The sequence below is a fragment of the Camelus ferus genome, chromosome 10, assembly GCF_009834535.1.
Source record: "Camelus ferus isolate YT-003-E chromosome 10, BCGSAC_Cfer_1.0, whole genome shotgun sequence".
In the NCBI taxonomy this organism is placed as follows: domain Eukaryota; kingdom Metazoa; phylum Chordata; class Mammalia; order Artiodactyla; family Camelidae; genus Camelus; species Camelus ferus.
The window spans coordinates 53,927,055-54,463,221 of record NC_045705.1 but is presented as its reverse complement, the minus strand read 5'-3'; the positions used below and the strand labels follow the sequence as shown (position 1 = coordinate 54,463,221).

The following is a 536,167-nucleotide window of genomic DNA, read 5'->3' as shown; positions in this document are numbered from 1 at the left end:
TGTTTATATCACATTTTTCTTTTTTTCATACAATAAAACTTGGTACCTACATATTCTCTTTATTTCACAAGATACATAAAACTGCTTCAGAATTACAATACTAATATTACTACGAAAAATAGAGTATTATAAATAGCTCAGGATTTCTTTGCAGTTTAATCTTTTCCTTAGAATAGGTGCTACTAGAGATGGAAAGCCACAGTGCTGTATTCAAAAATCATTTGAAAAAATTCTATTTTCCTGTGTTATATTATCAATTTAATATACACTTAGTTTTTTCCTTATCTTTATATTCAGTTGCAGGTGTTTTCTTTTTAGATCTTTGTTATTTAATTTTATTTTCTGAATATATAAAGCATTCACATTATTCAAAAATCAAAACTATATGAAAATGTATACTCAGATAAAGTGAAAAGGTACATTTAGATAAAAATATACTTAGATACTGACTCCTAACCTTCTCTCCTCCACTCTGCTCTCACACGCTACGTGACCGTATGAGACAGCCACTCAGTTTAAGTAATGACTGTCATTAGTTGGTAATTTCTCCTTATGTTTCTTTTTATAAAAGTGGGCATATATTTATATCCTAATTCTCACCCTCTTTCTTACACAAAAGGAAGCATTCTCTGTATACATTATTTTGCACCTTTTTTCCTACTTAATTGTGGAAACTAAAATGAAAATTGTTCCATATCAATTTATAGAAATCTTTCTAATTATTTTTGTAGCTGCATGGTAGTCCATTAGGTAGTTACAGTTTAACTATGCTCCTACTAACCGGAATTTGTATTCTCTTACATTTTAATAGGTTTTACTATTTTAAAAATGCTTCAGTGAGTAGCCTTGTGCATATGTTGTCTTATATTTGTGGAGATGTATCTGGAGGGTAGTTCTAGAACTGGGACTGCTCAGTCAAAGGGTAAATGCATAAATACTTCTCCAGTCTTCTCCGCAGGGAGCTAATCAACTTTAAAAAGCATCTAAGCTTATTATATCACTACCTTTATTTAATTTTAATGTCTGTTTATAAATAATAATTTAAAAAAATCTTTGCATATACCCTTCATAAATATTAACTGATGATGAATCACAGACCTAAAAGTAAAACACAAAGCCATAAAACTCCTAGAAGATGGCATAGGAGCAAACCTAGATAATCTTGGATATGGAGATGACTTTTTAGATACAACAGCAAGTGTACAATCTATGAAAGAAATAATTGATTAGCTGGACTTCAGTAAAATTAAAAGCTTTTGCTCTGCAAAAGATAATGTCAAGAGAATGCAAAGACAGGCCACCAACTGGGAGTAATACCTGCAAAGGACACATGATAAAGGACTGTTACCCAGAATATACAAAGAACTCTTAAAATTCAGTAGGAAGACAAACGACCTGATTAAAAATGTGCCAAAGACCTTAATAGATGCCTCATCAGAAAAGATAGACAAATGGAAAATAAGCATGTGAAAAGATGCTCCACATCATATGTCATCAGGGAAATGCAAAATAAAACAGTGAGATATGACTACACACCTATTAGAATAGCCAAAATCTGGAGCACTGACAAAACCAGATGTTGGCAAATATGTGAGCAACAGGCACTCTTATTCATTGCTGGTGGGAATGCAAAATGGTGCATACACTTTGGAAGACAGTTTGGTGATTTCTTACAAAACTAAACATACTTTTATCACATGATCCAAAAATTGCACTCCTTGATATTTACCCAAAGGACTGAATAGGTATATCCACACAAAAACCTGCACAACGGATGTTGTGCCAAAACTTGGAAGCAACTAAGATGTTCTTCAGTAGGTGAATGGATAAATAAACTGTGGAACATCCCGACAATGGAATATTATTCATTGCTAAAAAGAAATGAGTTATCAAGCCATGAAAAGACATGGAGGAACCTTAAATGTATACTGCTAAGTGAAAGAAACCAGTCTGAAAAGACTTTATACTGTGTGATTCCAGCTACATGACGTTCTGGAAAAGGCAAGACTGTGGAGGCAGTAAAAAGATCAGTGGTTGGTAGGGGTTGGAGGGATAAATAGGCAGAACATGGAGTATTTTTTAGGGCAGTGAATATACTCTGTATGAGCCTACAATGATGGATACATGTCATTATACATTTGTCCAAACCCACAGAATGTACACCACCAAGAGGGGACTATTATGTGAAGTATGGACTTTGGGTGATTAGGATGTGTCAGTGTGGGTTCATCAGTTGTAACAAATGTACCATTCTGTTGAGGGGGGTATTGATAATGGGAGGTGGGGTGCATACTGCATATGTGGGAGCAGAGGACATACGAGAAATCTCTGTCGTTTCCCCTCAGTTTTTCTGTGAAACTTACATTTTTAAAAATATATAGTCTTAACTTTTAAAAAAATCTTTGCATGACCTTCTAGAGAACTAGAGTTTTGCTTTATTTTGTTTTACTGTTTAGCCCCTTTTCCTTTACTGCACTGAGACCCACCTGCACCTAACCTTCCTTGTAATTTCCCAATAATCTTAAAACCTTTTAACCGCATTTCTGAGGCCCCATAGTTATCAAAGCATATTTTGTACTTCACAGTTGTCTCTGATCCATGTTAAGATGTTGGCCACTTGTCCTTTCAGTCTGTAGCTCTCTGTAAAACCAGTTCAGTGAATCATTATAGTATTCACTAAAGGCAGGGAATTTTCTATTATTGTGGCTTGGGAAATGTTTTCTTTCTTCCTTCAAAGAGAACAGCAACTTAGCAAAATAATTGATCTGTAGTGAGAAAACATATCCCCTAAGTGTTCTCTAAGTATTTCCCCAGTCTCTTTAGTCCTCTAATCTTTGAGTTATGAAAGTAAAGATTTTCTTTTCTTCCCACCTTTGAATGTTAGGTCTCCTCTTACCCCGGGTGCATGTACTTCAAGTTCTTTAAATTTGTAATCTGAAAAATCAACATATTGGTAACTCTCGGTCTTCCTTTATGTTGATGGAAGAATGTTAAATCTCAAACTCTGGGACACATGCTTTTTATCAGTTCAAGAAAATTATTTTAGGTTGATGTCTTAGTTTCATAATTACGGTTTATTTTAATTGTTCCTCACATCTTGTTTGGCACCACAATTGTGCACAGGTTAGATTTATATTTGTGACACTCTTCAGGTCTTATTTTCAGTTGTGTGTGGTTAATGCTCATTCTCGTGATGACATTTATTCTCACTGGTTAGTACCCATTTCATACAGTTGTCAGGTTTTTTTAACACTCCCTAGTGTGATATCCTTACACTAGTCGGTGGACCAGTGCCAGTCCCTGATGAAGTTTCCTTTTATCTCTGGCTAATTTAGAAATAGAAGGACAAATAAAATTAGTTCGCAATAAAGATGACTGTTTTCAATTTACAAAACTAGTCTTTATTCATAGCCTGTGCCAGTCCTAAATTTTTGGTTACAAATGTTTTTTCTTTTATAAAGAAATGGTGATGTTGTGTTTCTTTTTTAACATTCTTACTTGGCTTAATAGAAAGATGACACTATGTCAGTCCTCAAAATTTTTTAAAGGAGGAAGAAAATACCAATTTGTGAACTTCAAAAGTCTGGGAACTCTAACCTTTGTCATTGTTTTCTCAGTGCCTAGACCTGGTGGTGTTTAATTTGTCTGTGGCATTTCTCTAGGATTGAGATTTGAGATTTAACTTTATTCTTTGAGTTACTGACTCTTCTTGCCTTCTTCTCTGCTATTTCCAGGAATTTTTATAATTCCTTTTTAATTTTCATTGCAGCTGTTCAACTCTTTCATAGTTGATGTTGTCTACTTCATATTCCTCTAGTCTCAAAGGCCAAGGGGCATATCAGAAATAATAATCAGGATCTGGTAAGAAACCAGATTTTTCTGGCTTCGGTTTACATGTTTCCCACACTACAGATTCTCCTTCTGTTGTTTCTGGAAGTCTCCAGTGAGCATCTCACACGTGTGCCTTGAGTCTCTCTGGTCTGCTGAGTGGATGTACCTCTGTAGGCTACATCACTAATGAAGGTGCTTTGTCATCACCAGTGGCACTGATGCCCATTCTTATGAATGTGATGTCTGGCCAGTGATGCTGTGTTCTCTTACTCCTCTAGATGAGGGCAATAAATCCTGGAAAGAATGAAAATATTTTATTATCTGTAGATAATAACTGTATAGCTAGAACATTTCCAAGAATTGGTAAAAACTAATAGCATTAATTTTTGTAATGGACTAAGACATGTCAGTTTCAAGGCAAAAAAAAATCAGTAATATTTTAAAGTATTAAAAATAAATGGAGACACTAAACAGGAAAGGGCCCTACCTTAATATAACACACACAGACACACACATGCACACATACACAATATACATACAAACACACACACAAAGACATTGGGATAAAATAACAATACATAGCTTCATAATGAAAATAATAAAACTTCGATAAATATAAATAAAAGTTTTGAGCAAGAATAGCAAGGCACATTAATACATAGGAGAATAAACATCTGCTAACTCTGGCTGGAGTTCTAGGATCTAGAGCTGGAAGAGGAAAACAGGAGAGACTAGCAGATAGTCTAAGATAGCAGAATCAAAGCAGTAGGGGAAAGACATAGCACCTAGTGGGGAACACAGGCTGGAATCCAAGGAAACTGTCAAAAGGAAGTGAACAATAATAAAAAGAGAAGTAAAGGAAAAAGAATAAAGTTCAAGGCCACAGGTCTACATTAAAGCATATTCAAAAAAGCAAGAGAATGAACTAGGGGGAGGAGGGATGGCTTGCATGGGGCAGCGGCGGTGGAGGGGCGGGTAGGGGGGAGGTGGTCCAGCAGAACCTGAAGAGTTTTCCATCAATACTGACTCAAATCCTCTTTCAGATGTAGGCAAGGTCATATCCACAGGTGTTATGAATGACAAATAGTAATTTTTCAATGGTTTATTTAGAAGTTACACATAATTCAGATTGATACTCCAACAAGATTTTTATCTTAGAAAGCAGCAAAATGCTTCTATATTTCATGAGAAATGAACAGGTCACACAATTCCAGAACTTACAAAGGAGCAATGAAGTATTAGAACATGGTAGAGACCGAAGTGCTTGGCTTCCAATTCTGCCATAGAATGTAAGAGATCACTGGAGCAGAATAGAACTCTAAAAACTGTATAATCCAACCAACAGTATCACAAAAGAACTGACAGAGAGCATTTATTAAATGACAAGTAGATAGCTAGATAATAATTTAAGAAACCAGTCATTTAAATCCAACACACACTCAATGTGTATCTCTCACCAAAATGAATTCTGGAAGAATGAGTGAGTAAACATTTAGTGAAGTCAAATTATAGACTGGCCAGATAAAGATTGTTCAAATATTTGCACGTACAAGATTCTTTTAAGAATTTAAGTCATAAAACAAAACAGGCTCAAGATATGACCTTCTGTGTGGACCCTCGCCTGACTGCTCTGCCTCTGGCCCCACTTTTCCTCCTCCCTGTGATGCTTACATGTCTACCCCTCGTACAGGATTCTGAGCCTCTAGGAGAACTAATATAAAAATACCAAACGTATATAAAAAGAAATATACAATTAGTAGAACATTGAAAATCAGCTATAGAGCATATATATATATATATATATATATATGTACATATGTGTGTGTGTGTGTGTAAATATGCTTTTTGCTGTTATATGCTTAGGGAAAAAAAGGGAGATACCTAAGAAATCACAGATATATTTGTCTCTGGAAAGTGGGATTACTCTATGATAGTGGTTTTCAACAATTTTTTTTTGTCTTGGGACTCCTTTAGACCTTAGAAATTGTTGAGGACCCCAAGGAGCTGTTTATGTCAGTTATATCTATAGTTACTGTATCAGAAGTAAAAACTGAGAACTTAAAAATATATTTAATCTGTTTTTCAGTTTAAATTACAACAAGCCCATTGCATATTAACAGAAATAACATGTTTATATATTAAAAAAAAAAAGGCCACACTTTCCAAAATTAAAAAAATAGTGAGAAGGTAACATAGTTTTACCTTTTGTAATTTTCTTTAATGTCTGGCTGAATAGAGACAGCTGGATTTTATTCTACTTCTGAATTCAATCTGGTGTATTCAGAACTCCTAAGAGAATTAGAATAAAAAAGGAAAATAAAAATCTTAGTATTAATATGATAATAGTATTGACCCAGATCACCAGACAATACTTTGAGAACTGCTTCTCAAGAAGAGGAGAGGAAGAGTTTTGTTTTCACCATAGTTTGTATTTTAGAGTTCTCTAAGCCTTATCTGTTAAATAGGAAAAATAATACTGCTTTGTAGACTCTTTGTGAGAAATATGTGTAATGAGCTAAGAAGAGAAATAAGCACATCTTGGGCAATTAATAAATAATAGATGTTATTATAATAATCATTTATTATGCTGATGGTTAAATTTGAAGTGACGATGAAAACTTCTGAATTTAAATCCAGTGCTCTTTTCACTGAAGCTGCAGTATAGCTTAGAGGCTGCAGACAGGAATTCTAGGGCTTAATATACCCTTTTGGAAAACTATAGGTTTTGAGGCAGCAAAGCCCCATTTGCTGGTGGGAGAAATGCTGAAGCCATCCTTGGACACTGACAGGCCTGAGGGTACTGATATTTGCAGACAAAATGGAGGAGAAGACTGCCCAGACTGCTAAAGAGAAAGGAGGCCAGAGAAAGCATGAGTAGTGAGTGAAGCCAGGGAGTCAATTAATCAACTCAGGGCCCTGGTCTATGAAGGGCACACAAGACTTTACACCCAGGGCTGGATTGGGCATAACCCAAAGCAGGTATTAGAGCTGGTAGCCTAAGAAGTGAAGATTGACAGGTGATGTTGAAAAGTGAAGTGGACTGGTCAGAGCACAGACATGCACTGGGGCCATGACAGGGGCAAGGGTGCTCTCCCCAGATTTCACCTGCTCCTCCACATTCTCAACACTCATGGTTAAGTGGGGTCAACATGATTGGACAATAGACACAGTAAGAAGGGATAAAGAATTTAATATGTACATTGTGAAATGACAGTTAAGAGGCATGAAGGATATTTATTTGATCAGAGTCCAAAAGAATCTAATGGAGGAACTGAAAGATAAATATCATAGGAGATAAAAATTGAGAATTTCAGAGCCAAATAAATATGCGTCCTTAGACTGAAAGTATACGCCTAAAAGCAAACAGGATACATATAATGCACCACACGTAAACATTTCACAGTGAACCTGCAGAACATCAAAGATAAAAGAAAATCTTTAATACTATTAGAGAGAAAATGCAGATTACACATAGAGCAACAATTATCTTGGTAGCAGACTTCTCCATAACAATAGATGGCAGATCAAAGAATAATATTAAATGATAAATTTTTAATCAAGACTAAGAGAAAAAAAAATATTTTCAGCTTTTCTTTAGCAAGACAAAAGGTTAGAGGGAAAGAATAGGAAGTAATTTTGACAATAATGAATGTTACCTGAGGCTTTACTTCCAGATGCTGTAGGCATAGAAAGCCAGGAAACTTGGAACATAGCTAAGCTACCAGGGATTCTATAACCAAAGCTGCCAGTATCACAGTGAAGCATTAAATCATTAAAAGGCCATATACCAGGGGGCAAGGGTATAGCTCAGTGGTAGAGTGTGTGCTTAGCATGCATGAGGTCTTGGGTTCAATCCCCAGTACCTCTGTTAACAACAACAACCAAAAGCCATATACCAGACCAGAGAATTGGGGTAACACATCTACAAAACCACCAAATAAGAAAAAGTAACCATAGAGGGGAAGGGAGAAAATAAAAAGAATGAAAAAAATCCTTAAGATTCAAAGTTGAGCTCACAAACCAAAATTAAAATATATGAAGAGACTTAATGTTAAGAAAACAGTCTACAAAATCAACAAGTGAAAAATTAATTTATTGTGATAATATTACATAAACTACATAACATCATACAACTGTGTGGTACTGGCATAGGGTAAACATATACATCAATAGAATAGAATTAAAAGTCCAAAAATAAAGCCATACATGTATGGTCAATTGATGTTCAACAAGGGTAGCAAGGCCATTCAGTAGTGAAAAAAATAGTTCTTTCAACAAATGGGGCTTAGACAACCAGATTGCCACACACCAAAGAATGAATTTGGATTCCATCTATACCATATATTAAAAATAAGCTCAAAATCAAAGTTCTACATGTAAGAACTAAACTGTAAAACTCTTACAGGAAAACATAGCAGTAAATCTCTGTCACCTTGGGTTAGGCAGTGTTTTCTTAGATATGACACCTAAAGCACAAGCAACCAAAGGCCAAATTAATAAATTGGATTTTATCAGAATAAAAAACTTGTGTGTTTCAAAAGGTACTATGAGAAAGTGAAAAGACAAACCAAAGAATGGGAGAAAATATTTGCAGATTGTGTCTAATGAGGGTCTAGTGTCTCGGTCGTATGCAAGTAAATGAGAATAATATTGACACTGGGTTTTTCATCAGCCTCACCAAATGCAGAAGCCATCATCCTAACTGGGAATATGTCAGAAGCATTCCCTTTTAGAACAGGAACAGAAGAAATGCTTTGTGTTCTCATAAAGAGGAAAATTCATTTCAAATTAATTTATTGATTCAGTGAAATTTCAATTAAAATAATTACAGAGCACTTTTATAGTACTTACTAAACTAATTAAGGACCAAAAATAAAAAAGCCATTTTGCAGAAAAAGACCAGGGGAAAGATATGACTTATCATTGTGAAATTATGTCCAAATGATGTCTGTGCAGAAAGAGAAATAAACACTATTATTTATAGTTTATTTTCTGATTTATTAATCATATGAATCTAGAATTCATTTAATATTAATAACATTCCACTGAATATTTACACAGCATGTATATAAACTGATAAATCCAATGTAGGCATTAAACAGATTAAATTCCCCAAAACATTTAAGTGTTAATTGCAAACTTAATCAAACACTTCTAAACCTTTAATTAGAATCCCTTTGAATATATGAGTCTCTCAACTGCTCTAAAATTTCAAAAAGCTGTCAAAATGCACGTGCAGCATAATTATTATACAACTGATCAGATAAACCCCAGAAAACCTGAGTATAAAGTGTCTAAACCAGGGTTTTAAAATTATTTCTTTGTTACCTTCATTATTATACCTGTTTCTTACTGGAGTTGACATCAAGTTGAAGTTTTGGAATGTTACTTTCACACTTTCCTAAATTTTCATTAATTTTCAGACTCTAAAGAGAAAGAGGTATTATGTGAGAACAACTAGGGTTTCAGGATCTGGATATGGGCTAGAACACGTGAAGTTGAGTCCTTCCTTTTTAGTAAAGCTTTCCATGTTACATCGTGACATTTTTCCATTCTCCATCAATCATGTTGATACTAATTTTTGACACTTGGCATCTTTGCCAGAATGATGTATTCTGTATGTTTCAGATGACCAACAGCATTGCCCTATTATCATGATATATAATATGGATCTGGTCTAAGATTTTCAATTGTATTTACCATGAGAAATCTAGGGCATGAGACATTGTGGTGTTGACCAATGAATCAGAATAGAAAACCCACAAATAAACCCAAGCAGATGTGGAAACTTAATTTAGTACAGAAGTGGCATCAATCAGTGTGGGAAATGATGGGCGACTAAATATATGAAGCTGGGATAACTGGTTATCCATATTTAAAAATAAGATTTTATCTCCCAGTATACATACAATAAATGAAATTCTGCTGCATTAAAATGTAAATGTTAAAAACAAAACTTTAAAAATTTGAAGAGAAAATATAGGAGAACATCTTTATAACACTGGGATAGGAAAGAACTTCTTAAGACACCACATGAGTACATGTATGATAAATATTATTGGCGTATTTTACTCTATTAAATTTAAAAATTCTCCACAACATAGGCAAACTTAAGTTTTACTGAATTAGCTGGACTCAATAGAGAAATAGAAAGCAACCTTATTACACCCCTATACCTTCAAATCTGCATTTCAACTTGAACTTTCATGTCCCTCAATGAAATTCCAGTGAATTCTACTAGTGTTTGGTCACTATCTGGAAGTAAATAAATCTTTTCTTATTCTTGGCATTTAAAATTCCAGTTCTCTATACTATAAAACTCTATACTCCTATTAAATGTAATTTTTCCCATTCCCAAACTGAGCGTTGTTTCAGACTTGGAACCTGATTAGGGAGGTGCATGCTTGCTTCCTCTCTGGCTCTGAGGAAGCCCTGACAGAGTGCTCAGCTCCCCTCTTCTAGTGCCCGGCCAGCCTGGCCCCTCGTGTCCAGGGCCAGTGACCCCAGTGCCCAGCAGGGGCAGGAGAGAGGCTGGGCAGGGAGAGGGTTTACTTATGTTTTCTTTCAAACAAGAAACACAACTTTATTTTTCTTTACAAAAGTGAAAAAAAGAAACCAAAAAGATACCAACATTTGAACTATTTTTAAAAAGTTAACATAATTAAAATTCTACGTTAACTGAGCGACCATCTTGCTTCTGGCCCTGACAGATTCTCCTGTCCGGGTCACTGGGACGCTGAGCCCGCCGTGCGGACTACCTGACAATGCTGTCCCGGGTGGTACTTTCTGCCGCCGCCGCAGCAGCCCCCTCTCTGAAGAACGCAGCCCTCCTCGGTCCAGGGGTTTTGCAGGCAACAAGGATCTTTCACACAGGGCAGCCAAGTCTTGCCCCTGTGCCACCTCTTCCTGAGTATGGAGGAAAAGTTCCTTTTGGGGTGATCCCTGAAGAATTCTTCCAGTTCCTTTATCCTAAAACTGGTGTAACAGGACCCTACATGCTTGGAACTGGGCTTATCTTATATTTACTGTCCAAAGAAATATATGTGATAACTCCAGAGACCTTCTCTGCCATGTCGACAATAGGGGTGCTTGTCTATGTAGTTAAAAAATATGGTGCCTCTATTGGAAAATTTGCTGATAAACTCAACGAGGAAAAAATTGCCCAACTAGAAGAGGTGAAACAGGATTCCATCCAAAACATTCAGGATGCAATTGACCTGGAGAAGTCACAGCAGGCACTGGTTCAGAAACGCCATTACCTTTTTGATGTCCAGAGGAATAACATTGCAATGGCTTTGGGGCTTACTTACCGGGAACGGCTGCATAGAGTATACAGGTAGGTAAAGAATCGCCTGGACTATCACATCGCTGTGCAGAATATGATGCGTCAAAAGGAACAAGAGCACATGATAAACTAGGTGGAGAAGCACGTGGTACGGAGCATCTCTACACAGCAGGAAAAGGAGACAATTGCCAAGCACATTGCAGATCTAAAGGTCCTTGCAAAGAAGGCTCAAGCACAGCCAGTTCTGTAAATGCGTCTATCCCAATTGAGACAGCTAGAAATAATTGACTAAATGGAAACTAGTCTGTGTGACAGAATCCTTCTGTATTGCTGTCTACTGAAGTTACAATTTACCTTTCCTAAAAACGAAAGGTTTGAGTTTCATATAATGAGAGAATTAAAACAATCTATTGGCCAGTAGGATGTTTCTCTTATCCTTCTTGCTCTGCATTTTGAGTTATCCATGATCACTTTTGAATAAGCAATTTACTTTTAATAAAAATTTGACTAAATCGGAAAAAATATACGTTAACTGGTACAAAAACAGAAAGAATAATGGAAAAAAATACAATTCCAGTCTTAGAACTAAGTGTGTATGGGGAGTTTATCTTTGATAATAGTAGCTTTTTAAATTAATAGGGAAAACAAAGATTAGTAAATGAATATACAACAATTTGCTAACCATTAGAAAAAGGTCTGATTCCTACCTCACTTACCATATGAGAAGAAATTCTTTTTTGGGGGTTGGGGGGAGGTAATTAGGTTTATTTATTTATTTTAATGGAAGTACTGGGGATTGAACCCAGGACCTCATGCATGCTAAACACATGCTCTAACACTGAGCTATATCCTCCCCACTCATGCCAAAATAAATTCTTGCTGAAACCATAAATACTAGACCAGTAGAGAATATTTTTATAACCTTGGGTTGGGGAAGACCTTCTAAGTTTGCCTCAGCATCAGAAAACATAATAGGAAAGATTGGTAAACTTGACTACTTAAAAAAATGACACTTCTGTCTAAAAATAAACACCATAAAAGGTTGAAAGGTAGAAAAGCAAATTGGAAAATTGTTTGCAAAATGTTGGACAAAGAATCAATATCTCAGATAAATAGAGAGCTCTTAAAAATCAGTAAGGAAAATACTTAATATTTTAATGGAAAAGTGGGCAAAATACTCTGAGGCAAGTTACCAAAGAAATACAAAGACATATGAAAAATGTTTAGCTTCATGAACAATCAAAGAAATGTTAGTAAAATGTGAATAGTCTTTTTCCCTTATCAAACTGGCAAAAATTAAAATTATTGACAAACTCAAATTTTCAGTTGTGAGGGGCAGCAAGTCTCCCGCAATACTGTGGAGAGTGTAAAACAGTCATATCACCTTAGGAAGGGAGTGCGGAGGTATGTATTGCAATGTAAAATATTTCCTTCTGCAACACACTTCTGGGAATTCACCCAAAGGACATGAATGCATATTACTGCTCCACTGACATTACTGAAAATGTGAAACAACCTTAATGGCCATCAGTAATGGACTGGTCAAGTAAATTATGATATAGGAATTTCATCCAGCTCTTAAAAGTGGGCTGTATATATTTACTGACTGAAAAGACTTTATTGAATGAAAAATGAAGGTATCAACAAAACGAAAAGGCTGCCTACTGAATGGGAGAAGATTTTTGCAAATGACATATCTGGTAAGGGGTTAATATCCAAAATATGCAAAGAACTCATACAATTCAACATCTAAACAAGCAACTCCATTTAAAAATGATAGTTTCAGAACATAGGCTATGTAAAATTATAATAATAGATTTGGATCTAGATACTTGAAAAGATGCTCACCCCTCCAAGAAAAGTAATAAAAAGTAATGCATGTTTCATATTTTTAAAAGATCCAATGCTACAGAAATGTCAAAAGGAAAAGGTGAACGTGCTTTTCTCACTTCTCTCCTGGACTCCCCGTAACACCAGCCTATAGATACGCAGAGTTAAATTGAGTTCTAACCTTAAAATCTTAAAATCCATATCTACCCTTATGCTAGCATGGATGGATATAGAGATATATTGACAGGATATAGAGATAGGTGGCTATTTAGAATTATATGTTGCCCTGCTACTTTAAAAATATTTAATGGAAATATTGTTTGCACTCATAAAAGCGCACAGATCAAAATTGTACATCTGTTTTCACAAACTGAATACACCTGGGTAACCAACTCCAAGCTAAAACAACAGCAACAACAAATGTTACCAGAATGTTACCAGCACCCTAGAAGACCTCCTTGTGCCCCTTTTCCAATCACTCCTCTGACTATGCTGACTTCTAACAGTAGAGATTAGTTTGGCTAGTTTTGTATTTTCAATAAATGTAACAACAACAATAAAGTGTGTGCTTTTGAGTCTGGCTTGTTTTGCTCAGTGTTGTATATCAGAGATAGATCCACATTGCTACATGTAGCAGTATATCATTTCTTCTCATTGTGTCCGGCATTCCATCGTGTGACTGTACTGCAAAATATTTATCCATTGCACTTTTGATGGGCTTTTGGGTAGTGTCCAGCTTGGAGTTGTTATGAATAGCGCTACCATGAACATTCTTGTACATGTCTTTTGGGATTCATGCAGGTGCATTTCTGTTGACTATAAACCAGAGGGTAGAATTACTGGGTCAGAGAATATGATAATATTCAACTTCGGTGTACACTTCTAAGACATTTTCCAAGCCCATTTACACCCTTTGTGATGGTTAAATTTAGGTGGCAACTTCACTAGGGCACAGTATCCAGATCTTTAGTCAAATGTTATTCTAGATGTTTCTGTGAAGGTGTATTTTAAATGAGACTAACATTTAAATCAGCTGGCTGAGTGAACAGATTACCCTCCATAATATGGGCCTCATCTGATAGCTGAATGCCTGACCTCCTTGGGGGAAGGAAGAACTCTGCTAGTGGATGGCCTTTGGACTCAAACTGCGGCTCTTCCCTGGGTCTCCAGCCTGCTGACCCACCCTGCAGATTTTGGACTTTCCAGCCTCCCCAACTGCATGAGACACTTCCTTAAAATAAATCTCTCTCTATGTATACACATCTGATTGGTTCCATTTTTCTGGAGGACCCTGACTAATACACCTCCACCAGAATTATTTTCCCCCTTCCCCATCCTCCCTAAAGTTTGTATTTAATGTCTTTGATTTTAGCAGTCTGGTAGATGTAGTGCCACTTGCTTTAGGAACATATTGTGTGCAACATTTTACATCAAGATATTTGGCCTTCATTTGGCTTTAAAGATTATAGATCTTCCTATACACACACACACACACACACACACACACACACACACACACACACGTATATATAATATGTATATATATAATATAAATAATTATATATAATATATATAGCATCTTCTATTTAACAGCCTCCTAATAATGGACATTTACATTATTTCTAGTTTTTTGTTATTATAAATAATACTGCTATGAAAAAATTACACAGAAATCTTAAAATATTTTTGTGAGTGTTTCTCTAGGCTACATTCCTAGAACTGAAAATTTGGGCCATACATACATATATTTATAATGATGGTCAGTGTTTCCAAAGTGTTCTCCAATTATATACGAGTGGCAAATAAGAGCACCTAATTGTCCACACCATTACTAAGTAAGATGTATTTTTAAGGCCTATCTGATTTTCATTTTTTATTTCATTTACATTTCATTGGTTATTTGCTAGGTTGACTTTTTAAAATATGTATTAGTCATGTATATTTCTTTGATGATTTTTCTGTTTATATCTTTTACCCTTTTTTTCTGTTGAATAAGTTTGGCTTTCTAAATGATATATAAGAGTTCCAAAGGTAGTATAGATATTATTGCATTGACTCTTTTGTGATGCAAATATTTTTCCCTTTTTTTTGTATTAAGGAGGCAATGTAGTATACTTGTTAAGCAAAGTTTTTTTTTTCCACTGAAGAAGACATACAGATGGCCAACAGGCACATGTAAAGATGCTCAGTATCACTAATTATTATAAAAATGCAAATCAAAACTGCAGTGAATGAGCACCTCACACTGGTCAGAATGGCCATCATTAAAATGTCTACACATAATAAATCCTGGAGAAGGTGTGGAGAAAAAGAACCCTCCTACATATTTTGTGGGAATGTAGATTAGTTCAGCCACTATGGAGAACAGTATGGAAATTCCTTTAAAAACTAAAAAAATTCCCACTCCTGGGCATATGTCCAGAGAAAACTATAATTTGAAAAGACACATGAAACCCAATGTTCATAGCAGCACTATTTATGATAGTCAAGACATGGAAGCAACCTAAATGCCCACTGACAGATGAATGGATAAAGAAAATATAGCATATATATACAGTGGAATATTACTCAGCCATAAAAAAGAATGAAATAATGCCATTTGCAGCAGCATAGATGGCCCTAGAGATTATCACACTAAGTAAAGTAAGTAAGAAACAGAAAGATGATATAACTTTTATGTGGAATCTAAAAAAGATGATACAAATTAACCTATTTACAAACTAGAAGTAGACTCACAGACAGAGAAAACAAACTATGGTTACTGAAGGGGAAATGAGTGGCAGGGAGGGATAAATTTGGAGTTTGGGATTAATATATACATACTACTATATATATAATAGATAAATAACAAGGTCCTACAGTATAGCACACGAAACTATATTCAATAGTTTGTAATAACCTATAATGGAAAAGAATCTGAAAAAGAATACATATGTTTAAAAAAAGCAAATTGGTTTTGGAATCAAAGCTTATTTATAAATCTCAGCTTTGTCACTTAGTGACACTTAGATAAACTTAGTGAAGCTATTTAGCAATCTTCCCAAACCCTCAGTTTTCACAACTGTAAAGGACAGGAAATAATAATTTTCCTCATAGTGGAATGAATGTAAGAATTAAATGTTGCATGTAAAAATGTAAATACCTAGCCATTATCTTTCATTCAGAAAATGCTTCTTCTTACTATAATTATTTGTCTTATAACTTTGTATATGATTTCTTAAGCAGTTGGGAAGGTTTTAATTTTTATGTTAAACCAGTCCATCTTCTTCATGACTTCCAGATCTTATCCTTTCTTAGATAATAAAATGCTGCTCTTTGGGTTTCTTCTAATGTTTACATAACTTAATGTTCTCCTTTTAGATTATCAAGCCATATGGAAATTATTTTCATGTGTTGTAGAGATTTACCTTCATCTTCTCCCAATAGCGAGCCAAATACCCAAATGCCATTTTTCCAATAATAAGTCATTTTCATAGAAATGTCTTTAAATGTCTCTGTTTTAATATGAAAATAATATTTTTACTTGAATGTGTTTCTGGACTCTCTTTTTTGTTCCCACTGATCTATTTCCTCATTTTTTACACTGATACCATGTTATTTAATTTTGTTAGTTGTCTGACAGTTTTCTTGTGTCTGCCACTCAAGCCAGCATTTCTTTTTTCTTCTTTACAACAGGTTCTCAATGGTTATTGAAGATTTGTGCTTTCAAATAAAATGTAGACTCAACTAGCTAAATCAGACTGTTACAGCATGACTGCACTCCTCCTCATCTTTTTTTGTAGTATTTTACTGATCATTTAATCTCTTCATTGATTCAAAGAATATGTCCTCTTTAATTTCTTTGAGAATTTAAAAGTTTTGATTTCAAGTTTTTTTATTTGTTTCCATGTGCATGTCTCACATTATCTCGTATCTGCTAATCATTTATCTGAACTGGGGGAGGAGGTCTGCCACCTATAGCTGTGTGGTTATGCACTCCAGGAGGCATCCTTCATAGAGAGGCAGTGCAGGCTGTCGGCTGAAAAAATATACACAACCAAAAAGTTGAGAGTTAATGTTTTATTCAGGGACCTTACTGAGAACTATAGCCTGGGAAACAGCGTCTCAGATAGCTCTGAAGAACACTTCCAAAGAGGTAAGGGAAGAGTCAGGATATATAGGAGGTTTGCTAAAAATGAAACAAAGCAAAACATGTAATCAAACATCAAAAGTTATTGATAATCACAAAAAACAGACATCTCAAGTTAATGATTTTATTTTTATTTATTTAGATTTTTTGTGTGTGTTGAGGGGGTAGGTTTCATTTATTTATTTGTTTAATGGACGTGCTAGGGATTGAACCCAGGACCTCATGCATGGTAAGCATGCGCTCTACCACTGAGCTATATCTTCCCTCATTCCAGTTAATGATTTTAGTACTTTTCTATGTATAGGAAGACACAAGAGTCTGGGCTCACTGAAATGATTCCTTTGATGAGCATCTTAAGTATCTAGGGCTAGTATCCTCTTTTTCTCTATCCTGAATTCCCCTCAGGGAACACCACCAAAGGTGGCTGCGGTGGGTGATGGCTTGATGGCAGGCAACATTCATTGTTTACTGAAGTGGCAGGCAGTATTCTTTATCCACAAGATCTCACAAAATTGATACACAGCAGACATAGGGATCATTTGTATGGGTTCTTCTATTTACTCAAGAACAGCAGGCATTCATTCTCCTCCCTAGTAACCTGGACACTATTTAAAATGTGCTGCTATCGAGCTAGAGAATCATTTGTGTCACAGTTTGTAATCACTGTACAGTATTTCAGTTATTGTCAGGGGTCAGGGAGCAAGGATTGGAACAACCAGTATACTGAGGCCACCTTAGCTGAGAAGGACTGTGTCACAGCGCTGTGGCAAAGACATTGACCTGAGCACACACCTGCCCTGTCCTGCCCAGCTCCCATTGCCATTAGTTGTCACCCTGTGACAAGCTGTCACCAAGGGTGAGCTCCAGTCATGGGTTTCACTGCCCAGATAAAGTGTTACGAGGCAGACAAGTCTTCTCCACTGTAGTGTAATGAAGTGTGTGTGTAGCTTTTGGCCTGGATTCCTGGCCCAGATTCCTGAAACCTCAGGCTCTCTTGAGGTCTGAGTGTCTTCTGTATGCTGCTGAGTGGTTCCTGGCCAAAGGGGTGGGGAAGCTGACAGCTTCAGGAAGGGGGCTTTGGCCCATAATCTTCAGAGGTCACAAGTACACATGTAATTCTAAACTGGATCCTTTTGCTATTGGGACAATTGGGAAAACTTAAATGGGATCTGAGGCTTAGATGATATTAAAGTACCACAGTAGTTTCCTGACTTTCATGTTCATATTATGATTATTAAGGCCAGGTCATTGCTTGTAGAAAATACACGAAAGTTTTCAGGGAAGATTGGGGCATCAAGTTGGCAATTCACTCTCAAAAGTTTTGTTTTGTTTTGTTTTTTTTTGCACTATACATGCTACTTTTCTGTAAGTTTGAGATTATTTCAAAATAGAAAATATATGCCAAAGAAAGAATAAAATGGTTTGTGGTTTGTCTATTATCATAAAATCTGTTACAGAACTTCCATATCCAGTCTCAGATGTGTTGCCCGCAGTGCATGCTCACCTCCACAGCCGGGAGCAGCTTCCTTTCTCAAACGGCTCAACAGGGCAGTGCTCACACTTGGCACATCTGCCCCCTCTTCAGTACTGTTCACGGGACCGTTTCTGGACTTCGGGTGTACTCATTTTTAGAACGTGGATTTCAACCATCAGAAGAGAGAGGTGTAAAAATTAATAAACAGAAATCTCAATTAAAATAGTCAGGAGGCCAGAAGGGAGAGCTCTCATGACCTCTGACCATAGCAGAGCCCAACAGGAAGAAGAAGGTTTTCCCCTTCTTGCTGGGCAAGAGCTTAGCCAATAAGAGACTCTCATAACTCAGCCAATGAAAAGCCACTGTACTTCGAACTCTAAATTCCTCCAATGGACTCTTTATCTGCTATAGCCCTCTGTACCCCTCCCAGCTTCCGTTTCCCGCTATGAAAGAGCTCTCTTCTTGTTGGGTAGGACTTGCATGTGGCTTAACCATGGTTATAGATCTCAAGTTGCAATTCTTTGCTGCTCTCAAGTAAGCCCATTTTTAGTGGAGAAGTAACTGGCAGTCTGTCTGTTTAAGGTCAGTAGGTGTAAATGCTTCAGACACATTTCAGAACATCCTGTGTTCTTGTGGACAGAAATATGAGGCCAGGATGTCACAGCTCTTAGCAGATATGATGTTATAATTTGTATTTTTTATCCCATTGCATTATATTTGATTCTCATGGAAATTTCTGTTTATTTTGTATGTTATAAATACTAAATGATGTTTCACTATGTATTTTATCACAAATATTCAGCCTATAAAGTTTATATATATATAAATATCTTATTTTGATAATGAAAACATTTGAAAATTATCAATAATTTCTTTCAAGTTTGCAAATATATTTACCCTTAAGAAGTGAAAGATAAATATTGCAACGTATTGCTGTAAACATAGTATATTCTGTGTGTAGGAAACAAAATTATCTGTCAAGGAAAACACAATATGTTTATTGCCATCTGCCTAGATAAGTAAAATATACATACATATCAAGTAACGGAAGGGAAAATGAAAAAGCCAAAGATATTTCCCCAGATGTATTGAGGAAAGAATATGATTGCCCAACTATTTGAGTACTTCCTTTGAAATGGAGGGGCTTATTAATTGAAGGATACACCTTGTAACTTGAACTAAATGTAATATGATTAGCACTATATGGTTGTTTAATGTAAAAGCTGGAAATATACCTCACTAGATCATAAAATAGGAAACCCATGCGACTACCTTTTTTGTCAGTATGATGGTCTACCATGTGTCAACCTGTTTACACCATGACATCCCAGTTGACACCAAGGCAGCCCAATATGTTTGCCTACATGTACCATAATGGCCCCATATATGCCATATCAGCCCACATTCCCGTCAGTGCATGTGTACCATGCCAGTCCATTACACACTGCGACGGCCCCATACATCAATCTGCGTGCACCATGACAACCAAGTATCTATGACAGCACAGTGTATGTTAGCTTGTATGCACCCTGATTGAGACCATTTACACTGTGAAGGACCAACATGAGTCAGTCTCATGAGAGTCTTTTGTGACACTCTCATTTTTGCTGTCACAGCCCAGAGTATGTCAGGATGTATGTATCATGACAGCCAACATAAACTGTGATAGTTCAGGATCTGTCAGCTGGCATGCACAGTGACAGCCTTCTGCCTGGAGAGCTCAGTATCTACCATGACAGCTTCACAAGAACCACAGTAGCCATTTTACGTGAGGGGGCAGGCATTTTGTGTCAGTCTGTGTGTATTGTGACTGCCCAGGAGATGTTATATCTTAGCAGACCAGTATGCAACTTGACAGCCCAGCAGGTTTCAGCCTGCCTGTGTTCTAACAGTCCATATACCCTGTGACAGCGCAGGACTTGTCAGCCTGAACGCTTGATCGCAGGCACTGCACAGCATAACAGCCCAACACAAGCTATTCTGCATATGCAGTGACAAATACAGACTGTGACCATCTTGTGTACCAAAGCCCACGTGGACCAGGACGATCAGTACCTACTGTGACAGCTCACGATATGCCTTTCATTCCATGCAGGTTGGCGTGGTGTCCACATGTGTGTATGCTTGGGCATATGCTTAATTTACCTAGGCTGGTTCCACCTGCATTTCTTTCCATTGCATTGGTTATGTTTTAGATTACTTGCTTCCTACTCCCATTTCCTTCAAGTCGCTGTCTCCTTTTCTGTAACATCTCTCAGCATTTGCCTTTCCCATTCTAAAATGCTGCAACAGCCTATTAACCATCTTAGATTCTTTCTTTGAACTAAGGTGCAGTATAAATAAGTTAGTAAATAAGGTCTTTTTGGGAGCTGACAAATTTTACAGACTTACCTCCTTTCCTCTCCTTTGGTTGTCTACAGCTACAGTATCATCATTCTCATCATCCTCCTCCTCCTCGTCATCACACATACACCCATGTATGCAACTGCACATCTTCAAGAACACTCAATGTTTCCCAGTGCTAAAGAAATGACTAGCATCACTGCCATCACCTCCCATGTTTTCCTTCAACTTTTCATTGAAACACACTTTGTATTCCACTTTGCGCCATGCTGTGAACGGCACTCTTCACTTTCCCGCCTCTGGACCTTAGTTTGCCCTATGTCCTCTCGGTACAATGTGTACATCTCTGAACATCTCCTTAAAAGTTTGAGATCCTTCACTCTTTCTGCCCAATTTTCCCCTTTAATTGACTCAGATATTTGGATATCTGATGGGAATAGTATTTCACTAAAAGAATAGAGCTCACATTAAGCATTTAGTTCTAATTGCAAGGGATTTTAGAGCTATATTGATCCAGCACAATTTCGTCTAATAAGTGGCACTCCTCTCTTCTCCATTTTCAATTTCAAAAAGGAAGATTTCTCTATTTGAATATACCTATAAGCCAGGCAGTATTCTAGGAGGCATGCATGATTTACTAAGGCGATTTTCATTAACTTGTAATAGGACAAAAGTGAGTGGTTATACCTACTCCAAATCATTGGAATCAGTTTTTAAAACCTCCCTACCCTTTGGGAGAAATCATTATTATTCACAAGTCTTGTGTATAACCAATATTTTATTCGGGTAATTAAAAAATCTGTCTGCTGTAATAGTTCGTAATTTAGTGAATCTCAGACCCTACTAATAATTTTTAGTGTTCTATTCAGTACACTAATAAATTTGAACTTCAACTCTACCACTTACTTAACAGCTCTTTGAATGTGGGCCAGATAGAATCCCTAAGCCTCAGGTTTTTCATTTGTAATGTAAGAAAGTTGATAATACCTCTCTTATAGTATTGTGAGAGTTAAATGAGAACGTTTATTCACTCAACAAATATGATTGAATACCTGCTACATGCCAGTAACCGTTCTTAGAGCTGGAGGTATATTGATAAACAAAATAAGAAAAAAATTCCCTGCCCTAAAGAAAGTTGCATTTCTAGTAAACAGTAAGAATTACAATATATTAGAAGTCTTATAGAGACACAGAGCAAGTTAAGAGACTGTGAGTTCTGGGGTGAAGGTGAGGGAAGTTATCACCAAGAAAGTAACATTTCAACAAAGTTTGGAAAAAATGCAATGGACTAAACCAGACAAACACCTGTAAGGAGTGTGCTGCAGGTCTGGGGACCGGCCTTTACAATGCCCTCAAGGTCAAGGAACCTTAAGCATGCTCGAGGAATGGCAAGGAGACCAGTGTGGCTGGAAAAGAGTGAGTAGGAGGGAAGGAAGGCGATGACATCAGGCAGGTAACAGAGGCCTCGATCTGGGTGTGTTATTAGTCATTGTAAGAATCTTGGCTTTAGTCTGAATGAGATGAAAGGCCAGTGGAGATTTTCCAGCAGAGGGTGACATGATCTCATCTAAATTTGAATAGAAATACATTGGCTCCGTGTTGAGAATGAATAATAGAGGAGCAAGGGACCATTTAGGAAGCAGGAGACCAGTTAGAAGGCTCATCCTTATGAGAAGTTTAATAAAAGAGAATGTGGAGAGGTGTGGTCAGAGCCTAGATGTGTCTGTAACACAGATCTGAAAGGATTTACTGACGAAAGATGTGAAATAGGAGGGATAGAGGAAAATAAGTGATGGCTGCCAGGTTTTGGCTTAAGCAGTGAGAAGGATGCCATTAGCTGCGACGGTCTAGAGTACAGTGAAGCAGAATGAGCCAGGCAAGAGCAGAAGCTCAGTTCTAGCCGTGATAAATCAAGGTGCCCATTCGACATTCAAGTGTGGATGCTGAGAAAGCAATTGGATATATGAGTCTAGGGTTCAGGGGAGAGACATCAATTTAGGAGTTGTCCTTTTATAGATGATATTTAAAGCCATGAGACAAGTCCCCAGTGGAGGAGTGTAAATAGAGAAAAGCCATGACTGAGCCCTGAGCTACTCCAGCATTGAGAAATCAAGACTGAAAGAGGAACCAACACAGGATGCTAAGCAGTGGTCAGGACGGGTGGAGAGAAACCAGGAGACCGAAGTGATATTGGAAGCCAATTGTTCAATACTGCTGATTAGTCAAGTAACATGAGGCTGTGGAATTAAATTCAGATCAAATGGATTTTATATATGGAATTAAACTTTGAATTATTGGATTTGGCAACAATGAGGTCATTATTGATCTTGAAGAGAGTAATTTTGGTGGAGTGGTAGAGGCAGAGTCTGAGCGAATGAGTTTAAGAAAGAGTAGAAAGAAGAACTGTATGCAGTAAGTGTACACAGCTCCTTAATTGTTTTTTTTCCCCTGTAAGCGGAGCGGAAAAAGGGCATAGTAGCTGGAAACAGAAGTAGGCTTAAGAGAGTGGGGTTTTTTTTTTCCTTTAATAAGGTAAATAATAGTATGTTTATAAGCTGATAAGGAAGTTCCAGAAGAGAGGGAAATTATTTTAGGAGTAAAAGAGAGTCACAAGAGTGATGGCGTTGAGTGACAAGAAAGGATGCAATCTTCCACGTCTAGCGGTGTTCTTGAGCCCTGCTCATACAGGCTCCCAAGAGCAGATCATGAGCATCTCTTCCCAACTCCAGTTCAGTAACTTCACATTGGTAGCTTGAAATAGGCCATAGTGGAACTATTTACACCACCGAAACCAGTGGATGCTACAAATCTGGGCATTTTCCCCCAGGAGAGTAGGCTGTTAAACATTTATGAGCGTACTATTGAGTCCATCAGTGGAGCAGATGGCCTTAGATAAGCACAGGAAGTATTCATCTATACAAGAGAATGAAGAGAATGAGTAAAGGTGCAGATTCTGGTAGATGGAGAGACGTTTGGAACAGCTGGTGCCAGTGACTAGCATGCGCTGATTAGTATGTTTATCACTTCATTCAGTTATACCACATTGCCTCTAGCTTCAACAGTGCTCCCAGGGATGTAGCACAGCACTGTGCCTTTGAAAGGAGGAAGATAAAATATTCAGTCTCTGCGGACTAAAGCTTTAAGTTCATTTAGTCACTAATTTATTCATTCAATAAACATTTATTGAGTATCTATTCAGTGCTCCAAATTAGGCCTTAGATTTAATTAAATAAATCCGATAAATATTTAATAAGAAATGACAATAGGCAAAATATTTTAGTGGGTACAGTAAAAGACCAAAGATGAATCCTATTTAAAAAAAGATTAAATTTATACATAAGTTCTAAAACCAGTAAGTGTATGCTGTTTGGTGTAAACATATAAAACACATCAGTGGCCAAAATGCTTATAGCAGAAATAAGTCTATAATACATAATTTTTTGAATTTTAGGCATAGGATAAGCATCACTTATAAATATGCATTTTATTTTTTAATAATTTACTGAGAATCTAATTCTAGCCCATTTGGAAACAGAAACTGCTGAAGGAATCGAAACGCCAGGAGAAGGTTTAAACCAGTTGTTTTTTTAATCCTTATCCTACTAGACTTGTCTGTAGCTTACTGCCTTTTTAGGAAATATTTTTATTCCATTTTTGAAGCTCTCTCCACTTGGTTTCTGTAATCACATCATATTTTGGCTCTTCTATATCACTGACCTCTATTTTGAAGGAAAGAGGTCTTCTTCCTCTGCCCTCTCATATTATTTTTTTGTATCCCAAGAGTACGGCCTTTCTTGACCTCTTTTCTTTGCATGATGTTCCTTGGCAATCGTATCCATGCAATTTCAACTTCAAGTATTACCTACATGCAGACAAATAATAGGTGTGTCTTCCACTTTGTAAATATCCTGTGCTCCAGAGCTGTGCATCCCAACTAGCCACTTGAAATCCCCCTCATGATGTGTCTTAGACACCTTAAACTCAATTCATTCACCTCCTAGAAACCAAGGAATTACCCGAATTCCTCCTCTCTCTCCCTACTACATCTGCTCAGACATCCTGTTCTGTTACTTCTCCCTTTAGTATTCATTGTCCCTGCTAATTCCTTAGTTCAGAATAATTAATATTATTATTTTTACCTAGGTTATTGTTAATAGTTCCTATTTTGTTTACCTGTTTCCAATTCTTTTCCCCTTTTATCAGAATTATATTTCCAAGGTATTGATCTGACCAGATCACATTCCTTCTTAAAATTCTGCAACTATATCTATCCTAAGGATATAATGTAATTTTAAAACAAATGCAAATACATTATGCATATGTTAATCATAGTACAATATTAGTGAAGAATGGAAATAACGTAAATTTTTCAACAGTAAGGGAATGGATAAGTTGACTATAATGTATCCATTGAATGGACTATCCAGCCACCGACAGTAATAATTTTCCAGAAAACTAGAGCAGACTGAATCTAAAGGATGCGTATTAGAACTAGTGCAAACGTATGTTCTCATTTTTCCTACAGCCCAGAAAGACGTATTCTGACTTAATACCACAAGAAAATCACTTCATGCTCATGGAGGGTGCATGCAGTTTCAGTAAGAGCTCAGAAACTCTGCAGATTTTATCCTAGTTCCATTTTAAAATTCCATAAAGTCATCACTGAACTTTTGTACCTCTTGCTCTTGCTTTTTTTATCACTGATTTTTATCTCCTGAACCCATACCCCAAATTTAATATCCAATTCTAGTCCCATTGGATTTTAACAAGTTAAGGACAGGTCCTTCTGGCCCTCTTCAGGGTTCATGTTCCCAGGTGGGCTTTATGTATGCTTTTGTTTTTGGTGCCCTCTGCACCTATTTTTTTTTTAGTAAAGATTTCCTTGCTCTAGTCCCTAGTTGTATATAGTACAGTACATCTTTGGAATTCATACATAAAACTCTGAATTCTGAGTCTTCCATTACTCACTCACGCAAGGTAATGGATGAGAAATGGTCCCTGTACTACCCCTGCAAAAGGAAATGCAGCACCATTACATGAGAATGTGAAGTGACGCAGACAGGAAACTGCGATCTATCACTACATAATTGACAACTATGAAGTTTAAATTCCTGGTAGAGGATTTACAAGGACTGCAGGAAAAGGTATTCCTGACCCTTCCTCAGTCTCCTTCCTAAGATTGGTTTGAGGTGGATGAGGTGGAGGGAAGGGAAGGGATGTCCATAAGAAATGCCCAGACTTTCTCCTATATAAATGACCTAGAGTTTGTAGGGAGCCCTGAAAGAGAGACTTTTCTTGCTGGCAGCATATCTAAGGAGAATGAATAATAAGTGGGCGGTCTGCAACTCCAGTAAAGGGAAGTTCCTTTTAATGGGATGCACAGGATTCTGAAACTCAAAGTGTAATATAGTTGACATCCTATATATCTTATATGAATCCTATATTCTAAATATCTTATATTCGGGAAATACTGAATGCTAAAAGAAATAAACATTTCTCTCTGGCAACATAAAGAAAGAAGTTGGAGCCTTCTTATATGGAGCCAGCATTTATCTTGCTGATTTAGCATCTAGAGAGAAACCTCTCTGTCTCATGGATTGAGCAAAGACTTCTTTTTTTTTCATGGCTGTAGACTATCATACCACTTAGGGGAAGGGAAGGTGTGACCTTATTTTTTTAACTGAAGTATAATTGATTTACAGTATTATATTAGTTTCAGGTGTGTAGCACAGTTGTTCAGTATTTTTGTATATTATACTCCATTATAAGTTATTACAAGGTAATGGCTATAATTCCCTGTGCTATATATATAATATGTCCTTATTGCTTATCTATTTTATACAAAGTAGTTTGTATCTGTTAATCTCATACCCCTAATTTGTCACTCCCCCGTTAACTCTCCCCTTTGGTAACCACAAGTTTGGTTTCTATATCTGTGAGTCTGTTTCTGTTTTGCATATACATTCATTTGTATTATTTTTTAGATTCCACATATAAGTGATATCATATAGTATTTGTTTTTCCCTGTCTGGCTTATTTCACTAAGCATAATATTCTCTAGGTCCATCCACGTTGTTGCAAATGGCAGAATTTCATTCTTTTAGTGACTGAGCATTATTCCATTGTATATATGTATGTATTACATCTTCTTTATCTATTCATCTGTTGATAGGCTCTTAGGTTGCTTCTGTGTCTTGGCTATCATAAATAGTATTGTTATGAACATTGGGATCTTACATCTTTTTGAATTAGAGTTTTCATTTTTTTTCTGGATATATACCCAGGAGTAGAATTGCTGGATCATATGGTAGTTCTGTTTTTTGTTTTTTAAGGAATCTCAGACTATTTCCCTTTGTGGCTGCACCAGTTTACATTCCCACCAGCAGTATATAAGAGTTCCCTTTGGAAAGATGTGTTCTGTTCACCACTGGATCCCTAGAGGCCAGCACAGCATCTGGCACATAGGTGGTCAAGAATATTTGTTGAATGAATGACGTGATGACTGTCTCTGCCCTGGGGCCTGTGTCCTATTCCTAGGATGTCATTACATGTGTGAAGGTTTCTATCTCTGCACAGAGACAGGTATATTCTTGCCTGATTATAGCCTTTCCCAGGTAATGTTATTAGGTCTAGCCATCTGATTGTCCACGCTGCTGGGGTCCCACAGTGGACCTCTTCAGTCTCCTGTTGTAGAGCTTGTTTTCACCAGGTTACCAGTGATCTCCTAGTGGCCAGACCAAACTAATTTATCAGATCTTTCAATACACGTGACCCTAATCTTCCTTCTTGAAATCCTCTCATGCTTTAACTATATCTCTGAATTTTATTTTCAAAAATATATGCCCCAATCCAGATTTCTCTCTTAAATTGAATCCCAAATATCCCAATTAACTGTCCAAGAATCTCAAATTCATGGTGTCCAAAATTTGGCTTATAATCATCCCCTCAGACAAGTTCCTTGTCCTGTATTTGTCATCTTGGTTACTTAGCTGAATTAATTATATTGTGTTTGTTTCCCTTTTCTCATTTGATTTCGAAGTTCTATAACCTATTTCAAGTTTTCTACTGGTTTCCTTAATTTAAATAAGCATTTGAACCTTTGTTTTTCCCTGCTTCTGTTAATAATGAACTAGCAACTATGTTTCTGCCCTCTCAATGATATAATAACAGCAATGCTGATGGCAGATTATATTTACTAAGTACCTACTATGTGCCAAATACTCTTCTAAGCCTTTTATGTACTAATTTATTTATTTTTCTCAGTAACCCTATGAAGCAGATGCCATTATCAATCCTATCACACTGAGGAGGAAATCAAGGCACAAGAGGTTAAAATACTTTGCTCTTGATTATAATAGCTAGAAAGTGATGAAGCAGCAGTTAAGCTTGAGAATCTGCACTTGAATTTGTCCCTACACTGTTAATTCATTTCTTCTTACATTATGTCCTTTCTATTTCAAGAATTCTTAACAATTCTCACATATTTCAGGACCATAGTACCAACTGTTATTTAAATTAGATTACCACTAGTCTCATTGATTGCTACCATTTCTCATACACTAAATTTTCAACATCTTGAGATCTTTATGCTAATGCAATTTTCATTTGGCTAGAGTACTTTTATAAGAATCTTTTTATTTTCAGAAAGGAAATATGGATGCAGTGCTTTCTAAGTGTGTGCATGTCTAAAAATTCCTTGCCATCACGAATGAACAGAATTTGGTTGGATACGATAATACAAAATTAACATCTCTTTGTCTTAAAAATCCACAGAAACTGCTCCATTGATACTGTATAGCTGGTATTTAATATGAAGTTATTGGTGCCAATCTGATTATTTTTCTTTTTAAGTAACTACTGTTTTTCACGTGGAAGCTTTTAGAACTTCATGTTTTGATTTCAGAATGTTACCAGGGTATGTAAAGTGTATGTAGATATTTTTTCAATAATCTTGGCCAGTATTTGGTTTTTCAACTGAGAGAATGTTTACTTCAGCTCAGTTTATATTGCCATTTCTTCTTCATCAGCAGTTTTCTCTCCTTTCAATCCTCTCATTGTTCAAATTGGAGCACCTTGTTGTATCCTCCGTGAGTGTTCTTATAATTTCTATCTCTTTGTCTTTCTGCTCTCCATTGTGGGGGTATTATTTCAATAATTAAACTCTTTAGTGTTTGGTAGCATACATTCGTTGTTCATTGTGTCTACTAAATTTTTTATTTTGGCAAATATGATTTTTATATTGAAAAATACTTTGTTATCATCAAATTGCTCTTTAGTATGGCAGCCTGTTGTGTTTTATCAATATTATGTCCCATTAACAGAAAATAGGATTTAGAATTCTTCAAAGTTTTCTCCTGTTTTCTTACATTAACTCTTTTTTTTAAATGTTGGCCAATTTTCCCTAGTTATTCAGTTTAATATTCTGTTTGGAAGTACTGATTTGTTTTACGTGCTTCTTGATTTCCCCCCTGAAGCGTTACATAGTTTCCACCCCCATCCCCCACTGGAGTGAGTTCCTTCAAATCCTATATAATTCTGATATCTGTTGACCTAAAGAAGCAGTTACTTCCTAAAAGATCACAGATAAGATGTAGGCAGGCCTCCCCTTGCAAGGCAGATAGATGCATAGGTATTCACCTTAGGTGGGTCTCTTTTAAGAGGTGACTGATGGTAATATGCCTCAGGTGATGTAAGTGACTGTAGAAATTCTATCCAATGGGCATGTTAATTCCTTGTGTTAAAAACAAAAGAGTAAATTTTAAGAACTGATTGGCTTTATCCATCAATTCATGAATCGGACAGCATCCCACCTAGCAACTAGGAGGGCATTCTGAGGGTTGTATGAAATGGAAGGTTTTTATAGGAAGAAGGGTAGGGCAAGGGAACCTGTTAGCAAAAAAACAGAAAGGATTATTTCTAGGCAGGATGTCTTTTGCAGGGGGTGGGTGGGGAGGGAATGGCAAGGATTTTATCATGCACGTTGCCTCTTCTCCCTCCGAGAGGATGGAGAGGGCCTCTGTGACAGATGACCTCATGGGTGCTGGCCAGAAAATTCCGGATGGTTGATTAAAATTGCATTTTTGGTGAAGGTTGAGATTGCACTTAGGCTAGGTACTAAACCTAGGCTTGGTATCACGTGTTTTGGCACAAGTGACACTGCTTTGGGCCTGTGGTTTTTCTCTTTAACACCTGGAAGTTTGTAAAAGAGGGAGGTACCAGAAATATTACTGCCAAGCAGGACCCTTGGACCTAGGCAGGCGGCTATGGGTAGTTTTGGCTCATAGCTTTGTCTATTTCCAGGAAAGCGGGGTTGCCACACTTAGGCAGCACGGGCTGGAGAAAGCCAAGAGAACTGCCACCCGGCCGGCTTCTACTTGCATGTAGTGACTAATGGTGGACAGTGGGCATGTCGTTGCCCTTTAATCCATCCTCTTGTGAACATCTTTTTATGAACCTGAAATTGCTAGTATGTTGATTTGGTCTCACTCTGTTTTCCAATGATATTTTCACTTCATTTGTTGCATTGGGTCAGTAGCAAATTGAATTTTGGTTCCTGTCTTCTCAAAGTTGTAATATCCTTTATACTTTTTCCTAACTTCAGTTTTGAAGTGATGGTGGTACATTTCTGTATCTCTAGGAATTGACCATGGTCTCCATTCATCTCTACCCCTCCAATCATATATGCCATGGAATGCCCAGGTAAAACTTAACAACTGGCCCTCACCCCTGTAGTTCTTTTCGTTGGACAGTGTGGTCAGATGAGAAATGCTACAAAAACCTAACTCATTTCTGATAAAGTTTCCATATGTAAGAAAAGACGTTCCAGCTGGATCAGCAGAAGCAAGATGTGGTGGTATGAGAAATGTGATAGATTCTGGAAATTACAAAAGGCCTGGCATGTCTGCAGTGGAGTGTGGAAGAGATAAGGCCAGGGAGCTGGGTAAGGGCCAGATCATGAGGTTTTCTTAAATGCCATGATGAAGAGTTTGAACATTATCCAGAAGGCAATTGGAAGTTGAAAGCTTTTAAGGAAGGGAGCAATAAGATTAGATGTGTGTTTTAAGCAGCTCATTCTGGTGGCAGTGTGGGAAATGAATTGGATGAGGGGAGAATGGAGTGAGGAAACCCATTAAGAAGCTATTTAGTAGGTTTAGGTGAGAATTTATGAGGCTTCTACTAGGGCCAGTAGCAATGTGGAGAGTAGTGGAGAGATTCAAAAGCTGCTTAGCAAACAGAATAAACAGACTTGGTGTTTGATTAGACATGGACTGAGAAGAGAATTCAGAGCCTAGAATGGCTTGGTGATGGGCGTGGGTCATGATACCATTACTTGAGGCAGGGAATATAGAAGAATTGGGTTCAGCGAAAAAGAGGACATACTGTGTATAACTTGCCTCAGATAATTGAATTTAAATGTCCAGACAGGTCCAGTATGTACACTCACACATCACACAGAATTGTTCACTAAGGATATATGAGCCAGATGTAAAGATATGGACATCAACAGCATATGGTTAGAGGGGAGAGTACAGCTCAGTAGTAGAGTGTGTGCTTAGCATGCACAAGGTCCTGGGTTCAGTCCCCAGTACTTCTGTTATAAACAAACAAACAAACAAACCTACCCCCCCAAAAAAAACCCAGTATATGGTTGATGTGTAAAGAAAGAATAATACTGGCAAATACAATTTGGGGGTTATTACTATAGTCTAGATACTATTCTGGTGCTTTAGGGATAGACAGAAGAGAGGAATCTAGAATCTCAGAGATAAGATTAGGTAAATAGAGTATGAAGAGAATGTGAGGTCCAAAAACTGTGGGGGAAGGAGAGAAGGGAGTTTCAAAGTGTAACACAAAGGCATATTCTAGAGATGTCAAATTGAGGACAAAGGTGTCCTTTGACTTTGCCCATTAGAAGTTACTGAGATTCTAATTAAAGGGATGGGTAGACAAAGGGTATGGAAGCTGCTTTCCTTAGAGTTGCATTGACTTTGATTAGTCACCTTTCGAACAGGTTTTGGAGAAAGTCCCTGAGATTGGAGGAAGTCTCTGAGAAGAAAAAGTTTAGTTGTGGTTGCTTATTGTTGGAAGTGAATAGAGCCCGATTCCTGGAGAGGAGAAAAGGGATGAAACAAATCCTGCTGCCCACCCCCTACCCTAGAGCAGGTTTAGGCTGATGAACTAAGTCACCTCAGTGTTGTGAGACGTCCACCAGACCCGTGCATCAGAAAGGATGGACAAGGCTGAGTGACCTGAATAGGCTTGAGTAGGGTGACTTGGAGGGAGGAAGGTGGATGCACTAGATGCTAAAGCCTGCTTTCTGAGACCCTCTTCCAGTTGTCAGGAAGGTTGACTGCTGTCTGCTCGTGGCCAAGTCCCTCTGCAGAAATTGTCCTTTTCGAAGTTTATACTCCTTCCCCAGAGAAACCAGCATTCAGTGGCTGATTGATGCAAAGATATCAGAATCCAGTCCCCTTGCCCCAATTCAGGACATCTCTGAAGGGCCATCCCAGCTTCAGAGCTCTGATGATATTGGCTGTAACCTCAGTGCAGCCACATACCACTTCAACCTCCTTCTTAGCAAAGTCCAGTTTCTCTTACTTGTTTCTAGGTATTGTTCTCAAGAACAGTCTTTAATAAACCTGCTACATCAAATCTTGGTGGCAGAGTCTGTTTCTGGGGAACCTAACTTAAGAGAGTGAGTATATATGTTTTAATCAGCTTTATGTCTCCCAGATTTGGATCTAACTAGCAGGAACAGGGTTTTGGTTTCATCTGGAGGACTGATCAAAACACTCAACAATGAGAAGTTAACATGACATAATTCTACAACAGTAGTTCTCATCTGGGAGCAGAAGTTAGAGATAAGGACAGCGTATCCTGTGCCTGTCCGTGACCTTGATATCGTTCTTCCCAAAATTCTGACAGCCCACGCTGACCCCAACACCTCCTTGAGAAGCACTGTACCATGTAATACCATGTAACTGTCTGCGTATTGGGTGGATTTGTTCCTGTAGGGTCACTGAAGTTAGAAAACCTATCTGTGAGACAAGGAAGTTGCTAGAGGAGAGGGGAAGGTCAGAGGAGAGCTGTTTTAGTTTTGCTTTTTTAAGGGAGGTGCTTTAGTATGTTTCCATTCTGGGTGGAAAAGACCAGTTGAGAGAGAGAGAAGTGAATACAGGAGAAAGAAGAAATAATTAACAGAAGGACCACTTTGCCTGAAAAGACCCTATATACCAACCAAGACCTGTAAGATTTTCTGCAGTAGTCTCATCTCCACACTCATAATGCTGAACTCTTTTTCCACATCTTTAAAATTATTAGCGTTCCCATTTTCAAACCCCTAAACTGCATACATAGGATTGGAGGTTGGTGATATTTGATAGAGACTGCCGATGTTGTTGTTATTCTTTTTTTAAATAACAAAGAGAAAAATAGCCTTAGGTATTGCTACGTTTTATGGATTTTTAAATTGAGGTATAATTAATGTATAACATACTCATTTCAGTTGTACAACATAATGATTTAATATTTATATGCAATGCAAAGTGATCACCACAATAAGTCTAGTTAATATCTGTCACTACACAGTTACAAAAATTTTTTCTTGTGATAGGGACTTTTAAGAGCTGCTCTCTTAGCAATTTTCAAATATGCAGTATTATTAACTATGCTGTATATTACATCCCCATGACTTTTTTATTTTATAACTGGAATTTTGTACCCTTTGATCCCTTCACCCATTTGACCCACCCATTGTTTTTCTGACCCATTTCTAGATGACCTAGTCGCCCTGGCTCTCAACTGATGGAGGTCATCATGAGACCAGCGGTTTCAATCTCTTTGGGAGATCTATTTATGACTGTCTTGCTTACAGCTCTTGGGGTGGCCTGGGTAGTTTTGCAGTGGCTGTCCTTACCCTTGAATCAAAACCCAAAGGTTAGTAAGTCCCTTCATATCTAACAGCTGTTATAAGCTGTAATTATGATGAAACAGAACTGGGAGTCCTGGTAAATGTTCTTACTACGGAAGGAAGTGTGTGTTCAGGAGTGGGCATGCGATAAGGCCTCAGTGCAATTAGAAATCACTCCTGGATGTTGACACCTCCCTCTGAGTTTCAGTGGGAGAATAAATTGGATGAGAATAAAGGGATAGGAGATGTAAAAGGAGGGAAAAAAATTTTAAAGATGTCTGACAAATCAGATCTTGAAGGCTGATTTTTTTTTTTTTTTTAACTGCTTTGGGGGCTGAAAGTGAATTTCCCCGGTAAGAAATGATTGCCTTATAGGATCGGCTTGGGGTCTATTAGCAAGTTATGACCTGAGTGCAACCCTCCCCACAGGTCACAAAGATGACTATATGCAGGAACTGATGATTAGAAAAATGATTAAAGCTATTATTAACCCATTACTCAATTACTTATTAATTACTTTAAAATGTGGCTAGAAATGAGGCAATTAGGAGTTCACAATTTTAATTGGTATTTGAAATCACAGAGGGTGAACTGATGAGCACCAGCTGCTGTGACATTTTGCCTGGTGATGAGCTACCGAGGAAGAGGCTGTAGAGGGATGCTCTGTAATCTCTCTTTTCACAGCATGGCCGTACTCAGGGAGGGCAGATGTTCCCCCTGGGAGAATAAAAGAGCACTCACGCTTCCATTTGACTCGAGAGCCATGAAGTCAGGATCAGGCCAAAGCATGAGCCCTGGTAGAAAGTATGAGGAAAGCCTTGGTCCTTCCCATCGTGAATACTGGATCTAAAGCTGCAGCCAGGAAACATGGGATGATCATGGTTATGACTGAGTTGAAAACTAAACTTCTGGGACAAGTGGATTCTGAGCCAGCCAGGCACAGTGTCCATACCAATGATCCAGCCTTTTCAGTCCTCCTGCTGGTTGAGAGTAGGTGGGCTAACCACTGAAGACACTTTCCATTCCTCATTCACATCTTCAGAGGCATTTTGGTCTTTTGATCATGTGTGGAAAGGGCCTTAAGATCTCTGTCCTAAAAGACTGTGCCATTGTCAAAACTTTTAGCAATCTGGAAAAACACAGAATGACAAATACCAATTCTCCCACAACTCAGAATTAATGATGGTTAATTGCTTATAGACATAGATTATATATGGTTCAAAAATTTTATTCACTGTAGAGTATTTCACAACATGATTATAAACATAAGTTTTATTTGTCTATTCACTTTATAATAGACGTTTATGTTGTCAGCTTTATAGTATCACAAACAATGGACTACACTTTCATATATTCTGTGGTACATACATGTGAGAATATTTTCTAGTTTGTGCTACTGGAAGTGGACTGCTGGATCATAAAGTTTGCATAGTTTTAATTTTTCTAGCTGCTAACAATTGTTTTCTGAAATTGTTTATGCCAATTTACATTTTTACCAGTGATGTATGAGAATTCCATTTTCCCAACATTGTTGCAAATAATTGATATTGTCAGACTTGTTAGTGTCTGCCTATTTGATGAGAGAAAATGACATTATGTTGTTGCTTTACTTTGCATTTTGCAGAATCCAAATGAGATTGAACATCTTTTTGCCTGTTTATTGCCAATTCAGATTTCTTCTTCGGTGGTTATAACCTGTGAGGATTTTTCGTCTTTCTCTTCTTGATTTGTAGGAGTTCTTTATGTATTCTGCATAGGAACCCTTTGTTTGGGTGGTGGTTGTCGAATATAGACTTTGATCCAATCTGCCTCTTTGAATTCTGGTTTGTCACTCACCCAGTAAATTACCTCTTTACTCTGTGCTTCAGTTTTCTTATCTGTAAACTAGAGATGATGATAGTTTCTTATTCATGGTGTTGTCATGAAGATTTATTGGATTAATACCTATAAAAGGGATTTAGAATAGTGCTTGATAACTTCTCAGAATGTGGAGGAGTGAAAACAATGAGAAAAACAGAGAAAGCTAACATTCTTTCCAATTGCTTTGCAGCAGCAGAAGCAAGACAACCTTTAGGTCAGTCAGTTACCCTAGTAAACACTTTATGGTATTCTTGTTGGGTTCCTTTTTTTTAACATTTTTTTATTGAGTTATAGTCATTTTACAATGTTGTGTCAAATTCCAGTGTACAGCACAATTTTTCAGTTATACATGAACATACATATATTCATTGTCACATTTTTTTCGCTGTGAGCTTCTCGCTGGGTTCCTTAACTTGTCAGGTGCCCCTTCTTTGCCTGTGCCTGTTTTGTGTACCATTCAAACTTCTGTACATCTTTGCAAAGTTAACATGAACACTATCTGTTTAAGAGAATTTATGAGCTGATCTCTCCTTTGGCTCCCAAAGCTTCTTGAACAAACCTTGGACATAACCCTTAGCTCCCAGCATTGTAATATTCTCTACACTCTGTTCAACCCTGTTAGGGAGATAAGGGTAAAGACTGCCTCATTCATCTCAGTATCCCCAGTGGCTAGGATCATTACTGCCACTTAGAAGGGATTTAATAAATGATGACTGCCTGCCTGACAAAAGCTGTTTTCAACTGGAGGGAAAAATATACTTTAAAATTCTTGCCCAGCTAATCAGTAATTAAGGGCAGTAGCATTAGTGAAGGTTAATTTTGGAATCACTTAGTATACTTTCCATAAATTCTGAAGTTTTGTTTAGGAAATCTAGTATACCTAATCCACATTGAGCATTGATGTACTAGTGTATTGTGTACGCACACTATATTGTAGAAATAACAGCAAAATCTTAGGGGGAAATGTGGCTTACTGTAGCTCTTCCAAGAGCTCATCTTAGAGCTTATTTAAAGGAAACAATTCATTCCTTTAGGGACCTCAGCACAGAACTCTGCTAAACTGAGCTCCCGGGCTGATAACACATCAGAGAGAAAGGAAGGTGTCATTTGGCAATTTGGCTGCTGCTGATGACACAGTCATCTTTCAGAAAAAAAGTTAGCTCCAAGGGTGGGCTGCCTAAGAGAGCAAAAGGATAGGAAGTTAAGAGAATTGGTTGCTAGGTTTTCTTTGCAGGAAAGCAAGCTTTTTTTTTTTTTTTTTTTTTTTGGTTGCTGAGTATGAGAAGACTGCAACCTATTTATTCTGACTGAGGTAATGCTAGAAAAGGAAAGGCTGAAAACCAGAAATACAAATCTTGAGAGGCACAGGAACTGCAAGGTCTTTGCAGGAATCATTCCTATTTTGTTCATCCTTTGTATACTGAGGACCTGACACAGTGTCTGACACTAACTAGTAAGACACTTGGTAAATATTTGTTTAGTTGAGTATATGAATCCATGTCTCCTCAATTTTAGAATTATCCCTTTATCCTTTGTTTCAAAATTAAATTATAAAAATGTAATATTGGATGAAGGTAGCCAAAGGGGAAAACTTCCAGTTGTGATGTAAGTGAGTACTAGGGATGTAATGTACAACATGGTAAGTATAATTAATAGTGCTGGATGATATATATGAATATTGTCAAGAGAGTAAATCCTGAGAATTCTCTTCACAAGGAAAAAATGTTTTTTTCTTTTTCTTTTATTTTGTGTCTATATGAGATGACCAGTAGTCACTACACTTATGATAATCATTTTGTGATACATATAAGTCAAGTTATTATGCTGCACACAAACTTATTCAGTGCTGTATATCAATTATATCTCAGAAAACCGGAAGGAAAAAATATATAAAATTCTCAGTATTTAAAAAATTATAAAAAATAAAGATAATAAAAGAAAACACATTCATAACCCACCCATAAAGATAAGATTAGATTTTGATTATTTTCCTGTGCTTATTTTTACATATACACAAATTTATGATTATGGTATGTAAGCAACTTTTCATTCTAATTTTTCATTTCCATTGTGAATATTTTTCAATGTTAATAAATAATTCCTTTGAGAATATGATTTCTAATTGCTGAAAAAATATACTATTATTGATCTATTTAATGATTCTCTGTTGTTAGATAATCAAACTGTTTTTAAATTGCTTCTATTTTAAAAATATATGTTCCAATTATTGAGAAATAATTTCAGAAAATTATACCAAAATAGTTAAATATTAATGTCCTTTGACTAAGTAATTATTTTCTGAATAGGATCATACCTAATGCTACTATAACCCTGTAATACTGAGTGTTATGTTTTTTATTTTTTAATTTAAAAAAATTTTTAATTTAAATTTGTTTCTATTTTTATTTTGGGGGGAGAGGTAATTTGATTGATTGATTTAAATGGAGGCAGTAAAGATTGAACCCAGGACCTCATGCATGCTAAGCACTCACTCTACCACTGAGCTATACCCTCCCCACTTTGAATATTACAGGTTTTTTTTAATGTTTTTAAAATTTAGAGTCAGGAGAACTTCCTTTCCATGGTATTTGAACCCATGCTTCTTTCATAGCTAAAAAGATCAAGCTTTTTTTTCATATTTTTTGGCTTCTTATGCTTCCTTGGTTAATTATCTGTCCATGTCCTTTATCCATTATTATCTATTGAGGTAACAGTATATTTCATCTTGATTTAAAAGTAATTTAAAAATATATTTTAAGAAGACTAAGTCTTTGTCTACAGATAATTTCCCAGGTTGTCAAATTTCTTTTAATTTTATTTTATGGTAACTTATGAGAAACAAATTTTAGACTTTTAAGTAATTAAATCCACTATTTTGGGGTTTTTTTTACTTTGTGATTTCTTCTGTGTCTTTCATTCTTAGAAAAATTTCCCCTTCCTGGGATTTACAAAATGCTCATTTATAGTTTATTCTAGCTTAGTTTAGTTCACTTTGGCTTAGTTTTATTTTGTCTTAATTTTAAGCACATCAGTAAGTCATTTAATCTAGCTTTATTTTTCCCCCAAGACCTAACCAATTGTTCCAGCATCATTTATTGAATACTCACTCTTCCTTTTACATACTGATTTATGATGGAAATTTAGCTATATATTAAATTCTTACATATAAAAGTATTGGTTTCTGAAATGTTTATATTGCTCCATTGATCAAACTGTTGATTCTTGCCCTAGATCCACAGCATCTTGATAACTGAAGGTTTACTGTAGGCTTTATTATCTTGTAAGACAAATCTCTCTTTATTATTCTTTCCATCACATTTTGTTTTTTCTTTTTGGAACTTTTTTTTTACTATTCAGAACTATATATATATTTTTAAAAATGAACTGTATTATCACTTTGTCAAGTAAAAATTAGAAATCGCATTAAACCTTTAAATTATTTGAGAAGATTTAAATAATTACCTTTATAAAATTCAGTATTCTCATTCAGGAGCATGGTATATCGCTCCATTTATTCTCCTATTATATCTCTCCATATATTTTCTAATTCTCCTCATATAGATAACACACAATTCTCTAAATTGTTTTTCATTGATTTGTGTTTTTTTAACAGTTTTTATTGATTTATAATCATTTTACAATGTTGTGTCAAATTCCAGTGTTCAGCACAATTTTTCAGTCATACATGGACATATACACACTCATTGTCACATTTTTTTCTCTGTGAGCTACCATAAGATCTTGTATATATTTCCCTGTGCTATACAGTATAATCTTGTTTATTCTATGATTCTGAATTATTTATCAATTTGCCTAATTAGTTTTGATGACACAGAATAAAATAATTTCACCATCATAATTTTGACTAGATTACTGCTGGTGGTAAGCAGCAACTATTCCCATTTTATGTTTATGTTTGCATCTGGACATTTTCCTAACTTCTCTAGTTAGTTTGAATGATTTTTGTTAAAATTTCTGAGGTCTTCTAGATCAACAAATCAAGAATTCGTAAAATATTTTTCTCCTTACTTTAGTAGCTATAGCTTATTTCTCTTTAATTTTATTATTATTTTGCAAATTAACTAGGTAATATTAAATAATAATGAAGACATTAAGGATAATTTTTTTGTCCCTGAATTAAAAATATATATTTCTGGTGTTTCAGTCTTCAGAACATTTTGTTACTCATTTAACGTTAGGGAAATTTCCTCCCTTGCTCATTTTCTAAGACTTTTCTGAAGAATAGAAGTTAAATTTTGTGGGATGATTTTATAGCATCTGCAGGAGTGATTATGTTACTTTTCTCCTCTGACCTTTTACTGATGGACAGACAGTATATTCACTATAAAAAGTGAATCTTACATTCTAAAAATAAAATTTGCATACTATTCTGGGAACATTATTTTTTTAATATACAACTATATTATTTTCATTGGTTTATTTAAGGTTTTTACATCTATCTCTGAAATGTCATTGTGGGAATAGTAACCTGTCCCCCCCTTTCCCATACTCTGGATGCCTCTTACCAGGAATCGCTTTTTTTTTTTTTTCTTTTTATGGAACCAGCTTGCATATTATGTAATGAAAATGAAAGTTCTGTAAGAGCAGATGTCTTTGTTTTATTTGCTGATGATGCATTTAACATCTTAGCAATATGCCTGACCCACAATTGGCATTCAATAATTTTTTGTTGAATGGATTAATGAATTATTTTACTGATGTTTGTATTCTTCTTCAATCATTTTATACTTGAATTAAAAATTCTTTGATTCTTTATTTTGATTCTTTATTTTGATTCTTTACCTGAGCAGCTGGAATATAACATAGAAGTACGCATATCACGCACACATGTATTTTTTCCATATGAACATGAATGTGGTGTACTTGCTGAGCCTTTGAGTATCAGAGGATGTCTTTCTGTTACCATCAGGAATGGAAAAACATCTGGAGACAAAATTCTTCTGCACTTTTTTCCCATCAAAACTATAATGTATTGTTTGATTATTTTCTGGTACTTAGCATTGCTGAGGAGTATTATGAAGCTGGTATGTGTTTCTTTGTCTACAACTTTTTTTTCTTTAATGCCAGGATGCTTTACTTCTAAATTTTAAATACAATGAAAAAAATAATACATTTGATTTCTTTTAAACATGCATACTTATGTACTATATAAAGTAAAAAATCTCTCTTACTACTTAGTCCTTCCATTCCCCCTCCCACAGAACGCCTTTAAAATAATCTCACTTCTCAGATGTCTCAGATGTAACTACTCTAACAGTTGGTTGTGTTTTTCTTCCAGGCTTGTTTTATATATTTATATAAATATAGATTTTCTTCTTTCTGAAATGAGGTTACACTCTTGTCATAGGATGCCTGGAAGGGAACTTTTAAAATATTTTAGAATAGAGGCTGCCAAATGCTTCTTTGTCTAGATGGACACAGAAATTTACATCGAAACAAATTTTCTTACCTACTGCTTGAATGGCCCTTCCTGATTGTGTAAATATTAGATGAGTAAACACCTGTCTCCCAGAGGAAAAGGCACAGTAGGAACTTTTGTGTCTTTGCCAAAGCTACCTTTTCTCAGTGACCCTAAACATGTAGATATATCTGGTCTTTGAGTAGGAAGTGGATAATTTTACATATGGAACCCATGAAGCCCCCACACAAGACAGATGGAAGCTTCAGCCCCTTCTCATTCAAGTGTCAACATTACTAAAATCTCAGAGATGAATCAGGATGGTCCCACCTAGCACAAACATCACAAAGTAAACAAATGAAGAAGAAATTCTCAGTTTCAGGAAGATTAGGAAGAAAGAGGAGATGTATTACAAAGCTGGAGAGGGAGAAGAGCCTCAGCAATATGTCAGGAGGTTAAGGTAGTACAGAGGTTCCTGGACAATGAGAAATCCCCAATGATGCAGAGTGGCCGATATATTTCCAGGAATAATGATGTCTTCTATTAAGTTTGAGAGTGTTTTCTTTATGGACTATAATTACCTCCTATTGTCTCTAAAACTTAAGTAGAAATCTGTTATATAAAATAACCTAGTGTTAGTGTTACTTTGTTGGTGTGAAAGAAGAGTAAAAGAGGCCACTGTAAGACCCCAAAGCAAAGAAAACCCCTCAGGAGCAGGCTGTGATCAGGAAGTAGGATTCAGGATGGGTTTATCTAGACATAAGGCCTCCCTGGAAATTAAGGGGCTATACCACTGGCAGAGGTAAAAGTACCTTGTGCAGTATCAGGATGGCTGCTTGAATCATCTTATTTTGATATTATGAAAAGGGTAAGACTCAAAAGATGGAGAATTTGGGGAGTACTAGATTACAAATGCTTGAATATAATTAATTCTCACAGTTGGAATGACCCTGTCCTATTGGGTATGATGAGCAGCCTCTAAGAGAGCCCCGTTGACCCCCACCTCCTGATAGTCATGCCTTTGTGTAAATCCCTCTCCTTGATTGTGGGCTAGATTTAGTGATTCACTTCTAGCAAATAAAACACAGCCGGAGTGATGGAATGCTGCATCCTAGATTAGGCTACAAAAGGACTGTGGATTTCACCTTAACCTTCTCTCTTACTCACCTACTCTGAGGAAAGCAGGCTGCCATGCTGTGAGCTGCCCAGTGGAGAGGTCCACAAAGGAAGGAATTGAGGGAGGTCTCCAGCTAACAGCCAACAAGAAACTGAGGCTTTCAGTTCTACAGCCTGCAAGGAACTGAAGTATGAAAACAACCTCAAGAGTGAGCTTGGAAGAGCATTCTCCCCCAGTCAAGCCTTTGTATGAGAACACAGCCCCTCTCTACAGCTTGACTACAATCACATGAGAAACCTTGAGCTAGAACGCAACTAAGTCACACCTGGATTCCTGACCCACAGAAACTGTGAGACAAGAAATTTTTGTTGCTTTAAGTTGCTGAGTTTTAGGGTAATTTGTTATGCAACAGCAGATAATTAATCAGTTGGAGAAATAATCAAGTGTATGTCACAGGTAGTTGTGAATTTGGGTGGAGACTCTGATTTCGGATTCTACGTGGAATCAAATGTTTAATCAAATAAATCAGAGTGTAGGAAATACAATGGTATGTTCAAGAATGCATCATCCAATAAAGCAGCATGCCATGGTATATTATACCAAACCATCCTTTATCATGATTCTACTGGCTTCTTAAGATATGTATGTAAATCTGGTTTGGAAGAGAGAAAGGCTCAGGTGGAACCTGGTAAGACAACCCTGACTTATCTTCCCTCCTTCCCCAATGACATCCCAAGAAAACACAAAGTTACACAGGAATATTGGTCAAAAATCTAGTAGATCCCAAGTAAAGCCATTAACCAGAGTATAGAGGGGCCCTTAAGTGAGAATGCCTAGCAGTCCAGGGCTTCCACCTACCAACAGCTGCAGAAGAGCCACTGTCCTCGTACCCTGCCCCCTCCAACCACACACAACAGTCTCCTCATTAATTAGTCTCTTTGTGTATACTTTTGGGGAATTCAGTGCCCAGGATTCAACACAGCTGAGGGCATATGTGGACAGATGGTGGAGCAATGTATCCAGCAACAAGAAGTTGATAGTATAAAAAAGTAGAGGCAGAGAAAGCACTGAAGCCTCCTTGCTCTGGTGAGTACATTTTTTTAAATTATAACCAGGGGCTATTACAACAAATTCTCAATGTTTTTCATCTTTATATTTGCCTTGTTATAATCCTAAAAGTTAATCAATCTTCAAACACACAATTGGAAAATTCTATTCTATTTTAAACAGTAAGTTTATATCATATTCACATTACAAGTCTGTTTCTAGAACCTGCCTACCACAGGGGCTGGCCAGTCAGATGATGAGGGATTGCAATTAATAAAACAACCTCTGTGCCGACTGCCTGGGTTTGAAGCCTAGCTCTCCTACTTACAGGCTGTGTCACCTTGGGCAGGTGACAATCTCTCCAGGCTTCAGCTTCCATACTTTTAAGATGGAGATAATAATGGCACTTACCTGATAGCATTATTTTGAGAATTCAGTGAGTTATTGCTTGCAAAGTACTTACAACAGCAACAGCTCCACAAATGGGCCTGCTCTATGTTAGCCATTAGTTTCGTCACAGACTAGCAAATGCCGGGGGAGCGTAGGGGTGTTGGTGGACAAGAAAAGAAACCTTGAACTTCCCCAGTACAGAGAAGTTCCTTTGCCTCAGGAGTCAGCCTGACCCAGAAACAGTGTTAGTGGTTTGACACAAAGCTGTTTTGCAGTCCCTGAAAATCCTAGATTAATATTAATACTCATGAAGTAGTCTCTGGAGGCCCAGACTTGGACCCGCTTACACCTTAGCCCTGTTGGGCCTTAATTCATACATATTCACTCAGGCAAGTATGGTTTAAGCTAGGGGTAAAAAAAAAAAATTCAGTTTCTTGGGCCTTTGTTTTTTATGGTTCTGTCTCTTCTTCTGGAAAACAAATGATTTATTCTCATGCCCCTTCGGGAGCAGAGCAGGTCATAAACTGAAAACAACTGTCTGTGGAAAAAAATTTTCCAGACAACCGTTCTTCTAACAGAACATCATCTATTCAGTAGAGAAAACCAAGCTTGCTTGCTTACTATTTTTTTTTTAATATTCTAGGAACAAACAAACAAAAACCCTGAGACTAGAAGCATTTCCATGATCATCTTTATCTCGAGCTTCACAGTGACTAGAATCCTCCTGCCAGGAGTAGGGGTGGAGGCCCGTGCATTGACAGGCAAGAGACATGAGAGTCTCCGCCCTATCCTCCACCCCGGGCTTGTTATCTGGCATGAACTCTGTTGACTTGGAGGAAGGCCTCTGGTTTGAGGTTGAGCTGGAAATTCTGCAGGACATAAGGAACTCCCTTCCTCTCACTGGACTAACCAACACACAGAAGCCCACACTCAGAGCGTCTCTCTCATGCATCTTGCACACGCACGCCACTACATTTCACATTTACTCTCTTACATTTTGGTGTGCACATACACTCTGCTCTCCTATAAATACATCTTCAGGACACATTCACGCATATAGGCACATGGTGGTCATGGTCCAAGGTGTTAAGAGTCAAAGAGAATCATAGAGGGATGAGGGGCTTACATCAGTTGAGAAGAGGGAGCCTTCAGATAGAGTACTATGAAAGTAAAACTGAGACCCAGGCCTTCTCAAGCCCTTTGGCAGGATTCATGAGGGTATGGTGCTACTCCAGGAATAGCTCCCTGCAGGTATGTAAAATTTATCTTTAAATTCAGTTGTTTGAGATCTTGTCAATTTGAGGCAAGGAATTCTGCCTGATTCTGAGCTATAAGGATAGTAGAGGAAGATGAAGTTCAGTCATCAACCAATCAACATGCATTTGACTGATGCCTGCTACGGCCCAGGCAGTGCCCTGGGCACTGGGAAAGAGAGACGACTGAGACATAGTTCCTACCCCCTCAAGATCAAGTTTATACTGTCAGTCCCCAAAAGGACCTTGTCTTGTCCAACATGTTCATTTTGGCGGTGGGTCGCTGATACCCACATGCTCCTTTTCTTATGGCCACACAACCAGATAATAGACAAATGCTTCTTGGTAGAGTTACTCTCTCCATCCTTCTGCATTGTTTTGTGATTCTCTGAAAAATTTTAACATGCCCCTGTGGCTTTTTTTTTAATTGAAGTATAGTTGACTTACAATGTTGTTAGTTTCTGGTGTACAGCATAGTGATTCAGTTATACATACATATATATGTATTCTTTTTCATTACAGGTTATTACAAGCTATTAAATAATAGTTCCCTATGCTGTACAGTAAGACCTTGTTGTTCATCTGTTTTGTATATATTAGTTTGTATTTGCTCATCCCAAACTCCTGATGTATCCCTCCCCCTGTGCTTTAACTAGGTACCACCTGTCTGTCCCTACTCTGGGATTGTGAGGTCCCACAAGGTAGGAACCTGATCTTACACATTTTCAAAGCTCATAGTGACTGACACAGTTATAATTAACCAAGAAATGCCCAATTCATCAGCCTAAAATGATCTGAAATAGTCTGGGTGATTTTGCTCTTAGCTGAGGGCTCCATTCATTACAAAAGGAAGCAGTACAGGTAGTAAAGAATGAAATCCTAGATACAAAGTCAAGGTAAAATATTTCAACCTTGTCATAAAAATTACAGACATGTTTCCAAGCCCTTCTGTTTTCTTACCATTTTGACCTCAGCTCTTGTATGATTTTACAGACAAAGGTAATGCATTTTCATTCCAGCCAGCAGGAAAAGGTCAGGCTCCTCAGGTGCTTTTGACTCTTCCTATTCACAGACAAAATCATTGAAAGGTTTTGATATATTTCTCCTAAGGGTTTTTTGAAATTATACCAGGTCACCCAATCATCAAACATTTATTTCAACAAGAATTTTTTTTAATCACCTGCTCTGTGCCAAATACTGGGCAAAGAGTTGGCTAAAAACTTCCCTGGCTGAATTATTAAACACTTACTTTATGCCCAGAAAAAAAGAAAGCAGTTGTATTATTTTCCTTGGATGGCTATAACAAATTACTACAACCTTGCTGACTTAAAACAACAGAAATTTATTCTGTCACATTTCTGGAGGCTGGACGTCCCAAATCAAATTGTCATCAGGGTCCCACTCTTTCTGGAAGCCATAGGAAGAATCCTTCCTGCCTTTTCCTAATTTCTGGTGGCTCCTGGCAATTCCTGGGCATTCCCTGCCTTATGGGTGTAGCACTCCAGTCTCTGCCTCTGTCTTCTCTGTATATGTCTCTGTTTCTTCCTTTTCTTAGAAGGAGCCTGCCCTATATCCAGGATGGTTTCATCTCTAGGTCTTAACTAATTACATCTTCAAAGCGCTTGTCTTGAAGAAGACCACGTTCTTGTGGTTCCAGGTAGATGTGAATTTCAGGTGTTGCTGTTCAACATCTGTCATTGCACGTTGCTGGCTGGAGTCTGCACTGATGAGACTGACAGTAAATGAGATGACAGTGAGAGGGGAAGCTTAACTTTGTTTTTGTGAACCAGCTCCTCCCCTCTTGCTTCTGGTCTCCACAGTCTTACTCCCTGTCCTGTAGATACCCAGATCCAGACGGCTTACTTGGATTCTGAGCTCCTGATTCACATGATTCTTTTACATAAGACACTCATTCTTATGTGTTTGCCAAGCTGCTGACCTGTGTTCTCAGGAGTACCCTGACCCACCTGGAACTGACTATTGCCCTTTGTTATCTACCTTCTTTCATTCAACAAGTATTCACAGGACACTTCCAAGAGTCAGGCACTGTCTTGGATGCTGGATGACAGACAGGGTCCCTACTCCCATGGGGGATGGGAGATAAGAATAAGCAAAAAACAAACAGGCAGATACTTGGCACCCAGAACAGTATCTGGCACATAGTAGGTGTTCAGTAAATATCTGAGATTTGACAGAATGAGCAAAACAGTTTCTGATAGTGATAGTGATATGAAGAAGACAGATTAATATGAAATAGAATATTTAAATAGGGCCATTATGGACAGCTTCTCTAAGAAGATACTGTTTACACTATAGAGCAGACAGAGGAGTTTGGGTTTAATTTCCAGGGCAACTGGAAGCCATTTGAGCTTGAAACACTGAATCAGTGTGATTTAACTCATGGATTACAAGATCGCTATAACCACTCTGAGGAGAAAGGATTGTAGGAGGCAAGATTTGGAGGAGGAAGACTGCTTAGGAAGTGCCTCAGTTAGGATGTTTTCACGCAAACGCAGGTCATAGGTGTAAAAGATATCAATTGCTTTAGTCCAGAGGAGAACAGGCCTGGCCAAAGCCACAGGGTTTGTCTGTCTACAAATAGATGCATCTGTTAACCTGAATAAACAACATCATTTTCCATGTCTGCCACAATGTGAACAAGATTGGAAGGCACTGCTCTAAAGAACAGTTTTCATGCTTTCTGGCCATCAGGCTCCTTTTACACACTCTTTCTATGTTTGGAGAACTTCCTGCTGTGGTAACCGGCCTCAGAGATGTCCTCCAGTGATCCCCACTTCCTAGTATTCACACCCGTGTGTAGTCCCCTCCCACCTGCTACCAGGGTTTAGTTTGTGTGATGAACAGCGTGACAGAAGTCACTTCTAAGCTTAGGTTGTAAAAGAATGTGGCTCACGCCATGGTCTCTACCTCTCTTGGATCACTCACTCTGGGGTAGCCAGCTGCCATGTCTTGAGACTACCCAGATATCCCTGTGGAAAGGCACACATGGTGAGGGACTGAGATATCCAGCCAATAAGCCTTCTTGAAAGTGGCCCCAGTAAACCTTCACATGATACAGCCCTGGCCAACAACTTGACTGCAATCTCATAAGAGACCTTAAACCACAACCACCTAGGTAAGCTGCCCTCAGATTCCTGAGCTCAGAAACTGTGAAATAATAGCTGCTTGTTGTTTTAAGTTACTGAGTTTTGGGCTGATTTGTTACACAGCAATAGATAACTAATGCATCCCCCTTCTGGGCCCTGTCACCCTGAAGTGTAAGCCAGAAACGCTCTTTATTAGCTTCCCTTGCAGCTAGGGTGAAGGCAGGTGGCCTGAGCTTTTCCAGTCTGACCCATCTGACCAAGACTTCAATTCAGGAAATGACGACATGAAGAAGGGGCTGCTGCAGAGAACTGATTCTGGGAAAGGTGGTGGAGGGAGATTCAGCTTTCAGAGGAGGGAGAAGTAAAGTTGCTAGTGGTGGATCTTGCGCCCAGCCTCCATCACTGCAGACTGCTCTGCCGGAGCCCAGTGCTGGTGGGGATGGGAAGGCCTCCACTGGGGCTGTCTGCTGACGTAACATGGGTTTGTTCCTGGATTCCACCTGATTCACTCCAGAATATTCTTTTGTTCATACATTCATACATTTTGTTTAATGGACTCCCTTGTTGGCAATTAGGAACTCAGACTGACACAGAAGCGTTTGAAATTAAGAAAATGCTGCCTCAGAGTGGCTTAAATATGGAAATGAAGTCCCTCCTGTAACAGGAAGTACAGAGAAAGGAGGCTGTAGACTTTTTGTAGTCCAATGCCATCAGGACTCTGGCTCCGCTTTACTAGAGCTCTCAAGGCTGTGCCCTCCTCTGTGAGTGTGTCCCATCCTCTCCCTCTGGCTGCAGTTTGGCGGTGGCAGTTCTGAGGTAGAAGGAGGCTCTATATTCCCTGTATCCCTTTGTAAGAGCGAGGTCCCTTCCTTACTCAAGAGTCCTCCACAGACTTCCCTTCATGTCTCGTTGGGCTGTAATTCAAGCAGGTGCTCCTTCCTATAGCAATCACTGGTAAGAAGGGTATTACCACTATTGTCTCCCCCAGGGATCTGGGGTTGGAGCCAGACTCCCTTGAAGCACCTGGCCAGGAGGAAGAAGGTGGCTACATGAAAAATGTTAGGGCTCTCCTAGAGGCTCATAGATTCTGGGTCAACAACCAATACTGCCTGCTACAGTAGGTTATTACAGTGTCCAGGCAGAAGATAACAGTGGTTTATATTAGGATAATGGGCTGGGAACAGAGAGAAGAAAACCAATTGGGGTATATTACAGATCTAAAAGCAACAAGATTTGCTGGTGGATTGAATTAGGAGGGTGAGCAATGGAAAGAGATAAAGGGAACGATGCATTAGTTTAGACCTGAGCATTTAAGTGAATAATTTACTTAAATGTGCAAGGTTGGGAAAAAACAGGTGAGCATGAAGTTACACATTTAAATGGTTATCAAGTAGACAGTTTAATGTATGATTTTGGAGCTAATAGGGAAATCTTGGATGGAGATCTGAAGTTGAGAGTCACTAGTATACAGAGGGAATTTAAAACCCTAGGACCAAATGAAACACCTTGGGGGAAGGTAGAGCAAGAGAGAAGAGGTCCAAGAACCAAGGTCAGGGCATCCAGCAGCTAGAGAGCAGGTAGGAGAGGAGGTGTCAGTAAAGAAGAATGAAACTGGGGAGCCTATGGGAAAGAAAAGCAAGATAGACCTCAGAGGACAGGAGATGGTTCAAGTCGTCCTCCAGCCTCTCCTGTCCTGATTTCTCCCCACCCTCCCCCACTCCCTCCCCGGGTGTCTTTGTCTGAAGGTAACAACCATCATCTGCATTTTAACTTGCATGTATGTTTGCAATTTCATATAACAGATTTAAGTGAGTCTTTGAGCCAATTGAGGCTAAAACTCACTGGAGATTGAAGGAAAATTGGAACATAATTGAGGAGGCAAATAATACGGGAAAATTTATCTACTTTTCCCTTTTTGAATAATATATGCAAGACGTTTTCCTCACACACGGCATAAAAGCCTAAAAAGTAAACCTACAAAACAAGGTTTGGTATCTTTTAATACCCCAAGCATTTTAAAATTTTAAAACTGAGCAAAGCCACTCCTTATTTTATTGAGGCAGTATTCTTAAAGCAGTTCACAAATAACGTCATGTTCCTTTAAATAGAACTATTTCAGATAGGACAACTGATACATAATCTTTTTTTTTTTAAGATCTGAAATAAAATCAAGGCACTAGTTTTTATTTTAATCAATGGAATTAAAGTTATAGTTTAAAAGTTACCCCTCCTCTTATAATTAAACCCGCAAAGTCAGGCAGTCATCTACTGTTCATTATGGTTCAGCTTTTCTGTGAAGCCTTCATTATCTGAACTGGGTGGATTTCCCTTGCTTCAGTTCACTACACTCTCTCAGGACAGGTCTGAACTCAAATGACCCTTCAAGGAATGAGAAAGAAGCCCTCACCCCAGCTCACTGCTGTCCCTGACGAACTTGAAGAACTCTAACCGTCCTTGGAAATAAATATTCTTCCACAGGGAATAAAATGATTCAAAGGGAAGAAAGTAGCTTATTTGCTCCATGCACATGCATTCAGGGAAGTTTTGTGTTGCACCACTTCCTATACTGGCCAAGCCCTGAGAAGAGTTAATCTTTTGCCGACAAGAAGGCAGAAATTATTTAAAACACACACACCCAGCACATATTTTAAAGACCTATATGAAAATGAGAGAAAAGAGATAAACTTAGTAAAGTACTGTCCAGGCACCGGGAGAGAGAAGATATTTGTGTGGTAAAAGACGGCAGCTATTTTGCAGTTATTGAATGGGAGGAAAATGTCTGGCCAGTTAGTGGAAACTCTTTCTGCCAAATGCCAAATCTGGTGAGTTGCAGATAGAGAAGCTGAGGTCTCTGTGTTGGAGGAAGGCAATCCTAATGCCCACACAAAAGGCTGAGTGCAGATGAGAAATACCAAAAGAATGCAAACCAGGAGAAAACCAGTGGAGAGGATCCAGACCACAGTGGGAGCTCCAATTTGGGGCAGGTGGGATTGGGTTAGCAGAATATTAGGGGCACAGAGTATTTTGCTTGTAGTTTATCATATAATCACCTGGGCTTTAAGCAATTCTTTAGTAAGCTTATAGAATTCATTTGAGAATATGGACTGATTTTCCTGTGATTGTGCAGGGGGTGTCATAAGAGCCTCCACGAATGTACATAAAACTTGAAAAATCCTGCCAAGCAATTCTGATATGAACTTCATAGGGAGGCATATTGTGTGATACTTAAATTTCAGTCCTTGGCATCTCCCCAGTGTGGGTTTGAATCTTGGTTCCATCTCTTGAGAGCTGTGTGACCTTGGGCAGGTGACTTAGGCCTCCAAGTTTCAGTGTTCTAATCTAAAAGTCAAGATGATGGGGTAGGGTATAGTTCAGTGATAGAGTGTGTGCTTAGCATGCACGAGGTCCTCGGTTCAATCCCCAGTACCTCCATTTCAAAAAAGAGTAAATAAATAAACCTAATTGCCTCCTCACTTCAAAAAATAAATAAATAAAAATAAAAATAAAGAAATCTATTGAAAAATAGGAGTTGGGGATTAACAGACACATATTACTATATATAAAACAGATAAACATCAAGGACCTACCGTATATAGCACAGGGAGCTATATTCAATTTCTTTTAATAACTTATAATGGAAAAGAAATACATATATATGTATATGTATATGTATAAGTAAATCACTTTGCTGTACACCTGAAACTAACATTGTAAATCAACTACACTTCAATAAAAATATTTTTTTAAAAAAGGAAAAATAAGATGGTAATAATATCTATTTCAAATGGTTGATTCAGTTAAACCAAACCTGTAAGCACGGCAGACACTATGTAGTGCAGAACAGTTGCTCAGTGGTGTTGGCTCTAAACAGCTGGTCTGGAAAGACCACATGGGACATAGTGTACATTGGTCAGACCCTGCCCGTCCTCATATGCAGGAAACAAAATCTGATTGTATCCACCACAGTTGATGAAAGCAAAGTGCCAGAGCTGCTCTTTTGGCCATTTGGGCCATTCAACTTCAGCACGTGGGCTCTGGACTCTCACCTGGACCTGCTGTACCCACCTGTGGAGGAGGGCATGTTAAGGGCAGGCCTCAGGAGTCGCACAGCTACCACTTATTAGCTGTGTGACCTAGGAAGGCTACTTAATTTTGGTGCTTATGCTACCTCAGTGGGGACAGTTAATAGCAATACCCTCCTTATAGGGTTGTTATGGGGATTATATGAGCTAATCTATTTCGAGCATTTTTAGAGTGTCTGGCTCATAGCATAAGCTCAAAAAACTATAGTAAAAATAATAGGAATATGATCATTATAATAATAACTTTGAAATAGACCTTAAGAATTCCAAAGTCTACCTTGCTTCCTGACAAAAGCTTTGCAGAATGGATTTATAGAAAGAAAATGAGAAGAAAAAAAAATAGCAGCCGCGTTAGAAGTGGAAAAGAAAAGTCAAGAAAATTTGCAATGGGGATAACTCAAAGTGTAAGCAATACTAAAAGGATGAAGTTTTGAATAATGAATGCAAAATAGAAGAAGAAAGCTTAAATGTGGAAATTTCACATTCAACCCAGAAGTTGTGTTAAAAAACCCTTGTATTAAGTGAACCCTCGATAGACATTTGATGAATTGATTGGGTAATTAAATGTGATTAAGTACTAAACTCTTAAGCTGATAACCTGAAGCCTGGTTCTTGGACAGAATGACGGCTGAGAAAAAAAAACATGGTCTTCTTATGATCTTCTGAATAAGGCTGGAGAGACAATAAAATGGATACTTCCTATCTCTGTCTCTGTATCTCTGTGTGTGTGTATAGATTTTTGTTGAAGGCATTTGTTGCTAAGGCAAAGATCAAGAAAAGGATTGCTTATCTCAGAAATCAACATGTTGTAACTGACTATACTTAGAAAAAAAACCCATAAATTAAAAAGGGGATTGTTGAAACTTCTTTAAACGCTTAAAACCTTAATATACTCACCCCAAAACATGCACATCGACCTCTTTTAATAAACAGGCCCCTGAGTGTAGGTCAGCCTGCTCTGGGTCCATTTTCGGCATTGAGGTGGGGAGGGAAGCCAGCTGTGGAAGGTAAGGAAAGGTGTGGGCTATTTGGAATCTTCTTCCTGAACTTCTTTAACTAGTGGGACATTCCATGACCGCTGTGACACGTCCAGCCAATTTTGAACTTCATCGTCTTCTCTCTTTCCAGCATCCGGAGTGGCCCTAGCTGTTTCCCAGACCTGTCCAGGGTGAATGACATCAGCCGCTTCGAAAGGCAGCCCCAGGGAGGAGAAAGGTATGTTTTTAAAGCATTATTTGGTGAGGAAGGGTACTGCGGTCCAAGTTCTCTCAGTCAGCAGAAATCTGACCTCTGCTCTCCTCTGGCCTCATTCTGAAAAGCTGAACAAATGGAGAACCATGAGTATCTACTAAGAAGGGACAGCGGAGAAGTGCCAGGTCTTTGACCCGAAACATCACCTTCTGTTCCGTTCAGTATATCCTTTTATGGGGTGTCTGTTAAGTAGTAAAGCTAATAAATCTCTTCTTTCTTCAAAGTCAAAGAAATTGGAATTACAGCTTAGTAATTGGCAACCGTAAAACTAGGATGGAACCCACACAGCCCAGGAAGGAAGGAAAAAGATAAAGCAGAACAACCTGTTTCTTGGTGCCATGATAACCCACACATGGGCAGAGTGGAGCTACCCAATCCAAAATGTGCTTTCGTTTCCTCTCTCAAGAAAAATTTACTAGAATCAAGGAAGGACCAAGCTCACAGAAAACTGATGGCCAAGAGGAGAGGGCTGTTGTCACAGAACACAAACCCAGTTCTAGTGTCGTGGTCCGGGTGAATTATACTTCAGGCTCTAGAGCAAGTGTGAGGACGAATCCTTGTTCAGGATGATGAAGCAGCAGTTTGTACTTCATGGGATGCCAGTTGCTGGGAGGTAGCATGGGCTCACTAAGAACAAGTCCTGCCAGTTGAATCTTATTTTCTTTTGCTTAAGGCAGTTATCTGGCAAGGAACTGAATCCAAGAAAATGCCAATTAATAGGAAGTTCTGCCATTAGGAATCTCAAACCACTTGCCAAGTATAGAAGCAAGGTCTTGGGAGTAGGAGTGAGGATGTGGTCTAAGGGCAGCATGAGACTTATGAGACTTCTTTTTTTATTATTTTTTCCAGCGTTCTTGAGGAATACATGACAGATAAAATGTGAAGTGTACATGATGATTTGATATACATATGCATTTTGAAATGATTACCAAGATCAAGTTAACACATCCATCACCTTTTAACTTTTTATTAAACTTTTTTTGTGTGTGATGAGAATGCTTAAGAGCTACTCTCAGTAAATTTCAAGTGCACCATACTGTTTTATTAACTACAGTCACCATGTGTACATTGTATCCTTATAAATGAAAATTTGTACCTTTGACCTACATCTCCCAATTTTACCCACCCCTAACCTCTGGCAGCCATCATTCTACTCTGTTTCTATGAGGATCATTTTTTTTTAGGATCCACATGTAAGTGATAACCATACAGTGTTTGTCTTTCTCTGTCTGGATTATTTCATTTACCAGAATGTCCTCCAGGTTTATCCCTGTTGTTGCAAATGACAGGATTCCCTTCTTCTTGAGGTTAAATAATATTCCATTGTGAATGAGAGTGTGTGTGTGTGTGTGTGTGTGTGTGTGTGTGTGTGTACATATATACATACCACATTTTCTCTATCCACTTACCCAGTTCATGGACACCTAGGTTGTTCCCATGTCTTGGCTATTGTGAATATGCTGCAGTGAACAAGGGGGTGCAGATATCTCTTCAAGACAGTGATTTCATTTCCTCAGATAAATACCCAGAAGTAGGATAGCTGGATCATATGGTAGTTCTGTTTCTAATTTTTTGAGGAATCTCCATAATGTTTTCCATAGCAGCTGCAGCAATTTAACATTGCCACCAACAGTGCACCTGGGTTCCTTTCCTCCATATCCCCCCAACCACCATTCTGATACTAGAATAACACTTCCGCACATTTTGTTGGTTAAAGTAAATCACAGGCCAGCCCAGATTCAAAGGGAAGGGGAATACACTCATTTCTTGGTGGAAGAAGTGGTAAAATCACACTCCAAGGGGATGGGTAGAATGGGAGGGATGGCACGGCTGTGCTGTATCTGGAAACAATCTGCAGGTTTGTCCTTGGGAAAATTATTGAAACACCTGATTTCACTTTCTTTACCTGTAAAATAAGACATAACAACACCTACCGCTTAGGGATGTTGTGAGTAATAAATTAAGGAAGTGTGTTTAGCACCCAGCACATTGTTTTAGACACACAACAGCAACAACAAAGTTATATACTAATTGAGCCTGTACTGTAGGGTGGCACTATTCCAAGGATTTTATGTAATCTTTATAACAACCCAATGATGCACATATTAATATTATCTGATGAGAAACTCTAGGCACAAAAATGTAAGTAACTTCCACAAGTTGGTTTCACAGTAACTGGTCTCTCTAAATCATGACTGCCTTACTGCCTGCTACATCCAAAGGACACGTCTTAGTTTTTTCCCTTCAGATTCTTTTGACACTTGATGTTGTTGATTGTTCGTTCTCCTTTGGCCTCATAATTCCAGTCTTGCCGATTTTCCTCTTCTCTGCTACTTTCAATCTCTGCTGCTTAAACCACATTTTGAATGACAAAGCTTTTTCTTAATTTTCCAGCTCTTCTTTCCTAGAGGAACCCAACCAAGGTGGCAGCTCAGTTTCTACCTTTCAGTGGATGATGGCCAGTATCCCCTCTCTCCTAAAACTCTGGGCTTGCAATTCTAAGTGTCATCAGGGACTTACCATGTATGGCCCAGGTCAGTTTTTGGAACATCTGTGGCTTTTACTCTTCCTCATTCCTTTGGTTGCCATCTTGTCAATTTATATTTGACATGTTTTTCCAATTTGGATGTTTCTGGCAATCAGCCAGTGCCTTTGGCCTGTATGGACCCATGATATCTTGCCTGGCTTATCAAAGTAATTTCTTAACTGAACTTACTTTTTTCAGTTCCTCTCTGACAAAGTCACATTTGTGTTACATTTCTACATGCTTTAACACACACTCCACTCCTCCCCACCATTACTGCACCAGCCCTGGCATCCACACACTCTGGTGGCACCTCCACCACATGGTTTTTCCCTGCTTCTCCAAGATTTCCCTCCTTTCAATGACCAGCTTCTGCTCTGCCTCCTCTGAAGGCTGTCTCTCAGTGCATTTATTTTCCCTCCTAATTTTCTTAAGGCAGAGTCTACTTGTCTTTTCACAACTCTCTGAAGTTACCTTTGCATTTACAACTTTGTTTTCTCTACTATGCTAATATAAGGTCCTTGAGGCCCCAGCACCACTTACAGCAGTATTCCAAAGCTTGTCTGTCAGGTTAACACTCTATGGCCCAGAATTACCTTTCTGCACAATATGATTTGCAATGAGATGTCTCTAGCAACAGCACAACCTTATGGCTCAAAGTGTCAGTTGTAGAGATTCTACTCCAGGTGCTACCTTTTCTGAGTCTCACGTTTGTCATTGGTAATATGAGGATAACAGTTATACAGACCCTGTTAGGCTATCAAGGGAATTAAACGAGATTATATAGCTAAAAGACTTGTGGCACAGTGCTTGGCGCGCTTGCGCTTGCGCTTGCGCGCGCGCACACACACACACACACACACACACACACACACACACGCTCAGTATTCCCTAGTTATTTCTTGGCTGATTGCCTGAATGGCTGAAGTCGTGGGTGTACAAGAGGTGCCCTGTGTTCCCTTCCAAACATCCCAGATTCTATGATACTCTTCCTTGGTGGATCCTGGAGATTCGTTAGCAATCCTCAGATTTCCAATCGGTTGCTTAGCAAATCTAGGAAGCTCCAGGTAATTCCCAGCTTCTTCCTCAGGAGCCATTTATTTCACCTTAGTTCCGATCTGAGAGTCTCCACCTTCTCCAAATCACCACAGTGGTCTAAAAGGTCCTGAACTTGAGATACCGCTCCTTTGTTGGCGAATACTGACCCCAGGCGCCGCATCCTTAGGCCCACGGTTTATACCCAGACGGCGCTTCTCAAGTTCGAAGTCGGGACTTGGTTCTCCGGATCTGGAGGGCGTGGTTCAGACTGCACCTTTCCCGCAACGCACCCAAGAGCGTGCTTTGGACTCCCGCAGCGAAGGGCGGTGGGAGAGGGTGTGGGTTTGCATCAGGACAGAGCGCGCACCCGCTCACACTCTCCAAACCTGGGCGCGGCCGCTGTGAGCGCTAGGTCCCGAGCCCAGTCCGGCGCTCGTCTAGGAGCCCGCGGGCGCCCAGGCAGGGGCCGCCGGGATCCTACCCCGCGGCGCGCACCCCTGACCCGCCCCGCCCCCCCCCGGCGGCCGCAAGTGGCGGGCGGAGCGCGAGGAGAGAGGCGCGCTGAGCTGTGCGGCACCGCCTCTCCTCCGTGCCGGGGGAGGGACGGAGGGGCCGGGCGGGAGAGAGAGAAAGCCCGACCGAACCGGCTGGCCAAGAGCTACATGCAACCGGTGGGAGGCCGGACCGGCTGGGGCTGGCGCTCGGGCGGTTTCTTGGCGGGTCCCTGGCGGCGAGGGCGGACGGCCCGGAGGCGGCGGCTCTGAGCTGGCAGGCGGAGGGTTGTCTCTCGCGCCTGCCTGCCCGGCGCGGTCCGAGGATGCGGGGGGGCGATGCCCGGGGCCAGGGACGCGCTCTGTCACCAGGCGCTGCAGCTGCTGGCCGAGCTCTGTGCCCGCGGGGCCCTGGAGCACGACAGCTGCCAGGATTTCATCTACCACCTGCGGGACCGCGCCAGACCTCGGCTCCGCGACCCAGGTGAGTGCCGTTGCCACCGCTGCCGGGCGCGACCGGAGGGCCCTGGGATGGGAGTTGGGGCCGCACCGGGGCCTGAGGCAGGAGACAAACGCGGGCTGGAGGGTGGAGAGCGGGTGACCACCGAGCTAGGGGAGGGGGTCAGGAACCGGCGCACCGGGGCCTGAGGCTGGAACCGCGCGGGGACCCCGGCGGAGGCTGCTGCGCGGAGGCCGAGTCCGGGTGGCTGGCGCAGGGTTGGAGGGACCACGCCCGCCACCTGCGCTCCGGTTGCTGGGGCTCCTGGGGGCGGCTCCCGAGCTCCGCGCTCCACTTCCCGGGCATTGCGCTCCCGGCCAGGGGAGGCCGCGGCGGCCTCGCGAGCCCTGAGAAGGGGGACGAGGCCAGGGGTAACTCCTGGAAGTTGGGAGTTGGGGACGGCTCCGGGCTGCGGCTGAATCCCACCGGGCGCTCCTCATCCTCTCCCCAGAGCGCCCCTTTCCTTTCCTTGGCCTGGGGTGAGAAGGGCCGGGCGGGATCCGGCGTTGGGCCAGGGATCCGGAGCTCCGGGTCCTGGGCAGCCGGGCCTGAAACGGTTCCCTGCGGGTCTCTTGGCGTGGAGACGGTCTGGGCCTGGGCGCGCCGCTCGACCAGCTCCCGCCGCCGGGCACACCGAGGTCGAGGGGCTCACCGGTCCTGGCTTGTGCACTTGCAGTTATTCCGAGTGAAAGTTTCGAAGCTCCTAACTTTGGAAAGTTCATTTATTTTGGCCATTGACCAATTAAGATTGAAGAAGGGAGTTTCAGTGGAGCCATTTGCTCTTCTCAGGGGTCCTGCATCTCCCATGTCTTCTCTTCTGCTGCGGGTTACTGGAAGACACCTTCCTTCCAGATGTTTACTTGAGATTATTCTCACCTTGAGGAATCATTTTCTTGAATAGCCTCTCAATCTAAGTACTTAAAAAAAAAAAAGCCGTATTGGGTTTGGATTGTTAAAGATGGGGTAAGAAAATGGCCTTTCCTCTAATATTCCTGTGTATAAATATTGGAAATGAGCTATTGCTGTGCAGATTATCCAGTACGAATTTACCTAATTTTAAGCCAGTCCATTACATAAAAGTCTATTTACCCAAAGGATAAATAGAGAATTATTTGGTTCATGAAGAGGTATGCACTAAGCCTGACTTCCATAGCATTTCCTTGATGGTATATTTAAAAGAGGTTTGTGAGGTGAAGAGAAGTCATCTATTAAAAGTTTAAATCAGATTTTCCCTACTCAAAGCCTTTTTTTTAATTGAAAAAAGATTATTGTTTCCCATTGCCTGTGGTTACATTAATTAAGTTTATGGAATGATCACTAATGTGTTACTTTAAAGTAGAGAATTAAGTCAAAAAATACTGTTGATTTCAAATGATTTCCCCAGAGGTTTAATGCCCAGCCTTCTTAGGGCTCCTTGCTGGACATGATGTGCTGCACGGACTGCAGACATGAATGAGAACACTTCATTTCATGAACTGGGGGCGCAGGATGATGTCCTCAGTGGGGAAAGTTCTGTCCTTAAGTAAGCAGGAACAAGAAAATTATTTAGCTTGCTTCACCCAAAGCAAGCATTCCTGTTCAAACGTGCCACTTCATTGCCTGTGACAGTGCCAGGAATTGTCACTTTTATCCTGAATAAGTAGTCATCTTTGGCTTTCTAAGGGAAGATGGATAAGACCTCGCACTGAGTTGCACGTTTAACACTCCATATCTTTATGGCTGATTTTATGCCTCTGCTTTTAATCCATGAGCTAGATTCCATGTTTTTAGGTTTTCCTCAGCCCCTTCACTGGGAAGCCCCTGAGGAAGAATCACAGAGAAGACTCCTCACAAAAGACACCTCTGATTCCTTGGTCGAGAAGTAGCCACAGATAAAGAATATGCTGTGCTAGTCTCTGAGCTCCTGAAAGCACTGCTCTGCTTTCTTAACTGGGGCACAGTGATTTTGAGGTAGCCCCCAGGACCCTCTAGATCTTTGGTCTGGGTCAGGAAGTAGCCTGTTCATGAGGCAAGAGAGGGGCGGGGGACTGTGAGTGCCAGGTGAGAGCAACTGAGGCTGAAGCCCATGTCCAGAGTGCCCTGTCTCTTCTGTTCAGGAGAAATCTCTTCACTTCCCTCCTTCCTCTCCTTGCCCACATTAATCCTTACATCAGATGCATTTATCTCCATCCCTCTGAAGCTGTTTGCTTGTCCAAACCAAGAGTGCCTTTAATTTCAGAGCCCTAGGAGCTGAGTGGCTGGAGTAGCACCGTGAATGGTACCCCTACTGCTGTGTAGTGCGAACCAGAACAACCACACACAGCAGCAGCCCTGGGATGCAAATCTCTGTAAATGGGTGACTTCCTATTCTGTAAAGGAACCCACCCACCTGAATGCCATGTTTCAGCTTTCTCTGTCCATTGACTACCGAGTGGTAGCTCCATTTTCTCAAGCTCAGCTGAGGGACTTTAGTTTTAAAAGGAGAAAACAGACATAATTCCCTGTGGACAGCAGAGTGACGCTGCATCTGGGATGTTTGTTCATTTTTTCAGAGGTGGGGTAAGCCTGGGTCACGATGAGTAGACCATCAGAAAGGTGGTTCTTTGCACATGCACAGGTAGCTGCAGTACTGTGATGCAGGAGTACAGCACCTTGTCTTCCCTAACTTGGTATTAAGAGAGAATTTGATGAAAGTGTCATCTTTTTAAAATGAAGCTAAGTCATAAAGTGGAACTGGAATGCCTCACCAGTCCTTCATCTGTACCAGCTATGGAAAGTAAAGTGCTGATCTTTAAGCTGAGTGTAAGCATGTTTCCATAGAGAGCAGTTAGAATCCTTCTGTGTGATATTATGTTGTTTCATATATTGGCAATGTCAGGCATAAACTTGTGAGTCTAGAGAATGGCCTTCACAGCAGCAGGGAAAAGCATGTGCAAAGGTCCTAAGATAGGAATGTCTTTAATGTGACTCAAGAAATAGCTGAGTTCAAGAGTGGCTAGTGCAGAGTGAAAAAGATAGAGAATGACAAGAAATATGGGTAAGAGTTGGAGGGGGAAGATCATGTGGGCCTTCTAAACTGTTTTAAGGATCTTGGTTTTTACTCTGAATGAGGAGGAGTTGAGAGGGAGGGGCTATAGCTCAGTGGTAGAGTGCATGCTTAGCACACACGAGGTCCTGGGTTCAATCCCCAGTACCTCCATTAAAACAAAACAAACAAAACATATAAAAAAAAAAAAGAAGAGAAGGAATTGAATAGAGAAGTGGCAACATTCTGGCTGCTGTGTTAAGAAAATACTGTTGAAGATCAAGGGAAAAGACAGAGAAACCTGCTAACAGGCTATTGTAGTAATCCAGACAGAGGGGACAGTGGACTCAGTTTGAAGAGGCAGTACTAGGATTTGTTGATGGACTGGAAGTGAGTGGTGAGAGGAGTTAAAGATGACCCAAGGCTTTTTGATCTAAGTGCCTCCATTTACTGCATACGGCAAGACTTCAGGAGGAGCAGAGTTGGAGTGGGGAGGAAAATAAGGAGGCTTTTGTTTTATTAAACTTTTTTGTGTATGTGAGGTGCATGATGTCTCTTAGTTCAACAGTGACCTCAAGCATGGAAGTCTCCTGTAACGTTATCAATTCGTCTATGCTCATATTTTGTAACTGGGGACTTCACTCTCCTTGAGAGGGCCAGTTGCTTGTAGGACAGCAGTTATTATTGTTACCGGGAAAAGAAAAGTAAGTATTACCTTGGTTCTTAGTCACCCAAAGAGAGATTTTTGACGAGAGACAGAAAGTTTGATGTAAGTAAGATTTTTTATTAGTGAAATAAAAAAAGTAAAAGACGTAGTGCACTCCTGAGAACTGGGAGCGGGCCAATCCAAGAGAGGAAAAATGGCGCCATTCCTTTGTTTTTCCTGTTTTTATATCCTGGTTTCGTGATTGATTGATTGATTGATTGATTGACGACTCAGGTTCCCTGCGCTCTGGCTGATTGACAGCTCAGGTTCCTTGTGTTTTGGATTGTTCCTTTCCCCTTCCTCTCCCCCTGCCCAGTGCTCATTTCTATCTAAACTACCTGATATTATTAAAAGGTTTGTCCCTGCATGGAATGAAAAGCTCTGTTTAACTTCTGCTGTTGATCTTGAATTTACTTACGAGTCAACAAAGAATTAGTCTCTTCTCCGTTTGACTCTTAGCGGGTAGCGCTTGTAACTTTTCTCATCCTGTTTCCACATCTGGAAAAGGAAAGAGGATTGAATCATGTGATTTCTAGGTTTTAAGCATGTTTTACTGTTTTCCTTGTCTTTTCTTCTGACAGGTGCCAAGCACTTATGTAGGTCACTTCATTTAATCCTCATAATGTCTTCTAAGACCTTGCTGCTCAACATGTTCAGTTGTACACCAGTAGCACCTGGGAATTTCTTAGAAATGCAGATTTTCGGTCCCCACCCCAGACCTACTGATGTGAATCTGTGTTTTACAAGATCCTTAAGTGATTCATAGGCACATTAAGGTTTGAGAAGCATTGCTAAAAGAGATTGGTATCTATGAATGAATTGAAATGCAGAAAGCTAAACTAGCGCAAGGCCACGGATTCCATTTACAGAAAGAGTTGAGTCTAAGTCAAAGTAGGTTCTAAGTAAACACATCGCATATACTAAGCATCTAGGAGTTACCATCAATGAAAATTCCCTAGGTTTTTCTCGTAAGCTCTATCTTTAGACATCCTTTCTCTATTCTTTATTTCTGTAATGGATTTAATCTCTAAGCGTAGGTTAAATTCTCTTGCAGTTGTAAAGATTCCACTCAGTATTTGGTTATAAATTCTTCTATTTAGGATAAGAGTTTTCCATTGACATTCTAGCTTTGTGTTTCTAGAGATTTTTTCCTTCATTTTTCTAGTGAGCTGGAGAAGGTTCACCTGGTCAGGGTGTGAAGTAGAGCTTTATGACACATCACTGATGACTTTTCTTTCCAGGTGGACATTAACCCTATTCAGGGGAAGCTTTTTCTAGATCATTGGTTTTCAGACTTGGCTGCACGTTAGAAACACTTAGGGAGCTCTCACAAACAAACAGACAAAAAAAGAAAACAAGAAGCTGCCAGTGACTGAGCTCTACCCTATACCAGTTAAATCAGAATCTCTGTGGGTGGGGCCTGATAGTATATTTTTATATAAATTCCTCGGTTGGTTCTAATGTGCACCCAGGTGGAAGACAACTGTTGAGGCCATTAAGAAAAGGATGAACCCACCTAATTCTTATCAGCTCAGCTCAGATTTCTTTTTTGCAAAATTAGGAAAGATGGTATCAAAAGTCAGGGGGTCTCTACTGTTACTTTGTATGGTTACCACCCAGATCAACTGATTCTTAACTTTTGACCATATTATCCCTAATTTTTATTTTGAGAACTCTTTAAAACTATCATGAGAAACTATATATCCACTCAATTTGGGGGGGAAAAATAACAAATTGAGAAAATCATGTCCAGAGTATTCCATTAAAGGCCAGAATGTGGAACCCTCACTATTGATTCAGAGTGAAATAACTTATTGAAAGATGTACATGGAAAATAATAATTAGTTATAGTTTCTAAGGAAAAATTTCCAAAATAATCATTGAGATTAAACATTAGTCTTAATTCAAATTTTCAAAGGTAGTCAAGAAAAATTAACCTTAAAACACTGGATTTTTATGAATAGACATTGGGTGATTATGCACAATGGGATTAATTTTTTAAAATTAATGTTAATTGCAATCAGGAGCTAGAGAGTCTTCAAAGGAATGAGTGGCATATTGGATGCACGATATGTGAAGATCTAATTTGCATTTACTTCAGTGACATTTTAGGGCTTCTTCATAAATATTTTATTTAAACAAGTGTGTTTTCATCTCTGTAGGATTCCTCTACATGGACCAGTGAGTGGTTTAGTCAGGAGGTAATTACCAAGAGGGAAAAACAAAAGCAAATTGTGGTGAAGGCATCACAGGCAGCCCTGTGGCCAGCTGCTTCTCTCCGAATAAACAGTTAAAAGCACAAACTTTCTGATGTGGGCTAAACTCTCAAGGAAAACTTAAGCTGACACCTAAGGGAAATTATCCTAAAATTCTCTATTGTGTGTAGAACCTAGGCGTAGCTTTCCCTCTAAAGGCATACTGGCACGTGTGCTCTCCGTTGTGGTTGGCTGAAAAAATTCATAAACTCTTCCTAAGTGACTCACTGGAGGAAACTAACAAGTTCATGTGCTCAAGTGTATAGTGAAAGGGGGGGAGCTTAGAGAGCAGCGTCAGTGGAAGAGCAGCCTCACTTTCAAAAGCATAAGAATGAAGTATGTATTTCTACTTTCTAAATTAAATTACAGTTGGAGCCATAAATGTTCACCACGACTTCTTTCAAGCATTTCATTGGGTTGGCTCTAAGTAGGGCTTTAAACCAAGGCAAACTCCAACAACTAGGTTTTGCAAATCTCCTTGCAATATTCCTCTGCCCTCATGCATGAGTTTTCTCACACAAAAACTTCTATCCCAGTGCTACTAGAACTGCACTTGAAAGGAAAACACTCAAGTCAGAATCTGATCTTGCCTTTACTAGCTTTATGACCTTGAGTTAAAAAATACTTGTCTTCACTTTATTCACCTGTGAAATGGCCTCAGAAGGCTGTTGCAGCACAGAGCCCAGAGTGAGTACTCAAGTAATTGCTCAGTAAGTGGATTTTGTGGTGCAGTATCACCTGTCCATGTTTCCCCTCCACCATGATCCACAGGCATGCACATGTTTTACCTATTTATACAGCACACCTTGGACATGCTGCGGGTTGGGTTCCAGACCACCACAGTAAAGTGAGACATGTGAATTTTTTGGTTTCCCACTGCATATAAAAGATAGGTTTACACTATATTGTGGTCTCTTAAGTGTACAATAGCATGATGTCTAAAAATAGTACATAACTTAATTTAAAAATCCTTTATTGCTAAAAAATTGCTAACCATCATCTGACCCTTCAGTGAGTCATAATTTTGTTGCAGTAGTGACCTTAGAGATCACAGATCACAGATCACTATAACAAATATAATAATAGTAAAAAAGTTTGAGAGATTGCAAGGGTTAGCAAAGTATGGCATAGAGACATGAAGTGAGCAGGTGGTGGTGGAAAAACAGCCCAATAGATTTGCTCAATGAAGGGTTGCAACAAACCTCCAATTTCTAAAAAAAAAAAAGAACAGTGCAATAAAATGAAGCACAGTAAAACAAGGTCTGCCTGTAATCATCCACAGACAAAATTTACTATTCTACTTTTTTGTAAACTTAAACCTTGTAAAATTTGTTTTATCACTGTTTATTAACTGTATGACCCTGGGTAAGTTATTTAATCTCTGTGTATTAGTTTTGTCATGAATCAAATGGAGTGCTTTTACCCAAATAAAATATAGAATGCCCAGTTTAATGTGAATTTCAGGTAAACAAAGGATATCTGTTGTTTATCTGAAAGTCAAATTGAACTGGGCGGCTTATGTTTTTATTTGCTAAATCTTGGAACCCTGCATAAGTACGTATCTCACAATGTATAGGAAGTGCCATACTGCCGGCACTTAGTAAATGCTCAATACATATTAGCCGTTAGTACTATTGTTGTTATAATTTATCCATGATGAGCAATCATTATTGTGCAATATTGTGATGACTGTATATATTCCAAAGGGTAGATAAATCTTTTTTACTTAACCTTTCTTTGGGAATATTTCAAGCTTCTGATTTTTTATTACTATAAATAATACTGTAAATAATAAATAAATAAATAATACTCTATAGTATCCCACTCTCCTTTGGGAATATTTCTTCATAATTAATTATTACCAGTGGGTTCCAGTTGCTTTCCAACATATCTCTGCCAGTTTGCCCCTCCATGTTGTTGCTACATGTCAGCAGTCAGTCCTCTACCATTAGGTGATAAAATATGAACAAAAGGTTGCTAATTTAATAAGTTCTAAGTGACTACCTGGTTGTTGTTTCAACTTGTATTTTTTTTATTGGTAGGATTAACTATTTTTAATATTTTAAACTTATTTACATTTCCTGTTATGTGAATTTTTTTGTGTTTATTCTCTACCGTGTACCAATTTAGTTTTGGAGAATCTTAATGTTTTTCTTATCAATTTGCATTAGCTGGAACATAAATATTCTGTCAAATTAGCTTATAGAAGGAGCACTCTGTAGTCAGTGGACTCAGGTTGACTGTAATTGACCCATTATGCTAGACTGCCTTTTAAAATGTTAGGAGTGCATTCTTTCCATTGCTAAGTACTGCCTTTATTTATGTGAAATAGAAAAAAAAGTATTGTTATATAACTTGAATCTCATTTTCTTTCCCTCTTTCCAACTCCCCTCCCATCCTAACACTTCTGTAGCCTTTACTGTGGCCACACGGATCTGATCACTTTTCTAATTATAATTAAATTCAAAAAACATCCACTCAGTGCCCCTTAAGTGCCAGGTACTAGGTTAGGCATCACTAATTCGAAGATACATTGGCTATGGTTACTACCCCAACGAAACTGAGATAAAACAATAATAGCAGTTAATAAAGACCAGAAGGGAGTTACGTACTGGATACAGTGCAGAAAAAGAGAAGTAATTAGCTGACTTGAGTAGCTCTATAGAGGATTCCTGGAGAAGTTGATTCTTGGGTGGGGCACTTTGCCTGGAATGTGTGGGTGGGAAGGACATTCTGGAATTTACAAACTTTCTAAGACAGGAGAGGATGGATCTTTGGTAACAGTAAGTGGAGCACACACGGGAATGTTGAGCAGTGAGTCTGTTCTAGTAAACACTGGTCATCAGATCATGGAAGTCCTTGTATGCCGTCATCAAAGTCCCATGGAGGACTTGGGCTAGAGGATTTTGAAGCAGAAATCTTGAAGGAAGTGCAATTTACTATGATGAGCCCAAAGGACTCATTCTCAGTGAAGTAGTCCAGGAGATTTAAGGATGGGAAAAGTTATGTGAGTGCCCTTCTCGAGTCTCCCCCGTTCGTCATGGGAAAAAGCTCAAACTAGTTGTGATATGCTTCCTGACTGCGGTAGGGTCCTGCCAGATTGGAAGCGCTGTGTGGGAGATTACCTCTTCAGATCCCCAGTCATGTCACCCTGAAACTCAAGTGTAATTACCTCATATAGTTGTAAAAACTGCCTTCAGCAAGTTTAGTCATCTGGCTCAAACATCTGGGTTCCAGATATAATTTCAGACTATGCCAACAATGACATCTTGCTTCCTTGCCTGTTTATTTAATAATGAACAAGCAATGTGTTCAGTTGCGTTGCAGCCACTTGGTTTGAGGAGATGCACAGTCTGTTTTCTCTGATGTTACAAGGCTCAGGAGGGAGTCGATGTGGCAGGCCTGCCTGGTGCCTACCAAGCCATGCTGTGGAGATGGTGATTTATTCGGTATACGGGGGCTGCAAAGTGGCCGGCTTAGTTCTGTAAAATAATTGAATGCCCTTAGGCAGGTGCTACAGTTTCTACTTTTCCTATTTGCCCCACCTCCCGCCCCACACACATAAACTTCACTTACCACATTTAAGGAATAGGCCTGGCTATAAATGTTTGCACCAGCTATATAGCACTGCAGACCCATTGAAGGGTTTTAAGCTGAAAACTGAGGTGAGCAGATTTATCTCCTAATTAGATGACTCTGAAGGCAGGATGAAGGCTGACTGGAGAGATTATAATTAGAGATGCCGTTTACTCACTCATCAACGCTTATTGACCCTCTCCCACATGCAAGACTGTTCTAGGTATCGTAGGTGCCTGGATACCTGGATACAGTATTGTACATACATGAGGGGACCAGACAGAACATAAAAGTCTTGCCCTTATGGAACTTACATGTTGGCAAGAGGAAAGTGATGGCACATAAATAAACTAATCACATAGTACGTTAGATGGTGATAAGTGCTAAGGAGAAAAATAAAGCATGGAAAGGAATAGGTATGGGAACTAAAATGGCATCACTGAGAAACTGATGTAGGAGGGAAGGTCAGAGATGTGGCAGCAAGATGTGCACGTATCAGGGGGAAGAGCGTTCCAGAAGGAGAACAGCAGGTATAAAGGTCCTGAGGCAGACACATGCTTGGTATATTTAAGTGTCAGCCAGGGGCAGTGGGACCATGGTGGAGTTGGCAAGGAAGAGAGAAGTAGTAGATGAGGTCAGAAAGATGATGGCAGGCTGACTGTAAGGCCCTATAAGCCATTGTAACTTTTACTCAGAGAAAGATGGGAAGCTGTTAGAAAGTTTTAAGCAGAGAAGTAATAATATCTGACAGGGATAGAAAGGATCACTCTGCCTGACATTTAGAAAGTGGACTGTGGAAGGGAGAGCAGTGACGTGACTGCTGTGAGAGGTGATGGTGGCTTGGACCAGAGTGATGGCCATGGAGGTGGCGAGAAATGGTCAGATTCTGGGTAGCTTGAAGGTAGAGCTGACAGGATTTACTGATGGATGGATGTAGGGTGTGAAAGGCAGAGAGAAATCAAGAGTGAGTCCAAGATTTTGGCCTGAGCAAGAGAAGAGAGGAGAAATTTGAGGAGAATAATGAGGAGCTTAGTTTGGATGTGTTAAGTTGGAACTGCTTATTAGTGAGCCAGGTGGGGAACAGACTAGGAAGCCAGACACATGAGCCTGGAGTTAGGAAAGATGGCTGGACTGGAGATTCAGATGTGAGCATTGTAGGCTTAGAGGTGATGTTTAAAATAAGTCTGGCTGAAATCTTCTAGGCAGATGGTGTTGGAGAGAAGAGGGCCAGGACTGAGTTCTGGAACTCTCCAGCCCTAGGAGGATGGAGAGAAAATGAGGAACCAGCAAAAGAACTCTAATGAAGAGGGACCAGAAAATCCAAGCAAGAGTGTTGACCTGAAAGCGGAGATGATGAAGAAGGTGTGTGAGAAAGGAGGGGAAAAACAACTGCATCAGATGCCATCAGATCAGGCAGAATGAGCACTGGTCACAGCGGTTAGGTAACATTGGATCATTGGAAGTGATGTTAATTAGATGTTTTGGTAGACAGGTGAGGACAAGAGCCTAACTGGCACAACCTTAAGAGAAATTGATGGGAGAGGAATTAGGGGCAGTGAATATAGACTACTCTTTCAAGTTTTTCTGCACACAGGAACAGAGAGAAATGAGTTAGTAGTCAGTCACCAGTGAAGGAAGTAGATCAAGGGGGGTTGTTTTTATTTAAAGTTGTAGGAGATAACGGCACTTAGGTGATGGCGATGATCTGGTAGAGAACAAAAATTCGTTATGTAGGATAATGAGGGGAGGGTTGCTGGAGGGCTGTCCTTGAGTGGGCATTTGGATGTGCATCCTAGAGCTCAAAGACAAAGTCTAGCCTGCAGATAACACATTTAGGAGCCATCAGCATCGGGAGGATATTTGAAGTCAATAAACTAGATGAGCTTACTAAGGGGTGAATGAAGATAAGAAGTCAAACGACTCATCAGAGGTTTGAGAGCTGAGAAGGAACCAACAAGGGAGACTGAAAGGGATTTGCAGGTACAGTGGGGGGAAAATCAGGAGTGTGGCAGAAAATATTCCTGGGAGGAAGGCGTGAGCCCTTGTGTGAAATGAGGCTGATGGGTCAAATATGATGAGGAGTGAGAACTGCCCATTGTAGTTAGCAACATGGAGGTGCACTGGTGACCGTGAACTGGGTGATTTTGGAGTGGAAGTGGGCGAATGGAATTGGTGAAAATCTGATTGCAGTCTCTTCAAGAGATGAGGAGAGGAGAGAAGTTGAAGAAAGAGAATATATGCTACTTTTTTAGTTTCATTGTGAAGGAAAAGGGGGGAGAAAATGATTCAGAAGATGGTTTTTAAAGAAAGGAGAAAATAACTGCATGTTTGTATGCTGGAGAGAAGTTTAAAATGATGCAGAGGATTGAACTGCCTGAGTGATGTACCTGAGTTGGTGGGTTTTTCAGCAGTTCTTTTGTTGTCAATGAACCGGGGCAGAGTATCTGAGCCCAGGTAGGTAGATAGGATTTGAGGATCTTATAGAGGTTTGTTTTCTGATCGCTCTTCCATTATCATAAGAAAGGAAGCAGCAAGGTTACCAGCTGAGAGTGAGAATGGGGTACAAAATGTGCAGGTTTGAATACAATAAGGTAGAAATGACAGTCCAAGAGGTGGGAGATTGGATGGATTAGGGAAGTCAGCCTGCCAGCAACGTTGTCCGCCCACTTGAAATTGGTGCTCGTGAATTTAAAGTGATATCCACTAGCATAGATGTGAGGTTTTCTCCCACCACATGCACCTGTGTTTGCACAGGCATGAAGAGACAGGAGTTTGTGTTTGAGCGGGGTTGTGTTTATGGATGACAATGAAATAGTGACAAAAGAGGGTATATAGGCAATCTACTGAATGGGAGAAAATATTTGCAAACTGTATGGCCAATAAGGGGTTAATACCAAAATGTAGAAACAGTTCATACAACTCAACATCAAAAAAAGAAACAGCCCTATTAAAAAATAGGCAGAAGACCTAACAGGCATTTTTCCAAAGAGGACATGCAGGTGGACAACAGGCACGTGAAAAGGCACTCAGCATGCTAATCATCAGAGAAATGCAAATCAAAACCACAGTGAGATAACACCTCACACCTGTCAGAACGGCTACCATCAAAAAGAACACAAATAACAAACGTTGGCGAGGGTATGGAGAAACGGGAACCCTCATACACTGTTGGTGGGAATGTAAGTTGGTGCAGCCACTGTGGAAAACAGTATGAAGGTTTCTCAGTAAGATTAATTTTAAATGCATTAAGTTCAAGGATGTTTATGGAATCTGATGCAGATGTCCAGGGCAGTTGACTGGTGGATCACAGGGAATAAGTTACTGGAAGTCGAAGAAGGTGAGAAAAGGGTGAATTCTAAGGCTCCTGAGAAACTTGAAGAGTTTTAGAAAGTAATTCTCAGTTGCAGCTACACATCAGAATCAATCAAGGAACTTTTGAAGACAGCTGCCCTATCCCCATACTGACTAAATCAGAATCTTCCATGGTGACACCTAAAATATCTCTGCGTGTAGTCTGGTGTGCAGCCAGGGTGGCAAATGACATGCATTTATAGCCTTTATGGATTGAAATTACTTTTTACAGCCCCATTGTCAAAGTAAATGCTCCAACCATCTGTCTAAAACCATTGTAAAATATTATGCAAGGAAATCTAAGCATGAAAATGCATTTACTGTTATCATTGATCCTTCTTTATTCTTACCACAGTGGGAGTTATCTCAAATTATTAGGAAGTACAGCTGCTGTTGGTGCAGCTAATAATAAATTCTGTTGAAAATTTAGCTGTAGGATGTAACTGTAGCATCCTGGTGCTAACTAAAATCATGGTCCTCTTTTTAGCTGGGCATGTACTATTATCATTTATTTTTAATTTAGGATAACCATACTGTAAATAAATTCTGTAAAAACTCTACCCAGGCTCTGAGCTTAGAGAATATGGTTGTTTGATTCCTGTAGGATAAAGTCCTTTTTACCAATATGTTCACTTCCCATCAGAAAAACCTGGGAAACAAAGAAAGAGACATGGATGAAGGGACACATTAGAACCACTTTGGACATTTTACTCAGAAAATCTCAGGTTAAACATATTTTCAACTTTGATGTTTTCTAATAATGTGGGTGTTAATTGATGGCATAGCTGAGCTAGCCCTAAAGTCTTCTCAAATTATTTCAGAGGGAAAGAGAAAACTGTTGTTTGCTCTTCTTTAATCTGTTCCACTGTGACTGCTACTTAAGATTTAATGTCACTGTAATATTCTGAATTTATAGGGCATCCATCTTCTGGGGCTTTGGAAGTGTTTGGTGTGTATTACCTTAATTTTGAGGGAACTAAAATTCATCATGTTACGGGATCTATTTCAGAGAGTCTACAAAGAGAACTAGAAAATCTCCCAAATGTTTCTTTTTTCTTCCAAATGCTGTTGGTAGAAGCATCCGTTGATTCTAACTCCATGCTGCTGTAGAGGCCGTTTATGTATGGATTACTGAAGGCTTCTCTGGGGGGAATCTAATCTCTGTAGGTTCAGTTTGAGAGGATCCACTCTGCAGGCTGATAAAGATTAAAATTGCAGCTCTTTTCCATTACATTGGTTTTTTGATTTGTTAATTTTTATATTGTCTTAACGCTTCAGCAACTCAATCACAACTGTCTTCCCAGGACCTCAGCATGTGGGAACTGGGAAGTTAAATTGGACAGATTCACAAAACAAGGGCTCCATAGCACACGTCTTTAAGTAAAAGGTGATGTTTTAGGGCTACGGGCGGTCATCAGGTTTGATCCAGGCAAACACGTGGGGAAAAGTGGGCATTAAATAGTGCCCTTAATAATTTAGCTTAGGACGTGGGGAAATGTCAGAGGAGGATCACAGTTGGCCGTACACCACTTGATTCCTAAATGTTGAGGAAATAGTTTCATTGAATATGTTAAAATAACAAGTGCAAAATATCTATGGATTTTATAATGTCTTTATCTGCTCTTTTTCCAAAGCCTCATGCTAATTAAACTAACATTCCTATAATAAACATCCTGGATGTGACATAAAAGTCATTAAATATGACTTATCTTAGGCTGATAAATAGTATAATAAATAGTGAAGAGTAGCAGGCATAAGCTTTTACTTTTAATGAATGAAGCAGTATTTAAATCTATAGGACCAAGTTTGTTAAAACTTCAGAGGTTAGAAAAATCAGAATTATAGTAGGTGACTACCATACTTGACTAATAATATATGACACATCAAATAGACAAAGTAAGTTAATAAATAGAGGATAGAAAAATGTAATTAAAAGTTTGATTTACATGAAATACAGAATTTTCTACTCACCAAGAGAAAAAGAGTGTTCTTGGAACATTTCAAAAAATTTATCAGTACATGATCAGACCATAAAAAAGGGACATTAATTCCAAAAGATCAAAGTTTTATGGGTTAAATTCACTGACAGTAATGCAATAAAACCATCAATGAATGAATAACAAGTAACAACATCAAAACCCTAAACGTCTGAAAACTACTCTTCAAGAGGTCCTGAGTTAAAAAAAAAAAAATGGAAACTAAAATTAATAGACATTGAAAATACAATGGAAATGAAAGCACCTGTATCAGAACTGCAGAGTCCAACCAAAGCTATATTTAGATGAAAATTCATAACTTTAACTTGTTATAGTAAATAAATAGAGAAATAGAAAATAAATAAACCAGCTTTAAATGTAAGAACCTAGAAATAGAAAAGTGAAGTAAACCAAAAAAAAGTAGGAGCAAAGCATTAGTAAAACGCCCCCCCAAAAAATTAATAATTAGAAAGTGAAAAATAAAAAACAAAATCAAAGAAAAAGTGGTATTAATAAGCAAAACGAAGATGTGTTTCTTTGAATTATAAATAAGTAAATAATTTGCTATTTTGACCAACAAAAAATTATGAGAAAACATGAATATAAAGCAAGAGGAATGAGAAAGGGGATTTAATAATAGATGTAGAAGGGATAGAAAAACATAATAGAATGCCAGATATGCCAGTGATATGGAAATATGGGTTGAGAAGAAGGTATAAACATCTCAGAGCAGCTATAAAAATATTTAGAGGAAACTGAAAAATAATCCAAGAATTATTCCCCACAAACGTTAGAGGCCCAGATGTGTATAGGTCATGTCTATCAAAATATCAAGTAATGCATCATTCTCTCATTTGTTGAAACCATGATAGTCATTGAAGATTTGTTTTAATTTCTCATTGCAAAAAACATTTTTTAAAATGAGCACAAAAATTAAGGTCACCAACTCTTCTACTATGCAGAAATAATCATTGCTACTATTTTTTCCCTAGAAGTAGAATTGCCAGATCCAGGCTTACGCACATTAAATATTTGGGTACAAAATTATTAAATTGTCCTCTGGAGAGGTTTAACAATTCATATACTTATAAAACTACTCCAAAAATTGTGCTCTACACTGGAATTTGACACAACATTGTAAAATGACTACAACTCAGTAAAAAAATGTTAAAACAAAAACAAAAAAAACTACTTCGTAACAAAGAAACAATATAGAAAGCATTCCAGTTCAGTTTATGAAGCTAGTATCATACTGATATAAAATCTGACAAAGACAATAGGAAAAAAATCTTAATGCTGATCTCAGTTAAGCACATAAATGCACAAATTCTATGTTAAATAACAGTAACATACGTACACAGCTTTGTATTAAAAGAATGATCTACTGCAGCCCAGCAGGGTTTATCTCAGTATAAGAATGGTAAAGCTATTATTGCACTAAGAGATTTTTTGCTGTTGTTGTTATATATATAATTTTTGACCATGTTTACACAAAATAAGTAACATAAGCTTCACACATTTTCCTCAGCTTATCTCGTTATTCCCTCATTTAAAAAAATAGCTTTATGAGGTTTATTTTATACACTCTATAATTCACCCACTTTAAGAGATGATTATTTAGTAAATTTATGAAGTTGTGCAAGCATCACTATAAATCAGTTTTAGAACATTTCCATCACCCCAGTAAGATCCCCCATGTCCATTCCCAGTTCCAGGAGGCCACTAATCTGCTTTCTGTCTCTATAGATTTGCCTTTTCAGGACATTTTATATAGATGGAATCATATAATATGCAATCTCTTCTGTAATTGGATCCTTTCACTTAGCATACTGTTGCGTTTGAGGTCCAGCCGTATTTGTAGCACGTGTTATTAGTTCCTTCCTTTTCATTACTGATTAGTATTCCATTACGTGGATATTCCACATTTTATTTATCTGTACATCAGTTTGTGGATATTTGGATTGTTTTCAGTTTGGGGCTATTATGAATGAATAATGCTGCTGAGAACATTTGGGTGCAAGTTTTTGCATAGGTATACATTTTGATTTCTCTCAGGTGTATAGCCACAAATGGAATTGCTGGGTCATGTGATAACCGTTGAAGATTTTGAGGAACTGCCAAACTATTTTCCAAAATCGCTGCACTACTTTACATTCCCATCAGTATTGTTTGAGGGTCCTTGTTTCTCTGTGCCCTGGCTAACATTTGTCATTGTCTGTCTTTTTTATGATAGCCATTTTGGTGAGTATGAAATTGTGTCTCATTCGCAATACCTTTTTTTGAGAAACGAACAAATACAATCATCTCAAGTGATGCCAAAAAAGCATCTGGTTCAGTACAACATTATTCTCGATAATATCTTAGGAAACCAAAAAAGCCACTGTCTTAGTATGTTAAGAATGCTGCTGATGATAGGAACAGTTACGTTATAACCAGTAATATCATTAATAAATAGTAATAATGATAATACATAATAGAACTTAATGCCAGATATTGTTCTACGCTTTTCCTATAATAGCTCATTTAACACAGCAACCTTGAGGCATGTTCTGGTATTATCTCCATTTTACAGAGGAGGAGTCCAAAGCATAGACAGACTTAGTGATTGACTCCACGCAGCTAGTAAGTCATGGTGCTGGAATTTGAACCAAGCATTCTGGATGCAAAGTCCACCCCATTGATCCTAGTGCTGTAATCTGGAGAATCTCATCTCAACTGGGCCCTCGGTGCTGCCTGATGCTTCTTCCCTGTCATGTGGCCTCTTCCTTGCCCTTCTCCCACTCCTCTGAAGCTCTGCCTCTACTCCCAACTTTCTACAGATAGCTGTACTTCCTGCTTCTCAGAGAAAATCAAGATCATACAAAAAAGTGAATGGAACAAAAACTAGGTAGCTTGGCGATATAGTATCTAGTAAAGGTGGCAGTTCAAATCAGTGGGGGAGAAAATGGATTATTCGGTAAATGGTGTTGGAATAATTGGCTCACTATCTGATAAAAACACTATGTTCCTGCTCCACTCCCAAACACTTCTCTGTGGTTTAAATTTTACAAAAAAATAAAACTAAAAATCTAAAGGAGATGACAAGATAGGCATTTTATCATCAGGATACTCTGCATATAACAGAAAAACAGAGTAACAGTGGCTTAAACATAGATGGTAAATTTAAGAATTCTCTTACGCAGAGAGAGCTAAAGACAGGCTGCCCTGGGAGGCTGCAGGTAGTCATAAGACCCAGATTCCTTCTGTCTTTTTATTTTGCCTTGTTTAGTGAATGGCTTCTAACTCAAAGTCACTTCATGGACTAAAATGGCTGCTGAAATTCCAGCACTCACATTTGCATTCCTGGAAAAGACAAAAGACCCTACCTCCAACCTGAGCTTGTCGTTTTTAAATAACCCTTCTGGAAATGCCACTCTTCACTTGTGCTCTCATCTCATTGATCACAATGTAGTCAATGTGGTCTTGCTACAAGGAAAGTTGGGAAATGTAGTCTTTTGACTTATATTGTCATTCCAATACACGTTAAGTTTTGTGTTTTTCTTGGAAGAAGGAAAAATAGATATTGGTGGCATCTACCAGTTTCTGTCATATTTTCGGTAGATGAAGTTTCCTTAGTACAACCCCAAGGTCAGCAGCTGTATAAGACAAGGTTGATGGATTTTGACAAACACAACAGCTACAGTTTTTTTTTCTTTTGCAAAAGGCATGATAAACAAAATGAAAACAAACCACAAGGTGGGACCAAATAATTGCAATGAATGACTATCAGTGAGAAACTTCATTGTGCCTTTTGGAAAGTATTAATTCTTTGGTTATTTTCTAACCAAATGTTAGAAAATACAGTAATGCATTATAGGCAGTGTTTAATCTTATGTATACTTTTTTAAAAGTCCATATTGACCTTTTAGCAAGAGGGAGCATTATTTGTTTTGCATATGTTCATTTTAATTCTTTGCCCCTCAAAGGTACATTCTAGGCTCATCTGTTAGATGCTACCCTGTATTAATACATGTAAAGTGATGGGTTATTTGATTTAGGACAGATTCATCTAGATTACCTGAATAGTCAATTAACTGCCATGGTGAAAATCATCTGCTTTCAGATTGTTAAGAACATCAAATCAGTAGCCATTCTCAGTTCTTTGCTTCATCAGGAAGTGAATTAAAGTGAAACCATTAGCGGTCATTTTCCTAAATACTAATCGCTGAATTTCAAACCCCAGGAAAAGCTTCGCATGTTTTTAGTGGTTATTATAGACTGGAATGTTTTTAACTGAGTTCAGGACTTCAGGACATTGGGAGGGGGTCATTGTTTCTGGCCGATTACTTAGATAACCATAATCCTTCATAACTTTCTGTTACTATCTCTTGATTAACAAGCAGGTTGGAGCCAAGTGATTTTGGCTATTTGGTATCCTTGGTAACCACTGTTAGATGATAAGTTGAATCAGTTTAAATTGATTTCTTATAAAAATCTGCTTCCATGAGAAAGCATTGGTTTTGATGTTTATATGCACAAGACATATATTTATATCATCAGATGTGGAGAATATTTGTAGATTAAAATCTACAAAGTCTAAGAAATTCAAAAAATGGGGAAGATGAGGGAAGGCTGCAAGGGCCCTGCTGTTAAGGACTCTGCTTCTACCTGGGGATGGAAAACTTATGTAAAAGAAGGAACCTGAGGCAAAATAGCCACTATGTGAGTTTTATTCAGTGGAGGAATAGCCTTCCTTCCCTTGCATCTGGGAGTGTTGTCATGACAAAGCTATTTTGTTGTTATAGAAGTTTGGGAAAAGATAGAGGACACCTTTTTTACAATAAAAAGTAACACAATATATATTTTAGCTCCAAGCACATTTTTAATGTCAATGTAGGAGGCATTTTCCTTTGGTCCTGATAGGTGCCTTAACTGAGGCTGGTATCTACTGCACACCATGTGTTTCCAGAAATTACTACACACCATGCGTTTCCAGAAATTACCTTTTTAGGGGTATTACTAGAATGTGGAAAAGCCAGTGCTAGGCTGTAGCATGGGCCAGGACTGCTGATTGGTGGAATAAGCACTCCCATCCCCACATTTGGAGCCTATAGCAAAGGGTGGGCTAGAACCACCACTGTACAGATGTGCCCTCGGCCCCTGCAAGCCACACATTTCCCCAGGGGAGCTCTGGGAAGGAATGGATAGTCCTGATTTCAGTTCTACATAGGATTTTGGCTGCTGCTGACTTCAGATACTCTGCTTGCTCTCAGAGGAACTGCAAGATAGAGATTTAAAGGAAAAAAGGCAGGAGCTGAGCTATAACAACATAAGTCACAGCTTCATTTATAAGATTAGATGCTTAGAGCCCTTTTTACCGTCAAATCTACCTGTTCTACAGTTAAATGCTTCCTACATGAACACTTCCAGAACAAAGCATATATCCTGGGCAGTCCATGTAAACTGAGTTGAAAGACTGCTTCACCACTTACTAGCTTTAAAACATAGGGATAGACACCTCAGCTCTTGGTGTCTCAGTTTTCCCATTTGCAAAATGAGATAATGATGTTTATAAGGGAACTTTAAGGTACAAATGAGATCATGGATTAGGGACAGGGTCTGGCACTTAGTCAATGCTGGATCCCTTATTATTCCTCTTGGGGAAGATTTTTCTGAGTTTCACAAAAATCTGCTCAAGTCACTCCTACCCCATCCTTTATTTTTGCTTTCTTTTGCTTCTTCCATTAAGCTCTCTTCCTGTTTTCCACCCATCTTCTGGAGCCGTACTCCATCATTGTTTTCTATCTTCTTCCTTCATCTTATCCCCTTTGGATTCATTTTATCCTCCAAACTTGTTATTGACTCTTTTCTGCTGCTCTTTATAAGTGAGAAGGTAATGTAATCTAGCTACTACATTATTAAACAATCATGTGCTGAACGCTATGCTTGCTGCTGGAGCTATTGTGAGGGAGAAAGACATGGTCCCTATCCTCAAGAAGGTTACCTTGTAGTGGAGGACATAGACAAGTCCAGTGGCCCCTCGGTATCTGCAGGTTCTGCATCCATGGATTCAACCAACTGAGCATGGAAATTTTTTCTTTTTAATTCCAGGAAGTTCCAAAACATGAAACTTGAATTTGTATGAGCCAGTAACTATTTACATAGCATTTACATTGTGTTAGGCATCATAAGTGACCTACAGATGATTTGAAGTGTATAGAAGGATGTGCATAGGTTAAATGCAAATACTGAACCCATTTTATATAAAGGACTTGAACATCCATGGATTTTGGTATCTGGTGGGGGGGTCATAGAACCAGCCCCTTTTGGATACCCAGGGATGATTGTAAACAGGCATTTACAATTCAGTGCATTAAGGGATGGTGTAGTATGTTATGGAAGCACATAGGAGGACACCTAACTCAAACCTGGCACGAGTGGTCTCAAAACTGGCTTCCCCGGAGAAGAAATAAACAAACTCTGACATGTTATGGAAGTGAGAGTTCAAGCAGAGCATTCAGAGGAAGAGTTTTTAGTAAAGAAAGCATATCCAGAGGCTCTAATACTTGAAGGGGTGCCTGACCTTGGGGAGCCTGAATGAGTTTAGGATTGGTGGAGTTGAATTTGGGGGTTAGAGTGGTGATGAGAGGTAAAGTCAGAGGGAGAAGTAGGGGTCTTCTTAAGACTTTGAACTTTATCCTAATAGTAATAGTCATCTGTTTTAAGATAGAATCCTCAGGGCATGGAGTACAATAGGAGGGAAGTATAAAGGAAATCCGAGGTTTCTGACTTAAGCAACTAGGTCATACAGAATACGGAAGAAGGAGCAGGTTGAAGGAATGATAGAGACTGAGTTGGGTTTTAGATATGTGTGTTTGAGATATGTAGTAGTTGTGAATATGGGTCTAAAATGAAAAAGCAATTTCAAATCTTAGTTGGAAATTGTGATAGTGATTGCCTTTGTTATTCCCAACCGTTTTCTTGTATGTGCATGTTTTGTTTTTGTCTTTGTTTTCTGTTTTTGGCATGATTATGGTCCTTCTGCCTGTCCTTACATTTTGGTGTGCATAGTGGGGTAATGATGGGTCAATTATATGTATCCCAAGAGGGATCGAAGTGTAAGAAGAACAAAATTGAGGTGGAGGAGACAGCCCAGCATGCATTTCCTGTGAAGGAAATTAGAATAAAATAGAGAGTGTTCAGCCTCTGGTATCATAGAAATTGTTTACAGGCACTTGGGGGTTGGCGTCTTTCCAAGAAGCAGAAGTGCCATTTTGAGAGTCCCCTGGCCAGAAACATGGGCTGATGGTGGTCCCAAGGGAAGTATATGAATGAGGGTTTGGGGATGAGTGGTAAGTAAAGTCTTATCCTGCCTAAATTCAATCTCCAAGATGAGAGATGTCTCTAACTCAGCTAATTTCATTTGAAAAACAATCATGGTTTTGTTATTGCTGAATTTATCTAAAAATGTTTGGAATCTATCTTTATTTCTGGCTTGTATGCCCTTTGAGATAAAGTCCTCTGATAAGTTTATTACGTGCTGGGCTATGCAGAGCTGCCTTTGATTACTCAAAGCCTGACCTCTCTTTTTCTTCCCATGCTCTCTAACCTGGTATTTCAGGATTTGTTGACCAATTCTGTGCTTCTGTGATTTACACCAGTCATGATTGTGTAATCTTTGATCATACCTTCATATTTTCATGATGTTAGTTTGGTAAGTTTTTCCCTACACAGCTGGGCTCTTGTCTCCATCACTACTTGGGCTTTCCCTTTCTTCACCACTCACGTCCCACCTGATGCACAGGACTGGACCTGGCTTTGAACTTCCGGGGCAGATGCCCTATGGTATACATGTAAGAATGAGGAGTTTTCCCTACAGGAGGCAGCAGCCACACATGAGGCCACCTTCTCAGGACAGCTGGCAGAGGCTTCCTGACCCCTTCTTCATGGCCAGGACCCTCAACTCACAAACATCATTTATTTGCTTACAGTGTCTTCCGACACACCTGATCCCTCACACAGATTTGGGAGAGCTTCCTAAATGTTCTTCTCATCCACTGGAGTGAGGAATGCTTGGTGATCTAACAGCTCCATCCTTGCCCTGTGAAGTACAGGTCACTGGCTGGAATTCGTTCTTAGAAGGCAGGGCTGCACAAAACCAGCTGGCAAAGGGTGTCTGGCCCTCGCTCCAGTTCAGGGCACCCCCGCCCCTGCTGCCAGCTTTGCCCCGGCTGACTTCTCCTAACGCTTCAGCTGCTGGGCTTGGCCAGCGTGGATGTTCTCCCGAACGCCCGTCTCCGAATGATCTCACTCTCTTCACAGCCTCACTTCTCATAAGATGTCTTATACTTGCTGGGTTTCCTCCTCATCTTCTTCAGACCGCTTTCATCCAATTCCCACACCTACCACTCCTCTGAGGCTGCTTTAACGACAGTCATCAGTGTCCTGCTGATTGCTACTCCCAGCGGGCCACGTTTCAGCTATTGGAGTGCCGCTCCTTTTGAAGCGATGATCACTGCTTCTTTTTCTCTTGAATTTTGCAACATGGAATCTCATTCTTCATCTTCTCCTTCCTGGGTTTCTATTCTTCTGTGTGTCCCTTAAATGTTGATGTGTCTTAATTAACTAGCTTGGCCACTGCTTTCTCACTTTTGCACTTTTGCACCCCAAGTCTTCCCCTCCAGCCTCCGGTATGCTGATGGTTCCAAACCCACCTTCCAGCCCAGCCTCTGCTGAGCTTCAGACCTGTATATTTAACTGCTTCCTGAATGTCTCCATCTGGTTAGACCAAAGTCACCTCAAATTCAACATACCGCAAACTGGAGTCATCCTTCTGGCTGTTACTCTAGATGGTCTTCTGCCTGAAATCTTCCTCCCGAAGTCCCACAAGGCTCACCACTCTCTCCACTGAGTCTCTCTGCTCCATCAGACCTTCTCAGAAAGGCCCCATATGTACTTATTTTTCCCCTGGGTTTATTTTTCTTCGGAGGACACACATCTGAACTTATATGATAGATTTTTTTCTTACTTGTTTAATGTTTGCCTTCCTCCATTAGAATGCAAGCTCTATTTCTCTGTCTGGTTCACTATGATCTTTATAGTACATTGGCCAATTTCTGGAACATAATAGGTGCCCAAATATTAAGTGAATGAATAAATCATCCCCTCAACCCCAGACTGATTTCTGTCTTTTTTAATCTTTTTTTTTAACATTTCTTATTGATTTATAATCATTTTACAATGTTGTGTCAAATTCCAGTGTTCAGCACAATTTTTCAGTCATACATGGACATATACACTCATTGTCACATTTTTTTCTCTGTGAGCTACCATAACGTTTTGTGTATATTTCCCTGTGCTATACAGTATAATCTTGTTTATCTATTCTACAATTTTGAAATCTCAATCTATCCCTTCCCACCCTCCGCCCCCCTGGCAACCACAAGTCTGTATTCTCTGTCTATGAGTCTATTTCTGTCCTGTATTTACGCTTTGTTTTTGTTTGTTTGTTTGTTTGTTTTTTAGATTCCACATATGAGCGATCTCATACGGTATTTTTCTTTCTCTTTCTGGCTTAATTCACTGAGAATGACATTCTCCAGGAGCATCTGTGTTGCTGCAAATGGCATTATGTTGTCGGTTTTTATGGCTGAGTAGTATTCCATTGTATAAATATACCACATCTTCTTTATCCAGTCACCTGTTGATGGACATTTAGGCTGTTTCCATGTATTGGCTATTGTAAATAGTGCTGCTATGAACATTGGGGTGCAGGTGTCATCCTGAAGTAGGGTTCCTTCTGGATACAAGTCCAGGAGTGGGATTCCTGGGTCATACAGTAAGTCTATTCCTAGTCTTTTGAGGAATCTCCATAGTTTTCCATAGTGGCTGCACCAAACTGCATTCCCACCAGCAGTGTAGGAGGGTTCCCCTTTCTCCACAGCCTCTCCAGCATTTGTCATTTGTGGATTTTTGAATGACGGCCATTCTGACTGGTGTGAGGTGATACCTCATCGTAGTTTTGATTTGCATTTCTCTGATAATTAGTGATATTGAGCATTTTTTCATGTGCCTTTTGATCATTTGTATGTCTTCCTTGGAGAATTGCTTGTTTAGGTCTTCTGCCCATTTTTGGATTGGGTTTATTTTTTTCTTATTGAGTCATATGAGCTGCTTATATATTCTGGAGATCAAGCCTTTGTCGGTTTCACTTGCAAAAATTTTCTCCCATTCCATAGGTTGCCTTCTTATTTTACTTATGGTTTCCTTTGCTGTGCAAAAGCTTGTAAGTTTCATTAGGTCCCATTTGTTTATTCTTGCTTTTATTTCTACTAGGAGAAAATTTTTGAAATGTATGTCAGATAATGTTTTGCCTATGTTTTCCTCTAGGAGGTTTATTGTATCTTGTCTTATGTTTAAGTCTTTGATCCATTTTGAGTTGATTTTTGTATATGGTGTAAGGGAGTGTTCTAGCTTCATTGTTTTACATGCTGCTGTCCAGTTTTCCCAACACCATTTGCTGAAGAGACTGTCTTTATTCCATTGTATATTCTTGGCTCCTTTGTCGAAGATTAGTTTACCAAATGTTTGTGGGTTCATTTCTGGGCTCTCTATTCTGTTCCATTGCTCTATATGTCTGTTTTTGTACCAATACCATGCTGTCTTGATGACTGTAGCAAATAGAATCCAACAACACATAAAAAAGATTATACATCATGACCAAGTGGAATTCATCCCAGGGACACAAGGGTGGTTCAACATACGCAAATCAATCAATGTAATACATCACATCAACAAGAGAAAGGACAAAAACCACATGATTATCTCAATCGATGCAGAAAAAGCGTTTGATAAAATTCAACACCCATTTATGATAAAAACTCTCGCCAAAGTGGGTATAGAGGGGATATATCTCAACATAATAAAAGCTATATATGACAAACCTACAGCCAGCATAGTACTCAACGGTGAAAAACTGTCTTTTTTATCTTGATGGGAGATACTACCTTCAACCCCAGTCACTTACATCAGCAACTTGAGTGTAATTCCAGAAACATCTTACTATTACCATATCTCTGCCCTGCTTCATCCAACAGTCATCAGTTCCAGCCAGTTTTCTCTTATAACTGTTTCTCAGATCTGTCTCCCAGCTCCATTCTTATGATTACCACCTCATTTCAGGCCCCCAAACCTCTTTCTGGGAAAAGGAAATCACTGTACACTATTGGTGGGAATGTTAATTGGTGCAGCCATTATGGAAAACAATATGGAGGTTCCTCAAAATCTAAAAATAGAAATACCATATAACCCAGCAATTCCACTCCTGGGTATATATCTGGAGGAAACAAAAATACTAATTTGAAAAGATACATGCACCTCAATGTTCATAGCAGCATTATTTACAACAGCAGAGATATAGAAGATACCTCAGTGTTCATCAACAGATGAATGGATAAAGATGTGGTGTACAGTGGAGTACTACTCAGCCATAAAAAGGAATGAAATGTTGCCATATGCAACAACACTGTAGACCTAGAGGGTATTCTGCTTAGTGACATTAGTCAGACAGACAAAGACAGATACTCTATGTTATCACTTACATGGAATCTAAAAAACCAAAAAAAGATGAATGTATATAACAAAACAGAACAGACTTACAGATATAGAGAACAAACTGGTGGTTACAAGTGGGGAGAGGGAAGGGAGAAGGGGCAGGAGAGGGGTATGGGATTAAGAGGCACAAACTAGTATGCATAAAGTAGATAAGCAACAAGGACGCATAGTGCAGCCCAGGGAACTATAGCCATTATTTTGTAGGAACTTGAAATGGAGTATAATCTAGAAAAATGTTGAGTCATTTTGTTGTGTACCTAAAACTAATATAATATTGTAAATCAACTATACTTCAATTTTTAAAAAATCTCTCTTCAGTATTATTGGAGCTCCTAATGTGCTTCCTGCCCTCTGTTCTTAACCACCCAAACTGAGCCTCTGCAGAAGCCAGAGTGGTCTTCCTAGCAGATCTGATCCTGCTACTTTTTTTTGTAAAACTCTTCAGCATCCCAGTCAGCCAAAGGATCCAGTCCCAGCTCCTCAGCCACATATGAGAGAGCAGTGCAGTCACATGCTGTGCCCTCTCTTGGTTTACACGAGCAGTGGGCTGTGCTGTGCACACTGGCCTCTGTACTTAAGCTGTCCTCCAGCCTCGAATGGCTCTCCTTGTCCTCCTGTTACCTCTCTTCCAGTGGATTCTTCCTTATCATGCTTTTAATACTCGCCTCGGAGTTTCTTTCACCTGGATTCTCTGTGCTATTTTCCCTATCACTGGACCTGCACTTAACACATTCTCTGTTCCTGCATCTGCCTCCTTCGTTTGATTGTCAATGCTTTGATGGAAGGAACTGTGTTTTATTCATCTTTCTATTCCCCTCATCTGACCCAGTGACTGAAGCGTAATGAGTACTTGATAAATGTTTAAATAGATGAAAAAAATGAATGACTCACCTGTCTAGAAGGATGTTTCTGGCCGAAGTCTGGCCATTGTCATCAAGTTATGGCACAGAATAGCATTTTCAAAACCTGGATGATATTAGTGCAAAAAGGGAGTTCCTTGTGTGCTCTGTACTACAGAACATTCTGCTTACACTTGTCAGAAAGTGCCCATGTCTTGCCTTCCCTGTGGTCCCATTAAAACCAAAGATCAACTTAACAATAAGTGGAAAGAAAAAAGAAAAGAAAGACCAGTAGAAGACTATATCCATTGGCTTCTAGGTCTTACGAATCTGAAGGGTTTTCTCCAACAAGAGTGGAAGGACTTTTTTTTCTATAGTAAAATAATTGTGTTGTTATTATAATATGTATTGTTTCAGGTACATGGACAGTATGGCTTAGTGGATAATTTCTTAATGACTTAGTGTATGCTTTGTTGAAAGTCACTACTCTTCCCCCTAGAGTACATACTCGGTTTGAGTTTTCAATGTGAAAACAAATATTTCTGTTGCAGAACTTTATCACTACTGTTGAAATTCACGCCCAGACTGTTTTGAGTTGAACATTTCTGTCTCAGTGGCATGTAAAGATTCACTAAGAAAGGCATTGTGCCAATGATGCTGTAAACTCATTCAAAGCTAGGAATGCTGCACATTACTTAAATGGCAGAGAAAAGCCAGACCCAAGCTGAGGTAAGTGCTTGAATCTGCACAGTGGTTTCACTGTGTTTTACTGAGCTCCAAGAATCTGCAACATCATCCTGGCTACGCTCATTCCCAAGGGTTGGAACTGAAACTGCCCCTCACTCCCCCAGGAACCAGAGCAACAACACTAGCATCCGGTTTATAGAGGGTGATTCTTTCTCATATAATTTCACTTGATGTTACATTTGACTTGACTTCACTGAATATGGCTGGACCTGTGTCCTCTAATATAGGAACATTTTTAAAAGAATAAAACAAAGTGTAATTTCATATAATCAGATTCCAGAGAGCAGAACAGGAATGACAAACATAAGGGATCTTTTAGATCTCTTAAATCTTTTAGATTCTCACATTCTAACTCTTAAAAGTGGAGAAGAGGAGGAGGACAGCACCATCTTGGAAACTAGTGCTGATGAGCACAAGTTTAAAGGGTGATGGGCACACAAACGAGGGGGCCGGGCAGATGCACATCTAGGAACTTTCAAGGGCACGTGCCATGAAGACGGTTTCGGGAATGCCAATGGCAGGAATTGGTTCTTTGGAAACATCCAAATAATGAGAAATATATTATTTTAATTTCTGATCAAACCAAGAAGGAAGACATCTCCCTGCCTGATGAAAGCGAGTGATAACAGATGCCAGGAGACATCCAGTAGAGGTGGGAGCAATGCCAGCAGCTAGAGTTGGGCACGTGGCCCAGTCCTCACAGCAGAGGATATGTGGAATCTAGAAATTCAAGGCTTGTAGCTTGGTGTCCATCCCTGGCAAAGTCCTAAGCCAAGTTAGCAGATGGTTTGTGAGCATCTAAAAAAGAAAAGGTGCCCCAGAGTTGGCTTTTTTAAACCAAGTCATAGTAAATTTTTTGTGCTTCCATTATTGGCAGAGGCACTCTCAACTTCAAGATTTTTCATGAGGCTGCTTATGATAATCAACATGAGTCCTTTTTCTCACGGGGCACAAGGAAACTGAGTTGGTGAAAGGGTCGGTGAGGTGAGGTTCATGTCAGTTGAACAGAAAAGCCAGCGAGACAGAAAGCTTCCTCCTTGGGGCCAGCTTGATGAAGATGGTAGTGTCTGCTTAAGAAAGGAGTGGGGAATCAATGTGATACATGACATCAACAAGAGAAAGGACAAAAACCACATGCTCATCTCAATAGATGCAGAAAAAGCTTTTGATAAAATTCAATACCCATTTATAATAAAAACTCTCACCAAAATGGGTATAGAGGGAACATACCTCAACATAATAAAAGCTATATACGACAAACCTACAGCCAGCATAGTACTCAACGGTGAAAAACTCAAAAGCTTCCCACTAAGATCTGGGACAAGACAAGGCTGCCCACTATCACCACTCCTATTCAGCATAGTCTTGGAAGTCCTAGCCACAGCAATCAGGCAAGAGAGAGAAATAAAAGGGATCCAAATTGGAAAAGAAGAGGTAAAAGTGTCATTAATATGCAGATGACATGATACTATATATAGAAAACCCTAAAAGGTCCACACAAAAACTACTAGAGCCGATCAAAGAATTCAGCAAGGTAGCAGGTTACAAGATTAACGTTCAAAAATCAGTTGTATTTCTTTACACTAATGAAGAAAGGAGTGGGGGGCTTAGACAAGCTACTATGTTCATTTTTGAAGTGTCTCATAATACTGCATTTCTCAAATTGACCCATGAGCCACCTGCCTTCAGAGATACTTGGGGATGTTTACTTAAAATGTAGATCCCTAGGTCTTACCCAAAAGTAGGATCTCTGGAGGCATAGCCTAGGAATCTACAAGCTTCCCTGGTAATTATCAAGCACACATAAATTTCAGAATGATTGCTTTAAAGGTAAGAGCATCTGCTGTGAAGAAAGTTACCCAGTTAGAGGAATATAGGAACTCTTCTGTTGTTTTATAAGCAGTTTAATGGTTTTTATACGATCGTGACCCAGAAATTTCTGATCTTCCTCAATAACTAATTGCCCCAGGTCAGGCCTAATTCTGTTGCCATCTGGTGACAGCCACTTATGCTATAAAAGCAGGACTCAGGAGGCAAATCTTTTGAGCACTAAGATGGTAATTCTGTATCAGGACAAGACCTTATGTAAAGAGCAGTGGGGCATATTGGAAGAAACTTAATTCTGTGCGGTTTCTCAAGAAGGTTAGTCTCCATGCTGACTGAATTGAAGGCAGCAGTGTACTGCTACCTATGTAACAAGCAATTCTCAAGAGTTAAAAATACATGCATAAATATACACACAAACTAATTATAAATTTTACTGATAATGTGCACTATATAATTCATAATGAAATACACACTACAGTTTATTGAATGCATTACAGTTGATTCTTATAGAATGCCTTGATTTTTGTCAACCTTCTGTATCCATAGCAACCTCTGGTTGCAGTTGACAAATGAGCGTAGGGCCAACGTGCATGGTTGTTGGTGGCTTCGTTTACGTGAACAAGTAAGATGAAAGTGAAGCGACCGTGACACATGTCGTAACTTCACCCATTCATCAATAATGTGAGCAGCTTCTTTGTTGAAACAGATAATAGTTTTTAGAATACCAGGAGAATTTATCTTCAGTCTTTTCTGCTATTCACAATGTAATGGCTACAGACATGACACACTTTTAATCTGTGTTATTGACATTTTCTCCATCACTTTCTTAAGACGAGTCCGTCAACAGAAAAACAGATCAAGCCCTGATTTATGGTGTTTGTAATATCCATGGTATAAATGCTCCCAACATGGCTCCTCTCAGTCTACCGACAAGATAACACTGAATGCTGAGTTGGGAAGATGTGCAGTAACACATCATTATATAGTTATTTCTATCATGCAGATATAATATAGGTAAATCACCCTGAGAACTTAGATAATAGTAAAATATAGTAAAATGAGTAGGGCATGGTGACTTTTGAATGTTTATTACCTTTGTTTCCAGTATCATTTATATAACTAAGTTTATATAATTTCATTTTAAAGTAATGGCTATGTTTAATACCTAGCTCTCAAAATACCTGAAAATTTAACAGTTGGCTCTTTGAAGGTGCTGTGAGCTGCCCGCTGCTGAACAGGGGCAAGTTTTCTGGGCTTGCAGATATGTGATTGGGTACGTCTCTGCTTATACACAAGAGCGCAGATGTAATACTCAGGCACATTTTCATATTTTCATAAAATGTGGCTCTTCTAAACCAGAGCATAGCAGGAACATGCCTGACAAACGTGTCCTACCCCTGGGCATCAGAGTGAAGAGGAATTCCTAAATGGATGAGGTCAGATCCAGTAGAACAGGTTTCCCCTGTCATGTCTGGGAAACTATTTACGACTCATGCTCTTTGCCAGCTTTGTGTTTTGCATCAGTAGATATTCTGACATGTAAAGGTACCTCTCTTGTGTTGCATCCTACTGATTTCAGCAAGACAGTTTTTGATACTTTGACACCCTCCACCCAAGAAGCCCTTCTGAATACAATTATGTTATGATATTGTTTCTTACTTTTGCATTTTCTTTTATACCCGTTCTGTAAAAGGACAGTTTGTCATTAAAATCTGATAGCAGCCTGGCTGTGGCCACTAGAGTAGATTTTTGGACTCATTTACCAAAAGCCAGGTACAGAATTTATGTGCAGTTTCCAAGTTCTTCAAGCTGGGAGTTTGAGACTGTCTGCCATATTCAAAGATACTAGGATTTAAGCCACACTTTTCTGTAAATTCTTATTAAAACCGATAATGCTGTGGAGCATTGTATCTTTGACAGAATTTTTGGATAGCCAGGGAGTAACTGATATGCCTGCAATGCATAATCATGGTCTTTCTTCCTGTTAGGCTTACAGGCAAATTGTTCCTTTCATTCTGAGCTCTAAGAGCATTTTCTGAAGTGTATTTGAACTTCCCATTGTCGGGACCTAGGCTCTATCAATATTGTCTGTACTGACCCTTGTAATTATGGCACAGGGACCTACTTAAGCAGAACTTTGCTTACTTAATGAATATAAACACAAAATTGCTTCAAGTGGTTAATTGTTCTTTCCTGCTGGGGATATAGGTTGTGTAATCCAGCAACTCAACTGCTATTTCAGTCATAAGAAATCTTCTCCAGACTCTCAAATACTTCCTTGAATTAGAATTCTTAGGATGTCCACCAATTCTTAACTGGAGTAAGAAAGCTTCTCTCCTAATACTGTAATAAAATATATATTTATAAAATGAAAAAAGCAACATTTTTTTTCATATTATCAAAAACGTAAAGTGAAACCAACCAATCTCTTGGCTGGAGGGAGACCCCAAACCCATTTCACAGCATTGATGCCATCTTTTCGTTTATCTTTTCAAGCCAAGTCCAGATGTAGAGAAGCTCTCTTAGTGTACGTGGAGCTGATTCCATGGTTCAGGTTCAGGGCAAAAATGGAATCATGATGGAGGGCTTTCATAAAATACACTTTGGCTGGGTAGGTATCGGAGTGTGAGTTCATAGAGGCAGGCAGGTAGACAGATGGCAGGCTAGGCACCCTGGGCTTCACGTGCCCGATGACAGGCAGTGCCTAATTACAGCTGCTCCCTGCGCGCTCCTGGGGGCCCTGTGCGCAGGCGCCGACCTGGGGCGCGTGGGCGGCCATCTGGGCCCCCCACCCCAGGGTAGTTTAGAGGCCGCACTGTGGGAGGTTTCTGAATGCAGAAACCTTCCCGGGTGCTTTCGGTGTTTTTTGGCATCTGTTTCAGTTCGGACAGAGCCCCTTCTGGGCCTTTAAATGATCCTCTTTAGTCAGAACTGGGTATGTTTCAGCTTCCTAATTTAAAGAATGTTTTCTTTATTTTGTATTTCATTTTACGTCTCCACATTTTATTTGTAATTTTAATTATAATTATCCAGTTTATATATACACAATGTTAGAAAAAGATTAACAATACTGAAAAAAAGAGAAAGAAAAGCGTTCATTCTTACCTGTGGGTCCACTCTCAGAGGCAACCATTTTCATTTAATATTTTCTAGTTTTAGGTTCCTGGTAATTACTTCCATACTGTAAATAATACACTTGTGCTTCAGTTTTTTATTAGCCAACTTTAGAATATATGTAAACAAGATGAGGAATTTTCTCATCTCCATCTTTATTATGTTATTTTGAGTTCTTCTGTTGATTATGTTGTAGACTCTAATAAGAGTATTTTTAAAATTCCCATTTCCTGTTCTATCAACCTTAGGCATTATCTCTGGATCTTCTCCTTTGTAAAATGAGGATATTGGTTTGCTTTTATGCTGTTATTTCCCTGTGATGGTAAAATTTCTACATTTTGTATTTAATTATAAAATCATCCATGTTTGTCTATATGTTGAGTCTAAACATTACATACAGGGAGGGAGGGTATAGCTCAGTGGTAGAGCTCATACCTAGCATGCACGAGGTCCTGGGTTCAATCCCCAGTACTTCCATTAAAAAAATGATAAAATGAAAAGTAAAACAGACATTTTGTACCAACAGACTGTTTTATGTACAACTGAAGCTTTCTTAACCAACTTTCAGTTATCCAACTGGCCATAATTATTTGAGCTTTCATTTCTTCTAGAAGATATTTCAATAAATGCATGACAGGCTGAGTGCTCACAGATAGCACTGCTGTTCCCATTTATTCCTGCTCTCATAAATTAAGCTCAATGGTTACTAAGAAGCAGTAATTTTTGTTCCAAAACTTGTTTATTCTGGTTGTACTTATTATTGGAATTATGTAATTTAATTAAATATTACATATACTGGTAAAATATGAATGCTAAAGGAGACTTGCTTCTATGAAAACTGAATTGAATGCTTTCTAAGACTCAGTAAAGGCAACCTATTTTTTAAAAAGGTGCTAAATTAGGAGTGGGGGAGCAACTGTAAAAGACTGCAAACAATGTAAAAATCTGGAAGGATTCTCTTCCCAGATCACTTCACAAATGTCTTTAACTTCTTATTCTACTTTAAAAAAACTCAAGTTGAAGAAAACTGCATTTGTGGGTGTTTTTGATGTAAGAAAAACAACACAAAACTATGCTCAAAGAACTATATTCAAAGAAAAGAACTTTATATCAAATGATTAGTGAATTAATATTTTAGGTTAAAATAAAATGTTTACATTAGAATAAAATATTTAAGGTATAAGGGAGGGTGGTTTTTTCCTTAAAGAGACTTTTTCGATCAACTGGTACCAGCCATACTAGCTAAGAGTATTGTTAGCTTTTACTGTTAGATCACGGTGATTAAAAGTAGCCATCAACAACTTACTTCCCCTTTCTGTACCTCGGTTTCCTCACCTGCTAATTTCTGGTAATCATGGGGTCTTATGGATTAGCACATAAATGATGCTTATAGCAGTGGCACTTGTTAAGTACTCAAAGGTGGAGCTATTGTTATTGCTATTACAATATTGTGATTGTGTAAATATTAGTAACTACTGAGCCCTAAAGTGTGACTGGACCCTCAGAAAAGGAAGCGCAGTTTTATATTGTTAATCCTGTGCCACTTGAAGGATTCAGTTCCTGTTTTCAGAGTCTTCAGTTATATACCATCAATTGTTCAAAATCTGATCGTGTTTTAATTAACTTGACATTTGACAGTTTCTTTTATGGCATTTTTTGTTTCTTAGACTATTTTATAATATTTTCTATCATAAAATATTGGGGATATTTTATAAACAAAGAGAAGCATATTTCTGTGTTATTAAATATACCCAGTCTCTTGATCACACATTTGGTACAGAGAACCCACTTTCTTCTTGTTGGTATTCTTCCCAGAAATTCTGCTTCCATCTAGAAATATTTTCTCACCTACCCAGAGCTGATGACTTAACCCCGTATCACTGGGACTTGAGGGTTAGGTACACTTTTATCAGTTTCTCTACTTTCTCTTTCTTTAGTGTCCCCCCCCCCCTTTTTTTCCCATTTAGCTGGAGTACATCCTCAAGGAAGATTTTCAGAAGATGGACGTAGGATATAAATATCTAGTCCTTGCATTTCTAAAAATGCTTTTATTCTGCCCTCATTTTTATGGGTGATTTGGCTCTGCATACATTCTACAATGAAAATAATTTTCCCTCGGAATTTTAAAGGTACTCTTCTATGGTCTTCTTGCATTTATAAGAGTTGCTTAAAACAAGTCCAAAGGCAGCCAGCATCCAGATCTCTATGGTGTTCTCTCTGGCCTTGGGATTTTGAAATTTCACAACAGTGTGTCTGGGTTTATGTGCCCTGTTTCATTTATCTTGCCCAGCATTTCCTGGGACATTTAGTCGAAAACCTTAAATCTTTCTTTCACTCCAGGAAATGTTATTTTACTTTTATGAGAACTTCCTCCCCTCTGTTTTCTCAGTTTTATCTCTTGGGGGGCCTCCTAGATGAATCCTCTGTGTTTTCTACTTCCTCCACTGCTTCTTGTCTCTGCCCAAAATCCAACTTTGTCTTAGAAGGCAAACATTGGCCACAGAATACTTATGTATGGGTGAATCTTTTGTTCCCTTCTCCCATTTCTCATACTTTTTCCCCTGTGCGTGAGCCTTTCACCATCTTTTTCCACATCTTCCCCCTCATCTGACTGTGGAGTTTGAACATTAAGAAACAAAAAGACAACAGAGTATGAGTTTCCTTAGGCCAGTGGGTTATATTTCTACCTCCCCAAGGGACCAAGCTGTCTTAGTCCATTTAGGCTTCTATAAACAAGCCACTATAGACTGAATGGCTTAACAAACAGCAGAAATTTATTTCTTACAGTTCTGGAGGCTGGGAAGTTCAAGATCAATGTGCAGACAGATTCAGTGTGTGACAGTGGCCTGCTTCCTCATAGAAGGTGCCTCCTCTCTGTGTTCTCATGTGAATCAAGGGTTGAGGAACATTGTGGGCCTCTTTTATAAGGAAGCTAATCCCATTCTTGAGGGCTTTACCTCCTAATACCATCACACTGGGTGCTGATAGAATTTAACATAGGAATTTGGCGCGGGGAGAGGGGAACACAGACACTCAGTCTATAGCACAAGCTACTTCTAGACCCTATTTTAGGAGAATTTTGAAGCTAAAGATCAGGTGAGTTTCTGTCTCCTTTCAATGCCCATATTAATTTAATGGTTCTTTTTGTAAGTTCATGAGTGGAAGCTTCAGAATTCTCTGACCAACACTAGTCAGAAGGGGTTTTCACCAGAGTCCACTTAGTTCTTCTCAAGATAGCGTTAAGTAATAACTGGATATAATTATGCACATTGGCTTCTCAGTTCACTGGTGGTGTGGTCTTTATCCTTAATTGTTCAAAGGTGTGAGAAGAAATCAAGTCATTCATTCCCTCTCTTAGAAAGGGGTCAAGCTTCTCGCTCATAACCTTCTTCATCTTGAGATACCCTGCATCTTTATTTTATACCCTACTTGCTTAACAGTGATAATCTAATTGCAACTTTTTCTTTCTCATTTTGGGACATTGAGAACGGGCTCCCTTCTGGTTTCTAACATAGTATAAAGCAAAAAACATCCAGAAATTCCCAAGTTAGTATGCAAGTTATAAGGACAGTCAAACACTTTATGTTTTCATCCCATTTCCTTGTACATTTTTACAAGTTATTTATGGAAGTGGAATTGTTTAAGGGCTGATGTACCAAGTCTTCCAAGTGACACGTAGCATCCATGTGATGGCAGCAGAAAGCAGCAGCATGATAGGCATGGCAGACGACTGAGCTTCTCCCTAGACCTAATTCTGCAGGACTTTCAGGGGCCTTTTGACACAGACTCCCAGAGTCACAGCAGTAGAAGTCCACATGTGACTGTTAGGGCCCTGGGAAACCCTGAGGAGGACCTCAGGTTCTGTGGTGGTGATTCTCCATCTGAAGTACTTTGGCAGAAGAGTTGAGAGGGACTGTGACCTGCCTAGTGTTGGTGTTCAGTAAAGCTATGGAATCACTTCCTAAAAACCTAACTCTTCATCAGTCTTCCCTTTGCTTAGTAATTCTCTTGTATTTTTATGATAATAATGTCTCATCCTATCTGCAAGTTTCAAAACTTCTTATTTCTGTTTCATTTATTATTACCCCAAATATCTCCCTGATATCACCAACTCCATATGCCTAGATGGATATACTTTAGCATTTTTGGATGTAGGTTTGTTGTATCATCAGCCTTTCCCTGCCAGAGGATAGGAAGGACCCTTGTCATTCCACTTCTTGTGTTTCCTGTGAGTCTCCTGTGGGGGATATGGTGGAGAATAACATCCCACCTAAATTGAGCCACTTCCTTTGGCTCTGTTATCTTTCAGCTGAGTCTACTGCTTTTGTCATCCCTCTAGTCCTTAATTGCTGTTCTTGCTGTTTCTCTCCTCCAGTGCTGTCCCCGTTCTCCTTGCCTTGGCTTCCTGCTAATCTTTGCTCTGTCCCTAGGCTCCTGCCTGGTCTCCTGCTAGTGATCTAGCCTCAATTTCTTCCACCCCTTTAAGTGTGGAAACCTTGCCCTCTCTACTGTTGCTGTTCGGAGTCTTCATTAATCCTGTATCCAGTGCTCACATTTTTGGTCTTTTGGGAAACACTTTCCCTGTCTCAAGCCCACCTGGTATAGAGTGTCTCGTGGCAATGCCACTGAGACCCCTAGTGGTACAGGATGCTGCTGAGCACCCAGAAAAGTAGGTGAAGTTCTGTGCATCCTTAGGAGAGCGCACTGACATCCAGAATCAGAGGACCTGGAGGTCGTTAGTAGAAAACCTGTGTGTAGCCTCTTTTCCTACTTCAGTCTCCAAAGCATCATTTGCGAAGTGCTGGACTCTCCTCTTTTCCCAGTGTCTGCATAGCAGCCTGCCTGTGCTCTCTGGCTGTGATCATCTCCACTTCTTTTCTGCGTACTTTTAGGAGGTGAAGGGCCTAGCTGGAGACCAACTTTCATTAAAATGAACAAACTACTTGGCTTATCATGGAGATAGAACAGAAGAGTGGTTCCCAGGAGCAGAGGGCAGGGGAAGAAGAGAATGGGAGGTTATTGTGTATAGGGATAGCATTTCAGTACAGGATGATGACAAAGTCCTCCAGATGGACAGTGACAACGGCGCACAACAGTATGATTGTACTGACGGCACTGAACTGTACACTCAAAAACAGCTAAAATGGTCACTTTTATGTTATGTGGATTTTTACCCAGATTAAAAAACAGTGAAAAGAGAAACCTACCTGGTTTAAAGAGAAGTGAAGATTGCAGGAATGTTTTAGGAAAAACCATCAGTGCCTAATCATTGCTGTGGCTTTGTCCATGGCCAAGAGGCAGAACTTCTGTGACTCGTGGAGAGGGCAGGCCTAAAGAGAACACTTCTGAGAAGAGTTGGTGTTCCTTTTATCTTCCAGTTAGAGTTAAGAGTAATTTGTTTTGAAATCTAAGGGGTTTTTTTCTTCTTTATTGTCAATGCTCTTTAGTACACTTACTGTTTCTTGGTCATAGACCAGTATTTTAATCATTCTGATGATGAATTAATGCCAGTTTTCTATGCATGACTACTGATGACAATTAGCTATTGAAAAGAAACCATCTTCATTTCAGTAGCGTGGAATATTTACAGAAAGGAAACTGACTTAAAAACATACTTTTTAGAAAATTGATGGTTAAGTACAGAGACACAAAAGCCTGTGCTTTTAATCAGTTACCGATAATCTGAGCCTGATCATCCTTGTAGCATAGGCAGATCCATGACCAGGGGGGACGTTAGGATTTTAAGTACAGAAGTCCAAGCTAGCAAGAGGTTACATGTTGAAAGAGAGTGTGTGTCTCTGGTCATGGACCAAGGTTCAAGCCAGACAGAAGAGAAAAAGAATAGGGAAGAGTTTGAACCAGGAGTCCACTTTCTGTTCTGACTTGAACCAGCCTTGTGGCTTAGAACTGTTTCTCAGGAGCGGTATTTCTAGGGTTAATACTGGCCATAGAAGCAAGACTATGGAGAGAGCCTCTAACTGTAAGAGCGTCTCCTGAAAATTTAGTTTCTCTGGCACACTCTGAATAGATAGGTCTACTCCCAATTACATGATATCTTCATAAAGGCAGCTCAAGATGATGTGTTGTAAAGTTAATTTAATAAACAAAGCCTGTCTGCAGCGCCTATGGTCCTTCCACCCACTGCGCTGCCTCCATGGAGTCTTAAATGTTCAGAGAAGCATCAAATATTGTATTATTTTCAATCACAGTGAAAAGGTAATCATAACGCTCACTCTCTATGTACTTAAACATACAGCTTCTTTGGCATTTTCTTTTCCTGAAGCACATTTTTTAGCGGATATAAATAGGGAAAGATACATAGCTTTAGACTTTATCATTCATTAAATGTTGAGCGCCTCCTGTGTGCTAGATATCATGCTTGCTTATAGAATATACTTTGGATATAAAATTTCTCTCATTTCAAGAACATGAGATCTGGAAAGATCCTTCCATCTCAAAGCATCTCATTTTGTATGTTACGAAACTCAGGCCCAGATATGAGTTCAGGTTTCCCAAGGTTACACAGGTAGGTTACACAGGTAGGGACTAGAGGATACAGAATCGAAAATGAAGCATTCTGTAGAGAATCAGCCTGGGTCCCAGTGGAAACATGCAGCATGGTCGAATTAGGTAATTTGAGAAAGGCTCACTCCAGGGGCTCTTTACAAAGGCATGATTATCAGGATTCGGGGCAACCAACGAGGGGTAGTGCAGTCCTCCAGGGCTCATAAACGTGGGAGCCATTGCCACCCAGAGGCCTAAAAGAGCCCGGAAAAGAGCTGTGGCTTTCAACAGGGGGACACACGCAACATGGCGACCCAGCAGGAGGAAAACTGGAGGAATAAATACTGTAACTTCATTCTCCTCCCACTCTTTAATTTCCCATTAGGGCTCCTATTGGCCAAAGGCAAGGGAACCCCTTGATATATATTCCCCTATAGGTGAGTCTCCATGGCCCAAAGCAGGGTGCAGAGGGAAGGAGGGCAGATTTGGAGTGGTAAGTGGAAGATGCACAACACATAGTTGCCTGCTAGATGACAGTATGCATCGGGCGTCCAAATGTTAGGACAGAAATTCATCAGATTTTGGAAGAAAGTCTGACTCTGATACAAAGGTCGTCACATCCAAATGCTACATAATTTGAATATAAGATTTTTAAATGTTTTAATTTGAAAGAGAAAATACTATTCTAATCACTGAAACACTTAGAACTCAACAGCCTGAAGATACACAAAACGCACTGGCCCATTGCCTCTGGCAGCTAACCAGGGCTCACCAGAACCTGTGGTCCTTCTTCCAAGAATTATTGGAAGACTCTAGGGAGAGTCTTACATGTGTTTAAAGACAAGTCTCCAGCCAGACTCCGGGTCATTTCCTCATATATCCTGTCTCTTGCCGAACTCTTGTGCTATGAAAAAAATATCCCCTGTGTAACTCTCTTTGTGCTGATAGGAGCCTGGCAGCTCTCTGCCCTTACCTATACTGACACAGCTAGCAGAGGGCATGCGCACAGGACTGCTGTCCACCAGGCCGCGTGTGTACGGGTCGAGGCCCTGTCTTGCAGGTGTCCAGCTGTGCCTGAGAAAGAGTCAGGAGAGAGAATCTGTTTAATTCCAGGGTCCAGAGCAGTAACAGACTTCCCAGTGCTGCAGTATGTCCCATGCAGGAGGACGGATAGCAGATAGAAAGGAAAAGTAGGGCTGCCCTGAGCTGTCTAGTTGAGTGACCCACTTCCCCTCTAAGTGGAGCAGGAAGAGGTAGGAGAAATGACCAGGAACATTTCAGGAAAATAGGGAAGAATTCCCACCCTGACATTACATGTTGCTTTATGAGATTTGTTTCTAAATAGTGGTTCACAAAACTGGTTGTCAGCAACCTTATGATCTTGTCCCATGGGTTAGAGGTTAGGTTGAAACACTAACTGGATCAAAGCAAGACCAGATCTAACATGGGAAAAGACTCTGATTGACAGAGCTTGCAAAGGAGTCCTGTGGGAGGTGTGAATTCTTAGGCCAGTGCAGCAGCACTAGGCCTAAAAAGAATTTTAAGCAACAGTACTTGAAAGCACTATGACACGGTTTTATACATATGCAAGTGCACTTAATTTCCAAAAGAACTAGGCAGGGAGGAACTTTTCCCCCCAGTTTAGAGGTGAGAAATGGCCTCTAAAGAGAAGAGGTTGCAGGGAGCCCAGAGTGTCTTCACAGGTAACAGAGCTGGAATTCCACTGCTGGGTCCATACCTCAGAACTGAAAGCACGGTCTCAGATATTTGTCCACCCATATTCACAGCAGCACTAGTCATTATACTCAAAGGTGGAAGCAACCCAGATGTCCATCTGTGGATGAATGGGTGAAGAAAATGTAGTATATACTACAGAGAAGTATTATTCAGCCTTAAAAAGGAAAGGGATTCTGATACATACTGCAACGTGGATACAACCTTGAAGACATTATGCTAAGTGAAACAGGCCAGTCACAGTAAGATAAATGCTGTGTGATTTCATTCGTATGAGGTACTTAGAGAAGTCAAATTGATGGATAAAGTAGAATGGTAGTCCGTGTGGGGCTGGGGGCAGGGTAGCCAGAGGGGAATTGTTTAATGGGTATAGAATGTCATTTCTGCAAAATGAGAAAGTTCTGGAGACTGGCTGCACCACCACATAAATGAGCACTACTGAACTATACACTCAAAAAATGCTTAAAATGGTAAATTTTATCTTATGTGTATTTTACCACAAATAATTTTTTTTGGAAAAAAAAAGTCATAGAGTTGGGCTCCAGGTCTCTAGGTGCCCACTCCCATCCCCCTCCACTGGTGGGTGGCCCGGGGCTCCCATTCCTCCCACAGACACAGCAGGGAAGGTTGCTGACCTCTTTGGCCTGTACCCGGTCCCCGCATGTTCTGGAGATTTGTTTCATGATGTTCTTTTCAGGCAAAAAGTCCCCATTGTGTGAAACCTTCCATGTCAGATTTTCCATTATTTCGCACACCTGAGTCCCACGCAAGCCAGAGTCCCATGATACAGAAAACACTGTAGATTTCTCAGGCACTTCCAATGAAGCTCAGTTGGCGGTAAAATATTTTCTTAAGTAGATTTTTTTTTCCAATTCAGTAATTTCTATAGAGAATAAAAAGAGAATGGAAACCCAGTAGGTAAACCTGATGATCGTTCCCGAGCCTTCCTGTTATGCAAACAGCAGGGGCCCAGGTGCAACAGGATCGGGAGGTCAGGGATTATGGTCACAGGAGCCAACACACAGCTCTTAGTGTTTGCAGCTTTAGCCGCTGCGCAGCCTCAGCCACCCCTGCCCTGTGTGGCCCAGGTGGAGCAGGTAATGGCAGTGTCAAAAGGAGCTGGTGACACTGATGAGGCTGCACTTTGCAAATAGAAGGTGCCACAGAAAGTGTTCTCTCATTGCTAATTTTAGGCCAGCTGCTGTGTTAACACAGGCAGAATCTTCTGGGCAGCCTTCTGAGGCAAAGATCTGAGGGCTTGTGTGGTCAGGCCACTCAAGATGGCTGTTCTCTTGCTCACTCTTGTACACTCCCTGCTCGGCCAGTGCCTGCTTCACCTACATCTACTCACATAACTGCCCTTCCTATCTGCTTGCCCCAAGCCCCAGCTGATGATTATTCCCATTAGCTTATCAAAGGAGTGATGAGGGGCGTGCCCCTTTGCTGGTTTCCCTGGTAACCGATGAGCCAACCTGATGTCAGTTCCCCCTATAACGAGTAACCTCCCCCTGCTCCCAGAAGTGAAGACTGCAGCCACGTCCTGCCTGCCCTCCACCTCATGCAGTGGGGAGTCGCTCCAGGTCCTTGCTTCAGACATGTAAGTTCCCCTTGTCCATTAAACCCTTGATGTCTCTGTTGCTGACTCCGGGCTCTTCCTTCCGTCTTGAAGCTGGGCAAGTACAGGCTTAGCATGCCTGCGTCCAGGGTGCAGCCCCACAGGGCCAGAGATACAGTATGCTACCAAATATGCTCCTCTCTTTATGTCAATTGCAGGAAAATGCAGTTGATATCATTTGCCAATTACCATGCCCTACCAGTCCACGGGCTTCTTAGAATTAAGGCAGGAGAGTGCTCTGTTTACCTGGCTCAGTACCTTAATAACGGTATGGCCCCCGTGGGCCCAAGCTGATGCTCCTTAATCCTTGCAGTTTGCACTGTGAGCCAGTATTTTTCCATGAGCTAAGAGAACCTCATGTCTGCTGCAAGAATGAAAAGCAGGAATGACCCTAAAACGTAGCCTCCTGTTGGATGGCACCCATTGGCTTCTGGTCACTAATAGGAATGACTGCAGTGGCTTTAGCCCTAGATAGACATTGCTGTGAACTTAAGGTCATTTGGCAAGTTCAGAAACACCACAGAAGGTGAGAGCCACGTCTAGGCCCTTTATGACAGATGAGGAAGACCATAGAGGGGCAGTGATTTATCCAAGGTCACAATATATGAATGGTGGCAAAGCTCGTCCTAGAGTCCTTGGAACATGCCAGGTCTTTCCTGGGGCCTCCAGGTGCAGTTGAGCAGGTGGTGCCCTGTGCAACACAGAGGCCGTACACAGAAGCCCTGGCCTTCCTTTCTCCTGGTGAAGTCTTTTGACCACATGCCCAAGTGACCTGGATTTGGCCTTCATGTAAGAGAAGTGTTTGTAAGTAGGATTTGGCTCACTTCTGTTTTGTGGGAAGCCTTCTCTGAACCCCAGATTGGGTTACTTATCCCTCACTTCTGGCTTTTAGTAGCACTCTGCAAATTGTAAGTAGCATTACTGAAAGGTCAGTGGTTCCTTGAGGGCAAGATCTAGTTTTGTTAATTTTGTACGCCTGGTTTGGCCCTTAGCAAATACCAGGTACTCAATAGGAGCACGTTCTCTTGTACTCAGTAATTCAGCTCAGTAACGTCACTTGGTGCCTAATGTCTGCTTGTCAGCCCGTTTCATAAAGCTGCAAGAAGCCTCACTGTTTATTAACCACAGTGACCACTTCTTGGCAGTAAGAACAAGTCTGGATATGGAGTGGCTGAATCCTGAGACACCTCATGAAAAAATACAAACAAAAAAAAACCCCAATAACTTACATTTATTGAGTGCCAGTACCTTTCTGAGTACTCAGTGCAACTCCAAGTGGTTAATAGTAGTAGTATCGTGACGTCGCTGTGAGGAAACAGGATACTGAGAGATTTATCATCTGTTGCACAAACTGATGTTAGGCTGCAGACCTTGACTGTGATTTCTAGAACCTGTGTCCCTAACTACTATGCTGTGGTGCCCACAGTGTAATTAAAGAAAGGTCTCTGCAAGGTCACACTTTCCAAACAACTAAAGTTCAATCATTTTAACACCATAGCATCTAGTTTCAGCGTAAAGTCTCTTATATGCTTCTTATCCAAGATAAGGGTCACCATTCAGAACCCTCTGGGTTGCTGGGTGTGTGTGGGGCTAAGTTCCCTTTACTAGATAACTCCAGAATTCTGTGATTTTTTTCAATGCAATTTTATTGTAGTTATTATTACCTTTTAAAATTGCAAAGTAATACATGCTCATTGTATTACATTTTAAAAATACAGAAAATAAAGTATTCAAATGAAAGCGTCATAGTCACATGGAAGGGGTTGTTGATGAGGGAATTCTGACATAGCCTGTTCTAGATGGTCCCTGAGGTTTCTTATACAGTGTTTCCACCTTGGTTCAGTTCCCTGAAACACCTAACATCATCAGGGCTGTCTGGTCTTGCCTGTTTCCTCTGTCTAATTACATTACCCCTTTCCCTACAAGGCACCCTGTTCTCCATGGCCTGATTGTCTAACTAAATTTCCCGGTGTTGTCTTTATTAAGCCCCCAAGACACAATTGCTTTAGGATTAGGAAAGTGTCTTGTGTTCTGAACCACTGTATGTGTATATTAATGTTAACTCGGCCTAATTTACTCAGTGTTATCTGTAGACCATGAGCATCAGATTAATCTGTGATGCTTGTTAAAAATGGAGATTAAGGGACTCTCACCGAAGACCTATTAAGTAAGAATGTCTGAGATTGAAGTCAGAAATCAACACTTTTCCCCAACTAAACATGTTTTGGGTTTTTTTTGTTGTTGTTGTTAGGAAATTGTCAAACATATTCAAAAGTAGAGAAAAAAATGTAATAAACTCCATGAACTCATTTTTCAGTCTCAACAATTATTAATCCAGGGTCAATCTTGTTTCATCTAGAATTTGAAGCAAATTCCAGACATCATGTCATTTGAATGTTTCCATACATATCTATACAACATAACCACAGTACAATGATCATATCAAAAGGTAATTAACAGTAATCTCTAATATCATTACATTTCTAGTCCAGATTTTCTCTGTCTCCTAAATATTTCTTAATTGTGTGGTGTTTCAGATGCTGAATCACGTAATTGGTGATGTTGCTTTTTTTTCTCTGTTAAGTGGGGTATTGGGAACCAGTTCCATAGCCACCTCTGGCAACTTTACGAAACCTCATACATGCATTTTGGCTATTTACTTTACCCCTGACTTCATTTTCATTTTACTTTTATTCTTCTTTGGCCCTGATTTCCTCACAAAGTTTCTCCTTTTGTGCTGTGTGTATTTTTAAAGCTGCCTGAAATTCTTTTGCAAAAAGGTAAGTCATATGTTAATGGACACGGCAGTGAAGATCTTGAGCCACTTGCCTTTCTTCATTTTGCACCTTTCTTTTAAACTGGTTGTTTCATCCCCATTTCTGACCATGAATTTCCTCTCCTTTTTTATGTCCCAGCCACCTCAGTCTCAGTGCTCAGCACCACTCTTCCAGCTTTGTTTTTTGTTTTTTGTTTTTGGTTTTTTGTTTTTTGTTTTTTGTTTTTGCTTCCCTCCTCAATTGTGATTCCGAGTTTCCTTTGCCTGCCCTGGAAACATCATGATTCATTCTGAGCATGCGCCCTGTCTCTTCTGTGTCGTCATCGTAAGTTTCCTTTGGCTGTGAGAGGACTAGCCACAGACACCAAATCTTTAGGTTTCAACATAATCCCTGTGAAAATTCCAGTCCTCTGGGACAACACAAGGTTGGGAGAGCAGTTGAAAGGAGAGCTCAGGATAGGAAGACTGGAGTGGGAATCAAAAATATCATCTATTTTCCGGTTTTGCCCTGAGCTATATTTGTTTCTGTAAGAAATAGAGATGGGGCAGGACTGACATTCCAAGGACTAGGACAGTGGTTCCCAATCTCTGGTGCCTTATTTATCCACGACAAAGTTCTCACAACTCTAAAGCGAATTGACAAAATAAGGAGAGTATAATGGTTTTATTCATAAAGCTCACTATAGTATTTTAAAGAAATGGCATTTGTTTCTGGTGCTAAAATATCCTTTCTTGTATGAAATAAGCATGATAGTAAAGCACTGTATATTTTAAAATCAGTATTAGCAAAGTAGAAAGTTGATAGCCTGGGCCAGTCTCCTGATATTTTGTTCATGAGTCTAAAAGTCTGAACACAGATGAGTAGACAAGGATGGATGTCTTTTATAGGTTTGTCTTGGAAGGAAAACCATGCTAGGGAACAGAGATGATCATTATTGTAGTGACTGTCATGGTTTTCATTCCTTCAGTCCTCGCAACCCAAGGAGCAGGGTTAAACAAGGACTGTTTTCAGAAATGTTTGGGGATTTCAGAGCCAAGTTCACCTGAATGTGCTAACCCACATATGCTTCATATACTACAGCAGCTTAAAAATGTTTTTCATTTTTTCCTCAGTAATACTTGCTCTTTGTAAAAGTTATTATAGAAGTGAAAATCCCTTCTAATTTCATCCCAGCAGAAATGGCTTGCTTTATCTTTACATGGTTTTCAATGTAAAAATAATTTTAGCATAAAAACGTCAATATATATAGTACAGTGTATAAAAATATTGAATCACTGTGCTGTAATCTGAAACTAGTGTAAATATTGTAAATCAACTATACTTCAATTTAAAAAACCCATCCATGTATACACATCTATCAACTATAGACAACATCTCTTGTTCCCTCATGTTGGAAGGCAACCTGTAACCTTTCCTTCAGCTTTTTTCTTCCTACCTCTTAATTTTTGACATCTTTTCTATCAATTTTAAATTGTCAAAGTTGAAAACATTTCCATTCTATTCTATAACCAAGCTTATGTCCTCCATGCTTTGTCTATGGCTTGGTTCTAAGAGTTGAGAATCAATAAATGCTGTCTATGTTATTATGAACATAAAATTTTTTTTAGTGCAGAGTCAAGAGGTATATAAGAAAAATAATACTAAGGTTATTTTTTCCTTTTCTAAAAAAATTTCCTCATGGAATACCTAATTTCTCTCTCTTTGTTTTCTTTAAAACACTCTTTGAAGACAATTAATGATATTATTAAGAAATAAACTCTTTATCTTGTCATTTATGTTTTATCAAATCCTCTTTATCTGAGGAGAACACCTTTCCAGAACCCAGGCTTCTGCTCCAGGCTGGACTGGCTCCCCTCCAGGCCTGCAACTCAGCTCTCTGGTTGGGGTTTTCTTCCACTGACCTTCTGAGGGGAGTGCAGTCTTTCCTGTGCACTTTGTCTTCTTCTGACCTCATACATTCATCCTCAAGTAACTTCCTTTGATAGATGCCTGGAAAGTAATCTTTCTGACTTACTGTAAGTCTGAAAATGGCTTTCTGAGCCTTCACACTTCCTTGATAGTGTGTTTGGGTACAGAATTCTAACTTGATCATAATTTTTCCTCAGAAGTTTGCAAGCATTGTTCCATTATTTAGTGTTTTTTAAATTAAGTCCAATGTCAGTATAGTTCTGATTGCTTTGTGTTCATATTATGTTTGTCTCTTAAGCTTTTGTGATTTTCTCTGATTTCCATGTTAGGAAACTTCACAATAATGTGCATAAGGTAGAGTTATTTTATTGTAGGTATTCAGTGGACTCCTAACAATATGTCCTTCAATTCTAGGGAATCAAAAATTTTTGATGATCCTTACCTTCATTTTCTCTGTCATAACCTTCTGAAAAACTTAGATAATAGACCTCCTGAATACATACTCTGTATCTCATAACTTTTGCTTTAATTTCCTGAATCTCTGGTTCATACTCAGGTAGATGTTCCTTTACTTTTACCCTTTCTTGAATTTTTTACTCATTTTAGCCATCAGGTTTTTTTTTTTTCTTAGAAGATTATCTTCTCCATTCTAGTAGTTTACTCTTGTATGGAGGGAATACATGAAAATTCCCTTCATAATTTCCAATGTGGAAATTTCCTGTGAATGAAATGTTTTAAAAGTTCCTATTTCCTCCCTGATTTTTCTCTGTTTTCTCTGGGAACATCTTTGTTGTTGTTGTTGCTTCTATAGGTTGATGTTGCTCTAAGATTTCTGTATATGGCTGGTGATTCTTTGTAGCTTAGTCCTACTTAAGAATGAGGCAGTAGAAAAGCTGACCACAGGGATGTATCTGTGAGTGACATTTTAACACTCAAGATTTACTTTAGGGGGATTACGAGAGCTTCCATTTTTTGCAAGAACATGGAGAATTCTGCTCTTGGGCACTAATTCTCCTACTAGTCACCTTGGTTTCTCCCTAGACAGTTTGGACAATATTTGGTGAAGATTTTCAGTCACCGCCCATGTTTTCAGCTCAACATATTAGTCTTAGCTGCCACCATATTGGAAATATCTGAGTCCTGAGCCTGTTTTGAGTTTAATGGGCCAGGTTGCCTGCCCCTTAAGTCTACCCCACTCTGCATTTTTGGGGGGTCTATGGCATCCTCTACCACACCTCCATTCACATACTGTCTTCCAAGAAAAAAAAAAATTAAAACCTTTTTGCTGATTATCTAATGCTGTTTTCTTTGTGATTGTGAGTTTATACTTTATATTTGTTTCAGATTATTTATGGGGGGGTCTCAGGAAGGAGAGGATATATATACATAAATATATATGCATATGCACCATTATGAATCACAGTCTTCCTTAATTATTTTATATATGTATTTGCACCTATATTCCTTACCAACAGCAAGTTGAAGTATCTGTCATCTCTCCCTGCTAACAATGTAGGACATTTAATTTGGTTTTACTTCCTTCCTCCTTTCATTTCCCATGTTTTGTTGAAATTGTTGGAATTTAAGTGTATGTATTTATCATTACTTTGCTCTTTTAAGTGTTTTTTTCCTTATAGTTTCGTTAAACTTTATAACCTCAAAACCAGCAATTATTCAGATTTAATATACTTTTTCCTGTTTTCTTTGCTTATCACCAGTTCTTGTGATCCATGGGATGTAAGTATATATCTTATCTAGAAAGCCCTTGGGTTCTCTATTCTGACGTAAATTTTTATTTGTTGGTTTGAAGAATTTCTGCAGGTTTATGCAGGAGAGGCTACATGAATGGTGTATTTTCTGAGTCATTGGTGACTGAAAATGCTTTTCCTCTCCTCTGATGATAATGTGGCTGGCTGTGGAATTCTCAGGCTACAAGCTCCTCTTCTTAGTGAGATCAGGTGACATCTTTCAGGGGTGTCTAATTCTGGTTACTGCCCAGCCATGCTTCTCCTTCTTCACCACTATTTTAAACATCTCACTGAGTAAATGAATTAATTTACCTCTCGCAAGTGTCATTTATTCTGATGGTCCAGCTCGGCTAGCTTCTTTCAAGTTGCTGAGTTGGCCCATTGGTCCCATGATTTTGTTGTCGTCGTCATTCGTTTATATGTTCTTCCTGTCCCTTCACGGTTCAACAGGGCAACTACCATTCCTCTGTCCATATGCAGTATAGGTGCTGAAGCTTTGTGCTCAATGGGCAATAATATTCGCCATTCCAGAACAGTCTTCAGGCTTGCAGGGATCCCTTGGAGTCATAGGTATCCAGCTGGGATGTCTGCCGGATCTAAGGGTATCATGGTGTCTTGTCTGGTGTCTAGGGATGTTGCTGCAGTACATCACGTCCTGTGGCGAGGGCTGGTGGCCAGCAGAAGAGGGTTCTGATGATCAGGCCTGATTGCAGGGCACCCTGCTCTAATCTTCCCTGGAAGGATGGCCTCCATGGCAGCTGTGGGTAGAGTTTCATGCAGTCACCCTCAACCAGCAATACCTCCGGGGATCTGGATCAGAACTGAGTTACCATTTGCCTCCTTTTCATCCCCAAATCACCACCTGGTGATTCTCTTCGCTCTTGGACAGAAGGACCAGTTTATACTTTTCCTATTCTTCAGAAAAATTATCTTTAGAATTATAATCTTTGATGTCACTATTTACTATTTTTAAATTTTATTATAAAATATACCATAATTGCCAAAGAATATATATATCGAATACTTGTAGTTTAAAGATCAACCATAAAACAAGTGGCCATGTACCTACCACCTAACTTAAGCAATAATTCCTTTTCTTAGTAAAGCTATTTTGTGATTCTAAGTGGATTCTCCCTCTCCCTTTCCTGAGGCCGTGGTATGAGGTAGGTGGTATGTATGGACTTCATGATTCTGCCCCAGCTTTCTAGCACTTCTCTCTGGAAAAGGAGAGGAAAGTTCAAATGGAGTGTCTCAGGGGGCACCCTGAGCTGTCTGCAAACAGAAGTCCTGATGATTATGCTTAGTGGATGGCGTGGCTGTGTGGGTAACTGTTGGCTTCTCCTGCCAGGTGCTCCCTGGCCTCCTCCTACCAACATGGCACCTTTGTGTGAATGAAAGAAAAGCCCCTCTTGCCATTTGCCAGACATTTTCAGTCGTAACTCTATACACAAAAATCTTTTGTGACTATGAATGTGACCAGCAGCTCCTGGAGTTTACAGGGCACACCCTTGACTCACAGTAAACATAGGGTGGTAACAGGGCTCTCGGGTGGGCTTCATCAGACATACACTGAATGCCTGCTATGTGCCAGGCACTCTTTTAGATGCTTGGGATTCAATGCTGAGCAACAGACAAGACCCCTGCTCTCCTGGATCCCCCAGGATGGGACTTGGGAGCAAGGTGTTTTTTGAGTGTGAGAGCTGGGAGTCAGCTAACAAGCTAGAGTCATTCTTGAGCTGTGTCAGGGCCTTGTGGTTACTAGAAGAAGTCGGCCCAGGATTTACTTTATTTAGGGTGTTATCTCTACCAAGTAAATCCTGCGGGGCTGTGTTGTACCAAGCCAGTGAGTTCAGAGTTCAGGTGAGATTCTAAGTGCAGGGTGACCATACATCCTTGGTTTGCTCTGGACAGTCCTGGGTACAATCTCTCACTGATAGGATTATTGATACCCCCTCTTTTCCCTCTTAGAACTGTCCTAGCCTTGGACAATAAATTATATGGTCACATGTATTAGTCAACTTTTTGCGATGGTAACAAACACCTTTGAAATCTTGGTGGCTTAAATGAAACACTAACTGTTTAGTGTTTTGGGGGGGTGGGGGCAGGTAATTAGGTTTGTTTGTTTAATGTAGGTGCTGGAGATTGAACCCAGGACCTCATGCATGCTAAGCACATGCTCTACCACTGAGCTCTACCCACAGCCCCCACCCCAAACTTTTTGGGTTTTGCTTATGGATCTGTGGATCAGTGATTGCCCTGCCTCAGCCTGTGTGTCAGATTTAAGTTTGCTCCTCACTCTGGGCTTTGGGCCTATGCCACAAGTCTTCCTTTATGGCACCCAGGCTAGAATATCAAGACCTTATTTAAGACCTCTTCTTTTCACAGCAGAAGGTGGGAGCCTAAGAGTCCTGTGGTCCAAGGTGGCATGGGCCATGTCCACTCATATTTCATTGACCAGAGCAAGTCAGGTGGCCAAGGCCAACATCAGGGGATTGGGATTTAAGCTTCTCCCATAATTACCACGTCACACTTCTAAAACATTCTGCCTTCCGGTGTACTTCTCCCGCCTTTGTCAGTGGTCTCCCAGTGGTGTCTGTGTCAAAACCGTCCTGAAGTGATTAACAGGATATAGGGAAGGGGTTTTACCTCTGGACTAAAGAGTGTGTAACGGGATTGCACTGTGTTGTGGAGCTTGTTTTGTTTTTAGATTTCATTGGAGGGGGTAGGGATTGATGTTTGCCATGGCAGCCTGATTAACTGGGTTGGGGTCTCCTCCTTCCCTGAGCCCTCAGGACTACTATCTATTATAGAAGTTTTTATCAATAAATTTTCCATCCTGCTGTGTGAGCTGTGGTCAAACCATCCATCCTCTCCCTTCTTCTTACTGGGGCTCCATGAGGTATGATGTTCAGTGCGCTTTACTCTGCCCTCGCTGACTCTGCTCCCTGTCCGCCATCCCCGCCCTTTTTTACTCTGCACTTGGGATTTTTAATTTTTACTTTTCCCTTAGTGTCCCTTCATTTGCCTATGTTAAATGTTCGGCACCAATTGGCTTTTCCTTTCAAACAATTTCAGAAATGCCTCACTGTTACTGGATCACTGATGGATTGAAATTACCTGTCCTTGCTTTCCATAGTTATATAGTTTGCTTCTCCCATTTCAGTGATACTTGAGGAGAGAAATGGGATAAGCCAAGATTTTGAGCTCAGTTACCCATGTTGAAACTGGAACCCCCCATGATTTCAAACAGAGACATAAATTGTTTTGCCACAAGGGCAAAGATTCGTTGGGAAGCATAGAGGAGATACATTAGATCCATCAGCAGGCCTGGTAGCTGGCTTTCTGTCAAGAGTAATCTTTTCATGAAAAATTGTTTGATCATTTCATAAGAATGATAAGTACCTTCAGAGTCACGTTGAAAAGCACATGGACACTAGGTGGTCAGCTTGACTCAGGAGGTAAGTGACTTGCAGGAGGGCTTCATGTGCACACTGAGCAGAGATGAAGGCTGTCTCATGTTGTGGATTGTTGTCATGCTGCAGATAGTTGAAGCTGTGACTGTTAAGTATGATTCCTCATTTTCCCCGTCACTAGAATATGAGTCTGTGAAGGTGTAGAGTGTGTCTATCACATTCCCCATTGCATCTCCAAAGCCTGGCACAGCCCCTGGCATGTAATGGGCATTCAGAAAACTTTGGCTGAAGCAATGCAAATATTAATGATAGATAGTGAAAACAGATCCTGGGAGAGAATCCTTGAGGCTCCTGCGTGTAGTGGAGCCCAGTAAAGCAGGTAGGGGTGTCTTTTAAAGAGAGGAGTTGATAGCACCACAGTTGATGCTATCAACTGAGGTTGATGCCTTAGCCTCCCTGGCTCTCCTGTAGGGTGGGGCGGAAGCCTGGAGGGGTTTGGCCATTGTTCTGAGAGTTAGGAACACAGCCACTAGACACTGCATGCACAGCCATGGACCCTCACTGAGGTCGTGGGGCTGTGGTCCATGTAGCAGATGCTATCGTTGCCCCCAGATTCCTTCTCCCTCACCATTTGAACACGTGCCTGCTGACCTCCAAGGCCAGCCCCTGCATTTATTTGAAATGTGGGAATTTTCTGGCCACAGAAGCTAACTTTGCCACGCGTGCTATAGGTTGGAAATGCCCCTCAAGAACTACCCTCAAATCAAGGTGTAGAGTGTGGAGCCTCCCCAGCAGCTTAACCTCTGGTCCCCCACTGTGGTAACTGACTTGATAAAACCGCCTTTACTGACTGCTTCCATACTCCCCTGGGTCACTTCCCTATTCTCCCTACTCTTTTCTACTCTCCTACCTGGGTGACTTCCCTTCTCCTCTGCCTGGATCACTTCCCTTCTCCCCTACCTGGATCACATCCCTGTTCCCCTACCTGGATCACTTCCCTACTCCTATACCTGGATTTTAATTTCTCTTATTTTAAAAAGGTGTTACTTAAATAATTCCCAAATTATATCATACAGCTCTCTGAGATGACAGGGGAATTTTTAAGGGTAGTTGAAACCGCCCTGCTCCCAGAATGTCATTGATTTATATTGCAGAGGACTAGGGTCTCGGTTGACATGCAGGGCATTCCTGGTCCCCTAAATACTCCCTGTCTCTTGCTGTTGCAGGCTGTTTATTATTTCTAAACATGCTTGCATGTTACCTCATCTGCACTTGTGTCTGAGTCCTCACTGTCCCTGCCACAGAGTCGGGTGACCCAGCAGCATCTCCAGCCTGGCCTTCCACTGTCACTCCTGAGGGACAGATGGATGAGAGAGTATTCTGCCCGCACCGTGCAGTGGGTGGGCACGGGAGGAGCAATCACACTGACCTTTGATCTTTGCTTCTTTGCAGATATCTCAGTGAGCCTGCTGACCCTCGTGGTCACTGCCTGTGGCCTCGCTCTCTTTGGCGTTTCTCTCTTCGTGTCTTGGAAACTCTGCTGGGTTCCATGGCGAGAACGAGGCCTGTTCTCTGGTAGCAAAGAAAACAACCAGGAGCCTCTTAACTACACGGACACAGAGACCAATGAGCAGGAGAACAGTGAGGGCTTCCTAGACCCTCCCACTCCTTGTGCAGACGCCTCCATGAAGATCAGCCACACCTCCCCTGACCTTCCCCTCTCTACCCAGTCTGGGGACCAGGAGAACTGTGCTCATGGCGTCCGCATCCAGCGCCAAGTCACAGAGCCAACCTCATCGGCTCGGTCAGTAACGCCCCTTTCCTCTCTAAATACAAGGCAAGCAATGCCCCGTCCCCTTCTCTTGGTGGCAGTGGCATTGATCAGCCAAGGAGCCTGTGACCTTGCTAATGTCCATTCAGTATCAGAGACGCAAAATGGAAAATTTGATACTTCCTATACTCCTGTTAGGTTCCTGAGCGCTGCATAGTCTCTGCTTAGTTCATGATAATAATAGTTAACATTGCTAAGACTTACCGTATCAAGTGTTATCTAAGAACTTTATATTTTATTATGGTTCACAACTTTGTGTGAGACAGATCCTATTCTCATTTTCATCTTGTAGAAGAAGCAACTTGAGCCAAGGAGATTTAGAAATAAAGTCATATATGGGTAATCACCCAGGTCCAGATTTGAGCTCTGGGTCAACCAACACCAGAGCCTGAGTTTTTACTCCCTCTTCGTGCTGCCCTCCTAGTGTTACCAAGTTTATTCCCGGTGCCTCTGACCTAGCCTGGCTGTCACACACAGGCTCTCTTTAGACTCCACACAGTGGCTGGAGGTCTTTTTCCATCTCCAGCCTTTGCATGGTCTACAGAGTGCCCAGGCCTAGGGTCACTCTCTTTCCATGGGCTGGATGCTTTGTGCTCTCGTGCAGTAGAAGAATGATATAGTGCAGTGATAGAAAGCAAGGGCTCTGGGCTCCAGCGAACTAGCTCTAGCTACATGTGTATGTTGGACACGTTATTTAACCTTCATCTGTTTCTTTTCTCCTCTTGTGTGAGAGAGGAATGGCGATGGGTGGTTTTAAGAGTGAAGTGATAACGTGTGCGTCATGTGCTCTGCACAGGTCTGCGCCTGGTATGTTCCCCACCACGTGGGCTGCCATTTTGCCTTCAGTACTGTGGTTCTTATCCTCGTTATCAAGACATGCCCCCCCCGCCAAGGCCCAGATGCATAAAGGTGGCTTTGAGGTTAAATAGCCAGTTCTGAATCACTGGATATAAAAATTCTCTCTCAGTAAGAGACTTCAGGAAGAGAGACTCAGAAAGCAGCTTTCATTAAAATGGAAATATTTGCTTGAGTGATAGCTAGAGGACTAGCGTGTGCTGTTATTTGGAAAGTACAAGTACAGTGTGTGGTTATATTTTTTAATCTTTTTAAAATTTGTTCCCTAGAAATAGAAATAAGATTTTACCCTTTTTTATGTTAATCAAGTTTATCCTAGAGGCTTTGCTCATTCACGTTAAGTGGGATGGAATATGACAGTTTATAATTTAATTTTTTCAGAAACCTATTTTAGCATCATTTCCAAGTCTGAATCAAAGAGCTTTACTTAAAATATTCCTCTGTGAGGAAATGGATGGTTGTTTGCCATTTGATTTAGAAGAAATCCTCAGATTTTATCATTAGGATTTCTCTTTAGAATTAAGACTTAAATATAACTGGAGCTCTGTTGGATGCTGCCGTGGAGTTTGTGCAGTGGTGCAGACTCATAATAAAATCCTTTCAGTGCTTGAGAAACTAGGCCCTTCAGATGGAATCTCCATTGGGATTGTCTTCCACTTGGTCTTATTCTGTGTGTTAATTTTTCTGATCTGGGTTCCATCAGTACAGAGTGATAGTACTGTGTTTTTATTAGATTCTAGAACGAGACTGCCATAATTCTAATGAATTGGCAGCAGTCATATCACTATAATTGTTAGTCTTATTCTAGAAAAGTTTATAAGTAACCTGCATATCAAGAAATAGATGTCATTTGAAAATAAAGACTGTAGATATCTTCACCACTAATTTGTGGAAACTGGGTAGAAGGAAAAAAAATTAAAAGAGAGAGTGAAGGAATTGTCCCTGTAAAAATGCATTTTACATTTAGATGTATTTTGGTTTTGAAGTCATGCAACTAAGTGATCTCTTCTGATGGCCAAAATCAAGTGTAGTAATATTTGACTACTATAAGAAAACTAAACTCTTTCCAGCTGCATTTGACCTAATACTGATGATTTGCATCGTTATGCATTTCAAACATTCTTATCCAAATTACTGCTGACCTAGTTTTATGGGTTGTGTCTGGAAATACGTATCTTTGACTCATGGTCTTATAATAGGAAGGGTGTGGTCTTCCAATTCTTTAGAGTTGTGTTCTATTATAAACACACACACATGCACACATAAAACCTTTTTTTACTGACAAAATTGGGAAAATCAATGAAATTTCCTTGATGCTCCAGAACATTTTTAACATTCTTTTCTTAGTAACATTTTTGGGTACTATATCTGGGGATGGGGGAAAGTATTCTTTGCTGAGTTGGCTCTAAGCAGTCTGCTCTGCTAGTCCTTATTTCTTCTTTACTTTCTCACTGCTGTCACTTTCTTTCTCCCTGCTTCCATCCTGCGGCTGTTATCCCTTGTCCTAAAGTTCCCAGGACACCTTCTTGGCCCCAACCATACCAAGCTTAGCCTCCCAGTTGAGGGCCTCTCCACTGTCATTGTGATTGGCACAGCTTCTGCTGCGGCGTTTGCATTGGAAATCCCGCCCTCCCCTGGCCTCTGCAGCGTGGATCCATGGGGCTCCTACCCCTGCCTTTTGGAATGTCCGGGAGATGAGCTTTGCTTCATCTTCGAAGATTGTTTCTGGTCAGGACAACTTTCTGTTCTTCCAAGATCGAGCACATTAGCATTCTGTTTCTAGTGAGCCTAGTTACTGTTGGAATCCTCCAAAATTCCTGTTAATTCCTTTTGATTTGGATGAAGTCCCTATTTGGGGGGGGGGTAATTAGGTTTATTAATTTATTTTAATGGAGGTACTGGGAATTGAACTCAGGACCGCACACATGATAGGCAGGCACTCTACCGCTGAGCTATACCCTCCCCACTGGATGAAATCTCTTTTATATAATGACCTGGGCACATGGATTTTTTTTCCAAAATTTTTCAATTCCAGAACATTTTAAAGGTTTTTACTCCAAATATATGAAAATCCCTGGATCCTCAAAATAGAAGGAACCTTGAAAGACCATCTCATCCATTTCCTGATTCATGTCCCAAGATGAACGTTCTATCTGTGCTTATAAGTCTTCTCAGGTTTTCTTTGTAACACTTTGGTTTTATAAAAATTTCAATTATCACACCACAGACTCCTGATCAGGTCTGTGAAGGCCCTGTGTAGTGCTGCCACAGTCTGCTTCTGTCACCTGTCGGCCACCTGTTGGCCTCACCTCCCAGCCAGTTCCGCCATGTAGCACAGCCCAGGGGACACCAGTAATGTGGACTCAGTTAAGAGGCTTCACCTGAAAAAGCTCATCACTCCGGCTCCACTATCCTCTCTCTTGGTTGCTTCAGGATCCCCGCCTCTTCCTGCCCTCACACATGCTGTTCCCTCAGCCTGGAATGCTTTTCCTTTCCCTTTGTTGTGTCTGACTCCTTTCAGCCTTAATGGCCCAGCTAAAATGTCCCCTCCTCATAGGCCTTCCTGACCGCCTGTATGCAGTATGTATTCTTTCCTCTGTTCCCTCCTGCTCTTTACTATCTCACATGTAGCCTTCTTTCACTCTTGGTAGGATTAAAATCTATTTCTGACTCTATGATTGTATGTTTATTGTCTCTGCCCCTTCTAGGCTATGAGTTCTGTGAGCTCAAAGACCACATCTGCTTTATTTCTCCCTAAATATCTAACCCCTAGTGCAGCCTTGGGCACATAGTGGAATTTTTCCATGAATGACTGACAGGGTACATGCGTCAATATCAGGCCACTTTTCTCGTGTTCTGCTGACGAAAGTGGCAAAGCACCAAAAGTTTAAACTGAGCCGTGCCTATAATGGTGTGAAGCTGGTGGAAGGTCCCTTGTCCCAGGTCTCACATTCACTAAAAGCCTTATGTTTAGACTTTTGAACTTACCTCTGTACTGAACAATCTGTAGAGTCACAGAAATACTCTGACAGAATTGAAGATCATTTGAGTCTTCTAAATTTGAGGCCAATTACTGGCCACACCTCCACTAAGTGGTGCACTAGGATTAAATGTTGTAATTACTCGATGGATATCACAGTTTTATTAAGCTATATGTGTTGTGTGTGGGGAGCATTGGTTAAGTGTAAACACTTAAAACGTACTTTTTTGAATTACTCATTTAGTTATTTCTTGAGATTTAATAAACTGACAGCTTCAAAAATGGAAGTTGCCTAGACCTCTCTTAACTTCCATGAAACCCTGAAACCAGATGTAAATGTATGTTTTCTCTACGGGATTTAATTATCAGAAACTTTTATGTCCATGGCATTCATGTATTTACTCTAGACACATGTATTAAACATTTGCTCTGTGCAAAGCTCGATATTATGTGCTAGTAATAAAGATAGAGGAAAGATATAGCCCTGGGTCTTGAAAGGCCCACAATCTAGTTGGGGAAATATACAAGAAAAGCACCAATTACACACATCAAAGTGCTCAAATTGTTTTTAGACAATTAATCTGGCAAGAGTGTGTAAGAAGTGTGGGATGGGGTGGGGACCCATTAGAGGCAGCCAGTTCAGGCCTGTGATGATGAGGACCTGAAGTCAGTTGAAAGCAGTGGGAATGGAAATTGAGGCATGAGATGTGAGCTGTTTTAGAGAAAATGTTGGTCGACATAGGGTTATTTTAGTAATGGGGGATAAACTATTTGAATATGTCACCAAGGTGTCCTGTCTTGTCTGTTTAACTTGGGAGGGAATGGGAGAAACAGGGCGTGCTTTGCATTTGACCACACCTCTCCACTGGCCAAGGCCTGAAGCCCACATCTCCATTATATCACTCACCCTAGAAGCCTCTGAATCCCAGAACGAGAATTCCTCAGATTTCCATTTCCTCCTGCCCTTGTAGTCAGTTAACTGCACTTGTCTGTCTGCAACTGCCCCTTCTTCTGTGTCTGCTTATAGTTAGGAACAACCCTCTTTCCTCTCCGTCACCAGGGAAGATTCCAAGAAGGGAAACAGAGTCCCACTTCTTCCAAACTTCCCACTGTTTCTGGACTTCCCCGTCTTGACTTGAACTTCGTAAAGAGACTCGTGATGATTCTGAAATCACCATTTGCTTCTCTTTCCTCTCTATGGACCTCGAAGCCTTATCAACACTGGTGCCCCAAACCAGGGAAGGGATAGGCCAAGTTTCACCTCTGAGGTGGGGTCCCTGAGATGAGGGAGGGCAGAAGAGTGTACATTTGTCCATGGTTGCAGAGGAAACCCAGCTGTGAGAGGCATGCCAGAGATTCTGGGCTCGGATTCTTATACAGAACCTGGACTGGAAGATGTGGGCATTTGTGAGGTGAGAGTTGCTGGGGCAGAAGGGCTGAAGATCCCATCCTGCTCAAGAGCTGGGAGCCGAGAGGAAAACTTTGTTAATTTCCCTGTTGAGGTCTAGAGCGTCAGCTGGGAGGCTGAGAAGTACGAGACCAGGTTAAGTAGGCAGGCTCAACTCAAGTACCATCTCATCTGTGACAGTCTCCCTCTCTCTGACCTCTGGTCAGTTCCTGTCCCTCTCTGCCCTGATTTACACTTAGTGTATGACTGTCTTATCACCCCTGGCCAAGCATTCCCTTGAAGGCGGTGACTAGGCTCTGCCTCTCTGTGCCTTTCACCCTACCTGACCCCTTGCTGTACACATTCAAATTTGTTGAGTTACAGTAATGTCCTCTTTCTGAAGATCCAGTGGAGGTAACTGGCTTTTTGGGTAACAAGATTTTGTTCAGGTAGCAAGATGGTTCAGGTAACAAGACTTTGTTGGGACTCAAATTAGGACACTGGAAGGGATTAAATCAAATTTGAGGAGAAGTGAGGAGGAAAGCCTTCTGCACATGAGCACCTGACTCTCCTAACCCTTGGCTGCAACTCAGCACGGCTCAGATACCTTCAGGCATGAAAGTGTGTTTTTGAATTTGATGTAGGAAATCTGCTTTATTTGGTTGGTCATCTTTGAAATTTGGCTTTCTCCAGGCTCTGGTCTCCCGGCTCTGGTCTGGGATGGCCAGCTCCAGCTATGACATTTTCATTCCTGCCTGTTTCACGACCAGGAAAATGGCCTCCTCCTGCCCTGAGCAGGGATGGGAGGTGGAGGAAGCTGCGAGCTCCAGCCCCAAGGCCAGCTTCTCTAAGACAGTGTTGGAGTAGTACTTGCTTACCGAGGACACCCTCTCTCAATGTTCCTTCTCAGCCCCCATCCTTGGGGCCCCCCTCTCCATCCATTCATTGTGCCCATTAAGTCCTGAAAATACCCAGATACAGAAGCTCCCCAGACCTACTCAGGGGACTGTCTGCTTCAGACACAGACCCTTCCTTGCCACACTCACTCAGTGGCATTAAAATTCTAGACCCTTACCCTGGAGAGCTATAGTTTACAGCACTCAGGTTCACCTCCACTGACCATTTCCAAACCCCTCATCTGGGGGAGGGGAGCTCAGGTCACCATGTTCTGCTTTGTATCTTTCCTCTCTCCTACTTTGGATTTGCTGTTTCTTCCCGCCTCTATTTAAGTAGCCTAGGGGAGCCATGGGATATTGATTTTTCCATTTCCTCTACCTCATCTTCTCCTTCATGTCCCTGGGGCAGCCTCCCTGCTCTCCTTTCTCATTTCTCAGCCCAGAGAGCTGCAGAGGTGATGCGGGGGTGGGGGATGCTGGGGGGCTATAAGTTCCCCTGGTTCTCGGGCTGCTCTGAGCTTCTCTGCTCTCTGCCCCCAGCTCCAGTCATCGCCTACTCTCTCCTGGAATGAGAACCGTCATGGGCTGTTACAGTCTTTGCCATCTGCTTTAAGCCACTACCTTACAGTTGGTTTCAACTGGTTTCCCAGTAGTAAGTGCGATTTTGAATGAGGTGAACAGGGTTGGGAATGAAACTGGTCGTGTAAAAACATTTGTGTAGATGATATATTCATGTCTGTACTTGATTTTTAAAAAGAATCTTCAGCTCTGTTGGAATTTTGAATGGAGGCCTCCTGTGCCTCTGGGTTCTGAGGGACTGGGATCTTGCTTTGGTCTTTGAAGTACAAATCTCTCCGTAATGCCCTCCCCAGCCCACCCCCTCTACCCTCTGGCAATCCATTGTGGTTAGAAGAGCAGAGCAAGCAGGACTTATTTCTCTCCAGATTTCATGTCTAAGAAAATGTACAAGTAAAACAGAATATGTTCCATTGCCCAGCAGCCAAGTTCATATCTTTCAAATTAAAATTTACATGGCAGGCTTAGTCCTACAGATAAGGGATGAGACAAAATGTTGCTGGGATGAATTTAAAGCCAGGACTCAAATACGTCAAAGTTAGGTTCTTATGCGCAGAGAGTCTGCTCAGCAGCCACCTTAGGGGAAAGTGAGAGCAGAGTGGCAGGGGTTGGTGCTGGTGTAGACACAGGTCCAGTGTTCTGTCGTGGACATTGGTGCTGAGAAGCTGTATCTAGTGGGTCTTAAAGGTGCCTTTTCAGTGTTTAAACTGCACTACTAATTAGATAGTGCCCAGAATGACCCATCATAGGTGGGAGCTGAGTCCAGACTCAAGTAGGGCCCTTGTTTGAATCCAGCCTGGAAAGAAAAATCAACAACAGAGGAAGGAGGAGCTGCTATCAGCTGCTTATGGCCTCTGCACAGGGCTGGCTCCGTGCTGCTGCCTGCCAGACTTTTCTGCCCAGAGATCCTAATAGAGCAAGATTAAAGCTCTATTCTGGCATCACAAAGGTTCAACATGTAGATGAGGGACTGACCTGGCTGTACTAGCACAGAAAGCCAGTTTTAGGTGCCTAACAGTATCCCCTAACTACTCCTCTCCCCCTGAAAAATCACAAGATACAGAGAGAACTTCAGGTGGTGGGTTTCTCTGTTAAAAGTTAACATCTCACAGCAGACACTTTCAGACCACATCGTTTCTGCACGTATGGGAATGTGTGTACCTGGGTGTGTTTGCGGTGGACTGTGTTGGCTGTGACAGATGCGAATGACAGCTCTGTGATTGTGCTCTCATTGTACCACGTGGATGATTAGCAGTCAGGAGGGAATTTTAGGATGATAAGGATTGTTCAGCCTAACAACATCTATATGACAAAGGAGAATAATTTCAAACATGTTTTGAAGTCTGTTAATCCCATTTTTACATCTTTATTTCATAAAGTAGTCTTAAGAAAGGAAAAGAAGACAAACTCAAATGTTCACTCTGCCTCTCCAACTATTTACCAATCCCTTAGTGACAGCTTGACTGTTCCCTTTTGCCTCTTGGTGTAGAGAGGCTGTATTAATTAAGTTATTAAGAGATTGCAGGAAATACAGTATAACAGCTCTGAACTCTGAGCCAAAAACAAACAAAACTAACCTTAAAGACAACTTCGTATGTAATGATGACTTCTCTCAGCTGGTGAAGATCCACACAAAATAAGGCAGGTTTCTGAGACAATTTCAGGGAAACTTTTAACCCAAACCAATAAGCTTACTGGCTGAAGAGTAGAGTCTGTTAGCAAATACTTAATTTGCAAATATCAGCGTCCATCCTTATCTAACTGAATCTCCATATACCTTTATAGTAGCTTACCTTTAATTTTTATGCCCTCAGTGTTTATTATAGAAATCAAACCTTTCCTCCTCATCCCTGATCACCCACGTGGTACAGCAGAAGCATAGTCACCGAGCTGGTCCTTGCATCTGTCAGAGTCAACGTAGTCTACTACAAGCAGACCCATCCTGCCACGTACATTTCCAAAGGAGCGAAAACCATTTTCCTGTGATGAAATGATTTGATTTGAACCAGTAAGAATGTGCATCCTTATAAGGCTAAAAGCCAGTGACAGGGGATTCTATATAATTTAGAGAAAGATCCATTCTTCTTAAGAGAACACAGAGCTGATGGTTTTAATTTCAGGATATTAGATACCTAGGTGAGTAATTTTATTTTTAAACCAGTTTGTACAAATCTTTACCTCCTACCAGCTGAATAAGCTTCTTTAATGGCACATGAGACGGTTTAGAAAGTGCATTAAACCTTTAAAGCTCCAAGGTCACATGCTAGTAAGTTCATTTCCTGCTGCCAGGCCTCAGTTTTGGGCTTCAGGCCTTGGGGTGCAGCTTACTCCATTGATGAGCGTTTTGAATTTAGGCCAAAAAAAAAAAAAAAAGGCCCACAGATCTAAGCTTTTAACAGTGCGTAACAGTCTACCTACATCCCAGGCACACGTTTCTGAAAGACCCGGAACTAATGAGGTTATAACTTTGTTCTCTCTCGTTCTTCACTCAAGGCATAATTCTGTCCGAAGACAACTCAACCTGTCAAACCCAGACTTCAATATCCAACAGCTTCAAAAACAGGAACAGTTGACTGGAATTGGGCGAATTAAACCGGAGTTATATAAGCAGAGGTCGCTGGATAATGATGATGGAAGAAGGAGTAACAGCAAAGCCTGTGGGAAACTGAACTTCATTTTAAAATATGACTGTGACTTGGAGCAACTCATAGTGAAGATTCACAAAGCTGTCAATTTGCCTGCCAAGGACTTTTCTGGGACTTCAGATCCTTATGTCAAGATTTATTTGCTTCCCGATCGGAAAACAAAACACCAGACTAAAGTGCACAGAAAGACGCTGAACCCTGTGTTTGACGAAGTGTTTTTGTTTCCGGTTCCCTACAATGACCTTGCTGCCCGAAAGCTTCACTTCTCTGTCTATGACTTTGACAGGTTCTCTCGTCATGACTTAATCGGCCAAGTGGTGGTGGATCACTTCTTAGACTTGGCTGATTTCCCCAGGGAGTGCATCCTTTGGAAGGACATCGAATACGTCACCAATGTGAGTCTAACATTTCTTCATTTTGGGGGGCTTACTGGTCAGCATACAGACAGATTGCTTACACCTTATTTTATTTGCGGGAGGAGGCAGAGTACCAAATTCATGTTAGTGGCCATAGAGCTCTTGCTTCGAACCTCCTTGTACCTTTCCATAAACAAATCTTTCATAATATTCATTTTGCAGTTTCCAAGAATTACTCATGAAAGCAATATTAAAGAATATTGTCTCTCTTCTGTTTTCTAATTCTTAGCTATTCCCTAATAGACACTAGATATTTTCTGCCCTCTTTACCACATGTTCTTTAGAGCTCTCTAGATTGGCTGTGCTAAGTGGGTCCTGGCATCCTTTAACTATAATCTGCGGCTAAGAGACCACTGCCTGACTCTCTGAGAGCATTAAGCCCTTGCCATGTTCTCAGGTCAGCTCAGCAGCATTTCCCATGATCAGATCTTCAGCTTTAATCCCAGAACTGAGAATGATTGAGAAGAGTAGGCACCACTTTATAAAATACAGAATCAGAGTTACAAGGAGGTCAGTCTGATCTATAGATATTGGCAAAACTAATCTATACAAGGTCAAATCCTATTTGGAGCTCAGGAGAAAGGGTGGAAGTGCTATGGAGTGATGCTATATATCTATGTTTACATTTAACACCAGAGTGCAGTGGAGATATTTTTCCTCCGTTTACATCCCTCTCACTATCCTGCAGAGGTGTATTGATGGTCCTGAAACAGAAAGGAAAATTGGACTTTCTTAGGTGACTCTAATATTTTAAGGCCACTTGTTTCTTATCTCTGTCCAGATTCACTCAGGCAACTTTGTTAGCTCATCTGCTGAGGGCAACATAGTTCTCTGCCCAGTCATCCAAGACACTAAGCACCATAATCCTTACTCAGCTTAGATCGGCTTAGATGACCCAGCTTGAGTTTGGATCCCATTCATGAAAGGCTCTCACTCTGTTCAGGAAGAGAAGAGAACACACAGAATCTCTGCCCAGTGACCAGATACCCACACTGATACTCTCTCATCTCAGCCCCTTTTGTGAACAGGGACTCACCCACACTTTGGCTCTTCCAAGGGACACCTTCTCTTCACAGCTTTGTGATGCCAGAGCCAGCTTTGTCCTGCTCCTCAGATAAGCAGAGTGTAGCATAGAGTTTTAATGGCCTTTATCATAATGATGAGGAAAGAAAAGGAGCTGGAGAAGGTGCAGAGAACACCAGGTGATGAAACTAAGGTGATTTGGGTGATTGGGTAAAGCACAGACATCTTCAAACCTGAAAGGCTGTAGTATCTGTAAACCCCAAAACAGATGCTATGGGAGGCAAGGATTGTATCCCAAATCCCCACTGCCAAACTCAGGAGGCAGCATTATAAACTTTAAAGAAACAAGGCGAGCAGGCTGCTGATACTAAAAGACGAATGGCTCAAGAAGGAACCATCTCACTAGAGTATTTACCAAGTCCCCTTGGATATCAGCTGAGACTCTGCCGGCATCAGTGATGAGCCTTGGTAGAGAGAGGTTGGTCATGTCATCTAGTGTGACATCATTTTGTATTTTGTGACTAATGCATTTCATAAAAGAGCTGGAGTGGTTATTAGAAATCTCAACAGGGATCCTGCTGTGAGTTGCCTCCTGGAAACTTTGTGGAAAGAGTAACACAAGTGCACGGTGGCTGATAGAAATGTAAGTAAGGCCGATCCCTGGTGGGGAGGTCTCCTAGAGCAGTTTCCCATGGGATGGGAGCATAGAAGGGCAGCTTGCAGAGGCCTTATAGCCCTGGGATCACTGCCATTTAGCGCTCTCCTGTGACTAGTTTTCCATCCACTGATGGAGAATCCTGGATTTCCATAGAGTTGAGTAGAATGTGAACTTATCAAGAAGGAAAACTGATAAGGCCTCAAAATTCTCAGTTGTTTCCTAGGCAAACAATAAATATTCTGAGCTTTGATCTAGGTCTTTGGGTAGCCAGCAGGAGAGAGGAGGTCCTGAGAATGGAATTACAGATGGTTTCATAATCTGGTGTTTTTTTTAAATTGCATTTAAAATTTATTATATTTTGCTGTTTTGACTGTACTTTTTTGAATGGGACTTTGTACAGAGACTGAGAATGAAAGTCTGAGATTTACCAAGGTTTCATTTTTATAATACAACATGTATGTAACAGCGTCTGTAATGTACACATACAGATTAATGAGGGAATAATGAAATGAACAGACATGGCCCACCCCTCAGCTGAAGGGGAGAATACCACCAGGTACTCTGGTGATGGCCCAGGGGTCGCCCTCCCCCGTCGTATTCTCTCAGCCCGTCCCTGCCAAAAGGAAATCACTATCCTGAATTTTATTTGTAAAGCAATATATTGTTCAGTTTTGTCTGTTTCTGCTTTTCAGAGCTCTTTTTTGACTTTTTTTCAGTCCACGGTGATTTTGACATTTAACAATAGAGATGAATGGAGCTGTGGTTCGTGTATTTTTGTTACTGTATAAAATTCTGCTGTGTTATGTATACAAATTAGCTTTCTTGTGTTGATGATATTTGGGTTGTTAATTAGTTTTTTTCTGATTCTGAATAATACTGCAGAACTTTTTGGTGCACGTCTCCTGTCACATGTGCAATAATTTCTCTAGGGTGTATCCCTGATAAATGTAAGGTACCCATGCTTTCAAATTTTCTAGGCAATGCCTTTCTACCATGGCTATACAGGTTGACCCTCCCATTGTGAGGGATGACCCTAACCCTAACCCCAAACCTAGCCCTAACCCAGTTGCTAATGCTCTATATTCTCACCCACTCCTGCAGTTACCACACTGTTTAGTATGTGTGCGTGCATGCACATAAAATGGTTTATGATTTGTATATTCTTGGCTGCCAAGGTTGACCGTCTTTTGATAAGTTCATTGGTTACTCATATTACCTTTCTTGCTAAAGTTTGTTCACCACTTTTTTCTGTTTTTTGTTTGTTTACTCTCTTCTCCTTGTTGATCCATATATGTTCTTTATACAGTCTGGATGTGACTCCTTTGTTGGTTGTGTGTATTACGAACATTATCTATGGCTGTCTTTATACTCACTTGGTGTCTTTTGATCAATAGAGGTTCTTGTATTTAATGTAGTAAAATATATCAGCATTTTCTATGATAAGTTAGCACTTTTGTGTTTTGTTTAAGAAATCCTTTCCTACTCTAGGTCGTAAAGATATTTTTCCTATATTTTCTCTTAGACATTTTAAAGTTTTGCCTTTCCTAATTTTGATTTTAATCCATGAGAATGAAATGTGAAATGTAATATCGACATCCTGTATTAGCTCAAGCTACGATAACAAAATACATAGGCTAGATAGCTAAAACAGGAATTTATTTCTCCCAGTTTTGGAGGCTGAGAAGTGCAAGATCAAGGTGCAAGCAGATCTGGTTCCCAGTGAGAGCCCTCTTCCTGGCTTGCAGATAGCTGTCTTCTTAATGTGTCCTCACGTGGTGAAGAGAGCAACCTCTGGTCTCCCTTCCTCTTGTAAGGACGATAATCTCATCATGGGGGCCTCACTCTCCTGACCTCATTTAAACCGAATTACCTCCCAGAAGACCCACCTCCAAGTAGCATCACACTATGGGTTAGGGCTTCAACATAGGAATTTTGGAAAGACACAAACATTCAGTCTATAAGACATCCATACTTCTTTTTCTTTATGGATAACTAGTTTTCCAGCGTATTTTCACAGTAATCTGCAGTGAATTGCTGTATAGGTTGCTATATCTGAGGAATCTGTTTCTGGATTCTCTTTTCTGTTGTTCTATTTGACTATTTCTACCAATAGCGCAATTTGCAAATTACTATCCTTTATAATTACCTTTAACATTTGGAAGAGCAGACCATCTAGCCTGCTTTTTCTTCAGTTCAGTCTTGGCTGATACTTGACCTTTCTCATAAGTGTTAGAATCAGATTGTCAAATTAAAATTTCTTTCCAGGATTTGTTTGGATTTCTATGAAGTCTATAGATAAATTTAGGGAAATTTTACATCTTTTGTGATATTAAGTCTTCTATTCATGATCATAGTGTATCTATTTAGTTCTCCTTTAAAGTCTTTCACTCAACGCTTATAATTTTCTACATGAGGATGTCTTGCATATCTTTTGTTAGTTTTATTGATAAGTACCTTATTTTTGTTATTTTAAATAGTATCTTTTCTAAAATTGCATTTTCTAACTATTGGTGCTATATAGCGATACAGTAAAAATTTCGTGTATTTATCTTCTATTTGGCAATTTTGTAAAAAATTCTTACTTCTCTTATAATTTGTAGACTCTTCTGAATTTTCTTTGTCAATAATCAGTCATGTGAATTATGATAGTTGTATTTGTTTCTTTCTAATCTGTATGCCTTTTATTTTTAATTTGTGCACAGATTAGGATTTCCCATATAATGCTGAACAATACTTATGGTACTTGTCATCTTGATTTGTTCCTTCTTTTAAATGGAATGTCTCTAACGTTTCCATTGAGTATGATTTTGCTATAGATGTAGTGTGGATGTCTTTATTATATTAAAAATATATCCCTGTATTCCTAGTTGACTAAGCCTTTTTTTAAATTGAAGTATAATTGACATACAATATTGTGTTAGTTTCAGGTGTACAGCATAGCAATTCAGTTCTTTTTTTCTCATTATATTCCATTATAGGTTATTATAAGATACTGAATATAATTCCCTGTGCTATACTATGCTATTGCTGTTTGTCTATTTGATGTATAGTGTTTGTATCTATTAAGCCCATAATCCTAATTTGTCCCTACCCCCCCCCCTTGGTAACCATAATTTATTTTCTGTCTGTGAGTATGTTTCTGTTGTGTATATAGATTGATTTGTATTACTTTTTAGATTTCACATATAAGTGATATCATATAGTATTTGAAGTATATGACTTACTTCACTAAGTATAATATTCTCTAGGTCCATCCTGGTTGCTGCAAATGGCAATATTTCATTCTTTTTTCTGTTTGAATAGTAATAACGTATCTTCTTAAGCCAGTTTTCTGTTGATGGGCACTTAGATTGTTTCCGTATCTTAGCTATTGTAGATAGTGCTGCTCTGAACATCAGGATATATGTATCTTTTCAAATTAGAGTTTTCCTTTTTGTGTCCAGATATATATCCAGGAATGAGATTGCTGGATCATATGATAGCTCTATTTTTAGTTTTTTAAAGGACGCTCCATACTGTCTTCTATAGTGGCTGCACCAATTTACCTTCCCACCATCGGTGTCTAAGGGTTCCCTTTGACTAAGCCTTTTTATCACAAAGGTCAGAACAGGTCAGAAAAGTGACGAAGATCATTCATTTTATCAAATACTATGATCTTGTGGGATCTTTTTCACTTTAATCTGCTACTTTGGTCAATAACATTGATTTTTTTAAAAAATTTTAGCCAATCTTATATTCTTAGTATGGTCCAGACTGGCCTTAGTATATCGCCTGCTTTATGCATTGCTGATACTTTACATCTATGCTCATGCGTGGTACACGTAATTTACCTTCTTGGATGGCCGTTATCTGGGTTGGAATCAAGGTAATTTTTGATTTATAAAATTAGTCGGGAGAATTATTTTGGATGCCTTCCATTTGTTCCTACTCCATGCTCCTGGAGGCTTTGGGATTTTTGTTTTTCTTCAAACTGAAAAGAGCTCCCTTAGTCTCTGGCTTCTGATTCGTTTCACAAAATAAGGAAGAGGGGGAGAGTGAGGTTGGGATATTTATTCCCCAAGATGCTTTCCTTGGAGTATAGCCTGGCAGTAACCTTCACCTGAAAGCCATAGTCCCAAATATATCTTTATTTTGCTTCTGTTCTTAGAAGATCATTTTTCTGGGTATAAAAATGGGAGGGCGGACATAAAACTCTCAGTTACTCTGATTTTGGCATTGTAAAGTTATCATTCCATAGTTTTCTGACCTTCAGATGCTTTAGAGAAGTCAACATTTAGTCTAATATTAATTCCTTTCAATGTAATTTTTTCTTTCTTTCTTATTCCTCTCAAGATCTTGCTTTCCTGGTTAGTGTCCTGTAGTTTAACATTGCTAAGTGAGCGTTTCTTTTTTTATATATCCTGACTGAGATTTATTGGGTTTCTTGAATCTGAGATTGTTTCCTTTCATGAGTTCTGGAAAATTTTCAGCCATTTACTTCTTTCCGTTTGTAGAGCATTATTTGCTGCATTTTCAGTTTGGCCTAATATACTTGATAATCTTTTTTTAACATAATTTCAATTTTCTCTTTTTATTTCTTTTACCATTTTCTACATAGTTATTTTTATATTCTGTTGCTCATAATTCCAATAGCTATAATCTTTACATAAATTAATGCAAAGATTATTAAGAAAAATAATGCAGATTATTAAGAATAAATCTGATTCTTTTGTTTGGCATTTCCATTAACTCGTCATGCCCTGTTGTCTCTTGGGTTTAGCTATTTGTGATGGTGAGCTCATCTAGCTTAGAGCTTTATCAGTAGAAACTTGCAAGTTTGGGTTTAAAGTGCATTCCTTCAGAGATCATTTGTGGTTGCTTTTACCAGGTAACTAGGTGAACTACCAACATGGAATCACTTTAAACTAAATTTTGAGCTTGAGGGTTTTGGACGACAGAGGTAGGGTGAATATAGACTCCAGCTGTGTAAATACAGGCTTGTATTAATGGTTAGAAACTGGCCGGGTAGTTTTTGCTTTACCTAAATTAAGTCCAAGACAGGATGTATTTCCAATGTCTACTTCTTTAAGGCAGAACTTCTGTTTTGTTTATCCTTTAAGGATGTAATCCTCAGTCTTTAAGACGCCAGCATTATTCTGGATTCTCCCACAGTCCTCGAAAACGCAGGCACTAAGCTGCCAGAGATTCACATTTACCTCCTTTCATGCTCCAACTGCACGGCTTACTTCCCTCTGCAGATTCACACTTTTTCATTGTTTCTGGCACTAAAAAATTCCATTTCTGTCCTATCAGCTCTGCTCTGCGTTAAAAAGGATTTTGTAATCTAGTATTTTTACTTGGAGGAGTTTCTGTGAACATCCACCCTGTATTGGAAACAGCGTGTGCCAAATTGCTCAAAGCCTGTTCAAAAAGAGCAGTTTTTACTTGTACTAACTAAATAATGATCTATGTGTATAGATAACTATTAGTTATTCACATAAATAATAATATATGTTAAATGCCTTGCAGTCAAATAGCCAGAAAGAGCCCTAAGAGGTGCTGTAATCTAAAATCCTCATTTAACACATACAGCTAAGGTGGCAGGCCATTCAGAGATTCAGCCAGGGTCACACAGCTGAACGGTGGTCAAATAGGACGTAGAAGAAAAGTTTTTCATAGCCGTTTCAGTCTGTTCATGAAAAGGTGTCTCAGAATTATCGTGTATGCTGGTTTACTTTTCTTTCCCCTCTGTCCCTGGTTAACTTTTACTAAGCTTTTAGATCCCAGGCTAAATGCCACTTCCTTGGAGAACTCTTACATGAACCCTGGGCTCGGATAGGTTTTTCTGGTTTATGCGTCTATGGTACTCTTTACTTCTATCCCTACTCGTCATGTCTTTTTTGTCATATATCTAAGACTTTGAAAATGCAAGTTTATTTATTCTTATGTTATTGTTATTACATGAATGATGTATATGTTTTATTTAAATTTTTTCTAATTGAAATATAATTGACAAACGACATCTCAGTTTCAGGTGCACAACATCATGATTCAATATTTGTATATATGTCAAAATGATCAGCAGAATAGGTCTAGTTGGCATCCGTCACCATACATAGTTACAAATTTTTTTTTTCTTGTCACTGTACTTTCTTTTATGTATTTGTTGAATTTTCTTTCTTTTCTGTTAGACAATTCTGTGAGTGCAAAGACCTTACCAGCTTGTTCACTACTGTGTGCCTAGCCTGTAGAATTGTGTCTAGAAGTGATAATGAATAAGCCCTTGCTTAATGAAATGAAGTTCCTCACTAGGAGCTAATTTGGCGAGGCTCTGGGGGCTGGATTGGTCAGGAGATGTTATATGGAGCTGAATCCATTGACTAATTTTTTTTTTATTGCTGTTGTATTTTATTTCTCTAAGGAGATTATAAGTTTTATAAATGTTAGCAGTCAAATAAAAATTAATCCTCACACCTTCCTGAGAAGGAATAAAAAGTCAGTTATTGAGTGTAAAAATGATAGTTTAATTAAACCACTCAACTGTTGAAGCCAGATCAGTCAGTAATAGTATAGTGTATTTTTTGTGGGATAGACTCTCTTTTAATCTTATGGATTTTAAACCTTACATTTCCACCAAAATTGAACTTTGTGAATGGTTGCAAAGTCCAATATATTGCAGTGGCTGATTTAGGAATTTCCCTGTTCTGTCTGCCGGGACCCTGGGACCATTTCTAGACCTGATAAATGTGGATCCCTGGAACCACTCAGGGGAAGGAAAAAGTATTCAGGGAAGCCCAGGATGCTTGCTCCTCACAGTTGAATGCAAATGGGTCAGGCATTCTCTGGGACTGAGGAAGTTTGTTAATTTAATCCTGTTTCATTCCATTACACCATGAGGCCCAAGTTGTTATCATATGATTCTATGGCTTTGTCACATCCAGCGGTTTCCTGGTAGATGTGTTAACAACTGACTGGGAGTGGAGAATAAGAAGGAGACCTGATTTGTAGCATTTGCGTGTTTCTGTGGTGTAAATAATCCCAGCAGGGCTGATTTCAAGCTACCAATGTGACATCACTTAAGATGGAGTTGGTGAAAGATGCTTACATTGGCTCTGGCAAACTGGTGCCAGCTAGTAGGAGCCTCCTCCAGTACCACTACACGCAGTGCTGAAAGCACTGGGGCTGCTTGGCTAACTGATCCTAAGGGACCAACAATTTGAAAAACCCATGGAAAAGCACTGGTTTCCAGGTGACAACAGAGAAGCCAGGTTCCTTTTATAATGTGGATGTGGGTGGAGTTCGGCCATCACTGGGATCTAATAAGCTGTGTCTTCATGAGTGCCCACTGAATCCCACCCTACCATTTTTCTTATTCGTGATCCCTCAGACATGGTATCCTCTCAACATCTAGATTATTCAGGAATGAAAAGCAGTATTGCTGCAGAACAGAAATCTGATGGAAGGGATTAATAAAGCTACAGGTCTCTGACAAATTGGCTTTGATAGCTTCTATCATAGTATAGGTGCCAGAACAAAGCATTTGCTTTTTTTAATGAAATATATGACACATACAAAAGTATGTATAATGTGTATGTGTTACCAAACCAAAGTTGCATCCACTTGCCTGATGTGCAGTGAAGCCAATCTACTGACACCAGGTTGTGGTGAAGGAAAGTACAGCGTTTATTGCAAGGCACCCACCAACATGTGGGGCCAACCAAGGAGAACTGGCAGCTCAAAAAGTCAGAAATCCCTTATGGCTTTTAGGGAAGTGTTTTTATTTTTTTAATACTTTATTTATTACTGTATTATTTTATTATTTTCTTGGTGGGAAGGTAATTAGGTTTATTTATTTTTAATAGAGGTACTGGGGATTGAACCCAAGACCTTGAGTGTGCTAAGCATGTGCTTTACCACTTGAGCTGTACCCTCCCCTAATAGGGGAAGTGTTTTTAAAGGCAGCATTAAGAATGATGGTTGTAGGGTATCCGATCAGCTCATGAACATTCTTCTGATTGGTTGGTGGTAGGGTATCAGGGTGGTGTTTCAGGAGTTAACATCATCAACCTTCTGTTTCCAAACTGTCTGGGGTCTGTGTACTTGTGGTCATCATACAGATAACTTCTTTTACCTGGCGGGGGTTTTAGTATCTGTAAAAAAAAACACTCAAAGATACGGCTTATAATATTATCTATAGCCCTTAAGAAGGAACTGAAGGTCCTTAACTTTGTTTTATGGCTTAAGTATTATTTTCTCTTGTTTGACTGTTTTTCTCTGTTTCTCCATTTTCTCACTTCTCTGATTAAATTCGCTCTTTGAAACTCAGGGAAGACCTAGAAAGCTGAAGCTTTTCTACAAGCAAGAGGCAGGGGACATGGTGGGGTAGGGAGTCTATCCCTAGGGAGATACCACAGGGTCCTTTTTGATTTCATATGTATAATTTAAAAAAATAATAAAACACATATCAGTCAATCCAGAACTTAGCTGAAGAAAGAGAAAGTTATCATTCTCTTCAAAGCTCCATGTGACCCTCCTCTGTCTCTAAACTCCCTCCTCCACATAATCAATATATTGAATTTCATATCTATAATTCCTTTGCTTTTAAATCATCTTGCCACATAAGCATAGGTTATTCAGTTTTGCCTACTTGTGAAACTTATGTGAATAAATTATGTTTTGTTTTCAGCAAACTGTTATGTTCAGTATTATGTGTATTGAATCACTTATGTTTACCTACATACTGCAGTTCTTTTTGTGTGTGTGTGTGGCGGTGTGTTTTAGCATTTCATTGTGTGCTGTACCATGATTTATCTAGTCCCTAGTCAATGGTTATTTGAATTAATTTAAGTTTTTTCCATTTTAGAAAATGCTGCTATATGTCTGCTCTTTGTATATGTCTCCCGGTTATTATGTGCAAGAATTTCTCTAAGATATATACCTTGGAATGGAGTTGCAAGATCAAAACACCTATATCTTAAGGTGGTCTGACCAGTTTACAATCCCAGCAACTGTACATGAGCCCATCATAGTCTGTGTCTCGCCAACACTTGGTATTGCTACGTACTGTAAGTCTAATAAGGTGCCCATGATTCTTTTGGGTTTTGTACATTGACAGTTATACCATGCATGAATAAGTACAGTTTTGTTCTTCCCTTCTTCCCTTTTTGAGTCTTTTGACTTCTCCCCACATCCTCTTTGCTTGCTTTATTACATTTATCAGGACTGCCAGAACAAAGGCCATTAGAGTAATCCTTGGCTTGCTCCTGATCTTGAAAGGAATGCTTTGAATGTTCACCAGTAAATAGGACATTGCCTGTAGACTTTTAAAACCCGAATGGATATTGAACTTTTTCAGAAGATTTTTGTTTATCAAGATGATCATATCATTTTGGTATGGGAAGAATATTAACAAAAGGTCACCCTCTTGGCAAGTTTTAAGTATAAGACAGTGTTATTAGCTCTAAGCACAATGCTGTATAGTAGATCTCCAGAAAGTATTCATCTTGTATAACTGAAACCTTAAATATGCATTTCAGGCTATAAATTGCCCTTGAAGTACTGCTTTAGCTGTATGTCAGCAAATTTTGATACTTATTTTTGTCATATCATTCTGATCTAAGTGTTTTCTTATATCAAATATAATCTTTTCTTTGATTTATTTATTACTTAAAGTGTATTTTTAATTTTCATGTTATATATTTTTAAGATGTTACTGCTCTAATTTAATTGGAATGTGATCAGATAATATGAGCTATATTTTACAGGTTATTTAATATGTATTCAGAGTTGTATTATGTTCTCTTCCACTTCAGTTTTTATAAATGTGCTATATGTGTTTGAAAAGATCTTGCATTACTGACAATCATATCTTGATTGATATTTTTATCAGTCTGAAATACAGTTATGGAGAAAACATGTTCAGAATCTACTATGATAGTAGATTTTTAATTTTTTCTTGTAGTTATGTTAGCTTCATACATATAGTTATGATATTACCACATTTTATATCTTTCTGGATGTTTAAACCTTCTATCATTATTTAGTGTCCATCTTGATGTAGAGAAATGGTTTTTGCCTCAGGTGTAATTTGTCTGGTATTTGTAGAATGATACAGTCTTCCTTTTAGTTGGTTTTGTCTTACATATTTTCCTTTGTTCTTTTACTTGAAACTTTCCTATATCCTTATATTTTAAGTATAAACACCATAAGCAAGGTATGGCTGGATTTTTTTTAAAAATCCATTCTGTCAATTATTGACATTTAACAAGTAAGATTAATCTATTTAGGTCATTGTAATTATCGATGTTTTTGGATTATTTCTACCTTTTATATTGTGCTTACTTTAGTCCTGATATTTTTTTCCTGTTTTGCATCTTTTTGAGTTGTGTTTTTCTTCCCATTTCACTTTCTCCCTTTCACTAATATATAAGCTATACCCTCTATTTCTGTTTGTTTAGTAGTTTCCTAAAAGTTGTAACATGCATGGTTAGTTTAATAAAGTAAAAAGTTAATCAGTATATTAAGCCTCCTCCAAAACTCTACATATATCTTGGAACCTTCGACTCCAGTCACTGTCATTTCAGAAAACATGCTATTATTTGCCAGTGTTTTACTTCTGTCTTGCCTTGCCTTTTTGCATCCCTCAATTACACATTATAATTAATATTTTATATAGTTAATGATTGTTTAAATTTGCCACGTACTTACCACTTTTCTTAGTTTATCATTTCCTTAGGCTTTCTTTATAGATTATTTTTCACATTTAGTACATCCTTAAGAAATTCCTTCAGTAAAGAGTCTGTTGATGTTAATGCTCTCAGTTTTTATTTGTCTGAAAATATCATTATTTCACATTACAATTTAAAAGATATGAGTATACAGGTCTTATATAGATCATTTTTATTAACAATTAGTCTATTAGATGCTTGCCCCTAAACTCTTGGTTTTGAGAAAACAGCTGCAGTCTAATTATAACATGCTTTTCTTTTCTCTATGTCATATTTAAGATTTCTCTCTTTGTTTGCAACTTGGGGATGATATGAATGGTGTGGATTTTTTTTTAAGTATTGTTTATCTTGCTTAAGATTCAAAAGATGCCCTGAGTCTGAGGATGAATTATATCGATTCTGAAAATTCCCAGCCACAATCTTTTTGAATCTTGTCTTTTCCTGACACTTTTTAGCTTTTCCTCCTGGAAATCCCTTATTTTTAGACCTACTTATTCTATCTTCCGTGTTTGTTGTTTGTTTACTCTTTTTTTCTATTAATGATGCATCCCAGGTAATTTCTTTGGCTCTTTCTGTTCAGTAACTCCTTCTTTAGCAGTTTCTAATTAGCTATTTAGTAAGTCCATTGAGTTTCCCATTTATTAATGTAATTTTCGTAACTAGCAGCTTTATTTGATTCCCCAAACTTTAGTCATTTGTTTAATCACTTGATCCTTTTACAGACTTTTTTGATGTGTTTTCAATTTCTTAAACCCTGTTGATTTACTTATATAATTTTTTTAATCAGATAATCGTGAAGTATATGATTCTAGACATCACTTCTGTGTTTGAGATGAAAGTAAAGTGGCAAGGAAAAATGTCAGTGTTTTCTACCTCTAAAACTCCTTTCCTAACAATCACACTGATGTCTTCAACCTATTCTGTTTCTTATTGGCTGAAGCTGTGACACCTAACTAGCCTCACATTCAAGGAAGGTATTGAAAGCATATTTTTCAATTTTTCAACCTGTATGCTGGAATGTGGTCAGATGAAGGGGCTAGAAATGGATATTAAATTAGCTAGTCTACAGTGTCTGCCCCAGTGGCATAGAAGGAGATGCTCAGGAATATAACTGAACTGTTTTCTATTGTATTTATGGTGGTGGGTACCTGACTCTTCGCATTGGTCAGAACTCATACGACTGTAACAAAACAGTGCATTTTACTCTATGTTAATTAAATATAAATTAATATAAATTGAAAAATCACTTTTGAAGGGGAAAATAAAGACAATTTAAAAAAATCTAATGATAAGAGTCAGTAAAGGTAGAGTTTGAAGATATGAGTACAAAGGGTATGATAATCAATAGTGAAAGTTCCCTGAAAAGGTAGGAGACAAGATCTGAAATTCCAGTAGATGGGTTGGCTCTAGATAAACAAAGAGACAACGTCTTCTTTGTTATAGGAATTAATGTGGGAGGAGTTGTGTGGGAGCAGATGCAGGTAAGGTTGTAGATTTGGAGATGTGTAGTTGAAGATAAAGCATAAAAACCCATGTACCAAAGGGATGGCAAAGGGTTTTAATCCTGAGGACCAACTCTAATCAGCTAGTGGTAGCTGACTAGGGGGCTGAGTTAAGAAGGGTCAAGAAGGCAGAATCAAGGCTCAGCAAGCGAGAAGACTAAGATCCAACAGCAATGTCTGCCATTAGTTTTGGACAAGCAACTTCCCTCTGTTATTCCAGCTAGTTCCTTCTAATTGCTCAGTCGTTTATTTGTTCTGAGCACACACTATTCTCTTATCTGCAGTGACCTTTTCCCACTCCTCTTCTCCCTGTTCAACTAAATGTTATTCATCTTCGAAGTCCTCCTACGCTTAATCATCACCTCATTAGGCAAGCCCTCCTTAGATCCACCCAGAACAGATTAGGTATCCCTTGTGTGTGTACGTCTTCACACACACATCACGTTGAATTGTATCTGTGTATCCTTGCCTATCCCAGTAGACTAGGTGCTCCTTCAGGGCAGTCTGTGACTCTGTCTTCAGCACTTAAGAGGCGATGCTAAATGTATTTTAAGTGAGAAGGAAGGAAGGAAGGAAGGAAGGAAGGAAGGAAGGAAGGAAGGAAGGAGGAAGGGAGGAAGGGAGGGAGGGAGGGAGGGAGGAAGGAAGGAAGGAAGGAAATAGCTCCAATATAGTGTGTGTCTTAAGAAGGATTCTCTCAAAGCAGAGGCTGAGAGGATTCTTGTGCTGTGATTTGTTGAGGGACTTCTCTCAAGTGAAATCCTTAAGGAAGTAAGGAGAGAAAAAGATGGGGGTTCAGCTAAAGCCTGTCCTGAGCCTGATCCCACAAGGAGCCATGGCGCATGAAAGGCAGCACCTAGATACCCCACCCTGAGACAGTGGGGGCTGCCTTTTAACGCTGTATTAGTTTGTCAATGGCTGCTGGCCACCCCTGGGGAGAGGGTATAACTTGCCAGTCATTTGTAAGGTAGCTCCCATCAGTCGACAGAAATCCTCTCAAGAAGGATGCAGCCTTGAGCTGTGGGCAGCCAACACTCAACAGCAGCTAAGGCGTAGGTACATTGGCCTGGTAAAGGGGGCCTAGGCGGGGTCTACTGAAGTATGATAGAACAGAGCAATGGGAAAGGGGTTTGGGGGACCCAGGAGAGACTCTGACTCACATGACCTCTGACATATAGGGAAATGATGAAGGAGAGAAGGGACCCTCTTCCTCCCCCACCACCCCCACCCTATGCACTCCTTTCCCAGCCAAGAGTCTGCTTGCTGCCTTGGCATGGGTACCAAAGGCAGGTGTCCACGTAGCCAGCTGGGTGCTTCTGAGAGGCTGGCTTTGCAGCGAGCTAGGGTGGGTTCCACTTGGTCCCCCCTTACACAGTCAGATATCTTGACGGCTGAATACACTGGGACAACCCAGTTCAATGAAAAAAATAATCTGCAAACCTGGAGCATCTGAAGGAGAACTTCATAGAGTTGTCAAGGACGGCAATTTCATCTCTGAAGAAAGGTGAGACTGGTCAGGTAGAATGGCCCCCGGGGACCACTGTTAATGATCTTGTACCTGTGGAAGCATTATTGTCCCAGATAGTGAGCCAGTTTGCTGACAGAAAGCCTTGTCCCATGGATTGGCATTTGCTTGCTTGGAAAATGAGTTTTGAGCCTTTGGAGAATCGAAGTAGTCCGTGGTATTTACAATCCAGCCTTACTGTCCAGTAGCTAAGTGGAGTCTAATTCTGACAGATGGCTCTCAAGGGAAATTTTCTTTCAGATTGGATTATGCTTCCATGCTGAAATGCTCTAATTAAGGGGAGTCTATAAACATCGCAGGGAGGGAAAGGGAGGGGAAGGTAGGCTGTTTCTTAGGAAGCTGTTTTGGAAAATAGCCATGTTTGTAATCTTTATCCTCCCAACCCCATATGCACAGCTACACTGAAAATCTAGGCCACTGCTTTGCTAAAAGCATGGTAGTGTTGGATCAGTCGTCAACTTTCTCACCTTTCTTTCCTGAAGCGAGGAGCCTTGACTTAATTTCCTACGAGGTCCTGCCTCTCCAGTCTTGTCTCCATCTGGTTTCATCCTTTGATAACTTCCATGTTAATTAACTTTGGAACTGTTTGGGGGTGTAATTTCCAGAATAATTGTATCATTGAAATGAACATGACTGATCTTTTAAAAACCCTGATTGATCTCTCAATTTAGTGGTGCTAAACATCACTAACCGTTCTTTTATAAGTCTAATACTTTGGTTTTAATATATTTAATACTGAGGATTCCACTCTCTTACCTCTCTTAATTCTTACCAGTTTGAGACCTAAGTAGCTATAGGAAAAGTCTACTTGGCTGTCAGTTATAGGATGGATTTTGCATGAGCAGGGTGAGAAAAATCTAATCTGGAAGTCAAGGAATGAGTTCTGGGTTAGGAAGTGAGTTCCAATTCTGTCTATCATTTATTCCACAAATGATTTTGAATACCTACTATGTGCCAGGCAACATACTAGGAATTAAGTACATATGGTCCCTGCTCTCTTGGAGCTTATAGTCCTGGGAGATGGAAATGTGTAAAGAAGGGACAGAGAGTAAACAAAAATTTGCACAGATAATGATTTACATGTGTGGTTGATGCTATGAAGGAGACATAGGTGAGTGCTGCTTTCAAGACCTAACCTTAAAAAAAAAAACCAAAAACCTAACCTAGCTTGATGCCTCAAAGAAGGATGCTTGGAAAAGAGAAGATAACATTGAATCTGAAGCTAAAGAAAGGTTAGGAGTTCACCCAGAGAAGGACAAATTCCCAGCCAAAAGGAATTGGCATGTGCAAAAGCCCTGAGACAGACAGGAATAGTTTTGGCAAGTTCCAGGAGCAGAAAGCACAGAATGGTTAAAAAGGGCGAAACAAGATGGAACTCGGGCAGAAACAAGAATAAGTAGAGCTTTGTAGGTAAGACTAAGTCTTTGGGTCCTGATTTTATGAGTAATTTTTGAAGGATTTTGAGCAGCGACACAAGTAGATTTATGTTCTTAAAAGATCACTCTGGCTGCAGTTCAGAGAATGGACAAGAGTGGACAGCAAGGAAAGTGTCAGGTTATTGTAGAAGGCCAGGAGGGAAGTGTTGATTTTTCTCACCAGAATGGTGATAATAAACAAGGAGGAAAGTAGCAGATTCCAGAGTTCTTTTTTTTCTTTTAAGTTTTATTGAGGAATAACTGGTATACTATAAATCGCATATGTTTAAGGTATACAATTTGAAAGTACCTGACATATGTATACATTTGTGAAAAAGTCACCACAGTCAAAATAGTGACCATATTTATCATCCCCCAAAACTTGTCTTATGTTCCCTTTGGGTCCCCCTCCTCTCTCCTCTCCCTGCCATCCATCCTCCAAACCTCAGGGATCTGGATTCTGTCAGTGTAGATTAGTTGGGATTTTTCTAGAATTTTCTATACGTAAGAACCATACTGTATGTTGTTTGTTATGTTTAGCTTTTTTCAATCAGAATAATTATTTTGAGATTCATCCACGTTATTGTGTGTATTCATAGTTCAATCCTTTTATGGCCGAGTACTATTCAGTTGCATATACATACCACTATTTGTTTCTCTTGCTCATTTGGATGATGATTACTGGATTATTTGGGTTATTTTCAGTTTGAGACTATTACAGATAAAGCTCCTGTCAACATTCACGTGCTTTGTATGGGAATATGCTTTCATTTTTCTCGCATAATTAATTAGAAGTAGACTGGATGGATCCTGTGGTAGATGTATGTTTACCTTAAGAAACTGCCAAACTGTTGACCAAAATGGTTATACCGTTTTACATCCACACCAACAGTGATGAAAGTTCTCGTTGCTCTAAATTCTCACCAGCACTTGGCAAGGTCTTTGATTTTAGACATTCTAAGAGGTGTAAAATGGAACCTCATTGTGGTTTAATTTGTGTTTCCCTGATGACTTATGATATAGAGCATCTTTTCATGTGCTTGTCTACCATCTGTTTATGTTCTTTGTTGAAGTGTCTGTTCAAATCTTTTGTCCATTTTTAAATCAAGTTGCTTGCTTGCTTATTATTGAGTTGTGAGTGTTCTTTATATATTTTAGATGCCAATCTTTTATCCAAATATATGGTGTGAAAATATTTCTACCAAGCTATGGTGTGTAGTTCCATTCTCTCAACATTGTCTTTTGAAAGGAAGAATTTCTGAATTTTGCTCAAGTCCATTTTCATCAATTTAGTCCTTTCCAGAGTGTGCATTGAGTGGCATATCAAAGAAATCTTTGCCTCATTGAAATTTATATAGTGTGATTTTCTCCTATTTTCTTTTAGAAGTTTTGTACTTTTAGCTCTTACATTTGTGACTATTATCTGCTTTAATTTTAATATGTAGTGAGAGGTATGAATTGGAGTTTGGGGTGGGTTTTTTTTTTTTTTTTGTAAGGTATCCAGTTGTTCTAGTACCATTGTTGAAAAGACTATAGTTTGTCTGTGTAACAGCCTTTTGCACTTTTGAAGAAAATCTGTTGATCATATATATAAGTCTATTTCTGGACTCTGTACTTTTCCATTGCTCTATTCATTTGTCTTCACTCCAATACCATAGTGTCTTGATTTTTGTAGATTTATAATAAGTCCTGAAAGCAGGTAATGTAAGTAGTTTTGGTTATTTTAGGTCCTTCAAATTTCCACATGAATTTTATAGCCAGGTTATCTGTTTACACACACACACACACACACACACACACTGTTGGAATTTTGATTAGGGTTGCATTGACTGTAAGATCGATTTAGAAAGAATACACATCTGAAAAATACTGTCTTCCCAGTTACAATATATATCTCTCCTTTGAATACATCATTTTAATTTCTTTCAGTAACGTTTTGTAGTATAGATCTCTGTAGCTTTCTCAGTGTTCATCTTTCTCCTCTCTGGTACTCTGCCCTGTATTCTAGATGGAGTGGACTTTCCAGACTCCCAAGTCTGTTTCCTCAAGTCAGGGTCCTACCTGGGCTCTGTCTTGAAAACTCTTTCCAGGTAGTGAGCTGGGGCAGTCATAAGACACCTTGTTTGTTTCCTGTCATTCAGGTACCACTTACCTTCATTGCCTGATGTCCAGTGTCTTGTAAACCATTGTCTGATATGCTTTGTCCAGATTTTTAGTTGTTTAAGATATGAGGGTAAATTCATTTCCTATTTCTCTGTTGTCAGAAATGATTACTTTTTTGTGAGACTGGAAGATTAGAAAGAGTAAAAGATGATTTTTTGGTTTCCAGCGTAGGCAGCCTCAAGGAATGTGTTGGTATTTACTGAGATAAGAAGCATTCGATGAAGAATAGAGGTTGTTTTTTTTTTTTTTTTGGTGTAGATAAGATCATACGTTACATTTTTAACATATTGAGTTTGGACTTCCTGTGAAACATTCAAATATGAAAAATAAAAATGCAGTTGGATATCCCTGGCTGGAGCTTGGAAGCAGGATCTGAGTTGGAAATATGAATTTGTGAATTGTCAGCATATACTGTTTATAGTATTTGAATCATTGGGGTTTATGAAGTTACTTAATAGAGAATCTATTATGAAGAAGGAAAGAACATGGGATGGGATCAGATCCTGAGACCTTAAGGTAACCTAAAGTGGGACAGCCAAAGAGGCAAAAGTTAAATTGATGTTATATCACAGAAGTCCCTAAGGCATGTTTCAAGAAACCCTGATTGGGCAGGTAGGTCAAAAGCTGCACTGTTATCAATTAAGAAAGGACTGAAATAACCCATTGGATTGTAGACATGAAAGTCATCGGTGACTCTAGTAACGGAAGTTAGTGGTAAGGGTAGAAGCCAGAGTGGAGTAGACTGAACAGCAAACAAGAGGAAATGGGGAAGGCAAAGTGTTTAAAGGGCTCTGTGACACCTTTGGCTGCAAAGAGGAGAAAAGGGATTGGAATTGAAGAGGATTCTGTCAAGATGGGAGGGCCCAGACATTTTAGATGCTGACAGGTAAGAGCCAATAAAAGAGGATGAGCAATAGAGGGCGCCCTGTGCCAGGAGCCCTTTGGAAGGTGAGAGAGGGTGGGACCCAGGCAGAGTTGGTGAGGCAGCTTTGGATCAGACACTTCCTCCCATGTCACGGGAGGGAAGGAGAGGCCCCATACAGGCAGGAAGTTACATTCATTCCCATCTGGTGGCTCTGTCTCTATGACGTGAGACAGAGCTGTGTGCTGAGAGTGGGGCGGAAGTAGTCCCTTCCCTCAGGGAGTTAGTGGTCCTTTGGGATGGACTGGTCTGGTGATTACTTTTATAGTGACCACAAAATGCAGCTTGTTAAACCCAGTCTCACTTTAGCTTTGGTCTATTTTAAACTTTAAGAGGTATTTTACTTTTTAAAAATAATTTGTTGGCTTTTCCCTTTGTTAGGTCATATGCTCCGTAGAGAAAACTTGAACAAAAACAGAAGGGTAGGTAATCCCGAACACCAAGTCACCCATACGTGAGGCAGTCCCCTCTGCCCGGAGACAGGCACTATTAGTGTCTGGATGTATCTTTCTTGTTTAGTCTATATCCGTGCCTCTTTATTTGCAATTTGTACATGGTTCTGACATGATTTGACTTGCTTGTTTGCTTTCTTTTGTTTAAAGGAAGCAGCAGGGCACACAGTTGTGTCCCTCAGGGGACCCTCTCCATAGGTGCTGGGGCCCCTGTCCCTCAACAGCTGGACAGGGCTTGGCCCACTTCGTCCCAGTTTCCTGCAGTCAGGAAACACAGCCAGTGCGTAACCTTCAGAGTAAGCTTGTCTGGCTTCTTCTCTCTTCGGAGTCATTGTGTCCAACAGGGAAACCAGCACTGATCAGGTACCCGATCCTACTTTCACAGAGTCTTGTGAAAACATTCCAATCAAAGCAGGGTAACGCTTGGAGAGCCAGGTGCTGGGGGAGTCCCGTGGGTGGCTTCAGGGACCTTAGGGCCGGCATCTCTGCAGGAGGGGATGCTGCTGGCACCGGGGAGTAGTAAGGATTTTTGCCGGGCTGTAGTGCTTCCCCCAAGGCCTGGAGGGAAGGGTCTCACTGTTCTTTCACAGCAGGATGTAGACAGCAGCCTATTGAGGGGATGGGAAGCCAAATGGAGGAAATTTTGGAGTTTTGCCATGTTGAGACAGAGATCAGCAACTCAGTGAGAGCAGGGCATGAGGGGATGGTCGCAGCACAGTGAAGATTGGTTCTTTCAACAGACATTGCAAGTTGGGCCTGACACTAGGCACTGGGATGCCCGCAGAAATGGAAGGGGGAAACCACAAGCTGGCGGAGGCTACGTCTGTGCCATCAGAGCAGGAAGCTAGCTCCGAAATCGTCTCTAGCTGTGTCTATTCCCTTCTCACCCTGAAAGAGGGTAAGGGAAAACATCTCCTGATAAGGGGTGTTCCTTAGTACCTGGGTTTCATATTCATAGACGCTTTCAGAATGAAAAGGAACACTGTCAGTGTAGGCGGAATCCCCCATCAGGTCATGCAGTGTTTAATAACATATAATTTGACCATACTCTTACAGAAAAAAACAGGGGGTTCCCCCCTTCAATGTCATACATGGACTCCAGGAAGCCACCCGAGAGTCTTGTGTTGGCCTCTGCACCAACCCCGTCACCCTCCCCGGTGCCTCTTCATCTGTTCCCAAAAAGAAATGTCACCAGATGGCCCTGCAAATGTCACCTGGCCGTCAGCATGGCTTAACGCAAAACAGGGAGGCATCAGAGAATCTGATCCATAGTTCATTTCCTTCATTTTAGGTCAGTTTTGGACCCTTTACTAGGCATTTAGTGTTTTCTTAACACACTGGGCAGGACAGTAAGGTCACAACCAAGCTGTTAGGAAAGAAGCTCACTTTTACATTTAATGGGGAGGGTCCAGGGACTCACAGATCGCGAACATTTTGTAGGAACCCCTCTTTTACTAGCATTTAACGCCAGATTTTACTGTCCTCTGCTTCATGAACTGCAGGCTCCCTCAGCACTCTCAATACCTTGAGCTATTTTTAGCATTTAATCCCTTCTAGGTAGCAGAGCCATCAGACCTTCTTCTTCTCCTTCTCCTTCTCCTTCTCCTCCTCCTCCATCTCCTCCCTCCTCCTCCCTCCCCCTCTCTCCTTCCCTTCCCTCTCCCCTTACCCTCCCCTCCCCTGCCCCCCTCTTTTCCAGATCTGGATTTCCAGATTTTAGGAATGGCGTCCCTCTTTTTGAAAAATGGCCTTTTCTTTTGCCGTCTCTTAGAGTTCACACCCAACCAAAGACATCGGGTCTGGTCCTGGCTCTGGTCTGTGTATTTTTTAACAGTAGCACTTGAAGAAAAGTAGCGGAATTCGGTTTGGCTGATCCTGGAGAAAGAAAGAGAAGCTAAATCCAAGCTGAGGAGGTTACAGGGCCACAGCTGGTGGTGGGGTGGGGAGGGGTAGTTCTGGCCGTTCTGGCAGAGGGACCAGACACCCTGATGTGGTTTGAGCCCCCTGCAGCTTTGGGGGAGTGACCTCCAAAGTGGTCATAAAATTCAGACGTGTGTTTGGGATAGGAAATTTCAAGTGGGTCCCTGCCCACTGTCACCACCATTTGCCTCATGGGGTAGGGGGTTTAAAAACTTCTAGCAGGTGGTAACGGCTGAGGGAGGGGGAAAGGGGGAGTTATTGATAAAAGGATAGTGTCTGAGATGATGCAGAAACTCTAGGAATGGGATGTGGTGATGGTTGCACAACATGGTGAATATACTTAATGCTACTGAATTGTACACTTACAAATGGTTAGAATGGCAAATTTTATGTAATGGATATTTTACCACAATTTGAATAATATACAAAAAAATAAAACACCCTCTACTAGGATATAAAGAAGACGTGGAGCCAGCAGCAGAGAGCCCAGGCCAGAGTGCTGAGAGCTGTCCCCTGCTGGGCACGGGACAATATCCAGGAGGAGGATGGTGCCTCCTGGTTTCAGAAGAGGCCCAGGTGGTGAGGGTGGGGCTTCCCTCAGCTCCCGGAGACCTGGGCCATCACCCCACCAACACCTGTGCTAGCAGTTCACCCATTCTGTTTCACTCTCTTCCCCTATTGCTCACTTCCCTCACTATCCCTGTGCAAGGTTCTCTCCTGGGTACTGAGTACACCTATTGGAAATACAAAATAGGACAAGAATCCAAGTTTAAAAAGAATTTTCTTTCTCATAAATCATCAGTGTAGTCAAGGAGCAGCTGCATGTGGTAGTGCCCTCAGACTCTGGCCACCGGGGCTGGATTCCCAGTTTCTGCCAGAGGAAGAAGGGGACTTAGGAGTAATGCACACTCCTCGGTGCCAGACCCTGGTCTTACTGCTTTTATATGTTTCCCGATTAATCTTCACAATAGAGAGATAGGTATTATGCCCATTTTACAGAAGAGGAAATTGAGGTATAGAGGGATTCATTAATTTCCTAAGGTCACACAAGTAATAAGGGCTGAAACAAAGTTTGAACATCAGCCTATTTAAAGCCTCTGTTCTAAAACCTGTGCTTTTTTCATTATACCACCCTTCGGCATATGTGCCCTAGTATAAAAATATGCTTTGAACAATGCCTTCATTAACTCTGGAATAAAAATGAGTTTGTATCATGATTTGTGTCTAGCACGCTTCTGAGAGCTGCTAGTGTTTCATCATAGATCCCCTCCACCGTGTGAGTCACTCATGCCCCTGGGACCTACCCATCACGCTGTGTCCCCCCAGTGTAGTTTCTGATGACTGGATGATACATCAGAGCCTGAATAAGGGATGGGCTGGCCAGACAGTGGTCCAAAGAACTAATCAATAAAGGATGCTAAAACACTGAAACTATTCATCAATATTTCTCTCCAAGAGAATATTACATATGGTTGGAAATAATACTTTCATAAGCCCCTGAGGGAGAGCAGTGACATTCCCGAATAGCTCAGATTGTAATGAACACTCCTAACCTGTCTTCTGAAGATGTAGTTCCAGTTAAATGCAAGCTTCAGCCTTGCATGTTCAGATGATCGAGGGAAAACCAGCATTGCCTCCAACAACCTTCTTTCTCTACCCATCAGAATAGCCACCTTCTCTTCCAATAAACTCTGAATAGATCTTTACATGATTACCAGTTTGAAGGACGGCCAAAGTCAGTTCCTGCCTGAGCTGCCTGCGTACATTGGTCTGTCCTGCAGGCTACAGGCCGCCTCCCTGTCTCAGCCCACTTCTGCCTTGTAGACGCGCACCCCTACACGCAGCCCTGAGGCCGGGGCTGACTTCCTTCATCTTCCTTATCCAACTTCCAACCTGAGAGCATGACTTTTCCAGAAGACAAGAGGGCGGGGCAAGAGGGAGGAAATACGTGCTGTGAGCCTTTTGACACTGCGCCAAAAACAAGCAGATAAACTTCCATCTTCTACAGACTTTTCTAAATAATGTATTGATTAACCGTTGGTAGCAGATTCCCCACCCTGACCCCATCGCTAACCTTCCTCCTATTTGGGAGTGGCGGTCTCTTATGCAGTGGGCTCGGGGATGGGGTCGGCATCAGCTTGGGAATGAAAACAGTGATTTCAACGGTCTGATGCTCTCGCTGCACACACATCCAGATCCAAGTGGCCACCTTAAAAAGTTCTGCTTCCACCTGAACAGCCAGAGTTTAAAAAATAATTTTTAATGTTTTCTTTGTTTTGCACATTGAGCCAAGTGGTCTATAGTGCCTATTTCTTAACAGTCGACTCTCCTGAACTTTAGTGGGGAAAGGAACTAATAATAGCTCGGTAGTCCCTAAGATCTTTAGGACAAGTGAAGTATTAACCGTGTGTCATTTGGGGCAGTGGTTACATTTTCAAGAGGCTGCCATCTGCACTAATTGGCCAGGGATGTTGCTGGCCAGGGTCAAGTTCCCGCAGTCAGTGCCAGGGGGCCCTGAGGCTTTGGGCGGCCTTTGTGACAGCGGTCACCTATTGCATGATGCAGTGGTGATGCTGGCCTACTTTTGGGAGCAGCCCCTGAGTTGTGGGCTCCCCACGAGGGAGTGTGTGTCGGCCTGAAGCTCCAGACTGCTCGTTCCCTGCCCGGAGCCTTAGCCTGTCATCATTGATTTTATGGGGAAAGAAAGCATTTCTTTTTGTAAACACCACACCAGGGCCTTCAATAAGATGATGTAATGGGATTAATGATGCTCTTTCCAGAATCCACATCGATTCTGAAGATGGAAGTAGAAACTTGAGATGAGGCTAAGCTCTGTTTTGTCAACATTTGGCCACTCTATTAAGCAAAGTCTCCTCGGAGAAACAGTGGGCTTACTTGCAAGATAGGCTGGTATTTGCATACCTAGGGCTGGGAAGATTCTGTGTTACAAACATCACCAGGAGTGTGACAGGCCTGAGGATGGGGAGAAGGGGATTAAAAAATAATGATTAACCAACCACTCTCTGCCAGAGCCTGCTGGATGGGTGAGCTGGTAGTGATTGGCTTGTGAACGTGTCTTCCAGGAAATAAGCCCCGCAGGAGTGGTACGGACAGGGTGGGGTGAAGGGAGCAGAGGGACCACCAGACCTCTCTTTTCTTTGCAGGTCAGGTCTGCCATCCACCAGAGGCAGGTCCAGATGGTGAGCATTTGTGTTGTTAGTTGGCCAAATCCCAACTGGCTAGACGGGCCATCCTGGAAGGGTTTGGGAAATATGCATATTTGTGAAATACCATGAGATTTTACAGAGTAGAACAATCTCTACACTTCTGATATAAATTATTTTAAAGGAAGTGGGCTTTTTCCTTCCCAAAGAAGCATAAACACAATCTTAGGATCTCAAGAGTTTCTCTGCAGCTGGTGTCTAAGACCATCAGAGATGGAGAAGAGGTAAATGTCTCTCTCCAGCGAGGCAGCTGGGTTTGCATAGCGGTGCCCTGAATGTCTGCAGTGGGATTGAGAGAGGGTTTGCATAGTCAAGATAGTTGTACAACAGACATGCAAACTGACATCAGTGAAGGTGTGCAATTCAATGCTCACTTTCCTTGTATCCCTGGATGAGGTGAGTTAAACAGTAAGACCCAGCCATCTATAGTTTAAAGTTTGGAAACATGCCAGAATGAAAAAACAAAATGAAGTTTGGTAAATACTGGTATTATTTAAGAAGAGTTGGTGATGATGGATATGTTTATGACATAGATTGTGTGGTGGTTTCACAGGTATATGCTTATCTTCAAACTTGTCAAGATGTATACATACATATGTATAACTTTCATATGTCAACTACTCCATTTAAGTTTTTTTTAAAAGAACAGTCAGTGAATTAACCATTGGCAAGTCTGTGTTGACTGTATAGTTGTTGCCTAGTCTTCTGGAGACTCGTATAGAATAACATGCCCCTATAGCTGTCAGGGAAGATGGGATACACCTATGAAACACTGAAGCACCAATACAGAGCAGGATTCCTGCAAATGCCTGAAACACACAGAGATTCCTGTGAGCTAGGAAGATGGCATCGTAAGGTAAGTAGTTTGGCTATAGGTCCTGACTGGGTAGACTGATCTCCAAAGCGAGATTGGGAAGAGCATACACTGAGGTGTAAGGACAAAATATTAGAACTTCTATTTACATTATCTCATCTTTGTTGTTCTCTTTTTTGGCATATGTATATTTATATATAATTAGAATTTTCTACAGGTATATAAGTTATAAGTACATATGTTATAAGTAAGTACATACATATGTTGGGGCTGTATGCCTCCCAACTTTTTATATTACATGTACCAGTTATAAATATGTTTCAGCTCCAAATTCAGCCTTTATTGTCTGCCCTGGAAAAATAGAGTTGGGACCTTTAAATATTTTTCATTTCCACCTGGCACAGTGCTAAGCTCTGTCACTAGAGGGCGCTGAAGAGACAAGAGGAAGGGCTCTTCTGGCGTCCTCCTGTCCTCAGGCCCCGGCAGCAAGCCCAGCTTCTCCAGCACATGCAGTTTCCCTGGAGCCCTGCCCCTGCAGCATGGGCAGCTGCTCCACTACACAGGTGGCCTCTCCGGCACTTGACCTCTGCAGTACACAGAGCAGTCAGCAGCACGCAGTGGCTGGCAGCATCCCCTGACATCCCTTAGGTGGTTTTGTAGCAGGTCAGATGCCTTCCCATGAACAGCTCTTCCTGGCATCTAGATAGATGGCAGATTTCTGGCAAGTTCCAGAGGGTAGATTTCCAGTAAGTTCTGCTAGGGCAATACCATGGCAACTTCTCTGTCACTCAGTGAGTGATAGCTGTGCCCTCTCCAGCAGTGTCTGGGACTCAGCCTCAAGGGCAGGGAGCTTGTCCTTGGGTGCTCTAGCTCAGCCCAAGGGGAAGTGGTTGCTCTTTACATCTGCTATTCCTATATTCTTTAGAGTTCTGTTTACTTCTTTGTTTGTTTGGGGTTTTTGTGGGGAGATTAGGTTCATTTATTTATTTATGAATTGAGGTACTGGGGTTTTGAACCCAGAACCTTGTGAATGCTAAGCACGTACTCTACCACTGAGCTATACCCCTGCCCCCGAGTTCTGTTTACTTCTTGATAGCTAATATCTTATTACTCAATCCTCTATTACAGTAAATGATTCTTCATGTTACACTCGCCCTGTCTGAATTACTGGATGGTTTCTCTTTTTCGTTTGAACCCAAGCAGATACAGTGTATTTCTATTAATAAAAACAAAAAACAAGTTGAGCTTACATTGCCAACATATGTACATTTTCTTATTTGTCAAGTATATCCATACACTATTTTACCAATTTTCATGAACATGTTAAAACATACACAAAAAACTTAATAAGATGAAGATGAAATATTGTATATTTGAAATGTTCTATTTTAACTACCTTATTGATGATAATGGTTACTGTCATTAGCAAATATCTCAAATAACAATATGGACCAAGTATGGTTAATCATTAATAATAGTAGATAAATATCTACATTTCAAATAATATTTTTTATTGGGATTGAATAGTGAGGCTGCCCATATCCATCTTTATATTAAATATGTATAGATTTTTTGACAGTATGGTATTTATTTATTGTTTTAATGGAGGTACCAGGGTTTGAACCCAGGACCTCATGCACGCTAAGCATGCACTCTACCACTGAGTTTTACCCTCACCCAGATTTTATTTTTGAAATAACAAAGATAAAGAGAAGTTATTTTATTTCCTTACCCTACGCAAGGATAGTGTACCATATTGTACATCTCTGAGACATATGTACCCTCTTTAGAAACCTCTGATCTCAGTTACCTCCTTGTCCCCTGTCTGGTTCATTACTTATCCTGCAGCCGTATGATCTTCGTAAGAAGCATGTCAGTCCATGCTTTAAACCCTTTGTGAGCTCCCCATTGCTCTTACGATAAATAAGGAAGCATCTGTAGACCATTTGGGACAGGCCACCAGTTTGCAAACATGCATGTCCTCAGACTATGGTGAATCGATGGCCCAAACTCTGGCAGAACCAACATGTGTCTTCTTCCCCAGTTTTGTCACCTACCCCTACTCACCCCACAGACTTGAGTTGAGGAACATACACAGCACAAGGGCTTTCCTTTTAGATCCCAAGTCCTAAGACTTGGACTTCCTTCCTCTGATCAGACGTAAGAGCCCTTCCTTAGTTCTGCAAAGCTTCTGAGTAATTTAAGTAATTCAACATCCTGCTTCCCCATGCTCTCAACTGGTGTATCACCTAGTCTACTTTTTTCAGTTTAAATGCTCTGCTTCTTGGCGAGAAGCTGCTCATGTGCCAGGCCCACCATGTGCTTTACAGTTTGTTCTCAGAGGTGGAGGTGCCGGCCTTTCATCATCTTACTTGGCACTGTCATCTCCCCACCCACAGTGACAACGTTGCCACTTGGGAACGCCCTCCCAGGCTGCTCCTCCATAAATCCGATGACCAGCGTTTCTCTCTAAGCCTCAGTTTTCTCATATGAAAGAGATACTAGTACTTGCATCTAACCTAAGCAGTTGTTGTGAAGAACAGATGAGTCAGTGTTTGGACTAGTACCTGTAAGAGAACAGACATTTCAATAAATGCTATGATTTTTTTTCAAGTACCACATCAAGGTGAAAATACATTTTCATAGGTTTTCTCCCTGCTCCTCCTCTTCTACACTTCCACATCTGACTGCCTGAAACCTGAAAAAGGCAATTTGCTCTTTCCTGCCACCAAACTCCTAACTCTGAGCTTCCCAACTGGCAAGGTGCAGGACACAGGTGTGCCACAGACAGGTGTGTGCTGAGGAACTGATTTTTCCCCTTGGCTTTCTGGGAGGCCAGGTGGGCTCCCCTTGCCTCCAGCCTTACCTCCCTTCCTAGCTGGTTTTCCCCAGTGTGCACTGTGGAGAGAGCTTTCTATGTTTGCCACCATATAAAATATTAGGGAGGTGCTGTGTTAGAGTTCTACCTTTTTTTTAATTGAAGTATAGTCAGTTTACAATGTTGTGTCAATTTCTGGTGTACAGCATAATGTTTCAGTCATACATATACATATATTTGTTTTCATATTCTTTTTCATTATAGATAACTAGAAGATATTGAATATAGTTCCCTGTGCTATAGAGAAGAAACTTGTTTATTGTTTATATAAGTAGATAATACCTGCAAATCTCCCCAGTTTATCCCTTCCCACTCCCTTTCCCTTCTTGTTTGTTTTTTGGGGAAGTAATTTGGTTTATTTATTTATTTATTTATTTATTTATCTATTTATTTTTAATGGAGGTACTGGGGATTGAACCCAGGACCTCATGCTAAGCACACACTCTACCACTTCCCCCTTATATTGTCTAGTATTAAATCATTCTTGAATGCTGGTGATAAACCCTACTTTGTTATGGTGTTGTTACTTTTTATATGTTGTTTTATTTTGCTTTCTTTTGATTTCTTTAGCAGTTTTGCAGCTGTGTTCCTAAAGCCAGTTGGCCTAAAATTTTCTTGTCTTGTATTCTCCATGTTTAGTTATATCAAGGTTATACTAGCTTCATAAAACAAATGAGAGAAAATTCCTTTAAAAAAATCTACTTTCTAGAATAATTGGTATAAAATAGAGAATATTTGGTTCTTTGAAGAGTTGGTAGAGTTTACCTGTCAAATTATCTGTTTTAGAGGGCTTTTTGAGGCAGGTTTTAAATAATTTATTTGATTTAATGGTTACAATTTTTTCAAGTTATCTATTCTTGATGTGAACATTGGTAATTATATTTTTCTACATAATCCTCTATTTTAAGTTTTAAAATTTTTTGGCATAATATTGGTTATGATATTCTCTAACATTTCTGGAAGTTTCTAATATAGGCATAATTACGGCTTCTTTGTCTTTATAACTTTGTTTATTTGTGCTTTCTCTCCTCGATCACTTTGTCAGGGGTTTAATTAATGTGTTAAAGCCTTTCAGAGAATCAGCTTTTGTATTGTTAATACTTTTGTCTTTATTCCTGATATTTCCCCCCTTTTCTTCTTTTTCTGTTTGTTTTTGTTTTGGGGTGTGGTTAGCCTGTTACGCTTTTTCTAACTTTTTGATGTAATGTTTTGTTGCATCCTATGAGTCATTCAGTTCTAAGTAGCTTCTCGTTCCCATTATAATCCCTGTTTTGACTAGTGAATTATTTAGAAGTATGCTTTTCAATTTCCAAATTTGTGAGCTTGTTTGGCTTTTTATCATTGATTTATAATCTTACTGCATTTTGCCCAGAGAACATGATCTGAAGACTATCATTGTTTTGGATTTACTGAGACTTCTTTTGCAGCCTTATATATGGCCAGCTTTTATAACTGTTCCATGGTTCCTTAATAAGAACATGTTTTCAGCTTCTGGTTTCCAATTCTTCATGTGAGGAGCTTGGACCTGCCACTCCATCCTAACAAACAAGTAAAAAGCTGAGCAGATGGAAAAATCACCATTTCTTTTAGACTCTCAAAGAGACTTGAGGACACAGAGCAAACCCCCAAGAGTGGAGAGACCTACAGGTGAATACAGAGAGCAGCAGCTCCCTGGAGCAGAGACTCATGAGTGGAAACCCTCACTCGAACCAGTGCCAGGGCAGGGAAACCTGATGAGTTGCTGGAGGCGTGGGGTAGACAACGCAGAGGATTACAGACTCCCGGAAGCCCAGTCATAGTGGAGCCCCACAGTTTTGTGAGACTTACCTCAGCAGCTCAACCAGGTTTCTACAGTAAACACAGAGAAAAGTCCTCTCCTGCTTCCAGCAGGCGGAGCGGGGAAGAACCACTCTGAAATGCACCAGAGCACTCTGTTCTTAACAAGGGCTGCCTGTAGGAGAGACTATTTAATCAGAGCCTAACCTGATGTAGCGCTGGTCAGCTTTAGCTATCTTCTCCCACCTAAAGAGGGGAGAAAAAACTTTAGAAATCATGTGTGAAGTTCACAGTCCAGAGGCACAGGCGCCCTAGAAGACTGAGACCTAATTAAGGGACTGTAGGACACTTCCCCTCCACCACAGCTCACCACCACATGACTGAAGCTCTGTTTACAGCAGTTCCTCTTACCTAGTGCATCATGCCCAGCCATCAAGAAAAAAAAAATTGGAAGGCATACTAAAAGGCAAAAAAACACAATTTGAGGAGACGGAGCAAGCCTGAGACCCAGACATGGCGGGGATGTTGGAGTTACCAGATCAGGAATTTAAAACAACAGTGATTAACACTCTGTGGGCTCTGTGGATAAGACAGTAGGCAAGCACAGACAGGCCGTGTCTGCTGAGTAGAGCTCTGGGGCGCCAGCCAGGTAGAAGTGGGTTGAGGAGTCAGTGGGAGATAAGAAATTGGAGTTGTCTTGCTTCAACAACCCTATGGAGAAGCTTGGCCAGTCAAGGAAGTAGCTGGAGAAGACCATGTTTTCAAGGGAGATGTTTCTTTAAAAAATAAGAGAAAATGTTTAAACACCAATAAGTAGAATCCATTGGAGAAGATAATCCACTCAGTTTCTGAGAGGCCTCCCTGGGGTGGAATATTCACCCCACTGCTAGGATGCAGGAGCGGGATAAAGACAGACATTTGTAAGGATGTCCAACCAGCAAGTTATGGTAGCTCCTGTTTCCTCCAGGAAGTAAGAAGCAAACTTACTTGCTGATACTGACATAAGGGTAAAGGTCAGAGGTTTGAGGAAGAACAGGAGGCCTGGTTGGCCAGTATAGAATAGCTGTGTTTTGTTGAATTTCTAGTGTCAGGGGCATATATCATTTCTTTTTTTGCTTTTTAATTGAAGTATAGTCAGTTACAATGTGTCGATTTCTGGTGTGCAGCATAATGTTTCAGTCATACATACACATACATGTATTTGTTTTCATATTCTTTTCCATTATAGGTTATTACAAGATGTTGAATATAGTTCCCTGTGCTGTATTATTTCTAATAATCACAACCTAGTCAGTCCTGCTACCCTCACTCTACAGAGTGGAAACAAGTGTTAAATAATTTGCCCAAACTCATACAGCAGTGGCTGGCAGAGCTGGGACTGAACCGCAGATCTGTTTGACTTTAAACTGACACTTTAATCTGAAACATTAAAAGAGTGTGGCAAAGACGCAAATGCTCTCCTCCAGTTTTTCACTGGCTTGTTGGAAGTTCTCTGTCGTCCCTTCACTGGCTTCTCCACTGTTCATCGGATATTTAAGGTCCTCTGTGACCCACTTGAAAACTCTAACCTGCATGAGCAGAGTGAGTTGTCTTTGGTGGTTACATTTATTTCTGTTAAATGTAAGGCATCACTAAGACTAAAATAGAATTTGGGGTCAGATTCCTTCATGGCTGGGGAACTCTGCAGCTGTGACAGATGGATGAGGGAGCGAATGCTAGAGGGAGAAAGAAGAGAAAAAAGAATCTGTCCTAAACTGAACCTTCAGTCCAGTGAAGACTGGCCTCCCAGAACAGGTTTTCTGGATTGCTGGGCGTCTCTTGTTTTGTGTCCTGGGGTGATTGAATGAATGTGTTCTTCCAGCATCCAGGGTCTCCCGCCCTCAGGCTGGTCTCACCCTTATCCTACCCTCACCCCCGTGGGCAGTGAAACCCATAACCTTTCAGTTCCCAATGAAATGGAAAACTATGATAATGGAGTTTAAGTGTTTATGTCTTCATCACAGTGAAGAGGCAAAAAAAAGAAGAAGAAATAACTTAGAAACCCTCAAGATGAGGATGAGAGAATGGAAACAGATGACTTGTCAGGAAAATAGACACTCCAGCCTAAAAAGGACATCTTTTATTCTCCTCTGAATTTATTCAGAAAAGCACGTTTCGTATTTTTTCTCAGCCAAGAGTGAAAAAATTTTTTTTACATTTCTGTTTTCCCATCTTTGCAAACCTAAAAATATTTTTGAAACTTTCTAAAGTGTGCTGTGTTACGGTAATGTTGGCATGATGTTTAATGGTAGGTTGTATTTTTGGGGAGGGAGGGTAATTAGGTTTATATGTATATTATTTAATTTTTTAAATTTGCATACTTTTTTATTGAAGTATAGTCAGTTTACAATGTTGTGCCAATTTCTGGTGTACAGCATAATGTTTCGGTCATACATATACATATATTCCTTTTCATATTCTTTTTCATTATAGGTTAATATGTGATACTGACTAGAGTTCCCTGTGCTGTACAGTAGAAACTTGTTGTTTATCTATTTTATGTATAGTAGTTAGTATTTGCAACTCTTGAACTCCCAATTTATCCCTTCCCACCCCCTTCACGCCCTGGTAACCACAAGTTTGTTCTTTATGTCTGTGAATATTTCTGTTTTGTAAATATTTGTGGGGTTTTTTTCGATTCCACGTATAAGCTATATTGTATGGTAGTTTTCTTTCTCTTTCTGGCTTCACTTAGAATGACAATCTCCAGGTCCATCCATGTTGCTCAAATGGCATTATTTTATTTTTTATGGCTGAGTAGTATTCCATTGTATATATATACCACATCTTCTTTATCCAGTCATCTGCCAATGGACATTTAGGTTTTTTCCCTGTCTTAGCTATTGTAAATAGTGCTGCTGTGAACATTGGGGTGCATATGTCTTTTAGAATTAGAGTTTTCTCTGTTTAAAAAAATGTTAAATTTTGTGTGGAAACACAAAAGTCCCTGAATAGCTGAAACAGTCTTAAAAAAGAAGAACAGAGCTGGAGGAATCATGCTCCCTGACTTCAGATTATACTACAAAGCTACAGTAATCAAAACAATATGGCACTAGTACAAAAACAGACACAGATCAATGGAACAGGATAGAAAGTCCAGAAGTAAACCCACGCACTTATGGTCAATTAATCTACAACAAAAGAGGCAAGAATACCCAATGGAGAAAAGACAATCTCTCAATAAGTGGTGCTGGGAAAACTGGACAACTAACTACCTGTAAAAGAATGAAATTAGAACATTCTCTAACACCATATACAAATATAAACTCAAAATAGATTAAAGACCTAAATGTAAGACCAGATACTTTAAAACTCTTAAATGAAAACATAGGCAGAACACTCTTGGACATAAATCGCAGCAATGTTTTTTTTCCAACCAACTCCTAAAGTAATGGAAATAAAAGTAAAAATAAACAAATGGGGCAAAATTAAACTTGAATGCTTTTGCACAGCTAAGAATACCATCAACAAAATGAAAAAACCTACAGAATGGGAGAAAATATTTGCAAATGATGCGACCGACAAGGGACTAATTTCCAAAATAAACAAACAGCTCATACAATTATTAGAGAAATGCAAATCAAAACTACAATGAGGTTTCACCTCACACCAGTCAAAATGGCCATCATTTAAAGTCTACAAATAATAAATACTGCAGAGGGAGTGGAGAAAAAGGAATCCTCCCTCTTCACTGTTGGTGGGAATGTAAGTTGGTGCAGCCACTATGGAGGACAGTATGGAGGCTCCTTAAAAACTAAAAATAGACTTAGCATATGATCCAGCAGTCCCACTCCTGGGCATATATCCAGAGAAAAATATAATTCAAAAAGACATATTTATTTTTTTAGTGGAGGTATTGGGACCTAAGACCTCGTGCCTGCTAAGCACATGCTATTCCACTAAGCTATACCCTCCCCCACTGTAGGTTGCATTTTCTTTAAGCTTCTGAGCAGACTGGATTGGAACTCCACAGAGTAAGGGGGCCCTCGCTCACCTTGGCTCACCCCAAACTCTAGCACCTTGTTTCATGCCTGCTGTCTTGTGGGTGACAACTTTTTTTTCAATAAGTGAATGAATGAGCTCATTAAACTTTCCTTGCAGAGTATTCTTTCTCACCAGTACTCATTGCCTTCTGGTTCTCATTGCTTTCTCTTTACTGACATTTTCAGGGTAACCTCTCATCTGTGTTAATTTTTGCTTTTTCTAGTTGTTAGAATTATTGCTTTAGTTAGTGTAGATTTCACAGATTTTTTTCTGTTACCATGAGGTTGTTTTCTAATCTAACAGGCAAAATGTGGCCTATGATTTGCATTTCTTACAATATTAGTGAAGATGAACATATTTTTATATATGTATTGACCATTTGTTTTTCTTCTTTTGTGACTTGTCTCTTTCTTTTACTGATTTTTATGTTGGGGTTTTCTTTTGTTTTTTCTTAGTAATTTTTAAGATCTCTTTGAGATAAAAGGTGTCAGCCCTTGTTTGCTTTTTGAGATTGTTGCATGTGTATGTCTTCACATACGTCATGTTCTTCCATTTAAAGTTCTGCGTTTAGAATGATGCTTAGAAAGTCCCTTCCACCTCCACCCTCTCTTGAGATGACAGAAACCATCTACATTAACAGCAACATTAATAGGACTCATACCTGCTGAGAACGTAACTATTTGCCAGACTGTATTCTAAGAACTTTGTGTATGCTAGCTTCACTCGTCACAAAAACCTCGTGAGGCATGTGATCTTGTAACTCATTTCACAAGTGAAGAAACTGAGACACAAAAAGCTGAAATTACTTGCTCAAGGTCATGTAGTGAGTGGCAGAGACTGGAATCCAATCCAGATAATCCGAACCCAGAGGCCACCGTCTAAACTGTAATCTCTACATTAAAACTTGAATCCATTTGGAATGAATTTGGTGTACATATATGCCAGTGATCTTAACTAATTTTTTCCCAAATAATCATTTATCCCATCCTCATCTGAATAAACCAACACTTCCTAAACCACCAATATTGTTATGTAACAAATGCTCGTATTTTTAACTTTTGTGCAGTCTGCACATTTGAACCTTATACAGTGACATCCCTAAACCATCTTTTATGACCCGAATTTGACATTTGATGCATCAGCTGGTAAAGCTCTTGAAAACTGTTTTGAGTAGGATTGCCGAAACAAATCAGTCTCAGCAGTATTTTCACCTTCATTTGATTAGTGGTATTTATATTATTGTTTAAAAATTGTATCTCATCTTGCTCTTATTTTGAAGCCAGACACAATAGAACACATATTGTATGATTCCATTAATATGGAATGTCCAGAAAAGGCAAATCTGTAGAGATTCAAAGTAGATTAGTGCTTGGGGGTGGGAATGGTGAGTGATCATAAATAGGGATGAGGTTTCTTTTTAGGGTGATGGAAATGCCCTAAAATTAGATGATGATGATGGTTGTAAAATTCTGAAAATGTACTAAAATTCATTCAATTTTGCACTCAAAACAGGTATATTTTATGTGATGAGAATTATGTCTCAGCAAAGCAATTTTTAAAAAAAGCAAAAACCTATACCCAGCTCAAACACACACACACACACACACACACACACAGAAGACAGGAAATTCAAAAATGCTAATGTTAATCATAAGGTATAAGCCTCAAAAAATGTAATAACGTTGGGATAAATATGGAAATAATTAGAATTCGAAAGCAATTCACTGTTATCCTCAAACAGATGCTCTCTTATACTTAGCCTGTTGATTCTGGGACCTACCGTGAATGGAAGAAAATGTTGGGAACATATTGTTAAAAATTGCACTACCAAAGTAATATGTGATTAGGGTTTTAATAGAATTTTTAGTTCTTAGAAGTTAGAAACTCTTTTATAATATCTAAGTATGTTTTTCTTTTTGTGCATTTGTATTCTGTATGTTTTTATGAGATAATTATGTACTAAAAGTAGGGAACTACCAATTTTTTGTACTTTTATTTTTTTATTCATCTTCAGTTTTCTAGTAGCAATATTCTGATATTACAGTTGGAGCCTCTTAATAATACATTTTAGTGTCTAGTAAGATAAATCTGCCATCTCATTTTTATAAATGGTAAAAAGATTGATTGTTTACATCCATTTAATCTTGCAAGTAAACCTTTGTATCATTTAGGAATGATGTTTAAAAGTGAGTTGTGACATTGCTCTGGGATTTACTTATATTTATATACAATTTTGGTATGAATGAACATCTTCACAATATTAAATCTTCCCATCTGGGAACATAGACTACCTCTATGTACTCCAGCCTTTTAAAAAAAGTCAATTAATAACATTTTGTAAAATGTCTTTATCTAGGTTCATTATGCTTCTTTTTAAGACTTCCTGAGTACTGTTGAAACTAGGATATTTTTCATTCTTAAAATCTGTTTTACTCACTGGTATATATAGAAAAGACTTTTAAAATTATGGTATTTACATTTGATAAAATGCAGAGATCTTAAGTGCTCAACTCAGTTTGATGAGTTTTGACATTTGTGTTCACCATGTAATCACCATCCAAAACAAGGTGTGGAACATTTCCATCATCCCAGAAAGTTTCACCGTATTTCATCATGTTTCATCATGCCCTTTTCCAGTAAACCCCTCCACCCTACTAACAGCAGCCAGTTTCTGACTTCTCTTACCATGAGTTCCTGGTCTTGTACGTTATACCTGTGTGTGTGTGTGTGTGTGTGTGTGTGTAGGGGGTGGCATCCTTTTGCTCAGCGTAATGTTTTGATATTGAGCAATGTTGTGGAGCATATCAGTAGTTCTTTTTTTTTTTTAACTGAGTAATATTACACTGTGTAAGTACACCAGAATTTGTTTATCCATTTTTCTGCTTTTGGACATTTGGGTTGTTTCTAGTTTGGATTTTTTTTCTTTGCTTTTGGTTTTGGCTAATATGAATACAGCTGTTATGAACATTCTTATGCAAGTCTGTGTGTGGACATATGTTTTTATTTCTCTTGGGTAAATACCTAGGAGTAAAGTTCCTTGGTCATAGGGTAGATATATATTTATAAGAAGTGGGAATACTTTTTCAAAGTGATTGTACTATTTTGCCTTCCCAGTAGCACTGCCTGTGAGTTCCAGTGGCTTCATACCACTGCCAGTGTTTAGCATCATCATCTTTCTATTTTAGCTATTCTAGGGTTGGCATTTCATTGTGGTTTTCATTTTTGACTCCTGATGCCGAGTATTTTTTCTTGCATTTTACTTATCTTCTTCTATAAAATTTATGTTTTAGCTTTTGCCCATTTCTACTGGATTCTTTTGAATTGTGATTTGTAAGAGTTCTTTATTTTTACATACTTATTAGACACCTGTTTCATTAGTTTCAGTAGTTGTTCATTTGTTTATCTTTGATTTCCAACTGAGCAATTATATCTTCTGTTAAGGGTCATATTTTTCCTCCTTTTTTGTGATAACTTTACCTTTTCTATATCTCCTTATTTTATGGCCTTGGCTAGAACTTCCCAAATGGAGAATAATAGGAGTGATAGCAGAAATTCTTGTCCTGGTCTTGAATTTAATGATAGTGCTGTTAGTGTTACATTATTTTATTAGGAATAGATGTTGAATTTTATCTGATGTCTTTTCTGTTGACATATTTGTAAGATTTTTCTTCTTTAATCCACTAGTGTGATTTACTAATTTTGGAACATCCATGCATCTTGGAATAAACCCTACTCGATCAAAGTGTGTTATTAACACTGGTAGATTTTAATGTATTACATAGGATTTTCTTCAACTATATTCATACAAGAATTGGCCTATAGTTTTTGATTGTTATTGTTTTGATGGTGATCCTTGCTTCTTTTGTGCATCTTGCCAGGTACTGTTTTCAGGGTTGTACTAAACTCAGTAGAGGAGTTACTATAATTTTCTCCTCTGGAGTACATTTTCCAGTAAATCAGTTACATGTATTACCTTTCCTTCCCATTCCCCTATCCATTTCCCCCTTGAGTGAGTTCCTTCATCTCACACCTCCCCTTCCCTTGTTGTTACTGGCCAGTGCTGAGCTCCAGAGGACCCCACGCCCCCTGCTCACCTGCTCTCAGTCCCACTGCTGCAGGTATATACAGGGTATGTCGGCGTCCTTGGCTGCCCTGAGTTTTGAGGTCTGCATTTCATTCTACAGTGAATTCCCATGTAATAAGTCAGAGCGCATTTCATGAGAACATCTGGGGCCGCAGTAAGGGCAGCCCACCCTGACCTGAGCCGTGAAGCGGGCTGAGCTGTACGAAATCGCTGACAGCCCTGCAGTCTGGCCTGTAGAAGAGGCAGCTTCACAGAGTTCAACCTTATGCTTGGACTCTTTCCTTCCAGACATCTGGAAGCACCTGGAGGCTGGGACGCCTTTTTCTCTCTTGGAAGCTCTGGAGAGAAGATACCTACATCAGGTGTGATTGGGGCCCTTGGCGCCGGGGACAGGCTTCCTGCTGGACATTTTTAATGTTCTGTTTACATTTCTCTTGACTGTCCTAGAGGATTTTGCTTTGATATCCCAGAATATTCAGTTAGCCCCTCTTGTGAACCTTCCTGAACAAAAGGAACACCCGCATGTGTTACAGGACGTGACTGGACGAGCAGAGGAGTGTCTACAGTAGAAGCGACGGCTACTGCAGTCACCAATCAAAGTACCGCATGATTAAGGAGACCTTAGAAAGTCCAAGACAATCTTCAAAAATTAGCGAAAAACAAAGGACGCTTGAACAGCATAGGTAGCGGGTTTATTCACCATGGTCTCCTGCTCGGTTATGCTGATCCTCCTGTGCCTCCCTCCTCAGTCTGTTCTCTACACCAAAGCTAGACTGATCCCTTTAACTTTTAGGTTGATTCTTGTTATTTTTTTGCCCCCAGTCCTCTGATTCCCCGTTTCATCACGATTAAAGCCAAAGTCCTTCAGGATTTAGACCGCTCCCCCCCATTATCTCTGACCTCATCTGCCACTAATGTCCCCAACATTGTCTCTACTCCAGCTACACTGAAGCCTCCTTTCTGATGTCCCAACACATTCCTGCCTCCACACCATTTTCTCTGCCTGATCCACTTCCCCCAGGTAACCATGTGCCTTGCTTCCTCCCTTCCTTTAGGTCGTCTTTAAATGTCATCATCTCTGAGGTCTCTCCAATCCTCCAATTCAAAATTGCGTTTCCTTCCATCACCTCATATCTCCCAGTAGTCTGGAGGGACGTTTTTTACCACTTAACATACAATATAGTGTACTTAATTTGTTTATTGTCTGAGTTCTAGAATGTGAACTACAGTAGAAACTCTATTACAGCAAGGATTCCTACCCTTTTTTCTCCCTTATATTCCAGGACCTCATATAGTGCCGGTTACATGGTAGGTGTTCAGCAAATACTTGTTGAATAAGTGAGTGCGTATATTTAAAAGGAAGACTTTTTTTTTTTTTTTGGAGACATGCCTCCCGCATGGCTGCCTTTGTTCTCATCCTAGGTGAATGAGAACTATACCTTTGCTGAGAGAAGAGAGAAATACTACAGAGCAGAAAGTCGTTACTCGGGAGTCAGGGAGCTAGTCCGATGATCAAGGCACCCTCCATGCCCAGGTTTGTCACCTAAACCATCCCAGCACTGGAAGGGCCTTAGGCCGTTACCAAGAAACAGACTCTCTGTAGCACTTGACTTACTCTTCCTAGAAATTCCTGAGAATCTCAAATGGAGCACCGGGTAGAGAACACTAGCCCCTCTGAGAAGTCCTGGGAGTTGGAGTGGGAGATTGGTTCTCACCTTCTAGCCGGGTTGTTTGACATATTCTAAGAATCGCCACCTTCGAATGAAGACTTAGGGCCAGAGAAAGAAAGCACGTGGAGGTAGAAAGACTCAGTTTTGACACTGGGGAACTTCGTGACAGCGGACAAGTTTTTCGGCCTCTCTGATAATATCTGACCACTTCCTGTAGCAGTGCGGGCCATACCATTTAAGAAGGATAGCTCATTTGTCTTATTTCCTGTATAATTCTCTCCATAGGTTAGGATATTCCCGTAGCATCTGTGCTTCTCCTTTATCTGGCTTATAGATCAGAATGTAAGAGTGTCTTCAGAGGTAGGTTGAGCTGATGGAGAGGAGTCCTTGCTCTGTGTCCTCCCTGATCAATCTATCTTTCCCTTCCTGGAGAGGCTACAGCTATTCATTCATTGATGCTTTGCATAATAATTACGGACCTACCTCGTGCCGGGCACTGCTCTAAGTGGAGTGGGAGCAACACAGATAATGAGTTAACGCATATATTTCTGACACTGCTAAATGCTCTACGTGTATTTTTAGTTCGTTTAATTTTTGAGAGAAAGAGGAGGAGACTTACTACTGTCTTTATTGGAAGAGCATCTGAGCTGCCCCCTGATTACACCTACACTACCCTTCATTGCAGTAAAATCTCTTATTTCCCTAAAGAGTATTAGAGAATTTTAGTGGCCATGGAGGGAAACGGTCTAATGCTTGTGTGTGGAAGAAAGGCAGATCCTCTTTTGCTAAAGCCCCATTTGCCCTAGTTCTCAGATAGGATTCAGCCAAGGTAGCTCTCTTTTTTTCTTTCCCCTCTAGCTGCAAAGGCAAAAGTTCCAGGTGACAAAAGGTGTGAGAAGGTCAGCCCTGAGGGTGGAAAGATTGTGTGGCAGGGGAAAGATCTGGAGGCTTGTAGCTTCCAGTTCAGCAACTCCAGCCTTCCTGAAGTCTTCACCACACAAAAAAGAAGAATGTGGTCACCTTCCCCTTTGCCATCTCCTAAGATTCTCTTGGGCTATGTGAGGGCTCCCCGCTTGGGGGCGCTGTAGGCTCGGTAGTCAAGCTGCTGGCTTGGGACATGGCTCCATCACTGGCTGTGTGACCTTGGGAAGGTTACTTAACCTCTCTGAGCCAAGGTTCTCTCCTGTAAAATGGCCAAGGCCCCAAATAAAAGTGCCAATAGAAAGAAAATAGAGCTCTTGCCTTTAGCATCTCACAGTCTAAAACAGTCTAAAACAAATATCTCCTATTTCATGCGGTACTAGAAATATGGAGAAAGGGCTGCCAGTGCAGAGAACACAGGGCTGGAGAAACATTAAGGTTGCACCAAAGGCATAATTTGTAAGCCGAGTCTTCTAAGACCACCCCCCTCCAAAAACAAACAAACCAAAAACATTTTGCCAGCAGAGAAGTGAGCAGAGTTGTTCAGGAAGAAGAAACAGCACACAAAGGAGCGAGAGGTAGAGTGTGTGCAGGGAGCGAAGAACAGTTCAGACTGACTGGACAACTGGGCAGGTTAGGTAGAAGAAATAACAGGACGATGGCTGGAAAAGTTGGCTGATAGGATATGCTAAGAGGGTCACATTTGAACCTAAGAGCATCTGGGATCTTTTGAAGGATTTAAGCAAGGAAATGAAATGACCAGATCTGTGTTTAAGCAAGGAAGGATGGGAGGATGAATTGAAAGAGGTAGAATTACCGTCAAGTAATCTTTCAGAGAACACCGGAAAGGGAATAGAGAGGAAGAGTTGTAATCAAGACGCATTTTGGAGGTCAGCTGAAATGACTTGGTGCCATGTACCAAGCTCTAGGAATGGTAACAGCAATGGAGGAACAGTTCATGCGGACAGAAGAGAGGTGGGGTGCCTAGTGCTTGTCTCCGATAGAAGGTTAAAAACACGCAGTGTCCTGTGGTTCTCTGTGAAGCAGGTCTCTATCCATGGGTTCAAATCCTGATCCTTAGACTCCTGCTCCAACTCCACTCCGCCAACCAAACCTTCCTGTTTACATAAATCAGTGACCCAGGATGTGTTTACAAAACGTGCTCAATTGCCCCTGGCAAAACCCACCCACCGTCAAGTCTGCCAAACTTGCTCCCCGGGGAAGGCAAGGCTCAGGGATTCCCGAGAGACTGAGACCCGGAGCAGAGACAAACCCTGGTAGACACAGCTCTTATCTTGGGAGAGAGACCCCTCTACCACCAGTCAGGGACAGAAGAGCCAGCCCACAACTGGGGAAGAGCCAGGGGGCTGCCCTGGCCCCGCTCTGGTCCTGGACCGGCAGGAGCCCACTATCTGCCCTCTGGCCACCGAGCTCCAGCAGGTGCTGGTGTCCTGCATTTCTCCTTATGATTATTCATTCCACTGAGCACGTTGGTTTAATTCACTGACTGCCCTGCTTCTTTCTCTGTAGAGGGTATCTTTCCTAAAGAATCTCATCTTCCCATCTCCCCTAAACTGTGTGAATTCTTAGTTTGGATGAAAATGTTCAGGATGACAAGGTTGCTTAGAATGCCCAAGCTTCTAAGGATGCTCTCATATTCCCAAATGGTACTTTTTTCTTTAAAGCAGAACAAATTTTCATCTCCAGTTACTTTTTTTTCTATTAAGAATTGATGGATCTATAAAATGTCTTTTCAGAATAGATTGTTTTACCTTCCAATTAAATATGAAAGCCTTCTCTGTAGCCCTTTAACTTTTGAAATCTGCTGTCTTTGTTTTCACCGAGGACAGTCTGACTAGACATGCTCCCGGGGAAAGTAGGAACATTAAAAAAAAAAAAATGTGTGAATCTCGAAGAATCTACTAGGGCAGCATGTTGAGAAAAAATTAAGTCTCAGAAAGGCTCCAGTACCCTAAATCTTTGTGCTAGATGCACCCAGACTGGAGCTCACCTCCTCTTTTCCACGTCTCCTTTTAAGGTATACGTGTTCCTAAGATGTTTAAACATTAAACATTGTTTATCAGTCAGCAGTCCCCACTGCTTTCTGACCTCCCAGTCTCCAGACCTTCTCCCCAGATAGAAGCATACGCTCCACCCAATCCTAGCTCCTTAATCACAGTTCTGACGACACAATTGTCATGCTCCAAAACTTGATTGTCTCCTCTTGCCCACCAGTTAAAGTCTGAGATCAGGGAACTGACTGTAGGATGTCAGGGCTGGGAGAGGCTTTACATTTTTCAACCGCTTCCTGATATTCCATTCCTCTCTAAAGCAGAGAAACCAGCTGGACAGACAGGGAATTTACCCTCTTCAGAGACAAACAGATGAGTTTTGGATTGTGATAGAGAAGAATATTCTAAATCTTCCCATGGTTTCCCCTTGTTGCTCTTGGTTCTAAACCTTAGAATGATTAAAAACAAGCTTAGACCCTCTTCTGCGTGACCCCACTTCAAATATGTGCTGGCAAGAGTCTTGTCTTTCTTCAGTGTTTCCCTTAAAGCTTAATGGCTCTTCATTGCTCTTCGTGTAATCCTGACCCTCTCCCACGGTGGTTGCTCTTCTCACCTTCTGATGATTATGTCTCTCTAAAATGGAGATACCCAGAACAGAACTAAAGTTTTGAGTGTGTTGTGGCTAGTGTATAACCTCCCTAGACTATACCTCTATTGGTACAGCCTAAAGCCAAATTAGTTTCTGGTAGGTATGTCACATTTTGACTCAAAGTAAGATTAAATCAGAAAGCCTTTTATTTTCACGTGGACTGGGTTGCATCTGCTTCAGAGGTTGTGCCATTGACTTTTTAGGCACTCAAATAATTTGTCTTGACAAACTCACATGGTTAGGCTTTGGCCATCTCACCTACCTTTTGGGATTTTTATGGATCTCGATACCTATTGTGTCATGCTCAAATTCTGTGTCTTTTCTAGGATATTGATAAAATGACAGAAATGGATAATACCCAAGTTATTGAATCATAATCAGCACCCTTTACGTATGGTTGTCCAACTGGATATGAACTCACCATGTTTTACTGTCATTTAGCCTAAATTTATCCAGATTGTCTACAAGGAGATCAGGAAAGAGCTTACCAGATGCTGTGCCAAGGTCCACATTTACTGAGCCTACAAGAGTGCCCTGATCTATGAGTCAAATAACCCAAATCCAGAAAGGAAGTGCTGTTAGTCTCATATCCTGTTTTAAATGACCCCATGAAGACTCAACGATGTCTTTAAAGGCCTTTGGAACCACACTTTTTAAATAATCAATCCTGATACTATGCCTGAAATGAGCACCAGGCTCAGCTCTTTGATCATGGGTCCATAGTTTTCCTCTCTGCCTGTTAGGGACCTGACCTCAGCCTGTGATGAAGGTCATCCTAGGCAGTCAGTTTCTGTGGGGCACTTGCCAGACACCAATCTTTGCCTTTCCCCTCTAGTGCTGAGAAAAGCTGAGTGCTGACCAAGCCCTCAGTGAGACGTGGTTGGCTAAGTATGTCCCAGAATTGTATGTCTGCCAAAGGCACCACTCCTTCCCTGGGTGTGTTGGGTAGTGTTTTGAAATATAAAAGACTCAAATCACAGCAGGGGAAAACCAGCCATCCTCATGTCATTCAAGACAAGCCAAAGCCACTTCTTTTTTACCAGAAGGCAAAGAGTTGCTCAGATTGAGCAATTATCATTCTTATTATCATTAAATTCTTCATCTTTGTGTTATTATCATCAATCCCATCTGCCAGTGAGGCTCTAGGGTACCGCCAGCTTCCTGTGTGGTGGAGATGTGTGGGAGCTCTCCAGCCACAAGATCATACTCTTAGAAGCCTCTGAGGGGAAGCCTCACTTGTGTGGCAAGGTCAGGAACTGCAGTGTCCCCTCACAGGTGGAACCAGTCCTCTGAGTACTCAGTTGTGCACCTGTCCAGACTGGGAATCCCAGGCTCAGTCATGTTGCCTTGTAAGCATGAGGATATATAAGCAGGCAGCAGAGGCTTCCCTCCAACTTAAGCAGCTGTGAGCCATGAGCATCATATGATATGAGCCTATCGTAGCAGCCGTCCTGCCTCATGGACTCACTTGTCCTTTTGCCTTTGCAGTTCTGCAGTAGTCATGTGAGAGGGGTGATGGTACCTTGGAATAGGGTAGCAGCCTAAAGAAGGAGAAAGTTGGACAGACTCTAGCTATTTTTGGAGGGAGAAATAACATGACTTGCAGATGTGGGAGGGTGAGAGAAGAGGAGGAATATAATCTGATGACTGCCAGTTTGGGGGAGCTTCTGGGAAGATGTTTTTACCAAATTGAGATGAAGAAGATTTGGGCAGGAGGATTGGGGGCAGGAGATGGAACTAAATCAACTCCATTTTTGAAATATTCAGATTGAGATGCCTATTAGACAGTTAACAAGACGTCTAAAGAAAGCATTTGGATGTATGAGTTTGTAATGCAGGGGAGACACTTGGATGGAGATATAAATGTTGGCTTCATCTATATATAAGAGGCATTTCAAACCAGGGAACCAGATAAGATCAGATGAGATAGAGATGTGAATGATTTTGGCCAACCGTTAAGTGCTTTGCACATACGTGATGTTACTCTGCTATGTATTCCCAGCTGAACAGAGTCAGTACTTTCTAGGGCCAGTCCTATGGCATTAGACCTAGAATCATTTGAGGGAGTGATTCAGGAAAGGAAAAGGAGTGGGCTCCTTGCAAATCCTCTCCCAGTGCCCTATGAGGGCTACTGGGTTCCCTTGTACCCCAGCACCAGCTCAGAGAGTTTCATCCTGTGCAATTAATCATGTTAATATCTATAAATAAAGTGCAACCAACAGTTATTTTAACAGTGCATGCTAATTATTGGTAGGATCTGTCACTGAAAAGAAGGTGTTTTGCCAATTTTGTCATGTCTGGGGCAAGTATTAGGCATACAGTTTCTGAAAAAACTGAATGATCAAATCATTAAGAGCTTCCGTGTTGCAGGTGGGCCAGCTTTGGGCCATCAGTGTGACTGTTACAGTGAGAATAATGACATTTGAGAATAATGTTGTAACAAGGAGTTCCTCTCCCCTTGGTAAATAATGATTTCTTGCTGCTGTATCTTGAAAGCATTTTTGTTTTTGAAAGAGACTCTGTAAGAACAGGATTTCTCAGTGAGTCAGTAGTGCTGAGGAGTATCAGGGTGCGTGGTGACCAGATGTCCCATAGCATGGTGGCTTGACCCAAAATCTCCAGGCATCTAGGCTCCTGGGGCTGCAGCGGATATCCAAGAACCCTTGCACCTCCTCTTCATTTGTGCATCAATCCAAGAAATATTGAATCAGCTACTCCTAAGTGTCAGCCACTGGGAGAGGTGGGTAAGTGGGACTTCCCCTGGGAGAATACACAGCGAGAGTAAGGAACATGTAATCAAATAAATGACAATCTAATAATTGTCAGCTCATATTCAGTATTTACTCCAGATGCAGGTTTTCTCATATAATCTTTTTAACAATCCTGTACTTTAGATATTAATTCCAGTTTCCAGATGAGGAAACTGAGAACAGAGAACTGAGAAACTATGTAGCTTATCTAGGGTTGCCAACTGACGAGGCGCTAAGACGAACTCAGCTTCATTTAGTGCTACGCCTCAAAATTTCCAAGCTTTGGGGCTTTTAAATACCGAGTCCTCTTCATGTTTATACCCCCAGCCTCATTTCCCACTCTTTAGAAGCAAATCCTTACAGCTGCTTTACCTGTCTATTTCAAAATATAACTCCGTATTTTTTAAATGCTCTATTTTCTTTGTTTTTAGTTTTTGATTTCTGTTGAATTTTATTATGGAAGATGAGGATGTAGCTCATAAGGACACCACACCAGCACATATACTCTTCCCTCCTCCATCTTCTCAAAATGGTAATGTCATAAATTTGTGAAGATAGTTTATGTCATGTCTGTATCATTATTATGTAAACTTAGTTTATAGCTGAACCGCGTGCTGTGATTACATTCTCTTTGCACTACCCCGCCCCCAGGAGTTGGTCACTTGTATCTCTAGCCTGGCTCTTCCTCCTAATCTCCATACTCATATCTAATTGCTACCATGTCCCCATTTGGGTCTCACACAGAATGTGTGCAAAACCGAGGTCTTGATCTCTCCCATAGCCCAGTGCCTTCTCCCTCTCCTTTTACAGATAAGGGTTAAGGGCATTTCTGCCTTTTCATTAGCTCAGGCCAAAAATACTGGAATCATCCTAGACAACTCTCTTTCTTACCATGTAATCTATTAGAAAATCCTGTTGTTTCATCCTCGGAACGTGATGACACCTCATCACCTCCATTGCTTTCCCTGGACCGAGCCACATCACCTCTCAGCAGCTTCACTGCGGTCATCTCCTAACTGACGGCCCTGCTGCTGCCCTCGTCCCCTCAGACTATTCTCAACACAGCAGCCTGAGTGATCCTGTTAAAATACAAGTCATATTGTGCTACTTGTCTGCTTCAGTCCTTCTAATGACTTCCATTCCCTCTCAGAGCATAAGCAGAATTCTTCTGATAACCTACATGATCAGGTCCCTCACAACCTCTCTGACCTCCTCATTTTTACCCTCTTCCTTTCTTACTGTCTCCTTTCTTTCCCTTCCTCAGACTCAGCAGGTCCACTCCCACTTCAGGGTATCTGCACTTGCTCCTGGGTCTGTGTAGGATCCCCTCAGCTGGCTGTAATCCTAGCTTTCTCACCTCATTTCTCCAAGTCTTCACTCAACAGGCACTCTCCTGTAAAGCCTTTTCTAGTTCAAGACTACTTAATCCCTCTTCTCTACTTTTTCCTTCTCTGTATTATATATGTGTTGTATGTATACTTACGTGTGTATATATATATGTGTGTATGTATATTAATTTGCTCATTGTCTAGCATCACACACAAGAACTATAAGCCTCATGATGGCAAAGGACTGTCGCCTGTTTGATTCACTGATGGATTCCCAGCACCCAGAAGAGTGCCTGGCAATTTATTGCATTCCATGAATGTTTGTTGAATGAAGAACGAACGAATGAATTATCTTGGTTTCATTTGCCCCGTGTGGGTGTGTGTGTTCATGTACCTGTCACTAATTTGTTGCAAACTCTGTCACACATTTAAGTCTCTTAATAAATGCATCAGGTTTTATTTCTTTTTGGAGAGGACAGCGTTGTAGGGCCTAGAGCAGGGAGTAGGTGGAGAGGCTGATGAAGAGAACATAAGATACATAAGACAAATATCCATACATGCGTGAGTTGGTTTCTGAGCTCTCTATACCAGTCCATGGGTTTATTTGCCCTGCACAAATGCTACAGTTGTCCAGCAGCATTCTAATAAGTTTTCCTATCCTGTTGAGTAAGATTTCCCAATTTGTTCTTCAAGAGAATCTTGACTGTTCTTGGCACTTTGCATGTCCAAATTAAACTTAGAATCAGTTTGTCAAATTGTAAGCTGTTTGAAATTACATTTAGCCTGTAGCTCAGTTTGGAAACTATCTGTATGATATTGAGTTCTTCCAATCTATGAACATGGTCTATCTCTTCATTTATTTAGACCTTTCTTAACCTTACTCAATAATCCTTTATCATTTTTTCTGTAATGAAATAGTAGATATTTTGGATAAATTTATTCTAAGGTTTTGTTGTTTTCTGATGCTTTTTTTTTTTTTAATGGAGAACTGTAGACTGAACCCAGGACCTCGTGCATGCTAAGCACATGCTCTACCGCTGAGCTGTACCCTCCCCCAGCTGATGCTATTTTAAGTGAAGGTTTTTTCCTGTTTTATTTTTCATTCTTTAAATTTTATTTTCATTACATAAGTACATCATGTAACTTGTTCCATATTAGTATATATAGAGAATGTCTTCTTTTCAACCTTTACTAAATATTGCAGTGTATGCGTGTAACAGTTTCCTTGACCATTCAATTATTGACGGACTATTTTTAGTAAGATTTTAATCTTATTTAAGAATATTTTTAGATTTATAGAACAGTTGCAAAGATAGTACCAGAAGGGTATACCACTCACCCAGTTTTAATTTTCTTTAATGTTATTTTCTTGCATCGTCATGGTCTGTTTGTCAGAACTAAGAACCCAGATTGTACATTCTACTCTTGACCTCCAGATATTATTCAGATTTCACTTGTTTTTCTATTAATGTCCTTTTTCTACTCTAGCATCCAATCCATATGCTGCACTGCAGTAATTGTCATGTCTCCTTACTTACTATCTTTTTGATCTTTCCATGTTTTTCATGAACTTCACAGTTTTGAAAAGTACTGGTCAGGTATTCCATAACCATCCTTCAATTTTGAACTTTCTTATATTTTTATGACTGAATTGGGCTTATAAACTTTTGGGAGGAAGAGCACAGTGGTGAAGCACCCTACTCTTCACATCAAGTCAGAGTCCCCACATGACATCACTGGTGACATTAAACTTGATCACTTGGTCATGGACCTCTGTGCCAGATTTCTTCACTGAAAGTTACATTTCCCTTTTGCTATTTTATTCTGTGCAGTCAAGCCACTAACTGCAGACCACCCTCAAAGGAAAGTAGGTGAATATTTAGGTTTTGAAATTTCTTCAATAAGAATAAATTTAACAGACTTTTAAAGGTTTACCAACAGTTAGCATTTATCAAAATGATTAGTAAATAATTTTTACATCCTTCTTTGTATTATATATTGGGTGGGTAAGCGGCAGGAGAAATCTCCATGCTGGCCACAGGTGTTCTTACATTGAAATTGTGCTTTAAAATTCAAAAATCCATCAATTAATAAAATTAAGCACTTTCTTCATGACAGAATATATTTAAACATACCTCAGGAAACCGATTTCCATGTTTTCAAATACACTTGTTAAACACTTTAACTGATAAACTTTGCAACCTCTTTGGTAAGTTAAAAATAAAAGTCCTTCATTTTTCACAGAACTAGAATAAATCATAATAAAATTTATATGGAATCACAAAAAACCCAGAATTGCCAAAGCACCACTAAAGAAAAAGAAAGAGGCTGGAGGAATAACCCCCACCCCCAGACTTCAGACAATACCACAGAGCCACAGCAATCAAAACAGCATGGTATTGGTACAAAAACAGACACATAGATCAATGGAACAAAACAGAGAGCCCAGAAATGAATCCACAAACTCCCAGTCAACCAATCTTCGACAAAGGAGACAAGAACACACAACGGAATAAAGGCAGTCTCTTCAGCAAATGGTGTTGGGAAAACTGGACAGCTGCATGCAAATCAATGAAGCCAGAACACTCCCCTACACCCCACACAAAAATACTCAAAATGGATCAAAGACTCAAACATAAGACAAGACACAACAAACCTCCTAGAAGAAAACACAGGCAAAACATCATCTCACACAAATTTTAGCAATGTTCTTCTAGGACAGTCTACCCAAGCACTAGAAACAAAAGCAAAAACAAACACGTGGGACCTAATTAAATTCACAAGCTTTTGCACAGCAAAGGAAACCATAGCAAAACAAAATGACAACCTAGGGAATGGGAGAAAATATTTGCAAAAGATGAAACCAACAAGGGCTTGATCTGCAAAATGTATAAACAGCTCATATGACTTAATAAAAAAACAAACAACCCAATCTGCAAATGAGCAGAAGACCCAAACAAACAATTCTCCAGTGAAGACGTACAAATGACCAATAGGCACATGAAAAAGTGCTCAACACCACCAACCATCAGAGAAATGCAAATCAAAACCACAACGAGGCACCACCTCACACCAGCCAGAATGGCCACAATCCAAAAGTCCACAAATGACAAACGCTGGAGAGGCTGTGGAGAAAAGGGAACCGTCCCACACTGCCAGTGGGAATGCAGCCCGGTGCAGCCACCATGGAAAACAGCATGGAGACTCCTCAAAAGACCGAAAATAGACTCACCATATGACCCAGCAATCCCACCCCTGGGCACACATCCAGAAGGAACCCCAATTCAAAAAGACACCTGCACCCCAATGTTCACAGGAGCACCATTCACAATAGCCAAGACATGGAAACAGCCCAAACATCCACCGACAGATGTCTGGACAAAGAAGTTGCAGTACATCCACACGGTGGAACACCACTCAGCCACAAAAACGACAACATAACGCCATCTGCAGCAACATGGATGTCCCTGGAGAAGGTCATTCCAAGCGAAGTTAAGCTGGTAGAGCTGTGTCCTGGGTCACTGTCTAAGAAGCCTTTCACCAGAGATGTCTGTCAGGACTCAGACTTCAGGGAGTCTATTTCACTTCATGGGGGAACATATTCAAATGGCCTCAGACAGCGGGCTGGGAGCGTCCTCCTCCTGCGGACACACAGGCTGCACAGTCAGGAGCTGCCATGGGGCCGCCCGCTCCATCCGGAGCGGTTTTTTCCTGTTTTTTAACTTGTTTTTTCTTGTATATAAAAATGAAATTTATTTTTGTTTACTTATCTCATATCCATCAACCCGTCAATTATCAATAAACATACTTACTAATTCTAATACTTTATCTGTAGGCTCTTCTAGATTTCTTTACACGTTGCATCATCTAACAATAAATGACAGAATGAATTCTTCATGTCAAAACTTTATACATCTTCTTTCTTTTTCAAACCTTATTTCCCCAGCTAGGACCTCAAGTACAGTATAGAACAGAAGTAATGTGTCTTATTCCTGACATTAATTGGGAAGCTTTTCCCATTTCAGTAGTAAGTACACCATTGGTACAGTCTTGTTCTAAGATGCCCTTATCAGATAAGCAAATTCCTCTTCCATATCTGGTTTGTTAAAAACTCTCATCGTAAATAGATGCTTGATTTTACCATATTTTTCTACATTCATTTAGATAATTATATTATTTTTTCCTCCTTATTTTGTTACTATGGACAATTATGGTTTTAAAATTTCATGCATTAAATTAACCCTGTAAACATGAGATAAAACATACATGAGTAATGTATTATCATTTTCATGTTTTTCTGCATTCAGTTTTCTAATATTTTAATTTTTTTAAAAAATCTCAGCTCATGAGTGAAATTGGTCTGCAATTTAGCTTGTTTTTTAATGACTGCCTCAAGATTTTGGTACCCCAAATTTATCTTCAAAAAATAAATTGGGAAGTATTCTCTCTTTTTCTATTCACTGAAAGTGTTTTCATACTATTAGCTTTATTTCCTACATAAAATTTTAATAGAATTCACCAGTGAACCCAACTGAGGCTGAAATTTTATTTCTTTCTCTAGTGAGGTGTTTAATTATGGATTCAATTTCTTTAATGAGCCATAGAAGCTCAGGGTCTTTCATTCTTCTTATATAGATTTTATAAGTTTTGTGTTTTGAAAAATTTGTACATTTTGTCTAATTTTTAAATGAATAACTGAAAAATTGTGCTGAACACTGGAATTTGACACAACATTGTAAAATGATTATAAATCAATAAAAAATGTTAAAAAAAATCTGTGGGTGTAAAGTTGTTTATAAAATCCTTTTATTATCTTTTTAATGTTTTTAGTAAAGATCCCTAGTGGTGTCACACTTCAACCATGACGTGGTTATTTGTGCCTTTTCTCCCCTGCCCCAGTTTTGACAAAAGTTAGCAATTTTTATTAGCTTTCCCAAAGCTAACTTTTGGCTTTGTTGATTTTCTCGAAATATATTTGCTTTTCTATTTCATTAAGTTCTGCTCTTTAATTTATTATTTCCTTCCTTCTACTTTGGGTTTAATTTGTTGTTCTGTTTCCAAGTTCTTGAGACAGATGCTTTGGTCACTGTTAATCTGCCTTATTTTATTCTATGTTATGCATTTAAAGCTAAATTTTTTCCCTTAAGCTGATTTTTAAGCATTCATGTGGGGAAAACCTACAGTTCCCTTCCTGTGTGTTTCTCGTTTACTCTCACACTACTGTCACACTTATGACATATCTGACATCAAACATGTTGAGGTTATTCCCACAGCAAGCAATTCTGCGAGACCAACTTGGTGTCCTACAATTTAAATTCTGACACTGTCTCCCTGGAGATAAAGGTTAAGGGCTCAGACTCATGAGACTGCCAGCCCCTTAGGATGCCGGTTGCAAGTAGTAGGTCCCCAGTTTACCCACAACTGCTGTTCAACTTGACTGCAAATCAGAGTCTCTTCCCCTTGGGATTTGATTATTTGCTAGAACAGCTCACAGAACTCAGGGAAACACTTACTTTCACCAGCTTATTAAATGTGATGTAATAAGGAATGCAGATGAGCAGCCTGATGAAGAGATACATAGGGTGAGGTCTGGAAGGGTCCTGCGCGCAGGAGCTTCTGTTCTCATGGAATCGGGGTGTGTCATCCTCCCGGTGTATGGATGTGTTCACCAACCTGGAAGTTCTTTAGAACCAATGCTATTGATGTTTTATGGGGACTTTGTCATGTAGGCATGATCAGTTATTAACTTCATTTTCAGCCCCTCTCCCCTCTCTGGAGAATGGGGGCTGGAGCTGAAAATGCCAAGCTTCTAATCATGGCTTGGTCTTTTTGGTGACTAGTTCCCATCCAGAAGCCATGAAGGAGCCCACCCACAGTTGCCTCACTGGAACAAAAGATGCTCCTGGTGCTCTTATGTCTTGGGAATTTACAAGGGTTTCAGGAGCTCTGTGTCAGGAACAGGGACAGAGACCAAATATATATGTTTCTTATAATAAATCACAGTATCATAGCATCCTCCATATTTTGAAATCTTTTCATTTTTATCATCCAGTTCAACATATTTCTAATTTTCACTGTGACTTTACTTGAACCCATGGTTTATTTAGAAGTGTATTTCTTAGTTTCCAAACATACAGAAACATTCCAGTTATCTTTTTATTACAGATTTCTAGCTTAATTGCATTATGGTCACCCCTCATCCTAGCTAACGTCTCTGCCAGGCCCTCCTGTTAACTAACCTCTTTCCAGAAATGTCTTCCATGACATCAACTGTTGATCTCTGGGTGGGAATGTGGGATGGCTGGGTATACAGGCATATGGATCACAAGCACTTCTCCCCTTTTCAGTGCAGGAAAATATGTGTGAAAAAAGTTGAAATGAGGGCATTGTGTGTGTATGTAGTAAAGGGTTGACTCAGCAAGCTTGGGGTGCCTGAACCCTGCACATTCTAAAGAAAGGACTAGTCCTTGACTGATTCCTGAAAGGTAACCTCTAAGCCCTTAAAATATCCTGACTGGTAAGATTTCTTTGTATAACAGAACTTGGGCCACACCAAATATTTTATATTGGTGATGTGATTTATGGTGGAGACTTGTTACAGTTCACCAAGGGCCCTGGGCTATGCTGACCCTCCTCTGATGAGGGGGGTAAAGATTGAGCAGCCAAGGTTAGTCATGTGGGTTGGGTGCTCCTTACCACCCACAGTAAGGACCTTGGGTATCAAGGTTTAGGCAAGCTTCCCTGATTGGCAATACTTCACATAAGCTGTCACTCATCACTGCTGGGAGAATTAAGTGCTATCTGTGTGACTCCATTGGAAACGGACATCTGGAAACTCATGCCTGGTTTCTCCTGGAGTCCACCCTATGTAGTTTTTTTCTTTGCCGTTTTAAGTATGTCCTTGTATTGTAATAAACCATAACTGTGAGTCTAACAGCCTTTCTGGGTCCTGTGAGTCCTTCTAGTGAATCATCAGACCTGAGGGTGGTATACACACTGGTCCTCAAAAAAAATATTGAGAAGACTGGAGTATCAAAAGTATGTTGATAATGATTCGCTCTGCCTAACTGTGTAACCTTCTATAAAACTAAAGTTCAATAATTTTGATGATGTTAATAACATACAAGTGGTATTAAAGAATAATTGCTCAGAATTTCCAGTTAAATACATCAGATGAAAACATGAGATTGCCTCTCTCCTCCTAAAATGATAAGCAGTAAAAAGGCTTTTGCTTTGACTCTTCAGTTATAAATACAATTAGGGATGTCCTAGAATCTGAGGAAAGCCAACATTATGAAACAGAAGGTCCAAAATAAACAAGCAGATCAACAGATCACTGGAGAAAAAGATTAAAGCAAAAGAAAAAATTCTAATTAGCATCAGTCACTGAGGACCAAGAAAAATCACTGAAAATAAGGTATCTAAATACCTTTTGGGGAAATTTCAGAAGGTACAAGTACAGAGTAAAAGTACAAAGGGACAATCTTAAAACCTCCTTGAGGGAAAAAAAATCTACAAAAGAATGGCATCAGACACCCCAGCTGGAACATGAAGTACTAGGAGATACTGTGACGATGTAAAAGGTTCACAGAGAAAATAACTTTAACCTAAATTCTGTGCCCAGTGAACTTTCTTTTAGGAATTAGACATAATAAAGATTACTTTAACTACCTGTGAACCCTCACTGGAAAAAAAATATTCAAGGACACACTCAGGCAAAATGAGAAGTGTATCTAAAAATGGGAGATGATACAGGTTTTACGAAACTGCAGTGAGCAGAGAAATGAGCGTATTTTGGCCATAGTTTAAATGTTTGTTAATAACTTGGCTATGAAACAATGGAATAGAAAGAAAACTATATTTTAAATTAATTTTAATTAATTTAAAGAAATTAATAGATTTATTTTGCAATAAATTAAATTATTTAAATTCCAGGAGGAAGGATATTGGATACAAAATTAACCAGCTTGATTTAACACAGAAATCTGTCCCCTACAAATAGGGAATAGGCATTATTTTCAGATGCATTTGAACACGAATGGGATAGCATAGGATAGGATAATGTTTTAAATGGTGGAAACCATTAAGGCATATTCTGTATTCTCAGAAATTTTTAATCCCATTTTTAATGTCTATACAGTAAAGGTAACCAATTTTAAGTGTAGAAATTTTGTCACATGTATATAGTCATGTAACCACTGCCATTTAATTCAAAATAATTTTTAATATGTCTTGTGATTTTTTTCTTTGACCTGTAGGTAATTTAGAAAGGTATTGTTTAATTATTAAATAATTGGAGACTTTTCAGATAACTGTGATTGAATTCTAGTTTAATTTTGCTGCTCTCAGAGAATATACTTATATGATTTCATTCCTCTTGAATTTAATGATAATTTTTAAATGACCCAGAATATGGTTTATCTTGCTGAATGTTTGGTGAAAATTTGAAAAGAATGTGCGTTTTGCTGTTGTTGGATGGCGTGTTAATGGTTAGAGTAAGTATCAGTTAGGTTGGTTGATAATACTGTTCCAAGTTTTTTATAGCCTTACTTCTTTCTGCTTGCTTGTTAATGAATTACTGATAGAATAGTGTTGGAATCTCTATCTCTACTTGGGAGTTTGTGTATTTCTCCTCTTAATTCTGTCAGATTTGTTTAATATATTTTAAAGTTCTGTTATTAGAAGCATACTCATTTAAGATTATGTCTTCTTGATGATTTTAACCTTTATCAATGAAATATCCCCTTTCTCCCTGGTAATAGTCCTTGGTCTAAAATCTTCTTTGATATTAATATTTTAGCCTATTTTTGTCATGATATTTTAAGTGGATTTCCTGTAGACAGCATATAATTGGGTCTTGCTTTGTGATCCTATCAGAAAATTTATATCCTTTCAGTTGAAGTTATTAGGTATATACATTTAACATAATCATCAATATGGTAGTGTTTAAATCCATCTTTCCTAGTTGTTCCACCTGTACTTTTATTCTTTTTTTCTTCTTTTTCCTCTGCCTTTTTTTGAATTGAGTATTTTTTTTTAAACTTTTTTTTTTTTGCAGGTGGGAGGTGATTAGGTTTGTTTGTTTGTTTTTCTAATGGAGGTGCTGGGAATTGAACCCAGGACCTTATGCTTGCTAAGCATGTGCTCTATCACTGAACTAAACCCTCCCCCCTGAATTGAGTATTTTTATTGTTCCAGTTTATCTCCTATAATGACTTATTACAGGTACCTATTGGTTATTTTAGTGGTTACTCTATTGTTTAAAATATACATCTTTACATTATTTTAATTCTAATCATTATTATTTCCTTTCTTCTACTTATTTTGCTTTTAATTTGTTTTTTGTTTTTTGGGGTTTTTTTGGTTTCTTAAAGTGGAAGCTGAGGTCAGTGATTTGACATTTTTCTTCTTGTTTAATATAAGCATTTTAGTGGTATAAATCTCCCTTTGTGAGGGAGGATGTAGCTCAAGTGGTAGAGTGCATGCTTAGCATGCATGAGGTCCTGGGTTCAATCTCTACTACCTCCTCCAAAAATAAATAAACCTAATTACCTCCTCCCCCGCCAAAATAAAATAAATAATACAATAATAAACAAAATATTTTAAAAAATAAAATAAAATCTCCCTTTGTGTACTGCTTTAGCTGCATCAACAAATTTTAATGATGTATTTTCACTTCAACTTACTTCAGAATACTTTCTTTTTTTTCAAGTTTGTGCAGGTGTACTTTTTAAATTGAAGTATTGTCTGTTTACAATGTGTCAGTTTCTGGTGTACAGCATAATGTTTCAGTCATACTATATATACATATTTTCCTCTTCATATTCTTTTTCATTATAGGTTACTACAAGATATTGAATATACTTAGTTCCCTGTGCTATACAGTAGAAACTTGTTTATCTGATGTATATATAGTAGTTAGTATCTGCAAATCTTGAACTCCCAATTTATCCCTTCCCACCCCTTTTCCCTCTTGTTAACCATAAGTTTGTTCTTTATGTGTCTGAGTCTGTTTCTGTTTTGTAAATAAGTTCATTTGTGTCTTCTTTTTAGATTCCACATACAAATGATGTCATATGGTATTTTTCTTTCTCTTTCTGGCTTATTTCACTTCGTATGACAATCTCCAGGTCCATCCATGTTGCTGCAAATGGCATTACGTTATTCTTTTTTACAACTGAGTAGTATTCCTTTATATAAATATACCGCAACTTCTTTATCTAGTCTGAATCATTTAAATTTAATGTAATTATTGAAATAGTTGAGTTTAAATTTACCATTTTACTGTTTGTTTTCTGTTTCTGTCATACTTGTCTCTTCTGGTCTCATCCCCCTTTCCTTTTTTCTGCCTTTTTTTTTTAATTTAATATTTTTAAAACATTTATTTATTTTATCTCCTTTGTTGGCTTATTAACTATAAATTCTTATTGTATTGTTTTAGTCATTTCTCTGGGGTTTATAGTATATACATCTTTAACATACTCAGCCCAACTGAAAGTGATACTATACTACTTGCAGTATATATAAGACAAGAACCTGACAACAGTTCTAGTTTCATATCTTCCCAGTGAGTAACCCCAATAAAATGAACATTTCTTTTTCTCAGTATTGATTTTTCAGTCCCAAGGAAGATTCTAAATCTCCCTGCTTGGGTTACATACTCATCCCTGAACAGATAGCAGTGGGCAGGGACCTGAACATTTTGATCAGTCTGAATTCCTACAGCAGCCCTTCTAGAACTTCATGGAATTGGGAAAGACCTCACTAGAATAACCCAAGAAGAGGAATGCAAAAGTGCACTGGTTAGACAAAACCTAGAGTTATCATAGACCATTACAGGCAAACTTATCACAGAGTTTACAGACTGACAAGTGGAGACTTCACAAACACTTGCTATAAATTCCCAATAGATCTTGCCAACAATACTGAACTTGGCCACACAAAGCAGGAGCAAATGAAGCATTGTTTTGTATGACATTTTCCTTCCCCTAGTACCCCCCAGGGCACTCAGCCACCAGTGGCACTTCTGCAGATCTGAATTCTGTCAAGCTGGAAAAGAAGCCAAATGCTCCACCACTCTTTTATATCTTTTATCAGCATTCTGGAGAAATTTTTACCAGCAATATAAGCTCTTCTGTGTAAGACACTATTGACAGTCTGGACCAGAGAACTCTTTGTCATGAGGGACTGCCTGTGCATTATATGATGTTTAGCAGCATCCTTGGACTCTACCTACTAGATGTCAGTAACACACCTGCCTCCCTGGTTGTGGCAATCAAAGATTTCTCCGGATAATGCCAAATATCCCCCGGGGGAATAAAATTGCTCCTGGTTGAGAACCACTGATTTAAGGGACTGTGTAGAAACATCAGGATTTATAGGTTCTTAATTGCAAGTCAGCATCAGCAGATGGAGAGAAAGCAGAGTTAGCATTAGGTGCCCTCCACTCCTGTTCCAGAGCCCAGCAAGCCCATCTCTTCTCAAGGGACCACATCTGCTGTTCACTGCTGCAAAAACAGTTCCCGATAGGAAAGAACACTGCTCAACAACCACAACCACAACAAATATTAAATAAATACTAGAAGAATAAGTGAATGGAAGGATGGATGGATGAAAAGAAAAATGTGCATGGTTATTCACAGTGTTACTCTGGGGCAAAGAGTGATATAGATGATATGCACATAAGAAAAGGAGATATTTTACTATTTTACTTTAAAAATTTTTTTATTTGAATTTTATCACTGTTTTTACTTTCATAGTTTATTTGATCTTAAGTGATTTATTTTGAAAGCACTTGGAAATCAAGCATTTTCTCTTTGGCAACTTACTTCTTTAATTTGCCAGGGCTTTTTGAAAGTACAAATGTGGACTTGAGCCATCGTTCACATTCTTAACACATAACCAAGTCTGAAGCTTGGGATTTTTCTTTCTTTTAACTCATGAGCAAACAGCTATGTCATATAAATATTTGTGAATGAGGTTTATGTTGGGAAAAAAAATGGACTTAGCACAAAAGGAACCCAACACATCACATTCAACTATGTGCGTTGGCCTTGAGGGCAGGGACCAGAGTGGATGCATCATCACATCTTGAGCCCTGCAGAGCTTGTGCAGGGTGCGCCCTGGAGGAACTGCATGCTGAAAAGATGATGACGATGGATGATGATGATGATGTTGATAAAGCTTCATAGGCATGGTTTGGGTTACTGTGTCAAACTAGGATTTGGGGTGCAGGATGTGAGTCAGGTGTGGTGAAAAGCTCTCTAAGAGAAGAACAGGTGTCTGGGCCTTTGTGCAAAGGGTAGAGGAATAGGCCAGGGAGTATAGAAGGAAAAGGTAATTGGTGGGGACAGTTGCTGCTTCTCTTTCTCTGCCACTGGCAGGAAGCTGGGTCAGATGCTGCAGTGAGAGCAGACCCTCTCCCTGGGGTCAGGAACCTAGCAGCACAAAGCAGTCCAGCACCTGTCCCATGTGACACCCCGACTCCTGTAGAATTCTCATCTCTCCCCTCACCTCCACCCCAGAGGGAAAGACCCAGCCACCTGGGTCTCTGGATGTCAGGGCTCCAGGGACCAGGAGAGCCTGGCCCGCTTGTGAGAGAAGGTCATTTATTTACACATAGCTGGCAATGCTCGAAGATACAGAGCAATCCATCCACCTTAGTGACCAAACAGATTCGCTTCGCCTCATCCTCCCGCAGAAACAGTCAAGGAGGGAGGTTGTGCGAGGTGACCTTCCAGAGCTGAATCTGTGCTTCTAAAAATAGGAGCATCCTTGGAGAATCGAGAAGGGAAAGGGAGGCTGTGGATGTTGAGGGCAAAAACCAGACTCCCTAGAGCATGGTCAGTATGAAACTGTATTAATTAGACACAGACACCCAGCTCGATCACCTCAGGTAACACAGAAATTGAAACTAAATGAACTGGCTTTTTTTTCCTCTCTGGTTATACTTTCCCTCGGCTAAAAAGGAGACAGAGAATGGTGTCCCCTGACCTATTTGAGATGTTTTCCCCAGCATAGGAAAATGGGGAAGAGACACACGCTTCTTAGAGACACACCAAGAGAAGGCAAGAGCTGCGGCAAAGTGGGAGCCCTAGGTTCAGCCACTGGGGGACCTGCAGGGTCTGGGTTCCCACCCTTCTCTCCCTGCCCGCAGACTGCGTGGGGCCCAGGCTGCTCCTCTCAGGTCTCTGCAAGGTCCTTCTCTAGAACCATGTAGGGACTAGGTGTTTGCAGGGTCCAGTGGAGCCGCTTGCTGGTCTGCACAGGCTATGGGTGACCTGGTCATGTGCAGCGCTCTGGCAGGTGGAGGGGTGTGTGTGTGTGAGTATTTGCAGGAACGTACAGAGGTATTGCAGCAAACTTGGAGGGACCATGTCAGGAAGTGTATGGGGCTGTGGGGAAGGATGCTATGGGTGATGACTGGACGACTTTGTGGGGCCTGTGGGGAAAGCTATGGGAGAGACCAAGTAGGAAACGGGGGCGGGGGTTTCCTGAGGGGCATTGCGGGGGGCTGGGTGCAGAGCTTGTCTGGGCTGTCAGTGGGACGGGACAGCACCGCAGGGCGCCTTTTTGTGTAGCTCTGTCCTGGGGGCTCTGTGTGGACTGTGATGGGGATGTGAGTGGAGCCACATGGGAGACTCCATGGGTGACAGTTCAGACTGTAGGACTTCTGCTCTGGGGGCTGCATGGTGGGCTACCAGACCTGCGTGAGGCTGTGTGAGGCTGTGGGTGGCTGGATAGAGGGTGGCACAGAACTGGTGGCCTCTGCAGCTTCACCGTGGAAAGATGAGTGTGCTTCCTTAGGATGGGGGTGCTCAAGGGGCTCTCCAAGAGTGGGCCTTTGTTCTCCTCCACGTGGCTGACGACGTGAAGGGGAGAGACACCAGGGATTCAGGAGGTGGGCAGGAGGAGCAGTGGGGCCCCTCAGAATGCTGCTCTGCCCCCGCTTCTTACGTGCACAAGGCTGAAGACACCTTCTGACACTTTGGTTTGCTTTCTCAACAGGACAACGTGGATCTTGGAGAGTTGATGTTTTCCCTCTGCTATCTTCCAACGGCTGGCAGGCTGACCATTACCATTATAAAAGCAAGGAATTTAAAGGCAATGGACATAACAGGAGCATCAGGTGGGAGAGTCTAGAACTCAGATTTCCTCCTAGGTTCTAATGTAGCGCCTTAGGGAGTCTCCAGTAAATAAAGCGCCTGGACTTGGGAACCAAACTGCTGGGCTTAATCCTCGCCCTAGACCTTATAGCTGTGTGACCTTGGGCACGTCACTTAACCTTTCTGGGCTTCAGATTCTCCATCTGTAAAGATGAGGATAAGCGTAGTATCTTAGGTCTTCTCATTCACCATAGTGTGACCTGGACCTGTGATTTGCACATGCTGATGTAGCTTATCCAGTTGGGTCTTTCCTCAGATATAAGCAATCATCATCTCAGGCTTTTAGAAGATTGAAGGCAGTCCAAATCCTTAGAAAGGTCCATCCATGAGCTTTGCAGTTTGGTTTTTCCAGTGAATCAAGTGTGTACACTTCAATTCTAAACCCTAACAAAAAATACTCTGATACTCAACCCCTTTTATGTGAGTTCACAAGCCACCTCTGCAGGGGCTCCCCAAATGTGGTCACAAAACACTCAGGCCACTGGCTCTTGGTCACTGAAATCAGAAGACGTCAGATGTAATATATTCTGCTTCCTGGATGCCAGGATTTTTTCAAGCAGAAAAAAAGATGCAGCCCCTTCTGGCCCTCTGAGTCCCCCTGGACAGTGTATGGGGCCCAGGGCTAAGCATGGTTATGCAGGTGACACAGAAGGACTCCTCCTGAGTGGGAGGATAGTGATGTGAAACCAGGGAAGTCCCACCTGAAGCAGAGACCCACTTTGTCACCTGTCACCTGTCTCAGCATGGTATCACCAGCAAGCCTGTGTCCTTTCTCTCCCCAACCTCTGAACTCCTTCCCCCTTTGCAGCCTGACTGCAGGCAGATCTGGGGGCTCGAGGCCCCTGCACTGAAGGAAACCCACTCACACCGCACCCCCAAATTCTCCCTGTCCTCTTAAGAATTTAGCTTCTCCCTTTCCCAAAGACCTGGTGTTCAGGAAAAGATTCCTCGGGCAGCTCAGAATCAGGGTCTGCAGCCCAGCTCCCCACGCTTTGGAAATACCTCTGCATCTGCCTTCCTGTGGCAGCCGGACAGGTCTGGAATTCTAGCTGGAACGTTTTCTAATTCAGTAAGTGATGTCTTGACACTATTTTAAAATTCCACGCACTTGGAGGAGAGAGTATCCTGTGCTTTTTCTTGAATGAGTGACTCAATTATCCCAACTCTAGTCACTGCCCAGGCGTTGTGTTAATTAAAATCCTCAAACTCCAGCCCACAGGCAGGTAAAGGGGTTCTGCATACTGTGGTCCTTGAAACTCCACAATGACGACACTGCCAGCTTAACTCTACCTTTATCTTCACGGTCCCCCTGCTTCTCATGGTCTGTGCAGATCCTTACGTGAAGGTCTCTCTGATGTGTGATGGCAGACGACTGAAGAAGAGGAAAACGTCCACCAAGAGGAACACTCTGAATCCTGTTTACAATGAAGCCATAGTCTTTGACGTCCCTCCCGAGAACATTGACCAAATCCACTTGTCCATAGCAGGTCATGGACTACGACCGGTGAGATGCCTGGAGCTCTTTCTCACGGCACGTGCCCTGTGCCCACAGCTGGCGGGGTGGGGGCGGCCACGGATTCTTAGCTGGTGTCCTAGTGCAGCTACAGGAGAGGAGCTGGGCGAGCAGCACAGAGACAAGGAGTCAGCAGGTTACAGGCCCTGCTATAGAGGCAGGTTACCAAAGTGCCTCTCAGCTCCCCATTTCTTATTTCTTTCTCCTCCTCCGTCCTCCTGCCTCCCCCACTTCTTCCCCTCTCTGGCCCTGCACACCCCGTAGAATCTCAGCTTGAAGAACCATGGCCCCACAGATCTTAATCTTCTCGTGGGCAATCCTGCCTGGTTTTGAGAGGAAAGATTCCACTCAAAATAGCAGAATGATTACTTTAACCAGACCATCAACATTTCTAAATACATAACTTCGTTCTTTTTTTTCTTCTCCTGATGTGTTTAATAAAGATCATTTCCATCCACTTAAATCTGAAAGCAAACACAGAAATGTTCTCTTGAAAACGCTAGAATCAGTATGGATGACAGGGTACATTAAAATGTATAAGATGCTCGACTTTCTAATTAATACAGCACAGAAGAGATATTTATAGCCTGCATTGTAGCCAACTGTGTATTTAAAGGACAGATTTGAAAAACAGTCATTTTAATATGCAAAGGAAGTAGCAACAGGGAATTATACATGTTACCAGTCATTAGACTGAAATGCAAAATCTCTTTTTAATTGGAAACCTCCCACATGGTCTGGGCACAGTTATATATAAGAAAGAAATCATTCTGGACTTCTCATATCTTACAATATTATTTGTAGATAAAAATTTTCCTGCAGACCTCTGAAATGTCAACAAAGCAGCCTCAGTGCCCTGAACACCCTTTGCAGCAGATGCCTGGGTAAAGCATAATCTTCTTTCAACCCAGGGAGCACGTATGGGCTCAGCTGCCCATGGGTGTGACAGCCCTCAGTGGGCAGTAGACCTCACCCTGTCTCCTCTGGATGACACACAACACCAACAGCATCAGGCCATGAGAGGGGTCGTTGCCCACCAGCCATGGAAGGCTGGGCCGGCATCATTCAAGCTATTGCCAAGTTTCCCGTATCAGCAAATCTGTTTATGTGAACTCTGCTTCAGTTTAATTCTCAGTAAACTCATGAATCTGTCCTGGAAAAATCCATGGCCGAATTCATGGGGCGTCTGCGTGTAACTGATTTTAATGAGCAGAGAATCAAATATCCTTCACACCACTTCCCCACCCTTGACTCCCTATACACATATAGAAAAATCATTCATCTTTGCAAGAGGGAATAAGAAAGAGAAGAAGTCTGTGAGTTTGGATCCTTAAGAGCTAAAGGGCAGGCCGTGTCATTCTGGTTATACACAAAAGGCTTCAGACCAAAAACTGTGAAGGAAAAAAAGAAACGGTCCAAGGCAGGGACCCATCCAGGGATGTTTCAGAAATCCTAGCTAAGTGTTTAAGGGACTAAGCGTCATTCTACAGTAGGGAACTCGAGCTGGGCCACTGAAGCAAAGCTGGGCTAGGAAGGAAGCAGGGAAGAGTGTGAGAGGACATGTTCTCTAAAGAAAGGTCCCAAGAAGACCCAGGAGCCCCCTCCATTCTGCCCTCTTTGTAAGTTCAAGGATACAGCTGCCAAACTCAGAGCTTCTCCCTTACCTGGACTTGATTGCCTGTTGCAGGAGGGGAGCAGCCGTTAATACAACAAACTCCTTTCAGATGGGCCCCTTTCCATTACGTGGATTTGGAGGCCTGGAGATCAACCCCATTCCAGAACCAGAGGAGGCGTCATGTGCGTGCATCAGGGGGCTCTCCCAACACAGGGCGCTTGGGAACCAGCTAAGTCATGTCAGGGGCACGACAGCCGAGGTGTGTGAGGGCCAGACCCTGGTCTTCCTCTCTGTGCCCCCAAGTCCTCATGGCTGTTAAACTTGACCTGTAGATTTGAATTAGGGAATGAAAAGGACCGCCCCTTCCCTAATTCCTCTATTCATTCAATTGAGTAGTTGTTACCCTTACATTACAAAATTTTAGGAAAAAAACTATTGTGGACCATTTTCACAGTGTAGGTCACAATGAGATCATCGGCGTGTGTCAAGTAGGCAACGAAGCTGAGAGGCTGGGCAGAGACCACTGGAGTGAAATGCTGTCGTACCCGCGCAAGCCCATCGCGCACTGGCACTCCCTGGTGGAGGTAAGACCTACTCTCGTGCTCCCCTTTGCAGAAGGATAAGTGCTTTACTGTTGAAATGCAGAAGCCACCAAGAATGGGAGTGTCACAGGGCCCGTGGTATCAGTGGCTTTCCCTGGTTGTATTTCCTGAGGCCGTTGGTTGGGAATTGCATTTGTCTGACGTGGAGTCTGTGCTCCCCGCCAGTCTGGTGGGTTTTGAATGTTGATTGGGAATCATCCCTCGCTTTGATTGTTTTCAAAAAGTTCAGGATTCTCTTATTTCACGTTGTGGCTTTGGATTGACGTTTGGAGGGCATCTGCAGGATCTGGAGGAGTGTGCACTTCAGGCCTTCATAGAGTGACTTACATCTGCCATCAGAAAGAACTCGAGACTGGGCGAGAGGAGGCCTGGATTCTGAGACTGACTCTAGTATGTGTGATTCTGGGCAAACTGGTTATTATCAGATTCAATTATATATGATTAAAACCCCCAAAACAACAAACCACAGAACAATAAGTGAAATGGAAATTTGTTTCTCTGTTACATAAAAAAAGGTCCAGAGGAAGGTCATCAAGGCTGTTTTAGTGGCTCTGTGATCAACAGAGGTGTAGACTTCTATCTTTCTGCTTCCAGTGCTGTTGTTTTTGTTTTTGTTCTTGTTTTTGTTTTTGAGATCGCCTCATTGAACAACATGGCTGCTAAGCTCCAACCATCACATATCTTCCAGGCCTTAGAAAAGTAGAAAGAGACAAGAGCCAGAAGCACACACATTCCTTTGTAAGGGCTTTTCCTTGATTTCTTATGCAACATAGCTACTTACATTTAATTTAGTCACAGAACTTAGTCACATGGACATGTCTAAATGCAAGGATGGGTGAGAAATTTTTTTTTTTTTTGGTGGGGTGGCAGCATGAAAACTGAAAAAGCAGGCTTCTGTTTGCAAGGTAGAAGAGGAGAATGGATACCTGGAGGCAGTGGGCCATGGTTCTGCCTCCCACCTTCATTCATTAACTCATTCCCCCCCTATTTCCTTCTCATTTATTCTTCCTCCATTCACCCTTCCTCAGTGACTCACTCTCTTATTTACTAACTCACTCTCAGAAATAAGTTGTATTCACTAAGTGACATTTCTGTGGGTCAGACGCTGTGTGAGATACAGAAAATACAGATGGCAGAAATTTTTCCTTCCCTTGAAGAGCTTATAGACCATGAGAGAGAGAGAGAGAGAGGATGGCGTGTGAGCCAATCACCAAAGTGCACACTTGTGCGCATCATCATCCACATCAGGTGCCGCTGGAGCACAGAGGGAGGAAGGGTTTGCCCTGCTTAGATGTCGTGCTTGTCTGTGAAGCATTAGTCCCTCCTGCTCTTGGGAAGAGAACTGAGCCCCTGGGAACAGGGACACCAGGGAGCGTGGGTTCCAGGCAGAGAACTTCCTCTGACTCCCCCAGTGCAGGCAGCTCTGTTTCCTGCAAAGCCATCCTGAGAGGCCAAGACCAGAGCCTCACCGGCTGTGCGCTCCGCTGCCGTGGACAGTCAGGTGAGTCTGGTTGACGCACACGTGCTGGGCAGCGTGCTGAGGCAAGAGAGGGCCCAGGGGATGAAGGGACAGCCTTTCTTTGTTGGAGACAATGCTGAAGGGAGAAAAGCAGGACAGGGTTCGTGGACTGATTCTAAGCTTTGGGGCCTCCAGAAGGTATCTTCAAGGGGCGTCTAGCCCCCCCACCCCAAATTTGCAGGTCGCTGAGGACACCTCTGTCCTTGGGCCAAAGAAGCTAAGACACTTTCTTTCCTGGGCTCAAAATTAATCTCTGAGGGAGACCCACAGAAACTAGGAGCCACTTGAGAAGTAGCTGGGGGGCTGATGCTGCCTGCCGCGTGCTTCACTTCTTCAGCGCCTGGTGGAATTCTCAAAGGAGTCCATCTGCGGGCTTGTTAAATTGCCAGAGCCCGTCACCAGTGGTGGCAGTTCAAGCACATGTAATCGACTTTTTGCCCCCTTACAGGTCGCTGCTGACTTTCATCCTTATTTATAACAATCTGGAGTGTCAAAGCGTGTCAGGCCTCTTGCTTCTCGGGACTCGGGAAACAGGAAAGGAGTGGAGATCGGGGTGTGGCGTGGGGCTGCGCCGGTGCTTCTGTCTCAGGTGACCTTGCCGGGGAGTGGCTGTGGGTGGCACGCTGGAGGCGGCGTGTGCACCTTCCGTGAGGGAACCTGTAGAAAGCGGGCCTCGGAGGCTCCCTTCGCTGCCCAGAAAAAGTGCTGTGTGACTGGCCGCCTGGGGGACATTCCTTAAGCCCTGAGCACTTGGCTTATTCAGATCTGCTTTTGACAGTTAAATAAGTGAGAAATAAATGTTTTTAGGGTTAAACCACCAAAACTTGGGAGTCGTTGGTTACAGCAGCTAGAATCACTTTGGCAGAGACCAGTCTTTTCTCAACTGTTGCAGCAGAACTAAGGCAGTGAAATGGCCCTGACGTGAAGGGCAGACCACGGGAGGCTGTGCCTGCCCTGTTGCATCCTGTCTGTTTGAAGTCCACTCCTGGGACCTGAGATCCAGCCTGAGAGGGGAAGCGATCCTTTCCCTTTGAAGGATAAGTGTGTAATGAGCAGAACTGGGGCAATGGTACCAGATGAGATGAAGAACAGGGTCAGGATGCAGGAGGCCAGAGGCCGAGCAGTTGGACATGCTCACTTTGGGCTTGGACGGACGTAGATTCAAATCCATGTGCTGCCACTCAGTTTTTTTTTCCCCTTTCCAAATCTCAGTTCTCTCCCCTCTAAAGTGGACGTCACAGGTTCTATCCCACAAGGGTGGTTGTGAGGACTAAATAATCCAACCTGTGTGAAGCACCGTGGCCGGCACGCAGTAAGTGCTCAGTAAAATTCCCAGCTGTGACTGTAATCACATCTGTCCTGCATTCTGAGAGATCTCTGTGGGTCCTCATGGGACTGTCGCACAAAGAAAATCGTCCATAATGTCTGTCACAGAGGGAAAAGGAAGGCTGGACACCCCCAGCCCCCACATGCTGGTGAGCCATCACCTCAGGCTGGAAGAGGGGGTCATTTTTGACTCTGCCGGATGTAGAGACACATATTGAAGTTCTGTTCTTTCTCCTTTCTTCCTTGGCCTCCAAGATAAGCTGCTGCTATACTGAGAACCTTTGAACATTTCTGCTTTAAAACAAAAACAGCAATGAAATCCCAGTTCTCTGTGTGTGTGTGTGTGTGTGTGTGTGTGTGTGTGTGTGTAGGAATGAATGAAAGAGAGGGAGAGAGGATATGGGCTGGTTAGGATTTCGTACAAAGGGAGGCTGGCTTGGCAGAAGCTCTTCGCTTCTGGAGGCTGAGGGCCAGGTTAGGGCTGATCTGTGAGCCCTGCGGAGACCTGGCAGCCTGCTTGGGCTAGCATCCAGCACACTCTGACCTTGCCAGGGTAGGTGGCAGATGGAGTCTTCAAAGCCAATGAGTTCAAAAATCCGTTTCTCTCCCAGGGATTCTGCATGGCTTCACTGCACACTCAAAGGTCAGCCAGCTCCCCCTCCCTTTTCTCTCGGTGATGCCAGAGGCTTGGGAAGCTGTGTGAACTCCCTCAGAGCAGGCTGCCTGGGGCCTGGGGACAGGAGCCTCCCCGCCCTGGGCCTCGGGAGATGACAGAGCTCTCGGGGCTCCCCCCACAGCCCTATCCTCTGCATATCCAAGAGAGGATCATGTTGGCCTGGCCGTATCCCAGCACCCTTCCACCCTCTTGCATGTGGAGCTGACCCCTCATGAGCTCTGGGGAGAGTAATAGAAATAGTTCCAGGTTTTCATCGCGTCCGTGTGCAGTGCTGTGTCACCTCTGGATTAACGAGTAGTAAACTTGGTTTGATGGGAAGACCGGAACACAGACACCACTCAGTTAAATCAATTTCTACTTTTCTAAAAGAGGTAGAATCAGATCAGAATACACAGTGAAGCTCAGCACCATTTCCCTGATTGACAGAGGTGCAAGATTCTGAACCCCAAAGTGCTACTCAAGGGGTGCTCCGGTGTGGGTAAGTCTTCCTCTCTCCAAACTCGGCCTTTTATGTGTGCGTAACGAGGGGCTGGTGGGGCACATTACACCCTGACGTGAACAGAAGCCTCATCGACCACCCTCTATCTCTTTAAGGGTATAACTTAGAGCTATAGAACTAGAGCAAATGTCATTCCTCAGATTTGACTGGGAGCCACGTTAGCAGGCCCTTTAAACCAGCTCTCGATATTATCCATCAAGTGCCCAGCAGAGCCCACCTGGAGCCTTTGAGGTCCACACATTTCCAGGAGAGAGCGTCTGATTGCCCACGTTGGGTTAAGTGTCCACCTCAGTCCAGTTTACAGGAGGTCAAGGGTCATGGAAAGGTGACCCAATTCCACTCCAGCAGGAGGGTTGACAATAGACTTCTCAAGAAGGGTCCTGGCAGGACAGCGAAATGGACACAAGTGAACCCAGCTGCTTCCCAGTGGATTTTGAAGTGAGGGATTTGGAGGCTTTAACACTCCAGGACAACTGTTCTTCACAACATATAAGTCATATCATGTGATATTTGTCTTTCTCTATCTGACTTACTTCTCTCAGTATGATAATCTCTAGGTTTATCCATGTTGCTGTTAATGGCATTATTTCATTCTTTTCATGGCTGAGTAATATTCCATATATATATATATATATATATATATATATATATATATATATATATATACATACATATATATATATACATACCACAACATCTTTATTCAAGCATCTGTCAGTGGACATTTAGGTTGCTTCCATGTCTTGACTGTTGTAAATAGTGCTGCTGTGAACATTGGATTGAGGGACTCTCTGATCCCTGACCTCCTATTATTTGCCTCAATTTGCAGGAACATATAGCACTGACTCCTTTGCATGGAACAGCATAATTCACAGAGAATGGAAATGCTATCCCTGTCACATAGGTATTGAATTAATATTTGAGCAGTGAATGAGAGAATGAATGAATGAGACATATAATGAAAGCAGTTGGGTTCCTTTAGTTCTGAAGTTCCACAATTTCCCACTCAAGGAAGTCTGAAGTAGAAGTCAGTCTGGAGGAAGATGTAAAAGGTATTGAGACTGAATTTACAGTGGGCTCTTCAAATGGAGATGGTCCTTTTTAAGCTCCAGGCTTTGATTACCTCTCTCCATTTAGGAGAAGACATAAAAAGGGGCCATTCGTTTCTTACCGTGGTTCCCATGAGCTGCACTCTGATGATGGTTGGTTTGCATTTCAAGTGCAGTTGAGAAATATTCAGAAGAATAATTTAGGCGCCTTAGTAAATCATGAGGGTCCCCTCATGCTGATATGCACAGCCGGGTTGTAGAGTACTTCATTCATAAGAGACAGAGGAAGCAGAAACCACAGGCATCCCTCTGGTGAATGACAGACTGAACAAGGACTGATCAGGAGGTGACAAGGACATTAGGCCACAAGTTGACTTTTCTCACCAGGGAAACATTTTAGCAGCAGTTTTACATCGGGCAATGATTCGCTCCACCTACCTGTGAAGATAAAAGAGAGAAAAATAATGGGAAAGCATTTGGGGGATAAAATAAAGGATGTATAATTGAGATTTTTTTCAAAAAATAAACTATTTTTATTGGGGGATTTAGTATGCCAATATCCATAAACACCTGCAGAGCCACTGAAGCAAAACTGATTGCCAAGAACATAAAAATGTGCTACATGTTTGGGAGCTGAAAAACACGTACCAAACCTGTTAGAATCTGTGCCCATTGATATACGTGGCCAGAATGCAGTTTGGACTGGTGGGCATGGTTAGTGTTAATGGGGCATTGTGTTTCCAGTTTATAGAGGGAATAGTCAGCATACAAAGCCAAGGGTATTTATTATTTCCCAGGCAGGTCTTCTTTCTTGTATAGAATTATCTGGTTTAAAAAAAAAAAAAAGATGCTAAGCACTTTCTCATCTTCAGCTGGGATGCAAAACCAGTGACTCTTCCAAAAGTTTATAGACATAGCAATTGTACAAACCATGGGGGCGGTAAGGTAAACACTAGAGGTATAAAAGGTAATAACAGCGTGTTGGAAAATAATGTTTCTGTCTGAACAGAAAGTCAACTGCATCTTGACTCTCCTCACATTCACAGATGACCTTGCCCCAGCAGGCCCTGCTGGGGAACGTTCCTGAGGCACACTTGAACAGTAATTAGATAAGAAGGTGGTTAACAGTGGGCTTGAGCCTTCAGCAGTGCCATCTCCAGGAACGGCATTCAGAGGTGACTGCTAATACTATGGGCTGATGAGCCAATTCTTCTTCCAGTCAATGAGATGAACTAGAATTGTTTATGTCAGCCTCTGAAAGAACCACACTGTCTGGTGATCCTCTGTGGACAAGAGAGTACTTCCCGGGTTAAGGGGCCCAGGGCAAGTGTGGAGCATCCTGGCAGAGGATGGGGGACATCTGGAAGGCCACTACTCCTGGAAACGAGTCTTTCAGGAGGTGCGTCTGTTGAATGCTGTCTCTCAAATATCAGCAGAACAGCCTGTTGATAAGACAGAGTGGAGGTGACTTCTTACCTGGTGATGGAAGGGGAAGGGCAGAGTCTAATTTATTGATATTTTGAAGGATGATTTAAGGAGGGTCTTTCAGTGTGGCTAGGGGGACAAAACAGGGGGTGGGAGGCTTGGTTAGGATCAGGTAAAGATCTTGATATAATAGTTTAGGTGAACACAACAAGGTGAGCATTTCAAGGCCAGGATTCAAAGAGTTTTGGGATGTAAACTATCTGGGGATGCTCTCTAAGGAAAAGCTGGTGGTCTTTTGGGAAGTACCCATAATGAGCAATAATGTTATGTGCAACTTTTATCTATCTTGGCAAGAGTCTCTGGGAACAGTTAAGTTATATTACTGAAGACAATGGAACAGTAATATCAAGTTAAGGTAGAGTGCATTCTGTAGACAGCTAGCTGGGTTGGGGTAGGTGGCTTTAGTTCTCATGCCCCAAGAACACAAAGCAGAGGGAGAGCTGACAAGGATCCTGCCTGGTTCTGCAAGTACCTCACAGACAGCAGGAATGTTTGTTAGTTGCCCATTTCTGATGGCCCTGACTTCTGATTTGGGATTCTAGGGAGTCAGGCTCCATCCTTGGCTCCAGTAATGGAACTATGATCTAGTCCAAGCTAAGCCAGTCAGTCCAGCCATGGAGATTAGCACTGCATAAGCTGATTCAGTCAGAGAGTATTACAGAACATTCGGTGTGAATGCTTGGACAAAGATGCTCTCTCTGTCTTTCCTATTGGATGTAAACAAAGAATCATATACCACAGGAGCAGCTTTTCCCTCTTTGGACCTCTAGAGGAGCCAGAGTTAGGGTGAAACCAACCCTGGGGTTTGCAGAATAAAGAAGTAAAAAGAATCCAGACCCTCAATCATATGGTTGAGTTGCTGGATCCAGCCTCTCCTGAACATAATGTTACCTCTGACCTTTATGAATATATAAGTATATAAATTCCCTTTGTTTTGTAAGCACTATAAGGTAGGATTTCTTGAAGCAGATAAGCAGGTTTTTTGAAACAAAAATATCTGGGTCACAGGCAAACACCCACCCCAGTGTTCCCTTGAAGTGAAGAGAACCATTCTCAGAGCTGTCATGAGATCAGCTCATCTCTCTTGCTCACTTGGGTATGTCCAATACCTACAAAATGGCACATTGTAGACATTCAGGAAAGTTTTCCTAGTGAAACAAATTGTTGATGTTTGGTTCATGAGCTTGTGTGTTGAGACAGTTGCAGCCAAAAGAGACTTGGCTCTTGATGACATGCAATTACCATATAAAGTGAGGGGGAAAACTGCTTTGCTTTAGCATTTATGTCCTGTTTTTCCAAAGGGAAAATCAAGCCCTGCGTGGATTTGTAGGACCATGGACAGCTCCCCATCATCTGATGCTTTGTTGGGTTGATAAAGGCACAGTTCCTCAGGAGTAAAGACGGGTCACACGACTGTCCTTTGCCATCAGTGTCTCCTACCATGTGCAGCATCTCATTTGTGTAGAATGGGAATGAAAATCTGTACTCTTTTAATAACAGTATTTTGGCTACTCTAACGTGATCTTTAATCTTATGCTTATTTATTTTATTTTTATTTACAAGCTAAAAAGCTCAATTGTATGTTTAAAGTCTGTCATCTGTAGTGGTATGATTACGTATTTCCCCCCATTTTAAATAAAGCTTAGAATGTGAAATGTGGTGAATTGATCGTTGAAATGCTTAAAAATAAGGAAAGGGGGCTTTCAAAACAAGGGGAACTTTGCAAATCATTGAGCAATTACAGTAATGCAATCTTACCTTTTAGGTGTAGGGTATACTATCGCAAGTTGGGCTCAGACTGTCAGAAAGAGAAGCAGTTATGAATGAAGAATAGGAAAACAAAGGTGTGATTTTTTTTTTTCCCTACGTGGCTGAGGATCTGAATGGAGCTGCTTAAATACTGTGCATACTGATAATAAGTGTCCAGGTTGAAAAAGTTAACTAGAGAAAGGTCATAAATCCAATCAAGACAGCAAATGCCATCCAAAGGGATTAAGACTGATGAAAATTAAACAATGTAAACATTCTGGGTTTTCCTTCCTGTTATGAATGCTTAATGAAGTCTCTGAAGGGGGCCTGGAGACATGGATCCAAACAGTGCTTCTTGTTAGGCCCTGTCTGCGGCTCCCTCCTTTTTGACTGGAGTCGGGGCCACACTGGGGAGCAGAGCTGAACTGGAGCAGGCAGCACCTACCCGTGAGGGGAAGATGGGCCTGGAGGAGTTGGCCTGGCTACAGACGGGTCTACAGAGTCCCTCATCAGGATACTGGGGCTGAGCGTCTGGTGCCCCCGTCTTAGTTTTGGAAGCTTCCATCCAAGGGTAGTGAGTGGGGCTCCCCAGTGGCAATGACTGTGGCTGAAGATCGAGCCTCTAACTAAGGAACCAAGAGCCAGGCAGGGGTCAGGGTGGGCTCCTGTGTTAGAGAGAGTGACAGCAGAGCTCTTCATGAAAACTTTCAGGATCGAGGTGGGATCCAAGCAGGATCTCAGCTTGGCAGGCTGGGTCAGCCTGGTGGTAGAGGTGAAGGGTGTGGAAGTTGGACTCACTTGGACACACAAGGTCCAGGAATAAGTTGACAACCCAGGCCCTTGGCTGTGGAAGGTTTGTCATAGGAGCCAGAAGCCTGGCAGGACAGTTCTGCTTCTCCAGCCCACAGGGTCAAGTCAGCACTGTCTTCATAGGTTAGTAGCTGGGGGTGAGACAGTCTGATCTTTCACAGGCATTAAAAATGTTATGTTCTTTAAAGTGGCAGAATGTCCATTCCCAGTCAGTGCTAACGGCTCTTATCCTACTGCTTAAAAATAATGTGACCCTTCCATTGCCTTTTCAAGTCTGGCACCAAAGTACCACGTGAATGTGGGCTTACCTCGAACTGAATCTCTTATCAGGGATAAGGATCCAGGGATCCTTGCAGAGAAAGAAATAGTAACTCTGAAAAACATGACACTCTTAGGATAACAAGAGAAAATCAGGGATACTGCCATTGGTCACACTGATGCGTCCAGCAGAGTCTAAGCCATCACACCCGGTGCACCTTCCTCTTCACCTCTTCCTGCTTCTCTCACGTGTCAGTAGGCACCCAAGAGTTAACAGCGAAGGCCTTGAGACATCTGCACTTTGTTAGGGGAAATAGCTTTTAGCTCCAGCTGCTGCTGCCAGACAAGATGCTTGAAAGCAAGAAAGGGAATAATAGGAAAGAAAAGGACTTTTGAATCACATGGGAGTCTTCAAGGGCTACTCAGCCCAGAAGATGCTCCTCTTACTGCTTCAAGCCGGCGGTTCTCTAAAGCCCCCCTCACCTCCCACCCAGATGTAGCTTCCTTCACTGCCTTTACAGGTGGTGTTTGAGTTCACAGGGGCCCAGGGGACGGCCTTGCTGGGTCTGGACCCCTTGGTCCAGGAACAAGGGACAGGTAAGAACAACAGCACTGGGATGGCGGCGCTAAGCCCTGTGCTGTCGTTGAGGTGGATGACTCTGAACTTCGGGAGCGTCCTTGAGCAATGGCGGACAGAGACTCTTATAACTCTGATTAGTGGACCAGCTGCCAAGACTAGGGGGGACTCCATGAGCCAGGAAATGATGGGGAACCAAGGCTATGAAAGAAAAAACAGATCGACCAGACTCAGGGCTGCACCCATTCCCATCCAGAAAGGAGGGCTTAGAAGTGAAGCCTGGGCCCCTCCACCACCACCACCCCTCCGTGCTCAGAGACCATTCGGTGGCCTCTGTGTGTGTAAGGCTCTGTGTTGCTGAGTGAGGGGTGCCTGCTGAGCAGCTGCTGGGTGGGGTGGGGTGGGGTGGGGTGGGAGGCGGTAGAAGGGGCCGTCCATGTGGTTGAAGAAACTGACAGAAGTGTGGGTTGGGGAGCGAGGGTGCTGGAGGGCAGCCAGCCACAGGGAAAGGAGCTTGGTATTGGGAGAGAAGCGAGTGAGGGCAGCAGGGAAATAGAAGACATTTAAATAAGATTTAGAATCAGTTTCGCCTGCAGGAGACAAGTTCACCTTCATAGCTCCAGGAAATCTTCAGTAGAATTGATGTGGATTTGCATTTGGATTGTAATTAGGAGAACTTGCTGAGTCTGACTGTCAGACTGGAGGGTCCGGGAGGGTCCTACGAGAGTCTAGATCATTTGTAATCTGCTGGTCACATGCATCTAGATATGTACACATTTAAGTTCATTCTTAGCAAACTTAAGCAAACACCTAAAGGCTTAAATTCATTGCTTAACAGAGCACTGTGTAGTTTGGGGAGGTTTTTTGGTTTTTTTTTTTCTGAATTCTTTCCTGAAGTTAAATCTAATTTTGGAACTGAATGTGTAAAACAGATAAAAGCAAGAGTTACTGTGTTCGAAGCAGACAAAAATCGAGGAGAGCAAATTCATTTAATCAAAGAGAAAGCCGTGACCCAGTTAAACTTCCTGGTGGACTAACCGAGTTGTGCTGCATTGGTGTCTAAAAGGGAGGGGAACCTACTGCTGGCTCTGCCACTTAGAGCTGCGTGCTTAAGTGACTGCCTAATCTCTCTGAGGATCAGTTTCCTCCTCCCTAAAATGGGGCTGGTAGTACCTAGCTTTAAATACCTGTTGTGATTAAATGATATAACATGTACAGAAGTTGCCTGCACAGTATCTGCCAACAGGAGATGCTCACTGAGTATTAATTGAGCAAGTAGGAAAATATAATTCCACCCAGCTTTTCAGTTACTCACTTTTTAATATTATTTTTAACTTAATTTTTTTTTAATGGAGGTACTGGGGATTGAACCCAGGACCTCATTCATGCTAAGCGTGTGCTCTGCCACTGAGCTATACCCTCCCCCCTCAGTTATTCATTTTTGATGATACTGCTGCAGTGCAGAAATAAGGCTAACTCTTCTGGGGTTATTCCAAGTTTTCCATTTCTCTGGCTTTGGGAATTTCCAGCGCTTCGTGGAGACTTAGAATGCAGGGTGTAGCACAACATTCCATGAAGTGCCCATGGAATAGAACAGTGTGCCTCAAATGCCTCAAACGCTGATTTACAGTAAGAAGTACATTTTACATCACAACACATACACGTACACAGATATAAAATGGAAACCAAAGTTTCATGAAATACGTGATTCCATGTGATGCTGTTTTGGAAAAAAATTTTATTCCATTAAGAAAAAAGAATACTGGTCACAACCATTAAATTGATTTCACAAACCCAATGATGGGTCACGAGCTACCCTCTGAAAAACTGAAATAAAGGATACGTACTTTTAGAAAGGCCAGTGGAATTCTGATGCCGTGTGGGAGTATTAAGAGGAAGTGTGGGATCATAACCAACTGCATGCATTTTTAGGGCCATTCAGAACATGTTTCCTCCAAAAGACCAGAATTCTAGACTTCTCATCACGTCTGTTCGTCTGGAAGCACCACCACCCCTTGGTTGCAGCGTCTCTGTGTAAGGTGCTGCATGCCTGGGTTTGTGTTGCCACATTTGCATGACCATAAATTGATTATTTTTATCACAAATATTTTAACCTGGTTTGAAGCTCTGCTCCACCTTGCAATGCTTAAAGAGCACAGAGACACCAACTGTGTGTTTATAATTGAAGAGGGATGTGGGGAACAGCCACAGAAGGAAGGAATGGTGATTCTTGTTGGATGTGTGGGTCGCTGCTGTGAAAGGGTTCCATGCAGTAACTGGCCCCACGCCGAGTCCTGCCCTCCTGCCCTCCTGCCGGGTGCAGGGTACTGTCCTAAGTCCTGAGAACACAGTGCCTGCCTCCAAGGAGTCGGTGGGGGAGTGTGACAGTAAATTGTGTAACTTGTCTTTTCAAAATGTGTATAGGAGCATAGATGAGGGGGTCCCCAAACACCCGTTGGGGAAGGGTGGTGGTGACCGGAGGGGCATGATGACCCACTCAGGCAAGCTCTAGAAAGTGAGTAGGAATCCTCCCATTGAGCAAATAGGAAAAGGCATCTCAAGGAGAAAGATGAGCACATTCAAGGGCATGAAGATGTGAAAGAGAAGGGCTGGTGTCTGGGACACCAGAGAGTTCAGGATGACAGAGTATAGGGTACACAGGGGACGGAAATGTAGCCAAAGAGGGAAAGAAAGGCTTGTTCAGGCACGATGAGGGATTTGAACTTTCCACTGGGGCACTAAGGGAGCTTTGAAGGGATTTTTTGAAGGACTGAGCATGCTCACACTGCTGTCTGGAGGAGCGCGGGCTGAGTGGTCAAGGTGAACAATGCTTGGGCCTGAAGAGGACTGAAGTAGAGGCGGGGGATAGGTGGGAAAGGATCAGGGAGAGCAAGGAGTTCGGGATGATGACCAGGCCACTGTGTTGACCAGATGGACGGCCCTAGCGTCTACTGAGCTGCAGGACAGCAGAGGAGGGACAGGGTGTTAGGGGCAAGGGTGAGAGAGGGGGAACTGACAAGGAGAGGAGAGATCACAGCGGTGCGGTATGTGCTAAGAGCAGTAGAATTTGACCAACGGTGCCATTCACTTATTCCCTCCCAAAAGATGCTCTTCTGGAAGATAAATTGCGATTTTAACCCTCCACCCCTCATCCACAGACACGTGCACTGGGGGCTCCTAGCTCCTACCCTTTTCTCAGCTGACGGCCAGTCCAATTCTATTCTGGGCCCGCAGCCACAGGAAGAAGGCAGATTGGTTTAAATGGAAATGCCCATAATCTGCTGACAAAAGGCTAATTAGCCTGCATTCTAAGCCCTGGATCCCTCGGGGAAGAGCATGTCAGAAAGTGAGGAGCAGAATGGAGCAGAGCCTTCTGTGAATTAAGGGAGGTTGCAGGCTTTCTTGCGTGGCCCGTGTCTCAGTATTAGAGAGTCCGGGCTCCACCGTGACCCCACGGTGAAGAGAAGGGACCTGGGTTCAGACAGGCAGGCTCTTCCTGTTCCAGCACTCTCCCTGCTGAGCCTGGCAGTGAGGACTGGGGGAAAGAATCTGGACCAGCAGTCTTGAGGGCACTCAGACACATGGGTGTCCTCTGAACGAGGAGTGGAAGGGAGTACAGACTGCGTCACGCTGAGCCGGGCCACGTCAGGTCACAGAGCAGGCCAGGACAACAGGAAGGCTCAGCAAAACCTGTTCAAATCAACTGCAAATTAAACTGTCTGATATTTTGAAATCATCCCGCAACAGTCTGCCCCATTGCTCCAGAATCCTCCACTATGTTGAGAAGGACAGGATGCTCCAGTGCTCTCCTGCACACGGCGTGGCTGGGCCCGCTCCCCTCAGCATGCAGGTCTGTATGTCTCGCCCCCCTGGAGGGGAGAAGCCTCAGCAGAGCTGCGGTATCTGAGGGTGTCCAGGTTGGAGGCAGACAAGACGTGAGGAACCAGAGCTAATGAACACGGACAGTTCCTCCCAGTTTCTTGACCAAAACGGGAAGGCAGGTCAGGCCACTTGCTAGAAAAGGATAATGGATTTCAAGAGCAGGACTTTTCAATAGGGAAGGCGAGATGGAAGAGACAAGAGAGACAGAGGATAACTGATGTGTGAGCTTTAACCTGGAGACACCGAGCACACAGGATGGCCCTCCCCCTGTCTCGGGCACAGCGTGGCTCTGTCTCATCCTGGTGGCCTGTGGGAGCAGGTCTTACTCCTCAGACGGGGTTAGGAGTAGCATGGGGCTGCTCTGGGTACAAGGCAGGGCCCCCAGCATCCGTGCCGAGCCCCTTACCACCTCCCCCACTGGCCAGAGGGGAGGCCCAGACAGCCTTCTGCCTCCTCTCTTCATGCGTCTCTAGGTCCCCAGGTCTCCTCTGCATACTTACCACACACTCCGGTGTCCTGGAAGCAGCTCAGCCCTCTTCCAACCTGGCTCAGCCTTGAAAGGGCCTCTTTGTCTACCCGGATCCTGCTGAGCTTTTCATGCATCCAGCAGCTGCTCTTATTCTGTCATCAGCTTTGATCAGATTGTTTGGAACAACCCAGCCTCTTCCCAATACCCTGCAGTTTGCAGCTGCGCCCCTCAGATCAGAGCCCCACTCTTTGTCATCCTGTGCCCCCGATGTCTCACCCCTGATACCTGAATGGACGTGCCACACCCCTGCTTAGACCTCACCTCTGATTTCCACATCAGCCCTTGAAGCAGAAGCTTCTTCCCATGAAGACCTCTCCTCCCAGCTCTAATTCACAGTCCCTACCTCCATTCACTTCCAGCAAGTCTAGCTGTGGACAGTCTTTGAGCGTTGATTCTAAAGTATTGGAGGGCCCAACATTGATTCAAGAAGCCACCTCTCACGCTCAGAATGCCAACACTCACTCTGTCCTTTTGGCCTTGGTCAGACAAACTCCAAGACATTCAGAAGGATGAAGCAGCCTGAAAAATATTCCTAAAAAGTCCGCCTAATAGAGAGGACAAAGTTCCAGGAGAGAATGGAGGAAACTATACAGGCCAGCTAAGGCCTGGAGGCGTGCATGCACCACAGAAGAGAAGGAAGGTCACCGTCCCTGCTGTTCCCTGATGGTGTGAGACCTTCAACTAGAACATGAACCTAAGCCTTCTGGGAAGGTTTTCAGGACACAAGGATAAGGAGGTGAAAGGGAGTCCGTGCTGGAGTGGAGGGCAGGCTGGCAGGAAAAGGAGCCTGTCCGATCTCCTGGAGGCTCGAGAGTGCTGAGCTCTACCTGCCAGGGCTGCATTGGAAGCGTTTGATGGGAGTGGACCCCCAGGCCGGGCCACAGGACTTACAGTAATGCTCATAAGTCAGAATACGGGCCAGGAGGTGAGCAGTGAAGCCTCCAGCTGAGGCTGGAGAGGCTGGGCAGACAGACTTCAAGGTGAGTCTGAGATGAGACTTTAGCAACCAGGAGGGCAGGGTCGGGACACAGAGCAGAGGAGCGGCAGAGCCCTGCAAGGGAGTTACCCTGAGCACGTTACTCCCCATGCTGCCCCATCTCAGCCCCACTGCGTGCACTCACACCTCTGCCCCCCATATCTGTAGAAGAGGCTGTCCTCACCACCGAGGTTCATAAAATGTAACCCTGGCCACAGATGATGGGACCCAGAGGGTCACATGCTCCCAGCAGCCAGTCTGTGGGCTGCCCAGTGACACATATCACTGATACCCCAAGGTGGGTTAGGTCAGTCAGATACTACCCCTGAACTTGGTAGCTACCAAGAAGTGAGGCATCAGCAGACCTATGAGATAAAGGGAGGCTTTAGAGGTCTTAGTTGGCCGTGAAAAAAACTCACAGAAGAAGTACACTGAAATTATAGTGAATGGAAATATACACAGTACAAGATTAAGAATCCAATTGGTGAAAACAGGAGAGAACAGAGAAGTCTCATTAATAGCAGACCAGAGCCAAGATCCAGAAGTTCTGACACTGACGTTGCAGGGGTCACCTTGGACCCAGAACAAAACTCCTGCCTGGTTCCCTTACCATCATTCCTGCTCTTGAACTTCACTGAGGGTCCATTTCTGTAGTTGCCCCATGAGTGCTTTTACAATAAATCACCACCACCACCCCTAGCTAAACTTCTGAGCTACCTTGAAGATGTCTCTGTTCTTGCAGCCTGGAGCCTGACCAAGACACCTGTGGGCTTAGGATGCCCAGGAGGACATTTGGGGGCTGTTGGATCTGGGCCACTCTATCCAAGTTTGCACAGTTTGCCACACTGCAGGTATACTTAAGATGAAACCTTAAAATGGTGGGACTGTCTCTGAATAGGAAAGAGGCTAGAGTGAGCAGAACAACAGAAGTAGAAATGAGATTCATGCCATTGAGAGGAGGCCAGAGTTTCTGGAAAAGAACCACAAATGATGGAGAAACCTAAGAACGTGGGTGTGAAGAAAGCTGCTTGGAGGGAAGCTTGAAAGACTTGGTGACTCCCTTTCATGGGGCATAGAGCAGCTGTGCGTGGACCGCAAAGATGCCTTCCCCATGGTGAGGAAGGTGTACCAAAGAGTCAGCCGAAACTGGGCAAACTCACTACTGCTCGTGGCCACGGGCAACCCACTCAGAGCAAACGTGGATGCATCTTCAGACACAATGATTTGGGGGTAGAAAATGGGGAACACGGGTGGTATTTTCATTACTTCTTCCCATCGCCCTTTGGAACTCTGGAAGACTGAGAAAAAGCCCAAAGATCAACAACTGCCTCAAAAGATCAGGTTGATGTTTAGCTGAGGCTGTGAACCCTTAGCTTCACATATCAGAAGAAACCATTCTTAGCCAAGCATGCAGACGATCTTACAGAGAGGTGGGAAACTGATGATTGATGAGTTAGTCCCTTAATGCAAGGGAAATGACACAACAAAACAGATAATCCCTGAGACCCGTTGTTATGAATGATATTAAGTGGGATGTCGAAAAAAGAGTTTCAGGACAGGCGGTGTCACAGGAGGGAAGACCAGAAGCCCAGCTGTCAGTGGCCCGAGGTGTCCTGATGCCTCCTACACAGAGAACAAACACGAACCCAGAGCATGTCAGCAGACACCCAAGCATGTCAACCAACCACTTAGAAATGGGCAGATTAATGCACTGTGCCTGCCTGGGAAGCTGTGCATCCGAGGCTGAGATGCACTGAGAAGCAGATGTGTGGGGCTTAGCAGACATGACCCCCCTCTGGGAGTACCACAGGTAGAGAGGTGATGCTCTCCTGAAACAAGGCCTGCATGAGTGCAGAGGCACAGTCTCATTGTGGGGAGAAGCTCACTGAGAAGACAGTCCCTGGAAATCTTTGGTTGAAAACATAGGATCTGACAAGTTCCTGAGTTGCTTTGCTGGCAGGATAAATCAGAATACTCTTCATGCAAAGAACAGAGGGATGGGGGGAGGGGCAGATGAGGAGTATGGGATTAAGAGACACAAACTACTGTGTGTAAAGTAGATAAGCAACCAGGATGTAGTATAGGGATTATAGCCATTATCTTATAATAACTTTTAATGGAGTATAATCTATAAAAATGCTGAGTCACTATGCTGTACACCTAAAACTAACAGAGTATTATAAATCAACTATACTTCAATTAGAAAAAGAACAGAAATCCTGACACAAACTGGATTAGACAGTGAGAAAATGTATCGCCTGGCGAAGGAGTCAGGGTTGAGATGGGGACTGAGGGTTATAGATTCAGGGGCTCATGGTGGGGTCAAGGTCATGGATCTTTCCAGGCTGCTGGGCCAGCCTTCCTTTTTGATTCATCTTCAGGTTGGAGGTGAGATGGTTGCAGTGCTAGGCATTGCATCCAGATCTGAAAAGGACCAGAGGAAAATGCACTTCCTGAAGCTCTCTATCAGGAGCAAGGAAGAAATTTCTCAAGTCTCCGAAAGGCTTTCCCCTTCCATGTCATGGCCAGCAGTATGACAATTTTTACGTCCATCATTAGCAAGAGAAATCAGATTATGTGGGCCAAATAGGTCCAGTCCTGGAGATGGATCCCTTCCCCGAGATGTCTAGGTGCATGGGGTGAGGTGGGAACCTGGGTAAATTCAGGGTTCACTTAGGAAGAAGAAAATGGGGGGATGCGTGATGGGCAAGTGATTAACAGTGTACTTCACAAGGCATCTTCTGATAAATGTAGACAGTGAGTCAGAAAAAGTATATATCAAAATGAGGACAAGGTGGGGAGGGTACAGCTCAGTGGTAGAGTGCATGCCTAGCATGCTCAAGGTCCTGGGTTAAGTCCCCAGTACCACCACTAAAAAAAATAAACCTAATTACCGCTCCCCTCAAAAAACAAACAAAAACAAAACAAATATATATCTTTTTTGATGAGGAGAAGTAGAAAGAAAAGATGTCAAAAAATAACTCTTTTGCAAAGTAGAAGTAATGAGACCCTCAGGAAAACCAGCGGAGAGACTGAGGCAGTGAAGGCGTGTTTAGATATGGTCAGATTCTACCATAAGCTTTAGGATAAAGATTTTCCAAACCTTGGAAGGGAAAATAAAGGTGGACGTTTTCCATTGTTGGGAGCCTGGATGGAGAGACTTGGAAAATTTGAAAGGCGCCGTAGAATGCTCTTCTGACTCTGCAGTTGGAAGTGACAGTAGGGAGGCACTCAGAGAAACGCAGTTCCTGATGCTCTACACAGACGCATAGGAAAGATGAAAGGAGGGAAATGCGGTCTTGCCTTTTCTTACGACCCGGTATCTCTCAGCACCACCCTGCCCCTCTGCAGCACTTCCGCTGTCTAGAAACATGAACTTTGCCTGTTTCTCCACTTCCCTGAGGAGCGCACTCCAGTCCTGAACCTAGAAGTCTGCTCCATCTGTGCTGGGAAGCTGGGCCTTTTCAAGGAGCCATGTACTTGATGCAGGGCCACAGGTGTGTCACAGCTAGGAGGCTGTGAGCATCAGGCAGCAAGTCGCTTTGGTTAAAAATACCTGACAGCATGTGCCTTTTCATAATCTCCTGGGCTAAGGACTCCCAAAGCTACTGATCCTCGTAGCATCCCAAAGGGTCGTGTCCTACCACCTGGGTTTGCCAGCCGCGTCCCATCCACCAAGCGCAAAAGACCTTCCCCTGATTTGGAGGACACCATTTTCCAACTTGGGCAGAATCCCTTCTTCAGAGTGACATGAATACCATCCCCTCGTCCCCCAGTAATATGCGTCTCACCTCCAGCTGTGAGTCCCCATCCGTCCCCTGATGTCTGCAACTCTGGACTCTGTCATCTGTCGTTTTCTAGCCAGTTCCAAAAGGCTCAAGCTGACGCAGGCAGGGCAGCGGATCAAGTCTGGATCCCAAAGCTCGCCAGACCAGCAACCCTGGCTGAGAACCTCTCCAGGTGAGGGCTGATCCAGGCCGGCAGGACACGGTCCTGCTCCCCACCTGTCACCTGTCACTCCTCTGTTCCTGCCATCAGTACTTCAAGGACAGTCCACCTAGAGGAGAGCTCTTCTTTTAAGGCCCCAGGGCTCTGCCAGTTCCCACACCTGAGGGGGACATTTAGCGCATCCTTCACAAAACCAGCCCTACTGTGGTCTTGGCCCTCTCTCCTGAGCCCAAACCAGGGTGGAAGATGATGTGATCCCGGACTCTCAGAGTGTTTGTCAGTTAAGGGCCGGAGTCAAAGCCAGGGGTAAGTCTGGGGACCCTGGGGGCGCTCAGCACGGGGCTTGCCCTGCCAACACGCGGCTCTAGACCACTTACTTCACCTGTGATCCTGACATCAGCTCCCTCCACACCTTGACCCCAGCACTGGCCACCAGCCTCTCTAGCTCCCCACTCAAACTGCTCACCCTCCTTTATGATGCTGGGCTTTGCTGGACTTCTGTCAGCAATTTTCTCCAGTCTTGGTGCTCTCGCCTAATACTCACGTGGGTCATAAGACCCAAGTCATCCTCTAAAACAGGCCTCTGCCATCAGCTCTGCTACCCTTTGCTGCCCTCCTCTGGCCACTGGGGTCACTGCAGGTAACCCTTCAGCACTCAGATGACTTCACTGATGTGTTCGTTCTTTTTTTTTTTTTTAAATTGAAGTATAGTTGATTTACAATGTTGTGTTAGTTTCTGGTGTACAGCACAGTGATTTAGTTATATATATATATTCTTTCTCATATTCTTTTCCTTTATGGTTTATTACAGGGTATTGAATACAGTTCCCTGTGCTATACAGTAGGACCTTACTGTTTGTCTATTTTATATATAGTAGTGTGTATCTACTAATCCCAAACTCCTCATTTATCTCTTTTCTTCTCCTTTCCCCTTTGGTAACCACAAGTTTGTTTTCTATGTCTGTGAGTCTGTTCCTGTTTTGTAAATAAGTTCATTTGTGTCCTTAATTCTTTTAGATTCCATGTATGAGTGGTATCATATGGTATTTTTCTTTCTATTTCTGGCTTACTTCACCTAGAATGATGATCTCTAGGTCCATCCATGTTACTGCAAATGGCATTATTTCATTCTTTTTTTATGGTTGCATAGTACTCTGTTGTGTGTATATATATACCACATCTTCTTTATCCAGTCATCTGTGGATGGACATTTAGGTTGCTTTCACATCTTGGCTATTGTAAATAGTGCTGCTATGAACACTGGGGTACATGAATCTTTTCAAATTAACGTTTTCTCTGGATATATGCCCAGGTGTGGGATTGCAGGATCATGTGGTAACTCTATTTTTAGTTTTTTAAGGAACCTCCGTACTGTTTTCCGTAGTGGCTGCACCAATTCCCATTCCTCACGTGCTCATTCTTAAACGCTTTTTTAGGGCCGCTTTGTAGTGTGCAATGTGTGGACACAGGACTCAGCGATAAAAATACATGGTGCTCGCCTTGCATAAGCACAGAGTCTACTGAGGAAAAATGGAGAGAGAGAGAAAATGAATGAATATGAAGAGATGGGAGTGGGAGTAAATGAATTTCAGCGTACCCCTGTGAACCTAGATTTGCTCAGCATTCCACAGACTCCCCTGCCTAGCACCTTCACCTGACAGAATCCCTGGAATTGAGCACCGCTTCCCCTTTAGGGGCAGAATTGGAGACTCTGACCTTCCCTCACCTCCGCCTCCCCCAGTAGTGGAATGTGTTGGTCACACCTGTCTTCTTCCTCCCTAGCATTTTATGGTTTGTTTTCATTTGTAAACCAAATATTTCTGAGCAGGCGGTAAGCATTCCACCAGGCACTGGAGATGCAGGGGGAAAACGCTAATCCCAGCCACCGTGAAATTCACGGTCCAGTTAAGGGGATGGATGCAAGTAGATCATTATACACATTGTTCGATAACAGCTTTGATAAGCGGCATCTGGTGCAGTGTTCAGTCTTGTTCACACCTAGTGAGAGCCCTGTGAGGATAGGGCGTGGGGTCCTTGGTTCGGGGTAGAAGGGGTGAACGACAGAGGAGCAGAGCCTGCGCGCACAGTAGGCATCTCAGGAGGTGCCGAATGTGTGGAAGAGGTTGCCGAGACCCAAGCCCATCGTTTCCCACAGCCTCTGCTGGCATCCAGCTCCTGTGCTCTCTCCCCGCCTCTTCCACCCCCTCCTCCTCTCCAGAGGCCGATCCGGATGTATGGAACTGTCTGTGCTGGCCGGCACCTTTGCCAGGTTCCTGGTCAAGTTGAGGACAAGTCAGGAGCCACACAGTCCAGTATTGCAGGGGCCACCTCTGCTCTGTTCACCGAGTTCAACCCAATCCTCCAAACAGCAACTGGCCCATAGGAAGAACCCAGAGATTCTCTTGTGGCTGTTGAATGAATATGTGAATTTTGCATAATTATCCAGGCAGGACCCTAGTTTCTGCAAGGAATTTAATTATGACTGAGTTCTTTTGATCAATAGAGACAACTCTTCTGGTTCATTGTAACTAAAAGTGGATTTATAACCTAATTTGGTTTATTGGCCGCCAACAGGGTGTAGACCCTGAGCTGCAGTGACCCCATGGGTCAACCTCCAGCACAGTGAGAGTGCCACTGGCCTCCCTGAGCTGAGATTTAAGGGCACCCCTTTCTTCAGCCAGTCTTGGCCCCTAGTGTGAGATCAGTGTGAGCGGGCTGGTCTGAGAAATCTTCCTGGTAGAGAATGGGCAGGAGGGAGGATTGCCAGCAGCAAGGGAGAGCGAGCCATGCAGTGCCAGTGAAGACCAGGGCTGCAGAGCAACCGTGAACGGGTCTGAAGTTCCGGGAGAGGAGGCTTTGCAAGAGCAGTGTTTCATTGGGTCGGTCGGGGGCCACGTGGGCCCCTGGGCCGGGAGTGGCCGACTTGTGTTCAGAGATCCAGCAGGAGCTGCAGCACATTTTGCTTAAAACTACAGCTGGTTTGTAATTTCGGCCTCAGACGGTAATTACAGCTGCTGGGGCTCCTTGGAGAGATAATTACGGAAAGGATTCAGCACATTCATTTTATCTACACACTTAACCATCAATTAAATCATTACCATCTAATCCTGTTCCAGAGTCTAGAGATGAACTGTGAATGTGTAATTTTCAAGGCACCGAAGTTTGTTTTCAGTTGGTTTTAAGTGAGAAATTGCCCCATTTCCAGAGCCAACAGAAGCACATGTGCTTGCTTTCCCTGGGAGGCAGAGCCCAGGGAAGTTGGGGCCTGCTGGTTGCTCTCTCCCCAGGCCCTGGCCACAGGAGGTGGTGCCAGCTTTGCCTTTGATCTTCCTGGTGATTTTGCAGAGCTGGATGGCCCCTGGGACTAGAGGAACCTCGAGGCAGAACAGAGGATGGTTTGTTTGCTGAGAGGCTGCCGGGAGGGTGCCCCCTGCTGGGATTTTGCAGAGGCCCTGGACCACCGGCCACTCGCTAAGAGAAAGGGGTGAGGTCTTCTCACTGAGGGAACCCGCAGCCTGTGATGTGTAAAAAGCACAGGCCCAGGGCTCCTGGGCTCACGGTTCGCCCCCCACTTCTGGGCTGGGTGTCCTTGAGCCAGGCCATGAACTTCTCCAGGCCTCAGATGACTCAGCTTCGGGAAGGTGCAGGAGTAGGCCGACCTCGCGGAGCTGCCGTGAGGCTTGCCAATGAGAAAGCCATGTCACGTGTTCAACACAGTGTCTGGCGCTTAATGGACGCTAGGGACAGTGCGATCACTGGTGTGATTTCACATGCAGGCAGGTACCAGGGAAAGAAGGGAGCAGAGGGAGAACCCAAGTGTCCAAAGATGGGCGGCCGTGAGGCCCAGTGGCCTCTGAGAGAGCATGGCGCCAGCCTTGGGCTTCACAGCCGCTGCCCTCTCCGACCCTGACCTCCCTTGGTGCTGACCCCCCAGGAGCCCTCTGCTCTGTGACCCCGTCCCTTCTGATCCAGCCCTTCCTTCCTTGGCTTCTGCCCTTAGGCTCCTCCAGGAACCTTACTGCCAAACAGGCCTGCTTCTCTCCTGCATCTCTGAAGCCCTTTTCTGTCTCTCTCAGAAGATTCCGTGAGCGGTCCGTCAGCCAGTGCTCTCACCCGTGCTCAGACTCACACATACTTCCCTGCCACCAAACCCCATATGCCAAAGCAAAGGGACACCAGGAAGTGTGTGCCCCTGGACCCCAGGAGTGTAATACGAAAGAACAGTTCTTCCTCTCTGAGGAATTAGAGAAACCTGTATTTAGTTGGGAAAAGATATAGTCTAGTTTTTAATCTTAAAAATAAATATAATATAGTTTTTCTTAAACAGTCTAGGTTCTGCATTGTCTATTATTTTGATACAGTCTGTGTCCCTCTCTGAGTTGTGCTGTATTATTACTTTCTCACCTTAGTGTATGTGATACTGATTGCAGAGAATTTATTACAGAGTTCAAGCTAGTATTGCTCGCTGTGTGACAGGCCAGTAAATCGAGAGACAAGATGTTGGGGCAAGGAATAGCAACTTTATTCAGAAAGCCAGAAAACTGAGGTGTGTCCCACAGAACTGGGAGGATGCTTTGTTGGCTAGGAGGCTTCCGGGAGGGTGCCCCCTCAGAGATCCAGCAGGAACTGTAGCACGTTTTGCTTAAAACTACAGCCAGTTTGTAATTTCAACTGGGAACTGTGTCCCAAAGAACCATCTTACCCAAGTTAGAATTCAGGCTGCTTTTACGCTAAAAGGGGAGGAGGGAGGGTTTGTTGTTACAAACTTCTTGGTGTCAGAATCCTTTGTTCTTGCAGCTGTCCAAGTAGGTCAGGTCATGGTGTCCCTGTAAACTTCCAACAAGACAAATGTTGTCCTCTGTTCTGCAACTTTTTGTCTCTATGTGAATGGAAAGTGTTAGACCCTTAAAGGTCAGAGCCTTGAGAATGGGCTCTCCTGTATATTAAAGGCTATGGGCAGTATTCTTTTACAAAGGGTGCAGAACCAGCATGACTCAGCACAGGAAACAGAGCACAGGGTTGGAGCTAAAGGAACAGGTCAAATATGGAGTCAGATTTGTCCTTCAGTATTACACTCCTAGGGTCCAGGGGCACGCACTTTGCTTTGGCATATGGGGTCTGGTGGCAGGGAAGTATGTGTGAGTCTGCAGCAAGGGTGAGAGCACTGGCTGACAGACCGCTCAGCTTTTCCACTGCTCTGTGCCCCAGTGAGTGCCTGGGATTGCCTGCCTGCTTCCTGTCTCCCGGGCACCTCATCCCAATTCTGTCTTTCCCTTCCACTTTCCTTGGCTTACTTTCACAGGATGGAACCCAGATTCCTTTGAGTGCACACAGCCATTCACAGACTGGCTCTTTTGTCTCTGTCTGGAGTCACAGTCCTCCGTCGGCTGCCCTTTGACATTTTATGCCCCAGCCAGGCCACACCAGCTCCTAGGATGCAGAGATGCTGCGCTGTGACCTCACTTCACTTTTGCATGTGCTGTTGCGTCTGCCTGAGATACCTCCCCAGAACGGCCTTGCATACTTCTTTAAGATTCAACCCAAGCGTAGCCTCCTCTCCCATGCAAATACCTTTGTGATAGCTCCCATAAGGCTGTGTTGTAACTTTGTGTTTGTCTTCCTGAATAGATGATGCGTTCTCTGGGAGCAGGGATCGACTCTCATGTGTCTCTGAATCCCTAGACCCTATGTAGGCCCCAGCACATGAGTAGGTGCTCAGTGTTGACTGAAGGAGAGAGAGAGATATACACAGGGAAAGAGGGAGGGATGCAGGGCCCAGCTTCTCACGTGCTCAGCATGAGGTTCACAAGCCCCTTTGCTGACTCCCAGACTGGGGGTCCTCAGTGCACTCAGTGCACGATTCCAGTGGTTTGCATGTTTCAACCTCTACCCCCTGAAAAGCTGATGGGAAAAACTCACCGACGACATCGCCTGCTTTGACTGACAGCCTGGAATCTCCAGTTCTGGAAAGGCTTTTAGGAAAAGTCTGAACAATCCACAGAGAGATACAGCTGGGCTTCAGGGTCCCGAAGACTCTGGGTATTTCTTACTTCCAGGTGATTTTATAACTTTGCTTGTCAGTCTGAGAAGGTACGGAATGGAGGGGCAGGAGGGGAGGTGGACAAAGGGGAGAGGCCGTGGCCTCCAGAAGAGTTCAGAGCCACTGCTTCTGTCTCAAATCTGTTCTGCAAGCAGCCTTTGCTGTGAGAGGGAGCCGTGCTCAGGTGCGGGGACCTGGCCTGAGGCTTTCAGGAAGCATCATTGCCTTTGAAAGTGTGAAATTGAGCGGTGTGCACACAGACACCTGGTGGGATCTTGTCTTCTCTGCTCAGGGCTCCAGTCCCCGCGGCACCGGCCACACAGTGGAGACCAGGTACAAGCACACACCTCCTGCCCAGAAGAAGAAAGCATCCTGCGTGCGTGCTTCTGGCGGCTTCAGCTAGACCGCTGGGATTTATTTACTGCCATTTCACACTGTGATCATCCTGCTCCAGTCTCTGCTGAAAATGGCAGTGGTACCCACCGTCTCCAGTGTTGTATAGCATACTTTTTGTTTTCCAGACATCACTGAACTCATTTAATAATGGGCAAAACCCCTCTGCTGCAGATCCCAAAGAATTCGTTCAAAATAACTCACCATTTATATAAATAACTCACCTCCAAGATAATTCTGCCGTGGACACACTGAGTTAGGGTCTGTGTCTCTACAGCTTTTCCAGAGATCTGTGTTACCTTCCCACCCCGACCGCCATCGCCACTATATGCCCAGCTCTGGGTTCACAGTGGGATGAGTTGGCACACAGGTGGGACCCCTCCCTGGCCTGGTTACTAGTGTGGGGCAATGGCAGGGCTGGGGGTGGAAGGGAAGATTGGGAGCAGGAGGGGCCTTAATTTTCATAGATGAAGAGGGGCGGCCAAGGGTGTTACTGGGGGTAGCTGGGAGGAGAGATGGGCGGAATTACAAGAAGGCAAAGGAGCTGCGAGGGTATAGCTCAGTGGTAGAGCCTGTGCTTCACATGCGCAAGGTCCTGGGTTCAAACCCCAGTACCTCCATTAAAAATAAATGAATAAACCTAATTATCTCCCCCACCAAAATAAAAAAAAAAATTTTTAAGGGTGGACATAGGGGCAAAGGCATGAAAGAGCAAAAGAGACAACACTACCCTAAGAAACGAGGAATTCGAAGGATGGAGTGGAGAGCGCTGCAGTCTGCAGTCGTGACGTCAGGGAGAACTGGGGTTGACTTAGGGGAGGAGAGGGATGCAGCTTTGATAAAGGTCATTGATGAAGAGGTTGGCAGGTGAAGAGCCCCAGAGGAGGGTTGGAGATGGTTCATGAAGGGGGCTCATTCAGGGTGGGGGAAGTACAGAATAGAAGATGACGGGACAGTAGGGAGAGGAGAGGCTACTGGACAGTGTGGGTGGAAGGCAAAGGAGTGGGTCCTGGCAAGTGTGGTCTCAGGGGCAAAGGCTGCCTTACCTGGAGGAAGTAGAGGGACCAGGCTGCCCTGCGGGTGAAAGAGAAACGCACAAGCACTCTCAGCCCTGCTGTTCTCCGAGTTGTCTGGGAGGGGGCCTGAGCCCTCTGTCACCCGTGCATCCACTCATGCAGCCATCACCCTGGGTCTGATGTGCCCTGACCTCCCCACCAGCCGCACCCTGACGTGCCTGCCTGACACCCCCTCCTCTCCTGCTGCCCTGGTCTGTGCCCATCCAGTCCTGTGTCTTGCCTTCTCCCCAGTGCTGGTCACTGCACTCCAGACAAGCAGGCACACCTTGCCTGTAACACGATGCTCAGATTAATAATAAGACAAGGTTAGCTTTCCTGCATGGAACACCTACTCCATCCAGGGCACTGTGCTAAGTGCTGTACACGCATCATCTAATTTAACATTCACCCTGTGAGGTAAACTGTATTATCTCCCCAGATGAAAAAACAGGCAAGAAAGTGGTAGAGCTAGCATACCAAGGAGACGGCATTTTGTGTCCACTGTCATAAGCCCTCTCCATACTCTCTGTGAGTCTTACACTCCAGTGACTTGGGCTCGGCCCTGTGACTTGCTTTATCCACTAGACTGCAAGTGGGGGGACAGTTCCAAGTGAGGGCTTTAAGAAGCATCACATGTTTCTATTCACCCCCTTGAGGTTTTGGCCTTTGTCATGGGAACTACCTGGGCCCTGGAAGAAGAAGACACAGAAGCAGACCTCTACCTGTCTGGAGCCAGGTCCAGCTGAGCCCAGCAGGCTGCAGCCCACCCGCAGACCCACGAGCAAGAAATAAGTGTTTCTTGTTGTAAGCAGCTAAGATTTAGAGGTTGTTTGTTATTGCAGCAAAAGCTGACTGATACAGATTTAAACTAGACCTTTCTGATTCCATACAGAGCTTTTAAAATCCCAGTGTTCTTGAGGGGAGGAAAATAGCTCAGGGGTAGAATGCATGCTTAGCATGCACAAGGTCCTGGGTTCAGTCCTCAGTACCTCCATTAAAAACAAACAAACAAACAAATCACAGCATTCTTCCATGCCAGTGCTTCTTGAGCACAGATACCAAGGCTGTTTGGACTGGATCCAGACACAGACCTCTCTCCATCCCTTAGGAAAGGCTTTCTCTCCACCTCTCCAGCATCACATTGAAACAGGTGGCCTGCACCTGTCCAAGATGCTGTTTTCTTTTTCTTCCCCTGCCCTCCTCCTAGGAGAAAACTTGCATGTACGTACACCTCCCAGCAAGTCTCTCAAACCTGCTTCCCTGCCAGTCAGGCAGCTTAGAAGAAGGTGCAGCTGAACCAGTCAGACACAACCAGGTTCTCACATGGCCAGTCAGCTCTGCTGGTTCTAAAAGGCCCTTCCCTCTGTGCTGTTATTATTCAGCTCAGTGAAGAATGTAAAACTAAAACAGCGCCTTAGTGTTTTCCGGAAAGTTCTTTTGTTTTCATCCTTCTGGCACTAATTCACTGTTCCTTGACCTCACATTCCCAAATGATTCGTCATGTAAGTTTTTTGCTAATTTTCAGTTGTTTTGCTTCTGCTGTTTCTTCCTCCACCTAATCATCTGCTTCAATATAACCATAATTTTCAAACCCAGTAGGATGTGCAACGAATAATATGCAGTAAAATTAACTGAAAGCCTCCTTCAAAAAAAGTTTCTAAAAGTTAATGGAATATGTTTTTTTATCTTAGTAGTCATGTTACATTCTGTGGGTTTCTTCCCACAAATGTGTTTTTCAGTTTTGTATTCTGATCAGACTAAACTTTGTAGCTACAAAGATTGATTCCTTCAGATTAGAACACGATTTTCCCTAGTTATCTTAACGGGAAAAACTCTGAAGTGAAAACCTACAATTTTTCATATGCAGCGCTCCTTCTTCCTCTTCTGGTAAAAGAACCCCATTCTCCCTGAGGACCCACCCCCGCTACCCCGTGCATCCACGTGGTTTATGTGGACCTAGCCACAACCTCTGCTCCAGTGTCTCCGTGTGCCCCCAGGCTACATCCAATCAGCACAACCAGGGGTTGGTTCAGGGTGGGCATGGGACCCGTTTAAGGCCTAGGAGTTTAATTGGAGCCATCAGGAGTCACATCTTCCCACTGGACCTTGCAGCTGTGAGGATGCAAATATGGTGTAGTTAGCTGCTATCTTGCCATCATAGCAGTCGACCCAGAATGAAACCAATCAACGGGAAGCAGTTTTGAGAGATGGGGACAGTAATAATGACTCCTGAACCCCCGAAGGGATGGAGAGGCCGATCAATCAGCAGACCGAGATGGTAAAGGGGCATTGATGGCATCGCTCAACATCTCCACACTCAACAGCTCCGCAGCTCAGGGGGTACCTGGCCAGCACCTGAACAACACAAGAAGGGGAGGAGAGAAGTGAGAGTGGGTGACGGGCCGGAAACCTCAGAGGGCGGTGCAGGATGGGGAGCTGACAGGACACTGGCCATGGGGCCAGTGCAGGGACAAGTTTCGGTGCAGAGGCAAGCAGGGTGGCAGAACCTCCACCAAAGTTGGGGGTGCAGAAGCTGCAGTGCAGGGCTGGGACCTGGAAACCAGAACAGGCAGGGCAGAGCTGGCACTGGGACAAGGGAGGCTCCGCAAGCTTTGCCCGGCTCCAGGGGCTGCAAGAATAACTCCAGGCCCCACCTAGTGCAGGCGTGAGGCTCCCGTTGCTCCCCCAGAGGTGGAAGGTTCTGACTCATTCACCTGATCACAGCGCTGATCACAGCCGCAGGGAGCCGCGGCGCCTCGGGCACTCCGATGCCCAGGGCCTCCTCTTAGTTTATTTTAATTACATAGAATAGAAACCAGATGGAACTAGCTTGGGAGTTTTTGTAAGAATTGAGGGAGGTTTCTTGGAATTCAAGGGCAGGGATGGATCTAGGTTCCAGGAAGGACTGGGGCTAAAACTGGAAACTTTGGGGAAAACAGTCATTTGTTTTTCCTTTGATTCTGCTCTCTCCTTCCCTCACTTCTGCATTTCTCTGTCTCTCTGTCTCTTTCTCTCCATATTTTCATCGCTGTCTCTTTTTTCCCTTTCAACCCCTTCCCCATTTTCCTGTAGAAGGACTTTCATTTGCCTTGACTTGGGTGCCCTTCCTTGGTCCAAGCAGCTGAGACAGTGGGATGTGGGTGGGGAGGGGATAAAAAGAGGGCCTGACTCACCGCCATGGGTGGGGGGCACTGCAGATGATGGAGAGCGGGGGTGGGGGGGTTGCCGGTGTGAGCTGGGAAGACACTCCAGTCTGTTCCTCTGACCCCCAGGGCTGGCCTTTGGCATGTCAACTGAAATAAATGCACAGCCTAAAAGTTGAGAGTTACGTTTTACTTGGTAGACAATTCTGAGGACTCAGCCTAGATGACAGCCTAGATCGCTCTGAGGGACTGCTCCGAAGAGGTAGGGGAGGAGCTAGGATATACAGGAGCTTTACAACAAAGACCAGGTAGTTGGAACATTAAAAGATTACTTGTTAACTGAAGAAAACCAGGCATCTCAAGTTAAAGAATTTAGCTCTTTTCTATGTATGGGAGGAAGCAAACATTTGGGCTCATTGAATTCATTCCTTTGACAAGTACTTAGCTATCTAGGGCCAGTATCCTGTCCTTTCTTATTCTGAGTCCCCTCAGAGTGCACCATTGTGAGTGGCTGCAGAGGCCAGGCTGCAGGCTAGTCTTCAGGGGGTGGGGGAGGGCAGCTGCTGATGACTTGATGGCTTTAGCATTCTTTGTTTACTGATATGCTTTGCAGTATTTTTCGTTCACAGATATATTTAGCACCAGTTCCCACTGTGGTCCTCAGGTGTCCCGATCTCTGCACCCCAGTGTTTATTCAGCCTGCATTCACATTGCACCGCCCTGGGCCAGGGGCTCTCCCAGGTGACAGAAACCAGTATTGAGCAACAGGCAAGATGCCTGCCACCCTGGAGCTTGCATTCTAGTGGAGGAGACAGACAGTTCACAGACAAACCAACCAAAAATGGGTCATGAGAAGTTCGAGGATGGAAATACAGAAGAGGGATGTGATAGGAGTGGATGGGAGGTGACACCTGATGGAGAACTGGAGCAAGAAGCAGACAGCAAAGCAAAGGCCTGGGAAACGCGGGGAGGAGGCGGTGGTGGCACTAACCCCTGATTCAGTCAACTAGCCGCCCTTTCCCCAGCCTTGCTACACTCTCAGCCACTTTTTTTTCCTTTTCACCTATTTCCAGCCTCTTGGTGAAAGTCCAAGGTCCTCAGGTTGTCTGACCCAAGCCTCTGCCCTCCTGCCTGCCCTAAGCTGATTTCCTCTCCCTACTCGGCTTAGCAAATCCCTGAAGAATGTCTGTCTACATGTCTCACCCTTTCTCCTCCCAGCTGCGCCCCGGGCTTCTCTGCTGCCCATCTTTGCAGGTCTCAGAAGTGCTGCTTCCAGCCTCCAGTCTCCCCTGCCCTGCTCTTCCCAGGCATGGACATGGCCCCTCCTCAATTCCCTGAAGCACAGCTGGTGCCAGCTGTGGCATTCAGTGACCCCTAAGGGTTAGAGGTGACCTGAGTGATTGCAAGACAGAACATCCTGTAAAACTGAAAATGTAACCTGGGAAAGAAACATCCTCCTCCTTCTGTCCCTGATGACCGCAAACTGCCATCAGGAATGTACTGTTCATTATGCAGGATAGTGCAGCCTCATGAGCTCAGCCTCTCAAGCTAAGACAGCATCCAGGCTCCACCTTCGATAATCTAACCCCACCAGCTCCCACCAAGAGCTTCTACCCAGGGCCATGCAGACTGCCCTGCAGCTGGCTCCTTCACCCTGGAGCCAGGCTAAGTGACGCTGAAAGCAGCTCTCTCTGGGTTCCTGTTCCTAATTCACACAAAGCCCAGCGTTAATTGCGTTGTGGAGAGAGAGGTTTCACGGTCTACTATCAGGTGTAGTTTTTAGAAGAGAGCAGATATTCAGATAAGAGAAAAGTAATTGTGCTGGTAGGATTTTTTTTTTTTTTTGATATTGTGAGACTCTTTGAGATGCAAAGCTAATGGCAGGAGTAATACCAAAAATATTATTAATATTTTAATGTTATTAATAAACATATCAGTATAGGCCTGTATACCTTGGGGGAAAATAAATGTTCTTATGTCATACCCTCTTTTCAAACAACAAACACATTTAAGGATCTCTGTCTCTCTCTCAGGAACAGAAGCCGTAAGACATCATATTATTTGTATTATCACATACTTAATTGACTTTTAAAATTAAGTTCTATTCAGCCTATCAGGTGTGCTCATTCCATACAACTGCATCACAGTGTTTAAGCTAATTCTTAGAACTCCTCCCAAGGTAAGGAAAAACACATCCATAATCTCGCCTGGCAAAGGCAAGGTGAGCACGAAGGGCCTGGGAGACGGAGTGAAGACCCGTTTAGGGCAGTCATGCGTCAGTATTTTGTCCCTCATGATGTCACAAGAGGCTGCAAATCCTACAGCTGCTCTTTGGCCTGTGTGAACTCTGGGTGTGAGCGACCACTTCCTGGTCACCCCTCTGGTCAGGTGAGATTAGCCCCAGCAGGTGCCCGAGACGGAGGTCGCCCAGTGCCTGTCATCTCTCCGTCAGGTGGTCTGCGGAATAGATTTCAGCAGCCCTGGTCGTTTCCTTCTCATTGTAAGCCATTCTCCTTAAGAAGGAGAACCCTGACTTGGCCAGGTCTTTCTCCTTCAGAGGCTTCCTGGGGCTGCTCATACCTATTTAGTTTCCTAAATTAATTTTCCATTTTGAGCCTTCCTCAGCCTAGAATGCTTTTCCTCTACATTCTCACCATATAAATCCCACATGATCCTCAGGGTTCAAATGAAGTGCCACCTCCTCTGTGACCTGCACCCCACTTAGCATGACTTAGCACAAAGTGTATCCAGAAGACTTCAATTGCGATTCACATCAACCACTTACCACCTCTAGATTTATAGTAACTTAGGTACATCTGTCTTTTCTCTTGATCGTGAACCCCTCGATGTCTAGGATTGTGTCCTCCCCCTGGTGAAAAGTGGGATCTTTCAACATTTACTCTATTTAGCTGATTTGGGCACACTGCTAACCTTGGATAGAGATGGTGATGAGCCTTTCCTCTGTGGTCCACAGAAGTTTCCAGTATGTGATGGTCAGCAGGCAGGAGGGGACTGATCGGTGTGAGCGTGCCCCAGGGAGGATGCAGACAGATGCAGTCTGCACACAGCTCCTCACCGTGGGTGGAAGCACCCCAAGGAGAAATGCAAGGTACCCACACCTGCAGCAGGCTGGGGGCACCTCCATCCAGTGTCAGGCAGATGAGAGCTTGAGGACATTGAGGTCTTGTTCACTAGCCAGAAAATCCCACCATCCATAAAGGTAATATCCTGAAGTCAAGTTCACAGGTGAACAGATCTAGCATCCATTTTATTGTGCGCTAATGTTTAGGGTCATCTGGGGGTTGGAGGTAGATATACGACTCTTCATTTGTGATCTCTTTGGTATTTGTGGCTTTTGTTCTTTTTTAGAGCTTCACTTGTCCCTTTTCAGGAAATGCTGAACTTAAACTCTCTGGTCCTGTTTGGGGACCAGCCAGATAGAGCTCTGAGGAGCCAAAGCCCGCTATCTCCTTCCCATCTTCACTGCCCAGGAAGATGGGGACTACCAAGGCATGAGGGCTGCTTTGGCCGTGCCCACATGGTCACTTACTCTGATTTCCCTGCTCTCCAGTGTGCTCCCCAGTCCAGTCTCTACACAGCTTCCAAATCTGACCATGCTCCTTCCGTACATAAAATCCTTCAGTAACTGTCCTTTATCCAGAACAAGATCAAGGTTTTTATCTTGGCATTCAAGGTCCTCTGTGACTCCTCCCCCATCTCTTCTGTGCATTATGTTGAGGCCAGGCCCAATTACTAGTGGTCCTGTACCCTGATTTTTATTCACCCCATGCCCCTGCTCCTGCTTCAAGTCTTTTCTGTGTGTGCGCTATCCTTTCTATGCGACATTGCTTGGCTAGATTCAACTCTTCTTTTAAGCATCTGCTCAGCTGTCATCTTCTTCAGGAAGCATTCTGGAGATCCTCCCACTGTGAGTTAAATGTCTCATCTGCATTCTCTCCTCCTAACCTGCGCCCACCCCTAACGTAACATTCGGTGCCACTTGATATATCTGTGTGCGTGTCATCCACAGCGCATCCAGATGCTCCTTGAGGACAGACTGTTACTCATCATTGTATAACCAGTACCTGGCAAAATGCCTGGCACAAAGCCAGCGTCTTGTTGGATAGAGTTCCAATTTCTTCTATCTTGCAACTTGGGGAATGATGCTGATTTTTTGAATGGACTCTGCATTTCAAATTTCCAAATATACAGGCCTAGAGGTTCTATTAAAGTATAAAAGTAACCCAGGGCTGGCTCTGAAAGCCAGAGAAGCTCCATTTTCTGGAGCCCCACTTCTTCAAGTTCAGGGTGACATCCGTGAGAGGTAAGACAGTGCGGTTAAGTTCCCGGTCATTGTCTCAGCTGAGATTTGTGGCAAGACAAAAGCCCAGACAGTTCTCATAAAGGTCTCTGCCAAAGAATCATCTTAGCTGAAAAGCAGGTTGGGAGATCCATGACTGTTTCCTTCAGGAAGCTCAGAATTCCTTCATGCTTTTTTATTTTTTTTAATTTAATTTTATTTTATTTACTTGTTTTTTGGAGGAGGAGGTAATAAGGTTTGTTTGTTTGTTTGTTTATTAATGGAAGTACTAGGGGTTGAACCCAGGACCTTGTGCGTGCGAAGCACACACTCTACCACTGAGCTACATCCTTTTCCCTCTCCTTCATGCTCATAATCACCAGCTGCTTATCTCAGCAACCGTCAAGACTCCTCTTTGCATTACCTGCATCCTTTCTTGTATTGTGGCATCTGTTCAAGCAATGATCAGTTTAGCTGCCTTTAACACAATTACTTTGCAGAGGGAAGTGGGGGACCCAGTCATTTACTTACTCATCAGGAAATATTGGTTGAGTACCTGCTCTGGGTATACATCTGTGAGAAAAAAATAGATGAAAAATGTTGCCCTCGTAAAGCTTATATTCTAGTGAGAGAAACACAAAATAAATATTGTAAATGAACGTAATATGTAATATTGAAGGTGATAAATACTATGAAAAATACAATTAAGTAAGGAAGAGGGACTGAAAGCATGGTAGGGGTTTTTTGGTTGGTTGGTTGGGTTTTTTTCGAGGGGGATTAATTTTAGTGGAGGTGGTGGTAGGCCTCAGGGGAGCTGAGACATTTGAGCCAACACTTGAAGGGGATGAGGGGGCACACCATGTGGATTTGCAGGCTGAGGGAACAGCCAATACGAAGGCCTTGAAGGTTGCACAAGGAACAGTGGGGAGAGCAGTCTGGGGGATGCAGGGTGAATGAGAGGGAGAGTAACAGGAGTGAGATCAGGAAGGTGAACAGGGTGGGTAGGGCCCAGGTTGCATAGAACCTAGTAGATCTTCATAAGGACATTGGTTCATACTTTGAGATGAACAGGAATGTTAGTGCAGGATTTTGAAGAGCTATGTGACATGATCTGGGCTTACAGCTGTTCTCTCTGGTTCTGTGCTGGGATCAGACATAGGGGCAAGAGTGAGAGTGGGGAGAACCTTTAAGAGTCTGCTGGGGCAGAGGAGTAGCTCAGTGGTAGAGTGTGTGCTTCACATGCATGAGGTCCTGGGTTCAATCCCCAGCACCTCTATTAAAATATACAAACAAACAAACAAACAACCTAAATACATCCCTCCCCCAAAAAAGCTTACCATCTAAAAGTCTACTGCTATTATCTAGATGGAAACAATAGAGGCTTGGACCAGTGTAGAAGCAGAGGTAGTGGTAAGAAGTGGTTACATTCTGGATATATTTTGGAAAGAGATCGAATAGGATTTCCCAATGTAGGGTGTGACAGAGAGAAGCAAAGGGATGATTCCAGCAGTTGGGGCCTGAGCAACTGGAGGATAGAGTTGCTATGAAGTGAGCTAAGGAAGGCTGCAGATGGAGCACCTATGTGGGGCAATCAGGAGTCTGACCTACTAAGTTTGAAGCATGTATTGGATACATCTACAGGGAGACATCAAGTGGCGGGTAGATGCAGAAATCTAGAATTCCAGAGGTAGGTCACGCTGCAGTTGTAATGTTGAAATGTAAATGGAGAGGAGAAGAGGCCCAAGGACTAAAAATTGGGATATTCCAACGCTTAAAGGTAGGGGAAAGAAGAGAAGCCAACAGAGACTGAGAAGGAGAAAGTCACTGAAGCAATAAGAAAATCAAGATGGAGGTTGGTGGGTAGGATGTAGCTCAGTGGTAGAGGGCATGCTTAGCATGCACGAGGTCCTGGGCTCAATCCCCAGCACCTCCGTTAAAAAAAAGAATGAAAGAAAGAAAAAGATCAAGAGAACATCCAAAGACAAGAGGGAAAAAATTGTTTGAAGGAGATGATCAGGTCTGTCAGATGTTGCCAGTAATTCAAAATAAGATGGGGACTGAGAACTGACCCTGGGTTTACCAATGTGCTGGATATTGGTGATATGGGATACAGGGCTAAATAATGTCCCTCCCCAAATTCCTGTCTACCTGGAACCTCAGAACATGACCTCATTTGGAAACAGAGTTTTTGCAGATCTGTTTAGTTAAGTTAAAATGGGGTCATCCTGGGCCCCAAAGGATGGGCATGGAATCCAGTGACTAGTGTTCTTATAAGAAGATGATGTGAAGGCATAGAGGGACACTTCAGGGAGAATGCAGTGTGATGACAGAGGCAGGAATTGAGGTGACATAGCTATAAGCCAGGGAGCCAAGGATTGCCGGGAGTTAGGAAGAAGCAAGGGAAAATTCTTACCTAGAGCCTTCAGAGGGAGCATGGCCCCACTGACATGCTGATTTCAGACTCTGGCCTCCAGAACTGTGAGAGTAAATCTCCTGTTGATTTGAGCCCCCTGAGTTTGTGGTATTTCGTTACGGCAGCCCCAGAAAACTAATATACTTGCTGTCTTAGGCAGCTCAGACCACCGTGACACAGCACCAGAGACTGGGTGGCTGAAACGGCAGAAATTTGTTTTCTCACAGTTCTGGAGGCAGGAGGTTAGAGACCAGGGCGCCAGCATTTTCCTGGTGAAAAAGCCCTCTTCCTGGATTGCAGACGGCAGCTTTCCACTGGGTCCTCACATGGCAGGTGGAGACAGACACAGAGGGAGCAGGAGCGAGAGCTCCACAGTGTCTCTCCTCACAAGGTCCGCTAATCCCGTCACAGGGCCCCCCCCATGACCTCATCTAACCCTGCTTACCCACCACGACCTCATCTTCAAAGATGAATTTGGGGGTACACAATCCAGTCCATAGTGCTTGGTAAAGCGGTCATTTCTCATCTATGTACCTCGATTTCCTCATTTATAAGATAAGGATGATGATAGGGCCCACCTCAGAATTGTGGTGAGGAGTAAATGAATTAATATATGTAATCTTCTTAGCACAGGACATATGAAATGCTACATAATGTTAACTATTATAATGATTATAAATATAATCATTTTGCTTTGAAATTAAAACGTTCATTTTCACTTGTTCTTTGCTTAATTCTCAATTAGCTCATTAATTTGACAAATTAAATTTCCCTAGAGTTCTAAATACCAATTTCACACTTAATCAAATTCTCTTAAATGTTTCAAATTAAATAGGAAAAAACCTTATAAATCTAGCAAATAAAATTCTTCTAATATTTAAGCACTGTATAAGCAGTTGATTGACTATAGTCCCTTGAACATTTCAAACTAAAGTCACAAATTTAAAATGTGATCAAAGCAAACATTTCAATTATCTAACGCAGCAGGTGTTAAATAAAATTGTTCTCAAGGACTGTTAACTCATGATGCTATTAAATAAAATCTTTATACAGTTAGATTAAATTACCTTAAACATTTCAACATCTGAAAAATCAAACTCATAAATTTAATACATTGGATTTTCCTGAGCATTTAAACATTGACTATAAATTTAACAAGTTCTCCTAAATATATGCATTAAAATCGTAAGCCTAGTAAATTTCTACTATATCATTCCATTAAGCATTTACCTTTAAAACATAAAGCAAAATTATGTTATTACACTCAAATAAATATAACTTACATAGATACGTCATTACTTCATTATTTGTAATTCTTATTTGTTTTACCTTTCTGGCACTACAAAATTACTTTTCCAAGTAGCAGGAGTAGAATTATTGTTCAGGTCCTCTATAGCGAATGAGATTACAGATGGCCATTCAGAGATCTGAGTCCCAAACTGCAAAGGTAGGTGACTGCTCAGACCTGGGACAGGGCATGGGCTGCCTCCTAGGGAGATTTCACCAGAGCTACGCACTAACAAGGGAAGTCCCTTCTTTTGGGTGGCTTTTGCCAGCTGCATTGTCAGTGGGAAATATCCTCAGGCTTTTAAAAATGGAGTTTTCACAATCCAGTGCATCGCGTATATCCAAGGACCCTTTCAACTTTCACTCTTACCCAGTTTTTGTTTTTTATCATAGATGTTTTCTTTTTCTTCCCTGATTTGACTAGATGGAATTATGCGTATGTGCGACCATGTGTGCGCGTCCGGTGGCGCATGAATACACACACAGTTACAATCGAGCTTCCTGATGAGGCTTCATTTGCTCTCTCTTCCTTCTTACCATCCGTGATGTCAGCTACTGACAACTGTGAGCTGGTCAAGAGCAGCGTGTGCATTGGCATCTTTGTGTTTCTAGTGGTCAGCACGTTTGCCTGGTGCTCAGTAAATGCTTGTTGAACGAATTAATGAATAAATATAGTGAGTGTAAATTTGGACTAATCAACCCCAAATATCCTCTACCTAACTTCATCAGGTGGAGTAAGTTTTTCCTTGCAGTAATTCACTAACTTGCCCATCATCCGAAAGACCATGACAGAGCTCTTACCATTTGAATGGTGCCTCACTTACAGCCCTTGCTTCTTGCTGGTGTCTGATGAATCCCTCTCAGTAATAGCCTGCCTGTCACACATGTCACCATTCACCACCTCCCCCTCAAGTTTGACTTGACAATGGACCTTAACACACTTTCCTACAAAGTCTGGACTGTTCAGAATTCTTTTATGAACTGAGAATCCTTTTTAGAAAGGCACCATAATGGAATCGGCATTCATGGTGCCATAATTTGCCATCCTGGGCAGAGTACTTAAGAGCACACATTTAGATCCGTAAATCCTGGCTCTGCCACTTACAAGCTTTGTTGTTTTGCTTTTCTCAGTTATCTCTGTAAAAAAGTAACTTTGGTATCTATCACAGAGGGTGAGGCATGTATTGAATAAGGTATGCAAAGCTCTCAGGATAAAGTCAGGTGCTTGAATGCTCAATAAATAGCAGTTATTACCCAGATGGACTCTTGTTTTTATCTGTTGCCCCGGTCTCCTGGCTGGAAACGCAGTTACATTCAAACTGCTTTATTCTTTAACATACTGATTCTTTAAGGGGCAAGGGGGAGTGAAGACTAAAGAATACCCTCCTGGGGGAAGTCGAGAAGACTCAGATTCTGAGCGCATAGCACATGTTTCTTCACATACTTGCAGAGCTGTGGTAAGTAATAAATAGTGAGATCCCAAGATTTCCATGCTTTTTAAATAAAAATTTAAAATACAAGTTTAACAATATTAAGTACAGTAAGATTGAATCATGTAATGAGTCACTTCAATTTTTGACAGGCTTCTTATTTCAAAGCCCTCAGCTACTTCCTGTAATCAAAGCCCATTTTCCAATTCTCGGGCAGATACCACCTAATGATCCACTTAATCTTTTCATGTTCTTAATTTAGGGTCAGTTTCAGTGGCCTGTCTCACATCAGCTGTCATTTTGGTGATCGAAATGTCACTTCACATTACAGTTTTCATTGGGACAGTTCTCATCTTTGGTTTCAATTCAATTTAATGCGAATCAGATCCATATGTCTCCGGACAATTGAATTTGCTTAAAATCCTCTCTGTTCAGTTAAGATCGTAACCACTACTTCCTGGTGATGCCAGTGAAGTTCCGGATACCTTCTAAACCCCTGGTGCTGCCTGATTACACGGATGCTGCTGCTTCTGCTGGCTGAGGTGGGCTTAACACCAGCACAGGTGGGACCTGTGAGGCGGCCTTATGGCCATCTGTGCTTGAACCACCTCTGCTGTCTCTGGTCTTGATGCCGCAGTCTCCACCATCCCATCCCACCCCCAAACTCCTGCTGGATCAGTGCTCCTCTGAACTATAGAAAAGTCTTCCCTTATACCTCATTTAACAGAGATCTTGTCTGAGAAACAGCTTATTAGGTTATAAGAGTTTAGAAAGGTGTTGTAATTTGCTTATTTTGGTATTTGTTTGTTTGTTTGTTTGAGTTTTTCCAGTCTTCTCCCCACAAGACAGACAAAAGGGGCTGAGCCACACACAACACAAGTCACCCATGCCATACTCAAAACTGCCCTTTTCTTGGAACAACTCAACTACTTTTCTCACACCTGACTTGTATACCTGACTTTCCCTGGGAGAAATTTGTTTCCAAGAAGTTTCTCTTATAAGACCCTTGGTGGAGATGACCCTACCAGTCGGCCAAATGTGTTGAAACTCCTTTATCCCGTCATCCTGTGGGCTGGTAGATTAAAGCGTTCTGGGGCCTTAGTGGCACTGGCCAGAAGAGGGAAACAAGGATGCTGGGGCCAGGCAGGATCAGGGCCCAGAAAACTAACCCAGCTGAAGAAGGGGGAGACCATTTGGCCTCTCCACAGTATTCCCAGGGGCTGAGCTTGATTACAGCTAATAGTGTACAAAGAAACTCACCAAGTGAGCAAAGCCTAGCTCTGGAGGTCAGTTGGGAGCTGTCGTGTGATGTGGCCATTGGCAGCGTGGCCTCTGCTTTTGGTATTCCTGGTACGGGGACTAGTAGGAAATGGGCTGAGGTCATGGCCCGGCCCTCTAAGCAGGCCATAGGGTAAGGCCATTACAAACCAGATGTAGAGTGGTCCCTTAGGCTGGGCACTCTGGGAGAGCTCTACCCAAAGCAGTCTGAAGGGACTGCTCAAATGGAGAAGTGAAACTGAGGTCACAACAGGGAAGAATGGGGTCAAATGAGATACACATGCAGGTCACTGGCCAAGGGAATCCAGAGAAATGGATAAGAAGGTAGGAGGTCGTAAGTGGGATAGGGTACCTGCTATATGCCACTAGCTTGGACTGGGTTTTCTGAAAGTCACCTTATCTAGCTAGATTGAGAGTGTCCAGAAAACCAAGGCAGAAGCTCAGGTATACAGACTGAGCTTCCGCAGTGCGTTTAAGAATGATGTAATCGCTAAAGCTTAAACTTTGTAGTCAGAAGGCTCGAGTTCGGATCCCAGGTCTGACACTTCGTGTGGTTTTGGGCCAGTGAATCTCATGACATCTCTGTATGCTTCAAGAAAGAACTTCAGAGGGTTCTTTTAAAGATCTGTCAAGTTCCTGTTGCAGTAGGTAGTCAACCAGTGAGGGAATGAGGCACGTGGCCTCGTTGGCCAACAGCAGCACAGCAACTCCAGACCCCATCACATTCCTGGATGGGGCTGAGCCTGCTGACAGTTTGCCTTCCTGATGAGGAAGGACTCAGGGATGGACAAATGGGAGAAGGGGCCCTGGGACCAGAGCCTGATGCGAGTGGGGAGTTGGGAGCAGAGCAGCAGCCGGTCTGGGAACGTTGTATTCAAATCACAATATCAGGCAAATATCCATTCACGTTGTCCTCCTAGATCCAGAAAAGAACACCCAGAGGTAAGGCTGTGCCCACACCCAGGCACACATGTCAGGGCCTTGGGCCCCAGGCAGACCTGGCTGTCCTCTGCCCGTGACGCTCAGACTTGTGTTCCTTTCTCTGGTAGCCTCACCGGGTGAACATTTGATCTCGGAAATGCAGTCCATCCGTTCCAGTTGAAAATGTTTGCAGCTCTCCCATGGTTTCCATGTATGCTTTTTGTTTTTGGTGTGTCCAGGGAAGTGACTCCGGTTCTCTGTCTCTCTGTGACGGTGGCGTCACTACCCTTAGTCTGTATTGGAAGAGGCCATGTGTTGAAATTCAGTTGAATGTGGGACTGAGTGCCACTCACAAGAGATCCTGCTACTCTAAGTCTGGGGCTGCAGTAAAAGAGCCCATCCCTCCCAGCTTGAGAACAAGGAGGGGCTGTCGCGCCTCGCAGACCCCACTCTCCCCTCCCCAGCCTTACTCCCCTCATCCACTCCTCACACCAAATTCTGACAGTGTCTCCAGTGCCCTTCCCAACCTCTGCCCAGGCCCTTCGCTCTGCTCAAAATGGCCTTCCCTCCTTCTCTCTGGATGGCCTCCCCTTCAGCCTAAAAGGCCCAGCTCAAGACATCTTTCAGAACCTTCTCTGTAGACCTCCTCAATCCACACCAAGTCCATCCTTCCCTCCTCCTTGCTCCTGTTGTTCAGCTTCTCCCATTTTTATCTCTCCTTCTTTGAGCCCTTTGAAAGCAGAGTGTGTGTCTTCCTCATGGTGTCTGTATCCCAGCAACTGTCACAGTGCCTGGTACTCGTCTGGTACACATTAAAAATGTGTGGATGAAAACTGAAACAGACTCACAGACATAGTAAACAATCTTATGGTTATCAGAAGGAAAGAGGGTGAGAAGGGATAAATTGGGAGTTCGAGATTTGCAAATATTAACTACTATATATAAAAACAGATTTTAAAAGATTTCTTCTGTATAACACAGGGAACTATATTCAGTATCTTGTAGTAACCTATAATAAAAAAGAATATGTAAACAAATATATGTGTGTCTATATGTATGACTGAAACATTATGCTGTACACCAGAAATTGACATGTTGTAACTGACTATATTTCAATTAAAAAAAATGTATGAATGAAAACCGAAACATTCCTTTTGTTTCTTTTTCCTACAGAAACGATGACTTTGGGTGAGAGGACTGCTTATGCCAAGGACTCAGTAGGACAACCATCTGACAAAGACCTTTCAGTAACTTTTCCCATCCACCAACATCCAGACGACTCCAGTGACCAAATGCTCAGCTGTAACCACAGCAGTAACCGGCCCTCTTTCCAGATCGGGTTTGCTGAACGTGAAGATGGTCCAGCCGCCATCTTCAGGTGGCCTAAGGTGGTATGCTGTAGGGGAGGCACGTCTCTTCTGGCCAAGACCCAAGCTTGGACTATGGAAGAAACCAGCTGATACAGTGAGAGTGCCAAGAGCACCGAGAGTACCAGGACTCTTAGTGATTAACATGAGGCCCTTCCTTGGTGATGGGGTCGCAGCCGCTGCCCTGGCAGTGCCACTCTGACATGATGTTATTTTGCTTGAAGGCCCTGGAAGGACAGAATATTTTAAAATCTCTCCAGGTGCTACACAGGCAGCAGATCTAATTCACCCTGGACTACCACTGAGATAATACCTTGTCTCCAGAAAATAATTTCACCCAAGAAGTACTCTAGCTTTGCAGGGAATAGCCCCAGGAGAGTCATAGAATAAGCAGGCTGTTACCCTGGAGACAACGTGGGCTCAGTGCAAGGAGGGCCAGTTCACCACAAGCTCACTGCCACTCCCACATCCACGGCAGTGAGTACCAGTTGATCGTGGCCCTCTCTTCCACTAAACCCAGATTCTGAGGAGTCAGAATCCCCAGCACTGTTTTTGAGATAGCCACCAGCCTCTTCCTTTCAACTGGTGTTGGCAATCGGGATGAAAGTTCATCGTCAGCCCTAACTGTTAGAGAGGCAGACATCTGGATGGTGGAATACCCTTTCCCAGGTGCATTTGTCCACTGAGGGAACAGCCTCGGATACAGATGTACCATTGGGTGAGCTGAGCTCATGGAGAGATGACACAGCTGGCCCCTGACTGAAGGCACACCTCTGGGGCCTCATCGGCCTGAGTGCCTTCTGGGGTATTTCCATATGCAACTGCCCAGAGGTGTAGCCTCGGCAGCCACAGACAGGTTTCCTCTCACTTCCAGACACATACATCACTTTCACAGCACTTGGGGAATGGAAATACCTACAAGAGTGAAGGTCAAGGGCTCTCCCTGGGTATCTCATTCATTACTCAGCTTCCTTTGTGACCACATCAGCCAACCCACTGCCAGCTGTGTTCCCCATCCTCATTGCTTCTGCCTCCCTACAAATGAAACCAAAGGCCTCAGCATGCGCTGGGGGTGGGGGTTGTTACCCAGTGGTCCTCTGTCTCCCGTTATGGGTATAAGGTACCCCGTCCGTACATTGGCACCACTTCTCCAAGATACCATTTGCCTTTCACACAGTCCCTTTGCAGCAGAATCCAGAGTTGGACTGTAGTATACCTTCCTGGGAAGCTCATTATCTTCATTTGAATTAACATTTCCATGTGAGAGTAACCAGGTGGAAGGAGAGTCATCACATGTCTTCAGAAAGTCCTTGTTGCCACAGCTGCCTGGTGCAGGAAACTACTCTGATGTCAGACCTAAAGAGGATGGAGGCCTTTGGTTGGGCAAAGCCATGTTACTGCATTCCAGCTTCACTTGATCCCCTGCCTGCCTAATCCATTCCCATCTCTGATTGACTCTCAACTTCCAGGGTCCAAAGGGAACCCAAGTTTCTGCCTATGTCTGTTGACATGAGAAGAATTCAACTTTCTTTGCCCAAGGTTCCCCTCTGCCTGTTCCTCCCCATTCAGACATCTTCCTCCATACCAGTGTTTAGAACCAAAGCATGAAGGCCTAGTGCCAGCAGGATGGTCAGGCAGAAATGCTCTCTCTAGATCCAGGCAGATGAACCCAGAAGGATGGTCCCAGAGAAACCAAACTGGCCCCAGTAGATAATCAGGCAGCCATCCCAATAAACTTCGACTTATCCTTGCATTGGGAGCCTGGGCAGGAGCTCAGGGGCAGCTGCACCTGTCCTTCCCCACCCCAGGATCTTCCTGCCTAGAGAGCTAGCAGCCCTGGGGTACTAATGAGCATGCTGCGGGCCTGTGGGTATGAAATGGAAGGTGGCTTTGTAGGGGCCAGGAGGCAAAGAGGCAGGCAGGTGGCTTGTGTCTGGAAAATTGCCTAGCAAAGCTGTGGCCAGAGGCTGATAAGAAATTTGAACTCCCTGAGCCCTTCTACAGCTCTGCCTCTGTTCTCTTGCATTCTGTTTGGTTTCCCTTTAGTTTCCTAGTAAATGTTCCTTTTGAAAAATTCCAACCTTGTTTCATTGGACTGGGGTGGGGTGGGGAAGGGGATTCTGCAATATCTTTTCCAGGATAGAGAAGGAAATTAAAGTACCTTGGAAAAATGGAAATGGCAGTGGAAAGGGGTACACCCTTGTTGCATCTTAGAAAGAGACCTTGGAGAAAGCTGGGTCCAAGAGGTGGGGAGAAACCGGGTGCCTCCCTCACTCACCTGGCACTGATTCTCAGCCCCTTCCTGTTGCAGCCTTTGTCTTCAGGGAGATCTGCCTTGGATGTGTGTTACTGCAAAAAGCATCTTCCTAGCCAGTGAACTGGGCACATTCAGCAGGTTATGTGATGTCCAGGAAGGAACAACAGGCAATGTGATGACCAGAGGAGGAATAGGGGAGGGAAGGGGAAGGAGTGATTTTCAAAATGTTCCAACAAGCATGACTCTATATGGAATTTAGTCCTCACAGCCATCATTAGAACTGTTTCATGTGAAGAGAAGAAAGTCATACTCTCATGCTTAAGCCAACGAGGCCGACAGAAAACAGGTATGGAAAATGTCTTGTGACCTTCATGGCCATCCTGTCATACAGTGGTGGGTGCTCCAATTACCTATTGCTGCGTAACAAAACTCTACAAAGCTTAATGGCTTGAAATGAAAGCTGTTATTTCTCATGATTATGGCAATTGGAGGAGCTTAGGTGATTGGTCTCTTAGAGTCTCTCTGGTTTTTTCCCCCCTAAAGACTTAGGACTTTCCTATCTGCTGGGATTGTTTTGTTTTGTTTTGTTTTTGTTTTGTTTTGTTTGTTTGTTTTTTAAGCCCAATTCCTTCTCTTTTTTCCCCCCCTTAACGGAGACACTGGGGATTGAACCCAGGACCTCATGCACACCAAGCATAAGCTCTACCACTGAGCTGTACCCCCGCCCTCTTGGAGTCTCATGGCTGCTATCAGATGGGAGCGGAGGCTGGTATCATCTGACTGCCTGGCCGGGCAGGACATCCTTGATGGGCTTTGCTCACATGTCTGGCTCCGCTGGAGGCTGACTGGACATCTCCACATAGTCTCTCCATGTGGTTAGCTTGAGCTTCCTCACAGCGTGGAGGTCTGGAGGTTGTCAGACTTGCATAACTGCTGGCTTCCCCCCAGGCTAGCATTGCAAGAGGTCCCAGTAGTTTCTACAAGGTTATTCTCAATAACCTCAGAAGTAACACAGGGTCATTCCCACCATAGACTCTTGGTCAAGAGCAAGTCACAGGGCCAGCCTAGATTCAAGGGGAAAGGATTACACAAGAATGGAATACCAGAAGGTGTGGCTCAGGGGGCGGCTTTGGGGATAGTAGGGATGGGAGTGGAGGGGGAGGTGTCACTGAATCTGCGGGCTTCCGGGATAGCTGTCACTTTAAAAGCACATGCAATACTTAACACGCAGGAGGGTGGAGTGGGGAGGTAGGAGGGCCAGAGGAGGCGGGGAGGGGCTACCCTGTGGACAGAGCTAAGCTAAAGAAAGGCAAATCGCTGCGATTGCTGCAGAGCTTAGGATGTCACCAGAAACCCTGGAGGAAAAACCTGATTATTGTCTTTCTACTGACTGCTCAAAAGCTTCAGCTGAATCCTTTGTTCCCTCCTCAGAGTAAAGGTGCAGACAAGACACCCCCATGCTTGGGAACATACTTAGGAAAATGCTAAGTATGTAAGTAGAAGTTGTTTGTCCTTCTGAAGACTGCACTTCAGAATTATTGCTGCTAGTTAAGCGAGGGATTTTATCACGTCTAGTCTGAATGAGCGAAACTCTGCCGGTTGTCCCCGCGTGAGGTCCCCATGTGGCTAGTGTTGCCATGGTGCCTTCTCCAGTCCGCCCCTCCCTCTCGCTGCAGTCGTTCCCCTGCCGTGTGGCATAGTCAGGGTCGCTCTGCTACCCTTCCCTCCACCCTGGCCTCCTAGCTCAGCCCCCTCGCTAGAACTTTCAAAGCAAATTTATAGAAGGTGATGTCATGAACTGAGAAAAGGACATCAACATGGCTGTGCCTGTGACCAAAAACAGTGTCCGCAGCCTGGGTGTGGAGCCTCAGTTCTGCAGACCATTCCGCTGCCCATGGCTACCCCCTTCCCCAATGGCCACGGAGAGCGTCCAGCCTGGGAGCGCCCCAGAACGGTCACGCGCACTCAGGCCAGAGAGGACGGCCTCACCTGTTGCTTTACTGTCACATTCTAGATCCCTGTGAAGAATGTCTCTCTCTCATAGGATTTCCATGCTGCTCGGAGCACAACCAGAGGCAAAGAGTGGCCAGTGAGCCCTCTCTGAGACTCAGGTTTTCTCAGTGATGGGACCTTCTGACTCTTTCCCCTCCAGTCCTTTCTCAGAGCCAAAGAGAGGTGATAACCCCTCAATATCCTTTAACAATCACCTGTGGGCACCGCCCTAACTGCAGACCCCGTGATCCCTGCCAGAGGTGCTGCCTGGCACCTTAACTTCTAAGTCAGAGGTAAGTCACAGACAGGGTCCAGAGAATTCTAGTGTGTGTCTGAGATGCCCTTTCCAAAGAAGAGATGCATATGAGCGGGGCCCTTCCATTGTAGCATATGCTGTTCTGCCTTCCTCCAACTTCAGGGCAAATAGGCTGACCTTCGTGGAAGAAGTAAAATAGTAAAGCTCAGGAAAAGATAATCATCAGAAAAAAATTGCCCCACCAGTTGAGGAAATATCCCAGAGAAGACCTGTAGGACAACTGCAAGGAAAATAGGGGAAAGAGAGGATTGGCTGTTGTGGGAGCTGCAGAAGATGAGCCCTGGCCCTCACTTCGAAGCCCACGTGTAAGGCAGAGAAGCTCTGATCAGTGCCAGGGACCTGCGTCCAGTGCTGCTGATGTCAGAGGCGCAGTCTCCCAGGAGAACAGGTCACAGCTCTCTAAGGACAGTGGCAGAACACACTTCTTCCTTCTTCCACTCGGAAGGCTTACTTGTCATTTGCTAGACTCCTGGGGCAAAGGGGCTACAAAATTAAACCAGCAGGATAATCGCTTCTGTCCCCTCGCTCCCTGGTGTCTTTTCACTGTGTCCTGGCGCTCTGGGCATGGGGAGGACTAAGGATCAAGATTGAAGATGACCTCAGGATCAAGAGCCGCCCGGAAGTCCAATGCTTTGGCTAAGTCTCAGTGGCATCAGTGTCCCCCCTCTCATCCACAGGCAGCTGATGACCCTCATGGACCATCTCCTGGTAGGTAAGAGGAGAACAGGCCAGAGGGACCTGAACTCATTGCTACTGCCTCCCCAGACTCCACCATAAGGTAGCTTTCTCTGTGAAGGCTGGGTGGGCATTGCCAGACAGTTTTTAAAAAGTATATTTATCAATATAAAGATTATTGATGATAACACCACATCTTACAGTTTACAATGCATGGTATCATTTTTATCCCTTCTTTTTATTTTTTGAAAATTCAACTTGTGATTCCAAACAGTAGGTAGTTTTTAAAAAAAAAAAAAGTAACTTCTTTGCTCCATACTAAATTTATTGTAGTTATTATTCCAATTAATTATCCATTGTATTAAAGCTATTTCCAGACCAGTATTTGACATAGTAATAGGGATGGCTTTTCTTTTCAAGTAAACATTGTCTCCAAGACACTGACTTTTTCACAATTCAGATAAACATAAACTTCTTGCATGGCAACAGTAGCTAGATTTGAAATTTCAAAGAAAGACTTTCTCAAATTCACCAAACTCAAAGCTTTCGAGTAATAATAAAATCATTTCTTCAAATACCTGAAGATATTTGCATTCAGGACCTCAGAGATGAGCTTATGGACTATCTAAACTGGTAAATAAATCTTCCAGAAACAAATTTTACCTTCATCTCAGAAAAGTAATGATTATTTAAAAGTATTTATTTTTCCTCAAGGAGTTTTGTAATCAGTGAAGATTGCTTAAGTCTAAAATTGGATCCAGAAAGGCTCACAGACTTTCTTAGACAAACAGCAAATTTGCATTATGTCCCAACATTATGGTCAGTATTTTAAAATTTTGTTTTCTACTTGGAAAGAGTGAATATATAAATGTTCTAAGGAGAATAAGACGCCCCCAGAGTCCTGGGCAAAGCCCCCTGGAGAGAAATAAGGTGTCTCCCCTACCATAAAAAATGAAAGAACACCAAATGCTATTTTCCAAACTAGGACTCCTGGGGTTGAAAGTATTTCAACTAAAGTAAATATTTTTCTAAAATATGTATCAATTTTGTTTTGTTCTCTGCAAAGTTAAGTGTCACACTATCTTGAACAGCAATAAGAGGTTTTGAAAAAAAAAATTGTATTTGAGTAAAATTAACAAGAGGACATTTAAATGTTGCTTTTCAGTGTTTTCCACACTTGAAATTCACCTGCAGCTCCCTGCCAGATCCCGGCCCTAACTAGTGAGGTTAATACCTGCTGACCCTCTCACAGTGACCCCTAGACCTGATGAGACGTGGTCCTCCCCGTGGCAGTCCACTTAGCAACTCTGGCAAACCCTCTGGCACTTCTGGGTCAAGAGAATGCCAATGTGGCAGCAACTGCCACTTGGTTTTGATTCTTCCCACTCTGAAAAGTGGTTCTTTTTGTCCCCAAAAATTCAAAGCAAGGGAGAATGAATCCATGTCACCAGAGTAAGAACCAGGACAACCACTGTGTGCGGGCAGGGGAGTGCGGGAAGACGTCTAAAGCCAGCCCAAACACAGTATTCTCAATTTTTTTCTGTTTCAGAGTTTGTTGATCTTGAATTTTTAGGGAAAATAAAGATGGAATTTCAAAAAACATAAACAATGGACTCAAAGGAACTCCAAGGGGAATGTCTGTGACTTTAAGAGTCCCATAAAACCAGAAAAGTTTAGTAAGTTATTCAAACACTTATGCTCTCTGGTAGACCAACTATTGACATGTGATGGAATAGTGCCCGTATGTCAATTTCCCCAGCCCAAATAAAGGTAGCTGTTGGCAGGTACCTTCACGCATGTTCCTATGCGTGAAGCCTCACTGGGATCCACTACCCATCGGGGGGCCCTTTCTGGCTTGGACGAGAAGAGCAGACTCAGGAAACCCCAGGACAGTCTTCAAGTCTTCTGATGCTTCCCTACAGAAATCAGGTCCTTGTGGAGAAAGGCATTTATGGAAATGAGGGAAGAACGCATGACCTTTGACTCCAGAAGACAAGGTAAAATCACTAGTTTGGAAAAGGCAGATTTCAAGCTTGAAGCTGTAATTATACAGGGGTTAAGGACTGGGAAGGGAGACTAACCAAGCTTTTACCCACCACATCAAACTATTCTAGTGTGTGATCTCATTGCTTTGGGTTCTAATCATAAAACCTTTGCCTCGTTCGAGAAGCGGGACCAGAGACCAGCTGGTCCTAGAAGATGCAGAAGGAACACAGACCAGTGCAGCAAGCAGAGCACTGGCTGGAGACAGTCCTGCCTGCAGTGGGGCTGAGGGTCTGCTCTGCCACTGACCAACCTTGTACCCTCCAGCCTTCATCTCCCTGTTCTTCTTCCAGCACTCAGGGGTCCCTGCCCAGACTCCTGGCAGTCCCTGGTGCAACCAGATGGCAGACATACCCGACTGAGTATAGCAGTGCACACGTGGCTGTACTTGGCTCCCACTCTTCTGGGCTTCAGAGGACTTCCCCAAAGAGGCAGTCCCGAAAGGGCTCCAGCTCACAACAGAAATATGGTCCCGGGAAGCCTCTGCCTTCAACTTCCTGCCTTGCCCCAGCCTCCCGCTGATTGTTACTTCATGGTGCTTGGTATCCTCAGGCCACTGTACACAGACACACACAAGCACAGAAGTTATCATACTGGAGCAGCTCGGAAGAGGCTGGTGCAGGGCTTCATGTCCCTTGCAGGCAGAGGGAAGCGACTGAGGAGAGCAGGGCCCCATTCTGAGCCGGAAGCCCTGAGCTTGTGCATCTCTGCGTCTTCTGGGAGCTCTCTGGGTCTTCCTGTGACCCCCGGTCATGGCAGCTCTCCCCTCTCATTTTATGCAAGATTCTACATCCATAACCCGGTCTGCAGCCAGGAAAGGTGTCCCCAGGGGTGACTCCGCCTCTCCAGGGCCATGAGAGGTTAAGTTCAAGGAAGAATCAAGTCAGAGACTATAGCATCATATGTAGGGTTTGTCAGGGCTTCCATTTCTGGTGGAAGGTTGCCTTTCGCATGTAGTATTTTTAACTAGATCGCCAGCCTGAGGACCACCGAGCAAAGACAAGATGCAGCAGGTTCCCATGGAGAGAGCCAAGGGGCTGAGGCCTGGGACCCCGCTCTTGCCTCTGAAGCTGGGGCCACCACCCCTGTGGCTCCCAGCTGTTCTGGCCCGTGCGCTCTGTGCTCTCCCACCTCTGGTGTCTGTGTGTGTCTGAGTCAGAGGAACTGCCTGTGCCCATCACTGGGACAATTGTGGCCGGGATGGGGCCCCTGCAGTCCCAGACTCCCATTGCCAAGGAGAAGTCCAAGGGGAGGAGGGTTTTTTATGATTCCCAGAGGACATCGTCTTTTTCTCTACCCCTTTCATCATTTCTGCACTCCTTTTACCATGGGTTTTCAATTTTAACAACTGATCTGAAAGGAATTTGATTTTGAGAATTTCCTGAAAACTTTTCATGATCAGGGATGTCTCATGTGCGTCATAAAAGCAGAACTGGCTCCCTTGAAGCAGAGGACATTCCATTTTGAATTAAATACCAGTACAGACTCAGTATATCCCCCAAAGGGCTCATCCTAGTCCTGCAGCTTAGCGGGAGGGAGGGAAGAGGGCAGCGGCAGAGAGAGCTCCCTGCAAGACAGGCTTCTGGATGAAGTAGGTGTTAGATGAAGAAAAGAGGGAAAGACAGTCTGTGCTTGGTTCACAGTCAAGGGCAGGAAAGGAGGAGGCTGAGCAGGCTCCCTCCCTGGTTTACTTCTTTCAGCGACAGCCTATAATCCCTTGCCTCTGGCTCTGATAGCAATCTTTATCCCTGGAAGCTCATGAATTTGCCCACAGCTCAGCCCTGCGCTCTGATTTCATCCAAACACAGGTGTCTGGAGCATGTGTCTTCCTTCTCCAAACCTCTAGCTCACACAAGCCAGCGCAGCCCACCGACCAGGCCCTTGGGCGCCCTGGTTTGAGACGTGGATTTCTCGGGCCTGGTACCCTATTGACTGCAGGAACGCTTTTTAGAATAAAACCACTCAGTCCATTCTCTCCACTTCGTCAGTCTGGTTGAGAAAATCAGTTTATTGGGGCAGGAGGGAGAAAAGTGGGAAGGTGTGTGGACACTTTTTGTAGATGGAGTTCCTTCCCCTTCACACGGAAAAAGGTTAAGGATTAGGACCCCAGCCAGAGTCAGAAAGGCCTCTGCCCTCTAGTGGCGAAAGGCTCAAACAACTATTTTGCACAACAGTGATTTTGTATTTGGGCCAGGAGCACTGAACTGGTACCACTCAAGCAGGCACTCTAGGGACAGCAGGTAACCCCTCGGCTTTAAGTCCTAGGGCTCCGTTCCCAGTGGGTTAGACGTTCACAGGGCCCCAGAGGCCTCACTTACTTGGGAACCTGCGCAGCAGAGAGAGACCAAGAATAGGTCCTATGTGGGGGAAGGCACAGAGCCTGGGTGAGATCCAGCTTTCCCGCACACACTGACAGCCCTGGCCCTGGGGTCTACTCAGGAGGGAGCCCTGGCCGGGTGACCGTCAGGCAACGTGACGTCATCTCCCGGCCAGCACGCCTTCTTTGTTGCACCTGTGCCTCTGTCACTCCACCTGAAATCACTCATCTCATCTCAGCCTATCCGTGGCGCCCAATCAGTCCCCTCCCCACAGCTGTCCACCCTCTACTCCCAAACCTCCCTGAGCTGCGCAAACATCGGCAAGACTTCAGAAACTTTGGGCAGAAATGAAGTTACCAGGTGCTGTAGGAATAGAGACGCCACACCTGCCACGTCCAGCATTTGAACTTGTACCAGTTAGGGACGGACCCTGGTCTCCAAGGAAAGTCAGTTCATGGAAAATTGCCAGGTGGGTTTCAAAAGCCAAACCAGAATAATCACAGTAAGAGGAGTTGAGCGTTCCAGGGACTCTGGTGCATATGGCTTTTTTTTTCCAAAAAGCAGAGTGAGGCTGTGACGGTCCACAAGTGACGCTGGGCAGGCAGCTGTCCTCCCTGGGACCTGTGGGGAGACAGGGCCAGGCTCTTGGCTACAGGCAGGGAACAGCACTGCTGCCAGGCACTGGGGAGGATTCTGGCCAAAAGGCATTCCTAGTGAAGCTGGGAGAGTGTGGGGAGAATGCCCAGAACTGAGAAGTCTGTGCTCTGAGTGGACTCAGGTCAGGAGTGAAAGGGGAGGTAGGAAGAGGTGAGTGGGGTCAAGGGAGCATCTTGGGAGCTTCTCACTCCTGCCAAACTGTGGTGTTACTGATAAGTGGAGAGGTTGGTGACGCAGCAGAGGGAATGTGGGCTCAGAAGGTAATAAAGGTGTAATTGACAATGGTTGGAGATATTACAAGCGTTTACAGATGACTGTCATCTTTTGTCACCTTTATGGGGACTTCTTGGGGGTTCTCTCCTGACTCCCCATATTCTCACACAAGTCTCTAAAGGTTTTGAAATGACCCCCCAAATATCTCATTAACTGCTGGAAAAATATCAACTTGCTTCAATAACCTCACACCCCAAAATTCTCAGTCAGAATATTCTTAATGTCTCGTTTAAATCCCTTCTAGGATATGTCTCTTCTATTTTTATTACACCCTGAAATAACAGCGTGTCCCTGTGAGATTCCACAGACCCCTTCCTAGTGCTTCACTCCCACCTCCTTCCTTTCCACATAATCCAAACTTTTGAAAAAATAGTAGTAAATTAATGAGAATTAATACAGGGGGTGAGAGGGAAATGAAAGAACTTAAGAAAGGAAGAGGCTGTTTTAGTTCACCTAAGTTCCTCACGTTTACACACGAACAACCCCCATACTCACAACTGAATTCTCTTATATTGCTCTCTAACTGCGTGTGTGTGTGTGCGCGCGCACACTAGTGAATTAAGCTCCTCTAGCACTCCTCCGCTTATTTTCACAGCACATTGGCTTCAATAAAGATGTGTGACCGGGGAGGGTAGAGCTCAGTGGTAGAGCACTTGCTTAGCATGCGTGAGGTCCTAGGTTCAATCCCCAGTACCTCCATTTAAAAAAAAATAAGTTAAGAAATAAACTTAGTTACCTCCCCCCACCAAAACAAAAACAAAACAATTAAAAAGATACATAGCCATCACTTGTCATATTTATTATAAACGGTTTTTTTTTTTCCCCACTAAAGCCAGTCTCCTAAGGATTCTAGCTCTGGTCTTTCTATGTACTAGGTACTAACCCTGAATTTTTTTAACAGTGAATTTGGTATTTCAGGCCCCTCTTTCTTCATTCAGTGCCCTCCCCAACCCCACATGGTTGGAAATGTCAAGGTTTGACCCATCTTGGCAACGTCCTCCTTGGACAGCCACCATGGAGGCTGGAGGGTTCAGATTTATCTTTGCTGTCTCTCTGGAGTGGAGCAGAGGTGGAAAGGAAGATGGTTTCCTCCTTGCAATGTGGAAGAGCCTCTGGGATCTTATGCTCACTATTCAGGGAATTCTTTACAGCTGAAGAGGAAACAAGATAAGCATCAGACCTGGAAAAGTCCTTCTTGACCTTCTCTGCCTGTCAAAACTGGCAGTGTCCTCGGGGCAACTTTGTGGCAGAGACTGGTGGGGGTGCAGGTGATATTGGGCAGCGCTCAGAGATGGACAGAACAGAGTGAAATTTCCAAGATTAGCCTGACTAAGCAGGTCCCAAAGGAGCCCTCTACTGGGGTCACTGGAGTAGGGTGCCTTTTACCCGCTGCTGAGGCCCATGAGCATGGAGGATAGTTTCAGTGGCCAAGGTCTGCAAGGGTTCTGAAGGCTGAGATGAGAATAATGAGCCCCAGTCCAGCTCTAGATGCTACTACAGGGCAGAACCAAAACAGGTTACTATCCCCGGAGACAGGGAGACACAGTGCTGATGAGCAGTACGATTAGGAGGCAACCTCAAATGATTTCTGGAGCCTGAGTTTAAATAATCCCAACTATTTCACATGCTTTAAGAGGACCAGTGTGAGAATGAACCCATTTTTAAAAAAAAGATTGAGGGAGACTGAGAGGGGAAGGGAAAGAGAGAAAATATAAAAAGTAGATTCAGGAACTAAAAATTCCTCGTTGTCCTTACCCAGTAAGTACCAAGGCAAACCCTTCAACATACCTTAATAATCTCTGAGAGATCCCTGTATGCAATACAATAGTGCATCTTCCTAATGTCATCTGATGTCATTAAGAAAATAAATGGCTTTTAAAGAATAAGTAGATTTGAAAGCTAGTTGGGAAGATTTCCATGAAACTATGTAAGGTTAAAAACTGTGTTGACATTTTCCAAGGGAAAAGAAAAATCTATGCTTTCTGAAAATTGATTTATAAAGAATGTGTCTCATTGCTCAGCAAGGATAGAGAAATGAGGGGGTCATGCCCTCAGCACTACATGGCTTGGAAAACTGACGTGTCTGAGAACTTGGTCTTCATAGGTGTGTGGGTTATGTTGAACCACAGTGAAATTATCTCACATCTGCCTAGCTTTCTAAAGGATGGAAGGCACTGAACCCTTCAAAATAATGTAAGATTTGAGGTCAATGCTAAAAAACCTCATTAAGTGGGCTTCCATAATGGAGCTGAGATCTGGACATCATCCTCGTGAATTTCTAAGTGTCTTTCAGAGAGGCCGTCAGGTGGTCTGTCCTGGCAGTAAGGTGGAAGTGAGCAGGATTTAGACAGGGGACCACTTCTGGAGGCAGATATGATAAGAGGAAAGGTGCTTTTCTATCAGGAGTTAGTCTAGGCAAGGGCGTATGTCTAAACAAGGCTCTAAGAGCCGAGTGGGTGACAAATACCAAAGATAAGTGGAGTAGCAGAAACTGGGTCCCCAAGAGTCATGTGCAATTCTGAGAGGTGGCCTGTCCATGATACTTTTCCATCAGGAAGGTACCTCCTCAATCCTTACTCCTGGTCTACCTGTTACTCCTGCTGTAGATCTTCACTTAGATGTAACTCACTTGCAAAGCCTTCCCTGAGCCTGAGGAATTTATTGGGGAGGAATCGGCAGGCAGTCAAGGCTCCAAAACACGAGAATTACATAATGAGGCTTGCTAACTGGCTGCATCACCCTGGCTGCATGCAGTCTGGATGATAGACTAGCAGGGGTCAGAACAGAGACTGTCGTCAACAGTGCAGAATCCCCCATCAACCTTGACTCCTCCCTCTCTCTACCCCTTACGTAGTCAGTAACCAAGTTGTCAATTCTGCATTCTAAATATTTCTCAAAGACATCTGCAGTCCTGATCACCAATTACAATGTATGTATTTCACCCTCCCACACACACCACCAATTCTCTGATACCAGCTGGGTATCCTACAATTTCACTCAATTCTGACACTGTCTACCTGGAGATGGTCAGATTCCGCAGGGTAAGGGCTCAGTCCCACAAGACTGCCCTGCACTTCAGACACTAATCACAAGTCTAGGTTGTCAACTGTGCTTCTGACCATCTGGCTATAAATCAGAGGTTCCACAGTTCCCCACCCCCCACCTTGAGTTTGATTAATTTGCTGGAGCAGCTCACAGCACTCAGAGAAACATTTTACTTACTAGAGTACTGGTGTATTATAAAAGGCTATAACTCAGGAGCAGTCAGATGGAAAAGATGCATAGGGCAAGGTGTGGGGAAAGGGCATGGGGCTTCCAGGCTCTCGGAGTGCACCCTCTCCTGAATCTCCATGTGTTCACCCAGCCGGAAGCTCTCTGAATTCTCTCCTTTGGGGTTTTTCTGGAGGCTTCATTACAGAGGCACGATTGATTACATCATTGGCTGTTGGTGATTAAACACAACCTCCAGCCCCTCTTTCCTCCCCCAAAGTCACCTGGTGGAAAGAAAAGTTTCAACCCTATCATCACAGAGTTGGCTCCAAAGGCAAACAGACTCCATCCTTAGGTGCTTTCTGAAAGCCATCTTATTAACATAACAAAAGACAATTTTATGGCTCTCATCAAAGAAAACTTCAAGGGTTTTAGGAGCTCTGGGCTAGAAACAGCAGTTGAAAACCAAATATCTATTTCTTGTAAATCACAATATCACAACATCCATTTATCTCTCTCTCCACTGACACCATGTCAGTTCTGGCCTTTATGATCTCCCCCACAGATCACCGTAACAGCCGCCTAATCTCCCACCTTGAATTCAGTCTTGTTGCCCTTCAGCCCATCCTTCACCTGGCTTCCAGAGAGGTCTCTGAAACACAAATCTACTTACGTAACTCCCTTCCTTGAAATCTTAATTGTCCTCTCACTCTTCTTACTATAACACCCGAAGTGTTTGGCATGTTCTACAAACTTGGGAAGGTCTGACCTGTGTTTATCCTACTGAAAAGGATGCTGCAGAGGGTTGCCCAGATCTACCCTTTAGGATCAGGACACTCATTCCCCTAGTTGTGCAAGTGTTGCCACGAACAGCTCACAGATGAGTCCCTCTCTAGGCATTGTTCTCAGCCAAAGGAAGCTGCCCACTCAATGTTATATACACTCCTTCCCTAGAAACAGCTCCCACCAATGAGTGCTCAATGCAGGAGTGCCAAGGCATTGTCCCCTTGCCTCCTGTACAGGAAAAATGGGGCATGAGAGGATGGTCACGTCCCAGGACTCAGGCAAATCCCTGGGGGACACACCACCAAATGAGGGTCTTTGGCTGAGCACAGGGAAGAATTCAAGAGCAAGTCATAGTTGAGTAAAAGTAGATTTATTTAGAGAGATGTATGGCTGTGAGGGGCGGGGGGTTATTAAAGGTAGAAACACACTCCATAGACAGAGTGTGGGCCACCTCAGAAGGCAAGAGAGAAAGGGTGCGCTGGCCAGGCGTGGTATTGCTAGTTTTTATGTGCTAACAAATGAGAGGATTATTCCTACTACTTTGAGGAAGGGGCAGGAATTCCCAGGAACTGGGCCACCAATTCCTGGGAATCGCCTCTTTGACCTTTCATGGTTAGCTTGAGAACCATCATGGCGCCTGTGGGTATGTTATTCACCAGGCTAGGACATTACGTGTACAATGAAGATCCAGGTCCACTGGAGGTTGGACCTCCCGCCATCCTGGGTCTCTAGGTCTATTGGGAGTTGGTTTTTCCACCCTCTTAGTGCTAACTGCTGTGTCATTCCTTTAACAGCTGTGTCCTGCCCCCTTCCCTTCTGTCTCAATAGCAGGTCTACATTTCTTCTCGTCTTCCTTCCACACCTCTGCCCCTGCCCATAATTCTCCACCGGAGCACCAACATCTAGATGAGCTGTCCCCTCCAACTTCTAAGACTGAGACTTCAACATGCCCTGGAAACAGATAAATGAGGGGGTTATTCTGCCTGGGAGAGGGGTAAGGAGGTGCTAGGAAGACTTGAAGTCTTAAATTTCATTGGGAGCGTGGGGGAAAATTTGATGTGGCTCTTGTGGTGCTTGAATGTGGGGGTGTGATAAGAGCTAAAGCAAGAGGGTATAGGGGAGCAGAACCCACCCCCCCAGATTCTGTCCCTTTGGCATGAGGATTAATTTAGGCTGATTGTTATAAGACTCAAAAAGACTCTGGAAGAAAATCTGACCTTCTTCTAACTGCCTGAAAGAATGTCGATGGGGACCTCCTCCAGGAAGGGAGCTATTGCCATAGACAACTACAGCATGAACTAAGCGTGTAAACAGGGAGGAACCTAGCACAGTCTGTTAAAATTCCTCTCTGGGTCGCAGTGTCTCTGCCAGGCCCAGCAAACATTTGTTTACCAAACACTTGCTTTTCTATCTACATGTAAATTGCCTTCTTCCCCTTCGAAGTCCCAAACCACTATCCCCAACATCCTCTTCTGTCTTTAGCTGAAGATGGTATTAAGGTGAGGGCTTCGGCCTTTGGTGAGTTACTCTGTTTTCCTGGGTCTCTTTCATGTATGCTTTTTTTCTTTTTTTAATGAATGTACTGGGGCCTGAACCCAGGACTTCTTCCATGCTAAGCACACGCTCTGCCACTGAGCTGTTCCCCACCCTCCACATGTATGTGCTTTTAAACTTTGATTTTCTCCCGTTAATCTGTCTCATGTCAATTTAATTCTCAGACTATCCAGAAGAATCTAGAAGGGTAGAGAAAAATTTCTTCCTCCTCGACAAGGGGTTGGCTGAGGTCACATTTTAAAGTGCTTTCCTTTTGGCATAAAAGCAGCCAGTGTTTTATCTAGAGAGACACAGGGAATTAGAGCCTGCTTTAATCACTCAGGCAGGAAACAATGCAATTACTTGTAAAAGGCTGAAAGATTGGAGGATGACTTTAAGGCAAGAGCTATTGGGGGCGGGCATTGGGGGCAGGTGTGGTGAATATAACACAAAGGGAAAAATCTGGAGGAAAGGAGGGGGGAAAAAAGAGGAGACATCTTGGTTCAGATCCCAGGGATGAATTCTAGTGTCCCGGATGGAATCCTGTTGAGTTGGCCTGGGCCTCCTCAGGAAGGCAGAGTCTCCTCCTCAGACTCTCCCAGAGCTGGCCAGCATCTCTAAGAAAAGTGGAGAGTGCAGGGAGCACACGGGGCTCTAGAATTCAGGGCGTCAGTCAATATGGAGGCAGAGCAGTGATGAAGACGGCAGAGCACTCCAAGAGGACCTGGAAAGCTGGATGAGCTCAGCCTCGGTGGGCTGATTAGGTTGGGCACTGGTATGTCCAGTTTTGACTGGTCATTTAGGGACAAACATCAACTCAGGACTGGGCTAACAGAGCAAGGACTAGTGACTTAGAGCCAGCCACACTGAGGACACAGTGGTGGCTGTCCAAAGATTTAAGTTTCCTCTCTCAGGATACCGCAGCAGGAAAAGTGGGAGAATCAAGCCCTCGCAGAGGAGAAAAGCGGGGGTCACCTTGCTTGCTCACTGTCCTCCCTAATGGGCTTACAGGAGTGGTCAAGGCCAGAGGTTAAATGTAAGGAAGGCAGTGGGGAGGGTATAGCTCAGCGGCAGGGCGCATGCTTACCATTAAAAAAATGATAATAACCCTAATTACTTCCCACTCTACAAAAAACTAACTAACTAACTAACTAACTAACTAACTAACTAACTAAATAAATAAATAAATAAATGTAAGGAAGTCAAAAGAGCCAAGCAAATTATTTTATCCCAACAGCAAGCTCAGGGGCACCAAGCCATCTCTTTCACTGAGGAAGACCTGCTCTGAATAAAGATGGCTGCAGTTGGCCACCGTATGTTAGTCAAAGTGGTGATGATCTCCAAAGGGAGTATAATTTTCCTTAATGAAACTTCTGGTCACAAGAACATGAGGGTTTCCACTCTGGTTCTGCCCTGTGGCTTGTCAATCCTAACGGGTTAGGGGAGCCAGCTGCAGGTTTTGCTGCTTCTGGAATCACAAGAGTAATGCTCGCCAACCAAGGCCAGGTGTGGGCAGTTAGAGCGGAGAGGCCGGGTTTGTCCCCATGAAGCAGGTGACTGCAGAGAGCGGTGTGGGGGCTGAACCAACGGCGGGCAGAGAGAAGCGTCTGCCGGGACTGAACTGAAGGGCTCTGAGGCCAAGCTCTTTGGAGCCCCAACCAGAGACACTGGGACAACAGCAGCCCTGGAGGTAGCCCAAGAACACGTTACAACCAGGCCGTGCACTGTGTTCCCGCTGAGTCTCCAATAATTCTCTGGACACCATTAGTATGGAATGCACATTTCACTGCAAAAATAATGTAAGGAAAAGGTTATCCAAAACACCATCTCTGAAAAGTTAACTGTGATGTAGTTGGAGTTTCCCTTCCCCTGGATCTTACCCATCTTAGTTCACCGAATCCAAGGTAGGACTTGAGACGTTCACTGAGAATATCAAACCGAGCACCTTTAGCGTAAGACTTTATTCCAAAATGCTAGGCATGAGAAGTCTCCAAAAGAGCCCTCTCACTTGAAGAAGGGGGCTGAGTGGGGCAGTAATTTTTATGAGGATTTAAGAGGAGGGGTCACCAGAAGTTCACCTAGTTTGGGGAAATACAGTTGCTCCTGGATATCCAGAGGGAGGTCGTTCGGGGAACACCCCCACCCCCTCCCCACGCCCCGCAGATGCTCACATCTCTTATACAAAATGGCTTAGTCCACTTAGCTCTCCATATCTGCAGGTACAGAGGGCTGACTGTCGTCAAAGATAGTTTTTGGAAATAGGAGGAATTGTTGTTAAGGATGAGGAGCCCGTGTCTGTGATTTGATCAAGAGGGTGGGGAGGAGCAGTTAGAGGCTAAAGTCACTTGAAAGAGAGGTAGAGAACAGCTAATGGGGACAAGGACATGCAAGGGCCACAATGGAAAATTCTTTTAGTGCCTCTTGCAGGTCTTCTGACTCCTGGTCAGAGTTCTTCCCACTTCTCATAGATGCCCCCAACCTTCTCCACTTTGGTTGGTGGTTGAGAAAGAACCATGAATATTCTGGACCCATCCATGGAAGGAGAGGTTGAGATAAATAAAGGTCTGGACAGCAAAGGCAAAAAATTGGAAGATTTTACCACTTTGTCCTAGGGACATGATTTATCTTCAACTGGACATGGGCCTGCAGGAGTTGAGTCCTAGGCATTGCTGGCCTGCAGCTACAGGTGAGGGGAATTCTGCTGCAAGAGACAGAAAACTCAGGGTCTTTCTCACCAAGGAGTTCCATTTCCTGATGGCTTGGCTCTGGAAGCGTCACTGTGTCAATAAATGTGCCGCTGAATAAAACTCTTCTGAGCTTGAAACTCAGATTTTTCAACTGTCTCCCTGGGTGGCCAGGCCTGTGGCCCATTGGACTTCTCTCCCCAAGGGACCCTCAGCCCTGTGCACTGGCTGCTCAGAGACCAGAGCTCTCTTTTTCCTTGCTGCGCCTTTAAGAGCTGCAGGAATGCACAGAGAGTCTGGAGGAGGGGTGGGGTCTTCCAACAGGACTTCTGGGAAAAGGATCTCCGGAATTTTTGCCAGAAACTGAACTGAGATTCCAACTCTGAGAAGTTGGGGGTGGTGTGTGTGAGCTCAGGCCTGTGATTGGACTGCAGAGCTCTCCAGGGAGGAGGAAAGCACAAGTACAAAGGGAAGAGCTGGGGACAGGGGAGAAGCCCTCCCCGCCCCCACCCTGCCCCCACGCACAGGCACCCAGGCCTGGGGGAGGGTGCAGCCACTAGCCTAGGGAGGGGCAGGGTGTGTCAAAGGTGACGGCAACAGATGCTGGACCCAGGGAGCTCTCTACCCCAAGCCAGCCTGCTTGCCAACAGCTGGACTTGATCACCAGCTTGCAAAGTGAGATCATGCATCTGAGGGAGTAACTCACAGACTTTGCTCTCCGACCATTCTTGGAGGATTTTCTCAGCAGGGGCTGGAAAGCAGGAGACCACCACCTGGAGCCTTGAGCCTTCTTCAAGAAGCAACAGCGTAAGAGATTCCCGCCCTGGGTGGTTTGCAGGACGATGCTGGCTCTTAGGCAAGCTTCTGCGTTCAGGGTTCTGTTGCTCACAGCCTTCCTGCCCCCGCTGCAGTGGGCCCAGGACCCGGCCATGGTGCACTACATCTACCAGCGTTTTCGAGTTCTGGAGGTACGTGGCATCCGTGCACCTGATCCGGGAACACGCCTCCCGGAAGTCATTTTATCTTACCCTGGCTTCCCTACCTACTGGGATGCATTTTAACAGACAGTGAGTGATGAATACATTGCTAAAGGTACACTTCCTGTTTTTCACAGTCTAGTGGTTTAGAGCCCCACCTCCAGTTGGCACCACCCTCAGACCCTGAGCAGAGCTTTCCTCTGTCCTCTAATTTGGCATTGTTTCTCATCTGTAAAATGGAGACGATAACAGAATTTACCTCTCTATGGCTATTCTGAAGATTTAATAAATTAATCCATACTTAGAACATTGCCTGTCATGGTGGTAAATGTCTAAAATGTTATTATTCAATTGTTCAGTTATTAAAATAGGAAAATTAAACATTTTGGTCACTTTTTCTTCATGTCTTACTGTATCGGGATGACAGCAGATTTTAGTTTTCTTTTTCTCTTTTTATGATAAGCCATTAGGTCACTGTAAAAAGTCATGCTATCGGTGTCCTGGGAGGCTCTGAGCTTCTTTTGCTGAACTGGACTTCATTTTAGAAATGAACAGATGTCAACAATGTTAAACAGAGGGAAACTGTTGGGACCTTTTTCTCCACGTGTTGCAGCTGCCACTTCCTTAAAATTTGCAAAACCCAACATTTTTGCAGCAGGGACAGGCTCCCAGTGGCAAATGTACCCCTCCGCCCTCGCCTCTGACACACCCTGGCCTTGACATTTTCTATTTCCTACTTCACGCCTGGCTTTGGTACAAGTTAAATTTTGGTCAATTATTTTTCTTCTTTCAGAGACATGCTGATCTCCAATACTTATTTTCTGTATTTTCCTGACACATCTTCAAGTCCAAGCTATTTGGTTACAGTCAGGGTAAAAAAATTCCTCAGAGCAGGCTGAAGGCGATTCCGAATACAGCGGGATGCCTGGAGGCTAGGTCCCTCTTCATTGGCCGTGGCTATGCCTTGAGGATTCGCGCCAGCCACGTCTCTGCAAGTTTCCCCGATACTGGAGTCTGTCTTCGGACAAGGGTATCAGGTGTAGACTGATACCCTCATAGCTATAAGTGTGGATTTAACAAGATAGGGGTATGATTTATATAGGTCTTCCCACTCTGATCATGGTGGCCGGGGTGGGAAGACAAGTCCCAAGTGGCACCACTTCTGGCCAATGCAGGCACTTAGCAACAAGGTGATGCCATCTCTGCACTGGGGGATTTGTGTCAGAAGGGTAAGAAAAAGGAGGGTAGGTTTAGAGAACTCTCTGTCCCTCTCATTCTCTCTGTTTCTTTATTTGTATTTCTCTCTCCTCCTTCTCTCCCTCCCTCTCACACACACTCCCCTCCCAGCACCTCGTCCCCCACCTTTCTCTCTGTCTCAACCTCTTTCTCTCTCTTTCATTCTTCAATGAACAGCCTTACACCCTGCTGTTTGGAGTATATATTTTTATAATAAACTGTAAATACTCTTTAAGGACACATACTCTTTGACCCAACAATCCCATTTCCGTCCTTCTTTCCTTTATTCTTTCATTCAGTGAGTACGTATTGAATACTACTCTGTGCCAGGCCCCATGCCAGGGGCTGGGGATGGAGCTTACATCTGGAAATGCATCCTCAGAAAAGAACCAGATAAGTACACAGATAGGTAAAAACGAAGATTTTTTTTTTCCAGCACTGTTTGAAAGGCAAAGAATTGAAAACTACATAAATGTCCATTAAAAAGAATCAAATAGAATAAATAATAGGATATCAATTCAATAGAAATGTGTCATTAAAATTATGGTATAGATGTATATGAATTGGTTTGAAATATGTTCACAATATATCAGCAAGTTAAAAATATGTTACAAGGTGGGGAGGGTATAGCTCAGTGGTAGAGCGCATGCTTATTAGCAAGCACAAAGTCCTGGGTTCAATCCCTAGTTCCTCCATTAAAAATAAATAAGTCTATAAACCTAATTACTGCCCCCCATTTTTTTAAAAAGGAATATTTAAAAAGTTACAAAATGTACATACAGTGAAGTCACATTTTAAAATATATATTTATATATGCACAACTAAATGAATGGAAAGACTTTTAAAGATTGATACACTAAAGTGTCAATAGTACTTTGAATTAAGGAATTATGGGTGATTTTTATTTCCCCCTCTTTTGATTATTTGTATTGAAAAATCTTTTTCTATGAATGATAGCTATTGATATGACTTGGACAGTTTAAATAACCAGCAGTAATTTGAGAATTTATTTTCTGACTGAAGCAAGGACTGCAAAAATGTACCCAAGCAACAAGGGAATACATTCAAGATTTCCAAGAGTTCTCGAAAAACATATCCAGTTATGCTGGGAAGATGTCAGACCTACACAAGTGAGTATAAGAGCGCGGTAGACAACCTGGCGCTGAGAGTGGAACGTGCCCAGCGGGAGATTGACTACCTGGAGTACCTGCGGGAAGCTGATGCTTGCGTAGAATCGGAGGAGGAGACGCTGGCAGAAAAGCTAGTCCAGGAAGCCGAAGAAGAGAAAAGGATCCGGACGCTGCTGAATGCAAGTAAGAGAACTGCATCTGTTACTGCCTCTTCTAGGGGAATTCACTCTCAGACACACGGATTCCCACAGGTAGATGGTCTGACTGAGTGTTGCTGAAAAACCAGCCTCTGAATCCCGAATAGCCAAACTGAGAGGCAGAGGCAGAGTTTTGGGAGAATTAGAAGAGGACAGCTTTACTGCTTTGCCAGTCAAAGGGGAGTCACAGCAGGCTCATGCCTCAGAGACTGTGTGTCCTGAAGTTTTATAGAAAAACTGGATGGAACAGACAGGTGACAACAATCAGGGCGTTTTCTGGGGTGCTGTATTTTTTTTTTTAATCTTGATGAATCCACCTGGTGTCACAGAGAAAATCTGGAGGGTCTGTTTATTCTTCTGAGGCGATCAGCCCATGACCACCTTTCTAGAATACAGCTTCTGGGTTAAAGCACAAGCTATTCTGGGTAAAGAATGTATAGGGAGTGGCGAGTGCAATAGAAAGGTTAGGGGCTGTTTAGCACAAAAGCTGTTGAGCAAGTGAAGCAGAGATGGGGGTTTGTTAGAGAAAGGAGAAAAACAAGTCGCAAGAATTTTAAGTCAGAATGAATCAGCAACAGCGTTAGCATCAGGGCAGCCGCTTTGTTAGTTAGTTTGCTGCTCTTTCATGAGTCTGAGAGTGAGAGCCAGACATGGGCTCCTGTGGGCGTGTGCTGGGAGAGAAACCTCATCAGAGAGCACGTGTCCAAAGGAAAATCCATTTTCAGAAAGCAGCTTTCCCTTTTCCAGAGGGTTCCTAAGGCCCCATAGAAGGTCAGGGCTACAGTGTCAGAGGTCAACCCAGGAAGGGCATCTCCAGACAGACTTTGGTTTGGAAGAGGTGTGTGGTCCCAGATCCTTCCAAAGAGAGTGGCAGGTTGGTGAATTCTCCCAGTGCCCTAGGAGTAGGGAGAGGCTGCAGATGTGCAAGAAACAATATGAAATTGGAAATGGCAACAGCGGACCCTCAGGCAGGGACTACAGTGAATGATTATTGTGTGTGCTGTTGGGATGATGATATATTGAAGGTGATTTGGCTCCAATCTTGTGACCCATCAGAATTGCTTCCAGACCATTAAGAATCGTGGTTACGAGCTCAAATTATAATAACAAGGATCAAGCAACAAAGACATAAATGAGAAGGAAAATTTCCTGTGCATGAGTCCACTTAATTAAAACCGTGAGGGAGACAAGTCCCCCACCTCAGAGGCCGTATTCTGAGACAGATTCATTGCAAATAGGAAAATATTATGTGTTTGCCAATTACATCTGCCCCAAATATGAGCAATTCCATCAGGTAAACAAGATGTAAGCCGGATGCCATCCCTGGGCTAAGGGTTTCATGTACCTTCTGAATGTAATCCTTGTAAAAAACTCCATGGGTCATCATGAGAAGTGTCTTCCAAAATGAGATGATGTTTGACCTGAGTTTTGAACAAAAAAGTTAGAGAAGAATGAGCAGAGGGCATGTCCAGTGAGCATGCAACTGATCAAAGGCAGGTAGCACTTCCATGTGCAGACCTGCACAGAGGGCTGAATGGCAGCTGTGTGGGGCAGGTGAGTGTAGGGAGGCAAGGCTGAAGGGTTCAGTAGCACCCAGTTTATGAAAGACTTGCTTGCTAAGCTAAGGGGGTTGAACTTGACTGGAGGAACTATAGAGAACCACTGAACAATTTTAAGCAGGGGTGTGACAAGCAGGAAGATGGCAAGACCAGAGAGAGGACACTAATCAGGGAAATACTGCAATAAATTGGGCAACAACTGATTGTGTCTGCATTAAGTGTCAGTGAGACAGAGGACAGATGATGACTTGAGAGTCACTGAGAGTTGGAATACACACGGCATGGGGACTGATAATTGAATGTGAAAAATGAGTGAGAAGGACTGAGTCTAGGATGCCTCCTGGGTTTTCGGTTTAGGCCATTGGTGGTTGGTCTGAAATATGTTGAGAGAGTAAACTCAAGAGGAGATTTGGAGCACTGACTACTTTACTGGGTTTTTTTCTGAGCACTTACTTCTCCGAAATCTAGTTCATTTATTTGCTCACTGCTTATTTCCGCCTCCCCATCTAGAATGTCAGCTCTGTGAGAGTCTGGATTCCACGTTTCATGCTCAGTGCTATATCCCAGTGCCTAGAATAGTGTCTATGTTCAGTAAATACTTGTTGGTGACTAACTAAGAGAGCAAATGAATGAATGGGAGGAGGAATTGTTAGCACAGACAGAGGGGTTATTAGATATTGGTAGAAAAGGGAACATCTTATCTCTGAGTCAGAAGACAGAGAGGGTGCCTGATCTATAATAGGAAGCACGTGGTCATGCTGATCAAGTGAGAGATCCTTTTTGGCCCTGTCTTGAAATGACCTTCCTCCCTCTGAGAAGGAGCCACTCGGGGTAAGCATCGGGCCAGGGGCTGGGGAAAAGGTCAAGGATGAGCCAGCAGAAAAAGAACAGCTCCCTAAAATGCTGATGGGGAGGACTGGGTGTTAATGTAGCGTGAACTAGAATGTGCCTGAACTTTCGTGCCAGGGGTCAGGGAGGACCCCAAGCCTAGAAAGTGGTACTGGATTGGATGTGATGCCTGGGCCCCTCGGGCCATGGGGTTGCCCCTTTCCACTCTAGCTACAGCTCAGCAGAGGTCCTGAGGCTGGACTTTCTGCCTTTTCAGCCTTCTTCCTCCCTCAGACCCTGGAGACCTAAAATACTCCCTCTCCCAGCTCCACAGTGACTGAAAACTTCTCTTTCAACTTCGCTGCTTCCAGGCCTGTTGCCTCTGGAGCCCTTATTTGATGATTCAACAAGTGCTTTTTGCCCCCCACTCTCGGGTGGGCCCTGTGCTTACCGCAGGGACGGAGGAGGGAGTGGAACGTGTCCGCATCTTGCACTAGCTGTCTTACTGCTCCCCTTGCCCCTGGTCTGCCTCCTGCTGCTGTCTGCTGTCATGTAGGCCTTCCCACAGCACAAGTGGATCCTGTCGTTCCTTGGTGTAGACTGTTTTTGTTGTTTGCCATCAATTATCAACAACAAAAAATCCATTCAAATCTCTCAGCCTTTTATATGAGGAAGGCCCTTCCCAAAGTGGTCCAAGCTGGTCTCCAGTTTATTCTTCTCCCATAACTTACCCACATGCAATAGCTATTAAATATATATATATTTTCGACCCACCCTTTATGACTCAAAAATGCCATGGATTCTCTGTAAACATTTCCGGGAGCCCACCCCACCAGACCGATGGGCCCATCGTGCTTCTAGAGTCCTCATTCAATCTTCCAAGGCAGCACTAACACTCAGCCTCACATATCTGTGTGTTTGACTCCTTACCCAGACCATGAACATACTGATGTCTTCACTTCTGTACTCACAGAGCCGGGGTCAGGGCCTCTCAAGGAGGAGTCTGTAAAAATTTTCTATAGGAGAGACACTGTGAGCAGAGGGCCCTCAGGGCTTGGATCAGGAAAAGACAAACCTGTGAGCAGTCACAATCATGTGACTAGTGCTTTCTGACTTGTTGTTCCAGAGGTTCTGTGCCCAAGGATGGACTCTGGAATGCCAGTGTATTCCCCTTTCATGCACTCTTTTGTATTTATATACTGTACCCCTCCTTCACTGTTGGGCATTTCCTAGTAACTACGCCTATATTAGTCATTCTTTAAAAAAAAAAAAATTGGAGGGTGGGGGGAAGGAGAAATAATTAGGTTTTTATTTATTTACTTACTTTTTAATGGAGGTCCTGGGAACTAAACCCAGGACCTTGAGCATGCTAAGCATATGCTATACCACTGAGCTATACCACTGAGATTTACCCACCCTGCTGTATTAGTTATTCTAATGCTGTGTAACAAATCCCCACAGATTTAGCAGTTTAAAACAACATACATTTATTATGTCAGGTTTCTGGATGCTTTGTTCAAAGTCTCACAGCATCAGGATGTTGGCTGGGCCACATTCTCACCTGGAGCTTGGGGTCCTCTTCCAAGCTCATGGACGTTGTTGGCAGAATTCACTTTCCTGTGGTTGTAGGACTGAGGCCCTCAGCTTCAAGCAGCTGCACCTCTCCACAGACAGCTTACAATGTGTCTATTGTTCCTTCAAAGCCAGAAGGAGAGTGCCTCTTTTTGAAAAGTGCTCAGTCCCTTTTTTTTTTAAAGAGTTTTATCTGATTTAGGTCAAGCCTACCCATAACCATCTTCCTTTTGATAAACTCAAACTGATTTGGCACCTTAATCATATCTATAAAATCTCTTTATCTTTGCCTGATAACCTAGTCAAGGGGCACCATCACAGTCACAGGTGCTGCCCTGACTTAAGGGGAGGGGATTATGTAGGGCATATCCATGGAGTGGGAATCTTAGAATTCTGGCCAGCCGAGCTGGTGCTGTTAATTTCCAGTACCCATCTTCTTCCCACAGGGCTTCCTATCTTCTAACTGTGGCCTGCTGGGACTGTGCCAGCTGTGCCAGCTGGGGAACTTCCAGAAATCCTTCAGACTCAAGTCAGCATCCTGTGTGGGCAAATATGGGATTATGGGCTCAGGAGGGTTGCCAGAGTTCACACCAGGAGCTTCATTCCTACCTATGTGCTATCTTAGAGAGTTTCTTCAGAAAACCTAGAGAGAGAGGGTAACATAACTTCCTTGGAAAAGTCAACATTGTGTCTTAGGAGATTTCCAGAAAATTCTAACATCTGTCTGAGTGGTTCTCATTTATTATAGGAATATTTATTGGGCAACTACAAAGGGCCAGATTGCGGGGATAATGAATAAGGCAGATTGCTTTGTAATTAAGCCATTTCCTGTAGAGCTGTTCCAAGTCTTCAGCCTTTATTTAGAGATGATCCCCAGATGGTGGTCACGTGAAGGCCACAATCCCAGGGATGTCTGGGGTAAGGTAAATTTTTTAGAATCTTAATTCTAACATATACATACTCTGTCTTACTTTTTGTTCTCTCTCTTTCCTTCTCTTTTCTTTCTTTCTCTCTCTCTCACACAATTTAGGACACAGTGAGTGAAAGTTACTTGAGTACAATCTAACTGATACTTTAAAGTCACTCCAAGTCTTTGGTACTATAACTGTTATAAGTAAAGGGAAATTTCGCATTGTACTTGGCAACTCATGGCAAAGCACCATTGCCTCAGATACCCAGATTGAGAATTTATTCAACTAACAGTTTTTGGCAGATTCCACAGGCTGCATTCTTGTATGGATCAGAAGAGTATTAACCTCTCTTTAACTTGTAAATACCTTGTGAAGAAAAATTCTCAAGGCAGTCAAAACAAGGCATTATAGCAGATTTGATTTATTTCCTATTTTGGGAAGGGTGCATGCACACTGCCTCAAGTAACCCTCTCCCTGCTGAATTAAATAACTCACATCTTTTGTTAGATCATGTTTCAGGGAAGAAAGGCTGTTGCTGCAAATTCGCATGCCTCTGGGATCCATTCAGGTAGTATAAATGTAAATGCCTCATAGTCAAAGTCATTAAAAACAAAACAAAACAAACAAAAAAATAAGCAGGCAAAATACCTACTGGAAGCCAAACAAAACATATTTGTGACAATGCCCAAGGTCCATTAGTTTGTGATGAGTGGAACAAAACATTCAGAGTTGTAGGACTCTAAATTGCAACAGATGTATCTACTACAAATATCTATTATCTAGTTCATTCTCTGCTAATATCCAGACCATGTTTTGTGTGTAATGTAATTATTACACACAGGTGTAAGTGCAGGAGAGTATAAAAATACTTGTGTGTGTGTGTGTGTGTGTGCGCACACCTACGTGTACACACACACACACACAAAGAAGTTGCTGCATTGATGGAGCCAGTGTCGCCAAAGCTATGGGTACAGCTTATCCTATGCTGCCTCCTGGACAGTCCCATAGGTCACTGCGCTGGGTTCACAAACATCTATGCACACAGCACTTCTGTGTATCCAGCTGGAAAGCCCATGGTCGATGAGGATGCCTCCAGTACCATCACTACAGATACCAACAGAAGGTCCCAAAGTTGTTTAAGCGGATGGCTTTTGGCTCCAGGGTGGAGTGAACCTTCCCATTCAGTGGCAAGTCTGGTGACTGGTGACTAGTCCAGTGAAGTGACAAAGAGGAGGTCAGATGAAAGGACCTTGGGTACCATGCTGAGACATCAGAAATTTATTCTGTGGGCCAAAAGCATGAATTGGCCCTAATTTCTAGGACAGTGAAGTCCACATTGACAATTTTATTGTGAGAGCTTGAAGCTTTATCACTGATGACTCATCTGAAAGATGTCCTTTTTGTCATCCCTGTGTCTAGAACGTCATACCTGTCACTTGATAAGTACTGACAGATGTTTATTAGCATGACTACAATTCCAGGGGCTGAAGAAGTCAAGCTCAACAACAGAGAATTTCCAGAAGCAGTCAAAATATTCATGGTTTTACAGGAATTCTCTTCTTTTTAGTGAATTCAGCATTCTTCTCCCCCAGCATATCAGCTCTTCCCTGCTGCTGTCTCATGCCTTCTATCCCCTGCAGCCTTAAGTCTGGTCTGTCACCTGGCATCCTCATCCTAATCAGTGACCTGACCTCTCTTTTTCTGTTCTTGAATCCGTGCCCATTTTTTTCACGCCCATCACTATTTGGATGTTTCTCGTCTGGATTATACTTACGGATTCTCACCTATCTCCCTGCATCCCCTCTCCCTCACCTCTATCCACCAGTTCATTCTCTACTAATATCCAGACCATGTTTTGTTTTGTTTTGTTTTTATTGAAGGGTAGTTTCAGATAAGTTTCAAAGCGATTCAGTTATCCCTATACATACATTTTTTTTCAGATTCTTTTCCATTATATGTTATTATAAGAAATTGAATATAGTTCCCTGTGCTATACAGTAGGTCCTTCTTATTTATCAATTTTATATATACTACTGGTGTCTGTTAATCCCAAACTCCTAATTTATCCCTCCTCCACCCTGTCCCCTTTGGTAACCATAGTTTGTTTTCTGTGTCTGTGACAGACCACTGTTTTTGAAACATAACTCCCATTGAGTCATTCTCCAATGGAAGGACAAGTCTCATCAAGTCTGGAGAGTATTGCTGTTAAATAAGGGGAAAAATATTAAAAAGATTCAAATAAGTGATATTTATATATGAATTCACTCTGAGGCCTTGAGCCAAATTCTATCCTAATTGCTTGTCTGCAATACTGCCTGAGGGGTAAACCGCAGATTTTCTTTCTCTGGTTTGCAAAATGTCAGTGTCTCACTTAAATAATTCGCATCTTGGCTGGACTCAAAGGTTTTCCATTTTTATTTCCTATCCTTCCTCAACCTTTTACTCCTGCTAATTATCTCTTCTCAAGAGCAGCACAGCCGAGAGTTGTTAACTTATTCTTTTACTCAAACACTGAAAGCATATTCTCCCCAAATTCCAAAAGAAGAGGAATTTATAAGAATTATGGAATATCCACCTGAAGAAACTATAGAGCATCTAGGCTAAACCCCTCGTTTTACAGCTGGGAAAGCTAAGGCTGGATAGACCAAGGGACTTTTAAGGAGACACAAGGAGAACCAGAGCTGGAGTTCAGACACTCAGGTCTCTGACTCCCAGTCCAGGTTCTACAAAGGGATAGGAGAAGCCAAAGGGAGCACACGGGGACATTCTGTGGTCCCACGCACCTCCCAACGGGAACTATGTTTCCCAGATCAAAACCATTTAACACTCTTTTGGTTTGCTATTTCTTCAAGGATTCTGCATTAGAAAGGAGGAGTAGGAGGAGAAAGACAAATGCCTGTTAATAGTTTCTGCTGTGTTTCTTTTTTTCCCAGGCCTTTTTTGGGGAGTTGGTAATTAGGTTTATTTACTTATTTATTTATTTATTTTTAATGGGACCTCATGCATGGTAAGCATGTGCTCCACCACTGAGCTATACCCATCCCCACCTTCTGCTGTATTTTAAATGAACATTTTCTCACTAGTGGGACATTGAATGTGCCTTATTCTTAGATGTAGTCCCTCATGGCTGGGCTGGAAGCCTGCTGGCTTTCCTCTCAGAGGGATGGGCAGGCTAGGGGCTTCCCAGTCAAGGCAGATTATCCCATCACCCTGTGAATAGGCCTCAGAGCGTCCATTACCCTCCTCTGTCCCTCTCCTAGCACATCCAGAGATGTGCCCATCCCACCTCACACACACCATTCGCCATGTCCCTGGGGCTCGCTGGAGGTCTCCTGGCAGGTCCTGCCTTCCAGCTCAGACTCAGCTCAGGGCACCCTTAGCTGAGTTTCAGTCACACATATACATACTTATATTCATTTTCATATTCTTTTCCATTATCGGTTACAATAAGATATTGAATATAGTTCCCTGTGCTATACGGAAGAAACTTGTTGTATATCTATTTTATATATAGTAGTTAGTATCTGCAAATCTCAAACCCCCAATTTATCTCTCCACCCCTCCTTTCCCCCATGATAACCGTAAGTTTGATTTCTGTCTGTGAGTCTGTTTCTATTTTGTATATAAGTTCATTTATCTTTTTTTAAGAGTCTACATATAAGTGATATATGATATATTTTTTTAGATTCTACATATGAGTGATATCACATGATATTTTTCTTTCTCTTTCTGGCTTACCTCACTTAGAATGACGATCTCCAGGCCTATCCATGTTGCACATGCTGAGATATTTGAAACTTATTCTAAGGTTCCCAGCAGGCCCAGACTTCTCTGCCTTCCCCAGGGGTGTAGCTTCTATAACCCAAGCCAACCTGGACAAAGTTGACCCAGAGGCCACAGGGACACAATCCATGTCAGTAGGGGGACATGGTGGCAACTGATGGCTGAGAGACTTCCACTGCTTGCCCCAAAGTCTGGGCCTGGCAAGGCCTCTGGGAGCAGCCACTGATGACCTGACCACTGAAAGGGCATGACCTTCCTGAGCCTCGGCTCTTCCAGGCTAAGCTTCCTCCCCAACCCCATTCCTGCCGTATGGTCCCTTGATGACAATGTTGTGTCATGTTTTTAAATGAAATGATGCATTTGAAAATATCATAAAAGCTTTCAAGTGCTTCACAAGTTATTATTTAATTTTACGTTTATTTATTTATTTATTTATTTATTTATTTATACCTGAAGTTAATCGTTTACTTTATTTTTTTAAACTTTTTTTAATTGAGTTATAGTCATTTTACAATGTTGTGTCAAATTCCAGTGTAGAGCACGATTTTTCAGTTATACATGAACATACATACATTCATCGTCACATTCTTTTTCTCTGTGAGCCACCACAGGATCCTGTATATATTTCCCTGTGCTACACAGTACAATCTTGTTTATCTATTCTACACACAAATTATTATTACTTCAGACAGACCTAAAGTCAACTCTGGATGTGCAGCACCGTTTAAACCCTAGAAAAACACCTGCTTGAATGAACCTGTCTTCCTCATTAATTCCATAGATAGTTGCTGAACCCCAGAAGCTCTCAGGAAGGCAGTAGAGTATAACAGAAAACAGAGGGCAAAGGCCCTGCTTCTGTGGAGCTTAGAGTCTGGTGGGGAGGACAGCACACCAGTAATTTAAACAAATAACATCATTATAGAACGCGATAAGGGAGCTCAAGGAAGTAAGAGAGATGCTGTTGTAGATCATTTTAAATTTAGATACAGTGGTCAGGGAAGTCTCTTAAGGAGATGAGACTGGAACTGAGATGTGAAGGATAGGAGCAGACATGGGAAGATAAAGGAAAAGAAGACTCTGGGCAGAAAGAATTGTAGGCACTACAGCCCTAAGGCAGAAACCATCTCATGTGCTGGAACAGAGGGAAAGCCAGTGTAATCACCATGCTATGTGCCAGGGGATGGAGAGTGGAGAATCAAGGCCCAGAGACAGGGAGAGGCCAAATCATGTAGGTGCTTTAGACCAGGGAAGGGGTTAGGATTTTATTCCAAGTTTGGTGGGGAAAATGGTTTAACAGTTCAGTCACATTATTCATATTTTTAAACAGATCACTCCTACTGCTTTGTGGAGAACATACTGTAGATTAGCAAAAGTAAAATCAGGGAGACAAACTGATGACTATGCAGTGGTCTAGGCAAAAGGTGAGGGTTCATGGAGTGGTACCTTTGTAGGTATCCAAAGTTGGCTGGCTACATGCATGCATGCATTCATGAATAAATGAATAGAGGGAGGAGTAGAACTTTTATAATGTTCTAGTAGGGTCAAGGACCAGAATCCTTCTCTAGAAGGTCATCTCCTCAAGGTGTAGGGTTGAAATTATAATTTTTGTCCTCACTACTTAGCACTGTTCTGGGAGAGTACTAAAAGCTAAGTCCACAGCAGGTACCCAGGAAAATCTTGGCAGGCAGAATTGAATTACCCAATAAAATCTTGGCCAATGGAATTGAATTAGGTGGTTCCACACCTAAGTCTTCTCACTGTGTCAACCTCAAGTGCTCTAGAGAGTCAGCAGGGCCTCTGACACAGCAAATAGTTGTTCATATTCTGACTTGACTGACTTGATTAAGGCTGACTCTTATGACTGGACAGCAATTCCTTTGACAGAGATCCAATTATTCATTACATTCTTTGATTCATTGACTCCTGCAATCGATTATGATTGATCTCTGTGCAATAATTTTATTCTAGACCCTGAAGGGGGGAAAAAAAGCAATCTGTGTGAAAAGCAGACATCTCATGTGTTTATAAAGTCACCTCCCCTTATTCTCCTTTTTTTGCCAGGCTGTGACAACATGCTGATGGGCATAAAGTCTCTGAAAATAGTGAAGAAGACGATGGACACAGATGGCTCTTGGATGAAAGATGCTGTCAGCGACTCTCCAAAGGTTTATTTCTTAATTGGATCCAGAAACAACACTGTTTGGGAATTTGCCAACATACGGGCATTCATGGAGGACAGCACCAAGCCAGGCCCCCGGAAGCTGCTCCTAACACATTCCTGGCAGGGAACAGGCCAAGTGGTCTACAAAGGTTTCCTATTTTTTCACAGCCAAGGGACTCGCAATGAGATCATCAAATATAACCTGCAAAAGAGAACCGTGGAAGATCGAATGCTGCTTTCAGGAGGGGCGGGGAGAGCCCTGGTCTACCAGCACTCCCCATCGACTTTCATCGACCTGGCTGTGGATGAGCACGGGCTCTGGGCCATCCACTCAGGGCCAGGCATCCAGAGCCATTTGGTTCTCACAAAAATTGAGCCCGACACGCTGGGAATGGAGCACTCATGGGACACTCCGTGCAGAAGCCAGGATGCTGAAGCTGCGTTCCTCTTGTGTGGGGTCCTCTATGTGGTCTACAGTTTGGGTGGCCAAGGCCCACATCGCATCACCTGTGTCTATGATACACTGGGCACGGTCAGTGAGGAGAATCTGCCCAACTTGTTCTTCCCCCGGCGGCCGAGAAGTCACTCCATGATCCATTACAACCCCAGAGATAAGCAGCTCTATGCCTGGAATGATGGAAACCAGATCATTTACAAACTCCAGACCAAGAGAAAGGAGCCTCTGGAGTGATGCACTATGGCTGGGAGGGAGGGCAGCCGTGCGTGCTGCCCTCCAGGACACTGAGACCACAGCCCCTTTGCAAAATATATCCCTCTAATCACATCCAGGGGTGCGGTCTGGAAGTGGGAATACAGATACATCCTTTCCCAGATGGTACTGTTATGGGTGTCTTGCAAGAGCTTAGATAACAGTCTGTCACTCAGGAATTTTCAACAACTTCCATTACCCATCCAAACCTCCTGGCACTCAAAGCCTTCCACGCTCTGATCCAGCTTACTTCCAGCCTTTTCTTGACTAACATTTTCTCTAACCCTCCCCATCCCCACCCTCCCACTAGAAAGGTAAAGCACCTCCTAATACTCCTGGCTTTTCTCTCCTCTGGCCTTTGTTCAAGCTTTTTCCTCTTTCACAAATGCTTGTTGATAGTCTTTTTGTTCTTCACTGCCCAACTAAAATACTATTTCTTATTGATGTCTAATCTCCATTTCCCCTGGTTCTGCCCCTCCAACAAGCTAGGTGGGTGTAATAGTAAAGTGAAAACAGTACCTTTAAAGACAACTTTCCAGTTACAAAGTGTCCGCCCCTATGTTACATCTCCTTGCACCCTTATGAGATGCAGGACAAGTCTTTACAGATGAGGAGGGTTCAGGTGAGCCATTCAAAGTAAAAAAACTACAAAAAATGAAAGACAGAGCTAGAAAGTGCTGCAAATCCCATAGCTTTTCCATTGTCCAAGGAAGCAGCAGATGTATATGTTTGTTCACCCAACCCTTTATAAGCAATACATTCATCATTTCAGCCTAAAAACAATGGTCTATCCCTTTAGCAAGTTTCATGTCTGCACAAGACCTTCCTATAGACCTTTCAACAGCTACTTCCTCCAGAAAACCAGCTGAAGAGTGAGGTCCCCACTTCTAGCCTCATCTTGCCTTACTATCCCCTGCTTCTTCCTTCTTGCTTGAAATACAATAAAACTGACACTAAGCAAATAAACCTCCTCATATTATATTTGCCTAAATACCCGCAGCATAGACGTTTCAGGGAGCGCTGCATGTGCTTGGGTTTAATGTGAACAAGCCCCAACACCCTGAGGCCCTCGTTAAATATTCTGGAATCTGGATGAAAGCCAGTGGATAGCCTGCACAGGACACCCCGCCGCAGCAGGCATGCCATGTGGCCAGGGGACAGAGGGCAGCTGTGCCCATCCAGAGGGACTTCTTCAAACTTTCCCATGCGTTCATCTACTGCAGCCTGGGGGTGCCAGTCTGTGTCATGTGCGGAGGCCTCTTTCTTTCCAGGTTGGTCACATGAGAGGGTTTGCTCTGTGTGTTTGCAGCTGCTTTCTTGATTCTTTCAAGCCCCGGCTGGGACCATAGGCAGGAAGAGAGGATTTTTGTTCTTTTTTTTTTCCCATAGCATTTGAGGAGGTCCTTGGCAGAATGGAATTACTCACCCCCATGGAGAAAGTGCAGTTACCCACCGTTCTACCAAAGTGATTTTTTTTAACACAAAATTTGAATTCACTTTATTTCTCCTACAGTCAACAACTTCTCTGCCTTGAATTTTAAAGCAACAGAGGCAAATAAAATCCCCCAAATGACAAGATATCAGAAATCCAGATTCAGTTACACTTTAGTTGTAAAAATGTTCAAGCATTTTATTGGTCTGTAAAAGAACCATCATCTGGGTCAGAAATGCACTCTATAAATCAAAGAATATTTTATACTTTAGGGAAGAAAATCAGCAGTAACATTCTCACTGAGAGCCCCAATCCATTCAGGAATGAGGCAGGTATGAATAAATAAACATGGGGACTCCATGGGTTTGGGGACATCAGCTGCCGCATGGGTAACATAACATTATCTGTTTCACAGAGAAAAGGACTGGGCTGCCTCACAGAGGAAAGTAGTGGGGGAATTCTCAGTGAGTGGAACTATGCGAAGGTCCTGCACACAGTACCGTTAGAGGTGCAGAGAGCTAGCCGGTAACGTGCTGTCTGCCTTTCATCTGTGATAGGCTTTGATTTGACAGTTCTGCAGGGCACACCTGCCACTACCACTAACAACCCACTCTAGTGTCTTAAATTCCTGCAGCTAGAATCACTTTTTTAAGTCGAGATATTTTCTCCAGGAAGCTTCTGTTGATGGACCATTTTGTTTCCTGGGAGCCAGGGCTGGACATGCAGGCCCATGAATACTTCTTGGGTTTCTGTTAGATAAATTTTTCAATGGTGGGTCTCTTGTTGGATTTTAGTGAGGAATGAAGTTCCTAAGACCTAGGCCAGTGGTTTTTAAACTTGACTGCACCTAAGAACCACCTGAGGAGCTTTTAAAAATCCTAATGCCAGGTCGTACTCCCAGACTATTAAATTAGAGCCTCTGGAGGTGGGCCCAGACAGTACTGTATTCCTTAAGCCCCCTCTCCCAAAGTGGTTCCAACGTGTGAGTAAGCCGGAAAGTCAGTGACTTACATACACCATTTAAAAAAAAAGTGAAGTATAGCTGATTTACAGTATTGTGTTAGTTTCAGGTGTATAGTAAAATGATTCAGTTACACATATATACTTTTTCAGATTCTTTTCCATTATAGGTTATTACAAGTTATAGAATCTAGTCCCCTGTGCTATACAGTAGAACCTTGTTGTTTATCTATTTTATATATAGTAGTTTGTATCTGCTAATCCCAAACTCCTAATTTATCCCTCCCCTCCTTTCCCTTTGGTAACCATAAATTTGTTTGCAGTAGGTGTCATTTATATCGTTTCTGTTAAAGTGATTTTTAAAAAAGTAATTGTATAGTTCTAAAGAACAGACTAGCATAGGGGGGTGGCTGTGGGTCCTCTAGGGGGTTAACGTGGGATTTGGAAACACCCATGAACTCGTGTGAACTGTGGCAGCCTCCTCTTCAAAAGCCTCTGTGCTGCTATTTTAAGGAAGTGAAAGAGGACTAGAGTGTCCTGTTGTAACACAACTCTTGTGGGCCCCAGCCTTCCTCTGCTGGCTTTGCCCTTGGTCTGCCTCTGGCCGGGTTCCTGCAGTGACCAGTCTCATATTTGCTAAAGTGGCTTAAGTTTTGTTCTCATGTACAAGTCTTCTGGGCACACTGGTAATTTCGGGCCACCAGGGTAATATGAAAAAAGATGTGTCTTGTGGAGTTTGTCAAGAGTCCAGCCTATAAGAAACATAGGAAAAAACTGAGGCTAGGGTGGTAGCGGCTCCTGCTAGAGCTGGGGACTATGCCAGAGTCCGTGGTGCTGATGCCATCTGAGGCCCACAGGGATTTTAATCAGCTGAACTGAGCAACCAGTTATTGGAGGCCTAGGCAGGGTAACAACCTAGCAGTACAACCAAAGGGGATTCAGGCCGTTTGCTGGGGGAAGGCATTGGACTAGGTCCCCGGGCCCAGTCTTGCGACTGTTCTAGAATCCATGTGGTCAGACTTCGCCAAAGCTTTTCTTGGGCCTGTTGAACTCCGCCTCGGTGCTGGGCACAGGGTAGTGCTGCTTGTCCTCATCTGTTCACAAGAACGGACTCCACTTGCCTCTAATTGGAGCCGACCACTAGAGGGCCCTCCACCCCAGGTCGCCGGGTTCAAGCGCGCCCAGACCGTAGGGTGACTCCCAAACTGGGGGCGCTCAGGCCAACCTCATTTGGACAGGATCGCAGGGGCCCGGGAAGTCCGCACATCCAAACGGTTGCTGCGCTCTGCGCGCGTGTGTGTGTGTGTCTGTGTGTGTCTGTGTCTGTGTGTCTGTGTGTTGGGGGGCATCTAAAACGTTTTTTCTACAGCTTCTCTCTGCAATTCTACACACAAGTTCCCGGTCTGCTTGCTCTCATTCCCTACGGCCAGGGAGCGGTGCTGAAGGGCCGGAGAAGCCTAGGGGCTGAGAAGCTGGGAACAGCCCCCGGCGTCTCCCCCGGGGCGAGAAGGGTGCTGGAGTGGGTGGTGACAGGGGACGGGCGGGGCTCTGGGAGGGCGGGGCTTCCCGAGATAGGCGGGGCTTGGGGACGCCGAGCTCGGCCTACGGGGCGGGGATTAGCAGGTTCGAAGGGGCGGGGTTGACGAGGCGGGTCCCTGGGGAACTGGAACCCTGCGCGGCCTGGTCCCTGAGGGCCGCAACTGAACCTGAGAGGGAGGGGGCGTGGCAGAGGGGCGGGCCCGGGAAGAAGGTGGGGCGGTGAGGGAACCGGCGCTCCGGGACGAGTCTCCCGCGGGTCCCCGCCCCCGTCACGTGGGCTCCAGGCCCGGCCGCTGCCGGTCGGTTCGCTGGTTGGTCGGTCAGTTGGTCGGTGGGTCAGTGGCCTGCAGCTTGGTTCTTGGCTCTCATGTTCTGAGGTGGGAGCGACACGGGAAAGGCCCGCACACCTGAGCTGCCCGGAGAGAAGCCCCGCACCCAGGTCAGTGGGCGGTCCCCACGCCCCCAGGTCTGCGGCGCGGTCGGGACTGGGAGCTCCCGCAGGGGCATTGCCTGGGGAACCGAGAGCCCCCAGCTCCAAGAACCGCTTGGGGCGTGGGGAGGGGCACAGTTCCTATATCAGCCCCAGAGCGTGTCGCAGGCGCGGGGACGGAACCTCCTCCCCTTCTCTGGTCCAGAAAACTGGGAGGAGGGTATAACTCTTGTAAATTTGCTCCAAGTCTCCACCCAGTTCTGCCCGGGGTCTACGGAACAGTCCGCGCTCCTACAGGTGTCAGGATGGCTCTGGAGATGCGCATGGTGGCCGTTCACCTCAGTTATGTGTGGTATGTCAGAACTCTGCTCAGTCAGCTTGAGCAGCGGCGTAGTCTAAAGAGACAGAGAGCCCAAGGTGGTAGGGAAGCTTACGGTCGATTTGCCCAAGCAAATCGGTGTTCGGTAGAGCGCGTGTCCAGCTGCAACGCCTTGGCTGAGACCAGCTCAATACCGTAATTGCAGAAGTGCAACATGCCTTTCCAAATCTCAAGTCACTGCGTCCCAGTAGACTGCAAGGTGGGGATAGTCCTATTTGAACGTGGGCCCCTCTCCCTCCTGATACCCCCTACTCCAGACCTGCAGTTGTTTTTCAGATGCAAATAAGATATGTTTAAAGACCAGAACTTCCAAACTTTAAGATCAAAACAGGCATTCTAGCCAGCATTTAATCCTCTTAAAAAACAAATCCAGAGTATTATATTTTTACTTTTAGAGCAGCTGGATATTTGGTATAGCTCAGTCTCTTTTTTCCATGTTTTGATTTACTTCCTGTCTTTTTCATCTCTCCTCCCTCTCCCAGTTCCTTAATTATCTAAAGTATTCCCAAATTTTTTGTTGCATTCTGTTAAGTTAAATGCCCAACTACAGAAAGGTAGTTGGCTGTACACAAAATTCATCTTCAGCACATTCAGTCTATTATTTGTACTATATGAAAAACACAAAATATGATTTGATTTGGAGATTATTTCTCTTTGGGGCTTGAGAGGCAGCCCATTTTATGTAATCTGCTTAAATTAATATTTAAGTGACTTTGAAGTGGTAGATGGGGAGTTTGGTAAACTTTTCACTTAGTGCCTTCATAATTTTTTTTAAACATCTTTTTTTAAGGGATTTTACTGATTGCATTTGGTTGTTGTTTTGTTTGCTTTTCTGGAGGGAGCTAATTAGGTTTATTTATTTATTTATTTATTTTTTAAATGGAGGTACAGGCAATTGAACTCAGGACCTCGAGCATGCTAAGCACACACCCTACCACTGAGCTATACCCTCCCCCATCCATAATTTTATTTAATACATTATTGTTATTATTACTTTGAGATTTGATGGTGTGCCAGTTATTAGCTTACTGCTATTGCAGAGACAAATATGGTCTCTACTGGGGTAGCTACGGCAGGTGCACTGACTTTAATAAGACTAAGTGGAATGAGATAAATGCTATAAAGGAGGTAAGAGCAAAGAGTTGTGGGAATTTGTCTTTCATCTGAGCAGGGAAAATCTGGGTTAACTTCAAGAAGCGGATGGGTGTGTGATGGACCTCAAAGGACTTCTCCTGGGTTTCTCCAGGCAGAGGTGGGCAGAGCGTGACCTGGGCTATGAGAGCTTTGTAGGCAGGCAAGCACTGGGTAGCTGTGAGAAGTGGCAAGTGGCCCAGCTTGGCTCCTGTGGCGAGTGGTAGACAGTAAAGCTGGTGAGAAGGAAGAAACCTGGCTCCAGCGGGCCAAGAAGGCCAGGTGGGAGAAGTCTGGACTTTGAAAGCATGGGAACCAGTAATGGTTTTTAAGCAGAAGATTGATTGATGGTTCTGTGAATTTAAAGTCAGGAACCTTGGCCCTTGACCCTCCCAACCTCTCAACCCCTAGCCCGATGGAGAAAATCCAGTAAATATTTGTAGAATGAGTGGTCTGGCAACAGTGTAGAGCGGTGCTTCTCAACCTTTAACAAACTTAAGAATCACCTGGGGCATCTTGTTCAAATGCAGATTCTGATTCCCAGGTCAAGTGTGGGACCTGACCTTCTGCATTTCTTACAAGTCCTCAGTGGTACAGTCCCTTTGAGGATTAAGAAAAGTAGTTTGCAAATCTGTCTGTGCCTCAGAATCGCCTGGGGAGCTTTTAAACTACTCCAATTAAGTAGGTCTAGCATGTTTTTAACCAATTTCCCCTGGGTTCTGATGAAAATCAGGTGGGAACTGGTGGGGTGGACTCTGGCCGGGCTACGGGAAGCAGTGACCAGCTGGAAAAGACACTGGGGGTGTAGAGGCTCATTAGGACCTGCACGATCAATTAAGATAGAAGTGGTGAGGGCGGGTATTGGACCCTAGAGAGTGGGACAGGTGGATGAGACTAGAGAGAATCTATGGACTGGGGTGCCAGGCTGAAAAGTGAGGAGGAAGAAACAATCCTGAAAGAATTGAGCTTTGGACAAGGAATGTCATGCCCTTGAGACTGTCACATTTGCGGTAATATTTGGAAGTTGTTTTTTAGTCGGCCATCAAGAAATTTTCTTCCTGATATATAGATCTGTTCGTGACCCTTTCCTGCTTAAAATCCTCTGGTGGATCTCCTTTTGTAAAATATGAGAACGAAGAGCTAATAAGAATACCGCCGTTCAGGCATTTAAACATTTATGAAGTTCCCAGACTGCACACCTTTATTCAAGAGGTGACACTCGAGGGAAAAAAAAATGTGACACCATCACCGCTTGGTGTGGGCACAACTAGGCTGAAACTCTTGGCAGCTTTGTGTTCTCCTGAGTCACTATCTTTCCTGCTTCCTCCTTCCTCAGAGCAGTTCCACTTTATGTTTCCTGGCATCATTCTTTGATTTCAACACTTGATGACACCTGTGTGTCTCAGTTTTTGCAGAATCTACAGCTCGTCTCAGGAAGGTAGGCTTATAGACTCTGAAAGCCAGGTCTTGGCGTCTTCACATTCTTATCTCTCCCACCCTCAGTAAACAACCTTCTCGGAGATGCTGTCTTCTAGCAGTCTGTTTACTTTTAGACCCAGATTCCTCAAGGCTTTGTGAGTTCCAGGGAGCTGCTAACTCTGAGCTTTCTCTTGGGAAATGTATGATTTCTATTTGGTGCTCCTTGATAATTCTTACTTTCATTTCCTCTCTCTGTCACGTACACATTCAGGCACACTGAGAACTGAGCGTTCACTGTGCATGATGCTTTTAATCACTGAGTTCCATGCTGAATTGTAATCTTGGCTTCTGTAACACATCTGTGGATGGAAGGTGTAGACAAGATGGGATAGGCTTTGCCTCTCTGAAGGGATAATGTATGGTATCCTTGTTTGGCATTCAAGACTCCACAGAGGCTGGCAATAATTTGACTCACCAGCTGCATCTCCACTGTTCCCCAAATGGAGTAGCTTAGCAGTTTCTATCCTTTGTGCATCTCTGCCTTTGCATACACTATTTCCTCTTCCTGGGAAGCCCTTTTGTGTCTGCTCCGCAAGATGAATGAATTCTTATTAATCCTTCAGGATGCAGATCAAAGTCTTGAAACACCTCTCCTCCCCTCACCCCCAAGTCATTTTTCCTCTTCTCTAAATTGTCTAGCATCCAATATCTATCTCTGCTATGGTACTTAGAGGCTTTATTTGCATGTCTCTGGCCACACCCCCTTCAGACTCTGAGCTGCCCTGGGGCAGGCATCAGCCCTATGTTCAGCCCTATACTTAACAGATGTCCAGGAAGAGTCTGTGGCAGACATGGCCTTGAGCTAGCTGGTTTTGCAGTGTCGGCCTCAGTAAAAGGGGAAAAGGGGCGGGTGGTTTTATGTGGCAGGGGTGGTGTGGGACGGAGGGAGTTGGAGGGGTGGGGGGAGATGAGGAAAGGAACAAGAGCAGAACCTGAAAGACTAGGACAAGCCTGATGAGTGGTCCACAGGTGGCTAGAGTCATAGGGTGGAGTGGGGAGGGGGATCCTGGGAGGAGTGAGACTCGAGCCTCTGGCTGGGGAGAGTTCCTGGAAGGTCTTGAAAGTTGAAGTTAAAGAATGTACGTGTAATTCAGATGCCTTTGAAGGTCTTGGAGTCTAGAAGAGACAAGGTGAAAGCTGTGCTTTCAGGAGGATTCAAGACTGAGAAGGGCTGGTTGGAGGGACAGGGAGGAACTTCTTACAAGAATGTGCTGTTGGACTAACCCATTGAGATAGATTAGGACCTAAATCAAGGCAATGGCTATAGGGATGGACCGAGGAAAGGGAGGTGAATGAGCTTGCCAAGAAATCCTGCAGGATTTGGTGACTGACGGGATGTGAGGGAGAGAGAAAAGAGTCAAATTAGACACTGACATTTTGTGCTGGTTTGCTGGGAGAAGAATGAAGCAATTGTTAGCAGCATGAGGGCGTGGAGAAACCTCTTGGAAGGGGGAAGGGAAATGAGGGGGTGTTGATTCCTTTTGGAATCAGGAGCAAGCCTTGGGTAGCTTCTTGCAGGCCCATTCTGTTTTTACCCATGAGGATGGCAAGGCCTAAAGAAACCCACCCAGGGTCACCCAGCTGCTGGTGGCAGAACCCAGGCCTTCTGGCCCTCTGGCCTTGGGTTCTGTTCTTTGTAGCTCAGTGGGTTTGGCCAGACAAGAACTTCTGGAAGGTCCAGATGGAGATTCCATTAGGCAGTGAAAAATGAGAAAGAGACAAGGTTTGGGGCAAATTCCATCTGCAGAATAGCTAAGGCTGGAGTCTTATAGGTCAAAGACTCAGGGGGAAGTGTCTGCTGGCAGCCAAAGCCAATGGGGCTGTGAGGGCTCATGAGACCTTCTTTCTGGCCTGTGGCCTCTGGGGATGTGGGCTGATGGGAAGTAGGGGTGCCCGTATGGTCTCAGCGCTCTTACACTTGTTTGTGCTTAGTGTGGGTACGTGTGTATTACATGTTTTTTTTTTTTTTTTTTTTCTGAGACTGCAATTACCAATCTGTCAGTTCCATGGAAATACGTATTCCAAGGACCCAAACACGCCCTGACAAACTTCCGGGACACATCCAACCAGTAATGAGAAGTTGGCTGTGTAGTATTGGAGTTGGGGTAGTGGGAGATGCCTATCTGGGGAAGGCAGTCAGCCCTGAGAAACTTTTCTGAGCAGGGGTCTGTGCATAGGGCCAGTGTCAGAGATTTACATGGTTGAGTGAGGGCCACAGCTGTCTGATGAGGAGGGGCGACCTTGTCCAGAATCTGCCAAGAGACTCAGTGGCCCTGAGGCTGGGTCTCCTGCCCTCCTTACCCTTCCCTTCCACACCTCTCTGCCTGGCCAAGCTCCTCAGCCTCCAGCCCCCCAGGATGAGTCCTGTCTTTGCCATGGTGCAGTGGTTACCTCGGTTTGCTAAGGCAGAGCTGGATTAAAGAATGTGAAACCTTTTGATTATTGCCTGCACGTGGTAATTGACAAAGACGAAGACAAAGACACAAAAAATGCTGGGATTCAACTTTGAGTCAAAACTTGTCAAGCTTCTTGGTTCTTATGAGCTATGTAGTTAGGTCTGGCAGGTTTCTACCTCATCTTGTTTTGAGTGTGTGTGTATGTGTGTTTACTGAGACCAAAATGTGCTCGAGCTTGCCCCCCAGGGGTAAAGTAGCAGGGACAGCTGTAGATTGCAGACTGGAGATCTGAGTTGTCCATGTCTCAGGAACAACTTACGCAGAGGTAAACGGTTAGCAGGCCTACTAGCAAACCTCCGGGAAGAGGTTGTTCACCCAGGTGAGGCTGTGGGGAATAGAGCCTGTCATGGCCCCCACCTACCCCTCGACTACAGGTGCTGTGACGTTCCCAGAGGCTGTGCTCTGGGTACATCTGTTTCCCGCCGGGAAGGAGTTAACCCAAATCCCAGGGTTGCTCTGCCTGCTCAGGGGCGTGTTTAGTGGGCATAGTCAGAATCCCTGCCCTGACTCCCAGGCAAAGACATAAATCCACAGTGACTTGTGTACATGGTTGGAATGGCTCACTCAGATGTTGCGGGGCCTCTTGCCTGGGCAGGGACCACTCTGACCAGGAGGGCCACTGCTGTGACTGCACTGGGGTGTCCCAAGAGGTCTTCTTAGCAAACCTCTCCAACCTGCTTCTGGCAGGAAGGCCCAGAGAGCCTGGCCAGAAGGAACTCCTTGGGCTGACACTGTGTGTGTGTGTGTGAGTGAGAGAGAGAGAGAGAAAGAAAAAGTGTTAGTTGTGTAGGAGCCAGGAGATCTGCTGTAGGGACTAAGGGAACAGACGGGCAGAGCCAGAGCTAAGCTTAGGAAGAGTAAAATTGGGTTACCTTTGTTCCTTGCATACACACGTGACAGCTCCTCTGTCTTCACGGGCAACTGTTTCCTTCCCACAACACAAAGCTGTGTTTCCCCTGAATCAAAGAGGTTTTCTCATGAATAGCTTGCTTGAAGCTGGGCTGCTTCATGGATGAAACAGAGGGGTGTGTAGACTGGCCCCTGAACGCTGCCTCCAGAGGGAGAGCGGAACTTCCAGCTTTGGTGGGTTTTACAAAGGGCTTGTCTCAGGAGGCGGGTAGTGTTATTTCCATTCATGGGAGGGAAACAGGTGCCAGAGAAGAAAAGTGGGTTTTTTGTTTTGTTTTGTTTTTTTAAGGTTCTAAAGTATTCGATTTAATTTATTGTCCAAACTGGGACACTTCTGAAAGTGAGAGGAGGTGGACCAATGCTGAATTGGATGGGATCCTGGGAGGACAGGACTGTCCCTGGCGTACTGGGATGTGGGGTCTCAAACTCCAGATTCAGTAAGCCACTGGGGCAGGTAAGGGGAGCGGGGGCTGGGGAGATGGGATTGGAGGAGGGCGAGGGGAGAAGTTAGAACTTGAATTTGAGTGGGAAAAGAGGATTCTTCTAATTCGACATTTTACCAAAGCAAAGGAATAGTTCTTGGCTCAAACACCTGACCTCGACTACATGTCATGAAAAAGCTTTATTACATAAGCTCTTCCTGTGACCGGCCAAGACATCTGGTTCTTCCATGCAACGCTGCTCTCCCGGTAACAACAGCCACCGCCCTGCATGTCCATCTAGGTTTTCGCTGTGCAGCTCAGTGGAGCTGCACAAAACCCCTTGCAGGGGTGTTGCCCTGCCTCTAAGACAAGTAAACTGACTCCTCACCGCCCCTCCCAACTCCAGCATGGCAGGCACGGGCTCCTCCACCGTGAGGACTTGGCCTCCCTCGTCTCTGAGGGCCCTGCCAGCTCAGACAACCCTTCGTTTAAATCCTGGCTCTACTCAGGCTTGCTGTTGCTCCTTTGAGCAAATCTTTCCCTCTCTGGGCTTGAAGTTCCTCGCCTGTCAAATGGGAACAGTAAGAGGCCTATTTCCTTTGGTTGTTGTAAAGATGCAAAGATGTATATAACATGTTGGTGACAGTGCCCAGCGCATCGTAAATAGTAAGTGGTATTATCATCATCATCTTCTTCTCAGGAAGCCTCGCAAATATACTTTGTCAAGAGGGGTGATTTACATCATCCAGAGGGCTTATTCTGAAGTTTCAGGGGGCAGGTAGTATTCTCTGGGCCTCCAGGTGGGACCCCCATGGTGGAGGGGAGCACGAAGTCCAAGAGGCAGAAGTCCACAGCAGGGTGAGGGGACAGGCTGATTTCAAGTGGCCAGTCACCAGTGTACAGGACAAGGGTAACAGAGAGCTCAGAGCCTAAACCAGCCTGATGGGACGTGGCGGGGTGAGGCCAAAGTCCTGACCCGAGGCTCCAAAAATCAATTGGTGTGTTTCCTACCCAACCACGTAGAAAAGCCCACAGAACTTGGTGTAGCCTGGCTACATGAATAGAAATCCCGGTTTTAGACGCTGCTTGCAGGGGGCGTGGCCTGGGCCGGTGGGTGGGAGGTAGGCATCCCACTTTTCTCTGCAGTGGCCATGACTGGCCCACCCTGGAGGTGAGACTCTGGGCATAACACTTTGGGAGCAGGTGGAGTACGGCCCCCTACTGCTGCACAGCTGGAGTCCCTGCCCTGTAAGCTTTGGAAGGTCCCGGGACAGATGGAAGACCCAGGGCTGTGATTCTGATTTTCAAGTGGGCAAGGGATTGAGCATGTTCTGCGTTGCTCAGAGGGCAGGGTTGAGGGGCCACGGTGGTGACGGTCACGAGGATTAAAGAAGGGGCAGATTTCAGTGTGACACGATGTAAGAAATTCCAAATAACTCGAGCCAGGCGACTGTTTTAGAGCATGTGTTGGAGTCTACCTACAAAGGGTATTATCCAGGCAGTGCTGACTGGAGAGGAGTTGGTGAAATCACAGGGGAGGCAGGCTTTGCTGAAAGGTTGTAGGTCTCATGAAAAGTGCTATAGGATTTGGGGGAACAATTGGTGGCTTCTGAGCAGAGAGGTGACTTGCAGCAAATGTAGGATGGGATGAGGGTGGAAAGGCTAGGGAAGGACAGCCACAAAGCTGTGCAGAAGCTTCTCGATTGCAAGTCATAGGCTGAAATTCCACCCAGGACAGGCAGTGGGAGAGAGGAAGGGCTCTGAAGAAGTGGTTAGAATCCCAAAGGAGGGATTGTACTGTGTGTGTTCTCTGCTGATGCCTGTCTTGGCCTAACCCCCTGACTGGGGGATGAAGGCTCTTACAGACTCATGGGCCATTCCTGGAAGATTTCGAGAACATGGAGTCCTGGTACCCAGAGGACCAGGGCCATGTGGTCTGAAACATTGAGCTCACACCATCCAGGAAGGAGTGGGTATAGGAGGGAGTGATCCAGGAGGGCACTGGGCACGACACTAGGAATTCTGACTGTTTGTCTGCAGCCTGGGCCGCAGAGCAAGCTTCCAGCCCCAAGAGGAGGCAGGGAAAGGCTGTGGGCAGCAGAACCTTATTCAAGTAGGCTGAGGTTTTGGGTGGGGTGTGTGGATGGGGGGAGGGATGGAGAGTGCTGTGGTTAAGCAACGTGGATGCCTGACGGGTGTGCAAGTCCTTGCTAGGGTGGCAGGGAGGGGAGCCTGGCAAGGCTGGTAGGAAGAGAGGCCTGGCTCTCTGGGAGGTAGGGGAAGCCGCCAAATCAGAACTGGCCCACTGGACCTAGGAAAACTCTTAGCAGCAGAGAGAGAGCATAGTTCCTAAGTGTCCTGAAGTCAACAGACTTGTGGTCTCATTTGTTATGTCAGTCACCATATGATTTTTTAACCATCCTCTGTGCTGAGAACTGTTATGGTAGGAACACAGAATGAGTAAGACAAGTCCGCTGCCTGGATAGAATTTAAGGAATGTACCCCTTACTCAAAATAGGCAGAGAAAACTCAGTAAACGTTCCGAGAAAGAAGAGGTTGGGGCACCTGGCTTGCTGAAGAGGGGGCATTTGAGGTGAGTCTTGAAGGACTGTTGGGCCAGAAACACCCCTTTCCATGGGGGTGAAGGAGGACACTTCTAGCACAGGGACCAGCAATGCACAAAGCAAGGTGGCGACGGTAAGTTAAGGGGCACGTGTGGGAAACAGCCAGTGGTTTGGTTTGGCCAGAACTGGAGGAATGAGTGGGGTTAGATGGGGAACCAGGGATTAGAAATCATCACTTATTAAACACATGCCATGCACCAGGCACTGAGCTCAGAGTCGACTGCTCACTCACATCTCACAGGGGCCTTCTGGGGCTTTAGCTGAGGAGAGTGACTCAGGAAAGTGACTTTCCCAAGGTTCCCTAGCTGGTGAGTGACTGAACTAAGATTTATGCCCAATTTTCCTGATCCTCAAACCCATGTTCTTTCCACTCCATCTTGCTGCCACGTTGAGATGATTCACATCCAGGTGGTTCTGTTACCGAGTCCAAACTCGTTCTCCTCACCGCACGACAGGCCAGTAAATCGGGAGACAAGGTGTTGAGGCAAGAAATAGTGACTCTATTCGGAAAGCTGGAAGACCAAGAGGATGGCAGACTAATGTCTTCAGAACTATCCTATTAAAGTCAAAATTCAGGCTCATTTTATACTAAAAAAGTGGAGGGGGTGTGGTTTGTTGTTGCAAACTTCTTGGTGTAGGAATTCTGTGTTCTTGTAGCTGTCCAGGTGGGTCAGATCATGGTGTCCCTGTAATCCTCCAGCAAAACAAATGTTATTTTCCATTCTGTGACTTGTTATCTTTATGTAAGTGCAAAAGTATTAATATCCTTAAAGGTCAGAGCCTTGAAAATAGGCTGTCTTGTATATTTCAGACTAAAGGCAACATTCTTTTGCAAAAGGTGAAGAGCTAGCAAGACAAGCCTAGAATGCAGGTTGCAGGGTTAAAGCCAAAGAAACAGATCTAATATGGAGTCAGATTTGTTCTTTTCTATTATAGTTCAGAGCTTGTTTACCACGAAGATCAGCTTTCTGTGTTGAGGTCAGAAGATGGTCAGTCTGCACATGCCAGACAATGTTAGCCCATGAGAAGCACCTGGTGAATGTGGCCAGGTTACTGTGATGCACTCCCAGCCGCAATAAATACGTACACAGACATACACACATACATATTTAGGAAGTAAATCTCTAAAATAGTAGGAAGTTGCCCAGTTGTCCATGGTGTCATAGAAACTGTTGCTTCCTGAGTGCTATAGGCAATTGCTGATTTCCTGGCTAAATTACTCTGTTTTCTTTCCCACTCAGTGAAGTATATTAGAGTGGAACAAGATAAGCAGAATCTTCTCTGAGTTATACAGAATTTTGATTTTTGGTCTTAGCTACTGTTGGGGAAAAATGTGTTACTGCTCAGTTGTGACAGAGACCTGGACCTGCGCAAGAGACCAAGCAGCACTTGGAGAGTTGGAGAACTCAGGTTTATTATGCCAGCAGACCCAGAGGAGTTAACACTTCAAGCTCTGGACTCTGTAGCTTTACACAGGCCTTTTATAGGCTGCCAGTTTTACATTTTGCAACATCATATGCAAATAAGGTACAACAGAAGTTGACCAACCAGGAACAAACTTTGTAGAAATGGGCCAATCAGAAGTGAGCTCCATGCAAATAAAGTACTACAAATGGAACAATCAGAAGTTAGGGAAGTGGACCAATCAGAAGTGAGAGTAATAACCAATCAGAAGTGAGAGTAATAACCAATCAGGAGTGAAGGAAATAACCAATCAGAAGTTAGCTCAGGGAACCAATAGAATTCTAGCTGTAAGTTAGCCGCTTTAGAGGCAAAGAGTGAGAGAGAGGCTCTGAGCCAGGGAACCGGTAGGTGCTAAGAGCAGAGCAGCGGCTCTGCCCAGGGGTCCTGCTGGTCTTTTTATGGGGCTTCCCACTTCACTACTTTATCATTGGTAACAAGTTCCTTACAACCCACCTCACCTGTTGGGGACCCCAGGGTGTCAGCTGTAAGGGATGTTAAGCAAGATGGTGGTTTGGAAGGGTAGGGTGAGGGATGTGAGAGAAACCTGGGCAGTAACCCAAGTGGGGCTGTGGGTGGGAAGAGGAGGGGCTGACACAGTCCTATAAGCGTTTGCTGGGAGCCTGCCTGTGCCGGGGCATGGAGTGGGCCCTGGGTGTCACTGTGGTGTCCATAGTGTCACGTTCAGGGTCTGAGCTGGTGCGCGCGGGTGGTGGCTGCCTGCCGAAGCTGGGGTTCTTGCTTATCCTGTGTCCTGTCCAGCCAGTCAGTCCTCACTGCTCCTCAGGTCTGGGCAGGGAAGCTCCTCTGTCTAGCTTGGCCTCCTTCCTGGTGCTTGGGACCCAGTCTAGCCCTGGCAGCTACACCTTGCTTCTGGCTTAAGGATGGGCATGGGGTCCTTCAGGCTTCCTAATGAGGTTTCCCTCAGCCCAGAGAGAAAGCCCAAGAAGACCCTGTAGGGAGGCTGGGGTGCAACGGAGGGTACATCTGGGCTCCAGTGTCTTGGGAATCTCGTGTGAATAGGGGAGTTCACGTGGGACAAAGCTCTTCTTCCATGTCCTGCGTACTAATCGTGAGTACTTTGAAAACTGTTAAAGGCTGCTCTAGGGTCACAGGTCCAGCCCTCACGTGTCGTGACTACTTACATTTGAAACAATTAAAAAAATTTTTTTATTTTGTTTTTTCGGAGGGGTGGAGGTAATTAGGCTTGCTTATTTATTTATTTATTTATTTATTTATTTATTTATTTATTTAATGGAGGTACTGGGGATTGAACCCAAGTCCTCGTGCATGCTAAGCATGCACTCTACCACTGAGCTGTACCCCTCCACCAAAAAAGAGAATTTTAAGTAAACCTGGTGGCAGTTGAGTGAGGAATGGTGTTCACGCGACAGATCCTACAGGCTACATGATCTTGTCGCATCATTGCCACACATCGCATATGAAAATCTTCCCCGAGTGACTAAGGAGTGCTTGCCTGTTTGGCTCTAGGTGTTCAGTAAGAGTGTGACGTCCACTGGGAGCCATTGTGGGCCTCTTTGAGACACTAGGACAACTCGGCCGTCTCCTCTCAAGGCTGCTGCTAAGTTAAGGGCTCTCATGCCAGTGCCTTGGCCGAGGACCTCCTGCTCCATGGATGTAGTTGGGATTTGGCCTTCCTCTCCCCAACCCCTGGAGCCTAGCCTCAGCCTTAGTCTCCATCTTTGGGGTCTCCCAATTCCATCTCCCCAGCTGTGACTTCTCTGCCAGATGCCTGCTCCTCACTGGCGCACGAGCATCATAAACTTACCTGCTCACTGTCCTTAAGCTGGGTGTCTGGTGGGACTGGTGGAATGGCTCAGGAAGGTGCCAAGGGTCTGTATGAGTGAGCATGTGAGTGAGCGGAAAACTCTCCACTCTCGAAGGCCCGGTGGCCCCTGCCTTCCTGGAGACACGGAAAGCTCAGAGCACAGGCACTGTGTTTGTCCTCCTGAGTCCCCTCAGTGCGGGCTGGCCGCAAGAGGTTTGGCAACTTTTTCTTTTTTTTTTTTTGCGTAATGGAGGTACTAGGGATTGAACCCGCTTGTGTATGCTAAGCATGCGCTCTACCACTGAGCTATTCCCCTCCCCACCAGCAACTTCTTAAAGGGAGTCAGTGTCATATTATTTTTTTTTTTCCTGATCCTAACATTAGGCCTAGGTCTTGGCTAGCCCCATCTTCTGGAATAGTGTGGCAGGGACATGTTCTCAGAGAGGGGCCAGGCACTGAGCTGGGTGGTTTGTTCTGCCCCCTCTCATAACCTTGTGACCTGCCCTGTGTGGAGTAGGTGGTAATATGTCTATTACACAGTAACCTGAGAGGTTAATCTGTGTTACCCAAGGTCAGAAATGAACCCAGCTCTAAGCAGTGGAACCGGGATTTAAACCCAAGTCCATGTGACTCCAAAGCCTGGACTCTCTCTGTTGCGTCTTGCTCCTCAACTTCTTCAGGACAAACAAGAAGAAGCCACAAAAGCTCAAGGTCCAGATTGGGCTGGGCTGGGGCCGCTGATGTCGGTGCTGCCTTCCCCTTCTGTGCCCCTGTTGAATCACACAGGCCTCTCCATCTTCCACTTTGAGTCTGAGGAACTGTTGGGTATCTCCCATCGGGAGGGTAATGGCCCTGCCTTGTGGAAAAGAGGTAAGGATGAGGGATAGAGGCCCCCAGGAGCTGATGCAGATGCTCCTACTCCCCCGGGGTCAGATGGACAGACTTCCGGACACAAGACCTCGTGGGCTTCCAGGGAGGGGAGACCTTGTGCAATGCAGTCCTCTAGCTGTGGTCTGTGAGTCTGTGCAGATGGGGGATTCCTGGATCACTTTTCTTAGGAAATTCCCTGAACCACTCTCTGGCCTAAGTGCTCTTGGGGGAGGGAAGAGACCTGAGTGGCAAGTGTCTTGTGACAGGTGAGCTGAGGCTAGGGGACCCACTTTGCCCCTCCCCCCATCATACGCTGGAGTTGTTGAACTGCTTTGAAGAGAAGAGGGCTGGGCCCAGGGCTTGTGCTCCTTGAATGCAGCCTGACAGCTGGTCAGGGCTACAGGGTCTTAGGGTTTCCTCCTGACAGCATGCCAAAGTCTGACCTCACTAAATGGTCTTGGTCCCCAGGCATCACTTGACTCAGAGCTGACTTACAAAGATAAATAGAGGACTATTAGGAACTGTCTTTATATGGATGTTGTTTTAGGCCTGGAGATGCAAGGCTGTCTCCCTCAGAGGGAAGAGGAACACCTGTGGATGAGAACAGAGACCCCCATCTCTGGGGAGGAGGCTGCCTTCTTCAGATCAGTTTGCCCAGCGTGTGTCCAAGATCAGATGGGGCATGTGTCAGTTTGCTAGGGGTGCCATAACAAAAGACCAGAGACTGGATGGATTAAGCAATAGAAATTTATCTTCTTACAATTCTGGAGGCTAGAAGTCCAAGTGCAAGGTGTCAGCAAGGTTGGTTTCTTCTGAGGCCTCTCTCTTTGGCTTGTAGGTGGTCTCTATCCCTGTGTGTTCACATGGTCTCCCCTCTTTGTCCATATAAGGACACCAGTCATACTGGATTAGGGCTTATCCTGATGACCTCATTTTAAGTTAATTACCTCTTTAAAGGTCTTATTTCTAAATATAGTCACATTTGAGGTACTGGGGGTTAGGACTTCAATATTGGAATTTGAGACAGGGGGCCCCAATTCAGCCCACAACAGAATGTTCTCAAAATCCTCATTGAACAAGGCTTGGTGTCATGCGGAAGGATGGAGAGGCCCTCACTGCTGGTCCTGCCAAGGGACCAGTAGAGGAAGGTAGACTCAGCTCAGTCAGTGGAGGAAGCTCTATTGGCCTCGTCCCAAGGCTCAACGCAGAAAAGCCCAGACCGAGCTGTTCCCTGTAGTCTAGGCTCTCTGGCAGCAGTGGGCTCTACATGGTGTCTTCACCTGGCTTCCACGCAGCTCTCAGTTCTCCAGTGAAGAAAGAATTGCTCATCCCCCAGTAATAGCCTCCAGCCAGGCCTGCAGAGGGAACCCCCTTCACTGTTGGAAGCAGGAGCTGAGCTGCTGTTGCCAGTGCACACAGCCTGTCTTTAAGGAAGTTCTTTGGTCTCCTACTAGTTTAAACATTTTTTTTAATATGCAAAAGGAAAGCTACCGCATTGATTCAAAATTAAACTGTTTAACACATTGAAATGAAAGTTCAGAACACAGAATAAATGTTGATTAATTCAATTAGTATTTACCTAGAGCCTGCCAAAATTCTGGGGCCCCGTGCTACCCACCAGGCAGCTTGGGAGGCTGGTAGGAGGTAGCTGGCTGCAGCCTAAAGTGCTGCATGAGGCCCTCAAATACTCTAGCTGATAGAGAAAACTTGCCAATTCAGATCTGTTTTTTTTCCCTTGTTGCTTAGCATTGTAAAATAATAGAAGGAGGAGAAATGCCTGGTTTTATCATCCATTAGGGGAAGTTCCATCTTCTTCTCCCATCAGTGCTTGGGCAATTTAATTGCATTCATCAGTTAGCTCATGCCAGGGCCAGGCATGGCCATGTTCCCCTGATGGCAGAGCTGCCTTCACCTTGGAGTATCAGACCACAAAGAGAGGGGCCTTAGGGAAGGAAACAGTGAGAAAGTGGATGCTGGTTGCTGGACTCGGAGGAGAGACAGGTGAATAGCACAGACTCCTTGCTCTCAAGCATCTTAACTTGGAAGGGAAGACAGACATATGGAGGAGTCACATAAACAGAGCTGGGAGATGATAAACGTGGTACCAAGCGTGGCAGGAGCAGAGTGCGGGCATGCAGCACCTTCAGGTGCTGGGAGCAGTGGGGTCAGGAAAGGCTTGTTGGTGTTGGTGTTGGTGCATGTGGGTAAGGTCTTCGAATGGGTGAGATTTGAAGTATAGAAAAAGTATAGATGAAGAGTATAGATGAAAGAAAAACATCCCAGAGGAAATAGAGAAAACAGGGAAAGCTGTCTGTTTTTAGGGTGTAGGAAGTGGCTCGCTGGAGAGCATGGGGAGAAGTGTGGCTGGGAAGGTGGATCTTTTTGGAAGCCTTTTGATGGCTGAGTGACAGAATGCAGCTTTGTTCCCGAAGCAGTGGGGAGCTGTGGAGGGTTTGAGAGCAGAGGAGTAATGCCATGAGCTTTTTGAGACTTACCCTGCCTGCTCTGGGAAAGGTAGGTTGAAGAAGAGTCAGCAGGAAGTAGGAAGTCTAGGGGAGGCAGCTTTGGAAATCCAGGTGAGAGACGACGAGGGTCTGAATGGTGGTGGGATGAAAGTTTGGTCAGATGTCAGGACCTTCAGGGAGTCTCAGTGGCCCTGCAGGAAGAGCACCCACTGAGGCATCAGGAATTTAGGTTCAAATCTCTGTTCTGTTTGTCCCCAGCAAAGGAAGGTAGAATCTGGTGCTGCCCTCTGGAAAAACCCAGATTCCTAAGTGGTGGATTAAAGCTTTTGTTATTAAAAAAAAGATTCCTTCTACTTCAGTATAGTATAAGCCATCACCCGGCTTCAGCAATAACTCCTCACTGATTATGTTTTTAGGGGGTGGTTTTTGAGATGAAGCTTCAGGCAGTGTTCAAGCTGAAGCTGCATTTGAAGCATTTGTGTGAATCTGTCCACCATCAGGTGGAGGCGGTGAAATGGCTTGATGTCCATTTGTTCCTCCCTGGGGGTGTTTGGGTGCACGTGCACCCACGTTCTCTGCTTCAAGAGGACAGTGAAGGTCGCTTTCTTTGAAGGGTGTGTTCTGGGGCTGAGGAGACACACTACCGGAGGCTCCTGTCAGGGGGCTAGGGTTCTGCCTGCTACTGGAGCAGATGGCTGTGGACGGGGGAGAGGATAGAGGTAAGGACTGCCTGTGTGGGAGGGCGGTTTGCTGGCTCAGACACTTGTTTATCTGTTTATTGAAAGGTGCTTGTGGCCTGCGGTCTGACTCATGCCGACCAGACTAACAAGGCTGGGCTATAAACCAGACACCAGCAGATTAATTTGCTTTGGCTGGTGTTATCCAGAGGCCACAGCAAATCCCTGCCCCCCTGCCCTCCTTCCTGGCCTTACCCTTCCTGGGAGAGTGAACTATAGCGTCCTCTGCAGGTGGTGGGGGAGGCAGGCTCCCGGACAGAGGGTGCCAGGTGGACAGTGGGGGGTCACCCCAGGCTGCTATGGGGACTCCTTGCTAGTGATCACTACTCAGACTTCCATATGGGGTCTCAGTGCTCAGTGTGCCACGCAGACCAACTTTGACGAGCCCTGCTTGGGCACTGTTGCTCTAGTCTTTACTGACAGTGAGTGGTCAGAGGTGGGGTGTGTGTGGTAATTGTACCATTTAAATGTCCTCTGAGTTTGGTATCAATTGAAAAATAAGACCAGGAATCAGACAAATGGAGACCAAGATACCAGGTCCAGGGCTAATAAAGGTGTTTAGAGAATAGGGTTCTCAGTACATCCCTTTACTGAGTTAGTACACCCGCCTCTACTAGGGACCCAGATGGAGGGAGGCCCTGGAAACAGAGGGAAGGACGGGGCTGGGCCACACCGCTCAGTTCCCTCTCATTCCCACCAATCAGATAGGCAGCTGCCCCCCAGTGAGGAGGTCCAGGAAAGAGACGGGCAGTGTCCTCCCAGTGGATATCCCCATGGCAACATGAAACAGAAGCTGAATGGAGGCTTAGCACGTGCTGTAGGTCTCAGCAGAGGTTCTCCGGCACAGGTAGGGGTGGGAATGCTGCCACAGAGGAAGGAGAATCACCTGGGCTCTGAAGAATTAGTTCTGATGGACAGAGACTAGAGAAGGGAGCTTTAGTTTGCGGGGACAACATGAAAAAGGCACAGCAAAATGAGAATGCTCCCTGGTGGCTGGAGGATCAAGGATTCGGAAGGACGTGGTTGAAGTGGCCAGGCCTGGTGAGGAAGTGCCGCAAAATGGTTAATGGTGTGACCTGGGAGTCAGACTACCTGGGATCCAGTCCCATCTCTGCTGCTTCCTGGATGTGTGATTTGACCAAGTTGTTTCACCTCTCCAAGCTTCAGTTTCCTTGTCTGTACAATTTGGATAATAACAGTTATGAATATTGAGGTAATGAGATATATCTAAATGCTTAGCTCAGGGCAGAGTGAGTGCTTAATAACTGGCAGCCATTGTTATCACCATCTTGTGTCCAGGACAATTTGAGGTCAGCTAAGAGATGCCTTGGATGTCAGGCTCCTGCGTGTGGGTTGCTCTGGGAGAGGCCAGGCACTGCTCGGATGAGAGGAGGCCCTCCAATGCCTAATTCTGAATCCCTGAACCCAGGCTGGGGCAGTTGGAATGAGTTGAGATGGAGAAGCGGGTCCCTGCACAGAGCGATGCACAGGGACCTGGCTGCTGATTGAAGGCGATGAGGGGGTCAGGGAAGAGTCCCAGGCGAACGCGGGGTCTACAATCCCCAGAGGCTCTGAGATACCAAGTGAGGGCAGGACCACATTGAGAGTTTCAGATCATGCTGAATCTCAGCATCTGCTGAGACAGCCAGAACGCTGATGCTTATTTGGGAATTTTGGTCTGAGCTTCCAAGAGCAGTCTAGAGTCGTGACCATGGAGATGACGTTTGAATTGTCCTGGGAGAGCCTGTAGAAGGAAATGAGGCAGTGAGTGAAGCTGAGATGTAGGACATTCAGTGAAGGAGGAACCCAGGGAGCACTCGTCCCCAGTGCTGGAGGAACGTCTCTGGGGTTTGCAGAGAAGAGCAGCCCTGGCCAACACGGATCGCTGGTCTCAGCACTTTCCTCGTATTAACTCATTTAACCTGCACAGCCACCTCTGAGGAAGTGCTTTTATTAGCCTCATCTTGTAGACGAGGAAGCTGAGGCACTGAGGGTAAGCATCCTGCCCTAGGACACACAGTGAGTGAGGGTCAGAAATGGGGGTCTGAGCCCTGCAGCCTGGCTCTCCCGTTTGTGCTGTAACCCCACGTGCTGCCTCTCAAGGAAGTAAGACCTGAAATCACTGGATGGATGAGGGAGCAGCATCAGGCACAAAAGTGGGAATCTCACCCGGGTGGGCGGCAGAGAGCCTGGGAGGCGAGCCCTTTGGCAACGAAGCAGAGGAGAAATGGTAGCTGGGGTATGTGGGGCCAAAGGAAGCGTTTTAGCATCACAGAGGCTTTGATGTTTGTGTGGTTTGAGAGGGAAGAGCAGAAAAGGGGGAGAGATTCAGATTCAGCCTCCTGCAGGAATAATTGAGAGGTTGGACCTCAGTGATGTTAGATTAGGGGATCTCAGGGTGGAGGGGAGGTTGTGGTGGAGAGAAAGGGAATTGAGGGATTCCGTTTCTCATCAAAGAAAGATACAGGGCAGTTCGCTGAGGAGGAGTCGGGGAGGAAGGATGCGCGAGGTTAAAGATCTGGGTGCCTGACTGCCTGATGGAGCTGTGTGCGTTGTTTAGCATCTGTGAGCAGAGGGAAGAGGAGACACCTGCTCCCCAGCTCACTCTACCTCTCTCACTCTCCCCCTGCCTGGGAGGCAAGTTGCCAGAGGCGGAGAGATAGAGTGAGCTGAGAGGCTGGGTGGAGGGGTGAGGGGGTGGAAGCAGGTTCAGTGCCAGCTGGGGAGGTGACTGGAGAGATTGTAGGTGGAGTTTCAGGTGATGCTCCTGTATGCTGACTGTTGATGGGGCCTGGAGTAGAGAGGCCTCCATCCTCTCTGTCTGGAGTAAAGGGTGCTGAAAGGGGAAACTGAGTCAGGGAAGTGTGGGAGGATATTGGAGGGCTCCTGAGGTGGGCGAGTGGAGGGGATAGGCTACTGTAGCTTGGTTGTGGGGTGGGGGAATCCAGAGAGTCCTGGGAGCTCCTCTGAGAAGGGTTCTTCTCTCAGGTCCTTGCTTGCTTCTGCATCATTGCTGGAGACGAATGGGCAGCTTCCAGGCAGCTCCCTTCTGTGGTTCCCATTGCCTGATGGATAAAGGCCAAGTTTTAGGGGTGAGATGCTGTGAGAGGCCCAGCCTCATTTGCTCCCACTCTTCCCCTGTTGCTCTCTGGCCACACAAAGCTTTTGCACACCCCACCCCTCCCCACACCTGGGGCTTTACTCCTCTTACAGTGCATTGGCATTTCTACCTGCTATTTGGAGAAATCTCACTTACTCCAAGAAGCCTTCTAGGATTGCCCAGACTGCACTGGTCTCTCCTTCTGCCGCGCCCTGAGCATACTAAGCTCCCCTCTCCTGGGAATGCCCCTCCTGCTGTGTTGTTGCCGTGCGTGTGCCTTTTTCCCTCCCCAGGGCCTCCGTGGTGTCAGGCGCCTTGGTTGTTCACCGACTTGAACTAATGGATGACGAGGTGAACCTCATCGTCCATAAGACGCTCAGGAAATGATTTTTGAAACTCAGCTTATCTTGGAAACTAACTTCCACGTGATGTTTTCCATGCTCCTTGTGCGTTGAGCCAGCAATGGTGGAGAATTGACATTCACAGTTAATCGCCATCTGAACTTAATTTTTGAGATGTTGGGAATTTCAGGGAAATGATGTTTTTCTTCTCACAAAGGAACACCATGGCTGCTTTAAAATTAGACCTTTAATTTACGAAATTCTGAAGTCTAAGTGGGCAAAAGCCAAAGTTTAGTTGGCTTTAGCTCACGGATCCTGGATAGAGGCCCAATTCTGCATGCAACCTTTCCATTCCAATTGACGTGGATGACAGATGAAGAACTTTTGGCCCTTAGCAGATAAATAACGTAGTGTTAAATTCATTTTTTTCCCTCATAGCGTCAACTGCATGGTTTTACAGATGATAGAGGAGTATGGTTTAAATAGATTAAACCAATCTAAAAGAAATATGATTTTTATGGGTCATATATTTAAAAAATTTTTTTCCTGGTTTTTTTTTTTACATATATTTAGTTTTATTTTATTTATTATTACTATTAAACAATTTTTCTCCTTAACGGATGCACTGGGGGTTGAACCCAGGACCTTGTGCACACCAAGCGTGTGCTCTACCACTGAGCTATACCCCCTATCCCCAGTCATGCATTTCTGAGACAGTTGTTTTCTGTTCTGTGTATCTTTTTTGGGTAAAATACTATCTTGTAACAGAGTTGAATGGGGGCAGCAGGCAGTGTCCCCATGAAGATGTGCAGGGAGTGTGAGTTAGCAGAAAGTCTCTTGGCTCCAGGTGTTTTGAGGTCTTTTGGTTTGGACATGGAAACCAGCTTCCACGTCTCCCAGCTCTTCACAGAGCTGAGCAAATCGGCAGGACGAGGCAGAGTGGTGGGGCGAGCAGGTGGGGACTTAGGTGACTGACAGGCGGGACTCTGTGGGGAAACCAGAGACCTCAGGCACTCTCTTAATATCTTTGTGTCTCCGTTGCCTCTTTCAGAAGTGGGGCTGATAATGAGGCTATGTCCCTCACAGGATCACCAGGAAGGTTAAATGGGATAATGAGGACAAAGCCTTTTCACAGGGGCTGCTGCCTCTGCAGGAGGGAGGAAGGAAACCGTCTGTGAACTTGCAGAGCAGGCGGCTTTGACAGACAGGAGGAACCTGCAGGGGCGCGAAGTGATTGGCCATCACTGGATGGACTGTGAACCACCGGCTGGCCGTGGGGCTGGGAGCCGGCCCCCAGATCTCAGCTAGATCTTCGAGCAGGTGAAGTGTTTGTTGTTTCACCTGGTCCTTCATATCCCAGCCTTGAAGTCTCATTTACATTTGCTACTCTGAGACTCCCAGAAGGAAGGAAAAGAACCTTCCATCCCAAGTTCTCTGAGTGGCTGCAGTGAGCCCCACCACGGTGAGGACACAGATGTACTTGTCTGGAGCACAGCGTTGAAGGGCAAACTGATGGGGTCTTGGTGATGCTCTGCCCCTAGACACAGTCTGGCTCCCTGTCTCACTGTTTCCAGAGGCACAGATTTCTGCCTCACCCCCAAATCCCTCTCCCTGTTGGAGTACCTGCATCCTTTTTCTTTTGAGATCTACCCAAACCATTCCTCAGCAGCCCTGTGGCCTTGGTCACTGAGAGTGTTGTAGCCTCTTTACCACAATAATAAATCCTTGAACTGGGGCAAAGGACCAGCTTGGGGTGGGGTGCAGAGAGTGGGAGGTGAGAACAGTCAGGAAGGTGAAACCAGTGTTTAAAAATATTAAGCAAAGGCAAACTCAGATACCAGCTCCCCAGCATTCCTTCAGCCTCGAGGGTCAGGTGTGCCATTTGGGTGTGAGCATGACAGCCTCACGCTCTCACACCCGTTTCTCAGCCAGACCCCGTGCTCCTCCTCGTGGGCCGGGCTCACGGTGTCTCAGGTGTCTCACGCTCAGGTCTCTGGGTGGTGTTTCTCTGCAGAAGCCTGCCATTTCAAGGAGGAGGAGTATGCTGCCCTGCGTCTAGGGGACGGCTAAGCCGGGAGGTGCCTGGAGGTGAGGTGTCAGTACCTGGTGCTGTTCTTAGCAGTCTTTAGAGAAGGGTGTTCAGTTCTGGGTCTGAGCCCCCTGCTGTTATTTCCTGTTGATGGAGGAGCTGTTTGGGATCACAGAGCCCAGTTTAAAAGGCTGTGGTTTGGTGAGAAGGGTAAGTGCTTTTTGGGTAAGTGCTTAAATGGAAGCCTCTGGGTTTGAACATGCCAAAGAGGGCTGCTGGAGGAGCAGTGACATGGGGCAGGATCCGGACTGGGCTTTAGTGGAAGGGCCAGAAAGCAGAGGGACTCCTTTCAGTGGGTTCTGCAGAGCCAGGCTCCCGCACAAATGTTCTTCGGGCTCATTTGGAACTCGCCCAAGAGGGAGTGGTTGGGCATGCCCAGTGCGCACAGCTCACTCACCTGGTAAAGCGGGAAAAAGATGCTCAGCAAGAAATATTGCATTTGTCCCCGGCCACCAGCTGGCACCTCCAGCCTGCACCTAGGCTTAGAGCCCTTCAGCGATTCTGATGGATCTCGGCCCCCACCGGTCTCAGCTTCACTGGCTGACTGATCAGAACAGCCTGACCTGGGATGTTGAGGTGGGAATGAGAAGCCTTGTGTGGGGAAAAACCTTCCTGAAGCCAAAAGCTTTAAACAAACACTTGTTATTAGGAGTTACTGGTACCGTGATTAGACAGAGACAAGTTAAGCTCGCTTGTTCACCTTAAGTGGCATTCTTTGATCTTCTCCTGTGCAGTCTTTCGTCAGCTACTTAAACTTCTATTCGTTGACAAAAGAAATTGACAAAGGAGACCCCACCTCGTCACTTTGCTTAGACGCAGATTTTCACTAACAGCGGTTACCAGTTCTGACAGCAGCTTTCTCAGCATCCTGGTCCCTCTGCCCTGCTCTGACTCCCCTTCATTGTGACAGGATGTCTTTCTGTGTCTGGCTGTTCTGTCCTGATGGAAAGTTGATGCCTGTGGCCTTGTCCTTCAGTCCTGCTACAGCGTGGGTGTCCGTGGGCCCTGCCCTGGCTCTGAGGCCAGGTGTGCTGCTTTTCTGCACCATCAGGCCCATCCCCATGGAGACAAGGACCTCAGGGCTGGACAAGACCTCAGTCATGCCTCAGGCCCCCAGGTACAGACTTGCCTGCCATCCCTGGGAGCCTCTCAGCTTCCAGTTAAGATCAGTGACTTCTTTATTTCTTCTGGATTGGGAATGTCTCTCCTGTCTCAGTCCTGTTGTATTTAGGAAGCAGATTACTTGTTTCACTAACCCACAGATGCGGTGGAATTTTGCCCTCCGTCAGCCTCCAGCTGCCTCCCGTGGGCAGACATGTTGTTGTGTTCATCCACTCAACATACATGAGCTGACCACGTGCTTTGTGCCAGTACTGGGCCGAGCTCTGGGCTCAGAGACACAGCCCTGCCCACGAGGAGCGACGACTCAGTCAAAGGAGTCTCACACATAAAGTGGCCAGTGCTCTAGAGAGTTCCGGGTGCTGAGGGAATCTGTCATGAGCGTGGAGAGGGGGCCCAAGTCTGGGGAGTCATTTCCAGCTGGGGGAAGGAGAGGATCCTCGGAATCATGATGCTGGAATTGGGCCTCAAAAGAGGGAGTCGGGATGGAGCAGTCTGGATTGGGTTCTTGGCCTAAAACATTGCATCTGAGGGAGGCTTAGAGTAAAAGCAGTCTAACGGTTGGTGGGAGCCAGGTGTGGAACTGTTACTGCTGTGGTTGCGAACTCTCAGCCAGTTACGTGCAGAGGACCTCCACATACATCGTCTCATTGAATCCCGACAATCCCACAATGCATATTTTCACCTGCATTTTATGAACAGGGAAATGAAACTCAGCAATCGTTGAGGAACTTGTCCAAGAGTAGATGAAGAACCGGGATCCGAACAGAAGCCTGGCTACAGGGCGCATGCTCTGGACTGTCCCCAGGGTCCTTAGCTTCCTCTTTGGGTCGTTTCCTGGGTGACAGGGCAGCAGGTGAAAAATTGTACAAGTGCTAGGGTGCTATGGTTAGATTTGAGAAATGGACCCACACGCCCGTGCTGCTGGTAGCAGTGGTGAGAGTGAGTGGGGTGTGGGCGTGAGGCTGCAGGCAGGAAAACCAGCCAGGAAGCCACTGCAGTCATTCTGAATGGGAGATGATGTAGCCCGAAGCCGGGCATGGTGAGGATGAGGGGACAGACCTGAGGGGGGTGAGGAAGGATACTTTACTGGACATGGTGACCAACTGGATGTGAGAGAGGGGAAAGCTGGGGATGGCTTCCAGGTTTCTGGCTTGGCGACTGTGGCAGCATCACTGAGGTGGGCAGGGAGCAGTTTGGGAAAGATCATCTATGGGGGCCCACTGAATGTGAGGATTTGGAGAGGGAGGTGGGTGTCAGGTGTGGGAAGGCGATGGGGCCTCCTGCTGCCAGCCCTCACAATCCCCCAGGCTTTAGTTTCCCAATGACAATGAATAATTTTGTTTTGTTTGGTGGGGGGACGATAATTAGGTTTATTTCTTTCTTTTTTAATGGAGGTAGTGGGGACTGATGAGTAATTTTATTTTATTAGTAAATCTTTAAAAGTTTCTACAGGGCTTACAGAAGGGGCGATGCTCTCAGGGGTCCAGACGTGTAAAAGGCTTGCAGGGGAGATGGGTGTGCACAGCTGCTCTCATCCCTTTCCTGCAAGATCAAGGAGACTGGGAGATCACATTTAGGTGAGCGAGGTCCAGAGAGTTTCAGGGAAGAATTGGCTTGAAGAGAAGGTGGGAAGTTAGCAGAGAAGGCTGCTGGCATGGGCATAAAAGCAGGGAAGTAACTGGTTCAGGCAATTAACTACCACCTAGAAATCTGTCCACTGATGATAAGACATTTGGTTGGGATGGGGCAGAGGTTTGCCAGGGGGTACGATGGAAGTTAAAGCTGCCGCTGAGTGCAGGTTGAGCCGATGTGGTGAGAAGCATGATTCTGCACTGGCTGGCGGTGAACCCGGAGACTTTCTGAACAGAAGAGGGCCTGGGTGGGAGCCGTGTTTGTGTTCCACTGGTGGTTCAACTTCTGTGAGTCTCAGGAGCACCTGAGCAGCTAGGTCAGCATGCAAAGGCCAGGCCCTCTTTCCTTGAGATGAGCCTGGACCTCTTGCTCTGTTAGCTCTCCGGGTGATCCGGACAGACACCCAGGTTGGAGGAGCATTGAGTTGGTGAGTCTTCAGTGCAGGGCCAATGGAGAGGCTGCCTGGAACCAGTTGCAGGACAACCAGTCAGGCTACTGCAGCCTAGGGTGAGGTAGTGCAGGGCCAGGTGAAGCGGCGCAGCAGGTGAGATCACCCCCAGTGAGTGTTTGGAGAGAAGATGGTCTCTGGTCTGACTCAGCAGCGCTTGGCACCCTTGACTGCATCCTCCACCCTGAACCCTTCGTACGGTTTCTGGGACACCCCTTTCTCAGTTCTCCTGCCTCTTCCTTCTCAGTCTCCTGCCTTGGTTCTCCTCCCTGACAGCTGCACGCTGCATGTTGGAGTGTTCTACAGAGTCTTGGGGCCTCTCCCTTTTCCTTTTTTTTTTTTTTGTCTTATGCTACTACAGTTGCTTCACGTGGTTGTTTTAAGTCCCACCTTCATGCAGACAGCTCCCGGATTGTCTCCGGGCAGATTTCTTTCTGACTCTCAGACTCGTATTTCCAAATACCTACTCAGCATATCTTGCTTGGTGTCCGTAGGCATCTTAAACTGAGTGTTTCCAAACCCAATCTCTTGATTTCATCCCCCAACCCCACCACCCGTGTTGTTGCTCCTGTGGTTCTCCCCACCCTCCCAGAGGCTCCCAGGCAAAGACTTGAAGTCCTGTTTCCCTCCTCTCATTATGCACATTATCCACAGCCATTATCCAGCAGAGGCCAGGTTTTAACTCAAGACTGGCTATAAACCCTACGTTCTTTCTTATCAGCCCACGTCCAGTCTATCAGCTGAGCTGACTGGTTTTGCCGTCAACATACATTAAGGATTAGAACATCTACCACGATCTTCTGGTCCAAGCTACCTTTATCTCTTGCCTGGCTTTCTTGTGTTCACTGCTGCACTGCCACCCCACCCCACCCCCATCCTCAGTCCAAGTTGCAGCCGAAAGGATCTTTTTAAAAGGTAAGTTAGGTCCTCCTGTGCTCAAAACCACGTGGAAGAAAGGGAGGAAGAGCAGTGGGCATCCTCAGGCAGGTCTGTAAGGGGGAGAGTAGTTCCTCAGTGGCACGTGGGGATTAAGTGAGATAATGCTGGATAAACTCTTAGCAAGTAGCTCACAGGCACCTGCCCGATACAGGGAAGCTAAGAGGAGAAAGGAACCCACATGAATCGAATCTCGACGCTGTGCCAGGCAGCCCACCCATATCATCTCTTTAAATCTTTGTGATTATTTTTGTTTTTTATCACTACTAGATATCTACACAATTTAAAGGGTCAAATAATTGTATACGATTTGTTAAAACAGCCGTCTCCCCATCTACCCACCCCATTGTTCTTCCTCAGATGCTGCCACTTCAAACTCTTTCAGTATTTTTACCCAGATCACTGAAAAAATGCTTGTTCTGCTACTTTACTATTTTTTTTCAGTTGTCATTGTCTTGTGACATCCAAATTCCCACCCTAGAAGGTGAGAGAGATGGGAGCTCTCTCTCCAGTCTTGCTCCCATCACTCACAAGCACTTCTCCATCCCCTCCATCCTGCCAGTGCAATTTCTGTTAAATCCGTATGTGCATGGTGTTTCATTGTAAGGACTATGATTATTTTTACTTTTTAGTTTCCTCAGAGTTCTTTTGTCATTTACTTAGTTTGCTATTTTCTTATCATTGAGTTGAACAAATTCTTCAGCAATTATATAAATCTCTTAAGATGGTCAGATGCAGCAGATGTGCTGTTAATTTCATGGTACTGAAGAACTCTCTCCCAGAGCTTTGGGAAGCCCTCCAACATGGACCAACTGCCCTTTTAGGCTTGCTGCATAGCTGTTGCCCGGCCATCTCCCTTATGTCTCTGATCACGTTCCCCAAGTCCTTGTGGGTTTGTGTCTTTCCCAATAAGTTTCCCTCCTGTTGTTTCAATGGGTAGCTAAATTAGATGTTTGACTTCAATCTGCTGTATTTATCGGAGGTCTCTTTCTTGTTTATTTTTGTCCAAAACAATGAGATTCATTTTATACTGAGTTTGTAGATGAGACCATTGAGGCTCTGAAAGGTTAGGTAACTTGTTTAAAGACCCACAACCATTACATAGCAGAGCCCAGGTTTTTACTCAGCATTGTCTCGCTATAAACTCTATGTTCTTTCCTATTTGTCCTTTAGAAAGAAAGTTAATATTGGTCGGCTTGGGATGAAATTGAGAATGTAGGCACTGCCATCAGTTTTCTTTGTATGTCTTCCTCCATCTTTATTATTATTTTTTAAGTGCTGAAAATGGCTTCTTGCCCTACTATCCCAAAGAGATAAGTTTTCTGTATCCTTTTCAGAGGCCATCTCCCCAGCTCAAGGATAACAAGAGGTATTTCTTTAACCATTTGAAGAGTGAGCATCTGTGGTTTATGGGCGACCAGTAAACTGTGGGGAAAAGTCTTCAGCTCGTTGAGATGTTGTGATACTTCCTTACCACCTGTTGGCTCTTTGGGGCTGGAAGAGGTCTGAGATGAGTCCAAGTTCGGGGGTGGTGAGTCCTTGGTTGAGGGTTCTGGCCCGAGGCATTTCCTTCTACCCAGTGATGCTGGACCCTATCTGGCTGCAGCTGTGAGGTGTCAGGGCCCAGCCCTGGCCCAGGAGACCGTGGAGGGTACCAGGGACTATAGATCTGTTCCTGATTCCTTCCTCCATCCAGGACAGTCCAAGCCTCCCCAAAACACTTGCATCCTGTTGCCACTTTTATGAAGAGAAAGCTAGTTTATAAAATGGAATAGAAGCTTGCATTTCAGGATGGGTGAGGCAAGTTAAGATTTACTTACCCAAGACTTGTCTTAGTCAGCAGTTCCTGCCTACTGCTGATTCTCCTTTGCTGAGCACAGAAGTAGTTAATACCGTATCTAAATCACTGCCTTGGAGTGCCCCAGGTGGTGGGCAGCTAATTGTGGCTCACCCTCTAAACTTCACCTAACCCTGCACCCTATTTAACTTGGAGGTGCCAAACTGGCCTTTGTGTGGCGCAGATCACTGTGGCTCTGACAGCTGTCACCAGACACTGTCATTTTCACACATGGCAGTTCCTTCCTCATTGGCTGGTCTCTCAGCTGCAGGGTTGTTTTCTTCCTGGCTGGTAGCAAAGAGGAGGGTCAAGTCTTGTCCTAGGGGAGCCCAGCATCAGGCACCATCACGGAGAGGAAGATGACAGCATCTCAAGAGGCCTGTTGGGGAGGGGAGGGTTGCATGACGGGTGGACCGCACATTTTCTTTTCTTACACAACATTCCCTTCCTTATCTCTGTAGCTCAGGATGAGCCAGTTCCTTGGTATGAGAAGGCTGCTTGCCCGTCCGTGTCAAATGTAGGGCTCTGTTAATGGTCCAAGTGTCCAGAGCAGGGAAACTGCTTTTGGCCGATATGGCAGCTGTCACTGGACTGAACACATTAAGGATACCATGTCCTCCTTTGCCTGCTCTTCTCCTTCCTGGGCTGGTGGGGCGCCCCTCCTTAGAGCTCCCAGGGCACAATGTCAGTTCCTCTGCTGACAGGCCCCTGGGTGGTCAGCTGGAGCTCCCCTCTCACGGGTGGAGAAGATGATTTCACTTCCACTCCCCACCACCTGCCTAGAGGTCGTCCTGCCTTTCATGGGGCCCCTTTGGAGTTTGACCCGGATTCTCCTCTCTCCCAGCCCTTTGGGTTACTGCCTCTTCCACATGTGCCCTCTGGCCTCGTCACCTTGTTTCTCCTCACATCCCCGATGAACCCACGCTCCTGAGAGTGGTGCGTGACTCTGGGGGGGTGAACAGACATGGAAGACACAGAGCACTAAATGCAACTGGGTGACACCTTGGCCTCTGAGACCCCAAGGTCCTCGAGAGCAGGGATTGTCCCAGGGTGCCTTCCTTACGGGGAGCTCCCACCTGGGGAGGGAAGAAAATGATTGTAGCTGCCAAGATAGCAGTGGTTGGTGACCTCGTGGCTTCCCTGTTCCATCAGAGTGTCCGTGTTCATTGATGGGGCTGGAGGCGTCGCTTCTATGGTATGTTTGGCCCTTCAGCGGTCCCCTCTGTCCCTGACACCAGTGACCCCTCACAGCCGCCTGGCACCAGAGGCCGGCAGAGCCCTTTCTCACTGCATCCTGCCGTCACCGCAGACCCAGCACTGAGCTCATCAGCTGCCCCTAGCAGGTTCTGGCTCCCAAGGTCTCCCAGTCTTGACGGCCCAGGTCCTGGGCTGTGAATATACTACACCCTTGACTCACATTTCACTTCTCGCCAGCTCCCACGGGTCCACCCAGCTTGCTCTTTGCCAAGTACCAACTCATCCCTGGGCAGAGGGCCCACGGTTCACTGTTAGGGCCCTTTTGTGGCAGGGGGACATCACTGGGCCCCCTGGGCTCAGCACCTGCTAACTGCCCTCTCACCTTTCACCCCAGTACTAAGGCCCCAGCTAGGCTGACATATGAGATCTTCCTTTTAAAAGTCTCGATCGTGTTGACATCTGAGGCCACTTGAGTGGTGGTGCACGGACATCCAGATCCCTGATGTGGGTGTGATTCCCAAGCACCCCTCCTTAATTGCCCTTGTGGAGGTGTTGTGAATTCCGTGGAGGATTCTGACTCACGGGGAGCAGCTGGGTGCTCCTGTATAATCTCATCAACCATTTTGACGTTTGCCAACGACGTCCTGTCCTGACATGCTCCCCTGCCTTTCACGCACTGCCCCCTTGGCCTGGAATCACCCTTATCTTCTGAGAAAGTGCCTACCCATCCTTCAAGACCCAGGGAAACTGCCTCCCTGCCTCTCTCAGCATGCCTCACACTGGGTCATAATTATTTGGTCATACTTCTGTCTTCACCAGACTGCATGGTCCTGTGGGGCAGGGACTAGGTCTGATTTGTCAGTATCCCCCCAGTGTACAGCAGTTCAGGCAATGCTGGCCACATAGATCCATCCATTGATTCACGGTATTTACTCATAAACTTCCTTGTGCCACTCTGCTGGCACGGGGCACTTAGGGGTGAGTGAGGCGGATGGGGCCCACCTGCCTCCACAGTGAGGGTGAGCAAGGCCAGTTAGCAAGGAAACAGATGGACTAGAATTTGGAGGCACTGTGCTACAAAGGGGTTGAATTAGGGGCATGCAAGGAAGGCGTCTCTGAGAAGAGACTTGGTTGCTGCTGGCTGAAGGATGAGGATCAGCTGTGCAGGGAGCTGGGGAAGTGAGCTCAGGGCAGAGGGTCGGCAAAGGGTGTGAATGAAAAACATTACCACCCATATCAGTAAACAAAGGATGCTGTGACAGTCAAGTCATCAGCTGTTACCTCCACCCCATGACAGTGAATGAAGGGAACTCAGGATGCAGACAAGCAGGCAGTCCAGCCTCTGCGACTGCCCCCAACAGTGCACCCTGAGGGAACTCAGGATGTGCGAGCTCAGGATACTGGCCTTAGATAGCTAAGGTGCACATCAAAGGAATGACTTCAGTGAGCTCAGACCTTTGCACCTTCCCATACATAGAGAAGCGCTAAATTCCTCAACTTGAGATATCTGGTTTTCTTTAATTAATTGTAATCTGATGTTCTGACCCTCATCTTTGTTGCAAAAACTCCTATATATCCTGGTCCCACTCTTGCCTGGGCAGAACAATCTCTTAGAGTGATCTGAGAGGCTGTATCCTGGGCTTGAGTCCTCAGAAAGTCCTCCGAATAAAATATAACTCAACTTTTTTCAGTTGACTTAGAGTGCTGGGAGTTGTGCAGGGACCATGGCTGCCGGAGCATGGGGAGCCATGGGAGGGCCACGTCAGGTCGGCAGAGCTGGATCCTGCCGGCTGCTTCCTTCCGTCACAGTACAGATTTTGAATTTTTTTTTTCCCTGGGAGCAGTTGGGAACTTCCTCAGAGGGAAGTAGGTCTTTAAACTTTTACTATCCCTTATGGCCGAATAGGTGTGAGTGTGCCGAATCTTGCCCTGTTTCTGCTGCCTCTACCCCCCCCCACCCTGCCCCCAGCATTGCTCCCATTCACACCCTGAGATCTGCACCCAGATTTGCTCTGGCATGTGCTCTGTCCTTGCTGCAGCCCTGTCTGGCTCCTGCCATAGCCTCGAGGTGCCAGTGGGGCTCCAGCCCCCTCTGCAAGCTCCTGTCCACACTCCCCTGAGCTGACTATGTGGTGGTTCTCCGACTGCGAATGCTCAGTGTTCCTTTCTGACCCCTTGGCCTTTGTACCAATGAGTCACTGCCCTCCCTCGCCACATGCATAGTGGCTTATCTTTCTTTGCCGTGCCTACCTCTTCCAAAGGACCAGACTCTTGGATCTACCTGGGTTCTCCCTCCCTGAGCCTACCCCATTTTCGGTTAAAGTCCCTAATCCAGTGAGCTGTCCTGGCACAGATGTGTCCTGAGATTATCTCCTCACTTTAAAAAAAAAAAGCTAACGTAGCTGGGGAGGGTATAGCTCAGTGGCAGAGTGCATGCTTAGCACTGTAGGTTCTGGGTTCAATCCCTGGTAACTCTGTTAAAATAAATAATTAAACCTAATTACCACCACCCACCCACCCTGCAAAAAAAAAAAAAAAAAGCTAATGTATACCGAGCACTTAAGACATACAATATGAAATTTTCTGTGAAATACTGATTACTCATTTAATCAAGATGTCAACCTTGTGGGTTAGGTGCTGTTATCATCCCCATTTTTCAGATGAGAACACTGAGGTTCAGAGATCATACAGTAAATGGCAGAGCTGGCTTTGAACCCAGGGTGTTGAACTGCTCCTGCCTGGTACTGTCCAGTGTGATTCTTTGGGGTCCTAACATTCTTCTCCACTTTCCTGTGGTGGCTCACTTTCCTCTCTTCTTGCCAGAGATCTAACTTCATGGGGAAAATGAGCAACAGAATGTCCTGTTCCCTGAGCTGTGCCCCCTTGGAATGTGGGAGCCCTGTCTCTGTTCTCTGCAGCACTTAGGCCCATTGTGCACAGGACATGGGCTTTGCTGAATGAGCAAACAATAGCGCCTGCCTCCCATTCACAGGTGTGACCTAAGTCTCTTAGGATTACTGATGCTGTTGTAAGTCTCTCCCTGCTACCAGGGAGGGGGTGGGAAGCAAGAAAAATAAGAAGAGGCTGCAAAGACGACAGTTTAGTGTAAAGACCTTTCTAAGAGGCAGAGTTATCTAGAGATGGAACCAATTGCCATCCTTCCCACTAGAGAGGAGACTCAGCCTTAGGGGAGCGGTGGCTAGGCTGTATTTTTGGAGAAATTCTCCAGCCCTGAGAAGATGGCCTTCTGCACCTTGAATGGTGCTGGGTAGAACAGAACTAAAATGGTAAGAGACAGTGCCCCAGGCTCCTGGCATGGTACTCCTCCCACGACAGTGTGCCCGTAGCCTTCCTAGACAGGGCACATTGGCTCACTTGAAAAGTGAAAATGGCAGTTGAAGTCTGGATCACAGCCTCCCAAGGAGAGCATCCCAGATGCGGACAAATGCAGATATAAGACGGCTAATACCTGCTGTGACTCACGGCTGCAGGACACGTCCTGATGGAGTCCCCGCCAGCTGTGTGCTCTCCCTGATATGGGGGGAGCCTTGAGCCTTCTCCAGGGCGGCTGGAGCTTCTGGAGCCTGGGACCACAGTGATGGTAGGAGAGGCGATCACTGTTTCACTGCTGCAGGGGACTCTGGAGAGCCTTAGTGGCTTTTCATGACAGAAGCAAATGGGACCACATGCTGAAGATTCACGGAGGAACAGCACTGGTGCCAAGAGGTAGAGGCCATCGAGATGGTAGAAACTGCATGTCAGAAATCTAGGATGCCCGTGAGCGTGCTGTGCGGTGGTGGAGCAAGAGGATTTGGTGGGCATGTAACATGGAACTCTCAGTAATTTTTCCTTTGTTCTATATTTGAATTTTCAGTAGGAGAGGAGGAGCCTGAGCAGGAAGCAGGAGTCATGGCTTCTGATGCAAGTCACGCGCTGGAAGCTGCCCTGGAGCAGATGGATGGGATCATTGCAGGTACGGTCAGGGTCCTGATGACTGATGGCTGGTCCTCCGCCCTGAGAAACGGCTTCCTCTCACTGGACATTTATTTCTTTTTTTTTTTTTCAGTGCAGAGAGAAGCCCCCCGTTGGGTTTCTTTTAGTTTACTGTGTGTGCCACCTCTTTTTGAATGGTACAAACTTGGATTCTGATATCTGGCATGAGTCTAGGTCTCTGTTGAGACTAGGGATGCACCAGATATTAGCATGTGTATGACTGTGTCGCAGTTTGGATCCTGGCTGCAAGGCAGTTTGGGTTCAGTCAGATTGATTTTGTCGTAAAATGTTCAGAGCACATCATGGCTCATTGCAGTCGAGCTGAAACTTGAAATCTTGCAGACTCTGCCACCTACTGCAGGTGGCAGCTCCCTTTCCCAGCCGGACTCCAGTACATTAGGGAGTCAGGAGGCAGGTTTGCATCGATTCACCTAATCACCTGAAGAATGCTCTTTCTGCCGTATTGTTTTTTCAATCCATTGCAGCTGTTTGGCTTTATGTTTGCTGTTAGCCAGTGAGGAACATTCTCGAGAAAAGGTCCAGAAAACTGTTAAGGGAAAAGGCTGCCAGCAGGCTGTTCAGGCTGATGAGCTCCCTGAAGGGGGCCGCTGAAGCCCGTATTAGTTAGAACAAGCCTATTGTTGGAAATCTTTTCCCCAGAGGTCCCAGGTGTTCTCTCTGCCCTACCTGATGTAGGTCAGAGGCCTTGTTTGCTGCCTGAACGTGCTTCTTTGGGGCTTTGCTCCTCGTTGTGTGGAGCGAAGGCTGGAGGGGAGAAGTTTGGGCTGAGTGTGGTGAGACCCAGGATGTGCATGGGGCATCTGATGTTGCCCCTTTGCCTTTCCTTCCGTTCTGCAAAGATACCTCCTGTGCACTGAGGGTTCTGGGGCTTTGTGCGTAGGGCGGAGGAGATGTGCTGTGTCTTAAAGCTTCTTCATGTTTTGGTGGCCCTGTCACATGTTCCAGCTGTCATCTCTCAGGCTCGTAATTTCTCAGTGGAGAGAAGGGCCCTTGAGAGGTGGTGACTAACACCCCACTTTTCAGAGGTGCCGTATTTTGGGATGCTCTCCTGTAGGTTAGAGTCCCTGAAGCCCAATTGAGAGGAAACAGTCAAGAGTGTGGGTTTCCTAGCAATTCTTGTTCAGAATCTCATCTGGAAACTTCCAGGGCCTCAGGTGCATTGAGATCAGAGTGATAGGGTTAGACTCTCAGACCAGCAAATGTTGTCAGCACTGCTGAGCCCCCAGCCAGGGAGCAAAGAGGAGCCCCTGGAGGTGTGCAGGGCTCTTGGATGGCTGTGATGGGTGAATGGGCAGCCTTGTGTGGGGTTAGTTTCTCTTCCTACCTCCTAATTTCCCCACACAAGCCTTCCTGAAATGACAAAGCCTCTGGCAAAATCCCCTCTGTGAGAAAGGACTGCTCGTCTGGTAGCTCGAGGGTGGAGGTGGGGGGTACTTGCCTGTGGTCTGGGATCTGTGATGGTTGTGGAGGGCGGGGCCCTGGTGTGGGTTGTGTAGGACCTGGAGCACCATCCTTCTTCCCTTCCAGCATGACATGCTTTCTCCTCCTTCATTTCCTTAGGCCTCCACCCTGGGGGGTTCCTTCTGGAAAGGCTTCCCAGGCTTCTCTGAAACAGGCCTGAGAGTTTTGCAGAGAGTCAGTCTAAGACATTCCCAGGTGTTCTTTGTGGGTTGGTAGGAGGAACACCTGTAGCCAGCCTGCTCGGTTAAAATCCCAGATCTACAACAAGCCACCTGCAGTGATCCATGCCTCAGTTTCTCCATATTTAAAGTGGGGATGATGCTAGTGCTCATCTAAGAGGATTGCTATGCTTATGCACGTAAGGTGCTTAGAAAAGAGCCTGACACGTAGCAAGCGCTGTAACATGTTAGCTCTTGATAAATCACTGAGGAACAAAAAAGTCTTTATACCACACTAAGTCTTCTCTAGGGCTGCAGCCGAGTTCTCATGTATTCAGGCCCTTCGTCCATTTGGGTTTTGTGGTTTTCATTGTCTAAGGCTTGTGTTTGCCTCCTAGACTCAGCTCGGTCTCCAAGATGAACACATAGTCTTCTGAGTGGTCTCTGCTCTGCGCTTGCCCCCTTCTCACCATCTTCCACAAAGCAGCAGAGTAATCCCAAAAACATAAATCAAATCACATCACTCTTTCCCCTCCAAAACTCTTCAGTGGCTTCTCATCTCAGGATGAAAATCCAAAGTCCCCTGTCTTACTGGGTAAAGAAGATGTGGTATAGATATACAATGGAATACTACTCAGCCATAAAAAGGAATAAAATAATGCCATTTGCAGCAACATGGATGGACCTGGGGGTTGTCATTCTAAGTGAAGTAAGCTAGAAAGAGAGAGAAAAATACCATATGAGATCACTTATAGGTAGAATCTAAAAAATGGACACAAATGAACTTACCTACAAAACAGAAACAGACTCATAGACAGAGAGAACAAACTTATGGTTACCATGGGGTAAAGGAGGTGAGAAGGGATAAGTTGGGAGTTGGAAAATTGCACCTCTTGGGGAGTGATGGAAATGTTAGCTATCTTGATTGTGGTGGTGGTTTCATTGGTGTCTACATCTATTAAAATTCATCAAATTATATATCTGAAATATGTGTAGTTTTCTGTACAGGAATCATACTATAATAAAGGTATTTTTAAAAACTTAAAAACAAACAAAGAAAAAAACCAAAGTCCCCATCATGACCAGTAGTGCCATATGTGATTTGGCCTCGGGCTGCCTTTGGGACTGCACCTCCCACCACATCCCCTGGCTCATTCACTGAAGCACTGGTGTCTCAGGGCCTTTGTGCCTGCTGTCCTCTCTGTTGAGATGTTCTCCTCCAAGTACACTCAGGTCAGATCTCTGCTGAAATGTCACCATGGTAGAGGCCTTCCCTGACGCCCTCTAATACAGCATCCCTGCTTCACAAACCCCATCCTTGTGTCCTGGTTTTATTTCTTCATAGCACTTCCCACCAGCTGACCTATGATGTGCATATTCGTCTCTTTGTTTATGATCTGCCTCCTGCACCAGAATGGCAGCTCTGACAGCGAAGGCTTTGCAGCTCCATCTCTAGCGCCTCTTGGTCTTCAGCACAGAATAGGTGCATCAGGTATTTGTCGCTTTGGATTTTATTTACTTTTGTGAGTAAGCTCCCCTTTACATCGATGAGGAGGTGGCTGTTGGTCTCTGTACCTGTCCTCTATCTGGCTGTGGACTGAACCTTGTGGATTATTTTCTCCACTCATGCCTTTGTTTGGCTGATTCTTTTGGAATAACAACTCGCTAATTTTTCTGAAGGCTCTGGGGGTTGGCGCATCCTGTGAACCATCTCTTAAGCAGTAATTGGCTCACACAGACGTTTGACAGGAGCTATTTGGCAGATAATTCAACACTGAGGTTATTAGTGTGTGTCTGGAGGGCATATGTTCTCTGCTGTTTGCGATGAAAAGAATGATAATTATTGAATTATGTATGGGATACTTTTACTTCAGATTATTAATAACATCCTCATTTTCAAATTGGCTGGCCCAAATGGGGCCAAAGATCTGAGGGGTTTTTGTGGTTATTAGTGTGGACTACAGAGTTAGACTGTTGGGGTTTGAATCCCTACTTAGCTACTGACTACCAGCTGTGGGATCTTTGGGCAAATTGCTCTGAGCCTCAGTTTCCTCATATATAAAGCAGTGGTAATAATAGTACCCATCTTCTATTGTTGGGAAGATTAAATTAAGGTAAAGAAGGTGCTTAGAACAGTGCTTGGTTGGTCTAAGTTAGTCTTTGGTTGGTTGATATTCAGATTGACTTTATTTTTGCCACCCCAGCTCTCATGCTGATAAACAGCAGAGCTAAGATTTGTGTCCAGGACCTTGTGAGTCTCTTCTGGGCTCCTTCCATTCCGGGGGTCGGTTTCATGGTGATGTGTGGTTGAGCGCCGGGGGTCTGTGGGCCATCTGCAGGAGCAGAGTTAACCAGGAGGGTCCAGTCCTGCTCCTGGTCCCTTGGCCACAGTGGCTTTGGTCTCTTTTCTTACACCTTCGACTTCCAAGAGCGGCTTCCTTTGTTTAAGGGCGGAGCAGCTGAAGGAAAGTTTGAAGACTGTGGGCACCCCAGCATGATACACAGATCCTGCAGAAGTGACTTTTTTTGTGTGAACATTTAAATCATTCTTTATTTCTGTTCTTTCATTAATGTGAAGTTGAAGGATGTCAAGTAGTGCCGCCAACACTTCCCTCCCACACGCAATTGCTTTTGCATCTGTTAAAATACTCAAACGAGTGCCCAAGGACTGTATTCTCTCACTTTATGAAAACACAATGACACTTATTTCAGTGGAAGAAATTTTTATGGGATTCCTATATTATGCCTCAAATAGCAGGCGTTTATGCAAGAAACAATGTGGATTCCTATGAAAATGGACACAAATCCTTCAGTGTTGATTATTAATCATAACACACGATAACAAGGAATTTCCCTTTATTAATTACTGTCTAGTATGATAGGCTACTCTACACTTTGCAAAACTTTCCAAAAAGTTTACCTAGGGCACGTGATATCAATGTTTATGTAATTAAGCCTTGAATGCAAAAAAGGTGCCCCCCTCTTCCAATCGATGTCAACAGTGCAAACAGTGCAGGAGATTCTCACTTGTAGAAGCAACCAGGCCAGGGATGCTCAGAGGATGTCCTGATACATAAGTGCCAAATACTCCCTCTCAGAGCTACTCAGGGTGACCCTCATCTCCAGTCACTCATCGTCTCTGGAGGTGTGAGAAAAGGAAATGCCTTGTAAGCAGAAGTAGGAAATGAAGCAGAAGTGGTAAGTGAAACTCCTTGCAAAGTTGAATTCTTGAGACCTTAAATGGGTGTATCCTGAATGGGACTGCACTTAATTAGAACCTGAGAATTTTATGCAGAAAGCTGGGGAGAGGTGACTGTTAAAAGACCCAGGACTTTTGTCAAAATGATTTGTTTCTAATACAAAAGACCATTATCATAACTTCCAGTATGATGTTAACCTTTGAACTAGTCTCCCTCCCTCCTAAGTAGTCACTGTGCTTTGGCCTGCAAATAACACCATAATTGAATTACACTGTTGACGATTGCAATTGAACTCTAGATTGCTTAATTACATCCCTCTGGATGGCCCAGAGCAACGGCCACAAATGCTAATTTTGCATAGGGCTTAATGTGTGGGTTAACAGGGTCAGTGGCTGCTTTGTGAGGCCACATGTTTCATAGGACCAGAGAACCTCCTTATTCTTCTTCCTCGTGGCCGGAGGTTAGTCATACGGTTTCCTGTAAGCTTTACCTGTTGTTGAGGAATAGTTAGAAGGAGTCTGTTTGATGACAGTTAAACAAAGAGGTTGCTCTGTCTGGGCGATTCTGCCAACTCTGATTAGTATCTGTTTTTTTGTTTTGAGGGTTTTTTTATTTTTAAAGATTGTGTGGGGGCAGAGAAAGTTCAGATCAAGACTAAGGTTACTCACTTTGGCCCATGATTGATTTCAGCTGTGACGTTAAAGGCTGCCTTTGAGTTGGGGCTCTGAACAATTCGTTGGTCTTGGCCCCGCCCTCTCCCGGGGGAATCAGCCCAGAGCAATCGTCAGTAACCCGGCCTCCTGGTTCCCAGTCAGGATTCAGGCTGAGACTGCTCTGCTCTGACCTTGACCCCAGGAGAGTCAGGGCAGAGTTTTGGAGGTGTCTAGTGGGCTGAGATGTCAAAGACTGCCCTTTGCATCAGAAGGCCCCACAGTGGGGTGGTGAGCCCTGTCCAGCAGCCATCCTTCTGATGTTGGGAATTCCCTGGCCAGCGGAGCCTGCCCCTCACTCCTTTGTGGCTCCGTAGCCTCACTTTCTTTTCTCTGAAAGTGTGAGTAAAATTGGAATTATCGTTTGTTCCTAAAATGCTCTCTATAGTTGTAATTATAGGAACTGACCTACAAAACTGTGTGGACCTAGTATTTTCTTATTGGAAGATTGTCTTTTTTTAATGGTTATGGACAGTCAGGTTTTAATGTCTTCTCGATTGAATTTTGGCAAGTTAAAATTTTCTAGATATCTGTGTATTTTACCAGTGTTTTCCATTTTGTTACATGTGGCTTTCGCACTTTACCTTTTTGAGATCTGCTATACGTTATATCTGTTTTTATTCCTAATACTGCTTATTTGTGTCTGCTTTCTACTTTTTGATCAGTCTTACTGGAGACCATCTTTGTTATTACTGTTTTCAAAGAATTGACTTTTGTTTTGGCTGATCAGTCACCATAAAATATGTGTATATTATTTATTCTGCAAATAGATAAATGTGTATTAGTCCAGGTTCTTCAGAGAAATTGAGCCAATAATATGTGTGTGTGTGTGTATGTGTGCGCGTGCGTGCACACACGTATGTGTATGTATGTATAGAGAGGGAAAGAGACAGAGACAGAGGGAAAGAGAGATTTATTTTAAAGAACTGGCTCTCATGATTGTGGAATGGCAAGTCCAAAGTCTGTAGGGTCAGCCAGCAGCCTGGAGACCCAGGGAAGAGCCACTGTTGCAGTTCAAACCCTAAGGCCATCTGCTGGCAGATCCCCTCTTCAGAAGGTCAGTCTTTTTTCATTAAAGGTCTTCCACTGATTGGGTGAGACCCACTCACATTATGGAGAGAAATCTGCTTTAGTTAAAGTCTCCTGATTTAAATGTGACTCTTATCTAAAAAATACCTTTGCAGAAACATCTAGAATAATGTTTGACCAAATATCTGAGTGCCATGGCCTAGCCAAGTTGACAGATAAAATTACCATTGCAGTATGTATCTATGCTTAATGTATATTCATGTTTAACTTCTTTGAATATTTGTTCTTTATCATTTTCTTCTCTACTTAGGTTTTGAAAGAGAACAAATAAATTCAAGTAACAAATGAACTGATAATATATAATAATATATATTTTAGGTAATTAGGTTTTTATTTAATTTTTTAATTTATTTAATGCAGATACTGGGGATTGAACCCAGGACCTCGTGCATGCTAAGCCACTGTTCTACCACTGAGCTATATACCCTCTTCTGATAATATATTTTTTAAATTGATTGCTAACTTAATTGTGTTGTGGTTAAAGTGGTCTCTGATACTTACATTTTGGAATTTGTTGATGCTTGCTTTGTGGCCTTGACTAGAACAGGGATGGTTTTCATGAATGTTCCATGTGTACTTGCAAGGTGTGTGCATTTTTCCAGTTAGGTGCGTGTTCAGCATTTGCCCATTACATCCAGCTTGTCTGAACCTTTTCTGTCATTACTGATCTTTTCTGTCCTCTTAATCTGATCAGTTTCTGAGAAATGCGTATTAAAATTATTTACCAGATGGTGTATTTTGTCTCTGTATACGTCTGGATATTTTGCCTTATATTATGAATTTGTGTTTTTATTATATGAATACACTTGTAGAATTATATCTTTGTGGCAAATGCTTTTTGTCATCATATAGTAACACTTCATCTCTAGCAATGCTTTCTGCCTTGAAGAATATTTTGCCTAATGTTAATCTATCTGTCCCAACTTTCTTTTGGTTGTTTATTTATTATTTTTGGCATTGTTGTCTTCCATCCTTTTTCTTCCAAGCTCTCAATGTGCTTTTGTTTTGGGTGTATCTTTTGCCCATGGAATCTAGATGCCTTTTTACTTTTTAACCAACTTGACAAAATCTGTCTAATTTTAACTGGCCAGTTTAGTCTGTATACATTTGGATGACTAGTCCATCTGACCATTGTTCACCAATTTTATTTTTAGATTTTACTTGTGCCTCTCTTTCTGTGCTTCCCTCACCCCTCTTTTAATGTTTGAAAACATTGAACTGTTTGAGTTCTTAGTCCAGAATCAAGGCCAAGTTTCCTTCTATGGGGAGATTTTTTTCTAGCTGATTGACTGAGGGTATTTATTGCTCTTTTGCGTCCTAGCTCTATGCAGTGGTCTCCCATCTGACCTCTTCTTTTGCTCAGGCCCTGCGCTTTGTCTCCTGTCCTCAAACGGCCCATTCAAGCTCAGGTGTCAGATCATCAGGCAATTGATCTACAGATCAGACATTAGCTCGGATGCTCCCTTTCTTCTGAAGTACTGAGCTTTGACAATTTCCTCCAGTTCAGTTGCTTTAGAAAGTGTATGTATGTGTGTTTTTGAATTTTGGGCATGTTCTTTGGGGTTTTTCTCAGTGCACCTAGTCTGTCATCACTTGCCCTATTGCAGTTATAATGCTGTCCCCTTCTTTGGGTCGCAGTCCCGCCCTCCATCTTCAAAGCCAGTGTCACATCTCTCTGACTCATTCTTCTGCCTTCCTTTTCTGATTTATGAGCTCATGTGATTAAAAATCCAAGATAATGCCACTCTCAGAGAGGAGACTACATAGGGCATAACCATCTGGGGGCGAATCCCAGCAGTGCCTTAGGGTCTGCCTGCTGTGGAAGTTACCCTAATCCCAGCCTCTGTCTCTCAGTGTGTAGTTTAACTTCCTCCACAGCCTTCTGGGGCTCGTGATTCTCAGTCACATCTGTAAAGTCCCTTTTGCCACATTAGGTAAAAAACACTGTCATAATTTCCATGGATTGGGATGTGGACCTCTTTGGGAGGATCTTTATTCTGTCTATCACAAAGATCGATAAATAACATTCCTTTATTCCCTTCCTTAGTTTGGTTTTAATTAAGGAACAGACAAGTCAGACAGATAGATCAAAATATCAGCTTCAACATTAGCTTTTAGGAAACTAGTGATTAGGAAAGTAAGGCACATACCCCAAATGGAACTTAATTCCACACTATTAGGCGTCCACCTTGCTGGGGCAGAGCTGGTCTCAGACATCTTCCTCAGAGGGCAGTGCTTGTTCACAGGGACGGGCAGCTCCAGAGAGAATTCCATCTTCCAGCTCTGTCATCAGAGGAGGTCTTCCTCCGTTGAGGACAAACTGAGTGAGGGGAGGCAGGTGGAAACCACTCTCCCCTCCCACAGAAATATGGAGGCTGGAATTGGACCCATCATAGTGACTCTTGATTTCTGTTGCAACTTCCTGCGTGGCCTAGTCTGAGGTCAGTTTTGAAAAATGCTTTATATGTGCTTGAATAGAATGGGCCATCTCTGGTTGTTCAGAGCATAGTTCTTTATGTTTCTTTTATTGTTCTGATACATTCATCACTTTGTTTTTTCTTTTAGGGTCTGCTTGATCTGTCATTTCCCAAGGGAGAGGGTCATGATGTGTTATCTTTTTTATAAACACTGGGTGATTTGGTTTTGTAAATTTCTGTTTAGAGTTTGATAAGTTCATCAGTGAGAAGGCTTATAATTTCCCTTTGTGCTACTCAGCACTGCCCAATTGTTCAGTTCCAGGGGGCACCATTCACACGCTGATCTGTAAGTTATATTGGTAGGTATATCTCTCCTTATTGAGAGAGCTGGGAGCAGGCCCTCCTTTTCTACACTGAACACAGGTGTTCGATTAGAATTATTCACTTCCTGAACGTTTGCTGGAGCTAACTTGTAAAAGCATTTGGCCTGGCATTATATCTGTGAAATAAATATTAAATTATGGTTCAGTTTTTAATAGGACTATACAGATGATTTTTTGTTTGCTTTTCATCATTTTATTCAGTGATTGTGTATATGTGACTGGTTTTAATATTTTGATCAAAGTACCTACTCTAGTGTACGAAATCCTTCATTTTATCTTTTTGAACACTTTACCTTTTACTCATTCTGTGTCATAACTTTGTATTCTCTCTTAATAATCAAATAACTGAATTTCTTTGTTTTACTATTCGTATTTTTGAGTTTAAATAGATGAGTTTAATGCATTTATAATAATTATAATTACTAGTGTGTAGGTGTGTGTGTGCGTGCTTATTTCTCCATTTTATGTTGTTGTTTCTTTTTTAAAACACCTTTATTATAGTATGGTTCCTGTGCAGTAAACTATGCATATTTGTTCTCTCAGGTTAGCCTCAGGTTAATCAAATTAGGACCTCAGGAGGTGGGATTTAGGCACCTGTAGTTTGTAAAACTCTCCTGGTGATTTCAATGTGCATCTATAATTGAAAACCTTTGTGCTAATCTATCTTCTCTAAAGAATGCTTTGTTGTTCGAGATAAAGTAGTTGAGAGATTGCCCCCAAAGAGAAACTTTATTAGGGCTTGAATATGAGGTGAGCGCCTCTTTTTTGAGAAGTAATTTAGGGATCAACATGTTGCCTTATGTCATTGTCTCTTTCGTATTGTTTTGTTAAACCCAGGTATAAGGCTATGCGTTTTCTTATTTGTTGCATGTGATAGTCCTATTTTGATGTATTTCCCTCTGTGATTGTGGGTTTTCCATCAGAGCTAATCATCTGTAGGGAGTGTGTGTGGAGTGTGGAATTGAGTCCTCTGGGTGATTTTTGCCCTTGCTAATACTGGGCCTTAGGAGTTTCCCCCATTCTGGCCCGTTTCGTGAGCCTGTGTGTTGATGTTAAAGAAATAGAAATTAGCCTTCGATGTATGCCCACATGCAAAAATAGGCCCAGATACACATGCACTCATACACATATACACACAAACACACAGTTTGAATAGTAAGGAAGAATCTCAAAGCTATAGGGCAGGGAGGGGCCCAGAGAATGGAAGGGACTTGTCCAAGGCCATAATGTGATATAAAGTTAATGAAAATCTCAGTCTTCCCATCTACTCCTAGCCTGACTTAGCCTACATTTATAAAGGGGTGTGTGTGTATGTGTGCGTGTATTGGAGTGTGTCCAGGATGGAGAGGGATTACTTAGCAATTGTTTGGAGATTGAGGGTCTTGCCCTGCTTTTGTCCATTTTCTTTCCTGAAGTTTTTGGCTCTGGCCCCTCCTGGTCAACTCTAAATTGGATTTGTAGGAACCAGAAAGTGCTGAGTACACATCAGAGTGTGTGTAATGGGGCCGTTTCCTAGCTCCCCAGAGCCACGGACTTGTTTGTGGATTGTGATCCACGATTCTCTCTATCCTGCACTTTCAGAAAGCAAACCGGCAATCAAATAGTAATTGTTTCCTTCTGTGTGGATTTCACATTCCAAAGACTGCCATGGCAGTGGGAAGTTGGCTTTTCAAAGGGTAAAGGAACCTGAAATTAGAGGTCGGCCCTGCAGTGTAACCGTGGATGTGGTGGCCCTACAGCATGCATTTCCAGCAGAGTCCTGATTTCACATATTTGATTCTGTTGGCTATATAAACAATCCAACTGCCCTAGAAATTCTACCATGAACCATATTTTCTAAAGGGTTTCTTACTGATGGAAGAAGCATAGAAATCCTTTGTTGGACTGTGTTGCCCCAGTTTTGGTTTGAAAATTTTATCACTGTACTTACGCAAAGAAGACTTTTTTTTTTCCCCCTTTAATGGTAGGTTTTAGAAAGGCAGAAACAGTCCTATTCAGAACATGTCAGTTTAGAAACAGCTGACCCGATATCCCAGATCTCTGTGGAAATCCAAGCCCTCTTCTCCTTAGCTATTCATGCAAGCATATATAGAAACAGTCAGATTCCCCCTCCCCATCTATTGGGCAGTGGGCGTGATGCTGGGAGCTGGGCTAACTGACAGGGGCTCTACCCTCAGAGACTTCACAGCCTGTAATGGGGAGATGAGATGTGGATACACACAGTAATAAATACAAGACAATAGTGTGAGTGTGTCAGAGGATGCAGACATCTCCCAGCCGGGAAGATGCAGGAAGATTGCAGTTCACTCAGCCCTCACCAGGACCAGCACACATCACTTCCTCTGCATCCTATTGATCAGAGCAAGTCACTTGACTCCCTCCCCGGGTCAGAAACCAGCTCAGGATGAGGGGAGTAGAGTGCACACACGAGGATGGGGTGAACTTTTGGTGGCTATCTATGCAGTCTACCACATTAACTAAAACAGGACAAGCTGATACATCTCAAAGCCGAAGAATGGCATCGCATCGTTTTAGTGCGCATGTCTTTGGTCGCTGGTGAGGTCGGGCTGTGCTTTACCAGTTGTCTAAGGGTGTGAGCTTCTGTCCCACTGGGCACAGTCATCCGCCTCTGACAGGTCTCTGCTATCATGCCCAGCCCAGGATGACAGATGATTTCTGCAAAGTTCACTTTGCGAGTGATTCTCCTGAAGCAGGAGTGGTCTTCTAGGCTCCTTATTCATCCCTTTCCCCTCCCCTTTCACTACATTTGCTCGTTACGTTTCTTGCCCATGGTGTCTACCCTTCTTACCGCAGTTCCTGCCTCTCTCTCGTTCCAGGCACTAAAACAGGGGCGGATATAAGCGATGGTACCTGTGAGCCTGGACTGGCCTCCCCGGCCTCCTACATGAATCCTTTCCCGGTGCTCCATCTCGTTGAGGACCTGAGGCTGGCCTTGGAGATGCTAGAGCATCCTCAGGAGAGAGCAGCCCTCCTGAGCCAGATCCCAGGCCCCACCGCTGCCTACATAAAGGAGTGCTTCGAGGAGAGTTTGGTGAGTCGGCCCTTAGCCTGGGTGGGGAACATGATCACGGAGCCCACGGGATGCCCCCACTGCCCAGGGCTGTTACTTCATCTGTGTCCCGTCCAGCCTTTCTTGCTTCCTGTCTGCCTTTAGCCAACCGCCGCTGGGTGGCGGTCCTTCCCAGCAGAGGGAAGGGCCTAGGTGCGCAGCTTAAGCTATAGAGCCTCAGCCTGCCTGTGCACCCCCAGTCACTCCCCGAGAGGAGCAAATGTGGAAGATTTTTTCCTCCCCAGTTAGTATGTGTACAGTTGACTGTGCCATAATCCCTAGCTGGGCTCTCCATTTTCGGCTGAACCCCTCGTTTCTTCTGAGAAACTGGAACCTTGTCATCTCATCTATGCCTTTATTGCTGCCTCTACTCTTCTGACCTCCTTGCCCTAGAAATCCTTCCCATCCCTTGAGTGAAATTCAGGCTTCCTGACTTTCCTTTTCCTGCTCTCTCTAGATCAGTCCTGCACCCCTGCTCGTCTCTAAGGGAAACAGATGAGTCACCAAAGCTGTAAATATATGGCTTTGGTGACCCATCTCCTTCCCTGTGGTGAGAAGCCAGTCAACTTTAAGAGACTAGTAATGTCTGGGAATGGGAAAGGTGAGAATCTGATCCAATGAGGAAGTGATCTGGAATGCAACCACTCTAGGGCTGGGGAGCCAGAGGGAGCACGTGATTACCTAAGCTGAGTTTAGGGGTGAAAGCTGGGATGCAGTCTTTTTCATTCTTTCAGTGGAGGTACTGGGGATTGAACCCAGGGCCTCGTGCATGCTAAGCAGGCGTTCTACCAATGAGCTATACCACCCACTCCTGCAGTCTTCTCAAACTAGAGTCCTGTAGATCTGATTCAGAATTGCAAAGTATGCGCAGAGGCAGGAAGACAGGAACAGGACCAATAAATTGGAAGGGCGAGGTTGATGTTGGAAACCGCAGACCAAGGAGGTTGAGCAACTCCTTCCTGGAGGTCAAGTCATTTGTGATGAGACAGATATGATGACACCCCGGATGTCGTGGCTACTCCCGTTCGGGAATCTGTCAATACAGTCTTATCCCTGTGTCTTCCTCTGAACAGTGAAGAATTCTTTCTTATGTTCATTATATGTGTTATTCAACATTTTCATTATGTAGGCTGTCTGCCTGGGGTTCTTTAATAATATACTCATACCAGTGTGGTAGGGAGACTAATGGCCTTGCAGAGATGTCTACGTCCTCATTGCCAGAACCTGTGAGTAAGTTACCTTTCACGGCAAAGGGGAAGGTAGCAGCTGGAATTAAGGTTGCTAATCAACTGAGTTTAAAATAGGGAGAGTAGCGTGGGTTATCCAGCTGGGCCCAGTGGTAATCACTGGAGTCCTTATAAGTGGAAGGAGGAGGCAGAAGAGTCAGTGTCGGGAGTGAAGTGGTGGGAGAAGGACTCGACCCGCCTGCTGCTGGCCTTGAAGATGGAAGGGCCAAGAGCCAAGGAATTCGGGCAGTTGCTGGGAGCTGGAAAACTCGGCTCTCCCCTGGAGCCTCCAGAAAGGAAAACAGCCCTGTCAACGCCTTGATTTTAGCCCGGTGAGACCCATTTCAGACTTTTGACCCCCAGACCTGTAAGATAATGAATTTGTGTTGTTGCCAGCCTCTAAGTTTGTGGTAATGCATCATGGCAGCAACAATACTGCCCAGAGAGGAAGGTGAAGGTTGCTGGATGGGTTTCGGGTGGGCCTGAACCGGTTCAGGTTTGAAAACCTCTCCTCGTCCCTCCCCTGTCTGAAGACCGTTCTTGGTGGTCCTCTCAGACTCGCCCTGTTAACAGAAGTCCCCACCTGCTCCTCCGTGCCCTCTTTTAACCGGATCGGGAGTTGCTGGGGGATGGCTTTGATGGTGGGGTTCTCTCTCCCCACAGCAGAGGGATCCCCCTTTGCCTCCCTAGAGAGGAACTCTCTGGCTGTGACTGTCCTTGTGGCTTTACGGTTCTTGTCTGGCTTCTCTCCAGTCCCGTCTGGCCATTGTCTGTCCACCTGTGTGCAGCTGCCTCTCCTCGGCTCACTTTACCCCTGGCGTGGATACTGATCCCTCCCTCCCTTCCTGTTAGCTCTGCTGACTCAGGCTGCGGTGTTTAAAGAACATTTTATGACACCTCAAGAAAGTGACAGGTCCATAGCCCCTCAGTCTGAAACCCTTGGGTCCAGGTGCATTTTAGAACTCAGGACTTAAACTTGAGAAAGGTGAGGCTGTGTGTATCATATAATATGTACCGTTTCTTGCAGATACAGGGCAGGAAACATTCCCGTTTCTTCAGCAAAACTTGTGAATATTCGCATGAAGTGGGATAAAGAAGGGTTACAGATACATATTCTCCTGCCAGTTCAGGGCAGGTTTTGCTGCCAAATAAGTTTAGCATCAATGTTATTTAAAAAAAGAACAAACTTTGATTTTCTTGTTTCTTTTTCAGAGCATTTTAGGGTTTCAGAATTGCAGGCAAGGGATGGTGAACTTATGTGAGGGTTATTCCAATGCAAAAAAACCCAAAAAACTTAAAGCCAAATATTCAGTATCAGAAGTCACCACTTCCAAAGTCCATCAGACATAATCCCTCTCCCATCGTCAGTCACATGTTGTCTGTCTCTGACCTTGGGCTGGCCTGTCACCATGTGCCTGGTGCCACTTGGAAACTCCCAGACAGCCTTCCCCACTGCTCCCTGCAGCCTTTCATTAGGCTGCAAAGCAGTTTAGCACCTTCTTACTTTAAATGCCGCCTCTCACTTCTCAGGACCTTCTCATCACATAAGGAAGGGATGCACTGAAGTGCCTTCCTGAACAGAAGCCCAACATGCCCAGAGTACAGGCAATAGCTGATGTTCTTGTTCTTCACTATATAATTTACAGTAACTATGTATTTTTACCTTGTATAGACGTGCCTGAATTTATGTGGCCATTTAGATTATTTTTAGTCTTTAATATATGGCATTGCTGCAGGAAATGTCCTTGTCCAGAAGTATTTGTCCTTATCTCTAAATATTTCCTTCAGTTAGAGTCCTAACAGCAGACTAATAGTTAGAGTAGGGTTCACAGACAAAATACAGAATGCTGAGTCCAGTTTGAAGTCTAGATAAATAATGAATACTTTTTAATAAGTATATTTCATGCAGTTTGCTAAATCTGGCAACTCTGATCAGAGGTATTAGTCTCTTTAAGCCACTTTTCCAAACCACTTTTCAGAAAGATTTTACCCATTTATATTTTAATTGGCAGGGTTTGAGGTACAACCTGATCAACAACAAACACTAAGATTAAAAAAACAGCTTTGTACCAATTTCATAGGAAGAAATGTTCTCATTTTATCATTTTTGCATTTCTTTGCTTAGTAAGAAGACAAAACATTTTTTTTTCATTAGTTGATTACTATTCTTCTGTATGGTCTCCAAACTTGATGGCATTCCCTACCTGGAAAAAAAAAAAGTTCATTCTCCATATATACATACTCATATATGGAGAATTGTTCTAATATATGTAAATTATAAAATATAGCCCCAAATAGAGATTTTTTTAAAGAATAGGTTAAAAAAATAGCTCTAACATTTTCTCCCCCACACACTTCAGAGATCATCTTGAGTCCTTTGGGTGTGCCTGCTTTAGTCTGATCTGGTAATAATAGTCTATACTCTTTCCCCTCCCCCACCTCTGTTAGGAATTTAGTGCTTTTCTTATATTTAAGTAACTTTTGACTAGTCTTTTTGCTTTGTGGCATTTCTTTTCCTGTGTTTTAAAATGTTGTTTATAGTGTTTTTTTTTTTTTTTGAGACAAAGACTTTAAGAGGATTGTAATTAATTTTCAGTCTTGCCTGTTTGAATTTCTTCTTTTATTTCCAGAAAGGTCCTTCCCGACCTTAGATCAAATAATATTCACCTGTGTGCTCTCCCCAGCAGATTTATAGTTTGATTTGTATCTTATGGTTAACTTGAATTCATCTGCAATCTTTCTACTGTGTGGTTTGAAATATGGATCTAACTTTTATAATTTACCTAAAATGATTCTTGAATATTTTTGATCCAAAGGCAGTCAGTGTGGTTGTTGGTTTTTGCAAGATGCATTGCAGAAAACAGCTTGCATTCAGATTTACAGGTCTGTCTTGGGGCTATTTACAATGGTTGGGGAAATGCTTACCTTGGAGAGATTTTTCTAAAAGTTGTTGCATTCATAAATCTTCTGGAGTAATTATGGCCATCAGCAGCCTATGAATGGTGTACTTTTAGGCAGGTCAAAAGTTCATATAAACATTCCAAGTTACCAGGGCTGGGTGTTAAGGTTTTGATTCTGGACAGAGGCAGCCTGTCTGTATTTTAGGTCTCGCAGACTTAAAGTCATCTTACAATCTGGGTCCACACACATTCTAAAGCAGGTCTCATCCGTATGGAAATCGAATCCAAAGCAGTGAACAAACCCACTGCTACTGTTTTAGGTTGATTTTAGATTGCCTTACATTGGTATTTGTAGTTAGAGGGCATTGCTATTCAAACTGTGGTCTATGGGCTAGCAGCTTTGGCATCCACTAATACCTTGCCTTTAAGGAAAAATAATTTTTGACTACTCCCCACCCCCACTGAACCATTTCCAGGTGATTCATATTCACATTAAAGTTGGCAAAGCGCTGCTTTAAACCACAGAGACTCACTTGAATCATTACCAAAAAAAAAAAAAAAAAATCCCATGTGGCTTAGAATTGGAACTAAAAAGGTAGCTTGAAGTCTCAGGCAGACAAGAGCCTTCTCATTTTTCATTCATGGTGTCTATGCGTCCCTTGCGTGTTCTAACCCTAACCTGAACCCTAATCCCCTGTGTGTTCTCCTTGGTCGTAAACCTCCGTTACTGCTTTGTTGTATGCTGGCCTGTGGGCCAACCCTGCCTTGTGACACCTCTGTTGAGATTTTTTCTCAGTAAAATGGTGTAAACTGTAAGGAGGTTTCTATGTCACTAACAAGGTGTGCAGAGGATGAGAGATCCCAGGGTTAAATCAGTGGCTCTGGGATGGCCTCAAGGGCTCTGGCCTTTCTTATCTTTCTGCTCCACCATCCTCAGGGGGTTGGTTTTTCCCCAGGTGTGTCAAAGGCCATTCACTGGACACCTGCGCCAGCCCAGTTTTAAGATCGGTGGTCCCAACCAACTCATAGCTGGCTTGTGCTGGGCAGGAGCCTGCTCTGGGTTCCTGTAAAAAACTTGGGCTGTATGAAGCTGGGAGGTATGCAGTTAAAGGGAGGGAAAAAGAAAAAAACTAAAGCGAACTTCATTGATGAAGGCAGTTTACTAGCAAAGGGGTTTTCACAAGCTGTTCCCTCATCTGTTCTGTAAGGCACACTCGAGAATTTCTGTTAGTCATCAGCTTCTGTCACTCTGTAGGGCACAGTTTCAGCGTTGTGTCTGAACTTGGGGCTTATCCTGAGAAAGTCGGAGTGCCAGGGAGCTCCAGCTGGGGCCCCTCTATAGGAAAGGTTCCTGGAGTACAAGGTGGGCAGGGTTCACAGAAGCATCAGTGGGACTATCGTGTGGCACAGCAGAGCAGTGTGACCTTCTGTGATGTTTGGCAGACAGGGCCAAGCTCAGGGTAAGGGCTTGCGGAGCACGCAGTGGGGGCCTGTGTTGGAAGGCTGTGGTATCTGCTGTGAGGGGAACAGAACTGAGACCCAGAAGGGGGCTGCCTCTTTCCCGTCCCTGTAGCTGCCTCTAAGGCCTGTTGTGACATGGGGGGTGAAGCCCTCAGGGAGACTGGAGCCTATAAGGGGCTGGTCAGCTAGCTTCCACCGGGCCCTGCAGGGCTGGGGGGTGGACCAGTGACGCAGGTCCGTGGGCGATGCCCCAGAGATACTAGAGCCAGTGGGGTCTCCAGATGGAGCAGCTCTGGGGGCTTCTCTGTACATGCACTCATCTATAAGGCGCCAGACTGTTCTGCTGTCTGATGGCTTCAGATGTAGGTCAGGGGGATTTTGGGTGGAGTCCTGAGGCTTCAGGGGCTGAAGATGAAGTGTGAGAAAAGGCAGGTAAACCCCGCCAGAACAGCAGAGTGCGGGCAAGTCAGGGCAGAGCCCAGGCTCCAGGGTGAGGGGAGAACTTGGCAGAGACCCTCCAGAGGGACTGTACCCTGCACCCTGCACCTCTCTCCAGAAGCAGGGTTCACAGAGCAGACCTGGCCTCCCAGAGGAACCCAGGCTTCCCTCGGTGAGGCTGCAGTTGTCCCAGTCAGCAAGCTTGGGCGGATGGAAGGGAACGAACCAGAGTGAGGCAGTGTGGGAGGTCGGAATGAGGTATAAAGCCAGGGCTCTGCCCTTTGCAGGTGGCTCTGGATGAACCTCTTTTCCATCCTCTGGGACTCAGTTTCACTGCTGGAAATGACAGCTGGGTTGACTGTCTGTCCATCTGTGAGATCTGGCCACACGTTTCAGTCCTGCAGTTGGTGTAGGGGCTACAGAGCGGCCCCCTGGTAGGCAGCAGCCCTTGCCTTCCTCAGTCTAAACCTCTAGGTTTCCTAGGAGACAGGTTAGGGAGCCTCTTTCTTGGTGCAGCTGCCCCGGTCAGTGTCAGGGCTCAGCCGAGGCCGTCATCTCAGGAGCAGAGACACGGGATGCCCTGAATGGGCAGCCTCGGCTGGTCCTGGCTGGTCCGGGGAAGTGAGGCCCCATCTAGGAGATAGACCATCACAGGTAAGCTCAGTTCTGGCACCCTCAGCTAAAATAGGCTGGGCCCAGGAGGGCGCACAGCTACCTGGTCACAGATGGTGGCTCCTTCAGCTTGCAACTCCTTAAACAAAGCCCCTGCATTCCCGCCAGGTTCAACCTGCAATCTTTCATTCCAGCCAGAGAAGCAAATCTGTTCACCATATTGAAAAGCCAGAGGAGGTATCAAAAAAAGTGGGGAGAAGAAACCGTTTAATGAATTATAAACCCCAAGCTTGAGTTTCTCACACCCTGCGATCGTCTCTGTATCCCATTCTCCATCTAGGGACTGGAACAAGAGACCAATCCGGTATATGCGTGTCGAACGTGATCATTTTGAAAATTTACAGGCAGGAGTTTGATAGGAAAATCTTTCTGGATCTTAAAAGAGAAAAGGGGACATTTTGGTGATTACTTTTCAAGGGGGAAGAAAAAAGCAGAGCCTATATGAGTCAATTTCCAGCATGTGTTTCTTGCCCTCCCCCCATAGGTGTGAACTTAAGAGAGAGCCCAGAAAGTCATAGGTGTCAGCACTTTGTTTCCCTGACGGGGACTCCTGCCCTGGGTGGGGCTGGTGCACTGTTCATGTGAAGGTCTTTGTCCCTGCAGTACTGGAGGAAGCCACTAGGTGGGGGTCAGGGACAAATGCTGAAAGTCTGAACCCCAAGGAAGAAAATATGGGCTTTATACAAGAAAAATAGCTCCCTCCCACCTTAGAAAGATGACAGAAGCACCTCTCATTAATGAAGCTGCTGAACAGTGCACCTGAGTCGGCTGGCAAAGAGCGTTCCTCCCCATTTCCCTTGGAACCCAGCGAACAAAGGCAGGCCTGGGAGGCCTACATTGTTGGTGGTCAGGGGAGACCAGAGGGCTGAGGGCCACTCCTGGGAGCATAAACTTGACCTTCCATTATCAAAGGTGAGACCACCTCTCCAAACACCCTTCATTCCAGTGCCTTCTGCTGCTGTGCTATTAATCAGGATGGCTCTCTCCAATGCTGGGGGCGTTTCCTGACCCCGCATCTGCCAGGCCCTGCCCTAGAGGAGTACCTTGGGGAATCTTGAATATGTTTTCTCCTGGTACAGTATCCCCTGGTACAGAATTCAGCCGCTGTAAACTTAGCACCTTTTCACTTTCCTGGATTTTGTCCCCTCCCCCACCCCGCCGTTCCTCACTCTGAGTAACCTGTAAACCTCCTAAATTCTAGAAATCTGGCTCCTTTCAGACCTGACTTGAGACTATTTCAGTCCCTAAGAACCAGTGTTTATAAAAGACCAAGAATGTGCAAACACTGGTCAAAGAGCAAATAAATCCTTCCCCACCAAATTTACTGCTTTAGGCCCAGGGGACCTGGTGGGCGATGTTGCCAGGTTAGCATGACTTGAGGTCTGAGCACGTAACACACACCGGGCCTCCTGCCTGCAGCAGGCAGGCAGGCAGGCTGCAGGGGTTTCACACTTCCAGGCAGATACCTCCGTACCCTGTGCTCCAAGGAACTTCTCAAAGTGGTTTCCTAACCTCTTACTCCTCAGGTATGGTCCTGAGCCCAGCAGGGTGAGCACTGCTTGGGAGCTTATTAGCGACTGCACAGTCTTGGCCCATTCCCAACCTGCAGGGTCAGCATGTGCATTTTTACAAGGACGCCCTCCAGCCCTGGGGTGTCACGATAGGCAGGGAAGTGGCATCCTCACCCAGAGGTCAGCAGTCTGTCTGTGGACTGCATTTTGCCTGCTGCCTATTTCTTACACCCTATGGGCTTTGAGAAATCACAAGAAGACTATTTTGTGATGTGACAATGATAGAAAATTTGAATTTCCGTCTTCACTCAGTGTTGCTGGAACCCAGCCACCCTCGCTGGTTTACACGTCTGCTGGGGCTGCTTTTGTACCACAAGTGGCAGGATTGACTTAACAGGACCATATGGCCTGCAGTGCCTACAACATTTGCCATCTGGCCCTTTACAGGCAAAGGGTGCCACCCCTTTTGTTAACCTGTTGTGGAAGAGGGGTCTTTGTGCTTGTGTGCCATAGGGACCTGGGCTGTGGTGGCCAGGATGCTTTTTTGTAAGCAGGACTTGGACTTGTTGTCAGTCCAGAGGAGCAGTGTCCTCAGGCTGGCTCTCCCCCTCTGCTCTCCTCCTCCCCCTCTCCTCTCCCTCCCTCCCCTCTCTCCTCAGCAGCAGGCCCACTACACATGTAGCATACCTGTTGAAGGACCCAAGCCTGTCTCTGACTTACTCGAGGTGTCCTGGCACCTGCCACCACTGCCCAGAGGCCAGTGCTCCAGACTGAGCTGGAGCTCAGGATGCAGGCGAGAGTTCCGAGAATGATCCATGACCTGCCAGACCTCTCGCAGCTCACCATTCTGCCTGATTCGATGCTGCTGACTTCTGGCAGCCCCGCCAGCAGGAGGAGCAAAATTGCAGGAACTCCATCCCCAGTAATGCCCACACATTTGGGATTCCAGCCAAGTTGACAGGGTTCCCTCCTGGGCCCTGGAAGGGGGAGGAAGGTAGGCTGCATGAGTTCCCCTGCCCAGACGTGACCACTCTGGCCTCTTAGCTGTGCTTTTATTCTGCAAGTGCTCAGTTACCTGCCCTTTCCCCTCAGGTGGCTGCCGCATGTTGCAGACAGTGATGAGTTGAATCCGGTCGATGTGAGTTGCTTTTGGGAAGGCTCTGAGGGCTGTAGGGTCACTGTGATCATCCCAATTGGTGTACCCTGTGCGGTTCCTGAAAACTTCTCTCTTTAGCGTTGAATCCAGGGAGTCCCTGAGACTTGACGTCATGGGGGCAGTAGTACAGTAGAAGCAGGACCACCCCCACCCACTTTACTAAGGGCAGCCTAAACCTTTCGGAGTAATTGCTTAGGCCAGATAAAACCCCCCGCTTTCTAATCTTTTGTGAGTCATGCATCATATTGATAATCAGATAAAAACTCTTTTGGAGAAAAAGAGATGTATACCTACCAGTAGTGCTTTGTATACATTTTATGAACATATTCAAGAGCCGTCTGATCCCCGAAGCCCCTCTTGGCCCACCGTGAGGAGCCCCTGGCCCGGATGGCCTTCTGAGCGAGGGGTGCAGCTGGGGGTTCGCCTCACCAGCCCGGGCCAGCTGCCGCCTGGGGCTGAGTGAGTGAAAAGGTGCCCGTTGTCCCTGTATCTGTCACATCTCACATGCCCTGCTCCTAGGCCTCTGGAGTGCTATTTGGTAGATTTTTGAGATGAATGACAACAGACATAAAATTTACTTAGGGGTTTCGAAAAGGCTGAGGTCAGAATCGCTACTTGAGGATACCATAAAAACATGTCAGGAATTTAGCTGCAACTTGTCTGGGTTCCTCCCTCCCTCCCTCCTCCCCTCCCTTTCCCCCCTCCTCTCCTCCCTTTCCTTTGCCCCGGACCCCACTCAACACACATGAGTTGAACTAATAGATGAAGTTGGCCCTGTCTTTCCTCCCTGTGTTGAGCATCTTTACCCAGGGGAAGCAGACCTCTAAGACTCGTTTTCTCCAAATAGAATTTTTGGTTTTTCTTGCCAGTCTATTTGAGCCTCATTCTTTGATTCAAAGAACGTTGATGTTCTTTCTGTGAGCCAGGAATTGTGCTAGATATGGAAATCAGAGGAGAGTCTGAAGTGGGCAGACATGTAAACAGGTGTGGCTCAGTACGACAGGGCAGGTGGTGAAGTGGGGAGGGCTGTGGGTGCCAAGGAGCCAGCTCCCCACGGGCAGGTTGGGGTCAGCAGAGCTGCTGCCTGGTGCCCTCTGACCACCTCTCACACCAGAGCCCACTGAAGGGCGCCGAGCTCCCCTCCAAGAGTATACCTTCCTCCCCCCTGTCCAGCCCCCAAATCAGCCCCTCTCTCTCTTCTTCTTCCCCGGAGCCCCAGAAGCACCTTTACCGCCTACCATGTGGAAATTATTTGCTCAGGGCAGGAAGTCAGTTTCAGTTGCCTTGGAGGCTGGGCAAACGAGTATTAACCAAATGAATTCTTCGTTTGACTTTCCCAGGTTTTTATAGACAGGGAAAAAAAAAAAAAGAGGCCTATCCACCCCTGCAACCTTAGAGGTGGTCTTTACTGACACATCCTATCCTAGTTCTGGGCAGGGAACCCTGGCGGGTGGGGCCCCAGACAGTGTCTGGAACTGGGCCAGAGGCCATAGGCCAGCTCTAGAGCTCAGGGCATGGGCAGCAGAGGCTGCTTTTCCTTTCTGGCCTCTGATCTGGGTGTGTCTCCAGGAATTTACTCCCCCTCTCGTGCCAGCTGCTGCCCAGAGCACTCCTCCAGCTGCCTCTGTGATCCCTGTGGACGGCCGGCTGCTGGGGACGGTGCGTGTCTGCTTTGTCCTTGGGCTTTGCTCCTGGGCAGTGGACAGTGTGGATGCCGTGCTAAGTGGCATGCTGACACCCAGCAGAACTTTCTTCTCAGGCTGGGAGTTCCAGGAAGCCCCCCGGGACCACCCCCCCGCCCCCGAGGGTGCTGGGAAGACCCACATAGTCACAAGATGTGCGTCTGCAAGTCATTTAGGGCAGCAGAGCTCAGAGCTTTTGCATGTAACCACAATTCCCACTCCACCCACATCAAAGACCGCTTTCATAATCAGTCACCTCCGAGGGCCACGCATTAAGGGTTGAGAAAGGGAGAAAAGCTGTTTTTAGGGGAACTCTCAGAGGAGGTGGGGGGGGCAACACATGGAGAGTGCTGGGGAGGCCACCCTGCAAAACCAGCAGGTGACCTGCCAATAGGAAGACAGACACAGCTCCCTGTCTCTGCGGGTTACTGCCTTCCCAAGGCTCCTACCTGGAACACTCCCTAAATCTCACGGACACACATGCAAGGTGGCCTCGCCTGGCCTGTGAAGCAGCTAGTCTGGAGTGGGGACAGCCAGCCAGCGAGGCAGACCTGAGACTTGACAGAAGCTGTGCCCATCCGTCCCTATGCAGAATATGGCCCCCGGGAGCCCTGTGGCGGTGGCTGGCTGCAGATGTCTCCAAGGCGGCAGCAGTGGTCAGTGCCACCGGCACCCAGGACGGCCACCGCCCAGGAGGGCCCAAAACCCATACTGAAGCTGGTTGGGGATCTGGTCTTTTTTGGCAACAACAGGCTTCCCTCGGGGCACAGCCTGACGCTGGCCCGGAAAAGGGGGTAGGTGTGGGCTGCTGGGTGGTGGGGGGCAGACTGTGTGTGGGAACCAGCAGCTCCTCCAAGACCAGCACTTATTTTTAGTCTTCTCCCCAGTCCCAAATAAACCAAGAGCAGCTGGGAGCCTGTGGGTAAATGCAGAGTGGAGCAGAGACAGGAAACCGGGGTCTCTCTGTAATGAGTTCCAGCCACTCCAGAAGGGAAAAGCCAGACGAGGAATTTTCTTCAGGACCGTTTCCCTCTGGCAGGCTCTGGTATTATCACCGAAAAGAATGTTCCCCTGTGTGTGTGTGTGTGTTTACAACTCTTGTCCAAGTCTGTCTCCCTCCCCCACCCCCTTTTGCTAGGTCCCCTGGCTCCGCAGGCTCTGCGTCCCTGAGTTGGTGCCTGTGTGTGTCCGGGGGCGGTGGGGGCGGATACAGGAGCCGCACGGTCTGGTCTGAGCCGCCTTGTCTCTGAAACTGTTTAGGGAAAGGCTGGAGGACACGGGCCAGGGAAGTGGGGAAATTTGAACACAGCTTGACGTTTCTGAGAGGGAGGGGGCGGGGGCAAGGAAGAGGAGAGAATTTGGTCTCTGGCCAGAAAAAGGGCTTTTTTTCAACCAAGGAATCTAACTGCTGACATGGGTGCCCAGCATGGATGGAGACATTGATGTTTACAAGCATTTCGCGTGGCTGAAGAGGGTAAGTGACTGGCTGCTTTGTGTGGGTCTCCGTGGAGATGAGTGAGGGGAGAGACACTTGGGAGTGTGTGCGGGCGCGCGTGTGTTTTGTTGGGGGAGGTGTTTGTCCGGCAAAGCTCTGTTGTGGCCAAGTTCTCCATGAGAATCTAATTATAGACATGAGGGGAGAAGACAGTCAGCTGTCTTTGTTGCTCCTCTGACATTCTGATGAATGAGCCTCTGTGCAGAAAGGCTCAGAATGAAGTGGGGAAAAAGTTCATGGTTTTAACTTTGGGCACTTGAATAGTTGGAGGCTCCAAACACCGTGACCAGAAAAAGGTGTCCACCGGTTTTTGGTTTTGAGGTTGCAGAAAGGAAGCTGCTGCCTTTCAGATGCCCTGGGTTCAGAAGTTGTTCGGCTTCTCCTCTGCTCGGAAGTTGTCCGCTGTGGAGATTAGTCTGCTGTCAGCCAAAGGAGCTGCCGCGTTTCCGGGGAAGGCTCTCGGGAATCCTCTTCTGCCTGCTTCTCAGAGGCCGTGGGTTTAGGCTGCAAGTTGTTCCTGCCCACTCTTTAGGGGATGAGCATGAGTGTGTGGAGTGAGCAAGAGTGAATGATTTTGGGGGCTGCGGTAGCATCTGCACTCACAGAACTCAGGCCCTTTCCTCGTTTGTCACTAGCTTTGACCTGGTGAAGCTGGGTCTCCATGTATTTTCATGCTGAGGCTGAATGTTTTTAGAAGCAGGAAGGGCAAAAGCAGCTGACAGATAAGAGATCTGACATTGTAACTGTAGAAGAACAGGAGGGACAGGAAGTGGCCGGCTCGGAAGGTCCCTGACCCCAGTGCCCAAACATTGAGCCTGCTGGCTTTTGCGTGTGACCTCTGCAGCTCGTTGAGCAAATATTTATCAAGTTCCAGGTGCTGGGTGTCCAAGGGTGAGCAAAGGAGAACCAGTCTCCGCTTTTGTGGATTTTCCGTCTAATGCTTGGAGGGTGGAGGGTCAACAGTCCCAGTAAATAAAACCTGAAATTTACAAGTTGCTAAGTGCAGCCAGGAAGAGGAGCTGTCAGTTGTATCATTCAGGGCTATTACTGATTGAGAAGGAGTGGTCAGGAGGCCTTCTTTGAGGAAGTAACACTTCACTGAAACCTGAAAAAGTAGGAGTGAGTTAGGTGAAAAATGGGGAGAAAACCATGTGTCTGAGCTCAGTAATGGAGGGGAGACACGGGCAGACACCAGATCACACAGGACAGCGAAGGCTGCGGTAAGGGTTGTGGGTGATGTGGTTTGTGTGATGGGAGACTCGTAGCAGGGGAGTGGCATGAGATACATGGTTGGGGGGGATCCAATTCATATTTTGAGAAAATTACTCTAGCTGTGATGTGGCGTCTGGTGAGCTGTGTTGTGAAAAGTGAGGCAAATGAACCAAATTAGAGAGCCTGAGGGCTTGTTGGGATCAACACGTACAAACCCCTCATTTAAAAAAGCCCAAGAGAAGGCTCAGGACCTCACGGTTATTCATGTTGAACCCTGTTCTCTGTCTCCCAGTCCAGTTCTCTTTCCTTATCTCTCCAGCCAACTATTTAGAAAATTATGGGTTTAGAACCCAGCAGAAATCCTGAGTGTGCTCAGCCCCTGCTCAGTTTCCGGGATGAGGGCATTGCAGCCACCTGAGAGCACGGTGAGGTGACCAGACATTTTGACAAAGGTTTACATCCATTGTCTTAAGGATTGAAAAAGGACCTCTTCCTGGAGGAAACAGGTGAGAAGTGCACTTCCCACCGCTTACTCTTTATTTGCCTGTATCCAAATGAAGATTTTTACCCAGGAGAGCTTCCAGCCACGATGTGCCTGGGACCGTAGGTGTCATGTCCCAGCCGCTGGGATAGATGTGGTGCCTCTGCACCTTGTGCAGAAGTTCTGTCTGTGGCGGAACTAATTCTGCACATAATGCAGTGTGAGAAAGCCCTTTCTGTCCCTGAGACCCAGGCTGTGAGCTCTGGCCTCTGTGGACAGTTTGAAGTCTCCTGAGGGAGACTCGAAGCAAGGAGACTTCAGATCCCCCAAGGATGACTCAAATAAAACATATTTTTCTTCTACTTTTAGAAGTTTAAGGAGCATTAAAAAGAAAATAAAAACCAAAAGACAAAGTACGAAGTAATGAATGTATCAAAGGCAGTATAATCAGTGCCTTCCTGTTGTCTACCCGAAACACAACTGCCAGATTCTTCTTTTTAAAATGCTCTTTAAAGAAAAATCCCTTTTCATCCTGTGAACCTGACCCAACCCATGCCCAAGGACTTGCGCTTAGTCTGAACAACAAGACCCAGGCTTTTCTGCCTGTTTGGCCTTTAAGACATTTTTAACCCAACCTCAACTTGCCTTTTTAGTTTCATCATTTGTATCCACTCTGATGAGCTCCCACGTATACTCCTTGCCTTTTCTGAGCTGGTACCCCAATGTCCTCTTCTGATTCCCACGCACTTCCTCTGACTCCATCAAGGCCCTCCCTTTCCATCAGTCCCTGTGGTGATGTAGTGGACTCCCGCCCCAGTCTCCAGTACTTCCCATCTGCCTGGCCCACCCACCCCTTCTTATGTGCTTCCTCAAGCCGGGGTGGCTTGGAGAGCAGGTTTTTCTTAGCCCAGGTTTTTGAAGGTGGAAATACTCTGTCTCTTTTATTTTCCCATGCAGAGAGGGAGGTTCCAGCAGAAGAGGATGAGGTGTGACCTGGTAGGGGGCTAGGAGACCTTGTCCTTGGACCAGCCCAAGAGGGCATTGGAGCAAGACTGAATCTTTGTGTTTTGGGGCAATGAGGTGGATGCCGATGGTCAAGTTGGCACAGAGCTGGAGGGGAAGCATTTGCTCAGAAAAGAGACCTTGTTTCACAGCCTTTGGGGGATGGGGGACTGTGTCCTGTTTCCATTAAGAACATGCAGTTTGAAATAAAGCCCAGATTGGGCTCTTGGCTTAGCCACACTTACTAGCTATGTGATGACGTAGATTACCTCAAATCCTGGATTTCTTCATCTCTAAAATAAGGAAAATGATAGTGCCTACCACATACAGGCTTTATGAGGATCAAGCAAGATGATGTATGTAAAATGCTTAGAGTATCATGCAGGTAGGGAACGTTCAGTAAAAGTTAACTGCTATTGGCCATTACCAGGAAGGGGGTGACTGAAGGAGAGACAGGTGGGACCAGTTTGGTTCTCTCCTAGGAATGAATCTCAGGCCATCATTTCTTTAGCTCTGGGCCCCTTTCCCAAACCAAAGACTGTGAAGAGGCAGCTGGGACCTGGCCTACCGTGGGTGGCCAGAGGCCCCCCTGCTGGCTCTAACCAGCTTGGCTGTGGCTGCCGAGAGAAAGCTGACCAGGGCTGCTCCTCCAGCCCCTTCCCCAAAAGTTAGAGCCCTGGGACGAGGTAACCTCCTGCCATAAGCACCCAGAGGGCCTCCGCCCCTCAGCTGTTTGGTTCTTGACTGACTCAAAAGCAGCTCACACCTGCACTGCTTTGAGATCAGCGAAGCCAACCCACATAGTCATGAAAGCCTCTTAAAATAGCTACAAGCAGGATCTGTGGGGTCCACTGACTGCCCTCCGAGCAGTTTATTTTCCCAGGAACAGGAATCCCAGCACTGTCAGCGTCTTCACACTGCTGCAGGCTTCAAATATGCTGAGTGTTTACACCAAATTCCAAACCAAAGTTGCAGACCAACCCCTCTCCCAGCCAAAAAAAAAATCTGGAATCACCATGGGTTCCCTCAAGCAATTGGCTTGGGTTCTGCAGTAGAATGTGGACTGAACTCAAACTGCTAATGTGAGACTTTATTCTGTGTCATCTGGGGCTCAAATGGTTGATACAGTAGCCTGGCCACTTGGGCCAGAAGAGCTGCAAAGATAAGAATGTTACTGAGTCCAAGCTTGTTTTGCTCACCACATGATAGGCCAATAAGTTAGGAAACACGAGGTGTTGGGTCAGGGAATAGCGACTTTATTTGGAAAGCTGGCAGATGGAGAAGATGGCAGACTAATGTCTTGGAGAACCCTCTTCCTCAAGTCAGAATTCAGGCTTTTATACCAAAAAGGGGAGGGAGTGTGGTTGGTTGTTGAAAAATTCTTGGCGTAGGAATTCTTTGTTCTTGTAGCTGTCCACGTGGGTCAGGTCATGGTGCCCCTGTAAAACCTCTAACAAAACAAATGTTATTTTCTATTCTGCAACTTGTCATCTTTATTTAAGTGCAAAACTGTTAATATCCTTAAAGGTCAGTCTTGAGAATAGGCTCTCCTGTATATTTCAGGCTCAAGGCAACATTCTTTTACAAAAGGTACAGAGCTAGCAAGACTAAGTCTAGAATGCAGGTTGTAGGGTTAAAGCCAAAGAAACAGGTCTAATATGGAGTCAGATTTGTTCTTTTCTGTTACAAAAAGACACACAGGCATCCAGACATTGACTTGTCTCCACTTGAGTCAGACTGGTGAAGGCTGGAGAAGTAGGCAGTGGCTTCTGTGAAAGCTGATCCTATTGGCTCAGAGCAGGGATCCTGCATCCAGCTACTTGAGTTCACATCTCAGCTCTGTGTGACCTTGGACATTGGATTTAACCTCCCTGAGATTCAGTTTCCTTGACTGTAAATGATGGATAGGTAATTCAGTACTTGTAAAGTGCTTAGAAAACGCTTCCTAAGTATTATGGTGATGGTGACCTTGACCACAGCAGACAGCTTGTGGTTACTCCAGAGCCATGTGCCCAACCTTGGTTCTGGGCAGAGAGGTTTTTCAAGACCACAAGGAGGATGACAGTGGGTATGGTTACTCTAGGGTTCTAGCCACCCCCTGTTCCCTGTAGGTATATCCTCCCAAAATGCTCCCACATCATCTTCCCTGGCATAATTGAGCTAGAATTCTGCCGTCTCTGACTCTAGCACCTGTGGCTCCTGTCTGCCAGCTATTAGGAGAGACCCTTCAGGCCTCTTTTCCAGCAAGGTTTAACAAAGTGGCATCATACCAAGGTGATTTGCTGAATAGCTTGCGGATGCGCCGAGCAGCACGGCAGTTGGTGGTTCCATGAGCTGGCAACAGTAGTTGGGGGTCCTTTGACTCATCCCTGCCTTCTTCCCCTCTCCCATCTTCTGTATCAACCCTTTCACACTTTTTCCTTTGTCCCCAGCAGCATACTCCCCTCTCAACTGATGTCACCACCTACTTCACTGAAAAAAAAAAAAGCCACATGTACCTTGAAATCATCATCTTTCCTCCCCTTCACCACAAAATGTCAGTGTTCGCAGCCATCATTTTTCAGCCCTTTGGTTTCATGTGTCAAGAGTCCCTTCTCTTGGCCAAGGCTCTCCCAGTATCCTCTCCACCTGACCCAGTCCTCTTCCACGTCCTCTTGTTCTCTGGTTGTTTCTTCTTTACTCTCTGCCCTGCCTCCTTGTCCCTTGTTCTTGGCAGAAAACATCTCTTAATTCTTAGAGAAAAACAAATCACAGTTATCTCTGACCATGTACTTGCCTCTTTATGCAACCTTATGACTTCCCTTCCTTTCACTGTCAGGAATCTTGAAATCAGGAGTGGGCTGAAAAATCACCATCTCTACTCCTTCCTGGTCACTCCCAAGCCCACCTCACACTGGCTTTGTCCCTAAGGAAGCTTTCAAGTTCCTTCTATGATGTTGTTAATGCCTCTGGTTCCCAAGCAACCTTTGCTATTATCCATTTGCCCCAGGATTCCTTCCCATTTGAGCATCTTGTTGGGTTAATGGCATTCTTGTGACCAAAGGCCCAGCTCCTCACTTTGGCCCTCGCCTGATCCCGCATTTTCCACCTATGATCTTTCTCTCATGCCTATTTGATTGTTGGCTCCTCCAATAGAAGATCCAGGCAATCCAACAGGCACTGGGCAGTTTATTTCTGAATGCCTCCAGATAAGTTGAAAGAGAGCCCCCTCTGGCCCCAACCCCAGCACCTGAGGCTGCCTCTCTGTCTCTGACTGGTGTTTTTAATAATAATGAGTCGGTGTGTCTCTTGGAGTTGGCAAGATGAAGAAGGAGCACCACACAAAGAGCCTCCCCTTGGTTTTACTCTCCTCCTGGCTTTACTATCATCCCATCACAAGATAGCACACTTATAAATACCACTTCTCCTCTAGCCCAGGGCTGTAGGTCCCTTAGGCATCCTGCTACCTGATTAGGAGAATTTGGCAGAGACTGTTTATTATGCAAGACTATAATTTTGAAATAGGATCTTAGTAAAGCAAATGCATTTCTCTTGCTCCAAATCTGGCTTCCCAGAATGACTGGTTAGGAGCATTCACGGGCATCATACCAATTCCTTAGTTAGAGAGCTTATAGACAGACTGTCTCCAAGGTGTTCTTTGTTTTCTGTGTTCTGGGAAATCAGAATGTCTGAAGGGTCGTGATTGTCGTGTCTTCACAGATAGCCTATATGTATTGGGAAGACTTTACAAAGATGCTGTTCTCTTCTCCTGGGGAAATTTCTTCATAGCTTTCAAGACTCAATCGTTCAAGTGGGGACTCCACTCTAAAGCCTCTCCTCTCCCTTGAAGGTATAATTGATTCATCCCTCCCCTGTACCACTGCTGCTGGCTTACATACACCTCTGTGACAGCACCTATCACATCTCCTGGGGAGATTACAGAGCTGTTTAAGGCAGGGACTGCCTAGCAGAGAGTGGTACCTACTAGGTGTTGGGGAGTATTCGAGTCACTGAAGCAGGATTCCATGAACCTTGGTTGACCAAGCTATTTAACTTGCTATTCATGAACTTTGCTTTGCTCTTCATTTGATAGTGACCACCCCACCAGCAACACGTAGCCTCCCCTTATATGTAATTGCAGTCAAGAGGTGGAGGGCATAAGAAGGTCATAGTCAGGATAAGATCTGTCTCGTTGGACTCCTGGTAGCTAGGACCTGACTGTACTCCACTCACGCTGCATTTTGAAGAAATTTCTCTACCTCTGTGCCAAAGATAGTTGGTTGGCTTGGCTAGTCCTCACCTAGAAAAAGTAGAACTGGTCCTGGGAATAATTGATTTTATAACTGCCAGAAAGCCCTTTAACACCTTAACCAAAAAATCTGGGGGAGGTTTTCCTATTTATAAGCACCTGCCTACACTCAAATCTGTTTGGTTCCCTTGGGTGATGGGTAACCTGAACCATGTAACAGAAATTGTACCCTCTGTGATCCACTTATTTTCCCCATCTTTTGTTTCTTTTTTGTCCCCTTATTTTTAAGGTCTGCATTTTCCAAGTTTCTAAAAAGTATGGTGTGCATGTGGCGGTCCTAAGCTTGAAGTACAGCCTTAGTGACTTTAACATCTCCCCTGTTCCCAGCAGCCATGGCTCTCTTGAGATTGATTTTCTTCCCTTTTTTTTTTTTTTTTTTTTAAGTGAAGTATAGTTGATTTACAATGTTGTGCTAGTTTCTGGTGTACAGTGTAGTGATTCAGTTATATATGTGTGTGTGTATATACACGTATATACTCCTTTTCATATTCTTTTTTATTATAGATTATTACAAGATGTTGAATATAGTTCCCTATGATATTCAGTAGGTCTTAGTTTTTTTTAATCTCTTTTGTATATAGTAGTGTGTATCTGCATATCTCAAACTCTTAATTTATCCCTACCCAACCCTCCCTTTCCCCTCTTGGTAACCATACGTTTATTTTCTATGTTTGTGAGTCTCTATTTTGTAAATAACTTCATTTGTCTTTTTTTTTTTTTTTTTAAAGATTCCAGGTATAAGTGATATCATGTGATATTTGTCTTTCTCTGACATACTTCACTCAGTATGATAATTTCTTGGTCCATCCATGTGAGATTGGCTTTCTGGATTTGATAAGATCCCCTTGACTAGGCAGCATGGAAACACTACATATTTTCTTTTGTTATCCTACTAAAAGCACATGACATCTATGATTTTAGCGACTAAAGACTTATCCTAGGGCCAAGGCTTATCCAGTGTATTGTGTTCAGAATCTTAGTGTATTTACAGGCAAGGAGCCATGATACAATTTAATGGGATCTGACCAGTTGGGGCAGTGTGTGTACTATGGCCCAGGATCCTGAAGGAACTGGAATCCATAGCTTATGAATGTGATTCTTTACCTGGTGAGGACTGCAGACCTTGATATCAGGAAAAGGAGGTCGGGGGGAGGGTATAGCTTAGTGGTAGAGCACATTCTTAGCATGCACAAGGTCCTGGGTTCAATCCCCAGTACCTCCATTAAGTAAATAAATAAACCTAATAAACACCCCCCGCCCCAGAAAGACAAAAAAATAAAAAATAAAAAGGAGGGCAGATGTATTTTTCGAGCAGTCCGTACCAGGAGCTCTAAGAAGCAGCTTTTGGCCCTGAATAACAACATGATGGCTGGAGCTGTCTCATGGAGAGCTCACTACCTTAGGCTTTTCCCACACTCCCTGCTGGCGTACCAGATGACACCCCCACGCGACCTCCCCTCCACCCCACTTGACAGTTCTGGGAGCAGCGAAGTGCGTTGCTGATGGGAGGTCTCCTGGGACATCAGTCAGGGAAGGCTGCAGAGTTGCCCTCACCCAGCGTCCCCGAGAAGGTTTCAGGGCATAAGTGGAGGCTTGTTCTCCTGGCAGAGGCCGGCCAGGCTGTGAAGGAGGCAGACCCCTGGGGATTCTGCATGGCCCCCAGCCGTGGCATCAAGCACTCACACGATACAGAACTCTGCAGAGACCTAACATGGCCATCTCTTGGCCAAGCTGCCATGGAGGGGCCAGGCCAAGAGTGAGCAAGCATTGTGGAATCTGACCAGCCACTGGAGTCAGAGGCTGATGGCTCTGAGGAGGCTGCCGGGGGTGATTCAGCTGGAAAGCACATGTTTGATCTAAATTTGACCTGACCCTCAGATTGGAACAGAAATAAAAACTCAAGTTTTTATGACTGGTTATTATTAGCTATTGAAATTCTCATTGTGCTCATTATAAACATGTATGTAGCACACAGTACTTAGAGTATGTATGTAGTAGAATGCTTGTAAGAAGGAAAAAACTGGCTGTGTAGATACGACTCGAAATGTCTTTTCAGAGACAATGGAAAAGTGACAGGTTCTTAGCTGTTTGCACCACAAGCATGATTCCAGGCTCTTAGCTAACAGTAGGGTTCTGTGTTGTCCTGTAGGCAATTTTTTCTTTCCTATCCCAAGAGTATTTTGGTTATTATTCCCTTGGGTTATTTGCTCAGACCTTTACAGGTACTCCACAGGTGTCCTGATCAGAAATGTTGCCTCTTTTTATTCTCTTGCACAAAAAGAATGAGTTAATTAAAACCGTCAGTACAAGGGATGTGCTGTGTCTAACTGTACTTTGGTCTTTTAGCTTAAACAAAGGCATTTAAATGACTTCCGTATTTCCACGATCATTCCAAAACTGTTTATGTACACAGAGGAAATAGTAGAGCATCCTGCTCTAAAAAAATATTCTGCACTTTTAGTCCCACATGTTTCTGTGTTTAATGACCTAGCTCACCCTCTGTGTCACTCTGTGAGGTCTGATTGTCTCATATTTAAAGGATGGGGAGGTTGAGATGAGGTGACCTACCTGAGACTGTGCATGGTTAGTGCAGCCCCTCCTCCTAATCGTTCCCAGCTGTTATTTTGCAGAGAAGGTCCTGCCTTGCGGAGGGCGGGGCTGTGTTCTGTACGTGAGTATGGAAGCCTCTCCAGAAGACCCCTGGATCCCCTGCCTTGAAGTCCAGCTGGGCAAATGGTGGGAACAGGGAAGCTGCTCTCAGCCTCCCGGCTCCCAGACTTGGCCTTTGTAGAGCCGTGTAAGACATCGTTCTTTCAACATAACCTCTTATACATTTATTGTGTGTTTTTATGCTCTTACTGCCCTTCATTTATTCATTTCCCATTCACCCTTGTATCTTTTAGCCGTACGTTAGCTTCCAATTTATTTCTTACTGTCTTAACTTATTTTATGTCCTCTACCTGCCCCCCCCCACCAATGTACCCAGTTGATGCCCACAGGCACGTTGCATCCTGTAGCATTCCGTTTTAACCTTCTTGCTCTACATGGGAAATAGGAATGGAGGCCAACAGGTGGTAGATAGAAAGTCATCCTCCCACACACAAAGGAGAATGGGTGCCTTTTTTATCCCCATACTTCCCATATAGACACACCCTGCGCCACAAAGTAGATCCTTATTAGCTCTAGATGATAATCCTGGTTTTAACTACGGTTGGCTCACAACTGGCAATTCCATCTTAAAAATGGCCAGTTCAAGCAGATCAAGCAACAGTAGGTGGGATTCCTTGGTAATTCAGCATATATCCAAATAACAAAAGTGTTTCCTTGTAAGTTGTTTCTAAAGTAAATTTCAGTCAATTGATTGATCATCCTTGGAGACAAATTCATCAGTCAGGACCTTTGGTTGCCAGTAACAGAAACTTGGTTTGAACTAGTGCAGGCCAAAGGGAATCCACAAGAAGGGCATGGTTGTATTGTTGGCTTTGGACAGCATGAACTGGGGTGAGAATGCCACCAGTCTCTTTTCATTTGTATTTCCATAAATGTTGGCTTCATAGCTCATTCCTGCTGCAAACCCACTTCCTCCACATGGAAGAAGACATGGCCACTAACAACCTCAGAACCTTCGAGCACAACCACTACCATTTTCTGTTCCTAAGTTTGAAAATTCAGAGGAAGGATTCCAACCATCTAAGCTTTGCATCAGGAGGCTGGGAAGGGTGAGAATATCTCTAAGAAGATGGCAGCCTTCACTGGTGCCATGTGGTTACAGTAAAGGTAACACTAGCAAGAGAGCAAGGGGGAAATTTAGTCTGGGGGTTTTCCAAATAATGATAAGGTTTCTTTGGGGAGCCTTAAATATCCCCTGAAAATCTCATCCCTAATTAAAATGCAAGAGGAACTTACTAAGAGTAAACTCTTTATCCACTGACCTTTGGAGGAGAAGGGGCAAATTCAGTTTAGATTAGGGTAGTGTCTTTGTGGCCCAAACTGCCCTTTGTATAGAGACTCTGTCCATACTGAAATCGTGGTGATCAGTCCTATGCTTCCTGAACCCACACAGTCCTTTCTCTAGCCTCTCCCTTCTCTCCTAATCACTGAGGCTGATTACCTGTCATGGTCAACTCCATGACCTCCCAACCATAGAACATCCTATATGGCTGCTACATCATCCTGAAGTCCCTTTCTTCCTTTTCTGGGGCAGCAGGAGATAATTAGATTTACTCATTCATTTATTTATCTAATGGAGGTACTGGGGATTGAACCCAGCACCTCGTGCATGCTAGGCATACACTTTACCACTGAGCTATACCCTCCCTTCACTCTTCCACTCAGAGATGGCTTAGAAAATAGCTATTGCCCACTGGAGCTGTATATTAGGCCCACCCAGCCCCCAGCAGCAATAGCATTTTGGGTCTTCTAGGAACAGAACCATAACCTGTAAGAGTCAAGGTGCTGTGTTTTCTCTGTTCTGTGAATTCTCAGCATCATCACTCTTAAGGCCTGACATTTCTGAGCTGTGTTTTACGTTTGCTTCCTAGGGATCTGGGTTTTAGAGGGTGGATTCCTTTATCCAAGACTTTTCCTAGCCTCTTGAGAGCGAAGGTTTGATAGATGCAAAGCTTGGATAGTCTTCGCTAAAGTTTCTGAGTTATTGACAGTATACACGTAAGAACTCCCCATCCTGATTCAGCTCTGTGTTATGAGAGAAGGGAGTATGTTTCACTGTGGCATTCTTCAGTGAAAGATGCAAGAGGACAAGGAAATGTCAATCTGTAGATGCCATTTCACCTCCAGAGAGTACACACATCCTTCGCCTTCACAATATCTGTTGGTCCCACACGATATTGCAATCAGGTAGCTAACTTGAATTACAGATTGAGGAACAGCTCTGACCATGGAAAGTTTGGATGAGAAAATTCACTTTCCCTCTGTCTCATTTGTAGAAATAACCATCAAACAGAAGAGAAAATTTGATCAAATATGTGTTTCACACCTTAGTACATCACAAGTCCATTGTACAGGTCTGGCCTAGTGGCTAACATCATTAGTTGAGTAAAAATGGCCCCTTATTTATATTTATCAGTGGGTTGAGCATCCTTAATAGTGTTGAACAGGATAGAGCTCTCCTTTAAATTGTCTTGCCATCCCAGAATGGGGAGGATTAGAAAGCTGGCATGTAGCATCCTTCAGAATTCCACATGACTTTCTTCTCAGTGGAATGTCAGCATGATTCTGCCAATCTGACTTCATGCTCGGAGAGCTGGACAACTGCTCTGTCACTGATTTACCTAATAGAGAACACAGACAAGACTTTCCAGAGACTCCCAAACCTGGAATCACTCAGGGACCCAGCTGTATGGTCTCAGTATGGGTCCAAGCCTTCTACTGCTGTTCCACTGTTAGAATTAAGGGAGCAGATGTAACCTCTGACAAAGCAAGCTCTTCTTAACATAGGGCAAACAGAGCTGTGTCCCAGCTCTGTCTTTTTAAACAAGTTTCTGAATCATCGGAATGACATTTTCATAACCATCTAGCCTATTAGGCCATGATGATACCATGATGAGCCATGTTATCCAAGAATGATGCCAAAAAGTGATCAAGCCTGTTGCCCAGTTACCGGAATAAGAAGTATGCATTTATTCACTTAAACTCAAATCCTCACCTTTGGCTGATGAACGCTGGCATTCAACAAGATGATTCTAAACTAATCTAGGGGTGAGGGATATAGCTCAATGGTAGAGCGCGTGCTTGGTGTGCACGAGATCCTGGGTTTAATCCCCAGTGCCTCAGTTAGTAAAGGGAAAAAAAGCCAAGGCTTAATAAAGTAATCTTCTTCTTGGCCCTGTTCTTAGATGCTTTCCAGGTTCTTCTCCAAGTAGAGGTGACTTTTTTCCCTGGTCTGTGCCCTGCTAAGGCTTGAGTGCAGTTTTCTTGAGAGCTGTCAGTCTTATGTAGACTGTGAGAACTTAGGACTTGGCACTTCATCAAAAGCAAGGGGTGGGAATGTGGCAGACTTCTGTCTGGGACATTATCTCCATCTCACTGCTGTTGAATACCTTTAAAAAGTGCTTAAGAACAGCAGGGATTTTGGTACTGTGGAAGAGGTTCTGTTATCTAGAACAGTGATTTGGGTCGAGGGAGGGAACTTTCTGCCATAAGCAGCACTGTAATACGGTCTGACTTGTCTGCCGGGAGTCTATTAGGGGAGCAAAAAAGCACCAGGAACTACTATTACCTCTACTCAAACAGTGCTGCTAGATTTTCAGATATATTTTAATTACCAAGAAAAGAGACATTTTTATAAGAAGCTCAAATATTGTGGTTAAAGTAAAAGCCCGTCTTTTTTTTTTTTTGGCGAATGTACATCATTTTATGACATGTTTAGAACATACATAAAAATTGATAATGTGCTAGACCATAAAGCAAACTTTCACAAAATCCAAGGAAAGGGGAACTTGAGCATACCTCCCCCTCCCAGCTTTTTATAGCCCAGACACTTACTCATAAGAGAACACTGTTAAGCATTGTTACGTCACCTCCCAGACACACATCATTACCTATGGAGCTGGGTAGTACTGTTTTCTAGCATCATGCTGTGTGATTCTTTGAATTGTGCTGTTTTCACTATCCAATATGTCTTATATTTCTATAATGGTCTGTAAATATCTACCTCATGTTTTAAAATGCTACAAATTGTCCAGAAATATGGATGAACCCTAGTTTATTTATCCACTCCTCTGCTAATGGACTTTCAGGTTCAGACAGCATTTTCAAAATCCTTTTTTTTCTTCTGGTTAATAGAGGAACTGGAGGTTGAACCCAGGACCTAGGGCATGCCAAGCACGGCTCTCCCACTGCTGTACTCTCCCCTCAACCTTATTTTAAATGAATTTTCATTCAGTCCCAATATATACAACAAAAATTTGTTGATCTCCTCAATTAAGCTATTACGGAGAACTCACTAATTTAGTACACAGTAACTTAGGCAAATTATCCATTTGTGCCTCATCCGTTCACTTTGTGCCTCAGTTCCTTTATGTGTAAAATGGGTGAATAAAAATAGTACCCACGTAATGGAATTGTGGGCAAAATTAAATGAATTAATATAGGCAAAGTGCTCTGAACAATGCTGGCACATGGTGAGGGCCCCACATTGCAAGCATGGTACTTGGATCACATTGTATTGGCCTCCATAGAATTGCTTTGGCCCATGTTATCCACTAACCTTTGACCTCTTAAGGAAAGCAGTGAGCTCGCCTCAGCTCTGTTTACTGTGAGGATGTTATTGAGTGTTGTTTATCCCACTACACAAAGTCTCTCTGTGAAAACCAGGGAAGTTTCTCCCTTCCTTAGGAACAGTTGTGCTTCTCCTAGGCAGTCAGTTTGACTTTACCACACTGAGCGGTGCATCTTGGAAGTACTGGGGATTGAACCTAGGACCTTGTGTATGCTAGGCATGTTTTCTACTACTGAGCTACACCCTCTCCTCCATCTGTGTTTCTTGTAACTCAGTACGGCTTCCCTTTTTCTATTGACTGCTGGAGTGGATCCAGATTTTTAAAAAAAAAATCTAGCATGTGCTATAAACTCTATGGCATGCATTTTGTGTATTAACTTATAACATCACCTCCTTTGTTATATATATATATTTTTTTGGTCAACTAGTGAAAATGGCTGCCTCTGGGTGACTGCGTGGGTAGGTCTTTTATTGTACGAACACACCGCACTCCGCACGGTCGGTGTGGCGGCTCGTTAGAGTCTTGCGGAAGGAGCTTCCCCTTTGGTCTTCTTCCTTCATCTCCTGCTGGAGAAGCGGCAGCTGCCAGTGCGGGGCGGCCCTGCGCATGATGACTTTGGCCCTGGGGTCGGACACGCCCAGCTCCACTGGGGTGCCTGGGTCTTTCCTACTCCCTCTCTTCTCCTCTGAAAGTCACCATCATGTGAGTTCCTGGACAGAGAAGCAATTTGACCTGCTGTTAAGAATTACATTCCTCTCTTTTGTGAGGTTCTAAGAAAATGTGGGTTATATCTTTGGATACTAGTCAGTGTTTGACCATGCGATGACTGGAGTATTAATTAATGCAACAATAATGAACTGCCATCAACACAAAGATGCCATTATTGATTGTTAAGGCCCTTTGTTTATGGTGTGAAAGGGCTTCCAGAACAATGAACAAGGTGCAGGCTGGAGAGGGGCTGGAGTCAAGGGCAGTATAACGGCAGGGGTGCTGGTCACTCTAGCCTGTGTCTGGCACGGCTGCCCTGGGAAATGGCCCCTGGGCCCACCCTCGCACTGCGCCATTAACATACAGCCAGTGCATCTTTCATGAGGGACGTTTTGGTGCTCAAATGCAGAATCTTTGCTCCCCACTTCTGTTTTTGAACCAGGGCTGGCTCTGCCGCCTGCTCTCACCCAGGCAGTGCACTGGGAAAGGGGTGGGGCAAGGGAAGGAAGGAGGTGTCCTTTCTTAATGAAGGGGGCCTGGAGAGCCCATTCCAAAGGTTGGAATGTGGGAAATGGGCACAGGAGTAGGGAGCCACCTCTGGCCCCTGTGCCTGGGTTCCTCTGACCCCCCGCCCTCTTTGTACAGTCGTGACTTTGGGGTGTAGGGTGCCTCCCTTGTGAACATGGGAACATCAATTCCTCTGGACCGGCCCAGATGATGGTGAGCGTCATTTCCCTGTTTAGCAGTAAGCTCTTGCTTTGCAGACTGCGGAGCCCCTGGATGGCCTACGGCGGGCCTCTGGTTTCAGCCTGATCTTCATCACGGAGGAAGGGAGTATTGGTGGCGTTGGGCTGGCTCAGTTCCATGAGCAGCCACTTCCCTCCTCCCTGACTACAGCCAGGCCAGACACACCCAGAGAGTGGCTGCAGCTCCTGCCTCTAGCTCAGGGCATTTTATAAGATTTGCCTCTCATCTGCCTTATCAGATCTTCTCCCTTTCCTCTGTTTTCCATGGTTTCTGGCTACTTTACGTTTCCCTGGTTTTTCCCTCTGCTTGGCCCTTGAGATCCCTATGGCTGTTGTTTTGGTTCTTCGCAAGATATTTCATCCTAGCTTGCTTCTCTCAGCTCTGGTGTTACAGAAACTCAACGTGCTGGCTTGGCTGCCAGGGCCTTTGTTGAGGGGTAGGATCGGCCACTTCCAGAAGGGACGTGTGAGTAGGGGTAGGGCCGGGCAGTTGGCATCCCTTATCCTCCGTGCACTCTGTGATGCTCAGGACGGACCTCCACGCTGTGAGGTGTGCCTTGGCTCTGGAGAACCCCAGCGTGAGAGTCAGGAGACAAGATCTTTGTTGGGGTTGTTCCCACGTAGTTCCTTGGTGAATGATACCTCCTCCCTGGTGTCCTCAGAGAGTAGACCCTTAGTGCTGTCAGTGCCTCTGGCAGGTTGTGCCTCCAATAAACCAGACCCGACACGTCCAGCCCTGTCAAGCACCACTGGGTCTGGAGCTCCACTGAGGCCTTTGCAGCCAAAGGTGAGGTCATCCAGCGGGTGGTGTTGCCAGCTTTCATGGCACGCCTATCAGTGGCATCTGCTCTGGTCCTCCTTGTAGTGGTTTTGAAATCCTGTGATTTCCTGTTGAGGTGGGTGGTTTCGCACAGATGATCAACAAAACTGCCCTCATAAATTGCATACTTCATTTAGAAGCTGCTATGATGTTTTTCTAGCCTTTTAAGTGTGTGTGTGTGTGTTTTTCCCCTTCCTTTTAGTCCCAGGTAAATCACCACGGTGCTGCTAGCAATGAAACGTACCAGGAACGCTTGGCACGTCTAGAAGGAGACAAGGAATCCCTCATATTACAGGTGGGTCCTTTTTGGTGGGAACCAGCTTATTCGGTTACCTCCAACCCTGTGGCTGCTTCAAGTGGGAGGAAAGCACAAAGGATTTTCTCTGTTGGATGTATCCTGCTCCCAAAGTGTATATTTTTTGAAAGGCTTTTCCTGAAACAAAGCAAAAACTAACTGGGGGCACAACTTAACTCTGGACGTGGCTTTGGGGACTGTGAATGGATTCATTATTTATCACGGCCTGCCAAGTACCTGCCTCTGCACACTGGAAGCTCTGTGGCCAGGCTGATTAAATGGGGCCTTGTCCTCAGGACTCTTTCAAAGGAGATAATATGTGTCCTCATGTCACTAATAAAACAAAGCCTCTTTAAAAGCCTAACAGGGGATGCTAACAGGATGAGGCCCAAAACATTTGGAGAGCTGGATCTAGACTGATTGCTTTGTGGCCAAATCCCCTGGAGCTGGTAACATGGGCTAATAAGCCTTTGATGACTCTCTGACTTTGAAGAAAGGAACTCCAAAACTTTCCAGGGAGAAAGAGTCAAAGCTACGGTTTCAGTCCTGAAAACTTGTGTTCCTTGGTAGGACGTAAGGTCGAGTATTCTCAGTGGGGGATTTTTGCTGAGGTAGGAGCTCTTTGCTGGATTAGTTCTCAAATGCATGAATATTCTCAAGATCTGGGATGCATCAGACACTGTGATTGACATTTTGGAGAATAAGAAGACTAATATCCCAATCTTAGCTCCTTAGAAAGCTTGGAAGGGTGGTGGTGAAGGCTGGTAGTGGGATGGAGGGGAGGGGGCAGGTGGGGTTCTGGAACCCTCCCTAGACCTTGGACCTTAGCTTAGAGCACTTAGAGTTAGCGTTCGAGTTAAGGGGCTGCAGTGTATTTGGCTTTTTCCCTCTATTTTACCTTATTTCTTTTATTCATTTCACTTTTTTTTTAATGAATGTAAAAGTAATCAAGTGATTACTTAAGAAACTTTGGAAGATCAAAAAGAGTTTAACATGTTGTCCTCTTCTTCCAGCCTTTTTTCCTCTGTCCTGCCCCTCTTTCAAATAATTAAGCTCAGACAAATACACACAATTACACCATTTGGCATCCTAGTGTTTTTTTTTTTTCCTGTCCTTCAATTCATTGATTTGTTCATCAAAAAATATTTGCATGCCCACAACTAGGTAGACGCTGGTTTTACGGGCTGGGGATGTAGCAGACAGAAAATAGACGAAGCCCCTGTTCTAAAGCTTCTGTTCACGTGTGCGTGTGTGTGTATGCGTGTACACGAAACAAACCAATTCACAAAATGTTTCAGGTGATAAGTGCTATGGAGGAAAATAAAGCAGGATAAGGCCTGTGTAGTCAGGGAGGACCTCCCTGATAGGGGACCTGGGTGAGGAGGAGGAAGCTGGGGAGGGAACCCCACGGGTACTGGGAGAAGCACATTCCAGCCAGAGGTGGTGGTCCGTCCAGCACACACCCGCAGGTAGGAGTGTGCTTTGTGTGTGGGAAGAACAGGAAGGGGCCGTGTGGCTGGAGTTGGTGACCCCAAAGAAGCCTGGGAACTGCCTTCAGAGAGGTAGCAAGGGCCAGGTGATAATGCACGTTATAGCGCAGATGTTTTGAGGGATGTGTAATCTGAAACTTCGTACCAATGACATGATTAATGAAAGAGTGTCCAGTTTAGAATTTTGCAGCAAACAGTATGAAATTGCAAACTGTTGAAGCAGGAATCTTCGTGTCTGAAATAACACATTCCTGTTTAGAGGATTACCATTGAATAAAGAAGTTCTGTGTCATGATCTCTTTGGCATTCACGGTTTTTAAAAATTCCGAATTCTTAAATAACCCTTGTTTGAAAATTATGACACAATTAAGAAGCTGCTTATCAGAAGTCAGAAGTGGATCCTAATGGTTTCTGGTCCTCCAGGAGGTGGGGCCAGACTTTTAGAGTTGCTCTTACGTGCTCACTGCTGTGTTGTAAAGGCCCTGTGGAGCAGGTTGGACAGACCCTCAGCCTGGTAGAGCCTCCTCCTTCATTCACGAGGCAGCTCAGCCAGACTGAATTCGTTGGAGCCCTTGGTTCAGAATATTCTCCTGTGTTCACTTGTAGAAGAACAGGGGAAATCACACAGAACAAAATCCTTTGTTTCCAGGCATAGTGAAAAACAAATGAAAGCAAAATCTTTTATATCTTCATTGGAATGTAACTTCTTAATGCAAGAATTTTCATCTTCTTTTTTTTTTTAACCTCTGTGTTCCCCTTAGTTTCTAAAATTATGCCTAGCATGGAGTAGGGGCTCAAAAATATTTGTGTTTCTTGAATAAGGTCACATTTAAAACCTTTATACGTTTTTGTTCATAATTTTGAGGAGAATTTGTAAGGACCCACCAGTCCTGTGTATTTTGGGTCTTATATATATCTTGTATGTTTAAACATATGCATATATATCTTCTGTATATCTTGAGTCTTACAGGTGAGCTGCAAGTTATAGACCTAGAGACCACATGTTATATTCCTCTGGGTACTGCCAGCACATGGCCCGAAGGCACAGTGCAGACTATAAGAGCTAACCCTCACAATTAAGATTAACCATAGCACATCCTTCCCAAACAGAAACTCTGGCACCCAGGGAGCCAAGGCCACCCTTGGAATCCTACTCTTTTGAAAGTAGAGTTAGCAGTTGAAAAGGCCAGGACTGCTGATCATATGAGACAGCAAGGTGACGATGGTCCTACTTGATGGAAGGCACTCATTTTGGGATCATAATTGAAATGTTAGCACATTGTGCATCAACTCCAGGAATATATTTCACTAATGCATTAGCCACTTGGGAACATAAAAGTGGAATGGTTAAAGCAGCCATATTAATTAAGGTGAGCTCCTCTGTAAAAGGGAGCTTTATAATTCATAAAGTTGATTTAAACACGCACAATCTAAACATGAACTCCTTCACGCTCCAGCTATTATTCCTTTACAGACTGAGATAATTTACAATAATCTGTCCGTAAATGGCGATGAGTCAACCATTGGTTAAAAACCAAAAGGCTTTAAAAGATCTCAATTTACCAGTCCTTGATTTCCTTCTTTTTGGGGGAAGTCACTCAAGATGCTTTCTTCATCTTCCTGTTCCGAGGCACCTTACAATAACGAGTAAGGAAAAGGATGCTGGGGGCAGCCTGCCGGTAGAGAAGGCAGTGAGACTCCTCCCAGCCTGTATGGAGGGCATCATTGAAATGACTTACTGTCCATGGGTTTTTGTGAATTAACAATTCCAACAGATAACCTCAGTGTTCTTCAGAAAGACAACTTTTTTCCTGCCACTGTTTATGCAGTGTGGCTTGTGCGTGTTTATGGCTGAGAGTCATGTTTTGGCCTGTGAAGCACAGAAACCTTCCTGAAGCCAAGTTTTGTCAGTGCTAATACATGCCCTTTCTGTCCCACATTCCTTCGTTGCTTCAGAACCCTCGCCTGATAGGTGAGCAGCCCTTACACCCCGATGAGAGGGGCAGGGTCATTGGTTGGTTTCCGCAGAAGTGCGGATCGCACTTCCACATGAGGTGGCAGGAGCCCTGGCAAGCCAGCTGAGGGCTGCCCTGAGGTCGGGGCTGCCCGAGGGAGCTCTGTGAGAGGAAGCGGGGCAGGAGTCCCCCAGAGGCAGCTCCCGTGGTTGCTGTGTGTTTTTCTCCTGAGTATCGAGAGCAGGAAATGGGACCAACGTTTTCCAGGTGTGGCTGACACTTCCCAGCCAGGTAAGAAAACAACCAGGCTTTCCTTCATCCAGGACGCATCCCCTCACCTGCCACCTGCCCGAAAGAAAGCCGTTCCTCTCACTAGAGAATCAGTGGTGTGGCTTCACGGCTCAGCTGCAGCTGGGAGCCAGCCCTGCTCCTTCACCACTGCTCTGTTTCCTGGGACAGGTGAGCGTCCTCACAGACCAGGTGGAAGCCCAAGGAGAGAAGATTCGGGACCTGGAAGTGTGTCTGGAAGGACACCAGGTGAAACTCAATGCTGCCGAAGAGATGCTTCAACAGGTAAGGGCGGGTGGGGGACCCTTGGGGTCTGCAACTGCTCACCTGTCAGGTGAGGTCCAGGTTACAGCTGCTAACTTTCCCCTCCTGCCTGCAGGGAGGGTTGGCTGCTCAGGGTGCAGTGTTTATACAGCAGGTGAAACCAGCCTCAACGTTGAGAGTGGCAGAGGAGGGAGGGTGGGGAGGGGCTGGGCCAAGAGGAATAACTTGTTGGGCTGGTTAGACAGATTCCCAGGGCACTTTCTCCAGGCCTGGTTCGGTGCAGGAGGGCTCTGCTGGCAGTGTCACCCTCACCTTATCACAGGGACCACAGTTTGCCTGCAGGTGGCATTTGGGGTTTTTGAAAGTCAATTAGCTTATTTTGTGCCTCTGTCCCATTCTCACTCTCCCACCTGTTACTTTGTGCAGCGTTCTTTGATTAAACTAATTACATATTACATAAGTAATATTTTAATATAATTAAATATATATCAAAGTGAAAAAAAATTAGCTGCTCTTTTACCATTCAAAAAAGTCTCTTCAGTGTCTTATCTTTGTTTCTCTTTGGTCCTTTTTGTTACATGTACATGTCGTTTACAAAACTATTCTCACTAGAGATATAAATTTAGTCCTCCGATTTTGTGTGCTTAACATCATAGAGTGAGTTTTTTCCACTTTTAAATTCTGCTGTATCACTGTCTTTACTATCATTTATAGATTTTTGTCTTTGAGTAAAAGTATCATAATTAACGCTTCCACTCTTGAACAGTCTGAGCCTATTGTAAATAGTTTCTTTTGAGCGCATTTGAAGAACTTAAAAAGTCAGTGTTGGTATCACAAGTGGAATCTAAAAAATACAACAAGCTAGTGAATACAACGAAAAAGAAATAGACTCACGGATATAGAGAACAAGCTGGTGGTTACTGGTGGGGAGAGGGAAGGGGGAGGGGCATTATGGGGATGGAGGACTAACTATCAAATAAGCTACAAGGATATATTGAACAACAAAGGGAATAGAGCCAGTATTTTATAATAATTACAAATGGAGTATAGCCTTTAAAAATTGTGAATCATATTGTGCACCTGTAACTTACATAATATTGCACATCAACTATACTTTAAGAAAAAAAAAGAATCTAATTAAGAAGTCAATATTTTATGCAAATATCTTTGTAAAAACTTTCTGCCAGCTTGGAAGCTATTATTAGTTTATCCTCTCATTGCTGATTAATGTTACCATCTTCTCAGCTCCGTTTGGTTTTCTACTTAAACTGTGTGCCATTTCTCCTGCTCGTCGTATTCCCTGGAAATCTGAGTAGTGATAGGAGTTGAGTCTGTCTTTTTAATTATTTGCTCTTAAAAGTTGTCTTTCTTTTGAAGACTCAGTAAAGAAAATAGCCTGATGGAAAAAATCTCAAGTAGCAGAAAAACATTTTCATGAAGAGTACATAGGACAACCCACGAGACTGTTTTTTCAGGATGGCATAAGGTGTGGTTTAGGAGTGGGGACCAGGGAGGAAGATGATGGAGTGCGGTGTGAAAAAAAACCCCAAAAAACAAAACCTAGACAGAGACCAAGAAGATTTGCACATGGAAGGGAATGTGTCAAAAAATATCAGAGGTTGATGTTTCAGGAAGGCAGTGCCTGTGAGTTACCACATGATTGGAGGTCAGAAAATGGCCCGTTGTGATGCCTGAGTTCTCTGACCGCCTCCTGGCTACTCTTCTAGGACTGCCCCACGCCCCTCTCTGTGGCAGTGTTTCTGCTCCCTTGTCAGAGTCTCTGCACGGAGAAGTCTGATGTCGGTTCCCAGCCCCACCTGGGGGACACTGTCTTGTCCTTCTAAGCAATACCTCATAGACTGGCTTTTAGACTTTCAAAGAAGTCTTAAGCTCAGTTACCCCTTATATCCTGTTTATTCTAAATCTTCCTTCTCATATGCTGTGAGTGAGGTAGCAGTCACGCGATTTGCAGGTACCACTTGGAATGGTGGTCTTGGCTTGGTAGATTTTGGAATATAGTAGCTCTTGCTACCGCTGGGATTTAAAGATCTTCTCGAGCTTAACCAAGTTATTTTTATACTCATACCTCTTACTGCGTTCTCTCAGCCTTTCAAGGGTAAAATTATGGAGTGTGCAGTACCCCTTTCTTGGGGGGTTTTAGGTCAAGTCACAGGAGGCATTTGCGCCTCCTCTCCCACTCATGTGTTTGCTGGGCTCGGGGACCCCCGAGCTGGAACTCTTTGGGTGGCTAGCTCTGAATCCTACGCCAGATGTTCTGCTCTGTGTCACGTGCTAATGCTTTCCTGAAATCTGCTTGATGCTGTTTGGAAAGATGCTTAGTTCTTGCACCACAGTGCTGGTGGGATGCCATCTGTAGCTTGGAGTACATATGTAAGTGTCCTCTGAAGCAGGGGCAGGAAGAGACTTGCCTGATTTGACTGTGATGTCCTGGGCCCCGGGGCGCTTGGCTTTGGTGGTAGGAACAGGCATGACTCACAGCCTTGAGGCAGAGAATGGAGGCAAACAGTTGCCTCTTTCTGCCAGACCATTCCTGCCCTGAGCCTGAGGAGCTCTGAAGGAGATCCTTTCACTGTCACAGCGTGGGGCTTTCTGATTGCCTTTTTATTTTGTTAATTGAAGTATAGTTGATTTGTATTAGTTTCTGGTATACAGCATAGTAATTCAATTACACATTTATATATTCTTTTTCATATCCTTTTTCATTATAGGTTATTACAAGCTATTGAATTAAGTTATAGTTCCCTATGCTGTACAGTGGGACCTTGCTGTTTATCTGTGTTGTACAGAGTAGTTTGTATCTGCTAATCCCAAACTCCTAATTTATCCCAGCCCCGCTCCCTTTTCCCCTTTGGTAACCATAAGCTTGAAAGAATGAAATAATGCCGTTTGCAACAACATGGATGGACCTAGAGATGACCATAGTAAGTGAATTAAGTCAGAGAAAGACTAATATCATATGATATCACTTATAAATCATCTAAAAAAAATGACACTAATTTACAAAACAGAAACAGACTCACTGCCTGCCTGTTGACACTGCTTCCCTTGGGCAGCGGCCCCCGCCAGCCCTACACACCGAGCACACCTCCAGAAGCACAAGAGGGAGGGAGTTAGCTCCCCACCTGGCTCATGAGCCACAGACCCCTGGGCCTGCTGTGGCCCGGTCCCCCATGAAGTGCTGATGTCTCGGCTCTCATCTGTTTTCTTCTACGTATTAACCTGTCTGGTCTCCAGAAAGTGAGAGCGTGAAGACCCATGTGGTTAGACAGGCAAACCAGGACCAAACAGAATGAGCACAAGAGGCAGGGCCACGTGAGCCGCAGACAGATTATGGACACATTTGAGGGCAAAATATTTCTCGTCTGCAGCCCTTTGCAGGACGCAGGGTGGGAATGGGCCAGCTACGAGCATCTCTTGGGACTGCCTGTGGAAACACCTACTCAGATATGGTCTCTGACTCACTGAGTGTGTCTGGATTCCCCAGGGAACCTTCCCTATCGGGCCACAGCCCAAGTCCATTTTTTACTGGTCTGGAGTGGTCTGAACCACTGGTCTGGGTATAGAGCTCACAGGACTTACTTAGCCTTGTCCCCTGATCCTTAAGCAGGTCAAGGCATTCCCTGGCTTCATCTTTTTAAAATAATTAATTGATTTTTAGTTGAAGTATAGTCAGTTTACAATGTTATGTCAATTTCTGGTGTACCAGCTGCATCTTTGAAAGCTGCGCAGTGGGCTGTCCGAGCCCAGGGCCCAGAAGAGCAGCCCAGGAATACAGGGCTGGACCAGCGCCCTCCTCACTGTGGCCAGTGCAGACCATCTTGGTGACAAGATCTTTTTCATGGAGGGGTTCCCCATGGTCTGCTGATGCATTTGATGTCCCTGCTGCCTTTTTCCTAAGGTGGCCTCTGTAGGTTCTCTGGGGCCTGGTAAGTTCCTACACACAAACTGCTCTGCCTCCAACCACTGACACTTCTCCAGAGGGTGATGACTTCAGGGATGAAGCTGATGCTGTTCAGTGGATAAGAGGTTTTACACAGAGCTGGCAGCCACAAGGAGCTCTTCGCAGAGACTGGCCTTTTACAGATGCAGTCAATGTGAGGAACAGAAACAGTGTTGAGAGCCAAAAAGAAGATGGACTGGGGAAGCCGAGGCGAGAGGAAGAAAGGGTGCAAAGCCCCTTGTGAGGACACAGCCCGGCTTTGGGGACCTTGAGGAGGAACACCGGGCTCCACCTCAGTCCTCCGACCTGACCCTAGCTCCAGGTGTCAGGCAGCCACGTTGTTTTGACTGCCTTTGAGGTGAGGTGTGGAGAGTGACGGATCTAGAGGATTCGGAGTCCGTGGACACAACTTTCTGCAGGTTCGCCATGTGCTGTTGATCTGGGAAAGTCAGTGAACCTGTGTTCTTATTTACAGAGAACAGGAATGACAGTGTGGACTCTGCATTGCCCACCTCTTAGAGTTGTAGCTCCGCTCTTCCAGTTCTGTTAAAACTGGACAACCTTACAATGGCCAGGGCGGTTCAGGGCCCAGTTCCTGCCCTTGAGTTGAGTGGAGGAATGGTGCGTCCAGGTGTGTGACCTCAGCCAAGCGTCGTCGGCACCCAGCTCCCACATTCCCCAAGAGCACTTGTCAGGAGGCATTTCTACCTCAAAAAGAATATTGAGCGGGACTATGCACAGACGTGAGCCTGTGGAAGCACAGATCTGTCTGAGGGGACAGGATGCTTGAGTCATGAGTGAAAAAACTGATTTATGCCAGTTACTCCCTGACACTCCCCCGGGAGCTTTATGAAGCAGAGAGAACTGCTTTCCGCCAGTCCATCTCACCTGATGTTCAACCTCCGGACCACAGTGTGAAGTAGGTGCCTTACCCCTTTTCACAGATAAGGGGACGGAGGTTCAGAGAGATGATTTAGTTAGTGGGGACTGAGTCTGGACCCAAACCCAGGTTGACTACAAGCCCCTCTCTCTGCACAGTGCTCTTCATGAAAGGCTTCCCGGCAAGGTCTAGGCTTCTTTCTTCAAAGGGCAAAGGGACACATTTTTCCTTTTAAGTGTTTCTGTGGCCCGCTCGTTCATTCTGGTTTCAGGTTGCCAGCCTAGCTCCAGTCCTCCGTCATTGGTCAGTAACTCCCGGGGTCAGGTTCCACACTTAAAGATGGAGGTAATTGCTTCAAGATGTGGTCCTTTAAGGAGAGCACAGTTAAAAGTCAGTCTCTTTTTATCAGCTCCCACCAGAGACTGAGCTTTAGAAAAAGGAAATGATGGTTTGCTCTGACATGTAAGCTTTTTTTCAGTCACTAAAAAAGGAGATGTGGTTGTCGTTCTGGAAGAGATTACGGGTAGTGGTGAAGTGAGCGATTATTTTGTTCATGGGTTTTTTTCCCCCTAAACTCTCCTTAGCCAGTTTCATGGTCTTTCATAGTAAGAAAAACAAACCTGCCTCCCACAGCACCCCCTCCTTGTCCCCTGCCCTCTCTCATTTACACGGGCAACCTTGAGACAATCAGGTGAGCAGACGCTACTGCAATTTATGAAACCTTTGCCCCTAATCTCCAGCCCCGTGCCTCCCCACACCTCGCACCCACCCCCCAGGATAGTAGCTGTGTGATTCCAAGAGATCCCAGCAGGATGCCACCTTGCGGGTCTGCACAGCCGCCAAGCCTTCCTTGCCTTCATGCTGTAGACAATTAGGCTGGATGCAGAGATGATGCCAGTCTCGGGGAACAGAGCTAAGGGGCCAAGAATGTCTTTCTTAAGGGGTAATCAGGATAAAAGTAGCCAGCAAAGGAGATGGAAAACTAAAAAGAAAGGTCAGGAAATCGAAAAGAAAGGATGGAGGTGGTAAGGAGTGGCTTCTCCTGATGAGAGATGAAGGGTGAGTTAGTTGGGAGCTGAGAAGTGTCAGTTGCAGCTTAAAGTTTGGACATCAGTCCCCAGAACCAGAACTGTTTCTGTGTTCTGCCTGGAGAATTCAGAAGCTGGGTGGCAGGTGTTTTCTTGAGAAGTGATGGGAAGATGAGAAAGAAGAGGCAGCAGGAGTAGATTATTCTTTTCAAAGCTTGGCTGTGACGGGGAGGGGGAGGGGAGGGGAAGAGAGACAGCGTTCCCACCCAGGCTGCACGTGGGTGTGTTGTCCTAGTACAGCCCGTGAGAGCTGATGGTGGTGGTCCCTCGAGGGGAAGGAAGGTCAGGAGGGAAGGTTCTTTCGAAAGTCAGAAATCTGATTGTGTTTATAGCCCGAGGAGCAGCAGCTGATGGTGAGGGCGAGATTAAATGCCTGTCAGAGTGGATGATTAATGGCCCTACCCTAGAGCCCCGCAGCCTTGGTGGGAACTTCCTCAAAGGCGGGACAGGGGTGAGGGAGAGCCCAGGTCCCTGTGAGTAGGCGTCCTGCAGTCACCAGCTAGAGGGAGAAACAGCAGCAGAACTCAGAGCACAAAGCCAAACACGACTGGTTAACCAGGGAGGTCACCTGAATCTCCGTTCGAGCGCTGTGAGGATGGCTTGGAGAACTGGGCAGCGACAGGAAGGTGGGTCAGATGGGGCACTTCAGGAGCAAAGTCTGGAATCTTTGTGTCCCTTAACATGTGCTTTTTGCATGTAACCTGGAAACTTACTGGGCTAGGGGACAGTCTTAAAGGTAGAGGAACCTGGCAGAGACATGGGCTGTGCGCAGTGGTGTCTGACTAACCTCGGAAGGAGGTGTGGGCTTGCTTTCTCTAAGACACGGGCTCAAGAGAGAAATGAGAGACGATGCCGGGAACCTTTGTAATAGAAAGGATGTAAGTTCAGTGAATGGCCAGATGATCTTTAAAATCTTTTCAGTAAACATGAGAGGTTATTTGAGGAGAAGAGTGGGGGATAGGGTGGGGTTTAGGGCTTGAGGAGAATGGAAGAGATTTGGAACAATCTCTGAAAGGAACCAGCCAGAGATAAATACAAGTTTGGAAGATCAGCTGTAATTAGGATGGCGTAAATTTGTTTGGAAACCCGTTGGCATCATTGAGTGACTTTTACCAGCAATTCTTAAGGCCATGGGGAGTGGAAGCATAGACAGAAGACTTTGAAGTTTGGGGCATGGATGGGGCTCTGGTAAGGCAAACACACTGCAGAGCTAGGAGCAGGGATGATTAGCTGAATTTTTCTGGTGCAGAAATGATACAATTGAAATGATGCACCTCAAGGTATAGACAGATGAGGAAGCAAATATTGCTTAAAGGAAGTTGATAAAATAGGAACATAGGGAGTTATTAAGTAACTAGTAGCCACAGAAGAAATGAAAGATTATTTGCGTGAGTAAATGGGCCGGTTGAAAGGTCAGAAGATTGTGGCCAGAGGAGAGAATTCCAGAGTTGAAGATTTGAGAAGCAGAGCAGATACATTCTGGATCAAGATGAGGGCCAGGCTGTGCCCATCCAGCTGAGGAGCTGAAATGAAGTGGCAGCAAAGCCTATTGGTGTCAAGGTCAAGAAATGTGAAGCCAGAGTGAGTATTGAATGGAAGGCTGATTAACAAGGATGTTGAAGCTACTGAGGAGGTGGAACATGTCCCAAAGCAGGCAGAGAAACTGTTGATCAAAAGTCAGACGCCTCTAGGGAAATGGGAGACTGTCTCGAGGTTGTATATTTGGAGAGAATATGACATAACTGAATGGCGCTGCCTTAGAGGAGGGAGGGCAGACGGAGGTGATCTGGAAGCAGTCTTGTAACAGGGAGAAAAGTGTTCTGTAAGTTGGGTCATTGGAGCAGAATGATCTCTCGTGACGCCTGGGAAGAACGTGTCATTTCATGCAAAAGTCAGGATTCAGTTCAAGCTAGAAGCAGAAAGAGCAGTTGAGAATGTAGAGTATTTTAAATCCTCTTAGAACAGCTATGATAGAGGTCACTGTATGTCACAGTGGCTGGAGGCCATGCCGGGCCTGGAGATGGGGAAGGGGAGCTGGACCGGGTAAGGCTGTCAAAGGCTGACTTTGAGTTCAGGGAGACAAGGAGCAGGGGTGATGATCGTGTAAGATGGAAGCACATGCTGATAGATACAGGTGAGGGGAGAGTAAGTGCAAGTTTTGTTATCAGTGGACTGTGTGAAATAAAGCAGCCCCAGGTTTCTAATTAAGGCTTCGGTGTGTCCAGTTGAAATGTCCACTTGGAATGTTAGTGTGACCAATTGGAACCCTGGCGTGATCAGTGGAATACAACCAATTAGAATATTATCCTCATCAACTGGAACTGTGGTGTGACCAGTTACAACCGGGCAGCCGAAACAGCCAGAGGGATTTTGGTGATAACGGAAGTAGAGTAGACTCTCAGCTTTCAAGAGAGATGCATTTTGAGACTTTTTTTGAATCCCGCCAAGGTAGTTTCTTGAATGCTTGAATCAAGGGGTGGCTGGGAAACTCACATACGCATTGTAAATCCATCTCTAGCTACGAATGGAACTTGAGGATATGAATTTTATACCAACGATTACTCTGGCTTCAACTTCTTTTCTTACCTGCTTTAATTTTTACAGTGTATTTTTAAAATTTGAATTGTCTGTTTTGCAAACTGCATGAAATCATTTTTGAAACAAAACAGGTAGATGAAAGGATGGAGAGGGAGACAAAGAATGGGGTGGTGGAGGCAGAGAGGAGGGTGGGGACGAGGAGGGAGAAGGAGATGGGGGTGAGTCAGCGGTGTTGGGGAGGATTACATCTTAAGATGCGCAAGACCAAGAGATCCCATCTTCTTCTCCCAGGGAAGAACCCTTCAGGGACTTTTATGGCCTGCAGAGGCCTAGCACCAAGCCCTAGATGGTAGGTCCTGAGCCAAATCTTGATCAGTTGAGTGGCTGGTTCCTGGCCTCAGTGAATATTTGTTGATTGGCTTTTTTCAGCAAGTATTTTTTTATTTCCCTTGAAGTTCTTGGACTTCTTCCTCTGTTTGGGAAACAATGTGACACGTTAGACAAAAATGAGTTTTGGAGCCAAACAGACTTTGGTTTGAAACCTAACTCTCATGTTGATCATCCTGTGCCCTTGGCCAAGGCAGGCCAGTCTCTGGGCCTGTTTCTTCATCTGTAACATCAGGATAATAATATTTACTGCCAAGTCACTGGGAGGGTTTAATAAGGGGATGTATGTAAAACATACGACAGTGTCTGGCACAGAGGTGACACTCAGTGAATCTATGCCCACTCACCCCCAACACTGGACACACTTGTCTGGCTAACTCCTCACGACCAAGTAGCCCACAGTTCTGGCCCGGCAGTGCTGCCGCCTTTGCCCTAGAAGCCAGCTTCAGGTCTGGCTGGTCCAGGAAGAGCTGGGTTCCTCAGCCCAGTAGTAGGCTCATTGTGCTGAATTCTTTGGCTTCTAGATACTCATTCCCTCAGGCTGGCAGATGGACAGTTTGTCGCCTGGCTTTCTGAGGTACTGACGGCCTTTGGCCTAGGGAGATGTGTTGCAGACTGGGCTGAGTATTGACTGAGCCTGGGAAGTGATATAGAAACTTTGGTTTCGAAAAATACATTGTTAACATAAACTTGTCTGTGGGGAGGGTATAGCAGTGGTAGAGTATATGCTTTGCATGCATAAGATTCTGGGTTTAATCCTCAGTACCTCCATTAAAATGAATAAATAAATAAACCTAATTACCTCCCCAGAAAAAAAACTAAAAAAAAATGCACTTTGTTTTGGTGGATAGGGTCTGCTGTTGCTTTGCCTTCAAAATAGATACGGGGAAATTTTATTCTTTGAGCAGACCCATCCATTTTTCTCTACCGGGAAATAATGAATAATGGTTTCTATGGGCAAATGTGTTTTTTGAGAAATGTAGCTCACACTGCCTCTTGGAGCACAGTGGGTGGTGTCAGGGGCTGTGCTGACCCTGAGTGGCCCATCGTCAGCCCAGCCTGTCCCTGCTGGGAGTGTGGCTCATGTGTAGCAGTTTCAGCGTACAGTGTAGAGATTGCCTTATGTGCTATGGATGGAGCTGGAGTCATTCTTGTTGCCATGGAGGTTTATGGGTTTGAGATCTGTTTTTGCTTGCAGGAGCTGCTAAGTCGTACATCTCTTGAGAGTCAGAAGCTCGATTTGCTGACTGAAGTTTCTGAGCTGAAGCTCAAGCTGGTGGGCATGGAGAAGGAGCAGAGAGAGCAGGAGGAGAAACAGAGAAAAGCAGAGGTGAGTGTGATACACCGCGTTCTGGGGGGTGGGGGATGGGGGCACTGCCCTAAGTACAAATCAGGAGAAGCTATCCTAATGCGGCTTCAGAACATCTGGTCAACCCCAAGCCTGGCAGCTGCTGGGCGCCAGAAACATCTATGCACTAGATACACAATGATCTGTTAATACCAAGTTATCAGGTTTTGCAGTGGCTGCAGATTTCAGCAATGCCCAAACCACCCAGTTTTGGCTCTAAGGCTTTATCCTTCAAGCTGCTGACAAGGATGGAAAGGGAAGCAGTAGTGGGGGAAGGATCAGAGAATACGCAGAGGGACACAAGATGTCTTCTGTGAGAGCCAAGGTAATGTCCATGTCCTGGGACGAAGTCAGCTGCCCAACAGGCCAGCATCACTATCCGCGGAGTCTGGAGATACTCTTTGATGTGCATTTCACCAACCTGGATGGAACCCTTAGGTGATGTGTTTCTTTTCTCCTGATGGTGCATATGGATGAGCCTGTGCAGGCCTTCTCTTAGAGAATATTTACCTATGTTTTTGGGTTTTTTTTTAATGGAGATACTGGGATTGAACCCAGAACCTCGTGCATGCTGAGCATGCACTCTGCTACTGAACTGTATCCCTCCCCCTGCCTGTGTTTTGTTTTTGTTTTTTCAGGCTCCATACACCATTGACTAGAGCATGCCAGACTCTTTTTTTTGGATAAATGTTTTGGATAAATTTTAGGCTTAGAGGTCCTTTATTTGAGAGAGAACAGCGTATTTCATTTAACCTTAGATAACTGTCTTCTATGTGCCTCTACCTATAGGCCCATATATTTGTACCTGGGATTGTGAGATGTGGAAAGAAGATGGCCTTTGGGTTTAGAAACACCTTGGCTTAATTACTGACCTAACTGCTTAATAGCTCTTTGAACGTCAACAAGTTAACTACTTAAATTCTCTGAGCTTCAGTTTTTTTAATCTGTAAAATGGGTAACTGATAAAGTTGAGCAAAAAAACCCACCAAAGTCTCTATCATAGGATCTGGCATTTTGTAGGTACTTGGTTTACCCTCATTCTCTTCTACTATTTAGGCATCTCCAAAATCTAAATATGAATGTTATTCCTTTCTATTACGTGCCAGCGTTATCCTGCACTGAAACCTGGCATATTTCTGTGTTTATTGGGTAAACACTAGTGATTGAGATGCTTCTAGTGTGTGAGACATATTCCTTACATTGCTTTTGAGCACAGGCTCAATTTCTCATTGGTTGTGTTGTTGTTAAGCATGCTGGAAATGGAAATGGAGACCTAGATACCTTATTTGCTTACTGCAAAGCTCACGCGGACTGAAAGGTTATCTGTGTGAAGTGTTAGTTGAATAGACTCTGCTTCTGAAACCAGGGAGGAGCCATTTGAATTTTCTCCAAGTTTAGAGTCATTTTACCAATGTTTCAAGATGTGTGATCACGTGTGGATATACATTCAGGCTTGCAGGCAGAATTCAACAACTTTGTAAGAAGGCTTCAAGTAGGGACAGCTCAAAACCACTGAAGGAAGGAAAGAAGGAAAGAGAGAAAAAAAGAAGGAAAAGAAAGAGAGGGAGGGTTATTAGGTCATACAACTGAAAGTCTAGGGTTTAGAAAGCTGCTCTCACTGGATCCAGATGGTGTCACCATGTCATTAGAAATCAGGCTTAGTGTGGAGCATTTGGTTCTGTTTTAGCCTTATTCTCAGGAAGGGTCTACCCCTGTGGTGACAGAGATGGCCATCAGCAGCTCTAGGTCCTTCTAGCCTGGCAACCCCTGCAGAGAGGGAGGTTCTGTTTCTCAAAGGGTCCAGCAAAAGCCTCAGGATTGCATCTCATTGGGTCAGTTTGGGTCATGTGCCTTGTTCTGAGCCAGTTACTTCAAGGAGCATGGACCCATGTTTGGGGTGTATGTTTGTGAGTGTGAGAGCCAGTCCATCTGTGGACGAGTGCTGAGTTAGTCCCGAGCTGGGGCAGCTCAGATCCTTTCTAGGGAAGACAGGAAGGAAGGGGAGATCCCATTTCTAAGCCGAGTATAACTCGGCAGTCATTTTCCTGCTGGCTTTCTTTTCTTTCTTTTTTTTTTTTCTGACGGATTCTTTTTCAATCTGAATTTTTGTTTTTGTTTTCCATTAGGCTGTTCATACATGAGGCAGCATAGACGCTGAGCTGCTGGCCTCAGCCCTACCAGATAACAGCCCTTCCTTGCTAGTACAAACATTTTGGTTTCCACGTGGAGGAATTTTTCAGGCTGTTCAAACTTGTGATAATCAGCAAACAGCCACATGACCTGAAACAAATTTCTCGTGCTTGTAATTGAACATAATCTTGGTTGGTATGCTCAGAACCTCCACCACTATTTCTGTCTATTTGGGGCACCCGAAGCTTAAAACCACCGAGGGCTACTTAAGCTGCACTATTGTCATATGCGTGGAGATGTTTATTTTGAATGAGATATTTGGCTAGCTCAGGTCAGCTGAGGTTGGAGTTGCATGAATAAAGGGAATGTTGCTTCCCATCCTACTCTGCTGCTGTTTTTCCCAATGAATGTGCTTAGCCTGAGGCCTGATTGCTTGCGGGTTTAAAAAAAGTAGGACTTTTTTTTTTTTTTTTTTAAGGTAGCCAGATCTGAAACAAACTTTCTCCGTGTAGCTCAGGTTTTATCCTAAACCAGTATCCTGTTTCCCTGTAGTCAGTTGTGGAAGTGATTACAGATGTTTGTCTATAACCCTGAGGACTTTGAGGTGCAGGTTTCTTGTTAATTGGAGACAATCTGCCAGCCATCCTTGCTCGGGGGTCAGTCAGTGGTGGCTCTAATGCGATATGGGTGAATACTAGACTTCCTGTCTACTTCACCTTTTCTCCTGAGCCTCTTGCAGTGGTTCTGGGTGGTTTCAGGGGACCCAAGATTGGACCAGTTAGGTTTACTCCTGAGAAGCAGGACTGCAGGAAAAGTGATGGACATGGAAAGTAAATATGACAATTAGGAGGATGGAACAGGAAAGAAAGAGATCCAGAGGCAAAGGAAGACCTCTGGGTGGCACATCTGTAGAAGGCGTGTCCCTTGGAGGGATCTTCCTTGGAGAAGGGCATCTGGCTTTCCTAAGCACTGGGGATGCAGGGAGATCCAAAGGGTCCTGCGTGTAGTACTAGAGCAGCCTCTACAGAGGGGAGCAGGGGAACAGAGTCAGCCCAGTTGGTCCATGATACACACAAGCATGAAGAGAGCCGCACAAAATCTTTAGGATTTGCTGGCAAAAAATGGAGTGTCTTATTGCACAGATGGGATTGTCAGACTTTCTTCCTACTAGTGGGACTCTGGAAGGGAGGGATTCTGATGTCTGAACCGGGGCAATTGGAAGGATGAACGTGGAGTACAGAACAAAGGTGGGGAAGATTGTGTTTGCTCAGAGAACAGCTGGCCTAACTAGGAGAGTTTTATTATTCTTGTTTTTATTTTACTTATCCGTTTATATTAGTATAGGAAACCTACTCTGACAATGAAAAATTTAAGAGTTCGAAAAGGTATGTGTAGCAGAACCTCTCCTTCCATGCCTGTCCCCCAGCCAGCAGTCAGGCACCAATGTTGTCAGTTTGTTTAGCGTCCTTCAGAGTTATCGTATGCCTGGACAAGCGGATTTATGTGGTTAAATTCTTTCCCTCATTTTTGCACAAGTGCACATTATTCTGGACCTTTTTTTTTTTAAATTTAGCAGTCAAGTAGAGTTCACTTCAGATCAAGTACATTGAAAGAAACTTCCTTGTTCATATTTATGTTTGCATATTATTTCACATCTGACTATGCCCTCGTTTATTTAATCAGTTCTTTTTTAAACATATACGTACATATGTATTATTTAGATTCTTTTCCATTACAAGAAATTGAATACAGTTCCCTGTGCTGTACAGTAGGTCCTTATTGTTTATCTGTTTTATTTATATTAGTGTGTATCTAGTAATCCCAAACTCCTAATGTATCCTTCCTCTCACCTTTCCCGCCTGGTAACCACAGTTTATTTTCTGTGTCCTTTGAGTCTCTTTCTTAACCAATTCTCCTTTGTGGACATTTAAGTTGTTCCGAAGTGTCTACTATTGCAAATAATGCTACTGTGAATACTCCTGGACATGTGAGGATATTGAAGTGGAATTGAAGGGTCAAAGGGTACATGCACTGGAAATTCTGACAGATACAGAGGTTGTATGTCCACCAGCAATGTGTCAGAGCATCAGAAAATATTAAACTGAGCATGAAGGAGGAGTGAGGGAAGCCACGAAGTAAAATTGTGAACCAGTTTAGCACGTAGGATGGGCTGGGAAAGCCTGGGATGATGGGAGGTGCCCGGTAGTTTTCACATAGGAAAGAACCATAAAAAAAGCACTTTGATGGTTAGCGCAGCAGGAGTAATAAACAAAGGAAGCTGAGATTACAGAACAGTGATAAGAACTTCATAAATATCACCCAGACTTGATGATGTGAGTCCCAGCAGTGGAACACAGGTGCCAAAAGGCTCTGCCCTTACGGGAGAGAAACAGACCTGTTAAGAGAGGAGGTGGAGGCCCTGGAGGTAAAAAGTTCTGAAAGCAAGTTGAAGTGCCAAGCCTGAGGGTAGTTGTGTTGGAAAATGACACCTCCCCGTGGATGGGGAGAATTCAAGGAGAATGTGCAGAGGTGCTGGGGGTGGGGGCCCACGTGGTCACACAGAGCAGAGGAGGAAGGTAGATGCACTTCTGATACAGATCCCCAGACTGATGGAGGCAGACAAGGGCCAGTAATGGGAAGGGAGCAGCAATTTGGATAGCTGCTAAAAACTTCCTCCAGCTAAACACCTAAGTATGGGGAAGGTTGGTTTTTTATTTTTATTTTTTAAAGTTTTTATGAGGTCTAGTCAGTTTCCAATATTGTATTAAGAAAGGTTGGTTTCTGTTTCTCCCCACCTTGTTGGTAGTTTTGGCCCTGAATGTAGAGAAAGAAAAGCAGGAAAACTGCTACTCTAGCTCTGATGCTGAAGCAAGGGGGTAACTAGTCGATGAAGAAAAAGTGATGGGTACCCAGAGAGAGAGTGGCCATTGTTGTTTTGAGAGCTTATGACAGCAAGGGAGGGGAAAACTCAGCATAGTCAGACATGCCCCCTAGACTTCAGTAAATCATACTTTGAAAGGTCAGAAGTAGAATAGAAGAGATGCCTCAAGAATACTGAACTACTTACAAATAGAATTCTGGCCATGTAATCTCACAAGTAATACCAATAAAAAGGAAAAGCTTAGAGGCACCAGCTAGTTTTCGAAGGGGCTTGTACAAGATAGAAAGGACAGATCAAAGTGCACCTTCATGGGCAGCACCAGGAAGGGCAAGCCCCACACAGAAGGACAATGCTGAGGACAATGGAAAGTTATGCTCTCAAGAAGCTCAAAGAAAGAATGGGCTTGGTTCCACTGATGCCTCTGACAAGGGCATAGAACTCAGGACAGCCGTCCCTAAACTGCTCGCTGTAAGTGAAATTTAAGGAATCAGGGAATCAAGCAAGTTTGAAAAACTGGAAGTAACTGTTTTCTTCTTCATCTTCTTTCTCCTCCCCTTTCTCTTCTCCTTTCTCCTTCCCTTCCTCCTCCTTCCTCTTACTCTTCACACAGAAAGTTAAAAAGGTTTTATAAAGTTTGGTCTTTTGAGTTCGAGGTCAACCCAACGATGGCTAATGAGGAGCTAGAAGACAAAATAGAGAGAGGTCTGTGTCCATTAAGAGTGAGTTACATCCTATCGACCTCATTGGTTTAACTGGGAACGCATCTTGTGGTGGTCGACCTGGTAAACTCGCACTTCAGCAGGGCATTGCAAAACCACTGCTTGGGATAGTCTTGTGTGGATAAGGCAGAGGAATATAGGGCGAGAGCTAAAATAGGCATATGCTACCCAAATGATAATGAATAGTACCTTAAGACTACCTCTAGGAAGATATTTTGTAGAGGGTCACATCATCTGCCCATAGCCCTCCTATCTGATGAGCATTTTCAGTCCACCATTTGGAGGCTGATATAGAAGGACTTGAAGTTGTGATGACAGGAAGCCAAGGACAAACTAAATGGAGCACTTGATGTTGGGATTCTTAAAGACCTACCTACGCAGACTGGAGCGATAGATAAGGTGGCAGAAAGAGAGTCCAAGAGGGGCCAGAAGAACCTCAGTAGTGCAGAATTGCTGAAGGTGAGGAGCTAAACATGTCAGAAGGGAGCCACGCAGCTCGAGGGCAGAGAACACACATGTGGATGTGACCAGGAGGGGGCCGCTGAGGAAGAGGTGGTGCCCCTTGTGTGGTGGGGGCAGAGCTCCCTGGAGACTGAGGGCGGGAATGAGGTGGTGAAAATCAGGGTCAGTGGGTCTAGACTCCTCATTTGAGAGATGTAATGACAGAGGGACCAAGACAAGGGAGAGGGCAGTGGAGTTCTTGAAACTTACATAAGAGAGAGAAGAGCAAGTCTGAAGACTGGAAGGGCCATGGGCCAGGAGAGACCAAAGATTCTGGAGGAGAGCGGCCAGTGAGGTGAGCACCCTGGGGGATGTGGAGTCACTGGGCTTTCATTGTCATCGATCAGTGTCACGTGGGCCTTAACTGTGCCCTATGACCTTGAGGTATTTTCTGTTGCTCTCCCAGTTTCTCTCGTTCATTTCTTGTGAATCAAATGCTTGGTTGCGACAGGCAAAGCAGTGGGGGAAAGTGAACTCACATTTATCAAGGGCCTCAGTGTGCCAGGTCCCATGCCAGGTACTTACTAAGTCTCAGTCAATTCAGTGAAGACAGTGGCAGACTGGATGAAAGCCAGGTCTGCAGGGGTTCGAAGCCTGTTCACGTTTCACTGCATCCCACTGTGACTCGTCAGAGCTTTGACACTGGTCAGAGGCTGAGTCTTCCTCTTTGAAAAGATGAAGGCTGATCGTTACCTTGAGGGATTGCTTTTGACTCCATCCTTAATAAACCTTCATTCTTCCTTCTGCCCCAGTGTTCTTGATTAGATGGTTAGATGTTTAAAAAAAAACCACCTCAATGCTGGTTAATTTCCAGCATTGCTTTTATCCACAGCTAACTTTTTTCTTCCCATGCCTCATAGAGACTGTTCTAAATTTGGACCCCCTTTTGCTTCACTGCTGTGTCCTTTTTAGCAGGCAACCTGGCTGCCTCCTTTACAGAGAAGAACAAGACCATCGGGGAGGATCTCCCTCGATGTCCTGTTTCTTATCTGGAAACCTACCTGGATCCCCACCTTGCTTTCCCTTTGTGCTTAGCTAATCCCTCCACCTGGGACTGCCAATTCCAGCTCCTCTCCTCCCTCTTTAATGCCTCCCTCTCCACTTTCTCAGTCCTCATAGGTAATCCTGTGGCTCTACCTGCTGAACGATCAAAGCACCAAAAGACTGAGACTTCTTAGGAGAAAAATCAGGAACAGAATGAACGTAGGCGGTCTCCCCGTCATGGCCAAGTTCATGGGCAGCAGAGACAGGGCGAGACTGTGACTCCTAGTGGCTGAGGCCAGTCAGGCAGGAATCCTCTGCCCTTGTTAGGCATCTGAGCTCAGGCAGCAAGGGGTTCACAGCCCCGGGGCACATGAAGCAAAGGGCAAGTGACAGCCCAGTGTCTGCAGGTGAGAAGTCAGAGCGCGGGTGTGGTCCCAGCCCGTTGGTAAGTGTCCCACCAGGGTTCAGGGACCAGCAACAGCGGAGCTGGGTAGAGGCCTGGGGTCTACCCAGGTAGAGGCGCACTTACTCAGGCCCGCAAGGGTCACCTTGATTTCCCAACCCAATCCTGCAGTCCTGGTAAGGAAGTGCCTCTAGGCTAAGCTGGGAGGGCTGCTGGGAGGCTAGGGGCCGGGCCCCCTTATGACAGCGATGGCTGCACTCACTGTGCTCTCAAGTGGCATCCCTGGGGAGTAGAGCAGGCTGGCCTCGGGGCCTCAGCCCAGGCCCCTCTCAGCCCCAAGCTGCCACCCAGACCCTCAGGTCCGTCTGCCACCCAGGACAACAAGATGATGGGGGAGGAGCTCTTCTTTTTTTAGGAAACACTGTTTCTCTCGCGGATGGAAAACCTCTTTCTAGCATGGTTCTCAGTACCAGATACGGGTGTTCAGAATACCAGTAAAGGGGGGGGCAGGGAGGGGCTAAACGCTTGAATTGGCTGCCACCCCACCCACCCTGGGCTCTGTTTGGCTCTATGGCCAACTGTCTCCTTAACTCTGTATACCTTCCCCATAGGATGCTCACAGTCCTCCCCGCCTCTTGGGCTTGTTGCTGCCATGAGTGGCATCGTCATCCACCCTGTTCCCCATGCCCGTCACTCCTCGTCTCCTCTACTCCCACACCCAGGCAAAGGGGCTAGAACATGCCTACTTGACATCGCTTAGGCGCGTCTCATCCCTTCCTCTTGACCTAGGCAGAAGCAGTCACTCGCTACTCCCTGAAAGCCCTGTGGTCCTCTCAGCAGAGCACTTACAGCTCTTTGTGACTGTTATTTGTGTCTCTCTCCCCACTCACCTGTGAGCGCCATTGCTTCCTGTGGCCTTGGGTCCCTGCAGAATTGACGCTCAATGTCTGCAGAGTAGTTAAAGGAAAGCCCAATAGGGCTGCTAGTGCAAGGGTCAGAATCGAGTAGGTATGGATTCCAAGGGTTGCGGATTTTCCAAAGTTGCCCTGAAAGACCAAAATGTTCTTGAGGCTGCGAAGGAGTCAGTTTTGGAGTGGGAAGCGAAGGAGTAAGATTTGGCATCGGGTACGAGGAAGAGCTTAGGGTTGGGGACATATAAGCATGCATGAGTGTGTTGTGCGCCATCTGTCCCCTGTGCACAGCAGAATGGCGTGTTTGGGGACAGAGTTGGCAAGTGTAGCATGGGCTTGGGTAGAAGGGAAGTGTCCGTGTGAACCGTTTAAACCTGTCTCCGCTGTTGAGAGACTCTGAGCTTCAGATATTGACGTGCAAGGATGGCCCCCAGTATGGCACGAAGGAGCAGCCAGGGGGCTGTTCAAACTGCAAGACAGGCCCACAGATGGGGCAGAACTCGGGAAAGATGCCACGTCTTTTGGTTCCTGTGAAGAAAGCAGGTGGTCACAGACAGCAACTGCTGGGTGCTGCCCACTCCTCGCCCGCTGCCCCTCTGCACGCGTCCGTCCTTCTGTCCGTGCTGCCCTCCTGAGGAGTGCTGTGCCTGAGAGCTGACTGACCCTGAGTGCTTTTTTCTCCTTTCTCTCCCTCCCTACAGTCGGTTCTGAATGTGATCAGTGAGCTGCAGGAGCAGATGTGTAGGCTGCAGCTGGACATCCACAGGCAGATTCAAGAGCGCCTCTCCCTCAGTAGGGGCCGCCCCGAGGAGGAGGCCGCAGCCCCGCCCCAGGCCCGCAGCCAGGACTGTGCCTGTTGGGAGGGGTCGCCTGTAGGAAGCACGCTTAAGTATATCAGCGCATGCGTGTGTGGGGCGATTCACTGGCAGAGGGGCTGGGCTTTCTCCTAACCAGGACAGTGTGTGGTGGCTTAACACGGGGCTGTGGTTCCCCCTGGGCAGAGCTCGGGACTCACTCTCCACCAGACGTGAGCTGACCTCTGTGACCCTCACCAGAGCAGGATCTGAGCCGGTGAGGCCAACCCTCTGGCGGGTGGCAGCACTCCCCTCCCTCAGGGCTGGGAATGAGGTATGTCAGGTGCCTGAGTGTTGGGGCACTGGGGCGAAAGGAAGCTTCAGGATTCCCCTTCCCAGGTATGACCCAGACCCTTTCTTTCTCCTGGGCTGGGAGATTAAATGAAGTTTCATTCCATGTGATTTTAAAGAATAAATAAATACATAAAAATTTTTTTAATTAAGGAAAAGAACAGCATCATGAAAGAATCATTTCAAGCTCATTTTTAAAGAGATTTATCCCCAGTGAGAAAATAGAACACAAGTTTCCATATATTGTGACAATTGTCATAATCTGGATTTCCCGGAAAAGTTCTCCCACATCGTCACATAGCTGCCATCACGCAGGACCTGGGGACACCATTGTGAGGGATTTCACACCTCAGGGCCCCTCGCACTGGTGTCACCAGGTCCTACATGGTGGCGGCTGCACAGCGATGAGCCTGTGTCTCCAAGGCCCACTATTGAAGCCTGAGGGAAGGTCAAGGTCACAGTACTCATGTCCATAGGAAGTTGCCATGATCTATACTGGACTGGGGAGCATGTTGAAAATCTCTATCCAGACTTGGGCATGAGGGGAGAGGCTCGATGGGTGGGAAACATGAGTCAGGATGTAGGTGTAGATTTGGAAAGGGAAGCTCTGAGAGGGTGCTGGGCGTGCCCCACGGCGAGTGGGTCACCCCAGAGAGACTCGTAAAAAGAAGTTACAGTGTGCTCCTGTGTTTATAGCCCACAGTGGGCAGCAGATAGTTCAGAAGGCAGAGGATACGCCCAAGGGGTTAGGCGCCTGGAGATCATCGTGCTCTGTCTGTGTCCCCACAGTGGCAGCTTCTCCACAGTAACCTGCACACTTTAGGTTCTGCCATCAGCAGGCCCGGTGTCCCCTCAGGCAGGGCCAGAAGTGTTCTCAGAAAATGATCCTAGGTCTGCTGTAAGTCACGATAGGCCTTAAAGTCTAATGTTGCAGGTCACGGAGGCAATAATCTTAGCTCAGAAGACTTTTTTTTTTTTAAAAAGGCGTCAACAAATGTTCACTTTAGCTCTAAGAAAATCTTAGTAAATATCCCTACAAAATTCAAGTGTAAACGATGTAACTTTCTTGTGGATTGTCTCAGAATGCAAAGAGTTCCAGGCGAGTGAAATGATGGCTTGAATTTCATGCGTTCATTTAGCAGGAGATAATGCATACCTACTATGTGCCAGAGGTTAGCAAGACTCAGAGTTCACAGTAGAGGAGAAGTAGCCCTTAGCAGTCATGCCAATAAATGTTTAATTGCAAATGATGTAGGAGATAATGCAGGATGTCACAAGAGAGGATGACAGGGATGAGATGCGGGGGTTGGGATAACAGCTCCGGGAGGCCTGAAGGATGGGCAGGGATCCCAGACAGAGCGAGCGGTGTGTGTGAAAGTCCAAGTCAGAAAGAGGAACCAAAAAGTATGTGGTTTGGCTGGGGCCTAACTGGGGAGAAACAGTCATAAAGAGGCAGGCAGGGTGCTGGGCCAGGCCAGCCTGTGTTGGTCATGGGTTAAAGTTTATGAGCTTTGAGGAGCAAGGGAGGGGCCAGCGTCAGATTTGTGTTTTAGTCGTATTGTTTCCCTGGATGCCATGGGGGTCAGTGGATTCAAGAAGAGCAAGACAGCAGAGGACCAACCAGTGGAAAGACTGTCCAGGCTGTTAACACGAACTGCTCGATCGGACGAGTGCTGGTTGAGTTGGAAAGAAATGAGAGACTGAAGTGATTTCCTTGGCGGTGGAATGAACAAGGCTTGGGGTTAACTTTCATATGTAGGGGTGGCAGAGGAGAAGGAGATGAATGGGCCGGAGCCCAGGTTCCTGGCGCAGCTGCCTACGTGGGTGGAGATGCCCTTCGGTGAGACAGGGGTGTCTCAGAGCGGGCGCTGAGAGTTCCACTTGGGCCATGACAGTTGTAAGATGCCTACGTGCCGTCCATGTAGAGATGCTAAGTGGGAAGTTTGTCCTGTGAGTCTGGAGTTCAGAAAGCCTATGAAAGTAATCACATTTATACTAATTTTTCTGTTAGAAACCAGTCAGCAGGACTGTTTGTCCATTAAGGGAACCTAGATTTGGGACAAAGGTGCCGAGTGGTGTCATCTTTACTGAGGGGTTACTTTAAAAAGCAGGGGTCCTGGGGTCAGAAGATAAGGCCTGATTTTCCAGGTCCCCCATGGGCAAGTTGTTGGAATGTGCCTTCCTTACTCAGCAACCTTCACGTGGCTCCCTACTGCCTAGAGAATGGTATCAAAACTCATCATATTCTTATCCCAAAGCCTTTACCATGGGTCCCTCCTTACTCTCCAGGCCTCATTTCCCACAAAATGCTGCCCATCATCTGCTCTCGCCCAGCAGGCTATCTCCCTTTGTGCCTGCTGTCTTTGCCTTGTTCCTAGACACCTCCTCCCTCCCTCCTTTCTTCAAGCCAGCCCCCTCCTCTGAACTGGAACACCCCAACCGGCCTTGACATCTCACACTCAGCGTTTGTCCTTTTGGTGTTTTGTATCAATCCTCCTGGCTGTCACTTCCTCTGTGAAGCCTTTCAGGATCACCAACCCCTCCTCTGGGTTCCTCCGCCCCCAGCAAGAGAGATGCCCCCAGTTCGCCTGCTTCTCCCTACCTTGTTTGGAAGAAGCTGCCTCGTTTCTGCATCTGTTTCTCTTGCTCCCAAATCCTGCCTGCCCTGCCCCCTACCCACCCACACGGGGGTGATTTGGGCACACCCTGCAGGGAACGCTGATGTCAGAAAGGGGTGAGCAGAATGGGTTCTGAGAAGAAGAAAGTTTTCTCTGTGTTCTGTCTGGAACTCCCTGGTCTTTATTTTTTAATGGCCATACAGCTTTTCCTGAAACAAAGACCGTGTTTAAAGATGGGAGCTGCAGTGTGGGCATGACGCAGTTGCTCCTGCCTTGGCGTCCTCTGTGCATGAGCTTGACCAGGGTTAGAGCCAGGGAACAGCCTGCTCTGTAATCATCAGAGCTTTGTCTTTCTTCCTCACCCCTCTAGGAGTTGCTGCAAGAGCTCCGGCACCTCAAAGTCAAGGTGGAAGAGCTGGAAAATGAACGGAATCAGTATGAGTGGAAACTGAAAGCCACCAAGGTAAAAGGCGGTTCTGATGTTTAATGGAGAGGCACGGGGGCCCAGTGGGGAGGGTCCGTGTCCAAGCTCGGGCTTTGCAGTAGCCGAAGCTTGAGAAATGAGAGCTGACCCCACTGTGGGCACACGCAACAGTGCCCAGGTTGTGCAAGCAGACAGATTTGATCCAGCAGGGCTCTTCTCACAGGGAAAGCCCATGAGGTTGTGAGCTGCTGAAATCACTTGAGTTTCCTTCCTCTCTCTGTCCCAAAGCGCCCCAGGCTGGTGCTGGGCGGAGCAGGGGCTCTGTGAGGGAGTGATGAGTCCTGGGGCAGTTGAATGCCAACATTATCTTGGCTGCATCATTTTAAATCCTGCAGTCCCTCTAATCATCAAGTTCTAAAAAGAGACATGCATTATTTTTAGCAATTCCTAAAAAGATGATATATACTTGTGGTTTTAAAAAAACCAAATCATGTTTCTGTCGAACTGGGGAGCTTGCTATTTAAAGGACACCAACGATAGATTCTTCTGTGAAGTAAATTTTTTCTTTCCCTCCTTTGTTTCTTCCTTCATTTCCTGTAGTAGTTGAGATGGATGGATTCAGCCTATACGTTTGTTGTTTTGGCCAGAACATTGTATTAAAAAAAATGTCAAATAAGCTGTCACTTAAGCATGAGGAAGTTTCACATTAAAATACAGAATTAGAGTTCTCTGGGGATGGGGGTGGGGTGTGCTAGGGTTGGGGAAGGGAAGTTCTAAAACCCTGAGGCAGCTTTCCTGCCTGAGGAGCTGGCCTGGGCTGCCTTGGATGGGTGCACACCTGCCTTTCCACTAAGGGTTCTGCAGCGCCCCCCGTGGGTTACTGGATGGCCTCAGCGGTGGGCATTTCATCTTACAGTTTTCTCAACCTCTAGTTTGTACTTTCAGTTTTATTTTCTCTGTAACTTTTAATAATGATAAAAACAATAATACTTATTATAGATCATTTTAAACCACAAAAAATTAAAGAAATAAAAATCACTTACACACTACCCAGGAGCTACCACTATTAATATTACCTTCCAGGCATTTCTCTCTTTGGGTCTATCTCTCTCTCTCTTAATTTTTAGTGTTGATAATTTATACACAATTTTATACCATGCTAGTAAAAGGAAACTCTGAACGTGTTGTATAAATGTAAAATAATTTTCTTAACCATTATACAGATGAGGAAACTGAGGCATAGAGTAGTTAGATAACTTTGCGAAGATTTTACAGCTAGTCAGCACCAGCCCTAGGCAATCTGCTTGTTCATCTGTAGCTCTGCTTTTGTCTAAGTGTTGCTGGCAATTAGGTTCTTGACTCCTCCCAGAAAGAATTCAGAGACAAGACACAAAGGTCAAGAAAGTAAAGGGAGGATTTATTAAGTGATAGTTCGCTCTCAAGGGGAGAGCAGACAGGCTCAGGTGAGCAGCTGCCCTGAGTTTCTTTGGCAAGATGCTTACATAGGCTGTAAAAATGAATGGGTGGAATATTCACTGGGGAGGGAAGGGTTTGGGGTCATATTCCCTGATGTTCATCCCAACACCCCTACCCAAGGGGAGGAGGGATTTTTGTCCTTATTTAGTCTGGATCGGAAGGGTCATGGCGTCGGTGCATGATGGGTACTTCTGATCTGCAAGGCTAATTCTGTTGAAATGAGGGCATAATGAGCAAAAGGTTACATCTGGACACTGGGGATTTCTGCCTTTTTCCACTTTTCTTCATCTGCCTCCAGGTCACTTATCACCCCAAAATGTGTGATTTCTTACCAGTCCAAAAGTTCCTGCTTTCTTCTATCTGCCCAAGGACCCCTGTTGTTTATATCATGTATGGTTTCCTGTATTTGGCCCGTGTCCCTCCTTTTTTGCCCAGTTCCTGCCATTTGGCCTGTGTCCCCCTTTCTCTGCTCATACCTAGCTACCTGCCTGCTCTAGCATAAGGGTGCCCTTGTGGATTGTTTCACAGTCCCCAGGTCTAGGATGACTGACTCTCAAATAGCTCAGGACCTTCCATCACTGTGATCCCCTCAAGCGACTCCTTTGAAGTTGTTCACACCACCTTCTCTTACAAAACCGAACAACTCTTTTAAATCACCCAAGTACTTGGCCTTGGCTTGTAGACCTTTGAGACTCGACAGGTTATGCAGTAATGACCAGGTCTGGAGCCCCTCGTGTGTGCTGGAACGGATCAAGCCCTTTGCCCAAAGGTTCTCATTCAGTCCATACAATAACCCAGGGAGGCCTGTCGGTTGATTATCTTCATTTGACTGGTAAGGAAACTGAGGCTCAGAGTAGGCAAGGTGAGGTTCGGATCTGGATCTATGTCATTCCAAAACTCATGCTCTTTCCCCTCTTCGTCCTAATTCCCTGCAGTAAAAACCTGCCCTGTTTTGAAAGTTCTTCAGTTTCCTGTGTAAAGCTTCTCAGTCCCTAAATGTGACTCACCTTTCAGTGCAGCGGCAGTAGGGCATGCTCCCGGGCTTAAGAAAGCCCAGCACTTGTAGTGGGGCTGAGTGCCTATCTCATCTTTGTCCCAGACCTCTTGCCACGTGGCTGGAGCTTCAGTGGCCATGGCAATAGCATGCTTTGCCCTGGGTTCCCTCTGGGCTATTGTCGACTTAGACTTCCCGGCTTGGGGCAGATGCCTCTATAAGCCTAACAGAGCACCTGCCGTTTCTGGCCTACACTGTGGAAATTGCATTCAGGAAGTTGGGCCCAGTTACTTGATCTGCAGAGTTTTGAATAAATGACCTCACCCAGAGGCAGGCCTCAGAGTAGGTGCTCAGTCCATGTGTCCTGAAACTGTACACAGGCCTGTTTGCTGGTAGAGTCAACAACAGAACCAGTGCTCATTTGGTTACTCGAGCTGTTCCAAGATTATCTTGGGAAAGGACCAGCCCGTACCATAACCTTGAGGAATAAAGGTGGGACGTGATTGGGCTACCACATGGGGAGATGGTGCCCAGAGTAGAAGCTTCTGTGTGTTCTGTTGATTGGCTGGGAGTCCATTCTCACCTCCCTTGCTTAGTCTGGTTTGATGCTCAAAGACCTGGCTAGTTATCTGTAGGGAGGGAACAGGGGGAGAGCAACAATAGTAAATAGTAAATAAAATTTATTGAGAACTGTCTATCTGCTGAGCATTAGGCTAAGTTGTCCGTAACCATTATCATGTTTAATCCTCACTCCAGCCCCGTGGGGTAAATGCTATTTTCCTGGTTCTATAGATGAGACAAGACTCCATTTAACTCACCTCCTCAAAGTCACCTAACTAGGAAATGAGAGAATCCAAGTTTGTTGGACTCCAAAGCCAGTGTGAGTGTGCCTCTTGGGATGTGACGTCCTCAGTGCTGAGTATGGGAAGGCATGGGCAGCCACAGCTACTGTTAGGTGTAAGATTTATTCTGCTAGACTTAGTAGAGACTTGGGAACCACACACCGCAGCTGCCCCTGTGAATGTGTTTATGCAACTGTGTTGTGCTTACGTGCCTGATTTGTGAAAGTATGTACACTCTGCACACCTGAATGCACGTCTGTAATTACATTGGGGTAAAGGAGCATAGGTGTCTGAGGCTGGGCAGAGGCAGTGGCTGTGCATTCAGGGTGGGAGAGTTTGAGGGAGGGAACTCTGGGCTCACTCTTTGTCTCCTAGTAGTGATTTACTTCTGCTGTGTTTCCTGGATGAGGTGGAAAAATGAAAGCTGTGTGTTCTTGTGACAGTGCTGCATGGACATGCTGTTGCTGGACTATTTTGGGGGAAGGAAGAGCCTGTCCAGAAAGCGAATATCCATCTTTGGACCAAGGGTAGCCCTCCCATTGCACATAATCCCACTTCCTCAGGCTTCAGTGGTGTTTGGGCTACAGAAGGCAGAGGACGGAACGCGCCTGGTCAAGTAGGAGGAGGCAGGAGAGAGAGCAGGTGGATGGCCAGAGCCTTGGGCATGGCCAGAATGGCCAGGAAGAGTGCGTTCATTGGACAGAGCTCTGCTTTGTGGGGATGGCAGTGAGACCTCTAACAGCTCACCTCACTTCTGGCACCTTTGCTCCTAACTTCCTAGCATGTCCTGGGGCCCACTGGCCCTGGGCTCCGACTTGAGGTACTTTGTCGTGGTCTGGTTGTCCTCTGAGCTGATGCAGCGCCTCTGTTGCTCTTCCAGGCTGAGGTAGCCCAGCTGCAAGAGCAGGTGGCCTTGAAGGATGCAGAAATCGAGCGTCTGCACAGCCAGCTGTCCCGGACCACAGCTCTCCACAGTGACCATGCAGAGAAAGGTAACTGGCTCGACTGCGACCGAATGCAGTTGCCCCTGGGCCCTCTCTTGTAAGAGGGCATGTGTGTCTCTGGGTGAGTGTGTGTACGGCTGTGTGCAGCATGCGTGTACGAACAAGTCCGTGTGAATGGATGTGTGCGGTACATTTTAATTGTGGTGAAACACACACAAAGGGATAAGGCACTGTAATAGTGGATTCATATCATTATACATTTGTTCAAATCCACGGAATGTACAAAACCAAGAGTGAACCCTAATGTTGGTTCATCAGTTGAAACAAATGTACCATTAGGTACTAAATGTTGATAGTGTGGGAGGTGGCACTTGTGTAGGGGTAGCGGGTGTATGGGAACTCTCTGTAAGTCCCCTCAATTTTAGTGCAAACCTAAAGCTGCCCTAAAATACAAAGTTTATTAAGAAATAAGGTACAGGATAAATCTTCAAATATTCTTATTAATATGTATTTAATATTTACAACTGTTGCCTTGTATACAAAATGATCGCACACTTTCCAGCTTCTCCAAAATGTTGCTGGAGGAGGTCACGTAGCCCTGTGGATTGGCCCTACTACCGAGCCTCATCTTGGCCCCAGCCCTGCTCAGCCTGGGTCCCTGGCTGAGGTGGGGAAGCCATGCAGCCGGACACAGTGGCTTAGGCTGGAGAAGGAAATTAATAACCAGTATGTTCATCCTTCCGCCAGCCTTTCTCAGTGTCTTCCCAAGCCATTGAGTGTGTCACCTGTCTGCCAAGGCCTAACATGAGGCTACTTCTAAGATACTCTAGACTATCTGTGATGCTAAACTTGGATGGAGAGCTCCCCAGGCCATGACTTCCAGGCCAGGCAGGCTTTCCCCCACACCCCATGTTTCCCCGCAGCCCAAGCCTTCCAGGCCCTACCCTGTTCCACCATCAGGTACCTCCTGGAGCTGGTCCTTGGGTCATTTGCTGCTCAGCATCAAGGTTTGCCCATCTTCATCTCAAGCTTACTGCCCTCTCCCACCACAAACTGGGCTGCAAAGTTAATCTTCAGCTGCCAAGAGCCCAAGATAATGAGCAGCACTCTGTACTTTCCTCTGAGAATTAATCCCTACGACTATATACACCAAGTCCGTAAATCCACTCTTCCGGTTCTTGTTGGAAGGAGATGGGGTGCCTGTAGGTACTTCTGTGCCCTTGTCTCCTGTTCTGTTCTTACACAGACGTCCCTATTCTCTTTGTAGTTCCCAGTTTGCGGATGGGTGCAGGGCTTATTTGGAAAATTTAACTCAGTGCCAATTCCTAGCCCTCAGTACTTTGGCAGAATACCACCCCCCCCCCCCAGCTCCTTCAGGCTTTGGCCTTTGACATGGCTCTCCAGACACATTGGGGAAGAATTTAAGAGTCCCTCTTGGGTCCAAAATGAGAGGTGGCCCCGTGTTGTCCATCATAGACTGAGGCAGATGGCTTGGCCCACAGGGCAATTCTGTAGGTTTGTGATGAAGTAGCATTGTTTTCTTTAACCTTAGGGTTTATCTTAATATAGTTACAGATGTATCTAAACGTTGTTAGTCACCTCTGACTGTTCCCTTTGCAATTAACTTTTTACATAGTCACTTCTTTTCCCATGGCATTCAGTTCATTCAGCTGTAGATGTTGTTTCTTCTTATTTTAAATTTTCCTTTGCTACAATCCGTGGGACTGATTGTATGATTCTCTGTAAAACTCATTAGCAGCCCAGGGACATGCCTGCTCAAGTTATAAAGGATAAATGTCTGTTTCTTTGTGGGATGTTGCTTGTGAAAGATTTGAGGTTCCTCTGTGTCACCTTTGGGTTAATGGCATTTGGTTTTTTTGCCCCCACAAGTGTCTATAAGGAAGACAAATACTGGGTTCACTTGTTTAATAGTCTAGCAAATATTTAATGAAACTGACTCTATGCCAGTACCATCGTGGTCTCTTGAAGGACATAAAGAAGCCCACGTGCAGTTTGTTCACACGGAAAGTCTTAGCATCTTAATGTGTGGGAAGAGCTGCCTGCATTTACATAAATAATTCTTCCTACACCTGAATTCTTTAGACCAAGAAATTCAACGTCTGAAAATGGGGATGGAAACTTTGCTTGTTGCCAACGAAGATAAGGTAAGATGGCCATTGGACGGCCCTGTCCTTTCTCTGCTGACATCTCTGGTTCTGTTTGGTCCCTGCTGGTTGCTGCTGTTTTGGATGGGGCTGTGCCCATCAGGCCAGTGACTCAGGGAAGTGTCAGGAGAACCACCTCTGCCTCCTGGAAACTCAGCTCAGCCACCTGTTTTGATGCCTGGGAATTGTGCCTAAATGGAATCCCCCAAAGACAGATTAAGGCAATGCCTGTTCATGGCTAGTAGAGCTTGAGAACAGGCCGCCAGTCTCCCGTGTGCACAGTCTGGTGATAGACCCCTCACAGGCAGACCCACCGTGACACTCCTGATAGACCTGTCAGCTGACCCTGTCGTCTTATGTCCCTCACATTGAATTCCTGCATAATTATAAGACAGCCACCTCTATAATGTTGGAACACCTACCTGGCACAAACATCAGCTCCAGAGGATCACAACTCTGTATTTTACAGATGAGGAAACTGAGACTCAAAGTGCTTAAGTGGTTTTGCTCAAGTTCAGGTCACAGTAGATAGCCAGAGCGAGGGTCATACCCAACCTTAACTCTAAGTCTGTGTGGCCTCCCGAGTCCCTAGCCTTTGCTGAAAGAAATGATCCCTCTGGGAATTTCCTCTTTTGTGTAAGGAATCTCAGACTCCTAAGGAGGGGGTAAGAATATTGGGATAAAGATGACGGCTTTATTTTAGTCGTGTGTGTGTGTGTGTGTGTGTGTGTGTGGCGTGTGTGTGTGTGTGTGTGTGTGGCATGTGGCTCCAGAGGACACCATCGGTATCAGGAGGCAGATTTCAGTTGCTACCTTAGGAGGGCAGGGAGACAGTGAGTTTCCTGCTCCTGGAAATGTTTAAGCTCCTCGAAGGCTACGCCAAACAGGGATTGCTTTATGACTAGAGATCGGGCTCGCAGCCTTCAGCTATAGGCAGGAGTGCTTGCAGTGGCCTAGGAGGCAGACCAGTAAGAACCCAGGTTCTGGGAAGGGGCTGGACACTGTGTTTCCCTTTGGAATGTCCTGTGGGTTCCACATAGCATTTCTTCTTAGTGTGCCCAGAACGTAGCCTGGGGCCCCAAATGAAGTCACCACCGGTGCCACCAGTGTTGTTTATATAGATATCTATCTCACCCTGTGACAGGACCGCCGGATAGAGGAGCTTACTGGGCTGTTAAACCAGTACCGAAGGGTGAAGGAGATCGTGATGGCAACTCAAGGTAAGGGCAAAGGGGAGCCTACATTGTCTCCCCGAGATATTCCGTCTACACTGGGTTAAATCCAGGGACTATCCTGACAGAAGATTCTTCATCTTTATTTATTTATTTTTTTTAATGGGAGTACTGAGAAGTGAACCCAGGACCTTGTGCATGCTAAGCACGTGCTCTACCACTGAGCTATACCCTCCCCCAGATTTTTCATCTTTATTTGGGAAAATGCCCTGCTGAAGAACAGAGCTGGCTAGATGGTCTTGGATAGTGGGCAATTGGCAGCTGTTGATTTGCAGAAATTTTGCTAAATGGCAGGCAGTTCAGAACTTCCGGGGACTATCCAGGTCACCAAGAAAAGAAAGCCTTCAGCTTGAACCACTGGGAATCTTCACTCGTGGAAGATCTATGCATCTTCCTAGGATCTCTCTTAGCAGCAGTGAGTGTGGTCAAACCTGGATCAGAAGTCAGTTTAGTACCCTCACTGGGGATTAGAGCTTTTCCACCTCCCAGAGAATCTAAAAGCTTCCCCAGCAGACTCTGGGACACTTGGAGAGCCTTCTTTGAGTTTCTGGGCCCCTGGGTTCCCCCAGGAGGTCACAGGGCAGGGAGAGCGAGAGCTGATTGTGTTTCATATCTGCTGCCTAGACGGAAAGCACCGCTCAGGCCGCATCACTGTTCTCTGGGCACTGTGGAGCGTATGCCAGGCTGCCTGCCTTGTTCTCGCCGTGGGCCTGGGCTCCCATCACAGACCCAAGGAAACAGCTATTCAGGGAGAGGACTGCTGGAGGGTGTTCAGGGGCCTCGTTCCGGCTGAGCTGCTGCCTCATCTTGGGAAGAAGCCAAGCCCGAGTTGTGGCTGACTAGTTGCCACCCAGGGCCCCTGCCACCCCCACACATATGTCACAGCCCTGTTTTCTCTAGTCCTTTGAGATCCTGGGTTAGGTCAGGGCCTGATTGCCTGTGTCCAAGGAATTGAGAAGGTTGGAGAGGAATGATGAGGGGGTGCTTCTTTCTGTTCCATGCAGGAGCTTTGACATTGAGGTGACCCTCATGGCAACCCTTGGCTCAGATGCCCTGAAGAATATTCTGAACCACACTGTTAGCATACCTTTATTTGTTTTTTTTTTTTTGTCCTTTTTTGTAATGGATATATATTTTTTGATAGGGGGAGGTAATTTGATCGATTGATTTAATGGAGGCACTGGGCATTGAACCCAGGATCTTGTGCGTGCTAAGCACGTGCTCTACCACTGAGCTGTACTCTTCCCCCCTCTTTGTCCTTCTTAATAATGGAGAAATAACGTTGGGATTTTGTGATACAATTAGAGGTTTCGGAACAAATCACATAATGGTAATCATCTCTTCTGCATTAATGTTTCCAGGCCCTTCGGAAAGAACTCTCTCAATCAATGAGGAGGAACTGGAGGGAAGTTTCAGAAAGTGGAACACTGCAAATAAGGGCCCCGAGGAACTATTTAAACCAGAGGTAAGTGTGTTTACATCCATGATGTGAGGTGTCAGCAGGCCCCAACAGCTTACCCTGGGCTTGAGGGAAGGTCTAGTCAGGAACTTGCCAGGTGTAAATCTCGACAGGTAAAAAAGTTAACTCAGTGGAGCAACCCCAGAGGATATGGGGGGAGAGCCCTGAGGGAGGGAACGGCCCAGGGCACTGGGCTGTGTTCTGGTTGGGAGGAATGGCATAGTGGCTACTGGACTTCCAAGGATAGGAATTTGTTTTTTTTTAATTGGTTCCTCATTTATTCTTGCCTTTCCTCTCGGGAATATAAGCATAGACCAAAGGTGTCCTTTGTTTTATTTACCACCGTCTCTCTAGGATCTGCAAGAATGCATGATACCCAGTAGAATTCCACAAACACTTGTTCAATAAATGAATGCATCCTGCTCGTTTAGAGGGACGGCTACAACTTTTGAAATGATGTACTCCTATTTCATAGACAACCTCCTGCCCCTCTAACTTGCATACAGATTTCCTTTTCTCTTCTTTAAAATCTGGTCCAGTTCTGTGAATCTCTCTGGATTTAGGCTCAATAAATAATAAGCAAATAAACTTGTAGACATAGATTTCAGATGTAGAAGGGGCTTCAGCCCAGGATTTAAACAGTCTCACTGGAAACTCCAGAACAGTCACACTAAAAAGGATCGTAGCAGTCCAGCTCAACTTTTCAATTAAGAGAGGAGCAAAAGTGTCATCCAGTGACCCAGTTATGTGGTCAGCAGGCATTCCAGATTGCTGGCAAAAATAAGATAATAAAATAATAAATGCTCAGTACCTCTGGGTGGTCTTTGTGATGAGCACTGTACGTGACTCACCTCATTTACTCCTCATGACACCCCATTGGGATTCTTCTTTTATTGTGATGAAGCTGAGGCTCAGAGAGGGTAAGTAATCTGCTCTATGTCACACAGCAAGTAGATGGAGGAACTTGGATTTGAACTCAAAAGCCCAGGTTTTTAACAACCATACATACTATAATGCCAGGTTTCGGGCTATAATAAACCAAAAAGATCCTGGGCTCTAGAGAAGAGAGGCAGTCCTTGTAGTCAGTGAAGACATCAGACCGCGTCCTTATCCACCACCATTAACTCGTTCCACCTGTGAAACTCTTGCCTCTTACTTGCTCGCTCAGCTAGCTCATTCTCATTTCTTAAGATTCAGCTTAAGTGTTCTCCCCTCTGAAGCCTTCCTAACCTGTCCACCACCAAGAAGGATCCCCTCCCCCCATCCCCATGTTATGTTATAGGTATTGGTCCCAGAAGGACAATATTGCATTGATCTTTTACTCTAATTAACTCATCTACCTTCCTTATGTGGGGAGTGCTTGCCCCACACCCAGCACGGGGCCTGGCAGCCAGTAGGTGTTGCTCATGTTTGTTGAACAACTGTATGAATTGCAGCGTTGCTCACTGTAAGCAACAGAAATCAATTCCAGCTAACTTACACCAAAAAGGAATTTTTTGAAAGGGTACATGGTGGCTCACTGAAAGGAAAAGCTGAAGGAGCCAGCTCAGAAAGGGCAGGAGTGGCAAAAGCCCCAGGGATTCAGGTCTCAGGACTGACTTGGCAGGACTCTAATACTAGGAGGTGAACCTAGGCCCTGGAAGGCGAGGCAGGTTGGCCCAGGTTGTTCAATGTATCTTCGTCTTTGGCATCTTAAAAACACCAGGCACCAAAATTGACAGAGCTACCAGGGCTGCACCCTGGGGGTGGAAATGTACCTCCCCAAGAGGACTCGTCCCAAGAGGGGGAAAGGATGGTGGGTGGTCTCTGAACAGTAACCGTGCTCCTCAGTGACTCTCCTGTTCCCCATGCAGATGTCTCCAAGATGTAGCTCTCCAGCCATGGGGCCACCTCCACTACCACAGAAATCACTTGAAACCAGGTAGGGGACCCAAGCATTTCTGTGGAGCCGCTTTGCCCTCAGACCCGCTCAGGGCTCCTGACATGGCAGTGGCTGGCCGTGCACGGGGAGCACAGCCGCCGTGTCCTGGCCACACCTGGCCTGCCACTGTCCGGGCAGCACTGCAGGCCCCAGCAGTGGCCACGGTGGGGCCAACGTGGTGGAGCAGTCATGAGCCATGCCTACCTGCCCGGGCCCCAGAGGGGCTTCCCTTCCTGCAGGCTGAGGGTCTAGGTCATTGTCACTGAGAAAAGCCCTGGCCAGGGGTTGGGGCCTCAGAGAAGAGGTGGCCGCACCTCATCTGTGTCCTCCAGTGTCCCCATGGAGCTGAGAGCATCCTGTGATGTGTGCCTGTCTTTTCTGTCAGCCCTTCTAGAGGGAGTCTAGCCCTGTGACAATCCACGTTCTCCCAGTAGGGCCATTTCTCCACACAGGGAAATTGGTCCAGCTGCTTTGAGGAAGCTTCACATAGCAGTGAGCTTGCAGTGGGCTGGCATGCGGGGTCAGCGGCCATCTGACTGGTTCCGTCGAATATGAACCTATTTCTAGTTCCGTGCGTCAGCTCTTTAGAACATACTTCCAAGTAATGGGGATCTGGAGCTTCACCGCCAAGAGCAGGCTGTCTTTCGGCCAGGATGTCTGGGGAAGATGGCCACGAGGAGGATGGAAGTGCCCCGGAAGGTGCTGAATCTCCAGAGTTCTGGAACTTATGCTCTCAGAACCCCATTTTCCAGAAGCCATTGTTCCCTGAGCCTTCAGCCCCAGAGAAAAACAGCAGTGTCGAGGAGGGCAATTGGCCAGCCCTTGATTTGGCAGAATAAGAAAGCTGGTTTATGAGTTCACTCAGGAGGAGGTCAACACCAAGTGACTCACACTGACCAGACTCACAAGAGACTAATGTACTCACAGATGATGATTTATCCATATGAATTGAGAAATGTCACTGCCAGGGAGACTTGTCACAGAGTAACCCTTAGGACCACTGGTGGTATTGCCTCTTCTCTAACTAATTGGTGCCCTTCTCTGCAAAATAGCCCCTGAGAAAGCAGATTCTTTTGAGCAGACTGGTCAGGGCGTACAGAGCAGAGGGTTGGAGGGCCCCAGCAGGGGGTGCTTGTCCCCACTCCAAAGTGACACCACCTCCCTCCATGGATTACTCGCAGACTCACAGACAAGGCAGTATTGTCCTCACAGACACTGGCTGTCTTCTGACCATACCATAGCTAGTTTGCATTGATGTAGGAGAACTGAGTGTATTCTAGCTTTTCAAGGAACACCAAGGACTTCTGATTTGGATTTAAGTGATGCTCTTGTACCCTCATTAGCATGTTGCCAGACCAGGCCATCCCCAAGGTGGGCCAGTCTCATCTTACGTGTAATGGTTATGATGAGAGGGTCTTTTTTTCCCCTGACCTTGACCCTAAGCCCAGGACAGACTATCAGTTAAACGTTTGAAACATCCTCTACATGAATGGTACCAGGTCCCTCTTTTCCAGTAACTGTTTCCTCATTGACGTTCTTCTGTATTATTCCAGGGCTCAGAAAAAACTCTCCTGTAGTCTGGAAGACTTGAGAAGTGGATCTGTGGATAAGGTCAGCCCATCAGTCTATCCGTAATGTTTACTGAGTTCCTTCTTTGCACCCGGCACCGTGCTGGGCTACACAGGCAGGAGCTGGTCCCAGCTCATGGAGGCTTTTATCAAGTTGCTGGGAGGCTTAGAATTACGTGAACATCTTGAGAAAACCAGTCAGGTGAGAGGCAGGGTGAGTCAGGATGCACTGCCTAGAGTTGATGAGGGAAGATGTTGAGATGGGCACAGGTGGGTTTTGGGAAACGGTGGGGAGCAGGAGGAGGTAAGGTCAGAGCCATGAGTCAGATGGAGCCGGAGAAGATCTTGAATCCTGGCCCTGTTTCTTCAGGGAGTGTGCAGAGATTTTGAATGAGGATGTAATGTGGATAAAGGTGATGACCCTGGGATGGGTTATAAGATAAAGTAGATCGGAGAGGAAACTTTTTAAAGAATCTAGAGGCCTGGGTGGTGGGGGTGGGTAATAGCTCAGTAGTAGAGTGCGTGCTTAGCATGTACAAGGTCCTAGGTTCAATCCCTAGTGCCTCTATTAAAAAAAAAGGAAAGAGTCTAGAAAGACATGAGGACATGGGAAGGGCCTTGTGGCCTCTTGTGTGAAGGTAGTCCTTGCTCAGGTGGGTGACCCCTGTGCTGCTGGAGGGGAGGGTGGCAGGCTCTTGAGTGGTGAGGTCTCTGGGGACTCTGGGGTCCTGTCCTGACACAGCACCCTCACTGACCTTGCTGCATAGATCCCATGGTGTCCGGCAGTGCGCCAGCCTCCCTGGTGACACAGTGGAAAACCAGAGAGGCTGGAGCCGGTGGCGTCTTTGCTCCCATGGTCGTGTGCCCCAGAGCCATACTGCTGCAGCTGCTAAGGATGTGTGCCCCTGGGGTTGGACAGTGACCTGTGTTTCCTCCATGGAGGGTGATGACATGACAATAAGATGGGTAGGGAGGGGTGAGCCTTGCAGGTTGAAGCAGGCAGGTGGTCCTGAGTTGTTGTCGTGACTAACACAGGTCTCTTTTTCTTCACATAACTGAAATCCTCCCTGCCATCCCGTAGTGTGTCGATGGGAACCAACTCTCCCCCGTGGTAGAACCCAAGGTACATTAACTGCATGTCCCTCTTGTCTCTGTGAGGTCACACTGTGTGCCGGAGTCTTTCCATTGTGCAGGTTACAGCTTTGGTAACCTTAAAGTATGTCAGCTATAAGGGGGAGGAGGACGGGAGGAAAGACCAAACCTCTCTCCCGCTGTCTTCATGTGCGCCCAGCTGAACCCTATGCTTTCATCTCCAGTAGCTGTGAGATAGGATTTCTTACTATCTCCTCCATCCTGTAGGCTCTGAGAAATTCATCTTTAACAAGACAGTGCAGATCTGATCGCTGGCAAGGGGTATGATGTAATCCCAGCGCACACATAGAGGAGTGTGATGTCTTATCTTTTCAGTGCTGATAAGTCATGGTTAGAAAACTCAGCGGCGGGTGCAGGGATCTTTCTGCAGCATCCCCCGACATCGGCGTCTGGCCCTGCTTTCAGTGACTGAGAGCTCGTGACGCTGTACGACACCACCTGCGTTGTTTCCCAGCTCTGTGAGGTGCATCCCTGGGCTTCCCTAGAAAGTGCACCCGCTGATCCCCACTCTCCCTGTGGAGCCTGTGGAGTAACTCAGTCTCCCCCGCTCCTGACGGCTCTAGAACTTACTTCCCTCTGGCCCTCCCCCTTCTCGTGTGCACAGGCCCCCAAACCTTTCAAGTTCCCAGTCTCCTTAGGATGAGCACCGGGTCCTCGGTGTGTCCTCTGCACCAAGCCCTGGGCCTCCCTAGAGCGTGATACTCCAGGTGGGGTCTGCCCCCGCCTCCTCGACCCCGGCCCTGAGCTGGTGGTCACCTGCTGTCGCTCCAGCCTTGGGCATGTGGTACTTTCTGTGCCTCCTGTGCTGTCCTCGGGCCTGAGCCAGGATCGCTGTTGTCTGTTCAGAAACAATAAAACAGAGGTTCCAAGGGGCTGAAGAGAAAGGGCTTTGCCTGAGTCGGTGCGATTCAGAGCCGGGGCTCTTTGCGCTCGGGACGGCTGCCCGTGCGCGCACGCGGGCCGTCTGCGGCTCCTGCGGGCTCTCGTCCCTGTGGCTGTGAGTGTCCTTCTCAGGGACGGCAGATGCAGGCCAGGCTGCCGGTGTTTCTGTTTCCTGTGTCAGGTCCTGACGGGGCACCACCTTCTCCCGCCGCGGGTCCTTCCCTCCCAGCTTCGCTTCTTGGCTGAACCAGAGCTGAGAGCCTTTTCTGTTGCCCTCGGTTCCTCTTGTCTTCCTCACAGGTCTGGGCCGCCCTTGATGCCCGTCATGTTGGATTCTGCCCTCTTTACATCTCAGCTCCTCGGCGAGCTCCCAGGGCAGCCCTCATCCGAGGCCTGGGTTTGCTTCTGCCCTGTCTTGGGGGACATGTGTGATGACACCAGTGGAAATCTGTTTTGCAAGCCCTTCCCCACCCTCATGTCTCCTCTGTGATATGGAACTTGGAGTCATGTCCTTCCGTTCTCAGTTTTGTTTTGTTTTTTTTTTATGTATATATAATTATCCCTCAACATTTGCAGGGATCTCCCCCAGCACCCAGCAGATACCAAAATCTGTGGATGCTAAGTCCTTATATAAAATGACACAGTGTTTGCATATATACATCCTCTCATATACTTTATTATTTCTTTTTTATTGGAGTATAGTCAGTTTACAATGTTATATCAATTTCTGCTGTACAGCACAATGCTTCGGTCATACATACACATACATATATTCCTTTTCATATTCTTTTTCATTGTAGGTTACTACAAGATACTGAATATGGTTCCCTATGCTATATGGAATAAAGTTGCTGTTTATCTATTTTATATGTAGTAGTTAGTATCTGCAAATCTCGAAATCCCAATTTATTCCTTTCTACCTTCTTCTCCCCTGCCCAGTAATCATAAGTTTGTTTTCTGTCTGTGAGTCTCTGTTTTGTAAATAAGTTCATTTATGCCTTTTTTTTTTTTTAGATTCTACATATAAGTGATATCACATGGTATTTTTCTTTCTCTTTCTGCCTTACTTCACTTAGAATGATAATCTCCAGGTTCACCAATGTTGCTGCAAATGGCATTATTTTATTCTTTTTAAAGGCTGAGTAGTATTCCATTGTATATAGGTACCACGTCATCTTTATCCAGTCATCACTTGATGGACATTTAGGTTGCTGTCATGCTTTGAATGCTGTCTTCCCCAGAGTCAGTGGTTCTTGGGTCTGACCCTGCATTGGAGCAGTCCGAGATGCTTGTTAAAAACACAGACTCCCGGGGTGCTGTCCCAGACGGGCTGATTCATGCAAGCTGGTGAGACCTGGGGATTTACGTTTACAGATGTCCCAGGTGGTGTTGAAGCCCGTACATGAGTGAGCGTTTGGAAACTGTTAGTCATGACTGCGTGTCTGATCAGGTCCAATCTGTACTTCATGGGTCACCTTGAACTTAAAAATCGTGTACTGTCCATCTCTGAAGGTTCCAGTGATTTCTCCTTCATCAACCAGTTCTTTCTGAATCCTTTGAAAATTTAGCCTGCTATTCCCATCTCTCTCCTTCCTGAGCTGATTTATGGAGGATTAGTACTCAGTGTTCAGTAACCAAATTCGATTTCAAACCATTTCTAGGACATGTCTTGATAAGCAGACTGAATTCTGAAATGTATTGGGCATGTGGCTTTTAACTAAACGAAACTTCAAAAAATGTCTCAGTCCCTGAAGTCTCCCATTACTTTCCTGCCTTGCCAGTTTTGAAATCCACTTTGTCTTTCTTCTTTTCTACTTTTCTTCTGGGTCCAACCAACTGATTCACAGTTGATTCCCTTGGTAATGTTGCTTTCATTTCATTTTTATTTTCACTGAAATGCATTCCACTGTTTCCCCCTCAGGTTTGTGGATTTAGGGCCCATTATATCCTTCCTAATAAATAAGTACAATTCTTCTTCCCCTTTAAATCAGCTTGTTTCTTGAGGACCCTTTCTATGGCCAGGTCCGAGCACAGGGCCCATGGCACTGGGGCTGAACCTCATCCGGACTAGGATCCGAGGGAACTCCGTGTAGGCATGTGGCCCTCTGGCCTGTTGTCTGTTGACACCTCCCCTGCCTGTGTGCTTACTGTCTTGCTTCGCTTTAACCTGATATTTTTCAAAATAACTATTACCATAATGCATCAATGTAATTAGGATTCCATTATATTTATAGTCCATAAATATATCCATCTATGTATTTATCATGTGTATCACATAGGTACATAGACTAGGTGTAGCTTCTTATATATGTAAAGCAGTAGGTGTAGCTTTTATTGGAATCGTGGTCAGAGTAATTCATGGCTGTTAATTGCTTGAGCCTCTGAGCACGAAGCCAAATAGCAAAGGCTCCCCTTCCTGCTTGGACTCAGTTGAAGTCAGCCCTGGATTTGGGTTTGACTCTGTCTCTCATCTCACTGTGTGTGTGGCTCTGGGCCAGTTTCTTTCTTTCTTGGCACGCTGGTCCCATTTCCTGTCTTGGACTAAATGATCTTTGAGGGGTCTTGGAGTCAGCCTAAGTGACAAATGGCTCTTGGAGAACAGGGAGTGGTTCCTGCATCCAAAGATTTCCTAATTGTGTTTGAGGCTGAGACTGATGGCTGATTCAACATCTCTCTCTCTCTTTCCAATAGGGTGGCCCTTTCCTGGCAGATCACAAATACCCTACGTTACCCGGGAAGCTTTCAGGAGCCACGCCCAACGGAGAGGCTGCCAAAGCTGCTCCCACCGCCTCCTCGCCTGACCCCGCAGGGAGCAGCCTCCTGAGGCTGAGTGAGTGTCCACGCCCCAGGCTGGCGGCCTCTGGAGCCGTGGCCTTGGCACTTCCATTGTGATACAAGGTCCTCTGCTCCCTGCCACCACAGCCCACAATTAGAGGACAGTGGGGATGGGTGGATGGGACCGCTCGTACCTCAGGGTGGTCCCATATGCAGAGACGATGGCTCTCTGTCTGGACACGCTGTTTCCTTTCAGAAACGCTACAGAGCCCCCAGAAAACCAGTGTGTACCCACCTTCTTTCCAGTTGCAATTACCCCACCCCCATTTCCCTCTTCTATTCCTCCTCTCTTGACCCCTTCCTGACTGTCCCGTCAGTCCTCTTTCCCTCCCTCTTAGACACCTGACTCCACCTCCGTGGACCTCACCCTTCCTCCTCTGTCCTCCTGCCCTTCTCTTCCCTGTCTCCGCCTTCCTCTCTGCAGCCTCCCCATTATCAGTAGGATGCTGTTGTGCGCTCTTCCAAGGGAGAGCGTTCCCTTAGAGAAATGGAATCAGTGGCCAGTGGCAAGGATGTCAGTCCACAGGTGTCCTCTTGGTGCTCAGGATCTGAAACCACAGAGGTCTTTGTTGCTTTTCATGCACAATAGGCTGTATTTCCCCAAGAGCAGCAGCATATCAGTGCGGCCCAGAAGGGAACATCCTGGTCCTGACAGCTCTCCCCACCCCTGACGCCTCATCCTTGGCTCTTCCCAAGGCCAGCCTGTGTGTTGGCATCTGCCCTTGGCCAGTTCTGCCATTGGCTGCAGGAACGCCACATAAGCCCTTGAATGAGAACATCCTTGTGACACTCACACTGTGGACTTGCTGCAGCTTCAGATCATTCTAGTCTGATCTAAGTGAGCCCTGGCCCCGGCACTAGAGCTGTGGATGGCCGGGCGTGTTCAGCCCCGCTGCTCTGTGACCGGATGCCTCACCTGCCAGCAAGTGACACCAGGAGCATTTGATCCCCTCACACGGGGCTGCCCCTCACTGCAGTGACCCTGTGGGTTGTGCTCGGTCACCATTCACCCCCATCCTTCCTCATGGGATTGTTTTTCTTTCTGTTTGAGTTTCTCCCTCTTGCTCGATGACTCTTGTTTATTTCTTTGCTTCCCTATAACTCTGTTGGGCTGGACTTCGGCCTCTCTTGCTTCTCCCTGTGGCTTCTCTGCTTCTTGGTTGGCTGGAGATCGTGGCCGGAGTGTCAGTGCCCCCGCATTAGGTACTGTACCCTTCCAGGTGAGGTGGAGAGTGAGGTGCCTTTGTTTCCCTCCCCTGACACACTCCCATTCCCGAACGTCCAGCCAGGTCCCCCTCCTGCCTGCATTCCCGCGTCTCTCCTAGGGAAGAGAGAGGAGGCTCCTTGTTGGATTTATCCTGCAAGTACTGGGACCCTAAATTCAGAATTTGAAGACAGTGGCTCACCCAGATTTGAAACCTTAAGCTCACTGACTCAGAAAACCTGGAGTGTGCCTGAGCCACCTCCTGGTCTTCTGAGATCTCGGTGTCAAGTCCTGCCCTGCAGGCAGAGCTGGGCAGACTCTTCCCCAATCCCACTGAAAGGACGGCCCTGGCTTGGGGAGGTGATTTGCAAAAGTCATGTTCCTTCCTCTCATTCACATGTCGTTTCATTCTTTCAATCTCAGGAGACACAGAAAGTGGTTGGGATGACACCGCCACGGCCAACGACCTCTCATCCACGTCATCGGGCACTGACTCCAGCCCCCAGTCTCCCCTGACACCAGATGGTAAACGGAGCCCCAAAGGCATCAAGAAATTCTGGGGGAAGTAAGTTGGTGGTGATGATCGTAACTGTATTGCTTCGAATGAATATTCTTCTTGGCTGGGCAGAGCGTCTGCACAACCCTCTGTTCCATTAGATGTTGGAACAGCAGTAAACACAGGGTGGTCATGTGTAGAGAGAAGACTTTGGGTTCTTTTTCAGGGCCCAGAGGAGGAGTACTGTGAAAGGGATCCATAAAATACAGCCAGCCGCCTTACATGTCACTCATTTTAGGCATTGATCCATCCCACACACCCTGAGTACATTCTCTGCAGCTCACACCACGTGTGCTTTGGAGAAGCATATGGATGAGACCAATTTCTTCCTTCTCAGGAGTCAGTCTGTGTCTTAAGAAATTTTTAAAGACTGAGAACTGAGGACTTGCTGGCTCATCTGACACAGTCTGCAAACTGAGGCAGCAACAGGGGCCTCCTACTGGGTAGCAGCCTTCACATTGACCCCCCACAGGGAGTGGCCCAATACCAGAGGCTGGATTAGAGTGGAGGTGGGGTGGCTGGTTGAGGAGCTGTCCCAGGTCCTGATCCTTGACCTCTGGGGAGGCCCTGGGAAGGAGGGCCGTCTGTGCCCCTGGAGGAGGGATGCACTGACTACATGCTTTCAGCCTACCCTCTGAGGGTCTCTGTGGATTCCTCTCCACACAGAATCCGAAGAACTCAATCAGGAAATTTCAACACTGATGCTCCAGGGGTGGCCGAGTTTCGACGGGGCGGGCTCCGGGCAACTGCAGGGCCAAGACTCTCCAGGCCCAGAGACCCCAAGGGTCAGAAAAGGTAAGGCTCCCTGGAGTCCATCCACAAAGAACTGTGTAAAATCTTGGCCAGGGCAGAGTGGGGACTGGAGCTGGATGCAGAGATGGAAGGCAGGAGCCCCTGGGGCAGAGCTTCTCAGCCTTTCCCGTTGGTCACGAGTAGACCTTGCTTGCTCGTGCTTATTTACAGGTGCACTCAGGTAAAGGCAAGAGGCTCCCTACAGCCAGAGGTGCTGGGGTGGGAGGTGGGCACCCTGTCCTCCCCCAGGACCTCAGCAGCTCTGTGCGTCTGTAGTCCAGTCCCAGCAGGGCCTTGCCATGCTAGGTTGAGAAGCTCTGCCACAGCCACTAGGAGCACAGATTCTGGAATCAGAGACCTGGGTTGGAATCTCTGCTCAACCACTTCCTAGCGATGAGCCCTAAACTTTCTCTATAGCTCAGTTTCCTCATTTGTGAAGTGGGATGAGGGGGAAGTGGTGTCAAAAGAAGTGTTGGTTAAAGTTCTTACGAGGACTCTCTAAGCTACTGCACATCTAACCCTAGCGTCAGCTGTCCGCCATTGAAAGGTCACCTTCCCCCAGGAGATTTGGGAAAGAGGGCTTCACCTGCCTCTGGGTTAGCCTCCTCCTTCCACACAGACCTCTGCAGAAGGATGTTGGTGGAGCGGGGTGCATCTGCCCTTATCCCTCATAATGCGCTGTGCCAAACTTTCCTGAAAGTGTTACCTGGAGGGGGTTGTAAAGGGATCAAACATTCATCATGCCCTGATGAAAAAGCTTTTAAAAACTGAAACTTTTCCAGAGACCACCCTGGTGGACACCCTCTGGTCCCCAGCTTTACCCCTCCTTTCTCAGATCTCCTGCTCTGAGAAGACTGTCTTCCTTCCGACCTGCTCAGGCAAATCTTTACTCCTGTGTCTTAGGGAAACCCTTTTCCATATCCTCCGCTCCCATCATACAATCCCTACAATAGATTGTCTCCAGCGGAATAGCTCCTGAAGTCTGAGTTACTTAGCCAAGATGAGGCTTCCAGGGGCCTTCCTTAGGATTCGACTGTAACATTGCACATCTAACCAAATGACAAAAAGTAAGGTTTAACTCTGAAATTTCCTCCCCCTGAGATTGCTGTTCATCAGTGCCATGTGCAGGTAATTTCCAAGGAAGATGTGCACAACTCACAGATTAGTTCTAGAAACAGTACAGCCTAGATCCCAGTGAAGAGAGAAGAATGTTTCCCTGATGCGGCACATTATTCATAGACCTGCAACCCCGTGGAAGGGAAGCACACCCCGCTTCCCCGCCCTGCCCTGCTCGGGTTTCTAGGTTTTGCCTGGCACGCCCATGTACACACTCAGGACCTTTGCTGGGCATCCCCAGACCCATCCTCAGGGCGCCTTGCGGAGAAACCTAAGGATGTGTAGCCCCTGCACCTGCTCCCCAAGAATCACGGAGTGGTGGTGGCCCTTCTAATCACAAGTGTAAATGCTCAGTAAACAGTAGCTTTTAGAGGCTAGAGAATCTAAGGATGTGGTGAGAAGGCAGAGACCAATTCAGAGCCATTAGAAAGTGAGCCAGAGGAGACTTACCTATGCCACAGAGTACTGTCATTTACTTAGCAACTGTCCCAGCCTAGGCGCCAATGTTTCGGATTGTTCTGAGATGAAAAAATAAAGCCACCATAAGCTAAAATGATTAATCTTTGTTCCACTTCCAGCTTTTCTTAAGGATTGATTTTTTTTTAATATAAGTATTGTTAGTTTACAATGTGGTGTCAATTTCTCGTGTACAGCATAATATTTCAGTCATACAGGTACATGTGTGTATTCCTTTTCGTAAGGGGGATCGCTGCTCGGGTGTAAGAACTTTTCTGAGACCCTTAGGCATTTTTCCTTAGAGGAGGACTGCAGGGTTAGGGAGCCCAGTGACAGTCTGCCGGTCACTGGTATGGGGCATCCAAGGTCAGGAACTTTCTCTGCCTGAGGCAGAGCGGCAGTTCCAGCCACAGGGGTGCTTTGTTTGGGTGTCTTTGTGCTTTGTTAATGCCTCACCTCACCATGGATGACAAGGAGAGCGGGGATAAAGTCCCGATGAGCATGTAATTGATCATGACTCTGCTTGTGGTAACAAAAGTGAGTTTGCTGGTGGGAAAGAAAGGCCTTTCTTACTCTTAAGCAGAAATGCAATCTAATTATATGCTAATGTCCTCTGATATTGATAGTTTATAGATATTTAGGTATAGCCTTAAAAAATGTTGTCAAAAAATGTTGTCACCAATAATCCTATAGGAAAAGTTCTTTGTCACTGAAAGTCTCCAGGCCCAATCCCCTTTTTCCAATGAAATTGGTTTTTTAAATATAATATTTGGTAATGACACTTCATAAGAACTCTCTCAGGTTACAGAAGAATAAATGTTATGATCGTTTTTCCGTCTTGCTGATTGACATTCCAGTCGGCCCTGCTGTGCAATGAGTGCCTACTACACCTGCAGCCTTGTCAGCATGAAGTGTTTGCAGCGTTTCTTTAAAGTTCTCTAGCTTTACAGACCTCCAAAAAGTTAGATTTTCATTGTTAATTTAGTTTATATGTTTGTCATTTGATTTCTTCTTTTGTGAACTGTGTGCATATTTGCCCATTTTTATTTAGTTGCTAATAGCTTTTAATCAGTTACTTAATGTCTCATAGATTCCTCTCTGTTCTGTATATATTAAGATATTAAACTATGTCTAAAAATTCTGACTTTTTTAGGTTTGTTGCCTAATTTTACCTTGATATATGAAATTTTTAAGTTTATGTATAATGAGGTTCAGCAACTTTCCCTTTGTGATTTCTTTAGTTTGTTTTAAATTTTTTCATTTTTTTTTTTTTTTAGAAACTGGTTTTATATGGTGAGTTTAAAAAAAGTGATTTTTAAAAACCTTAAGAATCATCTATTTGGCGATTTATTTTGGTTGTGGTGAAGGGGATTTTTTTTCCAAGAGAAAACTACAAATAGTTTTAAGACTTCTGTCTCCACTCCAATTTTCCCTTGGTCTACACTTTGCCTAATGTCATGTGATGCTGGAGTAGCTGTGGGCTTTTTGGTGGGGGGGTCTGACTACGGGGAAGTCAGGAGATCCATTTAGTTTGGGTTTAGTGGGATTATGTGTATATGGTTTACAGTCACTTCATGTTTAGTTTAGTTAGATCTAGTTAATCAACTGTCCTACTATAAAAGTGCTTCCAGTTTTCCAGTGTGCCCAGCACTCTGATACAGAGATTCAGAGCCAGAGATCATGTACCAGAATAAATTTGTCCTCTGGCATTTGGTTTCAGAAGTATGGGGTAGTGGAAAAAGAAAGAGCATTTGAAATACACAAAACCAGAAGCTAGTCTGTGGAAAATCTTTCCAGTCATCAGATTTGCAAAATCCTAAGCAAGAGAATTGATTCTCTTGGATGCTCACTCAAAACAGAAGTTTTCTCTTTTCAGAAATGCACTTAATAATGAAATATATACAATTATAAATGCACCTTTTGTTCTCTACCATGGGAGTGGCAGATTTGGATAAATCTCACTTACATAAGTTTAACTGCAGTTTGGAAGGGTGTTTTGGGACATGTCAATAAAACAAGTGGTTTGGCGCTATATGAAAGGCACTTTCTCTATTATCTCTATATTACTTACTAGCATATTCAGCCATGGCCCTGGATCAGAGTGTGGGAGACCCAGCGCTCAGAGGACCCGAGGAGGTGGGGAAGCAGGGTCTGCTACTGTGGGAACAGCACAGGCTTAGGCGGGCAGAGACCATTCACAAAGCAGAAAATGGGAAGACTACCGAGGGCAGAGGAGCATCAGAGCTCCAAGATGTTTTTAAAAGGTCTACAGGACAGAGGCTTTCAAATTATAATCTCAAAAACACTTACTTCCCCTTGGAACTGAAATATCCTTCAGATATATAGAAAATTTGTTTCTTCCCAATTTCCAGAAACCAGAAAATAAACAAAATTAGAAACTAATGGAACATAAAATTAAAGTGATAAAACAAGCATTGAAATTGAGAAAGCATTCTGATATTAAGAAAAAATATATGAACAAAAAAATCCCAGATCAAACCAAAAGCAATAATTCACTAAGAGCAACAGATAACTCCAAACAAAAATAGTGAATTGGTTCCTAGATTGTTGTTCATATAAGGTGAATCATATGAACACATTAGCAAAAGATGAAAATTTCTTGCTGATTTTACATGATACACTGACATGGGCAGAGAGGACATAAAACTCATAATATGCAATAGCCACACAGACATCAAATAAATGTTGCCAATTCAAAGAATATTTAAGATGAGCACTAGAAAACTTGAACAATGTGTAATTTTACAGCTCGCATCTAAAAGGATAGAGGTTTTCCTAAATTTGACGATTCTAAAAATGCATTCGCCAATACCAGTTACAAATTGTGAAACTGAAACTTTAAAAAAAAAAACTATAAAGATAAAAAATTGAGTAATCATGCTAGAAGAGGGATCAGCCTTCTCATAAAAATACAGCCTCGCCCCATCCACGGATTCAAACCACCGCAGATCAAATTTCCATTGGTTGAATCCGCGGATGCGGAACCCGGGAATATGGAGGGCTGAGTGAACTATGCCATTTTATATAAGGGATCTGAGCACCCCTGGATTTTGGTATCTACAGGGATCCTGGCAATCCCTGGCAGATACAGAAGGATAGCTATGTTACAGAGTTGTGGACATACGAAGAAGTAATCAAAAAATATGCACCCTAAATATAAAGTACTATAGAGGTATACCCAGGAGTTAATTAATAGAAATATTAATTTGGATTTCATGTTTTTTCAGTTGAAATAGATTTGTAATTTTTTGTGGTTTTCTTTCTTACTCTAGATACTCTGTTCCTAATGCCATATTCAAATCGTGTGCTTTTCTTAAAGAAGTCACCCCAAATTTTACAAATTCCTGGACTCACTAAACCTGGATCTGCACCTCTTTATGATTTATTAAAATTCAGGCTCCAGGCTGAGTAACTATCATCTTCCTCACTTCTAGAATGGTGCTTTTTTTTTTAAATATGCAAATACTTTTTATTTTTTAAAATAATGGTAATATACTGAACATTTTTTTAGTCTGTTTTTCTTGTTGAAGTATAGTTGATTTACAATATTGTGTTAGTTTCAGGTGTACAGCAAAGTGATTCAGTTATACAAATATATGTATTTATCTATATTCTTTTTAAAAAGTCTTTTCCATTGTAGTTGATTACAAGATATTGATTATAGTTCTCTGTGCTATACAGTAAAGCCTTGTTTTTATGTTTGGTAGTCTGTATCTGTTAATCCCATACTTGCAATTTATCCCTCACCCCCCTTCTCCTTTGGGAACCGTAAGTGTGTTTTCTGTGTCTGTGAGTCTGTTTCTGTTTTGTAAAGAAGTTCTGTTGTGTGTGTGTATACATATGTTTGTATATATCTCACATCTTCTTTATCCAATCATCTGTTGATGGACACTTAGGTTTTTTCCATGTCTTGGCTGTTGTAAATAGTGCTGCTATGAACGTTGAGGTGCATGTATCTTTTTGAATTAGAGCTTTCGCCTTTTCTGGATATATGCTCAGGAGTGGAATTGCTGGATTCTATGGTAACCCTAGTTTTTTAAGGAACCTCCATACTGTTCTCCACAGTGGCTGCACCAATTTACATTTCCACAACAGTCTAGGATGGTTCCCTTTTCTCCACATCCTTTCCAAATTTATATTTGTAGACTTTTTGATTATGGCCATAAAATGGTGTTTTCAGGTCATTCTGGCCCTTTAAGGAATTTCCTCACTTGAAGAACAGCTCAGCCAGGCATTAAAAAAAAAATTTTTAACCGGCATTTTAGGAATACTCTCTTGGAAGGAATCTTTTGGAATAGCTTGTCTTCTGTATTCCATGAATCCTCCTTTATTTTTAAAAATGAATATAGAGTTGCTTTGTCAATCTCCCCACCCCCTCCAGACTCAACTGGGATTTTGAAGGTGCCGTTACATGCACACTATAAATGAAAAATTGATGTCTTTAAGAACTGGTGGCTTTGTCATGCCCAGGCTTTGTCTAGGAACATGATCCAGCTCTTCATTTATTCATGTGTTTTTTCATGTTGCTCAGTTGAGTGTTGTAGTTACCACCTCCCCCTGTCCCCACACACAGTTACTCAGGACCCATGTTTTCCTTGTACAGGCAACTCCTAGCCATTTTATAACTGGTTGCTATATGTGGGATTTTTAAATTATTAGAACAAAAAATGTTAGTGTCTGTGCATTGATGGTATATAGAAAATTATTGATTTGTGCATGTCACAGAAATACGAGTGTACGTCTGTGTAGCGTTAAGCTAGCGTACCCTGCTGAGTTCTCTTGGGCTTTCTGGGTGGGCAGTTATATCACCTGAAAAGAATGGCTTTCTTTCACTCCTGTCTTTCTAATAGCTATACGTTTAATTTTATCTGTTCTTATTCTAGCTGCAACAGTGAGACCAGTGTTACCAGTACTGATAAAAAAGACTGTCTTTTTATTGACTTTACTACAAATGCCCCTAGTGTTCCATAGTAAATAAGACATTACCTGTTGTTGACTGGAGGAGGGCTTTTGTTTTGTTTTGTTTGTAATGTTAGAGAACTGACCCCTTTTTCCTAGTTTTCTAAGTGTTTTCCTAAGAAACAGTGTTGAACCCTGTTTAAAACATGATTCAGTTGTGAATCTTCATCCTAAGGGGACCGCAACTCTAGGCTTTGGCACGTGTGCCCGTGTGCATGGACCGACGGCACACGTGAACACAGCCTCCGGGGGGCGTGCGGTGGCCCCGAGCTCTCAGCAGCTGCAGGGTTGAGATTCAGACCAGGTGTTATCCTGGGAAACTCTGGAGTCTGCCTCAAATGAGTGCGTTGTAGTGGAGTTCTGTTCAACTAGACCCCACGGTGGGAGTTGTTTGTTAAAACAAAGTTTCCCTTTTTTGCGAGGTGCTGTTATGTTCAGATGCGCCCCAGGCTCTCCCACTAACAGGGTCCTGCTGTTTCCTGCTTCCCAGTGATGCCAACGCCCCCTTCGCCCAGTGGAGCACGGAGCGTGTGTGTGCCTGGCTGGAGGACTTCGGCTTGGCTCAGTACGTGATCTTTGCCAGGCAGTGGGTGACTTCTGGCCACACTTTACTGACAGCTACCCCTCAGGACATGGAAAAGGTAAGGGCTGAGCCCTGGGCAAGGAGGCTCCCATTTCTCCCCGAATCAATGCATGGGGAGGTGAGGGCCCCCCCATACCTAGAGCCTCCGCCCCCCCACTCCCCCCACAGGAGGCTGGACAGAGGGCGCCGAGGTGCTCTCTGTTGCTGCGGGTTGATCCCAGGGCGCTGGGCAGCGGTCTGCTGCCCCACTCCCCCTGGAGGGGAGCATCTCCACCCAGATGCAGCATCTGGTGAGAGCCAGGCTGTCCGCCAAGATCTCATCTCTGTCTTCATCTCTCAATTTCAGGAGCTGGGAATTAAGCACCCTCTTCACAGGAAAAAGCTGGTTTTAGCAGTGAAGGCCATCAACACCAAGCAGGAGGAGAAGTCGGCCCTGCTGGACCACATTTGGGTGACACGTAAGGGCAGGCCTGTGTGTGCTACGTTTCTGGCAGCTCCTAAGAGTCGACAGTCTCCGGAGAATGTGTGCCTCGAAGGCAGCTGTCTCCGTGGGACAGGCAGACAATGACTGAACTTTAGGGAGGGATACAACTGGAACTCCAAAGTGGTCATTTGTTCCTTGTTTTTTTTTTTTTTTTTTTTTTTTTTTTGGCATCAACTTTCTCCCATTTTCATGAATTTCAACTCCCTCTTTCTGCAGGTTGGCTCGATGACATTGGCTTACCGCAGTACAAAGACCAGTTTCATGAGTCCAGAGTGGACGGGCGCATGCTGCAGTACCTGACTGTGGTGAGGGTCCCTCCTCCGGCGTCTCAGTTCTCCCTGTGAGCACCCAGCTCCACTCTGGTGTCCCTGTGGTGGTTATTTTAAACTTGAGTCCACCATCCCCCCATATTCTTAAGGTCTTAAAACAGTGTTGTTTGTCACCTAAGGGGTCCCGAGTACCAGAGCACGAACCGTCGTGCCAAGGAGAGCTGTTGCTGTGTCCACGTGCACCTTCCCGACACGTGGTAGACGACCTGTCTATGCTTAGTCTGGGAAGGAGCCTCAGAGGTCGCGTTTGTCACTTTGGAAACTCTGGTTCATCAACCACAGCTTTTCTCTTCCAGAATGATCTACTCTTCCTAAAAGTCACCAGCCAACTACATCATCTCAGCATCAAATGTGCCATTCACGTGCTGCACGTCAACAAGTTCAACCCCCACTGCCTGCACCGGCGGCCAGCTGATGAGGTGAGGGCAGGCCAGCACCTACATAGGGAGCCCCGAGCCATGACATCTGTCAGATCAGGTGTGAGGAGACCAGAGCAAATCACCGCAAAATGGCTGCATTTCAGACCACGGCGCTGTGGATTCGTTCCTTTGCTGGGGCTTCCTGGTGCCCCAACACCCCTGTGGCCTGTACCCATGTCCCACATCAGCCACTAGCCCTCCAACTCCCACCTCCTCTGGGGAGACACATACTAGGGGCCGGAGGGCAGGAGTAGTCTTTCAAAGCATCATAATGGCCGAAGGAGATGAGGAAATGGAGCAAAGAGGAGGGACGGAAAAGACAAAGTGGAAGGTTGGGTGTCAAAGCAGGCAGAGGAGTGGGGCGGAGGAGCCAGTAGGGAACCAGACATGTCAGAGTAGATCTCCCTACTCGAGATAAAAAATTAACTGACCTCCAGCCCCAGGTGCGCAGGGGATCCGTGAGCTGGTTTTGCTAGAGAAAAAATAGTGTAGGTAAACACAGCAACTCAGATCCTGGAAAATTCTGATAATTTTCCATGAACCTCGGGGTTCTTGGTGGGCCCTGAAGCTACGGGGTTTTCAGTTACATCCCGTCTCCTAAGTTCCAGTCTAACCCTGCTGTGAGAGTCACGCAGCTTCCAGGGGATTAAAAATTCCTGCCTTTACCCCTCGCTCCTCTTTTCTCCTTATTCAACGAACATGTTTTAAACACCTACTGTATGTCAGGCACAGTGCTGGGCATTTTGAAGACCCAGATGCCACTTGCAGACACTTGGGTGTAAGTATTTTAAGGTGTGTTCTCCTGAAACATTTGGCCACGCCAGGGAGCTCTTCTGTCTGTGAAATAGTCAGCTCATAATTCATAGACCTCCGCAGAGTTCTGTTGAATCACAGAATGAATGACTGTATGCCTTCATGGATTAGCCCCAGAGTGACCAGAGATTTGGGGAGTAACAGGATTCCAGAATCAGACATCCCAGTGTAGAAGATCCTGCAGGTTCAGTGAGAGCTTTATTTCCTGGAACCTGGGAAGGCTCCCGGGAAGCTGGCCGGGAGGCCTGGGTCCCTGGGTGTGAGGGTCGTCTTTGGCAAGGCATCGGAGCCTGGCTTCCTCACAAGGGCTGGCTCCACAGAGGAGCATGGAAGACTTTAAGCCTGACTTCTTCACTCTCCTTCTCCCTCTCACAGAGTAACCTTTCTCCTTCAGAAGTGGTGCAGTGGTCCAACCACAGGGTGATGGAGTGGTTGCGGTCCGTGGACCTGGCGGAATATGCACCCAACCTTCGTGGGAGTGGTGTTCATGGAGGTCTCATTGTGAGTGGCTTTTTGGGCTGGCCCACCTGCCTTGGTGCCACCTGGGGTATTCAGAAACTGCTTTCTTAAGGGCTAGACTATATCCAAGTAAGAAATGATACGTGATCTGAACCCTTTGTGTAAACTGAAGAAGGTATAATCGGATCATTTGTTAATAGATGTCATGGAGAGGGGAGGGCATAGTTCAGCGGTAGAGCACATGCCTAGCATGTATGAGGTGGTAGGTTCAATCCCCAGTGCCTCGATTAAATGTATAAATAAATAAACCTAATTACCCCCCCCAAATAAAAAAATTAAAAAAGAACTGACCATGGGTGGTGGGGGAGAGGACAGCAGTAGATTTCATGGAAACAAGGTGGCTTCTGGAGAGACCTCCCCAGCCACAGACCTGGAGGATCCCAGGACAAGGGGGTTGCATGAGCATCAACCGTTAACCAGGCAGCTCCACTTTGCTGCTGGAGGAACATGGGCTGAAGAGTGAGGGGGAGGCCACCAAAATGTAACGTCCTGCTTGTCACTATACAGTCTGTACCATCGCTCAGATCTGTCAATTGGCAAAGCCAGCAGGGACACCAGGAAGGGGTGGCTCAGTGTTGTCTAGAGCAGACCCCGGGGAACAGCCTCGTCTACAAGGCCACAGCGCTCTGCTGGCCAGTCACAGAGCTGGGCCCTGGGCAGGGGAGAGCATGGGGAGTGGGACACAGGACAAGAGGAGGAGCTTCAGCTCCTGCCCTGGAGGAAGCCTGGCCCATGGGGGCCTGTTTTTCAGTGTCGTCACCTGGCGCCACTGGTGGTCACCACTGCCTTGTCTGTGGTTTCTTCCTAGATCCTGGAGCCACGCTTCACTGGGGACACCCTGGCCATGCTTCTCAATATCCCCCCACAGAAGACGCTCCTCAGACGCCACTTGACCACCAAATTCAATGCCTTGATTGGTCCTGAGGCTGAGCAGGAGAAGCGAGAGAAAATGACCTCACCGGCTTACACACCACTGACCACCACAGCCAAAGTCCGGGTGAGTAGCCCGGCCCTCTGGCCCGTGTTGTGCAGCAGCTGACTAGTGCCTGGAGCCAAACCAGGGTGGGCTGCCTGGACCAGGAGGCGCTCCTGGCTTCTGCCCTGCGGTTTTGGTTTCCTTGTCCACTAGTCTTTGTTAGGCCACCTTTGAGTCTAAGGGAGTGCAGGTCTCTTTATACAGAAATGACTTGCAGGAAGAATCTAGCCTCAGGTGGATAGGAGCTGGTCTTCCCTCCTAGTGCTGCCTTCACTTATTTTGCAAAAAGCAGACAAATTCCCAAGTGTGGGTTCCCTTTGGTCAGGCCCACCTGCACGCCACTCCGGGAGTGCTGTGTGAGGAGCCGGCCCATCACCTGGTACTGTGCAGGTGGCCAGCACACAGCCGTCTGTCCAGAGGTCCCGAGGTCATCAAGCGCCAGCGCCACTCACTGGGGCTCTCTGAATCTCACAAAGCCCCTTTCCTCCTGCCTGAGCCACAGCATCCTCAGACCTTGTCCCCCTGGACCGTAGGCCCACCGCCTGGATTTCTGGAGTCCAGGCAGTCCCTGTCCCCAGCAGCATGGTGATGCCTTAGGTCCAGCTGCAGTCCATGCACAGACCTCCTTCCCCAAGGGAGCAGGACAGGAAACGTGTCTGGGGGAGACAAGCAGAACAGTGCTGGGGGAAGCTGGAGCTGGGAGGAAGCTAGGGCCGTCCCTGTGACTTCCTGAGGTGCTGGGAGCAGAAGGAGGGGACTGCTCCCCATGGGGTTTCAAGTCCTCCTCTAAGCTCAGCCTCTGTGCAGACAGCAGCATCCTCTGGGAATCCCCAGTCCCCCCAGGGAACATGAACATCACTAGTGGGACAGCCGGGCCAGAATTTCGGGCCCAGAGTCCTGGAGGAGCAGCTCTCCTTGCTCGCGAAGATTTATCTGTGGGCCTTTCCCCAGCACAGAAGTTGCTTGCAGAAGCTCTGTTTTGTTAAAGAGTTTTTCTAGAAGCAGCTTGCCTTGCTCCTTTCCTCACGGGCCTGCTCTGAAATGTACTGCCAGGGGTAGCTGCATAACAGTTTGATAATCACTTTCTCATAATCTTGCCTCTGCTGTGTTTTAGCCACGGAAACTGGGATTTTCACATTTTGGAAACATAAGGAAAAAGAAGTTTGATGAATCGACAGACTACATTTGCCCGATGGAGCCCAGTGACAGTGTCGGTGACAGTCAGAGGGCCTACAGTGGCTACCGGGGCCTCAGCCCCCTTGATGGCCCTGAAATGGACGGGCTGGACCAGGTGGGACAGATTAGCTGATGCCTTTGTCACCTGTACTGTCTGTGCATCCTGCGAGCTCACGGTTACACCGGGTGTGTCCTTCTGTAACTGCACCTCACCCCCTGTGTGTGTGCATGACTAGCAGAGAACATTCCAGCCACTATGTACCCCTGGGCCAGTCTCTCTCTGAACCCTGAGGGTGGCCAGGGTACGAAGCTGCAACTTTGCTAAGGGGCCAGGCTCTGGGGACTCAGGAGGAAAGACACTTAAAGATGCTTGTACATTTTCAGTTAAGTCTGATTGTCCACCTTCAGCTCCAGTGGCAACACACAAGCCTAGACATGGTCCAGAGACCATGGACAGTCCCGAGAGGCTCAGCTCTCGGCCCCTTGGCTGTGCCCCACTTGAGGGCAATCCCAAGTGCCTTAGGCCTGTGGCCAGTCTCAGCTGAGACCGAAGGGACAGCAGCAGGGACTTCTGCCACAGTGACAATATAATTGCCCTGCCTTCCTTCTGAGGTGGTCGCTTTTTTCTGGTAATAATAACCATATTTACGTAGAATGCAAAGTGCGCAGCACACCTTCCATCTTGTCGGGAGGCAAGCTCCGCACCTCTGGACACGGAGTCCTGCTCGTCCGTCACGCAGCTCGAGAGCCGTTGCCCCTGAGCTGGGTTAGGATCTGCGGGTGTCCTGGGTGAGGGAGATGGAGCCAGGAGGGATCCCCATCCTTTGAAGGTCTCTGGCCTCGCTTCAGGCTCCACCGCCCCACGTGCAGCCCAGGGGCACTTTGCATCTCACACACATTGTGATTGGAGGGCACGTCTGTCATGCAGACCCCAAGGTTGTTTCCGTTTCAGTGGCCTGGGTCACCTGGTGAAGGGGGCATGAGAGACCGGGCAGCCTTGCTGGAAAAGCCCTCTGTTCTTGCACGTGCTGTGTCTGCTCCGCCGTTACTGACCTAGCTGGGCCCAGAACCCTGTGGGAGTTGGTCTGGAACAGACCTGTCCTGATGCAGAGGCCAACTAACTGTCTTCTGGACGGGCCCCGCCTGGCTGAGGACTGGGGGAGGGACACACCTGCCCGACTGGGCTCCTGATTGTGAGATTCCGGTTTGCCCCAGTGCAGCTCTTGGCTCCACTGGGTCCCCTGGGCCTCATCTGCAGAAGCATGACAGAAGCATTTTAACTGGCTGGTGGCCGGGAGGGGCCTGGTGACCCCGGTTTGAACACTGATTCTGTCTCAGATGAGGGTGATGTGAAGATTTGCTTTTTAAACTACCGGCAGCCTCAGGCCATGGCCTCGGACTCCCCGTGCAGTCTCGCCTGCAGGAGATTGGGGTACAGGCTCGCCAGCTGGCACAACTGCTGTTTGATCCCAGGGCTGGGACCACTGAAGGACAGGTGCTCCCTGAGTCTGACACCTGAGCACTGCAGTTTAGAGCCACAGTCAGGGGCAGGCTTTGTCCCTTATCTTTTATTGTGTCCTGGTGGGAGAATCTCTGCATGTGCTGCTGTCAAACCCTGAATAGGATAGTTATGCCACTAATCCTCTGTGCAGCCTTAAGCAAGGCCTGTATGACTTTGTGGGCCTCAGTTCTCCCACCAGCAAAATGAGGGGTTATACTCAATGCCCTCAGAGGATGCTTCCAAATCTAAACTGCCCAAATAGGTTTAAAGAAGATGGGGCAGGCCAGCATTACCTGAGGAGGGGAAGGAGGCTCCTGGGAGTGAGGATGCCCGGCTACACCTGTCAGTGTCTGGGGTCCTGCTGGTGCCAGAAATGATGTGCTCAGCACCCTGAAGGCCTTCATCCCTGTTGCTCTGCCCCTGGAGAGAGCTGGAACACTGAGCATGTGCGACAGGGCTGCTCCAGCTGCCCTGTCTGTGCCCTGCTCCTGTGTACCCTTAGTTCTGGTGCCAGGGTGGGGATGCAGGAGTGTGTGTGCATGACTGGGGGACACAGGAAGCTCTCCCTTTCCCAAGGACAAAGGCAGCATGTGCCCCAGCCATCTGTCACTCCCCAGGACCTGGCCAACTCCTTGCCTCTTGCCCCAGGAGCATGCCTGAGCAGGCTAGGGCATGCATGCCACCTCTGCGACTCACAAGCTCGGCCCAAGCGTGCTGATCAGGCTGCTGCCCGTTTTACAGATGGCACCTTCGGAAGGCACCGTGACGCAGATAGGGCTCCTCTCCCAAGACATTCACCGCCTCACGGTAGGACTCTGGCCCTCTCTCCACAGTAGGACAGGTACCGGGGAGGCCCTGGGAGTTTGGTGTGGTGGTGCACAAGGCCTGGGGCAGCCCCCATGCCTATCTGAACCTGTGTCATCTCTGCTGGGGGAGGAGCAGCAGGTGGGGCTGGGTGCCGGAGTCAGCCCTGAGGCAGAAGGCAGCCCAGAGGCCTCTGTTAGCCTGCCACCAGCCTTCTAAAGGTGCCAGGTCTCAGACCCTCTTACCAGGCTGAGACGGTGAGGAAACCAAGGTGCTCAGCAGCTCTGGGTCACCTGCCTAGTCAGCCCAAATCCCAGGCCTCATGCCTAGCCTGGTGGACACCGTTCTGCCCTCTCTGTCCATGAGACACACGTATTTCCTACTGCACCTTTGACTGCACGGACATCACAGGCCTGTGAGCGCATCACAGTGTGTCCAGTGGGGAAGCAGCTTAGTCCCGGGGAAGACGAGCCACTCTGGAGGGAGGCTGACCTGGTCCCTGTCTGAGACCTTGGGCAAATCACTCTCTCTGAGCCCTGCCTTCCTTATCTGTAAAGCAGAATAATGGCCTCCTTGCAAGGCGGGTAGGCAGACTGGAGCTGGCGGTGCAAGGCCGGTCCCAGGACTGCCCCAGCACCGAGCCCACAGGCCACAGAAAGTGTCCCTGCTGAGTCCTTGTTGCTGTTTTCCTGACTTACTGAGGCAGGTTAAGAAGACGAGGTTGGGGAGCATCTCCATGAATCTGAACAGCACTCACTTTTATTCAACTTGTGTTTTCTTGGCTCTCACACTGAAATGAATCCACCCAGCCTTGCCCTTATCACCTCTGATAGGCCTCTGGCGGCCTTGAAATAGCAACCTGACCTCCAAGGTACAAGCAATTTATTCTTGATAGTGTTGTCTATTCTAACCCAACACGTGGGGTCCCTGAGACCCCCCCATGAGCTTAGAGGACACAGGTGTCAGATGGGGCACACCCAGTGCCCCACTGCTTCACCTGTAGTGGCCACAGGACAGCCTTGACCAGAACGCTGTTGAACCCCACCTGTGGCCATGTCCTTTCAGACCATGCTGACCCAAGACCAGCTGCTGACTGACTCCCACCTGGCCGCTCCCAACTGACTGGAGATGACGCTTACTGGCTGAGGGCCCGGTCAGGCATGTGTAGGGCCCGAGTCTGCAATGGGGGGGGTGGCCCACAGCCACCTGCAGAGCCCAGGCCTGGCAGCAGGGCATCTCCGACAGCCGACAGGACGAAGTGGGGCATGTTCACTACACCACGCCCCTAGTGGCAGGACTGGGTAATACAGAAGTCAGATGCCTGAAGAGGCAGGCCACGTTCCGCGTGTAATGAGTCCAGTCTGTCCGTCTGTCCTTCCTTTCCTCCCTCCATTCTCTCCTCTCTCCTTTCCCCCTCCCAAACAGAACCACACTCATCCCATATCTCCTGTACTTAACTTTATTTCAATAAACTAACTATGGGGAGGGGGATACTGAAATGAAATTCCTCAGGCCTCCCCCAAGCAAGGAAACCAGAACCCACTGTGTCTTCATCCTCTTGCATTGTTCTTCACCCCACACCAGAGGAGCACCAGGTACCCAAGGTGCATTACAAGTCACTTCCCTGTTTAACATGGTGAAGCTGAGCTCACTTAGAAAGATGAAGGCGACCAGACAAGTTTGGTCAGAGCAAGGGAGGTGTTAGTAGGTGAAAATCATATCCTTGGTGTAACCCAGTTTCTCCAGGTTTGGGTGTGCAGCTGTCTGGATCAGGGCTAGTGGGCCACATACCAGGATGAATGTGGACCTCCCAGGAGGCGGGAGGTGCTCTTTGATCATATCCTCGGTAATGAAGCCTGAGCTGTACTTCCAGCCTGCGATCAAGCAGAAGAAAGCTGTTGGGGAGGCCAGATAGTTTCAATGACCCCTGGCCTCTCGACCACCTGCCCTCCCTCGCTCAAGCGAGAAAGAGGGAGACAAGCCTGCTCGCCAAGGCCTAGACACCTGCACTACTGTTCTCTGCAGAGAGCTGGGAGTAGAGGACATGGGGGACCCAGGCAGCCCTCTTCAGTATCTCAGATCTCAGTCTCACTGCTGGGACTCTGACGCCCTGGCGCTGGTGTCTGCCTGCTGTAAGCACTGGCGAGAGTGAGATAAAGGCATCCAGGTGTGGTGTGACTCAAAGCAGTCTGGTGGAGGAGAGCTGTGCTGGGCAGTGTGCCCTGTGGCATTTGGGGGCTGCTCAATCGGTTGGGTGGTGCCCTCTGCTGGGCAGCGAGCTGTATGATAAGGCAGGCACAGCTCTGGACCGTGAGGGCCTGTGGGGTGTTGTGTTGTGGCTGGGAGCTGACTGGGGCTGCAGCAGCTGTATGGGACTCAGCTTGTGAGGACTGCTATCCTCAGCAAGGTGAGTGGTGCAGAGTCAGAAGGGTCAGTGGCCGTATCAGATGTAGTGTGAGTGATGGCTCTGTGGGATGCCGTGTGGAGGGGGTGTTCAGGGTGGCCTGGGGCCTCTGTGTTCCCGATGTTCAGTGTAGTGTGCAGCGTGCTGCTGATACTGGACGCCTGCCCTAGGCTGCCCTTACAAGCAGGTCATCCCAAATCCTCTCTTCAATTTCCTGAATTTCCCCTGTGGTGACATGGCCCAAGGCCTCAGGCCACCAAGCCCAGATCTAACCAACCAACCCACCCAGGGACTAGTCATTGACTGAGTCAAGGGGACCCACAGCAGGGACAATGGGGGCCATACCAACAGGAGGCCTGTCCAGGGTGTACCACAGTTTGAACTGCTTTGGATGGGTTCTGGCAACTTCTTCAAGCTCTTTTCTCATCAAGATATCCTCCTCTGTCTAGAAGAGAAGCAACATGAGCCACATCCTTCCAGGGTATCCCACCTGTTCCCAGACCCAGCACACGGGTCAGGGCACACCCGCCCCAGTCACCCAGCTCTAGCTTGGGTACTCACTGCCAGCTCTGCGGCAAATTCTGCCACAGCTCCTGCACACAAACCCCCTCTGGTAGGGGGGAGGCTCTGGGTGACGGCCCTCAAGCCAGAGGATGTGGCTGAGCCCTAGGGGTACCAGCCCCACCACCAGCATCCACTCTGAGCACCAGGCAAGGCAAATCCGTACTGTCCTGGGATCTGCAGGGACTGCGAGGGGCCAGGGCAGTGATCTATGACAGTGTACATAGTCTGCAGCACTGGAGAGCTACAGGAGAGAGGCAGAGGCTGGAACCTCTGCTGGGGAAAGTGAGCCAAAGCCTCAGAGATGCTGCCCACAAGACCCCGATCTTAAAACTCATCCCGATCCTCGTCCCAGTGATTCCACTTCTGTGATTCTGTTTAAGAAAACCATCTAAGCGTGATAAAGCCTCAACACAATTATTCAGTGCTGTATCGTTTGTAACTGTGAAAACAACCTGAATGTGGAAGATTTAGTAAAGGACGGTACAACTTGGTATAGACTCAAATGAAAGTATTTATAGAGTTTTAAGGAAAAGGCCTGTGTGGCAATGATGAGTGAAAAAACCCCAAAAATGAAAAACTGTATGTGTAATTGTAAATATATACCATATACAGAAAAGATTTTAAAAAAGTAAAACATTTGTTTGCTTCTGTATTTTCTGAAATTTCCACTAAAGGCATCTATGATTTTATAAACAGAATTATGTACCAAATAAGGAAGGAAAGTTTAGTGCTTGTGGTCAGTTGGGAAGACGAGAGTTAAAAAAAACCCAAACAAATGGAAACATACGCCTGGACTCAGCGTCTCTGGCCACAAGCCCTCCCGTGACCACAGGCACCTGAGCAGCATGAGCTCCATGAGCGTGGAGAGCGGATGCAGAGGCCTGCCCAGTGAACAGCGGAACACTGCATCCCACCCCTGCTGACTCAGGGCTGACTCCGCAGACTGACCTGGTTGGCAAAGATGAGGGACATCCTGGTCCTGTCACTGGGCTTCTTGGTGATGCAGCGGATGAGCTGCAGCATGGGCGTGATCCCTGGAACACAGTCAGTGGGCAGGCCGGCTGTCCCTCCCCATCTGGTGCCCACAGTCCCCAGGCGGCAGCAGCTTCGTGAGTTTCCCTGGCCCCGATTTTACTTTTCTCACTTCTGTCCCCAGAACTCCAGGTGGGTACCCACCCTTCATTTTGGTTTTCCCTTCTGATGCAGCAATAAAGCAAAAGCCCATCATGTTTACACAGCAAGATGGAGGGAGCACTGGCTTTGGAATCGGGCTGCATTTCACACCCAGCTCCCTCACTAACTGTCCGACTAAGGTGAGTCAGGCACATCTGAGCTCTTTAGTGTCCCCATTTCTAAAACAGAATTAATGGCGAGTAAATGTGATAGTTTTATAGGTGCCCGTTTTGGTGCCTGGCATGTTGTAGTTCTTGTCACATTTGCTCTCATCTTCCAGGCATTCATTTTCAAGGGATGGGGAGCAGCAGCCTTGAACAGGATCTAAGAGCCCTTGGCAGACCACGTGTGGACTTGCCCAGGCTGGCCCCCAGCCTCTGCCCTGTTCCCAGCCTGACCTGAGAGGTTCCAGGGGCTCCTGGGGAAGCCCCCATGTTGACTAAGGGGAGCGGGGTGCACAGGGTCAGTGTCAAGATATGTCATTGTCGCTGCGCTCCCATCTAAAACAGAAGGAATCTCTCCCATCACCCCTTGTAAGACCAAATGACTCCGAAGCCAGGAAGGTGTCAGAGCTGACCCTGTGGTTCAGGCCCCCAGTAGCCTCTTACCTGTGCCCCCGGCAATCATTCCCAGGTGATGGACCAGTTTATTTTCAGGCTCACTCATTTTGTACGGCTTGATGGCAAACTTCCCTGAAACACAGAGGATACTTCTGATGCCTGAAGCTCTTGACTGAGAGCCTGCAGAACCTCACAGACGTTTTCCTTGGGATTCCCAGGAAGCAAGTCTACCCAAGGGAGTGGATGCACCATTTTTTGCCAGAGGAGCAAGCCAGGGTGCCCTCTTTGGCCAGCCCAGGTTCACTGCTGCCCAAGGTGGCAGTAGAGCCGGGGTATCCTCGGGGAATAACTGGGCCTTTTCTTCTGAGGAAGGAGGGAGACATGCTGAAGCTAACATGGAGCCTCACACAGTACTCTTACCCAGTGTGAATGAGTGTAAATGATGAGCGTGTGTGTAAAAGGATGAGTGCGCTCCACCCACCCACCATCCATCTTTCAGCATTAGCAAGTGCCTTTCGTGTCTCAGGCATCGTGCTGGAGATATAGTGATGAGGAAACACCAAATCACCCCTGTACCTTCATGACGCTGATAATCTCCTCCAGTGTGAATGAACGTAGGAAGACTTGAGGGAAAAGTCCACGTGACTCAAATCTGAGTAGTTTTCTAGAACCATGTAACAGCCTTAGGGATCTTCCCCCTCCCAGCTAGAGGCCCACTGTGAACCCCCCAGTACCTGACCCCTGATAGAAGAGGCGCCCAGATGGCCCTCGAAAAAGGATGGTGTCCCCAATTTTCATGTTCTCCAAGTACTGAGTCATCTTCCCCCCTTCTGGATGATTAGGGTGTACATTTTTGAAGTAGATCTGAAAAATAAGGCAGCATAGTTTTCATACCTTAGACCCGAGGCCATGGCCACACACAACTCAAAAATCTGTCTGCCACCAGAAACCACGCGGAGAAAATCCTCTGCACTCGCTCTAAGCAGCCCCTGAAGACTTCCGCAGGTCAGCAGCTTCACTGTTACGTGACACTGCTGGGAAGCCCTGTCCTGGGCACATGTTCCTTCCCCCACCACCGTGAACAGGCTTGTGGGGGTGATGCGGCTGGACGTGGTAGGCATCACTTACCTTTATGATTAAGTCCACAAAGCCAAGATCATCATCACTGGACACAGGCGTATAAGCCCTGATCACCAAAACATCATCAATTTTGGCCAAGAGATGAACATAGTTACCTACAGAGAAAGCACTAAATGTTACGACCAAGCAGGGCCAGCCTAAACAGGACCCAGGATTGCTCTAAAGGACTGAGCCTGGGAGAGGGGCAGGTGCACAGCGCAGCAGGATGCATGGGGGAGGGGCCCAAGTCCAGGATGCCCAGATCCTAGGCCTGCCCTCATCACTCCATGTGCAACCCTGGGTAAGTCACTTCACCCCTATGTACCTGCCCTGGTTCCATGACAGTGTAGTGGTGGGCATCACAAACAGGAAACCTACCATCAGGGTGTGCTCACTGTGTCAAAGTGCTCTGTGGAGCAGGAAGAGCTAATTAAAGCTGGAGGCTGAATATTAAAAATTACAGAAAGGTGTTTCCCTTTTAAAGCCAAATATGCTGCCTTCCCAAAGTCATTTCTTCCTAAACTGGATGTAGCACTGGAAGAGTCACAGCCCCTCATCTGTACCCCGCTGCCTGGCACAGAGCAGCCTGGGCTCACAGGCATGCAGGACCCCAGGATTCAGACACCCATGGACCAGGTGTTCCAGCAGGACCACTGTGGCACCATGGTTCTGCTGAAGGGCAGTGGTGAAGTTCTGAACCATGTAATTCTGCCCGTCCAGGGTGGAAATGAATGGACCAGGTGTGGCCAGAGACCTACAAGTCATGACTACATCCCAGCATGACGCGATGAACTGGGCCACTCACATTTCTGTTGGAACATGGGAGACCAGTGACTAAAGCAATTAGTGGTGAAGCAGAAGCTGCAATCGAGAGATTCTGAGAGACAGAGGCAAGGGAAAGTTCTGTGTCAGTATCTGAGGGAAGAGAGGCTGTGCCTGCACCAGACAGAGGGAGCAGATGTGCAGCCAGAAGCAAGACCTAGGGAAAGACAGAAGAGGAAGAAAGGGGGACAAGGAGGGAGGGGACACAAGAGGGGCATGAGACAGAGCCTTTGAGGGGCCCTGAAGCCTGAGGCTCAAACACTCTGGGCTCAGAAAGGACAGGCTCAACAAGACCCTGGCTGTGGCGCGGCTGGGCACCTGGGCTACCCAGGAATAATCACCTGAGGCAGCTTCCTGCTGAGAACTAATCTGATACTGGAAACCTTAGAAAGGCTCTTGCAGATTCCACCAACCTGACTCTGGCCTGGCAGCCACCCCAGAGAAAACGGCCTCATCTCCAGCCAGCTTTGCTTCAGCGGAGCTGGGAAGCATGAGCAGTCTCCAGAGGCTCTCCCAGATGCCTCTCAATTACCTGGTCCCCCTAAACTGTGCGCTGCCTGCGCCGGCGCTGACAGAGTGGGTCATGACAGTTTCTAAGACATTCTATTTCTCAGAGGTTTCCATTTAGCCTTCTCGCCAACAGGACTGACCGCACAGGCCGAGCTGGAAGGCAGGCTGATGCTGAGTTCTTATGGCTGAAGACGGAGAGAAGCAGCAGCATGGAGGCTGGGGGGCCAGGCTGGCTGCTTCGCGGGTAATTTCATTGCCTTAAGAGGTGACATCAAGGTTCTGTCCCGTGCACACAAGCCAAGTAGGCTGTGGAAGATATCCATCAGGCAGGCAAGCAGCACTAGCATTCTGTGCAAAGTTCCAGGAAGTAGGCCTAGCAGAGCACTAAGACTGACAGCCATCTGGTGACAGGACAGAATAGAAACCAGGTAACTCGGAACTCTAGGACTGCTAGGGCTGGTATCCACAATGGACCCCTCCTTGAGTGGGTCTGAGGCCCCTGCTGAGAAACCACATACTGTGTGTGGTGGGGAACATCTGACTCCCTCCTGCCTCTCCAGACATTCTGGGCCTTTCTCCTGACTGTGTGAGAATGTCAGTTCTTCCCATCCCTCCCATGGGCACAGCACTTTACAATTCCTGAATTTTCACATCCATCAATCACTTAATCCTCACGCCTGAAGTGGCAGACAGGCCTTGGGAAACCCCATTTCATAGACTGAGGCTCAGAGAGGTTGAGGGACTTGCCTAAAGTTGCCCAGCAAGGAGCAGGCAACAAGATCTTAGACCTTCTGACTCTAGACTCACTTCTTTTCAATGCTCATTAAGGTATCACTTTTGTGTCAGCCCAAATGGAACAATGAAAAAGCAAATGGACTGTCCCCAACCCCCTCTCCCTACCTCTCTGAGCTCATATGGCTCAGGAAAGGTAGCAGGGCAACCTTTAAACCCCAGCTGAGTTTCTGGCAGGAGCAGAGTGCCTGCAAGGCCCAGGTCCCAGTGATGACACCAAACCCCACTCACCTACAGGAAGCCCTAAGGCATGGTCTGGTGATGGCAGTCCAAAGCGGAACCTCCGGGTGTTGTGACTGATTTGCTAATAAAACAGAAAACAGAGGCAAGCTCTGTCAGCTTTCTGGAAGCCCTGTTGGGCAGCTCAGATGGGAAAGAGCTCCCAGCAGATACACACAACAGGCAGTGGCAGTGGGGAGCAAACTAGAGGCCACGAAATGCGTGTCCAACTGCCCTGCCTCCCCAGCCATCACATTCCCCACCACTTCGTCTTCCTCTCGTCTTCCTCTAGCATCACCCATCCCACCCCTGACAACAGAGGAGGGATGAACCATCACCTCTTTCTCAATCAAGGGCAGAGGGTACTTGGTTTCAGGGTCCTGTAAGGTGATGGGATGTCTCCTCTTGAAGTTCATGTTCTTCAGGGCCAACAGGAGCACAGTGACCCCAATAACAGTGATGGCGAGGAGCAGGGACGGGTCCTACCAGACACAATGTGAGCAGGGCACCTCAGGTCCTGCTTGTTCCGGGCAGGATTGCTCTCAGGGGCAGCGGCACCCTCCCCACCAAAGGCATGTATGAAGCAGGGCTGTGCCTGAAAGAAACTAGGCAGAGGTAAAGGTACTACAACAGAAGACAGGCTGAACCTGTGGTGGAGGGTGGGGAGGGGTCAGCTGCAGATCAGACAAGGCAGGATGTTTCAAACCCCCAGGCAGACGGCCCAGCAGTCCTAACGTCACCGGGCCTTTCCTGCCCATCTGCCTCCATCCCGGCTACAGCCAAGGTGCAAGCCCTGGGAGCTCCCTCCTTGAGGCGGAGCGGGTGAGGATGCTGCTTCTGATTTGGAATGAAGGCGACCGGAGATGAGCTGCTGAGAGCTGAGAGGGCTGGGGCTCACCTCCCCCACTCCCCCTTCCAGGTCTGGCTAGAGCAGGTGTAGGGGTGGGGTGAGTACATCTGTTACCAGAGCTGCTCCAGGTCTTTGCTGAAAACCCATCACCCCCCACCTTTAGCAGGAGTGTCCTTGCTCAAAACCTGCCAAATCCCACCTCGCCACCTTTAGCAGGAGTAAACATAAATCTTGAAGTTAAACGGTCCAGAGATAAGAAACAAAGCTACTCACACAAAAAAGAAAAAGACAGATGCAACCAGCTGGGACCAAGATGGGACAAACCTGACCTCCAACAGATTCTGAGTCTTATTACATGCTCATTTTACTATATTAGCATAATAAATGACAGGATCAGACATGAAGGACACAAAAAGGATAAAAAAAAAAGGGGGGTAGCACTTGACTCCCTGAAAAAGCCCTGCCCCCTCCCCAGGGGACTAATACATGCATTAGCTCCATCATTAGCCTCACTCCTCCTCCCTTTGTCTTTACTCTTTAAATTCTTCTCACCAGGTGGGTGAGAAGTTGACCTGTGAACTTAGTCCCTACTTCTCCATTCTTTGGTCACTGAATAAAGCTTGTGCTTTACTGATCTCAGCCTCGATTTCAGTATTCGCCTATTGGAACCTGAACAGAAAAGGAACCCTCCTAGCCAAGACAGAGAGCCTCGGCCGGGGTGGGGCCTGAGCAGGGTCCATATGACTTAATTCAGTCACAAATTTTGGTGCCCAGCGGGGGCCCATTCTTTCCAGTAACTCAAAGTTTACTCACTGACCCAGAGCTGACAAAGCTGGCTAAATAACTGGGCAGTCTGCCCCCAGTTCTCAACCTCTGGGCCAGTGAGGGCTACCAACTTACACTTGAGATGGAAAAGCAGCCAAGGATCCAGTGGACTGCTCCCCAGTAAAGACAACGCCCACCCCCAAGCATACCTACAACAAAGACGCATGTTGCTGTTTGAGGTAGTGTCCAGGGGATGTTTGACACGGGTGCAAAAAACAAACCCGGAGTTCACAAAAACACAAAAACAAAAAGTTTACCAAAAAAAAAAAAGTTTACAAAATATGTAAACCCAGAGTCAGTGGACGGGCAGGCCATTCTTAAGAGCCATTTTATTTCCCAGAGTGCCCTAGACATTAGGAGAAATTAACAAAAGTTGAAGATAGGACCCACCATGCCCACTTCCCGGCTGGTGGAATCAGTATTTTGGGTGTTCAACAACAGAGACACAGAGGTGGATGCAAAGGAAGATAAAGGAGTGGAATGAACTGCCAGTATTCTGGCTTTAGCGATTCAGGGTCAATCGACCCCGACCTCCCAGGGATGACCCCAACCCCCAACCCGCAAAGGGATGAACTGATTGCCTTGGGTTTCAAAGACCATGCCCACAGTGGAGAGGTCTTAAAATCAATCATTGTGCACACTGCATGGAGGAGGGTCATTGGAAGGGGAATGCCCCAAATGTCTTAGAAGGAAACTAAGTGGACCACCATATCCTGGCCTAGTCTCACTGGCTGCACACATAAAAGAAGAAAAAGAAGATTGTAGGGGCCCAGGGGCTCCTCAGAGCACCCTGGAAATCACCCCCAAGGAGCCATGGCTGACCCTGACCATAGTGGGTAAAAACGTTGACTTTTTCGTTGACACAGGGGTTTGAACACCTTGGTTTGTACTTGGTTTGAACACCCAACAAAGCAAAATAACCAAGATAAAGGTAAGACCATGTGAGTGGAAGGGAAGTCACAGGAGTGCAATTTCATAGAGCCCCTTGAGTGTGATTTCAAAGGGAAAATGGTATCTCACTCTCATATGTTCCAGAATGCCCAATTCTTCTAACAGGAAGAGAATTACTATATAAATTGGGAACTACAATTTATCTCAGAGACAAAAATATCGTATCATATACCACATCAGAGTGAAGACAGCACCTACACCTGAGGAATAAGTTACTGAGCCACTCACTCAATACACCTGTGAACCTGTCACAGCTCTTAAGTTACTTTTCATGAGGACAAACTTACCAATAATTAAGTAATGTGGCAGGCAGTCTTCGTAATTGGCCTTGGCTTTGGTATTGCCTTACTCGGCTTCTACTATTTTGCCTGGCCCCCCTCTCTCAAGCAAACATCTCTTCTGTCTATAGGGGATATTAATATTGAAAGCAGGATGACTAGCTGTTGTTTATTCTTCTTAACTCTGTCCTGTCTCTTATAACTGTCCACGCAGAATGGGAATGCAATGCAGTAGTAAATCTCTCAAGAATCATAGCCCTGTCCACCCCCCAAAAAGAATTACAGCCCACGGACAAAATCTTTCCCAGTGCTGGATCTGTCACCTCTACCCTCAAAGTGACACCTATGGATGAAAGATATTACATTTTATCCCTGAGAAGGACAACCTCACTCTTACCTTGGCTAACGGTTCTGCTAAACCTATCCCTTTTAAAGTTACCTTCCCATCCCTAGTGCAGCTTCCCTGCTTGGACCTCACCCTGGCATTAACATTTCTAACAAATACAAAGCACTCACTTTAAACCAGTGCCATCACTCTAACCCATCTTGCTGCCACTGCCCCTATCAAATGCCCTTACCAAAGGGAAGAACTTGCAATAACACCTTGGGGCTGCCCTGGACTGCAATCAATGCTCCTTCTATTACTCCACAATTTCAGTGCTTCGGGATTGACTCCTAGGGATATCTCACCCATTGGTGCCCTCAGGAACGATTCAATGAGTACACACAAGGACTAGAGGGGAGACGTACACACTGAGGAGAGAGAACACTGGTCGTCTGGTGTTTAGTATATGGCCTTCCTAAGGCCAGGGAAATAGCCACTAGTCCAGAATCCCCCAGGGACCTCTGCTATGCAGATGGGCCTCTCTCCCCACACTGCAAGGGCATCCCCCTCTTGGGCCAGCCACCTACAGAGGTGGTTTACCTCCCCAGAAGTGCACCAGGCATGCACGCTCCCTGGGTACCTGTTCCTTTGTGGCTCAGAATAAACCAATTGCCCCATCAGAACAACCCAAGCTCCTCCTTCCCTTCTCTGGGATGGGCTCTAGCCTATCCTTGTTTAGATAATGCCCGAGTTGGTTGACAATGCACGCCGCTAGGCCTGCTAAGTTCTGGGAACCTAGGTATACCATTCGTAATGTCACCCAGCCCGAGATAAAAGCGCAAGAGGACTCATTCTGGCAGAAGTCGGGGTTGCTTTCAGACTAGAGGCCCCACTTTACAAAAATCTCACAAGGGTCCTTGAGGACTTGTCTAAATATATGGGGGATGCCTTACAAGGCCTCCGTACTTCTCTGGACCCACTAGCAAATGTTCCCGACAACAGGCTGGCCCTTGACTATCCCCTGGCTGAGCAAGGGGGGCAGAGTATGCACAGTTATTAATAAAACCTGCGGCACGTATGTCACTAACTTTGGTCAGATTGAGGCAAACATAAAAAAGATATGTGAGTAAGCTCAATGGTTACACAGACATAACACAACAGTCCAAGCTCCATCTGGAATATGCCTAATATTCCCCTCCCCCCATTTCTCAGCTCACTAATTGCTATTATCCTCCTGCTTATCTTTGGGCCTTGCTTAACTTTATTAGTAAACAGCTTGAAGCCATCAAACCTCAGATGTTACTAACACAAGGGTACAAGCAATTGGGACTGCAGCCTGGCAACAATCAGACTTCTTTTAGGCTAATGAGGGAAGACTTCTGCTCCTCTAATCCAGGGAAAAACTTTCCTGTGTTCAGCAGGAAGCAGCTTCAGAGGTGAGACCTTCACTCTTCAGCGCCTCTCAAGAAGGAGGAGCAGTAACAAGGAAAGGGGGGATTTTGTTGCCAGAGCTGCTCCACGTCTTTGCTCAAAACCCATCAAACCCCACCAGTAGCAGGAGCGTTCTTGCTCAAAATCTGCCAAACTCCACCCCCACCTTTAGCAGGACTGAACATAAATCTTTAAGTTAAAGGGTCTGGAAATAAGAAAGGAAGCTAAAAACAAAAAAAGGATAAAACTAAACGGAACCAGCTGGCCCTCCAACAGACCTTCAGTCTCGTGTATTAACTTTACTCCATTAACGTATTCAATGATACACTTACCATCAGCCAGGACCAGACATTAAAAACCAAATAAGGATAAAGGGCTGGCACCCCACTCTCTTAAAAAAACCTGTCTGTCCCCAGTAGACAAATGCACATGCCTCACCATCATTAGCCTCACTCCTCCCTTTGTCTTTACTCTGTAAAATAAAATCCCTCTCGCCAGGTGGGTGAGAGGTTGATCTGGGAACTTAGTTCCTGCTTCTCCATTCTTTGGCTAGTGAATAAAGCTCATCCTGTATTGATCTCAGCTGGAGTTGGGTTACTAGCCTACTCCAACTAGAGAGAAAAAGGACCCTCCCCCGCCTCCCTCCCCAACCCACCCCCTACCCAGTCCAGGCAGAGCTGGCCTAGAGCTTCTGCAGGGTCCATAGGGCTTAATTCGTACACCACTGACTCCGAGGTACTCCATTACCTTAGCGCCTCAGGACACACCAACACTCTCCGAGGCTGACGAACAAGGCCTGGGCCCTCACCTACCAGCGGCTGGGCTGGCCTCCCCCATCCAACCCCCAACCCCTCCACCCCGCAGTCGAGCCCGGCCGGCCCCGCTCCGGCCGGATTTGGGAGAGGTGGGGTCCGCCCGCCCTCTTCTCACGCCGGGGCGCCGACCCCGCCCCGCACCACGCCTCCTCCGGCTCCGCCCCGGCGGCCCAGCGCCCGCCCCGCTCCCAGCCCCTCACGGGCCCGCCGCGCGGCCGCCATCGTCGCCGGGCCTTCTCCCCGGTCCCATCCCGCCCTGGCGCCCGGGAAGCTTCCGCCCGGCTCCTGCCTGTCCCCGCATCTCTGGGCTCTTCCCGCCGGGTCGTCCCGCCGCCGCGAACTCACCCGGAACGAGACGCCGAACATGTCGTCGAAGTGGCGCTGGCTGCTAGGCCGGGCTGGGCCGACGCCGCGGACGCGCTAGGCCGGAATCCGCGCCCAGCACGGGCGCAGGCGCGTGGCGCGCGTGGCGGCACCTACCTCGAGGGCCGGGGTCTGGAGAGTCTCGCGGGACTCGGGCTCTGCTCCGGCCCTGCCCCCGGGGCCGCCGAATCCAGGGCCTTCCACGGCGGGACCCAGGCCCCACGGGGAGCTGCGGGCTTCCTCGCTCCTTGTTTTGCATCCCTTGTTTATTACGTGGCTCGCTCTCCATCCTGGTCCTCCTGGCGCACACTCTGAGCAGCCGGAGAACTCCGCTTAAGTTGTGGCAAGGCTGGAGGAAGGGGATGCTGGTCAAAGACATGGGAATTCAGGCCAAGTCAAAGAGCACAGAAATATACGCAGTCGACACTAATGAGTTCCTACTGAGCCTGGTCCTCGGGTCAGGTGTTTGTGGAGATGGGTGTGTGACCCAGTTAAAGGAGACGTTCTTTCAAAGCGCTCATTCGTTCTTTCGCTCTCTACTGGGAGAGAGAGATAACAGGTACCTAACGCATGTCCAAAGAAGAGGCAGAATGAGAGGCATAGACGGTTATGGGGGTTCCTCACAGCACATTTCAGAACCTTAGTAACTCCCTTCTCTATCACTTCTCCCACCGCCAGTGGCAAAGGTGAATCCCTGCCTCCAGGCCTAAGCGAGACAGAGAAGCCAAGAATCGAACACCCACCCACAGGCACAGGCATAATGGACACCCCCCCCAACATCCCCAACACCTGCAGGTGCCAGGATGTTATTGCCAGATACCTTCATTTCTGGCACTCTATTAAGTGTAAAATGAAGGCTTGGGAAATAATTTCATTACCTAATTGCTAAGGAGGTTGAACACATTTCATGGGTTTATTTCCCCTTGGAATTTCTTTGAAAAAAAAATGCCAGCTTATGAATTTTGCCCATTTGTGTACTGAGTTGGCTTTTTTCTTACAGATTTTTAGGATTCTTTTATATATATTCTATAGCAATTCTTCGCTAATTTTATCAGATACAAGTGTTTTCTCATGGTAAGCAATTTACTCTTCCCTTCCTTCTCTCTCTGTCTTAGGATGAACAGAAGTATGTAATTGTAATGTAGTCAAGTGCATCAATCTTCAATCTTTCGCTTTTATAGTTAGTGCTTTTTGTGACTTGTCTATTCCTACCCAAGTTCAAGATACTCTGAGTTTTCTCTGACAAGACGAAGTATTTTCCCATTTACTTTTATGTCTCTCAACCACCTGGAATTGATTTCTATGTATGATGTGAAGCAGGGATCCAGTTTACTTTTTTCTATATGGATATTGCGTTGTCTTGGTGACATTTATTGAATTGCTCATACCTGGTCACTAACCCTCAATGCCACCCCAGTTGTGTATCAGTTTTCGTATATGTGTGAGTCTGGTTCTGGCCTCCCTGTTCCCTTACGTTGATCTAGTTGCCCAGCCCCTCTGACAATACCATACTTCTCTAATTACAGTAGTTAATAACAACCGTTTATATCTTTCCCTCTTATTTGGGTCTCAATTCAAATGTTACTTTCTTAGAGATGACTGTTCTGATCCCCCAATTTAGCTGTTTCTTTGGTTTGAATTCATCTCAGCCCTGCAGTATTTAGCACACTACCTGGCAAGAGCAGGTGCTCATAAATACTATTCATCATCGATGCTCCATAAATACTAAAGAAAGGAACTACCCTTTCCATCAGTACTCTGCACCTTCCTTGCTTCATTTGTCTCTGTAGGACAGATCACCAGATGCAGTACTTCATCGCTTACCTACTTGCTTGTCTTTCCCTTCCCACCAGAACATAAGCTCCACGAGGACAGGGATTGCTTTGTCTGTTTTAACTCCTGCTGGATCCCAGGACTGGAACAGTGCCTAGCACCTGGTAGATGCCTAGTAAATACTTACAAACTTCATGGTCTTCCTTTGATTCAATCAAAGTATGTTTTGCTTTGGAATCTAAAGGTGCCTCACTGTTTTTCTATGGCTTTCTTAGTACTTTGCCTCCATCCTTCTCACGTTCCCTGTACGGTCCCTCTGTGTTATTAGAGGGGCAGATGGCACATCGTGCTTTGTTAATCTTGGAGCAGGACGAAGGCAGCCATTTCCCTGGGCTCCCCGTAATTTTGAGGGGGCAATGATTTCCTTATTTCCCCAGCACTCCCACACACTTTATGTGTGTCCCTCATGTGCTCGAGTGCTGCCCAGATTTTGGCTCATCTCCTAATCTTAAGTAGACCATGAGCCTATGTCTTACTCCCTTTATCCCCAGCTCAGTAATAGAGCCTGGCAAAGAACAGGCCCCCGGCAAGTGTTTGCTGAAAAAAGAAAGAACAGATGCTTGTTGTCACTGTTTGAGCACATATGACAGCATCGAACCTCTGTCACTGCTGAGACACCCTGGAGGAAACTGGTGCCCTGACCAGTGATGCTCATAATGTATGCTCCTTCCATTTCCAGGCTGTTGTGGGCCTTTCATTAGCTTTTAACTTTGATGATGATTTGTTTTGATTTTCTCCTCTGACCAAAGAAGCACCTCTGGCCATTTGAAGCTTCAGTTATGGTAGGCTCAAATACAGCCCCCCAAACATACCACATCCTAAATCCTTGAACCTGTGAATGCTGTCTTATATGGTAAAAGGGACTTTTTGGCTGTGATGAAATTAAAGATCTTGAGTTGGGGAGACTATCCTGGATTGTCTCGTGGGTCCCACATGATCACAATATTCTTTATAAGAAGGACACTGTGGCAGGGGACAGAGAATAAGGTGATGTGATGACAGAAGCAGCAAATGGAGTGGCAAACTCTGAAGATGGAGGAAGCGACCAGAAACCAAGGAATGTAGGCGCTTCTAGAAGCTGAAAAGGGCAAGGGAAAAGATTTTTTCCTTAGAGCCTTTGGAAGGAACCAGCCCTGCTGACACCTTGACTTTAGCCCAGTGAAATTGATTTTATAATTCTGGCTCCCAGAACTGTAAGAGAATAAATGTGTGCTGTTTAGTGCCAGTAGATTTGTGGTAGTTTGTTACAGAAGCAATGGGAAACTAATACGCTAAATGAACTCTTGTTTTTGATTCTTAGGGCTTATTAATATTTGGATTTATTCCAAAAATATATTCCCTGTGATTTGGATCAGAGAAGGCAGGAGGTACCCTCCCCTCTCCCATTGCTCTAATGATGGGTTTCTTTTCTTTCATGAATAACCTCCCTCAACACCTCCTGCTGCCTGGCCACATCTTGAGCTTGCTGTGTCTGCCAGGCCACTTGAGAGGTCCACCCACCCCACCCCTTCCTCTGCACCCTGGCTCCAGCCTGTCCTCTGTTCATTGTGCAAAAATGTCATCCTCAACAAAGGACCTCAGCAAACAAATCTAGTTGACTGGGGTGAATTTTAGGAGAGAACGCAGATGGAGCATCGAACTCCAAGCAACCAACCATGACCTAGGCAGACTATTACTTGAACTGAAGTTTCCTAGATTTTCCTCTTTAAGGATTTTAAACTGTAGTATCCTGATGCCACCTGATCAGAACTCCCCACTGAGCACTGCAGATGGACATAAAGCAAAGGTAACACTTTGCTTTTTGGAATATCTCAAACTTGGCTTGTACAACAGGAATGTGGCAGGGAAAACTTTGCATGTTCTTGGCAATCTGGGGCTGACTTAAGCCTGACGGGATAAGACTATGTAGACAAGAGGCTCGAGACACTAGGAATGGCCAGAATTTGCCAGAAACATTGTGTTTGGGAGGACTCAAAAGAACAGCTTGCAGAGTCCTATTCCCGCCATCCCTCCCACATCCAGAGGAATCCTCCCTGAGCATCTCTGTCTGCAGAGCTATGCCAACAATGCGAACTAAGTTCCCCCACCAGTGTTTACAGCAGTTGCTTCATTTCTTCCCAAACAGCATCTGTTGTGCCAGGGGCTGGGTTAGAGCTCCAGAAGGTAGTATGTAATTGTGAGTTCACAGCTTGGGCTATGGAAACAACAGGGAGTAAATAGGACAGCCAATGCAGCTTCTGGGGGAGAGTCCCACCTGCACAGATGGGTGAGGCTGCCAACCTGGGATGGGAAGCCTCAGATCTGTGTTAAGAGAAAGGCTGGCCTCCAGGAAGGCAGAAGGGGAAAATGTCCAAAAGAAAGAAATGAAAGAAGGCATTCCTATCTCCTACTTGAACACAACCAGGACGTTGGCTGTTCACTAATTTGTCCCAGTCTCTACTTCCTTGTCCCTTACAGGGACAAAAGCAGGAGATTTTCTGAAAAGAGTTTTGTTTGTAGGGGCAATTTCTATTTTTTAAAAAAAGCAGGAATAAGTGAAGATATAACAAAATGGGCTAAGGCCTCCATTCAGAGTCATTATAAAACCTTCTTTTGTCATTGAACCATAGGGTTTACAAAGCATTTCCCATAGTGGAACATGTCTCCTCTGAAATTACTGTGATCCTTTATGACCACTTTAGTTTGGAGAAAGAACCTCCGAAGGATTCCAAGCCTTGTCCAAGATCACATAGCCTGAAGAGAGCAAAGCTGGGACACAAGCCCATGTTTCTGAGTTCAGCCTGATGTCCTTCCCCTAGACCACAGCAACCTGTGGTACAGTCAACGCATAATGTTCGTGATGCCATGCAAACTTAAGCTCAATCCCTGACTTCCAATTTCAAGAAATGCTCCATTTGTCAGCTGCCAAAGCTAAGGCCCAGAGATGTCAAATGATGCTTTTGGAGAAAGGGCTGTGATTGGATCATTTGTATTGAGATTTCAGCCTTTTGCAGTTTATTTAAGAGCAAGTGTAAGTTTCTTCCATGGTGGAAGAGATTTCAGAAAGTATAGAAATGTAGAAAAGGCACCTCTTTTCTCTGTCTTTCCTCCTGTTACTGTGTATTACCTGCTGTGTTCCCATCAAAGTTCTCTTCCTCTCTTATCTGCTAAGGAACATTGCCCCAGCAATTCTTCCATCTTTCTCTTTCATGATCAGTTCCTCTTCTCTACTTGATAATTCCTGGCAGTGTATATGTGTTCTGTAATTTTTCTCATATTAAAAAAGTCATAAAACCTTCTCTTGAGTTACATATCCATGTTTAGGTGCTTTTCCATTTCTGTGTTCCCGGTTACAACAAAATTTCTTGGAAGAGTTGCCTAGACTTGCCATTTTGAATTCTTCCCATCAAATTCTCTCAAGTCTACTTCAAAAAAAGCTTCACCCTCAGCACTCTTTTAAATCTACCCCTGTTGAGATTTCAATACCTTCACATTGCTAAATGTAATAGTCAGTTCTCAGTCAACTCCACCATCTGTAAATGTTGTAGTGCCCCACTACTCAAATCTCAGCTTCACTAGTAATCTCGTCCTATGTCACAAATTTAAATGTCAACAGTATGCTGATGCAGTATGGAGATTCCTTAAAAAACTGAAAATAGAGTTACCATATGATCCAGCAATCTCACTCCTGGGCATACATCCAGAGAAAACTCTAATTCAAAAAGACACATGCACCTCAATTTTCACAGCCGCACTATTTACAATAGCCAAAACATGGAAGTAACCTAAGTGTCCATTGACAGATTAATGGATAAAGAAGATGTGGTATATATGTCTCTATGTGTGTGTGTGTGTGTGTGTGTGTGTGTGTGTGTATACATGTATGAAAACTACTCAGCCATAAAAAAGAATGAAATAATGCCAATTGCAGCAACATGGATGGACCTAGACATTATCATACCAAGTGAAGTAAGTCAGAGAAAGACAAATATCATATGATATCACTTCTATGTGGAATCTTAAAAAAAATGATACAAATGAACTTATTTACAAAACAGAAGTAGACTCACAGACAGAAAACAAACCTATGGTTACCAGAGGGGAAGGGAAGGGGGAGGGGTAAATTAGAAGGTTGGGATCAGCAGATACAAACTACTCTATATAAAATAGATAAACAACAAGATCATAATGTATAGCACAGGGAACTACATTCAGTATCCTTTAATTACCTATAATGAAAAAACATTTTATACATATATATATGTGTAATATATATATATATATATATATATATATATATATATATATATATATATATATATATATATAACTGAATCATTATACTGTACACCAGAAACTGACACAACATTGTAAATCAACTATACTTCAATTTAAATAAATAAATACATAAAGTCATATATAAATAGTTCAAAATCTTCCTGTGCCACATTAGTTACTGTCTACTGTTCTAAATTTTTCATTTCAGGACATGGCAACATCATACTTCCAGTTGTTCATGCCAAAACCACTAGGGTCATTTTTCACACCTCAGATCCAGTCTATTTGGAAATCCTGTTGGCTGTTACTTGAATGTATATCCAGACCGTATTTCTTACCAAGTCCACTGCTACCATTCAGATGTCAGTTTCTTGCCCTGGTTATTGCAGCAGTCTCCCAGCTGATCTCCCTGCTTTCTCCCCAGCCCTCTCCCAGCATTGTAGTTTCAACACAGTAGCAAGAGTGACCTTGTTAAAATGGGTTTAGGTCCTGTGATGTCATTTGATGTCCTCTTATTCCACTTGGAGTAAAACCAATGTCTTCACATTAGCCCATAAGGTCCTGTACAAGCTGCCCTCCCCACCTAACTTCTCTGATCTTGCCCAGCATTCTGACCTTCCAGCTGGTTTGTGGACTTCTCAGGCATGCTCCCACCTCACGTCTTTGGCACTCGCCATTCTCTGTGCCTAGAATGCACTAATCCCCAGTTATCTGCCTGGCCTTCACCCCCACCACCCTCAGGTCTTTTCTCAGATGTCTCCTTATCAGTTCCTCCCTGACCACAGATTTTTTTTTTTAATTGAAGTATAGTCAGTTACACCGTGTCAGTTTCTGGTGTAAAGCATAACGTCCCAGCCACTGATCATAGATTTTTAAAATCACAAATACCCTTCTGGGATAGCATTTACTATCCCTCATCCCTGACTTATTTTGCTCAGTATCACTTACTACCAATTGCTGTATTTTTACTTTGTTTATTATCTGCCTTCCTAACCCCCGTAGATTTTTGTCCATTTTGCTCACTGAATTATCCCTTGTGCCTAATTACCTGATGCAGACAGAGCTACTTACAAATGCTTGTTGAATAAATGAAGAAATAAGTCTAAGAACCTAAAGAAGACCCATATCCCATCAATCCAAAGAAAATCTCTACTAGTCCCTTGGAATGCATCGTTCTAGAGTTCTTATTCTGGATATTTATATTCTGAGTTGGACAGAAATGAGTGGCATAAAAGAAGTCAGCCTCCCCTGCCCTTTAAATTAGGAAAAATAGACCAAAACCTTTTCAAGATGCAAAAACAGACGTAAAATGTTCTGGAAGGTATTAAAATTATCAATAAAAGGCAATGGGTGGAAATACTCATGTTTGACCAAATTTATCATTTCCACTAAATTGTTATGTTCACAGTTGTATTTCAAGTCAATCTGGTTTCAGTCAAATCAATTTGGAAGCAGTCTTGTTGGAATGGATTTCAGAGTGAGAATACCTGAGATCAATATAGTTGTATATCAATAGTTCAAATCTTCTCTATTCTACTTTTGTTAATGTATCTTGTTCAAAATGAATACATTATTAAGAAAACTAGAATGCCTACTATGTGTATTGACTGTATATAGGGGCAAATTCATGTTGCCCTACAACGCCTCAGGATGACCTAGAATGGAAGCATGATGAGTGAGACTAGCTTTCTGTAACAGGTTACCACCTTGCTAACAACCACTGAATGTCTATCATGTGCAGGCACTAGCTTAGCCTTATTATAACCCAGGATATTCTTTATAAATAGATGATTGAGGATATCAGAGAATACCTGAATTTGTAGGTATATGTGTCTGTGGTTAAGAAATCTATGGTCTGAGCCACTGCATTATAATCTATCCTGAAGATAGACAGTGTTAACATGTGATAGGTATTCAGGGAGCCTGAAAGAAGGGAAATCAGAAAGCAGGACTCAATGCTGGTGTCTGCTACCCTGCCCAGCGTCATGAGCATCCTGCTTACTGGACGGTGATGGGGGAATGCTTTGGAAAGTCTCTCCCATACCTGCATGAGATGCTCCTGAGGATGAGCCTGGACTTTGTTACCCATCAGAAAAGCTTGGCAGCAGAAGTTGGGAGGGGTGGATGTATATATCCCATGTCACATATTCCATTCGCTAGAAATGAATTGCCCCTGTCCTGCATTAATACACCTACCTTCGTGTTTATATATCCTCCTCTTGAGTCTGGGACTCATTTCCTTGAGCCTCTTCATGGCAAGTATGTCAATACAGTTGAGTTTCTGGGCTGACAAAGCTGAGGACCTGGACTCTTAAGTCATCTCCAGGACTCTGCCTGAGGAGCCAGATTCCCTCCCTGAAACAGAAACATTTTTGTTGGCTCTCAAACCAAGCTTCAACTTGTATTAAGAACTTATTTCAGGGGGAAGGTATAGCTTAGTGGTAGAGTGCATGCTTAGCATGCATGAGGTCTTGGGTTCAATCCCCAGTACCTTCATTTAAACAAACAAACATACAAACAAAGCTAATTACCTCTCCCCACCACAAAATAAATTATTTTTGTTTAAGAGCTTATTTCTTGCTTCTTACTTTTTGATTTTGTGCCCAGAATGTTAAGTGTTACACAGAGATTAATCTCAACAAACATTAGGTATGGACTATTTGTAAAACATAGTTAATTTTCTTTTGTAGGAGTGGGCTTCAGCTTACATCTAAGTGGGTTTCAGACTTTTCCAGTGATATCTGAACTGGTGGGATGGAATTAGCAAAAGTCTGTTTGCTTAGAGCTAAAGAGATTCCTGAGGAAAAATTTATATTGAGGGAAGAATGATCCAGGTTCAAAAGTGTGGTGAGATAATGAAACCTTCATTTCAAGGGGCCAACTGGAGAACAATATGGTGTCTGTCTCTTGCATGTGTCTTCCAGTCTTTTTTTTCCCAGTTTAAATAAAGTAGCAAAATACACATAATACAAAACTTACCATCTAACCACTTTAAAAGTACAGTTCAGTGGTATTACATACATTTGTAATATTGTGCAACCATCACCACCATCCATCTCTATAACTTTTGTCATCTTGAAAAGCTGAAACTCTATACTTATTAAACAATACCTCTCCATTCTGTCCTCCCTCTCAGCCCCAGCAAGCCCCATTCTACGCTCTGCCTGTATGATTTTGACTATTCTAAATATCTATAGTAAGTGGTATCATACAATAATTATCTTTTTGTGACTGGCTTATTTCATTTGGTATAACGTTCTAAAATTTCTACCATATTGTAGCATATGCCAGAATTTTTTTCCTTTTAAAGAATGAATAATATTCCACTGTATGTATATGCCACATCTTGCTTATCCATTCACCTATCAATGGATACTTGGATCCCTTTTATGTTTTAGCTATTATAAAACAATGCTGCTATGAATGTGGGTGTACAAATATCTCTTCATTGTCTCCCACTATTGCCTTGCTAGACTGAGCCCAAAGAAAGCAAGAGTGAACTCCTTAAATCAAAACTGAAAGAAGTGTTTCACTGAAGTCCCTATTAAACAGCAGGACTCAAGCAGTACTCATGGAGGGCAGCACAAAGCAGAGAGAAACTCTTCCTCATTTCACCAAGGAATATGATAGTTTTGACACCATTAGGGTTCCAGTAGCTCAGTGGAGGAGCTGGGAGAAGAGTGGGGACACCCAGAGGAGTGTGGTGGCAGTGGCCCTGAGGAAGCCTGGAAGCTGAGAAAGGAAATGCAATTCCTAGTAGATGTAGGGTGGGAGGTGGAAGAACCACACTGCCTGATGGGAGCAGACCTGTTCCTAACCACGTGACACACCGTTTAGTGCTGCAGGAGCTTTAAAGGGCATTTGGCAAGGGCTGAGATCCTTCATGACAGATGGGAGCAGGAATAAGTGGGACTTGGAGTGTTATTAGGGTGGTTCTGTTTCTACTCATAGACTGATGAGGTCTGGAGGAACTCAAGTTACCTTCTACACCTGCAAAAAGTTTTCACCTTGCATAACAAGTTTCTCAAATATTAACAAGTACATGAACCAAACATTTTCAGAAAAATTTTCTTAGGTTGTCCACCAGACCCAGTCCCTCCCTCTCCATGCCACACTCTCAGATAACTCCAATCCACTGCTTCCACCTGCTTTAGAACAGCTCCCACCAGATGTCCAGACACAGCTCGTGCCCATGACGATACTCTATCTTGTATTATCTTCTGATAACTGCAGGGTACATTCACACCGTGCCTCCAACAAGACTGGAGGCCCTTAGCTGGGCACATCACAGATGTTTAGAAATGCTTGCTGGTGGCTTTCTTACTTTCTAGAACTAGCTTTCTGATAATACTTCAGTGTAGAGGTAGAAGGAAACTCTAAGATGTCTCAGTGGATTCCAAGGTTCTTGGAGAAGGAGCTTGACCCAAAGACCAGATCCTATTTTAAAAAATAATTCTGTTGAACTGAACTGAATGTGGGACCTGCTTGCTGAGAGGAATTTTCATTGTGTGGCCTAACCATTCTGATACTCAGATCCATCATCTATATATAGGGGATACTTACAGCAAATACACCCACCTGAAAGGCAGCATACACTGTGCCAGACTCTAGTATAAGACTGCTGGGGTTCAAATCCACATTCTACCAGTTTACAAATGATCTGACTGGGGTGATTTCTGAATTATTTCCACACCTTGGTTTCTCCATCTTTAAATGGGGATGATGATGACAGTAATGGTGGTACTGATGCTTACCTCACAGGATTATATGATGATTATATGAGATAGTTTATGTAAAATGTTTAGAATAGAGCCATCGAGCCTAACACATAATAAGTTATAGATTAGTATTAGCTGTTAGTATCCTTACAGAAATTTTGATGCAAAAATGTACCCATAAGAACTACTGCCACTTAATGTAGGTTAGTTTCCACTCCCTCACAATAAACAAGCAAATAACAAAATAGATTTTAAAAATGGTCAAAACACTGGATAAAGAAGTTGTGGTATATTTATACAATGGAATACTACTCAGCCATAAAAAGACTAAAATAATGCCATTTGCAGCAACATGGATGGACATAGAGATTGTCATTCGAAGTGAAGTAAGCCAGAAAGAGAAAGAAAAATACCATATGGTATCACTCATATGTGGAATCTAAAAAAAAGAAGAAGGAAAAAAGGAGGACACTAATGAACTCATCTACAAAGCAGAAACAGACCCACAGACATAGTAAACAATCTTATGGTTACTGGAGGAAAGGGGGTGGGAAGAGATAAATTTGGGAGTTTGAGATTTGCAAATGTTAGCCACTATATATAAAAATAGATTTAAAAATTACAAGTTTCTTCTCAATAGCACAGGGAACTATATTCATTATCTTGTAATAACCTTTAATGAAAAAGAATATGAAAATGAATGTATGTATATGCATGACTGGGACATTGTACTGTACACCAGAAATGGAGACATTGTAACTGACTGTATGTCAATTTAAAAAATAAATAAATAAAAATAAATAAATAAAATGGTCAAAATGGCAAAGGAAAAGCACCACTCTCTTTCCCACAAATGAATTTGTCCACACTGAACATGAACCCAGTCTGCAAAGTACTGCACATTCTTACTAACATAAAGAAAGAGAAGGTCTGTGCAGCGTCCTTCGAGGAGGATGTCTTCGAGGCTTCCTCTGAGACCTGTCTGGGAAGACAGGCCAGCGCTGCCTTTGCAGGTAACGCTATGGGGAAGGAGTTTCATCAGCTTAGAAAACTTACTCTTATAAAGTCCCAGTCATGGAAGTGCAGGCCAATCAAGCACATGAAAGCACTGACGGTCATGAACACTCCAGGTGAGTCAGTCCACAGCCCAGGCCCCAGCTGGCTGTCCCAGTGATGGAGTCGTGCCCAGATCTTCCAGAGGGCAGAGCATGGGGCTCCTGGAGCCATCCTAGAAGACTATGAAAGGCCTGGGTCAGTTCTTACCACAGTAAAATGTACAAGCTTTCCTCAGATGTTTGGGCTAGTCCACTGAGGGTGAAGGGAGAAAAAACAGGACTGGATGGTGACGATCCAGAAAAGAAAGGACAGGAGGATATTCCTGCTGGGATCCGGGGGTGCTGGGCTCTTGGAACAGCTGATTATGGCAGAGCCTACTCCCTGTAAACTGATAACAACCCCTGATCAGAGTTAGGGGTTAGTGGGCCATCAGTCTTGATATGCAAACTGTAGATTTCACCTTGTGATATATTTTGTCTGCTAATTTAATTTCTTTAACACATGTTAATAATCAGTCTGATGAGAACTGAGGAAGAATAAAGAATGTATGATTTATTAACTACTGTCAACATTCCCAAACAGGATGAAATAGATCTTTAGAAGCCAGAGTTGCCTGCCCCAGCCCGTGCTGCAAGCCGGAGTGATTCAGTTCTGGAAGCAAAGAGAAAGGAAACCCAAACTCTGAAAATATAGAAGGAGGATCCTTTTCTGTACTTCCTAACTGGAGTAGAACAGTTTGGGAAATCCAAAGGAAGCTTTTTTAGAAAGGACTATTCACATCTTAAAAGAAGGTTCTTAAAATTCTCTACAGTGGGTCCCAGAGGATCCTGAAGATTCTAATCTCTGCCACTGTCACAGCGGCTCCACCAGGGGCTCTCTCCTGTCAAGCCACCAGCTGACGAGCAGAATCTTCCCCACAGGCTGACAGTTCCCCCATCCTCCACGGGCACTGTGAGAGGAGAAGGGGAGTGGGTGGAGAGCTTACCCAGCAGGAATCCTTCTCCCACTCAGAAGGGAAGCCAGCACCCAGTGTTCTCCAGAGCATCCGTGGAGAGAGGGGCACAGAACACACCCGGCAGGTTTCAGAGGCAGGGATGGGAATGGTAAGCTGCAGGAGCTTGGTGGCCTTCTCCCCATCTTGAAGGCAAGTAATCTCTTTTGTTAAAGTCAGTTAAGGTCTAGAAAAAAAAGCAGAATGTATTTTCAGGGGATATTTGGGAATGTTATCCATAAAGACAAAAGGAAAAAGGATTCTACCACATGGATTAAAAGGTAGGTGATATTTCTCTGCAAGCTGTCAAAGGAAATTATATTACCCCAAACATTTATACGAAGTGACAGCTGTGGGAATAAGAAAGAGGAGCCTACTACATATTGTGAGAAAATAAAGTTCCTTGGAAGTCTAAGGCTAAGAAATAAATTGTCACTGAGATCATCCTGGTGTGTCAGTGCCGGCATCCAGGACTCCTGAAGCCCAGGAGCATCTGCAACAGAGCCCGGAGACTAGAACTGTACTTGTGGGGGGGGGGGGGTGTCTCTGAAAGTGAAATCCGTCTCTATTGCTGCCGCTCTGTCACTTCCTGTTTATTCTCCTACTCGAGCAGTCAGACCACGGAATCCTGGCTTACTGAGATTACCCACAATCTGCCAATGGCCAAATCAAAAGGCCTCTCTTCCCATTCTTATATGATTAGATTCTGTCCAGCATTTTGCACTATTGACCACATTCTTCTTAAAACCCAAACTCTCTCTCCAGCTCCCATGCTCTGTCCTGCTTCTCCTCCTCCTCTTGTGCTTGCTCCTTTCAGCCTCTTTGCTCAGGTCCTCCTCTCTCCCTTTGCTCCTTTCCCTCTGAAGATAGCCTTCCTCCAGGCTGCCACCCTCACCGTACCTGCTACCTCTCAAATCCCATTATCCCCGCCTGCATTCTTAATCCCTGGACACATGTAGCTAGATATCCCACTGGTACCTGCAAAATTACCAGATACAGACTGAATTCATCTTCACTGTCTCACACCCTCCCTACACCTGCTAAGATACTCCTTTTTTTTTTTGGTCAAGAGGAAAGGCAGAGGCAGTAGCATAGCAGTTAAGGGCATCGAGTTCTGACGTCAGACAGTCTTGGGTCTGAATCCCTGTTAGGCCACTTTATTTGGGCAAAGAACTTGATCACTGAGCTTCAATTTCTTCATCTATAAAACTAGGGTTAATAACAGGACCAATTTCCCAGGTTTTCTGAAAGGACAGTATCAGATAATGCACATAAAGGGTTTGGCCCAGAGTAAATAATAAATGCAAAGTATTATTTTTTTTAAAAGTCAGATTGGCTTTAAACTGTTCCTGAAGCTACTGTGATTTACATTCATTTTAATGGGTTCTCTTTGCAGAGCAGTCCCTTTAATGGGGATGCCCCCCTCCCAGTTCCTATTGGTTGTATTTAAAATAAATATTACACCATCAAAAAATAATAAATGCCAGCTATTATTGTGGTTAGCTTTTATCTACGCAATCACTTGAGTCAGGTACTTTCTTTCCTCCATTCTAAACATAATTGGTCATCAAGTCTTGTTGATTCTGTGAAAACAATGTTTCTTGAAACTGCTTTTTCCTCCTTGTCACTCTTGTAGTCCTCACTGTATTTTACCTGGGCTAAATGTTTTCACTGCAGAGTCATAATACAGCTAGGACATGTTACCATCACCTTCTCCGTGGACATGATCCACCACTACGTGTCCATCTGGCTTCAGAGTGACAAGAAACTCACCCAGGAACAAGCCTCTGACAGTCAAATCCTAATCTGAAGCAGAGTCCTCAGGGGAAATGGAAAATACATGACACAAAAATATTACTTCAACAACCCAGAGGATGGATTTTTCAAAAAACTAAAAGGAAGGTTGTGCCACCTTCTCCTACGACTGAGCCCCTTTGCTCACAGACACGATGGGAGGCAATGCAACAGTGTCCTCCCTATGATTCTTATTGGTGGATGGATCAACATCACATTCTCAGGCTTTGTCACAACCAACATCTCATTTCCACGGACCCTCTGTTTTAAGCCTATGCTACAGCAAGGAATAGAACCATTCACCTTAAATGCATCCTAGGTGAATTCTGCATCCTGGTACTTCCTCAGTGTCTTTGGGCTTCAGAGCATTTATTCTGATTTGGGGCCAAGATGCTGACCAGTTATGGATGATGCAGGAGCAGATAACTGGAGCAGCCATGGCCGTGCCTACAGACACCAACAAAGCTTTTAAGACAGAGTGGGAAGCTTGGGAGCTGGATCACCAGTGGGCACTAGATAATGTCGAAGAGGAGCTCATGGCCAAAGACCTCCACTTTGAAGGCACTTTCAGAAAAGAATTACAGACCTCTATTTTTTGAAGACCAAGTAGGGATTAGCTGTGTCAGGAACTCAGAGTAGCGCTTAACCTTGTAATTTTTGTTTCAGCTGGAGCCTCTCGGAATAAAATGGAGGATGCACCAGCCAAAACACAAAAACAAAAACAAATGCATTTCCCATGCATTTCCTCAACTGTTTCCTGCCTCTGCTCTTTCCCTCTATCCTCTTGACTTCTGCAGATTAATTTCTCTTTAGTACAGGTCTTTTTTTTTCCCCTCTTCTGCACTTGAACGGCAGTAGTTCCTATCACTTGACTATGAGATAGAGTCTAACCTTCTTAGCACCAGAATAAGACCCTTCACAACTGGGACTCAGGCTGTAATTTTAAATAACCTCCCCTCAACTCCCCCCATCAAAGCACCAGGCACACAGAACTGCCCTCTTTGCCCTTAATGTTCCTCTGCTTAGTCTTTCTGATCCTTAGTTCATGCCAGTTGCTCTGAATGAAATGCTTTCCCTTCTCTATTGACCTGGAAAACTTCTGATTCTTTTAAGACCCAGCGTAAGTGTCTCATCATTAGTTATGCCTTCTCTGATAGTCCGAGGAAGTCACTCCCTTCTCTGTGTTATCTCTGAACACAGCGCTCCCATCTGTTACAGTGTTGATCACTGTGTGCTTTGGGACAGTTACACACAGTTCTTAAATCCTACGCTAGAAACCATGGATTGGGTTTTATTTGCTTTTGCATCCCCAGAACCTAACTGAGGGTCTGGCAAGAAGATGGTGCTCAGTGAAGCCTTGCACATGAGCATGGGAAAGAATGAATGAAACAGGGGGTCAGTCTTGTGTGCTCGTGGTAGGACAGGAAGGGTGGCAGAGCACCAGAGGGGTGTGGAATTAGCCGCCATGTCGGGGCAGTGAAAGATGACTGTGCTTAAACTGAGCCCAGTGCAGGCTCCACCTCCGCAGTGGGGTGGCTGTCCCTCAGCTCTATGAGCCTCGGTTTCTTTTCTTTCTGTAAACATAGGGCAAGTGTCTTCACCTTTTCACAGCACACAGGCAGTGTGAGAAGCCTGAGCAAAGGTGTGTAACTAAGGGGTCTGACGTCCTGCAGACATGGAAGGTTCCCAGGACCCTCATGCCAGGGCTGATCCCAGACCTGGGTAAGGACCTCCATCCTGTGACTGCACACAGTCTGGCAGCAGCTGCCCGGGGCCCCTCTTAGGCCACAGGCTGGATGAAGGTGCCTATTCAAGTTAAGCAGGTTCACCAGTTGCAAAGATGCCAAGTCATGGTCCATAGCGGACCTACAGGAGGCAGGGTGGCTTATGTGGACCAGTAAGACAAAAGGAGTGCTAAACAGACCCACCGAAGAAAGGAGGCACATGGAGCTTAGGTACTTGAATTCCCCCCAAAGAGGAAACAACTTGAAGGACGGCTGCCTGGTCACCACCAGGGATGGTGTCTGACTCACCCTTGTGTTGTTAGTACACTGCATGGGGCCGGGTGGACGTGGGCCTTAGGGAGAGTTTCTTACATGACTCATTCATTCTACAGTCTCGTTGGGCTGGAAAGAAGGAAAATCTGGCCAGGAGAAGACGAGGTCATTGTGAAGCTAGACATAATTACAAACATCGAATTAGAATTTAGATCCTCCCTATCTCCCTCCTTATAAAGGGAAAAAAAATTCAGTCCAAATCTTGTATTGGCCAACATCGTGGGAACCACACAACTAGTGGAGCTGTGGTCGTCATAGTGAGATGCTGGTGGCCAGGCTGGCTGGAGAGAAGGGAGGCTCTGATGCTTCTGACCCAAGGGGAGCCTTTGGCCAAATCATGGATGCTTGCATTCATCACCCAGGCAGCTAAAAGTGAGAAGAAAAAGAAACTCAGATATGGCCTCATTAAAAAATATGGGGTTAGGAGTAGTTCTCTAAGGAGCCCAGGAATCAGAGGAAAGCAAGGTCACCATCTTGACCATCGCAGTGAAGGCAGCAGCCAGCGACTCAGCAAGGCTCTAGGGAACGTTCTGTCTTCTATGTACACAGAAGACCCTAGGGCTCAGAAGCATGAAGCAGTCTGTCCGACATCACTCAAGTTGTTAAGAGCTCTAATGGGAACATAATCAAGCCTTGCAGCTTCATTCTAACATCAGCATGGACTATAGCCGTGCCTGTCTGTCATCTGCAAGAAATTTCTCAGAGCCACGGTCCCCAGCCTCTGTTCAGCCTGTCTGTCCAGGTCAGCTGAAGAGACTCGACAGGGTGCAGTCAGAGGAAATAGGGTCATTCCAACAACCTAACTGTTTTCTAAGATAAAAATAAAATCTCTATAAAATGACAAGACACTAACTAGTCTAATTTTTAAAAAAGATTTTTAAAATATACAAAATTGTAAAAGTAGAAAACATCACAAAAACAGGAGGCATAAGGAAATATTTTGTACAACACAAAGCAATTAGGAAAATATGAATGCTATAGCTATTAGTAGGAGATTATAAATTATCAGAATTGACTGAAGATGTAATTTTTAAACCTAAAAACCAATAACAAGGAAGGAAATTGAGAAAGTTACCGTTAAGTCTTCAAGAAATAGATGTTTAGTATATGTAATTACATGGTGTCATTGTTTATTCTTCTGTTATAAATTCATGCAAAGCATAGAGCAAAAAGGAAAGCTTTAAATTAAGTTGCTACAAGAGTAGATCTTAAAAGTTTTCATCACAAGGAAAAACAATCGTAACCATGTATGCTGGTGGAAGTTAACTATACTTATTGCAGTGACCATTTTGCAAAAAGACAAGTATCAAACAAATGCAAAATATTATGTTGCACATCTGAAACTAATATGTTATATGTCAATTATACCTCAATTAAAAAAAAAAAAAGGAGAGCTCTCCAGTTCTTTTCATGAAGAGCACTGATACCCAATTCTGACAAAGGCAGGCAATGGAAAGAAAACTATATCCAGTGGTTCTCAAATTTTCTGGTCTCAGGACACCTTCACACTTTGAAAAAAATCATTGAGAACCCTCAAGAGTTTTTGTTTATGTGAGTAATATGTGATTTATCAATAGTTAACATATTAGAAATTAAAGCAGAATTTTTTTAGATTATGCATTCATTATTAGGATGATCATAACAAAACCATTAGGTATTAACATAAAGAAGATGCATTCAAATAACTACATTTTCCAAAACAAAAAATTTAAGTAAGACTGGTACTGTTTCACGTTTTCCCAAAACTGTTTAATGTCTGGCTAAACAGAAGACAGATGGGATTTTCTCTCTGCTTTTTCACATGCAATCTGTTGAGAAACTGCATTTACGTAGTCTCTGGAAAACTCTACTGCACACTCATGAGAGAATGGGAGTGAAAGAGAATAATGTCTTAGTATTACTATGAAAATCGTTTTGACCTTGCAGACCCCCTAAAAGGACCTTGGAAATCCCCAGTATTCTCCACACCACATTCTGACCACATACGTCAGTTCAATTGATCTATAGGTCAATTTCAATTATGAACGTTGATGCAAAAATCGAAGTGAAATCTTACTAAACAGAACCCAGCAGTGCACTGAAATATGAATGTACCATGTCCAAGTGGGATTCATTTGAGAAATGTAGGAATGTTAGGAAATCCATTAATATGAATTTAATATATTAATAAGTCAAAGGAGAAAATCATTTAGTCATTTCAGTAGATACAGGAAGTATTTCACAAAATTCAACATTAGTTTCTGATCTAAAAATCCCAGGAGGGCAGATATGATAAAATAAATATATCTCTGCCCAACAATCAGCCTCATGTTTAATTAAAATATACTAGAAGCGCAGTGTGAGGGGGCAGAACTTGCCTGAGCACTCAAGGAACTTAAGTTCTGTCTGGGAGGCGGACTGCCCGTGATGGTGGTGAATGAGGAAGCCAACAGTAGCTGCTGATAGATATCAGAGGCTTTAGCAGAAGAACTAATGATTAGCCAACTTTAACCATCAGCTCCCACCATATTCCATTCCCTGGGTGTACTTATGTATTGGTGAAGCAGTGATCAGGATGACTATCCAGGTCTTCCTAGAGATGCCTGGTGGCAATCTGCAGACTGACCTGCTATGGCCATGAGCTGACTATGGTCTCCTGTCTCCCACAATCTGGCCGGAACGGGACCTGGAAGCAGGGAGGGGAAGCTGCTCCGCAAGGCCCACCTGGGAAGTGGCCAAGAAGACACATCCTTATGACCCATGGATCCTCTTCACCACCAGGTCCAGGTCTGAGCATCTACCTGTGCCAGGAACTCTAACAGACACCTGGGAATAATGAGAAATGCTTATTGTATTCTGTATATCTATATATACACACTATAAGTGAATGTTTCAGCCAAGAGTAAAATACCAAGTTCACCCTCTCCCCTCCTCTTTTTTGCCCCAATAATTTAGTCTCCAAACACTTTACATCCTATGTTCACAGTGTATCTTGCCTCCATCTTCTACCTTTGGGCTTGGGTCTTCAATATTGCTCACCTGGACTCCTCTCCCTGTGGTTACTCTTTCCCCATGCTCCTCTCACTCCCAAATTAACCACCAAAAAGTGCTTGTTTTGATCTTGTCACTCCCCTGATCAAAACCATCCAAGGGTTCCCCACAGCAAATAGAATAATGCTGACATTCTATTTATCTTTGTGAGCCCAAATCAAAACCAGTCTCCTAATCATCTCATCCAAGAGCTACTTCGGTCTTTTCTTGTATTGCGGTTTTCTGTGCACGTTTTCCCTTTTCTTGTGAATTTTATTACAGTATAACATAGATAAAGCAAACTACTCCAGTAAGAAAGTACTTAGAATGAATTTCCCAAAAGTACAACAGGAACCCAGATCAAGAAACAGACTAAAATTGACACAACATTGTAAACTGACTATACTTCAATAAAAAGAAAAGAAAAGAAAGAAACAGACTAGCAGAACCCCAGAAGTCATGTCAGGAGCTGTCAGGGTCACTACTCCCCCGAAGCGTAACTGCTACCCTGGCACGTAACACCATATACTACTTTTGAATGATCTTAGTTTTACATACTTCTGCTCTCTATTTGTACATGTAAATTTCATGATTAGGATAGAAGTTCTTCTATATTCAACATCTTGTAATAACCTTTAACGAAAAAGAATATGAAAACAAATATATGTATATATAAGCATGACTGGGACATTATGCTGTACACTAGAACCTGACACATTGTAACTGACTGTACTTCAATTTTAAAAAATAAATGAATAAAATAAAAGAGGATGTAAGTTTCTTAAAGATAGGTTAGTACCTATCTTGTTCCTCTTGGTACCCGCCTCCCCCACAGCCTGGGCTCTGGTATCGAGATTTGCCCAGAGAAGACACCAAATGAGTATCAAGCCAATGTGACAGGATGTCAACAAGTTATGAATATACGTGAAAGATAAACAGAAGTTCCTTGTATTATTCTTTAACCTGTTCTGTAGATTTGCAAGATTTCAAAATAAAAAGTGCAGGACAAAATTGCTTATTGGATGACTTAAGTAATCTAGGTTAGGTGAGCTATTGAAAACAAGACATAGGGAAACTATTTCTCTTGTCTGTCCTCAGTTTTTATGTGTATTTGAATAAGGGAAGAAGGTCCTAAAGTAGATGTGAGTTCGGTGAGTAAGAACCAGGCAAGACTCCCGTATTGCGGTTTTACAGGGGTAGCTATTTGTGGGTTATTTAGTTTTATTCACCAAATATTTATCTGGCAGCTCCCATGTTCTGGGCACTGCGGTAGGCGCTGGGGATAAAATGATGAACCAATCTTGTCGCATGTTGTAATAAGACGCCTTGGAGAATGTTGTATGTGGTTTAGGCTGAGAGTAATGGCTTTGCTAAATGTACCCCCCATGATGGCCAAGAGGAGGGACCGCAGAAGACCCACTTTACAGAGTTTCCACCCATGATATCCATGCATCATGAGGTCCAAGGAGGCAGAATAAAAAGACTCCAACTGCTTCTATCCCTCCTCATTAAAAGGAATACTCACCCCCCACACTCTCTATTGCTCTGTGCCCTGTGTGTCAATAACTTATAAAACTAAAATAAATAAATATTAAAATTTAAAAAATAAAAATAAGGTGCTGGAATTTTCTCTTGACAAACTATCAAAATGGCAAACTACGAGTTTCCTTACCCTCAGCCTCCGCGTGCTCCCCGCACCGTATTTTCCTTGGGGACGTGGATGGCACCTGTGCATGTCAGTAGACGCCATGGAGGAAACAAGGCAAAGAGAAGGCCCAGCGTTTCTCAGTGCTCACCGGCATGAAGACAGAGCAGCACACACACTCCTCTTCCAGTGGGTGGATCTTGTGAGTCAGATCACAGTCTGGCGCACTGTTTAGCCATTCCCACCGACTGAATCCCTCAAGACGGGGAATTTTGACTCTTGTGATAGAAAATATTTCAGTGTTACTTTGAGCAAAAGGGACAATGACCACATTCCATACCGCTCTGTGTGATGGCTTTTTTGATGTGGCAACTTGCCTAGGGTATATAGCACCCAGTTATTCAATCCAACATTCACCTAGATGTTCCTATGAGGGGATCCTGCAGATGTGATAAAAGTCCCCAGTCTGTTGACTTTAGGTAAGGAAGAGTTTCCCGAAAAATCTGGGTCGGCCTGAAATCATTAGTTGGAAAGACCTTAAAAGCAGAGCTGAGGACTCCCCCAAAGAAAGAAGAAATTATTATTAGCTTGCTAGGTCTGCTACAACAAAATGTCACAAACAGGGAAGCTTAGAAGGCAAACGTTTATTGTGTCACAGTCTTGGAGCCTAGATCCGAGATCAAGGTGTTGGTAAGGCTGATTCCTTCGGAGGATGGCGATGCAGTATCGGGCCCAGGCCTCTCCTCTGGCATCTTGCGGTTGGCTGGCAGTCTGTGGCGTTCCTTGGCTTGTGGATGATCCATCACCCTGATCTCTGCCTTCATGCCCATATGAGGTTCTCCCTGTGTGCGTCCCTCTCTCCAAACTTCCCCTTTTAGAAGGACACGAGTCATTCTGGATTAGGACCCACACTTGACTGCCTCTATAAACACTATCTTCAAATAAGGTCACAGAGTGTGAGTCTGGACACTGGAGGTTGGGATCCAATATATTTTTGGGGGGTTCTCTGGGTGAACCCTAACACACTCTGCACCTCATGGTCACTCTCTCCAAAACAGCTTACCAGAAGCGCTGGGTCCTTCAGGTGGTACATTCCATGTCTCCAGAAACACGGATTCATTTTCTAATCTGGAGATGTTTACATCTGGGCACAAGCACAATACAATAGCTCAGATCACACAAACAAGGCCAATACTGGGGACATCAGAAAACTATTATTGTTAGAATTCTGAGGCATCTCATTCAGTTGGACTGTGTGGTTATTTTAACTGCAAAGTGGAGCATTTTAACTGTAACCCAGCTTTGTCCTAAGTAGCTGCTCACCGCCTAGTACGAATGAACAACTTGAGAAGCTGATACCTGGTCTGTGGGATGTGGACAGTGTGGGTGTGGGAGCTTGGAAGGGAGCTGCGTCTTCAAGTGTCTAGGGCGTGGGCCTGGTGAAGATGTTTCACACGTCTGAGGCTTTCTTAGCTGTCACAAGCACACTTGCTCATGGCCAAGCGCACCTTGCCTGACTTAATCCCACTCGTCTCACCAGGCGTGCAGCATTCTCTCACTGTGAGGCTGAGGGGGATGAACCTTAGATGATGCCTAGATGACACATCTAGCAAGGGCAGGCCAAGATTCAGGCACACAGTTGATCCTCATTCTTCGGGGATTCCTTATCTATGAATTCACCTGCTTGCTGACATTTATTTGTAACTGAAAACCCAATACTCTTGGTGCCTTCATGGTCATTCGTGGATACTTGCAGAGCAGTGAAAACGGAGTCCCCTGATGCTCGTGTCCTGGCTGAGGTCTAGTGAGGTGACTCCGCCCTCCGGTTTCAGCTCCTATACTATTAACAAGCGTCCTTTCCGTGGTCTGTTTAGCACCATTTTTTGTGTTTTCTTGCACTTCTGCTTTTTGTTTGGTGATTTTGCTGTTTGCAATGGCCCTAAACGTAGTGCTGAAGTGCCATCTAGTGTTCCTCAGTGCAAAGACGCTGGGTGGTATCTTACAGAGAAAACAGCTGTGATCCATAAGCTTGGTTCAGGCATGCGTCACAGTGGTCCTGGCCATGGGTTCAATGTTAATGCATCAACAACATATATTAAATATGGTGACTTTGAACAGAAATACACATAAAACCAGAGGCTGATAGGAACATAACTCTGTGTTTCCCCCGGAGCTGTGGTTCAGGATTCACAAACTCAGTGCTCATGGTGACTTCATAGAGCAGACCTGCTGCGTGTAGTAAGAGCTGACTGATACTATTGACTATATATAAAATAAACAAACAAGACGTTTCTACTGTACAGCACAGGAAACTATATTTAATATCTTACAGTAACCTATAATGAAAAATACAGGAAAAGGAATATATGTACTTATATGTATGACTGAAACCTTATGCTGTACACCAGAAACTGACACAACATTGTAAACTGACTGTACTTCAATAAAAAAAGAAAGTATTCTTCAATTCCCTGGAGTTTATATTCAATTTTAAATTGCATCTACACCAGAAAACAAAGTACACTTGTATGCTATATCCAAGTTGGTCTTTTTGTATTTATAGAACATTTGAAAAAAATTAAAATTGCATCTACATAGGATTTGTTACAGTATGAAAACACTTACCTGACTTCCTTTAAAAGTTTCCATAATTAAAAATAGTTCCCCTCCCCCTGCACCCCTCCCCCCAGAAAAAGGGTCAACTGTGTCCACGCCGGGCTCCACAAGCTGCCCTTCTTACCACATCAGGAGGATGAGACTCGGGACCCAAGGAGTTGGTGCCTTGATCTTCTTACCTGTTTCAGGAACGAAGGAGACTGTCGCCTGAAAGCCTCTGAAGGTCGCATTTTCATCAGACTGGAAGCTGATGGACATCACCCCAGAGGCGCTCAGCACAGGGGCGGGGACGACAAAGCCACAGAGCCGAGCTGGTGGCCCCCGGCACGACGTGGTCAAGGGCCCAGCAAACACAAGTGGTATTGGATAGAAGAAAAAAAATTGTCCTTCTGGTTATTGGTCAGAAATAAATTTTTCCAGTGGATGCCATAATTCATTCTCAAAGTAGAAAGGCAGAGTGCTTCTTTTTACCATGTATTTAACCCCATTAGCATTTTGATTCTGTTTCTTTCCCAAACACTTCCCCTGGGAATGTAACTAAGGGAAGTAGTTCCAGCCACAGAGCTTATTTCAATGGAACTTTCCCCTCTGACCCCTAGTCCACTGTGGGTCTTCCACATTTTCCATTTCAATGGTTTTTTGATTCTCCCCGAAGCTCTTCCCACTCCTGATGCAGAAGGAGAGGTGGTGAGAGCATGGGGAGGGATGGAGATGGCGCAGGGGGATGAAGGGACATTGAGCCAGCTCCTTTATGTTCCCCAAAAGGATTCCCAAGAAGGACCAGGTCCAAATGCAAACTGGGGAAGCCGAGCCTCCTGGGGAACACACACCTATTTCCTTCTTCCTTTCTACGTCCCGGTACACGCTCACATAGTCAGAAGTGCAGTCTCCACTTTCTTCTATTTCCAGTTTCTGAAAAGAAAGCTGAGAAGACTCCATGTTATATCCACATATGTGGATGCGTTATTTGATTTTGATTACACAGAGAAATTTGGATTGCCCAACTTGCCTTGGAGTGTGAGCTTAGATGAGAAAGGTAATGGGGCGTTCATGAGTGGGTTCTATTACTTAGGAAAAGATGCTACTCCACAGGCTCCCAAACCTTCCGAAATACCGAAGCACCCAATCAGAGGCCAAATATGAGTAGGGAAATGTGCAAACATTTGGGCTCCCTAGCTCCCTCCTCAGGGGAGCAAAGGAACAGCAGAGAACAATGTGTGAGCAATTGGATGGCCCTGGCTGAGTTGCAAGAGAGGAGCAGTGGGAGATAGGACTGGTGAGGTAGTTTAGATTTTAAACACACAGATTACAGGGATTCCATGGAGCACTTGGCAGAAGACACAGAGGATGGCGTGGATAGGACAAAAGTGGAGGCAAATGATGGTAAACGGTGGATGAAGCATGGGGAGAAGGAGACGCGTCAGAAACAGGATTCATTCAAACATTTCTTAATCCCTGACTAGGATGCTTTCTGGAAATATCATTCGAGTCAAATGGTATGCACATAGATATGACCTGTAATACTAAGAGAGGGAGGGTATAGCTCAGTGGTAGAGTACATGCCTAGCATGCACGAGATCCTGGGTTCAATACCCAGTACCTTCATTAAAATAAAGAAACAAGCAAACAAACCTAATTACTACCCCCCAAAAGAGATATGACCTGTAATGTTAATTCACAAATTACTGTCTAGGATGGGTCCGCAGGATGGTGCTGTCACTGGTGGGGCCTGAGAGCATCTCTTCACTAATGCACAGCACTCAGTGTATTTTATTGAATAGATATTTTTGAATCACTTCTAGCTCAGGCATGTTCAGATTGTCAACTAAATTTTGTCTTCTTCCTCCTTCTGGAAATAGGCTCATACTTGAGCTTTTCTCCTCCGTCACTAAAACAGCTTCCCTCAATTCTGCTTCCTCCTGAAATTAATATCTGCCTTGACTCTGTTTGGGTTTCAAAAACTTTTAGAAAGACAAGAGCTCTGCTTGTCTTATTTCTGCTGTGTCTTCTTCTCCCACTTATTTGTGAAAGCTGTGTGCTCTTGCTTCCACTCCTAACATCGGATTTCACTTGCTCCTTCAGACGCCACCACTCCCACCTCCTCTCTAGTGTTCCATTGTCCACCCCAATTATTTCACCTTTTTATGGGGGGAGGTGGTGGGGACTGGACAGCGGGTGCTCAGTCTTCCTCTTTAAACTCAGACTTTGTGTGGGAAACCCAAACTGCTGGCTACACCTTCCTGTTTATTTGTTTTGTGGTTTGAATTAAAGGCTACATTCTCTGGACTATCATAACACTGCACCAATTTGGTTCTCCTCCTGAGTCTCTTAAATATCTGAGAATTTTGAGATATTGCTCACCCTTATGACTTCTCCATTATTTTATAAATCTACTTTGCCTCCTTCATGTTCTCTCCTGCTTTCAATTATTATTTTAAGAGAAAGGCTTCTAAATAAATGCCTAATTCCATCCTCGCCCAGACTGCAGTGTCATCTACCTGGCAGCATCTCTGCAGATGGCCCACTAGTGTTGCGTGAACAAACAAATGCTGCTAATCGAAGGCTGAATACATTCCGTATCCTGAATTCAAAACCCTCTGTATTTTGATCTCAGCCTTGCCTTCCCTGTCCCTTCCCGGTACACCAGCACCCCTTATGCCTGAACCTGTTCTGTACCACACTTCTGTTAGCCATGCCTCACAAAGTGTTTTGTTAGCAGATTAATGAATAAGGAAGAAATGCTTGTTTCCAGAAAGGACTAGACACTGATGAAACAAGTACCAGGTACAAAGATTAAGGCAGCGTTTTAACAAAAAGTAAAGTGCACTATTGCCATCTAGTGGTAAGTGTGGGTAGTTACAGTGGAGAACAGGCAGTTCTGTCAAGAGCCTTGGGTGCCAGATGCTAGGTTCCAGGTACCAGGGATACAGCAGTGAATAAATCAGATAAAAACCTCTGCCCGCATGGTGTTACTGGTAGCTATTCTGTGGCGGTACCACAGCAAAGTAAGGGTAACCAGAATCAGTACCTTAATTAGGTAATGTTTGGGGGCTTGAAAAACCCAGTTGCAGTTGGCTAGGTCGCTGTAGTCTTCGGGGTAATGAAGACTCTGTATGAGGCCCTCTTCAAAAAGGATAGTTAAGGAACTGCAGCCTGAATCTGCAACACAAGGGAAAACATCCAAACAATAGTGTCACCCAAGCACAGAGGAACAACTCTATTCTGTCCCCGTCCCCCACAAGTGATGCTGGCGCCAACAAGAAGGAAGAGGTTTGTGCACTGGTGTGCAAGAATGCATCAGGCCCTCTCAGCTCACTTGGGTGTGTGACAGACGTGAGTTAGCAGGACCACAGAAGGAGCCCAGGCATCCCGCGTCTGAATGACCCTGGCTCCTCTCTGCTGTGGAGCCCAAGGGGCCCTGGAGGAGAGCTCCCTACCCCTCACCTAATTCTTATGGGGCCTCATCTTCTACAAGAAGCTTGGATAGTGTGTGATAAAAGTAAGTGGTTTTACCAGGAAGGTAGTTTGGCTTAAGAGCTTTATAGGTGAGATTAAAGCCAACGGCATTGTCTGTGGCATCCGAGATGAACCTCAGCCTTACAGAGTCAGAGCCAACAAGAACTGATGAAGCCAGACTGTCTCCACAGAATTTCCCTGCAACATTAAAAACAGAGAGTCTCTGCTCCGAGTCTGGAAAACAGCACCTGTTAAAAGATTTAGGGGGAACTGAACTTCCGTGGCAGTGCAGGAGTGTCTGAGCCAGGGTTTCTCAGCCTCGGCACTCCTGACACTTTGAGCTGGAACATTCTTTGCATTCAGGTTGTTCTGCACGTTGTGGGATATTTGGCAACATCCCTGGCCTCCACCCACTAGATGCCAGTAACACTCCCTCCAGTTGTGATGGTCCCAAAATTCTTCCCAAAAGACATTGTCAAATGTCTCCTGGGAGTTGGGATGGGGGGTGGTGGGGGCAGACAAAATCATCTCCAGTTTAGAACCACAGAAACTTTCCTCCATTTCTATTTTTTTATATAAGTAACCTTGGTCTCCTACTCATGGTTAACTGTTGGTATCTTCCTTCTGAGCTGGATAAGGCAGGTCAGAGTCATTTTCATGCCTAGGAGAACAGCATTCTAGCCGTGAGGACCCCAGAGGCACTGCTATATGTCTACATTTTATTCCTGATGGGCTCCAGGTCTCACGAATGAGTCTAGGAAGCCTGGTCAGATACAGCAAATGAAATGCACCTTGGCCTTACAGCCATCACACAGGCTTCAGATTTTGTTCTTTTCCACTGTCAATTCCAAGTCTCAAAATTGGAGACAGGAAGTGTTGTGTTTACAGATACTTCAGGTTCGGGTCTATTGTAACCAAGCCCCACTAAGTCCACCTCGCCCTAGTGTCCATGTGACAGTGTGAAAATCCACTCACCAATAAGTCTGTCTTCTAAAGAATGTATCGACAGGTAATTGTGGTGACAGGACTCTGCGTCGAAGTGGGAAAAACTGAGGAACACATGCATTTCCTCTGGTACCAGCAGGGTCCAGACACACCGTCTGCAGGTAGATATGTGGAGAGGGTGCTATTTCTAGATAGAAAGTGGCTGTCACATTCCAATTCCTGGGGCAGAGTCAAACTGGAGGTGGGAGTCAGGGAAGGAGGGCAGCGGGGCTACTCACTGATTGCTCTCATAAAATAGGAAAGGGCTTTCTGGGAAGTGCAGCTCCCCCTCAGATGCGCTGATCACACGATCCTGCTCATCACATGAGGCTGGGATGGGGGTGGAAGTCACAAGAATCAGGGCTAACAGTGATGGCTCGTCACAACAGCCCTCTCCTTCCAGAACCCGTACAGATGCTGGAAGCTCCTGGCTCCTTTTATGCACACTTCCTTTCTTCATGAAATCTTTTCCTGTCTTGGCTTCTATGATGCCTTGTTCTTTTTTTGTTCCTTGTAGATCCTGCTTAACCTTGAGAGTCTATGATTTCTTCTCCTTGACTCTTCTTCCTCTGACCCCATGTTCCCACTCTATAAATAGAGGTATTTCCCAGGTTCTAGACTTAGTCTTCACTTCTCTCTACAGCAGCCCTCTGACTTGTCTCATTCACACCCTCACTTTCAACAATTATCTCTACCTTTCTGAACTTCTGAGTTTTCAACCATCTCCTAGATATCTCCCCTGAAACTTAACGTGCTACGTATGAAATTCTGGGTCTGCAAAACTGCTTCCACATCTGCTTTGATTACTTCTTTGTGCCCTTTTCTTAGCTTTTCATGCTCAGGACTTTGGTGCCATCTCCCATTCCTTCTCCCTCACCGCCCATCACCTCAGTGACTGACTATCCCGTCCTCATCCTTCCTGTCTCAGTTCCCTCCTTTTCTTCCTCTGGCCATTGCCCTAGTTCAAGCCTTAATTTCTGGCCTCTGGATCTAATGCATGATCTCATAAGTCCACCCTGAATTATTTTCCCCTCTGATTTACCCGTTAGGTGCAGTTCTCATAGCACTAAAGTATAGCTCTAACCTATTTCTTTAGCTAGTCAACTTCCCATCACTCAAAGTCTAAACTTTTTTGACTGGCATTTAAAGTCCATAATTTGGTCTCAAGTTATCTTTTTAATCTTCTCCCTCGTGAAAAACCCATCACATAGCCTAAACTTCAGCTGCTTTGACTGACTTACACTTACACTTACACTATTACACCCTATTTTTTTATATCTCCATTCTTTAGTAGCCATCCTTTGATAAGGATGATTCCTTGAGCTGGAGTATTTCTGTCGACCTGTATCCCATTTTCACCTGACAAAATTCTACTTGTCATTTAAAGTTCAGCTTGAAAGATGTCTGTGTTCCAAAGCCTCCTTTTTTTTTTTTTTCCAGCAAGAAGTTAGCATCCCCCTGACTCAAAAGTGCAGAGGTTTTTAAATCAATTTGGAGTTAATGAAAATATAATCTGTGGAAAGGACCGAAGGGATAAACTGACAAAGCTCTCAGGGTACCCTTTTCCCACTTTGCTCTTTGGAGATAGTTCCACAGACTCATAGGACCACTGAAGATTTGAACTAAAGATGCCTTTTGACTGGGATACTGAGTTGAACATCAGAAATAGACATCTTGTAATTGACTGCAAAAAAATTTTAAAAGGAATTTTGACATTAAAAAAAAAAAAAAAAAAGGATGCCTTTGAGGTCGTCTGGTCCAAACTCCTTTTTGGTTGAGGAAGCTCAGGAAGGAGCTTGCCCAAAGTCACAGAGTGAACCATTGCAGACTTGCAGGGTAACCCTGGGGATGAGCTCCTAAGTAAGCAAGGGCACTTTCAAGACAAGGTGTGCAGTTTACTGACTGCATCTGCACAGCCTCACCCTCTCCCTTGTGTCTCTGATCCAAAGCTAGGATTTGACAGCTGTTTGCTCAATGGAGCTGGAGCTCTGGATTGACAAAAAGTGAGATGGGAAGGAGTCTGGGGCTCCTCACTGGCTGGGGATGAATGGCTGTGGGTGCACCAAGAGATGGCTTTATACCTAGTTAGCATGGAGTGCTCCTGCTGACATTTGATTGTAAAGGGGACAGATATTCAGAAAAGATAGAGATTAATTCATGTTCCTGGAAGAGCAGGCTGCAAGAAATACCCACCTCTGGAGCTCTTTCTCTGCTTCCCTGGGAAAGAAAAAAAAAGATGTGGTTCAAGGTTTGTGGTACCCTGAACAATATTTCGAGAAGTTAGCATCCCCCTGACTCAAAAGTGCAGAGGTTTTTAAATCAATTTGCAGCTAATGAAAATATAATCTGTGGAAAGGACAGAAGGGATAAACTGACAAAGCAGGAGAGTGGCCTTTGTGTTTTAAGATGGTTTCATTCTCTTTATTAAATGGGCTGATTAGCTGGAGGTTACACAAAGCAAGAAGAGGTCATCTGGTCTACCCTTTTAATTTTTCATGAAAACGGAGGCTGGAGACGGAGTTACTCACCCACAAACACAGAAGAGTTGCTGGTATAGCTACAAGTTGAACTGAGGACTCAGGTACCTGCTAGTATACCATATACTTAAAGACAAACCCAAGTACTTCCTGAACTAATTTGAATTAACTCCTTTGGGAAAGAATAGAAGACACCATTGAGATCAGAAGCCATCAGCTAAGAAAACAATTAAGCTAGATTTGGAGGCAAAAACGAAGTTTCAGTTAACTCACTGGTCATCTAGTAGAAGGGTGTACACAGACCCTGGCCTTTTCAGACTCACAGTGCCTGGATCTATGCCAGGCCTTCTCAACTAGGGCACTGCTAACATTTTGGGCTGAATCATTCTTTGCTGGGGGTTGGGGGGAGGCTTTCCTATATACTGTAGGATGCTTAGCAGCATCCATGGCCCCTACCCCCGAGATGCCAGTGGCACCCTGTCCCCTGTTGTAACAACTGAAAATGTCTCCAGCCATTGCCCCCTGAGAGGCAAAAGTTTCCCTTGATTGATAACAACTGGTCTATGCTCTAGCTTGCTGAATCTTGCTAGCACAGTTGAGAAGTAAGTGGTTAAACAAGGTCCTACTGTACAGCACAGGTAACTGTATTCAATATCCTGTAGTAAACTATGATGAAAAAGAATACATATGTGTATGTGTGTATGTGTATGTATAACTGAATCACCATGCTGTACACCAGAGACTAACACAACATTGTAAATCAACTATGTTTCAATAAAAAAAGAAGTAAATGGTGAGAACATATCACCAGCTGAGACAGTTTCAATTAAAGAGAAATTTGACACAGTCTAGAATGGATGCATTCATGTTTCATTGAATATCTGTATGCTGTATCACACATCATGGTTTAGCCTTGTTTTAGACTCAGTAAATACTGCAATCCTTATGTGAGACACTACGAACAGTAGGGCATGTGTGCACAGTGGCCCTGACTTGCCTAGACTCTGCTGATGCTCTCTGGCCCTAGCTTCTTGATCTTATGTGCTGGCTTGATTACCGATTTGGATGTGTTTGAGGATCCAGGGAAGTACTTTAGTAAGATCTGTGAAGATCCCAGGGGATCCTTTATCATCTTTCTGCAGATTGTTTCTCCAGCCTCGACCACAGCCCAAACCCCAAGAAGTCACACCAGCCAAAGTCCAAGCCCCTTTCTTATTCCGGCACATAAGGGATCCTCCTGAGTCTCCCTGTAGGGGGAAAAGATCTCTGTTACCATCACTGTTGGTGTCTGTGGCTCACTTTTTCCCCCTACAGAAATGCTAGACGAGAATCAATGAATTTCTTCACTTCTAATAACTTGGACTCAGGGACCTGGGAGAACAGGCTAGCACAATTTACATCAGATCTTCAGATACCATTGGAGCGTATCACGTCCATCTCCTTCTTCCCCATCCTAAGCTTTTAACAGACATCAGTATTATTTCTGTCTCCTGTCTCATCCTATGGACTCAGAGAAGTCTTGTCCAGTAGTAAAACTGACCTCGGGTCTTGGACAGCAGGAGGGAAGGAGGGAGAGAAAAGCTCCTATTGTACACAAACTGGAAATCTCCAAGAAGGAAAGAGCCACCTATCTTTCAGGGATGGAGAACCCTGAGTTCACTGTTGGCGTTCTCTCTGTTACTCGATCTTTCAGAAAAAGCGGAAGACCTCTGCTGAATTCACAGTTCCTGGTAAACACAAGCTGTTTAAATTGTCCCTGTATTTCGACTTGACCTCCTCTGTTACTCCTGATCCTTCTTTCCAGAGTCCAGTCTCACCTACAGCTTTCTTTCCAGCCTCTTATCTGATGACAAAACTGAGGGAAGCCCTGCCTGGAACCTGTCAGCCCGACCGCTCCTGCCTACCTGACAGGCATCCTTTCCTCCATCTGGGAAACCTGTGCAGAGAAAGGTCTGACCACTGATGGGTTTCTGTAGGGTCAACAGAGCTGTAATACATTCATCTTTGGTCAAAATGGGCAGATTCACTTCCTGCAAGACTTGCGAGATGAGGCCGTCTGGAAAACACAGAAATGAGAGCCCCAGCAAGGCATTCTTTCACCCTTCCCCCAGCTAAAGATGCCCAAGGTATGTGTCTTTTGGAAGGAACTGAAATTCTACATGCAATGTGATATTCCCTATTTTTAAAAATGTTTACGCAATTGTTTTTTAAAAAACAGATGAAAAATTCTATTTTCTGATTACTGCCGCCCCCCAGAAAGTTCTGATATTTGATGAAGAGTAGAGCATAGAGGTTCTTACCTTCAGTCAAGCGGCCCCAGCCCACGGTTGTACAAATAAATCCAGGCTCAAATCGTTCCCCTGGCTCTGGAAGACATATGGGCCCCACAAACTGGTCTGAAGAAAAGACCAAGGCAGGGCTTGTCTCATCCATGGAGGAGAGGACACCATAAGCCGCTCCCCAGTTGGCTTCTAGATGGTTCCCCAAGGACCTTGTAAGAGTTGTAGTATCTCTGTCTGGCACCTCATGGGGTCACTTGTCAAACAAAGAAAGCCCTTCTCTTGACTCCACATAATCCTACATCTAAAACCACAAGCAAAGAAGGTTTCAGGTAGGGGAACCCGCACCCTAGATTCCAGAAAGTCCATGATCTAGAACTCTTGAGCGTATGCTACGTAACTTAAACTGCAGGAAATGTGCTATGGAACAGAAGTTATGGAGAACAGGGGGTAGAAAACTCAGAGTGAGCTTCAAATGTTTACCAAAATGGAAACCTCCAGCCATCTTCAAAAGAGCAATATCATAATCCATTGGTTTCTTGGTGGAGAAATATGGGTGTATGATGATGGTTTCAATGGTGAGGGTTTGCTCTCCTGGCTCTGTATAGCTCAAGTCATGTTCTCCAGCAGTAACATTCAAAGTTGATACAATATTTCTATGAGGAGGAAACAGTAAAAGGGATGGATTTCATTGAACCTCAGAGTACAGTTGTAATGGTTGATACACTGGCCTCTTCAAAGTGACATGAATAGATAATGTAGGGTTTAAAACTGCTGAACAGAGAAAGTAAGAATGATTTCAAAAGCAGAGGTTCTCAATGGGAATAGGGGGCTAGTAAAGAGTGACTGCATATGGAGCCAATGATATGATAAATTGAATGTTTTGTAATGTTACTTGTTAAATGTCTAATGGTGTATATACATTGTAATTCAGGGGTCTAAAGCTGTATTCAGCTCCCCCAGATGGTTGGCCTGGCCTCAATATCCGTGAGATCCTTTGGGAATTCTCTGTGATTCCCACTTAGTATGCTGCTTTAATGTCAGAAATCTAATGCATAGTGCATGCCATGAAAGACATAATAGCACCATAACTCCGATGTCCCAGAAGGCATGCACACTGAGGGCTCTGGGACTTCATACAACAATGAGAAGTGGGATCTTTTCCTACTTCCTTTCTGTTTGTGATTTGGAGACCAAGCATAATATGGGAAAGACTCTTTTATTCCCCTTCTACCTGCAGTAGTTATCTGAAAGGAATTTGATAGGATGCACTGAGATAGATTAAGAGCTTTGGACTATCTCTGTGGATCTAGAAGTGATGATTTTATACAAAATTGGAGAGGATATCAATTTCCCTTGGCACACTTCCCTAGGTTTTGGCTATATTAAGTACCTAACCTAGTACATAACATCTCTCTATCCTAACCATTTGCCACATTGCAGTGAAATTATCAGGGGACTCTTCTTTAGACTATCAACTCGCTGGGAGCAGGAATTATGTCTTAGTCATCTTTGCATCTTGTTTCCCACTAGCGTCAAGCACCAAGTGAATACCCAGGAGATGTTTGTAGACTTGAAATGAAAGAGGGCAAATATGGGGACATAATCTTGATTGCAGCCTTATGAACAGCAAGAGCATTGACAACATTAGAACATTTGGAGCACACAAGAAAATGGATAAAAGATGGAAGTTGTCAGAGTGAAGCTTAGAGAGGCAGGATCACTGGGAAAGAGGACACAGGAGCCTTCTTCATGTTTTCCTGGTGTCTCTTTGTTTTCTTTTATCTATTTATTAAGATGCAAAATGAACTGGATGCTTTTTTCACTGAAATTTAAGAAAACTAGGAGAGAACATTCACAAATATATCTTTGTGATGATTTTTTCCTCACTTGAATACTATTCCTTATTAACTTCCAGTCAATTTTAAGTAAACAAAGTATTCACTCCTATAAGGAATGTACGTTTTCTACCAAGTTAAGTACTCTCTGACAATGTCATTGAGCCCTACTTGTATTATACAATTAAGATGTTCCCCCACTAAAGCACAGATCACACCAACTCCATGTTTTGATAGTTATTACAGCTGATTCCAAGGGAGAAGAAGGGTAATCTGACCTTCATCCATGGGCTAGGTCTTCCCTACCTGTTTGCAACGCAGTGAGCAGCCGTAATCACCCACTGTGGCGAGATGATGGTCCCACCACAGACATGCTTCTGCCTTTGTTTCAGAGATACCTGAATTGCAAAGACCTTAAGTGGGTGCAAGTTAATTCCCTGGGATCCCCCAAAACCTAGAGACTGAGTACATTCCAAAAATATATAGCTAGATATCTACTCATAAACATCAGAACTCATGGACTGTGAAGTGGTAAAAGTAATCATACTACAGCTCAGAAAGAAGAGCAATGCTGGAACCAGAACATTCCCACCTGCGGTCTGTGGGATAGGAAGTTAACTTGAGATGACTGGCTATGAGGTTTTAGTAACATTGGTGGTAAATATTGTGGATATTTATTTATTTATATGATACTGTCGACTCAGACTGTTGCTCTAACAATATGAATAATATCTGTGAATAAAGAGAAAGAAAAAGAAGCATAAGATACAGCAGAGTCCAGATGAAGAAGTTTGGGATAAAGGCAAGGAGAGGGCTAAGGGAATTTCTCAAAATGTGTTCCAATTCCTCCAAGCCTCTTAGAGAAATAGTCTGGATTTACAACTTTCTCATACTCTTTTAACTATTTGACTTCTACAACTTCTTCAAGCTTATTTTTAATCTGCCTCTTCAATGTAGTTTCTGTCTTTGATTTATCTTGTTCATAATATTTGGTTTGATTTCAACATGACTTAGAGGGTACAGATAAATACTTTCAATTCCATTGTTGGAATTAGAGCAAAAAGTAACTTATTAGAATTGTCTCCTTTTAGACTAAAAATTGTTCAATGAGGAATGAAAAATTAATATAGAGAAAAGGCTAAGAATAGAATAAAACACAAGTAAGTAAAAGGCAATGAGTCATCCCTGACTATGACCTGAATATGGGCTTCTGAATTGACTAGACAACCAACTGACCAAGTAAGAAATTGATCAATCAACTTTTCAACCAAGTAACTAATTTATCAGTTAAGTGACAATGATTCAGCCATTCCATCAACCCACTGAACACAAACTCAATCAACCAACCATTACTAAATATCCACTGATCTAAAAGTTAGTATACTGACTGACTCAAGAGAAGTAGAAATAAAAAGCTACTGCTCTACTTACAAAATGAAGAGGCAAGAATACAACATGGCTTCCAGGGTAAAGAAAATTGGGAGAGTTTCAAAGATGATAAATATGAGCACCACAGGCTAGGGGCAGAAGCACAAAGGCAATTCTATGGCATGGGAGAACCAGGAAATTAGTTTGAGACAGAATTCTTAGAGGACATTACTTACTAAGGAGTCAATACTCTTGATTGTTCCCTGAGGGGTCCTATGGTATGGGTACAAAGCTTACATCCCAAACATAGAGTAGATCTATGGATATGACATTTTTGACTACCCTCATTATCTTTAACTACAACAAGGTAAGTATATTGTAAATACTTTTGCTGAATCAGAAAAGTATTTCTTAAGTGGTACATTTAAAGTGGGGTTTTGTCTTAGGAACTGAAAGTTTGGGATGGCATTTCCAACTTTTAGAGCAAGCCAATAATAGTAAACGTTAACTATTCTGAACACACCTCTTCTAGAACTCAACTGATGCACATCATGAGGGTCTTGGATCCCTGTACACACTCATGAAAGCTCTGGTCATGAGCTAAGCAGAATGGAGCATAATGATGAGTAAGTAGCATGGGAGAGATCCAATCCTGAGAGATCCAATCCTGAGACAACTCATAATCCACCCTCCAGAGAATGTTCCCTGAGACTCACCTGCCAAGGGTAGGAACCCCTTTCCACTTGGCTTCCCCCAACAATGCGACTGAAAGTATTAAGGTAATTCCAAGGCCGTGTCATCAGACTCTGCCCACAAGTGGGAGCTAGGGGAAAAAAAAACCCAACTTAGTGATTCCATAGCTCCTAGGACTGAGGGGTATAGGAAACTCTTCTGAGCAAGAAAAAACTGTAAGACATGGAGCATGCAGAAATATTACAAAATGGCTTTGTAATTGTGGGGTTTGCTGTGATTTGCAGTACAAGGGACTGCTCAGCGTTTTCACATAGAACATGCATATCATAAAGAGATGTGCTTCTCTGATATGAAGATCAGATCTTCACTGGGTTAGCACAAATGCAAATGCCTTTTGATTCTGAGCGATCTGGCCCCTAGAGGCTCCTCCTAGCACTCTGTACTTCTATGACTTTGATCACATGCCATTGTGGTTATTTGCATGCCTTTCAACCTCATTAGACTGTGAGTGCCTCAGAGATACAAACTTAATCTTGAAATATCTGTATCTACAATATCTAGCACAGCTTCTGATACATACAAGTTGCTCAGTTAATTGGTTGAATAGATGATACTATAGTCTGCCTTAAATTGTAATTGTGTTTACAACTTTTCCTCTGTTCCATGCAGGAGACTAAGTCTGAGACCATGGGCTATGGTGCTTGGCACACAGTCAGATACTGGATTATTTCTCTATGAGGGTGGAAAGTAGCAGGTTGTACAGTGATAGTGGAGGGGAGAGAAGACAGTGTGCTGATTCACATAGCAGAGTGGTGGTAGGATACATGGGTTGCCAGGTAATGGAAGAAAGGACTTGTTTCTTTTCATGGAGAAGACTTTATCTTGGAAAAAGTTGCATTTACTTATTTATTCTCAAAATTTGTTCTGCTTTTTCTGTTTGTTGTTGTTGTTGTTGTTATTTATTTTATTTCTGATTTCTCAGCTAAGAGATGGGCTACATTAAGATGTATACAACTGCCTGGTAAGTCAAGGATGGCCCATCTTCTGTCTCTACAGCAAGTCATTCTTTTCTACATGTTTTCTAGGAGGTACTAGATGCCTTGCCTCATAATCACCTAATTTTACCTAGTTGAATCTTTCAATCGCTATTCTTCAGCTTGGAAATCAGCTCAACTGAGAAATCTTCCTTAATTTTCTCAGATTGTGTTAAGTGTCTCTCCTCTGTAGTACCCCTTTTCTCTCCCCTTGTATAGTTTTTGTCATGCAGTATTGTAATAATAGTCTGTTTGTCTCCTTCATTGTACTATGACCTACTTGAAGGAAAAAAACCCTATATCTTATTAATCTCTGTATCTCCAAGGTTTAGCACAATTCCTAGCATACAGTAGACAATTAGAAAAGTTGGAAGGATGAACAAATGACTTTTCTTAAGAACATATCCTTGAAAGCATAGCTATTTAGATTATGTCAACATATGCAAAGCTCTTTCAAGTAACTTCTCATTTAATCCCCATTCTCTGCCTGTGGATCAAGCACTACAACCTCCACATTATAGAAAGGAAAATGAAGAATCAAAGAGATGCACAGCTAATTAATGGCAAAATGTGCATGTAACACTGTCTTTTGGTTCTGAGCTCAGTGCAGGTATGACATTGAATCAAAAGCTCTATTTTCTAGCCGTTTCAGTTGAATGAATCATAAATTCCTTAGACACAAAATTTACTATTTTTTGAACTCACTGAAGCAAAGACAGAAAACATGATGATTCTTGAGGCTGGCACAAATTGACTATGGAGAAGCCTGCCAAGAACTGTTCTCAACTTGTGTTATTTGAGGGAAAAAAAGATCACTTATATATATGTAATACACCACAGTGAACATGCTTCTTATTTCCCAGCAATATAACTTTTTAAAAGATTACAGATCCATCCACATTTATGATGATTTCCAGAATTTTCTCCATGAAAGGCATGAGATTGTATAATGTGTTCAAATAAGTGAAAAATCCCACTTTTCTCCAGATCAGCGTAATTTGTCCAAGATGTATTCCATAAGCATAAGTGTTCTAGCCAGCTTAATATGCTGATTGCAGGAGAGAAGTCAAAATTAATTACATGAAAACCAATTAGATCTCCAAAATACATTTGCCTCTCCTGTTTTCCCAAAGGAATATGGAGTGGAACTGTGATACCCATTGCCAACAAAGGTTGTTTCTTCAGACAAAGGTAATTATAGAGTTCATTTGGAACTTACCTTTGGGGAGAGACAGACTTGTAGATTTCCTTTGTTCCAAACAGATCATTCCAAGTAGTAAAATGAGCTTATTCTTGTTCATACGCATTTTGAAACTGAGAGTTTTCCCCTGAAATTTTAGAGAGACTAAAGAGAATCAAAATAGCCTTGTGAGAGCAGCAACATACCAATTTAAAAGAAAGTTATTCATTAACCAACACACAAGGCACTCAACCATGTCCATATGCTGTTTCTGAATGTGGTTTATTACAAAGATCTTTGCAGATGTGGGGAGGCAGCCGCAGAAGCATAGTCTTGATCAAGCAATAGTACATGTCCCATTACACCCACATCAACATATTGCTTCCTCCAGAATTCATCTGGCTAGCCAAGTGGTAGGTGTCTAAGGTTTCCATCTGCAAACATTACTTGCTTCTAGGGACAGGTTACCGCTTTCTATGAGAGAACTGAATATCAAAATTGTCTCTGTTTGCAAGGATAGACTTTCCTACATGCTTGCAAACAACTCATCAGAATATATTAAAACATTTGTCTTTCTCTTGTTTTCCAAATAGGTATTATAAATGGATGGTTATAGCCATTTGTTAGAGGAGAGTAAACGATAATCTGGTAGTGCACTCAGGAAGTCAAGCTACTAGATGGTCATTTAGGTTACTGTTCATTGAGGCATTTATGAATCTACACCTTTTCATCATTTTTTTTATATTTATAGAAGGCAAAAATTAAATCACCTTTGCTTCTGTACCTGGCAGGTGATACAGCACAGGGAGGTGGCTCTGATTATATCCAAGCCTTCTTTTTCCTTGGTTGAGTGTTTGGGACATAGTCAGTGTTTGAGAAACACTTGTGGATTGACCAATACCATTTATGAGCACATCAGAATATGAGATTTTTTTTCTGTCAACTTTTACAAATTATCTGCCCCCAAACAGCAAATGTCAAACCAGAAGCCTCTAACTTTCTTATGGTAAGTTTTGCCCTTCTATAAAATAAATCTACAAAAGCACAACACATGCAAAGAATATACATGCAAAGCAAATGAGTTTTAAAGCCTAAAATTTGTGAGAATTGCAAACTTAGGAAACAGTCAAGACTTCAGCCTTATGAAAAGGACACTCAAACACCAATAAAGACTTTACTCACAAATATTCAGTAAGAAAATAATATATTCAAGGTCCTAAGGAAAAATAACTAACAACTTAGAATTTTATGCCCAGCTAAATGATCATTTAAGAGTAAGAGTGAGATAAAGATATTTTCAAGGCAAAAAAACACTTGAAAGGGTTCAACAGCATACCATTGCTGAGAGAGCCACTAAATGAAGAAAGTACATCAGAAGAAAGAAATTAAGTCCAGAAGGAAGGAGAGGGATGCAAGAGGCGATGTGAATAAAGGGAAACAAAAACCCTGCTGAAATATATGTGAATCTAACCAAGTATAAAGTAAAAATAGTAGTGACTAATTTGAGATTATATGGTGAAGTTTTCTAGTTGTCTATGCCATGTATATTCTCCTCTTTTTTCTTGGTAACAGAACCCTGGTTTTATTGGGTGCTTCAAAGTGCCCAATTTAAAAACAAAACAAAACACATTTTCCAGATTCCCTTGCATATGAAAAGGCCTTCTTACTCAGTTCTGCTTGTTGGTTTAGGGTCCACAGAATACTCCATAAAGAGATTAGATGGACTCAGCTGATGTAAACCTTTTGGCTCCAGGCTTTTCTCCTTCATCCTTCCTGAAAAATGAACAAAACTGTTAAAGCTGGAGCAATCATTCTGTGGCCTCCAAGCAAGAAGCACAAGGTAAGGATGGCTGAGGGGAAATATAGAAGTCTAGGTGTCTAGTATGCTGTGGAGCTGCTGTATCAAATTTCTCATTATGTGCATAAAACATAATCTGCAATATAGTCCATCATTAATTTTTAATTTCCTTAATTATCAGTGATAGCAAATGCTTCAAATGCATTTAATAGCAATTAGTATTTATTTTTCTATGTATTGCAGATCTGTGTCTTTTGCTCATATTTCTACTTGGTTGGCTGTCCTTTTGACTTTTTGTGATGGAAACTTAAAATCTGCATAAAAGTAGAGAGAATGGTACAATGAACCCCCAAGTACCCATCACTCTGCTTCAATAATAACCCATCTTGGCCCATTTTATTTCTTTTATAACTCTTTCACAACTCTACAATCTTATATTTTTTAATTGAAGTATAGTTGACTTATAATATTATGTTAGTTTCAGATGTACAACATAGTGATTCAAAACTTTTATAGATTATATTCCATTTAAAGTTATTATAAAATAATGGCTATATTCCTTGTGCTGCACAGTATGTCCTTTTAGCTTATTTATTTTATATGTAGTAGTCTGTACCCCTTAATCCTCTACTCCTATATTGCCCCTCCCCTTTTCCCTCTCCTCACTGGTAACCACTAGTTTATTCTCCATATCTGTGAGTTTGTTTCTGTTTTGTTAGATCCATTCATTTGTTTTTTTCCCTTCATTATAAAATTTTCCATTGCTGGGGTACATTTATTACAATTGATGAAACAATACTGATACATTATTACTAACTAAATCTCATAGTTTACATTAGGATTCATTCTGTGTTGTACAACTATGTCAAGTATCCACCATTACAGTATCATACAGAATAGTTACTCTGCTCTGAAAATCCCATGCTCCACCTATTCATCACTCTCCCTGCCCCGCCCCACACTCAAACCGAACCCTTGGCCAACACTGTTGTTTTTTAGATTCCACATATAAGTGATAACACACAGTATTTGTCCTTCTCTGTCTGTGTCTGACTTATTTTACTAAGCATAATACTATCCAAGTCCATTCATGTTGTTGCAAATGGCAATATTTCATTCTTTTTTATGGCTGAGTTATATTCCATTTAGCTATATCTATATTTATATCTCACACCTTCTTTATCCATTCATCTGTTGATAAACACTTAGGTTTCTTCCGTATCTTGGCAATTGTAAATAATGCTTCTATGAATTGATGGGGTGCATGTATCTTTTTAAATTAGTGATTTCATTTTCTTTAGATATATACCCAGTAGTGGAATTGCTGGATCTATTTTTAGTTTTTAAAGAAAACTCCAGACTGTTTTCCATGGTGGCTGCACCAATTAAACACCAACAGCATACAAAGTTTCCCTTTTTTCCAAATCCTTGCCGACATTTGTTATTTGTGATCTTTTTGACTATATCCATTCTGACAGGTGTGAGGTGATATTTCATTGTAGTTTTGATTTGCATTTCTCTAATAATACTGATGTTGAGCATCTTTTCATGTGCCTGTAGGCAACCTGTACATCTTTTTTGGAAAAATGTCTATTCAGGCCTTGTGCCCATTTTCTAATTGGGCTGTTTTTGTTTTTGTTTTTTTTTTTGATATTGAGTTATGTGAGCTGTTTATATATTTGGATATTAATCTCTTATTGGTCATATCATTTGCAAACAATTTCTCCCATTTGGTAGACTGTCTTTTCATTTTGTTGATGGTGGTTTCCTTTGCTGTGCAAAAGCTTTTAAGTTTAATTAGGTCCTATTTGTTAATTATTGCTTTTGTTTCCTTTGCCTTAGGAGGTGGACCCAAAAGGATACTGCTACAATTTATCTCACAGAGTGTTCTGCATATATTTTCTTCCAGGAGTTTCATGGCTTTTGGTCTTAGATTAAGTCTTTAATACATTTGAGTTTATTTTTCATATATATTTTTCATATATAGTGTGAGAAAATGTTCTAATTCCATTCTTTTGCATGTAGCTGTCCAGTTTTTCCAGCACCATTTATTGAAGAGATGTCTTTACCCCATTGTATATTCTTGCCTTCTTTGTTGTAAATTAATTGACCATAAGTGGGTGGGTTTATTTCTGGGTTCTCTTTTCTGTTCCATTGGTCTTTGTGTCTGTTTTTGTGCCAGTACCATAATGGTTTGATGACTGTAGCTTTGTAGTATAGTTTAAAATCAGGGAGTGTGATACCTCTAGCTTTGTTCTTTCTCAAGATTGTTTTAGCTATTCAGGACCTTTGTGTTTCCATACAAATTTTAGAATTATTTGTTCTAGTTCTGTGAAAAATTCTGTTGGTATTTTGATAGGGATTGCATTCAATCTGCAGATTGCCTTGGCTAGTTTGATCATTTTAACAATATTAATTCTTCCAATCCATGAACAAGATATATCTTTCATCTGTGCTATCTTCAATTTCTTTGTCAGTGTTGTATAGTTTTCAGAGTATAGGCCTTTTAACTCCTTAGTTAGATTTATTCCTAGGTATTTTATTCTTTATGATGCAATGGTAAATGGGATTGTTTTCTTAATTTCTCTTTCTGATAGCTCATTGTTAGCACACAGAAATGCAACAGATTTCTGTATATTAATTTTGTATCCTGTAACTTTACCAAATTCATTGGTGAGCTATAATAGTATTTTGGTGATCTTTAGCATTTTCTGTCTATAATCTTGTTTTGAAACAAATCCAAGGCATTATTTTATTTCGCCTCTAAGCAATTCAGTACATGTCTTTCACATGCAAGGACTCATAAAAATATAACCACAATGCATTAGTAAACCAAAAAAATGGTAATTCTTTAATATCAAATATTTGCTGTTTGAATTTTCCCAATTGTATTATAAATTTTTTTCCACAACTGTGTTGAGTTAAAATCTAAAGAAGGTCTAACTATTTCATTTAGTTGTTATATATCATGACTTTTTAAGCTATAGCTTCCTTCTCTCTTGTTTGAGCAATTATTTTTGTGGAAGAAATTGGTTATTTAGTCCTCTAGAATTTTCTACATTATGTGTTTCGCTGATTGCATCGCTCTTCAGCTATTCCCTTTAATGTGTTCCCATAACCCCTGTGTGACCTGTGAACTGATAGGAAAATCTAGATAGAGTCTTGATCAGATTCAGCTTAGATTTTGGGCCATAAATTTTATAGCAGGGGTGTCTACTTCCTATTGCATCATACCATGAGGCACATAATATCTGGTTTCCTTTCTATGATTTTAAAATTAGTAAGTAGGTTCAGATTAATTCAATATAAAGTCCTTCACTTTTTTTACTTAATGATTTTCAAAAGCCCCTTTTCTTTCTTTTTTGGTTTTCATTAATCACTAGTCTCCAAATTCATACAAAACAATGATGCATTTGCACAATTTCTCTCCTAAACTAGATTTCTATGGAAAAAATACAATCTCCTTTCTCCTTTTATGTTTGTGACATTTTGTTTTTGTTTTATTCTGAACTACTTTTTCTCTGGCTTTCTCACTAAACTACACCTCCCTTGACCCTCGTCCTCTATTGTATCACCAAAGTGTGATCTTCATAAACTCTAGTACCTAGGAGAAAGCTTTCAGAGTCTGAAGCATAATACAAAATTTTCATCTAGAATTTTTGAGCTAGTTATGTCTCTTCCATTTGCAAACACAATGCTTATACAACTTCCTTTCCTCTACCTTCTTCATTTCAGGGCATGGTTTTTTGTTTTGTTTTGTTTTGGGGTTTTTTTGCCTTTATGGGGTCCTGCTTTGGACAAATCCATATGACGGCATTTCCCTTTTTCTTCACTCATTCCTGATATGCTCACTTATGCCCAAGTTTATTTCTCTGCTATCCATACCCTATGTCTACTACTTCTGGGAACACTCTTCCCATTTTTTCCTTTCCTCAATATTCCTGAAATTCCTGGGCATAACTAAACCTCTTCTCTTCCCTAGGATCCTCCCATTCATATTCTAAGACTGAATGTGAGGAAAGCAGAAGTACTTCTTCCTTTTCACAGTTTCCCTCTGTTACACCTCTCACTTCCAAATTATCTCTTCCTTTTTAGATTGAATTTTTAAAAACAATATCGTCTTGTTTTTGACTAGTTTCATGGCATTCTCTGCTTGACTTTAATTATTTTACAATTCAACTCAATCTCCACATTTGCTCGCCTTCAGTTTCAAGTGTGTTTTCTCCTGTCCAACAGGGAAAACACAAAGCATCTATAAAGACAGAGTCAGTGACTCCCACCTAGGAATTGTATTAAAGTGGCAGTCTGAGAACGTACTGTGGCTTCCTGTTCTTGATCCACATTTATGATAAGAAATGTGTAATAAATGACCTCATAGTAGTGCTGGAAAGCCAGAAAGGGAAAGGGTATTTTTAATGGACCCAAATCATTAATATTCTTAGAAAGATAAAAAGCAGATGAAATCCCACCAGAAATTGATACAACATTGTAAACTGACTATGCTTCAATTTTTTAAAATGCCATAAAAGACCATTTGAATAACAATGAAAAAGAAAGCAGATGAAATCCAATTAAAGGAAAGATGCCTATTAGGGGAAAACTGCTAGAAAAAATTCTAGAGTGATAGAACTTCGGAGGCAGCAGCAAGAGTGAAAAGAATCCTCCTGGACAATATCAGGGTCATTTGGATTTCCAAATAGAACAATTAGGTATTTTTTAATCCCTCCACTCCCCTTTACCCCTGGTAACAGTTTTGTTTTCCACGTCTGTGAGTCTGTTTCTGTCCTGTAAATAAGTTTGTCTCTTTTTTTTTTTTTTTTAGATTCCACTTATAAATAATATCGTATGGTATTTTTTTCTTTCTGGCTTCCTTCACTTAGTATGACAATCTTCATGTCCATCAATGTTGCTGTAAATGACATTATTTTATTCTTTTTTATAGCTGAGTAGCATTCTTTTGTATAAATATACCACAACTTCTTTATCCAGTCATCTGTTGATGGACATCTAAGTTGCTTCCATGTCTTGGCTGTTGTAAATAGTGCTGCTATGAACATTGGGGTGCGTGTATTTTTTTCAAATCAGAGTTTATTCTGGATGTATGCTTGGGAGTGGGACTCCTGGATCATAGGGTAAATCTACTTTTAGTTTTTTAAGGAATCTCCATACTGTTTTCCATAGTGGCTATACCAAACTACATTCCCACCACCAGTGTAGGAGGGTTCCTTTTTCTTCACATCCTCTCCAGCATTTATCATTTGCGGACTTTTTAATGATGACCATTCTGACTGGTGTGAGGTGATACCTCATTGTAGTTTTGATTTGCATTTCTCTGATAATTAGCGATATCAAGCATTTTTTCATGTGCCTATTTGGCCATTTGTATGTTTTCATTGGAGAATTGCTTGTTTAGGTCTTCTGCCCATTTTGAATTGGGTTTTTGTTGTTGTTAAGCTGTATGAGCTGTTTATAACTCTGGAAATTAAGCCCTTGGCAGTCTCATCATTTGCAAATATTTTCTCCCATTCCATAGGTTGTCTTTTTGTTTTGCTTATGGTTTCCATTGCTGTGCAAAAGCTTATAAGTTTAATGAGGTCCCATTTGTTTATTTTTGCTTTTATTTCTATTGCCTCAGTAGTTAACTGAGGATTGAGGGAATATGTACCCTCAGATACTACAGGTGGAAAGCAAATCAATATAGATATTTTTAAAGGGTTTATAAAAGGTACAATTTACATGGAAGTTATAGCAGTGTCAAACATTTATATACCTAATATAAATGTCTATATAAGCGTCTAAATGTCTAAAGGAAAATCTGATAGGAATATGAGAAATTGAAAAATCTGCAATCATAATGCAAGACTTTTAGAACTTGATAGGTAAAATAAACAACTAAAAAGTAAGTCTAATCTAATAGATTTTTAGTATAAAACATCATGTAAAAATAATGCAGTTTTCTTTAAGTGTAATTTGGCAGTATCGGAATTTAAGTCCTGCAAACCTTTTAACCCAGCAATTCAAATTCTTAGAATACATCCAAGAGAACTACTGATATACAAGCACAGTGAAGCACTAACAGGGGTATAGCTAAATAAATACTTGTTAAATGCTCTGGAATACTATGAGCCATTGCAAAGAATGAAGGCAATTAATGTATACTCACATGGAGTTGTCTAAAAATATTTTTGAATAAAGAAAAGCAATTTCAGAGCAGTACAAATAGTAACATTGCTTATGAAAAACCACAAAAAAAATCAGGAATAAGGAAGAGATTCTTGGCTTATCTAGAAAGGGAAGGTTGGGATGGAGATGATAATGGGGTGGGGAAAGGAAGGAATACCTCTGATAACTGGATCTCCATCTATCCCAAGAGTCCAGGATTTGAGGGAAAAACTATGATTAGTGGGAAATGCCATGGCTTATTAAATTGTGGGTCACTTTTGACACAGAGAAAAGCATTTGACTCTTTGTGCAGCTTCCACAGGTGCAATAAAACAGGAACCGAGGACAGTGCTCAAGAAAACATTTTCAGGCACCGGGTCATGACTGCGTCTCAGAGATGTCTCAGATGATCACAGCATAGCCCATATTAGTTATATTGGTCCAAATCAAGTTTCAAACCTAATTAGAATTTTGCAATTATAATAATTGTATAAAAATAATGAAGAGACTAAATGAAGCCCCTGAGACCTTAATAAATATCTCAGCCAGCACAATGGTGTAGGAATATGTAAACACACCTAGTTTTCTTAATCTCTATGGATTTTCTCCCATTGGATTTTCAATTAAATGTTAACAAACCTGTGCACGTCTGATGCCAAGGTACTTCTGGTTTTACATTTCAAATGGTCCTAAATCCTGCAAAAATAAGCCCTGTTGTACAAAGGTGATTCCTGGAATTTGTCTCCATCATAATATTAGACCAGCAGGTAACAGTCATTCATTGTTATCGATTTATAAGTACCCTTTGCATTTGTAGTGGAAGCTATAGTTGCTTATTTGAAGGGATTCTTATTTATGGATCATCCACTCATTGCCATTCATTGCTAGATATATTAACATATACCATTCAACACAGTGACAATTGGAGGTAAATGTTACTATTATCTCAATTTTTGAAATAAGGAAATTGAGTCTCAGAGGGGTTATGTAACTTTTCCAAGATCACCTAGTCAGTAAGTGGCAGACCTGGAATTTATCCTTAGAGCTTTTGGCTCTGAAATCTTTTCTTTTCACCTCAGCACTGTACGTCATGTTTTCCATGTCACACTGGCATTCATGTCATGTTCTGAATTCATTTGAGTCTTCCATGTATATATTTCTCATAAAAATATAAAATTTATTCCAGATTTGTGTCTTTTGAACTTCTGACACAATCCTATGACTAATTAATGAAGCCAGAGACTTAGCTTTCTTACATTATTGTAACAAGTTAATTAAGAGCACTGGCTTAATCATCACTTCAAAGATACAAGTTTTTCATAGTCAAGTAAGAATTGGGTAAGAATAGTGTATTGGTAGTTATTTACCTGTATACTTAGTAAAAGAAGAATTTTAATGTTGGAATCTTTTAAAAAGTAGAAAATATTCCAGTTGGCAATTCAAGAGTCTACACATGATTAACTTTGTTCCTTTAAAAAACAATGACGTTTCTTCCCCCTCAAGTAGTAGGCTTCTGATATTTGATAGTAGCACTTCTGAAGTATTATTTGATAATTGATAGTATTCGTTGATTTTTTTCGTTCTTTGGTACTAGCTTTTTCAGTGGTCTGGCTTGTTTCTTATTTTTTTTTATTGATTTATAATCATTTTACAATGTTGTGTCAAATTCCAGTGTAAAGCACAATTTTTCAGTTATACATGGACATATATATATTCATTGTCACATTTTTTTCTCTGTGAGCTACCATAAGATCTTGTGTATACTTCCCTGTGCTATACAGTATAATCTTATTTACCTAGTCTACAATTTTGAAATCCCGTCTATCCCTTCCCACCCTCCACCCCCTTGGCAACCACAAGTTTGTATTCTATGTCTATAAGTCTGTTTCTGTTTTGTATTTATGCTTTGTTTGTTTTTGTTTTTTAGATTCCACATATGAGCAATCTCATATGGTATTTTTCTTTCTCTTTCTGGCTTACTTCACTTAGAATGACATTCTCTAGGAGCATCTATGTTGCTGCAAATGGCATTATGTTGTCATTTTTATGGCTGAATAGTATTCCCTTGTAGAAATATACCACATCTTCTTTATCCAGTCATCTGTTGATGGACATTTAGGCTGTCTCCATGTCTTGGCTATTGTAAATAGTGCTACTATGAACAGTGGGGTGCAGGTGTATTTTTGAAGCAGGGTTCCTTCTGGACATATGCCCAGGAGCAGGATTACTGGATCATATGGTAAGTCTATTCCTAGTCTTTTGAGGAATCTCCATACTGTTTTCCACAGTGGCTGCACCAAACTACCAGCAGTGTAGAAGGTTCCCTTTCCTCCACAGCCTCTCCAGCATATGTCATTTGTGGACTTTTGAATGATGGCCATTCTGGCTGGTGTGAGGTGATAACTCATCATAGTTTTGATTTGCATTTCTCTGATAATTAGTGATACTGAGCATTTTTTCATGTGCCTGTTGATCATTTGTATGGTGAAATGACTTTTTGGTATTTTTTTCATTTAAGTATTACTCTTTTGATCTCATGTGGACGGCACAACATATGCATGTAGGCATCTTGTCAACATATTCTAATATACAACATTTTCATACTTGATTATGAAATGTCTGATTTTGTTAGGTCTGCACAATGCCTAAATTACAACTAATGATCCACAGTGGATTTATTTCTCACAATGCTCTTGGGATTAAACTCCACAGATAGCTTCCATTACAGCCAATCCATAATTATATTAATCAGGGTAGGTGATGTTATGTTCTTCTCACAAATTAACCCTGGCAACTCAGTGTGGTCTAACACAACATAGATTTATTTCTTGCTTCCAGTATGCTCTCTGTTCTCCATATTCCCTCAAATCCCAGGCTGATAGGAAATTCCATTATCTTATAATTGTATCATGCAGAATATGTCATTGTGGAAGAGGAAGAGAGAGTTGTCCACTGGTAATTTAATTTGATCCAGAAGAGAAACAAAGCATTTCCTCTCATAGCCCATTGGCATGTACTATTCACAGTCTTACCTAACTGCGAGGGGACTTTGACTTCTGGTTCTCATCAAATTCCCAAAACATCATTGCTGTAAGTGTTCATTCAACCACCTGAACTGATCAAATGATGCAAATGTGAGCGCCAACTGTGTTCTGCTCTGAGTCAATGGTCCCTTTGTGAGTATCTTTGCCTTAAGATAATGGACATTAATATTCTCAAATCATGCACAATGTAAATATATTTGGAAATATGTTGTAAAATGTAGAGAGATCAATGTGTTGATTTTCTGACAGGCTGGCTGGTAAAGTAAGTATATTAATTATGAGACCATTTAATTTATTCTAATACCCACTGGTTTTTATTTCAATAGGCATCATTCCAAATAAGATGAAGACTGGAAACCAAACAATGGTGACAGAATTCATTATTTTGGGGTTAACAGAGCATCCTACACTTTGTTCCATCTTCTTTGTGGTTTTTCTAGGAATCTATATTGCTACCATATTAGGCAATGTCAGCATAATTATATTAATCCGAAGAAGCCCTCAGCTTCACACCCCGATGTACCTTTTCCTCAGCCATTTGGCCTTTGTGGACATTAGGTACTCCTCATCAGTCACACCTATTATGATTGTGAGTTTCCTAAAAAAAGGAACTACCATCCCTGTCGTTGGCTGCATAGCCCAGCTTGGCTCTGATGTTATCTTTGGAACAGCTGAGTGCTTCCTGCTGGCAGCCATGGCCTATGATCGCTACGTGGCCATCTGCTTCCCACTCCTCTACTCTATACACATGTCTCCCAGCGTCTGCATCATCTTATTGGTTGCTTCCTATCTGGGAGGATGTGCAAATGCTTCATCATTTACTGGATGTTTACTGAGCTTGACTTTCTGTGGACCGAATAAAATCAATCATTTCTTCTGCGACCTTCCACCACTAGTGAAGCTCTCATGTACCCATATTTATGTTGCTGAAATATCTCCTGCCATCTCAGCTGGGTCAATCATTGTAATCACACTGTTTACCATAACTGTTTCATATCTGTACATCCTCCACTCGATCCTGAAGATGCACTCAACAGAGGGAAGGCACAAGGCTTTCTCTACTTGTACTTCCCACCTCACTGCAGCCACTCTGTTTTATGGGACAGTCACATTTGTTTATGTCATACCGAAGTCAAGCCATTCACCTGACCATATTAAAGTGGTGTCCGTCTTCCACACAGTGGTGATCCCCATGTTGAACCCCCTCATCTACAGTCTGAGGAACAAAGAGGTGAAAGAGGCCATGAGAAAATTGATGGCTAGCATGCGAGGACATCCACTTCAAAGGCAGGTATCTTGAATAAACAGTGCCAGTCACATAACTAGATAAAGAGCCAAGTTGCCCCCAACCCCACATCTCCTTAGATAACTGACCATTCAGACCACTTGTATTTTCTCTTCCCATGCTGTAAATTTCTGCTCTTATATTTTTAAGTCACCAATAAAGAGTGAGGGTATGAAACCCTAGGCCCCCACCCTCAACCCTAATAAAGCAGAACCCTAACATCTCTCTCTCTCTCTATTCCATGACCCTGTGTGGCCCCAGCTGTATAACTTCCAGGACTTGTAAGTAATCCGCCTTGTCTCTTTCAAAATTTCCTGATGGTTATTGCTAAGTGCATCTTGCAGTAAGAACCACAAGGGCTGGTCCAGGATATGAAGACAAACTGGAAGGAGCTGGCTTAAAGAAGTCCCTGTAACTCAGTACTCTGGTAGACGAAGTTATGTATCCACAGTTTTCAGAAAGGATAACACCATAGATTCCAGGTTAGACATCATTTTTTACAATGAAATAAACAGGCAGTGTTCACTTTCATGTCCCTGGGCCTCTTACGTTGAGCATTTAAAAATCTATTTATCAGCTACTCATATGTCCTTTTTTTGTATAATGTATTGTCAGGTCTTTTGTCAATTTTATTCTCAGATTGTACTTTTCTTACTGATTTGTTGTTATAATCTGTCTTCAAGTCCTTTTGTCAGATTTATACATTAAAGGTATACCCTCCCTTTGAAGTATGCTGTGTCACTCTCTTAATTGTATCCTTGATGAACAAAAATTTTTAATTAAAATGATCTAATTTATCAATGTTTTCTTTAATGTTTAATGTTTTAGTGAAACTTCAAGATATCTTTGCCTAATCCAAGGTCATAAAGACATTCTCTATTTTATCTTCTAGAGGCTTTATACTTCTGAAACTCAGGACTAAGCAGCAATTTTAGATATTTTTGTTTCATCTAAGAATTCAGTAAAGGCAAAGTCCACACATCTATTTACTGTGAGGCTGTGCGGGACTAAGTGGTTTCTCTTTTATTGCTAGCTCCTCCTCTGCTGCTGCTTTCTAGGAAAAATCATTGTAGCATAAGAGAAGGGAATTTTGGGGTGAAATGATTTGTTTTTGCATTTGGGTTTCTTCCAAATTTCTATCTGTCCAGACAATTTACATTCTCATCCAAGAACTGGCTGATTCATTCTCATCCCTTCAAAGTGTCTCTGTAAGACAGACAAGACCGCAGGTAGGCAAACTGCCACATTTCTCTGCTCGGCTATGTGGATGTCAGTTCATCAAGGCTTTCTTGAATCCTCTACTCCCGGTTCATTGACTATATGAGTGTGATTTTCATTTCATTGAGATTTGTCCTGTTACCATATGATGAAAGGTTTTTCATATCCTTCTACATCCTAATTCAGAGATGTAAGTACCACTTTGATTAAGTTGTGAATGTTAAATCAATCTAGATTTTCTGGAATAAACACAACTTTAGTTGCTTTTTTTATCCATTTTATTACCACTAGGTTTGATTTGCTAATTATTTGGTTTAGGATGTTTGCATCCATGTGCATGAGAGAATTTGGCTTAACATTTTCCATTCTTGAAATGAAGTTTTCAGGTGGGAGTATTAAAATATAAAAATGATTCGGAAAGTGTTTGTTGTCTTTTCTCGGAAGAACATTTTACGGGATCAGTGATATTTATATCTGTGATATTTGTAAAACTTCAACAGTAAAGCCATCTGGGCCTTCCATTTTTGTGGGAAAGTTTTTCACTATAAGACTCACTTTTATTAATGAAAAAAGGAATATTCAGTTTCTCAATTTCTTTCTTGTCATTTTTGGTAAGATATTCTTCCAAGTGGTTTTCCAATTCCTTTATATTTCAAAATTATATCTTATTTTTACTTTCTGTAGGATTTATAATGTTGTTCCCATTTCATTCCAATATTGTATTTTCTACATATCTTTTTTGAGTTTTTTTCTATATATCTTATTAATAAGCCTTAGTGGTTTATCAATTTTATTAGCATTTTTAAAGGATGAAATTTTGATTTGTGCTTTTCTGTACTGTACATCAATTTTCTATTTTATAAATGTATATTCATCTCTATTATTTTCTTCTTTTGGGGGGTTTAATTAAAAGTTTTTTATTTAAATTCTTGAGAAGGCTTGAGAAAGACACTTACATAATAGTTTGCATTCTTTTTTTTGCAATATGCAAAATTTCCTTATAGTCATTGCATTAGCAGTGTCCAATAAGATTTAATATGTTACATTTTAGCTAATATCTAATCTAGCTAACACATCTAATTCTTATCATGATTTCTTTCTTGACTTTTGTATTATTTACAAATATGTTGTTTATTTTCCATAATTTTGGGAATGTTCAAGTTATATTATTGACAAAAGACATGCTCTGAAACATTTAAATGCCTAAAAAAATTTTAAGACTGAATCTGTGGTCAATTTTTATAGTAAAGATATTATCAGCTTAAAAATAGACTGTTATAACTATAAGAAATTTCATATAAGTTCCTTAGTTACCACAAAGAAAATACTATAAAATACTTACAAAAGAAAAAGAGAAAGGAATCAATATCAATTAAACACACAAACACACACACACAATGAGACAAAGAAAGACAGTAAGACAGAAAAAGTGGGACAAAATAACTATCAGATAAACCAAAAATAGTTAAAGAATGGAAATAGTAAATCCTCCATCAATAACCACCTTAAATGTAAATGGACTAAACTCCCCAATAAAGACACAGAATAGCTGAATAAATTTAAAAATGAAGATCCAACTGTATGCTATTTATAAGAAACTCACTTTAGTGGCTCTGCTAATACCACACAAAGAAGACTTTAAGTCAAAAAGACTTTGTCTCTAGAAACAAAGAATATTATTACTTAATGATAAAAGGATTATTCAACAGGAAACATAACAATTGTAAATATAAATACTCTCAACATCAAAACACCTAATTATAGGAAACAAATATTGATAGATCTGAAAGGAGAAATTGATGACAATATAATTATGGTAGGATATTTAAATACCTCAATTTCAATAATGGATAGAACATCCAGACAGAAGATCAATGAAGAAATAGTGGATTTGAACACTATAGATCAAATGAAACTAACTGATATATACAGGACTTTTTACCAAACAGCAAAAGGAAACACATTCTTCAGGACTGATCACATATTAGATAAATGAAATTAGAAACATTAAATAGATGCCTCAGAAGTAAAAAGTATCATAAGGGATTATATAAACAATTATGTGTGAACGAACTGGATAGCCCAAAAGAAATGTATAAATTTCTAGAAACGTATGACCTATTAAGATTGGATAGAGAAGAAATAGAAAGTTAAAATAGAGCTACCATATGATCCAGCAATCCCACTTCTGTACATACATCTGAAGGAAATGGAAACATTATCTCAAAGGGATACATGCCTTCCCATGCTTATTGCAGCATTATTCACAATATTGAAGACTTGAAAGTAAACTAAGTGTCCATCAACAGAAGAATGGATAAAGAATATCTGATATAAATATCATAATGTGTACACAAACACAAACACAAACACAATGGAATATTATTCAGCCATAAAAGACATCCTGCCTTTTGGGACAACATGGATGAACTTGAGGGCATTATGTTAAGTGAAGTAAGTCAGATGGAGAAAGACAAATACTGTATGTTCTCACTTATATGTGGAATTGAAAAAAATTAATAGAAATAGAGAGTAGAAAGAGGTTGTCAGGGACTGGGTGTAGGGGGAATAGTAAGGTGTTGGCCAAAGGATACAGACTTCCAGCCAGAAGATGAGTAAGTTCTGGGGATCTTATGTGGAGCATGGCGACTCTAGTTAACAGCACTGTATTACATACTTGAAAATTGTTAAGAGAGCAGAACTTAAATGTTCTCATCACATACACACAAAAAAGATAATTATGCAAGGGGCCAGAGGTGTTAATTAACCATATTGTGGTAACCATTTTGAAATATATATGTGTCTCAAACTATCACACTGTACATCTTAAACTTACATATTTATAGGTCTATAATATCTCAATAAATCTGGGAAATAAAGAGAAAAAGAAAGCCCAAACAGGCCAATAACATACAAAGACATTGAATCAGTAATCAAAAACTTCACAACAGAGAAAGGTCCAAGACAATTTGCTTCATGGGTAAATTCTATTAAACAATCAAAGAAGAATTAATTCTAATTCTACTTAAACTCTTCCAAAAAACAGAGTAAGAGAGATCACCTTCAAATTCATTTTAAGAGTACAGCATCACCTCAAAAACAAATCCATACAAAAACACCACAAGAGCCAACCTCTTCATGACTATCCTAATGACCCTCCCTGGAAATTTCAGCACAAGATTTTCCTCTAAGATCAGAAACAAGGCAGCAATGTTCAATCTTTTTTTCTTTTCTTGATGTAGTCAGTTTACAATGTTGTGTCAATTTTGGGTGTACAGCATAATAGTTCAGTCATACATATACATACATATATTCATTTTCATATTCTTTTTCATTATACGTTACTACAAGATATTGAATATAGTTCCCTGAACAATGTTCAAACTTGCCACATCTGTTCAACATAGTATTGGAGCCTTAGCCAGGGCAATTAGACAAGGAAAAACAAAAGCATCCAGATCAAAAAGAAGAATTAAAATTGTCCCTGTTTGCAGATAGTATGATTTTATATAGAGAAAACTCAAAAAATGTCATCAAAAAACTGCTAAAACTAATAAACAAATTCAATAAAGTTGCAAGATACAAAATCAACTATAAAAATTATTTTCATTTCTATACAATAACAGTGATCTGAAAAGGAAATTAGGAAACAATCCCATTTACAATAACACCAAAAAGAAAAAAATACCAAGAAATAAACTTAACTAAAGAAATGAAAGATTTGTATACTAAAACAACAAAATATTGATAAAAGAAATTAAACAAAACTCAAACAAATGTAAAAACATTTTGTATTCTTGGGTTTGAAGATTTAATATTTCTAAAATATCCATTCTATCCAAAGTAGATTCAATGCATCCACATCAAAACCCCAATGGAATTTCTCTTACAGAAGTATAAAAAATAATTCTAAAGTTCATATATAGAACCACAAATAAACCCAAATAGCCAAAAATAATCTTGAGAAAAAAAGGATAAAGCTGTAGGCATCACACTTGCTGATTCCAAACTATATTACAAAGTTACAGTGCTTAAAACAGTATGGTACTGGCATAAAGACACAATACAGATCAATGAATAGAATAGTGAGCAAAAATAAACTCATGCATATACAGTCAAGTAATTTTTGACAATCACTTCAAGAATATACAGTGGGGAAAGGATATCCTCTTCAATAAATGATGCTGGGAAAACTGGATATCCACATGCAAGAGAATAAAATTGACAATTATCTTAAAATAAAGACAAGATTAACTCAGATTAAAGACTTAAATGTAAGACCTAAAATTGTAAGAATAAAACCTCTAGAAGAAAACATAGGGGAGAAGATTCATGTCATTGGTCTTGGCAATGATTTCTTTGATATCTCACCAAAAGTATAGGCAATAAAAACAAAAATAGACAAGTGGGGTTACATTAAACTAAAAAGCTTCTGCAAAGCAATGGAAACAATCAACAGAGTCAAAAGGCAACTATAGAATAAGAGAAAATATTTTCAAACTATCTTTCTGATAAGGGGTTAATTTCCAAAATGTATAAGGAACTCATATGACTACAGCATAAAAACTAGTAAGTCAATTTAAAAATGGACAAAGACTTAAACAGACATTTCTCCAAAGACACAGAAATGGCCAACAGGTATATGAAAAAGTGCTCAACATCACTAATCATCACGTAAATGCAAATCAAAACCACAATGAGATACCATTTCACATATATCAGGATGGCTATTACAAAAAAAGAAAAAAAAAAGACAAGTGTATGCAAGGATGTGGAGAAAGGGAAAAAAAAACTTTTGTACAATTTTGCTGGGAATGCAAAATGCTGCAGTTGCTATGGACAACAGTATGACGTTTCCTCAAATAATTAAAAATAGAACTACCATATGATCCACTAACCTAACCTCTAGATATTTACCTAAAAGACCTCAAAGAGGTACTGATTAGCACTCCCATGTTCATTGTAGCACTATTCACAATAGCCAAGATGTGGAATATTATGGTCTTAAAAAAAAGAAAGAAATTCTTCAATATGTGACAACATGGATGGACCTGGAGAACACTGTGCTAAGTAAAAATAAGCCAGTCACAGGAGGACAGTACCACATGATTCCACTTTACAAGGTATCTAAAATAGTTGAATTCATAGACTCAGGAGTGGAATGATGGTTGCCAGGGGTTGAGGTTAGATTGAAATGAGGAGTTGCTAACCAACAGGCATAAAGTTTCATTTAAGCAAGGTGAATAAGATCTACTCAGCCATGAAAATAATGAAATAATGCCATGTGCAGCAACATGGATGGACCTAGAGATTATCATATTAAATGAAGTAACTCAGACAGAGAAGGACAAATATTATATAATGTTGCTTCTATGTGGAATCAAAAAAAGTTACAAATTTTATTTACAAGCCAGAAATAGACTCATGCTCATAGAAAATAAACTGTGATTCCCAAGGGGAAAGGGGAGAGGAGGGATATATTAACAGTTTGGGATTAACAGATACACACTACTATATATAAAACAGATAAACAACAAGGACCTACTGTATAGCACAGGGAACTATATTCAATTTCTTGTAATGTTCTGTAATGGAAAAAATCTGAAAAAATATATGTATGTATATGTATAACTGAACCACTTTGCTGTACAGCTGAAACTAATATTGTAAATTGACTACTTCAATAAAAATAAGGATTAAAAAAGATGAATAAGTTCTAGAGATCTGCTGTAGAACACCATACCTATAGTTAACAATAGTGTATTGTACACTTAAAAACCTATTAAGAGGACAAGTCTCATGCTAAGTGCTCTTACCACAATAAAATAAATACCAAAAAATAGATCATTCATTTATTCACTTGTTCATTCATTCATTTAGTACTGCTATGTACCAGGCACTCTGTAATGTTCTAAGAATAGTGTTGAACAAGGCAGAGGCGATCCCTCCCTCGTGGAAATTGTAGGATAGTACGTAAAAATACATTATGCAATTATTTGCTCCAGTGCCTATATAATTAAAAGTATGTAAGTACAAAACGTATTTCAAGGTTCTTTGAAATTGTTCACCAGGAGAATATGACTCAGTCTAGTGTGAAGAGAAGATTTCAATAGTGAAATAAATTTAAACCCAAGACCTAAGATGACTAGAAGTTAGTCTTCCATTGGAAGAGGGTGGAGTGATGAATACAGCTATACAACAGTTTGTAGTCGGGTAAAGATAGAAATCTATCTCTAAGTCATAGCACAGTGTCTGCTACATAGAAAGATTTTTTTTAATTGTTTAACACTAATTTAACAAACATCTACTTAGTGCCTTCTATATTCCCAACACTGCACCGTTAAAGAGGGATACAAAAATTGTTAGTCATAGACACTGCACTTCCACACTAGGGAAAGAATAAGATCCAAAGCTATAATGGGCATTAATCAAATGGCATAAACAAAATGTTAGGAGGATGGCAGGGGTGAAGGGAATTGAATTCTCCCAGACGTCATCTGGAAAGGTTTTGTATCATTCATTAGTCACAGTTGGGCTTCCTTAGAACCTAAAGGAGCTGTGTCTTTCTGGGACAGATGGAACCTTGCAGCAGGTCCATTTCCTGACTTGTTGGAGTTGAGATGTGTGAGCTGTTCAAGCCTCCTAATGTGGATTATCAGGCTTAGCTTTGTTCTGATGGCTACTGATCTATAGGCTCCCTCAAGCCCAGAACCAAAGGAAACTGACCTTCAACCTAGAGAATGTTCTGTTATGTGGCTGTGGTTCAAGAACACAGCCAGAATCAATTGTGGACATGTGTCTTTGACAACCTGCTAGTCAATGTGGCATCTGCGTGTGACAAGGTCATAAGAAAGGTGTTAGTGCAAGCTTCATTGTTCTACTAGAAAGTATACATGCTGGTGGATCCAGGGTTGGCAATGGGGAGAAAGAAGATGGTGTATATGAGAAATGTCTACTGCCAACAAGCCAGGTGTGTATCTCAAGTGTTCTAGTGCAAATCTATAATATATATGGAAAATTCATATGATTTAAAAATGTATGTCACTTATGTTGATAATAATACTGCGGTTCCATTGGATGCATATTTGTAAACTAAACTGTACCAGCAACCCCAAATTATCTCCAAACATAGGTGGCATGAAAATCTGGACCACTGAATATATAATAGCCATGTTTCAGAAATGCCACAAATTGTCACAGCCATATTAGTCATGTTGATCTAATCATCAACTCCAATGATAGTAAAATGTTTTTCAATTTGATTAAAATGAAATTTTTAGCTTTTTTCTATTTAATTAAAAATAACTGGAATTTCAGGGTATTTAGAAAATATTTTATTCACACACTTTACATAATCATGTTACATGCTATTTATCTGTCCCAGCAGATGTATACATGTAATTTCTCTATCCCAGTGGATTCTCAGTTTGGTTTTCCAAAACAAGTAAAATAATTAATTTGTAATTACAAATGAAGTAGGTGATGTGGGCCTTATCCCCAATGACACAGACCTCACTTACATGTGCCCTTGCTGTACAGCAACAATTCCTTGGAGACTATTGGTAGTGTTGCAGAAGATGTATCACTAGTTCACACTTGTCCGTTTTTAAGGACACAGACATATTTGATTTTCTCCTATGTCCCAGAAATTACAAGTTGATCATTTCAAGCAAACTATTAGTAACTGAGCATTTATTTGTTGCATAAACAGTGTTTGGAGTTTTCACTCACTTCATATAATTTAACACAAGAACCGCATGAGGTACGTATAACTGTCTCCTTTTTACAGGTAAGGAAACAAGAGCAAACTTTTTTTTATAACTTGCCTGTGATTTCAGAGACAGTGAGAGGCAGAGCTAGAAACTGATTTCAGATTTGCATGGCTCCAAAGTCCATGGGATTCTGCACGTCCCTTTGCCTTCCCTGCTGGCACTCATATACAACTTTGAAAACATTTGTGTCTTTCATACATCTATTTTCTTTAAAAATATAAAATTCATTTCTGGCTTGGGTCTTTGTTTAGTTAAAAGAGCCAGAACTTGATCATTCAGATACATAATTCTAGTAACTAGTCATGCTATATAGTATACTATTGCCATGATTCACATGTAACATTGAGTAAAACGTGTGTGGTTGCTGATAGTTATGTGTGTATGTTTACTTAATTCTCCTTAAGATACAAGTTCTTGAAAAAACAAATTATTCATAAGAATATGTTGGTATTTAAATTAGAGGAGTCACAGGAATGACTAAGGATAATGAACACATTCTCCCTTGCACTTGATCATGTGATCTATTTTAAAGTAAAGGAGTATTATTTTGAAATGCTAACCTTTCTTTCAGTCTAATTTTCTAGCTTTCCTAGATGGCTACCTCTATCCCTACCTCCCTAACTACACTTTCCTCCTGTTCTCATCATATGCCCCCACTTCTTACTGCTCTATTGTTGCTTAATAGAAGTGATGAAACTTAAACTTAATTAGTCCAAGTCCCAAATGTTTCAGTTCACTTTCCATTTAATCCTGGTCCATAAAAATATCTAGATTTTCTTACTGCAACATGCAATCCCATAAGTATGAAAAGGTATGGTATAGGAGACAAGTCCTAGAAGTTTTTGCAAAATATCCAGGATGTTTGGCTCAAAACAATAGTAAAAATTCTATTTGGCTCTTTCATCTTGAACATGGACAATTTCTATCCCTTGGTTTCAGTTATTATAAATAAGAATGTGATTTTTTTTTTTATTCCAGGGAAAGGATCAAGTAAGAAAGAGATGTCAAAGTCAACACCACATTTTCCGGCTCAATCAATTGGATAAATGCAGATAGTATTTACTAAGATTGACATTACTGAATAGAGGTGCATTTGGGATGGGGTTGGAAAATCAAGAGCTGGTCTTTCTATGAACATTTAGGTTATTTACAGTTCATGTTATTACAATCAATGGTGCGGTAAACATTCTTTTACAGATCTCCTGTGCACATGGGTAAGACTTACGCCATGGTATATACATAGGAGTAAAATAGCTGAGTCCTAAGGTAATCAAATCTTCAATTTTAATATTTTCATGGAAATTGAAATTTTGTGTGCACAAAGTATTCTATAAGTGAGGCAGATTTATCATTTAAAATATTTATAAGGTTGTGTTTAGGTTATGCTTAGGTATATACATTAAACTTGGGGTCATTTCAGTCAATTTAATTTCCTCTGGTTCTGATTTCAGTAGGCACCATTAGATGGATAGATGGAGACTGAAAACCACACAACAGTGACAGAGTTCATTATTCTGGGATTAACAGACAACCCCACACTATGTGCCATTTTCTTTGTGATTTTTCTAGGTGTTTACGTAGCAACCATAGTGGGAAATATCAGCATAATTATCTTAATCCAAAGCAGCCCACAGCTTCACACCCCTATGTACCTTTTTCTTAGCCATTTGGCCTTTGTGGACATTGGGTATTCCACATCAGTCACACCAATCATGCTGATGAGCTTCTTGAGAGAGAAAACTGCTATCCCAGTCACCGGCTGTATAGCCCAGCTCGGCTCTGATGTCACCTTTGGGACTACAGAGTGCTTCCTGCTGGCCACCATGGCCTATGATCGCTATGTGGCCATCTGCTCTCCCTTGCTCTACTCCACCCAGATGTCCCCAGTGGTCTGCTTCCTCCTACTGGGGGCCTCCTACCTGGGTGGATGCATGAATGCTTCATCATTTACAGGCTGTCTGATGAACCTGTCCTTCTGTGGACCGAATAAAATCAACCATTTTTTCTGTGACCTCTTCCCACTCTTGAAGCTTTCTTGTGGCCATGTTTACCTTGCTGAAATATCTCCTGCCATCTCCTCTGCCTCAGTCCTTATAAGCACACTGTTTACCATCACTGTGTCCTATAGGTACATCCTCCATTCAATCCTGAGAATGCGCTCTACTGAGGGGAGGAAGAAGGCCTTCTCCACCTGCACTTCCCACCTCACTGCAGTCACTTTGTTTTATGGGACAGTTTTGTTTGTCTATGTGATGCCCAAATCAAGCTATTCAGCGGACCAAGTCAAAGTGGCATCTGTAATCTACACAGTGGTGGTCCCCATGTTGAACCCCCTCATCTACAGTCTGAGGAACAAGGAGGTGAAGAAGGCCATGCGAAAACTAATGGCTAGAACACATTGGTTTTCCTGAATTAAATCAGGTATAAATCTATAAATAACAAACCATTGATTTGGGGAACATTTGTGCTGGATGTTTAGTGATATTTCTCATTAACTTTATCACTTTTACAATGAGAAGCTCCCATAAATATATAAAAAATCCAATGTTTACTTCCATTTATAGAGTTAAGTGTATCATTACCATGGATATCCACTTGGTTCAAATTAAATATGGATTTTTCAAGGTAGGGATACCTTCAAAAACTTTTCTACTTAAAATCCCATTTACCAATTATAGAACTTTACATAAATGGAGAGATATTTCAATCAAAGATCAGATTTAATTGAATTCCATTTTTGTAAAATACCATTTGGGAAAGAAAATCCTCCTCAGTGATGTGTAACAGATGGTAATATTGACAAGTCAGCAGTTCAAGGTACTTTCTTTAAAGATACTGCCTTGCATTGGTCAATGGATAGTTCAACTATTGGAAACCTTGATGTTAGTGTCTCAGAAAAGCTTCTATTTATCTTTACTTTATTTAAGCCAGAGCAAAGATCATGATTCCCATGTTTGACCATTAAGAGATCCAACCCAGATAACACAGAAGAAACTCTGTATAAATTTCAGCTGACTCTTCTCATGACTTGTCTTACCAGATGAATAATAGGGTAGGATTTTGGAAGTTCCTTTTCTTTGGCATGAGAGACTGAGAAGGGACTTTCTTCCAGTAACAGTTGATAGACAGGAGATACGAAGTTATGGTTTAGGCAAGAAATATCCGCTACACATTTTGTGTCTCAAGGAGCTGTCCACCATCACAGATTGTTCCACTGCCTTTTTTGAAGGTGCTTATGATCCAGTTTGGTTATGACAATTGCCTCTAAATTGATTCCCTGCCTCCTGCACTCCTTTCACAATGACATGATTAATATTTTAGTTAATATGTTTAATATTTAGCATATAAATGTCAGAAAAATCCTGAGACAGTTGGGGAGCATTACTTTACAAGCAAACTTCCTATTCCTGGGTTCTTCACTGACCAGATCAAGAAAACCACCTCCTTTCCTGCCTGGAAGCCACTTTGTGGAATTTCTCTGGTCCTGTTTCCCCATTCATACTTCTTTACTTGCATCAGTTATGGGCCTGTAATCCTATCAGTGCAATAATTCTGGAGCTAAAGTCAGCACAGACATGGCCCTTCACGAAGAGAGGGAACTCCAAGGTATTACTTCAGTCTTGGAAAGGGCTATGTTCGAGTTGTGGTGGGTGCTCTGCACTTTGGTGGTTGAAGTTTTCAGGCAGTCTTCCTCTTCATGTTTCCCCCTACACTTCTTGCTTTTCACCAGGATTCATGCTCAGCCCTCTGCCCTTCTCCCCATTCCTCATGGTCTCCTTGGGTGACCTCATCTTCTCCCATGAGCTCGGCTGACATCTGTGTGGTGGCAGCAACCAAGTCTTCACATACAACCTTCCTCGGAGGACAGATGAACTTCACTGACCTTTTCCTCAAGACTTTCAAATTCAGTGTTACCTGACTGAATTTTTCATATTTCTCCCCAAACTATTTACTCTTCTCTGTTCTTTCTCAATAACTGGCAAATCATTGTGAGGTTTAGTACTCTAACAAGTTTGGGGTGACTCTGATGGCACATCTATCAAAATGGTCTGCTCCCCTCCATCCCGTTCCGTCTCTCAGGGGGAACACATGTCCCATATTGACCTCTTCCTTCTTTAAGTCTCTTTTGTGTAGGAGCTTAAACACTCCCCGATTGATTACAATGAATCCATGCAGAGTTTTTTTTTCATTCATATTTCCACTTTAAGGGATTCAAATAATTCAATTATCCAGATGCAGGGAGTGTGGTGTGACACTGTTAATAGTCCCTACTAGACAGGATGTACAATGACACTCATTCTCTTCTCCCAAACTCTAAATCAACTAAAGAAATGGCAGAAAGAGAAGGTATATAGAAGAGCAAAATATTATCTGTATGAATGAAAGAGCTGATGTTAGAGAATGTGCCACAATTTTGTGGACATATATGTTTTTGCATTCTAAATCCCAGAATTTGACACTTTTTCCTTTGTCACTGGCAATAATGGAAATACTCAGGTCTCCCCAATGAGTCTAGGCCTTTATCCATTAGGTTACAGCATGACCAAGAGCTGCCAAGAACAACGAGGGTAGGCTCAGTTGCAAGAAAAAGGGAGAAGGGCTGGATTTGTTGTTATGGATTGAATTATGTCCCTCAAAAATTTATATGTTGAAGTCCTAGCTGCCAGTACCTTAGAATGTACCTTATCTGGGAATAGGGTTGTTGTGGATGTAATTAGTTAAGATGAACTCATATTGAAGTAGGCTGGGTTTCTAATACAGTATGTCTGGTATCCTTATTTTAAAAAGGACAATTAGGATACAGACAACACACAGAAAGAACATCATGTGGAGATAAAGACAGAAATATGGGTTATGCTTCTACAAGCCATGGAACTTCAAAGATTGACAGCAAACCAGGAAAAGCTAGGTGAAAAGCATGGAGCAGATCCCACAGCCCTCAGAAGGAACCAACCCTGCCCATACCTTGATCTTGGACTTCTACTGCACCTACACTTTTGAGAGATATTTCTATTTTGTGTAGAATTCTAGGTTTTTAGTTAAAAATCTTTTAGCACTTTTAAGATTTAATTGTTTTCTTGCTTCCATCATTTCTTTCCAGAACTCAGCTCTCAGTCTTCATTTTTTCTCCTTCTTTTTTGAGGGGAATATGTCTTTTATTTTTCCCCTCGAAGTTTTTAACATTTTTGTTTGTTTGTTTTAGACTTCCTGTAGCCTTTTCATGATTTCTGTAAGTGTGGTTCTTCCTGTATTTATCATTTTTAAAATCTGCAAAGTTTAATGGATTTTTAGCTCATGGTCCTTCATCAGTTTGGAAAATTATCATTGAATATTTCTTCAGAACTCTTTCTACCTCTCCTTTTTTTTTAGATCTTCAATCACACATAGGTTAGGTCTTTCCACAATTTCTTATACAGCTCTCGCATTCTTTTTGATTTTTGATATTTTTCTTTGTCTTGTAATATGTATGTTGTCTCCTGACCTCTTTTCAGTTTACTCCTCCTCTTTTCTGCTGTGTCCAATCTACTATTAATCCATCTGCTGAATTCCTAATTTATTTTATTTTTCATTTCTAAGATTTAAATTTAGTTCTTTTTATTTCTTTTACTGTATTCAGTTCTGTGGTATGAGTCTTCATTTTATTCCTCTATTTTTCTTAGACATATTTTTAATATTTAATTTGAAGTACTGGTTTTCATTCATTTGGTCCTGTTTAATGGCATATCTTGTCTTATTTCATTGGATGATGGGCAATATGGATAGAAAATTGTAGAGGTTCTAAATGACATTATCTTCCTCCAAAATGTATTTAATTTTATTCTTGCAAGAAAATAAAAGGCTTCGTCCCTTTGAGGAAATGAAAATACAGTGCCCAAAAGGGCCATTCACATAGAGAACTGATGTCTCTATGTACAGTATAACTCCTAAACTTGCATCCTAGTAGAATGTAGTGGTTTTTCCAGTGTAGGTTGGGTGCTGTCCTTTGTGGGGATGATCTATGTCTGATTTGACCTTATTTCTAGGATGTAACAATTACTCCCAAGATACCAACCTTCAGGACTCTCAAATAAAAGCGTAAGTTGTTATGGGTCCCACCTATCTTAAATGGCCTATCTACCAAGCTCTATCCAACCAGCGCTGCAAAATGCCAAAATCTCTGGTAAGATCAGGCTCTCGCAGGCTGACTTCCACCTGGTGTTTGCTATCTCACCAGCCCATGTGCTGGGAGTAGTCAAACTCCATAATGAGAAATTACACATACAATTTCAGGCTCACTTCTCTATAGTTATTTCCTGTCCAGGATCTTGGCCTCATAAGTCTTAGGCATCTTTGACCTCAGACTTCTATCTACTGATCCTACCTCACTGCCAAAAGCCCCAACTGTATCTTTTTGCTCAGTCCCTATTCCTTATGATATCATCTGGCAAATATATTTATTTATGAGGATCAAGGAAAACTTTGCTAAAGAAATGACATTTAAACTGAGACATAAAGGTAAAAAGGAGTTAACTGGTCATTCAGAGCTGGAGATGCAGTTGTAGAAACTTTTGTGGGTAGATGAAAGTGATGTGGGAGGTTGAACTAATTATCCTGGCCTCAAAGTACAGTGTCTGCTACAGGGCAAGTATTCAACAAATAACTGCTGGTTAAACATTAACTCTAATTCAATAAATACTTATTTAGAGCCTCCTTTATTCCTGGCACTAGGTTATGAACTGAATAAGTCATGTGCTTTTCTTTTGGGAAGTTCACAAAAATCAAAGAAATGTTTCTTGAAAATACAATGGTTTCCATTCAAGTGGTATGAAGTACTAGTTGCCATGTTTTTTGAATCTTTAAAACAATTTTAGATGTTTTTATTTTTTAATAAAAATTGTGTATATTTAGACTGGGATTTCAAAATTGTAGAATAGATAAACAAGACTATACTGTATAGCACAGGGAAATATACACAAGATCTTATGGTAGCTCACAGAGAAAGGAATGTGACAATGAATATATATATATGTTCATGTATAATTGAAAAATTGTGCTCTACACTGGAATTTGACACAACATTGTAAAATGATTACAAATCAATAAAAAATGTTAAAAATTGTGTATATTTAATGTGCTCAACATGTTTTGACATACATACACATAATGAAGTGATTAATATAATCAAGCTAATTAGCATACCCATCTCCTCACATCTAATCTTTTTTTAGGTGTGGTAAGAGTAACTGAAATTTATTCTCTTAGCAAATTTCCAGGATAAAATACAGTATTATTAATGATAGTTCTAATGCTGTATATTAGATCACTAGAACTTATTTATTCAACACAACTGCAACTTCATATCCTTTGACTAACCTCTCCCCATTTCCCCCACCTCCCCAAGTGTCTCCAAGTATATCCATGTTGTTGTAAATGGCAAGATTTCCTTCTTTTTTATGGCTGAATAATATTTTGTTGTATACATATACCACATCTATGGACATAATCATGTGATGTTCTCGTTCTGTTAATGTGTTGTATCACATTGATTGATTTTCATATATTAAACCAACCTTGCATCCCAGGCATAAATCCCACTGATTCAAAAATTTGAGATTTAATATAATTAAAGAAGTAAGATGTTTAGATAATTTATATGAGAAGGTAGAAACTTTCACATTAAGAAGGGACATTTGTGAAAATGGAATGGTGGAGACTGTGAAATGTTTGATCAGAGAAACTCTAGCCAAATTTTAATTCAGTGTTGAACAAATAATGAGGACTGGAGACCCAATAGGCTGTGACATCACCAATAATCATGGAACTGTGACCAGTTGCAAGCCCTTTGGGAGCTCTCTTCATCTTTATTCATTTACACACAACTCCCTATTTGGTATCTTTGAAATGCTCTTTCTTTGCTGTGGTTTCTCCTAATATGTTTTACTTTCATTCCAGAATCTTCTTTCATTTCACTCATCAACCTTTTACAGTACATGCTCTGCTTCTCCATTTTAACTAAACCTAGTTGTCTAAGAAGGGCACATCTGCTTCTCAGCTCTATTGAAGAGAATTTGCTTACTCCTCTATTGTACAGACACCTACACACAATGTTGACATTTTCTTAGCTCCTTACTATATTTGTAAATCATTTATTGGCAATTGTTTTTTCTTTTAGTATATACAAAGACAATTGATTTTTGTATGTTGATTTTGTATCTTGAAACATTACTAAATTAATTTATTAGTTTTAATAGTTTTTTGTGGAATACTTTCTTCATATAAGATCATGTCATCTGAAAACAGAGAAAATTTTACATTTTCCTTTTCAATTTGGATGCCTTTCATTTTTTTTTAATCTTGTCTGGTTTTTCTTGGGAGGACTTTCAGGACGATGCTGAATGGAAGCAGCATGAATAGGCATCCTTGACTGGTTCCTGATCTATAGGAAAAGCTTTCAGCTTTTCACCACTGAGTCTGATTTTAGCTGTGGGCTTGTAATATGTAATCTTTATCATGTTGAGGTACATTGCTTCTATACATAATTTGTTGAGAGTTTTATATCATAAAATAATGTTGAACTTGTTTAGAGCTTTATATCATGAAAGGATTTTTGTCAAATGAGTATTCTGCATCTATTGAGATGATCATGATTTCTATTCTGCATTCTGTTAGTGTAGTGTATTACATTATCAATCAATAAAATAAAAAGGCAACCTACAGAGTGGGAGAAATACTTGTCAACTATATATCTGATAAGGGGTTAATATCCAAATATATAAGGAACTCATAAGTCAATAGAAAAAAACACAAATAACTGATTAACAGTGTGTGTGTGTGTGCGCGTATGTGTGTCTATACATATATATATCTGAAGGAAATGAAATTAATATCTCAAAGAGATAACTGCACATTACAGCATTATTCACAATAGCCAAGATATGTAAACAGCTTGTGTTCACTGATGAATAAACAGATAAGGAAATTCAGATATACATGCAATGGAATATTATTCAGCCTAAAAAAGGAAATCCTACCATTTGTAATAATGTGGATGAATTTGGAAGACAATATACTAAGTGCAATAAGTCAGAGGCAGACAAATATTGCATGATATCCATATACAACTTAAAAAAGTTGAATTTAAGGAAACAGAGTGAACATGGTTGCCAAGAATTAAGGGGTGGGGGAAATGTGATAATATTTGTTATATCTGAAGGAAATAAAACTAATATGTTGAAGAGATAACTGTTCCCCCATGTTCATGGTAACTATAGTTAATAATGTATTGTAAACTTGAAATTTGCTAAGAGAGTAGATCTTGAAAGTTCTCAGCACCAGAAAAAAAATTGTGACTATGTGTGGTGATGGATATTAACTAGACTTATTGTGGTGATTATTTCGCAATATATGTTTTATTTAGTCACTATATTATACAGCTGATACTAATGTTATATGTCAATTATTAATAAAAGATGACTACGTTAATAGAAAGAACTCACACTATCTAACTTTACACCTCTAGAAATAGAAAAAAAGAATAAACTAAGCCCAAAGTTAAAAGTAGGAAGGAAATAACAAAGAGCAGAAATAAATGAAATGGAGACCAGAAAAATAATAAAAAAAAATAAAAGAAACTAAGAGCTGGACCAATGAAAAGATAAACAAAATTGATAAAATTTAATTAGAGTAACTAAGGAGAAAAGAGAGAGAGGATGCAAATAAAATCAGAAGTGAAAGAGAAGGCATTACAACTAATACCACAGAAATACACTGGATCATGAGACTACTATGAATAACTATATGCCAACAAACTGGACAACCTAGAAGAAAAAGATAAATTCCTAGAAGCATACAACCTAACAAGTCTGAACATGAAGAAACAGAAAATCTGAACACCAATAACAAATAAGGAGCAGTATTCAAACACCTCCCAATAAACAAAAACAAGGACCAGATGATTTCACTGGTGAATTCTACCAAACACTTAAACAAAATTACTGCCATTCCTTCTCAAACGGTTTCAAAAACTGAAAAGGAGAGAATACTCCCAGGCCCGTTTTACAAGGCCTACCGTTACCCTGATGCAAGGACTGCCCTGAAGATAAGGACACTACGGAAAAGAAAATTACAAGCCAATTCCCTTATGAACAGGGAAGCAAAAATTCTCAATAAAATACTATCAAACATAATTCAACAGCACATTAAAATAAGCATATACCATGAAAAAAAGATTTTATCCCTGGGATGTAAGGATGTTTCAACATATGAAAATTATAAATGTGATACATAACATTAGGAGAATGAAAGATTAAAATCTGATGATCATTTCAACAGATACAGAGCAAGCATCTACAAAATTCAACATAGTTTCATAATAAAAGCTCTCAACAAACTGGGTATGGAAGGAATGTACCAAAACATAATAGAGGCCATACATAAAAAGGCCACAGCTAAAATCATACTCCGGTGAAAGACTGAAAGCCTTTATTCCAAGAATGGGAACAAGACAAGAATGCTCACTCTCACTACTCCTTTTCAACATAGTCCTGGAAGTCCTAGCCAGAGAAATTAGATGAGATGAAAAAAATTAAAAGTATCTAAATCAGAATGGAAGAAGCAAAATTCTCTCTGTTTTCAGATAACATGATTTTACACATAAAAAAATCCTAAAAATCCATCAAAAAATTGTTAGAACTAACAAATTCAGTGGGTTTGCAAGTACAAAATCAACACACAAAACCCAGTTCTGTTTCTCTAAATTAACAATGAACTATCATGAAAATACTGTGGTCTGAAATATACTGAATTTTGGTTTGTTTACTGTATGCATGCCTGTGTATATACATACACACATGTACTCATACACATATATTTAAATATATTTTAACACTGTATCCTGTTTGTAGTAGAAAAATGGTGATGCCAGGGCATAACAGGTAATTACATAATACTTTAATTGTTTTGTATACAAAGTGATGATTTTACTGGAAGTACTCCACTTTTTCTACTTTTATTTATCAGCAATATGTAATTTTCAAGTGTTCAGGGTTGTTTTATTTACCATCTCAGCGATGGGCCCTTTTGCACTGTCCAGTACCTTCCTCAGAGCTATTTGCATTTCTTTGTTTCTTAGACTATAAATGATGAGATCAAGCAGGTGTCAGTACTGTATAGGTCACAGCCATCACCATGTCTTCAGGGAATAAGTCACTGTCCATGGGCCTCAAATAAACAAAGTCAGCAAATCAGTAGTGTACGCACACCACAGTGAGGTGGGAGGAGCAAACTGAGAAGGCCTTATATCTTTGGCAGAAGGCATCCTCACAACTATGGCTCCAATAAAGACATAAGAAATCATAATGAAAATAAAGTTGCCAACAAACACAAAGGCAGAAAGCACAAAAATAGTCATTTCATGATGGGAAGTATAATCACAGGCCAGGCTGACCAGAGAAAAGATGCTGCAGAAGTGCTGGATGGTGTTTGAGTCACAGAAAGACAATTTGAATACAGTGATGACACTGCACAGAGAAACCTGAAACCCATGGTGTATGATCCTTTCACTGCAAAGAGTACACATTTTAGCACTCAGTCCTGATTTTAAAGCTGGATTTAATTTAACCAGTTGAGTGCATTTGGACAAGTATTTAAACTAAACCTCAGTTCTCTCTTCTGTAAAATTAGGAGGATGGGAATGCTTAGCTCACCAAATTATTGTGAGGATTAAATGAGAAGTGAAATGCAATGCTTTGCAAAGAGTAAAGTCTGAAGGAAATTTGGTTAGGGGTATATCCGTCAAAGGGCACATCAGCAGGGTGAGAGAAGACTTTCTAAAATTAGGATTAGCAAGCAAATCAGACTTAGTATTCAGGCTAAAAACAGCTGTTTCTGCCATTGTCCATCTAGTCAAATAAATCACTAACCAGTAGTCTTCCCATTGAGGTTTGTAGACTAAGTCTGATCTGGAAATCATTCAAACCTCTTTTCACTTGATAGTTCTCTATTTAACTTTAAGGATATTCTTTTCTATAGCTTTTGTTAGAAAAATATATATACATTTCAAATAACTGTGTTATTTAAAATTCAGTGCTGAATGGCATTGCATCCCATGTTCCCCAAGGCACCTCATGGAGTGACTTATATATATATAAGTTTAAAACACATAATATAAATACACATTGAATGAATGAAGCTAAGGTTACCACTTTATATATGATGTTTAGTATTCCTTAACCTGAAATAGCAAAATAAACTTAGAATCAATATTCAACTATAATTTATTTTTTATACTTTCAGTAACTATCAATTAAAATTGTACCAAAATATAAAGAAAAAAATGATTACTTCAGTATTGACAGACCCCTTAAAGACAAGTTGTTTTTGTTTGAAGCCAACGGCTCAGTATTCACTTGAGAAGGTGATAATGACCCTTGTTGCTTTTGAATTCACATCTGAATCTCTAAAATCTTTAGAGATTTATCCCCAAAGGCAAATAATAATAAAAGATGACATGGCAGCTATGTAACAACAATGGCTTTGAATTTATTCCCATAAGATGAATAAGTTCTTATTTCAAGAGGTAAGATTTTGGCTTTGTGAATTAATCTGTTGTGCTGCTTTCATTTACCATTTGAGAATATATTACTCTAAAGTTACATCTGTACTCACAAGCTAGGGCAGATACAATCCAGCAGTCAGTTAGCAAGTAACCTTAGCTGAGTTAACCTAAATTTCTACAGTCTACTTAGTGTGCATAAACAGGCATAATTCAAGGTGCTAGGATTCCTTATTTTTCTACCCATAAGATCAGGAACTTAGGTAGTCTTTTAACACTATCTACACTTGGCACTTGGTTGTAATACTAATAGATTCCCTAGTTTTGAGATGCTTTGGAGACTCACAGTTTATAAACATCTTGTGGAAAGATTTCCATTGTTTCTTGTTCTAGAGGCTTTAATTTACAGACAACCAGAGCCTTTGGACAAAGTCAAGAAAATGAAGCAAGAAAACTTGGAGATGAGTCACTCACTGGGTGGCTCACTGGCCACTCACTGGGTGAACCTGAGTAAATTTCTTAACTCTCAAGCTGGAGCTGTATTCAGCTGTATATTATGTTAAGACTAACATAATTTGTGCTGTAATACTCCAAATAGAATACAATGTTATGTTAGGAAATGATTTGTTTGAATAAGTGTCTTAAATTATGTCCTAGATATTAAATATGTAATTTTTGCATGATTAGTGATTAGGCTAATATTTCAAACTACTTAATGAAACAATATTTGACTTTTACATATTATAAATATATAATAAATTTACAATAGGTGACTATTCCCTTTTATTTGAAATTCCTATTTCTTCTTTCTATTAAGAACATTGTATTTCTCCATTTATAAACATAGTCTTGATTTACTGATAGAAACTGTAAACTTTGTGATTAACTAGGACCTCTTTTATACATTAGCTGTCAGTAAGTAGAAAGGTAATTTGTTATCCACCTACTTCCAAGAGATTAGACTTTATCTTAGTATTGCTTAATTTCATTTATAGTATAGTTACTAAAGGGAAGGACTATATTCAGACTGCCTGGGATTCACATCTTGAGTCCACCACTTGCTGCATAAACTTAGGTAAGTCACTTAACATTGTCAAAATCAGTTTCTTCCTCCATAAATAAAAGTACTTAATATTATTTCATGGAAATTCAAAATAGAACTAAGTATATAAAACTCTTAATATTGTGCCTATCATTTAGTAAGCATTTAGTAAATACTAGCTATTACTTGAGTTTCCATAATATAATTTTATATTAATTCATTTTAGTCTATTTTGTTATACTGATCATTCCTTTTTGCTATTCACGTCTTAATTTTTGTAACTCTTTAGCTTTAAAGTCACTTTAAGTATATTTTATTAATATACAACATAAAGACAAAATCTACATTATTTGAAGGTTTTCTAGTGTTTTTGCTAAAACAATTTTTAATATAAAGAAGACATTACATATACACATAAAATCTAGAATATAAAGTAAAAAGTCTAAACTTAGTTTGAATAATTTATTTGTTTATAATAACCTCCTTATGTATTAATGAAAATGGATATTTGTTTATAATAACCTCCTTATATATTAATGAAAATGGAAACATTGAATTTATAACATCTGTAATGTAGTGTTGTATCATAGGTTCATTTTGGTAGCAGCTGCATAATCTCATGGATTCCCTGGGAGATGGGAACCACACTGCAGTGACAGAGTTCATTTTACTGGGCTTGACAAATGACCCAGTCCTTCGAATCATCGTCTTCATGATCATCCTATGTATCTACCTGGTGACCATATCTGGCAATCTCAGCACAATCATTCTTATCAGAATCTCTTCTCAGCTCCACCATCCTATGTATTTTTTCCTGAGCCACTTGGCTTTTGCTGACATGGGTTCTTCATCTTCTGTCTCACCCAATATGCTTGTAAACTTCCTGGTGGAGACAAATACCATCTCCTATCCTGGATGTGCCATTCAGCTTGGTTCAGCTGGTTTCTTTGGGACAGCTGAGTGCTTCATTCTGGCTGCCATGGCATATGATCGCTTCATGGCAATCTGCAACCCACTGCTTTATTCCACCAAAATGTCCACACAAGTTTGTGTTCAGTTACTCATAGTGTGTTATATTGGCAGTTTTTTCAATGCTTCTTCCTATACAATTTCCTTCCATTTTTTACTCTTCTGTGGAGCAAATCGAGTTAATCATTTTTTCTGTGATTTTGCTCCTTTGGTTGAGCTCTCCTGTTCTGACATCAGTGTCCCTGAAGTTGTCCCTTCATTTTCATCTGGCTCTGTCATAGTGGTCACAGTGACTGTCATAGTTGTATCCTACGTCTATATCCTCCTCACCATCCTGAAGATTCGCTCCATTGAGGGGCGCCACAAAGCCATGTCCACCTGCACGTCCCACCTCACAGCGGTCACTCTGTTCTATGGGACCATCACATTCATTTACATGATGCCCAAGTTCAGCTTCTCAACTGACCAGAACAAGGTGGTATCTGTGTTCTACATGGTGGTGATCCCCATGCTTAACCCCCTTATCTACAGTCTCAGAAACAATGAGATTAAGAGGGCTCTGAAGAGAGCTTGGCAGAAAAATAATTTCTTAGTGAAGACCGATATTTCATAGGAAACAATATAATAAAATACCATAAGTAATAAAAGGAAACTGAGTGCCTGTGGTCTAAATATATTGTTCTGTAAGTAATAAGCTAACGTAGAGTTTTTTTGTAATGAGGGTGGATTTTCTGACATCAAATTGTAAATCAGAGGTCAATAGTGAGTTATCTTAAATACAGCAAAATTGAAGTTATCATTATAAACACAAATTTGTTCATGTGAAAAAATACTTGATTTGCTGAAAATTCTTTCAAAATTGTATTCATACCTTTTAAAAAGTTGTTCTCTGCTGTAGAGCAGGGGTTTTGTACATCCAAACCTTTAAGATGTGTCCATTTTCAACAGCAGTTTATCCTGAAATAAGCATGATAATTATAGTTATGATTGAGGTCATTCAGAGGGGAGATAACCAAGTAGAACCAGATAGTAAAATTCCTGGAGACATTCTACTTGCAGGAAGGTTATCTGCTGGCTATGGGCTTTGTAGACTCAGATTCTGGGCTGTGTTCCTGATCTCTGGCATCAGCTATTTATAGAGGACCCATAAAAGAACAGGATGAGATGCCCCTGACCAAACCAACTGTGAATTCTTCTGTCAGGTCAAAACAAGTGACTTGTCTGTGGAAATAAACAGTGTTTCTAAATCACTAGGGGGTGAATAAACAAGTTCTTTAAGTGATTTGTTCATGGTCAGATGCACATCTTGTTAAGAAAGTTTGAGGGAACTAGATTGTATCTCCCCTGTGAAGTTTAATTTGCCTCTATATACTGATGACTACCATATTTGTATCTCTTTCCCTGTCCTCTATCTAGTGTGCCGACAAAAATATTTTTATCTACTGAATCTCAAGTGGAAACTGTCTAAAATTATCTTTCCACCACCAACTTGCTCTGCTACAATGCTCCAAAAGGAGGCACCATCATTCAATCAATATATTGATTCACAACCTGAGAGTAGTTTATTCCTTTTCTCCACTCCATGCACCTATATTCAATCATAAAGTCTTGTACATTCTGAATCCAAGATTTTTCTCCTATTTTTCTTCATTTTCATTGTCAGCAGGTCTATTTCCAGCAACCAATTTATACATTTATTTTACAATAGTAATCCTGTGAGAGCTAATTGTATGTGTCAACTTGGATAGGCTATGGTGACCAGTTGTTTGGTCAAAAACTAGTATAGCTATTGCCGTGAAGTTATGTTTTATATATACTTAATCTTTATATCAGTAGATTGGGGTAAAGCAGATTACCCTCCTTAATGTGGGTGTCCCTTGTTCAACGAGTTGAAAGCCTTAAGAGAAAAAAAACTTGAGGACTCTTGAAAAAGAGGGATTCTGTCTGCAGAATGACTTTGGCCTGAAGACTATGACATAAACTCTTACTGGAATTTCCAGAGTGTTGGGCTGCATGTTGATTTTGGAATTGACAGTTCTCACAACTGTGTGAGCTAATTCCTTAAAGTAAATCTATCTGTCTGTCTGTCTGTCTATCTATCTATTAAAGGCAAAAATTCTTAACATGGCTTAAAACATCTTTAATGTGGCCCCTGTTTTTAATTTCTCACTGCTCTTCCCTTGGTCTTCAAAAACCCAAACCTTAGAAAGCAATCATTTGGTCCTTTTTTAAAAAATCCTTAGGCATGTCCATATTCTTTGACACTTAGAGCCCTCTCACATGCAGGACTTCTACCTGAATGCATTTTCCCCCTCACCTGGGTAATACCTACTTATACTATAGGTAGTAACCTAAACACCATTTCCTATCCACTTGGAAGCATTCTTGAGCTTCCAGACCAAATTAAGTACACCTGTTACCCTCCACCATAGAACCCTGCATATTTTCTTCAGAATACCGAAGGTACTTGGAGTTACAGATTCAGTATTTGTTTTCTCCAAAATGCTGGAAGACCTTCAGTGTCTTTCCCCTTCCCTCATGCATCTAATTTCCACACAATTCCTGGAACATAGCAAGCATAAATGCATACTTGAAAATGAATAAATAAAAAATAAAAATGAACAGAAGGCCGAATAAAGCATTTCCTCTGGCATAAACCACTGACTCCATGGCTTTTTAATCTATTGAAAATCAGCTTGATCCAAGTGATTAAATGTTTGTGCCTGATCCTTCTACAACTTACAAAACAGGCTTTTACACAAACCCTTGCTCACCACAATCATGCCACTGCTTTGACACTCTTTAACTCATATTGGCAACCGGAATTCCAGCCTTGCTTAGTAAAAGTTCTGTAGTCACCCTCTGCTGAATAATGTCTTCCGTATGTCTTTGCATGGTTGGAGAGCTATAACATGTAGGAGTCAAATGTTGTTAAGAGTACTAGGAGCAGTAGTAAGAATAGTAGCAAAGGAGCTAACAATACGAGCTTGTTTACTAGCTTCTAGGTCCTGTTCACAGCGATTTACAAGTAGTGACCCAATGAATCCTTGGAATAGCCATAAAAGTTTTCTTTTTAATATTTGTATTTTACAGAGGATGTGATTGAGGCACACAAAGGTTAAGCAAAAGCTCAAGGCCACAAATACCCTCTTAGTACTCTGACTTTTTTTAAGGCACTTTCCTTTTGCGGGATGGTTGTAAAATGAGGCGTTCTTTGAGAATACTTCATCACTAGAGGACTTTTATTTGTGGGTAACACATTTCATTCTACTCAACTCTTTCTTTTCAAAGTAAGAATGCAGGCATCTACACCTGAATATGTCAGGCAAACTGGTATTAGGCCAACTTTCTGTCACAAAATAAGAAGGTAGATAAATATTGTTAAATGTTTGAAGGCATAGACTTCCAGTTCTGTTGAAGATGACGTTGCTCCACTCACCTCAGGCCTTCTATTACTAAAAATAACCCTGGATGGAATACAACAAACAAGCATAAGAAGATTCTAAAAAGGAAAAAGAAGAAGGCAGACTCCTAGGACTCAGGGACTTGAGGAACGAGACAGAAGTGAGTCCCTGTGTTTTGTTACTGTTTCCGTATTCCCTGGACAGGGTGCTGCCTCCCAGAACTGCCCAGAGACACAGACAAAAAGAGCTCTAAGAAAAGCCTGTTCCTCCTCGCCAAAGGACTAGAAGAGTGGCCTTAACAGAATAGAATAATTTTTGCAACACCTGCCCTACTTCAGAAAAACACCAATGGAAAAATCGTCCCACCTTCCTTCCCTCAGGTTTCAGTGAAGCCAAGAAGGGAACTGGTTTTCTCCCCACCCATTCTCCAATTCTCCTGCCAGGATATTGTAGTGGGGCGCAAGGGGGAAATGTGCCTCCACCGTCATTTGGCAGCAACGAGACTTAATGAAGGAGTATGAGGTGTGGCTAATGTTACTCTGCTCCCTCGCCTCCAAACCTACTTGTAAGTGGGGTCCCACTGAGGACCGGAGCTTCCACCTCCACCTACAACAACAAAGCAGTGTGAACCAGCTCTCTGCTTCCAACCTCCCTGGTGCAGCGGGGCCCAACAAGGCGCTGGGCTTACCTGGAGGAAAGGAGGTGTGCAAGTCAGTGTCAGACTACCCCTGGGAAAAAGACAACAGGGTAAAGGGAGTAACTGAACTTCCACCTCACTCATCTGCAAGGAGGCAGTGGGAGTCAGCGCTCCATTTATGACAGTGCTGTGTCAGGAGGGCTCGGCAGGACGCTGGACATACCACTCACACGGTGGTTGCAGTGACACCTCAACAGGGTCCTCCCTCTAAACAATGATTGAATCCGATCAGTCTCATAATATAATATCCTAAATGTCTATGATACCACCAAAACCACTGTCATACAAGATTTTAGATTTCTGAATACAGAAAATATTAAGTCACTGATAGTGTCAAAAATGGTGACTAGCCACACACTAGCTACGGGAGGAAATTCAAGTACCCCCACCTGATATGTGATGTTCATCACAAACAGATCCCTAGACACTGCTCCTGGCTCAGTTTCCACCACATCCCTCTGCCTACCCTACACTCAAAGCAGACAACAGTGCTTTCTAGTTTCCCAACACTTCACAGTCCTTCATGCTACTGTACCTTTGCAGGTGGTGTTCCCTCTGCCTCAGTTTCCCTTCCTCCATTCTACTTCTATCAGACTCTTATTCACTTTTAGGCCCTAGCTTGAATTACTCTGATTTGTCATCCTCTCTTGTTCACATTTCCTAGATTCCAGGATCCTAACTAAAAAAATACCTCCTGCATTCTAATCTATCTCTCATGTGGATTTTTGCTACATCTATTTTTTCCCTCTTCCAGGTCTATCCTTCACCTCCTACTATATTTTCTATATCAAATCTATGATCATGCTACATCTTTTCATTTTTGTCATGTTTTAGATAACCTTTGCTTACAAAGCAGGGAATTTTAATACTTCTAAACATCATTGTATGCTTCAGTAATACATCTCAAATTTCTCATAGCCATCATAAGAGTGTCATAAGTATAAGTGCTATTATCATGACCATGTTTGAAGTGAGGAAACTATAGCTTAGAGAGTTACTTAATTTGCTAAAGGTGATGTATAGCTGGTAAGTGTACATACACAGTATAGTCACAGCAAGGCAGTGAGATTCCAGAGACTATTTGCTTGACTAGTTGGTATTAAGACTTCCCTTAGTGCAAATATTCTAGCATGGCATTCAAGATCTTAACTTTAGCCTCATTTCCTGTTACTGAAACTGAGCAGGACCCTGGAGGGCCTTACCAGGAACATGTCCCCTGCCTCTTGCTTGTAGCAAAGCTTTAGCCTCCTAAGCCTTCCTTGAGTTTCAAAGAGCACATTTAATTAGAGAAGTGAGAAAATGCAGAAACAAGAGAAAAGAGTCAAGCAAGATAAAATAATAGCTTAGCCATAAAACAAAGTCAAGAAACTTCAGTTCCTCCTCAAAGGCTACAGATAATATTCTGAGCTATATCCTTAGTTCATTTGCAGATACTAAAACCCCACCAGATGGAAGAAATTAACTATATGCTGAGCACAAGTATGTAGACCCCCAGATAGGTTGGAACCAGAAGGTTAATGAAATACCATCCTGTTACTTCACTACCAACCAATCAGAAGGATGTCCATGAGGTGATCATGCACACTGTGACCTTCTCTCTCACCTTGCCTTTAAAAAGCCTTCCCTAAAAGCCATCAGAGAGTTCAAGTCTTTTGAGCATGAGCTGCCCATTCTCCTTGCTTGGCCCCATGTTGGATGCCTTGCAATAAACACTTACTTTTCTTCACCACAATCCAGTGTCACTAGATTCTCTTTACTGCACTTGGGCTGGGGACCCAAGTTTGGTTCAGTAACACCACCGACCTCCCCTATATGGGGAACATTCTCCTGTTTCAAACAATGTGTGTCTCTTGTGGTTTCCACTTTGCACAAGTTTATTTCCTCTAATCTGCAATGCCCTTTCTGCCCTTTTTTGTCTGCTAAAGGCCTGGCATCCCTTAAAATATCACTTCCCCACTAACCCTAATTTTAACCCTAACCCTAGAAAGAAAAAAAGAAAAAAAGAAAAAAGGAAAAAAAGAAAAAAAGAAAAGGGAAGGGAAAGGAAGGGGAGGGGAGGGGAGGGGAGGGAAGGGAAGGGAAGGGAAGGGAAGATCCTTTCAACTGCTTCCCCACAGAAGTCTACTTAAACTCCCTGGCTCTGTTAGTGTTTTCTCCTAGATTCACATCTCGTTTTATTGAGATGAGGTTCTCCTCTCTTTCTTCTTTTCTTCTTCTTTTTTTAAAGCTTGACTCCGGTACTAGACAGGCAGGGACCAGTTTTAAAATTCTGTAGCCCCCATCTTTCAGCCTCAGTTTAGTAAATGTAGGCTTTTGAGTAAGGCTATTTCAGCGACTGTAGGTAAAAATGGAATTCCATCTTTTCCAGAAAGTCTCTCATGATTATTATTTGGGGTATTTCCATAATCCATTTCTTTAGTGTATTCAAAATTAATTTTACTTAAACACCTATTATAAGTGGAATCTAAGAAAAAAAAACCACAAAAAAAACTTGTTTATAAAACAGAGACTCACAGACATAGAAAACAAACTTATGGCTACCAGATGGGGAAGGGAGTGGGAAGGGTTAAATTGGGAGTTTGAGATTTGTAGATACTAACTAATGCGTATAAAATAGATAAACAACAAGTTCATATGGTATAGCAGAGAAAACTATATTCAATATCTCATAGTAACTTATAGTGAAAAAGAATATGAAAACAGATATATATATATATATGACAAGTATTATGCTGTACACCAGAAACTGACACAATGTTGTAAACTGACTATACTTCAATAAAAAATATATATACCAAGAAAAAAAAAAAAAGAAAGAATAGCAAAGAGAAGGACAAGTCACAACTAAAGTCTGCCATGGATGATCTGCATATAGGTATTCAATTTCAACTCTACTAGGATTGCAAGTATGAAACTCAGTCCCTATCATTTGTCAATTAAGATGCTGTCCAGGTTTAAAAAAAGAAAACTTCCTTGTACTACAAAAGGAATTATGGGAGAAAATAAGCAAAGCAATTTGAAAATGCTCATCAAAATATTTTATATCACTTGTCAAATAAAGAAACACATATATGCAATTAAAAAAAAACAAAGAAATTGCTCTGAATAGCACCCTATTAACATGGCAACTTACAGGGTGTTTTTCATGGTGCTCCTGATCTTGACTGCTGATATTGAGGGCGGATGTAAAGGTTTCCCAGCAAGTATGAAACCTAAAAGATCAATAGAAAATTGACTTTAAGCTGTGTTGGAAGAGCAAGTATGAACATCCTACGGCAAAACAAAGAAAGAGTTAATAAATAAATAAGCAAATAAATAAAATAAAATAGACAGTTTAAAAAAAAGTACATCTTTACCCATATCTACAGGTTCTTGGCAGGCTTCTCCAAGAAGACAAATCTCCAGGATATGAGGGTATATGTACTCTGCATAATCTTTCTCATTAATTTTCGAAGAGAACCTTTGATACTTTTCTTATATTTTGACGGTGAATTCTGGGGATTTTAATACTATTCTAGCACGGTACTAATGGAAGAATATGTCAATAGGACATTTTTATTTTTCCCAATCACAGTGGCAGGTACTGGAGAGCAATATATCTATAATATTTTTTTTCCCAGCCTTTCTGTTTGTTTTCCACAAGCCTTATTTTCTTTACTATCATGGCCTTTGCCTTGAGTTTGGCATCCTCTTCTCTGTTTGCAGTTTTTCAAAGCTTCCCCAGTACTATTTTCTGTGTGCCAGCTGTACCAGGAGTAGAGAATTGACAACATTCTTAATTCCTAGATTATCTGTGTCCATATTTTCATTAATATTTTCCAACAGGCTATTAACATCTACAGGTACTAGATTATTAGAAGACATAAGATAATATTAATTGTAAAGAGGATAATTCTCACTTTCTAAAGAAGGAAAATCACTTTCTATTCTCTTAAATTCATAAGGTATTAAGCTGAAGGAAGAACTTGGAATCATAAGACTAGATTTAGCTTTCTGCAATACTTCCTGTGATTTCATGCATTTCATAATACAGGGATAAGTTTTACAGTAATTTTTTCTCTTGAATGCTTGTAATGAGTCCCCTCTGACACTAGTCTTCCTAATATAAAAGGTTGTGTGTTCTTCACTCCTTAAGGATGGAGCTCAATACCATAAAGATTTTAATGAGGGTCCTCTGGCCCACGGAAACCATTATTTTGAGACTATTGCTTTAGATATCAGGAGTCTCGTGCCCTGTCAATCTATCACCCAACGTGATGGCGTCAAAAATATTTTAAAATTCTAATATGATAAAGAATTTTCTATGATGTTTGCACTTATAATTCTGAATAACAATTTAAATGTTGGAAAATCAATGTGTTAAAAAAAAAATCTTGGGATGTAGATGATTCCCTCAGGGTTATTTTATCTCTCAGCACCGTTCTTTTTTCTCTCTGGGACCCCTATAATATGAATATTAGTGCACTCAATGTTGCCCCAGAGGACTCCTCAACTTTCCTCATTTCTTTTCATTCTTTTTCCTTCTTTCTGTTCAGCAGCTGTGATTTCCACTACTCTGTCTTCTAGTTCACTGACCTGTTCCTCTGTATCATTTCATTTACTATTGATTCCTTCCAGTGTATTTTTCATCTCAGCTATTGTAGTCTTCATCTCTGTTTGGTTGTCTTTATGTTTTCTAACTCTTTGTTAAAAACTTTTAACTTCTCATTCTGTGCATCCATTCATTTTCTGAGTTCTTTGATCATCTTTACAATCATTACAGATTGCCTACCTTCATTTAGCTTAGTTCTTCTTCTGGGGTTTTATCTTTTTCCTTCATTTGAAATGTGTTCCTCTGTCATCTCATTTTGCCTATGTTTTTATTTCTATGTGTTTGGTAGGTTGGTTACATTTCCTGACCTTGAAAAAGTGGCCTTTTGTATAAGATGTCCTATGTAATCCTGCAGCACACTCCCTTCTTGTCACCAGAGTTATATGCTCTAGGAGTGGCATCTGTACAGGTTGCCTGGGTCCTATTGTGGTAGGCTGACTATTCTGGGCAGTCTGGTAGGCTTCATTGGCCCTCAGCCTGGTTGGCTGCCAGGCCCTGCCTTGTGCAGGAGCTGCTGGCTGCTGGTTGGTGGGGCCAGGTCATGAGGCAGCTGGCCACAGAAACATAAGGGGGCCACAAGGCTAGTGCTGAATCACTGGTGGGAGAAATTCGGGTCCAGGAGAATGTGGGATGCTTCAGACCACTGGCAGGCAGGTCCTGGGTTCTGGCTGCATGGCCCAGGGGTCATCCAAACCTGTTTTTACTTTGTAGTTCTCTATATGACTTTCAAGGCTTTTACTTTCTTACTTTTGATATGATAATTAATGTACCTGTCTAAAATTTTTTATTTAAAATTCAACTTCACATCAATCTCCACCACCTATTTGCCCAAAGTAATTATTGGTATGCCTTACAAATACCAATATAAAATACTTATCCATAAACACATATTGAATGGATAAATCTAAGGTTATTTTTTTGTATCTGATATTTAGTACTATTTCTTAATCAGAAATATCAAAGAAAACTTGGAACCAATATTTATGTCTAAGATAATTTATTATATTATAGTTTTTGATAATTATTAAATGAAGGCTATAGACATAAGTATAAACACCTAGTCAGAAGCAAAAGAATAAACTGACCACTTGAGAATTGACAGACTTTTTTTTAAAGTTAAAAGGAAAATGTTTATTTTGAACTCGACATGTCTGCTTTAACTTTTCTTTCTTGCTATCTTCAACTCAGCTTTCATTCTTTAAATAGTTTTTTTAATTGAGTTATAGTCAGTTTACAATGTTGTGTCAATTTCCAGTGTAGAGCACAAATTTTCAATTATACATGAGGATACATATATTCATCGTTGCATTCTTTTTCACTGTGAGGTACCACAAGATCTTGTATATATTTCCCTGTGCTATACAGTATAATCTTGTTTATCTATTCTACATATGCCTGTCAGTATCTACAAATTTCAAACTCCCAGGAGATCTGACAGACTCTTAAAAGATTAGTTGTTTCTGTGTGTGAATTGAGCTGCTCAATATCCACTATAGAACATAATGATGTCCCACATTGCTTTTGAATTCACATTCGAATCTCTAGAATCTTCAGAGATTTATCCCCAAAGGCAAACAAAAATTAAAGATAGCTTTATAACCACAATCATCAAGATTTGTTACAGATGAATGAGTTCTTATTCCAGGAGGTAAGATTTTAGCTTTTGTTAATGAATTTGATGTATTGATTTTCATTTACCATTTTGGAACACTCTACTCCCTGAAGTTACAGCTGTACTCAAAGTTATAGTTGGGAAAAAGGGCCAATGTAATCAAGCAGTTAGTAAGCAACTTTAGTTGAACTGCTGTTTTCACCATCAATTTTTTGTGAATAAACAGGCACAGTCTATGTCAAGTATTCCATATTTACCTTCCCACAAGATGGAAACTCATATGGCTTTTTAACATACTCCAAACTCAGCACTACAAGCTAATGCTAATATATTTATTAGCAGAGATGCTTTGGGCATTTATTCGTGTTTAAAAATTAAAGGTTTAAATTGAAGATTTTAAAATTGAAAGATACTGTAAATATCTTTGAAAAAAACTTACTTTGTTTATGGGTCTGATGCTTTAGCTTCAAGAGGAAACAGAGTATGTAAAGCTCAAAATATAAGTCAGAAAATTTGGAGATGAGGACCACTATGTGGGTGATCCTTCTTAAGTTTTAAGCCACATTTTATTCAGCTACATATTATGTTGAAAATAGTATTTCCCTCTACAAAAATCCAATTAGAAAACATTGTTAAAGTAGGAAGTGATTTGATTTGTCTGAATAAAAGTACTTTAATTATGTACTAAATATCCGTCATGCTTCTTGCATAGAAATTACATCAGTATCTCAAGCTACTTGATAAAACAATATTTTAATCAAAAAAATCCAGTAAATTTACCAGTAACTTCATTCACAACCATAATTCAAAATTCATTTCTATTATCGGTATCAAGAACACTTTTATTTCACCCTTAAAAAATTTTTAAACTGATAGATATTGTAAAATCTGTAATAAACTAGGTTTCTCTTTTATACGTAACTACCAGAAGGCTTGAAGGGTAATTTGTTATCCACCCACTGCAAGGTGTCCCAGACTTCATGGTCAGTATTACTTACTGCATAGTTACTAAAGAAATGGGTAGTCAGACTTTCCTGGGCTTCATTCATATTCTTACTCTACCAATTACTACACAATATTGTGAAGCTTACATAACCTCCTCAGACTCAGTTTACTCACTTATAAAATAATGAAAGTAATTAATATCATTTTATGAAAAAATAGTCTCTCTCTCTATACACATTAAATATATATATACTAATTACACTATAAATATAGACTAAATTATAAGCATAGACTATGTAGATACATTAAATTGTAAATATATAAATATAAAAATTTTAACCTTATAATTTAGTAATGATAAAGTAATGGTTAGTTATTATTCAAGTCTATTATAAAACAACACATTTCTTATTTTTTTATTATAATACTTACTGGTCTTTTTTGCTATTCTCAACTGTCCTATATTATTTCTTCACTTTATAGCCACTTTAAGTGCATATTTGGAAACAACATAATAAAAAAAAAGTAGAAGACACCATTTCAAGGAAGTTTTCAGGCATTCCTGCTAAAAGTAATTTTAAAAATAGAGATAGACTCATAATTGCATGTAAATATGGATCAATTCTTGGATATCTTTATTTGTAATCACTTCTCATATGTGTTATAGAAAATGAAATTATCAAATTTATAACTTCTTTAATGCACTTTTCTGTCACAGGTTCGTTATGGTAATAGCTATGTTACACCATGGATTCCCTGGGAGATGGGAACCACACTGCAGTGACAGAGTTCATTCTACTGGGCTTAACAAATGACCCAGTCCTTCGAATCATCCTCTTCATGATCATCCTATCTATCTACCTGGTGACCATATCTGGCAATCTCAGCACAATCATTCTTATCAGAATCTCTTCTCAGCTCCACCATCCTATGTATTTTTTCCTGAGCCACTTGGCCTTTGCTGACATGGGCTATTCATCTTCTGTTACACCCAATATGCTTGTAAACTTCCTGGTGGAGACAAATACCATCTCCTATCCTGGATGTGCCATTCAGCTTGGTTCCGTCGTTTTCTTTGGGTCAACTGAGTGCTTCATTCTGGCTGCCATGGCATATGATCGCTTCATGGCAATCTGCAACCCACTGCTTTATTCCACCAAAATGTCCACACAAGTCTGTGTTCAGTTACTTACAGTGGCTTATATTGGTGGTTTTCTCAATGCTTCCTCCTTTACTATTTCCTTCTATTTTTTACTCTTCTGTGGAGCAAATCGAGTCAATCATTTTTTCTGTGATTTTGCTCCTTTGGTTGAACTCTCCTGTTCTGACATCAGTATCCCCACAACTGTGCCCTCATTTACGGCTGGCTTCATCATTGTGGTCACAGTGACTGTCATAGCCATCTCCTACATCTACATCCTCATCACTATCCTGAAGATGTACTCCACTGAGGGGCGCCATAAGGCCTTCTCCACCTGCACATCCCACCTCACAGTGGTCACTCTGTTCTTTGGCACCATCACATTCATTTATGTGATGCCCAAGTCCAGCTACTCAACTGACCAGAACAAGGTGGTGTCTGTGTTCTACATGGTGGTGATCCCCATGTTGAACCCCCTCATCTACAGTCTGAGGAACAGTGAGATTAAGGGGGCTCTGAAGAGAGAGCTTGGAAAAATGCTTTCTTAGTGAAGCCACTTATTTCATAGGGTTTGATATAATAATACGCCATAAATATAATAAAAAGAGGAAGTTGAGTGTCTGTGGTTTAAATGTATCCATCCAACGTCATTAGCCAGGGTGCAGTTTTTTAGTAAATGTAGGGAGGGGTGGATTTTCAGATATCAAATTTTAAGTCAGAGATCCAGAGTGAGCTTTATTCAATAAGATTAAATAATATTTATAACTGAGAAAAACAAATTGGTACCATGAAAAAATATTTTAAACTGATGAAAATTGCTTTAAAATGTCATGTACATTTTTTTTTTGCAAAATTGTACTCTGCCATATATTAAGATTATTGTACCTCTAAACCTTTAATACTATTTCCATTTTCAACTTTATCCTGTAATGAGTATGATAACTATAGTTTTGACTGATGACATTCTGAGTGGAAATGACAAAGTAGAATCATGTAGAAGGGTTCTGGAGATAGTCTTGCAGGAAGGTTGTCTGCTGAGGATGGACTTTATAAACCTGTAAGTTCTGGCCTGTGTTCCTGGTCTCTAGCTCCAGTCACCATACAGAGGATCCCCAGAGAAGAACAGGGTAAGATATCCCTGACTGATCTGTGAAATCTGTCAGGTCCAGAGATGACTTCTCTGTGGGAATAAGTAGGTCCCTAAACTCCTCAGGGACTGAGTGGAACAAACTCTTAGAGTGAATTGGTCATGATCAGGCCTACATCCTACTCTTGAAGCTGAAAGGGACAGCAATGTCTCTTCCCTGAACTTTTGACTGCCCTCTGGAAAGGCTAAATCAACCTTTAATATGCTGATGACAAACACATGTATTGACCTTTTCTGTCGACTCTTTAATGTTTCAGACACAAATTCTGTCTTTTTGTTGACAGACTCATGAGGCGTTCATCATCTCATGCATTCATTTGTTCTTTTATATATTCAAAAATTTTACTGAATTATTCTTACATTCCAGAGACAGTCTTAGGCCATTGGAAATATTTAAGTGACAAGTATCCAAAATATCTGCCCTCACAAAATTTATCTTACAGCATAAGAGGACAATAAAACCAACAAGTCAGTGATTCAGACTATTCGACAGGGATAGTGCAATGGAGAAAGAAAAAGCAGAAAGAGTAATGGAGATTAACATGCCAGACAGGAAGTGTCAGTGGAGGCCTCACTGGGAAGATTCTGAGAAATGATGCAGGAGGTGAGGACACTTCCTGTCGAATATCGTGCTACCTGTGCACATTTGTGCAAGTCTAATCTTCCACTCACATGCATACCATCAAACTTTGGGCCTTCTTTTCCAATTGTGGCAGGTTTGGTAATTTGTATCCCATAGTGAGCACAACCAAAACAGATGATAAAATGTTCAAGTTATCTTAAATATCACATTAGATGTTATAGGATAATACAGAATTGCTTCCTAAGGAACTGTGAGAACCCAGAGTAGTAAACCTAACACTCACAAACGCCTCAGTACTAATGAGAGAATTTGACTGGCCGGAAAGAACTGTTACCAAACTGGTCCTAGATCTAGTGTTCTTTGGGATGGGAGAAGGATGAGTCAAAATCTAGGTGAGAATGCTGATTGATGCACCTCGCATATGTCCTCAGGATAAGCAGAAACCCGCAGTGACCAAGTTCTGCATGGATGGGCAGCCCTGAAGATCTAGACAGTCTCAAGCCTTGAACTTGGATATAAGATAGTCAAGGACAGATGGTGCCTGAGGGTGAACTGAATTAGGAAACAAACAACTCAAGCCTCACTTTTTTTTCCCACCAAAATTATTAAAATACAATAACCCACACACAGTGAAAAAAAAAAAAAGAACAAAGGAAACAAGATACCAAGCATATTGTGGGAGCCATGGAAACAACAGACAACAGGTATAAAATCATTAAGATTTAAGATGTGGGAATTAATAGACAGACTATACTAGTACTTCATTTAAAAAGATAAAAGACAATTTGAAAATATATATAATTGCAGAAAACCAAAAATAATGACTAAATAGTATGCAAAACAACCATACAGAACGTCATAAGTGAAAAATTCACCATGCCAGAGTGTATACCAGGGATTTCTCTTTGGTAAGCATAATCCTCACAGGTCTTCATAGTGGATCCCAAGAGACAGCACAGGCAGAGAAGCCATCCTACCTCAGAAGTGTCATGATCAAAAGTGGGACCATTATATCTCATAATGCTGCCAGATATAGTTTCAGGGCCCCTGCAAGCACTGCTTCTGGTTATCAGAATCACTGCACTCAGAGAAAGCATAAACGCATAGACTCTATTTATTCTTTATGTCCTCACCTCCAGATGCATTTTACAAATTAAAGAATCATTTTTGTTACATTCAAGGTTGTATGTAACACAGGTGGCATTCCGTTTCTCTCAGGACTTAGGGGAAAGAAAAAGTTCACAAACGTCAACTGCGTCCTTAGAGAAGTCAAAGGATTTTGTTAACCTTTACTGTAAAGAGAATGATACATGACATCTAGGATCTTAAATGCCATGTCGTGTCTATATAGAATTCTGAACAAAGGCACTGTTTAGGAGTCTGTACAAGATCACAGGCCAAATATAAAGAACTTGTGTGCCACATAAAAATTTCTCAAAGAAGTTATAAAGCAACTTTGGATTTTATAAAAGATGTACTACCACTCTTTGGCAATCTAGTTTTTCTTTCCCAAAGCTCTCAAGTCCTTTGCCAAAACTACATATTTATTTACAAATGAGCCTGTGTTGATAAGTTTAACAAAACTGTATGTTTTTTTGGTTGGACTTGATAGTTTTTATAAGAGTTATATGGCATTTCTACATACAGGTTATTGGCGCATGTTAACCATCTTAGTTAATGGAAACATCTGGTAGCTTAGGAAAAGTCCCTTTTTTAAATATAGTGCAATAAAACTAGAAATCAATAACAAAAAGGTAAGTACAAAAACATCTACATATTTGGAAATGAATTAGTATGCAAATTAGTGTCCAACAGATCATAGGAAAAAATCAAATAAAAATTAGAAAACAACTGAATCATAAGAAAAATTGCATATAAAATCTTATGCTACAGGTACAGAAGATTTTAAAAGGAACCTAATGCTAGAAATACTAGAAAAGACAAAATAGTTAAGAATGAATAATGTTTCCATTCATTTCCATAGGTAGAAAAGATTATTAATATAAAACCCAGGGTCGTAGAAGGGAAAGAATTATAAAATAAACAGCAGAAATTAATCAAATAGAAAATCAACACACAATGAAGAGGATTAATATTGCCAAATATTTGCTTTTTTATAGTGATTTGTATTGGACTTATAAAAAATTTTTAAAAGAAAGTACAAATAACCAATACAGGAAAGGTAAAAGATATTGACCAGACTATAACAGTAATTATGAATCATTCTATGTAAAATTTTGATAACTTAGGTAAACCAGGATATCTAGAACAATAAAATTAATCAAATTAACTCAAACTGAAAAAGTAAACCTGAAGAACAATTTAACCATCAAAAAAATTTAATTAGTATGTAAATCCTTCCACACAAAAAGGACATACAAATGAATGGTGTGGAGAGATTTTCTGGAGTACAGGAACTTCCAACCTAAAGAAAATACTGGAGTAACTATTTAAAGCATCGGAAAGTGAGACTTCGATCATAAAACTTCTTACCACAATGTAATGGGCTGAAAGAAGTGAGGCTTGGGAGACATAATTTTAAAACTAACAAAATGGAATATATTTATAGTACTGCTAAATAAAAATGTAGAGTATCTGTAATATTATTGAAACTCCAAGTGGAAAAGCAGAACAGGACTAAAAAGGCAACACGGATAAATTAAATGACATTAAATAATGCGTAAAGGAAAACTTTTTCTCTAATCACAAAACTTCTGACACCAAAAGTGGTATTTTTGCCCTCCATACCAACCACATGGAAAACTAATATGTTCTAAATACCTGGACATCAATTTGATGCCCTATTCTTTAATTCAGTTGTGATACTAACTACCTGAAGGTAGTGTCAGACTTCACAGGTTTAAGGGCTCAGTTCCAAAAGGCAGCCCTCCTTTCAGACACCAATTGCAAGTTATGGGTCCCCAGGTTATGTACACTTTCAGGTTTTGGTTTTATTTTTATTTTCTGTGGTTCTAGCCAGTACCTGAAACAATGTTTAAAAAGGAGGGATGGTGAATGACAGTCCATATCCTACTCTTGCTCTGAAGTTTGGAGCAAATCACTCAACTAATATTGTACCTAATAGTGAAAGACTTCATGCTGAAAACTATAAAATGCTAATGAAAAAAATCAAAGATCTCAGTAAGTGGAGAGGAGTAGCATGTCCATGAACTTGATGGCTCAACAATAAAGATATCAGTTCTTCCCCGATTGATCCGTAGGTTTAATGCAATTATTATGAAAATTCCAACATGATTTTTTATTGCTACAATCTAATTTTAAATTTAAATGGAAGGCAAAGGAATGCCCCCAATTCTTTTTCCCCAATTTTTTTTTTTTAAAAAAAGGAATGACACAATCTGAATTTAAGACTCACTACATATCAACAGTTGTCAAGACAGTGTACTACTAGTGTACTGGGCGTGGTGAACAAATAGATCAATGAAGCAGAATAGAATGCAGAAATAGGTCCACACACATATAGCCAACTGATTTTAAACAAAGGTGAAAAAGCAATTCACTAGAGAAAGGATAGTCTTTTCAAAATATGGTGTTGTAATAATTCGACTTTCATAGGCAAAAACAAACAAACTAAATACACAAACCTAAACCTCACGTCTTATACAAAAATACACTCAAAATGGATCACTAACCAAAATGTGACGTATAAGACCTTTCAGAAGAAAACAGAAGAACTATTCGTAACGAGGGTTAGGTGAAGAGTTCTTAGACAACACCAAAAGCAAATGCATAAATTAAAAGATTAAGAAATTGGACTATATCAAAATTCAAACTAAAAGCATGGGCAGATACCACTACACACCCATTAAATGGTAAATTTAAAGACAAATAATACTCAATGTGGGCAAGATTTTGAAACAATTAGAATTCTCAACATTGCAAATGGGAACATAAAACAATAAATATATTCACTTTGGCAAATTGTTTTGAGTTTCTTAAAAATAAACACCGTATCTCCAGCAATCTCACTGTAATTATCTAAGACAAATGGGAAAATATATCCACACAGAAATAACTCAAGTGTTCATAGCAGTTTCATTCACAACAGCTGGAAACTGAAAACAACTCCCACCAACTGGTGAGGGGATCAAAATAACTGGTACATCTATTCAATGCAATACTATTTGCAAATAAAAAGAAATAAACTGCTAATCTACATTATAATGAATCTCAAAACAATTATGCTGAGGGAAAGAAGTCATTTACAACAGAGCACATACTCTATGACTTGCATTTTATAAATTTACAGAAAAAGAAAACTAATCTGTATAACTGAAAAGCAAATTAGTAGTTGCCTTTAGCCAGGGGCACAGAGGAAAATGGATTGCCAAGGGGCAGAAGGAATCACTGGGAGTTAATAGAAATGTACTTTTACTTGATTGTGATTGTGGTTTCCTAGTTTCAAGTTAACCTTTGTGAACTTTCCTCTAAATCCTGATAAAATTGGAATGTCAGCTGTGTTACAGGCAACATTGATCATAAAAAAAAATGATTCTTCAATTGCAAAATGCATCTGGACTGGGAGGATGTAAAGAATAAATATATTCTTCATATTATCTTGCTTCCCTGAGTGCAGTGATTGTGATAACTGGAAAAAATGCTTGCAGGGACCCTGATTATGAGATACAATGGTCTCAGTTATGATCTTGAAGCTTCTCAGATAGGATGGCTCCTCTGCCTGTGCTGTCTCTTGGGATCCAATGTAAAGACCTGTGAGGATTATGTTTGCCAAAGAGAAATGCATGGTACACACGCTGGCATGATGAACTTCTCACTTACGAAGTTCCATATAGTTGTTTTGCGTACTATTTAGTGATTATTTTGGGGTTTTGGTGATTATATATTTTTTCAAATTGTCTTTTTTCCTTTTAAATAAACTACTATTATAGTCTATTAATCCCCATATCTTAAATCTTAATGATTATATTTCTGTTGTCTGTTGTTTCCACTGGCTCCCACGATATTTTTGGTATCTTGTTTCCTTTGTGCTGGCCATCATTTTTCACTGTGTGTGGGTTATTGTATTTTAATAATTTTGGTGGGAATCATTGAAGCTTGAGTTGTTTGTTTCCTTATTCGGTTCACCCTAAGGCACAGTCTGTCCTTGACCATCTTATCTCCAAGTTCAAGGCTTGAGACTCTCTAGATCTCCAGAGCTACACATCTATGCAAAACCTGGTCAGTACAGGTTTCTACTTATCCTGACGACATATGTGAGTTGTATCAATCAGCATGATCATTTGGACATGTCCTAGGCTTTGAGTCATTCTTCTCCCATCCCAAAATACACTAACTAGATCCAAGCCCAGTTTAGTAATAACACTCCTTTCTGGCCAAATTCTCTCATTACTGAATCATTTGTGAATGTTAGGTTTACTACTCTGAGTTCTCACAGTTCCTTAGGAAGCAATTCTGTATTATCCTATAACATCTAATGTGATATTTAAGATAACTTGAACATTTTATCATCTGTTTTGGTTGTGCTCACCAAGGGATACAAATTACCGAACCTGCCATAATTGGAACAAAAGCCTTAAAGGCAAATTATATGAATGTGAATAGAAGATCAGACTTGCACAAATGTACACAGCTAACACTATATTTGACAGGAAGAGTCCTCACCTACTGCACCTTTGCTCAGATGTTAACTTCCTAATGAGGCCTGCACCAACACTTCCTGCCCTGGCACGTTAACCTCCGTTACTCTTTCTGCTTTTTCTTTCTCTATAGCACTATCCCCTTCGAATAGCCTGAATTACTAACTAACTTGTTAGTTTTATCATATCTCCTGTGGTGTAAGATAAATCCTATGAAGGCAGAGATACTGGATGCTTGTTACTTATATTTCCAACTGCCTATGTAATACAAGAATAACTCAACATAATTTTTGATTGTTTGAAAGAACAAATGAATGCAACTTGGTGATACACTGTCACTCGGAAAGAGACAACAGGACAGAAAGGGAGCTGAACCTTTACCTCATTCATAGGCAAGGAGGCAAGGCCAGTCAGCACTCCATTTTTGCCAAAGCTGTGTCGGTAGTTCTCAGCAGGAAGCTAAACGTATGTACTGGCCTAGTTGTTACAGCAACACCTCAATAAGGGGACTTCTTCCTAAAAAGTGATGGAACATGATCCAGAGCCTCTTAATATAATATCCGAAATGTCTACAATATAATACAAAATCATTTATCATACCAAGAACCATAAAAATAAAAACTTCAATGAGATAAAGCAGTATATGTCAACCTCAAGATAAATCAGATGCTGAAATCATCTGGCAAGGATTTAAAATAGCCACTAAACAAATGCTTCAACAAGCAATTATTAATTCTCTTGAGACAAATGAAAAAGAATAGAAAATTTCAGCAAAAAATAGAAATTATAAAAAATAATAATGTGAACATGATATAACTGAAAAAATACAAACACTGAAGTTTAAAAAAAATCAAACAACTTGCAGGATGGGCTCAATAGTCTAGTGGAGATGACAGATGATAGATCCAGTGAACTTGAATAAGGAAGAATAGAAATAACTGATCTAAACAAAAAGAAAATAGATTTGGGGGAAAAAATCAGATCTACATGGATCTATAAGAAAATAACCAGTTAACATTCACATTTTGGGAATCTCAGAAAGAGAGGGGAAAGAAAGAAGTACTAATACTTAAAGACATGAAGTCTGATAAATTTCTAAATTTCATGAAAGACATAGAGCTATAGATGCAGGAGGCTGAGCAAACCTCAAACAGGATAAACCCAAAGAAATTTATAAGAGACACATAGAAAGTTCTGAAAATTAAACAGAAAGAAAAATCTTACAAGCATTTAAGAAGGAAGTACACATTACTTATTATAAAAAGCAATATGAAAGACAAAATTTCTCACCTGAAACCATGAAGGCCAGAAGGTAGTAGCATATTTTTCAAGTCCAAAAACTAAGGAACAGTCAAACATAAATTCTAATTTGCAGAAATAGTTTCCAGAAATGAAAGTGAACATTTCAGATGAAGGAACGCTTAAAGAATTTTTTTCCCAACAAATCTACTTTTAAGAAATGGCTAAAGGAAATTCTCTAAACAGAATGTAAATGATAAAAAAGAAAACTTGGAACTCCAGTAATTTAAAATATAGAACAAAATGAAAAAAATAAAAGCATACCAAAAATGTGAGATTCAGTTAAAGCAGTGTTGAGAGGGAAATTTACAGCACTGATTGTTTATGTTACTAAAGAAAAAGGTCTTAGATATATTTAAAATTTTTGAAAGAAAAGAATGAAGTAGGAGAAATCACTCTACCTGACATTAAGACTTATTATAAAGCTTCAGTCATCAGGCCACTGCGGTACTGGTAGAAGAATAGGTACATAGATCAATGAAACTGACTAGAAAACCTTGAGAAAGACCTACAAGTATGCCAAACTTTTTTTTTTTTTTTAAGATGCAGAAGCAATCCAATGAAAGAAGGAAGGTTTTTCAGCAAAGGGTTCTAGAGCAATTGGATATCCATGGAGGGTGGAACTACCTCAACCTAAACATCAGACCTGGTATGAGAATTTACTCAAAGTAGATCAGGAAGGGCAATGTGAAATATAGAACTATAAGCTATAAACCCTTAGAAAAAGTAGGAGAGAATAGTCAAGATATAGGGTTAGTCAAAAACTTCTGGGAATTGACACTAAAACTAAAATCCATAGACATAAAGATTCATCCAGCTACTATCATGAAAATACTGTGTTACAAACATGTTTTGAATCATGCACACATACATATATTTTAAACTATTTTAAAACTGTATCCCAAGTACAGGTATATCAGGTAATTCAGTAATACTTTAAATGCTTTGTACACAAAGTGATGATTTTTATCAAAAGTACTCCACTTTTTCCACTTTCATTTTCCAGCAATCTGTAATTTTTAAATGTTCAGGGTCCGTTTATTTACCATCTGAGGGATGAACCTGTGTGTACTGTCTAGTACCTTCCTTAAGGCTATCTGCATTTCTTCGTTTCTTAGACTGTAAACAATGGGATTAAGCAGAGGTGTCAGCACTGTGTAGGTCACAGCCCTCAGCATATCTTCCCCGAATGAGCCACTGTCCTTGGGCCTCAAGTAGATAAAACCAGCAAATCCGTAGTGCATGCACACCACAGTGAGGTGGGAGGAGCAAGTTGAGAAGGCCTTATACCTCCCCTTGGCAGAAGGCATCTTCATAATGATGGACCCAATGAAGACATAGGAAATCATAATTAAAATAAAGCTGCCCACCAGCACAAAGGCAGAGAGCATAAATATAGCCATTTCATGATAGGGCGTATAGTCACAAGCCAGGCAGACCACAGGTGAGATGTCGCAAAAGAAGTGCTGGATGATGTTGGAGTCACAGAAAGACAAGTTGAATACCATGATGACGATGCACAGAGAAACCAGACACCCAACCACCCAGGAGGCCGTCATCAGCTGAAAGCAGATCTTCCGGGTCATCAAGACGGGGTAGTGCAGCGGGCTGTGAATAGCAGTGTAACGGTCATAGGACATGGCAGCCATGATGAAGCAGTTACTGCTTGACAAGCCAAAGAAGAAGAACATCTGTGTGGCACACTCAGGAAGAGAGATGGTCTTACTATCTGATAGTAAATCCACTAACATGCGGGGGATGATTACCATAGTGGTACAGGTTTCTGAAAAGGCCAGACTACAGAGGAAAAAGTACATGGGGGTGTGCAGGTGGCGAGTGAGCCTGATGGCCACCATTATGGACACATTTGCAGTGAGGATGGTCGCATGGGAGAAGAAAATCATCACAAAGAGGAGAATCTGCAGGTCTGGGAAACTGGAAAATCCCCACAGAATGAAGGTGCTCACTGTGGTGTGATTGCCCATCCTCCTGGTGCACGCGGCAACTCTCTTCCAAATGTGCAGGGTTCCTGAAGTTAAGACTCTGAGATGGTTATAAAATATCCTTATGTACCAATGTCACCAAGACTTTAATAAAAGGGCCCTGGGAAGTTGAAGGCAGCTCTTCATGGGAAAGCCTAAGAAATTAATGCTAAGTGCACTTGACTGAAGTCAAGTTCAGGAATCAGAGTGAGGAGAATGATTCTGGTATGAAAATCTATATAAATGACATACAGTCGGCCCAAATATCTCCTTGGATTATACTCACAAAAGCATTCTTATTTCTCTCTTTTCCAATCAGCATCTGCATGTAAGAGGGAAACATGAATAAATTTGCTTTGTTCTCACCCACTGGATTTTGTGATGCTACATTTTTCAAATCCTCTTTGAGACAAAATGGTAACCTGGTACTTAGGGGTATTTCATAAACTACTGACTGAATGAATAAAATAATCCAATCACTTAAAATAAATATAACATTTTTTAAAAAAATTAGGCAGATCAGTGAAATTTTCCAAAAGAGCTTTGACTTTTCCTTCAATGAAATCTTCTTTTTATCAGTGTTTCACCCTGCAGTGGCTCCAAAAGTAATAACTGTGGCCATGACCTGACCACACAAATGAATTTAACATGTAACTTGTACTGGGTTCCTATCCATGGTAATAATTAAAGCTTGAGATTTAAAATATCATTAGTTCTTAATACATATCAATAATTATAAGTTCTTAATTTCTCATTGAAGGTCTTTTTTCAAATGCCTAATATATTAATGGACTAGCATTGAGTTAAAATAATTTTGAAGATACCATTTCATTTAGAATGGCATATTCTGGTCATAATGTTTTAATCAAATTTTGGATTTTTTTAGCAAAACCTCCAGGACATTTTGTAGCAGGTGTACTTGTTATGTGGTTTGCTTTGAAGTGCAGACCTCAATGGAATAAACCCAAATTCCTCTGATCAATTTGGCCAATCATATTTCTATTTCAATTTTTCATTAAACATCCAATCTCATAAGTGGTGAAGGTAGAAATGTGATATGAATAAATCCCATAGAATTTCAATTTTTAACTTCAAACACTGTTAAAAAATGATGGGAAAGAAAAATAGTAAGGAATCAGTGGAGGAAAATGAAGGAGTGTGCAAGAGAAAGAGAGAAACACTGGCTAGAAGTTATTCTATAGGGCTAAGAAATGTATCGAAGCTTGAAGGGTTACTGTTTTCTCTTTGCATTGTAATTATGGGCAAAGAATACAAGAGAAGTCATGCCAGGTGACCAGCACCCACCATATACCTTTAATGTTCCAGACAATATGCTGCAGTTAGAGCTGACTCATGTAGTCCTTTTAAGTCTACGTTTTTAGGATTTTCATTGTGATTTTATAAACAATAAAGTAAGTTAAAGTGTGGTTAAGTGACTATAGAAGTCATGAATTTGTTCAATACATATTGACTAAATGCATGTGACGGGCCAGGCAATTTTATACTTGGGAAACACAATACGTAACCAGACACATAGGATCTGATAATGTGAGAGTGAATGACTGTTTTGGTTTGTGGAGTCAGGAAAGCCCTTTCTGGGGAGGTAACATGCTTAAACGGAGAACAGAAAGTCAGTTAGCAACCAACAGGTAAAGAACAGGGGAGTCAGCATTGCAGGCACAGTTCAGAGCTAACACAAAGAACCTAAGGTGGGAATAATCTACCCCAGCAATCTTCAACCAGGACCCATATGGCTTATCTTTGAGATCTGACCACACTCTTACCACTGATGGTTCCCTAGGCTATTTACCTCTTAAAAATTTTTTTTCCCATTCTTATGCTTCAATCATCATTTACCTTGTGTGACTCTTCAGTGTTCTGCCTCTGCCATAGCAGAATCCCCAGTTTCCTTTGGCACATTTCCAAGGCTGGAATTACCTCCAATAATTCAATGCAAGATTTTCAGAACAAAACTGGCCAAATTTTTCCACACGTCAGAGTTTCCTCCTGTATTTCCTATTTGAGTTAATTACAGATATCAGAGAGCCACCCTCAAACTCCATTTTTTACTCCTTCCGCATTTTCCGTAATTATAGATGGCTTGTTTGCCAACATCTTTATCCTCTTATTTTACTACCTCTGCTATTTCCCATAGGGTGTATATGGTGCCTCCATAGTTGGCTATTAGTCATAAGTCTCCTGCATTTTAATTTTATTCACCACAATATGACCTGTTGTTAGATTTGTAACTACAGGCTATATTAAGTTACTAACAGTGTCAAAAATAGTGAATAGATACACACTGCTTATCAGAGGAAATCCAAATACTCCAGCACGATATTTGATGCTCATCACAAAAGGATTCCTAGGCACTGCTCCTGGCTCAGTTTCCACCACACCCCTTTACCCATCCTACACTCAAACCAGACAATAGTGCCCTCTTTTTTCCAAACGCTTCACGATCCTTCATGCTGCTGTGCCTTGCAGGTGATTTTCCCTCTGTCTCAGTTTCCCCTCCTCTATTTTACTTTTATCAGACTTTTATTGAGTTTTCATGCCCTAACTTGAATTACTTTGATTCCTCACCCTCTCTCGTTGTCCACATTTTCTAGATTCCAGGATCCTAACTAAAAAATGTCACCTGCATTCTATTCCATCATTCATGTGGATTTTTGCAACAGCATCTATTTTTTCCCTCTTCCAGACCTGTCCCTCACCTCCTGCCACCTTTCCTCTACCATATTTATGATCATGCTACATGTCTTCATTTTCAACATGTTTTAGATACCCTTTGCTTACAAACTAGATAATTCAAGTAACTTCTAGACTTCACTGCATGCTTCAGTCATACTATATCATATACCCTCACAGCTATACTAAGAGATAAGTGCTGTTAAAATGACCATGTTTCTGGTGAGGAAACTGTGGCTTAGAGAGTTACTTAACTTGACAAAGGTGACACAGCCGGTCAGTACACATGTATCATACACACAACAAGGCAGCGAGAGTCCGAAGACCCACTCACTTGGCTAGCTGTTTATAAGGCCTCCCTCACCACACGTGCCCTAGCATGGCATTTAAGGTCTTACCTGTCCCGTTGCATGAGGAGTCTCATGATTATTATTTTGGGAGATTTACTAATTCCTCCATAATCCATTTTTTGGTATATTTGAAATACATTTTATTTGTACTAAGGTAGTTGGCTGCTCTCTAATGGGTTTTAAGAATCCTGTCACCTAGCAATGTGAATGCATGTATAGAAGTTTTCTACATGCTGTCTTAATTGAACTTATGATGGTGAAAATCAGCAAACGTCTGAAAATGCCAGACTGGCTGCTTAGAGTCTAAGAAATCGAGGCTATCATTTTCTCATGCTAGATATTACCCCCAATTTACTGTAGAAGGAAATCATACATGACCTACAAGAATGATCATCTACTAAGAGGTATATCAGATAATCTCTAGGGGAGCTTTATCAAAACAGCATGTCTCTCTCTACCAGTACCTACCCCAAGTTCTGGGCAGGCCTCTCCAAGAACAAAGACCTCCAGGATATGAGGATACATATACTTTGCATAATCTTTCTCTTTAATTTTTGTCAAGAACTTTTGATTTATACACTTTTCATATATTTTTCTGGTAAATTCTGGGGCTTTTTAAAATACTATCCTAGTCCAATAATGATAAACAATTATGTCGATGTGACATTATTTCCATTTTTCCCAATCACACTGGCAGGCACTGGAGATCAATATACCTATAACATTTTTTTCAGCCCCCTGTTTTTCGCAAGCCTTGCTGTCTTTACTATCATGGACTTTGCCTCGAGTTTCGCATCTTCTTCTCTGTAGTTCTTCAGAGCTTCCCCAGTACTGTTTTCTGTGTGCCAGCTATACTAGGAGCAGAGAATTGACAACATTCTTAATTCCTAGATTATCTGTGCCCATATTTTCATTAATATTTTCCAATATCTATAAGTACTTGATTATTAGAATACATAGAATAATATTCATTGTAAAGAGAGAGAAAAAAACCATAATGCCCACATTTTATAGAAGGAAAATCACTTTCTCTTCTCTTAAATGCATGAGGTGTTAAGCTGGAGGAAGAACTTACAGTCTTACAACTCAGGTGTGGCTTTCTGCAATACTTCCTCTGATTTCATGTATCTCATTATTCAGGGATAAGTTTTAAGGCAACTTTTTTCTTTTGAATGCCTGTCATGAGTCCCCTCAGACGTTAGAGTCTCCTATAACATAAAAGGTTGTCTTCATTCCTTAAGGATGGATCGCAGTACCATGAAGATTTTAATGAGTCCTCAGGCCACTGGAGACCATTATCTAGAGACTACCGCTTCAGATGCCAGGAATCTTGTGCTTCATGGGTCCATCAACCAATGTAATGTCCTCAACAATGTTTTTTCTCCCTTTTTTTTTTTTAAATTGAAGTATAGTCAATTAAGTTATGATATGTCAATTTCTGGTGTATAGCATAACGTCCAAGTCATGCATATATACACATATATTCATTTTCATTAAAGGTTATTACAACAAATTGAATATAGTTCCCTCTTATATACAGAAGGAATTTGTTTTTTTATATTTTTATATGAAGTGGTTAACATTTAATAAGTTTCTGGAAATATACAGTCCACCAAGACTGAATCAATATGAAAGATATTTTTAAATCCTGACCTACCATAGAGAATTTTGAGGGATGTTTGCACTTATAATTCTGAATAACAACTGAAGTGATGAAAACTCGATTTGTTAAAAATAAATCTTTGGGATGTGGATGATTCTCTTAGGAATATTTTACTTCCTGCAAAATATCACTTATTTTATTTATTTAAAAATTTTTGTTTATTATTGTATTATTAAAATTTTTTGGGGGGGAAGTAATTAGGTTTACTTATTTTTAGAGGAGGTACTGAGGATTGAACCCAGTACCTTGTGCATGCTAAGCATGCACTCTACCACTTGAGCTATACCCTCCCCCTTATCATTTATTTTATAATTCTGAAAATTTGCCAAGTCCCTCAGGACTCATCTGTCCAATACCCAGGTCAAAGGAAAGGCAGGTCATGAGAAGCTGTTGCCAAGGAAATCATTTAGAAGATTAGTAAAAAGAAGATTAACACACAGTATAAGCACTAAAATTTCTCTCTCAGAGGCATTTCTCCTTTAGAAGATCTTGCTGCAAAGAATAATTCCCTTTTATCCAAATTCCCAGTTACTGTACTGGCTTGTGTAAAATCTCCAAGTGGCTCCTAACTTCCTCTCTCATCAGCTTGGCTTTTAACATCTTCCACCATCTGTCCTGCTTTCTACCTAATGAGCTACTAAGTCTCATCTTCAATGTTGATCCAACACTTGATGCAAACCAGTTGGCATACTATCTTCTGCTTAATATCTGCACTTTCCTCTGTACTCTTTTCAATCTGTCTTAAAATCCCTTCTCCTGATGAGACTCATTCAAACTTTTTCCATAATTTTAAAGATATAGCATAAATGCTACCTCATCCAAGAAGTTCCCTGCCTGAATGAATGCATAAAAATCAAGACAGAAATTACAATCCTTAAGAATGAGTTCTATTAGGAGGGGCATTTATTTTGGATGGCCTCCACTGTACAAAGAACCTCAATGTTAGCAGATACAGTGTAGGAGTCTAGGTAGCTCTACATAAAAATAAATTGGGGTGTTTTTTTTTTTTTGTGCCTTTCCTCAATCTCTTACCAGGCCAGTGAACATTTCATCAACTTCTTTCAGAGCCACCTGCTAATGCATTTTTTTGAGAATTACTCTTGGAAGAAAGGAACAAAATTGACTGGAAATGTCTGGGAGTGCACTCCCAGGATGCCCCATAGCCATTAGCTTAATGATATCGTGTTTAAAAACAACAATGACAAAAACACCCTGTTGCTGCATGGGAGGACAACTCTAAATGGTAGGTGCCATTTATGCTCCGGTGCTCCCTGTGGGATCACACTGAAGCTACACTTCAGTGGAGCCCACATCGTTATCTGGCTTCTCCCCTTGCCTTGTCCTGCTTCTCTCTTTTCTTACAGTTTTCTCCAGAGATCACTCCTCACTAAATCACTTGCATAAGAATTACAGTATAAGGTCTTGCTTTTGGAGAACTTGTCATAAGGCAGAGTCTCAACATGTACACAGGAATGAGGACTGTATATACTTTATTACATATACGTGAAATTTTTTAAAAAGTTAACATTAGGTTCTAATTGTTGGCTCAGAGTTCTTCTCTCTACAGGACTAGTTACAACCCTGAACCATCATTGTCAGTCATCTAGCCAAATAGACTGAATTTCTATCTCTGGGTTTTATTGCAGTTCTTTCTTGTAGTGCTGGGTTTTCTGCTTCTTGCTAAATAGCTCTGATTACCAGAGATTGATATTTTTTTCTTATGCATCTATTCAGAGGACAGTCAGTGAATTCTAAGTTGATACCACTGATTTTCTAGACATGCCCATGATACAATCCGCCAAAGACAGATGGGGCTGCACACTGCTGCTGCTGCTGCTGTTTCTTTATACCCATCAGTCTATCTTTGCTATTATCTTCATCACTACTTTTCCAAATGCACTGTATGTCAACTACAAGAAGAGTAATAGAAATAACAGTGTCATTTTCTGCTAAAAAAAAAAATTGAAGCTACAGACATCACCACTACCCCTCTTCAAATTTGAAGAAGTATGTGCGTGTTACATTTTCTTTATAACACTACTAACAATCTTCCTGGAAATATGAATATGGAGATTTACTCATTTCATTCATTCTTTCACTCAAAAAATTATATTAACTGCCTCTTATATTCCAGGCACTGTCCTAGACTATAGGAAATACAAGTGATGAATAGCCTAAGACGTCTGCCCACATGGAATTTATTGTCCCTCATCTATAAGGCAGAAAGAAAAAACAAACTATCATCAAGCATTAAATATGTCAAAAAATTAAAATAGGAAAGAATAATTCTGTACCCCTGTGAAGCAGAGTAGTCACGAATTAAACTAAAATCATTTACACTTCCTCTACTAGTTTCCAGCAAGGAATAGGAAGATCAATAGTGGAGATGTAGAAAGAGAAAGCAGAGATAAAACATACATAAATAAGGTCAGAGGAGGAATTACTTGTTTGACCATAAGAGCCATTTTCTTCAATGCAGAAATATTCTATATGAATGCTGAGGATATTCCAGTAGAGAGAAAAAAAATGATCTTATCTAATAGCACTGCCCTTTGTTATTCATTTCAATTACTTTATTTAAAAAAATCATTTTCATGACCTTTTAAAGATTCTCCATGTCCACATGTAGTTTGTGCTTCCCTCTCTTCCTGGCCTCAGATAACCGTTGATCTGCCTTTTGACAATATAGATTAATTAGCTTTGCTAGAGTTTTGTACATTAGAATCACACAGTATGTGCCCCATTGTATCTGACATCTTTCTATCAACATAGTGATTCTGATAATTCATTTATTTTTTGTGCATGAATAATCTGTTCCTTCTCATGGCTGAGTAGTATTCTATTGCATGGATACACCATTTTTTAAATCCATTCATCTGTTAGTGGGCTTTGAGGTGTTTCCACTTTGGGGCTTTTGTGAATAAAGGTATTTTTAAAAAGCAGCAAAAAGCTTTATGAACTTTCAAGTAGTCACTGCATGGATGTATGTTTTCACTTGTATTCAGTAAATCTAAAGAAGTGGGCCTCAACGTCATATGGTAGATGTAAAAATATTTACATTTTTAAGAAACATAAACAATTTCAAAGTAGTTTTATGTTTTTATATTCCAAAGTGTGATGCTGAGAATTCCAGTTGCTCAAAAACCTTGCTAACATTTGATACTGTTCTTTAATTTTAGCCATTCTGAACTGTACAGTTGCAACATTTTTCATTTTAATTTGTATTTCTCTGATGACTCATGGTGTTAAGTATCTTCTTAAGCGCTTACTGGCCATTTGTATGTCTTCTTTTGGAAGTACATGTTCAAAGCTTCTTGCCCTTTTTAAAAAGTAGGCTCATGGTCTTAATATTATTCAACTACAGGAGTTCTTTCTGTGTTCTATATACAAGCCCTTTTTCATGTATATGTAATACAAATATTTCCTCCCCTTTAGTGTCATGGATTTTTTGTTTGAAGACCAACATTTTAAATTTTGATGAATTCCAGTATGTCATTTTTATTTCTTTCATGGCTTGTGCATCTCTGTTCTATCTAAAAAAAAGTTTGTCTACTCTAAAATAACAGATTTTTTTTCATATAATTAGCTCTAAATGTTATAGTTGAGCCTTTGTATTTACACCTATGATACATTTGAGTTAATTTTCTTGTATAGGATATAAGAGCTATTGTTCATTTTTCCATATGAAGTTCTTGCAATAATATATGCTGAAAATTTTTTCCACGTAGAGCTGTCCTTAACATTAGTTCAAAATGCATTGGCCTGTATGTTTAACATATCCATAAATCTATTGTGGATCTATTTATCAACTATCTTTTTTGTTCCTTTGATCTGTATGTTTCTCTTTTCCCCAGTACTGTACACTCTTGATTACCTTAGCTTTATGGTAAGTCTTAAAGTCAAGGAATACAAATCTTCCAACTGTATTCTTCATTTTTAAAAATTACTTTTTATTATTCTAGTTAGTTTGCACATTCACATAAAATCAGCTTGTCTACTTATACAAAATATCTTTTAAAAATTTTGATCCATATTGCACTGAATCCGTATATCAATTTTTGAAGAATTGGCTTCTTAATAATATTGAGCCTTCCAATCCATGAACATGGTGTATCTCACCTTGTTTATTTATGTCTTCTTTATTTCCCTCAGCAGTTTCTCTAACTTTTAGTGAAGAAGTGTTGTAAAGTTTTTCTTAAACTTATTCCTAAATATTTATAGTTTTTAACATATTGTAAATATATTTTGTTTTAATCTTTCCATTGTTTGTTACAGTATATAAAAATAAAATTACTTTCTATGTATTATGATTGTATTCTGTGATCTTACTAAATGAGTTGTAGCACATACTTTGCAGATTTCTTAGAATGCTCTGCATAAATACATTTACAGATAGAGCCAGTTTTATTCTTCGTGTTTCATCTCTATATTTTTAAAAAATTGTATTGACTTTTAGCAATATCTGGGACTTCCAGTATAATGCTGAATAAAATTAGTGATGGTGGACTTCCTTATCTTTTTCCCAAGTGTAGATGGAAATCATTCAATATTTTACCATTAAGAATTATGTTAGCTGAAAGTTCTTCATAGTTGCCCTTTATCAGATATTATTGTTGGTGTTGATGTTCCTCTCTTCCTTTTCCTGCCTTCTTCTGGATTATTTGAATTATAAAAATCCCATTAAAATTCTTCCATTGGCATTTTAGGCATTGCTCTTGCATTACTTCTTTACTGGTTACTGTCAGGATAAGAATATATCTTACTAAATATTGAGTTTACCTAGATTTAATAAGTTAGTAATTTACATAAAATATGGAGACCTTAAGATCTTACATGTTGATTCTCCTGCTTCCACCTTTATGCTATTCCTGTCATATATATGTCTTGCATCTCTATAATAAAGATCTCATCAGATAATATTATATTTGCTAATTTGATAAGTTTAATTTTATTTTTTATTGAGGTATAGTTGATTTACAATATTAGTATCAGGTGTAGAGCAAACTGGTTCAGTTATATGTATATACATATAACAGTTTGATAAGTTTTATGTATTTTAAAGGAATTAAGAGGAATGCATTTTTATATTAAACTAGTATTTACCATTTTAGATTCTCTTCATTCATTCCTGAAATTCAGAGACACATTTTTTTCCTTTATGTCCTGCTTGCATTATCAAGGTCAATGCCATGGCAACAGTGGCTTGATTTCCCTGGAACATGTGAGAAGCCCAGAGACTGCCTTTTAGAATTGACCAGCTGAAGAGTAGAAGAATGCTTATGCACAGAATCTCACCCTCTAATGGCTGGGGTTGTCCCTGAGACCATAATTGCTTCTGAATCTGGGATGTACTTGCCTCTGGACTAGAAGGCTGCTAATGGCTTCCCAGAAGGTCTTAGGTTTCAGAGAAGGAATGGAGCAAGTATTAAAGTGGAGCTGTTAGTCAGTAGTACTGAAAGTGAGAAACTGGCAATGTGAATGAGAATTATCCAGGGTAAGTTGTTTGAACTCTTTAGTCTCAATTCTCCCATCTGCTTAATGAGGACAATACAGGTACCTACATCATAAAACTGTTGTGAGAATTAAAAATGTGAAAACTGTTAAGCATAATTCTTGACAAGAAGTGAGCCCTGAATCAATGTTCCATAAGGCACTACTCAGGAGGCAATACTTTGAGGTTACTGACAGTGAGAGGCTTTCTTATCTGAAAGTCATCCAAACCCCTTTTTACTTTGTAGTTTTCTATGTAACTTTCAAGGCTTTCACTTTCTTACTTCTGATATGATAATTAATGTACATGCCTTAAATTATTTTGTTATTTAAAATTCAACTTTACATCAACTTCCACTACATATTCCCCAAAAGTAGTTAATAGCATGTTTTAAATTATCAATACAAAATACTTATCAAAAACACATACTGAATGGATAAATCTAAGGTTATCTTTTTTATACCTGAAATTTGGTATTATTTCTTTATCCAAAATATCAAAGAAAACTTGGAACCAATATTTATGTCTAAGACAATTTATTGTATTATACTTTCTGATAATTATTAAATGAAAGCTATAGAAGTATGTATAAACAGCTAGATAGAGGCAAAAGAATAAATTGACCACTTGAGGATTGACTTGGATATTGCGCTGCTCAATATCTACTACAGAACATAATGATGTTCCATGTTGTTTTTGAATTCACATTTGAATCTCTAGAGTCTTTAGAGATTTATCCCCAAGGGCAAACAAAAATTAAAGATAGCTTTATAACGAAATTAACCGTAATTTTTCACAGAAAGATGAGTGAGTTCTTATTCCAGGAGGTAAGATTTTGGCTCTTGTTAATGAATATGATGTATTGATTTTCATTTACCATTTGAGAACTCTACTCCCAAAAATTGTATCTGTACTCACAAGTTATAGCTGGGGAACAGGGCAGATATAATCAAGCAGTTAGTAAACAACTTTAGCTGAATCGCTATGTCTACCCTCAACTTCACATGAATAAACAGGTATAGTCCATGTCAAGAATTCCTCGTGTATCTACCTATAAGATGGAAACTCATATAGTCTTTCAATACTCTCCAACCTCAGCACTAAAGCATAATGTTAGTACATTTACTATCAGGATGCTTTAGGCATTTACTGGTGTTTAAAGATTTAAATATTTAAAAATTGAGACATTGGAAACATCTTTACATAAAGACTTGGTTTGTTTATGGGTCTGATGCTTTAGCTTCAAGAGAGTAACACATTAGATAAAGTCCAGGATGTAAGTCAGAAATTTTGGAGATGAGGACCACTATGTGGTGATCCTTCTTAAGTTTTTGAGCCACACTTTATTCAGCTACATATTATGCTGAAAATAATATTTCATTCTATAAAACTCTAATTAGAAAATGTTGTTAAAGTAGGAAGTGATTTGATTGTTTGAATAAATGTATTTTATTTATGTAGAAAATATCAATCATGCTTTTTGCATAGAAATTACGCCAATATTTCAAGCTACTTGATAAAATAATATTTTTAATTTAAAAATCTAGTAAATTTATAACAGGTAACTTTATTCATAAACTTAATTTGAAATTAGTTTCTGTTATATTATGAAGAAACTTTTATTTCTTTAAAAATATTCTTAAGTGATAGATATTATGAAATATATAACTAACTAGGTATCTCTTTTATACATAACTGCCAGAAGGCTTAAAGGATAGCCCGTCATTCCACACATTGCCAGGTGAATTGGACTTCATGGTCAGTATTATTTATTAAACAGTTACTAAAGGAATGGGTAGTCAGACTTCGCTGGGGTTCATATTCTGACTCTACCAATTGCTACAGAGTTTTGTGCAATTTATATAACTTCCTTAGACTCAGTTTATACACTTAAAAATAATGCAATTAATATTATTTTATGAAAAAATAGACTATATATACACTAATTACACTATATAGACTAAATTATAAGCATAGACTATATATGTATACAAACTATATTACAAGCATATAAACAAAATTCTTAAGCCTATGCTTACAATTTAGTAAGCATGTAGTAAAAGTTAGCTATAATTCAAGTCTTTATTACAAAACCCTACACCTTTCTTTTCTTTTTATTTTTTTATATTATAATTACTGGTCTTTTTTGTTACTGTCATCTGTCATATTATATTTTCTTTACTTTAAATCTACTTTAAGTGCATATTTGGAAACAATATAATACAAAAGGTAAAAGACATTATTTCAAGGAAGTTTTCTGACTATTTTGCTAAAAGTAATTTTAAAAATACAGATAGACTCATAATTGCATGTAAATATGGATTGATTGTTGTATATCTTTATTTGTAATCACATCCCATATACGCATTAAAGAAACTGAAATCATCAAAATTATAACTCCTTTAATATACTGTTTCATCTCAGGTTCGTTTTGGTAGCAGCTGCATAATCTCATGGATTCCCTGGGAGATGGGAACCACACTGCAGTGACAGAGTTCATTTTACTGGGCTTAACAAATGACCCAGTCCTTCGAATCATCCTCTTCATGATCATCCTATCTATCTACCTGGTGACCATATCTGGCAATCTCAGCACAATCATTCTTATCAGAATCTCTTCTCAGCTCCACCATCCTATGTATTTTTTCCTGAGCCACTGGCCTTTGCTGACATGGGCTATTCATCTTCTGTTACACCCAATATGCTTGTAAACTTCCTGGTGGAGACAAATACCATCTCCTATCCTGGATGTGCCATGCAGCTTGGTTCAGCTGGTTTCTTTGGGACAGCTGAGTGCTTCATTCTGGCTGCCATGGCATATGATCGCTTCATGGCAATTTGCAACCCACTGCTTTATTCCACCAAAATGTCCACACAAGTCTGTGTTCAGTTACTTACAGTGGCTTATATTGGTGGTTTTCTCAATGCTTCCTCCTTTACTATTTCCTTCTATTTTTTACTCTTCTGTGGAGCAAATCGAGTCAATCATTTTTTCTGTGATTTTGCTCCTTTGGTTGAACTCTCCTGTTCTGACATCAGTATCCCCACAACTGTCCCCTCATTTACAGCTGGCTCCATCATTGTGGTCACAGTGACTATCATAGCCATCTCCTACCTCTACATCCTCATCACCATCCTGAAGATGCGCTCCACTGAGGGGCGTCACAAGGCCTTCTCCACCTGCACGTCCCACCTCACAGTGGTCACTCTGTTCTTTGGTACCATCACATTCATTTATGTGATGCCCAAGTCCAGCTACTCAACTGACCAGAACAAGGTGGTGTCTGTGTTCTACTTGGTGGTGATTCCCATGTTGAACCCCCTTATCTACAGTCTGAGGAACAGTGAGATTAAGGGGGTCCTGAAGAGACAGCTTGGCAGAAAAATATTTTCTTAGTGAAACCAGTTATTTCATAGGGTTTGATATAGTAATACGTCATAAATATAAAAATTGAGTGTCTGTGGTTTAAAATATCCATCCTATGTGATTAGCCAGAGCACAGCTTTTTAGTAAAGGTGGGGGATGGATTTTCAGATATAAAATTATAAGTCAGAGACCATAGTGAGTTTTCCTTTAATAAAATAAAATAAAATTTATTAATTAAGAAAAACAAATTGATTCCCATGAAAAATAATTAAACTTCTATTGCTTTAAAACTTCATTCAGCTTTTCCCCATTAAGTATGATGTTAGCTGTGGGTTTGTCATATATGGCCTTTATTATGCTGAGGTATGTTCCATCTATGCCCACTTTCTGGAGAGTATTCATCATAAATGGATGTTAAATTTTATCAAAAGCTTTTTCTGCATCTATTGAAGTGATCATATGGCTTTTATTCTTCAATTTGTTAATGTATCACATTGTATCACACTGATTGATTTGTGGATATTGAGAAATTCTTGCATCCCTGGGGTAAATCCCACTCGATCACGGTATGTGATCCTTTTAATGCATTGTGGGAGCTGCTTTGCTAGTATTTTGTTGAGGATTTTTGCATCTATATTCATAAGTGATATAGGCCTATAATTTTCTTTTTTTGTGACATCTGTCTAGTTTTGGTATCAGGACAACCTTATAGAACAAGGTTGGAAGTGTTCCATCCTCTGCAATTTTTTTGGAATAGTTTCAGAAGGAGAGGTTTTAACTCTTCTCTAAATATTTGGTAGAATTCCCCTGTGATGCCATCTGGTCCTGGACTTTTGCTTGTTGGGAGTTTTAAAATTACTGATTCAATTTCAGTTCTGGTAATTGGTCTGTTCATATTGTCTACTTCTTCCTGGTTCAGTCTTGGCAAATTATGCCTTTCTAAGAAATTGTCCATTTCTTCTACATTGTCCTTTTTGTTGGCATATTGTTGCTCATAGTAACCTCTTATGATCCCTTGTATTTCTGCGGTGTCGGTTGTAACTTCTCCTTTTTCATTTCTGATTTTATTAATTTGGGCCCTCTCTCTTTTTTTCTTGATGAGTCTGACGAAAATTTATCAATTTTGTTATCTTTTCAAAGAACCAGATTTTAGTTTTATTGATCTTTTCTATTGTTTTTTAAGTCTCTATTTCATTCATTTCTGCTCTAGTCTTTATGATTTCTTTTCTTCTACTAACTTTGGGTTTTGTTTGTTCTTCTTTCTCTAGCTGCTTTAGGTGTAAGATTAGGTTGTTCACTTGCGATATTTCTTGTTTCTTGAGGTAGGCTTGTATCACTATAAACTTCCCTCTTAGAACTGCTTTTGCTCCATCCCGAAAGTTTTAGATCTTTGTGTTTTCATTTTCATTTGTCTCAAAGTATTTTTTAATTTCCTCTTTGATTTCTTCAGTGATCCATTGATTGTTTAGTAGTATATTGTTTAGCCTTCACATGTTTGCAGTTTTTGCAGTTTTTTCTTGTAGTTGATTTCTAACTTTATAGCATTGTGGTTGCATTTCCTCTAAGATCAGGAATAAGACAAGATGCCCACTCTCACCACTTTCATTCAACATAGTTTTGGAAGTCTTAGCCATAGTAATCAGAGAATAAAAAGAAATAAAAGGAATCCAAATTGGAAATGAAGGAGTAAAACTGTCACTGTGTGCAGATGACATGATACTATACATATAAAACCCTAAAGAAGTTACCAGAAAACTATTAGAACTCATCAATGAATTTGGTAAAGTTGCAGGATCCAAAATTAATATATAGAAATCAGTTGCATTTCTATATACTAACAATGAAATAGCAGAAAAAGAAATTAAGGAAACAAAACCATTCACCATCACACCAAAAAGAATAAAATACCTAGGAATAAACCTATCCAAGGAGGCAAAAGAACTATACTCCAAAAACTATAAGACACTGATGAAAGAAACTGAAGATGACATAAACAAGTGGAAAGAAATACAGTGTTCTTGGATTGGAAGAATCAATATTGTTAAAATGGCCATACTACCCAAGGCAACACACAGATTCAATGCAATCTCTATCAAATTACCAATGACATTTTTCACAGAGCTGGAACAAAAAATGTTAAAAATTCGTATGGAAAAACAGAACACCTGAATAGCCAAAACAATCTTGAAAAAAACAGAGCTGGGGAATTACACTCCCTGACTTCAGACTATACCACAAAGCTACAGTAATCAAAACAACATGGTACTGGCACCAAAAAAACAGACACATAGATTAATGAAACAGACATAAAGTAAGTTCACAAATAAACCCACACACTTATGGTCAATTAATCTATGACAAAGGAGGCAAGACTATACAGTGGAGAAAAGACAGCCTCTACAATAAGCGGTGCTGGGAAAACTAGACAGCCACCTGTAAAAGACTGAAGCTAGAACATTCTCTAACACCATATACAAAAATAAATTCAAAATGGATTAAAGACTTAAATGTAAGATACTATAAAACTCCTAGAGGAAAACATAGGCAGAACACTCTTGGACATACATCACAGCAATATATTTTGAACTAGCTCCTAGAGTAATGGAAGTAAAAGCAAAAATAAACAAATAGAATCTAATTAAACTTAAAAGCTTTTGCACAGCTAAGGATACCATCAACAAAATGAAAAGAAAACTTACAGAATGGGAGAAAATATTTGCAAATGATGTGATTGACAAGGGACTAACTTTCAAAATATACAAACAGCTCATATACCTTAATATCAAAAAAACAAGCAACCCAATCAAAAAATGGGCAGAAGACCTAAATAGACATCTCTCCAAAGAAGGCATCCAGATGGCCAAGAAGCAAATGAAACGATGCTCAACATCACTAATTGTTAGAGAAATGCAAATCAAAACTACAATGAAGTATCACTCATTCTGATGGCAGTCAGAATGGCCATCATCAAGAAGTCTACAAATAAGTTCTGGACAGGGTGTGGAGAAAAAGTAACCCTCCTACACTACTGGTGGGAATGCAAATTGGTGTAGCCACAATGGAGGACAGTATGAAAAGTTTGCTTAAGAAACTAAAAATAGACTTACCATATGATCCAGCAATCCCACTCCTGGGTATATATACAGAGAAAAATATAATTGAAAAAGACATATGCACCCCAATGTTCATAGCAGCATTATTTACAATAGCTAAGACATGGAAACAACCCAAATGTCCATCAACAGATGACTGGATAAACATGTGGTATATAGATACAATGGAATACTTCATCCACGAAAAAGAATAAAATAATGCCATTTACAGCAACATGGATGGACCTGGAGATCATCATTCAAAGTGAAGTAAGCCAGAAAGAGAAAGGAAAAATGCCATATGATATTGCTTATATGTGGAATCTTAAAAAAAAAGGACACAAACGAACTTATCTACAAAACAGAAACAGACTCAGACATAGAGAACAAATTTATGGTTAACAGGGGTTAAAGAGGGTGGGAAGGATAAATTGGAAATTCAAAATAATCACTTTGGGGAGTGGTGGAAATGTTACCTATCTTGATTGTGGTAGTGGTTTCATTGGTGTACATATGTATCAAAATTCACCAAAGTGTACACCTGAAATATGTGTAATTTACTGACATGAACCATACCACAATAAAGGTGTTAAAAGTAAATTAATTAATTAATTTCATTCATATATTTTTTCCAAACTTTCTACTCTGCCATTAGTTAAGATTATTGTACCTCCAAACCTTTAAGACTGTATCCATTTTCAACAGCAATTTATCCTGAAATAAGTGTGATAACTTTAGTTATGACTGAGTATATTCTGAGAGGAAATGACAAAAGGGAATCAGAAAGTTTCTGGAGGTGTTCTTGTAGGAATGTTGTCTGCTGAGGATGGACTTTATGGTCCCATAAGTTCTGGCCGGTGTTCCTGGTCTCTAGCTCCAGTCACCATGCAGAGGGTCCCCAGAGAAGAAAAGGGTGAGATGTCCCTGACTGACCTGTGAATTCTGTCAGGTCCAAAGAGGTGACTTCTCTGTGGGAAAAAGAGGGTCCCTAAACTCCTCAGAGACTGAGTGGAACAAACTCTTAGAGTGGATTGTTCATAGTCAGGCCTATAACCTGCTTAGGAAGGTGAAAGGAGCTGGATTTTCTGTCCCTGAATTTTGGCTGCCCCCTGGAGAGACTTCATCTACCTCAATATGCTGACAACAAACAAATTTATTGACCTTTCCTGCCCCCAATTTCATGTTTCAGACACAAATTATATCTTTGCTGACTGACTCATGGGGTATTCATCATCTCATTCATTCATTTGTTCTTTCATACAGTCAGAATTATATCGAGTTATTCTTATATTGCAGAGGCAGTCATAAGCCACTGGCAATATAGTGACAAACATCTAATATACTTGCCCTCATAGAATTTATCTTATAGTTTAGAAGACACATTTGGTATTATTAGTCTTCTTTAAATTTAGCCACTTAATGTGTGTGTAGTGGTATCAATTTACGCTTTTATTTTGCACTTTGATATTGTCCAATTTATCAATCATTTAATT

General features: G+C 43.0%; 10 protein-coding genes, 1 long non-coding RNA gene, 3 other non-coding genes and 3 pseudogenes across 39 annotated transcripts; 12 read left to right on the top strand and 5 right to left on the bottom strand.

Annotated features, from left to right (window-relative positions):
* The first annotated feature begins 10,545 nt into the window (after positions 1-10,545).
* LOC102510607 lies at positions 10,546-11,585 on the top strand (annotated as a pseudogene).
* A 45,812-nt stretch (positions 11,586-57,397) lies between these two features.
* SYT9 (synaptotagmin 9) lies at positions 57,398-233,446 on the top strand. Its single transcript, XM_032489135.1, is given in 8 exon segments — positions 57,398-57,865; positions 112,019-112,370; positions 121,585-122,131; positions 184,575-184,695; positions 186,064-186,218; positions 186,220-186,236; positions 188,315-188,444; positions 231,179-233,446. Coding segments are annotated over 8 exon segments (1,476 nt in total). The 5' UTR covers positions 57,398-57,720; the 3' UTR covers positions 231,188-233,446.
* TRNAV-CAC lies at positions 214,727-214,798 on the top strand. Its single transcript has one exon. It is a non-coding gene; the product is annotated as a tRNA-Val (tRNA).
* Positions 223,881-223,952, top strand: TRNAV-CAC. The gene has a single exon. It is a non-coding gene; the product is annotated as a tRNA-Val (tRNA).
* LOC116666452 lies at positions 231,438-250,961 on the bottom strand. Its single transcript, XR_004323319.1, has 5 exons — positions 250,823-250,961; positions 250,032-250,133; positions 233,651-233,750; positions 232,459-232,728; positions 231,438-231,599 (listed from the first exon to the last, which is right to left on the bottom strand). It is a non-coding gene; the product is annotated as an uncharacterized LOC116666452 (long non-coding RNA).
* Positions 234,281-234,352, bottom strand: TRNAT-GGU. Its single transcript has one exon. It is a non-coding gene; the product is annotated as a tRNA-Thr (tRNA).
* On the top strand, positions 250,546-266,145 carry OLFML1 (olfactomedin like 1). Its single transcript, XM_014555949.2, is given in 4 exon segments — positions 250,546-251,084; positions 253,353-253,427; positions 253,429-253,642; positions 264,371-266,145. Coding segments are annotated over 4 exon segments (1,206 nt in total). The 5' UTR covers positions 250,546-250,958; the 3' UTR covers positions 265,162-266,145.
* Positions 266,146-269,345: 3,200 nt separating this feature from the next.
* On the top strand, positions 269,346-414,083 carry PPFIBP2 (PPFIA binding protein 2). Of its 24 annotated transcripts, none has more exons than XM_032489115.1 (27): positions 269,346-269,549; positions 302,842-302,937; positions 315,234-315,448; positions 344,708-344,800; positions 348,705-348,818; positions 358,850-358,981; positions 368,230-368,400; positions 371,662-371,754; positions 375,908-376,019; positions 378,075-378,136; positions 379,281-379,356; positions 380,730-380,833; positions 382,681-382,748; positions 384,302-384,359; positions 385,398-385,439; positions 389,042-389,180; positions 390,356-390,388; positions 390,813-390,954; positions 391,612-391,740; positions 398,780-398,930; positions 399,219-399,330; positions 399,573-399,661; positions 399,982-400,104; positions 401,293-401,418; positions 402,245-402,433; positions 403,527-403,703; positions 405,831-409,495. In XM_032489115.1, exons 2-27 carry the CDS (start codon positions 302,874-302,876, stop codon positions 406,110-406,112), a joined length of 3,096 nt encoding a protein of 1,031 aa, XP_032345006.1. In that variant the 5' UTR covers positions 269,346-269,549; positions 302,842-302,873; the 3' UTR covers positions 406,113-409,495. The 24 variants fall into 24 exon arrangements, 21 of the variants coding, with proteins under 21 accessions (XP_032345006.1, XP_032345002.1, XP_032345004.1 ...); XM_032489111.1 differs by having other exon boundaries at positions 269,347-269,549; positions 302,839-302,937; XM_032489113.1 differs by lacking the exon at positions 269,346-269,549 and adding an exon at positions 291,718-291,791 and having other exon boundaries at positions 302,839-302,937.
* Positions 407,337-432,892, bottom strand: LOC102516612 (NADH-cytochrome b5 reductase 2). Of its 3 annotated transcripts, XM_032489134.1 has the most exons (12): positions 432,744-432,892; positions 431,759-431,938; positions 428,181-428,339; positions 420,012-420,243; positions 414,395-414,538; positions 414,069-414,141; positions 411,723-411,829; positions 411,329-411,458; positions 410,643-410,726; positions 409,810-409,895; positions 408,643-408,742; positions 407,337-407,767 (listed from the first exon to the last, which is right to left on the bottom strand). In XM_032489134.1, the coding sequence occupies exons 5-12, from the start codon at positions 414,470-414,472 to the stop codon at positions 407,595-407,597; spliced, it is 831 nt and encodes a 276-aa protein (XP_032345025.1). In that variant the 5' UTR covers positions 414,473-414,538; positions 420,012-420,243; positions 428,181-428,339; positions 431,759-431,938; positions 432,744-432,892; the 3' UTR covers positions 407,337-407,594. The 3 variants fall into 3 exon arrangements, with proteins under 3 accessions (XP_032345025.1, XP_032345022.1, XP_032345023.1); XM_032489131.1 differs by lacking the exons at positions 420,012-420,243; positions 428,181-428,339; positions 431,759-431,938; positions 432,744-432,892 and adding an exon at positions 419,877-419,989; XM_032489132.1 differs by lacking the exons at positions 420,012-420,243; positions 428,181-428,339; positions 431,759-431,938; positions 432,744-432,892 and adding an exon at positions 419,464-419,617.
* LOC102522898 lies at positions 431,777-435,164 on the top strand (annotated as a pseudogene).
* A 6,555-nt stretch (positions 435,165-441,719) lies between these two features.
* Positions 441,720-495,958, bottom strand: OVCH2 (ovochymase 2). Its single transcript, XM_032489105.1, has 18 exons — positions 495,873-495,958; positions 460,847-460,952; positions 459,219-459,327; positions 456,989-457,095; positions 455,211-455,302; positions 453,550-453,722; positions 453,088-453,153; positions 452,692-452,843; positions 451,845-452,034; positions 450,504-450,527; positions 448,550-448,640; positions 448,302-448,426; positions 447,384-447,524; positions 446,899-447,029; positions 444,701-444,794; positions 444,050-444,181; positions 442,318-442,398; positions 441,720-442,125 (listed from the first exon to the last, which is right to left on the bottom strand). The coding sequence occupies exons 3-18, from the start codon at positions 459,304-459,306 to the stop codon at positions 441,899-441,901; spliced, it is 1,914 nt and encodes a 637-aa protein (XP_032344996.1). The 5' UTR covers positions 459,307-459,327; positions 460,847-460,952; positions 495,873-495,958; the 3' UTR covers positions 441,720-441,898.
* On the top strand, positions 469,489-471,577 carry LOC102523401 (olfactory receptor 481-like). Its single transcript, XM_014555985.2, has 2 exons — positions 469,489-469,497; positions 470,527-471,577. The coding sequence occupies exons 1-2, from the start codon at positions 469,489-469,491 to the stop codon at positions 471,481-471,483; spliced, it is 966 nt and encodes a 321-aa protein (XP_014411471.2). The 3' UTR covers positions 471,484-471,577.
* Positions 481,931-482,869, top strand: LOC102516858 (olfactory receptor 481). Its single transcript, XM_006180829.1, has one exon. The coding sequence runs from the start codon at positions 481,931-481,933 to the stop codon at positions 482,867-482,869; it is 939 nt and encodes a 312-aa protein (XP_006180891.1).
* Positions 494,633-495,594, top strand: LOC102523657 (olfactory receptor 478). Its single transcript, XM_006180856.3, is given in 2 exon segments — positions 494,633-495,562; positions 495,564-495,594. Coding segments are annotated over 2 exon segments (942 nt in total). The 5' UTR covers positions 494,633-494,651.
* Positions 495,959-506,997: 11,039 nt separating the features above from the next.
* On the top strand, positions 506,998-507,939 carry LOC102517112 (olfactory receptor 478). Its single transcript, XM_032490459.1, has one exon. It carries the CDS (start codon positions 506,998-507,000, stop codon positions 507,937-507,939), a length of 942 nt encoding a protein of 313 aa, XP_032346350.1.
* A 9,118-nt stretch (positions 507,940-517,057) lies between these two features.
* Positions 517,058-521,177, bottom strand: LOC102523916 (olfactory receptor 10Z1). Its single transcript, XM_006180857.2, has 3 exons — positions 521,110-521,177; positions 518,199-518,290; positions 517,058-517,911 (listed from the first exon to the last, which is right to left on the bottom strand). Exons 1-3 carry the CDS (start codon positions 521,175-521,177, stop codon positions 517,058-517,060), a joined length of 1,014 nt encoding a protein of 337 aa, XP_006180919.2.
* Positions 521,178-530,621: 9,444 nt separating this feature from the next.
* On the top strand, positions 530,622-531,612 carry LOC102517368 (annotated as a pseudogene).
* The last annotated feature ends 4,555 nt before the right edge of the window (positions 531,613-536,167 follow it).

Bases quoted from the DNA above. Each gene is read 5' to 3' on its own strand.
- PPFIBP2 (XM_032489107.1), top strand. From the start codon at position 305,963: ATGATGTGCATATTCGTCTCTTTGTTTATGATCTGCCTCCTGCACCAG. The intron at 358,982-368,229 runs GTGAGTGTGATA...CCCTCCCTACAG, and splicing joins AGAAACAGAGAAAAGCAGAG to TCGGTTCTGAATGTGATCAG. The intron at 385,440-389,041 runs GTACATTAACTG...TCTTTCCAATAG, and splicing joins CCCCCGTGGTAGAACCCAAG to GGTGGCCCTTTCCTGGCAGA.
- LOC102517112 (XM_032490459.1), top strand. From the start codon at position 506,998: ATGGATTCCCTGGGAGATGGGAACCACACTGCAGTGACAGAGTTCATT.
- OVCH2 (XM_032489105.1), bottom strand. From the start codon at position 459,306: ATGCGTATGAACAAGAATAAGCTCATTTTACTACTTGGAATGATCTGT. The intron at 455,303-456,988 runs GTGAGTCTCAGG...TTTGCAATTCAG, and splicing joins GGGGTTCCTACCCTTGGCAG to GTATCTCTGAAACAAAGGCA. The intron at 453,154-453,549 runs GTAAACATTTGA...TATGTCTTCCAG, and splicing joins GGCTGGAGGTTTCCATTTTG to AGCCAGGGGAACGATTTGAG.
- LOC102516858 (XM_006180829.1), top strand. From the start codon at position 481,931: ATGGAGACTGAAAACCACACAACAGTGACAGAGTTCATTATTCTGGGA.
- LOC102516612 (XM_032489131.1), bottom strand. From the start codon at position 419,897: ATGTTCGGCGTCTCGTTCCGG. The intron at 409,896-410,642 runs GTAAGAGGCTAC...ACTGTGTTCCAG, and splicing joins AATGATTGCCGGGGGCACAG to GGATCACGCCCATGCTGCAG. The intron at 407,768-408,642 runs GTATGGCCCCCA...GCTTGATCGCAG, and splicing joins CCTGGACAGGCCTCCTGTTG to GCTGGAAGTACAGCTCAGGC.
- LOC102523916 (XM_006180857.2), bottom strand. From the start codon at position 521,177: ATGGATTATGGAGGAATTAGTAAATCTCCCAAAATAATAATCATGAGA. The intron at 518,291-521,109 runs GTAAGACCTTAA...GTATAATCCAAG, and splicing joins CTCCTCATGCAACGGGACAG to GAGATATTTGGGCCGACTGT. The intron at 517,912-518,198 runs TGCACTTAGCAT...CGACCATCCTCA, and splicing joins TGAACTTGACTTCAGTCAAG to CTGCAAATGTGTCCATAATG.